General features: G+C 39.5%; 1 protein-coding gene across 4 annotated transcripts; it reads left to right on the top strand.

Moving 5' to 3' along the window:
* The first annotated feature begins 159,850 nt into the window (after positions 1–159,850).
* Positions 159,851–407,150, top strand: ZNF804B (zinc finger protein 804B). 4 transcript variants are annotated; one of them, XM_030009033.2, is made up of 5 exons: positions 159,851–159,991; positions 160,022–160,187; positions 371,549–371,692; positions 396,917–397,047; positions 399,728–407,150. In XM_030009033.2, the coding sequence occupies exons 2-5, from the start codon at positions 160,035–160,037 to the stop codon at positions 403,416–403,418; spliced, it is 4,119 nt and encodes a 1,372-aa protein (XP_029864893.1). In that variant the 5' UTR covers positions 159,851–159,991; positions 160,022–160,034; the 3' UTR covers positions 403,419–407,150. The 4 variants fall into 4 exon arrangements, with proteins under 4 accessions (XP_029864893.1, XP_029864894.1, XP_029864896.1 ...); XM_030009035.2 differs by lacking the exons at positions 159,851–159,991; positions 160,022–160,187 and adding exons at positions 330,839–330,877; positions 330,967–331,042; XM_030009034.2 differs by having other exon boundaries at positions 159,851–160,142.
* Positions 407,151–412,376: the final 5,226 nt, after the last annotated feature.

The following is a 412,376-nucleotide window of genomic DNA, read 5'->3' as shown; positions in this document are numbered from 1 at the left end:
GTTGTAGAAGTGCAACAGCAACTATTTGCCTGGAAGGAGAGTTGCTGTTTTTGGGTCACGGCTCTCCTGTGCCATTCCATCTGTGGGTAGAAACAGGAAGAATGTCACATCGGGATGAAAGGAATTTGACATGGGGATGGTTGAAAGTAACAGATCTCTGAGATTCTCTATATATTCTCGGCAGCTACAGCGATCCTGTGGAGCCAGAGCCTGCGATGGATACATGTTGAGAAATGGGTCTTTAAGGGATAAGCCTCTGGGAGGATGCAAAGCTCTTGATGTTACACATCTGTTTGGAATGGGACATAATTCAAAACAGATGCCTTGGGCATCAAGAAATCACTGGGCTGGATCATAGTCTGGATAGGAGAAAGGGGCTAAGAGAGTCCCACTAGCACTGAGATTTTATAAGAAGTTTGAAAAAGGAATTGAAGGGGATTTAAATAATATTGCACTCTACATTTGCAAGCAATGTGTGCCAATAAAGAGGAAGAAAGTAAAAGAAAAATTTTTTTTACATCAGCTTGCTTTTGGAAGACTTACTGGAAACTAACTAGGAAAACATACTGAGAAGGAAAAGATGTAGCGAACATAAAATATAGAGGTAATATCAGAATGTCTTACAGGAGCAAAAGGCACCAAGGAAGTGGACATATCTGGGATTAAACAGTGTAGTATTCTTTTTCAGCTGACCCATCAACTAACATGCTGCCAAAAATAGTGTTATTACATTTAAAATAAAATCTACAGGAAGGGGAAAGGAAGACAGTTGACTCACAGAGCTTAAAATCACAAGGCTAACCCCACAGAAGACACATGAGAAATAAATGTACAAATTCATAACAGATGGAAAAAAAGGACAAGCGCTATGCCCTTCAGAGCGCCAAGGTGATGTAAACATTTAGATCCTATGTAAGAATATGAGCAAAAAGGCTGAGAAAGAATTTGAAGCCATTTCCCAGTGGATCAATACCTCATGAATATTAAATAATGTAGGAAAGGGTTGAATTGCCCAACAGTTCTCACATCTCTGCGAGCCCTTCATATTGTAAGGCCATGCTTAAAGAAGGAGCTGGATACCCTCATTGCTCTGGGATGACTGGAGGAACTGGCAGAGTAGTTCTTGTAGTTATAGAAAAGATAGATGAAACCCCTTGATTGTCCATAGATAGACCTGAAGGAAAAAAACAGGTCTGTTAGACTACCAAGGGGAGATATGGTCAGTGACAAATACCTTTCTGTCCTTAGTACATCACAAGGCTCCTGGTGGGTGTTCATATTAGGAAAAAGAAAAAAGGAGATTTTTTTTGAACTTCCATGAAACCTTTGTGAGCTGCACTCTTTTCTCAGATGTCTATTTAGGCTGCATTTGGCACCTGAAGAAAAACGTGATAAATTTTTCATGCCTTTCAGGTTAGTAAGATTTATACAGATGACATTTAGATCTGATGAAAAACATTGGCTTGGAGCACCCGTGGAAAGAAACTGTGCTTCTGGGCTGAAGCTGGACAAACAACACTGTAAATGCCATGTAACACAAATAATAACATACTTGAAGAAAAGTTAGCACAAAACCCAAGTAAATCACAAGAAAATATTCAGCAATTTGTGTTCTCCAACAATATTTGGGTGCTGAACTGTAAAGAGAAATATGTACCTAATGTAGCTTCTTGAGAGTGTTGTCACGATGACCTCGCATGTAATTATTGAAAAAATTGAGAAATAGAAGGAATTAATTAGACATTTCAGACCTGAGAATAAATCATCTGTGGAGGATTCAGGGCATATGTTGATGTAGTTCTTTTAAACAGTGAGAAAAAACAAATGATCACAGTAGTTTATGAGTTAACAAAACTTAGGTATACTCAGAGGAAAAAAAAAGAAGATTTAATCTTAGTCATGGAAATAAACAAAACCATACATTTTTATTTACTGAAGGCCAGTGCTATTTGAAACTGATTATAAATCATGAAGAATTACAAACACAGCCTGGCCAATGGTTATTTTTCATTATTTTTCAGTTATGGAGTGTGACTTGCAGCTTCAATATAACCTTGAAATTGCAAGCAGGATTTCCAGAGCATTTGACAATGGAACCAAATCCAGAGAGATATTTGTACATCACTCTTATTGCAACAATAGTTACTGAAGATGAGATGCTTCAGAAAACAATTTGTATCATGAATGGAAGATTAAATTTAGCCTGAAAACATGATAGTGGTGAACTTGACAGTACTACTGGGAAAGATGTTCCAAAGCATACGTGCAGATAATTTCAGGATTCAAATGTATAAGGAAAAGGCCGTGGACATCTTGTACATGAGTCTCAGCTGAGCAATTGTATTTAGAAAGAGAATAAGGCGTATCCTATGTAGTGTGGCCATGGTGAAGGCTGTATCTAGTGAAAGAGTTTACAGAAAAACAGGAAAAAACCTGAATCGTGAGAGGATCTGCTTATTTGAGCTTCCTGCGTATTTGTGTTCCAAACCATTATTCTCCTTTTCCTGAGATAGCCTTACTATCTATTACTATTTGCCCCTGACAAGAAGACTCCAGAAGACCATAGTGTGTGCCAAATGTGTGTTTGTTGACCTAGCATACCTGACAGTAGGCCACCATTCAGCAAACACAAGCTTAAGCAGGGAATTACGCTTTTAGAGAGGTTTTGTCCAGTCCCTCTTGCTCAATCCAATACAGCAATGGAAAACGGAATTAAAAAACCATGGTAAAATACAGACACAGGTGAGTGGCACCCACGTAGGTGTCCTCTGGGGCCCTGGGAGCTGCTGGTTCTTCACGGGCTGTGCGATGCTGAGGCAGGAAAACTGGCCCCAGCGTGGAGCGAGCCCTGGCCGGGGTGTCAGAGCAGCCGCAGGGGCAGGCAAGGCTGCTCCATCTTGCCCTTCAGGCAAGGGCACTGGTAACCGGCCTGCTAGTCCCGTCCCTGCCGCGGTCCTGCTGCAGCAGCCTGCACCCTGCCGTGACTCTGGCCTGGCTGAGGAGAGGAGCACGGGGCCGCTTCTGGCTGGGTTGCGCAGGTCCCGGGTTGGCCCTGGAGGTCCCCCTGGCCCTGGAGGAGGAAGGGCAGGGCCGTCAGGCTGCACACACAGCTGGGTCCAAACCTCCCTCCTCCAGGCCCCACAGGCGCTCTCCCTGGAGCAGGCAGTCGGACACGTGGGGAGAGCCGACGTGCTCTTTCCTCCATCCCCACCAAGGACTTTGCTGCAACTGCAACCCTCTACTGTCCCCTGCAGTAATCTGCCCCCGGGAGACTTCTGTGGGCTGCTGGTCTTCTCCCAGGACCTCCTCCAGACCTGGGATGGGGAGCAACCAGGACCCCTGCAGCCACCAAGAGGCAGGAGCTCCTTGCCACCCCTCCTGGACAGCCCCTACCTCCATGTGCAGGTGGCAACTCCCTGCGGTCCCTCCTCTGGCTCCCCTGGTACTTCCTACAGCTTCTGGCTCCGCTCCTCTTCTCACCTCTCCGTTTCTACCTCGCCCATCCAAAGGTCCAGTAAATCAGAGGACCTGCTTGCTGACATTGTCCTCGCTCTGCCCACTCTGTCCGTCTCTGCCACCAGAAAGGTGGGGTGCAAAGAGAGGGGATGCTGTGACCACTGGGCTTGCCGACCACTCCTAGATGGCCAACAACCCCCAGCAGCCTGCTGGGAGTGGTGTGCTCTGCTCTGTCCCCCCCTCTGGGGTCCTCGTGATACATTTCTGAGCTCTCAACTCTCAAACTTCACCCTTCCTTTTTTTTTTTTTCCCTCCGTTTGTTGTCTCCTATCATCACTTGCCTGTGCTCCTTTTTTTAGGACAAAAAAAAAAAAAAAAAAAAAAAGAGCAACGGTGTTACAAAGCTGCATGTTGTTTGTAGGAGGTTGTTTCCCCAGGCTCAGAAATATTGTGGAAGAGATGACAACCTTCTAAAAAAAAACCCAAAAGGGAAAGAGAAGAAAAGAGGCACAGAGCCTGTCACTTTGTGCTGCAAAATCTGCATCAGACAGCAAACCCACACTGAGACCAGGGAGTCCCAGGACACACAACTAGGGTCGCTGCCCCTGGGAGAAGCAGTCCTTGTGCCCTAGGGGAGCCAGCATGCCCAGAGGGACACTGTGGGGGACCTGAAAAGCTGATGGAAATTTACTGATAAATGCAATCTCAAGGTTGGTGATAAACATTTGTAACTCTCTGTTATATCACTGTTTGAAATGTACTTGTTTTTATGTTTTCCTTGGCAGGAAAGGTATGGTCTTGGGATCGTGCCTTAAAGTTTTAGCATCTGAAACAAAAGTTCTGGCTATAGCATTGTAAAGCCTTTCTTTGTTATGTGCAGCCTTCACAGATTGGAGTACATAATAAACCAGATCTTGTGCTAGTTTCTTATTCTGAGGTCCAAAATTGCAAAGGTTTTCAGGGTGAAAGTCAGCACATCTTTCAGGATTTATACATTAGAGAACACAAGACACCATCAAGCACACTAGTTAACCCAAATCTTAGTGATGCCAGAATAGGATGGATAGCTACCTGAAAACAGGGCATGCAGTAGCATAATTTAAAACTAAGCTTTGTCCTGTATTCTTTGCCCCCTATCATGGCATTTCTGCACAAAGCATAGTTTGTTGTGAGTGAAGAACTGGGTCCTTAGTGTTTAGGGGTAGCTGGCTTGACATCAGCTTTCACAGAACCAGTAAACATACGATTCTTGTACCCTTCACAAAATCACAGATGCAGTTCTCACTGTTAAATGTGTGGGGTTTCTGTACAGTGGCATCATCACTGACTGGAAACAATTCAGAGCAACTGCATGCTCCTTTGTCCTGAAGCTATTCTGTGAAACTGGATTTAAAAAAAAAAATAGTGGTGTTTAGGAGGCAAATTAGATCCTGTTTCCCTTTCAGATAAAGTCAACAAACTTTCTTGAACTTTGCTTGACACTATTTTATGTGATGGTTTGCTTTCTTCATGTGCTCAGGCTGAAGCTGTTGACTGTAAATGTTTGCTATCAATTTCTACAGAGTGGGAATATACAGACCATTGCTGAGCATAAGCTCTAGAACTTTTGACAGCTTTAGTTTTCTTTCTTGCATAGTGATTTATCTGTAAGACTGTGAGGGAAGTGCTGGGCATGCAAGCAGGTGAGCAGCACAGGTTGCTTGAAGTCGCAGACCAAGATAAACAGCATTTCATGAGGTGCTCAGTGAGTGAAAACACAAGCCAAAATATACATACAGAGATGAGCTGTGGTGTGATCAGATGTTCAAAGCTAGGAAAGAGGTGAGTTTTTGGAGGAGACAGCCATTTCTAGCTTCTTTCTTTCTATATAAATCACTAACCTTGTCCAGCCTGTCCATGCTTCATTTCAACCATCTTCTGAGAAAGTGTTTGAGAAGTGAGGACCATGAGAAGGGGAATAATTTTTTTGTCAGAAGTGAGACTGACACATGGGAGGCTGAATGTTGGTAATGACTGAAGCGTTTTCCATTTGCTGTTCCCAGCTTGGCCAAAGTTCTCTTGGATTCCTGCCTATAAAGTTAATATCTGCAAAGGAACTACATTCACAAACATATGTGTGAGATGTCTCAGGTTTTCATTGTGTCTCATTAGTCTTCAATGCACATGAGGAGATCAGTAAAGATGATCCTAGAGGGACCTCTTCCTTATAATAGTGTCAGTAGACAATGGGAAAAATGCAACTGTAGGAGCTGTTGCATTTTTAGTGTTTTTTATTTTTCGGCTACCTGCCATTTTGGCTTTTAAGTGGGGATTAAAGCCTTTGAAGACACATGCAGCTAAAATACCACGTTTTGTATGCTACATAAAGGTAATTCTGTTCAGGTGGTGTTTATTGTCTATTCGCAGAGTGACACTTCCATTTCTGAGATGATAATGCCACTTGGTATCAACCTTCCTTGCTATTTCAGCAGATAAAGCTACCCTGTGACCAGAGATAGCTCTTGTGCATGCATTTGTGAAGGCTACTCTGGGTTCCTGCTGCATTCAAGCTTGTTGCTTTGTTTCTAATTAGTCTTTCCTTAAATTACAACAAACATGTGACACTATTGCTCACTTGATTTCTGGGAACATGCTCTACTGCTGACAGTGCCTACCAGGAGGCCAAAACATCCTCTGATATCTTAGGTATAGTTATTGTCTGATGTGAAGCGATATGCAGGATTTTAACTTCCTAGCATTTCACAGATAAACTATGCTGTGATTTTGTGTGAGATGGAAAGCAAAATAACTTGCAACTGAAGTATTCTGGGAAGAACATCCTGGTACAGTGAAAAAAAAGAGACATCAAAACACATTGAAATGTTTCAGTCAATGGCCCAAAGCAAAGCCTAGATTCTGAGCTTATGACTGATCCTTTCTGGAGTTGGAAGGGTGTATTTTTCCATGGGATGTGGAGAGGTATGAACATTGCACAAATGTGATGGTGTCATACTGGGAGTGCTTTAATTCTGTAGAGTGTCCTCAACAACTGGAGACACCATACTTTGGACTTCACAGGAATGGGTGCCATATTTTAGGTTGTGTGTTCATGTACAATACTATTTCAAAATGGGGCTAGGAAAAGAAAGGCTAATTTAAGAAATATTTATTTATAGACCGTGATGCCTTTGAGCTGAAATATGCTTAGGTTACTTTGAATAGATCTTCATGGTCTACGAGCCATGTGTGTCCAATAAATCATTTCAGTACATGTAGTGCTTTCTCTTATGAAGTTTATTTATGAACATCCATAAGTCAGGGATGATGATTTTTCCCCTGCTTCGTACTTCTAACTGGACTTGCTTCCATTCCATGAAGCTGAACTGTCATATTTAGGGAAGGTTAACAAGAATTATTTGATGTATTGTGGAGAGCTGAATATCTCTTCTGGATGTTTATTTACCTGCAAAATGTTATAGATCTTTCAACAGAAACTATTTTTTAAATTTCACTTTTGAAAAAAACATTTTGTCTTTTTCCCACATTTGGGATGCAACTATATTCTGAAATTTAGAATTGCTCGTGAGGTAGAAAATAAGCTTTTGAACTTTTTCTGCCCATAACCATACCAGACTATCGTATCCTATTTATGTAGTGTCTTTACAGCTATTGTCTACCTAATTAAAAAATGAGCCGCAAGGAGAACTATTAACCCTATTAATAACAGTGCAGAAAGTGTAGAGAGATCAACCAGCTAATTTGCTGGACTCGGAAAGAATACAAAAGCCCCAAATGCATATTAAGCACCTCGCTGCAGTAGCTACGCAATCACACCACTGGCATAGCCAGACCTTTTGCTCAGTTCAATTGCTGACCATTTCACCCCTACTGCCAAAATACTCAAACATACAACCAAGTCACAGCAGCTGAAGGTATTGTTATGTATCAGTTGAGCCATACTATCTCTTCACGTCCACGCTCTTCACTTATTCCAATGAATACTACCACATTAGTTTAAATCTCTTCCTCTGAGCTCTGCAGGGCCTAAGTCCCCCGTCAAGCTAGCTCTGACTGTGTGTGCATGGTGTTTGTGTCCTGCTTTAATCCTTTGTGACAACTTGTAAAAATAAATTTCCCAGACACAGACTTCTTAATAGATATTTCTCAGTATCATCCAGCACAGGAAGAACTTGAAAAGCATCATTTTTCTTCTAGGCTAGTTAGACATACAGAATGTATTTTTGTTTCCCTTCTTTTGTGTTTTCCTTTTGAAAACAGGAACTTCATTATCATGTGAGCAATAACCAGGAGACACAGACAGAAATAAAAGTTAACATTTAGCCTGGGAGAAATTATTTTGATATCTTTGTAGCTAAGCTACCTTAAGAAGGGTAGAACTTCTTATCCAGTGATACATTTATGATATTACAATTAATCAGAGAAAAATGATTTGTACCGCATTATGACAGAAAGCAATAAGAAGGGGACATGAAGATGAATAGGCTACTTAAGTGAGTAAATGACTTCTGGTGCCAGCCTGGCAATGACAGAGAGGACAAGAATGTCTGTAGTGTTATCAGGTCTCTGAGACTCCTCAGTAGTTTTATTCAAGGCTGTTGAGTGCTTATGATATCAGGGGCCATCATTGCTATGCTTGGCCACCAAGCAGAAGACAGAAGAGGAAGTAATTTGAACAATGCAAGGTGCTGGTTTCACTGGGTAAGATAGTTGTCCGGATGACTACTCTCATTTACTTAGCAGGACTTGGGCGGTGTGGCTCAGTTTAATGAATGGAAGGTCATACATCAGTTCTTTAAGGAAACCAGGTTGCACTTGCCAATGCTATGTGGAGAGTGGGTTGTGTACACAGCAGCTTTAGCCAGTGCTAATGCTGTCACCTGAAGAACAAGTGCAAAGCTGGGATTGGTCCAAGGGTGAGCAGACCCAGGTAAACATTCCACCAGATCTTTCCTCTCTCAAAGTCCAGAGCTAGGAACTTGGCTGGCTGACAGGTTGGTCATCAGCTGTCTTTGTCTGGGCTGAGAACATGAAGCCGTTTGACCTGTCTTCAGTTTTTTGTAGAGGGAGAGAGTAATGACACCTAACCCATTGGAAAGGATGAGTTTGGGTTCTTCAGAAATGATTGTGAACAGTTATTAAATTACATAATTCTTCCCAAATGTCTTGCTTTTGATCTTGGCAGAACAACAAATGTTCTATCCTCAAAGTCTCTTCCCTTCACACTTTCCTCTTACTGACCTCATAGCACTGACCGTGCTGTCTCTGCTCCTATTCTCTTTCTTCTAGCTTATCTGTTCTTTCAACTTTTTTTTTTTTTTAAGTACGCTTATTACTAGCAGTGAGCTTTTCTCTGGTTTCTTTCTTGGATGGTATCCCAACCACATTAAGATTATTTTTTGTGAAGGTAGTGTTCACAGCTAACTCAATGAAGAGGGAATGAGAGGTCTCCCAGAAAAAGTAAAGATGCAGACTTTCAGGTTTCACAAGTAGTACTTCACAGGCAGGTTTGCTCTGAAAATATGCTGACAGCAGCCCTAAGAGACTGCGTATGAAAAAGAGGACAATTTCTATCCTGTTCTATTGGGCCTTCTGTCCTCCAGCCCCCCATTCCACTTTGTTATTTAGAAAAATCAAAAAGCAAACAGGCAGAAGGTTCAGGTAGACTGTATGAGATGCTAGTAATGAAACTGGAAACACCGACATGTATTACAGTAAAGCTATTGTTGTCTTGACCATTCTCATCTACATCCTGTTATTTTTGTGAGAAGTTATTTAAATGTGTGCATATACCTCAGAGGAGTACTCTGTGTTTTGCGTTTTTTTTTTTTTTAAGAATGTCAGGAAGTTACAATAAATATCTCCATGAAATTTGCTTAATAAGAATTTTCAGAAGCATTTGTCATATTTCTGCTAGCAAAGTCAACTGAAAGACTAATTTTAGCAATGTGAAAATCTGCTTCTATTGTGACAAAAATTATGGCCTAAGGGACAGAGCCGCCCCCTCTAGAAATTAATACTTACAAAACCACATTTCTGTCAACAATCTGATGGCAATGCCATGGGAAGCTACTAATGGGAAAACAGAGCTGTCAGAATAAAGACAGTTCATCTTCTCTAAACCAAGGAGGCTTTATTTATTCTTCCAAGCAATAGGCACAACTGAACTGTCTCTCTGAAATCTCTGTCTCCTGTAGATAATATGCTTGGTTTAGTACTAACTCATACTTCAACTTCTGTCTCATGCATTTGGTATTTTTTGTCATCGTGTAGACCATATGCTCCTGGGAATAACAACTTTCTTAATGTGTTTTTGTGTTGCATCCACAATTAACAACTAAGCTTCGTGGGTACAAAATACACCAAATGAAACACACCATGCAATTTATGTGGGCTCAAAACCCAAACCTTACATATCAATCCAAGAATTAATTAATATATTAGCAGTCGAATCAAAGAGTTATTAGTCCCATTTTGATAAAACCAACACTCCAAATTTTCAAATTATTATAGCTCACTCCCAGTCATGATACAATTGAAACTTGTACACACCAATTTGCTCATCTCTACCCCTTTCTCCGGTGTTATGCTTACCCTTCTGTTGGGCCTCAAGAAGCAAGGGAGAGGGTTATGGTTAGTTGTTAGTGTCTCGAGTTCTTCACTGGAGGATGTATAGTGTTGCTGAGGATTTCTTCCACCTTACTCCAGTATTTGCTTGGGGCTACTTTTATATGTTTCTCAGCACGTACTGCACGTTCCTCTTTCTTCATTGGTCCACAATTCCACTTTATATCTAAATATACTATATATAGTATGTTTTAATTACGTATGTTGAATATTTGTTCTTTGTTCCTTTTGTTATCTCTAAAGCCAGTTTTACTGGCCTCCCAAGGGCTTAATGACCAGTAATTGATCATTAGTGATTTGTTTATAGCCCAGGAGCCTCTGGTTTCATCCTGTCTCCACACTTACAAAACCTCTACTATAATCCGTTATTTGTGTAATCCTCTACACTAGTTTTATTCTAGGTCATAGCTGCCTCTACACAAAATAACTACTGCTTCTCTACTATCTATTATATACAGAAATCTCAAAACTATTATAACAATAGGCATTATAAAACACAACCCTAACAAGCTAAGCTAAAACTTAAACAAATTAGGTAATATTCACCTGGCAGGTAAATAATTGCTGTAACAGCTCAGCTGGCTAAAACAAAGCTCCAGGCAGGCCAAACCAATCCAAACAAAGCCATCCTGACAAGTCCTAGGTCCAAGGCTTTGCAGACATAATATAAAGGTTGTGGGCTCTTACTAGCAATGGCAATGCAAGGCTTGTTAGGCTGTAGGGCTTTGTGCTGTGGAACTAAGCAAAGAAGTCTTGGCCATGGGTCTCATCAACCTTATGAGGTGAGACCCAAAGGAGAGAACTCCTGGTGTTCCCAGTTGGGCGATGAGATGTGTTCCTATGTTCTGGATTAGTTTGTATGGTCTAAGAACTGATAGCTCTGGTTCCTCAGTTGTACAGCACACTGCAGGCAACCAAGCCATGTTCAATATAAAATCTCCTAGGTGGAAAGGAAACATTAAAAAGAACTTGCATAAAAGTAGCTTCATTTTCATGCCTCGGTCCTACTGAGATCTGCAGCTTCTCTCTTCTGAGGAGCCTGATCTGACTGATGCATAAAAAGAGTGAATACAGATGTCACGGAAATGAGGGCACAAGGGGAATTTCTAACCACCTGCTTTATGGGAGAGCATTCCTCCCAGGCTGGAGCTTTGTGTCCCAGTTTGGCCTCGGGCTGGTTCAGTGCCTGCCCTGGGAGGGAGAAGGTAAAGTTTCAAATGGGGAAGAGGGAACACTCTGTGGTGGACCACAAACCATTCTCCCCTGTCAACACCGACTTTTCACTGGCTCCTGTCCAGAAGTGTTGTTTGAATGAAACACAAAAGAAAGTGGAGTTACGTATAGTGGTGGGTTTTTTATTGCTTCCAAAAGTTCATGTTCCTTCCCAGGGTCTGTGCTGTCTTAAATGCAGCTTCCTTTTCAGGGGTTTGGGTGAGAGCAGAGGCGGATGAGATGGAGGCAGGATACGTTTGTGCATCCCCTGGTTGTCTGGATGTATGCTGGATAGGGGAGCAGACTGCCAAACTTCCCTCATGGCAGTGAAAACCCTGCTCTTTGCTGTGGTGCTGTGAGCTACGAGCACTGTCAGAGAATCCTCAGGCGGATTTTTTCCCTCCAGATGTATATTGTGGCCTTTTCTGCAGTGTGCAATAGCACTACACAGTAAAAGTCTGGTGTAATAAATGACATGAATGATAAAACATCTGCCAGGAAGGAAAGTAACTGTCCCAGCTAAAAGTTGCAGGCACAGTGGAAACTCCTGCTGGTTTATTATAGCCAGTTTATAGGATTTATTTGTTTGACACTAGGAAAAATGAAAACACCTCTAAAACAGAACAAAAATCATTAAATGTGAAATTACTTCTACCGTGATGGTTAATGTAAGCTTCTCACATCAAGAAGAGAGGCTGGATTTAATCAGTTTCTAAAATTCCATCTCAAATCATCAGAACTGCATATACTGAATATTTTTTTGTACTAAATAGAAGAATATGCAGTTCCCATGTAGATTTTTGTGTTCTGTTTCTCATATAAAATGAGCTTTGTTTATAAGATAAAGGACTATAAAATTATCAGGGAAAAAGGAATTAAATGATTAGGACAATCCACATTCTTCTTTCAAAAAAGACAAAGGGCTTAGTACTCCAATCCTTTACATGCTGTGCGGTCACTTACCTCGTAACTTCCTGATAGCCACAAAAAAATTACTGTTTTGGTCTTGTAGAATGTAATTTCTATCCTGTATTGTCAAATCTGTAGTTGTTTGAAATTGAATCCATAACAGTTTTTTGGAAAAATCTGATTTATTATTACATCTTAGTCCTATACACAGGTGTACACTTAGCTGATGCCCAATTATGTCATGTTGATATGGAATTGTATTATGTGGACTTGTTTCACAAATGCCACTAGGAAATAATGTTGAAAGACCTTTTCCCCTAAAGGATTTTTCCTGCCTATTTTAGCAGTAATTGGGAAAAACAAGAGTGGAAAGTTAAATAACCTAAGCAGAAATTATCCAGTTACAATAGCAAAAGTACAATAGGCAGGTGGTTGTTGAATGTGTGATCTTCAGAAAAAGTTGTTAACGTTGATCATCACAAAAAGTATTCATTTGAAGTGTGCTCAGATATAGGACACAGAAGAGACATACGTTTGAAGTAACAGTGATTGAATTGGAGATAAAAAAGCATTGTATTATATATTATTAAATAATTTTGCAATGATCTATTATAAACTCAGAAGTGTGTGAATAATTGCAAATGGATGCACAAAAGTGAGCTGAATGGTATGTTGGTCATTTTATTATAACTGTGGCATCTGAAGCCTATTTTACAATATATATTTAGATATATATAGCCAGCCATCACAGAACAAAAATCTCAGTCATCTACCGAAAATCTTGCAAATTGGTCATAAAAACCTGCTTAACCGGAGTGGGACTTTACATTATACAAAATATATTGCAAATGGAGAAAGCATGCCAGATTGCGTGGGTATCTCACTCTCTTCAGAATTATTGTTCTATCGTAAACAGGTCTAAGGAGTGTAGCACACTGTTGTAGGAGCTTATTTTTTTCCCAGGAACCAAGACAGACCATCTCAGAGCAATGGAAATACCTGAACCAACACTTGACCCCAATCAAGCCAGACAGTTAAACCTGATATCAATAAATGTTTTTTATATCTCTTTCACAGTTGAAGCAAAGAGTTGGTAATAGCCACCTTTTCTTTGCATAGTCTATGCAATTTATTATAGAAAGTGTTTAAGCACTGGTATTTTGGTATGACTTAGCAAAATACTCTCCATCTGGCCTTATATTGCTCTTGGAGCCTAATGGTACTCAGTAGCATGGCAGGTGGGAAGACCTCATTTTCTTCTTATAAAGAGGCCTTGTGAGAGGTCAGATGTGCAATCCAGTACAGTACACATTTCAGGATCAAGAAACATTCTAAATGAAAAAATAATTTGCATTTTCCATGACAAATAGGAAGCTAGACTTTTTGACTCCCAGTGTTTTAATTGTACCTGTTAGCTCTGACGACTTAGTGATAATGTTACTAGTATTTAAAACTTTGATATATGTTGGTATAGTTAAAATTACATGAACCAGTAACCTGTCAGTGAAAATTGCTTCTCCCCTTCATCTGTGCCTTGTAATATTCTAAAAATTACTGTGTAAGAATTGTCTTTAATTTTAATTACATGTATATGACATATTAACATTAATATTGTGCTGGTGGATCACTCATCTTTTAATTTTGGCCAAGGATGCAGATTGCCTACAGGCCTAGTTATGCTCCTATGAAAGTTCTCTTTGACTTCAGCTGTGTAAATTTGGAAGCACTAACTCATGTATGCCTTCATCACACTGGTAAGATTTTTTTTTTCCCTGTGAGTTACTCAATGCTTCCTAAGTTTTTTTATGTGCTCACGGGTATAAGTAGGGCCACAAGATCTAGCTCTAGGTAATTGTATTATCCCAGCTTTAAACTGGCAGGTTAATATTACTCAGGAGGTGGTTTCACACAAACAGGTAAAATCCTACAGGATTTTACTGGGTCTCTGTTAGCAATCCAAATAAGGATAAAGGATATATTCTTAAGTCATACAGCTGTTTGAACAATTGAAATCGATTGGAGCTGTTGTTGAGCTCACTTGGATCCCTAGTCACACAGATATTTTTGGAAACGATTACACAGCTAAAGTAGCAAAGAAAGCATTAAGAAAGATTATGCTGATATTCTAGTTTCACTGTCTGGGGGTGAAACCACATCTCTTATCTACTCAAGAGCAATAAAACCTGCTCTTTTAGAAAAAAAATGTGATCAATATAGAAAAGATTTCATTGTATAATATGTTCAGGTGTAACCCAGAGATTTGGCATGAAAAAATTCAATAGAAAGCCTCATGACTAATTCATTAGGAAAAAAGACTAGATATTTATTTTAGGAGGATGGCCAATTGTTCACTCGGTTTTAAAATGTAGATGGTTTCCCTATTTGCTTATGCTATTCCATTATCCCTCCTGAAACTTTGCTTGAAGGCTGCTGTTCATTCTCCTGTTTGCCCAGTCCCGCAGCCTGCTGTACTTGATGCTGCTATTAAGCCTTCTGTTTACTACAGGCTTCGGTAGCGCGGCTCGTATTGATGGTAAGCAGGTTTGGCAGTGCTTTTGCAAGGAGTGCAAAGATTTGAAAATACCCCATGTCAGAAGATAAAGCCCACATCAAATAAAGACTATTTCCAGTTACAGTAATCTGTTTAAAAAGCCACTCTGATGGCTTAAGAGACTCTTATTACCTACAGCTTAATTGACCTAATATGAAAGAGTCTGATTTCCGTTTATGGCACTGTTATAGCTGGATATTACTTGAGCTGTCATTATTGATTATCAGCGCTGATGTTACTAATTAAGGCTGTTTGCAGAGAGCACCGAGCTGCTCCAAAGAGCGGTTTGCAGCCAGCAGGGCTGCCCAGGGAGCGAGGGGCAGGCAGGTGGCCCCGCTGCCAGCTCCGCCGCTGCCGTGACCGGGCACAGGGACGTGGGGTGCGCACAGGCCCGGCGGCACCAGGGCTGCTCTGAAGGCACGGGGTGCCTTCGGTTTCACCCGAGGTCTGCACGCAGGGTGGCACGTCCACACCGTCAGCCTTTCTCCACCGAGGAGCACTGTGCAGGGGAGGCACAACCTGGAGGATGAAGGTAGCACCAAGGTGCTATTGCAACAGGATATGTAGCAATACATATAATAAGTATACAATTGGAGAAGGTCTCCTGCATCTTTGCGTCCTGCTGTGTGCCGTTGCGGTCAGCAGTACTTTACCAAATCCCTTTGTAAACTTTTCAATCTCCATCTCCACCTGGCTTTGGATTTCTGTCTGCAGGTCTCCATTCAAGTGTCCTAGTTTCAGCTGGGATAGAGTTAACTGTCTTCCTAGTAGCTGGTACGGTGCTATGTTTTGAGTTCAGTATGAGAAGAATGTTGATAACACTGATGTTTTCAGTTGCTGCTAGTAGTGTTTAGACTAATGTCAAGGATTTTTCAGCTTCTCATGCCCAGCCAGTGAGAAAGCTGGAGGGGCACAAGAAGTTGGCACAGGACACAGCCAGGGCAGCTGACCCAAACTGGCCAACAGGGTATTCCATACCGTGGGACGTCCCATCTAGTATAGGAACTGGGAAGGGGGGGGCAGGGAATTGCCGCTCAGGGACTAGCTGGGTGCCGGTCGGCGGGTGGTGAGCAATTGCACTGCGCATCATTTGTACATTCCAATCCTTTCATTATTGCTGTTGTCATTTTATTAGTGTTATCATTATCATTATCCGTTTCTTCTTTTCTGTTCTATTAAACTGTTCTTATCTCAACCCGTGGGTTTTGCTTCTTTTTCCCGATTTTCTCCCCCATCCCACTGGGTGGGGGGGGAGTGAGTGAGCGGCTGCGTGGTGCTTAGTTGCTGGCTGGGGTTAAACCACGACATCAAGGAAGCTGCTACAGAACCTTATTTTCTGATGTCCAGGAAATTTGGCTCTAACTTCTGGCCTAGGCTGGCCAGAGTGGTTTCTGATATTTAATACTACCCGTTGTTAAGATATAAAAGTAGCACTTCCTGTATGTGGGAAGACACATCAAAAGAGAAGAGAATAATAAAGGACATGTGTGTACCTGTTTTCTTTTCAGAAGAAAAATCCTGATACCTCTGCTGTGATTGATAGCAATACATAATACATAAATATCTGTGGTTCCAACAGCTGTTGCTAGCCATGACAACCTTGCCTGGACTGATGAATGTTCAATTTCTGTAGAGATAATATAAAAACATATTAGAGACATCCTTTAAAATAATAATGACTGACTCCATTTGAATGATCTGAAAGCCTTAAAGAGGGAACAAATATGTACCGAAAACACTACAATGCTTCTGTGCTTGACAGTTATAAATATTTTTTAAAGATCTCAACTAGTTGCTTGGCTGACAATTCAATTATTCAACCTTGTGCTGGAGAACATCATAACAAAATTTGTCTGTGTAGTGACACTGTAGTAAATCTGAAATAAAAGATGTCTTTGGAATGAGCAAAGAATCTACTTGTTCATTTTATTTATGTGATATCAAAGGAAAAAACAGCCAATTCACCTGCTTGTGTGATATCTCTTGTTCAGCAGTCTAGCACACAAAACGGTAGGAATTTCATCCTTCCACATTAAGCACTGCCTCTTTTCTGACTGCACAGTAGTTCTTTGCGTAAGGTTCATACTGTATAAATGTTGGGAAATTAGCCCTTCAAAAATCAGGAGCCCCGGGGAGGACCTGCACAAAGCTGCTGAAGAGAGAAGGGTTGCTGTGGGGCGCCGAACTGATGCCTGCCCAGCCCAGCCAGGAGCCGCCTGGCTGTGGCACCATGGATATTGTCAGTAAAATGTCAGTCCTGCCTGGGCTTCCTTCTATAGACAAATCCCCATGCCTTCTCTACCCACAGGGCAGTGAGCCACTGACAGAGCACCTGCTTTTTATTTTTTTCCTTCAGTGACCAACTTCAAGAGGAGAGCTGGTCATTATCACCACGTAGGATGGCATACATCCCGGTGGAGAAGACACATTCCTACAATGAGTACCAAAGCCCAGGAGGCTTGACAGGAGGCGACCCAGGTGTCCTGGTCAGATTTTATTTTAAAGCAGGCTCCGAGAAGTTGGCCCTGAGGATGTGACTGCCACAGGAGCAGGTGTGGCCCAGCCTGGAGGAGAGGCTGGGATAAGCACAGACTCAGGTTGGTGTACACTAGTGTGCGCAAGGCAGGCAGTACAGGTCTGGTGGAAGGTGGGCATTCTTCTGACCACACTTACCTGGTAAATCCAAGCGTGCCCAGGGCACAGGTATCAGACCCCGTGTTTTTGGAGTCCTGTACATCATGATACAGCTCCCAGGACCTTTACAGTCCAGCCCTGCTACCTGTTCACTCTCTACTAATTGCATATGCACCAGAAAGAACACTGAGTGATGTATCTTGACCGGGTGGCTGAGACCCATTTCTGTCAGTATAATGTGCAGCTATCAATCTAGGACCTCCGGTAGTTTAAGTGGCTATGGTTTTGCTAGCAGGAAATAGTGCACAATCATTACTGATGGCCATCCCTTGGCCTGACTGTTGGTAGTCTACCTCTAGGTTCCTGGGGAGAAAACAAATTGACACGTTCATTTTGAAATGCTTACCCTTTTGTGCTTTTGACTGTAAGGCTGGGAGGAACATCTGCACAGACCAGGGTGTAAAATTGTAATTGAAATATGCTAAATTCTTAAAAGATTCAAACTCTGGCCTTAAGCTTACAGATAGGAAGGGCTTCGTCTTCTTCCTGCACTTCCATCTATGTGGAAAAAAAAAAAAAAAAAAAGGAAAAAAAAAAAGGTAAAAATCGCTACTGTATAGACACAGGACTTTTAAGGGAAAGACCATAAACCATTGTGGAGAAAATAAAAACCTCAGATGTTACTGTACTGCTGGTCAGAGCTCAGGCTGATGCTCGAAGACCAGAAGGGGAAGAAGTCACACCAGTATGGACTGGTATGAAAGGGAAAGCCAGAAGTTACAGTTAGATGGCTAGCTGGTGACTGCAGAGAATACGGGACACATCTGAAGCTTGGTGCCCTTTGTGTGCTGTTCATAGAAGAGCTTGTTTTACAAGAGGCAGCACTCTGCATTTCCCAGGGGGACAGGTATGGGCAGGTTTGCAAGGCAGGATAGGCAACTGGAAAGGGTCTTTGGAAAACTCAGCCAAATATAGAGATAAGGGAGATCTTTCTAGAAAGTTCTGTCTTTTGACTTTGTATGCAAATACTCAGACCTCACATTTAACACACATAACACACAAAGTTGTTCTTTCTTTCTGGGTCTCAGTCATGGGTCAGAGTTGCAGAAAGTGATAGACCTCACACATTACAGGGGTAACAATTCATGAGTTTAGCTGCTACTGGCATGAAAATATGGCAAGATTTTTTGAGCTCTTGCATTACTTTGCATTCTCTGGTATTACTGTTTGACTCATGTCACTCTCTGTGAAGAGGTTTTGTAATTTTTATGGATATAACTCTTACAGAAAACATTGTGCTGGCAAAGATTAAAGGATTACAATGTAGATAAGAAGGAAAAAGGAGTAAAAGGTGTGTTTCCAGAAAAATGCAATAGTTCAGTTGAGTGCAACATGTTTTCAGGGGCTACTCTACTTGTACTGATAATTTATATTTCTTGTATGCATAGCAACAGACAGTACAAAAGCAAGTTTAGAATAGAGCTTTCAATGAATAAAAGTTGGACTTTAATATTCTACCGTATCAGCAATAAACGGAGAAGCCAAACACTGTATTTATATTGATTCCGTTCTGAGAGCTGGTGAGAGAGCTCCTGGCGGCTAACTTTACATGTGCTATCGACCCTCCCTTTGCCAGCAGAGCTGGAGGATGGAGCTCGTGATAAAGGCTGAGGAGGAGAAGGGCAGTATGCGGAAAATCAAATGAGCCAAAGAAAAACTCTCACGTCTCAACAGATGACGTTTTGATGAGCACGTAGGTCTCAGTTCACCTTTGTAAGTGCAAGTGAACTTTATGAGTGTGGTAAGCTGAGGTGAGGCGAGGGCAGCCGGAGGGGGACTGAGCACCACTTGATGCTGCCGCTGTCCTGCCCTTGTTCTGGGGACGTTTTCACACCCAGCAGCAATATCATAGGGTGCCAGTGGTGCAGGGTAAAGATTCACCGAAGTCACTTCAGCAAAAGTACGTAGGTACTGAGGGCCTCGTTACTGCCTTTTTTTTTTGGCTTTGTGAGAAATAGAAGAGCCTGCCTTTAATCAGTACTGTACAACAGTGCCCTCCTGTGCAGGATGGCAGGTCAGGTCTGGACAAGCAGCAGGGAGTAGGGGTCGCAGACCTGGGAGTCTCTGGGCTGTGTTTCTCTTGGACCTCTGCACTTACAAGTCTGTTTGAGTGATGATTAATGTGAATGACATGCACAGGGAGATGAATCACAAAGAATAAAAGAAAGATTAGCACGTTGGCTGGAAAGAGAGTTTGGTGGTGCATGTGGAAACACTCTGGGTTTCTCATTAGCTTCCTTGCTCTGTGAAAGCAAATTATCCTTTATAAGTCTTTGCTGCACCATGTAAGGGCTACTGTAATTGGTTTTTCCTTCAACTGATTGCTCATCATTAAAGCAAAAAAGCGGGGGATTGCTTAGAAGGAAATCCAGTCCCGCTAATTCTTTCCTTGATTGTATTAGTACGTTCTTTATTTAGGCTTTTGTCAGAAACGCAGTTTTATTACTGCAAATATTATTACACCCTCTCACTACTCCTGTTTTATTGAGCTCTATGACATTATCTTTGGTTTGATGGTGGTTGTCATTATGTATCAATTCAAACGGGTCCTCAAGGAATATCGTCATCATGTTGTTTTCTCTCATCACAGTGGGCAGCTGCTTTTCTTTTCTATTTTCTGTTAAGGTGCCATTTCTTTCAGTCACAAGGGTGTATTTTTGCTAGTGTAGATAATGAGTGCAAGATTAACTCACAAGGCAGGCACTTGCTGGGAAGCTTAGCATTTGCTCATGAAATAGGAAACCGAACACTGTAACTGCCTATCCTGTAAAAACTGAAATTAAATGAGCTTCCATTGTTATGAACCAAAAGGACTACGAATTATCTTGAGAAGTATGCATTCACAATCTAATAAATGTATCATTTATCTAATAAATATATCATGGTTCATATGCATATGAATCATATCTCTCAGTTTTTTAAAAATATATATCTCTCAAAATAAATATCTCAGAACCTTCTCAAATTTTACTGACAATTTTGAGGTCTCAGCACTTGTGACTTCTCAGTATTCCTCAAAAGAAGCAGCTGATTTTCAGGAAACAAAACAAACTCAGCAGTCTTGTGCCTAGTTTTTGGAAAATTTCACCTCCATATTGGGAGCTGAGCATCTGATAAGCTTGAAAGGGAGTAAATTAATCGCTCTGAAATAGATATATACAGATTAAAGCCTGAACTTTTCTTTTTAAAGCAGATGGCCTCAACCTACAATATTTTACAGCAGATTTCCAAGGTGTTTAAAAACATTTATGAATAAGAATAGTATATTTAGTTTTATGAATAGAAATAAAATTATTATTGCTATTATTCCTCTAAAGTGTCTGGCTTTGCAGTTCTAAGAGGCTGGGAATTTGAGAGACTGGAAGAAAGCAGATCTGTTCTGGCATCAGATCTGGTGCTGTTTTTATATAATTCTTTTCCTAAAGAGAAAGAAAAAGGCAAAGGGAGTTTTTAAATTTCCTCACTAGCTGAAACTAACTGGGTGCTGGCTCAGGGACACAAGCACATATGCCTGTAGTGGAAAACCAAAATGGGATATGGATGCTAAGGCAAAAACTACCCCACCTCCTAAGACTGTGACGAATGCGGCATGAGGAAGGGCAGCTGAGGCCATGGTCGCTCTGCCCTGCTGACAGATGTCTTCCCACCACCACAGAAATGACTGACCTCCATGTTCCAGGTAAACCCAAATCAGAGTCCATCCATGCATATTATGCTAGGTTGCAAACTATGATGCTACAGTCATTGATTCCCATTAACACACTTATTTGCTGGGACAGACCAATGTATCCCAAAGAGGTTGAGCCACAGCTGCAGATAGTAGCTTCAGTGGTTCAGTTTTCAGCTGCCACAGCAAGTCTGTCTGATGTCTACCATGGCATGGGCAGAGATCCCCTGTCAGTGGGGCCCATAGTGGCCGTGCAATCAGCCCGGTTCCCACCTTAGTGGAGGTGAGTGCTTAGTGCTCTAAGAACACTGAATGCAGCACAAAGCACAGGGGAAACAGCTGTTTTTGTTAAGAGACATGGCTGGCAATGGAGTAACTCCTACTTCCAAAACAGCTTATGAATTTTACATTGGAGAAATTGTTGGATAACCTACACAGATGGTGTTGGGAGCTTGGTGAAAACATCGGTATCCCATGTAGTGCTGTCCAAGTGAAAGCAGATGTAGTTAGCATAGTATTTTTCTGAATTTTGGTTGGCTCTTCCAATCTCATGTATTTGTAAGTGTCAACTGAAGTCATGCTGACCTGTTTTCTTGAGGCTTAAATGCTTATCTAAGACAGATGCCAAGCCTGTAGGGTAATTACAGTACTAATTACTACTTCTGACATACATTTCTAGGGATGAGGGTTGTTTCCAGAATGCCTTTGATGCTATTTTGCAAGGGCGCTGAGCTGAGACTTTCTTTTCCATTTTATTTTTCAATGCTGACGTGTGCTTGTTCTGTACTCTTAGATGTAGGAATATAACAGTAGACAGTAAAGCAAATTCAGCCATAGGTTTTATATGTAATAGGAGGCATAAAGTAAACCAAGCATTAGATTTTTGCTATGGGGAAAAGATATTTCTGGTTTTCTCAGTAGTTTTGCTATGCAATACCCTTATTTAATTTACTGTTCTTGTATCCTTAAAAACAGGACAAGAATCACCTGAAGGTAAAAGAAGTTGAAAATCGTAACTAAACATAATCATGGCTCTCTTGCCAGTTTCCAACAGCAGCCTCCTTGTCAGTAGTCCTTTCCTTTCTTCCTTATTTTTGGTCGCTTTATTAAGAAGAGAGTTTGCACACCTGTGTGAAACACATGTATCTCTTGCTATTCAGTTAAACAGAAATCATGAGATAATAAAAGCAAATACTGTAAAAAACACTAACAAATGTAATAAATTTGTAGCAAATGCTGAGGTTTGCTAATAAGCTAAACTCGTTAGACCAAATCTGGATTACTACAGCCAGTTTTGGGGCCTCAATAGAAGAAAGTTGTCAATGAATAGGAACATGTTCAACAGAGGGCCCCCAGAGTGGTCAGGGCTGGAGCACTTGTCCTGTGGGGAGAGGCTGAAGGACAGGCGCTTGTTCAGACTGGAGATGACTTCAAGATGGATCAAAGCACCCCACTACTGACAAGGTTATAAAAACAGAGAGCCAGCCTCGTCACAGAGGTGCATGGTGGGAGGGTGAGAGACAAAGAGCGTAAGTTGAATGACGGTGATCCAGACTGGATACAAGGAGAAACTTGTTCCCCATGGGGACAGTCGAGCTGTGGAACAGTTCGATCATAGAGGTTGTGCTGTCTCTGTCCTTGCAGGTTTTCAAGACCTGACTAGACAATGTCCTGAGAAAGCTGTGCTGATCTCACCCTTATACTTGCTTGAGCAGGAGGTTGGACCAGAGACCTGCTGGGGTCTAAATTATCCTATGGTCCTTTAATTCTGTGAGAAATACTTGATTCCCATTCAGGGACCTGTTACTTCAGGGAAGTAGGAAAAGTATTGGGAAATCAAGGGGCCAAGGCAGATGGGGAGCATGTGGTGAATGCAAGGCTGGCTGTTTCTTTTAATTTTTTCCTTTTTTGAAATGGACCTGACTCATTTTACTGCTTCAAGCAGCATTGATGCTTACAGTGTTTGTTCTTCTGTAGGACTTCATAGGCAGGTGAAAAAGGAGTGCCAGATGCAGCACAGTTTCTAGTTGAGCTGGGCAGAGAAGCAACAGATTGTCCAGTGCTTATTTTTGTTTTGTGAATGAGCGGTGGGTTTTTTAATGCCTAACATTTCATAATGAATATCATGCAATAGCATTTCCTGTCCTTTATTAATAGTGCTGGAATCCATGGTCTAATTGCAACCAAATCTAATAAAGCAGCCTCAAATATTAAGTTTCCATGTGTTTAATAAAAGGAAGAAGGCAGGTAATGGAGAAGGACCCAGTTAGTGTCTCTGCCGTCAGTTTAGGCACTAACTGGGATGAAGGTCTGTGCAGGGGAGAGCAAAGGTAAGTACAGGGAGATATGAGCCCTGCAAGTGAGCTCATGCAGAGTTCATACATTTCTCAGTACCAGTCACAAAACTATAGGGAGTAGGCCTGCAGTACTTCTGCAGCTGGTGAGGTGGACTATTTGGATGTAGAAGGTCCACACTCCATGTCCCAGGTGGACAGTTCCTTGAAAACTGCATATTTCATGTTGCTGAGTTTTCCATCCCTCCTGGCTTCTCTCTGTAATGGGGGTTGTAGCTGATGAGGTGTGAGTTAGTTCACTGAAATTATGGAATTTCTCCATAACTACTAGCATATTTGTCATTCTTTTGTCATGTGTCTTGGCACTGAGGCTCCCAGAACAGACTTCCCTTTCCTCTCCTTGACCCTATATGTGCAGCTCAGGCTAGTGTCCCTTGTTCCCAACCAGATACAGCTGGGCAGCCTGATCTCTGATCACCTGAGTGGCTTTGTATGGGATATGAAGTGTGAGAAGGAAGTCAGTATTATTGGGTTGGGGTCAGAAGTCATGCAGAAGCAGAACCTCCAAAGGTCTACCTTCTAGGAGGGTTACTTCCCAACGCTACCCCCATATGGGATCTGAATCACCAGATACTCTCCCCAGCATGGGGCCCATGCCATAGGGCACTATCTCCATGCTAGTGAAAGTCTATCTTCAAAGGCCTTCATCCCACTATACCTCTAAATATGTTGCTTTTCTCTGGCGCGAAGGTAAGTGGGAGCCTCAGTGATATCCCACCTCTAGATGGCATGATGATACTATAAAATGTTCAAGACATTTTTTTTTATATATTAAGCAACCATTAAACCATTGTCATGGTAAGAACATGCTCCAAAGACCAACACCCAGCACCCATATTGGATGATACTGATTCCTAGCATGCCTGGAGTGCTCATCATGCTAATACTGGAGTATGGATTTAAAAAGCCAAAAGAAAATTACTGGACATGTACAGTAGCCACATTTTCAAATATTACTAACTTATTCATTTTTCAAATACTAAGAGGGGATAGCTCACAATTTATGAATGCATCAGTTCATGATTCAGTTGTTGTAGCAGCCATGTTCAGGTTGCAAAAATGCAAAATAAGGCTGCTGTGGCTGAACTTCTGTCACCGTTTTCATTCTCTAAATCTACTTACATTTGAAGGGAAATAAAATGCGATAATGTCTGCACATACTGGTCGTATAGATTCTAGCACATCTGCAAATAAAATATTCAGAGGCTCACAGAAAATTGTTTACCCTTCACTAAGCATATGAAACTCTTAGAAGCTTCAATGGGAGCTGTGCACATGTGTTTGACTGCATTCCTAAATTTTGCTTGTGGGCATGGAAGAAGTCTAAATGATAATTTTCAAGAGAAAAAAACCCCTGGGGTTTGTATTGAGTTATTTTCTGGTTGGTGCCTTCTCTGAGCTCTTCAGTTCGTAGATGTCAAAGAATGCCCCAAATGCCAAACCCCAAGTAGTCTTCTCTTTTCAACAATCAATGAAATGAGTTCCATAATGAAATAAGAATTTACACTACTCAGGAGATTCCCTGCGGTTCTTTGCTCTGAAAAACAACAAAAATGGGACTTAGATAGGTAGACATAGTATATTATTTGACAGATCAAACCCCTTGCTGGTGAGAAATTGCTTATGAAAGCAGTTGAAGGTATGAAAAGTACTTATTGGCTGCACAAGAAGGAGTAGTTCCAAAACCAGCTTTCTGCTTTGCTGTCTCCTGTGACACTAGACAGCCTCTTTGGGTCCTGTCATGTTTTGCAGCAGCTACTCTATGTCTGCTCCAGCATTTAGATTGGCACTTTTTAAACCAGACCTGCCAGGCTGGAGATGGGATGCCTGTTTTTGCAGACCACTCAGTTCCTGTGTCTCAGGAGCAACTGCTCCTCGCACCCTGTGATGACTTTGCAGAAGAAGGGAAGCATTTCCCAGTGGTGCTTAAAACTGTGGTGCACTGACTCTAAAAATGAGCTTATGACTTCACCCCACAGTAGTTAAATATCCCAGACTACTTTGGTAAGAGAGGTGATGAGACGACCCCAATGGCCTGTGCACTGCAGTTTGCATAATTCCCTTATTCCATTACACAGTAAGGAAATACTAAATCACAAGTCAAACTTGAGAAATTTGGGAAATGCTAGATTGAAGGTTTTCTTTGCAAAATAAATTCAGCTGCTTTGGATTTATGCAGCATGTTACTGCCTTGAACTACATGCTCCTTTCTCCCTCAGAAGCCCTTGTTCCTTCCAGGTACAGATAACTATTGAATATTTCTTTTTTTTTGCTTTCTTTCCCATCGTGTTAGGTTTTTAATGCCTAACCAACCTAACTAACTAAAACAAAAACCCCCACCAACCTGAAGACACAGAAATTCAGTCGTACAATACTGTATGGACTTATTCCTGCCAATGTAAATGCATCCTCATTTGTCCTCTAGCCATTGTAAAATCCATTAATATTCTGAGCGCCTCGGTGGTAGCAGACCCTCACAAGGCAGAACCATCCAACGCAGCTCCCAGTCACTCTCTCAACTCACACTTACGTGATGGATTTCAGATGACTGGCCCTCAGGATAGGCCCATATGGTGTGGTATGACAGACTTTCTGTTTTTCCAGCCTGGCTGGGAAAAAACAGTACAGAAGAGGAATGAAGAAATTCAGAACAAGTGTCTCTGGTTCAGGCTTTCGGAGGAGTGTCCTGTGCTGCATGTCCTGATCTGCTCCCTCCTCCCATCACTCTGCAGACTCCTGCCCTGGCCCCCATCACCACCCTGCCTCCAACCCATCCCCTGCCATCCCACCTGGCCAAACGACCCCTAGCTCCAGACCTTCTCTATTTTGTTTGCTCTACCTCAAAAACCAGCCATCTCTTCCACTATGCTAATAAATTGCCTTTCCCCCACCCACCCCCAGCTACTTTCCCTGTTCTTCCCTATTCCCATATAGATTTTTTTTGTGCCCTGTGGTCTTGGTTTCCTCTTCTCTGAAGTGCATGAAAGGTGTCTCAGGGACCACAGAGAGCAGCCAGTAACTCAACACCCTGAGTCCTTGATGCTTCCTTCCCTAGACGGATCTCTCCTGAGGGTGTCTCCACTCTTTACCCAGGGTCTTCATAATTTTATGGCAAATAAGATTTACCCTGAAGCCCTGTAGCTTTTGGTTAAGCTTTGAGTTCTCACGGGAACATTGTCATTTCTAACACCTCAGTGGACCACTCATGCTAATCTTCTAACACTTCATTCAGAGCTTAGGGACATTAACAATAAACCAGCTGAGAATAATGTATGGCCAAAGCATTATATTTTTTCCTTACGCTCACGGCACTGGTGGAAATACTCTTGTGGTCAGGTCTGTGAAGCTGAAGGTTGTATTGCCTCATCGTGCCTGTGTGAGCCTTCCCAGCAGTAGCTGACGGTGTGAGAACTCTTTGGCTGCTGCAGTGGTAACTGAAACCTGTTGGAGTGGTGACTTCTCAGACCACCTGAAGCCAATTGCACTCACCCCACTGTCAATGCCCTTGTTTTGGGAACAGTGAAAAAGAATTGATCTGAAACTTTAACTCAAGACAGGTGTCTGGGACAGAAAGCCTCCAACTCAATGGCTAAACTAAAATTATAAGCAACCAAATCCTGAGCCTGATAAAAGACTTTAACTGCAGGCATTGCTTTCAGTTTAGCTTATGAGATCTTACTTTATATTTTGTGTCCCTAAATCCCCCCGTGTCTTCGCTGAATATATTCTTCAGTGTTCGGTGCTTATAACTACTGTGTAGTGCTGCTGTGAGTCGTGAAAAGCTGCTCCTCTGAGCTGCAATGGCTGTAGAGATTTCTATAGAGCTCTGTATGAAGGTGTGTGTGGGTGTGAATAAAGAGTTTGTTGCAATTTGAAAGCACTTTAGGTCCCTGAGCCTGGACAGAGCAAAAGATATGATTGTAAGACTATTGTAAGATTATCAGAATCTGTTGCGTGTCTCTCATATTATTAACAGTTATTTTAAAAATTTGCATATACAGCAATGTGAATTTCAGAAAGTACTAATGTGTTTCCTTTATTTTTATTACAACAAAATCTCTGAAGCTCTAAAACCATGAAGAATAATAACAAAACTCTTCAGTAAAGGATGTCAAAATTCAGGTTTTGTAATAACACCTAAGAAATGTTGAATCATTCATACTGCCTAACTAATACATCCTGTTTTGCTTCTGCTGGGAATGTAAAAAATTACAAAAGCAGCCAAAGCAATAACAATACAGTGTTTCTCACTATGAATAACGTAGATTGAAGTAGTGATTTTCTTGTTCAGGAAGTCAAACCTTAACATGTTGTCAATAGTAATATATTGGTCTGTGTGGTACTCTAAGCAGATTCAGCACTAATATTAGGGAGGGCAGAAAAGTGTGTGCAGGAAGAATGTAACTCTGTTGTTTCCTTCCCCCTCATTTATGAGGGAATATAATGGGATTCCCTTTACATATCTGAGAATGTGAATGTTGGTTTGTCTTTCTAGAATAACTGCAAACTGATACCTAAACAGCATTTCTGTACATATTTTTCCCTGATTTATATTTAAAAAAATCTTGGTTTTTCAAGGTCTCAAATGTTTTGATATCTTTCATACTTAATAAGAAAGGTTTGCAACTACTACTGTCTTCTGAATGCATGGATTTGTACACCTTCCAATGGAGATGCTCCGTGCACCAGAGAGAGTGCAGGGCTAGTGATGGCCTTCCAGCTGCCAGTCACAGTCCAGACTAGAAGTTGGTAATTTCTTTTCTTACAGACATTTCTTCATTATCCTGTCTCTCAGAGAATTATAAGGTCCCAGTCTTGTGATACCTAATTCCATTACACTACATTTTTTCAGGCATGAGGAAAAATTATAGGCTCTGGAATGGATTCTAACCCCGATTCAGAATAATTAGTTAAGATACATTGTTGGCTTCAACATGGGTTTTCACTAGTGTAAATTAGGTCTGATTCTGTCTATATTTCTTTTGAGCAGAGGTTGCTAGAGTCTGAAAATAATGATATCTCTCTGTGCTGAGGCTGTATTTCTGTGATGATCTCCCTCTAATTTTCTTTAGTTGAGGGACATCTGTTATCTCTGCAGTGCATTAGTGATTCTTGCAGCAATGTTTAAATCAAGGGGAGATTGAGAACGTTGCTTTGGGTGCATCCAGCACCTTCTTAATTCCTTAAAAAAATTGTGTATCCTTATCCGTGTTTACTATGTAGATCTTTAATATGGCAAACATAAAACTCTTCTTCAAATTTTCATCTCACATTACTTATTTTCATTAAAAAAGAGAAACAAAAGGGACACATGATTTTTTTCTTCACTAGTTTTCTCACTAAATCCCTAAGGCAGCTACTTCATCCCATTTGGACAACACCACCCTGTCCTGATCTTTCAAACAAACCTGCTCCAAAATCATAATCTTAGTGCTGTCTCTTCCTCTCCTTCAACTAGAAATGGCTGAACAGACGGGGGGCTTGTTAATTTGGATGTGGATTTTAGGTGTTGTCTTAATTTTGCCCTACTGGAGGTCAAGGCGTTAACTGGACGCTCAACAGTGTCATCTCATAAAATGTCAGAAAATTTACTGCAGCTGGTGGGAGTTCTAAAGCGTGTTTGCATTCTGTCTGTGCAGATTTCTCTAGTCCTCACAATTTTTCTCCAAATTGACTCCTGTTCTGCAGAACAGTCTGCTAATGTCATCCATGTCCTTTTTTTGCCATTTATTCCATGTGGGGGGTTGAGGAAATTATTTAACCTACCTGGGGTTCAGTGTCCTCTGTCAACATGCTACTCATATGGATACCGTATTCACTAAGAAAAGCGCCACTCTCACTATTTATTATTCATGCTTAATTAAAAAATGATCTGATATACTCAGTAATAACTTGAGAACTCTGGGTTTTTTTGATGAATGATAAGCAAAAGTGGTAAAAACTGAAATTAAGAAAAAGTTGAAAAATGTACAGCTTCAGATCCAGCTTTTGATTTTATTTCTGTGGTAATAAAACTGCACTGCTTTTGCCCCTGTAGTGTTGATTGTTGTCTAGGACTTTAAATTTCTGTCATTAGGAAAATGCAGGAGGCAACATACTTGTGCATTTATGAGAAATATAAAAAGAAGGGATCCAACTGTGAGTGCATCTCCCACTGAGCCAAAATTTACTGTGTTCTTCTTTCTTTTCAAATTGGTCTTTTTGCAACATCAAGGAAAAGTAGCAAAGGAAATGAAAGTAGCTATATTTAATACAGTCTTCATCGAAATCCAAAGAACAAAAACTGTTCTTGCTTAAATTAATGCAGGACAGATAAATAATGCCAACAGAGCAATTAACACAAACAAAACAGCTTGCAATTTAGCTACTGTGTAGCACACTCAGTGTCAGTGTCAATTAGTTTGGACAAAACTGCATCTTTGTCACAGTATAGTAGACCTTAAAGTTTTCATGTTTTTTAAATTCTGTCCTTGCCTGTTAATTACAGGATTCTCTATGTCAGCAAGCCCATGGATGGCAGGATAGTAAAGGACTTCAAACAATGTACTGGAGATTGCAGAGCTGCAAAATATAGACCATCACTTGGAGTGAAAGCTAGTAAGAGCAAGTGCAAGTGAAGAGAAACCTGAGGCTCTCATGAATTTTGGATTGGAGAAAAAGTTTCATGCTAGGACATTGGACATTTTGCTGGATCTAGCTGGACCTTTGGTTCTCAGAGAGGGTGGAATTTCCTGCAGTGAGTACACGTACACTGTGACGTCATTGGTTTTATGTTTACTGAAAAGACTCGTTGACAAGAATTGACATATTTCACACTGTTTTCCAAGGAGAAGTAAGAGGTTACAAGGTTCTTTCCTAAAAGAGAACTAATATGTGGACTAACATCAGTTCAGGAGGGACAATTATTAAAAAATGTGGAGAGTTATCACAATGTGAATTCTTGTTGCTTGATTAAAATGATTGAAGAAATTACTTGTGATTGAAGTAATCCCTTGGGATTTTACATAACATATTTCTGCAATTCTTCTTGCGCTACTCCTTCCTCCCTCCCCCCTTAAAACTAGGTTTCCCTTATACTTAAGAAGCAAAGTCAAACATGAAGTATGTGGTGAGAGTAGGATGCAAAGGAACGTGAAACAGAGGGAGAAAAAGTAGAATTAGCAATAGGTTCAACTAACTGTTACATTTTCAGTAGGTGGCTTGAGAAAGACAATTTAGCTCAACTATCCTGCGGCCCAAAGTACTGCTTATCCTTAACTGGCCACAAAATAAGTAACTACATATTTAAGCAATTTGGCAATTGCATACAGTTGCATGTTAAAAAAAAAAAAAAAAAAAGATCATACAAAACAACTAGACATAAAAAGGCAGCATAAAAAGAGTTTGTCAGCTGGTGTATATCATGCAAGCAATGTACTCATCAACTCACCTTGACAAATATACTGACTTGCACAGTCCTGTCTAAAATATATCAAAGTTAAAACTTTTCTTTATGTGCACCACTGGGAATAGCAAAGAAAAGGAAGAAGCTGATGTGCCATTTTAAAAGTTTCAAAAAACATAGCTTCAGATCTTGCTTAACATACTGAAAATGTGCTCTGGTTTTGCAAAAGATTTACAGCATAGTTCTGTAAGGTCTGATGTAACATTTGATTCCTTGCAAAGATGGAATCACAAGCTTGTGATAAATCCTGAAGTAACTAATTATTGTGTGTCACTTCACCATTGTAGATCACAAGAAATAAAATGGTTTGGTCATATCTGGTAACTGTCACCTAGAAATATTGTACAGTCATCTTTGCTAGGATTGTAGGATGCATCAAGGTTGTGAAGTTGATCAGGTCACTGCAGATTTAGCCCTGTATTTGTTTACAGGTCCTTCTCAAACCAACCTTGATTTCTCCAGCTACCTGTTATTTCTAGCCGTTTATTTACCAGGTGGTCTGAACAGAGTGTTTCAGTCCATAAGCTTCTCATGAACTGCTTGTTTTGGCTACTTTCTTTTTGCTAATCATAGGATCTATATGCTCACCTAAGTCACCTACAAAAATAGATCTGATTTTCTTTCTCCAGTTAGTTTATTTACTGTGCAGTGAGCTCCAGTAGAAGAATAAGGATTGAATAAAGGTCTTCAAATAGAATAAAATTTATGAATATTATGATTTGTTGTGATCCAAAAACTTTAAAACCATAAAGATGTAGAGTGATGATGCCTCATGGATTAAATTTTGATCCATATTTAAGTAGTTCTACATCCCTTTGCCTATGCCAACTGGCTGTAGGAAATGGTCCATCCTGAGCAGTATCAGCACCTTGGGTTTTGCCTTTCTGGCTTCAACCACAGTTCAAAGTTAGCTCCTTATTTTAAATCAGTTTCAGTAGGAGATTTTTACTTACCAAGCCTTAGGACCACCACATTATGCAAAATTTTATCTACTTTTATGGCTTTGCTTTTTCAGGCTTTGTCTTATATTTCACATAGGTGATTTCCTGGTTGCATAAACACTTTCCTAAAATGATTTGGTCACACTTCTATTGTCTTTTCCCTGATAGGTATGTAAAGCGACATTGCCTTTTCTGCAGCTGTGTGGCTCCCCTTTCTGTGCTTCCTTCTGCTTTGATTTTCTCTGCTGCATTCATTCTTCCTTGCCTAACACCCTTTCCAAAGCTAGGCAGGTAAACAAATTACATTTCCAATGGCTGAAATCTGTTGATAGGATCAAACTCATCACCCCAGAAAATCATATTTACTAACCTTATGTATTCAGGTGATAGGGGAGAGTAGGAATGATGGCTGCAGTCTGTCTGTGTTTTATACTGCTCCAGTCAGTTCAGACTTAGTGTCTGCTCTACGCCCCCAGGCAGTAGCAAGCTCCTAGTGCCTGTCTATCCATCTACAGCAGAAACATTCAGAACCCTGAACTCCATGTGGAGGAGGATTAAATCATGACGAAGAAGGGCTAGAAGATGGTGGTGAAGTGTGTTAGGTGCTGTGGTGTACTGGTATCTGACAGTATCTGACAGCTGCTGTGGTTGCATTCGGTGATTGTTTTCTAAGTAGACTTTGCCGTAGTCTCTTCCTTCAATGAGTGAGCAATGTGTGGGACTATTGTCACCAGCTGCACCTTGGTCTGTGTCACTCAGAGAAGTCCTCATACTTCCCTCCCCTTTGGAAATGTCTTCTGCTAGGGAAGCCGTGAACATCCCAAAACACCGGCAAGCAGAGTCAGAAAGCCTCAGTGGGAAGGGGGTGGGAGGAAAGCACTGCTGAAGGAAAGGTGCAGACTGGTTTGGCTGAGCAGGACTCCATGGGCAGCAGGAGTGTGCAGACTGGGAGCTCCTGGACCCAGGGGTGGATACAGAGAAACGCACAGGTCTCACAAGAAAAAACTCAACAACACAGGTACCTCTCTTTACACACTTGGATTTTATTGAGTGATTCACCCCCTAAAGAGCAAGGATTGCAAGCAACATGTAGGGCTTAGGGTATTGTATGTTCAGAGCACTAATCCACCACACAATTAGTACAGCAGGCCTTCTGTAGACAGGAAAAAAGAATAAGGTATTTACAAACTGCAGTTGTAAAAACTGCTGGGAAGATTACACAATCTCTGCTTTTGCTATGAAGGTTAGGTAATCCCTATTTGTCTGGTGATTTCATAAGCAGCAGATTCACCGCTCATTCTGCAGCAAAACTTCCCAAGGGAGAGCAAATTACAATAATAAAATCAGTAGTGTAAGGATAAGATGCTACTGCTATGTATGCCTAGAAAAATTAAGTTGGAAGGGATCTCTGGAGTCCATCTAATCCAAGCTCCTGCTCAATGCAGGGCCACCCTTAAAGTTAGATCAGGCTGCTGGTGGACCTATACAACTGACTTCCAAATACCTCCAAGGATGGAGATTTACTACACTTCCATTAATAAGAGCTACAAGAGTATGTCTTTGTGTTGGATGCTGAGAAGGGTTCCTTTTCTGCAAACATTTGCTTATAAATCAACTAATAAATGTTAAGATTTGTATATTTTGATCCAAACTCCAGGTCTGAATAAATATAAAACTGAAGAAACTGAAACCAAGTTACCCAGAAAAGTGAATAACCCACTACAGTTTGAAACTTATGGAGGCTCAAGACTGTTTTGCTGCAACATGTATGACAGAGAATCAAAATGATAAAAAAGATCTAGGACAGGAAGGTAGACTCAGTTCAAATGTTGACACCACAAAAACTCAACACATCCACCAAACTACTCAACCCCAGGCAGTGACTAGTATTTGTAACAAACATGCAAGAACTAAATTGTGTTGATTTGCTCTGCTAGGGTTTTCATGCACAGGCTGCTCAGAGGATAGCAGCAACAATATTACCTCAGAAAATACATCATAAGAATCATTGTCAATGTTGCAGCAAAAGCTTAAAGAACTGCCAGCATGAAAGGAAAGGGGTAGCTATTAATTTCAAGCTGGATATGGATATATGCCAGCAGCTGAGATATTATTTCTGAAAGAAAATCCACAAACAGTAGAAGGTGAAGAGGTAAAATTCATGTTTGCTGAGGTGACCTAACCTCCATAAGGGAATATATGAATGAAATTTACTGGTAAATAAGCTGGAACAGATGCAATTTTTAATACTACCAGGAAATAAAATGCCCATTATTAGTTTAAGAACATATAAAATCCTTGCTTTTATTTGAAGGTGTGTTCCCTGGAAAGGGAGCTAAATAAGCGATGTGAAAAATTTTAAAACATCTTTCTTGAATACAAAAACTCTCAACAGAATACAGAAGAATACACAAGAAATGTGATACCTTTCTGATATTTTTAGAAAGTTCACCCTAAGGTTAAGACAGAAAGAGCTTAGTAAGTTTCTTTCTCTGGAAATCATAGAGCCAGAGGAAAAAGAAAAAGATACAATGGTGGTCTCATTGATCTCTGTAGTAGCAAAAGTTGATCCTTTCACTTGAGACTATACTTCAACCTAAAAATAAGAAAAATTTTTAAAAAAATCAAGCTGCATGTGCTCATAAATTTGTCAATAGAAGCCAAAGCTTTTTTTTTTTTTTCTTCTGCACTGAGGAATTAGAAGGCCTCTGACAGATTCTATTAGGGCAATCAAATATATTTTAAAGTTTGGGGGACACATTTTCTTCAGACAATGTTTTGTGGGTGTATCGTACCCGAGATATATAACAAGGAGATGCCAGAAGTGCAGACAGCAGACATTAAAATTCTGCTCCAAAAGATATTGGATATTTGTATACCAAGTGGAGAAATTCCAACAGGAGAAATGAAAATGTAATCTGACAATCAGGATATTCTTGCTGGAAGTCTGCATTTATACTAAGATTTCTTGTAAGGTGTTGGAGGAGGAAGGACGTGGACCTGGCACTTCTACATCAATGGTGAACAAGACAGTAAGCACCAGCCTGCCTGATGGGCACAAGGAGGAAGTTACCCCCTCATATTTGTTTGTTTGTTTTTTTTTAATGAAACCTGAGTTGGCTGGTGCTTTCTGAGAGTCTGATGGGTTCATCTCCATAGGACTAGCAGGTGGGAGGAGTGGGAAAGGCAGATATCTGTGTGATGGTAGCTGTGGGGCACATGCTGGCAGCAGGCATGTGAGCACCCTGGGACCGTGTTGTTCAAGCTCTAGCAAGGGAGCATAGATGCCTCCATAATTAGCTGAGCATTTGAGCTGGAGACAAAACTTTGGATGAAGTACCTAAACCCTTTTTCTGGGTCTGAATCAGAATGTCACAATTTTTTCTCCAAATGGAAAGAAGTTAGATGGACAGGGGGAGGTTAACTTGAGAGAGGTTAGACAAGAAGTAAATATGAGTACTTCCTATCAGTATTGCAGGTTCACAGGAGGTTTTTCAGAATGTTCAAACCTAATTTAAGCTCAGGATGAAAAACTGCCACTTCTCTTATTTATAGAGCAGGCTTGTCAGCTCCAGGATTTGAGCTATGGGGAAATTTCTCTCTCAGCCTACAAATTGTAGCCATGAGCTGTGTCCACAGTTGCTCGCAAGCTTGAGGAACTGAGAGGAACCGAGGCTGAGAAGAACAAAGCTGAGGAAGCCATGAAAAGTACTTGTCTTACTCAATACAAACTACAGCTTTTGCCAGACTGCTTGCTTTGGTTGGGCTGCCTCATGTATGGCAGTTAAGAGCAACTAGCTTCAGTGCAGCTCAGCAGCATGATGAGGTAGATCTGTCTGAAACTCCATGCCCACATCGTGTGAAGTCAGTCCGCAGATGGACAGTAAGTTTGATGGGCTCTGAGGTGTTGGACATCTCCTGTGTACACACGGAGCACCCCTGTGCAGCTGTGCAGTGTGTGCAGAGGAAGCCAGAGAGGTTCCAGTTTGGTGGAACTCTTCTCGCGATGGCAAGTACGAAATGTGTAGATCAAGAAATGAAATGACTCATATGTAATTCTCCTTAAATCATGAGTTAATCCTGCTGTTAACTTCCCTGGAGATAGTCTTGTGGGGAAGGCACAGCCTGAGATAGGACTCATTTATTTGGTATCCTTGAGCTCCACAGTGCAAAGGATTCAGAGCTGGTTGAGAAAGGTGGGATTTAGGCACCAAACACTCTTACAGTGTCTAAAATGTCCCTGTATTCTCCGACAGTGTCAGTGCCTGCCTGCCATAGTGATTTCTACTTCAGTTCTTTGTCAAAGCCTGTCTTAAGTGAGTTACAGTTTTAGAAGATATGCATGACAAAGTACTTTGGAGACATTAGACTGTGCGCTGCTTATGCAGAAGGCTTGGAAAGCTGCTGCCTTCAGCTTAAGGAGTTGTTCTCCTTGCCACGGTGGTGATTTGTCACCCTTCCTTGCTTCTTCAACTGCATCCAGTAATGATCATTTAGTTCGGCCACTGTGCAGGGTAGACTACAATTTCTGTGTACTTAAAGGATCAGACTTAAACAATGGCTTATTTAAATGCTTAAATTATTTAAATACATGGTGTAGGGGGAGTTGCTATCCAGTTCTGTGAAATTCACTCTTTCATCAGGAAAACTGCAGCTTTGGAACTGCCAGTCAGATCTTAAAAACAAGATAAACATTTATTTTTTTACAAAGCCTTAAAGAAGAAAAGCTATTAAGCATAGTACATGTCTCTTCATTTGTCATATGTTATCAGTAGTAGAATAGCTTTTGTTGATGTCTGCAATTTCAACCTGTCAATAAATAAGTAAATAAAATAGAATAAAAGTATCCTTAATACTTTCAGTGAGTCATAATGAAAAACTTATTCATTTATAAAAAAGAGAATATTTATGCTCAAGATTTCAGAAGCAGCCAAGAGTTAACATCTGGGGCTTTTCACAGGGGAAACGCTGAAGTTGGACACACATATTGAGTCAGTCTGGCACTGATCCACATATTGTGTGACAGTAATGGCTGAAGGTCCTCAATACCTTCTGTATTTCTTTTTGAATGATCTCATGACAATGCAGCTGCATATTTGATGTGCCTGCAACCTGGGGTGAAATAGTAAAGGAAAGCATGGTAGTACTGTTACTTTACCCTTTGATTCCTTTGCAATGGTAAGTCCTTAAAAGCCTATCTTCCTGGAAAAGAAAGGAAACTTGCCTCATTCCTCATCTTGTAATGAAGGATGCATACTGTTAGAAACAAAATTGCTTTACGTCCTTCCATGTACAGTCACTACTTAGAGAAAGGTAGAAATGACTGTCATTAACTCTTGCCTCCAGCTTTGTATTAATGTATTTTTAAAGCTGTAAAATTTCTGCTTCTGGTAGATGGTTTGTGAGGGAATGGGTAAGGCAAGTTTAAAATAAGTTCTTGCTTTGAGTAAGGCAGCCTGTGAGACTGTTGAATTGTTGATTGTTAATGGCACTTAGAGAGAAACACTGGGAAATGAATGAAAATCAGGGAAAAAAAGAGACAAAAATTGCTGGTATTGCACTTGTCTGTCTTATTCATGACTGCCATAAGAGCTGGGATGCATTTATGAAAAGGCTGAGTGGTCTGCTGTTGAGTACAGCTCCGTCTTAGTCACCAATGGACATCTTTTATGATATTGATAAACAACAACCTTATTCAAACACTGACCTATCTAGCTCAGAATTTTGCCTCCAGTAACAGGACGTACCAGATGTGTTACAGAAGTACAAAGTTGGCAGTTATTTAATATTTTGAGTGTACAGAAAGTTTCTTTTTTATCTCCTTGAGTGAGAAGCTGTTTTGTACCTTGAAGGAAGAGCGAGGAGACACATTCCCAACAAAGCTCTTGGCATTATGGTACCTCTGGGTATTTTCCTTATCAGTACAAATGCATAATCATTTGGGGCATCTAGGAAAGATGTTGACAGTGGAATATTGTGACAGAAGTTGGCCGCAGGCTAATCGTGCTTTGCCTGGGGAAAGTGTTCCTTATCTGCCTTTCAGTATTAGGGAATGCCCTTTTCTCTTATATTAGGAGAGAGGACAACAGAAACATGAGGAATCATTTTAGATGTTGTGTAGGAGAGAAACCCGAATGGTAATCAGTGGAAAACATCAGAATGGCTCATAATCAACACCGAAGCCCTGCTGCTTTGAACCCCAGGCTCAAGCCTATGCTCATGTGCTTTTTTGTGAAGCATTGTGATATTCAGGGGGAAAACAAAGATGTTTTGTGAGTGGGGGTGGAGAGCAGAAGGGACAGCTGGGCCACTGGCGACAACACATACGGCATTTTGGCTGCATTGATTTGTATGCTGGGCCTAGCACCATTCTGGCCTTTCTAATCTTCCCTTAGTTTTCTTTTGCATAAATGCTGACTTTTACAGAATAATACTGAGAAAGACCAAGAACTGTGTGAAAGAGACAGCATGCAGCAAGTATGTCATCACAGAAACCCTGGAGGAATATAATAATTCAGGCCATAAATCAGGCCAATGACTTTTAGGACTACAACAATGCTTTTTGCTTGGATATGAATACCAATGTGCCTGAATTTGTTTTTTTCTCTGTTCTAATCACGATCACTACTACAAAAAGGCCTGTAAGAAATTATTTCTGGGCATTGTTCATGTTCAGAACCTGGCTATGAATTACAACTAGACACTGGATGGGTGGAGTACTCCAGTATATTGCAGTATTCACATGAGAAGTGGGATTTGAATCCAGTGAGAAGTGAGTCAAAACATGGTCTGATTAGTCCAGTTAGTCTGCATGGTCTCAGGTGTAATTACTATTCTTTGTAATGCTGTTGTGAGACAGACCTTTATTTCTCATCCAGACATATACAACAGCAAGGATGATGGAGACTGTTTGTGCAGTTACTTCCCGATAACCTCCTTGTTAGCAGCTTGTCACTCCCAGGTCCTATGTGGCAGGGGTACATTGGTGCTGCACTCCTGAGGCTCAGCTGTGCAGCTTTCACAGCCTCTTGGGTCCCAGCGCCAACTTCCAAACCACTTCGTATACACAGAAACACCTGACCCAACTTCTGGCGTGTCCTGGTTTCAGCTGGGATAGAGTTAATTTTCTTTCTAGCAGCTGGTATAGTGTTGTTTTGAGTTCACTATGAGAAGAATGTTGATAACACACTGATGTTTTCAGTTGTTGCTAAGTAATGTTTAGTCTAAAGTCAAGGATTTTTCAGCTTCTCATGCCCAGCCAGCAAGAAGGCTGGAGGGGCACAAGAAGTTGGGAGGGGGCACAGCCAGGGCAGCTGACCCAAGCTGGCCAAAAGGGCATTCCATATAAACTGGGGGGAGTGGGGGTGGGAGGGATTGCCACTCGGGAACTAACTGGGTGTCGGTTGGTGGGTGGTGAGCAATTGCATTGTGCATCCCTTGTATATTGCAATCCTTTTATTATTACTAGTGTCATTTTATTAGTGTTATCATTATCATTATTAGTTTCTTCCTTTCTGTTCTATTAAACCATTCTTATCTCAATCCATGAATTTTACTTTTTTTTCCCCGATGGTCTCCCCCCTCCCACTGGGTGGGGGGGGGAAGTGAGTGAGCGGCTGCATGGTGCTTAGTTGCTGGCTGGGGTTAAACCACAACATGGCGTGACAGTGGGAGGACACTGAAAAGATGTGCAGCAATGAAAAAGGATGAGAAAGAGATTGCCATCACAGAATGGTGAGGGGAATACAGCAAAAAGAGCCAGGGTAACAATTTTAATTGCTATACAGCACTTCTCTAGAGATGCATCCCTTCTTAAGAAAATAAGTATGAGCTGCTTGGATTCATGCGAGAGGCTGCCAAGAGCTTGTGGTGGCCCTGAACCTTGCAGTTGAGGGTGGGTGGGATTTGAAAACCACCAAACTAATTTCAAATTTAATGGCCGTGAAGCTCATTAGCTGAATACAGGGGAAGAAAGAAGACCTTGAACAAAATTATCTGATTCCAAAAGCATGTACCATACTTTAATTATGGGGGAAAAGAAAAAGAAGATGAAACAGCGGTCAGCCAGAACTTGGGCAGTCTCTAGCATCTGAAAGGGAAACTGAAACAGAAATGGTGCCAAAACTCTAAGTCAGAGCCTCAGAGCAAATATTTTTGTCTCAGATTGCATGTTCCCAAAATTGCTAATCATCTTCCTCCTCTCAATCTGCTACTAGTCTGGCTGTGCAGATAAACTTGTACTGAACCCACTATTTACCTGTATCTCCACCAAGCTTTTCTGTGAGCTATCCTGGGCATGTGGTTTTCTCAAAGGCACCATGGGGAGGCAAGAAGCTAAGGTGGTGTGTCAGGGGCTACTTGAAGCTTTTTCAGACCTTACTGGTGCTTTTTGAGACTGAGGTAGGGCTAAAAAGATACTGCATCCAGGTCACCACGCTGCCCTGGAGAGGCAGTCCATGCCTTCAAATATCATGATGATGATATCCCACTGTTGTCAGTCCAGAAGGAGCAATTCATCAGTCAGTCTGGTGGAAATTTGGGAGTTTTTCCATGCACCCCTTGCTGCCTCAGCCTGGAAGAACATCAGGTCCATGTGGCAGGGATGGAGCAGATGTTTTCTCTTTCAGCATTGCCTTGACAGAGTGGTTCTGATCATCCACAGCACACCTGGAGAGAGGCGTGTGTGTGCATGTGAAGACACCAGGACCACAGAGGGAGCATTGTCAGAGGGAAGCTGAGCCCAGGAGGCTTCGGGGCTTGGTGTCATTTTCCAGGCTGCAGGGGCTACCTGACATAAACATGAGAAGTACAAATGGTCCGTACTTGCTGTTCAGTTGGGATCAAACCCTGCTAGCAGATCTCACACCCCCCCCCCCCCCCCCCCCCGCACATGCACACACAAACAGAAATGGGTTTGTCTGGTAGCAGGTCCAGCCCTATGGTGTCGCCCACCTCTCAGGCCCCTGGATTGCCTGGTAGCTGGCTCAGACCTATGATCCCTCCATTAGCCAACTCTTAGACTCCTGGTGTCTGCCCCCCAGACCTCTTCTACTCACCAACTGGTCTGTCTTGAGTTTCTCTGGAGTAGATTTGCATGGACTGGAGACGACTCTCAGCCCGGGTAATATTTATGAATGGAGTGTAACAACAACAGACTGCAGTGGTCAGGCACAGGACTTGGTCACTTTTATGTGCCCTCCTCTCCATTTTCCCGTTATTGGTCATCTCCAATCTACCCTGATGCCTGTCTTTCTCCTTCCCTTAAACATCCTATAGTAAGTTTATGACATTCCCACAATTTCCCATAATAAGTTTGCTTGTGCCCTTAAGACCCACGGTAATCTTGCTTCCTCCTCCTTATCAGTTACAAAGTTCTGATTGAAGCTCCTCAAAGCTTTGAGTGGTTCCTGCAATGTCCCATCAATAATCAATGTGAGAGCTCTGGTCTTTGGTACAGTCTCTGTTTTCTCCTGCTTCTTCGGGGTTCTGAGTCTGGGTTTCTAATTTATTGCTTCTCTTCCTGTCTCCTGTCCCAGACTTTCACGCTCAACAGCCCTTAACCCGATATTCTCACAAAGCAAATAGCCTCTCAGTCCTCACAAAGGTATTTTGCAGTCTTCTCTAACAGATATTCAGCGGATCTTGCTGGAGCTGAGGTGGGACAGGAAACGGCTGTGTTTAATTTTACTCCTGTGTGAATTTTGGGCTAAAAATATATAGCTTTTCTATGGCAGCCCAGCAACTTTAAATATCAAGAAATCAAGTTAATGGAGGGAAAGAAAACTAAATATAAGCTTTGTATTAAGGCTCATTAAATTACAAATCATTGAATGACTTGAAATAAGATTAAAATGTGAGTTCTCTAGTCTATTTTTAAGCTGTTCTACTATTATGGTTTTTTATTATATAAAAGTTAAGCTAGTCATTTATAAAATCATCTAAATGCACCTTTTTCACCTTCTGTTCTGAGATTTGGCAGTGAAAAATTGTTCTGATTGCGGTTTCTTGAAGTGTAATTACTTTGTCAAAGGAAAATATAATTAGAACTGATATTTAAAATGCACTATAATTGTATTTAAGCCATTTGATAATTTGGTCACGTACTGGATGTTTAGTTAATTTAGCAACAGCTAACAATACTGAAGTTGGAAGATCGTCTGACAGTTTCTCTTTCCTGTTTTAAAGAAAACATAATTTTTCTCTAGCCTTCCATCTATTCACAGAGAGAAGCTGTGGACACCCACTTCATGTGAGCAGCTTCACTGACTGCACAATGAATTGTCCACAGAAGTAATACTCCCATTGATATGCTGACTGGATCAGGTTCTGTTTGAACAACGACTTGAACTTAATATTTGACCATTCTAAGATCTTCTCTCTTAGGAGACAAGTGTGATACGAACAACCAGTTGGGGGCTCGGAGCTGAGTTTTAGTTCCAGCTTTAACACTCAAGCAAACTGATACTTTTCAGCTTTGCCTTCTTGTAACACAAGGTAGTTAGATGCTTACCAGCTTCTTTGGGTGGTGACAAGAATTCAGCAGATGGTAGCTTTGGAGCTGAAAATAGCTATTCTTATATTAGTTATTTTTTGTATTTGGAATGGACTCTTGATAATGCAAAATAAGGAATTCCCATGACTCATCTCTAACGTCAAAACAATCCAAGCAGCACTTTCCTTTCCTTGCTAATAATGGGCAACATCCATCATTCATCACAGGTTCATGCAGATCTGTTAAACCTTCCTAACTTGGTGAGGAGCTGCCTTCTCACATGAAGTCAGTGATGTGTCCTTTGCAGTGACAGCAGCCTTTGGGTAAGGAGATGGTAGGCACTGCCCTGCAACTGCAACCATGGCAGTGGACACATAGGGGTCCTGTATGTTTGGTCTGGGAAATCCAGACCTTTGCATCCCTTAATGCCTGCACTGTGACCAGAGACATGTCAAATGTATCAGCTATAAGAGAAGACAGTGTCACACACCAGATGAATCTCACTAAGCTCTTGGTGGTGGGGACTATGCATGGGCAGCACCAGGCCATTTGGCTGCTGCTCCAGCTAGCTTGCAAATAACACAGTGCTGCACTGGACAAGAGTGATGGTGGGGGAGGACCAGACATGGTACCCATTACTGATCCAAGCTGACTCTGTTCAGAAGCAGAAATCACATATTCGCCTCAGCAACAGAAGCAACAGAAGACATGCAATCCAGAGACAGCTGCTGCATTAGCGATCACGAGCAGAACCAGAACGGCCTTTGGGAGGGAACTGAGCAGAAGGTCTCAAAGCTGTGGTGATGGGTGATGAGGGCAGAAGGTGGACACATCTGTTTCTGGTCTTCATGTAAAGGGGGCTATTGCACCATGCAAGGCAGAGATGCACACATCTGCAGTGCTTTGTAAGGGTGGTGTCTAATGTAGCATGGAGCATCCCTCGGATGCTATTTTTTTGTAAAAGTCTTGAGAGAAGAGGCCCTCATGAAGGAGCCTGCAGCAAAGAGGGACATTTGTGGGTGTAGGTGTGTCACCAAAAGAAAGGGACTGGCAGACAGCATTGCTTCATGCACAGAACTAGTATCAGTTAGTCTTCTTACCTTGAAGTGTTTTCTCTAAGAGAGAGAAAATATCTATTCACTCAACTTTTCTGAAAGCTCTCTTGAAAACTCTTGTGGAGCGTATGTAATTCAGTGGCAGAAGCTGTCCGATGTGGATCTCATTACCCAAGAAGGAACTTTGCTTTCTGGGTGTGTCCTTCCATTCAGCCTGCAGGTGAGGAGCTCCCACAGCCACATTCAAGAGCCAATGCTATAGGTTATATAGTCTTCAGTAGTGCTCTTCCAGATGGTCTCTCACTTGCTGATGAGACTTAGAAAAATATTGTAAGGACTGGAGAGACTGAGTAGAGTTGTGGGCAGAGATATTTATTTGTCTGCTTTTTCTTTTTTTTATCGGAACATCCAGGTGTCTTTTTGTATTAACATTTTTTGGAGGGGAAAAGCCACTAAGCAACTCCCTTGAGATAGTCTTTTTGCTACTCTGTAGTATTTTGCTCTTGGAATTTTTTCAAAAGAGTTTTCATGGTCCCCATTAAAGTAGCCTTTGATTTGTTTGAGTTTCCAGGTATTTCAGCCTGTTATCACTCAGTCTAGTTTTCATTTCAGGCAGCCAAACAAAATTTAGTAACACTACAAATGTGTTTACTTTTTTGCTGATGAAGAGGTCTAGTCACACAGCCTCTTTGCCTTGAACAATATTAAATGTCAGCAGTGGAAGACCACTCACCTGAACACAAGATCCAGGAAAAAGCATCCCCGTGAGAGGAGGATCTGGCCTTAATGTGCTGAAGTACGAGGGCCACCAACTTAATGATTCTGATGTATCCATGGGAGAAACTGCCCCTCACCTGAGGATCCTTCCCGTAAATGTCAGGAGGTGCTCTGCATCTTATTGGCAGCTCAAACTGCCTGCTGATCCTTGGGGAATTTTAAAAGGGGACTGCAGCCCAGGAAGTTTATGATGTTTTCCCGCACAGATTGGGGTTGTGGTTATTTAATCCCTCCATCTGTATTTTATTGCTTTTTCCTCCTCTTTTTGTCTTTTATTCTTTCTTCACCACTTTTGCTCTCATCCAAATTCCTCCTTCCCATTTATGTGCCTCATTTCCATCTTTTCAGATCTCTTCCTGCTGTGTGATGAGGTGTTTGCTTTTAACTAGTGGTAGGTCCCTCAGAAAGACCTCTCGGGTCCCCAAAGCCCACTGAGATCAGACAGTTGCCTCTGATCTCTGGTAAAATCTGTCGCTCTCCTCTTATCAAACAAGAAGAAAGGAGGCAGAGAGGAGTCTCATGGGCTGATGGGCTGGTGTGCTCCTCTGGTCTCTAAACAGCCATTCCTATTTGGAAAAACAGTTCCTCAAAAATAATGTTGCCACCTCTCTGCTCCCATAGCTCCCTTAGCTATTGCTTTAACTAGGATGGCTGTGCTTTTTTACTGAACAGGAGAGATTACAAGATTAGGTGCCAATAAGTTTCAAGAAATGAGGTTTCAGTTAGAACAGAGAGGCCCTATTAATAACTAGAGAAAAGTAAAATCATAAGATCCGTGACTTCAATAGTTGCTTTGCTATTTTATAACACTCAGAGCATAGGGACAGAGGCACTGACGACAGGTGAAAACAAAAAAGATGAGACAGCAGACAAGGCAGGCTGGTGTCAACACAGCCTTGTTCACCGGTGTCATCAGGACCTCTTTGTGGTCTGGTTTCTAAAAATAATTGTTCATTATTAAAAAGCAATTAAAATTAAATATTTTTTTTTAATTTTCCTTTTGCAGTATAAATACACTTAGTGCTTTAGGTAAAGTTGGTGACTAAGAATTTGAAGAGACTTCCTGCATTATTTGAATCCCTTACTTGAATCTCTGTTCCCTGGTGGGGCCACAAGGGTATCTCACACAGGATGAATGACAGTCGTCGCTGAGCTGACCTTTGGTTTTTTTCTCTTCTCTCTGGTTGATAGTTACACAGCTGTACATGGATATAGATTGTGCAAAGCAGAGTCAGCTCCTGAGCAGTGCATTGCATTGCATAGCTGCCTTTCACACCTGGGGGGTTTGTCTGCCATGCACAAGGTAACTCTAGTGCAGAATATTGCATACAGATTTACCAGCCCCTCAGCTGGTACCTTGAATTTCTTGTGACTGTGGGAATAGCTCTCATCTGTCTCCAAGTTACATGTTCCACGCACAGGTTCTGGTTAGGATTACAGGACTGTTAATGAGGAATTATGGTATGTTTTTAGTTAAACATACAACATGCAACTAGTGTTATTTTAGTAATAATAATAATGATGATGATGATGATATCTTGAATCTTGCAGAAGAAGCACTGCAGTGGTAGAAGCTGTTTTTCCTACATGATCTGAAAATTTCAACCTTTTTTACTGCACTGGAAATTTAAAGGTTTGAAATCTGCTATAAAATGGCTTTATTTTATTGCCTTTTGGTTAAAGGATAGTTTGGGTTTCTTAGTCTTTAGGTAACTTATGGTGTGGTAATGATTTCTTGTGTTTATAATGCACAATTTTAAAATTACTACTGCATATGAGGATTGCAGTGTGGAAAAAATAAACTTATCTTTTTTCCAAAGTGATGTCATAAATTCTCACTCCATTGTAATGAGACACAGAAGAGTGTTACTTTGTCGGTTTCTTCTCTGTGATATTTAGAATGATTTAAAAATATGCAAAGGCCCAGAGAATTCACAACAGATTTTCTATGTACCCAGACTTCATTATGGACTTTGGCAACCACTTTTTACAGAATAAAGATGAGCCAAGTGCAGCCTTTTTACCAAGGGTGACTTAAGCCAAGTGACTTAATGTTATGCCCTCTGTTTTTCTATTCAACCATATTCCCTCTTTTCTTTCTTTATCTTCTGTACCTTTCTCTTCCTTCACACACTCTTCTCCTTTTCTAACATTAAGTTCCCCTTAGCTTACTTTTTCTGTAGTTTCATTCTGCTATCTTGTTTCTTTTCAAGATTTCTTCCCTTCATTCTGTTTTTAGCCCCTTTCTTCTTTAGATATTGTTATTTTGTCTCCATAAAGACACAATTTTAACAAGTGTTTTTTACTGCAAACTTTCTGCCATTTTCCCAGTTTTGAGTCTGACTCAAAACCCCAGACCAGGTGACTGGCCCACAGTTTCCTGATCTTCCTCCTTTCCTGCTCTGAAGACACATGTGATGTTTGCCTTTTTTCCAGCCATGGTGAATAGTGTCTCTGCTTAGGCCTCCAAAACTGTATGAATGAATTGATAGACCTCTAGTTGAAATGTTGCTGAATCACCCATCTATTCAGATGCAGAGCAGTCCGGCTGGGTACAGCGAGACTCATGTTAGAGCTATAAGAGATAAAAACCAAAGGGATGGGAGCATAGTTAAAAGCAACTTTCTCCTCATTATCCAAATGTCCCCCAAACTTGCACTGATTAATTGGTTTTACATGCAAGTCTAAATTGCGCATCTTCCACCTCTAAGTAAATTCAAAAAATTAAAACTCTCAGAAATAATTTGAGATTATTTGATAGGGACATATACGAATGATGATTTAGAGCTAACACAGCAAAACAGGAAGGACAGAAACTACTGAGTATTTTTGTAAAGGACAATGTGGTGGAATGGCTGTCAATGAAGAAGTGACTATTCCTCTGTGAGAGATGAAAGCCTCCTCCAGTTTTGGACTTCAGTAGCTGCGGTTCCATTTCTCAGCCATGGCAAAGAGAGCAAGCAGCTTGTGTTGAGGTATTGACCTGTGAGCCTGTAATTCTGGCTTTTGTTTCTGATTGTGCTGTAGACTTTCACCCTGGTCTTTGATGGCATTTATCTAACTATGAATTTCCTGTCTATTAAATCGGGAAAATAATAATTTTTCTCCAGATTAATTTAAATTCCTGGTGCTTAGACACAGGACTTGTGAAGGGTATTTGAAGACCTTGACAAAAAAAAAAGCTAAAAATACTCTTATTGTCAGCTGAGACAAGAATGCTGCACTTTCTCATAGGTAATGTTTCTTACATCACTTGAACTGGGTAGAAGAAACCAAATAGGTTGTCTTTCGGGAACGAAACAAGAGAATTATGCAGACAGGTTGTCATTTGGGAATAAAACAAGGTAAGTATAATACTGAGATTTATGCTAAACCCCCATGTTCATTATCTTTATTTAAAAATATGTCATTAAAAAGGTGCATTCTAACTATTTCAATTTTTTCATTCAGTTGGGCAATATTATCTATGTGAGGGTGGAATGAAATGAGAAAATGAACTAGGAGATCTTTCTAGAAGATTAGAAGAATTTAAGTCTGTTCTTGTTGAGAAAATAGGTGGAAAATAATTCTTATTTGTTTCTGGATTTCAGTGTGGGACACAAGGCAGATAGAAGATTTGATATAAACCCCCCTTCTCTGTGAGGTACTCGTACCTGCACGGACTGTGGGTAACTATGTATGTGGATGGAGAAATGATTACCAGAAAACAGCAGCCGAAGAGAGGAGAGTATGTGCTGAGAGGCAGCATGTGAAAGTCTCCCAAGAAGCGGTAAATGGTCCCATCAAATCCACGAGAATGAATACACCCCCCAAGGCGGCCAATGCCACAAGAGGCCATGGCCCACCTCCATCAACCAGGCATTGGGTAACTTGGGCCATGTCCGAGAGGGCAATAGCTGCTACGTCCTGACAGAGGCTACAGAGTTATACACACATCAGATGGAACCGGGGACCCCGTGAGGGACTTCTCCAACACTACCTAGAAGCCACTGGTGTGCCAGTGCGGTTGTCCACTTCTGAGTGAACAACTGGCGTTGTCCTTTCAGCTCCTCCTCCCACTGCATGACTGTGAGTGAGCACCTGCGTGAACTGTGTGAGGCAACCAGTGATTTTACGGTCCAAATAGTTACTGCTATTAACAACAGCTTCATAACAACTCAATTAACAAAAGGTGTTCTAAGAAATACTGGTTTTGATCTGTGTCTTCCTCAGCTCTGTCCCTGATCAGGGAAAAGGGAGTTTACAACATATTCACAGTGAAACAATAGAGTAAACCATTTGATGGTTTCTGATAGTCACACATTTGAAAACTTATTTGATTATTTTATCATTATAGAAATTATATGGAGCTGTTTCAGGAAGTGTTCCTCCAGGGGTTTATTATTAACATGTCAGGAAAACTCCCAGAACTTGGTTACGTTGTTAACAAGATGTTTAACAGCAATTAAGAATTTTAACAAGGATTAAGAAGCTTTTTACATTGCAGATTTGCCAAATTGTTAGTCAGGCTGCAAATATAGCAAGATGGTTAGCAAGAATGAAAGAGAACATGATTTATTTTTTTTTCTACACTATGCCCATGTTAGCAGGCAGTTCAGTGCAATACAAACAGTTTCGTAGGGGGAAACGGTTGGTGCTGAGGACCCAGCAGCTGTGGCATATGCATCTGGACTAACTCTCTTCTGGTCCTGTGAACTGATTACCCACCAGTGGTTGAGGCACATCAGCTGAGCTTGTGAAGTTCAGCTTTTCATTTAGGCTTATACAAATAAATTGAGTTTATGCTCTCAGGTCACTCTGAGATGTGAACCAAAATGGGGTAATTGGGAATGGCAGGAGATTTGATTCAGAAGTGCGCTCCTGCTTCAGGCTATCACATTAATGTAGACACACACAATACTGATTAAGAAGTAATGGATCAAATGGACTGAAGGGACAGGGAACACATAATCGATATAGTAATTCCTTGTATATTATGTCAGGTCTTTTATATTATTATTTTTTTAATCAACTTACAACACTATTCATTTCTAGTACACTATTAATTACATAAAACTGAATGCAACAGGGAAATTTCATCCACCTCTATTTTGTAAGAATCCCTTGATCTTTAGTAAGACTTTCTTTTACTTTCAGGAACTCCATAGCGGTACTTTTATAACTTCTGCTCAAAATATGTTCTACAGCTCTTAAAAGATCAGAGTACTTACAAGCAAAAGGTCCAGAAGATAAACAAAATGGTCTTAAATGTCTTCTGATCACCAGTCATCTTAATCGAAGTGGATCAGACTGACTTCAAAATGAACTGGATGCTTTGAGACTGCAATTTCTATAATTTTTCTAGGTCCTCATGACTTCTCCCCCTCTCTCTTTTTCTCTTTCTTCTTTCCACTGTAGTTTGTTTGAGCCATGCAGTTATTTGGATCTACTGGAAAATTCCCCATAGGCTGTATTTACTTTCCAGAGGGAGCATAATATGAGGCTGTTACCAGATGAGCTGTTTGTACTTCTATGCTTTTCCTTTTCAGAACTCCGAGGCTGCAGTTTTTGATGGTATTTTCTGTATTATCTTTGCCATGCAGTTGACTGAGCCATACCGCGTACCAAAGGCACATGACTCTCCGTGTGAGATTTGGGGCTGTACATCTGAGCTAGGAGTATTCACTTGGGTAAACTTCAATGAAGCCACAGAAAAGCACAAACCTGAAGCTTGCATTTGATAGGAATATGTTAGTCCTTTCAAAGCTTTTAATTTCATATTTGTATAATGAATTTAAAGGAAGCAACATGTGTAAGGAATGTAATGAATTTAAGGGAAGCAAAGTGAGCCGTGAAATGCTAGGGGTGTATTTACCAGGAAGACAGCAGCTTTTGTGGTTGTCCTCTCTCCCTGAACAAGAAGCAGGTAGCGTACTCATTTCTGGAGCAGTCCCCACGTGCCAGCTGTAGCAGAGCAGCCCCCAGGTCTGTCTGCATTCAGGGCAGCAGCAGAGAAGACGCAGTGCTGAGCAGCAGTCAGGGACTGCTTCATGGTTGGACCCTTTCAATTTTCTTTCAATATGCCCAGAAAATGGTTTTTAAATTTGTCAGACACCACTGAGCTGTAGAAAGTTGTCAGCATGACAGGAGCCCTGTCAAACATGTCCAGATGGGCTCTCATGCCTATACAGTTTGCCACACTCTCTTAAATTTCTGCTCTTTTAATTAAAAATAAAATAAGATCTGGTACTTTGATCTGGGTTCATCCTAATATATGTAGGTTCACCTCTGTGCTCAACCCCATGGCCAGGCAGTCCATTACCGAACAACTACAAGGAATGTCTGTAAATTAGATTGACTACACTATCTCCAGGGAAGACTACAATTGTCAGCTCTCTGTCAGCTAAATGAAAATAATGAAATGTAAGTTACAAACAGCAGCAAAACTGTGTGAGTCATTCTATTTACACATGTAATTACATCTAAAGGTCCAAGTGTCTTGAAATTAAAGGAAGATTGGTTCTGTCAGGTGCTTAACAAGGTTTTCTTGGAAAGGGTCTTCCTAGAGAAAGCACTGGAGAAAGCATCTGTGTCAGCAAAGCATAAACAGCTTGACACCGTATGCTAAGATTCAAGTGAGATAACGCTGCAATGCACATGTGCACGTTGCTTCAACAAGCAGAGCTATGTGACCAAGATGGAGAATGACTGCCATATGAAGCTGTGTTTCCCTCCAGTTCTGATAATGAGCATTAACCGAAAGTTGACAAAAGGAGGTGGAACATGCTGGGGGCAAGTAGGATCTCTTCTCTTCTTTCTTTGAATGTCTCAGAAGGCCTTGGGGCCCTGGAAACTTGGTATCAGGATGCATTGCATATTAATAATATATAAAGCACAATTAGCACACATGGTGCTTTGCAGGCATGTAACTCATGCTTGGCTCCAAACTTCAGCACAGCACTACAGAGGGATAGCGAAAAGCTACATCATAAATACAAAATAACGTATTGATGCATTATTGAACAATTTAGTTCAGCAAGTCTTGTCAGCACAGATTTGAAAACAAAAAAAAAAGGGTTCTGTGAGATATTCATCCAAATGAAGTAATGGGACTTTGAGGACAGAAAAATAGCTGCAGAGGGCTTGGGTTTTGCTTTCACTGAGTGATTATAATTTTTTAAAGTAAAAGCTTGTAGGATAGAGATTGTGGATTGATGGAGAGACAACATCCATGGTTGTAACATCAAATATGAAAACAACATAAATTGATCCTTCTACATGAAAGATATAATATTGCATAACCCATGTTATGAGACTGGAACCCATTGCCTCCCAGAAGTCCTGAGTTTTACAGATATATTATAATTGTGAGCATCGGTAGGCTGATGTATGACTTATTTTGTGTGTCCATTATAGTACGGTGATTTTACTAACATCCAAAGTGCTTTAAAGCCCTGCTAGTTGGCACTGTAATTCATGGTGCATCTTAAATATTCACTTATGGAAGTCGAGTATTGGATGTTCCTGTTCATATAACATGAATTTTTAATGCTTTTCAAATAGCTGAAAGTGAGCCCATGTGGTACTTTATTATGGCAGTTTATATAATAGATGTAATAGATATGTTGTGGAGCATGCTTTTAATGTCCATTATTGTACTTAGGAGTATATGTGTTACATTACAGATGTAATTTGTCAGCTGTAGCACACTGTTGCTATAAGAAGTTGCTGAAGGACTATCAAGACCATGGTTACCAATTATAGGTCTTAGAGTGTGTCTGTTAAAGAGATAACTAAGCAAATTCATTAGTAAAAAGTAACACAGTGACAGGTTGTCTCATGAATATTTGTGTTGTTCTGTTAACTAGATTTGATTTTTGCTAAGAAAACATCTAGCTGCTTAAATATCTGAAATGTGGATTGCTTTAGTGAGAGAAATATGATATGTGTTTCTTTTCAACAACAAAATAAAAGATAGACTTGCTGTCATTCCTTGCGCATGCTAGTAGGATATCTGTGCAAGATCATTTGTGTATTCATCATTATTTTACCTTGTAGAGATTTTGAGCCAAACTCTCATTTCTTTAACTGGAATAATATGCCAAATGAACCCCAGATTTTTATGACTTTGAATCTTTTTTTTGGTGATAAATAGCATCACATTTGAAAGGTCGCAGTGTCTTTGCAAGGCTGAGTGGAGTTCAGCAGGTCCATTCTCATGGCACGGTGCTGTGAACTTGGTTGGATGGAGATGGTTAGAATCAAGAACAAGGCTCCCAAATATACTGGCAAATCCTGTCACTTACAGAATTTTAGGACTTGCTGAAGTTTCAGAAGTTTGTGTTCTTTCTCTGTGGGATCCTCCAACTTAAACTTCAGTGGAAACAACTTTATTTACTACCTGAACTGAATATGGCTGCTCTACCTGTAAAAAAAATCCCAAAGCCTCAGGAAAGAGTCAACATGGATTTGATATGTATTTTAAGTAAGCGTGCAGCAAATGTGCTGTCGGATTTTTTGAATGTATCTTTTAGAACCAAATTCCTGCCATCTCAGTCAGGGGCTGCACTTTCCAGTTTGGATCCAACAAAAGCGGTAAGCACTTTGAACTGTGCCTGTGGAAAGAAGTTTACCTTTGGTGAACCCCAGTGTTTTTGATGGTGAAGCATTAACTTTTCCTACTTTTGTGGCTCACTCAAGTGCCCTGGAATGGTCCACAAAGACACCTTACCTATGTTTTGACAAATTGTTGATCCCTTCTTATTTCTGATCTGTTTTTTCAGGAGTATGAAATATCATGTTTGCTAATCTGTTGGGAGTCTCCATTACACACTGGGTGCTCTCATTTTCATGTGTTTTTATACAATTTACTTTTAACTTGCTGGGTTAATGCAAGATGTATTTACAATTTTATATTAAAAAGCTAAACATTGGGATAGAGCAGAATTGCTGTTGAAGAATTAGTAAATTCTCTCTTACCATTATTTTGACAATAATAAACAGTGCATTACAGCAAACATTTATGTAGATGTTTTTGCTTAATATCCAGAAAATGTTTATCTCCTCATCTAACAGCCTTCCCACTGCCTAACCTACTCATTCTTCTGAGGAATCATATGAAAATGAATCAGTTAGCGCTTATATCAGGGGACTGCAGCAGGAGGTTTACATTAGAAACAGTCTCAGGAATGACAGAAAGACACATTTGTCAATCCAAGAATGGTACCTGAAGGGATCTTAGGTTCTGAATTAAATCAGGACCTGCCTTTAGCATACTTTAAAGCTCACCATCAGATTGTATAAGGCAGGGTGAGTGGCAACACAGGGAAGATCAGGATCTTGAAGGCATATTTCTATTATTTCTGTCCCTTTACTTTTTAGGCAGGTAGATATTTGCAGCACTTGGCAGCCCCAGCAAAGCCAAGTTGTTACAGATTTGGACAGCAACATTTCACAATTACTGATGTTGAAAGCTTTCTGTCAAAGAAAAAATTGCTCCACATTTTTCTCTTCAATCAACAGCTACAGGAGTCCACTAATACTCTACAGGAAAAGTGTAGGTGTTTAACAGACTGTCTGTAGGTGAAAGGTTTTTGCTTCAGCAACTCATCATACTTTTACATAAGTTACATACTTTTCTATCGTACTGGAATATTACAAACTCATAGGAAACCTTCAAGAGGCAAATAATTTCTCCCACTGCACGTCTGTGTCAGGGGGCTCTGGCTAATGCTTACCACTAAAAGACATCACCTTCAAATCAGTACCTTGTATTTCAAGATCCTGGGCTGGCTGGTGCAGTTTAATGAAGGAGCATCCTGCTAATTCATAGGGATACTTGATCTTATATTAAATTGCTGGTTATGTGGGAGTGTACCAGATCTGTTTATAGATCTCTATTCCCCAGTGAATGGTATGCCAGTGTATTGCCATCTTAACACCCAAAATTTGTAAGGTAAAAGACCTAACACTTTTACAGCAGTCCAAATACTAACCATACAGCTCACTTCTGTATATACAATTGCATACAAATAAAAGAGGATCATACCTGGCAGAAAATCCTACATTGCAGGTCATCCATAAAAGGTTTTCTGCTGTTTTGCCCAGGTAAGTAGCTGAAAAGATCTTGAGCAGATATTTAATCTGAGGTCCAATTGTTAGACCTGATCCTCATTGCTGGTAGTGTTTTCACTGAGGAGAACTGGGATTTTGGACAAGTGGAGCAATGTATGCTCACTTTCTCCTTGGGTGTCTACTCAAATTCAGATCGATTCCCCTTTGGGATTTGATAGGTTTGGTATTTAGTTCTTGAAATCTAGCACTTAATTAATAACTCAAATTTTAATACTACTCCCAAAGCATTGCTGACTGGTTTTAGACTGCTTAGACCTTTGGACTCTGCAAGGTAGAAAAATCTGGTGGTGGCCATATAGTAAGGGAACTGAAGTGATGACTGGCCAAGTAGTTAACCCCACTTATAAACAAGTTGTTTGCCCATTGTGGAGGTAATGTTACCTCCTTTCTGTCAGGATGTGATCAGCCCTGTCTGCAGGTTAGAAAATTTGTTGTGTACAAACACATACACTGACAGTCACAGTTTACATTAAACATCATGGCAAATGCTACATTTATCTGGTGTCCCTGTAGGCAGTAGGTAATTTTGAGGTAACACGAGGTTTGGCACAAAGTACTCTGCACTTTATATTGAGGGACACCATGGCATAGAGATAACAATAAAGGTAGTTTCATACTTACTGGGAATATATCGTTTTGGGTGTCTGTATGTGTTTGTATAAATAAAATGGTCAAAAAGTATATCTAAATCATTGGGCTCTGGCCATATAGGTCTAAGAGGGGAATAAAATTCCCTGATGGGTAGCAAGTATGTGTGCATATGTAGGAGAATGTGTAAAGCTAAAAAATGTTCAGACAATATCAGTTGCTGGAAGACAAACACATATGAGAAAAGTCACACAGATGTCTTTCTGACAAAGCTTTATCTCATTAGCTGCTGCATTCTTCTATTCCATATTCACACACACAGTACCAGGCTTGTGGCAATTTTTATACTGTCTCAATCTATCATACACATTTTCAATTTTTTTAATTTATATACTTTGTTCATCACCTGGATAACAAAATTGTTGCTAGGTTACTATATAATGAACTCTTATTTACCGTTGTGTAGCCTTATTTCTAGTGAAGAAATTAGTTGATTCATTGACTAATGTTGCTAGTAACTTCTATAAATACTTGAAGATTGCAGTGTGTGATAGTAAGCAATGGCTAGTTTAAAGTCTAAAAAAATTATAAAATAACAGAGAAGCAGTAACTATCAATGCAAAGATCACCTCCACAGGTGCAGTATTTTATATTAGTTACATCTCATTGTATTGTATGTTGTTTTTTCACATTGGGTCAAGACAAAGGAAGAATTTTAGTCATTTCTGTGCATATAGACATTTTCCCTTCCAGCTTCTCAATAAATCCTTTAAATGCATTTCAGTAAGCAGCATAGACTTTATAACGGTATATGGGAGACAATGCAGGCGACCTGAAATCAAAATATTGTTCCCTGGGTTTTGTCCTTTCCAAGGCATATGAAGAAAAGACTTTTCAGATGCCTATCCCATCCATTAGCAAATCCCGTGCTTCAGCTGAGTCCTATTTAGGTGTGCTCCTAGCTCCACTGAAGGCAATTGCAAAATTGCCATTGGCTTCAAAGCAGACAGAATATTACTCAAAGTGTTCCTCGAGAGGATGAATCTCTTGAAGTCCAGGTGTATTAGACCAAGAATATAACCCAAAAGGACTGAAGAAAGGACCTTCACTTCAGCCAGGACGACAGAAGCCATACTACACTTTCTCAGCTGGTAGTTAATGAAGGCATATTTTAAGAATATGATTCTGATTCAGAGGCCCTTCTATTTCAAAGTTCTGTGCTAGAAACATATGAATAGTATTACTTTGCTTCTGTCGCTGAGATTTGTTTTCATACATACATTCATTTGTCTTTGTGTGGTTTTAATTTTCACAAAACAAAGTGAGGGTATCTCTCCATGCTTTGTTGATTTGAGAGTGCTTAGAAGCCCAAGGACTATTAGTAGCATTTGTGAGACATGCCCCCACACAGGCGTGCGCACCCACACACATATCTCAGGTAAGAGCTGAAGACCAGCAGTTGATTTTACAGTCAGCAGCCTCCTCTGTACTTTCTAAAGTCTCTGGTCTCCTGATGCTGAGATATCTAGATAGTTCTTGTGAAGCAATTGTCTTGTTTTGACAAACACATTACATTCAATCACACGTCTCGGTAGTCTTCTCTCTAAACTTGTTGACAAATATATACCTCTTAAAGTAGACACTAGATAGGAACAAATTCTGATACAATGAAAAAAAGAAAAACCACAAGAATTCTAAAATTGGTTGTACCCTATCTGGTTTTCTTACTTTTTTATCTGTTCCTGAAGCTTTATGTCATTTTCTCCTAGGACTTTTATCCTTTAGAGCAGTTTAGCTATTCCTCTGCTCTGGAAATGCTCAATGTACACATTTTCAAGGCTATCAGCTCTTTCAAATGACAAGTGCATGGCATCCATCAATGACAAATTTAGGCAAACTAATAAGAATAAATAAACCTGGGACTTAGTGGATGACTGACAGCTAGAGGATAACGGCATATGCTTTTGGATAACTATCTGTCCCTGGCTGATTTCATTTCCTGGACTTATACATTGTGACACACAGCTACTAGATTAATTTTTGTTTTAGTGCTGTTAAAGTTGCTATGTATTTTCTGATTCTCAATATTTTCACATAGGCTGAAACTGCTAAAAAATAATGAAAGATGGTATTAGTTTATATCCAGCCAATGGTTAACTTAATATATATACATTTTTTGGTAGATATGTGTAAATCTGGCCATTGAAAAGCATGTATGGTACATCTATGCTGGTCTTGATGGGCAGACTTTTTAGGGGTAGCCAAATTTGGTGGGTCTTGGGACCTAAGGGATTTCTTCTGTCCCAGCTGTTAGGTCATACAGTCAAGGCTGAGAGTGAACATATATAAACACACGCACACACATGCTACATACACAGCCTGCCACACAAATTGGCATAGTAAGAGGGAGACATGTCCTTAGGAGTACCCACACAATGCAGCGTGGATGGCTCCATCCTGCTCCTCCTCTCCAGCAGGACTGATGGCTGCTAACTGCATGTACACACACACAGACACACAACATGTGGGTGTTTCCAGTAGCTGTTTGTAGACACTTGGTCTGGGCAGGCACTGGCACCTTGACCCCCTGGTCCTTCCTGGGTGCTGGCCCTGAGCTCCTGAGTCCCCGAGGTTTGTGGTCCCTCTCCACTTGCTGGCACTCGGAACTCTCATCCTACCCATCGGCTGCTCTGACTCGAAAATTCCTGGCATTCACACACACATGCACACAAAGAACAGGGTGTGCACCCACATAGAAGATAGAAATAGGATTAAATGAGAAAACAGGATAGACTGCTGTGGTGAAGCACAGGGCTCAGTCAGACAAGTGAATTGACCAGCAGCCTGTTTACACGATTGACCCCTTTTATGCCCTTTTCTCTTTCCAGTTTTGTTCTTCCCTTATTAACCCACATCCTTCCCTTTCCCCACCTTCGGTCCTTCCTCTAAACATCCCATAGGAAGTCTTGCACATATCCACAATCCCCTTAAAAGATCCCATAGTAAGTTTTGTATTATCCCCAAATTCTCTTCCCCCACATCCCATAATAAATTCCGCATCCCTGTGCGCAACCACCCCTTAGCTTGCATGGCATGACTGGAGAGAGATCTTCTCCTTGTCCCATCTCAGAGGGCTTCACTCCATGGACAGTGAGTGGTCTCCTCAGCCTCCCTAGATGGCTTTGGAGTAGCTAATTTGGGGTGCTCTGTTTTCCCTGATTAGGCTGCTGAGGTTGCTTCACCTATTGCTGTTCCTCTGATTCTCCTTGGCATTTGAGTTTATTTTAATTAGTTTATAATCAGATCATCTAAGAAAACTCAACTTCTCTATGATTGAGAAGGTTTATATTGTAGCACGTGACATTCAGGTTAAACATTTTCAGAGAATTTTCCAAGACTAAGAAAGGTGGAGCAGCAGAAGAGCCTTTCCAAGGACACTGTGGTGTCTCAGGGAAAACCTTCAAGCACAGGCTCGATACATGTATGTTGGGAACAACCTACATGTAGCAGATCCCGCAGGAGTGTCCAGGAACAGACAAGATGTCTTCCTGAGGTACTTCATGGCCCTATGACCCTGCGAGTAATGGCTCACTCTACACGGATAAGAATTCCTCATGCAACTCATGGTCTGACAGTTTGGACACAGGTCTAGCTAAGAAATCTGTGAAATTTTTAAAAATAACCAGAAACATATGCTATGGAGTGGACCATGGGCTTGAAAACATACTTAAAAATGGAATGTGTCTTCATCAGCTATATTGCTTGTAGCCAAGTGATTGTCATTATCCAGGACTTGAGTACTTTGCACGTCTGTGATCTGTTATCCAAAAAGTATGACTACATTTATTGGAATATAGTCTTGCCCTTATTTGAATAATGTTATACTAAAAATACACGTAGATCTCTGAGAAACTTTTAAATTATTATTAATTGCTTTGGTTTTTTAAAGTAAAAAATTAACTTTTGGTTGATTATTTCACATTTCAGGCTCCATATATCAGAGCTGCAGACTGTCAGATAGTGTAAGGCTATACAAACTCACTTATTTAAAGCAGATCAGGAGGCTAAGAAATCTGGAGGCCTGGAGGTGCCATTTAGAAACAAACAAAACCCCAAGCTCCACAACATTTGCAAAGCTCTTCCAACAAACTCAGCTACAGTCTGACTTTAGCAATCCCACTGAAATATTTAGGCTGGTGTTTCCATAGGAACCAAAGTTGAATTGTTTGAAACAAAATAATGTGCCTGAAAATCTTCTATACCTTATATAGTTTGTTTTGTTTTGATGCATACATGTTTTCTCTATTAGGCAAAAATAGTAAATGACAACTCTTAGGGACCAATTAAAACAATTAGTGATCTCACTTTAAGTTTATTTAAATGGAAGGACAGTAACTACACACAGCAGGTAAAAACTGTTTCCACATTTGTAATAGAGCTTAACTGGCTGGGAGTCACGACTCACTGCCTGAACTTGGTCTAACTATCTGGGCACATTTAAGCATATATAAGCACATAACATATAAAGTCTTCTTAGACTTTTCCTTGTGCTTGTACATGATCCTATCTGGCAAGTTCATAAGATCATCTTCAGTCATACATCTTGCTTTAAGAATAACAAGGGTAAGAGAAAGAGTAAGAATAAAGCTTTGAATAAACCCAAGATAAACTATCAGAAGAATCGCAGTTTCAAGGTGACCTCTGATTTTGAGTGTTTGATGGCATCAGTTTGGGACTTGCATGCTGCAGCACTGAGTAGCCACGGACCTCCTCAGGCCAGAGGAAGCCAGCACGACACCACTGACTTTGAAGGAGTTAAGCTGATGCAGAGCAGGCTGTTATAAACACAAGTTTATTTGCATGTGTGTTTAGCATTTTAGAGGCTGTTGCTGACAAACGAGGCTCATTTCTTGTCATCTCTGCATCTGTATTACCTGCGGGTAGTTGTGCCAGTGAAATCAGTGAATTGAATTTAGCTCCAAATTCACCTCACCGATCAGAATATGACCCGCAGTGTACACAGGTACGCTGAAAAATTACACTGTCATATATTTCATTTTCTCAGCGTTTGGGGATTCTTTCAGTAACCCTTCCATAAATGATACAATAGTCCTAGAAAAGCTTGTAGCAAATCAGTTCTGACACACTGAAGACTAGCTTAGGTTTAATAGAGACTTTATAGTTCCTTCTCTGTTTTCAAATTGGGCAGTGGTTTAGGCTTTTTTGGAGCCACAAACTGGCTAAACAAACTACAGCTGTTATAAACCAGGATCCAGGAGTACCTGTAAATAAAGGGAAATGTTAGATGCAGGGCTGGCAGCCGGTGAGGCCATGTGGATGGGGACAAACATCCTTCCCCCCTCCCTGGGAGGCAAGGGCTGCTGGAGCCTACCCTGGGAACACAGCTCCCAGTTCTCGCTTCCTGACTTTCCTGTGTGGTCTCTGATAGATGGAGCATTACTTAATGGGGAACATGGGGCATTAACAAAAACTCAAAGGAACTTAAATTTAAACCAGTCCATCATTTTTTTTAAGCACTTACAGATATATTTTTTCTCTGTACTTAAAAAGGGAACTATACCCAAGGAGAATGCATTATTACTGTTATTATTTACAGTTGGTATAATCACTTTAAGTGGAACCGATGCATCCAGAGGAAGATTTCTCTAATGGCAACTCAGACTGTCCCGCAATCACCCTCGTCTCTGGTGGGTTATGAGGCCGTTTGACACAACGAGATGGATTCCAGTAGACGTACACTGGTGCCAGTAAGTGTTGCCAGTGAAGAGCCCCCAGCAGTTGTGCTCTATAACTAGACACCATTAAGAATCCTTACTCCCCAAAGCTTTCAGTGTGTAGTGCCAGTCTTCAATGTATGTCTTGTAAAGGCACTGACTGCACAGGGTCAAAGTAAAACCACTTTATGCATCAAAATTACCCCACAGATAATCTTTCTTTTAGTCATTTAAAGTCTAGGAGAACAATTAGATTCCTTTCCTAACAAGCTGAAAGGGAAAAGAAGTTAGAAAAGTTAAAGGACAAATGCCTAATTTGAGGGCTTAGAGGATGAGCAGGAAAATATTACTGGGAATTCTTGTTAAGGTTTCTGCAAGGTTGCATAAGAAAAAAATGAAATGTTTTGTAATTAGGCTGAAAGTGTCATCGTGTTCTTGGTTTTCTACTGAGACATGAAGGGAAAAAAATCTTTAAACTTATTTCTGAACCATATAATAGATTATTTTTCCCTTAGGTCAGGAAAACATTATGTGTCTTAACAGAAAAAAACTTCTGAGACTCCTGTTGAAGTAACTGCTTTGATAAAGCACTTGCCTGTTATATCAGTGGTCTCAACAGGTCTTGCTGTTCCTCTGCCAAACCCCTCTCTGTAATTCTGATACAGACCTCACTAAACCTAACTAAAGGGTTACATCGCTATTCTATAAGGTCATGAGCCAACTGCAGCCCTGAATGCATACTGGATGTGCAACTATGTGCCATGATAACCATTCCTCTCAGCAACTCAACTATTTACACTATACCAGTGTAGGCAACCCATGTAGAGGGCTTTTGTGATGCAAAATAAGAAGATTTGTGTGTATGAGAGAGGGAAAAATAGCACAGAATGTATAGATGTGCCAGATGTAAATTATTTCATTTAAAAGAAATAATGAAGGAGGTTTATAGCATTCCCTTTTTTTTTTTGTTCTGTTGAAGGAAATGGAGGATTTGGAAGAATGCTACAGCTGACTCTTAGAGAAGCTAGATGCAGGCCTCCCAGTTAAAACCTGACACCTCCTACATGCTGCCCTGCTCTTATTCCTCCCGTTTGCTGAAAACTCTAGAAATGCCTTCAGAAAGATGGCAGGTGTCTCTGCTGCTGCTCCCACTGCAAAATCCCCTGACCAGTGAATCTGTATTTTTCCAGCACTTAGGAAAGGAAGTAATATTGTCCCTCAAAGCCAAGAGAAGGAGAAGTGCAGGTATGCTGGTCAGTCCCCACCATGTACTGCTTATTCTTAGGATGCTGGCATCACGTGTTTCAAGAAAATTAACCAACATCTGGAAAATAAAAGATACAGCTTAGCTTTCATTGTAATATTTCTGAGGTTGCCAAATTCACTAGGGCTGCTAGGAAAATTTATGTAGCATTTTGGTATTTTCTTTTGTCTGTAGTGGTCCTTTTTTCTGCCCCATTAACCTTCCCAGAAAAATAATCTTTACTAGGATTTTCCTGATGCTGAGAGATTCTTATTCAGTTCATTGTTGAAGACAGTATTATCTCAGTGAGCACCTTATCAAGCTAACTGTTGCTATACTATTTTTCCTTTGTCTGCTTTAAACATCTGTTGTAAAAATTCCTGTATTCTGTGACCTCTTTGGTAGGTAAGATCCCTTTCTGCTATTTGTTTTATATCACGTATACCACTACAGATTACATTTTGAGATCTACCACATTATATGTAGTAATGAGCTGAAAAAGGACTTATTTTTGTGATATAATTTCAGTTACTCACTTTATTCACTTTTTCTCTGTTTAGGATCATGCTGATTTATCAAAAGATGCAACCTACAAGATAGGATGTAACCTTGTTCTTCCCATCAGCTCACCTCCTCTTCCTTCTTCCTTTACTGCCACTCTCACTCACTCTCTGTCTTACAGATGCAGTTTTTCATTCATGTCTCTAACTCATCCACTTTCTCCAGTGACATATTCTTTTCCTTGTGTTTTGATTTTCTCTTTACATTCTCTTTCTCTTATGACTTTTTTGCCCTTGCAACAGATTCTCCCATTCTAAAAAAGCTCATAAATGGGAAAAAACAGGAGCCAAAGACTCCTGATCCTGCCCTGTTTTCATCCAAAATATTGTTGAAAGATAATTTTTCCTCTTGCTTGATCACTGTACCCCTGTTTATATCTTTCCATGTGCTCATCCCTCTCTACTGCAACAAACACACGTTCATTTTTTTGTTGTTGTTCCAAGAGCTTTGATAGCAGCCCCTCTTACCTCACTCATTAGATTTATGCTTTCTTCCATTCTGCCTCTCACATTTTGGCAGAAGAATTCATTTGCAAAGCTACCTCATTGCTGTCTTCTGTTCTTCATTGAAAGAATAAATAATTTTTTATTCCCCTGCCCACAATTTGTTAATAGATGGGCTAGTCACCTATTGATTCTTGCTGACATGCTAACCGGCACTGATTGCCTTGTCATTTCTGGTGCTACTCCATCAGCTTTTATTCCTTTCCTGTCTATGGCTTTATGTTGATACTGTATCTGTACAGCGTGACGCAGCAGAAAGATACCCAAGGAAGCTGTAACTGAGCTACCTTGGGTACAAGAAGATGGACAGTGCTGCTAATGCAGTGCTCTCCTCACCTCATTTTCCTGTGAAGTTGACACCCCTGAGAAGGAGGTTGTATGAGGTAGGCACATGGAGCTAGGCCATTGCTTGAATTAGCCTGGATACACCCACCAGGGAAAGTATTGCACAGTGCTGTTAGGTCATATGCTTTTGGGGCATAACATTACATGCTATTATTTACTGATCACAACACACCAATGGTCCAGGCATAAACCAAATTTGCAGTCATAAAGCAACCAATAATTACAAATTCCTCTTGAGAAGGTAGAATGGTCTTGTTTCTAACTTGGAGTTAAAGTGTTTTAATTGAAGGCTTAATTATTTTAATTTTTCTCAGTATAATTTTTTTCTGTCAAGGGGCTTTTTTAAAATCAAATTGAGGGGTTTTGGAGACATCTTGTTTGTAATAATTTGTCATTATTTCTAGAGGTTTAAACTGTATTTTTTATCCAGGTAGGTGAATCACTGTCCTTTTGAAAGAAAATCAAAAATAAAATTGTCATTGGAAGTCTCTGCCCCAAAGAGCTTATTATTTTTTACACTAATTCTAGGGAACAACAGCCTGCCAGTTCTCTTCCTTGAGAGGTCTTCTTTGATTAAAGAAAGAAAAACCTCACTCTGTCAGTAGCTGAGCTCACAAGCAAAGTGAAGTGGCTGTTTTATCTCTGTTACCATGGTAGTTTTGCCTCAGACCTCTTCCAGTCCAGTATAACTAATGTGGATACTGCCATTGTAATATATTTTGGTCTTACCTGAGTGAATGCTAGCTATATAGTTGTTTCTCCATAACTCAGTGAGGTTTTTGTTGTTCTTTACTTGAAAAGATTTAAAACACCCATGGCTCAGACTGAAATAAAAGGGGATTTCATGTACCTAATTCGTTGAAAACTAAGCAAGTATGTTGGTCTCTAAGTAAGTACTGAAAATAATTTTGAATATACTTTTTTTGAAAGAAGATCTTTATGTTAGCCATATCCTTCCCTTATGCTGGCTGCAAAGAGGGCAAAAGGTAAAAAACATTCCTTTAGGTCTCATCACTCAATTCAGTTGCTTGTAACTGGTGAGTATTTTTTTCCCAACACTTGTGATGTTGAAATATGCAAAAGGCTGTACCAGCATAAGTACCTATGAGGTTACAGGTTGATTTGCCTTATTTCTATACATCATTTCCAGTTTGATAATTTTTAAGGGATGAAAAAGTAGGACATTGATTTAAACAATGTCACCAAGTTTTTTTGGTTGGTAATGAAGGAACTTTAGAAGACTTGAGAAGAAACATGACATCCCTCTTCATTTCAAGCTGAAAAGCACTTCAGCCTTGAGGCAGATTACCCAACAGTAATAACACCTTTGTGACCTCTTTGCTTTTTTCTAGGGTTCCTCATTGCTTGCTTATACTATCATCTCATATGAACTGTCTGTGAGACATGGCTACAATCCCATGTAGCCATCTTCATTCCTCACTGACAACCTGATCAATCTTGTTGACATCTCAGGGCCACTTCTGGATCCTGCAGCTTTGCCTCACCTGTGCGGTACTGAGACACCCAGACTGGAGAATCTGTCCTCTCCACATCTTGCACTCTCTCCTCGGGTCCAAAATCATCCCCTCTGACATCCAGCACTGCAGAAGGACCTCCCACTCTCAATCACAGAAATGCATGTCCAAAATTGAAAATCCGTATCCTAAACCACAGGGCTCTTTTTCCTCTGCCATTCTCCCTTACATGCTTTAGAACTCTGTGCATCCATATGCACTCATGTACCTGCAGACGCACCTCTGCACGTGTTAAGCAGGGTTAAGCAGGAACAGAGGCAGTGTTATTCCCCCCCCCCCCCCTCATTTGGCCTACCCAGTCCCAGTCTATTGCTGCTTTGGAAAAACAGCAGATTCAGCAGAGAGTTAGGATGCAGGTGCTCATAGTGGACAAGTCTATCAGCAAACCTTACTCAATGTATTGGCAATAAAGAGACAAAGATCAAATTACAGATCTGCTTCAAAATTTCCCCTGGATTAGGGTGACAGTACGTCTTAGATGGAAAAAAGGGACAGACAAATAACAACTGTAGTTTATATTAAGACATACTGGAGAAGAACACCCTTTTGTTATGTACACGATGCATTTTTTCCTTAGGTAGATGTTGCAACTGCCCTCCTATACGCAATTCAATTATTGTTAGCTTAAATGCACTATTTCAAATGATACTTATGAGCAGCTTTGCTAAATACCAATACATCTTTAAAAATAATTTATAAAACTTTTTGTATGCATAATTCAACATAACTATTTTGAAGCTCCTATTTTTTTTTCAGCCTGCCAGTCTGTTTACACAGAAAAAAAATTCTTTCTACTGCTGCATTTGGCATAGGAATAGGCATAAGATATTCTGCAAGTTTTAAGAACTCAAGAGATCCAGGATTTGAAAGCAGAACAGTAGATCCTCATCGTCTTTTTCTAATATGGGATTGCTAAAGCACTAACATACAAAGTAGTGACTGTTCAGTACACAGCATCCTTCACTAAAAAGAACCATGTCCACTCTTAAACTTTAACTCTTTAATATTGTTTATAATTTCCTGATGACATTTTCTAGACAAAATGGCAAAATCAAGCTAAGGCCATTTTATTTGCTGAAATCAAAATGTAAGATAAAATATGTGAGAACTAACATGTACTACTGTATGAAACACTTTTTTCATGTATTCTGCCATGTCATGATGTTTTTTAGATAATACTCTGGATAACTCTGAAGGATCCTTTTGCAAGTGCTTTAGTGGCCACCTTTTCACTTTCTGTATTTTTTTGTTTTCAAAAACCCAAAAAAGTTAGGAGTTTTGTACTGAAATTTTGTGCTAATATTTTTTCTACACCTGCTTCATTCAACTGCCGTATAATAACTGTTAGCACACCATAAGCAGTTTCCCAGATACATTGTAATAAGTCAGCTGAGGGTGGATGACTTTTCAGATGCAAGGAGCCACGTACAAGATTCACGTGTGAGAAGAACATGTGCCTCCATGGAGAGTGTTTGATAACATGGTTATGTGGCACTCGTTGCCATCTTCACTGATCCATGTAAAGTCACTTTTCTACTTGTTCTGTATAGTGTGAAGACTCCTCTTCTTTTTTCCTGACTGGATAATGGGAAAAGTAATGGAAAGTGTAACAGCTACTTCTATCAGCTGTGATCTGTGTAGGGCTATAACTCTACAGGCAAAAATACATATAAACAATGTTTTTTAATATTGGATCTTGGGTTATGATAATCTTGGTTGAGCTCTAGTGTGCAGGACTGAAGTAAAGGAAAGTTCACTGCACCCTCCGAGCTGCTCCATATGTGCTAGAAATATCCCATGAATAATAGAGAGACCTATATAATGCAGCACTTTTAAATTACACAAAATAACTGATAACACCCTGATCCTTTAGACCAGCTACCTCAGCAGGCCACAACATGCAACTTCAGCTGGACCTGCTTTTAGCATCCTACTCCTCTCCCAACTTTTTCCTTTCAGCAGAAAGGTTCTTTTTGACCAGCATCTTTACCTCTAGAAATGGATTTTCTTTCTTCAAATTTCCCAACAGAGGTCTGGGACTGTGTCTTGGTTTAACCCCAGCCAGCAACTAAGCACCACGCAGCTGCTCACTCACTTCCCCCCCACCCAGGGGGATGGGAGAGACAATCAGGAAAAAAAAAGGAAAACTCATGGGTTGAGATGAGAATGGTTTAATAGAACAGAAAGGAAGAAACTAATAATGATAATGATAACACTAATAAAATGACACTAGTAATAATAAAAGGATTGGAATATACAAGGGATGCACAATGCAATTGCTCACTACCCGCCGACCGATGCCCAGTTAGTTCCCGAGCAGCAATCCCTCCCACCCCCACTCCCCCCAGTTTATATACTGGACGTGACATCCCATGGTATGGAATATCCCTTTGGACACTTTAGGTCAGCTGTCTGGCTGTGTCCCCTCCCAACTTCTTGTGCCCCTCCAGCCTTCTTGCTGGCTGGGCATGAGAAGCTGAAAAATCCTTGACTTTAGACTAAACATTACTTAGCAACAACTGAAAACATCAGCGTTATCAACATTCTTCTCATACTGAACTCAAAAATATAGCACTATACCAGCTACTAGGAAGATGATTAACTCCAGCCCAGCTGAAACAAGGACAGACTGAAAGATCTGATCTCCTTTTTAGGACACCATGGCACCATATTGAGAAGGTTTCTCTGTGCCACTTTGATGTCAGTTCTACAAAATTTCTGTCCATAGAAATTAAACAAAGTTCATAATTTTTTTCTTTTCTTCTTTTTTTTTTTTTTTTTTTAATGCAGTACTAGTGTAATTTTTGTTAAATGGACAGGAAAAAACCAACCTAATTCTTCCAGTGATTTCTTAGATGTTCCCCATTAAGTCTGATATTTGATTGATATTTTCAGTGGATAAATTCTCTTTCTAATACCTCCCCTAACAATTACATGAATTCCATGTGCATGGTCCACATAGACACATTGCTGACTTATTGATGAACCATGACTGTTACAGAGGAGTAACAAGGAAAAGCACAAATGAGAATAATCTTAAATGGACTTTGTGTCACTAGGAATGATATACTACCTATGTATTCAGAAGTAGTGTGTGCTGTGCCAATTCCAATAAATACAAAATGTGTGCAAGTCCCATTTTAACACACTTTACATGCAAACAACTAATGGAAGATATGAAAGCAGTCTTACATGAAACCAGTGGGATTTTTTTACTGTTTCTTAAACACATGTATAATATATGAGATAGAGATGTATAATAAGTTGTTCTAATGCTAGACATGAGAGAAGTCTGAATTTGCTTTTGAAATTAATTGTTTCTTGGAGGAACTGCAGCATGAATAGATTTAGCTGAAAATGAATAGAAACGTTCCAGAATGTAGATAACTAAAACACCATTAATTTTCTACTAATTGGGAAAAACAGTTAGCTATCTTTCCACTTAATATTTGTTATGACATGATTTCTTCTTCGAAATGAGCTGAAACATTTAATTGAAGTGCAGCTCCTACTAAGCATCAGCATGCTTGCAGAAGAATAGGATCATTTGCGGTAGAAGAGATGCCTCTTGGGTCATCTCAGTCCATCAGCCTGAATCATTGGTAGATGGATTTCATTATTCTTAAAATAGCTTTGAATATCTTCAGTGATGGAAATGCTGTAACCTTCACTGGCAGGTTGTTCCATTATGTAACTCTTCCTCTAGTTATAAATTTTCACTGCTGCGTTTTAATCTAGTTATTAGTATTTCTTGATCAACCTCATTGACAAATGAGAATAATTGATCCTTATGCTCTTTATAGTGCTCTGTTAAGTACTCGTACATTCTTTGTCTCTGTTCAACCTACTTCTCCTTAGTTTTGCATACCCATGTACGTTTCTTGCACCTTTTACTCGACAGAAAAGCTGCTTTGTCATTTCTGAAACAGAAAAATTTTTAAAATTTCCATTCCTGGGTAGTTGATATCCATTTGTTCTCCTGTCAGCGTTACCCCATATTTTAAACATCTTCTTCCTTCCCTCCATCCTTCCTCCATCCATTCCAAATCCCCTCCTGTTTATCTCCCACATATATATCCAGAGAAAAAAAACTTGTCCTGTTTTTGAACTCCACTTTTGCTGAGGTCTTTCAGCCTTGTATTGCAAGCCGCTCTGCCCATTCACGCGGTCATCCTAGCAGCCCTCCTTTGTGTGTACTGCAACTGAATTCAGTTTCCCTTGCGTACAGGCAATGACAGTTGTGTTCCACGTTCCTGATGAGATTGAGCTGGTTCTTGTGCAATGGCAGTAATAAGTCTCTCTCCCAGTAGAAAGACCTCAATGCTTCTTGGGATCACTGCTTCTATTTCACAGTCCCTCTGCAGTGAGGGCTCACTGTGACCCTGGCTCAGCCTAGTGCAGGTCTTTCACCTCCTCCATTATTGCTGGAGGATAAGCTTCTCCTTTATTTCAGAAATTCTTGCTATTAGGTCTTGGTGCATGACCTTGTTCTGCATGCTGTTAAATTTCACTTCACTCCACATATTCAACCTCACTCCCCATATTTCAGTCCTGAAGGTCTCTTCATATTTCAGGCACAAGGTTGGGGTTGAGATGGCAGGTGACTGAAGCCTGGTATCTGCTTGCAAAAGAATTTAATAATTTTCAGTCCCCTTGTCTTTCTGTGGGGATGTGCTTTGCAGCAACAGCTGTGTAGGTATGGTGGGTTGACCTTGGCTGGCTGTTAGGTGCCCACCGAGCTGCTTTCTCACTCTCCCTCCTCAACAAGACAGAGGGAAAAAGTAAGATGAGAAAGCTTGTTGGTCGAGATAAGGACAGGGAGATTGCTCATCAGTTATCATCATGGGCAAAACAGACTCAGCTTGGGGAAGATTGATTTAATTTATTGCCAAATAAAAATAAAGATAGTAAGAAACAGAAACAAAACTAAAACCACCTTCCCCCCACCTCCTTTCTTCCCAGGCTCAACTTCACCCCCAACTCCTCCGCCTCCTCCCCACTGAGCGGTGCAAGAGGGTGGGGAACGGGGGTAGTGGTCAGTTCATAACACTTTATCTCTGCCATTTCTTCCTTCTCACACACTTCCCCTGTTCCAACATGAGGTCCCACCCTTGGTATACAGTCAGTCCTTCATGAACTTCTCCAATGTGGGTCCTTCCCACAGGCTGCAGTTCTTCAAGAACTGCTCTATAGGTCCCCCATGGGCTACATGTCTTGCCAGAAATCCTGATCCTGCATGGGCTCCTCTCCACAGGCCACAGCTCCTGCCAAGAGCCTGCTCTGGCAAGGGCTCTCCACAGGCTGCAGCTTCCTTCAGGGCACATCCACCTGCTTCACCAGGGTCCTCCCTGGGCTGCAGGGGGACAGCCTGCCTCACCATGGTCTTCCCCACCACGGGCTGCAGGGGAATCTCTGCTCTGGCACCTGGAGCACCTCCTCCCCCTCCTTCTTCACTGACCTGGGTGTCTGCAGAGTGGTTTCTTTCACTTTTTTCTTGCTCCTCTCTCTCACAGCTGCTGTGCAGCATTTTTTACTCTTTCAGAAATATGTTATCAACACGATGTCACCAGTGTCCTGATGGGCTCAGCTTTGGGCAGCGGTGCGCCTGTTTTGGAGCCAGCTGGGACTGGGTCTGTCCAATACAGAGGCAGTTTCTCGTGTCTTCTCACAAAGGCCACCCCTGCAGCCCCCAATGCTATGAAAACCTGGCCACATAAACCAAATGCAGTAGGGGATGCTCCTCTCCCTTGCAGTGGATCTGTGTGCAGCCTTGGGTTGAGATCCCCTAAGCAAACTGACCTAACAGTCTTTTTTCCTCCTCTAATTCCTGTGATTCAGGTACACACTGGTTTCAGCAATTTGCACAGTATGACCTTAGTCCCAGCCTGATACATGCAGACCACAGCAGCTCCACTGAGCAGCCCGAACAGCCTCTGTTGTGCTTGCTGGGCAAGGGTTTATTGCAATCAAGCACAAATATCTTTGTAAGAGGAATCATCGATTCTGCACTGATTGTGGTTTATGCTGAGAGGCATAAAGATGTGAAAACTTGTATGACATGTAGCCCTCGTTGCTTTCTGGGGGATAGAGAGATCGAGCAATTGAATGGTTTTAATACTATATTTGCAACCCTCCTGGAAGGGACAACTGATGCACAAGATGCTTTCTCACACCCTTCGCTGGGATGCTGAGTGGCCCTTCCCTTGTCCTGCTTTCTGTTTTGATCCTGCGTGCAGGTGTTTGGGGTGCCTTCTGTGGGAGGAGGCCATGAACTGCTCTGGGACAGTTGCAGATGATTTCAGATGTCTCCAAAATGGTGGAAAACCCCACTGCCCACCAAACCTGGAGCCAGGCAGGGGAACCTGCAGCAGCTCTGCACAGACATGCTTAGGAAAGGGTGTTAGTCACTGGGGCAGGAGACACCAGAGGACACCTGTGAAGAGGCGCAAAAGGAGATGCAAAAGGACACCTGTGAGGGCACATGGGAGAAGGCACAAGAAGGAGATGTGAGAGGAGGCACAGGAGGACACACAGAAAGGGGACAAATGAGAAGAAATGTGAGGAGACACTTTTGGAGAGACAAAATGGAGAAGACATGGAAAGGGATGTTGTTGGGCACACAGCGGCAGACGCACTCGTGGAAGGAGGAGGTACAGCTCTGAAAGGACTGGGGCTGTGGGCAACCCATGCCAGGACAGGGACACCCCTGAAGGACTGTGACCCATGGGTGGACGACACTGGAGTAACAAGTGAGGAGGAGGGGAGGAAAAGAGAGGGAAACAGGGAGTGGCAAAAGAAACCATTATGCACTGACACTGACCTCCTGCACTGCCTATCACCTCGTCAAAGAGATTGGGAAGGACTGAGATAAACATGGTGAAAATAAGGCCAGCGGAGACTAGGAATGGGGAGGAGGAGTGTTGGACTGAAGTTGAACCTGGGGAAGGGGTACAAATGGTGATTTCCTTTGTTGTTTGTTTAATTGTCTATGTCTTCTTTGTTTCTCAATACCTGAATTAGTAAGGAAAAGATTATGTTACCTGGCAATAAATTAGCTGAAATTCCTTGGATTGATTCTGTTTTGTCTGTAATAGCAGGTCAGAGTATCAAGGTTTGCCAAAGGGTGTAATGTGCTTCCTGTATCCCATCACATAAAAGGACAGCCCTGTTCTTTTGCATTTTCTTTGGGGACCACCCCTTTGCAGTTTTTCTCCTTTCCAGTTCATAAGAACATGAGGCTTATGAGTATTAGTATGTAATAGAGGAGTTACTTGTTTACTTTTGTTGTTTAATCTTTCCATTTTCACTGATAGTGCTGTGCCTAGCTTAATTAAATGTTTCCTAGAAGGATTTAATTGCTGAAAGAGCCTAGAGTTAGAAAAGGCCACATGTTGCTTCCACCATGGCTACACAAGGTCCTCATTGTGTCACCAGAGAAGAGGGCTTGTGGGCATCTGACACCCACAAAAAGAAAAGGATGCCCTGGAGCAGTGTACAGCTGCAGTGTTGTCAACAGTGTTAAGTCCAGAGCTCCTTCTGAACACAGACACACAGTAAGGAAGATTCCTTCTGCCCATTTCCAGCTACACGTTAACTCCTACTGAAGCAGCTGCTCATATCCCTACTTCCTCAAGTTTGCTTTTCAGCTTGTAGAATTTAGCAGAGCTAGACATGACTTTGATCTCATTTGTGCTATTCCCTAATTGTCATAAAAGTATTTTGAATGATGAAAGGCTGTTTGGATCTCTGGAAGAAGAAGATCACTGCTCTTTATTTCAGAATAAAGCCTTCCCAAATAACTGCTGAAATCACACTGAGGTGTTCAAAACACTTTTTGGCTCTAAATTTTTTTATAAAATAGTCACATTAGTAGGTGAACTACATAGGGTGTATTTTAAATTACTTGTTAACTTCCTGACAGTGGTTGTGAGTATGAGCTATTGTGTCAGCAGATAAAACTTAGATCAAATGGCAAGACTTCTCTATTCTTTCCTTTCAAAAGGGAATATCTCAGTGCTCATTCTTCTGTAAAGAAATAGTATTGTCCTGTGGCTGGGAGATGATTTGGTAGAGCACCACATTAGCAGAATTCATCCTGACCAGCTGTGCTGGGGCTTAACAAAAGGCAAGTCATTTACAGAATAGCTGTGCAGCATTTTTGGTACTCAGCTCAGGGTTTGGAAGGGCCTCTTTAAAATAATGCTCAGGCTGGCGTTTGCCTCCTGCATCATAAAGTTTGTGTCTTCCCTGTCGTCAAATACCCTGGGGATCAAACGTCCTGCTCTCACTCTAGACATGTCCCTACAGCACTGAACCTATTACAAGGTGGACAATTGACTGAAAAAGACTAAGATCATTACCAAAAAGATGTGCATAAAAACATAGTTTGTATTACAAATATTATTTCTTAGTTTCTTAGAAATGTTCTTGTGTTAATATACTATGTCAAGTAAAACATCCTGAATGTCATATTTTATATGAGCTTTCTAAATAAGTGGGGGAATCAGGTGAAACATGGTTAGCCTAATCTTTGAGTTTAGCATTGTCTCCTCTTACTCTGTCTTTCCAAGTGTTGCAGCCTTCTTCTGAATACATGAAGGCTTAACTAGTCTGTGTAACTAGAGATGTCACTGGGCCTCAGCCTCACCGCAGCATTCAGCCAGCAGCACTTGCCATGAAATTCTCATACAAGTGAGATGATAACCAAATTACTGTCTAAGCAATTAAGTTCATGAGAAGTTCACAATTTGTGTGTGCTGTGGGAAGGGGGATTTTGATTGTTGGTTTATGTTAGTTATAAACAATTTCTGGGGTCTTGTAAATGAAATGTGTTTGAGGAATCAGTTTTATTATTACTGAGAAAAACCCTATCCTCATTATCAGTCTGCAAATCATTGTAGAAAAGTAGCCTGGCAAAACTGGCTGAATGAACTTATCCAATTAACCCCAGAATAATTTATTCCTTCGTTGTACTCTGCTATTGCATCTGACAGTTTTGCTGCTCCTCTGATCTAATTAAGGATTTTTGGCAAGCATCACAGTATTATAAATTTTGAAAATGTGAACCAAACCTGGCTCACAGCACTTGCTTCAAATCAAGAGCAGAGCTGAACTTTCATTTACTTCTTGAACTGACAGATGAGTTTTCATGAGAAATGTTGACTTCTGTTTAGCTTGTATATAAATAGATATTTATTTGCGTATTTTATATATATATATATTTTTACTCTTCCATGATCATGTTATAAATGCTTGTTTCTTCCTCAGAGTTCATTTTTTCTGTTTTTATTAGTGGGGAGAACCCTTTATGATGAAAATAAGAACAACTGGCAGATCTGGCTTTCGAATTCCTATGTGTCAGAACACGACACTTCAGCCTTCCACTTGGCAAACTGGGGGTTTATGACTGGGCTGTGTGAAGCCAACCAATTTTTCTGGGTCAGAGGGGATGGCAGGCATGAGAAGTGCAGTGTTCATCCCTTGTCTGAGAAAATCAGGTAGAGATTATAGTTTTAACCTATTCCGGGCTGCTTTTCTACTCTTATCTGGTGTTTGCATGTTCAGTGGCATCACAGATCTAGAGGTTTTCCTATGATATGAGCTTCTAATCTCCTCTATGCTTTCTAGAAAGAAAACTTAAACCTGCATGCTAGATTGTGCCCCAAATGCTGGCAGATCCTCTGGCTGCTCCTTCTAGAGCCCCATTCCTTCTTTGACTCCTATAGTTCATCCAGAAACAGTTGGAAGAGAGTGAGGTATTGCTTAAAATGCCTTTTGAGGTGAGGTGGATCCCTGCCCAGCCCCAGCTGCAGACCCCACGTGGGCTCCAGGCTGACGGCAGAAGGAGCCTCACGCCTCTGCTCAGGAGCGCAGGTCCGACCCAGCGCTGTGGGCAGCTCTGCCCAGTGCCTCTTGGCCCCACACAACTCCTCCACCTGCCAGAGCCCACCCTGGGACTGCACTTCTCGGCCAGAATTGGGCAGATGAGTCCTAGAAACCCTGGCTTCATGTGTCTCACAGCTCTATGGGGACTTTGAGCAGGTGAGCCAGAAGCATCCGCACAGCTGTGATGGAGATATATAGCCAGGTCTTTAACATGCACGCTGGCCCCAGCTGCAGTCTGAGACTAGCTGGCATCCAGCAGGTCTTTGACGGCTGGCTTTGGCTTTGGCAGAAAACCAGGCTCCTTATCTTCCTTTTATCCTGAAATTCATTTGAGGCAGAAACCATTATTTTGTGTGATACAGCACCAACACGTTGTTAAGGTTTATCAAACACTGATGTTATTCCTCTGTAAGTATTTACCTGTCACTGTGTTCTAGAAATACATTAGTAAGCTACTCAGTGAAGCTGTTAGTAATGGCTATTGTGTAATAATGACTATGAGTATGTTTAGGTTACCTCTCCACTTGTCTGGTTTTAGTTAATAGGTAGAAACTTGAGTTACGCTACTTCTCATGTCTGGCTCTACAAATCAACAACTATAAAAGACTTAAATACAGATTACAGCTATGTGAAAAACACCCCCCCTGTTGTTTTTCTGGATCCCAGTCCCTAAGACACCAGAGAGGCAAGGCTGATCTACTGTGCGATGTTTAGGAAAGCAGCTGGCAGCTGAGCCGTGGAGTTGGACAGTCCTAGAGCCTCCACAAGTGGTTTCACTAAGTGAAAGCCTTTGATCTTTATAGTAAGTACATTTAATAAGCTACTGCTTCTCCATGAAAATGCAACCCTTATTTTGACATAAAGAGGAGACTTCCCTAAAAGACTCAGTGTCTGTTTCAGTGGAAAACATGCCTTTGTCAATCCCTCTAAAACAATAAAGAAGCTGGTGAAAAGCCACATCCGCCACAAGGGGAAAGTCACAAAGAAGAGGACGTATATTTTTGAGTAATTGCTACAGAGCTCTGTTACCGATGGTGTTAATGAGAATGAATTGTGTTAATGTGCAAAAATGTACAATAATTTTTATGTTGTTAGCAACGTGGAGGAGACCTTCCATGAATTTTCAGAGTGGTACCAGCTTCTAATTAGTAGTGACCTCAGAGAAAAGCTCCAGAAGTTTGCCACCAAGATAGATAAACACTGTTAATTGACATTCAAAAGCACTTAGTATTTTTTTAACACTAGTCTCTTACGAGGCTTATTGGAGTTTTACCAATGATTTCAGTGGAAGAAGGGTTGGGCGAACAGCAAATGTTAAAAGAATACAATTATAAGCTATCTTTCTGAAAGACATTATTTCTAAACAAGAAATGAGGATGACATCAAGCACATCTGCACAAGCTGGCTTTTCTAATCGGTGTATTCTTTTAGAAAGCTATTTCTTTTTAAAAAATAATCCACTCAATCATAAGGAGCCACTTACTTTTTAATACCTGTATTTTCTTGACTGTCTCCAATTATCTGTATTCTGAACAAGCAAAACAAATTAATTTTAGGGCTGAGATGTTCTCATTGTTAGTATACAAATACATCTCAAGTTTAGTGCTTCTTGGAATATCCACATCTGTAATCAGTATTTGAAGTGTTCCATCTTAGTGCTTAGAAAGCAACTTATTTTTATGTCTATGAAAAGATAATCAGATATTCAATTTAAAGTGAAAAAATAGAGAACAGACAGATTAGGTTATGGCAACCTTTTCTCCATCTGCTTTCATCTGAAGTTTGCTAGACCTACTAGTGAACTTTCCTGCATTTTACAAATAGTTGATAACTTAAAAACTGCAGATTGTCTGCTGTGACACTTTCAGTTATGGTTAGAAGTAAGAGTTACAATTTATCTTTATGAAGTGATTGTTTAAATTGGGGAGGAGGAGGAGGAGGTTTCTTCACAAGTTGGATATTGAAAGACTGCACTCTGCAGCAGCTGTTTCATTACAAATACAAATTACCCCCAAAGGCTAGGGGTAGATTATCAGAATTCACTAGACTTTGCTGGTCTACATGGAGCAAGACTGACCTCAAGGACAACGATATAGTTTGAGTAGCAACATTGTTTTCATCAGTCAGAAGAATGTCAGTGTCAGATAGAAGAGCTGTGTACTGGTGAAAAGCAAAATACAGTATTGAGACTGTATGGGAGGAATGGCTGATTTGCCAGAGGATTGTGCTGCCATCCAGAGGGACCTCGATAGGCAATGTCCTGCACCTGGGGAGGAAAAACCCCAGGCACCAATATATGCTGGGGGCCACACAGCTGGAAAGCAGCTTAGCATCAAAGAACCTGGGGGTCTTGATAGACACCAAGTTGAACCTGAGCCAGCAGTGTGCCCTTGCAGCAAAGAGGGTGAATGGTATCTTTATCTGCATTAGACAAAGTATTGCCAGCAGGTTGAGGGCCGTGATCCTTCCCCTCCCCTCAGCACTGGTAAGGCCACACCTGGAGTGCTGTGTCCAGTTCTGGGCTCTCCAGCACAAGAGAGACAGGGGCATACTGGAGAGAGTCCGATGAAGGGTCATGAAGTTGATGGAGGAACTGGAGCATCTCTCCCATGAGGAAAGGCTGAGAGAGCTGGGACTGTTCAGCCTGGAGAAAAGAGGGCTCAGGGCAATCTTATTAATTTATGTAAACACCTGAAGGGAGAGTGCAAAGAGAATGGAGCCAGGCTCTTTTCACTGGTGCCCAGTGACAGGACCAGAGGCAATAGACACAAACAGAAACACAGGAGGTTCCCTCTGAACATCAGGAAACACTTTTTTACAGTAAGGCTGAAGGAACACTGGCACAGGTTGCCCAGGGAGGTTGTGGAGTCTCCATCCTTGGAGATACTCAAAAACCATCTGGACATGGTCCTGGGCAACTGGCTCTAAGTGGCCCTGCTTGAGCAGGGAGGATTGGACCTGGTGACATCCAAAGGTCCCTTCCAAGTTCCACCATTCTGTGATTCTGTGACAATGATGTTGAAGGATTTCACAGAAGACATGTCAGCCATGCACTGGGCCCCAGAAATTGGAAGGTGGCTGTAGAAAGCCTCAGTCATCCTACACAAGTAGCAATCATGCTACATTAGTCCCAATGCTCAGGGCAGACTGACCGTGTAGGGTATTTCAAAGCAGCTGTGTCATGGCTTGAGACCTATACCCAAAACACAATGGGAGATGTTATAGTGAGGAGAACAAGCTAATCCTTTTTACTTGACTGGAAGATATCATACCTACCCAGTGCTTCTGCAAGCATGAGGTCTAGTCCTGCATCACATGCATAGGTAGGATTCATCTCTACTAATATTAATCACCTCTACACAAAGCACCACCTTTGAGCTATACATCAAGGCTCCTCCTGTAATCAATGAAGAGATAAACTCCCACAGAATGCCCTTGATCTGTCCTCAGAGGGATGTTTGAGGCAGGTAGGATATATGGGTCTCTGGTAGTGACTGTCGTATTAGACATTTAAGGCAAGTAAGCTAGATCGTACTCTCAAAGTCAGCAATGCCTGTCCCTTACTTCTCAAGTGGGCCAGTACAGCTGTGTCTTTGGCAGCCCTACATTACCTTCCACTGATTACTTTCAGTTCAGTACTGCTTACCATTTTAAGACACATGTTTAAAGAGTCTTTTCCAGATATGTCACTGTTTTTTGGAAACTTTCTTTCCAAACAGAACTCATGATCACGGAGTAAAACATTTATAGCTGGATAAATACACAAACTGTTCAGTTTAAAGCTGTGTAAATCATCTTGGCTTCAGTTAAGTTTATTCCATCTGCTTTTATCATCTGTTGTTACAATAATTTATAATTCCCTCATAATATTAAAATGTCAGTGAATCAAAAAAAGAAACACATCTATGGACCTCTAGTAGCTAATGGCATTGCATTCAGCAAGCGAACCAAGTCATATAATTAATCATATTTCATCACTATAGATGCTTGTAATTGTGTAATTAATATGTATTTGCATAATCACATAATGAGATCTTTATGATTCATGCTTTATGTTAATCTGGATGCACAAATTTCTATCTCAGAATTGTAACCACTTGCAAAGCTGTTATTGTAGTTTCTTTTTTTCTCATTGAAGAAATATGAAGACCCAATGAACGATCTGCTCCTGTTATTTCAGGCCTCTTCTGTGACTTATCCATAGAAACAGCTTTATGTGCTTACTATTTACTTACAAAGAAGTTTCTAACGATAAAAAATTTATCAAATACTGGAGTGGACAAATCTATTATTTAGATTAGGAAAACATATACTGTGATTTCACAGGGTTTCCCGGTTTTATTAACCAGCTTATCTGTTTTCAGTCTTTTTCAATAACTGAAGACAGGATTTTCTTTGTATATCAAGTTTATGGGAAAGGAATGTATGTATTTTGAATCTACAGACTTCTGTCCTGCTTGGTAAAAATGATTTTTCATTAACTTACTGAGAGCTTTTTATTGAATTTAACATTCAATCCACAGTGCTTAATCACATCTCATTCCAGACAAGATGAGCCAATCTGGGCAGCTGGGTGGTATTCAGATAAATGTAACTAGCTTAAAATATCTTTTTTTCAAGGTATTTTTTTTGTCAGGATTCAACCTGAAAAAATGTATTTTTAAAGCAGTGTTTGGAAGAGACAAAACATGCTCAGCTTTTAGAGATATTTTATACAGCTGTAAACATTTGTATTTATAAATAATCCAAGTTGCTAAGTAGAACAAAAAAACCTGGTATAAATCACTATTGTGATCACTACTTTGTTCCTCAACAACTTAGACCAAGCAAAGATCTATGGAGACCTGGGTGGTGACTGTGAATGACAACCATGCAGTCAGGAGCAGTAAAGATGACAGTATCTCTATGCATTTACAAAGGTTGACATTACATATTAATGACAAATCTCTTCTAAATTGCAAAGCAATGTAATGTAAATGTAAACAAAGTCAGAGCTTTGGATATTGGATATTAATATCCAATTGACTTGGATATTAACACCCGCCTCTCTGTGCTTGGTTCCAATGTCCATGCACTTCAGAGAGAGATTTATTATGGCAGCCAGGAACCACACAGATCGGCCCTGTTACCTTACGGCTCCGAATATCAATTTCATTCTCACCAACTCTACTTTTTAAGGTCTTTTGAGTTTTGTTTCAAACACTGTTCAGAGTTTTGGTTTCTTTGCACTCTGAGGCTTCATTTTCAGCCTGATATGTCATCCAGGCCAGTGGTTTTTATACCGCTTGCTTGCTCAGACCATGGCACAAAAGCAGAGGACAGGAGTTTTTGAGAGGGGGCTGCAGATTGCCAGTGTGACAGCAATGGGGTGTCCCTACCCTTAGCTGTGCATAACACCAAAAGGCACCAAACACAAGGAGCTTCAAAAGCTACAACAGTGATTTGAATGGTTTAAATTCCAATAGCAAGGTATTAAAACTCTTTTGCTCATTCACAATGCATGGTTTGCTTCTCTTCACAAGGGTATTGTCCAAATAGAATTCACATTTTAAACAATCTCCCTGAGTATAGCTAATATAATAAAGGATAATTAAAAGAACTGCAAAATCTGATTTTCCCAAATCTCCTATACACTACTCAATTATTACTTACATTTTGTTTCAGTCCTGCCAGCTACTGCAGTCAGATTATCTTTTGTTTACTCTGTCACTCCATCCCGACTCTCTGTCATTTGTGCAATATTTCAGAGGTAAATTACAAAATTTATTTCTGCTCATTAAGGTCCTGAAAAGACTCCTCTTGGAATCAGTGGAATGATACCAACTGACATTAGGAGCAGCTGGTACGGATCCTAACTTTGTTCAAGCCAAAACCTTAATTATGGGGTTAGGCAAAAATTCTAATACTGACATTTTGACCCACTTTTTATTTTTATTACAGTGTTATGCTACATAGCTAAAAAATTTACTTTGGGAAAAGCTGTGTGACCATTATTAAAAACAGAACAAGATGGGAGAACTTTGAGAAGGCAATGCTCACATTTATTTGGGAATAAATTGGAGATAAATTTACATGCCAAAGCTTTTTTTTTTTTCCTGCATCACAGATGTACTGTTTCTTTTTTTTTTTTTTTTTTTTTTTGGCTGTTCTATCTCCAGGCTGTTAGTGGGTCACTTCCTAGCAAAATAAAAAAGCAGCAGACGTCAAATCCCTCAGTGAAAAGTCAGATGACTGAACCACTGAAGATTCTGGGGACTTAATACACAAATCTGTCCAGACCTGTACTCACAGCCTAGCAAAGATTCATCTTTCTTTGGCACCTTTTTTGATAAGCTACCAGACCTACATTTATTTAACCCTGACACAGTCACAGTTGGAAGCCCATTTTACACACTGAGAAATTAGTCAAGCAATAACTCTGCTAAAACTCAAAAAGCCTTAGGCTCAGATGGGTACGACTCTGATTTTTTATTATGGCCAGCCGCCTTCTCATGATAGCATGCAATCCTCAAACTCCTGCTCCTTCAGTTCCATCTCTCATAATATCTTTTATCTAAGGCAAAGCAATACAGATTTTCTAGCAAATATTAATATCTAACATTTCTCATCTGTAGATGTGAAAACCATTTATAAAGTAGATAAGTATCATCCTCCTTCACTCTGTGATAAATCTGGGGGCAGTCAGCATCATGAGCTCTTAAAGAAATTAAACTGCCTGTGGGATAGAAGTAAGTCATATTATAGATTAACACCAGGTTAACAGGTAAGAAACAAAGAGAAGGAATAAATGGTTGGGCTTTACAATGGAGGAAAGCCATAGATCACAGGGATCTTTGCTGTGTCTGTTATACTCAGAGTATACAGAAATGAAAAAGGATGGAGAACAAGTAGACTAATGATGATGCCAAATTATTCAGGGTAATAAAAATGAAGCTGATTGCAAAGAGCTGGGGAGAAATGTTATGGTACCAAGCAGGCAATAGGATGACAGATTAAATTCTATGTAATAAATGTGAAGTGATGCACAAGGGGAAAAACAATCCAAGACAATAGGTTCTAAACTACCTATTTCCATTCAGGAAAGAGAACTTTTAGTTATAATAATAGATCTTTTCAAACATCAGGAAAATTCTCAATAGTGGACAAAAAACCAATATGTATTGTAGCAATTACTGGGAAAGAAATAGAAAACAAAGCAGAAAAAAATTCTTATGCTATTAATCCATGCTGTGAATAGATTTTGAAATGTGGTGTAGAACTGGTCTTCTTCATCTGAAACAGGACTTAGTGGTACTAGAAAAAGTTCAGAGAGGAGAAAGAGGGTCAAAGCTTTGGAGCATTTCTTTATGAGCAATGAAACTAATCAGGGAGCTGTGATAGGAATCCACAACATTACAGATTACATGGGTAAGTGGAGAAGGAGCAGTTGCTCATTGTTTCTTGTTATTTCAAAAGAATGGTAGAATCAAATGCAACTGAGAAATGATATGTTCAAAGTAATCAACAGGAGGCATTTTTTTCACACTGCTGCTATTTAACCTGTGTATCTCCCTGCCCCAAGACATGATAACACAGAGTGGACTTGACAAATTCATGGAAGAAACATCCATCAACAGCTATTAAGAACAAAGATACCGTGTCTGACTTAGAAGCCTCTTACTTACAGGTCACTGGTACCTAGGAATATGTCATGGCACTTTTTCTGCTCTTACACTGCCCGTTACTACTGGCCATTGTCAGAGACAGGACAGATGATAGATATTTAGTCTGTTCTAATGAACTGTCCTTCAAAGCCTTGTGTTTCCCAGAAGGGTGATGGTTTAGACCAACAAGCAAAACCACATGGTTTAGACCAATAAGCAAAAACTTCTCTGTGGAATTCAGGACTGGCAATGCAAACCTTCATACTGCCTCTTGCAGCTAGGTGGGAGATACACTTTTCCTGAAGATACCGATATTCATCCCAGCTGGCAGGTTCTGCAAAAGGTGGCTTGTACACCCTGCTGTCTCTTGAGCTTTCATTTTTAGAAAACCAACATTAGAGATTATATAGCTTTGCTCAGTTAAACAGCAGAAAAGCTTATGGTTTAGAAGTAAAACCAGTTCCCTCGATCAAAGACAGAAAGCTAAGGCTTTAGTTAAACAGTCCTAGGAGTCTGCCCCCTCTAAAAAAATACTCCCAACAAAAACAAAATAGGAGAAAAACCCACAAACCCAAACCAATGACCAAAACCAATCTAGACTATACTTAGTGATGCATTTCTTTTTTAGCTGCTCTGGAGCACTGGTGAACAGACAGCTGCAATGTATTCCCCCTTCCCCCCCTAACACAGTGGATTACCCTTCTCCTCAGTTTTCTGAAACTAAAACTCCTCAAAAAGGGGTTTTGTAAGCATTCCTGGCTTTTTCATCCAACTTCATTTTTCCTAATTCCTTTATTCACTAAGCATTTACCTTTGATAATTCTTTGTTTTCTTACAACCCTTCATCACATATGGCTGAATAGCTTACAAGTCCTTTCATTCTTTTACTCTTTGGAGTTGGATTTCTTTCTCCAGCCCTCTTTTTATGTAAACAAAGCCTCTACTGGCAGACTGTAGAAGTGATGAAGTACAAATCTGTATTTGTACTTCAGGTATTCAAGGCTGTTCAGTAGGGGAACATGACAGTGTCTTCAAGGCTGTTGTAACAGGGTATGTGCCACAGAAGAAGAATTCACTATACGGACATATTACCAAAACCAGAGCTGATAGGTGGCAATTAGTTCTTCAAGAACCACATATGAAATACTAATAATAAAACTGATGGGTCTGACAATCCCCCTTCTGCCTCTATATTTGGTTAATTTTAACCATTTTAACCATTCTTACGGAACTCCACTTAAAAATGGAGAAATGAAGACATAGAAAATAAAGTGAGCTGTCCTGGTTGTTCCGGAGACATGGACTCTAATTCTCCTGCCTTCTGGTACTTTTTGAGGATCCCATTGTGGGTGAAGCTTGCATCTTATTCTCAATTTTATAAGGCTTTATTTTCCATTAAAATACAAAACACAAAAATACTTTTTTTTTCTGTAATGGTAGATGTCCAATCAGCCTGGGTGTAACTTCAGCTGTGTCCATGAGAAGGTGCTGATGGTGGTAAAGTACCTGATTTATGTCAGGGTTTGCATACTTCACTATCCAAATGACCTAAACTTCAAAATTGTCGCCGGGCAAAATGACCTCAGCAATAAATGGTACCTAGAATGACTGCAGGCACAATGAAGGAAGAGGTATTGAAATTTTGGCTGTGAAAACACAGCTTATTCTATATTTGTCTTCAGGGGAATCTGTTTTCCCTCTTTTACATTCTTAACCCTTTTATGGTTTTCTAGGCACTTTCACCTTTACTGCAAGCACTTCAGTGATAACTTTTTTCAGCTGTTCCCACATCCAAGCACTCAATGTCAAGATCAAGATCAAGGTCTGTTCTTACATTCCAGCTCTTTTAAATATATTCAAGGCCCCCATAATCTCTACATCACTATTTTGTCCAGTCTATCTCTTAGCACTTCTTCCAGAAATGCCTCACTCTAGTGTCTCACACTAGGAAAAATGCTGTGTAAAAAGGATTTTTCAGGATTAGCTCCTTCAACCAGAAAGTTCTTAATCTATGGAATGGGTCCAGCTGCTTTAGGAAGCAGCAAATACCTTTCTGATGCAATATACTGCAGTCACTGTTAAAATAAAAAAGAGGCATTACAACATAATTGAAAACATATGAAAATACTAGAATTTCCTCTACCACTTTAAAATTATATTCACTCTTTTCATTGCACTGTGCTGCAAAGATACACATTCCTTTTGCTGACAGATAAAAACCTTTTATATTTTCCTTGGGTGTAATGCAGACTGCACATCGGATAAGTGAGATAGGAGAGAATCGTCAATTACTGCAAATAAAGAGATTTATGGAATGGTTTTTAATAAATCAAAGTGTCAGACTATTTCTAATTAAAAGAACAGATCCCCTAAGTACTGCCTGATAATGTTAGTCATCTTTACCAGTTGCAGCAACAACATCTAAAATGTTTCAGAGGTAGTTTGTTGTATAATCACTTAATATACAAGGTACCACAGCCAGTAACATCATCTTCTTTCCCTCTTTAGTTAGATCACTGTGGTCTAGGCTTCAGTGTTAAACCACTGGCGTTAAACAAGTGCCAGAGAAAGAGAGCAAAATAAGATTTGTTAAATTAGACTTTGGACACAGTCACGACCAAACAGGGAGATGAAGACAAAATTCAGATGGAACTTTCAAACTGCACGCAGGATTTTAGCCAAACAACATCCGTTAAAGCCGACACAAATCACAGAACTTAAATCATGCAAAGCTCTCTGAGGGCCAGATTCAAGCCTGTGCTGAGGTCCACCCACCTGAGGAACATAAAGGGACCTTGAAGCAGCCTTTAATGTGCAGCAGAGGATTACCCTAGAATGGAGAGCTGCAGCTGGCATAAAACTGATGTTGCTATCTCTTCATCAGTCCCTCTGGCCCACAACATATAAGAGGCATGTCAAGGACAAAAGGGAGAGCAGCCAGAATATATTGTGCACTGCAGAGCCTTGCCACCGTAATGGGAATTTTGGATACCAGGCATTAAAGAACCACAGACGGGTGTTATGATGGAAGTTCTCTCCTTCCCCATATTTCTCCCCTTTAAGAAATACCTCAGCTTCCAAAATGGTCCCTGCCGCTTGCTGGGGAGAACTAGTTTAAGGGTTTGCAGCAGGAGAAGGAGCATCACTGAAAATCTCAAAGGTTAAATAACAGAGGTTTATAGCTGTTAAAAAACAGCAACTTGTAACCTTGTGGAGATTTTTCACTATATAAAAGTCAGGCTCATTTTTGTTTCTGCTATGGCTGTTATCCAGCTGATCATTCAGACAAATTAATGAGTCTACTGCAAGCTAAAACAGAGTTTTCTACCAAAGTGAGTTTGGCTGCACCTGGCTCAGTGGTGGGGGTCAGGCTAGGCTGGCTAATTTTGCTCTGTGTAGAGTCAATTGGGAGTTCATTCTTCATTCCTCTGAGAGTGCACCGAGGTCAAACGGCAGTGCTGAAGGCCTTGGTTTATTAACGCTTTCAGGTCTCCTGGCAAGACAGACTGGATTCAGATCAAGTGTGAGTCTCTGATTGTATTTCTGTCAAATTAACCCTAACACATCACGGTGTTTATGTCAGCTGATTGCATAAAGATGGATGATGCTGGATATGGCATGAAATGAGATATATTTGTACAGAAGCTCCTTGCCCACCACAAATCTCTGGGTTAAAGCTAACTTGCAACATTTTTTAAACTCATTTTAAATGGGAGAAGGTGATCTCATCACTTTCACTCAGGTGATTGTGTGTAGTCTGTGTGTGTAGGCACCCTAAAACTAGACAAACTGTCTCTAGGAACCACAGGGTAAGTATAATCAGAGCTGACTGATGGCACCTTAACTAAAAGGCCCCTTCCCACCTAGAAAGGCCTATTGCACAGGGTAACAAGTCATAAGGATCATACGTGCATGTCAGTATATATGATAACAATAATCTTCCACCAGCAGCAAAGCCAATGAAAACATGTCCACCTTTTGCTCCCTGATGTCTGAACACTGTTCCCAAGCCACTCTGCTCCCTCAGTTATGCCAGTGCAACCACCTGAATGTAGCACTGTATCCATGTTCACTGAAATATGGAAAAAACTCTATTTTCTCACTGATGCTGCACAAACAACAGCATCATCATCTAAAGGAGGCAGCAAATTCTGCACGAGAATAGCAATAGTTAGCCAGGCCAGGTGAGAGTGGAAATGCCTTAGACTGGTTTTGCCACTAAATAAAACATATTTTTGAACTATTCCCTGAAGCAATCAAGTGCAGCCAAGCTTGCTTTGTCTCAGAGCCCTTTACAAATTGCCATGCTGTTTTCAAGACATTGCAAAAAATTGGTAGGTGAGTAGCCAAAATCACAGATTCTGATGACCCATTTACATTGTTTTAGTGTGCAAAGACAGTGAGGTACATGAAGGTAATACACCCAGGCACTGCTACTTGAGGGCTTTTTGGCTACGCAAAATAGAGAAGATAGACAGACAGATGTTTAGATTCACAAATCTGTAAGCCTAGGAAAAAGTTTGGTTTGCTTAGTCTGAGACTTCTGCTGTATTTTCCTCAAGGATCTAGCCCTACGTCTGTTAATAATTTAGATGTAAGCCAGAGTAGAATACAATATTTTAGTAACAATTATTGTGATAAACCTAACAAGGGGTTCATTTCACTTAACGTTAGCTGTAAGACATTACATCCCTAGTAGAAGCTGGTTATCAAGACTCCTCTTCATGCAGCAGAGAGAAAGGCACATCCAGCATATGAGTCATCCCATCCCAAGACACTTGATAGGAAAAGAGATAGGATGAATATCCCCTGGAGATGTCTCCATCTCTTCATTGACTGTAGAGGGAGGCTAGACAAATAGCTTAGACTAAGATGTAAATGTTGAACAAATAGCTTAGACTAACTTATAAATGGTGGAAGTTAGGAAAGATAAATCCTACTCTTCACACTTTCCCTTTGTCTTCTTTTTGTCATACAATAATTTCATTGTGTCACTTTTCAGCACAAATTCTTTAAATCAAAGCAGTGAAACTCATTAATGATGGATGCCTGTAATTACAGCTATATCTGCACTGCACAAATATGCATGCAGCACATCCAACTCCCCAGAGCCCTTTCCAGAGCATACTCCCGTTCTGAGCCAGGAGGACGGGTCCTGGAGGCTCTTGTGAGCAGGGAAGAGACCTTCGGGGTACAGACCATGGCCAACATTTGCAATATGCATTTTAATTAAAATGGTATGCTGTTGCCCAAAATGAAAGTCCTGAAAGGTGTTATTCAGAAGCTAAAGCCAACACTTAATGTGTTTGCCTGCTCAGTGTGCAGGTTGTTAGCATATATAACTTCTCTTTCTGCTATGCATAGTCACAGGCCTGTGGCTCCCTCAGTAGTGCTGCCCTGACCAGTGCTAATATAACATCGTCACTGAAACCATTCTCACTGAAAGCACCGCATTAGACCAGTTAATTTGTCATAAAAACTGCTTTCTGATGGGCATTTGTGTAGTGGTCCTCAATTTACTGCTTTTGAGTAGATTCTTTAAAATTTGGAGGAGAAAATATTTTCTTTTGACTTTTAAGATTATTTTTATTTGACACATAGCTTCCTGTATTTCTTGATTTCTTTTAACTGAAGATGGTTTTGTAAACACAATATCTTTTGAATTCAGAAAATGTTTCCAAGAAATAGGAACACAAAGAATAATGAAACCTCATTTTTTGGTGAACTGCTGTGAAAAATGGGGGAAGATTTCTATTTAAGCCAGTTTTAAGATCTACAATTAACAAAAAGAACAGAAAAATTGATTGTGAGATGATATTTTCACATTAAGGCTACTAAAATATCATAAAATATCCCCCCTTTCCACAAGTCCTTTCCAGTGATGTATAAAAAATAGTAAATTTTACCTATTATGATCATTATCACATAAAGTAATTCATGTATTGGCTACACAAAAAGGTAAATATTTCCATTTCCAGCTAAGGAAATGGAGGGAAATTCATTCTGCTGCTGCTAGCAGAGCACCTTCTAGATAATTGGAGCTCTGCTGCCCTCCTCAAGATAACAAGCACCAAGTGAGAAAGGGTGTTCCATACATTTAGAAAAAAAATGTGAAGTATGGTGATTTCTTCAGAAATCTGAATAAATAACACTTCTGGAATGTGTACACCAGAGCTCTCACCTCTGCTATAATATATCACTACCTCTTTCAGAATAAGGTTACGATTTTCTTTGTTTCCTTCTTCAGCACTGTGACAATTTTTGTTCCCCCTTGATGTCAATCAACTGAAACTCACTTCAGATTCCATTAGAAAATCAATACTGCTAGTGAATTGAATCAAAAGAGGTCATAATTCCAGTATTTTTCCTCTCCAATGAATACATCAATGACAAATTCTTTCTGTCCAGCACGTGTGGGAGATAAAAATTAAAAAGCAGAGCTGCATGCTGGTACATGGGTAGACTGAATGCATGTATTGAGCTGCTACTACTAGGTCTTAGCTATTCCACTGCTACCAGATTTCACTCAGTGCAGATGAGGTGCAGGACCAGGTTCATCATGTTACACAAGTGCAGATGTGGAGTGACTCCAAAGTTGTGGTTTTCTATCACATTTGTAGAGTGCCCATTACTGCTATAGTGAAGCACTCACCGCCAGCAGAATTTTAATGCATTTAATGAAACATGGAAATCAATAACAAGAACTTCAGTGAGAATATTTTTCTGTCAATAGATTTCGTACAGATTCCTGGGATGCATAATGTGGCTTGAACTTCTAAAGGCTTATTTTGGAAAGTTAGGAGTTACTGAACACATTAAGTTCCCAGTCTTATCTGCACTGAAATTATTTCCAAGATGTCATTGATTCTCATCTGTTATGCTTAATTGGAAGTTCTGAAGTAATTTGCTCCCTCTCTCCCCTAGTACATATTAAGAAAACACAGTTATTTGCATGATAAAGTACAATATGCAATTAAATTTGACTAGTTTAAAGAATTAGTGTAGTTTTAATGTAAATTCAAAGAGCTTTTGCTATATTTCCTAATTGTACAAGTCCAGCAAATTTATTTGCAGAGGCATTTGATTAATTCTGTTCCTGGAGGCTAATTCTGCTCTCAGCACTTAGTTACGATTGCCCATCTAGCAACATCTTTGGACAAAAGCATATACTTTCTAATTTGCACAAATCTGATCCTTTCCTAGGTTGGAAATTGGCTCTGATTTCACAGTAACACGGGGCAACCCAGAGCACAAACTCCAGAGACCACTATTTGCACAGGAGAATTTATGTTGGTTACAAGCTGCAGCCAGGGCAAACCCCAGCCTAGACGAGACCTTAGTCTTACTCTACTTAGTAGGTATCTGTTGACCAGACTAAAGCTTCTGCATATGCCTAGAAATTCTTCCTTGTGATTTAACCCCAACTTCCCTCAAAGGCCGCTTGCCCCTGTATAACATGCTCTTTGGTCTGTACTCCCTGAAATCTCCCTCACTGTTTAAAATCTCCTGCCATGTTTTAGCATGAGTTAGGATGTCATGATCTGAAACCATCACAAAGATTTTTCTGGTGCTATTCCCATCTGCCTAACTTTTTTTCCCTTCTTTAAACATAGACCTCAGCTCCTTTTCCCTCCCTCTGTGTGCTACCAACTGGATTCCTGAGTCCAAGCAAGCAAAATATTATTCTCATTTTCTCCTTTCTCCTTTACCAGCAAAAAGAAAGCATAAAAGCTGCAAGTCCAAGTGCAGGGCAGAAGAACTCATTACCTGAGGAAAAGGAAAGGCTGCAGGGAAAGCTTGGTCCATGCCAGGCAGTGAGAAAAGAGGTACTTTTGTATGAAAAAATTCTGGCTGATTGTCCTTCGCAGGAAAAAGAAAAAGACAGGCAATCAACACAGATTGGAGCATTTTCCTTGTAGAGAGACCTGAAAGCCTCCAGCCAAAGTGAGAGTCCAACAGTGGTGGCAGCCCTGTACCTCCCACCCATCTCCCAGTAAAATGCACTCAGGTAACTGAGGGGTGAACTGACATCCTTTGAAAGACATACATGTCTCAGGGTAGCAGATGCTTTTCCTTAGCGATGGTGCACCACAAAGGTATTATAAGTCCAGATTCGAAATCTGTATCCATAAAACATACCCAGGCAAAATCTCCAGTCTTGCTAACAGCAACTTTGAATGAGTAAAGCTGTTATTATTTGGACTAATATAGCCAGTCATGCAGAGAGCACATCAAAGATTCTGCTCTATTCTTTAGTAACTCTAGGACTTGTAAGGCAAACCATGAACATTTACCGGAAGAAACTCATTTGTGTTTCATGAATTTCCTACCCTTGAGATCCAATTTCTGTGGTTTCTTACATGTTAAGAATGGTCACTTCTGTCTCTGCTGGTACTGTGGGCTTGATTACCTTGGCAAGCCTCATTGCCTAAAAGGAGGAAGGTATGAGATAATGTAGTTGTATGTATGAGACTCACTTAATAATTTAGTGGAATTGCTAATTGATCTCATTATTCAATTAATGCTGGAAGGCTTGTGAAATCTGGTTTAATTTCCCTGCTCCCTAGAGTCAAATTGATAGGAATGTTTTTTATTGCCAAGAATCATCAATATTTACAGACTTGTATATTCACAAACATCTGAGAGGTTTTAGCCTCAGTATCCTTCTGCTCTATTGTTTGCTCTTTCATCTTCTCTCAAACATGGACAGAATGATTGATGTTTGGTCTGCAGAGACTAAAAATAAAATACGTACCACATTCAAGTCTCATTCTGGAAGTTAAATATCATTTTGGCTGTTAAAGTGCCCTTCAACGAAACAATAAAATTCAGTTCCCAGCCTTGTGTGAAACCAAAAATCCACCACAAATAACATATCAGCTTGGTAGTTTTTCCCATATGTTGCAAGATCTTTTTACTGTAAGCAGCACCTATATGCCGGCACACACAGAGGCAGTTTCAATAGTTCCTTTCTCTTGTCCTTGTGGTTTGTACACAATATACATTTTAGACTTTTTTTGAGTGCTCAGCTGTTAAACCTCAATGCAGGCTTGATGAGCAGATCATAAAATAATATCATCTGCACTAAAAGTCAAAATATATGAAGCGTGTTATAAGTAGGTTAGAGTAATGAAGATAAATTACAGGAATACTTGTGTAAATTCTAGGTGAGGGGGAAGTTGTTAAGGTGTGACATTGGTTGCTGTATTATTATTTTTTCCTTTCACTCTTACTTCCACCCAGGCAAAACTCTCAGAGACTGTCTGAACACAAGGAACTATTGTCTTAATAGCCATTGCCCCACATAAGGAGAATCAGTCTCCAACAGGGTGAGCAAACAATTACAATTTAATTGTTCTTCTTTTCACCTGTGAACTCATGGATCGACAACTGCATTTCTGGTGTACTTGAGTGGAGGGACTTTGGTGATGAACAAGAAGGGAAATTCCCTGCAAAAGCATGAGAAAAACAGATTTCTGTCAAAGCTATGCTTCTTTTTTTTTCTTTTTTTTTTTTTTTTAAGAAGAAAGAGGTAATATTTACCCACTTCATAAAGAGATGAGGAATAGAGAAGAGCCTTTGTAAATACACTGGAAAGATCAGTTTCCATGAGAATCCATTCTGTGAATGTGTCGAAGAAAAGAAACGCATATGCATGAAAAAATACATTGCATTTATTGGACTCCAACACAGCCTGAATCTGAGTTGTGGCAGTTAGCAAAATACTCTAAAACCTCTCTGCTTTATACATAAGTAGATATGAGTGTATGGGTCAGCTCAAATGACCTTGCAGTTACCCAAGGTAAGAACATATATATGGGCAATTACTATGAAGTAGCTGATGAAAACTACCGATTACCAACAAACTCTCACCACATGGTAAATGCAAGGTAATTTGAAGAAGATCATACCAGACAGCTGACCTTGCACACTGAACCAGTAAATACACAAATGACTTTCTACTGTGCTCCTTTGTCTCAAACGTTTGTAAGCTCCTCCGTAGTAAGAGCAGGCCAAGAGGAGCATCTTACGACAGAGAAAAATGTGCCCAAGCTTTACTGGCTTCTGCTGCTGAAAGTCCTTGATGAGTAGGATGCAACAGAAATGAATGGAAGGAGCTTCAGCGAGTGAATAAGGAGGGGATGGAGTTCAAAGAGAGGTTGCCTCGACAAAGCTTTGTTTGTGAGCATAATAGCTGCTTAGGCTGTGAATTTGTTACATCTGTATCTGTCTTATATGCGTGTTAAAGATCATTCACAATGAGCTCTTGCTTGGAGCTTCCTCTTGGAGGGGGAGAGATCACATTTTATCCTGATGTATACTGACATATCAAAGACATTTCATTTCTCTGTATATATATGATTTTATGCTTATTTATGTTAAAATTAATTCCATATTATTTCAATTCTCTTTTCACAATTTTTAGACTCTCTTTAAGTTCCTCACTGTCTTCCATTGTTTTGACTGCCACAAATAATTTAGTAAAGATTATATGTCACCTAGTAGTATAAGCCTAATTATGACACAGCTCCATGGCAAAGTTGTCTTACACAGTTGAGAAACAGAATTTGGCAGTTTTTTTTTCTTCCTGCTGTATAGAAAACACCTAATGATTCTATCTAGAAAGCACACATTTAGACAGATAAATGACGATTTAATCAGTTGAGAAATGTTTCAGTGTAAGCAAGATCTTTACAATCAATCATTTTTTAATTTTGAGACACTGCAGAATTACCTCATATCTCTTACAAATTTCGGTGTAACCGTTGTGTTTCAGAGTAACCATTTCAGTGTATCTCACCAGCAGTAGCCACGCACAAAATCTTGCTATATTATATTTTAAATATCCTGAACAACAACAGCTTCCTATTGAAAATTCTGTTTTCAAGATTAATATATAATGTTTCCACCCTTTTTGAATGAATGTAGTAAAGATACATTGTCCTAGAGCAAACCAGAGAGCAGCATCTGATGACAGCACAGCCTGAGTTAGCTTTCTGCTGGCTTGTTCATGAACTGATGATGGTGCAGCTGGGGCAGGAGAGAGCTCAAGGCAGACTCTAGGATCTTAGACGTTGTCTGCATCCTGCTGTGGCCTGTATGCTGCCCATGGTATGGTGCCCAAGTTAGTTTAGATTTATTGAGCATGGTGGTTCTCTTGGATCCCAGTGTGAGCACACATTTTCTGCAGCCAACTTCTCTGGTCAGTTAGTAGAAAATGCAGAGATGACTGTACACATTCTTCCTCTCTATTACCCCTCCATTTGCTTACAGAATGAGGCAATAGAAAGGGACTTGACAGGTCAGGATTTAAGCACTGCAGAATTGGGAAGGCACTGCTCCACCTCATCCCACCAGGGACTGGGCATCCTTAACTTCCACTGATATGAAGCTGAAGCTCATGAAAAACCCAAAGCTGGTGCTTCACGCCTTCCTGGTCCTAGATACTTTTCCTGTCTCCTTTTATCAGGTCACATATTTGGAGACAATGGCTTTCCTAATTAATGTTGACAGCTAAATTTAGAATAGTTAATTAGCGGAGGCACCAGACTCACAGCCTGGGCACAGGTTCAAGGTTTGGAGGACATTGGTGTAGTTTGATTGCAATGTTCCCATCAGGCAATAATGCCTGCTGCTGTGGGCAGAAATATGAGAGAGAAATTGATTGTGAGGTGGGCAGCGTACTCTGAGCTGAAAGAGAAGGTGAACCATGTCAATAAGGTCAATAATCTCCCCATAAAGTAACGAGGGAACTGATTCTTGGAGCTGCCCAAAGTTTCTTCAGTAGACAGTGGGATTTGGAGTGTACGGTGCTTCTGAAAATCAGGCCATTTCAGCTGTTTTTTTAAAATCTTATTTTTATTTACCTTCTCAACAGAAATGAAATCCACTCAAACAGTCATATTGCACAATTGACTGTATAATTTATCTGTATTATATATACAGCAATATTTTTTTTCTTCCTATTAACAAGCTCAACATTAAAGAAATGAATTCCCCAGGGAGAATAAATTAAAACAAAAACATCCAGAGAAGACAAAACCTATAAAAAGCAGATGGTACCACATATAAAATGCCATCAACTTTTATGCGTCTACGTAAAAAGGGTGAGATGTTCCCAGCCTTGACATAAATTCTACCCATCAACCCCATCAAGATATCACAATTGTATTAATCATTGCAACAAATTATTTTCTACTCACCAATCCAAAAACATAGCACTCACCTCAGCAAAGAGGGTAGGAGGAACTGTGCATGTTCATATATAAGAGTAAGCCTTCAGTGGACTCTATTGCTCCTTACATCAAAAGTAAACTTTTAAATGCATGACTTTGCTCATGTTTTCTACCTCTGTTGCCACTGAACTTTCTTCCTTATACCTAATTTGTGTTTGGGAAACAGTGGTTCAAGCAGGTTTAGCAAAGAGGAAGGACCCCTAATGATTACCCCTGGGTTCAGTTTAACAACGAATCTTTAAGAAGCTTTTGCCTTTCACCTTTCAATTCATTTTTTTTCAAAAGCTATCTGTCACAGCTGGACCTTAATCTGGATTCCCTGTTTCTCAGTTCAGTGTTTTAATCACAGAAGAAATGAACCTTGGGCAGAAGAATGTATTAACACACTAAATATGTGGCCAAAATCAGGTTCACGTACCCCCATACCAGAATTAGTACCCGAGACTGAATTCCAGTGTGCCCAGAACAGTTCCAGCACTCAAAATTACATTTTGATACATCAAAACCAGGTGCTGATATACCTTGCCAAATATACAGCCCAAAATTAGCACTGCTGGGCTATACCATAGCATGACTTTGAAAGCATTTAAAACTGAAATCTCCAGTAGACATTCAAGTGAAAGAAGCTCATGGCTTTGGAATTAACAGTTAATGACAACTTGCTCCCAGAGGTAGAGCTTGTTAAAGAAAATGGACTACAGCATTTAAGCATAAAATTAACAGTATGGAAAATAAAATATGCACATACATTCTGCAAAAGTAGATAGTTTCTAAGTGTGAACTCCAAAATCTTACTGGGGAAGATAATTTTCAAGTAACTGGACACCATGGGGGTTACACTCACCCTACTCAGTTACAATTTGAATCAGTAATAAATTTATAACTATTGGAAAGACAGTACAGGTCAGTTCATCTGGTGTGATTTGTGGACACCATTAGCTTAAAAACAAAGAAAAGAAAACTTTCTTCTATTGTTTCCATATTCTTAGCTGCAACAATTTTACAGTAGTTTGCATACAGTCAGCTTCACTTGTTCCTTGCATAATAAGATATTTCTGTTATTACTGTGATTCAAAGTCTTGTAGTAGAGCTAAAGGCCTTTTTAAGAGTATAGCCTGCTACAACTGAAGCTGCAGACCCATATATTGCATAAAATACCTTATATTTAGACTTTTAAAAGACAGGGAAAGCCCTCCTGTATCATCAATTTATTTATTTATTTATTTATTACGTTCTGTAGAGATGATGTCATCAAATTAATTTGTTTTGGTACCAAGTTCTGCTGCACATGGGTGTTATTCCAGGTATCTAGGGGTTTCTTTCTCTATATAAATAGAAAACAAACTTGGATCACATGAAAAACTAGTAAGAGAATAATCAGATACTCAGCTATTTTTAATAGAAGGAGGAACTGCAGAGTACCTAAGCAGGGATGCTCCATGAAAAAATAGAAACTTTTCAAATGGAAGTTGACAATAGGTATTTAATGTCACAGTCTGTCCACGTGATTGGATTTTTCTGTAATCTATGTAGGGTGTCCAATCCCTGAGGTTTTTACTCAGTTTTGGTTCAAGTGACCTCATACTGAACTTGGGTGAATAACTCACCATTTTCTTATGTCCATTTGCCCTCCATCATGTATTACACGTGCAAACAGGAGTACATGTTCACATGCCTAGTTGCATGTCTGACCTTTCGAAAACTAGTCCTTAAACAATTTGCCCAAGGACACAGAATGAATCAGTGAATCGTGTAAATCATAATTTACTGCCATTTCCATTTTGGTCACTTCAGCTTTTTTGTTTGCAATACTCTAGTCATAGTACAATAACAGCAAACTAACATTATGTTAGATTAGAGTACACCTAATTTTATTTTCTGTTGTCTGTCATCCATCTGTGAGGTTTTAATGTCTTATTCTCATCACATTTAAAACAGAAAACTTACATCTCTTTCTATAATGTAATTATAGCTCTCTTATCATTCCCTCCAGTATAATGTCACAAGGAATTTTCTTCTGCTTCATGTACAATTTAATTTCCTTTTTAATTGGCATTGTGTAGTATTGTGTTTGTCAGGAATCTCCACATTTACATTTTTATACCTGCGTGTATTTTCAGAGCAAGAAAAATTAAAAGGCAGCAAAGTGATTAATGCAAATATTGTTTGACTGGGAGATCTTTAGGTCTCAGACTCTGTCTTTCCACACATGACTATTGTATTTCTCTGACCTCAAAAACCTAAAAAACCCCATTACCCTGGCTCTTTCCTTGGTAAGCACATGGTGAATTAGACTTGCCTCACTTTGTTTTCTGCACTGGCTGAGTGAATAACAACCTAGTACCATATCTCAGATAGGCTTGATAAGCTGTCTTTGTATTAAGTTTTTTATCCAAATTAATCTGTATAGAGAATGTAAAGTTTAAAACATACTGAGTTAAAATCTGCTAAACTCCAGGTGTAGTAGTGTTTCATATTCAACACAAAATTATGCATATTGTATTATTGCAAAACTGATACAAAACTATGGAGATCAGTCTCGGATAGCATGTTTCTCCCAAAGAAGACATTTGGTTGTCTTTGACTGTCAGTGAAAATTTTGCAGAGCAAAAGATAGTTCTTCTAAAGAACGTTAAGGATCCTTTCTTTCCAGCTCAGTTCTAGGGTTTCACATGATTTTAGCTGCCATCACGATAGGGTGGAGCTTGAATTGCTAAGAGTGAGGGGTTCTCAGGGTTGGCTTAAGCCCTGTCTCTCTCAGGTGTTCAGTGGAGGCCTGGGTCTGGCTCCGTGGGCTGAACAGGTGATGGGGGGACACCTGGTATCATGACAAAGTGTTTAAAGCTCAGTTCATGAGTCACAAATTTGATACCTATTATTTCCTTAATTCTGCCATTTCAGCCGAAGCCATCATGTTCCGTGAGGATCATGGCTCAAGATGGTCAGGAAATGCTGGTGAAAATACAGCTAACTTCTGACAGTTACACAACAGGGACAGGAATCAGCAGAATCAGTTTTTTAAGAATCTGCTTTTTGACTAAAAGCACCATATTTGGCAGTGAGACAGCTAAGTCTTTGGCTGGGCCTCAGCATCCAAGGCAGAGGGCTGTCTTTTTCATCTGGTTCCATCTGGGAGTGAATAGCAGTCACAAGGGCTTCAGGGTAAAAAAAAGACTCTTCTTCTGGGATGCCTTAAAGATACTGTCTCCGTCATCATACACACTCCCATGATCCCATGGTTACTATTCTTATTTATGTTTTACATCACTAGTCTGGTTTCAGAGTAGTGATCTTTTGCACATTATTTTGAAAATGCAAACATAGAAGAAAAGCAGTAAAATGTAAAAGACAGAAACAAACTTCTCTCTATAGGTTCCCTAGCTGAAGCATGACCAATGCCCTTTGGGTCATATCTGGATGCTAATGTGTAATGCCAGTTTTTGAGTGAACAAAGAAATCTGGTGAGTACTACTCTTCAAAGGGTCAGGACCAAATCCTTTGCTCAGTATATCTCTTGCAAACACTAGAGAGAGATCAGTGGTCATTCTGGGGTTGGTAGAGAAGGGGGCTCTGGAAAGTGACCCTTCTTTTGGCCTCACAACTCCAATATATGGCTACATGGGAGATGTGTTGGTCTAGTTTAATTAAACATACTCTGGGAACTATGTGATTACTGGACCATTAACTAAGGTTATCTCCATGTAGCAGAGCTCAGTTTCAGGGCTAGACAGGTCTTCTTTTCCTTATGATTTCTTCACATTCCCACTTCACTACTGGGAGGGAACAGGGGGGAGATGTCTGAAAGTCCTGCCCTTGTGCTGAGATCCACTGGGAATTTCTCTTCCACTTCCCTCAACTTTTCCCAATGTCCTATTTGCCTCAAACTGAAAAGTTCCTATTCCTGACTAAGTGGCGACAAATCCCTGTAGTTCTCTGGCCCTTGTCACTCTCCTCCTGGGGTTGAGATGCCTATGATCCAAGGCCAACTCTGATTCAGCACAGCTGCATAACCTTGGTTTATATTCCTAAGTAGACTGCTAGGCTGTGAGAGAGTTGAGGGAAAGCATGTAGCCTGGAGCCATGCAAGATAAGAACGGTAAAACTGCAGAGAGAGGTAAGACTGTTGAGGCGGTGATAGGCAGCACTTCAAAGATTCAAGAGAAAAAATGTTGACATGAAAAGGTATAAAATCCTAAGAGAGAAAACAAAGAACAGGAAGCTGCCAGCTCAGCAATATCAAGGGTCAGCCCATTCCAATGAGCAATGGAGACCAACCCTTCCCCACCTAGCTGCTGACTGCTTGTCCAGCAAAGACTCACTGGGTGTGGTGAGCCTATTAATGCCTAGCCTAGTAGTCTTTATCAGTCCCAGCTATTTATTACGTCTATTAGGAAACAAATAACTGTGGAGTCTCTTTGCATGTGGCAAAAGTTGCTTGATCAAACCTGGGAGGGCAATGGAGGAAGTTTAACTCCAGCTTCATCTTCATTTTCCCCCAAACCTCTCTTGCCAGAGCAACTTATTTGTCAAAAGACTGCTTTCTTCCTCTGAACACAGACTGCTCATTTGAGTTTGAGCACAGACTTTGACTCTTTAGTTACACTTAAGAGGAAATAAGGCACCATTTTGCCTTCCTAGCCCCTTGACCAGCCCCTTTCCTTGTTTTCATGAACTTCAGGCATGATTATGATGTAAGTATTTCTATTTGATCCCTTAGTTAACATGGTATTGGGAAATACTCAAGCTGTAACTTGGGTAATAATGCCAAAACTGAGATGAAATTATGTTTTCTACTTCAATACATATCCAAAGATTTCCCACTTTCATTTCCCACCTACTTTTTAAAATGACACATTTACAGAGAAGTTGCAAAGCAGGGTTAGTCTATGTGCTAGATTTCCACAATAGAGAAAACTTAGCACTGGCACACTCAACACTTTCTACTTGTTTCTTTTTTTTTTTGTTTTTTTTTTGTTTGTTTGTTTGGTTGGTTGGTTGGTTTTTTTTCAGACAACAAAGTATCATTTTCTTCCTGTGAATTTAGCAGTGAATGTAATTCAAGCTGGTATTCCAGTGATCAAGAATGATCACAGATGTCAGGTTGTTGATGTGGATAAACATGAATATTACATACACTTTAGGTACCTAAAGCAATTGAACCTGATTTTTAGTTAATATAACAGTCCACTCAATATTTATTAGTGTAGGAAAAGCATGAAGAAGGCAAAAGGTCCGATGTCAGTCCTATCACTTGTCAGGGAGTAAAATAAGTACACACTTGTCACTTCACTTGCTGGGGGAAGGCATAATCCTTGCTTGTTAATGGATTATTAAAGAGTCCCCCTTCCGTTTCACAGCCTTTACACCTCATTCATCTGTAAAAATGAGAATGCTAAGAGTAGATAGAAGCACGGCCTATGGAATTGCTCTCATCCATCTTACTCTTTAATGAATGAGCAACAAAATATACATACAAGATGTACACAGTATTGTATTCAAAATACGGTATCATTTAGAAAAGTGCACCTGATAAGGCACAGAACATGCTACAAATGACTGCTGAAGGCATGTGAATAGATGGGCCTGCAGGGATTTGTGATAGCTTTCCTCCTCTACTTCTTTTCATGATAAGTAGTGTATATAATCTGAATCCCTAAGAATATTTTCTTTACAGGCCATTGTCAGCAGTCCTGAAGAATCTGTGGATTTGAATAGTGGCCTTGAAAGGTGCCTTTGGAAAGCACACCATTAAAAGCCAGTTGAGATGATATAGGATTCCCACTAATCAAATCAGGATTTCTTAGCCTTCATGGGAAGGCGTCATCTGCTTATATGGATATGGAATGAAGAATTTAAATGTTATTGTACACTTTCAGCTACAGGAAAGCTGCCAGTAGTATTTAAAGAAAAATATGTAGGATAATTACTTGGTGCTATTTATTCTGGAGACTTCATTCAAGACTGGTAACTACCGTTCACATTTCTAAGAGAAGAATTAAAGTACAGCCTCGTTTCTTTCCTTTCTTTTTGAAATCATTAGTTTTTGAAATCACTTTCCAGTTAAGTACCAAGCGGAAGCCTCCTTTAGTTAAAGAGGAAAACTTCTGGCATATTGGATACTCAGTCAAAAAGTTAGAAATCTAGGTTTTATATCAGGTTTTCTTAGACAATGACATCCTTCACAAAACAAAAACTACAAACACAACAACAAAACAAACAAACAAAAAAACCCCAAACCTCACCGAATACACAGTAAGCTATCTTATGAACTTGATGCAAAGCCTTCACTGAAGACAACAAAGACCTCCTGATTTACAGTATTTCTACATGACTTCTGCAGACAGACCTGCATCCTGAGCTCCTCTTCCAAAGGCAGTTTAGCTACTTGGGCTTAGAGCTAATAAACCCACTGATAACATATTGACCTGGCTTCTGGCTTAGAGGTGGCCTACACAAAACCAACTCAGAGCTTGGTCAGCTTTGTATTCATGGATATATATATAAAAGCATCTGACCTAACTTTGAAACCAGGATTCCTGATATAAAATCACAGGTATACTCTTGCTCCTGCTTTAAGCACGGCAGCAACACACCTACTCTGCAGGAGGTATTGGTTATAAACTATGTAATAGAACACAGCTGTTGATAGTCTTTAATACCTTCCTATAGCTCTCACTAGTACTGTTTTTCCACCTTTGCACCTCTTCATTCTTCTTTTCCATGATTATTTTCCAGTTTATCTCTCAGTGTGTAAATACTCAGATATTCTCAACAGCTGTAGCATTTGAAGCAACAGATTCCTGGAGATACCACCTAGAAAACCCAACACTTCCATGTATAGCTGTTATACATGGAAATTAGTTCTTTGGGAGATTGCTGAGATGAAGCCAATCAGTATACCTTGAGCAGGTGTGTCTAAAGATCTGCAGGCTACTGGATGGGGGAAGTATTTCCATGTAGTAATGTCAGGTAAGGAATAGTCTCAGTTTTGCTAATTGAGATAAGCTAGAAATTATTGGAACTACTTTCACTTTCCACCCTGGCTAGGGTATTCTGTGAGCTCAGCACATGCCAGAAAAACTGGTGAGCCTGTGATCAGTGTTTACAAGTTACTGTGATAATGTTACTCAAAGTCTGTAGCTGCTGTGCAGGAAACTATTCAGTAACACAATCTTTCCAGGGTTTTTGTCCTGGTCCTCACTGAGAGTTGAGACTTTCAACAGCATGCTAGTATTCAGTTGGGTTTATGTATGACTTTCTACTAGCACAACTAACCAGCAACATTCATGATTAATTGGTTTAGGCACCTTTTACCTTTACATCTAAAACCAGGCCTACCAATATACTAATATATACCTTACACTAATGTAACTAACTGGTGTGAAGAACTAGGTTCTATTTCTACAACTGTACCAGAAAAGTGAAACTACGAAAGACTTCTTAGTGGCTTTAAATTAAAATTTAAAATACATTTTTCTCAAGCAGTTCCAATGTTTGAAAAAAGTTGTCTAAGCTTCTTATACAAAGGAAGACAAGAAGAAAAAAACTTGGTGATTTGGGTACTAAATTTTTGAGTGTGAATGCTTAAAGATGGGTTGGAAGAATGTTTTTCTTTGAAACTTTCTCTAACTTTTTGCTGGGGAAAGAAGAAGAACCTACCACAGGTATTTCACAGCATGTAAAAATGTCTAGGAGACTCCAATACAACTACATCAATCCAAGTTGCTGAGACAAGAGCGTAGACATACTTACAGCTTTAAAAGAGAATAGGACCTCTGGGTCAAGCATGCTATGTTTGTCTATAGGAATTTATAGCTCTAATCTGAGTTGGAAAAAAAAGATTTGGCCACAGTCTAGAAACAGAATCTTCATTTAGCTTTGACATTGTGCTATTCATGGTGTTCAATGAATAATTCAAATCAAGATTTTGATCAAGTCAGAGTATTCAGAAAGTCAACAATAATTATAGAACTCAATTGCTTCTACTAAATCTTCAAAAATCACCGTGGCAATATCATATCAGGTCGTGATATAGGCAGCTACTTAATTGCTATCTGTAGTTAAATTCTGAGGCAAGATTTTTGTTTTTTAGTAGGCAAATCCTTCTTTCTACAGGTATATATGAGAGCATGGTTGCTGGACTTGGGAATATATAACACATTTTTTAAATGTTAGGAAATAGCTTCTTTTTTTTTTTTTTTTAATAAACTAACATTTCCATTTTCTTTAGCACTACGAATGTCAGTACTATGTTTTAAAACAAACTTATTGTAAAGTTTGTTCTGAAAGTCTTTTACATGAAATTGGGAATTAACAAACAACCCAGCTATAATCAAGTGTCCAGAGGGATTGTTTTGTTCCAGTGAGTATGTTGCAAACTTCCAAAATTTTAAAATGCTTCCTTTGGAGTGGTTGGTGGAAATTCAGAAGGGGAATGTAAGCTAGCAGAAATCAAGCATGGCAGCTACAGGGAAGAGAAATGATGATTCTTGGACAATTCTGTGCACGCTGAATCTGTAAAAATCAGACGCTTAGGAACATTGAGGGCCTGAAGGGACTGGTGATCAGGTTAGCAATAAAGTAGTTGGTTCTAGAGCAGTGATTTTGCTAAACTCTTAGTCTATGTGTAAAACCTAGATTTACAAACAAGAATTGTCTAGCTACAAACCAGTAGATAGCAATGACTGACATCCTGAAGAGCACAGGAGGAGGACCCAGTGTGGTCAGGATGCTCTTCTTCAGGTTATATCATTTGATTATCGCCTCTTCTACAACAAAGGGTGCTGAAAAGATCATGTTGCTGTGGCTAAGAGGTTCTTCTAGCCTGTGTCTGCATGCAGCTGTGACATACTGCCTCTTTGTCTCCCTCTCTTGGCGACAATTCATATTTATGTTAATGACATAATCTATCTGGAACCAGTATCGACCTATTAAATGAGGTGAGCCTGGACAGGAGTGCTGTGTATATGGCAATGCTTTCACTCCTTTTGGAGGTGTCACACCAGCTGGTGGTTTGGAGGTGAATATCTATGACTAGCTGTAGCTCAGCATTGTCTCCTTTGTCCAGGACTGGATGTCCAGAAGACACGTATAGCCTTCAGATTCATAAATGTAGTCTTACCTCTACATTAGTAAGTTTCATCCTTCAGCTCAGATCACCTTGGTTTTTGTCTTGGGAATTGTAAATGAAATCCCCATGCATGAGTTGACTGATTATTGTTATGTTTCAGTCTGGAAAATTTCCTTGTACCTATGTTCTGTTCTGTGCCTGCCATTCTTTCTTGCTTGGCCAGTTTTGCACCATTAAATTGGGAAAGTTAACGTGGGAAGATTTTAACTTCCATTCTTTGAGATAAATTTTGCAAAGTGCTGAGCATCCTAAACCATAATTAGCATGGCTTTTTAACCCTAAATGATGGCATTTTGAAAGCATAAAGTGTACAAGAAACACAACATTTCTGTAAGCGCCTTTCTGGTGATAGTGTTCAGTGTCAGCATTTTGACTTCACAAGGTCCCTGTTTCCAAAAGAGTTAAATAATTTTTGCAATGGCTTGTCAGCTCTATTTAGCCTTAAGAGTTTCAATTTCTCTATCAATATATTACCTCCCTGTTGATATATTATTACTTTATGAAGGGTCTCACTGTGATGCACTTAACACTTCAAATGATGACTGAAGACAGTGGAAGTTGGTGACAAATGACATCTTTCAGGATCAATATCGGAGAGAAAGCAACAAGAGAAGAATGACTTGAAACAGTTATTCTTGGGATGGCGCTATATATACCAGGGCATGTGTAGGTATAAACGGATAGATGCACACACATGTTATATACTTTTTAATATATTTATATTGCTATGCAAGGAATCATTGGTTAAATATAGATCAAAGTGTGTTAAACACGTAAAAAATTATAATTTCATGTTTTGGAATCAACAACGCATGTACCTTGTATTCTGTTCAACTCCAAGAATTTAGTATAATATTGAAGTCTGTGATAATTTGAATGTTTGATGGGCTGATGATGTAGTATGAATTTAATGAAGCAATGGTATAAAGAGGGTTGGGTAACTTGGCTCTCAACTCATGTAGGCTGTTACTAATATCATCTTCTGATTCCTTTCCTCTCTTTGCCAATTGCACCAACAATTTGGCATGCATAGTAAGAAGTTATTATGGATTCTGCAGCAGCCTTCCTGTTGCATGGTGCAGATAACACAAATCTTGTTAACAGTCTGACAAAATATAAATGGTTTCATAATAAACTGCCACCCTTTTAACATCTCAACAACTTCAGAAATGTTATCTGGCAACTGCAGGGGGCTAAAGTTATGCTTTCAGAAGGCTGAATTTTAGCACCATACTTGCATATATTGCCCCCCCTCCCCGAATGTTTTTCATAGCACAAAGCAGAAATTAAACTTAATCTTCTGTATCAAACACAGGCATGTCCATCCATTTAATTATGGTTATGTAGGGAATGTGGTAAAGCATAGCTTTTGAAACTCATAATATTTTACAATTTTTAAAGGAATCAGCAAAACTCAAACTGCTTCTACTTCTCCATACTTTTGTGACTAACAGTGTTGAAATTATCTCATAATTTTATGCACATCTTGCTTATTGTAAGGTACCCTCAGCAGAGGGGCCTGGGTGCCCCCAGGCACAGGCAGGGTGTAGGAGAGCTGCAGGCTGGGGAGCACAGGCATGCTCAGGTGGGAGGAAGAGCAGGGAGAGTCTCGTGAAATGACTCACTCCACTGAGTATTGAAAAAGACTCTACAGAGGAAAGAGAGGAAATTTGTACTGGGAGAGAAGACAAAACAGATTCTCAAAACTGTAATAATGCATAGATGTAGGCTTTTCGTGTGTGGTCGCTCTCTGCCCACTAGAGAGGTAAGCAGGGCCAGCTGGAGGTGAAGAGGACTGGAAAGTGAGGCTGCAGGAGGACTTAAAGGGTATGGGACAGGGAAGCAGATACTGAGAAAAGGGGTTTATAATCTGCTTCTCCAATTCCAGAAAGAGAAAAACAAGATTGGAGATATCAGCAAACACTCAGAATTTGATTTACTTGGCTCCAAATTATAAAGTGAAAAATATTCCCAAAGTGCAAAACTGACTTTTCATTAATAGTACCTTTTTATATGCAAACTATTTTGTCCCTAGGAAGAAGAAGACTGCAGTCTTTGCAATGAGGATGTTGGGTAGGGAACGAATGCTGAAGTAAGTAAAAGGTTGCAGAAGCCCTACTCCTTTTCAGCATCAGACCCTGGATTTCTTTCACCATAAAATGAGATTTTTCAACAGGTTACATCTCAAATTCTGTCACTTCCTCACTTGCATCCTTTGTTTTATGTTTTTAGTTTCATATAAACTTTAAGTATGGCAGAAAGTGACATTGGTGCTTTAAGGATTGTTGTCCCTTGGGGGAAAAAAAGGAAGAATAACAGATCTTGTGATGTTATTTATGGCAGACGAAAGTTCTGTGAATGTACAAAGCTTTGCTGCTGCATAGAGACTGCTTACAAAGTGAGACTGACGTTCTGCAAAAAAAAATGTCCTTAGGTATTTACCATAGAGCTTGAGTGGCTGCTTTTTGCATCCACTCCACAGGTTTTTCTGGTTCGGGCTAGATTCTGTGGCTTTAACTGGTGGAGTAATGCTTTATTTTGAAGTGTCCCACTGAGGTCAACAGAGCTGTTCATGAGATATTACTCATCCTAAGCAGGAGTGCCAGAATCTACTGACATTTTGGTTTTGGTATGTGACTGGCCATCTAATTTCCAGGCATTGTTTTGTAAAATGCATGATGGCAACTTTTAGAACATGAGAATAAGAATCAGCAAATAGCAAGAAGTAGCAATTATTCTTGCTCTGAGTGAATACCCTTGTTTCCTTCTGAGTGCAGGTATTCATATGAAAAATAGCCCTTCAGCAAGCATTTGTGTGAACAAAAAATCTGTTTGTATGAATGCTCATAAATAAAAAAATAGTAAGAGTTGTAAATGTGGCTGAACTGAATAGTCACTTGGCATTCAAATGAGTGTTAGCAAACACTGAGCAAAGGGGAAGCTGCCGTAAGAGATTTCTTGCTCAGAGAATTTCTCAGCAAACATGGAAGGTATTTCAGGCTATGTTGTGAGGACAGAGTAGTCTGTCTTTGAGAAGTGTATAAAGCACTGTAGACTTCTGACCTTGAACAACTTGGGCACTCCTATTCCCTTCTTCTGCCACATGCTGGTAGAAAAGTCACACTCCCATCTGAAGTCATCAGCAGTGGCTACCCAGCTCCAGGAACCGGAAAAAGTTAAAGAGAGTTCTGACTGCGAAATCTACAGGTTTTTTATCTAGTAGAAGGCTGACTTGTGTCTGCTTCTGTGCACTTGCACTGCAACTGTGGAGTTGGCACTGAGGCAATGGAATGGTAATTGTGTCACTTTAGGAGATGCCTTGATCAAAAGGGAATGTTGTGTGTTTTGGTTCTCCTCTAAGAAAGTAACATCTCTGATAATTGTGTTGCCTTTGGATCAAAAGTGAGGTAGAATATCTTTGACAATTTCCAAGGAGACAAATACATTTCAGACTAGGAGAATGACAAATACTATGCTGGAACTAAATGATGGTTTTGACTTTTAGCAAAGAAACTTCATTTACTTTGCAAGCCCTGCTAAGTGTGAAACCCGGTATGTTGAGCAAGTAACAGAAGCTTGCCAGACTTCTCAGAATTTGTTTGGTTTCAACAGGCCACGGTTCTACGCCGTTGTCCCGGGCTACATCAATACTGGTGAACCAGCAAGCCAAAGGACAAACTAGTGATGCAATTGCCTATACAATCAATTATTGGCACATTCTTCACCACAATTCTGATCTAGGCCAATCAGCAGTCATCCAGCCATTGAACCTTGAACCTCAGTTCAAGTGCATTAATACAGTCTGGGGATCATTTCCAATAGGAAAATGTGAATGAATTGGACTTAGAGTCAGCAAAGGCTATCCCATGTCACTTATTGTCAAGACCAGAGGATGGACAGGCCTTAGTGCAATTTCTTTATTAGTAATAAAATAGCTTTAGAAATAGTCCCTAAGCATCTATTTTCCTGCTAGTTCAATTTCCAAATTCCCCCTGCCGCAGTTCACACAAACTATTCTAACTGGTATTTGGCCAACAGCAGTCCCAGCGAGACAACAGGTGACTTCAAGACCAGCATGAAGGCCTCTGTCCCCAGCAATGTCCCCTGAGAGAATTTCCAGCCTATAATAATTGACCTAACCATAGTGAACACCATGTAGTTCTGTGCTTTTGCTATGCAATACCACTAAACACCATTTCTGCATAGAAATGGAATCAGTTTAGAACAGAAATAAACTTGCCTTTTTTAAGGAGTTGGATGGTGTTTATTCATCTTTGGGTTAACTGCAGCAGGCACAGAAGCACATTAAGCAGAAGAGGGAACAAATATCAGTAGTGGTTTTTATACTAGAATTTATACTAGATGAAGTTGGAGAAGTTTTATTTGCTGGGAAAAAAATGTGATTAAAAATGCTTGTCAATGATTTGCAAAAGGAAATGACCCTCAGTTATTTTTCTTCATCTCTTAGCAGGTGAACAAACAGCTTCCATGTCCAGCAAAAACCCCTGTGTATATGCAAAATAACTATCTGGTGATGGCTTTGAACCAACACATAGACTATGTGCATCCTGCAAGTATTGCAGAATGCTAGATTAAAATGTCGGTTGTGATGTGAGTAAGCAAGTAATGATGCTACTTTGCTTTACCAATAAATTCAAACAGTCTTGGAGACTGACCTGTTTACTCAAGGTGTTCAGAGAAAATATTGCCCAGGAGTTTTCCTCTATCTCTTCCAGCAACAGTTACATATTAACTACTCCTCAGTCAGCAATGAGAAATGAAAGAATGCTGCCTGTAAATTAATCTCTTCATGTGGCTTTTTACTGAGCTGGCTGATCCTGGGAGCAGTTTGAGGAGTCTCAAGATCAGCCTGTAAATGCATCAGCCTTGGCAATGCTGGTGCATTTACAGGCATCAGTAGGGTTTTCCTCAGCAAGGTGCCGGGGTGATCTTCATCTGCAGAGGTTGTCTACAAGGGCAGATGAAGCATGTGGAGGTGGGTGGGCAGGAGTAGCTTGGGCAACGGGAGAGCAAGCCTTTGGGCTCATCTTGGTGAGCAGGTCACACTTGGTGTCCCTGGGAAAAGCTGCCTCGCAGCTGGTTGCTTCCAGTGGCTTCTACTGGCTGAACAATGAGCAGTCAGGAAATTTGGCCTCCTGGCCATGTCTTCATCTCCATGTAAACGTAGTGACTGTCTCCTCTTGTGTTCAGCATCTGTTCCACACCTCCCTCCCCCTGTCCCAACCCCCTATGGCTTTGCCTATATTTTCAAAAAAGCCTCTGTATGACAACAAAAGTTACTTGAAGCAGAAATGGTTCTGCTTCACACTTCACACGCCTCAGAATACGAACCTGTCTGCAGCCAAAATAAAGTGTTTATAGACTTACTTGTCCTGTTTAAGGAAGAAAAGCAGTTTCTGTAATATTCTAGATGCTAATGAGAAAAGCATATCATCAATTTACCAGGGAAATTCTATTACAAAATTACCAATTATGTAAACAGGTATTTTTTGTAGATAGAGCTAAGTTTTAGGTAAATTGAAGTTATGACTAAATAATTCCAATCCTGTCTATCTACTTGTTAATGAGATGACTCCGATCCAGTTTTAGCTCCCTAAAGTCTAGGTTGCCACTAAAAATGCAAATAGAAAGAATCACCTTCTGAGGGTACTTGTCCGTCTCCATTTTAAGAAGCCTATGTGATTTCATTTAGACAGCTAATGTAGACAATACAAATCTCATTCTGTAATCTCTAGCCCCTTGGACTGGAAAGATTGGCAAGTTTAGGTGTTTTTTCCAACTATTGAGTAACATTTTACTATAACATTTTTAGAGATCACTGTCTCACATAATTAACCTCTTGACCTAGAGGTTATCAAAAAGGTATTGCTGCATGCACAAGATGAGGTCCTTGAAATAATGAAAGCTAGCCTAAAACTACTTGCTACAATTTATTGCTACTGCTGAATATATCTTGAGAATGTGAATGCTGCTGGAAAGCAGTTGTCTTATGCCTGTTGTGTTAAGTCACTTTTGCTATTTAAGTAACTACTGCAATTAAATAGGAAAATAGGCCCATGGAAAACAGTTTCTCCCAAACCAGTATATAGCATGTGGTTGACATCACTCTAAAGCCAAGGATCTAGGATGTGAGAGCTACCAAATAAAAAACCACCTTGTTTTCCTACAAAGATACCTCTTGCTCTGCACTATTAGGCCCTGGGGAAAACTGTGAAACCAGGGGTAATCTACAGATTTATTTTAATATGTAAAAATATGCAAAACAGTCTGTTTTCTGATCAAACTTGCAAAGGCAGCTTTAAATATCCATGATCTCAAAGAAGGAAAACACTGCACGGATGCCTTGTAATGCACAAAGGTAACTAGTTTAAAAACTATGCATTAATTCTCGGTATTTAAAATTAAATAATTCCTAGATTCAAATTACTGATATCAGATTTTCATTTAGGACACCAGGGCTAAAAAACAAACAACAAACCCACTCAAATTATCTTTTGGCTAAGGTATCTAGTCACAGTAATAAAAAAGGATCCTGCTTTGCTGACATCAAATTATACTGCATCATGAATCATGCAGCATTAAAACAAATCAGGCATTGGATAAAAGTTAAACTTCATGCTGGGCTGTAATGGAGGAGGAGTACTCAAAACCAATTCCCCTTAAATTGCCCTTCTGTTAGACACATTAAAGTAATTCCTGCACTTGTGCAGACATGATAGATCATGTTGCCTGCAAATGTTTGGGTTTTTTTAGTAGAAAGTCTGAGGTTTAAAGCTTTTCATCCTTAGGTCTCTACATGATACTACCTTGTTTTACAAACTTTTCTTTTTTTTTAAAGTCAATCAGATGCAGAACCCTTTAGAAAGCTGTCAGTATTATTCCAACATTTTTATGGTTTTTAGCCTTCAAGCTAAAGTGTATTTAAGCAAATATCTTATTGGTAGTGATTTATCTTTGTTGTGATAACAGACTCTGGAGGTCTTGTCTGAAGGTACTTCCTAAAGTCTCTGCCCCAGCGAGCTCATAGCCTCTAAATGATACAGGAAAGGGTGAATATATAGTTGGGTTGGAGAAAGGTTAGAGCACATTAAATGTGTCTATGGTAAGTAAACCTACCAAAATACTGCTCTCAATGGTCACAAGCTTATTCTGTAATGGAAACCAAATAGGATTTTGTCAGGAAAAATATACTAGTAGTACTGATACTAAATTATTGAAAAACTGCAGGGGAAAAATAAAATCCAAGGCAGGGTAATATATTTTTAAGCCACTTTTGGCTGCAGAGACGCAGAAGGCAAAAAGCGTAACCATGGGACCTGGCAAATTTCTTCCTGCTTCCACTGAATTTGGTAGCAAACTCCACTGGTCTAGTGGGAACATGATTTAATCCCTGGATACCGGCTCTTTGTGTCTGAATTTGGTTTGCTTCACAAAACATTGCTGGTCATCAGATAAGTACCTAGGTTGTGTATTGATCTAAAGCCAAGCTAATTGCTGCTGGTCATACTGACAACTCGATTTTCTTCAGCAGAGTTTAAGGACTAAGCCTTCTGATCGCATACTTCCCTTTTTGTGATAATTTAAGTACAGTTGTAGCCAAATGAGGTCTTTGTATAAAGTGATCCTCTGTCTGCAGCACTTCTAGGGAATTGGCGGTGCCTCTTATTCTTCATGAGCTATATCATTGGCACATCCTTCTGTGTAATAGTTGCAAAAAAGAACAAAGCTTTATTAGCTAAACATAATGGGAATTCACTGTATCTTAAACTCTGGCTCAGATTCTTGGCTGTATCTCAGAAACACAGAAGCAGCCCAAGAAGAGGCTCTGGCCCACTTTTATTTGTTTCTGTGCAGGCAAGAACTGGTCTTGCCCATTTTATCTGGCCATGACAGTAATATTCTTCTCATGTGCAGCTTCCTGGTTACTTTCTCTTCTTGGCTACAAGCATACAGAAGAGCAAATTTGAATCCAGGCTTCCAAGTCTTATTTCTTTGTGGAAAAATGTAACATAAGGGACAACATTCACCAGTATGTGCACATCCAGGGCCAGGGTAAAGAAGGAGTGCTCTAGCCAGGCCTCGGCACGCCAAAGGGATGTGTGCAGTAGTAAAGAGAGGTTGGAGTTTCTCCTTTGAACTAGTGCTTGTCAGCTGCCTGGGGTAATCCAGGTTTACAGCCAGTAATCTGGTCTGGAGTCACTCACTTGGCCTCCTGAAGAACTAAGGGTGAGATAAACCTAACTCACTGCTGGGTGGGGTCTTCCTTGTCTTGGCTGCTCACTGTGTGTTTACTTCAGCTTGTGTTCTGGGGCTTGCTGCTGCCTCGCCCTGTCCCAGACCTGACTTCTTCTGATGAGTCTGCTTGGCATCATTTCCAATGCCGTGATACAGTCTGGGGTGAGCATTAGGCACCAGAAACAATCAGGCATCTATTGCTGGGCTCATCTGCAACATGATGAGCATTGAAATAGCATTAGCGACTTCATACCTGAAAGGAACACAGAAAAGTATGCTTTGCAGAAACTCAAGATTACCCTGTTAGAAAGAAATGCTCTTCTTGAACGCACCAGAGGGAGATTTTAGCTTTTCGTAAGCCAGATAACTTCCCAAGTCTCTAAGTGGTATTGTCAATGGTTCTGAGGGTAAAAGAGGAAAACATGTACTTTTATTTATGAAGTCTCTTACGTATGCATTACTGCACTGAAATATTTTATCTTCCCAGTTAAACTGTATCAGTAAAATTCTTCTGCTGTGATAAACACTAACATTCACTCAAACGGGAATTAGAAACTCTAAAAAGACTGCTTTCAATAGATTTTCAATCTGCAGACCTGACTCTGCTACAGACAGAAAGTCATCTTAGAATGGGAAAGTGACTGCTTATAAAGATGTGTCATTTTTCTGCATTTATCTATTTGATTAGCATGGTCTACATCATTAAAATTCTCACAGAGTCCCATAGCAAAGGAATTTAATAAATGCAGAGATATTAGCATGGTTATATTAAATTGCAGCCATTTCCCCTTTTGCTTTTATTGAATGTTTTATTAATTACAATAATATCATTAATTTTTTGTGTTGAGACCAGTCTGTACAGCATACTTTTCTCCATCAAGCGGAACTTGGGAATGCTGTTCTGTATTTTTTGACATGAGCAAAGCTGTAAAAGCATAAATGTTTGATACAGCTCTGCTGGGAAATATATTTCTACTTAGCTGTTTTTTCAAAGTTATAAAGGAATGTTACCGAAAAGCTCGGAATGAAGAACTTATCAACACCAATTTAGTGTAGATAAGCAGACACTTCTTTATTGACGGCCGGGTGCGCGGGCGAGTCCTCTCACGAACGACGCACACCTGTCACCAAAACAATACACCTTATATTAGGACTTATTGATGCATATTCATTAGATTTCCAAGAAAAGTTATACATATTCATTAGACTTCCGGGAAATCATTAGCATATGTAAATGTCCTTTACGCAGGCGCAGTGAAGGTCTCTGGTGGTCCTCAGGAGTCCTCTGGTGGTCTTTCATAGTCTTTCTCACTCGTCCGTTTCTTGACCTCTCAGGTGTCTCCAAGCAGCAAACTGGTGTCCATAACGGTTTCCTTAGTTTTCAAAACAAACACTACAAGACTACCAATCTTTGTCAAAACTTCTGTGGTTAAATGATTTTGAACAATACTTACGGTTACACATTATACATTTTCTAAGCTCCTAAGTTCCTAAGGCTACATTTCAAACTTAACACTCTCATACTTATGCTTCACAATTTTCTACTTTTTAGTCAAACCAAACTCTTTTATAATCAGATTTTAATTTCTTTATCTTGTTATCCAAGTTCTAAATGTTTTTATTAGATAATTTTAGCCAATTTCTCCGGTCTTGGTACGGGGCTATACAGGTGATTTCACAGCAGACACTGGTTGGTGGTTAAATGTATAAAATACAACATACATATGATTTTGCTAAAATGTTAAAACTAAATATGATTAATTCTAACTAACAACAAATCAATGACAAATCAGTAACAGGAAGAGCAATTCCCTGTTAAGTTATTCTTTTTTGTCACAAACAGCAAACATAAGCTTGCACTACCATTCCATTAACAGCATGGTTAAAATGATTAGTCAGGTTGCTCTGGGTTTTTTTTCTAATCTAACCTATTTTTCCCTGCTTAGACCTGGTTGGTAGCACTTGTATTTTGTTTAGTTGTTTTGCAAAGAGAACACGTATTTACCTACCTGCAGTCCTTGCCTAGAAGCAGTGTGGAGGAGGTGAAGTGTTCATGCAAAGTACCTGAGTAAGAGCACTGGAAACAAAAGCTTTCTTCCTACCTCCCATCCTGATATGAAACGATTAGCAAAAAATTTCAAAGTATTACTCTGCCTTTCTTTGGGAAACTCTAATGGAAAGTGATAAAACTAGTCTTCTTGTAAGCATTTTTTTTGATTCATTTCATTTCATTGTTTGAAAAGTCGGCTCCATTTTCTTCAATAGTGCTGGCTGTCTTTAGCGCTACAGGATCCTTCCCTTTAGCCATGCTGGCTTGTGAGGCAATTGATTCAAGCTTGTCACCACCAGGAATCTTTCATGGTAAATCATGTCAGTTAGTGAATCTTGGAGGAAAGGGCTGCTAAGATAAGTTGGGATCTTTTTCAGGCTGTCAGACAACCAGCTAGTCGGTGCTAACCGCAGTAACTAACTCTCCCTACCAACAGCAGCTGCACTCTTACTACTCTTTTTGTTACCTTAGGGAGAGCAACCTCAGAATCAGTGTTGGATCTTCTGTTGTTCTCCATGTGTTGCTGAACATCACAAACCTAGACGAGCTCTTCTATACCAGGTTTTTACCCTTCTCTGCTCCTACTAAGGAGTGAAAGAATGTTTTCCCAGACCATTGCTGCCACATGGTCTTCCCACTGCAAAGCAGAAGGGCAGAAAAATTTCTGCTTTTCATAGATAGGGATTCTGAGTCAAATAAGCTATTAATATTTCCTTAGCATTCATGGTCAGATTTGCAACAATAGTTGCTAAATTACAACTGATGCAATAAGAAAGTGCAGACGCTGTTTTTTCTGTACAAATTTGTCTTGATTTACTGTGACCCATAAAAAGAAAGTAACTTATATTTGGAAAAAACTTTAAAAGTTCTTCATGATATTCCTGAATGCTGGTCTCTTTCTCTTAGAGTTGAGAGAAGCATGCAAGCTTCAGATGAGAAATCAGGGAGTAGACTCTGCAGTCCTTTTTCAAGGGAAAGCAATCGCGAACTTAATGATGTATTCTACCATGGACCACAGTCCCCAGGAATCAGTCAGTGGCTGCAGTTGGCTCTGTTGTTAGCCATATGAGGATGACAATTTCATTTCTGTGGAAAAACATGCATATCTTCTGCTGATTGAAATGCTGCCCTTGACTAACCTGATGGGTCTCCTCCTGCACTGAATAGGAGTCACAAAAGGATTGAAGAGAAGAATTTATACCTCTGAATTGAAGGAATTAACTTTGATCATGTAAAGTATTTTCCATACTATTCTGCAAGAAGTTGGGCTGACTCTGTTCTTACCACCCCCACTGAAGTAACTGCTGTGGGGAGGAAGCTGTGAGTTTGACTACCAGTTTGAGATGCTGTTTAGACATTTTGAGGTTCTGTAAAACAGGGTGTGCATTATTATCATGAAATGAGGCACTAGTCCTGCTCTTTATAAGTCAGTGGAAGACTAGGATTGGGCCCATCACGTCTTATTTCTATGTTAGCTTTTGATCTGGGGAAAAAAAAAAAAAAAAAGAGAGAGATGTCAAAATGGTTATCTGCTTTTGTATTCCTCTGTATTAATGTATTGCATGTTGGCTTCTAAATTCTTGTCTCTGGCCAACAATGGTCTCTACTGATCTGTGTTCTTTTGCAGCTCAAAAATAAAGGCCCTTAAAATAAAATTGATAACTTCTTTATTTTTTATATGATATTGCAAAGGCAAAATATTTACCTACAGTAGTGCCAAACATCTTAATAACTGATTAGTGTTAAAGAATAATCAGTGCCCCATGGAAAGTTCAGTGTATCCAGTGACCAACACTGAAGAACACTAATCAGCAGAGCGCGAAAACACTGGTCTCGTATTTTGGTCTGTTTTGAATAAGCTACACATTGCACTTAATCACTCCAAGTTACAATACCTAGAGAACATAGTCCTGCAGATGTCAGTCATCTAAATCCAATTTTGTTATCCTCGGGAAGGAGAAGAAAACCATGCCCCTCTGATTGTAAGAAGCCCCAAGAATACCCCTACCAGCTCGAGGAAAAGGACAGGAGATTGGAAAGCTGTCTTTTGATCCTAGCCCATTCCCTTAAGACAGAAGTGGCTAACCTCTTCCCCTTGAGCTGCCAGCACACTTGTGAAAATTCAGTTGTATCCCCTGTGCTGGGGCTGCTGAAGGAGCAGCTGTGGAGCCACATTGCTTTGGGAGCTCTTGGGTAGCAAGAGGCTCCAGAGAAGCCAGGACTGCTGGAGGAGTCTGGGATTCAGTGGAACTGCCAGCCTAGACTCATGTCACAGCAGAGTCGCGAGGCCATTGCTGTTATAACCTCCTCACTGAGAAACATGCCCCTGAGCTCGCGCCGGCAGGGCTCTCTGTGATTCAGAGTTTGTGTCCTCAGGCTCTTTGCTGTAGGAGAATTTTAGTGCCCTTGGCTCAGGAAAGGTGGCCACTACTGCTCTAAAAGGTCTTTGCAATTTTGTTTGTTCCTCAGTCTCTGGGGGTAAAGGACAGTTCTTTATGTTGTACTTTGCCCAGATCTTTAACTGCTGTAAAGGAAAAAGTTGTTGAAAGTTCTCTGTGTGACATTTTTGAATTGTACTCTGCCTGTGTGTGTGGGGGGGTGGGTGGGAAGGGGTAAAGAGCAAGAGCAAGAAAGAATAAAAAAGTCAAAAAGACTGTATGTTACAGCCTCAATGCAACGGGCTTGACCATTGTGCCAGCATGTACCTTTTAAGTCAGGCAAGACTTGGGCCAGCAGTGGTTTCCTCCAAGCCCTCAAGAAAACCAGCTGCATAAAATAACATTCACCATCATATGCAAAGTGGAAAAGGCAGTACGAACAACCACTGCAGCATATAAGGAGTCACAACTACAACGCAGGTGGCTTTCTCCCTTTGCAATGGCTTTCTAGCCAGTGAATTCTCTAGTGCAATGGTTTTCTAATGGCAAATGTGATTGAAGCACATTCAAAATCTTCTTTAGGGAAAATGTTGACACCAAAAGACAGCCTGACTATTTTTAATGGAGAACACTGAAATAAAACATTTGATTTGTGGTGGACTAGGCTGAAATGTGAATGCACGGATGAACTGGCCTGCGGTGTTAATTTAAATGTACCATTGCACTGCTTTCCAAAAGCTGCCTCATAGGATCCTGTTTTCTGTTATCGGCCAAGTTCCTCAGATGATTAAATTTCCCACAAGCTCTACAGGCTTCCCTCTGCTTAAGCTCCAGGATTGGCCATGGTGATGGCGCCCAACCCACAGAGCCTCAGGCTCCTGAGCACATTACAGTGCTGCTTTGGAAGCGACTTGAAATGGGACATTAAGCTGAATTCAGGGAACTCGACTTCAGGAATGCAGAAGCAATTCATCTGGGGTTTCCAGAGCAAGCCTTGCTTTTCTGTGAAGAATTGCCCAAAATCCGGACCCTCAGTCCAACATGGAGTGACAGCAGAATGTGCCTAATGTGCTGTGAGCAGGGTAAGTGTTGAAGGCCTGGAGCAGGTGGCAGCACAGGCTGAAGGTTCATCATGGTAGGGAAGAAAACTAATTGATCTCACTACCCTATTGAGAAGTGCAGTGGAGGAAACAAAGCACTCTCCTTCTGCGTGAGCAATTGGAGAGCCAAAAGCCAGCAGCTTGTGTGACAGCTGGTGCTGCTAGTTGTCCTGGAGGGCGATGCCGGTTTCCTCCTCTCCTTCCCCCTGCTCTGGACTAAGCTCTAATTAACCAGACAAAAAAAGAGCTCTGAGCACCAGTCTGGAAAACATCCCAAGACCCAAATGTTGAGATAATTTTATTATAAGTGGCTAAATTAAAACTAAAGCAGAGGGACAATATTCTTACAGTTTGGGATCTCTGATACCATGTGGTCTTTGCTAGAAGAAATGATGATGTGTTTTCTGTGAACAGTTGAAATAAGGAACCAAAATGTTGCTCTCCTTGTCAGTGTCTGTGGTTAAATTACTTATTTGCTTTCACTTTTTTTCCACTGGTGTGTTCAGTTGGTCTTGTTATAACGTGGTTTTAATAGTTAATCTAGCTGCCCATGTTAAAATTACAACCACAGGTGAAGACAAGAAAATTAAATACGTGCTGCAAGAAAGGAAAAAGAAAAAAGCTCCAATGCTGTTTGATACTCTCATTTGTAAATGCATGTACTATTTTCTCAAAAAGTAAATATTTGAGCAAAGTGGAAAGAACTTCCTAGTTATAACCTTCACTTTTGCTATTCTAAGAGGTTTAGGATATTCCTAAAAGTAATCTTTTCAAAATTTAAAATGTCTGGTTTGAGGCATGTACTCCATATGATTGGATATATGTTCATAGTACAAATATGGTACACATGGAGGGGAAAAAAAGGACTAGAGTGAATGCATCTTCCCACATAATTAAAGAAACAAAGTATTCTTGATATTGTTAAAATGTGAAAACAAAAATCTCTTTTACTGAGGCATAATAAGGTTGAAATTGGTTTGCTTTAGAATGGCTAAATCTTCCCAAAGGGAAATGTAGTATTGATGGTGTTAAAGCTCAAATAAGTAGAACACCCTTGACTTTATTAAACTCAAGTCAGTTGGGTTTTCATCATTATCACTGTCTTCCTACATATGCAAAGGGAGAGAAAGCATCATGCCTGCTGCTAAAACTGTTTATTTGGGCCCATAGTAATAATACTTTTTGTGCTGGCTTTTAAAGTTAGGATTGGGGTTTTACCCTAAAAAACAACCCACCCCACCCCACCAAAAAAGCAGCTGCTTATAGAAGCTTAATTTGTTATACAACTCTTTATATGGACCCAGGTCTTTTACTTTCATAAAAACTTCAAGGTGGCATTGTGTAAGTTCCATGAACTTTAACAAAGCAAATGGCAAACTGAGGATATTCTTCCTTGTTTAGTTTTCATAGTTAGCTTAGAATTTCACAGCCTTTTGCTATATGACTGCAGATACAGTTAACATTTCACTTGAGAGAGAAAAGTCTGCAGATCACTCACGGACTTACTTAATGAAAGTTTTGAGGAGGCATTCTTCAAAGCCGAAAGAATCTGCTTTACTAGGGCAGGAGGGCATACCTTAGGGATATACTGACTAGCTTGGGAGGGGTGTTGAAGAAATCCTGCTGGTAGTTAGATGACCATCCCTAGAAGAACAGACCTTGCCAGAAAAGACTGTGGCAGAGGGAATTTTTACTATGTCAGCGTTTTATGTCTCCTTCATCACTGTTCCCTCCATTCAGCAGTGGTCAAAATTTTCCTTGGTCTTCCTTTTGTTGCTGACATAGCTATCGAAGTCCTTCTTGATGCCCTTCACATTCCTTGTCATTTTCAATTCCAGCTGAGCTTTGGCTTTAACTCCATGCCTGCATGCTGAGGCAATGTCAGTACATTCATCTTGGGTACCTGTCCCTGCTTCTGCAGTCCATGTGCTTCTTTTGTGTTTGAGCTCTGTCAGGAGTTTCCAGCTGAGGCAACCCCATCTCCTGCCTTGTCTGCTTGACTTCCTGCATATTGAGATGGATTTTTTTTTCATGCTTTGACGAGATTGTCCTTCAACATCAACTATCTCTCCTAAGACTATTGGCACTTTGGGACTATCATTGAGAGGATCCTGCCTATTTGTCCCCTGAACAAGCAAAAATCTCCTTGCCTGAACTCCAAGGTGTTTATTCTAATACTTGTCTTCCTTGCTACTCTCAGGATCCTCCACCCAGGACTACTCTACCATCTCATAAATAGTCTTTGCAGCCAACATTGCCACTGATTATCACATCCTTGACTAGTTCTTTATGTGCAAAAGTTCTTTATCTGCCTCCTTTTATTAGTCTGTTCTGTACCTATATTGAACAACTGTCCCCAGCACACACCAGAAATATCCAGGATTGCTTGTATCCAACAAAATATCAGTGTGGTTAGATGCTCCCCTGAACACTAAAACTTGCATTTGGAACACTTCTATTTAAAAAAAAAAAAAAAAAAAAAAAAAAAAAAAAAAGGCCTTGTCCATTGTTTGTTCTTGATTTGATGATCTGTAGCAGATGCCCACCAAGATGTTTTGTTTGTTGACATCCTGGATCAGATGATCTTACTTATTGACTACTGACAGTCATGTCACCCATCCCATAGTAGAGTTCAGCATTTCAGTCACTCTTTTGCACAGTGTATATCTTCCCCACCCATCTTCCTTGACTGGCCTTCCTGAAGAGCTTCTATCCATCCATCACAACACTCTGGTTTGTGCTGTCTCACAATGTATCTCTGAATTTCCATTTATATGACTGCTCTGTATCTGCATACAGATGTTTGTTTTCTGCACTGTGTGCATTTGTACACAGGTATATGAGATGGGGCCCTGATCACCCTGCTTTCTCCTTGTGATTGTACATCCCACTATCTCAACCCATGTGCTCTTCCACACCATCACCACTTGCTCTGTTATCTGTAGGCTTTAATTAATCTCCATCTCCCAATGAAGCCAGAAGAAGTTGTTGATTAGGGCAGAATTGGTCCAGTTGATTTCTTGTTGGTCATATTTGAACTGTCAGGTAATTTTACATGGGGGACCAGGACATTATTTTGAAGCATTGAAATAAAAGCTGGGGGAACAAAGCTATAATATAATCTGAAGAAGTTAAAAAAATTGGGAAGACCTGATCAGAAGATGGCAAAATAATTGTATCACAGCACAAATTTTTCTGCAGAGACTGGAACAGAAGCAGAAATGTGTCTACTATTCCCTCATCTTCAGCAAAAAATTTTGCTATCTTTGCTATTAATAAAATATTTCTCATCCCCTGTAGTTCTAGTTCACATACAAACTGTAAAACAGATATTGCAGTGAATTACTATGTTTCCCTTGGCTTAAATGAGGGAATCTTGTACAGTGGTTCTCAGAGTTTAATCTGCTGATGATACGTACGTGTCAGTGTGAGGCCACATGGTGGAGTTAAAGCCATGTTCAGTTTGCAGGTTTGTGCACGCAATAGCCACAAGAAGCTGCAACTGTCTTTGCAGAGCTGTCCTTGCAAATGAAGTCTGATAACTTTTTAGTATAGATGGTCATTACAAAGACATTATGGGTTTATTATTATTATTTATTAAAAGCAAAACTCACAAACACTGCCCTCCCACTATTGGCTGGCTTGGATGGATCTGTATTCAAAATCTGTGAACGGATCAAATTTAACACTTCCCAAACAAATAGAAAGTCAGAACTATTTTGGGTTGAATCAAACAGCTGAATCCCAAATTAACTTTGGAATGAATTTTTCTCTAAAATGCCAAAGCTGTGGAAGTAAAGAACTAGCGTGATTCAACTCTCCTCCAGCAGGCTTGATAGTCTCCCCCGTGGGAAAGCCCTGAGCACTTTTGGTGATGGGAGAACCCCGAGTAGTTCTGTTCTCTCTGGCTGAGGGGATCCAAACTATCCCCTACTGTAATGTAGTTAAGTGCTTTAAGCACTAGCCTGTAGTCTCAGGTTGACTGAATGGTTAAGTGTTTCTTAAGTGGAATATAAATAATTGATTCTTGCTGACACACATGTATATCTCCAACTTTGTGATTTAAGCCTTTTCTGTTGTTCATTTCCAATCTCCTTTGTTTCAGGAACACTAGCATGAAAGAAAGATAGCTGCTTGTATTCCTTGCATATCATGAATGAATAATTAATTGTAAATAAAAATAGTATGGCTAAATATTACATTCAAATATTAATTTAACTCATCAAGACTCCCAGCAGCACTTAGAGAGAAACTTCAGGAAAAGTTACAGCTTCAGTCTAAGGGGAAAAAAGACTTCAATTTTTAAAAAGGGCTGGGAGAGAGCAGATGGGCATTTGAAGAATTATGGAGGGAAAAAGGGATAAAGAAGATTAAAAAGGAGTTCTGAACACATGTATACACAATACATTTCTTTCAAACAGGTATGTGAAATTCAGGTTTAAAGCTTTGCTCCATGAGCTTTCATAAAGGCTTACTGTTGCTTACAGTGTGTTTACAGGAGTGAGGCTTTATTCATCATCAGAAAATCCCCACAAATTCTTATTAAAATAATAGAAAGCAACAAAATCTCTATAAATCTATAGTGCAAGCTAATCATCCCTATTGTTAATTCCAAGTTGCTCAATCATTTTGATTGTACTCTTAGAACTATTCTTCTTGCATTGAACACAGTCTCTATGAGACTGTATGAACCTTGGGTGGGCCCTGGAATGATTTTTTTCCCCCAGTCTTTTCTGTCTTAGATAAAAAAATCAACAGTATACATCCAGAAATCTTATTATTTTTCCAAAAGAACACATGGAGTCGAACTCTTCTGAAGACATTTTGAAAGAAACTTTTGCATACAAAAATTATATTGCTTATATTATCTACTATCATTTATAATAAAGATTACTGTAGTTCCTGATGGATTTTTCCATCTTTACTAGGGCTTTGACAAAGAAGTAATGATTTGTTTCAAAAGCACTCAGTGTAAAAAGAAATAATTTTTTTAATTTTTATTTTGAATTAATTTATTTCATTCTGGATGATAACTACCTACCATTAATGTCTCCTGGTGACTGTATCACAAGCTGGAACTGAAGTGCCTGGTGAGTGTCTAATTTCTTTGTGAAACTACAAATACACCAAGCTTCTAAGAAGTTTAATTTGGCTCTGGATACAGATTTCAACATTATGTTGTGAAGCATTGCTAATAGTGAAAGATTCCAAGTTAAAACAGAACAGTTCTGGGTGTTTTTTGAAAGTCACCTTTATCAAATGTTTTCAGAATACACCCCCTCCCTTGTGTAGTATCCTGAAACTTGCCAACTGGGCTATTAAAGCAGCAGTCGTTAGGTTCTCAGAACCATTTTGATCCTCCCCCCTGCTATTTTTTTCCTTTTTATCACATCCCAGATACATTATAAGAAATTTGAAAGAGATTCTATAGTGTAATTGCTTTTTGGAGGGGCTGGACTGAGCAAGTAAACAAATCTCTTCCATTTCAAACTCTGCAGTTCTACCCATATATATACACATATATGTGTGCTTGTATTTAAATATATGTATATAATATACACAACCACATATGCATAAAGTCAAACTTTCTCACCCTTAGGTTAATCAGAATAAATTTTATCATACTATTTTCTTTTTAATAAAATATAAAACATTGTGTTTGCTTTTTTATTATTTACAGAAGCAGTTATGATTAGAAGCAGTTATTCCTGTCTTTATTAAAAAATGTCAAATAAATATTTGTCTTTGTAAAAATCTCATGATGAAAGTGACAATTTGTAACTTGTTATAGATAATAAGCAATAAATAGTGCCTTAAAATACAACCGGGTTGTGTCACTGATTTTTTCCCCTTTGATCCCTATCAAAAATAAAATGTCTTTTTCATGCTTCAGCTGACTTCCCCCAAAGAGCTGAAAGTGTGATTAAAGCAAACATGCTTAGTACAAATTTTTTTTTAAAATTAAAGCGACAAAGTTCTCACTGGAACTTCAAGAAATTACATCTTTTGTTATATGCAAAACACATAACAGATTAATTATTTAAGCAGTCTACTTTCTTAAAGGTTTTAGCTGTAATATCTGCTTTCAGAAGGAAGAGTATTAAGTAGGTTTAATCTTAGACGTGACAAAGTATAATCCTGCTGGTTGCTTTTATCTGATAGTGTATGAAGTTGGCTGAGTGATGGTCCATTGAAAACCATTGCCATTCACAGCCTTGGCGCGGCTTTCTGTTCTTTGACTTTGGTTGGTCACATATTCCCCAGGTCAGCAAAACACTCTCACCATACTTGCAAGTTGTAAATTTATATTTTCTATGTTTATAAAAGGAAAAAAAAGTACCCATCTTCTAACAACACTGTTAACTGAATGATTGTTCAACTGAAGTATGGTAGTATGTTGATGTCAATTGTTAACTGAAGTGTAGATACAATGAAGACGTCACTTTAACACCCTTTTTGTCTCATTCCCATTTTAATCTCTCAATGTTGCTTGACTCAGACCCCAGACTAGTACTGCAGAGCTCAGTCTCTAAAAATAAACTGATGTGAATTAAAAGGGAAAAAGAGACAATAATAGACAATCTAATGAAGCATGTCATTCTTTATATATATATGTGTATGTGTGTTCAGACAAGTATATACATGCATATAGAATCATAGAATCATAGAATCATTTAGGTTGGAAAAGACCTTCAAGATCATCGAGTCCAACCATCATCCATGCCCACTAAACCATGTTCTGGAGTACCCCGTCTACTTGCTTTTTGAATACCTCCAGGGATGGTGACTCAACCACTTCCCTGGGCAGCCTATTCCAATGTCTGACAAGCCTCTCAGTAAAAAAATTTTTCCTAATATCTAACCTAAATCTCCCTTGCCTCAACTTGAGGTCATTTCCTCTTGTCCTATCTCCAGCCACCCGACAGAAGAGACCAGCACCCACCTCACTACAACCCCCCTTCAGGTAGTTGTAGAGAGCGACAAGGTCTCCTCTCAGCCTCCTCTTCTCTAGACTAAACAGCCCCAGCTCCCTCAGCTGTTCCTCATAAGACTTGTGCTCCAGGCCCCTCACCAAATTGGTTGCCCTTACATCACATTTCTGCATGTACTGTATGTGAAAAGGAGTTTTTTCCTGTTTCAACACCCTTTGACAAAATAATATTATAAATTGTTAATATCATATTTTGAGGGACTGCTTTTGGGAAAGAGTAGAAGTACATGCTGTTGTTCAAGACATTGTACTTGCAGTTGGCCTTGTGTTTTGTGAACTATGTTCTGTGTCATGGTTTAACCCCAGCCAGCAACTAAGCACCCTGCAGCCACTCACTCACTCCCCCCCACCCAGTGGGATGGGGGAGAAAATTGGGAAAAGAAGTAAAACTCGTGGGTTGAGATAAGAACAGTTTAATAGAACAGAAAAGAAGAAACTAATAATGATAATGATAACACTAATAAAATGACAACAGTAATAATAAAAGGATTGGAATGTGCAAATGATGCGCAGTGCAGTTGCTCACCACCCGCCAATCGACACCCAGTTAGTCCCTGAGCGGTGATCCCTCCGCCCCCACTCCCCCCAGTTCCTATACTAGATGTGACGTCCCACGGTATGGAATACCCTGTTGGCCAGTTTGGGTCAGCTGCCCTGGCTGTGTCCTGTGCCAACTTCTTGTGCCCCTCCAGCTTTCTCACTGGCTGGGCACGAGAAGCTGAAAAATCCTTGACTTTAGTCTAAACACTACTTAGCAACAACTGAAACCATCAGTGTTATCAACATTCTTCGCATACTGAACTCAAAACATAGCACTGTACCAGCTACTAGGAAGACAGTTAACTCTATCCCAGCTGAAACCAGGACATTCTGTTAAACAGCAAATCCAATGCAGAAAAACGTTTTACAGGGCATGCAGATTTTTGTCATAACAGATGAGAGGTGTTAAACATATGCCTGCTAATGCTCCTTCATGTTAAAGATCAGCAGGAGAGCAAATAATTTTGAATCAAGAAATAAGCAGAAAATGTTCTTTTTAGTAGGACTGTCCTTGCCATTTAAAACCTTCACTTATGTAACATGATGATCATGTTAACCAAGAGGCTGATCTACCACAGGACCCTAAAAGCCACCTGGGAAGCATGAGAAGTGTATGGGAGCTTGCGGGATCACCTCTACAGATGCTGTTGGGTTGCTGCTAGTAACTTAGCTAGCCAGTACATCCAAATATTTCCCTACTGCTTTGTGGTCCCTGTAGTGGATGTATCTGAACTCTTTTGTATGGCAAATAGGACGCACGTTTTCAGGGATTCCCAGTGAGACAGAATTTTAAAACTGACTTGGATGTCGCCCTTGCAGCTTCCAAATATATTTATGCCAAAAGCTGGAAAAAGAAAGCATCAAGCTCCACAAGGAAGAGAAACCCTCCAGCATAGAAATTAGTCCCTGCTGACAATGAAGATAGGAAGAGACAAATTATAGCTTGACAGGGAATGGCACAAATGAGATCAGGATATGCTGATGTCTGTTTTTTGCTTGCATAATGAGTTTCCTTCCCAGCTGACTTTTTCTCCATCAGTTTGAGAAAGAAAAGGAAGGTTTTGATGTATGGTCTGGTTTTCCACAGTCTAAAGGACTGTGGAAAACTAAAAGGCAAAGCAACAGAACAGGAGGGAACTGGAAACAATTAACAATGCTACCAGTGCATTTAAATTAAGAATATGTTTGGGAGTTTCTGCATTTGGGGTATTTTCTTTCTGAAGCAATTAGTTGACCAGTATTTGCCTAGCACATGACATGTTCCTTTAGCTTAATAATTCCTTCTACTGCATATAATAAATGGCTCATCTGATCACTCACATTATTTCTTACTGAAGTACAGAAGTAGGATGCTGCCTTAGGTTAAGAGACAACAACTAGTCCCATTGATTTAGTCAGTAAGTGCTGCTTAACAAGTGCTTTAGGTTGGTCGCATTAGCATGTGGCCTGTGTTTCTCTGAGTGTTCACGTATGTAATTAAAATTCTTAATAATAGTAAAAAGGCTGCTACGGATCTTAAAGCTAACATTCTAGAAATATGAATCCCTTAAAAGATTTAGACAAGTTTTCTGGGTTATATTTCATTTTATGTTCACAAAGCCACATTTTTTACTTTCATTTGATGAATAAACCAATGTTAATTTCAACCCTCTTCTCTTGTTTTCACAATGGTTGTGGTGGGTTGACCTTGGCTGGCTGCCAGGTGCCCACCAAGCCACTTTCTCACTCCCCCTCCATCAACAGGATGGGGGAGAAAATACAAAAAAAGCTCAAGAGATCACTCAGCAGTTACTGCCACAGGCAAGACAGGCTCGACTTGGAGAAGATTAATTTAGTTTATTGCCAGTTAAACAGAGTGGGATAATGAGAAATAAGAACAAATCTAAAAACACCTTCCCCACACCACTCCCTTCTTCCCAGGCTCAACTTCACTCCCAACTCTTCTACCTCCTCCTCCTGAGCAGCGCAGGGGGATGGGAAATGGGAGCTGTGGTCTCTGCCGCTCTTTCCTCCTCACATTCTTCCTCTGCTGCAGCATGGGGTCCCGCCCATGGAATAGAGTCCTCCACGAACTTCTCCAGTGTGGGTCCTTCCCATGGGCTGCAGTTCTTCAAGAATTTCTCCAGTGTGGGTCCTTTCCATGAGGTGCAGTCCTTCAGGAACAGACTGCTCCAGCGTAGGTCCCCATGAGGCCACAGGTCCTGCCAGAAATCCTGCTTCAGCGTGGGCTCTCCATGGGGTCACGGCTTCTTTTGGGGCACATCAACCTGCTGTGGTGTGGGGTCCTGCACGGGCTGCAGGTGGATATCTGCTCCACTGTGGACCTCCCTGGGCTGCAGGGGGACAGCCTGCCTCACCATGGTCTTCACCACTGGCTGCAGGGGAATCTCTGCTCCGGCACCTGGAGCATCTCCTCCCCCTCCTTCTTCACTGACCTGGGTGTCTGCAGGGTTGTTTCTCTCACATATTCTCACTTCTCTCTCCCAGTTGCTGTTGTGAAGCATTTTTTACCTTTTCTTAAATATGTGATCACAGAGACACTACCAACATTGCTGATGGGCTCAGTTTTGGCCAGCAGTGGGTCCATCTTAAAGCCAGCTGGAACAGGCTCCATCTGACATGGGGGCAGCTCCTGGTGTCCTTTCACAGAAGCCTCTCCTGCAGCCCCCCTGCTACCGAAATCTTGCCGGGTAAACCCAAGACAATGGTACACGTAATATGTTAGTGTTTTGGTTTAACCCCAGCCAGCAGCTAAGCACCATGCAGCTGCTCACTGACTCCCCCCCACCCAGTGGGGTGGGGGAGAAAATTGGGAAAAGAAGTAAAACTCGTGGGTTGAGATAAGAACGGTTTAATAGAACAGAAAAGAAGAAACGAATAATGATAATGATAACACTAATAAAATGACAACAGTAATAATAAAAGGATTGGAATGTGCAAATGATGCGTAGTGCAGTTGCTCACCACCCGCCAATCGACACCCAGTTAGTCCCTGAGCGGTGATCCCTCCGCCCCCACTCCCCCCAGTTCCTATACTAGATGTGACGTCCCACGGTATGGAATACCCTGTTGGCCAGTTTGGGTCAGCTGCCCTGGCTGTGTCCTGTGCCAACTTCTTGTGCCCCTCCAGCTTTCTCACTGGCTGGGCACGAGAAGCTGAAAAATCCTTGACTTTAGTCTAAACACTACTTAGCAACAACTGAAACCATCAGTGTTATCAACATTCTTCGCATACTGAACTCAAAACATAGCACTGTACCAGCTACTAGGAAGACAGTTAACTCTATCCCAGCTGAAACTAGGACAGTTAGAAAAAAATAAATCTCTGAGAGGATACAGTCAGAAGAACTGATTAAAAGGTCTCACTTTCCTACAAATAACCAGCTTTTTGTCCCCTGGACTCCTCCCCCCCTCCTCCTCGTCCTAGAAATAGCTTTGCTGATGGCTAAAATAATATTTAGGTTGATATTTGGTTAGCAGCATTCGCAGTGGGAAACTGCAACGCTGCTCTCGAAATTCTTCACATGGCCACGGGCACTGCAGGCACACACAACTTTTGCAATCGGTAGGGATGGAAACATCTACAACTAGCTGCTTCACATCTCTTTTCACTTGTCCTTTTTCCCCAGAAAATAATTAACTTTTGGCTAAGATTATGTGAAAACATAGCGAGATGTTACCGGTTACATTGGTTGCTACTGAAGTCCTGTTGGAGAGACATGTACAGATCCTTCATTCTAATGCTGCTTTTGGAAAATGTATGTTTTTATTGCTCATCAAGAGAAATGTTGTAATTAAAGGTATAAGTGCCGTACTTCAGCCTTTATTTTCCACTGGCAAGAAGAGATAAGGGGATTGTGCAGAGCAATGAAGAAGGCCAACATGGTTAATCTTATCTTCAGTTTGAGCAATGTAGTAATTTATGATGTAATGGATCACAACCGGTCTTGCTTCCACTACTTATACATACTATTTAGTAGTTCAGGGGAACTTTTCATTATTTTACGCTGGCAGCATATCATACTTCTGCCTTGTATTTCTATTCTACATCATATCACCTTTTTCTCCATATGGGTCTTTCCCTTTGGCTTTTCACCCCTGTACTGGGTCTGGTTGGGTTGGAGTTAATTTTCTCAGTTGCAGCCTGTATGGTGCTGTGTTTTGGATTTGTGACTAAAAACCTGTTGACAACACACCAGTGTTTTGGTGAACACTGCTTGCCCAGCATCAAGGCCCTCTCTTTTTCCCACTCTTCCCCACCAGCAAGTAGGCTGAGGGTGCACAAGCAGTTGGGAGGGGACACAGCCAGGACAGCTGACCCCAGCTGACCAAAGGGACCTGAACTGACCACATGACATGATGTCATGCTCAGCAATAAAAGCTCGAGGAAAGGAAGAGGAAGGTGGGCACATTTGTGGTTTGGTGTTCGTCTTCCCATGTAACCCTTACAAGAACTCAGGCTCTTGCTTTCAGGAAGTGGCTGGACAGCTGCCTGTCTATGGGAAGTAATGAGTAAATTCCTTATTTGCACTGCTTGCACATGCTGCTTTTGGTTCACCATTAGTTTGCCTTCATGTCAATCCATGAGTCTTCTCACCTTCCTTCTATTTTCTCCCTGTCCTGCAGGAGGGGGAAGTGAGCAAGTGGCTGGGTGGTGCCTAGATGCTGGCCAACAACAACCCCCCCATCATTCTCCCTTCAGCCCTCCACAGCTCTCCAGACTCCTCTTTCTTTCTGCATGTCAATCTCCCTGCTACCAGCACAATTACAGTTTCCCTTTTCCATTGCCACGTGCAAAGGTCAAAGCTTAAAACAAACAGATAAGGACTGCTCAAGCTGTGTGAAAGCTGCTTCTACATACTAAAAGGTGGAAGTTTGCTCTTCTTTAATAGATTGTTTATCTCAATGTCAATGGGACTTGGGCAAGTGCTCAAGTGCTTTTCTGAGCCAAGGCTTGCATTCATAATTAAATTTGAAGACATTTGTAGTTGCAAGTTGTTATTTTAGCTTGGAGAACACCTTGATACTTAAACACAAATCTTGAGAAAAACATAACAAAACACACTTTTCATGTAATTAAGCTATCAGAGCCTTTATATTTATAAATAGACAAAAGACATTTTAGGTTGCCTAATCACACTTCTGCATGAGCAGAATGAAGTTGCCTGCTGTAATGCATGCAGGTAGATTGAATGATATTGATGAAAACAGTCATCAAAAAGGGAGGTCTCTTTTAAACTGTTAAAAATAATTTTACTGACTGTCTACAGCAGTTCAGCTGATGTTTGTCAGCACTTTTAATTTATGTTTAGAAACATGAGTTTCACTGAATAGAGCTACGTGACCCTGTGGTTTTCAGAAATCAGCAGGAACGAATAAGGAACCGTCTCTTTCTGCAGGCCAGACAGTAGCAGCTGCAGTCAGCGGGGCCACTGTAGCTGGATCCCTCTAGTTATTTTTTTAAAGGTGACTGTCAAGGCACCATCTGAGATGGCTTCAGACTCTGGAACAAGCTCTTCCACAGCTTGCTCCAAAGGACACTGAATTTGGTGACCTTCTGGACACATTACAAAGGACATCTGTTTGACAGGGCTTTCAGGGGATGTTAAGGGTGAAGGCATTGGACAGACCTTTCTGGATGTGGCTGGCTGGATTCCTGCTGAATCGATCACTTAATTCTGCTGAGATTCAATTTCATTGTTAATTGTGTTAGAGCACCTCAGATCTGAGATAGGCATCTTCTGCTTTTTTGGTGGGTTTGTTTTGGTTTTTTTGTTTTTAAAGTAAAGTGCATGGGATTATCTTGAGTGTTTAGCTGAACCTGAGTGAAGATAAATACTGTACCATCTGTGTATCATCTATTACTTTAATGTTATTTTCATCCTAAATAGATGAAATTACAGGATTAATTCAGTTTTCTTTTTGACATGCCTCAGAAAACCTAGTTGTTTTGCAAACTTTAAACTTTGAATAAAAGAACACAAAGAACTTTGTTGTTTACTAAACTGTTGAGGAAATAGGAAAACTTAAAATCTCAAGCTAAGACACTCAAGACACTGTTTTCAATTCAGATGAAAGAAAACACTTGGTACCACATTAAAATAAGAAAAATTAAGACTGAAATCAATATTTTAGGCTTATTAAAACAGCAGAGAACTTGCTCCTCACATGTACGGCTAATACCTATTAATATGGAAACGCTTGGGTAATATTTTTTCTGGTTTTAATTAATGTCCTGCAGTTTTTCTCTGTATTGTATTATCTGTTCTCATAGGTTGTCCTTGGCCCAGATCTCACATCACTTTGAATTTAATAGAACGCTACACATTCTTGGTCTAACAATGTTAATTATAATTTTATTTTTTTTTAAAGCTCATTATATTAACTTGCTAGAGTTAACCTGAAATGCCATAAATGCTCTAAGAGGCTGGTTCCCCTCCACTTGAGTGGCGATGGACTGAGGGACGTTTGGAGCAGTGCAGATCAGAGCTCTGCAGATGTGAGTACCAGCCTGGACCCGCATCCTGCCATACCTGGAGCCGTCGGTGTGGCAATCTATGTTAACACTAAGCTTGTGAATCCCAGTTTGTAATACATTTTTACAAGATCATGTTCCTACAGAAAACTCAAGGGAGAAACAGCTCCTTATCTGGTTGTTATTCACTCTTCCAAGTGTGTAGGCAAGCCAACAGGGGTGAAGAAATAATACTGTGAGACTGTGAAACCTCAGGAGCTGTGAAGTCCAAAGATACTACTACTGCCTTAAGAAATCCCTAAACCACAGATATGTGGCGCTGGAAGATTACAGGGGGAAATATTGTTATATCCTTCCTCTCTTTTTATTCTCTGGTCATTCATTATGAGCCATTGTCAGAGACAGGATGGGATGAGATGAAGCTTTGATCTGACCAAATATTGCCATTTTTGTTCAATTGCATTGTGTAAGCAGATGCTGTCTGTTGCTCTAATACCAGTGTACACTGATGAAACTGAGTAGATTTTAGTCTGGTAACCTTGTTCTGTCATTCTGTATATTGTTGTAAACTTAACCTTTTATCACAATTTGTATGCATTGCTTGAATACATAGTTGGGCTCATCATTTCACTGGGTATATCTTTTTCTTCTTCTCTATAAGGCTGTGACTCTTCCAGGTAAGAACGGTATTTTTAGTGCATGCATTCTTTCAATGCATACTGTAATGTGCCAAGGTCATCTTTATTACAAACACTGCATAATGCTCCTAAAATAGTCTGTGTACATTTGTGCACTCACAGATTTTTTTTTGCAAAAAGATTGCTTTGCATAAGTCTGTAAAGCATCAGCATGCAACAATCTTTTACTTGTGAAATTGCCTTTCCCTTTTCTAGTCATCCTTTTGACACATAAAAGATCATTTTAGATTTTTTAATAATTGCGCTGCACCATTTACTGCAGCCTGAACCATTTCACCGAATAATAGTCAACTTTTAGCAGTCTTTAAAGGTGATTTATGAAATAATAGTTTGAATGTTCTTTGCATTTTGCAATTTATCTATTAATTCAGAGTATTTTATTTTTATTCATTCAGAGTATTTTTATTTTATTTAGTTTTTGTGCTTTAATCCATTCATCTGCCCACTTAGTACATAACAGGCATTTGTTCATTGTCAAGGAAGTAACTATAAACTCCAGGATTTCTAAATAGATATTGGGCCTCAGAAACACACCTGTGACCACAAATGATTCCTGGGATCCAGTGCCTAGAAGCTACTAACTCTTAGCATCACATTGGCACAGTATATAGGATCTTGTAACTTTGCAAGGGATTAATGAAGACCTCTAGAGATAGCTGTCATGGTTTAACCCCAGCCAGCAACTAAGCACCATGCAGCTGCTCACTGACTCCCCCCCACCCAGTGGGATGGGGGAGAAAATCGGGAAAAGAAACAAAACCCATGGGTTGAGATAAGAACGGGTTAATAGAACAGAAAAGAAGAAACTAATAATGATAATGATAACACTAATAAAATGACAACAGTAATAATAAAAGGATTGGAAGGTGCAAATGATGCACAGTGCAGTTGCTCACCACCCGCCAATCGACACCCAGTTAGTCCCTGAGCGGTGATCCCTCCGCCCCCACTCCCCCCAGTTCCTATACTAGATGTGACGTCCCACGGTATGGAATACCCTGTTGGCCAGTTTGGGTCAGCTGCCCTGGCTGTGTCCTGTGCCAACTTCTTGTGCCCCTCCAGCTTTCTCACTGGCTGGGCACGAGAAGCTGAAAAATCCTTGACTTTTTAGTCTAAACACTACTTAGCAACAACTGAAACCATCAGTGTTATCAACATTCTTCGCATACTGAACTCAAAACATAGCACTGTACCAGCTACTAGGAAGACAGTTAACTCTATCCCAGCTGAAACCAGGACAATAGCAAATGTCAAAAAGGCATAAGATATGAACTGACTCGTACTTGTAAAGACGTGGACCAAATTTTTCCCTCACACTGTCCTACATTATAAACTATAAGGCAATCACCTTTCTTTTAGCTGTCATTGCTTTCAGATTCAAACACCATGAAGAAAGTGAAGACAGTGGCTTAGGGCACAGATCTGGTTTTAATACAGCTGACATCTGTTTTTTTCCCTAATACTTCAGTATTAAAAAAAACCCCAAACATTTGTTATTTTAGAAAAAAACAATGGAAAATGGGTTATAATTGGGTTAATCAGTGATTCACTAAAATCTGCCACTGGTTATAAGGCAATTTTCTGAACTCCTCTTGTGTTTAAATTTTTTTGCTTGGTCTTGTCATTTGTAATGGTGCAACCTGCTTTGAAAGGGAAAGAGAATATGTGACCAGGACTTACAGCTTGCTTCACAGTATGCTGAGTCACAATGCTGTCTTTTATAACAGCATTGCCTTTGAGACATTCGTTTTTTTCATCTGCAGCAGTTTCCATTAATAAATTACTTTAAAAAAAAAGTGAATTTGTGAAAAGGTCTTTTTGTGCCCTGTAATTATCTCATAGAATTTAATCTGGGAAGGTACTGACTAAAATGCTTAATGCAATGAAGTAGAAAATGTTTAACTTATGCTCATTTTTAAAACAATCTGTTTTCTGATACTTATAATAATGATGAGGTGTATTTTTAATATACCATGCATTGTCCATGCTTGAATATCCTTTCTCTGACAGGACCATTATTCTACCTAAAACTAGCAGAATGAGTTTTTTTCACTTGTAAAAGATTAAATTGCTACTTTCTAGCTCCTATACCAAAGGAAAAGGCCCTAGAATTTATCACTTTTTAAAAAATAGACCTCTGTCTGAATTGAAATTAAAAATAAACAAGCCACCTCTGTGAATTTCTGTCATGTAAATTTTGATTTGGCACTTTAAAGGCTGGCTACATAACTTTCACATTATGAAAACTCCCTACTTAAAGGTGCTTATTTGTATTACAATAAATGCTTAGCCAAGTGAAGGTTGTACTAGCAATTCTACTATAACAGGGTATTCTCAGAAAGTTGTAAATTAAGTTTCCTATATCTTTGAATGTGAGAATGCAAAATATAACACTCATAATTAATATATTTTGTTTTACATAGGTATAATTACTGAAATCATCTTCAGATGCTGTTGGGTTCTGCCTTCAGACTGAGTTTTGCCATGTAACTCTGTTATGTGACATCATCCTTCAGCACTTTTTGGAAGACAGTTACTTCATTGGTTGTTGTGGTGATAGTTGATTTCTTCTTCCCTCTGGACAAAGATCATTACAACTACCTTCTCTGAGCTCCTTCATTCCAGGAGGCTTTTGCATTGAACAAGGATCAAAAGAAAGCTGTAACTGAGTTATAGTTGCTATCATCTATATGTTCTTTCACATGCCATTTAACAGGCAGTATCACAAGTTAGTCCTTCATAGAGTCTGGCTCACCTGGGATTTTGTCCACCCAATCTACATTTTTATTTTTTTAGCTACTGTCTAATTATGAAGACTGCAAGCTGAAGGCAGGATAATCCAGACAGAATCAGCTTTCCCATGTCATAGACACTACTTGTGTGAGTTGAAGACAGAAGATGAGAATTCTTCGACATCATCAAAGTTTGGTATTGGAGAGAGGATTTCACTGTCTTATTAGCACCTGCAATGATTAATTCATTGACTACCTTGAAAGATGTGGACATTGGAAATTAATGTCCATAGAGCCTTAAACAAGAAAGCTTTATGGGACTAGTGGTAGGCCATATTTTTAGAAACCCAGCCTCCACTTCCACATGCACAATCCTGCCCATTAAATCACTACCACACAGTTATTATCACTAATCTGTGTTTATGCAAGTAATGCCGTCTACCCAACCAGAATGAAGAGGCAGACAAAATATTCTATAAGTAGCCAGCAGAAGTCTTGCAATCTCTAGCTCTTGTTCTTGCAGGGGACTTCAACTTACCGCATGTCTGTTGGAAATACAATACAGCAGAGAGGAAACAGTCTAGGAAGTTCCTGGAGTGTGTGGAAGATAACTTCCTGACACAGCTGGTGAGTGAGCCAGCTAGGGAGGGTGCCCAGCTGGACCTGTTGTTGCAAACAGAGAACAACTTGTAGGTGATGTGATGGAGGCCATCTTGGGCACAACGATCATGAAATGATAGAGTTTTTGATTCTTGGAGAAGTAAGGAGGGGGTCAGAAGAACTGCTACCTTGGACTTCCGGAGGGCAGACTTTGGCCTGTTTGGGGGCCTGGTTGACAGAGTCCCTTGGGAGGCAGTCCTGAAGGGCAGAGGGGTCCAGGAAGGCTGGACATTCCTGAAGAAGGAAATCTTAAAGGCGCAGGAGCAGGCCTTCCCCATGTGCCAAAAGACAAGCCGGTAGGGAAGAAGACTGGCCTGGCTGAACAGAGAGCTTTGGCTGGAACTCAGGAGAAAAAAGAAGAGTTTGTGACCTTTAGAAGAAAGGGCATGCAACTCAGGAGGACTACAAGGATGTCATGAGGTCATGCAGGGAGAAAATTAGAAGGGCCAAAGCCCAACTAGAACTTAATCTGGCTACTGTCATAAAAGACGATAAAAAATGTTTCTATAAATACATCAGCCATAGAAGGAAGGCTAAGGAGAATCTCCATCCTTTATGGGATGTGGGGGGAAACATAGTGACAAAGGATGAGGAAAAGGCTGAGGTACTTAATGCCTTTGCCTCAGTCTTTAATAGTAAGACCAGTTATTCTCAGGGTATCCAGCCCACTGAGCTGGAAGACAGGGACAGGAAGCAGAATAAACCCCCCATAATCTAAATGGAAATGGTTAGTGACCAGCTACACCACTTAGACACAAACAAATCTATGGGGCAGGATGGGGTCCACCCAACGGTACTGAGGGAGCTGGCGGAAGTGCTTAACAAGACACTTTTAATCATTTATCAGCAGTCCTGGCTAACCAGGGAGGTCCCGGTTGACTGGAAGTTAGCAAATGTGACACCCATCTACAAGAAGGGCAGGAAGGAGGATCTGGGGAACTACAGGCCTGCCAGTCTGACCTTGGTGCTGGGGAAGGTTATGGAGCAGATCATCCTGAGTGCCATCACACAGCACATACAGGACAACCAGGTGATCAGGCCCAGTCAGCCTGGGTTTATGAAAGGCAGGTCCTGCTTGACCAACCTGATCTCCTTCTATGACAAGGTTATCTGCTTAGTGGATGAGGGAAAGGCTGTGGATGTTATCTACCTGGACTTTAGTGAAGCCTTTGACATGGTTTCCCACAGCATTCTCCTGGAAAAACTGGCTGTTCATGGCTTGGACGGGCATACTCTTGGCTGGGTAAAAAACTGGCTGGATGGCCAAGCCCAAAGAGTTGTGGTGAATGGAGTTAAATCCAGTTGGCAGCCGGTCACAAGTGGTGTTCCCCAGGGCTCAGTTTCGGGGCCAGTTCTGTTTAATCTTTATCAATGATCTGGACGAGGGGATCAAGTGCACCCTCAGTAAGTTTGCAGATGACACCAAGTTGGGCAGGAGCGTTGATCTGCTTGAGAGTAGGAAGGCTCTACAGAGGGATCTGGACAGGCTGGATAGATGGGCCAAGGCCAATTGTATGAGGTTCAACAAGGCCAAGTGCCAGGTCCTGCACTTGGGTCACAACAATCCCATGCAACGCTGCAGGCTGGGGGAAGAGTGGCTGGAAAGCTGCCCGGTGGAAAAGTACCTGGGGGTGTTGGTCAACAGCTGGCTGAATATGCGCCAGCAGTGTGCCCAGGTGGCCAAGAAGGCCAATAGTATCCTGGCTTGTATCAGAAATAGTGTGGCCAGCAGGACTAGGGAAGCGATCGTTCCCCTGTACTCAGCACTGGTGAGGCCGCACCTCGAGTACTGTGTTCAGTTTTGGACCCCTCACTACAGGAAAGGCATTGAGGTGCTGGAGTGTGTCCAAAGAAGGGCAACCAAGTTGGTGAAGGGTCTAGAGAACAAGTCCTCTGAGGAGTGGCTGAGGGAACTGGGGTTGTTTAGCCTGGAGAAAAGGAGGCTGAGGGGAGACCTTGTCGCTCTCTACAACTACCTGAAAGGAGGTTGTAGCGAGGTGGGTGTCAGTCTCTTTTTCCCAAGTAACAAGTGATAGGACAAGAGGAAATGGCTTCAAGTTGTGCCAGGGAAGGTTTGGGTTGGGTATTAGGAAAAATTTCTTCACTGAAAGGGTTGTCAAGCATTGGAACAGGCTGCCCAGGGAAGTGGTTGAGTCACCATCCCTGGAGGTATTTAAAAGACATGTAGATGTGAGGGACATGGTTTAGTAATGGCCTTGGCAGTGCTAGGTTAACGGTTGGACTCGATGATCTTAAAGGTCTTTTCCAACTTAAACAACTCCATGATTCTATGTTTCTATGAATACACAACTAGCAGCATGCATGCACCAGTAACTGCATCTGTAAAGTTGTTCATGCACCAACTAAGTAGTGCAATCTATGGGAATGAGATGCACAAACTGCTTCAGCCTCACTTTAAGTGAAAACTATGCAAAAATTGGATTAGTCTTGTGAACAAATATTAGCAATTACGTTTGAACTTTAATAAAGCTATAATCTAGTCCACAGAACTGTTGCATGTATTCCATGACTTTTAGTAATTAAGTGCAGTGCATGATGACTTAATATCATCTGTCAAAGTCAGTATAATTTTTTATTCCATTATTGCCTATTCCTGAGCATGTCACGTTATGTGAGATGATGTGCAAGCACAGAATAAAGAAAACTCCTCACTGTGAAGTTCCGTCCATTTCTGTGTAACACAGCCACACAGGAGAAACTGCAAGGAAACAATGAGATCATGCTGAATGGCAATGATCTTGGCATACCAGCAACTTAATCTAAATAAAGTTATTTTCCTATGCACTCTGACCAAGTTTAGACAAAAGACTGAGATGTATTCAGTGAAGTAGTTCCCTGGAAATTATAGGGAATTGTTATGGTGGCATGAGTGGTAACATAAATAAAAACACAAGTCTTTTTTGGAAATGCAGGTGGGCACAGTGTTTTTTCTTTGGATGCAAAGTTTATTGATCTATAAAGGTAAGCATGAAACTTCAGTAGATATTGTGGAAAGAGAAGAAAAAGAGAGAAGGATTAAAGAAATATTGAAAAGGTTCATTTGGACTTTTTAGGTTAGATTCCGAAGAAAGTGTAAGAGACATTCAGGAAATAGAAATCTTTGTGCCCAGTAATTACAACACATACGATCCTTGTGCAGACCAAGTCTTTCTTCTATTCACCCAGTAGGTAAATGCTCAAGGAATTATTATCATTTTTTTTTTTATCCCTTTGTCTAAAACAGTATTTAACTCTTTTGTCAAAATGCAACTGAGAAGCTGAAAGACATCATACCCAGAATATCAAATAGACTAATGGCTAAGGCTTGTTCCAGCAATGTGATATGGAAGGGTGAAACTGATTTTCTGTATATGGTAGACACCTATACGCTGGAGAAGATTCACAGCCGCTGAACTGCAGAGCCTGCTTTCACTGCTGGGTTTGTAAATACTGTTTAAATCACCTTCTCAACTTAGACTTTTGCTTTATTAAAATGTCTAGTTGGGAGCATGCTTTCTTCAATTCAAAATTATTTCCTTCCATTTAAATGTGTTGGTTATGTTTTGTTTTCTTTAAATTGCTTTGCATCGACCCTAAACTGAAATTAGTTGCCTTCTATTTGTTTCCCTCACTGAACAGAACAACCAGCTCTTCTTAGAAGTCAACATCGGTATGATGTTTCTCATCCATATGAGACATAAACAAGGTAGTGATAATCCATGAGGACATGAGAAAGGAGGATTTAACTTATGTTAAATCCTGGGGGGAGCATGGAGGGCGAGCAGTGGAAGGAAACCAAGAGCTAAAGCTCAGCAAGAAAAAATGTCCTTAATACCAGTGTTTCCAAAGGACACAAGCGAGACAAAAGGAAAGAGAATCTGGGTGACATGAGATTTTAATGGGTGAACAAGAAAGGCTGGGCTTAGTGATTATACATAGCAGGAGTGGTCCAGATTTACCTTCAGTCAATGCATAAGGAACATGGGAAAGTTTCAAGGTCCCAGTTACGCATGGGAAAGAGAAGGGGTCTGTTTTCCCTTTCCTGTGTTCATAGGTTGCTCTTGCATGCTACTTAGTTCAGCTGTACAGGAAAATACCGGTGAGTGGAGATTTACAGAAGCTGCACTGACAGTTTCTGGCCCTAGTTGTTCTTTTTCTGTGAGGTTGTGAGTGGCTTTGGTTAAAGGCATGAAAGATGCTTGAATTTTCAAAGCTCTGCAAAATAAACATAGAGAGCTGGTAACAGCATTTGTAAATTAAAGATTACTTTAATCTTCAGTGACAGATTTATGAAATATTGCTTTAAATTCTGCTTCATGCTGCACAGCCATCTGAGTTTATTTTGGAGACAAAAGCAATTTAAAGGAACCCATAGATTACTTCGGCTACTGAAGAGTATAAATTATCCCTAACTAAATTTTGTCAGTAGAGTATGTTTAGCTATTTAGATAAAACATGCTTTTTGACATTTATTACAGACTGATCCCTTCCCATAGACTGCTAGTCACAAAAGGGGGACATAGGATGAATCATTAAGGGGCTGGTAATGTTTTTGTTGACATAAATGATATTGGTTAAGGATGAAAATTTAGGCTTTTTTGTTTTGGTTTGGTTTTTTTTTTTTTTAGTATGGTACAGTACTATGCAATCAGACAGCAACACATTCAAATTCCAACAGTAAAAATACTGTAAACATGTAAAAATGCATCTTGATGTGGCAGATGCTGTTGCTAAATATATATTTACTAGGATGCAGAAGAAATCCTTCTGAGGTAAAAGCAAGAAATCTCTTGCCTAATTTGAATGCCTAGAAATGAATCTTGCCCCAAATTCTTCACAAGTCAACAGTTTTTGAACCCATAGTCTCAACAAAATGCTATTTCCAGTCCCAGGCTTTTGTGGAGATATATTTTTCAGGGTAGAATTGCGATTTACACAACTGATTTTGCTTTTTCACATAGATATCCTTATTATCCCCAGGACTAACTGCACAAATTAATACATGAAATGAAATATTTTTCACCATCCAAAATATACCTGTTGCAAGTGTCAATAGTATGTACTGCTATGCATGCACCAAGAAATCTGTGAGTGAACCAATCCTGGGGACGTGCACTGTTTTGCTTACAAGCTGGCAGGACCAGACTCTCCATGAGCCACTTATGTTTCACGCCCTGGCTGCTGGGAGTGCACACCAGGCACGTCCCCCAGCCCTTGCTGCAGGTATGGCTCCACTTCCCAATTTATCCCACTCGCCCCAGAGCATCTGGAAGAGCCTTCTGGAACAGGTGCATACCATCAGTGTCCTATAGGGTCCATCTGTATCTGTCCATACGCTTTGGCTGGAGACAATAGCTAACCTAGATTTGCTTCTGTCTGGGCTGAAGAAAGAAGCCTAATGCAGTTAGCAAACTGTTAACAAGCTGTTAGCAAACAGTTGCCTTTATTTTATTAAATGTAATTACATACCATATTCTTTTTCCTGATCCTCATTCTTTTAGGCTCAAAAGAGAAAAAGAAAAAAACAATAACTCCTTAAAAATTATATAAATATATTCCCTCAAGATCATGCCTAATGGGTGTCTCTGCAAATTGCCAGATGTGAGGGTAGACAGTAGTTACTGTCTATGAGCTCTACCTTATTTCTGTTTATGCAAATGAGTAGGCATATAAAGACGGTTTTGGAGTGAGAAAGGAGAAAAATCATTCCTAAAGCACAGCTGATTCTGTAAGATATTTACAAATTCATACTATCTCTAACCATGGTTAGAGAAGGTTGAACTGCCCAGTCCACTAAGCTCAAATTTTCAGGGTTCTTCTGTTTTCAAAGTACAGGTTGGGTACACTGTTTGCTCTCCAGCTGAAAGAGCATTTCCCCAGTTTCAGTCAAGATTGCCCTCTTAAACAGTAAAGCAACTAAAAAGACTATGGTTCACTCCTGTGTCCCTTTACCTTCCAATTTGCTAGCTCTCATGCTTTTACTGTAAGATTTTCAGAGCCGGTGTTCTTCTTGGTCTCTGCCATGAAGCTTTCTTGATTTGAGCGAGTCTGTTCTTCATACTGACATATAGAGTAAATAAGTACGTACTCCACCAGCTCTGCCTTCATACACGTGCAGGTTCCATTATGTGTCCACTGCTCTTAGCAGTGGATAATAGCTCTCAAATAGCCTTGGAGATCCGTAACACCTGCATGTACGATGCAGATGAGGATGCCTGGATCTTGAACATATTATTTTTACTCAATCACTTTTTAATTTCATTTTGCTGCTTTACTTTCTCTCCTTGCTTTCTCACTGAGCTATATGTTTTCTGCTTGGAGCTGGAAGGGGCCACATATAAGCAAGAGATGCCTCGCAAGTTGTCCCTCTGGGAGGGCCTCCATTGCTTGTGTATGGCATGGCACCATCAGGCTCTGAGCCTTGACCAGGGTGTGTATATGACACTGTACTATGAATAGAAAATTATAGTTGACTATATTTACTATAAAGCATCATCTAGTAAGCTGCATGTTGCTAACAAAAAGTGCCAACAATTACCCAACACAGCATTTCAGGACAATTCAACAGGGGCTTTGGTTAAATTGAACCTAGTTTTCAGTAGGAAATTCGGTCCTTTTTCAGTGCAGGCTATTCCCTTGCTAAATTTATTTCTTTATTCTGAAGCTTCTTTCTTTAATGTCATTCCTTTTCTGTGCAGGAGGAATCACACATAATACTTCTGCCCTTGATTTTCCAGTTTTGCATAGCGCATACAAAAGCCACCTTAATCCCATTAATATTCATATTCATATTTTGTACCTGACAGAATTGAAGAAAACAGACTAAAGAGTTATTTGGTTACCTTTGAGATTTCTACTTCTTCAGTTTATAAAAATGTATCCTTTCTAATGACTGGTTGAGTATGTGTAGAAACTCAATGGTGTACAGTGGGAAAAAAACCAATATCTGAAGTCCTACCACAGTTACAGGGTAAAAAACCCTCCTGTGGTACTACTAATATTGCACACTACTTTTTCAGGCAGAAGGCTTCCTGACGTGGTTCCCTAATTTAAACCAGGATGGTGTCTCGTAATTCAATAAGGCAGAACTATTTCTGCAACAGAACTGCTTCAATTTCACAAAAAAAATCCCCACCACCCTCTACAGCTCTCATCTTTATTAGTACACTGCCTTTTAAATCCTCAAAACACTCCTGCATACTGTGAACAACCACTTAATTTTAAAAGCGCAATATAAAGTGTAAATAAATCCATATCCACTGCATAATGATACTTTACTGTCAATTTGAGTAAAGCAGAAATCTAATCTTCACAATCAAACAGTTGTTGAGCTGCCTAACACAGTGGTATCCTGTTCTTGGCAAGGGCTTTGGTCAACTTGGTAGTAATAATAGCATTAAGGCTTAGCATATGTGCCAAAGCAAAACTGTAGTAATACGCAGTTGCTTTTGTGCTAAAATATTTCTTTAACTAACACTAAAGTTATATAAGCCTTATAAACAATCATGCCTTGTGTTCTTAAAATGGTATTTAGTATATTTTTGTCAAAGAAGTTGCACTAACACTTATTATATTAAGGGTTGCAACAATCGGTCTTCAAAGAGTGTCTTGGGATTCGTTCATTTGCAGTAGGTGAGCTCGGGAGGCCCTTGGCACCTTCCCTTGGAGCGTATGTGCAGCTCATCAAAGCAGTCATTCAGATGTATTGTGTTTCCGTGGGGGCAGCGATGGGACGTCTGCACACTGCTTTTCTAGCTGTTATCAGCTGTAGCTCTGGGACACAAAGGTCTCTAAATATGTTCTGCATTTTCCCTTTGTAACCTCATGCTCTTTGGGTCTCATCTTGCTTCTCCAGTAAGTGATTTTAATATCGGTCTTTGGATTTCAGACCCAGAATTCTAAGTAACAAACTTTCAAAGAGTTTACTGAATCAAAATCCTTACTGAATTATCTCCCAGTTTGACTTATCACCGATACTTTTATTTATTTCATAGAAATTAACAGAATTATGTGGAAACCTGTGCCAAATGCTGGTCTCATGTTGAATCTATTCCCATGTTAATTCTAAGTGATATTTCTCCACTCTAACTGAAATAGAATTTAGACAAAAGTACCAAATCTTTATTAGTCCACTTAAGTAAAAAGTAAGAGTGATGCCATATCTTTTTTAGTGGTGCATCAGAATAAAGGGATGATACCTGAATCCTATTCTTTCAGAGCTGTGGTAAAGAAAAGACTTTTAAAAACTGTCTACAGATGAAGACATAAATCTCTTGACCTTTAAAAACTGATAAAAACTTCAGTGACATGATATTTTAAACTGTGTCTTAAGTTAGTACAAATGTGTACCAATAATAAAAAAGAAAGCAATAAAAGAAATCTACAGGATCTATAATTCCATTTTGAATTACAGCTGGTGAAATAACTTGAGTTGGCCAACACAGTACAAACATTTGTGTTGAACATCACAAATATTTTCAGCAAAAAGGGGGATATATATTAAAAAAAAAAAGTATAATATAATATATATTATTTAATTTTGACTGTTCCCAAACAAAATATTTTGTTTTGCTTTGGACAAAGTTCATTTTAAAAAGATATAACATCCCCAAAGAAATGAAACATTTTGTTCATTTCACAATTAAAATTTAAGTATCACATCAAAAATCAATTTATAGATAGGCTGCTGCTCCAATTTGCTACCTAATATTTTTCACTTTCTTGAAAGTGGACCGACGTTGATGCCTTCTGCTTCATCCTTCCTCCAGTCCTTTTAGGATGAAGTTTGTGGGAACTTCTACTGAATACTGCATAAAAATGGGAAAGAACGTTAGGATTTAGCTCACTTCTTCAATCATCAAAACGGTAATTATGTAACTTGTGTTGTTTGATGCTCACCTGTGGTTGCCAGGAGCTGCAATTTACATTAGTGTGGGGATTTTTTTGGTGGTGAAGGAGAGGCTGTGCATTTTTTTTTCTGAGATGAGCAACTTGTGTAACTCATGAGAAACTGCTGATGCAGACAGCTTAGCAAGTTTCAAGGAAGTGATTGCATATTTATGTGGAATAGAAGAACATTCACATTTGCATTAGGTAGGATATAAATAAATCTGAAGGGCTTGTCTTCCCCTAATTGTATAGCATTTTAACTTTATCAGTAGAATTTAAGTAATATAACCCTCAATTTAGAATGCATGAAAATCTCGATGTAAAAAATACACAGTATCTATTTCATGGGAATAATCAAACCCTTAGTAGTCTCCTTCTCAACTATATACCTGTGCTTATGCATATGATCAAACAATTTATAATTCTCAAGTGACTAGATTAACAAACTACTTGCCATGTCTGTAACTGACCACATGTATTTTTGTAGACCACCCAATTGCAGAACACAAAAGTATTAAGTTACTTCAGGTCATGATACTGACAGAGTCACAGTCACAAAAACCCAAGATTTACCTGCAAATCAGCTGGGTCTTTTTATGAAGACCCTAATATTAGTTGAAGGAGCTGTTGCTTTATCACAAAGCATGTTCCTTCTGAGCTATGCAGCTGGCACAGGAGTGGATTTCTTGAGCCTGTTCGACAGTTCAATGGTGAGGGCCATCCGTATAAACCAAGAAGAGTTTTGGGGAGACATAGCAGTTGTATTCAGCACCTGATCAACTGGCATCCTTGTCTTTGCTACAGATTTCTGACACAAAACATGTCCCACTTCACTACTATAAATCCATTTATATGCCATTAGTTTCAGATGAGGAACCATAGCAAACATCCGCACATCAAAAATCAGTGTTATGTTTTGCGCTTTCTTCTAAACAACATAAAAAGATCTCTGCCAAATATTTTCTGAAAAACAAGCAGCAATGTTGAAAATGTAGTGTGTAAAAATCACACTACGATGAAGAATGCCCTTTTGTAATTAGACAATTAAATGGCTTTTGATGTTAATTTATTTTTAATATATATTATTTTTGCTGTTAACTGTGGTTTGTAATTTTAAAGAGAGACTGGAAGCACTTGGATGTAAACTTTACTGGCTAACTTTGTCTGGTTATTCTTTGGAAACATTTTTTAAATGAATAAATGCAGCTTCAGCCTCACTAAGTTATTTTATAAATATTTGTAGATTGCAAAATTATTCAGCATGTCAGAACATATTTTGATGTGAAATGTTTTGTTGTGATAGCAATGAAGTCTGCAGACTTTCATTTAGAAACTCATTGAATATAAATCTTTTCTGAATCTGTGTCTTTTCTGGAATTTTTTGGAATTAGGAGAAATTAAACCACATTATTTATAGTATGAGGTAAGTCACAAGCTTGCTCAGCAACAATCTGTCATTATGAATACTAGATGTATTACAACTGAAATCTCTGATAGATTTTTACTTTTTTATTCCCTAAGCAAGTGAGTTTTGCCTGCTATACATCTCTTGCAATTTACCTCACGTTTTTAAGAATGAATTGAAAATGAAAGATAATGTGGATTCTATAGCAACTCTATAATGATATATCAAATATGATTTCAACCTATTACGTATACTTGTTTTCTAAAAACCTTCAACATTCACTATTTTCTCATGTAAAATGAGAACTATTTTAAGAACTTAAAATTTAATTCATCCTCACTTGTGAAGACATACAGTAATTGTTCTGCCTTCAGATGCTGTCTACAACTATTACACAGTTCCTCCTCATACTCTTATTGTTCCTTTGGCTTTTCTTGCTATGGAAATATAATTTATTTTACATTAAGGGGGGTTATCTACATGTTTTCAGATCTTGAATCTTAATCTGTTTAAATTAATCTGACTAAAACCAGGTAAACTGTGATCACATGAACTGTGCAGCCAGTAGATCATAGGGTGTGGTTGCTCCAAGCAGCAAAGGGATGATGCGCAGATGAAGGCAGTATTTGCATAGTGGGACCTAGAGGGACTGTTTGTCCATGGCTTAGGAGCACATCTCAGGAGATTAATTTCTCTGTATTGTCGTACTCATTCAATGCAAACATAGCTTCACTGAACATCAAAAGTATCCAGATGGTACAAAACTATCAAAATTTAGGTCTTCATAAAGCTCTCCTTTCTGATTGTTTCCATTTCTGTGTTATTGTAAAGTAACCTGGGCTAACCAATATCACTTATGTTTCAAATTCTCCTTAAAACAGCAAAATAACCAGTAGCAAAGAAGATGTGAGGGAAAAAAATGTTTAATATTTCCCTTTGAAGTTTCAAATGAAAGAAGAAGAAAGCACAGGACAAGAACCTATCCATGCAGACGCATAAGACAAAGCTTGTGGAGGAGAAGAACAGCTCATCTCCATGATCTGCTGGGCTTGTGCAGAAGGCCCAAATGAAGGCTCCCTTATTTGTCTCTGCTTCAGCAACATTTATTACAAGCAAGTGAACTATACTATAATTGTGACTTAATAAGCGGTTTCAAAGCCTTTTGATGGCAAACATCACCATGGATCTTCTGATGGAAGTCAGAGTGCATGCCTGTGAGAACAATCAGGCCTATATTTGTTACAGACAAAAACACTATCATCTCTTTTGGTTGGTACCAAGTTCCAGAAGGATCAATGATCAATTTAGGGAAAGATCATTTCAGGATAATATGTCCAAGAAGGTGGCACCCATCTGACTCTGACAACCATCACTCTGTATGCTTTTGGAGAACTTCCATTATCAGCCATCTCCACCTCCAGTGGATATGCAATTCAGAATAGTATCTGCAGCATTCAGTAATTCGAATGCAAATTTGAAGCTGCTGCATTTTGAAATAGTGCTGGTTCAGAGACGGTTGGCTATGTCATTACACAGTTTGCTTAAAATAATAAAATAATATGGCACAGATGCATACAATTATTTTTGATTACTTTCTTAAATAAGTCCATAAAATTTTACAGTGCCTGTTGTACAACACCCACCATTTTCCTGATTGCTTAATGAATGATCCTGAGTTACAGCACCTCCATCTTGTGGTAAACTTGAGAAATAGATCTTCCTTAATGCTATCTGCCAAAAAATACCTCTGAAAAAAATTAGGATAATATAGACCTATCCAGATTTGAACTTGGCTCCAGGACCTTCAGGGAGTTTGTTTTAGTGTGGTTTCTCGCTGCCTCTATTTTGCACTTGTCAACTGGGACAGTCCTCTTTGTCCATGCAGAAACGCTGTTTCTTACAGGCTGACAGCAGGAGGAACTTGTCTTCCCCTAAGGAGTCAGGGAGGTACTGTGCTTCTATTAAGTGAGAACTAATGCTATCAGTGAATAGCAGTATTTAGGCACTGAGAATTTTAAAGGTTTATAAATACCTGTCACAGACGAAGCTTTCAATTAGTATCATTCCATTGCAATTGTAAAGGCTTTTTCTTGAAGCTAAAACATCAAAGCAGAAGTTTTCCACTCCCACTGTTGACTAGGAGCATGAATGTTCATGTGTGTGTGTGTGTGTGTGTGTGTGTGTGTGTGTGTGTGTGTATGTGCCTGTATTTTGGGTTTAAAGTTAAATTTTATAATTTGGACAAATTTAATCTGAAAAGAGAAATGTTTTTCAAGCCCAAGAAAAGATCCTTCACAACTGGTATTGTCCAAAACTTAGCCAATGGCTGGTTCCTGTCTGCACTCTTGGTGGCCACCAAGCACAGCTCAGACACCTACACTGGGCTATCAGATGATAGTCTAATTTCAAAGTGCATTACTTTTTCTTCTTTCTTTCCATTGGTCTTTCTGGTTTTCTATCTCTGAGATACTGTGTGCTGTGAATGCAGAAAGTGAGATATTTAGCAGGCAAGTCAGCTAGATGCCAAACATGAAGCTCCTCCCACTTTCTACCCTGATATTGCAGCAGTGCTCTGTTTTACAGGACAGCTTTAGATAATTAACATCAACATACCCAGCTCCCTCACTCTCTCCTTGTGTCCAGTGTGCTACAGTCTCCTAACTGTCTTGGATTTACTCCAGTATATTAAATTCTTGCTTATTGTGGAGAGCACAAAACTGGGAACAGTACTCAGGTGTGGTCTCACAAGTGCAGTGTAGAAGACATTAATCACATCCATTGACCTGTTGCCTACAGTCTTGCTAGGAGAGAAGCATGCTGTTAGCCTTCATCACCAAGGGACACACTGCTGACTCAATTTCTTCTCTAGGACCACCAGGTCATTTTCTGGAGAGCTCCTTTTCAGCCTGTTGGTCTCCAGTCTGTGCTGTTGCATGGGGTTACTGTGTATTGGCCGTGGGAGGTTGTTTTTGTCACTGCTGAACTTCATGGGGTTTCTGTTAGCTCATTTTTCCAGCTGTCAAAGCCACTTTGAATGGCAGTTCTACCCAATATTTAAATAAAGAGTAGTACATCATCTGGACCAGAAATTATAACTGCATTGTAATTTAAGAACATGAAAATTTCTGTGCTGAGATGTCCAATATCGTCTCTCTGACAATCGTCAGCAGAGAAAGTACCATAAACCAAGAAAATTTAAACTTGTCCTTGGTTTCCCATGAACTACTGACTCTAGCAAATCAGTTTAGGGACTTCTTGATTTGGTATGTGCATTTTGACCTTTCTCTTCAATAGCAGGAAACGAACTGAGTCCATTTATATTTTTTGCTGACAAACTTCCTGTAGCAATTAATTCATAATCTGATGATGGATTATGCAAAGAAACTCTTTCTTTGTTTTAAGCTTGCTTCCTCATAATGTTTTTGTTATACTTCTTGCATATTGAGAAATTGGAAAGAATAATTTGCAGCTCAGCTCATGCACCATTCTTACTTCTCTAGTCCCAGTCTATTTCACCTTTGCTTTTAGAGCAGAGTGTGTTGAAATGTTTTCTGTTTTGTTCTTCAATGGTTTCCTAGCAGTTTCTAACATTTGACTGGCATTTTTGACTGTTGCTGTGCAATGAGCTGGCATTTTTGGATAACCCTGTCCAGGAACTTTAACATTTCTTCCTTGAGTGGCAATAGGTAATTAACCAACATCTTGGATGTGTAGTTTGAATTATTTTTCCCATACATGCTATTTTGTGTTTATTGATATTGAGTTTCATCTGCCATTTTACTGCCCTGTCACCTGCAAGGTGTTTCCACAGCTCTCTGCAGTCAGCTTTACTTTAGACTACGCTGAGCAATCCTGTATGAGGAACGGTGTGCCACAGCAATGCCTCTATAGGTAAAACTGGATTTGACTGAAACTCACTTCATTCAAAATCATAGGCTAAAAAAATTTTTATCCTTAAACACGGCTTCCTACCCATAGCTGCATACCATGGTCCCCATGTACACAGCTCCTGTTTGAGTTTTGGGGTCACGGGGTGATGGAACGCAAATCACAACATTTTAACTGGCACGTACCCTGTCTGTATTTTTGAAAGCTGAAAGCTTCTTCCTTGCCTGGATTCAGCATGTTTTCAGCAACTGCCGCTGGCTTCGGGCTGCTCCTGTGTCATCCACACACATATGTGCTTTCTTAACATAGCAGCAACTTCCAAAGCTACATAGACTTGTGAGTCGTCTAATGTACACCTGCATATCCACAGCTGCTCCCACAGCCACAGGTGGCTGGAGCAGAGAAGCCCCTGTCCACATCCCTTCCTGCAGTCGTTCTACATTGCTGGTGCTGCAGCACGTTTATGCTAAGTCCTGGTCAACTGAACTGACTTAAAATCCAGTTTGTGCTCCTGGAGTGTCCCTCAACAACCAGCTTTCATAATACTCATTTCTTCAGCTCTATGCCAAAAACAGAAGGGTGTCATCACAGGAATCTGCTACTTAATATTGGGTTGCACACTAGCTGCAGAGCTACTTCCCTCCAGGAACTCCAGTCCTGCAAAATGTTATATACAAGTATATATGTAAAATATTATGTATAAAAAATGTTATACATACATGTACATGTATGAACAATCATGCTCAAAGGAGCAGTTTGAAGCAAAGCAAAGGGGAAAATGTATCTGTGTGGAATTAGAAACTTAGGTAATTTCAAAGATAGCACCCTAGTACTTCAATTCCTTTCATTCCAACAGGACATACAGAATGACAGAAAGTAGAAACTATTGACCATAAAAGTTAATGGTGATACTGTTCTATATGGAGCCCTTTTGCATTTATTACTTCAGATTAGCACTTGAACGATGAAATGTAAACTGTTAATATCGCTAGCTGGTTTTATGCCTGTATTACCATTTGCAAATCATAATTTAAAAAATTGCACACCTTTGCCTGCAAACACTGAGTGGACTCTAATGACTGGATCTCAATCCCTGACCATCCATTTTTGTTATCTATATCCAAAAAGTTCAGTCAATGCTGGGAAAAAAAAAACCCCTCAAACCAAAAAACTTTGATGAGAAAATAAGAATTAACTTCTATGTTATCTCTACCCCTTTTTTTAAAGTCAATTTCCCTAAAATCAGTGTTATATGCATAAATCCTTAGTGCATTTTGCATATCCTTCATAAAATGCTAATATGTTTTCAGGAAAATTGTATGCCTCATTCAAAAAAAATTATTGCCCATCTGCATAGGTTTGACAAAATATTTTATTCCCTTCCATTTTCACCTCAGGTTCAATGCCTCTTGCACTTTTAATTAAAAAAAACCCCAAAACAACACAACATTACCATTTCAAATATTACTTAATCTAACACACTGCATATGAAATATGTTTTCTCTTACAGAAGTTAGATTCTACCATGGGGCATTAAAACATAGCACACAGTTTCTCGTCTTGAATTAATTCATGCTTAAGCTCTGGGTTTGCATAAATTATATATAGAAACCATACACCACCAAATCTTGGGAGTGTTAAGTATCTGGAATTTATATGGAGGTCAATGAATGTTCTAACATTTCTGTTTGCCTGAGAGAAGGATCAGGCCATCAGTCTGGAAAACCATTATCTCTTACTGCGCTTTATGTCATATTTCATATTTTAACTCTAGGTTTACATATGTGTTTACATTATACTTTGTTCTCAAAATCAGAAGGTGCAAAGGGAAGTGTGTTGCCAAGGATCACAGGAGGAAAAGCAAAAATATTGATTGTTTTCTCTCATTTACCTAAAAAGGCAATGCTTTTAGTATTATTCAGCAGTCTTTGGCTCACTTCCCCCTTATAATTGTATCTGTTTCTCATTGTTAAAGATTCCTCATCCAAGCTAGTCTATTATTTCTGGAATTTTTAGAAAGGTTAGTGAGTCTCTGGAGTTGTGATTACTTTTTCTAGCTGACATTTATTGATCTCATTACCTTCATGCTCATATTTCAAAAACTTTTTTTTACATTTTGTTACCATTTCAAAGATGACAGAAATGCTGCAGTGCTCACTGTATTAGAACTGTATGTAATTAAAATTTGTACTCTGTGTTTCATCAGAAATTCACTGTCAAAACCTCAGCATGTGTTGTTTACAAATTAGATTGTTATAATTAGAACAGAAAATGACTGCAAAAATAGAGACTGAATTTATATTTGAAACAAACATCTATTTTACTTCTGCACAGAAAACTGTGACATTTTTGGCCATAAGCAAGTCACTAGAATACCATACTTTGGATGAAATCAGATGAAATCCAGAGCTGTGCAGATGCCAGCAAGCCCATGAACCACTTAAACACTCTTTATGAGATACTACAGGGGAGGCAGGAGATGTGCAATTCTTGTGCCAGCTTTTTATTTGGGAGTGAATTTCACTTTTTGATTTTACCGCATATTTCCTTCCTCTATTATTAATTATCACTGAAATTTAAGTGGTTACAGCAGTATTATCAATTTTCAAGGTACAAGGAAATTTTTCAATGACTTGAATGGAATTTACAGAATACCTGAAATGTTTTAACCTATTAAGGAACAAAACTAGGCCATAATATACTCCAAAAACTCTTCGTATACTTGTCTGTTTTAGAGAAAGTATGTAGGTGTCAGTCTTAAAAAGAACTGTTGTTTCACAGACACCTAATAATGTGAAGGACTCCATGTTCAGTAAACATCTGAATTCCAGAGGACACCAGCTGACAAATGTTACTGCCAGTTTGAAATTTCTCCTGTGCCTTTCATATCTTTCTTTGTAAAGTCTTTTTAAAGGTTGTCTGTGGAAGTATTAACGTGGACAGATGATGAAATGCTGGCAACAGGATACATACAGAACTAACAGGGTAATCTTGTGGTAGTGCATAATAAATACTTCCATGGAAACATGAAGATCTGAGATAGCTGAGGTAGTACAGTGGTTTAGTGGGTGTGAACATCTCAGACTCAAGTTCTGTACTGCTTTGATGAAGACTGCTAAATCACCTCCCTGTCATTGAGTTTCCTAAAAACCAAAAAAATAAATTGTCACTTCGCTGAAGTGGGGAAAGAGAAAAACAGCACAGGAAATAAGTTGGTATAGGTGTTGATATTTTAAGCATTTAAATATGTATTTCTATAGTATTCCATTAACATATGGACACCAGACACATTTATACATATATATAATAATATATATGTAATATGTATATATTTTTATATAAAGTCTATATACATATATTAAAAATGCATTTTACTGCTGGCACTTCAGCAGGCTTTACATTTGTTTATTTCTTCTCAAGTTATACAAAAGAGTTGCTTTCTCCTTGTCATTTTTTATGTGGAGGGGCTTAGGGAACTACCATACTAAGTGGCTCTCTCCATATAGAAACTATCTGTAGTTATTTGTCACTTCCTTCTTATGACCACAATGTATAGAGTTCCCAGGTCAGTGATCTTTATCCAACTTGTGTGACATCTCAAGCATTCCCCCTCAACCCTCTCTTTTCCCAAGCTGAATTCTATTTACTTTGTAAAAAGTAACGTGACTCCTTCTCTGACAAACATGACTTGAGAGTCCTTTGTAAACTGTACATGATCTGATGCCAATTAATAAGCTTCAAAGGCTGAAGATGTAGCCAGATTGAAGAATAACATATAAGTCCTGACAGTCTACGGGTGCCTTATGGCAATGCTAGTGCAAGACAAAAAGGGTGATACTAACTTGCCAAGATGAAATTGTCTATGGAAGTCATTGTTGATGTCTATGATTGTCTATGGAAGGTGTTGTCTGTATTAGCACACAGCTGGTGCAAGCATGTAAGTATGTTCCTTGAGACAGCATAAGATAAACTATCACTGCAGATAATACAAGAGAGAGGAAGACACCTTACTCTGCCAATGGAAAAATCTACATGACAGAAGTTGCCTTCATCATTCCTTTGCAATGGGAGTCCTCTCCTGTTCCTAGGCTGCTTCATTGTGGTTGTCCTTGGATCACTCCTTGAAACAAATGAGTATGAGTGGGAAAAGGGATTGACATCTGTGGTTATGTTGGTCATTCAAACTGATGCATCTCTGGCTGAAACATACACTGACAGCCTCTCTGGCTATCTGTGGATATCATGGCTATCTATGGAGAGCTTAAGAAATATTTTCCATCTCTTTACATTCTTTTAAAGTAATTTAAAAATAGCTGTTCTCCAGTTAATATTCAATTCTGGTCCCTAATAATAAAATGCAATAACTTTACTCACCTTTTAGATATTAAGGCCACCAGCACATGCAGTGCCAACCCCAGGAGATCAGCCTGATGACCACCGATGAGCAATGAAAAATGTGAATCACCTCTCCTGTGGATGTCCAGCAAGTAATTAAAGTTTTGGTGGGACTTAGCAGTAAGAAAACTACAAGACTTGAAATGCAAACCATATTCTTCCTTTAGAAAGAGATTGATGTATTAAATATTTATGCAAACATAATAAATTGGCAAGTGTATGAAAACACTGCTATGTCTTCATCTCTTTCATATATCATCTTCCTGAAAAAAAAGATTTGCTACTAAACCAGAATTGGAGTTCTGCTATATAATGTTCATATCAGTGGCTACTTGCCATTATTCTTTCTATGCCCATCCTAATTTAGGTAAAGAATACAGCTAACAATAAGAAGAAACCAATGAATATTATTTCTGAATAGAAAATGGAAGATATCTTTACAACATTAGACACATACTCTGGAAATATTGAGCTCTTGTTAATACAGGATTAAGGTCCTATTTGTATTACTGACCTATTAATTTAAATGAATGGCATGCCCAGCAGTCTTCTCAAAAAAATAGATTTCTTGCATATTTTGAACTGATTGTGAAATCAGCAGTCTTCCCTGATATCACCTAGTAATACTTAGCATTCTCCTTTATGACTGTGGTTACACTATTGAGAAATTCTCACAATAGCTCTGAAGGAAATATTATATTGTCTTTTTTTTTTAGTGATAAAGTAATGCAGAGAGGTTGCTGAATGTCACACAAGAGATATATCAAAGAAAAGTTAGTGTAAGGATGAATTATTTGAATGAGATTCTTGTTCAACTGTATGACTTTCTTAAAACCAGTGGAGCATGAGCCTATAAGTAGGGCATGATTTACCACTCTTCACTGATGTATACACACACAGATTTCGGTTTGATCATCATAAAGACTGCTGTATTTGCTGGCTATACAATTAATAGCAAGCTGTAGACTGTAAAGTGATTGTTCAGCACTTAGACATTCCAAAAAGCTCCATCCAAAGTAAAATGGTGTCATTGATTCTGCATGGACTAGAGATTAGAATAACTTAGCCATCAATGCTTCAAGTGTATAAACCTTGACAGATTCAAGTTTTGGGTAATAGAAAGCTGCTTACATAAGTGATTCACAAGAGGAATGTAACTACTATTTAGATAAAGAGTCAGCCTGGGATTAAAAATGTTTGGATAAGCAGTATTATGTTTACTTCAAATGGAATAAAATAGGGAAGGACTGAAATATTCTAAATTAATTAATGAAATAAAGACAGATATAATGAAGCTTTTACTAATACTTACTTCAGGAAAAAAATGTAATTGGTGTCTTTTAAGATTCAGGAAACAAAGAGCAGAGATTTGAAGTTGCTATTTTACTGAAAGCAAAACAAAGAAGCTTTATGCAGACCAGCTCACCTTGTATTTTTACATTCACCAGGAACTCTAAATAAGAATCAAACTTTACAAAATGTTCCCCCAAATATATACTGCACTGAGAAAAACAAATCAAACATTCAGGCTAAAATTTATTCACGTGGTCTACTGAAATGTTGACTGTTTCTAATATATTGTTCTAATTCACAAAGAATTAGGTATCTTTTGGGGATATTAGATAATGTCTGTAGGTAGACCAATAAGACAACTAATGTAATAGTATGTAGTAGCATGTTCCAGGCTTCTGTAAGAGTTTGTTACCATACATGAACATGAAAGTTTCTAGAGAAACTCTGATTCCGTTGACCTCAAAAACTGTCATTGGTTTCAGTGGGGCAGGAGTTCACTTTTCGTGTGAACCCTGAGGAATCAGCTGTAGTTATGGATCACTAGAAAGGAGAGGACTTAGAGGTTAGCTGGATGGGTTAGAGGAACTGAGGATGGATGAATATGTAGTTTAAGCAGTTGTAATCCAAAGATCTACATATATTGCCAAGACTTGATTTACAGCTTTAAAATCTCCCTTATGTCCAAAGATAACATATACTGTAAAGCTACACTAAGACATTTCTGCTATAAGTCAGGAACCTCATTATGTGTTTTTATACCTGAATTGTCTTGCCAGGATGTTGATGACACTCACTCACTCAGTACCGTGACGAAGACCGCTTGTAAAAATCACGTCAGTATTAGAGTATGTTTTTACTGTAGTGTTTGTTCACTTGGGTTCTTCTGCGTTGGAAAACACCTCATGTTAAACTAGCTCAAGTGAGAATAACCAGGCTGTGAAACAGTATCAAGCTGTGTGTCTACACACCCTCTGTTCTTGTTTGATTGCTAAAGTAAAATTTCTAGAGGTGTAGTACCGGCAGATTCTTTGCACTCTTTGAATTTCTCATGTCTGGAGACATGGGGAAGGATGCCTTTGTTCTTTCTGAGCCCACTGAGGGGATTGTGGAAAACATTTTAGGACTGGGGCCCTTGAACCTATCTAACCTGTACCCACACAGGAACAGTTATGTTAGCAGCCGGTGAATGATGCTAACTGTAGTTTTTACCTCTACGGCGGAGAATATCAGTATAATGCACTTTGTGTGCAGGTGGCACTCATATTAGGAGCAATACTTGAATTACAATTCAAATAAAATTCACCGTGTAGACAAGGTTTTAAGGGTATGTCTATACTGTATTGTCTAATGCCACAAAGCAGCATAGGAATTAGCTCAACCATTAAAAGTAATATGACTGCATTAATATGGTTCTCTGCTGCCTGATTTTCAGAGTATATTTAGGTCAGCTTTAGAGCTAGGCTGGGTATTTCAATTTGACACTACATTGCGCAATGAGGACAATCCCTACAATGAATAATTACAAAATGCTTACAGACTTTTTTTGGGGGGGGGGGGGGCAATAAATGTTAAGTAATCTTTGTTAATGATAAAAAACTGTGTAAACTGAGAGGATAGATGAACTGGAGAACATTTCATTATTCTAATCATCATCTCTTAGTGACAGCTGACCTGCTTCTCCACTGCCTTGCATCTTGAAAAGTCACTAACACTTCTGCAAAGAAAGCAGAATGTTCTGAAAGGTAGTATTTTACATCCACTGTGCTCAGCTGAAAATTACTTTATGAGTTCTAAGGTAGTGAAGGATTGGACCCAGATGAAACTGCTAATAGTTAAGGCTCATATTTCTACATGACCTGTGATGAAAGAGAAGAAGGTGCCGTATCTCCAGAGACTTGGGGGAATGTTCAGGGAGTGCTATAATTAATATCTAATCGTTCCATTTGACAACTCTTAATCTCATTTTCTCAGGCTTGCGTCCTACAGATTGTTTATAAATTAGATTGGTGGTCATAGTAACTATTCCCCTGAGTTTGCAAAGTGAAGTGAGCCTAAAATGACTTCTACTTTTCACAGCAGGGTCAATTGAGCACATCATCCTTCTCAGCAGGATAAAATGAGTACTGTGCAGTCTACTCTGGGGCAAATAATTTCCCTTTCATACAATCCTAGTAAATGATCTGTGGAAGACTCTATAAGTTTAAGGAGGAAAGTACTGTCCCTTAGTCTACAGTGAAGCTCTTGCACAGTTTCAGCTTGTGCTGAAGCTCCTCTGCAGGTGACACAGACTGGCCAGTCTGTCCATGTAGCTGCAGCACACGACCGCTCATCTCCATTGTATGCATGTGGTGTAGGTCTTCTGTACCCCCTCCCTTGGGCTGTAATAGAACATCATCAGCTCTGTGGAGCAAAGGACTTTCCATGTCTCTTCACAACAGAAAAGGAACTGAGACCTCTATGCAAGGCATTGAGATGAGATGTAAATTCTCTTTCTGAGAAACAACAGCTGCAATCACAGAGAAGCAAAGTCTTGAAAAGTTCATTGCATTGCCAGAGAGAATTTGACCCCCACCCCACAGTTTTTTACGTTGCAAAATGCTGCATTATGGTTAACATAAGGATGTTCTTAATATGTTACTTCCAGCTTAGGTTATTCCCAGTTGAGATGCATTTTGTTTTCTTTATAACATTATGTATTTATTAATAAAACACATAATAATAGGTTTGACCATTCGTATATATATACATGAACACACATATAATCAAATTTTGTATTGCATGTGAAACATTATATGCTAAGACTGTACAACACTATTTTACATATACAGCCGAAAAAATGACATTTGATTTGTCGTGACCTATTTAGCTATACAGTTCAGTGGCTTGTGTGAGATTTTCTTTTTATTTACATTACGTTCATAGAAAGATAGTTCTGGAGAGGCTAAAATCAGAATGAGTGTGGTTTATCAGTTTCACTCACTAAATATCTGAAAACACAGGCTTTTACAGGATTAAATGAAAAATCTGAAATAATTCTCATCTACAGTTTGAAGTGATCTGCTTTGAAGAAATGAATGATCTGCAGATGACTACTAAGGCTGTGTGATTTATTCGTTTATTTGTATCGACTTTGTAAGTGGCGGAGCAGAGACAATACTTGTGACCTGATGAAAAGAAGCTGAGTGTGCACAGCCGGGTCCGAGGTACATCCCGCCTGTCTCTTGCAGAAGGGGGCAAGAACAACCTGTTTCTGCTATTTAGTGGTGGAAGAATTTCACACCCGCCACTCTATGTCAATCATTTAGGTCGTGAGTGACACCACACACCTAAATTCACGAGCTTTCGGGGGGGGACGATCGAGACAAGCACAGTCACAAGCTGGGGGGTGTGCAGGCAGCCTGGGCAGCTGCGCGCAGCCCTCGCCTCCCTCGCCGCCGTCCTGGGCGAATTTGCGCTTCCAGCCCGCAGCGGGAAACGGAGCGGCGATGTTTCCCGTTAACCCGGCACGGCGGCTGCCTGCGGGGGGGGACGGTGCCCGCTCACACCCCCGGCACGGCCGCGGGAGGCTGTTCCCCGCCCCGCTCCGCACCCCTGAGGGCGGGGAACGGCCGCAGCCCCCGCCGGGGGACAGCCTGCGGGACGGCGGAGTGGGGGGGCATGCGGGGGAGAGGTGGGAGACAAGAGCCAGAGGCAGGCGGAGAAGGGACGTTCCCTCCCCGCCATCGAGGGCGGGAAAGTTGGGCGAAGAGGAGGAGGAGGGCGGCCAGCGCGCCACACCGCCTTCCCCGCTTCTCCGGCCCGCTCCGCCCGGGGCTGCCGGTCGCGGCCCGCTCCCCTCCCCAGAGCGGCGAGGGGGCAACGTCCTCCCACTCGCCCCCCCTCCCGCCCCCGGCCGGCTGCCGCCCCCGCTCCGGCCCTACCCCTCCTCCGCCCCCCCTCGCACCACGCACCGCCTCTCCCCCCCCCCCCCCGCTGGCGGAGGTGAGGCGAGGCGGGGCGCCGACTGCAGCGGCGGCACGGGAGGACTGGGTCGGCGAGGGCTCTCCGCGGAGGCCGGCTGCATCCACCAACCAGCCCGGCGGAGGGAAGAGCCATGAGGAGCAGCCGCCGTTCGAGCTGCCGCCGAGAAACTCCCCTCCGGATGTCTGCTGCCGGTGGCCTGGTCTGAGGAGGAGGAGGAGAAGGAGGAGGAGGAGGAGGAGGGAGGGAGGGACGGGGCCGTAGCAGCGGCGGACTGTGCAAGTTGCGCTCTGCCCTTCTTCTTCCCGGGCCCGTCTCCTACCCGCGGAGCAGCATGCGGACTGGCCTCCGCGCTCCCTCAGATGTGCTCTGGCTGCCGCCGCTGCTGCCGCCTTCAGTGCATCCTGCTGCTGGCAGCGCTAACCCGGGCGCTGGATGAGACGGGAGGGGGGACATCCCTGCTGCGGTTCCGCCCGCTCCTTCATGCGGGCTTCTGCTCCGGCGGGGGTAGCACCGCCGCCGCCGCCGCCGCCGCCGCCGCCGCCGCCGCCGAGGAGGAGCCGGCCTGCCTTCCCCCCCGCCGCCCGCGGGGCTGGGGCGCTCCCCCCGCTCGCCCGCCCGGGGGGCCCGCATGGCGTGCTACCTGGTCATCAGCTCCCGGCACCTCAGCAACGGGCACTACCGCGGCATCAAAGGCGTCTTCAGGGGACCGCTCTGCAAGAAGGGCGCTCGCTCGCCGGTAACTGCCACCTCCTCGCTCCCTCCCTCACTTGCCCCCCGCACGGTAGGAGCGGTGCGGGCGGACGGGTGCGCGCGGGGCCGTGGGTGCCCACGCAGCGGGGCGGCCGGCGCGGCGCGGCTCGGCGCGGCGCGGCCCGGCCGGCGGGGGGGCGGCGTTGGCCCGCCGGGCGCGCGGCGCGTGGGCGCCGGCTCGGTCCCGCTCGGCGTGGGTGCTGCCTCGCCGGGAGGCTCGGAAAAGTTTGTCTGCCGGCGGCCGCCTGCGTGGGTCCGAGGGGACGGGGCTGGGGAGGCGGTGCCTGCTCTCCGCCGCGGGGCAGGAGGGCTGCCGTTGGGCTGCGGTTCTCCGCGGACCGCGTCGCGGGCTCACGCCGGCGGCAAGGCTAATTTCTGGCGCTCCGCGGGCAAGTTGGTGGCTGCTAGAGGGGAAGGCGCGGCGTCGGCTCCAGGTGTCGCGGTTTAGTACCTTGTCCAAGGTCCTGACGCTGCGGAGGAGCGGGAGCGACCGACCGCCGGTTTTCGGCTGCAAAAAAAAGGAACTCGCGCGTTTGGGCTGCGGCGTGGTGCGAGCTACCTGTCCAGACCGACATGGGGGCAGAACACGCGTGAAGTTTGGGGAGGTCCTGCGGCGACCAGAGACCCGTCGAGCTCCCGCAGACGGTCTCCGTGAGACGCTAAAGGCGTTTGGCAGGGGCGAGCGGGTGTCAGGCTGCGGGCGGGCCGCCGCCGGGCCCCTGCGGCCGCCGGAGCGGAGGGAAGCGGGGTGCCCGGGGGGGGGCCGCCCCGCGAAGGGCGCCCAGGCGGCGGCGGAGCGTCGCAGCCTCTCCCCCGGCTATCGATGGTGGTAGCAGTATCGCAAACGCCTCCGTGGTCGCGGCTGAAGTTTCCCTGTCAGTGTGCCGGGCCTCCGTACGTGAAATGCTGAGGGGTAGGGACCCGCCACCCTCCGTGCTGGACTTGCGCAGGTACCAGAGGCACCTTGATCCCAGCGGTGGGACTCCCTCCGGCTTCGGCAGTGCCGGGGTGTGCCCTGTAACGCACCTGCACCCCAAACGCCTCTGGGAAACTGCTTGCGACGCCAGAGTCTCCGCTTTCTGTTGCTTGACTTTCCATGACGGAAGGGGACAAGTATTTCATTCTACTTCCCAAATCCCTCCTGTGTCGTACGCCGGCACTCTGATACAGCACCTACAGGTTCTTCCCTTGTACTGCTGTATCTCTCGTGCGCAGTGTAACACAACTGCGCTGTAGGAATCATCAGTCAGACGTTGGCTGAGCTGTGTTTGTGTTCTCTGACCCGTGGAGCTGATCCAGCCTTGTGTGTGGAACCTCCCGAAATGCAGGCGACTTTAACTGAGATTCCCGTACAAAATTATAGAGATAAAAAGGAGAAGACCTCAGAGATCTAAAGTGGGAAGAAGCTTCACTGTAAATACTTTGTATTTAGTAGAAGTTTAACAACTGATCTTCAAGTTGAGGAGTATCAGAGGTATCGGAAGATATTACCCTCCAAATAATGTTATGCTCCAAATCCTTCGCTTTCCAACTTCTTTCCCTTTCTTTCTAGCTACCTAGTGAGTATGCACACCACTCCACTCAGTCTAAATACCTCATGAAATAAATGTAATTGTCTGTCTCCATTAACAAATCATAATTTTTAACATAGCTCTGCTACCAGCTGGGAGTAATTTCTGTTTAAATGCAAATATCAGAGAAAAAGACCGACAAGTAATTGTATTGATGTTTCTTATTGCTTAAAGTTGTATTCTTTTTTAAAAAAAGAAAAAAGGATTTTGCTTTAAATTGAAGCATCTTAGTCTGAAGCCAACTATCTAGGGTTTAGTGGACAAGGTAAAAAAAAAATTACAAAGTTGAAAATAACCTCAGGTTGCTTTTACTACATAGAAATATTCTTTCACGTGAGCTTTCCAGAGTTTGAAACAAGTAGCAAGAGCACTTTGTACTGCTTTTCTCTAAGATAGAACCTCCTGCTTCTGAGGTTGACAAGACCAGGAGTTGGGATGCTTTACATGGTTTGGGACTATTTCTATAGAAAGGACTGAATTTTAGCAATCCTTAGCTTTCATTCTGAATTCTTGAGGGAAAGCTTTCACTTCTCCACACACATTTCTTTATTTTTCTTTATTTTCTTTTGCTTTTTTTAGTGGCCACTCTTTGAAGCTAGTCAGTCTTTTGAGGTGATAAGCTAAGTCCTGTGGCGAGGGAGTGGTGGGCAGCTCATGGGAAAAAAAGGTACATGATAAATTAATGTTTTATTAATGCTGGGTAATTGTAGCTCTAGAACTCTTCTATGTGTTTGATATTTAGCATTTACTGCTGCTTATATATGCTGTTTTTATATTTTCTTATGAGAGTCCAGATTTTAGGAGAAAAATAAGGGATGCTTAGTAAGCAAAGTAGATAATAGTTTGCTATTAAATAATGAAAGCAGTGATTCTCTAGAGTAATCTGCATGTGCCTACAAACCTACAACTTTCCAGACCATATCTTTCTTGCTCATCAGTGTGTATGAATTTGGGAACAGTGAACAGCAAACAACAGCTAGATATGATTTTGCATTATGGAAGCAGGAGTCCTGCATGCTGAGATTTAGTATTGACTGAGGTAGTAAAACTGTTTTAAGCATGAACACCCCCCCTCCTGCCCCCAGTACAAACAAACCCTCCAACTATTTGTTTTTCAGTAAGCTATGAGTATGAGTTAAACTTGGGATTACTTCTTATACTTAAGAAGGAAGTCTTAAGCAAGTGTGATTTATTTGTATTCCCTGTGCTGTGCTTGTATTTAATACTTCCTGATTCTAACTTTGAAAGATACAGGTTATGTCTTGCAGTCATTTTTAAAATGCTGAACCTGGGAGCAGCCTTGAAGATTTGATTTTATAGTTTGCACCTTTAAACAATCTTATATTTGTATACCATGAGCTATCGTACGCACGAGTCTACATAGTCTTTAATAGATAACATGTACCTTTCTATATTTAAAGTGTTCTGTATTAACAGACCATGAAATGTCAGTAGACTTAAGGCTATGCTTTAAGAAATGAGAACAGTGGTGAATATTTTAAATACCTTTATCAAGTTTCATGGCTATATGAACAAGGATTTTTCAGTCTGGATGTTTCTGTAGTATTTATTTAGCATACTTTGCTATTATTGTGTCAGAAACAATTCTGGTCCTTCCTCCTGGTGTGCAGAAAGACCTTTAGCTGTAGCAGTACTAAGAGGAACAAGAGATGGAGGACTACAAAGATAATGCACTTCATTTGTGCATGTGGATGTGTGGTGACATTGTCATAATACCTTTTTAAAATTCTGCCTTTCCTTTGCCCACTTTCACATGTTGAAAAAGGGACTGGCTATGAATGCTCTGAAGCTGGGATCTGAAGTTAGTGGTAATGAATTCAGAAAGAGTGGAATTAGAAGCAGTCACCAGTGAATCAGGTATCAATGGTGGTATGATAGATGTGGACGAGGAAGGGAACGCTGAGTTTAAGCGCAGTGACATTACTGAGGATAAAGGACAGTTAGCCGAAAAAGGAAGCTGCTTATTTTAGAGACCTGACTCTGTGCTTTAAGCTTTTTTATTTTATCTGGAAAGTTATGTTCATAAATGTATTACGAGCAAGTTTTCTGCCTCTGAAAATTTCTATTTAATGAAATGCATTATGATACAGAGATATTACATATACTTCAGAATGATGATACTGTCTACAGGATTTCTGAGTCCTGAATAGATTACATTGATCAGTGTACTGGTTGTAGGTTTTGCAGTCATGATAGATACGCTGTAATATTCACCTGCAGCCAAACCTGCTCAAAGGTTTACTGCCACACCTCACAGGCCTAGCAAAGCTGGCACTGAAAAGGACTCAGCTGTGAAACTTTCGAAGAGAATCTTCCAGGATACAGCAGAAAATGGTACTGGGAATTCAGCAGATGGCCCCCTTGCTTCTGAATCATTTCTGAGCCAAGGATGTTATTAGGGTACACTGTTCTGCTTGTGGCTTTTTAAGGTGAGACATAAACAAAGTCTCGTTTACCACTTGTTATTTAAAGATCCCTTTGTATTTTGAAGGAAATAGAAGATTCAGAAGACCCAGTGCCTTAGCCAATTTCTGACTTGGCTAATTATTTTTCTTTGGTTGTTCTCTGCAGCTTCAGCTGAATACACTATTTTTCACGTACTTCTCTAAGCTGTTTTCTAATAAGGCTGTCAAGCAGCTGCTCCCTTGCACTTGGTGCTTGCCTAATTTCTTTGGGGGGTGGGGAGTGGGAAATCCTTCTCTCTTATACAGAGCTACCTTTTCAAAAGCACAGCTCTCACCCCATGTCCAGAGGCTCCAGTAGTTCTAAATAAGTACATTGCAGGTACTTGGAAATAATGACTGTTCAGTTGATACTGAGCCACAAGCATGCTGTTCAGCACTAAAATAACTGTAACCAGGATGGAGTAGCACCTTGTTACTATCTGTAGCAGATAACAACACTGGGCACTTGAAAACTTCTTAGAAAATTTAAGCATGTTTGAGGACAGAGGGACCATGCATAGAGAACAGGAGGGCCATGGCACCAGCAGCTCTCTCCATCTGCCTGAGGCTAATGGGGAAATGCTAGCACAGCCGTCTGCCACATTTCTGTGTTTGCCACCAGTAAGGACAGATGTGTGCCAAGCACAGTTGTGAGAAAGCAATTTAAAGCTAGACATGGTGAATGGACATGGTGAATGTGTGTCATGTGAAATGCGGTCTAGGTGGCAGCAGGTTAAAAGGAGTATCCACTGTGTATCTGGGTGATTAGCTGGAAGACCGGATAACTCATGAGTTTCTGATCATAACCAAGTCATCCCTCAGCACTCTGGCTTCACCCTCAGCAGCACTGAAAGTGGAGAGGAAGGGTATGCTCTAGGCAGTACCAGAGAAAATGCATGGGAAATAATATTTCAGTTAAGAAATGTAGTATAAAGGGACCAATAATGAACCAGCAGCTCAAATAAATAATCTAGTTTGGGTAGTTTCTATGAAAGAAAAGGGGGAAAAAACCTCAACTGTACTAACAAAACAATGTGGAAAGAAAAAGAGGGAGAAATAGGAAAGAAAATGGAAAGTGGTACTTTCACTCTTCTGTGCCAAAAGTCTCTGGCAGCTGCCTCCAGCAGAAGTGGCCACCTGCCAGGGGGGATCCTGCGCACTCTGCTGAAAGCGTGGAGCTGGCTTACCGAGGTACCTGCCTTTCTCAAATTAAGGGAAGGCACTCCTGCTTAACTATTTCTAATCTCATTGATTCCTGGCACTTCGTGTCTCAGAGTGGGCTCAGTGTGTTTCCTACCAGCCCTAATGCATCCACCATGCTGGAGGATCTGAGCATTCCTGCAGCCCACACTCAACCTTACGGCGACTTATTTCCTGATTTTGTGGTTCCTATTATTGTGCTGTCTGTGCATTTCTGCAACACGCGAGAGACGGAAAGAACTTTCAGAAAATATGAATGTGGTTTTAGCCACATGTAGCCTTGCTGCTCATGCCTTGTATTAAACCTGGTTTTGTGGTATGTACCACTTTTGAGCATACTTTGTTTCAGTCAGTGGGTAGCACTTTGTATATAGCATTACAATTAAATTTAATCATCTTCAACCAATTTCTGCTGGGGCCATTTCCTTCACCCACAATTAGCAGTGATGTTAAACAGGTGCTTTATGTTTGACAGTGCCTTTCCAGCATCCTAATATTTTTATTGCTCCCTCAATTGAGTTCTTAAAACCAGATCCATTTCTCTCTTATTTTACATGTGGCGATGCTTGTTTGTCCATTACTTCCAGAGTTATTGCTGTTACATCCGTTTGCATTCTCTCTTTCATTTCATACGCATTTTACTCACCCAGAGCATAGCAGTTTAGGTTTTTTTTTTATTCTGCACTGTGTACAAGTTTGAAAATGGATGTAGAGACCTAGTGTTTTTGAAACAGGTGCTCCCTCGGATAGTGGGTTGAGCTGTTAACCAGGCTCTAAGCATTAAAGGCTGTTCCTCTGCCTGTTCCTGCCCTGCTTACTGGACTCCTGCCCACACGTGCTGTCCATGGTAAGTGCTCACCTGCCTGTGCTGGGGAGGATGCTCCAGCTCGTTCCTCCTGCTAAATGAACGTTTTGTTTTGACCACTTAACGACTAAATAAAGTGAGTGGCTTTGTTTATGCAAATACTTTCATTCGAGATTAGATTCCTTACATAAAAACTGTGGTCAAAAAAATCTCATAATCTGAAGCTACTTATTCCCTGCCAAAAAGGATTTGCAAGAGCTCCCTGCAAAAGGTTGCTAAATGGAGAAGGAAAAGAAAGCTTTTAAAGACTGGCTAGAGTGTAGGCATTTTTTTCCTACTTGGGTTTCCCTGATGGACTGTATAGCCTTTGGCTACAAGGCTTGAGGCTTTTTTGGTTTGGGGCTGGGTTTTTTTTTGGCATTTAACACCAAGAACCTTTGTTAAGTCTTTTTATTACCTCTCAACTGATTATTTTTGAAGACTTAAGTCATCATCACCTGAAAATGTCATTTTTCTCACTTGTATTAGGAAATCTGTGAGGTGTATTAAAAAGAGTGTGGAAAAATACTCCCCTGAGGAAAATGTTGACTTTTCTGTATGAAAAACAGAAATTCAAAATATTTTTATCTGCCTGCTGAGATACTGTTATTTTAAAATGCCACTGTGGTACACTGCAAGAGATTTAGTTTTACTGCTTTATGTGTCTATTCACCTGTATATGCATGGCTTCTTATATGGACATATCTTCCATGATGCCCTCAAGGTCTTCACTCTGGAAGACAGTGCATCACATTTGTTACAACACACAGCAGGAGCTGTAATCCTTCTTTTAGAGCTCAAGAGAAAGGATCTTACTGTGAAAGTTTTTTACACTTACGACACTAAAAAAAATAATAATCATGGATCAGGGATAATTTATTTAAAAGGTCAAATTAAGTTTATTACAGGGTCAAGTCAATGTCAAAGAGAAGTACAGATGCATACATGGGCCTGCAGGAACCAGAATTCCCAACCTAATGTGCAGTACCACTAAAATCCAGTTTGTCCCTCCAAGGAATTAAGCGGTCTTCACTGGGGAAAAACAGTCATTTTGCAAACATACGTGCATGCAGAAGTCCATGCATGCAAACATTTCCTAATAGCAATAAGAAGATACTTTAAAAGAGCTTTTTAGCATTCACTTCAGCAGTTGCAAACACTGTTTTTTCAAGATTCAACCAGCTCTGCTATTAGCCTTTGAACCTTCAAAACTCTGAATGAACAGTATTAAAATTACTTGATTTATGATGATAATCTGCATAGGTGATACCAGAGGCAGCTACTGTAATATTAGAGCTAGATATACAGAGTTCACTCCTGCATTTCTGTATTTTATGTGGGCACATATCACTGCTTGTCTTGTACAATCAACTACTGCGCATGAGTAACAAGATTTGTCATGGAGTATGTACACATGCCTGAAAATGCACTTCACTGCTCAGAACGTATTGTTCTGTACCCAGTCGTAAGACACTTTAATGACAGCTTTTTGTTTTTTTTTATATTAGACTAAATTTATGTGCATACTGGATAAGATGTAAACATCATCATCAAAATTTTGTCCCAGTTTCATAGTTATGCATAATGATAATTGGCAAGCTGGTTCAGGCAAAGAAATAGAACTATTGCTGGGAGATTGCATGCAGCTCTGAAACAATTCATACATTAATCAACTGTAGTTGATATCAATTTTTCAATTGATGTTTTCCCTGGAACACATTCTAAAACAGATTTAGTGCATTTGTGTCAACAGAAATATTCTATCTATATTCTGCTCAGACTGAACTGGAGAGATGTATTTGATGTTGTTGAGAAAATTCGCAGTTGTAATCGGCTGTAAATCTGCAGCCTCCATTTCCAACTTAGATTGTAACATGTTAGGAAGGCTTGTGAAACCAGATCGGAAAGTGTAAGGACAGAACTTCCTAAAATACATCCTCTGATAGCAAAATATTCGGTAAATGGGATTTTTGGGTTAAAATTACAAATGAAATCTGTACAAGTACTATGATCAGATTTCTGCTAGAAATGTAATATCTTATAGTTATTAAGCTGTTTTATGTATTTTTCATTTTCAAAGAAAAGTTTTCATATTCAGATTTTTAAAATTCTAATTTTAGTAGTTTTTTGTGGGTTTCAGAAGTGATCAGTACAAATTATTTGTCTATACTAATCTTCATTTTTTCAAACTAATCATTACATCTTCAGTGTAAGTATGACTTTCTGTGAGGTGTGAAAAGCTCTGACCACTGATTTTTTTTGGAGGGGAGAGGGGGGGAATCTAAGAAGAAACAAAAGCTGTATATTCATGCCACCCTATGTCAGACACTGGAAAACCAAGTTCAAATCTTGGTATTTTGAACCTGTTCTTGTGCCATTGTCTGTGATTACAAGAAGCTTCTGGTGTTACATTACAGGTTGACAGGGAAAGAATCTGCAGTGATCCTTGCATCGGGTTTCTTGGTGAATATTGCGGTCCAAATGCTGGCTAAGGCAAGCGATCAGTGGACTGGATAATAATAAGGATTTCTCTGTGGGAAAGGCACTGCTTACTTCCAGATGCTGCTCTGCCTCCTCCACTGTGCTGGAAGGCATTATGGTGTAGGAACAGAATATCCAGGACGGCCACAACCTGCATGGCCACAGGTCTGTGCCAAACAGCAGCCGAGAGGCATACCCATCACCTCAACACAGGGAGTGGCTGCCTGGTCTGATGAGCACCAGATTAGAAATTGCCACATAACTACTGAGAACTTGTTTAGAAAACTAAATTAAGAAGCACAGTTGTGTAGGTGCCCGTAGAGCAAAAGACAAAAGCTCACAATGTGATGTGTATGCAAGTAGTTTGTGAGTACCAAATAATAAATACACATCCCATAAATGTCACTGTATACATATGCAGCTTCTCCTAGCTGTCTGAATGCTTGACTGCAGTCCTTATAAAGCTGTACTACCGCTCTTCCTTGATAGAAGTCCAGGGTTATTATGTTGTATGCATCTACATGAATGGACACTAGCATTTCCCTTCTTCAGTGTTTCAGTATATGCTTACTTCACTTTAAAGAAAGCACTATGAGAGAAAATAGTTTAGTGAGCCAAATGAAGAAAGATTAGGTTGGTACTATATACAAAGATTTCAAATTTTCATTAGAATGATAAATATATCCTTGGCTATTCAGTGTGGCAAAGAGGCAATGTAAGGAAGGCTGAGCAATGTTGGAGACAGTGATTTACTCACAAAATAAACAGCACTTTTAAAAAGTTCTGTTTCTGGGAGCGAGTGATAAATTTTTGTGGTTACTAATAATCAATAGAAAAATCACAGATGTGTGCTCTTTGATGCAGACGTGTTCGTATCCTATAAAAAAAATGACATTGAAATAAGTGTTGAATATGTAAACTTGCTGGTTTTATATTTTGTTCATTTCTTGCTGCTGAAGACCTGTTTATCACCATAGTGTATTGTATGCCATGTGGAACAGGAGTTTTTATTAGGTATATACTGTACAATATATGTGTTTTATTGCTTAGAATTATAATAAGCGTATTTTAGAAGTTAAACTTCAAAAAATACAGATGCAACATTGTGGTTATTTATCTTAGAAGTTAACCCTCCCCTCAACATAAGCAAAAAATGGTCTTCAAATTTATTCCCTAGAGGACATGTCTTATTTGAAAATGATAACACTTGGTGGAGAAAGATACGCCTTTCATTTTGGCTAGGTTAATAAATCTGTGCAGCACAGTTTTAGAGCTTTCTTCCTATTATTGGGGAGCGAGTTTTCATTCTGTGAAGTTTAAAAAAAAAATAGTATTGACAGTATTGGGCTTTTTATTATATAAAGCAGATGTGATGGCTGAAATAGAGGGTTATATCCATATGCCATGGAGAAATGGAGAAAGGAAAAGAGAGCAAATAAATCTGGGTTGTTTAGGGGTTTTTTTTAGTTTCTTTTTTGACAGCTGTTTACTAGTCTGGGTATCTATTCATAATATTATTTTTTCACCTTAATGAATCACTGACTTTGTAGGTGATTGAATTGATATCTGTGGGTTATGGGATCAGCCTTTAAATGTTTATGTTGATTTGCCTACATGACAACTTTCATCAGTAGGGATCAGTATAAACAGCAAATTGGAAGACGTTAAAAAATTTGTTTCCTTGAAAGGGGTTTAAACAAGTTTACAGAATGACTTAACAGAGCCTGTGTAATCTTCACAGGCAATAAAACCAAAGACAGAGAAACGTGCTTAAAATCCACAGCAAAAATGTTTTGTTTCCACTGTCTGTTCTTGAAGACTCACCCTTTAAGCTATAGCAAATGAGGCTTATTAGGCATGTACACTTAGAAATATTACAGTAGAAAAACAGTTTTCAATGCTTTTCTTTTTAAATTTGGAGTTCATCTGTAAACTTAAGTAATAAAGACCTTGAATGCCTTTTCCCTCTACCCAAATATGGTTGCTTATCCCAAGCTTTTGCCAAACGCTGTCTGAAGAATAAAATTATGATTCAAAAAAAGTATTTGAAAAGTGTATTTTTAGAAACTATTTTAACTACTGTGATTAATCATTGTACCAAGCAATACTGTAACCTTGTGTAATTCCAAAAGAATCCCAAACCCACCAACACCCCAAACCACCCAAAACCATGCCCCCAAAACATAACAAAATAGAGTTAGCAGGTGAGATCACCATGAATGTGATGAATCACTGGCAGCCTTTCTTCCTATGTCAGCTCAGGTAAAGTTCAGATCTTGACCTTCCACTTGCCTGGGAGCCATTATAGAAATCCTAATTGGCTTCCTGATTGCCTGTTAAGAATAATAACTGATTAGAGGAATTGTAGCACTTTACACAGAAGAGTTTTAAATACATAAAGCATTCTGAGCTGTCTCCTTACGAAAAAAGGTATGGCTGCTCGTGTTATATGTTATAAAAGAAACTCTGTTCTTTTCTATCATTGTTATGTACTTACTTAGCTATGTTTATACTTCTAATCTCTGACTAATAAGGATGGCGAATGTAGGCATTAGACAGCCTTAAAAAGATTGATGCTTTTGATTACAGCATACTATAGGATAAATTGTAGGGTTCAAATCTCTTACAGAGTTAAGGATATGTGGTATCTGAAGAAACATAGAGGTGTCAATTTTCTGTTTGATGGTACTAATATATTTTGATAAGATCTGCATATTAAGAATGAGCCCTCAAGTTCAGTGATTTAGTACTGCAATTGTACACTGTACTTCACAGTGAGTAGAACAAACGATAAAAATGTGAATCCTTGCCTCTGCTCTGAAGGACAGTGAACAAAGACATGTAGGCATTACAGCTGCCAGGCATGGAGACGACTTGCTTTTCAGAAATGACTGGAAAGAGGAAAGAAAGTGGGATAGTAAATGTGAACGGGGAGGTTAATTGCAAAGTAAATGAGTTTGCCACAGAAAACGCTGAGGCTCAGATCCTCAAAGGCTATGTGTGTATTAGTAAACAACACCAGGGAATGTGCCAGGCACTGAAGCTTAATCAGCTAAAGTATGAAATTGTGAGCATTGTTTCTAGTATGCTTGTGGTATCAACCAAGTACCACTGTCCAAAACATTTCTTTGAGAGGGTTTGGGAACTAGGATAGGGCAGGGACCATTACCAGCATGCGGTTTCCATTCCAAGAGAGTTTAATGGCACTGACATGGGCTGCTCAGTAAAGGCAGATAAAAGCCTCCCTTCTTTTTTTGTCAGGCTTTGAAATCCCTTCCCTATATGGAACTTCACCTACTGGGAACATTGCCCGTCCACTGTTGTTCCCCAAACTATAACTGGGCAGGCATTGAGAGAATGGTGGGTGCATAAGTCAAAACTGTGCTGGGGAGCACTGTAAAAAAACTGATGTTGACAGTCGTGTACTAGTGCTTGAGCCCATGTCCTGGCTCTGTTTAGTTACTAGGCTGAGGGTAGCCTGGGCTCCAGTTCCATTAAGGGTATGCAGAAGATAGGACTGTACCTTGGAGTGTGTTGGGAGATCTGAAGATTGAAGGGTAGTGGCTGGATGTCCTGACAGCAATCTGGTGGGTGGATCAGATGGTGCAGCTAGATTTCCTCACAAATACCACTACAAATCTGTCTCGTGCTCCTGACAGGAGGAGTCCCAGTAAATGTGATATGCATATGCTGACTGAAGGAGAGAAAGCTCAGCTTCACCACTTGGCAATGAACTTCAAAGATAAAGAGCAGGTGAGAGGATATTGGTGAATCATAATGAGCCTCTTGGAGTGCTCTCTGTAGTTTCTTCAAGTATCCTTAAAATTCACAGAGACCAGAAATGCCCAGTGACTGTCTGTTCAGGGCAGGATTTTAGCTTGTGTAAATCAATGTATTTAATTGATTGCATTTTCCGAGGTTGATTTATGCCAACATGGATCTGGTCATCAGATTTTATTTAGTAAGTAATCTGGCTAAAGTTAGTGACTACCAGTTGCTAGGACCCGCGGGGTTGAGGCATATGGTCCAAAACCCTGGTTGGACCCTGAGGTCCAAAAATGAATCCTTGTATATTTTTGCTGGACTCTATACAGTGACTGCCTTTTCTGTACTACTGAAATGCAAACAATGCTGGTTGATTACAAACCATGCTGCTATAGCGTATATATTGATACGCTTCCTTGCTAATGGAGCACCTCTTTGATTTGCACACTTCCCTGAGAGCACACTGTTTGACTCAGAACTTGCTCCCACATTCCCTATCCTCATAGCAGATAGATGTTCATTGAGAAGGACAATTCTGGGGTTATTCACTGCGGGATGGTGTTATACTATACATTTTAGGTGCTCAACATAGTAACATCAGTGCCTCTTGCTTTCAGGATCCGGAGTTCTGGTTGGAATAAACCAGTTCTAAGTAAAAGACACATATAAAGCGCTTCTTATCTTTCCAGCAGAGAAAAAGCTCCACAGAAGTCAGTCACAACTTTTGCTGGATTAGAAATGCAGAGCAGTGGGTTTTTGAAATGTGAATTAGTAATCAGACTTAATTTCCCAATATCAATTAATATGAATCACTAACCTAGTATTATCTTAATACCTGAATATTAAGCTAGTATCCTGTTCTCTGCTGTTACAATTTTGGGGCATAAGTGAGTGACTAGGCCAGTTAACACCAGCTGTCGACGTAGTGAAATGATTTGTTTCCTATGGAGGACAAGTGTCATTTTCAGGTTTCTTTCATATCTAGTGCACAGTATTTTATTAACAATATAAGATCAATTTCCTGGGTTTGTATGTTTAGCTGTCCTGTTAGGGATTTCTGTTTGTTTCTTTTCCTCTTAATTACAGTGTTGCCATGCTGGTAATTTCCCCTAACATGAATTTGCCAACAGTCATTATCTGTAAGGCTGCTTGAGGAGGAATCCTGCTCTTTAATGACTTCAGTGGGACCCTGCCCTTGGATGAAATAGGGCTGGCATTTATTTCCACATAAGATATTCCCTCTTCACAAGAGCAGAGAGTCACTCTGCTGTTTCAGTTCTGCAGATGACTGCGCACCAGGGATACTGTGGGGATCTGGGTGACTGCAGGTCACCAAGTGTTGGGAAACTCTTGAGTGTGGTGCTTTGCTGGTCAAAATGGATTCATTTTTGGGTAGTCTTATTCCTTCATGTTGTTGATGTCACCATCAGGCAAGTGAGAGATGGAGGTATCTTGCTTTATTATATAGAGCTAGTAAATATTTCCATTGTGATACTAAGTGATGATCTGATGAGTCTGGAAAATTACTACTAGAAAATTAAGTCTGGAAAAATGACATCTATGGGGATGCCAGAGCTTTTGTGAGGCTGCTTCAGTTTCTCTAAATGGGGAGGATATATATGATAACTTTCTGCTGGCCCTCCTTTTGGTATGTCCTCTAGCAGTGCTATGCTACATGCACCATGGTACCTACTAATCACTGCTCACTCTGTATCTGTCCAAAAGTTGAGGAGAAAACAAGGAAGATGGAGCTGTGAAGGGCTGGGCTGTTCATCCCGCCTGTCTGAGATGCACTTGGAGTTCATCATGGTTCAGCAGGCTGGGGGTGATGTGGAGAACTGCCTCGGGAAGGTGAAAGGGACAGAACAAAAGGGGAAGCTAAATATGGGAAAATACATGTTTTTTTCCCTTGGTTTTGTTTTCATACTGATAGCATGCTGGAGAAAAGGTATTCATCCATGGCCAAAGGTCTGCAACATGACAGTAGATCTAAAATAATTGACACAAAGAAATAAAAGCTTTGGAAAACAGAATTTTGGCAATTGTGTGTGAGGATATTTTTGCTCTCTCTGTAGCTGGTTAATGAACTAGTCTGCAACTGCAGCTGCAAATAGACTCAGCTCCCTCACTGTGATATTTAGCCTACTGGCACTGGTTTAATCCCACCCCCAAAAGAATTAAAACACAGATACAGGTTACATAGGATTTTAGTTAATTTATGTGTAGTTAGTCTGGATGCATGTATGTGTTACAGGCAATGTAAAAGAAGAAGGGTTGCTTTTAGTATGCAGGTAAGTGAACTGCCTCCCTTGCATGGCTTTAATTTCAGTGTTTTTATTAGTCTGTGTAAACTATAAACTGTTGCTCTGTTAGTGCACTGAGTGCATTTATCACAAACTAAGAGTCTGAGAAAATGCAGCTTTTGTCAGGAAAAAATGAAGAGTTCCCTTCTTCAGGTATGGTGCTGAGAATGATTTTGCGTAAAGGAGGGAATGAATCAATAGCTTTTTCAGTTGCAGGAGCACAACTTTTCATGGTAGGTATGTCCCTAGGAAGCATAGTTTTTAGGTAGGCATGTGCAATAATTTATGTCTGAGCCATTTGTTAATATTGGCAAAGCGTCACAGGTACTCTGAGTGGTTATGGCAGACTGGGGAGAAGAATGCAGCAGCAGGCTACTGCTTCATCCCCGCACCAAGGGCTGGCATTTGTACGCAGCAAGAAGTCAGAAAGGTACACTATTTTCCCCTGTAACTAGTACAGGAATTAATCTGTGCTTCTCATAGTAGTTTCAAGGAGTTTTACGGAGCTCGGCTTTCATGATTTTCAGCAAAATCTCTTGTAAAAATGTTTATAGAAAATCCTGTCTCCTATGCAATTACTCTGCCATATGCAGTGGCACATCTTACTCATTCTTTGAACATTTTATGCTCGCAGGGGAATTTAAGAATAAAAACTACCACAGAGTACAAAATTAACATATCAAATTAATTTTGTGTTGTACATACAGAGTGATGGATAATGTCAATTCAGGGCTTGAGCCTGCATATGCTGAAGTTGACAAGATTTCTTGGTGTTCTTTTGGTTTATGATTGGCACATAAAGGTCTTGATTTCTTTCTAGTTGTATAAAACCCCATGTTATTAAATAAATACACGCAAAGCATATTAACAAAAAACAATGGCAAAAAAGAATACATTAGGTTCTTCTATAAGGAATATAATACCAAATTTCTACCAACCTTTTTTTTTTTCATGAAGAACAAATACATTTGCAGTCCTATAATTATTTTCTAAAGCAGAAAGTCAGTCAGATTACTTTCTAGATCATTATATCATCTGTGTTAGAAAGTGGTAATTGGGAATTACAGAGAGTTTCTATCAGGTTTGGCTTGGCAGCAAATAAGGTTAACATAAGTGGTCATATAGCTGAGTTAATTTTAAATGATCTTTGAGGCTGAGATGTTAAGGTTGAAATGCCGTTAAAGTAAGCTAAATGCTGCTTGTGTTTGGAATGTGATCTGATGTATAATTCTGTTTCTCCTATTGAAAGGTTAGAAGTTGTAATCCAATGTTCAGAATCAACAGCAGAAATGTGTCTTTTTAAAGTTTAGAAATTTATAAAACTTAATATAAGCTGATTTTAAAGATTTATATCCATGTAATGGTGTGGGTGTGGAAGATACCGGATTTTAATCAGTGTAAATTTTGGACTATGCAGGATATTGTAAGTGATGTGAGTTCATACTCTGGGTGGTGGGGCTGTTAAAGAATGTGGATTTGAGCAGTTGGTGTTGTTATATATTAAAAATAAATATGTAGAGAAATTTATTAGGGTGAAGGACTGTATGTAAGACTTAGGATACCCAACACTATCCATTATAGTGCTTTTAAAGACTGTCATACCTTTGTTAATATTTTGTCATTTTTCAAAACTAAGCAAGCTTAACACACTGCAGAGGCTGGTTAATTAATTTATTTAGAGTTTTTGTGACACATAATTGACTGTTTCTCTTTCTCCTTAACAAAGAGATTTTTGCAACTAGGCTTTTTTCTGTTCTCTCAAAAGAGGAAAGGATCAAAGTCATGGCAGTGTTAGCTCAAAATTTAGGCCAACATCTTTTGGCTGTTTTGGAAATACAGTGTTGCCGTGTTGTCTCTTGAAGGGAAAACAATGTCTTTTTCACATGCACAGTGACCTCCCATGCTAAGTCAGCTTGAATTAAAGTCGCTGAATGTTCTATGGCAGAAAGAGCTTTGACCCTAAATTTGATTTTAGCCTTCCTTGCTGCAGCCTGAGGACAGGAGGAGAAATGTGTAGTGTTTTCACAGAATACCGGAAATCTTGTGGACATCCGACCGCCTCCCTTTCCCTTTGTTTTATGCATTAATTTGGTAAAAATAAATTCAGCAAGCCTACGGTAGGGAAGGACAGAAGAAAAGGAAGGTAATAATGAAAGTTGTATGAAGGAATGCTTTCCTTGCTTCCATTATGTCTCCCTGGTTGTTCCTAGAAAGCTGTGATGTGCTTTGCTCTTACTACTGTACGATGGCTCAGTGCAGAGTGTACACACATGGTGAGCCAGCTAAAGGGAGAAGGGCAAAGAGCAGAAGGTGAGGAAAGGGAGGTACAAGGAGGCAAAGGCGACTGTGGCCCCTTCCTCCAAGAAGCACCCTACGCAGCAGGAGTTGTGAAGGTCCTCCATTAATCTTGAGGGGAAGTGGTGCAAGTAAGAGGCAAACTGAGGGGGTAGTTTACTTCCTCGTCATGAACTGGTTGCAGAAATGAAAAGGACGCTCCTTGAAGTCAGGGGAGATTGATGCATGTAGATGTGCATGTAGACTCTTTACATGACCCAGTTTCTAAGCTACAGTATGTAAATATTGCTGCCATCAAGAAATATGATTGTGATGGGTTGACCCTGGCTGGTTGCCAGGTGCCCACCAAAGCCGTTCTATCACTCCCCCTCCTCAGCTGGACAGGGGAGAGAAAATATAACAAAGAGTTTGTGGGTCGAGATAAGGACAGGAGAGATATCACTCACCACTTACCGTCACGGGCAAAACAGACTCAACTTGGGGAAAATTAACTCACTTTATTACAAATCAACCAGAGCAGAGTAATGAGAAATAAAACCAAATCTCAGAACACCTTCCCTCCACCCCTCCCTTCTTCCTGGGCACAACTTCACTCCCGGCTTCTCTACCAACCCCCCCCCCAGCGGCACAGGGGGACGGGGAATGGGGTTTACGGTCAGTTCATCACACGTTGTTTTCTGCCGCTTCATCCTCCTCAGGGGGAGGACTCATCACACTCTTCCCTGCTCCAACGTGGGGTCCCACCCATGGGAGACAGTCCTCCACGAACTTCTCCAGCGTGGGTCCCTTCCCACGGGCTGCAGTTCTTCACAAACTGCTCCAGCATGGGTCCTTTCCACGGTGTGCAGTCCTTCAGGAGCACACTGCTCCAGCGTGGGTCCCCCACGGGGTCACAAGTCCTGCCAGAAAACCTGCTCCAGCGTGGGCTCCTCTCTCCACAGATCCGCAGGTCCTGCCAAGGAGCCTGCTCCAGCGCAGGGTTCCCACGGGGTCACAGCCTCCTTCAGGAACCCACCTGCTCCGGCGTGGGGTCCTCCACGGGCTACAGGTGGATATCTGCTCCACCGTGGACCTCCATGGGCTGCAGGGGGACAGCCTGCCTCACCATGGTCTTCACCACGGGCCGCAGGGGAATCTCTGCTCCGGCGCCTGGAGCATCTCCTCCCCCTCCTTCTTCACTGACCTTGGTGTCCGCAGGGTTGTTTCTCTTACATGTTCTCACTCCTCTCTCCGGCTGCCGAATCCCACCTGTCCCAACTTTTTCCTTCTTAAAAATGTTATCACAGAGGCGTTACCACTATCACTGATTGGCTCAGCCTTGGCCAGCGGCAGGTCCATCTTAGAGCCGGCTGGTATTGGCTCTCTCTCGAACACAGGGGAAGCTTCCAGCAGCTTCTTACAGAAGCCACCCCTGTAACACCCCCCCCGCTACCAAAACGTTGCCAACAAAACCAATACAATGATATATATACAAATATATATGTTTGTAATATATATAATTCATAATATATAAATATGAGATTTATATACAAGATATATAAATAGGGAAAGTACATTTTCACTAAAGCTGGAGAAGATGGGATGTAGTATTCTCCTGATAAAATGTGATACTGTTATTGGAGAGGGAAGGAATCTGTGTGGGGAAATGAATGTGTAAGTTAAAAATGTATATTACATTTCTATAAATTCATTTTATGCTAATATTAACAAGACTAACACTTTTTCACATTAATATATGAGAACAGTGTCAGTAATTTTTGCCTGGGTCCAGTGGCAGCATACCTATATACTTCATTTGACACATCCTGGCTCTGAATGTTTTAATGTGATTTCTTCCTTTTCCGGTCTGTGAAGCTCTCTGTGCACTTAAATGTCTATCATCTGGTACCTGACTTTTGAGAAAAAAATAATAATATGTTGACCTTGTTAATGAAGGAGAAAATTCTAGTAGAAGTTAGGTGGTAGTCATCTGTATCAAGCTCAGGATAGTCTAAAAATGGCAGGCCACTGATATCTTTATGTATTATTCAAAATAATTAGTGAGAGCAGTCAGTCTCACATCAGCTGCTATGAGTTTACAAGACGAGGCACAGTCCCAGGCTGGGGCTATAAAACCTCCCTGAGCATGGGTCTGTGCTTGAACTCAGAGTCGCAGGTGCAGGTGCAGGTGCATTTAACAGCGAGCATCTTTGAGCAGCTTGCTGGCTGAGATCGTACAGAAGGGTGGCATGTGATTTTCCTGACCATATAGGCATAATTTTATGTTATTTAAAAAAAAAAAAATCCACTGTCTCTTAATCAATGGGCAAAAGAGAAAGTAATCAGATTGTGCAGTGTTTGCATGAGAACAGATGAGTAAATTGCATTAAGTAAACTCCCTCTAATCAGAAGTACTTCTTTCAAGAAACGATGTTAATAAGCATAAGTAAGAATAACAAAGTCTGGGTGTTGGTTTCTAGGACCACAAAGAATACAGATAGTTTTATTTACAGTTTCCAGTTTTGTAAAATCTACCAGAATAATTTTTTTTGTTGTGGTAGGCTATACTATATTTCTTCACCAAAACAGTAAAAAAGAATAAAGTGAGTAAATATTAATGGGTATTACTACATGTATATGGATTATTCATGTAATGCTACATGACACCTATCCTGGAAATGAGGGGACAGGGGTATATTTGCTAGCGTGGTGTCCTTAATTCTGTCATTTATAATGATAGGAAAGGTAATGAAAACTACTTGTTGAAGACAGCTCACAAAAATGATAAGTGAGAGCAAATAGGTGACACATTGGGAAGAAGAATTCCTGGTGGTTAGAGATGACAGAGGAGGTCTTATGTGCGCTATCTATTGTGGCTCTATGCCTGCCTCCTGGATAACTTTAGCAATTCAATTAACCGATATGAGCCCGTGTTTCAGCATCTATAAAAGGTACATAATACTTACCCACCTCACAGCATCTTAATAATTGATTTTTGTGAAGTGCTTTGTAATTCTCAGATGGAAGGCACTACACAAGTGTCAAGTATTATTATTGCTACTACCAGTAGTAACAGTACTTGGCATTTATACTGCTCTTGCCTGTTTACAATGCTTTAACATTAAAGTAATGCATTCCTGCAGTGCCTCTGTGAAGTAGGTACCTATGTACTTTTACAGGTGAAGAAATTCAACAATCATCTAGCTTTTCCATTTTCATGGTGATGGTAAATTTGGAAAAAAAAAAGGTGAAAAAAATCCTAAAGTACAAACATCTGTGGATGATTACAGTGCTTGTGGAAGGTTGTAGATTAGGTTTGGAGTCTGGTCACGGTTAGAAGAACACAGAACACAGTGCTCACAATTTCTGGACAAGTTTTTTTACCACTGAACTCTGTAAAAGCCTTCCTTCTCTAGCTGTGTTTCTGAATGCAAAAGCCTAACGATGTTGCTGTGTGTTTATCATGCTCTGACCAAGCCTGGTGTTCCAGGCACTTCCAAGCAATTGTGCCTGGCTTTGGCAAAAGTGGGGAGCTCGGCCAAGAGGTCGGTGCTGGCTAACAGGGAGTCCTGGGCATGTTCAGAACTCTTGGCGCTGCTCTTAGACCATCTTTCATTTCAAACACAGTTTTGGTATCTCCAGGCTTAGATTGATCAGGTGGTTTCGGATCATGTTTTGGTTGAAAAGGCTTAAAAATCTCCTAAATTCTATTTAGGTGCTTAAGAGTTTGTGTAGGGGTTGGATTTTTTGTTTTGTTTTAACTTCACTAAATCTCTCTTTTAATAATAATCTGAGATTTTAGATTTGTCTTTTTTTCCTGTCTAACTGCACACATTTCTTTAATCCATGCTATCTTGGAAAACTGGAACTCTAAATTGCTCACCCATCTTTTTCAGATCAAACTCCACACTAAGAAATAAATATTTACCCATAGTTCCATTGCTGCCTTTGGTGTGGGCTCAACAGCTACAGATGTCATCGCATCTGGAGGTGCTCTCTTCAAAAGCAGCTAATTTTCAAGATGGCAAAATGTCTCTGATTCGCAGCAGCAATGGGCTCCAAAGCTCAGGCATTCTTCCCAAGTTCAGCAGGTGTCTAAACATCACTTTCTGGAACTGAGATGTATCTGTTGTTGCTCACATAGGCAGAGATGATATGAATGCATGGTGTGGACTCAAGCAGCAAGCCACAATTCTAATGCACTTAAGATATAACCATAATCAGACATAAACTCGGCTCAGCTTATGTGGATATAGCATGATTATACTAACACACTGTACAGGGTGCTAAGGTATTCTGGTCTGTGCAGAGACCCCCTTTAAGCAAAGAATTAGGACATGTGATCTGCTGTTCGGAAGCCTTTTCCTGAGGCTTCACAGGATGAGACCTGCAGTGTGATCACTGGCTACAGCTTAAGCCTTATCCCATGGTTTGCCTCTGAGGACTGCACTGAACTTTCCCTGCTACAGACACCTTCCAGTGGACTTGTACTTGCAACAGAATGAGCTGTAAATAGTTTTCATTGTAAACAGCTTTTGGGGGGGGTGGGGTTGTGCAATCAAAAGCTGAAATCAGATTTGTCAAGAAAACTTCTTATTGGCCACTGCGACCCAGGAGACCAGTTACAGCTCAGAATCGCGTATTTGGGATATGTGTGGTTTGGGGAGTGGGGAAGACTTTGCTTTGAAAACAGAAGTTTAGTAATTTTTTATATGCAGACAATCTCAATGAATCATTTATGTAGCACATATGTAAATGAGAGCAAAATGTGACTCAGCATTTTGTGACAAAAAGCAGATACCCAGAGACATCTCATTTTGTTAAGTGTTGCATTCCCAGGCCATCACTAATGAGAGCCTTGGAAATCTGTAAGTAAATGTTTCTTCTTTGTGTCCTAGACATTAATGGTTATCAATAGCAGCAGGCTGCTGAAGTCAGCTTAAATGGCAAGAATGTTTTTCATGAAAACAGTAATGGGTAAAAACAGATTGAATTTGAAATTCAGTGCAGGCACATGCTTCAGGCTTGCCTGAGAGGTGAGCCGTCTAGAGACCTCTGCGTTGCTCATGATGGTGAAAAACTGGAAAATGACTAATCACAGAGCTGGTTAAATGTGCAACAGGCAGGCTTGGGTTCTGTATTGAGACAGTCTTTTTGCTTTCTGCAGACTGGCAGTTACAGGGTCCCGCTGCTTCCCTCAGCAGAAGGAAGGCTCCAAGAATTAATGAAGTATTATCCATAGAAATCATAATATAGGCATAAACAGCAAGCCTGTCTTGTGGCCCATACGTGCTCTGCATCTTCCTGCTTCCTTACTTTAGCTCACCAGTGGAACAGCTCCATCCACTTGTACTGCCGCAGGAATTGACTTTCAGCTTCAGAAAAGGGTATTTCTGTAACAGGTGATTTTCATATACTGTCTATCCCTAGTTTTAGGGATAGTATCTCAGTATCTTATTGCACCTTTTGAAAATAAGATTCAGTCTCACAAGCATTAACTGAATCAATAGGATTACCTGCACGAATAAAAGTTAAAGCATTACTTAGAAGCACAAGGTCAAAGCAAGAAATCATTAGTTTTGATATAATCCCCATTGCTACTTTTAACATTCACCATAATTTCTTTTTTGGACAGATTATCCCCTGTCTTTAAATCAGCTATATGCAAAAATGTTTTTTAAACAAACTTTAAAACATCTTTTTTGCATATAGATAAAATTATCTGAGTTATAAAATAGCATGCAAATATTCTAGCAAATGAAATTTCACTTTCAAGCTTGTACAATAAGAGATTTTAAAATTTCCTATATATATGGACATACAGTGTCAAGGTGTGTCATTAAACTACAGAAAATTGTGTTTAATATTTTCCTGAGGAAACAAGAGGTTTTAAAACTTAATTATCTTAACCTTTTTTTTCAGATTTAAATTTTTGAGGACAGTTTGGTGCATTGGAAGATCCCATTTTATGGAGTTAGGTGAAACGTAGATGCACCAGGGCATATTTCTATGGCTAAATTATATGGTGGGTTTTATTTATTTATTTTTTAACATGACCTCTCCTCCATGTTATCTAAGGAAGTTAAATTAAGGCACAAATTTCAAGGTAATTATTTTTAAAATGTACGCCTTGAAGGGAACCTCATGCACGCAAGAATTTAACATATGTGTTGGTAGTCATCTGAATGTTGAATTTTTTATTTTTGGTTTTAATTTATGTAAGATTTTGGGGAAGCTTTTAATTTACTATATAATAAAGATAATTTGGATTGTGCTTGTAATACAGTCCTAACTTAGCTCATCATCTTTCTCTAGCTTAATCAACAGTGCATTTGCCTTATATTGATGGAGTCTGAGTGCTTCCTAGGAGAAAAAAATGTGACTGTGATGTTTTGTACCCTTTTCCTTTCCAGCAAGACTCAAAACAGGGACTCACTCATCACTTAAAAAAATAACTGCTGAATATGTAAAATACTGAATATTATGAAGAAGGAAAGTTCTTTGTGCCAAATAGCCTAGACACTTACAGAAGGCTATTTGGGGGTTATTGGGTTCTTAGAAATGAACAGATGTCTAGATAAAAAATACATGTCCAGAATTGCACCTCAGCTCTTCCAGGTTTATACCCATGTAGCCCTGTTGATGTCACTGCTGTTTTTCAATAATATTATGACTACCTCTTCAGTTTGGAGAGTATGCCTTGCACCGTATTGATATAACTTACATCAGGGTATTGTTACTTGTCTTTTAATCTGGTGTACTTATGCCTGTGTAGCATGTGAAAGAATATGGGGCGATGTTGCTGTACCATTATAGTGGACTTTTTTCCATTTTCATGTAGCTTTAATTTCAGCACCTGAAATTTGAAATATTGTAATCCATGAATGAGGTTTTTTGGAGATGTTACATCTTTGTGTAAGGCAATTGATATTTAAAATATAATCTTTAAAGAATTCTAGTGTGCATAACTACGTAAACTAGGTGATTTCTGGGGTCTACATTTGGCTTGCCTGAAGGGTAGCCCATGTGCTGTTTCTGTTTTAATGTAGCTTTGTCCATCCTACAGCTGTGGCTGTGCTTGTAATGACAACCAGGAATTCCATCGAGATGCTTAATTTTTTTCACCCATGGCAAAGAATACCTAGAACCCTGAAAATGTGGCAATGGTCACAGAGCTCCCCAGGACTTATGTATCACATAATGGGTTTATATCAACTAGTTACATCCATATACACAAAGCACTCATGACTGTAGATACATTTCCTCTGGATGTGTGTAAATCTCCTGTACGCTATCTGTAACTGTTAGCAAGTACCAGGCAGGAGAAGAGCAATAAGGAGGTACTCTAAAGGATTTAAATTGCTCTGGAGCTCCAAAAGGAGCCTGCTTCTGCCTGTGGACATAATTTGAGAACTGTACAATGTCCTTTTATTGATTCTTTGTAAGGCAAGAGATAAAGGAAGAATATCCAACCTTTTAAGACAGGGTAACATACCAGGAATCTTTTCAAGTGATTCAGCCAGAGAATTTTGCCTGGTAGAGGTAAGAGCTGCTTCTCACACTATTTATTGTCAAGGATTTACAACAGATACAACATAACCTATTGGTGTTTTCAAGATGCAGCTTCCACTATTTTAAAAAAAGCACTAGAAGCAATAAAGTCATGCACGTAATTAAAAATTGCTGTGTGTATTAAATATCTTGTTCCATTAGAAAAAGCAGTTTCAGCTAAGTTTGTCATCATCTGCCAGATGCTGGGTAGTTTACATAAAATGGTATAGTAATTGTAGGTTGATTCTTGTGGACAAATGCTTAAAACTCTAGATCACTGTGCAGCACTAATTGGTCCCCTGGCTGGAATACTGTTGGGAAGAAAATAAATGGGAACGAGGAGTAGAATCATCTCTCATCTCTATAGGTGGTTCCTAATATTCACATCTTTATTGCTGTCTTTTCTGTGATGGGGTAGGCAAATTTCCAGGCTGTTCACTGGAATCATTTACATCATCTGCTTTAAATGCTTACATAGAGGAAATAAAAATGTGGAAGTTAGTTATAAGAATCCATATGCCTAACACAAAGCAATCTAATATTAAAATGCACATAGATCTTTTTTCCTTTTTCTTTTTTTCTTTTCATCCAACTCAAGGGATGCTTATCTGACTTACTGCATATTGACTGATATGAAAAGCTGTAGAAGTTGCTCCAAGTTAAGGTCAGTCTGATTTTTTTTCCTCCTGTGACTCATCTCTAATTGTTCAAAATCTATCTCTAGTTACATGCTTCAGAACAAGGTTACTAACCATGCTTTAGAAGAACCTACTCCAAGACATGCTTAGGGTCATTAGCAATCAAACGCTTAAGCGAACACTTGTCCTTCCTCTCCCCTGTGCTCACCGTAAGCCAAACATGCAACCTGCCCCTTCCTAGTCTCCCCTTCTGTTCACGGTGGGTTACTACACTCTGTCCATCCCAACTCCTCCAGACAGGCAATGGATGGTGCACGAGAATGGTTGTGGTCATGTGTGTAAAGGCCTCTGCCAGCTGATTTTCCCTTCTTACTGGTGGTCCTCTGCCCCGCTGTGAGTCACCTGCAGGCCACAGGCCTTTGAGGGTGTCCCTGCCTCTGTGTGAGTTGCCCACGGGCTGCATCAGGGTCCCTCAGGGGTGCCTCTGCTCCTTTGTCATGGAGCGTCTCCTTCCAAGAGTGCCTCTTGTGAGGGGAATTATGTGTCTGCAGTTGGTTTTTATTGACGCATGGCAGTTCATGGCCTTCTCTCACACGTCACCACTGCAGCACCCTGCTAATTAAACCCTGCCGTTTATGCCCACTACAGTGACATACATAAAATTCCTTCTTAAATAAGTAACTTTAAGAAATAAACTGTATTGTTAAGTCTGTATTGGACTTCCCATCCCTTCTCTTGCAGAAGGCACGGCTATGGCAGTGTCTGGTGGCACAGTTCAAAGTAAAACAGAAACCTGCACCTGGACTGTTGTAAGGTGCTTGGTTGGCAAATACGTCTTGTTGAGGCTGGGGTACTTAGAGTCTGTTTGGGGGCTATAAATTGCTTTTTTCCATGGAATAAAATAAAGCAGATTTGAGAATTTTTCATTAATTTCCTTGGTTGGTAAATTCATTTTAACCATGTTTTCCAAAAGCACACTGTTTTTTGTGGTTGGTTTTTGTTTTTTTGTTTGTTTGTTTGTTTGTTTTTTTAAGAACCTTCCCGCCTTTTTTTGCTAGATCTCAGATGTATTTGTGTGGTGAATGAAGTTCTAGCTTTGCCTGATCCTATCATCCTTTCCTCTCTTCTCTTCCACATCCACCCTGACTTGCTGAGTGAATTAATTGTTTATGGTGAGTGGGATAGTTCCTACAGACAGAGGAATACAGGTACAGACTTCACCTGGAATACCTAGTTTGGAGTGGGAGATGCTGTTTGCTCTAAACATGGCAGGGTAGGGTTTTAAAAGATGTGCAGCCTCATAAGACTGAGCCATTAGCTTTTCTAGAAGGTGTCTTTTTAAAAAATATATTTTACCATGGAACAAATTCATAGTCTTGTTTTGTAGCACTGAAAAAAAATATGCAAGATTCTTCTTTCTGTGTCTTTATGTATTTTTCATGTTGGTAAGTCCCATGATCGTTATGAAATCACATATGTTTTCAGTTAGGTATGTTGTAATTTCTTTATGTTTTTTTAAAATTCTTCCAAGTGATCCCATTATGTACTTGTAGACAGAGTTAAGCTCTTTGTTATGTGCTATCAAACCAAGAAATTGAAGTGGGATGAAATCAGAATAACATGAGTTTAAAGTTTATGTATTAAAATAAACAGGAAACATTTTTTGTCTATTAGGCTGATGGCAGAAGTAAAATTAAATTCACCCACAGAGTACTGAAGAGCAAGATTAAATCTGTGATGCACTGTGGTTTGTGAGTGGAAAAGAATGATTCCTGCATATGTTTTACAACATCTGAGTGGAAACACTGATTCTGCAGCTCGGGATAGGAAATACAATCAGTGCAGCTGAAGCCAGCATCTATTTATCTTAAATGAATCATTCTCCAAGTAGGCAGTTGATATCCTAGTGCTGTGTGCCATCTTTTTTACATTCATGCAGCACACATTAAACCAAGGAACTGTTATTGTAGGAGCTGAAATATATTGCAGCACACAGATTGTAAATGTTTAAAAATACACTAACTCTTTCCTGTATGTTCAGTTGACAATTAAACTGTATTAATAATTTTTCTTTTAATACTTACAATTATTAGACACTCGGAAATAGAGATACTTATGAAATTCTTACAGTTTTCACAAGCATAAAAATTGGTTTTAAGATCTTTAAATACAGGAGAAGAAAAAGAAGCTACAGGTAGATTTCAAGCTAGAATATTTTTTAGTTTATCTGAGGTTTTTAATTAAATGAGTTTTATTTCTGATTTTCTCCAATATGGAGACAACAAAAATCTGAGAGTTGTTTCTAGTTCCTTTTGAATTTACAGGGCATTGGATAGGTCAGGTCTGAATCTCACATTCTGGATTGAACAACAGGAGGAAATTTATTATTTTTTGCATTTCAGTTTGGATACATACAGTTTAATTCAAGAACAGAAGAATTCAGGCAATAACAACGCTAAAGAGAGACTTGCCTTTGAGACACAGATTCTCCAAGGCATTCAAGTATTTCATTTCATTCTAGGACAGAGCCTGAGGTTTTGTTGGACTTGACCCCAAATGTCATAAGAGCAAATGAAATAAAAAGATAATTTACTGTTTCCTACTGCATATGTAGTAATTAGAAGAAAATAAGGGAAGAGGAGAGTCAGTCATTATGCAAAAAGCAGCAAATGAAGCAGGACAAATTTTCTCTTAAAGCCATCCTTTTTTTCTCCCAAGTATTGATGATATCTGACAGTAATTGCCTGCCAACCAAAGTACTGCAACTGGAATCTTATCTTATTGAGATGGGTTGACCCTGGCTGGTTGCCAGGTGCCCACCAAAGCCGTTCTATCACTCCCCCTCCTCAGCTGGACAGGGGAGAGAAAATATAACAAAGAGCTTGTGGGTCGAGATAAGGACAGGAGAGATATCACTCATCACTTACCCTCACGGGCAAAACAGACTCAACTTGGGGAAATTAACTCAATTTATTACAAATCAACCAGAGTAGGGTAATAAGAAATAAAACCAAATCTCAGAACACCTTCCCTCCACCCCTCCCTTCTTCCCGGGCACAACTTCACTCCCGGCTTCTCTACCAACCCCCCCCAGCGGCACAGGGGGACGGGGAATGGGGCTTACGGTCAGTTCATCACACGTTGTTTTCTGCCGCTTCATCCTCCTCAGGGGGAGGACTCATCACACTCTTCCCTGCTCCAACGTGGGGTCCCACCCACGGGAGACAGTCCTCCACGAACTTCTCCAACGTGGGCCCTTCCCACGGGCTGCAGTTCTTCACAAACTGCTCCAGCATGGGTCCTTTCCACGGTGTGCAGTCCTTCAGGAGCACACTGCTCCAGCGTGGGTCCCCCACGGGGTCACAAGTCCTGCCAGAAAACCTGCTCCAGCGTGGGCTCCTCTCTGCCAGAAAACCTGCTCCAGCGTGGGCTCCTCTCTCCACAGATCCGCAGGTCCTGCCAGGAGCCTGCTCCAGTGCAGGGTTCCCACGGGGTCACAGCCTCCTTCGGGAAACCCACCTGCTCCGGCGTGGGGTCCTCCACGGGCTACAGGTGGATATCTGCTCCACCGTGGACCTCCATGGACTGCAGGGGGACAGCCTGCCTCACCATGGTCTTCACCACGGGCCGCAGGGGAATCTCTGCTCCGGCGCCTGGAGCATCTCCTCCCCCTCCTTCTTCACTGACCTTGGTGTCCGCAGAGTTGTTTCTCTTACATGTTCTCACTCCTCTCTCCGGCTGCCGAATCTGCCTATCCCAACTTTTTTTCCTTCTTAAAAATGTTATCACAGAGGCGTTACCACTATCGCTGATGGGCTTGGCCTTGGCCGGCGGTGGGTCCGTCTTAGAGCCGGCTGGTATTGGCTCTCTCTCGAACACAGGGGAAGCTTCCAGCAGCTTCTTACAGAAGCCACCCCTGTAACCCCCCCCGCTACCAAAACCTTGCCAGCAAAACCAATACACTTATTTATTTTTCTTGATTCTCATATTATCAAAGGGTTTTTTTTTATTCTTCCTCCTCCAAGTATTCATTGTTTCTGGTTTTAAATCAAAGCCACTTTAAAAATAATAAAAAGGTAGTAGGATTTAGAAATCCTAAATGGCAACTTTTAAATGTTGTTTTAGCTTTTAATGTTTTCAGCAGCCTTTTTTTTTTATCTGTAGTGACATGCAGTATGTATACAGACAAATGCTAGCTTTACAGCAAAGTTTGCATTTGGACTCTGTAAACTCTTACAGATTATTCACTCTCTTCACATGCTGACCGCTTTTCAGACACACCACACTGAAGCAGTTCTGAAGGACTTGCTACCCCCACCCCTAAGCTGGGCTATGAAGTGACTTCTTGTTTGCTGAGATGTGGTGGTTTAAACTAAATCGACAACATGTGTATTAAGTGTGGGTAAGAGTGCATTCCGTATCTGTAACCGTAGCTTAAATTTGAGGGGTGACAACATGCAAGTGGTGGGCAGTCACATCTTAAATCAGTATTTCTGAAGCAGATAGTTTGACCCTAATGTTTCCCCAGGACAAATGCTAGATGCCAGTACAGAACCAGGGGGAATTACTCTCTGCTTAATGGAAATAGCAAAAAAATCACTTGGACTCACTTTCAGATGTTTGGGGTGCCAGTCTGGCCTCTGGTATACACGAGAAGAGGCTTGCTGTCACTCACCCCAGGCACAAACCCTGTGCTAGCAATGCCAAGGACTGCTGTGGGGTCAGTGGCTGCTCTGAGCTACCTGAGGTTTCCTGCCTGCAGAGAAGCCCTCCTCCTGCAACGCTGAGGTAGTTCTGTCTCTTTTCAGAACTCAAGTTATAAAGTACAAATGCTTAGTTGTTTCCTTTGTATACGGTGAACTGGCAGCTAGACAAACAGCAGCAAGAACAATCCTAAACAGAGAAAAAAACCCATTATTTCAAATTAATCATTGTAGTGGTCAACATTTAAAAAAATCTGCCTGGTTACCTTCTTAAATCAAGAGTCACTTTTAATTTAATGACCTGATTTTTAACCTTCCAGGGGAGGTTTAGACTGGACATTAGGAAGCATTTCTTTACCAAGAGGGTGGTCAAACACTGGAACAGGCTTCCTAGAGAGGTGGTTGATGCCCCAAGCTTGTCAGTGTTTAAGAGGCATTTGAACAATGCCCTTAACAACATGCTTTAACTTTTGGTCAGCCCTGAAGTGGTCAAGCAGTTGGACGAGATGACCATTGTAGGTCCCTCCCAACTGAAGAATATTTTATTCTATTCTATTCTATTCTATTCTATTCTATTCTATTCTATTCCATTCCATTCCATTCCATTCCATTCCGTTCCATTCTATTGTGTTAAGTAGAGCTGTAAGTGGAACTAGTCTATCGTCAAAGTATTTGAAAAAATAGGTTGTTTAGAGTTTGATGAAAAACCTAATTAAGCCAATGGATGGGTGCCTTTATTTTGACTGCTGGTTTTACATCAAGAGGATGTTGTTGAAGGAACTGAATATGGACAAAAGGAGTAAAAATTCCCATTTGTTGGGAGCAGGTGCCAAGGAAGCCACCCTTTGGAAGAGGACAAGTCCACACTGGAATTGTACCATCCAGATAACAGGCAGGACAAGTAGGACTGAAAGCACAAGGCCACTTTAAGCCTGTCATTCTGTAACTGCTCATTGTGGTACTGTGCTTATGTTGGAGGCCACTGCCAGAAAAGGTAGTAAACTGCACCCATCATTGGGCTGGTCTGCTCTGGTTCTGCTGTCTATATGAAGACTCCATATAGTTGATTGAGGCAGAGCAGAAAATGTAGATGTGCTTAAATTATTATTGCAATGGCCAAGTACACTAATAGAGAGATTAAGATACAAGAGGTCTGATTTATAAAGATCTACTTGCTCAAAAGAGACCAATAATGAAAACCCTTTTACCAAACTTGAGACTTTTGAAAAGGGAGACTTAAATGGAAATGCTGACAAAATTATAGCAGTCTTCGATGGACCTACTAAGACATAATGTGTTTCAGAAGTCTGCAAAGGGTTATTACTAACAGTGATCCAAAGAACAAACTTTTATTTCCCATCTCAAGGAAATTCCTTATCCATTGGTAGAATGAAAATCACTTAGTTTTTCATGTCCCTAGAAGCAAATTTTGTTTTTGTGATGATAACACAGATTGAATGTGTCTTGCCTACTGCTGGCACTTAAAAAGCAAAGGTAAATGTTTAGAAGTACTTTCTACTAGTAAGAATACCCTTGCCTGTGTGTGTATTTGTACTGTATATAATGAAAGATTTACACCTACATGCTCTTTGGTGCATACAGGACCTAATGTACATAGAAGACTGCAATATGTCAAAGCAAGACAAGGTTCTGCAAGACTAGGGAGCTTGGATAGCTCAAGTTAGAGTAACTGCATGGCCACAGGCAAGTCTTATATTTCCAGGGCAACTGCTTATGAACTTAGAGCAGAAGTCATATATTAATTGAAGGCTTTTTACTTGTAAGTCACTGAAGTATAAGTGAAGGCCTGTTCTATCAACAGATGGAAATGAAAAGAAAGCTTGCAGAAATTTACTTCCTCAAGTGTTCATTTCAGCTTGTAACACTCATTTGTAATTTTACACCCAAAGGGGACGCAAGACAAGGTTTATTTTGAAAGCCCCATATTTACTTTTTGTCCTCTACTATGTACCTTTTAGACAAGCACAAGGTAAGGCTTTATACATCCACAGCCCAATTTTCAGAACCAGTGAGCACTGTACATTCCTGTGATAACATCTGGAGCTGTATGTCTTAACACCTCTGAAAAACCAGGCCTTCAGACATTACTGCTTCATTTCCCCAGGCAAATTGTCTCACAGTACCTGACAAAATAAATGAGAAATTCAGAGTGCTGCAGTTCAATTTGTACTAACATTTATGTCTTTTGAATGTCAGGATGGCTTTTTAAATGTTTCCTCATAAAACTAAGTCCACTGTCAACAGTATTCCTCGCTCTGATTAGAGGAAGTACTCTACAGCTTAATAAAATCCTAAACCAAGCAGAGAGCTGCCAAAGTTTCAGAAGAAAATACATGAAGCCAGCTCAGCCTTTCTCTGAGCTACAGAAAAGGCATGGAGAGGTTAGGCGTGTAGGTGAGAGCTGTTCTCCCTTTCACCTTGATGTGCAAAACAGCATTTCATAATATGTATGCATGTTTTCCTCTCTCACCACCTGTGGACAGGAAAGAGTAGATGGAGCTTCCTTCGCTAAATCTTTGTGATGCTTGAGTGGAACATTTTCCTAATTTTCACAATTTCTGTTTCTCCTTCTCACCATTTGATCCCTCTGATACGCCATGGTGGTTTTTGTTGTTGTTGTTTGCTTGTCTGTTTATTTGTTTTGAGAAAGGAGTAAAGGGATTCTTTATGAATAATTGTTCCTGTAATTTCTTCCTAGTCTGGGTTTTTTCAGGAGATCAAACTGTTTTGTCAAACAGTGTAAAACGCTTCAGGAGTTGTCAGGATCTCCAGCTGTACTAAGGCTGTGATTCCCTGAAGAAAGGATGAGAAGTTCTGACTTCTGCATCCTGCTCAAGTCAGTGCCACCCATGCAGTGATGGAAGTATTTACTTATATAAACCCTCTGCCTTCTGTTAAAGGGGAAAGAAAAGTAGCAGAAGTCCCAAAATCCATGTAAAGTATCTTTTTCGGAAATATTAGGATTTACCAGTTTACTTATTTGAGCTTGCTTTGGCAGTGACTTTACTGCACAGAAAAGCTCTTCTAGGGTGGCATTTACATTTCCTTGTCTGGTGGCTCAGCTTTACTTGAAACCATATGGGAAATAATGGCTTAGTGGTGGTTACTCTAAGTATGGTTTTCATCCCAAGTATGTCAGAGCCTTCAGTACAAAAACTTGAATCTCATGATGCAAACGTGCCCCTATCCTGGGATGGTCTCACACTGGAAGGTTGTATTGTGTAGATTACAGTCAGTCTGCTATTGTCTGACTGTTATCCAGAAAACAACTTCTTCCATTAAATGATCAGTGTAATAGCTGTTTCCATTCTCTCTCTTTCAAATGAGCACTTTCTGTCATGGTACCCTTTTCTGTTGAAAGTCTTCCACTTCCCATTCACCAGGTTCCCTCTTCTTCTGCACACTCCTCTTCATAGCCCCTTTTGAGAATACTTCTAGTGCTGGTGTCAGCACCAGTAGTACTGCCATTGCGTCTGATACTGCTTCTGCACTGCACTAAATTTTTCAAAGAGTTTCGGGGTATTCAGGGTATCACACTTAAGTGGTCTGCAAAGAATTAGGGACACTTTGATGTTGTACAAATTATCATTGCAGTGGTAACAGTCACTTTCTTCTCTTAAGTTTCTCTGTTCATTTATTCCTTTCCATGTGCGATATAGTCACCATACGTCAAGCACTGTAGCAAAACTCTTGTGATTTGCAACATTCAGTTTATAATATACTTATTGTCAGGCTTGAATCCAGAAATATATGCCTATGTTTTTGTATGTGTATACGTGTATTGTCATATATATAGACATGGACTGCGTATTTGGTAAGGGTAGAGAGGGAAAAGCAGTAGAGCAGTAGAGTGGAGATGAAAATGCAGCTGTCGTTTATATGACTGAGCATAATGCACTCCAAGTTATGAGGCTATGTTACTCTGCTTGTGGCGGAGAATATGTAACGAATATAATGCAAATACTGTACGAAGGAAAAACTGTACAACAGTACAATGGTACAAGTCCTGTACAACAGTAAGAAGCCACTATACTTACAACTGAATATAACAGCCAGAAAAAAATATTCTCTGGTAAATCAGTGCCTGTGCAAGGGCAAAATAAGCAGGGTTAGGGAGAGAGGAAGAAAGCTCACACTCTTTGTGAGCTTCTCTGGCACGGTAAATACCAGACTATGATTTCTTTTGTCAAACAGGAATAAGGTTCACCCTAAGCAATATCAAAAACATGATCACAGTTCACATCAAGTTAAGAGAATTAAAGAAATGTGGTAAAGATAGTACTAATCAGTTTATGAGGTGGGAAAAAGTAGATAATGTTGCCGGTTAGGGTCTTGGGGGGACGTCTGTCTGGAATGTATTCTTCTGACAAAACTAAGGTATACAGTAGATTTAGCCAATGGGGCAACTAGAAAAACCAAAACTTTCATCATCTGCCCAGTCAAGTGAACTCACCAGAGATTTACTTCTGAGGTAAGCTCTCCAACAAATAGTAAGTGCCTTTTTCTTGTAACATGTGCTTGTCTAGGTGAATATGTGTATGTCATTGAGTCCTTTAGGAGTGTCTGTGACTCTAGATATACATAAAAGAACATTTATTTGTTCATGCAAAGTCTAAGATGGCAGATTAAACAAGGTGGATGCAGCTATTTTTCTAGGTGCAGCCTGTGTTCTGCACTGCTAGCAGTAATGGATTGCGGACTCTGGTTAGGTTGCCTCCGTTTAAATTATCTGTTGTAATACTGAATTATAGAGAAGAAAAAAGTGTCTAGATTTATCCCACCTTTTGAAAATATGATTTTAAGTTATAATTGCTTGAATTATCTAAGAGACCCATATGAGGCAAAAAGATTAATTTAGGGGATAGAGAAATATAATTGAGATACCCGTCTGTCAAGTCTCATGAGGCATAATGATTATTAATCAATAATGATTATTGATAGTATACAATGTGATGTCTTCAGGATGAATGGCTACACAGAAAGATTTGGTCCCATAAAATGGGCCTGTACTTGGATGTACCAATGATATTCCTCTGCCCAGATGGTCAAAAACATTCCCTGGATTTTTATTTTTTTTTCCAGGTACTGTGTATGGAATTGAAATATACGCTACAAAATGGTAACGTATGGGAGGTGGAAAAAGGGACAGGATTCAAAAGAGGACTATAGAAAGATTGTCCAGGCATATAGGAGGATTTTAGGAAAGGCAACACTCAACTGGAATTGAGATTTGTCAAGGGCAGTGAGCAGAGCTTCTACCACTATATTAGTAATAAAGGACTAAGTGAGGACAATGTGGGCCTGTTGCTAAATGGGGTGAGTGAGTTAATAACAGCAGAGATGTTGCTGAGGTGCTCAGTGCCTTCTTTGCCTCAATCTTCACCAACTCAGTGCTAGTGAAATCTTGAAAGCTAAGTAATCTTACTTTGATAACTGAAAGTACAGAGTGCAGCTGATGTGAAACTTTTCTACTGTGAAGAAGCTCCCACTTTTAGAAGAGGTCATTGTTAGGTGGTAGCTCACATGTACCTCCTTAATAGTGGTGTTTTGGTGGATTTTTGTCATAAAGTTGTTGGCAGATCATGGGAATATCCAAATACTTCAGAAACGGGCACACCTGCCAAGGATGTACTTAATGAATAAAACTTTGATTGTTGAAATCTACCATGATGCACTAAATAGAGTATTAGCATTCAAAATACCTTTAATTTGAATGTTTATTATAACATTGGCACAATGAAAAAGTCACAGCAACGGAGACAGCTTGGAGTTAACTCACTGCTGTGCTGTGTATGTTTGAATTGTCCAACCAGCCAGCAAAATACACTCCTTTCTGAGAGCATTATCTTTTTCCCAATTTGAGTCCTTAGCATAGATTCTCTGTATGATTATTAATGCTGTTTTCCTACTTCATGCTTGGCCTAATGAACTACTCAGTAGATATGTATTTCTGTTATACCTCATGGAGCATGATAAGCAATACACTTGATGTTTTAATAAGTGTTGAAGAGGTATGTCTTCCAGACATGAGTGGCATGCAGCATGTCTTCCAGATGCCTGACTGAATCCAGCCTGAGGACCAGCAATGTGAATTTGTCACAGGCATAGCTGTGCAGTTAACTCAGCTTAGAGACTTGTGACTTTTGTTCTTTATTGGATGTCACTGATTCAGTCCCAGGTTTTCTGATCACAATGACTGCTGTTGCAAATACACAGAAGAATAAATAGGCTCGTAGAGCCTACTGTGTAAATCAAATACAAATGATTCAGCTTTGACACATTTGATAGATGTACAAGGGGTTAAAAACCACTTCACAGACCTGGTGAGCTCTCAGAAAAGATTGGATTGAAAAGACAGATCATTTGCAGGAAAAAAAGCATTTTCAAGTAAAAGAAAAAATACAGGGAAAGACGCATTAAAATCACAACATAAGGAAGAAACAGGAAAAAAGATCTTAGGAATACATAGAAATGTAAAAATAGCAGAAGAAAAGAGCAGAGACTCTGGAAGGAGCAAAGCTGCTGTAGCAAGTGCTGCGATGAAGACATTCACCTCATATATGTATGCACAGCTTTTTCTAATTTGAATGGCTTGCTGAGCATGGTGTTAAAAGCAAGAATTTTTGTACTGAGTTTTCGAGAGCAAAGGAAAGTTTTTTCTGTTCATATGGGTAAGCTTTGAGGATCAATAGCTCAGGAAGTCTTCTGAAAGGTGAATGCAGATCTTTTACAAGATGTGGGTGAACATCTGTTTTAGAACTTGAAATCCTGAAATCCGCTGTTAGACTCAACATGGCACAACACAGGAAAAAATACTTTCTTTTTTTTGTAATGTCCCACAAAGTTTTCAATGGATTTGTTCCATTTGCTTCACGTTTTTAAAAATTAAAGGAGCTAACTCTTGTGATAGCTTTGTAGTTTGCATAGGAGTCATTAATAACTTATGCACCTTCCAGCCTAACTTCTTTGTCTGACACCTATTCAGCCGTAACTATGACAAATTACTCACACACAAAGGCTTTTCAATCACTGGAAGTACAGACTGAAGTTGAAACCATTAATTTTTTTCAGAAAATTTAAACTGACTACTTGGTCATTGCCAGATGTATTTTGTCAGGAAGGCTTTTTGCATGACAAGTGTAGTCTTGCTTGTTCCTTTTCTGCTTCTAGAGTGCTTTTTAGCACCTACCTTTCTGGGCTGACGTTAAAAAAAAAATGGATTTTTTTTTTTTCTGTAAAGTATTTAAACAAAATATCTTTCTGAATGTGTCTCATTTGCTGATGGTATTATTTGGCAGAGGAGGGTAGCTCAAAGGTCTAAAGGTCTATTCTGAATCCATCTTGTCTTCAGGTTTGATCTGAACTATTACAAAAGATGAAATGTTCAAAAATAGAATAGCATCAGCACTGATATAATAATCTGTCCCATTCCTTTTCCCTCTGGCAAAGAATTGTATTACATGACCACGGAGTTGTTCCGGTCTTGAAAAGACCTGGAGCCCCATTTTCCACTTCAGAATAATTTTTCCCTTGAAAACCCCTGATACTTAATTTTGACTACTTCTTTCTATTGTTGGTCAAGAAATCTTTAAATTTAGGATTAGAGGCTGTAAAGCTGAAATATCTCTGAAAGAGAAAGCACAGGATCATTTCAAAACCTATTGACTGTTAATGATACCTTAAAAAATAAACAAGGATATCTCCTTTCTCCTTTCTTTGATATGATTTACAAAGGTCTCCAGAAAACCTTTATGTTGCTCTGCAGCTCAGAAAGGATATTAAAAAATTTTTTTTTCTAATAACAAAAGTTTTATTTCATTTAAGTTCACTTTTTATCCACTTTTTAAAGTTACTTTCCACTTCATAGGTTTTCCCATGTTGTAATTAGTCTTAGAATAAAAAAGTAAGATTATGCCAAATATTAATTTTTCAGAATTACTACTTTAACATTTTTCCTATGATGTTAACTGTTGTGTCAACCCCTTTGAAAAGGGATTATTTTTGTGAACTTTACACTAACTGTCCATCAGCTTTACTTAGCAAATTACTGTATGTGACATAATTTCCCTTATTTATATCTTGTTTTCAAAGACTATGAAGTTGAATCCACTTTAGAACAGTGCTGATGTTCTGTGGTACTCTGTTGACTAGCAAGCACCGCACAATATGTTTAGGTGGTTTGGTTCAATAGAGGCTAGAAAAAAAATATTGCAGTAATCTCAAAACTTAAGTAACTGCTGGGTGACAGAGATTAAATTGAGTTTGGGTTGAGGAAGTATTGAAATGCAATGCCCAAATGTGTCTTAATATAGTTGATCCTCACCATGTTCTGATGAAACACATATCACTTTTTGGTTTTGTTTTTTAGGGGTTCTCCCCTCCTCCCCAAGTTTTGGCTGACTGGATGAGAGGTCCCAACCCTACGTTTTGATAGTCAGAAGTAAAATAGTCCATTTAAAGTTTTAAATGCTAGATTATATGTTCAAGAACAAGCTGGTCATGGAGGGGTCTTCGTTTTTCTTTTTTTTCTAAAATGTTCTGAATTTTTAGTAAGAACGCATACAGGCTTTTCATTTAAATATAGGGTATGATTTGTACTTTCTCTAGGCTGTTGACCTTCCCCCACAGCCATCCTAACCAAGTCCTGTACTTTTTATAATGTCAACCTCAGCACATATTGGATGGTGCCAGAGTTAGAGAGATGTGCCAGCTGAAGACAGCAAAGCTGTTCTTGTCTTACTGTCCCTTGGAAAGGCTTCTCACATGTGTTAAACCAGAAGCCCAGGCTATGGGAGTAATTGTCTAAAACTACCTCAACTGCCATCTAGACTTGTTCAGAAAAAAAAGCTACTGAAGTGCTACTCTGTCTGTCCTGCTGAGATCTGAAAATATGTGAGGAAAAAGCTGTGGTCAAGGCATCAGAAGCCAGAGAGAGTTCTGATAAATCTTCTGCATTAGTTCACTGCAAAAGGGAGCCATGGAGCAAAGGGATCAGCATGGTCTTTGAACTGAAGAGAGTTATAAATCAGATCAACTTGGGATGGGTGGAATATTAAAATTGTAACTTTCTCAGTGTTCCTACCTCTGAATGAGGGAGAAAAAAAATCAGAATTCCAGCCTCAGAATATTTCTGAAGTGTTAGCAAAGTAGGTGCTTAAGTCTAAATACACCAGTGCTTAATAGTAGCTGTAGAAGTGATTGGCATAGGGTTTTTTTTTTTGTTTAAAAAGCCCATAACAATATAAAAGAAGTAAGTGTACCATGTCAGCATATAAATCCTATTTAAAATGGGGAGGAAGGTACACCAAATATTAACATTTAAAAAAAAAATCTCTTCCAGTGCACACAGTGAGTTTTGTTTTTTTTTCTTTTTTTTCACATTACCATAGTTATCAAGTAGTGCCAGAGATTAATATCTCATTCAAAGGCAAGCAAGACAGGACTTAAGTAATTCTGGGGAAAATTATGAAGACAATGCTTCTCAAAGTTGTCTGATTTTTCAAATGCATTTATTTTATCAGTCCTGTAATTCATTATTTAAAGGTTATTCAAGCAAATGAGCACTTTTAATGCTCAATTTGGCTCCTCCTTCTGAAACTTTTGAAATATTTCTCCAGTGGCAGTATACAGTGGAATTAACTACATGAAAACAGTTCTACAGTAGCACTGTAAAACAACATATAAAATATAATTTTGCTATTAGAAAGCAATACAATATAGCTGTGACTAAGAAATGCAAAACCTCAAACCTGTATTTAAAAAGGAACTGTATTCTTGAGAAGCAGTATACCTCTGTGTGCCAAATTATATGCAAAGATATCTCTAAAAAGCACTTAGCTCCTTAAAGAGCATTCCAACCAGTGTTCACCTGGTATCTCGCAGGACTCAGTCCTGGATGGTGAAGAAATGAAATGAAAAATAATGAGCAGAGCAGAGTTCAGAGGAACTTGGCCAGACATTAATGATGCCACTCAACAAGTAAAAGCAGAGAGGTGTGCATGCAAAAGAAATGCCTGATTTGCCTGCACAGACCTCAGAATCCCTCTAAGACATCTGTCTGCTTACGTACGTCCTGCTCATTTTGTAACCATTGCTCGACCGGTGATGAGTGGGAAGGCAGGAAAGCCAAGGCACTCTCGATACAGAGAAATATGGCTGGGGCTCAGCCCCGTCAGGCTCACTGTGAGCTTGAAACCACATCTTCACTGGCGCCTACCAACTTTGTTGCCTTTTTGGTTGGTAGGCCCACAGTCTAAGAGTAATAAGAGAATGGCTTGCTCCTCAGTGCTTTCCATCACTCTTCACACAGATATCTTTAAATATTACATAGCTACTTTAGATAGGGATCTTTAATATAAAAGTAATGAAATCCGTTTCTAGTGAGAACAATAAGGGTGAAAAGGAAATGAACTCAAGTGTTTAGAATTAAGTATTTTGTCTGAGAGTTGTATTTTTTTCTTAATACGAGAAGAAATAAAGGACCCATTTAAACTTTTAGGATGTAAAGCTTAAACAGAAACCTCAATAAGCTTAAAAACCCCTTGATTTTAAAAATCATGAATAAATGTAAATAAAGCCAAAGCTATAGTTCACGTAAAAAGTACTTGCAATCTGTCTGGATACATACAACTGATTTCTTGTTGAAATATTCAAACTGTGAAAAGTGTCATGTTTACGATTTTACTTGTCTGATGCAACTGTAATGTGATGAAAGTATAATGACATGAATATTTAGCAAAGAAGCAAGTGAGAATTTGTTTATATAGAAAAAGCCCTATGTTCATACGTGTAACGTATTTATTGCTATACTATACATGTATCGCACCACAAAGTTAGTATGACTTTGTGGTCATACAGAGGTCTGAGGAACAATTCTGGTAGTGTGATAGAGGGACTAGTGTAATTTGATTTACTGCTTTTACTTTTTATGGCCGTAGGGACACCTGCCTTGTCTGTGTAGTTCTCAATGTGGCTTTTATTGCCAAAATAAGTAATAAAATTAATGTCCCCCTCAGGACAGTGCTTCTTAGTGCGTTATGCAGAAGAGCACTTCAAGGGAGATCCACCTTTTAATTTTGACTCTTTCTTATGCTTTTGAACATCACATCACTGGTGGCATTTAAATTCCATTTGTAGCTTCTAGGCTGCTTTTCCACAGTATCTACATGTGTGGGGCAGCGTGCACAGTGATCCTGTACTAATTCTGTAAGTATTACGAGTTCTGTTATGGCAGTACCTATGTGTTCTCATAATGGGTTCTGTCTGTACTGGAAATCATACAGACACTGCCATGATTTAACCACTAGTTTGATACCATTGCTAATGTTCATGGAAGTGTACCTATAGAAAGTAGGAATTGGATGAAAGATAAGAATATCATACATTTCTTATCAGATTGAGGAAATTAAACATGAATGGATTTTTGCGTACATACTTTATTTTTTTTTCCTTTAAGAGGCAAGAGTAAAAATACACGTGCTTTGTCCTTTTGTGCCTGTTATGCATAGGTACCAATTACAACTTTTTCTAGTAATATAAGTGAGTAAATGGAAGGTTACTCTTTTGACTTAGCTCTGTCAGCATGGCTGTACTTGATATTATGTAAATTCAACATCAGATCACTAAGTGATTTTCCTGGTTTAATAACATGAGCTTATGTTATGCTTTTACCAGAGCTCTTAGGGAAGAATTGATATAAGAGGCCCAATGTTAAAGGGTCAAATGAATGACATACATACATAAAAAATAAGCTGGAATTATTTAGTGTACTATGTTGCATAGGAAATATACCAAAGGCTGTAATTTTTGGTGTTGCCAAAATAGGCAAAATCTTAAATCCTTACTAGTGAGTCAGAATCATCCTACTAGCCAAAATCTTTGAACCCGAACAAAAAACGTGCAAGTTCAAGCTATATCAAAAACTGATTTTTTTTTCCTAAGCATCCTAAAATAGTGAAATAGCTTTTAAATAAACTGTTGTGCTAGGACAATTTTGTCAATATTAAGTGCTTTCAGTATAATCTCAAATAGTTATTGTTCCAGGTTACTTTAGGGATGCATTTGATATATGGCCTCAAGTTGCAGCAAGGGAGATTTAGGTTGGATATTAGGAAAAATTTCTTTACTGAGAGGGTTGTCAGACATCAGAATAGGCTGCCCAGGGAAGTGGTTGAGTCACGATCCCTGGAGGTATTCAAAAAGCGAGTAGACGGGGTACTCCAGAACATGGTTTAGTGGGGCATGGATGATGGTTGGACTCGATGATCTTGAAGGTCTTTTCCAACCTAAATGATTCTATGATTCTATGATTCTATCAAATGTTATATGTTCACTGTCAAATGTCTGTTCAATTTGTTTATTAAACTCAGTGGCTGTAGCAGATCCTGTTACTCATATCTATGTTGAACTATATTTAAAATTTATGTATTTATTTTTTATTTGTTGTATTTATTACATTCAAAAATATCTATTTAAAATTTATTTATTTAATTTGCCCAGCATTTTCTGTCAATTTTTTTTTTTTTTTTACAATTTTTAAACATGCAGAAAGAAAAGCATCTTTCACAAGTTTGGAAATCACTGCTACAAAATGACAAAAATTTCCCCTGAACTCTACAACGATATTTGATAACGTTTAGCTATTTTAATAGTTCTGATAAACATTCAAGCTTCATGTCTAACACTATGTATTGGTTGGGTACATTTTCTACCTCTTGCATTGTCCTTCCATCAAGGGGCGTGTTCATATTGTGGTACATATTTTGCCAAAATGAGGGGAACTGAATTTCCCCTATAATGAAATTAACAGATAATTTTGTACTGTCATACTGACTCCGTTACAGCTGTCTTTTGTTTATGACAGGGATCATATACTGTCTGTTTGTGCTGAAAGAAGTGTCTGTCAGGATCTTTTCCTTCAAATGATTAGGTATTAATGGTGGGGGTTTTTTTTTATATCTACTCTTATCCACTAGGCTCATGACGTGTAGATACTAACAATTATTCTTTTTAGAAAAAATACCAGCATAAAATTTGATCTGCTGCTAACTTCACTCAGCAGAACTTCGTAGTCATATGTTGTTTGCTATTCCCAAGAAGCACATAGCAGGGAGTCATCTTGTGTAGTTTGTTACCTTGCTGATAGCATTGCATCATACACTTGAAACTTGCATTAATGCAAGGTCTTTAAAATATGGAGAAAACATAATAATAAAGGTTTTTCCTCTTCAAGCTTATTATTAAGCCGCTGAGGCCATTTGTGCTTTCAGTTCAAATTTCAGCACAGACAGAAAAGTAGGGTTCTCTTCAAAGCTGTTGAAATAGCACCTTCTTGGCTTTTTCAGTCTTCTTCACACAATTAAAAATTGTTGTTCAAATTCTGGATGACACATTTCCTGCTCCTTACTCCCTGTTTGTTAGACATTGTTCCTGGCTTACTTTTGTCCCATTGCATTCTGAAGTTCACACTGACACGGTAAGCAAGGCTGGCAATCACTTGAAGTATTTGAAAGCATTAAACTGCTTTAGATTTATTTTCAGTTCAGGTGGGATAAAACCTTCCTGTTCCTTCTCCACAATTAGCCCTCATCCTTGGGCACTGAGCTCATTAGCATTGCTGATACTGAAACTCAATGGATGTATTCATTCAGATCTGGGATTATCCTTTATTCGTGTTATGCCTTCTCATGTACTGTCATGTCAATAAATTACAATGCTATCTTACAGTATGATATTTCTCTCTTTCGTGGAAGAAATTTGTCTTTCATTAACAGCACGTTTTCACAATGCTTTTTGTTCTGGCCAGGATTGCCCTAATATTTCTATTATGCTTATTCTAGTTGCCTTCCGGTCTGTATCAGTAAATTTAACACCTCCATTTTGTTGCCTTTGCCTTTCAGCAGTTCAGTTACTTCCTTTAGGAACCAGTGGATCTAGCCTTCTTTCAGACTATGCAGGCTAGACTGGCATGTTCCTTTCATTATTTGCATTGATTGCATATTTACCGTTCTCATCAACATTAATATTTTAATTCCCCTTATTGTACTTTCAAATTTTCTCTGATGATCATTCTTCTACTGTTGTATTCTTACCTACTCATTTTCCTCTTCCTGTAAACTACAGCCATGCACAGAGCTTCATCTGTTTTTCTCCCCCTCCCCCCCCCAAATAACTGAGCTAATGCAAATGAAAATGAGACAAATCTCCTTCTAATTTTGCCCTGTATTTCTTAATTTAAAACTCGTCTCATCAACCATGTTAGCATTCGTCTCAGCTTGATTCACGCTTCTTTGGGGCCCATCCATAGAGCAGATACCCATTTGATCACTAGCAGTCATTCTAATGTTTTTCTATCCAATGCTACAGTTTTCCCACAGCACTAATTCTTGGTCTTAATTATTTTGCTGTGCTTTTTCCTTCCTTTGAGAAAAATGACAAGAATTGCAATGAAAATTGCCCAAGATTCCTTTTCTCTGAGGTCTTCAGAGGCATCATCCATAGTCTCTTTCATGTAAGTGTTATGTTGTCAGCTTTGCTGATATGACGGATGGTCAGTGGGTTCTTCCTGACTCTCATGAGGGTGTTTTTCAGTCTCCCATCCTTCTCTCATGGCCTTGTTTTTGTCAGACAACACATCCTTCTTTCTTCTAGATGTGTTATAATGACAGACCCACTTATTCCTCCTTGTAAGGACAAGGCAAACTAAATTAGGCAGACCAGAAAACTGATTCTTTTACCTCATTTTTTTTAACCAACCTCCTCATCTTTTCATAGTATCATTCTTCCTAACTTCCTAAAACTCAGGGGCTCATTCTTGTTTCCCCACACGCGCCTTGTCCTTTCCAGTTCTATTTCCAAGGCAGGGCTTCGGGCAGGAACATGTTAAAAAATTGTCTGTCTGGTAAATCTTAGCAATTAAATATTTTTAGTTGTTCTTAAGAGAAGAAAAGGAAAGGGATGATTTCATTCATGACAGAGGCAATTTTATGAATCACATTCATTCTATAGACCCAATATGCTCCTGAACACCATGCCATATTTCTGCCATAGTCTTCATTAGGAGCCACAGAAACCTTTTGTAGCGAATGAGTTGTTTTGCAAAAGAATAACTGAAGAGTTAAAAAAAGATGTAAAATCCACATCTTTATCAGCTTTATGAAAAGCTTTGTACGCCCACTGCAACTGCAGTAGCAGTTGCTTGATTAAGATGACCTTATTTGAAGTTAAATAAATATTTTTCCATTTACAGACCTTCTTATTTTATTTTTTATTTTGATTTTATAATTTATTTTATTTTATTTATTTTTATTTTTGTTTCTTCCAATAGTTGAAAAAACAGTAAACATGCCTTCTTCTGTAGCTAATTCTCCAGTATGACAGACTGCAGAGGGCCAAGACCTATCTTTTGGCATTTACAAAACATACAAATCATACTAAGTTTAGTGGGAGTTGTGCTTATAGATCTTAACATTTTGGTATAAACACACCCATAGGAAAACTGAGATCATTGTGTGAAGTAATTTTAAACTTGATACAAAGCCAAAGAAGCCAAAAATTTTTAAACAGAATATTTCTTGTGGTGAGGCAGACAGTGGAAAAATGCAAAGTGAGATTAGTATTTATACTCCAGCATTGATGTCAGTGAAATTTTGGAAGGTGAAATTTCCAATCTGATGCTTTTTATTACAGATGGTGTTTAAGTGTACGATTACATAAAAATTGTTCAGTTGCTTGTGTTTTTTCAGTTTTGACAGAAAAGGGTCACTGCTCTTGCATTTTTTCCCATTCTTTTAACTTAATTGTTACATGTGTTTGCATAGAACTGGTAGCTACAGCACCTAACAATTTCAAGACCCAGAAGATGCCATGTAGCATGTGCAGTATATGACATTATTCATTATGTTGGTGGCTGAAGATTTTCCAAACTTCACATCTCAAGAAAATCTAGCATTTGATGACCCATTTGAGGTGTTGATTTAGAGGGGGAACGACACACTAATGAGTGTGATGAAGAGATTGTAGAGGAAAATTTCAAAGTGGCTGGCCAAGTTAAGTGAACTAAACTGCAGGAATAGTGCCCCCTGATTCCCAATTGTCAGGAAAAGTTTATTCCTTTAAGGTACAGAGAATTTCTGCCATTTCATGCTTGGAATATTGCTTTGGGCTTGTTCTTCTGAAGTGTAATTTTTTCTTCATTTTTATCTGGATGGCTAGGCAGAAAGTGCAAAATTCCAATTTTCAATGGATGAGAGTAAAGCTGTACAAGTGGAAAGTTATACCTGCTTCATTAGCAGAGTAAGGACTAAGTTTTTTATTTGTATCCTTTGGGAGAGAGAGTCACATAGGGACTGTTTCTTGTCCTTGTTTATGGTCCTGTTCTTATCCAGACTCCATCTGTAGTCTGTGGAGAGGGATGTCATTCAGGATGGAGGGAATGACTGCCTCTGTCGATGTGACTGTCTCCCTTCAATAATGCTTAAGCTCCTAAACAGCTACACTTCGGGGAGATGAATCTCAGACTTGGTGCTTAACTTAGTGACTGCCCCTAAACACCCATATCTGCTCTGGAGTGTGACAGCGCTGTGTTTTCCACTTTGAAATGACTTTTGGTGTGAAGATATTACTGCAAATGTGTTAGGACCCTGAGCTGAGGGTAAATTCAGCTTAACATAAGCATTTCAAGAAGAAGGAGCCAAAGAAATGTCATTATGTATACATATAGATGAGGTTTTTTTACCTGAATGTCAAGCAAACACACAGTAGAGACTCAATTATTTTGTCATTTACTTATATTATTTACCTTCTCCACATGATCAGCAAATCAACAAATCTAAGGATTGGCAAGACATTTGTTCTCACCCCATAAGAGGTGATTACCATCTGCTTAGAGAAGGTACCAGTTCACGAAGTTGGGATCTTCTGTAACATGCTGCTTAGAAAACTGCTGGAATATGTGTCTGCAGTTCCTTATCCACCAATAGATATCATTAAGAGCGCGGACAGACAGAACTGAAAGTGAAAAAGCAAAAAATGCAAATGTATAGTTTGGCTAATTAATGAGTACCTGCAATATGACAGCCACCTAGAGAAACAGGAATGATGTGAGTACCTCGGAGGCAGCAAAAATGTGGTTAAATTCTTTGCACTGATTAGGGTAAGACTGTCTTGGTACTGCATGTAAAATGTGCCAAAGAGAATGCGACTCAATGTAATGGTATATAATTTAGTAAAGAGACAGTTTAGATCAATAACAAGACAACTACCTGACATTGAGATCTATACAATTGTGGAAGAGCTTTCTTAAAGAAATTTTAAAAGCTCCATCCTTTAAGACATTTAAAATTAGAGTAGGAAACATCAGGGAAAAAATCTGTTTTGACAGGAGATGTCTCTTTCTCTCACTTTCTTTTCTAAAGCACCCACAAGTATTGCTGTAATACTTGGGTCCTTCAAGATGGACTAAGGGGACTTTTATCTGTAATTCGTATGATTTTCTGATATGTTCAGTCTTCTGAGTAGCCTAAGTACTTTTGTGATAAGGCCTTTTGATGGGTTCTCTCCATCTGGATAAACACTTCCTAAGTGAACCTTATCTTGGGAACTAGAACAGTATGTTTTCATAATTTTGTATCAGTGTATTTTCTTGATAAAATTTATAGTTTATGTGTTGTTCTAATTTGTTGTCAGTTTTATTTTTGTAAGCATGTCAGTTTTGCACTTACAAGCACTGTGAAAAACAGTCATCCCTTCTTCTTTTTTCTTTTTTTCTTGTTATATGCAGGTGTCTAGTACATGTAAGTTAGTAATGTTTAAATGTCGGCGTGAGCTACCACTTACTGAAAGGTAATCATTTACAAAAGCCCTACCTTAGGAAGAACTGAAATGTTCAGAGTTATGGTAGTGTTAGGTTAATGGTTGGACCTAATGATCTTTTCCAACCAAAATGATTCTACAATTCTATGAAGAAGTATGAGGAGGGACAACTTCTGTTTATTTCCACTAGGTTTGAGAAAATGAATAAATAAGCTTATATCCTGAGTCTGTTTGGTATTACTGTGTTTTCATGCACCTCTGACAACTTGCCTTGCTTTGAAGATACTGACAATTGAAAATAAATCCCCAGATAATTCTCATCTCCAGATAACATGGAAGAAAACCAGGAGCAGACATAAAGAGAATTTGAATGTAAGAGGACTGATGATACAGAGGGAAGGCAATGGCAGCATGAAGCGAGGGGCTTGGGAGGGGGATAACAATGTTCTGGGGAAATTCCCCCTTGTATTAATGATACATGCACACAATCCAAACTGCTGCTTAATCAAAGGATGATTTTAATGCAAATGAAAATATGATAGCGATATGACTTCTGTAAACACTGGAAACTTCCAAAGTACCAGGTTTAAACTCAGGTTGGGCCACTCCACCTTAGAAAACAAGGGCTGCATCCACCCTGGGAAGAGCTCCACCACCGTGAGCTTCATTCAGCAGGCGGTGGAGCAGCCTGCCTCCCTCCTGGCCCTTGGGCCTCAGCAATCGGCTTGCTCTCAAGCCATGTTCACAGCCATCCTCTTGTTGTTTGTGTGTTCAGCAACTTTTCCTTCCAGCCACTCTTGCTCCTTGGCCAGGTGGTTATCACAGTAAATTGTGCCTCTGTGTCTCCACTTCTGTTCAGTCCCTGTCCAGCCTCTCCACCCGACTCCTTCAGCCTGTTGAAAGGGTGACAGCAGTTCTGTTCTCCTTTTCAAAAACACATAATGCCACTTCTTCCTTGTGTCTTAAATCCTACCCAGATGATCAGAATATTGGAAGAATTCTTTATACAGTAGTGAACCAGTATACTATTTCAAATAGTCTTAGGACGATTAAATTTAGTATGATAACTTATTAAAGCTCTGAAAAAAGGTGGAGAGTGCTCACAAGGTCGTGCACTGATTATAAAACATATCGTTTAGAAAAACATGGTTAACAAAATTCAGTTTATTCATTTCAATTTCTGCTTTTGTTAAACAATCTTGATTTTGCTGCTGCTTTTTTTTTGTAGTTTTTCTTCTGGCATAGACTTCATCTAGCTTACTGCTACCTAAAGAGTAAAAGGAGAACTTATCTGTAATTTCTGAGTCTTAAACTTGAGTCCTAATACTGTTCTGCCTGGTCTGTGCAACATTATTTCTAATGTTGCAATAATCTCACTATGATTAGGTAATCAAAGGAATGGAGTATATTTGACATACTATGTTGTTATTTTATGCAGTAACACTACCATATCTTCTGATTCACTCCTTCTACTTGTAGAATCCAATTCTCCATTACTTATTTTTTGATTTTGTGTGCTCATCTAAAGGTCCTAACATTTTCTTCTAGCTATGTTTATGGGTATCTTCTAGGACTTAAGACATATAATTTCCTACGGTATGTTTTCGGTGTTTCATTTCTTTGGCTTAGGCTTTGCGTTCTACCTTCCTTCATTAAGCTCTGTGTTGTAAGTGCCTTGTAGCTTGCTTTGGATCTGAATGTATTTCTGTTTCAGTAATATAATATTTTTAATTTTGATGCGACTAAAGTTTACTGAAGATATTTTCTATAGAATAGTTAATATGCTGGCCTCCTTGGTCTAAAGATTTAATTCCATCCTAGAATAGGATGTTTAGAGAAAATCAGGATTTCCTGATTGCCAGACATTTTGCTTAACTTTGACACTATTAAGGCAGAATGTTGTTTATCTAGTATTAATAAGGTGTGTTTTGTTTTCAGTTGTTAATAAATTATTGATCAGATTAGAACCACAAATTGAAGAAAGAAGTTGAAACTTTATGACTGTCAGAGCTCAGCAAATATTGATACTATAATTAGATATGAACAGATTTCTAACTCATGGTAATGCAAGTCAGGCCCTGGGTTTGCCTGTTTGCTTTATGAGCTTTTGTAAAGCTGTGTCTAGGAGTACTTTGTTAATGCACTATTTTATATTTTTTAAAAACCCATAGATTTACTAACCCACAGAGATGACCTTTTGTTCTCCTATTCTTCTGTCTGTGAAATCTGAAGCATGTCTTAAGACAAAGTCCTGTTGGAAGGATTTACGGATAACTAGCAATGAACAAGGCTCTGATCAGTTATTCTGGCTAAGATCTGGTCTATACTCAGCTGCCCAGTAGGCAGATTTTGTATTACAGCTCTAAAAAAGAAGTATGACTTGGAAAGTACAGCTGAACATTTTTCTGCTTTCCTGTTTCCGTGGTTTTTCCAAGGGACAGCAAGGTCTGAAGAGTGGAAATTCTGTCATAAAACTTGCTTTTTTTTCTCCCTTATGTAGAAAAACATTTGCAGCTTCATGGTGACAACTGTTGGATGTATTTTACACTATGTATTTTTATTATTTTTCAATAATACAATGCAAAAGATTTTTTTAAAGGTAAAACTACCAGTATGCTGTAATGTTTCACTGTTTTAATCTATTTATGAAATGTAAGCCTATCCAAATTTAATCATAAGGGGCTCTTTTTTATTGCTGGAGGGATTTTTTTTCTCTTTATTTCTTGTTTTTCTATAAAGTAACTTTAGTATATCACCACTATAACTGTGCATCACTAATGTTGGTTGTAAAACTTTTCACAGCATTGTCAGGGTTGGAAAGGCCTATTGATTTTAAAAGTTTCAGAGTCTGTTGTGCTAGCAAAAATGTTTAATAAGCTGCTTTTTTTTTTATCCTTTTGAATCCATTTGCCTTAAATCTAAGCGTTTTCAAAGCTAAAGCTTTCAGAGGTATGCAAAATAATTTGTATCAACTCTTCAGTTGAATTCGTTGTCAGTTTTTAAGTGCAAACTACATGATTACAACACACAGTTTTCTGTGTTATTTTCAGTGAATGATTAATTCAGTCCCTAATAAACTAGCAAAACAGCTATTAATATCTTTAAGGGCACTGTCATTTACATTTACTTAGAGGATAGCTGAGCCAGTACTGGCATAGATTTTTAAGAAAGAAAGAAACCAGAACAAACAAACCATGCTCAAATCATAAAATTAATGGAGGAAAGGAGTATAATAGAGGCAATATATTTACATTTTAATAGAACATTTGATGGTGTCTTTCTTAAAATGTTATTTTAAAAGAGCTCATTTCAGGCTGCCTCCTGCATTTAAACTTAGGAGTGTGGGAATACATTGTTGGTTGTTAACGAATTGAAGGAAGTGTCCAGCTGAGTGTCATAGGGCATTGTGTTGGGTTTATTTTTACCTGCTGTGGTGGATTGGCCCTGGCTGGATGCCAGGTGTCCACCAAGGCTGCTCTACCACTCCCCCTCCTCAACTGGACAGGGGAGAGAAAATATAATGAAAGACGTGTGGGTTGAGATAAGGACAGGGAGAGATCATTCACCAATTACTTCATGGGCAAAACAGTCTCAACTTGGGGAAAAAATTAATTTAATTTATTACCAATCAACTCAGAGTAGGGTAATGAGAAATAAAACCAAATCTCAAAACACCTTCCCTCCGCCCCTCCCTTCTTCCTGGGCACAGCTTCACTCCCGGATTCTCTACCTACACACCCCCAGCTGCTCAGGGGGACAGGGAATGGGGTTTACGGTCAGTTCATCACACGTTGTCTCTGCTGCTCGTTCCTCCTCAGGGGCAGGACTCATCACACTCTTCCCCTGCTGCAGCGTGGGGTCCCTCCCACAGGAGACAGTCCTCCACGAACTGCTCCAGCGTGGGTCCCTTCCACAGGCTGCAGTGCTTCAGGAACAGACTGCTCCAGTGTGGGTCCCTGCAGGGTCACAAGTCCTGCCAGAAAACCTGCTCCAGCGTGGGTTCCTCTCTCCACAGGGCCGCAGGTCCTGCCAGGAGCCTGCTCCAGTGCGGGCTTCCCACGGGGTCACAGCCTCCTTTGGGCATCCACCTGCTCCGGCGTGGGGTCCTCCGTGGGTTGCAGGTGGAGATCTGCTCCACCGTGGACCTCCATGGGCTGCAGGGGGACAGCCTGCCTCACCGTGGTCTTCCCCATGGGCTGCAGGGGAATCTCTGCTCCTGCACCTGGAGCACCTCCTCCCCCTCCTTTTTCACTGACCTTGGTGTCTGCAGGGCTGTTTCTTTTACATGTTCTCACTCCTCTCTCTGGCTACAGCTCCTGTTGTGCAGCAACTTTTTTCCCTTCTGAAATACATTATCCCAGAGGAGGCACTACCACCATCACTGATGGACAGGGCCTTGGCCAGTGGTGGGTCTGTCTTGGAGCCAGCTGGCAGTGACTCTGTCAAACACAGGGGAAGCTTCCAGCAGCTTCTCACAGAAGCCACCCCTGTAACTCCCCCGCTACCAAAACCTTGCCACGCAAATCCAATACACCTATTCTTTGTATTGACTCTTTGAAAAGAGGGAGACTATGCACTGGGGACTGCGGAGAGAACAAAAGTCATATGGCAGTGCAGTGCTTACTGTGTTAGCAAGCGGCTCCCCTGCTCCGCTCTGTAACTGGAGAAGGGAGCTCATTTTGTGCCACATCCCGGCGATCCAGCAGATGCTGAGGGCTCCTGGCTGGCACAGATCTGCCATGTCCCCGGTGAGCCATGAGAGGAAAAGAAAGGACACCAGAGCGCTTCAGGCTATGGCAGAGCAGTGCTGTGCATGAAGGTGAGTAACAGGCTGAAGGCGTGAACCTTAGGGCAGGCTTTGGAGGACAGGCAGGTCAGAGACAGCCTGAGTGTTGGGTACGATGACCAGGGAGGACTGTTGCTGACAGCGATGGAAGGTGGGTGCTGGCAGTCCTTTGCAGAGCCTAGGATTAGGCTCTTGTGGCAGTACACTCCCCCCAGCAGGAAACAGAGGAGGAAGGAGCTCTCTTGAGTGCACAGAGTCTGTAAACGGGCCTGAGCTTAATGGAACAATAAATAAGCTATGGCAGATGCTTTATACATGGCAGATTACCCTGAGAAAATAGCAGTGTACTACCTGACTCTCAGTGCTTATAAAAAGTTATTAAAGGGCATATGTAATCAACCTAGCCCTCAGGGTACGGTTTGCAGTCCGATTGTTGCCAGCTGGTGGGTGTCCAGCATGCCGGAGTTCTTCTGTCCAGATAATCGGAGCAAGCAACCCCAAAAGTCTTGTTTTAAATTTTTCTTGGAGGTCTGTTTTTTCATATATGACAATTCCCATGCAACATAAAAGCACTTCATATAGTGATTTTTTAATGTTTTCCCTGGAAAATTGTCTTGCTTTTGAATTAACAATTATAATTTGCAGGTGTTTTTCTATTTATCAGAGAAACAGTCTGCTTTGGCATGCTGATAAACTTTAAAAAATTTACATTTCCATGAAATTCCAGACAGTAATTTTCTTTTGCTTGTAGAATCAGAATACATTTTAAAATACTGATGTTTAATATAAATTGCACACTATGATAGAGGTAAAACAGATTTCAGTCAACCTGATTTACCTCACATCTGTAACTAAAAAGTTGCTGTTCAAGTCTAAAGAGACACAGGCATGTAAAAGTGAAATACAGAGGCAGAGGCTCCATGCATCATTCAATGAAATATTCTGATTTTGAGTCCTAGTGTTTGTGAATAGGGGTGTAGGTTCCTGATCCTACATTTCCTGGAAAAGCCAGCAAAACCAAACTTGCATACATTAAGAAGTACCTCATGTGGTCCCCAGTTCACACGGTCAGTGATAAAGCCTGAAAGTTTTCACTAGGGCTATTTGCTTGTCATTAATACTGTCACACCGAAACTTCCCATTTCTCCCCCAACACGTGTCCTCTGGAGTTTAGTAAAGCCCAGCCCCTGGCTTGTTGCACAGGTACATTGAGACTTCTACAGGGACAGTACCCAGTGCTGTGAATAAGGGCAGTATAAATGGCATCCTCTGTGGTTTTTTCTCTGTGTTTTATAGTACAGTGCTGAGATTAGTATTAAAAGGTAGACATTAGTTTGTATCTGTGATTGCACAGTGGCATTATAGATATCCTAACCATTTCCTGTACTAAATTTGGGGAAACAATATGGTTTCATTTAGTGTGTCACAATTTTATGTAAAAGGCTTTAGTGTTGTCATTTTAGTGTGCTTATGTTTGGGGGTCTGCACACATATGTGTAAAATTCATTAAATATACTTTTAAAAAATCTTTAAAAAGCTTGCTAGTTTCCCTGTTTAAAAAGTGTAGTATATACATCTTTTGAGTCCTTGAACACCAGGTTTCTGCCAAAGGCAAGATTTTATAGTCAAGTTATAATATGCTGAAATGTGAGATTGTAATGGAAAGGCATATGCATGCTTATTAGTTGTGGCTAGAAGATGCACACACAATTAATTACTAACAAATCAAGAAAAGAAAAAAAAAAAGGTCACCGACTAAATGACACCTAATCTATCTAACTGAGTCCTGTTGCATATTGCTAGCTGAGCTGGTCACTTGTTAAACTGGGCTTATTGTTCCTTGGGTGGTAAATTGTACAGATCCCCTTGGCTTAGTGGTTCAAAAAATGTGTCTGGAAGAGTTAGTTTGTGATAAGCACATTCTAGATCAATCTAGATAGGGGAAATTAATCCTGAATTTTAAAAGTATGTTTGGAAGATAATTATGAAAATTGAATATCTAACATTTGTAACTTTGTATTCAAAGACCAGTAAAATATATGATTTGAAAATTATTCTTTAAGTAGTAATTGTTACAAATTTGGTTTAATATCTTACAATATTTGTGTCTAAAATAGTTTATCTAACATCCCAGACCATCTTTTACATGTAAATGACATATTGCAAGTGTCCACTTGAAAACCTAAGCCTACAAAATGACAGACAACAGATCCGTGTAAGAATTGCAACTCCACTCCCAATTTGAGACAGTATAAGAGAAGTGATGACTGGGTGCCTTTTCTTGACATCTCTTTCCCAACAGGCAGAATTCCCTTCCTCCATTCCCCTCCTTCTCCTTCCCTCCATTCCTGTCCTTCTTCCTGTCTCCCCCCATTCTTCCATCCCCAGCATCACAGTTGACGATACAGATGTACAACTCTAAACTATATTTGTCCTGGCTATGAAGTGTGGAAACGCACAGACTCTGCAAAAGGCATGACTCCAGGAGTAATATTTCTGCTTGCTCTCTCTCCTCCCAGGTAAGGTCCACATTGAACTCCCAGGACTAATGCCCCGAGGAAAGGGGCTAGTTCTACAGATGTGGCATTGACCTTCTTGCCCTACAGAGGATAGACCACTCTAAACTAATAGCCGTTACACCTGCTAGTACTGCATACTAAGTGCATACAGAGGCATTTCCTAATGGCCATGCTGCCACAAGGGTCTTTCCAGTAAGGATGTGTATAATTGAGTCATATATCATGCTGAAGTAACGCAGGGGAGATATTTGTTCTTGGGGAAGATGCAGTGTTTTTCCTTGAAAGAACCCCTCTGGTTACATCTCTGAGGATGTGTGGTAGGTGGCTGATGGGTAAAAAATCTAGATGTATACCACATTCTGTGTTACTTGCTCTCACAATATTATATATCAATATTCAGTGTTTCTCCCACAGCTCCAGCCATGAAATCAGGTTATTTTCTGAGAAGCCAAACTTCCCTAGAAAATAAATAACCATTGCAACTGTGGAAAAAGCTTGGAAGAATTGTAAGCTCTTTCTTGAGAAGATAAAGGATAGAGTTGATTATTACCTTTAAATCTCATGATTTTTTAGGCCTATCTTTTAGGGGCTGAGAGGGGGACTTGATAATATTTTTGAACACAGGGGGCTGGCAACGTTGCAGTCCCTTGATTCTTGAGGATCTCTTGAGGTCTGTAGAGAGATAATGTTGTATTACTTCTGCAGAATTTGTATGGGTTTTTAAGCTCTGTGTCATAATCCATGTTGATGTTTGAGGTTTAGTGATATATAGTGTTGTGCTGTTGTACAAGATTTATTGGTAGCTATTCTGTGAAGCCCACTTTACCCCCATCTAAAATATAGTACAAAATATAGTTACTTCAAATGGCATAAATGAATTTGTATGCAGTAGGTGTAAGAGTATTTGGCATTATATGTTATTTGGATGTTTTTATTAATCACCTACTAATAATACAGCATAAATTAGTAACAGTACTTTCTAAAATAACAAGATTTTTCAAGAAAGCTAGTCTTTTGTCACTTGTGGGTTTAATAATGAGATTTTTCACTGAGATTATTGTTCCATCGGTTAAATAGAATAAGAAAGTTTAGTGTTCTTCCTTTTTACTACTTGCAATTGTATTGTTTTCTGGCTGTATTGGTAAAAGAAAAACTACTTTCTACTAAAGGGGTAATGCACTGGAATAAATGGTCTGACTAGTTTTAACAGTTCAGATGTCACAGAAGAGCCTACTTTGCTGTGTGCAATAGTTGGACACTGATTGTGAAATGTACCCTTCAAGTCTTTACAGTCTAAGATAAAAATAGCTGTTCAAGTCCACTTACTTGTACTTTAGAAAGACATGAAACTCTGAGCAGCATTATGTTTTGTGATGAAATTGCCAGTACTGGTGATAATGTTAGGGGCAAATTAGGTGTAAATTAGCTAGCAACTGTGTATGATTGCTAATGTGTTAGCCACACTAACAAATCTTAAATATACTTTGATTACCCAAAGAAGGAGGGGTTGGGAACAGGGTGGGAGGAAAGAGGCTGTGGAGTGGAAGCTCCTACTAGAACAAAATGTTTCAACTTAAAATAATAGAGTCTTTAACCAGCATAATGCTAACATTATACATTAGTCTCACCAAAAAGTCTGCTGTGTGCCCTAGCAGCTTTTTAAGGCTGAATTTGACATGTTTGTGTTATAACGAAATATGTATCTCTTTACAACCTGTACACAGATAGTCAGTGGTGGTGTACTGCTTAGCTCTTGGTATAATGTTGTACTTCAATATCCCGCTTTCTGTAGACTCACTAAATAAGAATTCCTGGATGTATTCTGATGACTTTATTTGGACTTCCTATGTTATTTTCCCCAAATAAAATTTTCCTGGAAGAGCTGTGGAGTTTCATCTGGGGTCTTTAAGAGCATTTTCCACAATCACCCCTTTTCCCCCCCATCCTCTGTAGGTTTAAACTGCCTGTCCATCCTAAACTCAGTCCACACTGCCAGCTTTATATTTGTGGGCTAAAATTTTTTCTGCACTTCATTTTTCTTTCCTCAGCCCCTTAACCCTCCACAGCTCTTGTGAGGCATTTATACCAGCATCATGGTTAGGTCTTGGGAGAGGCAGAGAAACTCGTTCTCCCTTCACAGCGCTGTTTGTATCCTAAACAGTAGCCATTGTGGTGACACAGGCGTTCTTATGATTAGGTTGTTCTGCTCACTCTGTGCTATGGACCTATTGTAAAGACTAATATACCTCCCTAATCCCTTTTCACTCTGCTGCTGCTGCCGCTGAAGTCATATTTGTATTCCTACAAAACCAGTGACTAGCTTCCATGAACTCTGCCCAATTTCTGTGCTGCTGCTTCCTGGGCAAGGTTGTACAATCCCTAAAATATTGATTTTTCAAGGTTGCACACCTTTCTAGAGAACAGGAGCTGAATGAAGTTTGTATTGGACCTGGCTCTGAGTAGCACTGCCAGATGTCAGCGTATTAATTTTCCTGCCCAGGTAGATTTTAACTCATGCAAGTTACCAAGCTTATTTTTATCATCTGCTCTACTGGTTATTTGAATGTATATAGTATGTGTGCACTTCTGTACCTTCTTGAATCCCTTTGTCCCTGATCCTTTTGTGAACCAGCAAAAACATGCACCTGTGTAGGCCAAATCTCGCCCAGGTGAGCACTGAATGTGTATAAACTAGCCTTGAACAAGCTTCAGTCATTAAGATTCTACCCCAGTACCTAATGATCATCTACATGATATGTAGATCACAGTAAAAATAGGGCCTGATATTTAAAAGGTCAGACATGCAAGTGCGCATGCAAAGTTGTATGTGAATTTGCTTTTGTAACTTAATGATATTTCGCTAAGGATCTGCTGCACAAATGATCGATTTGATAAATTAATGGTTGGTTGACTGCAATCATGGTCATTGTGTATGCAAAATAAATGTGTAAATATGTGTACATTTTCTGTCCATGCATTTTCTGCCAAACCTTATGGAAACCAGACAATTTTATTTCTCTCATATTCAGATTTCTATTTCTGGTCTTGAAGCAGTTTCTCCCTTGCAATCCAAGACACTTATAAAGGAGGTTATAAAATTTTTAAAAGCATAAAAAAACTATTAGAATAGCATGAAATAGAATTAGAACAATTGATTGAAAAAGTTATTTTCTTATGTGTTCTACTTCACCATTAACAGCATTACTCGTATTATCTGTTAGAAATGGACAAAGATTGTTATGCGTCTTTAAACAGTGGAAAAGAGGTTTTGAATCTTACTTATTTTTACTTTTGAGAAGTTAAGATCTGACTGCAGATTGGTGTATAGGTTTCACCGAAATAGCTTTCTTCCTTTGTAGGAATGCAGGTAAGTGAATAAAAGCAAGCTCTAAGAGATGAGCAAAGTTTAATATTCTGTAGGTTGTAATAGGATTATTTTTATTTAAAAATCAGGGTCAGGTAAAGTTGATCTCAGCAATGGCATTTCTGTTAGACTACAAGTATTTCTTATTTTTCCCATTCCATATCTCTTTACCTGTTGGTTATCATGTACATCAGATATAGATCATAGAAGAATTTTTGGAATGATATAGAATGAGCTCTAGACATTGTGTATGTTCTACTGTATCTTTTGGAGAATGAATCGGATTTTCATATTTGTTCAAATATTGTTTCCAGTAGTTAGTCTTCCTGTAGGAATATGTCTAGACTTCTTGATCTATAGGAATTATTTATATAGTACTTATATTTAAATATATTTGCATACTGTCAAGGCACATTGGATCATTCTATCTGGCATGATTTTTCATACAGCACAGCTGTGTAAACTGAAGTTGGTAAGAAGCAAAGGGGATAAAGTCCTTAATTTTTTTTCCTATTTCTGCATTTTTTTAAAAAGTCTGATTAGAACTGGAGAATTTTTTTCAGTGACTAGGAAATTTAAAGAAGCAAAAATTACATAATGACCTAGATTGGTCTAAACACGAAGCAATGAAATGTCAATTGAAATTCATGTCAAATGCAGTTTTACAGGTTTACCCCTAAATAATTTTTGCAGGGTATAGAGTATTTTATTTAAAAACCTTGAGAAATATATGTTTTGATTCATCACAAACTAATTTTTTTTCCCTGATTTTTTTTCTTTCACAAGTGAATGAGAAGAACATTGTTTGCCAAGCTCTAACATGATCCTCTTCTGGTTATTGCAGATAAACCAGACTAGAAAGCCCTCAAAAACTGCTTAACCAGATTTTATAATCTGGAGTGTATTTTTTCACTTTTTTGCCTTGCCAGGATGTGCCACTCTACATACTTGAATGCACCCTTGCTAGCTTTCTTAATTTTTACACAGCAAAAGTGATCAGACCTAATCTGAGCCAACAAACATGTAAGAGTCAAATGTATGAAAACCAGCAATGGCCCACAGCATAAAAATTTGGATTTTTTATTACAGAAATATCACATGAATCATAACTTTTTTTTGCTTGCCCATCCAAAAAATGTTATATAATGGTGTGTATTCAGATGTAGAATTTAAATTGAATATGATTTATATCACAGAATCATAGAATATCTTGAGTTGCAAGGGATCCATTAAGGATCATCGAGTCCAACTCCCTGCTCCTCACAGGACTACCTAACACTAAGCTGTTTTTGCAAACTATGAATTAATTCTAAGGCAAAAAAGGAAGTAGAGACAGTTAACTTTACACCTCTTGATTTACTGAATTTCATCAGTCTACCTACTATCCATTTTATTTTATTGGCAAATATGACTTTGTATATTAATTTGTTTACTAAATTTGATATAACACCTTATGGGAAATCTGCATTATCTTTTCTCTGGTTGACATATCTGATATTTGATAGATATACTTGCCTACTTGTGCTCAACAGCATAGGTTTCATTTGATCCTCATCAAACTAATAAAAAGCTTTTGCATATTTAGATATGATTTGGCAGTTTCACTTTCCTCTTAATTTTCATCATTTTCGTTTGCGGAGCTATGAACAATTGAAGCTTCTTTGAAAAATCAAGAGATAGGAACAGATGGTGAGCAGCACTGAGGAGGTTGACCAGACCACATGAAGCACAGAGTCTTGCCATATGAAGTGAAGAAATAATAAGCGTCTGAATACAATCTAGTCTCTTCAAGCTTGTGAAGTATGCTTAGGAGTTTAACCTGAGCAAGCTGGTGAAGACAATGAAGTCCTCAGATTTGTATAACAGATGATGGAAAGGTTTGTATCATTTAAGTCAAGTTTCTCTGAGCTATCTGTATCTGCAGTTTTGGTCAATAAAATTATGATTGTTCCTCTATAGTAAAGGTACTTGTGTATGCATCTGTCTTGATCCACTCTGAACAATAAATCCCACTGATCTGGTCCTCACAGATGGTCTTGTTGAGAGAAAACTGGATCTTCAGGAAGTACTGTGTGATCAGTCCTCAGATGCCATTTCCTATGCATTAGCATTCACAAAATGGTTGAACACTTCTGTTAAATGAAACAGGTGGTGGAGAAATCAGCATTTGGATGCATTGATGATCAAACTCATATGCTGTACCTGACTCACTGAGTATATTTCATATATATAATTAGACACCATGAATAAAGTTGGCCTAAAACTTCAGCTTCCTTTTCTTTATAGCTTCTTAGATTTTGTCTTGTGCTATTTTCAAATTTTCGGTATTCTTTCTGAAAAGAATATTAGCTATTTGGCTGTTAAATTTATGTTTAAAATTTTAAATTTAAGGCGTTATAATTGTTCATTGGATCTGAAAAATAATAACACAATAATAAATATTGTCTTCATTGTCTGATGTATTTGGGAATGCCCTTATATGATATCCATTGAAAGTAACTAAATACGTATGTCAAATACCTTTTTAGTTTTGCATTGTACATCAGGTAGATGAAACTGTAATTTACAACTTTTGAGTAGAATAAGGTTGCCAAAAAGAGTAGCTGGCTCTTTTTCAGATCTTGGTGTTCACTCATGACTGAAAATTAATCCACTGCTATAATCAATTGCTTTATCAAGCTGCAAATCCTGTAATTACATACTCTAATCTAGATGTGTTTTCCCAGGATGCTTCCTCCTCTTTAATTTTTTGCTTACTCCTCTGTTCAGATATACTTCTGCTTTGTTTGCTTTCGAAGCTTTTAACATTGTCCCCTGTCAGCACCTTGATTCTTTTTTCAAATCAGTTTTCATGAGCATCTTTATCTCTAAGGCATAGTTCCTCTTGCTTTTCATTCATCCAGTCCTTGTTTACTTATATTATGTTTATTAAATGCATAAATAAATGCAATATAGTCACCCATTCTTCGTTACTGTTTCTGGATCTTTTAAGCTATGTTTCTCACCTGCTTGGTACTCTGTAGGTTGACTGGTTGCAGACATAAATATTCAAGTGTATTTTCTCTCTATCTGCACATCACTGAATATATATATTTTTCCTATGTCAATTTTTAAGTTACCTACCAAATCTTGCAGTTAATTGAAAAGACATATAAAAAGCAGTAGTCACAATTAAACCATTCTGAACAAGTCCAGTAAAGAAGAGCTAATATTATGATATTATAATGAAAATTTTGTCAAAATATGTTATTATTGTAGAATGTATGAAAGAGCTGGTTAATTTTCGTGAGGTAATAGTACAAACGTTAGAGAATTATCCTTTCAGAGTTAAGGAAAAGGATTTATCAGTTCATAAGCTGTGAAATGCTAAGTGTTCTTTCTTCAGTGTGAATGAAAAAGAAAAGCTATCAAATGTCAGGGCTCAGTCTACCCTCTTTGCTTTCAAGTTTTACTGCCATGTGAAAAAATTATGCTCTCAGTCCTTGGGTCTGAAAGCCAGCTATAAAGGGACAGAGCAACCCTTTCACCTTGTGTTTCCATTCCTCCGAATCAAACTAGCTCAAAATGTCAGTGCCTCCAAAATAAGCTAGTCTGTTCCTGGTTCTTAAAAAGACATCCCATTCAAGGGATGATCAGTTCACCTGAATCCTGAAGATAAGAAAATGTTTCAGTAATTTGAGGTTTAGCATTTAAGATTTATACGAAAGCCAGCCTTAACAAGCCCCAGAAAATCAGCGACAGTATTGGAAAATTATGCACTAATCACATAGTTTCAATTAAGATATTTTAATTCCAGATTAAATTAAGAAAACTGTTAAAGACAGCTTTTTCATATACTTTCTACTCATTACATCAATGTTAGATTGAATTATAATTGTTTGTGTATCTGAACTATGGGGTTTTTTTTTTCATTTTAAATATTTGATTTATTTTTTTCTTAGTGTTGGTTTTGTGTATATATTAGATTTTTCCCAAGTGTATATTACCTGAGCCTGAGATGATTTGATTGTCCTACTGCCACTCTTGAAGGGCAGAAAATTTCCTGACAGAAAACTGCATTAACATGGAGTTAGGAATGTTTGCCTTACATATATAATATGCTAAAACTGCAAGCAGAATGATATTGTGTGATACATGTAATGATTTGAAAATGTGAGGGATCTAACCTCAATGAGGGTTTTATGAAATGTTAATTTTGAAGCCCATCTGCACCTCAGCAAGAGAAAACACTACACTACAGCAGCCCATTGCACTGTGTTAGGAGATGCTTTGCACCGCCAGAGGACCGCAAAATAATACAAGTGTATGGTGACCAACTTTTTTTTTAATTTATGGTTGTTTTACTGTCTCTGAGCATCATCACTTTGTCAAAAGGGAGCTGACAGAGGAAACGCAGTCACCAAGTCCCGGTACCTCAGTCCTCCAAGGGCTGTTCTTGCACTTTGTGCGGTGGTGCCATGCCAGCCAGGCTGGAGCTGGGGGAGCAGTGCCCTGCAGAGCCCTGTCCCTGCTCTCCTCCTCACCCCCGCAGCATGACACAACCCTTCTTCAAACCCTTCATGTACCGCAACAGAGAGAGTGGGTGGAAGAACGTTTCTGTGGGAGAGGCATGAATGAGGTGGTCTTTGACGCCGCGTGGCTCTACTTAAACTGCCTGAACTATTGACTTGAACTGGTGTAGTGTATCTGGTCTTGATACAGTCATTTTTAATAACTTCATTTACTTGGGGTCTAATTTCTTCAAATACAGTCTCTAAGGTTTCAGTTAATACAAATATACAGTTACAACTGCATTGTTACAATAATTAGGACTCTGATGACGTGCTGGTTTTAATCGTATACATTTCAATATGTTATTGCTACATTGTTTTGATCTTTTTTACTTCCACGTCTCTTTCTATGACGCTTGCAGGAAGTTAATAGCTTTGGCACCTTTACCACTGTGTCAGATTTTGCTGAACTTGATCTCTGAGTTCAAATTTGTTGCTAACAGACAAAAAGTGATATTACATATGACAGTGTAAGTTTGCCTCCTGTAGGAAGCCAAACTAAAAACCTACATTGAAAATACATTCAGGTTGTAGAAGGAGGTGCTCAGAGCAAGGACACCATTGGAAGGTTGTTGGGGAATCCACAGAAAGATCTGGATGTTTTCTTCAGTCATTCAAATCTGATCTTCTCTTAATGTAATAATAGAATGAAGGAAAGTGGATGTCTCACCAAAAGCTAGTCTTTCAAAGGGATAATGTTATAAGAAAAGCCTTTTCAAATACAGTTCTGTATAATTTCTGTTGATACCTTTCCATAACTAACATTCTTAAATGTGTAGAAAGATTCTGAAATATGATTATATTTTCCTGCAATCATTGTCTCTCTAATATCAGTATTTTAGTAAAAAATCCCATATTTGGGGAAGCAAATATATATATTTGACAATATATGTGTTTGTGGTAATTTATTTTATTCGTTGGTGGTTAATTTCCATGTGCATTTTAGCAAAGCCCAAAACATCAACTGCATAGTGAGAGACCATGTATTTAATCACCTGTATTCAATAGATTGTTCTATTTTTGCTAAATCTTAAGTGAAAATGGGGAAGAATAAAATGAAAAATACTGCTTGCTTTTCACTTTTTGCCTTGTATGGATTTCACCCCCTTTGAAGAGACCAAATCTTCCTCAGGGAGACTCAGAGAATAGCATGATAAATGCTATTTATTAGCTGCAGCCTTCTGTCTTTTACATATGGTGTAAAAAAAAATAAATTGTATTTATAACGGTTTTAGGAAAGACTTTAACTGCAAATTAACCTGTTAGCTGCAGAATGGATTTTTCTGTTCCACTGTAAAAGTCTAAGTCACATTGAAATTTGTTTTATTTTGACAGAGCATTTCTCCCAGCATTAGACTGGATCCCCAACACCACAAACACTTTGCCCATATTTGATTTCACATACGTTAATTAGTACCATGTCTCTGAGACCACCTGTATGCATAAACTTAAGCACATGTATAATTGTTTGCACTTTTGGGTCTAAATGATCTTTTGAAAATAGTCTAATTCTAAAATACTCCTGCATTTTGTTTTGCTTTTGATTAATGTTACAGTGAGTTCAAAGACTGCAAAATACGAAGCAGAGAAAAAAGGTGTTGGGATTAAACTTTGCAGCTGCAGTATGAAGTTATGCACATTGTATTTAGCTTTTGTTACAAGTTTCTTTACTGCCCTTGGACGTTAAAGTTTCCTGGAGGAAATTTTAAAGGAAATTAAGCCTGTGGCCAAGAAAAGGGATGGTATGTTCTTTCAGAACTTCTAGGATTGTTGGAGGACCTCTGGGGACACTGTGGAGCACTTTCTAGTGGCTTCTATATCAAAAGGGACCTACAGGAGGCTTTGACTTCTAGCAAAATCTCTGTCAGCTCTCCCTGACCAGGGCAGGTTTGCAGCTTTTGTTCCAGCTGCCTCCTGATTAGGGATGGTGGAGCGCGCTTGCAGCTGGTGGTGAAGAGCAGCCAGTACAAGAGCCAGGACTTCAGCACAGCTCCCAGCACCCAGCTAATAGATGCAGGAGTGTGTATGGGAAGATGCTGGAAACTGTTCCTGTGCTCAGTGCTGGTGATACACCACAGGGTAGGGTCCCCAGTACCCGCAGGAGTGACTGCCCTGTCACAGCAGAGGCCTTGACCCAGATGAGCTCTGGAGGGGGGGTGCAGCCCTGCAGGTCTGGGGCTGTGGGGGTGCCTGATGGGCTGGGCTGGGGAGATGGGCTGTTTGCGTGCAGGAGGTGTGTGGGGGGAGGCTGTGTTGCCAAGTATGGAGCTGCCAGAGGTCAGCAGCCTGTGTGACAGCGGGGATGCTGAAAAGGAGGTTGACTGGATCTTCTATGAGATCCTGCAGGTTCAAATGCTTGACCCCCTCCAGATGTACTGAAGGAGGGATAGGCAAAGCCTGTGCTTATATTGAGAAATGGAGGCTCCCCTGATGGTGAAGGCTGGGACCTTGTGACTTCTGGCAATGGAGAACAGTTCCTGTCTGCCTGTGGAGCTGTGACCTGGTTGCTGATGAGGGGCTGGAAGCTGTATGGCATCAGGAGAAAGTGGCAAGGGATAGTTGTGGGTGATTCCTTGCTGTGCAGGATGGAGGCCTGCATTGGCTGACTTGGTCTGCTGTCTAGGGAATTTTGCTGCTTGCCTGGGACTCAGATCCAGGATCTTGTGGAGAGACTGCAGAGGCTTGTCTGGCCTTTGCATTTTTACCCCCTGCTGATCTTCCACGTGGGCACCAGTGATGCTGCCAGAAGAGACCTGGAGTGTATAAGCATGATTACATGGCTCTGGGGTGATTTTCAAGGGCATGGGGTCTCAGGTTGTCTCTCCTTGATCCTGTTGCTGAGGGGCAAGGGCTTCAGGAGCTCTTGAAAGCTAACAACTGGCTGCACAGCTGCTGTTGACAACAGATATTTGGAGTTTATGACCATGGGACCATCTTTGAGGATCAAGGACTGCTAGGAAGAGGCAAGACTGATAATCTTAGGTCATGGTGATTGGGGGAGGTTTCTGGGGACTCAAAGAAAGTAAATGTCACACATTCAAGACAGGCAACAAGGAGCATCTGGGACCTACAAACCAGTCAGCCTTACTTGACCTCTGGGAAACTGCTGGAGCAAATAATCCTGAGAACCATTTCCAAGCATATGAAAGACAGGAAGGTGATTGGGAGTAGTAAGCATGGATTTATGAAGGACAAATCATGCTTAACCAACCTGATAGCCTTCTATGATGAGGTGACTGGCTTGATGGATGAGGGAAGAATAGTGGATGTTTTTTATCTTGACTTCAGCTAGACTTTTATCATCCTCATATGCAAGCTGATGAAGTACAGGCTAGATAAATGGACGGTGTTTCTATGTACTTATAGTTAGTTTGGGTGAATATGAGCAAGTAGAAACACTGATACCTTGACAATATTGAAATTGTATGTGTGGAACCTGGATTTTCAGTGATCCTTCTGCACCATCTTATATTAATGGCTTTGCTTTATTGTTAGAAATTTCAGGAATACAAATAAATCTTGTAGTATTTTGTTACTTCCTTTGGAGTGACCTATTCTCCAAAATGTTCGCTGCTCCAAGATGAGCCTGTGGAATATTGCTGAGTTTGGGCCACATACAGGTTCATGTATGGAGCAGATTTCTGCCCTTGCCCAAAGACACACACATGGTGATAACGTGACAGCTTTGCCTACCTTATTTGTGCTCTGCATCCTAAATTTTTCTGATATACTGACACTAGCCTTGATACTTCTGACTGTATCCTATTAATACATGACTAGAAGAGACATGTTTCATCTTAATGGTCAGCTGTGGAAATGAGTATGCTTAACTATCCCACCCTGGTAAGAAAAGACCAAGATTTATGGTTTGGTAGAAATAGAGATCCTCAGATTATCTGGAGACAACTCATAGCCATCTTCCAGGAAAGGTGTTTTGTTCAGTCCTAAAGGATTGCATTACATTCTCATTGCTGGAGATATGGTGTCATTTTGGAAAGTCTTTGAGTATATCTCCAAGGAATTCAGCAATTTTAACTTCTCTCCAAAGGTAAGGTGTATTGGCTTTATGTGGCAAGGTTTTGGTAGCGGGGGAGTTACAGGGGTGGCTTCTGTAAGAAGCTGCTGGAAGCTTCCCCTGCGTCTGACAGAGCCAATGCCAGCCAGCTCCAAGACGGACCCACCGCCGGCCAAGGCCAAGCCCATCAGCGATAGTGGTAACGCCTCTGTGATAACATTTTTAAGAAGGAAAAAAGTTGCTGGGAAAGACAGAAACGGCAGCTGGAGAGAGGAGTGAGAACATGTGAAAGAAACAACCCTGCAGACACCAAGGTCAGTGAAAAAGGAGGGGGAGGAGGTGCTCCAGGTGCCAGAGCAGAGATTCCCCTGCAGACCGTGGGGAAGACCACGGTGAGGCAGGCTGTCCCCCTGCAGCCCAGGGAGGTCCACGGTGGAGCAGATATCCACCTGCAGCCCGTGGAGGACCCCACGCCCGAACAGGTGGATGCCCGAAGGAGGCTGTGACACCGTGGGAAGCCCGCGCTGGAGCAGGCTCCTGGCAGGACCTGTGGATCTGTGGAGAGAGAGGCCCATGGAGCAGGTTTTCTGGCAGGACTTGTGACCCCGTGGGGGACCCACGCTGGAGCAGTGTGCTCCTGAAGGACTGCACACCGTGGAAAGGACCCATGCTGGAGCAGTTCATGAAGAACTGCAGCCCGTGGGAAGGGCCCACGTTGGAGAAGTTCGTGGAGGACTGTCTCCCGTGGGTGGGACCCCACGTTGGAGCAGGGAAGAGTGTGATGAGTCCTCCCCCTGAGGAGGATGAAGCGGCAGAAAACAACGTGTGATGAACTGACCGTAAGCCCCATTCCCCGTCCCCCTGTGCCGCTGGGGGGGGGTTGGTAGAGAAGCCGGGAGTGAAGTTGTGCCCGGGAAGAAGGGAGGGGTGGAGGGAAGGTGTTCTGAGATTTGGTTTTATTTCTAATTACCCTCCTCTGGTTGATTTGTAATAAATTGAGTTAATTTTCCCCAAGTTGAGTCTGTTTTGCCCATGACGGTAATTGGCGAGTGATCTCTCCTGTCCTTATCTCGACCCACAAGCTCTTTGTTATATTTTCTCTCCCCTGTCCAGCTGAGGAGGGGGAGTGGTAGAACAGCTTTGGTGGGCACCTGGCATCCAGCCAGGGTCAAGACACCACAGGGAGTTTTCCATTATTATTAGCCTTTTATTGAAACTAGGGTGACATTCACATTAGTGATGTTTAAAACACTTACGTTGTTGATATGATGAATTCAGCCAGTCTAAGCATTTCAGCACAGAAGCCACTAATTCACACTCTAAACTCTACCGTTAGCTTGTCTTTCTATTTGTTACCTTTGAAAGTTGAAAACTACTGAATTCTGTGGTTCTGAATTACAAAATACATTTCCTTTTTGGCCTGGTATTGCTCATTTAAATGAAGCCATCACCAGCTGCAATAGGGACCTCTGCCTCTTGCAACATATTGAGAGGCCAACAAAGATAATTTTTTTGGTTGTCACAAAACATGGATCTTTCTTGTCACTTAATTTGCCATGACCCTCCTTGCTTTTTTTTTTACCTGCGTTTGTTCCTTCAGATAACTGTTGTGGGCTGTCTGCTGAATTCTTCAGAGAGAACATGGAGAGTCTCAGGTGGCCTCATGGAATTTCTTAAATGTGAGAATTGCAATGTCTCCAGTAATTCCCCTCTCAGTTGGGCTGGAAGGAGTTGTGATACCAGTTTTTGTGGTGGTGCCTGCAGGGTTTGGATTTCCCTGAGGTTTCTTTTTCCTCCCTTTTTTTTTTTTTAATCAGCTTGTTACTTGAAATCATAAAAGGCTTCATTGTCAGAGAATACAGTTTAAAATTTACCATTATTTTGCTTAACAATAAGAGTAAGTCAAAGCTGTTTTCTCAAAAGCGTTCTGATGAGTTAAATGCTTTTTGGCTGACTTGAGTCACTTATCCTCTTACCTGCCTTTAAGTCTAGGTGCCTCAGGGTGTTCTAGATTTTCAAAACTAGGCCTTCCTTTGGATTCTGCTCCTTTCAGGGTCACAAATGATTTTATATTGCTTTTGATTGGGTTTAATGAATCATTTTGGTAGTTTGGTTCCTTGTGTTTTTAATATGACTAACCACAGAAAGTTGTTTTGACAACCTAGAGAGGTTGCTTGCCTGTGTTCCAGGGTCCGTTTACTACTCAGTTGAATTGATGGATAATTTCATCAGCAGCTGTGAAGTGTCCTACCCACTTGTGGATTTTATGGTTTACAATAGGTGGTATCAGCAATAACATTTACATGAGTTCCAGTTCTGAATTTAGTGTTGTGGAAGAAACTGAAAACATCCCTATATTGAGCTGCATTTAATACAAGCTTCAAAGCGTAGCCCAATTTCTTTCAGTTACCATTGTGCATCTGCTGCCTTTAATACAAGCTTCAAAGTGTAGTCCAATTTCTTTCAGTTACCATTGTGCATCTGCAACATTCAGAAGAAATAACAGACTGACTGTTCACTTTGCTTTACATTGCTAATGCCAGGCTGGACCACAGAACACTTTGCTTGCATTTGAATTGCTATCAGCCTTGTGTGTATGTGTGTGTGGAAATCCAGCTCCAGCTTGCACATTTGGTGAAAGCAGCATGGCTTCTTTCATCCAAATCTGTGCTCTGCCTTTCTTCTGCCTCTGCATAGGATTCCTCACTTAAGCCTGTTTTTAGTCTCACTTGCGAGTCCAAAAGGACCTGGATTTGTGCTTGAACTGCTTGTCTGGTACTAATCTTTTGAGTCTAGTGCCCTTGTGAACAAACCTCAAAATTGTGGAAGTCTCAGATGGATAAGCAGCCAGAAAGTTTGATGCACTAGCCAGGCTTTGAAGATTTCTTTGATCTCTCCAACATGCCCTTCACGCTTTTGTAGCATTCCCAAATCCCTCTAGTGACTTTGGACTTGATTTTTTTTTTTTTCTCTTGTCCCTTTTTACAGACAGTTTCTCCCTTTCCTCCAAGAGCAACCAGTTTTGATCATCTGGTCACAGAATTGCTCCCTGCCTCTGTTGGAGGCAAGACGTTCAGGGATCTCCTGCTTTTTCCCTCTGGAGAAGAGAAAATATCAGAGGGTAGAGGTTCTGTAGCAACCAAAGATGGCAGTTAACCTGAAGGTCTCCAGCAACCCCGACAGCCAGCATGCCAGCTGCTGCAATGATGTGTAGCCTTTGATCATACTTTATTTATATTCTTCTTTAATTGGTTTTTGAGTCCATATACTTTTGGAAAGACTGAAATTTATCACTAAGTCATGGTGGGGAATGTCTTACTGGGTGGATGATGGGACTAATTTTGGACTCTGTCCCTTGGGTATATTTAGAAACAATTTCAGGGCTGGATTCTGTGACTTATGGTATGGAAGATAGCAGCCAGAGGATCATTCAGTCGCCTTTATTAATCAGAATGTCAAGCTAGATTATCTAAGAATTCGTTCTGCATTTAAAATGAAAGAATCGAGTAACCTCTAGTCCTATAGAAATGTAAAAACTTTTTTTTCTGGACACATCTTAAACCATTCTGTTTCGGTCCATACTTCTGCAATGCCACTGGAGTGGAAGACACTGGTGCAGTCTGAATGAGAGCAAAATTTGACCTTCCATTCATTGCTTTATAACTCGATTGTAATTCAGTCTCCACCCTCTGTGTATGGTCTCTGTCACATCTAATGTATTAATGCTGCATGTGTTACATTGGTATGCCAGAAGTCAAACAATTCCTGTTAGATTTTTAAGCTAACCTCTTGCAGTAGTGCTTGTTTTATGTCAACAGGGCGGAGGATTTAATAAGAAATTCTGGCACTTTGACTAATGCAGTTTTTCTTTCCACTAATTTAATGAAGACAACAATTGTAGCCTTTTAGAAAACATGCTCAGCCTTAGGCGACCTTAAAGGTATGAATAGACTGTCAAGTATGAAACCAGAAGAGGGAAAAAGAGTTTTCATATTTGGCTTGCAAATCAGGAAGACTGGACAATGCTTTGAATAAGTACCCAGAATATCGGTGCAACCAAGAAATGGATAGGCAAGAGAAAAGATCAGTGTCTGCTCAAAGTTGTGTCCAGCTTTCATGGTTGGAAGCTGTAGAGAACTGGGATTGCAGAGAAGTCTAACATAGCTAGAGAAGATAGCCATTTGAAGCAGACAGAAGACTGTAAGCCCAGTTTCCTACCCAACAGCTACAGTCAAGGTTGTTGATGACAGTTCATTTAGACATGTTCCTTTGAATTTCAGCAGTCCTTTGCCTAATAAAAGTCAAATCTTAAGGCTATAGGCTTACGGTAGGACTACAATCCATTTAGAGGGAAAGCGTTCTGTAGAGCAGAGCACCACTGTTGAATGAAGGAGTGGAGAGTAATGCTAATAGTCCCACAGTGATGAATAACAATCTGCCAAGTGTACATACATGTATATGGAACATTTGTTAAATGACAAAGTTTCTTTAAATGTCCAAAATCCTCTTAAGTTGTGGCTTGGCTGGCAAGTTGAAATGTTTGAATCTTGCTATGAGGGATTCTTTTTATAGAAACAATGACTCTCCAGTTCAGTAGCTTAAAGACCTCAAATAGCAAGGGAGCTTGTTATCTGATTTCATTGGTAACACTTCTACTGGCTACCTATATTGTCCTAGTGTGTTTTGGATGGAGGCATAACTCAAGATTACCTGTTTTTCTAATGAGTAGACCCTTATGCAGAGGTCATACTACATTCATGGGATACTGTTGAATGTCTTATGGCTGCACTATAAGTAGTTCTAGGAACTTGTCAGGGCATCGTAGCATGGACATTGCCACCTGGAGAATCCACCTGCCCTGTCCTTCCTCCAGCTCATGTCTCTATCCCTTTCTTTGTGAGGATGTTGATGTTTGTGTCCAAGAAATCAGGAAGATGGTTCAGGTTAAAATTAACTTTTTTTTCTTTCTTGGCCAGGTTCAATTCAACTAAGATGCACTCCTTGATCACAGCACAGCTTCACAAATGCTTGTGCCAGCACAAAAAAGAAGGGCTTATAAGGTGGGAAAACCCAAGGAGACGAGTTGGTGCCATACCCCTTGTAGGGATGTTGCAGACCTTGTGCCCTCCCTCTCATGTAAACCTCAAGCACATCTCACATTCCATGTAGGAAGGGAAATGCTTTTCTGCCCTTTCACAGGATTTCTCACAGAACTTTGTCATATAAACTCAAGTGAGGGAATTCACACTGCCCACCTCTGAAGGCTCTGAATATCACCTAAGTGTCTACAGCAGCCTAAAAGGTATGATGTGTTATGTCTCAAAACACCATTTAAGTTAAAAATAATATGGAGGGCCATCAACATTACCAACATGATAAAACAGGTGGTCACAAAATGATTGATATTGTAATGCTTCCATATGTCAGAACAGAATTAAGATTATATTCAGCTTTAGTTTAGGAATTTTCTGACTGTGGGATTTAACTGTGCATCCAGCAGTGGAGTGCTCTACAGCACTTGGTATGCGCCAGTATGACTCATTGGTGTAGAAAAATACCCAGGAGAAAGGATCAAATTAGTTTTTATTTTAATGTCTATTTGCATTTTCCTGGAATGGAAATGAATACTTGAGGATTCACTGCTTTCATTGTAATAAATAATTTTTCATTACAACTTACACTGTCAAGAAATTGGTGTTATTGATTCCTGATTATTGTCTCCAACAGCAGGTAATATGGAATGTATTTTAAATAATAGGTTTTCAATTATTTATCCCTGAAAAACTAAAACAAATATTAAACATTTTTCTAATTTGTTATGAAAATCCTTTCACTTCTAATTGTCTGTGCAACTGTAGAATAGAAATGGAAACAAACCACAGTCAATATAAAAACTTTTTTTGGAGCTTTTGCTATTCAGTCACAGTGCAGTAGTTCTTAAGCTGAATTATTGCATATAGCTTTCAGTTAACTCTGTGTTTTTATCAACAGTATCTGTTTATAACTTGGATTTTTATTATGCCTTGAAATTCTGAGCATGTACAGGTCCTCTTGCAACATAAGACTTTATAACAGTGCATTTGACAGTGGACTACTTCCATTCATATTATGGTTCCCATGGTCTAGGATCTGTCTGAAACGTTAGTGGAAATCTCCTTTTAGAGCGTAAGAAATTGTTGATCGTACTAGTGACAGCTGAAGTAAGTCAGCCACAACAAAAAGCAAGTTATGTCAGTTTGCAATGGGATTTCTTATTTGACAAGATTGCTTGGGTGCATAGGAGATCCCCTGTGAAGCTATAAATGTTTGCATTTTAAAATGAAACCATGGTTAGAAATGCTCTTTAAAAAGTCAGCAGTAACATATTTGTTTCTAGGTGGGCTTTGTCTATTTGTTTCTAGGTGGGCTTTGTCTGATATATCAGGATTTTGGTGTGAAATCTTAGCTATTTTAACACAGTGATTTGACAGGCATGCAGCTGTGGTCCACAGCAAATGACTAAATGGTCCAAACTTTGAAAAATAAGGCATATGTACCTTAATGATTAAAAGATTTTGAGGTAGAGCTAATGAAATTAAAATGATTGCTAAATAAACTTTTTCCTTCCTGAATTAAATATTTCTGTTTGAAAAGAATGACCTTTAAGCCATAGATCATCTTAGAATAGGTTGACTTGATTAACCAAGATATTTAAAATGCCATTTATTCCTGTTATAGCCAGAAATTCTTCAAGTTTAAGGTTAAATTTTCCAACACTGAAAGGCATAAGCTATTCATGAAGTATCAAAAAGAAAATAAGTGGTGGTGTACATGGTAATTTATAATATAATCAACCCTTCAAACTTGCATATGCAAGAAGAGTGAAAAAGCTCCCAATTACAAGGGTATGTATAAGCAAATACATGCGATTAACCAAACTCAGGATCTAGTTAAGAAAACCATGTAGGCCCACATTTATCTTTAATAGGTGTTTAATTTCATTGTTATTTAGCAGAGCACATAAATGTACTTAAAGGTAAGTTTGTAGATTTTCCTGTGCAGAATCAAAAACTGTCCTGGAGTGCAGCTTCTAGGGAATGATTGGCATGATTAGACCTTTAAAGATCATCTGGTCCAACCCCCCTGCCATGGGCAGGGACATCTTTCACTAGATCAGGTTGCTCAAAGCCCCATCCAGCCTGACCTTGAACACTTCCAGGGATGGGGCATCTACAGCTTCTCTGGGCAACCTGTTCCAGTGTCTCACCATCCTCATCGTAAAGGATTTCTTACTTATGTCCAATCAAAATCTACCCTTTTTCAGGGTAGATTTCAAAACTGTTTCCCCTTGTCACAGCTTTTTTACTGTTTTGTTTTCTTCTTCTGGCTGGTCTTAAAAAGGACTGTAGGAATGAAGGAGTGCACCATCTGTTCTTGCTTGCATGTGCTTTCCTTCTGCACAAGTTCCCCAGATATAAGGGGCTCTGCTTTTCCAAGTCCAGGCTCAAACACCTAGCTGCTTTTGAGGGGGATTTTAAACCTTGCAGGCTTCAATCACTTGGATCAAAGTCGGACAAATCTAGTCTCAGTTACATGATCATGTTATTGTCTTAAGTTATTCCCATTTGAATGGATGATCATTAATATTTAACAGACTTCCCTTATCCCAGCCCTTTAAGATATATGACACTGGATGGCCTGTGACTGAAATGTGCAATGAGGCACTAAGTGACACAATTTCTTTGTGAGAACAACTAAAATTCATAAGGTGTACAAAGAAATTGTTATAAATTGTGATACAAAGCAGAGACCCAGTATTTCAGGCAAACAATTTCTAATAATAGGAAGAAAAAAACATGAAAATTAGGTCAAATGAAACAAGTATCACAGCTTTTTTCAGCATAACTACTAATGAGAAATTAAAAAGAAGGCATTAGATGTCATACATTTTACATTTCAATTAAGAAGCCAATACAGTAGCACATAGGAATAAAATAATTGGTTAAATGACAACTAGGAAAAAAAAGTATGCCAGGACCAAATGGATTCATAAAAAGAAGCCACCACATAGAAGAGTTATTTATTATTTGTCATGGTATTGCTAAATGCTCAAGTCCTGAGTTAGTGCTGAACACTGTACAAAGTAATGACAAAAATTGTTCCAAGTCCCCAGATATTTACATCTGGTGATTTCCAGGTGTCCCAGCCATCATTATTCCATGTGACTGATGCCTCAGTGCATATCTGCTTTTCACCACAGTTCTCTGGCTGTTAAGCTACTTGTGGGAATATAGCAATGTCACATATAAATGTATTTATATGTATTTATATATGTACATGTGTAACTGTTTCTGATGGCTGAAAGGGAAAAAATCTTTGAAAAGAAAGAAAACAATGGAGAGTAAACAGAGAGCAACTGATGAGATGGAGGAATTTGAAACAGAGAATGAAGGTAAAGAGGCAGTATTGGTTAGTACTTAAAACCATATAAATTTTACTCAGAAGACCAGAGTTTTACTTGCTACCAGCAGCTTTGTGCAAACCAAGTCTCCTTGTGCTTCTGTTTGCCAATTTGTAAATAGGAAATACTTAGTGACCACCTTGGTAAATGACCATCTTTGAAATGTACTGATGAAAAAAAAAGTTCATAGTATCTTGTTCATAAAAAATTGCTATGAGGAGAAATTAAATGACAGAGCCTAGGGCCTATAGGAAGATGGCTAATGAGTTAGGTGGGTAGGAATAGAGAAGTGGTATGGGAGAGACAAGGAGGACAAGATCATAAAACAGGCAAAAGAAGAGAGAAAATGAGGAAAATAAAAGAAAGTGAGATACGAAAAACTGGGAAATAGAAACAGATGAAAGATGCAGAAGAGGAGACTGAACAAGGAAAACAAAGGTATGAGTAGGGAAGTGTCAAAATACATCTTCCTAGCTGGTTTATTTTATTTAGACTATTCACATTAGTTCTGATCTGTCTTCCTGAGCTGCTTTCAGAAAGTGATTTATTGTACAGTCTTTTATTTCCAACAGTTTTTCTTTTCACTCTCCCAGTAGCAAAGCTTCTAAAAATGCTTCACCTCTAAAGATCCAGTGCACTGAAGGCTAGCCTTGTCCTCTGAAACGTGCCATGAGATCAGAACCGAGTAATGCTGTAGAGAGAAATGCTCACCCCTGTGGCCTGCTTGAGGCATGCTGGCTTGTAAAATTTGCATATAACACAGAATCTGTGGGAAATTCCTGTTCTTCTATAGTAGTAGTAGAATTTTCAAGAAAAATAAAATATTAGATGAAGTGAAAAAACATTTTGTTTTCTCCCATGAAAATGTTGGGTCAGTCAAAAAATATTTCCCGCTAATAAAAATGTCTCTTTACACTTTCATCAGTTCAAGCTTCATGTTGGGTTGCACAGGATTTACCCTGTGGCATTTACACTCTCTTAAATATGTAGAGATGTCTCGCCCTCAACCTCCCACTGTTGCTGTCACTTAGCCTTTGTGAGGCTAGCAAGTCCTGTCTTTCTTCATAGATTAATCCTGCTAGCTCTGTAACGTCTTCTGAGTGCATTTTATCAACAACTTTCTTGGAAGGGCGTATTCATTCCTAGCCTTCTGGTTTCATCTTCCCTGCCTTAATAGCTCTTTGTGGGTTAACATCATATTTCAGATTTAAATTTGAATTGATTGGATATCGTTTGATCTGTGTATTGCATGGTTGCCTATCCATTGTCACTGTCCCCTGTACCTGCCCTTTTTCATTTTCTTCATGAAGTCTTTAGCTTTTTCAAATCTCTACTCTTGAAAATAGAATTTGTTTCTTTCAGTACTACCACTGTTTCTGCTGTCCTATTTGGCTTCTCATCTCTAGAAGTCTTTCTCCTGAATCCCAATTTCTGTTAGTCAACCACAAGGCACTCAAGGCTTCCCTCTTTGTATCCCATATATATTTTCTCATTTATCACACACCTTGCACTTAGATACTGAAATTCCAGTAAATTGCAGTCCTATATTTAATCTGCTGCTTTTAATTTGCATGTGGAAAGCTAGACTAGCGTATAGTGTGTCAGGCAATGTGTCATCCACTCTCAGTTTGTAGTTCGTTAAGGTGCTCTCTTGTCCTTTAGATATGCTACTGCCAGATCTTTTCATTGGACACAAATGTCAAATTCACCTGTTTTTCCCTGTTGAATCCTTAGTGTGTTTTCACTGCAAATTTTTGAATCCCAAAGAGTTCCTTGTATGTTAAGCAGCCAAACCAACTCATTAAGACAGTAAGTCTCTTACAAGGGGCCTAATTCTGCAAAAGAGCTGAGCATTTCTAGGCTATACTGGAGGTACCAGGAACTATGGTTCTTGGGACATCTGGGCGTATGTTCAGTATCCTGCAAGATCATCTAAATATTTTAAGATTTCTCATTAAAAATGCAATCTGTCAAGTGTTGTAGGATGTTGGTATGAGCTTCTAAACCACTTTTGCTCAATTGGATCAAATTTTCTACAACATATTTCACTCAGTTGGAACATTGTGAATAGATCAGAATTCCATAGCATGAGGCACAGCACAAACCCAGAGCAAGCCCTGCCAGGATGGCTGGCACGTGAAGACAACAGTAATGAGGACAGATGAGAAGTACCAGGAGGCAAGAGATGACGCTGAGCAGCATGAGAAACAGCAGCCTTGGTATGACAATGGGCCGGTCACTGTTGACATTTGGTGGCATCCTATCAAAGGAGAGTGGTTGCTGTGCTGCTTTGAGGAAGCACGCACGTCCATCAGCCTCATACAGGACAAGGCAGGTTGTCCGGCTGCTGCACTGTGGCAATTGGCCTCTCCATACCAAGTGACAGATGACCAAGTAGCACGTGTTTCTTGTGGTAGAGAGAGGTTATGGAGCCATACAGAGGTCTTAAATTTGTCCATGATAATGGAGAAAAGAGCTACAGGAGGATGGGAGGGAACACTAAGAAACCAACTCCAGTCTTGTGAGTTTTAGTTGTCAGTGAGGCAGTCAAGAAGGAGATATCAGGGAGGGTCTGCCTTGGACAGATACAGACCTGTCTCACAGAAAGCTGGCTCTGTGAATTGTCTGCTAAGAAATCAACTTAATGCACTTAATTTCACAGTGAATACATGAAGTAGAGCCAGAAAAACAAGCACCTCCTTTCTTCCTTCCATGTAGCATTATTCAGATTCTTAAGAACTTTGATACGACACCATACTAAATAAATGATTGCCAGTTTTTTTCTCAAATGATTTGGCTGGTATTAAGGGCCTGTGATATGTGTCCATAGTACAATATCATGCCCTGTGAGGTATGGGGAAGCAGCTGTCAGCGAAGGAGGCTGAGTGCTGGAAGGAGCTCGCTGCTCCGTGCAGCCGGTGAGGCTGTGCCGAGCACAGCAGTCAGGTGGCCCTTTTGCCTCCGCTAGCACAGCTAGAGTCTGCAGAGCCAGCTGTGTATGTTAACAGCATTGCATTGCTGTCACCTCCAACACAATGCTGTGTGGAAGCAGAGGTGGGCCAAGAGGTAGCTCAAAAAGAGGAAAAGTAGACCAAGTCTGCTCAATACCATTGCTGCACCTATGTGAAAGTGAACTATCACAGATGAACCTCTCAGGCACGTGAAAACGCAGGCTGGACAGTTTTTGGTTATGTGATGTTTCTTTGTACAGACTGACACTTGGGGAAAAAAAGTTGTATTTTCTTACACATAGTTGACATCCTTCTCCAACATTGCTGTTGCTCACAATCATGCACATGGGGAGAAAATCTCAAATGAAGTGCAAAATGCATACAAAGGGAAAACTGAACTACTGAGTTTTCATCGAGCAAAATGTTTCTGAAGGATACTTGATGCAAATAAGATACAGCTCTGTTACAGGCAACTATTTTTTTTTTTCACCATAATATTTTGCTGCTAGAAGACCATGAAAACAGATAAGCTGTAAAACTTATGTAAAAAAAAAAAAAAAAAAAAAAGACATACCCAAAATTTCATTAGGACCTTGCAGATTTAGATGGCTAGATGAAAGAGCTTTTATATATCTTTCAAAGATAAATGTTTCCTTTACAGTCCAGATATGAGAAAGTGTGCATGTTGCCACACATATAAAAATATGACTGATATTCTTGCATAACAATATCTTGGCAGCCAGTGGGATATTATCCAGTCACTTACCCATTGTCCTTTACAAATGCTGCAGGAAATTCCAGCTTTTTTTTTCCCTGTGACACCTAGAAATTTAATTTTGTATCTGAAACCTATAATCATGTTATGGTTCTCTATTTACAAATGTTTCAAATTGGGGCGAAAAAAAGCATGATTGGAGATTTGCATTTTCTAAGGGTACATTTTCTGTTTCAGACCTGTAATTGTTCATCATTCCTAATTACAGATTGTAAATTATATGAAAATCTGCCTATTTTGTTCACGAAACCACATGTTCTGTTCAACTGAAATGTACAGTTTTGGGACTGTAAACCCAAATCTATAAATGAATGTTGATTTTGCATACCTAATAATTTGGTTTTCTTGTTTGAGCTTTTGAATCTCCTCACAAAATATTCATGTAGTCCATACTGAAGCTTTTAGTTGAGTGTGAGAGATCCTCTACCAACTGTGTAGAAGATTTGGAAGATATATTCCTTGAAAGAAGAGCTGTACCTTAAATTCCTATGTTTTGAGCTCTATATAGGAACCAGACAAGTTCTTTTCTAAAGCTTCATCTAACATTGCAGTAGTTTGAGATTTCTGATGGCTCTTCAGATCAACAAGATATAGGTTTAAAAAAAATCCATTTCAGAGCAACAAGATTACCCTGAAAATTTGCTTTAGGTTTAGAGCTGTAGCTTTCCCTTTGATCTGTGCTAAGTATCTGAGACTCAGTAGTATGAGGGAACACAGATGCTGCTTGAATATTTTTGAAGTGAAATACTTAGTGGATTAAGAAACAAACAAAATTGTGGCACCAAAATTAACAGTGTAACGTACACTTAAATAAGCTGTGAGCTAAATTCAACAGAGAGAGACAACATTTATCAGGTTGCTTTTTTGTTAAATTGTGCTAGTTTAGAAAAATGAAACATCACACAATTTTCATCAAGGAGTAGTGAGGGAAAAAGCACTTTTCTTTCCCAGGAAAGTAGCTGTTAATTATTGTGCCTTTTTATAGTATGTTTATAAAGGGCAAATGTACTCTGTACTCTGGGCAAATGCAAGCTCTCTTTGAGATGACCTGAAGTTGTGCAATTGCCAAGATTAATCTAATAATTACTGCTAGGAGAGTTTATCTCAGTTTATTAGCTTGAGTTTGGAGTTGCGCTACAGTGGTTGCATGGGCTTTTTTTGGCTCACGACAAATTCAGGTAAGGTAGTGACCCCCTTAGTGGACAATGACATCAGATGTTCTACCTTGGTGGTATGCATATGCATCAAGAAACGTTTAAAATCTCTGAAATAATAACACGTGCTGCAGGAAAACAGAATCACATTTCATTGCTGGCACGCTTGAATGCTGAGTTTACATGATTGTAATGCTAAAATGAACTTAATATGGTGAACATACAAAATCATAACAGCACATGATCCTAAATGTAACCTCCCCTTTTCTAGGGTGTTAGATGTCCCTACAGGTAGCAGTGAGAGAGGAGCTGGGGGTGTGGGGGGGTGAAATTAAGCAAGCCTCTGCTTAAGCCCTGGGACTGTGCTGTTCCAGCACTGAGCACTGGCTTCGCGGGCACAGGAGAGGTACCTACGGCATGCAGGGGGTGTTGGACACCATCCTGCGGGAGGGAGCCAACCACCGGGCTGAGGTGTGACACAAAAGCCCTCGCTGCCTTCACGCCGCTCTGCTGACTGAGTAGTGCTGCCTGAATACTTGGTTGTAAGAAGAGAAGGTGAAACCTGATGTGGCCCTTTTTATGTATTTGCAGATATGGCTCACACAAACGTAGAGAACTAGACTTTTGAAAATCCTCACTTCTTGACAACTTACTGTATTGGGTACATTGTAATGATGATTATTATGTCTCTCTAACATGTGAATATAATTTATTAGACACACGCTTGCATTAGACACTGCGTATTATAAAGCTCACCTTTTAGGAAATCAGGATCAGACGTGGTTTAGGTCAAAGTTTTGACCAGGTCATAAGGAAAAGCATCGCAATTCTCCGAATGACAGATAATTCCTCTCTGGAAGTTGCCACCCAATTTTGCCATATTTAACATTGGCATACGAGATTAATAGAATGAATGGGTTTGGGTAATAAATGTTATAAAGCTGTTGCTCTAATTGTACTAGTAATTGGTGCTAATTTATTTATTAAATAAATGCAGTAGCATAATGGTAAAAAAAAAATGAAGAAAATTAATTATGATTGCTTTCATTCATTTGATCTCATTTACTTTCTTTAATGCTGGGGACTAGAGAATGATACAGTGAGTCCCACAATTAAACCAGCCTCAAAACAATGGCAGAATTTTATCTGACTTTAGCTTAGACTATTTCATTTTTGAAGTCCTGAGTCCACCACCACTGAGAATAGAATATAATATGCAGCATCCTGCCATTATTTGTTATGACTTGCCTCTCAGACAGTCAAAATTCCATGTTTGTGTGTCTGTAATGCTGAACTGTCAGTTAGATGTGTTTTTCTTCTGTCTTATGTCCCTTGAATAATAAAAATATTGGTATTAATATACTAGCCTCACTAAACGTGTCATCCCTTTCAGCTGAATAAAAAGAGTCACTGACTTTTCTTTTATACACTGGACATCATATAGCTCTAGAGATCAGTTTATATGACAAATTAGCTGTCATTCAAGTAAAAATAAATCTTGCCAGAAATACCTTCCATGCTCTTGTCCATGTTGACAGAGATGTCAGATATGACAGAGATGACGGATAATGTGGGTTCCCGTCAGATTTTGATGTTGTAGTTGCATCTTATCTTTGGACTTTCTTGAGTAATTTTATGCTGTATTCAAATCAGGTTTTACTATCTCCTCAATATCCACAGCTGCCTGGCTTCAGTCCCTGAAGTCCAAGAGGAGAGTCAAGAATTACTGGCAACTTAAGCTAAATCCTAAAGTTCATAGAAAAATTGCATCTGGCTTTACCCAAGACATAGAAAGTGAAAACCTGAGCTCCTCTGGGTGGGATAGCCACTTAGTGCATGAAAATTGGAGTAGGGCAGTACTGCTTTCATTGAAAGAAATGCTGAGGTGTGGCTACAGCTGCCCTGCAGCTTCCAGGCTTTGTTCAGGGTGAACAGAGCTTCGCTGTCCATCCTTGTCTGGATTATATTTCTCTTTTTATAGTGAATTTCACTCAACAATGTTAAATGGTGTCAGGATGAGAGCACTGAGAAAAATATGTCCTCTAACAGTCAGAAATCACTGGTCAGATGGCAAGATACCCTCCCTATCAGCATAGTACAAGAATCAGCAGAGAACAGACCTATCTGTAGCAGTGGTGAACAAACTAATGCCAGAGGTTTCTGTTATGATGACATAGTTGAGGCATGGACAGGGACCCCTCAAGCCTGGCCTTGAACCATTTGTTTTACCTGTGTAGTAGGAGAAATGGCCAGCACTCAATTTGAAGTTTAACTGGTTATCTAGAGATAAAGTGAAACAAAACATCAATTAAAATTATTTATCTTTAGAACAGAGGAATAAAAAATTAAATCTTGTAAGGCACAGGCCAAAAGAAGTAGTTAAAGTACCAGAACAAACAGTGAGGTGGAGAGTCTGCAAGTTTTTAAAAGAGATTAATGCAGAAAGGTGGTATGGATTCATAAAAATAAATCATGTCAAGCTAACTTGGTTTCTGCCTTTGATGAGATAATAAGCTTCATAGAAAAGAGGAATAAAGGGGACATATGTCTTGACTTCAGCAAAGCATTTGACGTTACTCCACATCAGAAAAAAAAGTGGTGTGGTTAATGCTTTTGAAATTGTTAGACAGATGGCTGACTAACCACAATTGAAGAGTAATTATTAATGCAGCTCAGGCAAACTGCAAAGTGCACTCACATCATAGAAGGACTGGTGCTTTATCTAGCATTAAACAGATACGGATATTCACCATATCCCCACAAAAACAGCTGTAGAATGTGCTAGTACTGGTCAGAGATTTCATGCTGTATGTCCAGTCCAGTCTGTACAGCAGCACACTGCTCAGCATGGCTGAATATAGCAGAGGCAGTGGAGGGCAGGTTAGTGAGAAAGAACTAATTAATTACTAACATAATTACTAAATAATCTTTCCTAAGTTGCAGGAGACTATGGTACAAATCACTATAGGTTCCCTTGGCAGCAGTCCTAAACCAGGCTTCTGGTTTGCCTGTAAACTCACTTTAGTCACTAAGCTCTTCTGCCTTAACTGTCATCTCAGACCCACCATGAGTTCCTTCCTTTCTTTGCTGTGTCAGCATATATTGTATGTTCTTTCCTAATCTTTCACCAACCTACCATAGTCTTCTGTCCTGTCTTTGCACTTGGTGCCCCCCAAATTCTTCTGTCCCATGAATTCATGCCGTTGGTGGGATGTGGGCCTCCTTGCTGCTCCAGCATGGCCTTATGCTCATCCCTTTCCAGCTCCCTTTCACTTCATCATCTCTGGCACTCCTGACCCTCCCTCAGGGGGCCCAGTCCCCACGAAGATGCAGGAAGCCTCAGAAGTCAACGTTACCACCAAACACTGCAATGCTTTGGGTTAGAGGAGCAGACTCTCAGATGTGCTATTCTGCTTGTTCACCTGTAGTATCTCTCATCTCAGGCTGGTCCATGGCTTGGAAAATGCTTTGGCCAACTGAAGCAAATATAGAAAAAAAAAAAGGTGGTGTATTTCTGAGGATGTCAAGGGATACAGACCTGCTTCCTGCGTGACTGAGGCATGGGTCAGTGCATCACACCTTCCAGTCGTGTTTCTCTTACCTGTCCGTGTAACCACTTTAGATTATGATCCCCACTCTTACTCCTCATAAGGCTTCAGCACCAGAACAACTGTTCCTCTGGTATCCCATCTATTTTTTGCCTTAAGTCAATCTGTCATTTTTTTCTCACTGTTATAACTTGTCCACTGTCCCTCATAAAACATCTCAGTCAATTAAAGGGTGGGAAGTTTTAATCCTCATCAACAGATACTTTTCCCTGGACAAACACATAAGACGGTCAAATATCAAAGATTCTTGTCATAAGCCTCTCTATTGTTCATTTTTATGCAATGTATTATAGTTAAGTATTTTTCCTCAATAACACAGCACTACAATATTGGTTTACTTTTTGTATTCTCCTTCATCTCTTGTTATTTACTGCATCTCAGCTGTAAATTCATTAAAATTACTGGATATACAGTGATATAATTTTGTATTTTCTCCCACTAAGGAGTCTCTTTCATGCCATTGCCCTCTTGAAGATCCAATTTACACGCTTATGTTACAGCATTTGATTTTGATTGAAATGATTGATTCACATGTATTCCAAGATAGCTAAAAGCCTAAGAGTTGGAGAGAGACATTGAAGAAGACAACTTTAATTAAAGCCTCTGTACCTTTACACATATCCAGATAGCAGAGATATGTGCAGGAATGATGTGACACTCAGCAGATACACTAAATAGCTGTTCTGCAGCCATGAAGGGGGCAAATAGTTTCTGCATGTCTGTGAACTGAACCCATCAGAGATTAAGAGAAAATCTTAATCCGTGCCTTTAAAACAATCCTGTAGGCCCAACAGCTCTGTGGTACAGGAGCAAAAGTTACTTTTATTCTGCTAATACTTCAAATATGGACTCTGTATTCATGGTATCACTGAAAGTTGAAGAGATACTTGGCTCTTGGATCAGATTTGAGAAGAATATGTTTTCAAATTTATTAAAAAAATAAAAGCCTGCCAATGTTCTGTTAAAATGTTGCCCTTTCATCAACAGCAGGAAGAAATTTATATAAGGAATTATTTAATGGTTTTTATTTAAAGATTATTTGTAAGTATTCCCAGTACTCTGTGCAAGTTTTCAATGTATTTTCATTGATTAACATTATTTAATTACATTTTATGAAGAAACTGCTCATTGTTGAATGTTGATCCTTCTGCCTGCAATACCCTTGAGATTTAGCCCTCTGAAAAGGCTTTATGAAATTACATGAAATTATAGAATTTGGTCTGTGTGTTAACTAGTTTAAGCTATTTTAAACTGAATTTCAAGATTGAAAAGAGACTAGAATTTCACATAGTATTATCTTGATTCTCTTTTTACCCATTTTTCCAGAATTTACAGGCCTGTATTCTCTTGCCTGAAGCATGCGCTTTCTTTCTGGTCTGTCTTAAGTAAGAGACATTTACTGTATCATTTTGTATGGTGGTATCTTTAAACAAACATTTGATAGAACAGCTCATACAGCTCTTATCATTTTTTGTCCTTTGCTGATGAAGTTTTTCCCAAATAAGGAAACCTTTTTAAGGGTAAATTCTTAATATTCCACCAACTGTGCTGGCATTGTTCAAGAAAGGCTTTTGTTGCCTGAACTAAATTCAGCTCGCTAGATGAAGTGCTAAAGTAAACAATTGCTTCCTGGGATATTGGTTGATTACCACTTTGAGAATTTGTCACTTTTCAAAGTAACTTGATTGACAGACCAAATATTTGAACAGCACTTAAACACCCTATGTCCGAAGTTGCATAATGCTCACATATCCAACTGTCATATACCAAAGTAGCAATTTATGTTTTCACTTTGTGCTTGGGATCATATTATTGATTTATGTTCAATTTCTCACTGACTGTCTAGTAGCAAATGAAATATAGGAATTTTAATGTAGTAAAAACTGCATTTTAAATGTTTCTTGAGAGTTCAATTCACCTTAACTCAAATGCATTTATTGGAAACTCTGGGAATGCTCAGACCTTGTAAATAGATTGAACTGTCATTCATGTGGTAGTTTCAGTGCAGCTTCACATTTTCTGCCCACAAAGAAGTAGCCACTGCCATGAACAACATTATTTTGTGAGAAAACCATAATTTCAGTATTATCAAGGCAAAAAAATATTAACAATTAATTAAATATTGAAATATTTATTAAGTTATAATATGTAATTTCAAGCATACAAGATAAAAGTAACAAAATCCATTGCAACAAGATAAATACAGACATGGAAACTTAGATAAATGAGGTTATTACTTAGATTAATACAATCAATTTGATAACATCTGCTTGGTAAACTCTGGTGAGTAAGGCTTAACAGTTAAGGTTCCTTGCAAAATAGGCCATAGAAGACCGTTTCCATCAGGAAAGTTCAGAAAATTTTAATTTGAATTGTTATAATTGATTTTAAACAGTTAGTCTTATATATTGTTTTTACATGTAACAACTAAAACATCCTGAAAGAGATACAGCAAGAAAGTAATACGTGCTTGATCTCAGAGAAGGGACAGATGGTCAAATAGCTGATCTTTTTCTGAAATCCATTTGCCCAGGTTACAATATTGTCAACCCACATCCCTGTGAGCTAGTTCTCTTTCTCTGTTCAAAATGGGAAGTGGATTAGGAGCAGAACTTCTAATCTAGGTACCATATCTAGGGGAGCTTAGAGAAGAGCCAGAGTTGAAGCTGACTGAAGTTCCCTCTGACCCATCCTGCCCTCCTGCAAGTGGCACTGACTGAAGCAGGAAGAAGTCGGCCACCTGCAACTTCAAAAATGGATTGCAGCCTTACCCTCCTGGGCCACACACAAAAACAGATGACAAGGAGAAGGAAATTTGAGGATGCTGAAGGGGAACCCTGGCCAGGGACTAGGCCAGGCTGCCCACAATGTCATGCCAGGTCCCAGCCAGAGAGAAGATGGAGGTGGTGGAGCAGGCAGCAGAGGGACTCGCTCAAGAGAGCCCTGTGTTTGCTGGCCACAGATCTCAGCTTGTGGGACAAGAACCAGCAGCTGAAACACCTTCAGTGCCTCCTCCCTACCAGAACATCTCCTCTACCCCTTCTCCCGAGCCTTCCCTCCTGCCTGGCACCTTCCCTCCCGCCTGGCACCTTCCCTCCCTTGCTCCCTCCTCCACTGTAGGCAAGGCAGGGTAAGGATTGTGCGACCACTTGGGAAGCACAATTTTATTTCTATTGTATTACATTTCCCTACTCTAGCCTAAAGAGTACAGTGAGATTTCAGGAATTATGGGTGCTTGGCAAATAAGACTAAGAAGGCTTATAAAAGCTAGAAGGTGGCTGGGATTATAGGCTGAAAAAGACAAGATGGGATTGGATCCTGATCTCCAAAGGCCTTAAAATTACTCCTTGTAGCCATCACTGGCAATGGTTCAGCCTGTTCTTCTGTCTCGGTAGGAGAGCAATAGGAGAAACGTTCTGAGGAGCATTTAGATTTTTTCCTTTTCACATACGAAGACATTAATTTTATATTTTAGTCTTATTCAGTTCAATCTTATTAATGCTTAACTACACTGCCTGACCTGTACTGAGGAGGCAAGTTGTCCTCTTCCTGTGGTTATAAACTACACTCTGTAGCATCCTTTTCGCAGCATTCAATTCTGGCTGGTGACTGGTGTTTCTCTGTCTTAGTCCCAGTATCTGTACTGTCATTTATTTTAACCACCTATTGGTTTTGTCTCAGAATGATGTATGTGGATGATTTTGTTTCGATATGAAGTCAGAACACTGCGGTGTCTGTTCAATCAGCAAGTAGCTTGCTCCCCTTTATTTGAAGAACTAAGTTGCTGAATGCAGACCTATTTGTTTGATAACATATTTGCTGTCTGTACGTACAGTTAGAAAAAATCTGGTGCCTTTGCAATTGTAATTTTTTATTTCAGCTCAGTAATTCCTTTCCAGATGCATGTATTATGATCACACCCAGAAATGGACCCATTTTCATTTAATCTCTCTTCTAACTGTACATTATTTTAGCCTGGAATAAATCAATTTCATATAGTTTTCCCTAAAGCTGTGCAGAAATGAGACCCTAGCTTGCTGCTTCTGGGTTCTGCACTACACCTTGCAGCACAGAGAAGGGAAGAAGGTTAAAATTACGACTACAGTCAAAACTATGAAAATGAGGATTTGGGGGTAAAAGTCATTTTTTTATCTATTTATGAGAACCACAATGTGTGGTCTAGTTTACATAAATTGGGAACGAAGTTGGAAATACGTAATCTTTTTACATCCCACTCTGAGACCCTAATTCTCCAAGTGCATCTAGTCCTTGGCCAAAAACACCTTGGCCATTTATTCTCTTGGTAGAATGCAGCCACCGTGGGAGAAAAAGCACAGAAAATGGGAACATTATGTCATGGAGGTTTGAGAGCCAAGTCAAACCGCACAAGGCCAGATCTTGCTTTTAAGGCTACCTTCAGGTCTGTCTGTGAAGATGAATCCTGTTTTCCAACAGATCATTAGTTTCCTTTAGGGTTTAAGGGTCTAACCTAATCTTTGCACAGCTATACACTGTGTCTGTGTTAGCAAGTAGTGAAACCAATGGGAGTGGATTAGTACAGTAAAACCATTGGTACAAAGGACACAAAGTCCACACTACACATATTTCAGGAATTTTACAACAAAACCCCGTCTGGTCCAGTAGACTGGTGTTCACCCACTATGGGTTGGAGTACAATGCAGGCACTCCTGGAGAGTGTCTCCAGGTCCATGTGCTTTAAGACTATAACAGGAACAAAACTCATTAAGTGACGAGGAGATTTGTTTCAAAAGTGCACTCCTGATCTGAATGAGAATGCTAATGCAGATGCACAGTATGAAATCTTGTACCAGGTCATGAGCCTCATAAAGTTTGAGGGCTAATGACATCCCAGGATTTGGGGTTAAAGGTGTAGTCTATAATATAGAAGAAATTGAGAATATATCTTAAATCATGCCACCTCTTGGGTTTCAAGAGCACTTTAAAAGCTATACAGTCCATAAGATGTATTTCGCATTGTGCTATATTTTAAGGCCTCATCCATTTCTCCATGGGCGATTTTTAAGCAGGCAGGATAATTATGCTAAAGTGCTAGTAGTATTTGTATCACACAGTAGACATTTTTCATGTTTTTATGCAAATACAGATCACTGCTTATCTCTATAATTTGGAAAACTCTTTTCTTTGCCAAAGTGGTTTGGAAATCTGTGACTCCTAATGGTACATTTTGTTTGTAATTTGCACTGGGTGCATATAGCATTTTTAAGCTGAAGAAAGAAGGAAGCACAATGCTGAGGGCCATCTGAAAAGCTGCTTATTTGTGTGTATTTTCACATCAGAAGTGTGCCCACTCCCTCCTCCCTGGTAGGTGAAGGCATACAGCTCATTCCTCTAACGCAGGAACTAACAGCGTCACGGCTCTAGTATTTTCTTGTTTAGAGCGCAAATGTGTTATATTTACAGGTGATCTTTCACCAGCAGTTTACACCAAGTAGCCTTTATTTCCAAAGCCCTCTGTAAGCCAACTGGCAGGCAACTATCTCTCATCCCTTGCACTTCAGCCACTCTCACAGCCAGTGTTTGGATTTTCTTTTATTCCTGTTCATGGGGTGGGGACTGTGGGAGGTCAGTCATCAAGCTCGGTTATGCTAAGGTCTGTGAATTTCACAATTTAAAGTCAGGAGCAAGGCCTGGAGGGCATAGGACTTTTCAGAGCTGTAAGGCACATGGAGGGGACGTGTTGGATCATGCACTTAGGAGCCACAGCAATTGCTTCCTCCTGTGGCCCCCTGCTCAGCACTAGCAGACACAGATGCCAGCTTGAATCCCAGTGCCAGATACAAGGTGTGTAGGTCCTGGAAGAAATGCTGGGGGGCATGTTTGTCAGGTATTGAGAACAGTTTTCACCCAAGACTGTTTCACCTTAGATGTTTGTGATGAGTCACGTGATGTTTTTTTTTATTCTGGGAAGCTGGTAAGACTGAGTCTGGGTGGGTGCCCTTTTGGTTCTGCACTGCATGTATTGATGGTGAAGAGGGCTAAGATAAGGGACATGAAACATCCTTTCAGTGGACGTGTTAGTTTCATGGTAGATGCATGAGACTTGTCTGCTAATGCAAAGTCTTTCAGCCCATGTCGGTTTTCTCTTCTGGCTGGTTCCAGTGTTGGATGAGTTTAGGAAATGTTTCCCTCTACTCTTCAGTGAGTTGGTAGCATTATCACATATTTTCTCTTCTTTCAGTCCAGAACACTTTAATGCCTCCTATGAGAAGGATAAGAGGGGGGCGGTTTCTTGTACCTTATTCCATGTTTCATATTCAATTATGGGCATTGGCACTTGGGGTGCAGTGTGACCTATGGTCCTTAATATTTAAGCCTTGTTGTCTTTGATGAAAATGCATTCTGCCTTATACTTAGGATTCCTGTCTTTCCTCACACTTCTACCCAGTGCTGCTGTATGGATTCTGCTTTTTTTGGCATTTATAGCTAAAAATAATAATGTGAGTTTTTCTGTCAAATACATTACTGCTGCACAGTTCCACACAGTAACCTCAAACTTAGACATAATGGCATTTGAGCACTGGAATGAGAACTTGATTGCTTTAGATATTTATGTCCTTGAACCTCCGAAGTTGTGTTTTTCTTTCCAATCATGACCCTGAGGCTCAAAACGATGTTGAGAATACTTTGTTGCTGTTAGGAGAAGGTTTTCTGGAAAGGGTTAATTTTCAAGTTTTTCATGCCGTGCTACTATTCTTAAGTTTTGTTGACATTGACCAGTGTGACTGTTTATTTCCAGTGCTGCTCTGTTACAGTAGATACAGTACAGTAGTTTGATAAGTTTTTCCAGCTTTGTATGTGAACTGTCATAGTGTCTTATGTAGCTTTAATGTCTTATTTTCCAATTTGTGTCTTAGTTGCCTGTATTTAATTGGCTGATTTCACATATCTTGACCAATATTAAGCTTTTCCAGCCACTTCAGAAACAGAACAATTGAAACTGGACTCAACAGTTCGGATTCCTACATGCCTTCACTAAAATGACTTTTGTTTTGTAGCTTGGTACTCTATGGATAGTGTTTACTAATTTTTATGTTGCATACCTGTGTCAAGCAAATTAAGGCTTGGTAAGATGTATGTAAAGATATCACAGGCTTCTACATTCTTAGGGTAAAGCCTTTTGCCTGTAAGACAGAGTAACCCGTTTTGGTTATAAAAGTGACTGCTGAGATAGTGCCAGGTTCTTTTGCAGCATGTTATTGCCAAAGATGATTTTCAGCTTCTAAGGTAACAAAAAATGTTGAAAAGCTCTTAAGAAAATTATCTCAGAATTTGCTCTTTTATGGCCACATTATCCAATGAAAAGGCAAGACCCTTTGCAATCTGTTTTGGAGAAATAATAGTGGTAATTGATGGTCTCTAATTGTGGTTCCTTCATTCCGCAATGGAGCTTGTAAAAACAGAAAAACACCCTATTCTAGTTCATTTGATTTGCAGTCTTTTAAGATTCCATCCTGAAGAAAATCAGAAAGACAACATAGTGAATGGGACTGTGTAGAGTGAACATAGCTAGACCTTTTTTTTCCAGGTATTATGATTTAGGTCAGGTGAAATGTTTTGGAAATGTATGCTTTGGCAAATTGTTTTGATTTAAACAGCCCAAATATTTTGCTAAAGTATTTTCTAAAAGAAATGCTTGAATTTTACTGTTAAGAAATAACTTATACATTAAAAGTAACTGTTAAATAATATTGACATGGACTAGAAAGTGTGGACATTGAAAATGCAGTGTTTTGGGTAAAGCGAAATGTTTCCTTTGACTTGATTGTGTTTTAAAATTGTCAGCTAATTAAAATAATATTCATTGGTCAACTAGAAACAAATTGTTTTTGTTATTTCCCCTCCTTGCTCAAAAGGGTATTGTTCAATTCCTGGTTAAAGAACAGACCTGAGTGCTGTTGAACAAGATATATAATTTCTTTTCATCACTTCTTTCTTCCATTTTCAAGAGGGAAAATGCCAAGAATCCCTAACTGCCAAGAATATTGAACACAGTAATCTGTTAATTCTGTTAATATTTTGAGATTCTTAGCTATTAAATTGAGCAGTAGTACATAATACCCAAAGAAATGCTTTACTCTGCAAACCACAGTCTGTGCTATTCAAGTGGGGTAAAGAAAACAATGAAAACATATTTGCTTATTTGGTTTTCAGTAGGATTACATTGACTCTAAGAGAAAAAGATTTTGCAGACTGATATACTGGACTTGATATTGTTCTTATGTTAATTATTTTTATTAGAGAAGGCTGATAAGATACAGATAAGCCAGAAGACTGTGTGGTGATGTTTACTGTTTGTCTTTTTGCATAACTACACTGCCATCTCTTCTGCCCTTCCTTTCCCATTACCAGGTAGAGGCACTGAAACTGTCTGAGAAAGAAAGTAGATGGAAGTTGTGATCGTGGTGAGAAGTGTCCAGAGAGGCTGCCACTCATCCTTGGTTATGTCTCAGATACTTCAGCATCATGCTCAAAAAATGTCAGATTTTCTCTGGCTATTGTAGAATATTGATATACTTCCAAAGGGCCTTTTTTGTTTATGTATCCAGGGAATGCACATGACACATCTTCCTTGAAGTGTATTTTTCTTTTGCTTTTAGTTGTGTCAAACAGTAAAATCAATGAGCCTTATTGCTCCCCAAATCAATGAATGCGGGCCCCTACTGCTTTGTGGGACCCTAATGCTAGTGCTGTTATTGCTGCCCTTGTGACTTCAGGAGCTCTCTATCAGCACGATATTGACTGCCCTTCTCTGCAGGAAGGGCAGGAGAGCCTTCCTAATTAGACCTGGAAGCCTATTCTGAAAAATATTCTGTTGATGTAAAATAGATTTTTATTTTTTTTTACTGAAAACTTCTGCAAAAACTTTCATCCTCCCTCCATTTAGATTTTTCCATTGGAAGTAACATTATTAGCTTTAAAGTTCTCCTGTTCCCCCTGCCTTGTTTTTCCCCACTTTCATGGAATAAAACAGAATTCATATATTTGAGGTGGAGGTTTCATTTTCATAATCACCCCTTTTTTAACTTGATCATTCTCAGGCTTTCTTTCCTACTGGAAAGAACACAAGTATTTCAACATATTTTACTTTGTATTATTCCTCAAGTTCTCAAAATTGAGGAATTCTTAGAAGTTACTAACACAGCAAGTGACGGAATTAGCTGGGTCCATTCCCTGTCAATCATAGGTAACTGTGCAAGAGGAGTCTAGTCCAGAAGGGGCTACAGGGCATCATGTGCCATCAGCTACACTATAGTGAAAGGAAAATGAAGGAATGATGGTGAAATCATCCTATAAGCACATTGTCCATCCTTTTAGGTCACTCATTAGCAAAGAGATGTGAAAAAGGATCCGGCTTTCCATGAATGAGTGGAAAAAATTAATTTGAGATTTATTTCCTGAATAATTTTAAAAGGATAGGATTTTTTTTTTCTTGTTTTCAAGCTTTTGTTGAATTTGCTTTTGGTTTTGCTTCAAAGTTACCATGATCTGGCTTGAGCTACAGTAACACTGTGCAAGCACTTTGAGTCTCATGTGAGGGGCTTTCCCATGTGTACTATAAGGACATGAGGTCTGGGTAACAGCTGGATTAATTGGGCATTGAGGATTGCAGAGCACTTCCAATCCTTCCAAGCTTGAGTGGTGACAGCAGGAAAGGTAATAAGAATCCTGTCCCCATTAGTCAGAAGGCAGAATTGACTTTTTGAGTCTAATTGCAGTCTTGAGATGAATTATGACTGCAAGGATAAAATGTGTACTTGCAATGTAAACTGTGAAGCTAATGTCCCACTGGGAAATGTGAATGCCATTACAATGCTACCTTCTGTACAAAATACATAAATTAATGAATTAATTTAATTATTTATCTTTCAACATTTTCTCACCTGGCAGAATGGAAATGCTGGTAGAAGCTTTGATAAGCACAAAAAAATCTATGTTACTCTTCCTTTATTAATGATTTTTAGTCACTGGAAAGCGTCAGACTATTACGATATAAGGAGTTCTCTTAATAAGAGACAAGAAAAAAAGACATGGGATTGTTATCAATTCATTGATTCAGTCCAAGGCTGAAACAGGTTCTCACATGAAATTACTGCTAACACTGATTTTTCTTTGAACTTTCTAGGAATGTTGCTACAATTTTCTCCTTCCCACTATTTTGGGAAAATTGCAAGGTACCAGAAATAACCAGTAACAGAAGAAAAAAAAAAAAAAACCAAACCACAAACCCCTTATGGTTCTGTTCATTTGTTGGAGGTTTTGATTGCTGTTTTTCATTTACCAGTTCTCCCTCTACATGGCCCAAATCTTGGAGTCATTACTCAGTCATTCACTCCTCTATTGACTCCTAATGGGATAATTAGCCAGTGTAAAGACTTTGGACACAAACTAACTTGGGTGGTGATCTGGAGCATGTGTGGTCTCATTATGTCAAATTAACAACGGTCTATTGTCATTTCTCAGGCATACTCTGAAGGTTTCAACTACAGTTAAAATCTAGAGGGTATTTTTTGCTCATTTCTTCTGCACGACCATGACTTAGCTAATATTCTATGCAGTATGCAATATCCTATAACTGTCTTGGACTGTATAAATAATGGAAGACATTTGCATGCTGACCTGCAGTTATGTCTGTTTAGAGCAGACAGTGAACTTGCTTGCTTGGCTTGTTAATATTCTAGTTCCCTAGCAATCAATCTACTTTGATACTTATGTGACCCGGTAAAGTATATTTTTCTTGGGTTTTAAATTATGTTGTTTCATCTCCCTTTATATCTCCAAAATTCAGTCTGGTTGATTGCCATTTGGAGCATAATATGTGGACAGCATGCCTTCACCTTGCCCCTGTAGTCACTTGGCTGTGTAGTCATGGAAGTCTTGCTTTGCTTTCCCAGGCACTGCGGAGATGGTTAATCATTATACAAATGCAATCTGCTGTCCTCCATGTATCCCTTGGGTTTGCCTTTCTCAGGAAACTTTTCCCTTCTTTGTATTTATATAATTTAAAGCTCAGTTCCTATATACAGAAATTAACATTTTGATATAAAAATGCTGCTGTTATAAACAAATACCTTGGCTACTATAAAACAAACAGATAAAAAGAATAAACATACTGAGTCAGTGAAAGCTGATAAAGTGCAGACACTGCCTTAGGCTATCTCTGAGCAGTGCAGACTTAACCCACACATCAGCTTTATCTCCTTTTTTTCCCTTCTTTTTTTTTTTTTTTAACGAGGTCACTAAAGACATTCTCTGTTTCTAAAAGTAATTTTTGGTCACCAGTGATAAGCAGAGTAATCTTTCCCAATATTTCTGGTAGTCTGGGACTTTAACTTGAGGTGGTGTGATGAAACGAGCAGACCAGACCTGTTCCTGCTCACCCAGCGGCGAATCACTGCCTCTCCATGGCTTGCAAGCTTACGAGCAGGTGAGGAGGATCCCTTTCCAGACCTTGTACTTTTAATAGTTCTGGGAGACACTTGAGTAACTGTCTTCCTGTCTGTTAGATGAGATAAATGCTGTGTTTATCTCACTGAAATGTCATATTAGTTTATAATAAATATTTAAACGTGCCAACAGCTCCAAAGAATAGGTCAGAGAAATGTACTACCACGATGCAAAAAACATCCGTATCATGCACCAAAGCATCGTATTAAGTGTTTTAGAATAGGAAAATGGGTTGCAAATCGTCCCCTCTGCCTGTCTGAGGCCTGTGTAATGCTCCTCCTGCACCTCCTCTGCCATTACAGACCCAGCCTTCCCAGGGATGCTCACTTCTGTCACCCTGGGGCTTTGAAAGGGAAGGTCCTGGGTTCAGTCTCAGACTTTTCACCTTTCTTCTCTTCAGTGTGCAACTGTGTGCAGTGGATTAAGTGACAGCAGACACACCTCTACAGATGGGCTGTGGCGGGGGCCGTGGTGGGAACGCATGTCTGGGCTGAGCACTCCTTGGAGCTCCTGTTTCAGTGCAGCAAGCAGCTTCTGTCCTGCATGCCTGATAGAGCCAGTCCCAGGCCTGCTGCATCTCGTGTCTCAGACTGAGAGGTAGCTACCCTGAAAACATATGAGACAGAGGAGCTACTGAGCCTGAGATGGGAGGAAAATGGGCACCCCATCAACATGAAGAAAATGCATTTGTGTAAGAGATGCGGCAGGTCGGCAGTTCATCACAATGCTGACTATATTGTCCAGGGTCCTCCCAGCCTCCCCTGTACCACCGCCTATCAGTCCACCTGTGAATATTCAGCAGGAAAACAACTCATTGCAGCCTTTCTGGGTCTTGGTCTCCCCTTTTCCAGGCGTGTGTTGCAAATTGACAATATAAAAGGCATTGGTGGACTGTTTCTGTCTTGGCTTCAAAAGAAACGGAATTTTCTAAAAGTTGTTTTGACCTCCTTGGGACAGCTTCAGGACAATTTATTCATCCGAAGTTATGTATCACACCTTGTTTCGGAGAATTTCTGCTTCCCATATATTTTTTTAACAATTTTTTTAAGCTGCAGACCAGCTGAACTGTCATTAAAATCAATGGAAAGTTCCCCCAGCAGTTTACTAGAGCAGGGTACAGTCCTTAGCATCTATTCAAAGACCACAGAAATCACTGATGTCACCAGAAAACCTCCTAATTCCTTTGCTTAGCCCCTAAACCCCTACTGGAGAGGAGGGACAGGACACTCAGCTAATGTGTGTGTAGCCTGTCAGGGAAGAAAAGCTTGTCATGGCATTACAGTTTTCCCTCTTTTTCATGCAGACTCATTAATTTGCTAAACCAGATGTTTCTGAGCTTGGCAGATCTATTAATCTGTATATTTTCCAGTTTGACAAACATTAAATTACCAGAAAAGTAAATGGAATCTCTCATTTACTTCTAGTGCTTAAGATCTCCTAACATAATCTAAAAGTGCTTCAAGCAAGAAACAAAAGGGAATAACCAAAGCCTACATCATCCTTGAGCTTCCATTCATCTGCCCATAAGGGAGCAGCCTTCCTTTTCTGGAGGAGCTCTGTGCTCACATATTAGAGTAATTCCCTCCGACAGTTCTCCTGAAAGAGAGGAATATTCCTCCAGTTATCGTATCTCCAGAGGCATCCCTGCATAAAAAGCATGTCTGCACTATTAGAGGAATCATGTTAATGGGCCTAAAATGTTTCAGTCAGGGAACTGAAAAATTTAGTGAGGATATTACAGTGCAGAAGCATTTTGTTGTTGGGACGTGTCCACATGTGGGCTGTTGACTCATCTGTATTTAACTTCTCACAGCCTTTGACTTGACCTTTCACTTGACTCCCTCTCCTGTCATTTTCTTGGTATGAAAAATTTTAGCCTTTAGTTTGACCTGTGTGAACTCATAAATTCTAGTTGCTCACACATGTAATCACAGAGCAAACAAAGCAGCTGGAAAAAACTTCCTGCTGAAGGAAGCGAGGTTGTTACAGTGCAGCCGGAGGAGACCATGCAGCATCCTGCTCCTCTCCAGCCAACTCTCGTTTCTCTTGCAAATACCCCTCCACATCCTACCCTATGTGGTATGCCAGGTATAGCTTGAAACACGTCATGATCTCCCAGTAACCTGGTCAATATGTGACTATGTCCAAATTTAGCCATTTTAGACTGAAGTATCTCTGGGAGAGCTACAGGGAGTTCATTCATCTTTGTGGGTCCTGTTCTACACCCGTACCCTAGATGAAAACCCAGGAACATCACTCTTTAAGAAGACATTAGTGGGTCTGATGCCTTCTTAATGCTAAAAATAGAAAGCTATGCTCTTATTCTGAATTCATTTTTCCTACCTAGTGAAATTTTATACAATCAGGAGTAAAAAAATTTTGCATAAAGGATTCACAAAGGTTCAGAAACAACTGTTAGAAAAGCTGGTTGGGTTTTCTTCTGGTCAGAAAATTCACCTTGGCCATACTGGATAGGGCTATTTGAGTCGTGCTGGCAGGAAAGTATTTCTAGGTTTCAAAAAGGGATTTCTGGAGAAATGCAGTGTGGTCCATACTTGTCGCTCTCATAATATCTTAACATTTTAAAGTACCATCTTACATTATGAGTAGCCTTACTACTGCTCATTCCTTTAAAAAAAAAATTGGTAGCTTCTCACTCTTCCAAATACTTCAGCTGTCTGTGTCTCAAAAACCATCCTACAATTAACGTTTTGAACTGTCAGCAGACTATAGCTGTCTCATCCTAAGGGTGGCATATTCTCCTCATGGTGATAATTTCCCCTATTTCTGTATAGCATTTCTGCATTGCATGTCATGTATGCATTGCATGGCTTCAGACACAGAAGGGTCTAAAAGTCAATACTGTCATTGTGGTACCTCTATGACCACTGAACTTATTGGAAACTTGTAGGTGAAAAGAAGTTCCAAGAAGTACTTGTAGCTATCTGCTTAACTACTTCTAGATTTTTATGACCCTTTTAATTGACAGTTTGGAACTTTTGTTTTTTCTGCACCTACCAAAGTGATTTTCCTTTGAAAATAACACTTCAGACAGGTGTGAATGAAAGTGTTGGTATATTCAGACCATAAAAATGTTCTTATCATAAATTAAAAATCAACAGTCCCTTCCCTTTGTAAAGAAAAAAAAAAAGTTGGAGAAAAATATGCTGACTAATGTACTCTTCATTCTTGTATCTCTGCTGCCGAAAGTAATAACTAAAATTAGACTAAGCTTTGTGTATTGATAGTCCTGAACTTGCTTGGCAAGGATGGAAACTTGGGATTCATATAACAAGAAAACTGATTCTGCGTCCATCATTCATATTATGTGGTTGATCTTCATTCTATAAAAGTGGAAGGCTCATGAACTGTGCAGCACTGGTCTGGAAAGTTAGGGCAGGACTGCCTTGACCACCTAGTGATAATGAAGTGAATTAAGATATAAAGAAATTCAGTTTAGCAGTTTGCTCCTTTTCTAAATGAGGCTGCTGGTAAGGACAAGAACACTAGTTTTTTGGCTGTTGCTCTGTAAAATATGCAGATGGAGAAACCTTAACTTACAATGGGCATTACTGGTTAATTAAGGAGATTCATTGATTTTTCTCTTAGCAAAGGACTGTTAACCAATGTTTGCTGCTAGGGAATTATTGAATTCAGATAGAGCATAGGAAAACAGAAGAAATATTTTTCTTCCATGGAATAATATTTCTGTCTGATTCTCAAAATAGGAATTATATATGTGTTCCATTGTTAAATTATTATAATTGCTAAGTTATTGTAAACTTTAAATAACTGGCCACAATTTTATAGCAATAATATTTATTACCATATTTAATAAAGAATTTATTGTTGTTTAACAAAGTATTACTGAAATTTGGGGTTGGAAGTGAGAAGTTCAAAGATGAGAGTTCGATAGATTTGCATCTTGCCGGAAGAATTATTTTTAAAGCAATGCTTGGCACGTATTTGACAGTTTACCATTAAATGTATGCTTTCGAATGATCTGCTGCTGACATGGATTCTCAGATTGCATTGTAACAACGTGAGTGCCTGGAACCCTAACCCTCGTAATGCAAAGATTCAAAAATAGAACCAGTGCTATTTATACCACCTATTTGGCTATGCATGAAATGATATTGAATAAAAGGCTTGTGTAGAAATCTCTTTCACATTTTCATAGCAAATAATGAGCATACATTAAGAACAAATTACATGTATCTGAACTTAATGGGTGAGGTGTCACAAGCTTCTGCAGATGAATACTAATGGAAGGAAGCTGTAATATATATTGAACATTTAATTAACTTTTGGGGCTAGACTGTCAGTGCATGACACAGTAGCAGCACGTGTAAGAAAAGCAAACAAACAAAAAACCCCCCAACCTGTATTTACAAGTACAGTTCCAGAATGGGAAACAAGAGACATTTTAGCAGCAATTTTTCTGCAGAAGAATCCTGATGCCTCCGTGCTGCAGTGGCTGGTACATACACATGGAAGAAATCCAAGCAGAATTTTCCTCCTTTGGCCCCTGCTTGTGTGGCTTTCTGTTTTCTGTTTTCATTTTCACTAGCATTTAAGTGGACTATGATTGAGATGGGCATGGGTTTACTGTGCCGTGTCAGGAAAAAACCTGAAGTGTCTGTGATGTGTCAAAGGATGGAGCTGTATGATGCCTGATCGGGATCTCTGTGTGCGTGCATGTATGTGTGTACAACCAGAGTTAACCTACATGCAGTGGCTCAAAGTCTGGTAAATCTGCACTGACTGCTGATATGTAGCTATTATTTTCATCCTGGACAAGTTGGTATCACCTGTAAGCGGAGGAGAACTGGAGTTCTGTGTTTGCAGTCTCTCTAAATCACTGTGAATACATTACATTATCACATTAGGAAATGTATATAAAATAAAACTCTGCCTGAAACATTTGACTTTCTGAAAAAACAGCCAAAATATTTGTATATCAGTGAAAGCAGAGTAACACCAAGAAATAGTCAGCTAGGATATTTTCCCATCAGCTAGGCTGTTTCCTCATCATGCAAGCAGTTCCTGGCAATGTCAACTACTGCAGCCTATTACAATTCAGTATAAGAAAATTCTTTGTGTTGTGAGCAGCACATTAAGATATAGTATATAAGTAGTGATGCTAGTGACCCTTGTAGTCTCTACTAGGATGCTATTAAACAGCTTTCAGTCAGTTAATTACAAAGTAGAGAAGGTGCTGCTTATGCCTTTGTTATTCAAGAGGTTTCTTTCACAGTCCATGCACTATTTGGCTTAACTACCATTTTTAGAGTTCATTGGTGCAGTAGTGAAATAATATCACATGTTTCTAAGGAAATGTGACGATGTGAGAGACAGCTCAAAGACAAAATAGACTGATTACTCTGTATCAAAACTGAGTTAATCCCCTGATGTTTAGTTGGTGTACAGCTGGGAGTTGATCAGCTGGGGAATGGCAAACAAATGATAAATTGCATCTATTCCTAGGAGCTAAATTTCCTCTCCATGTTGAATTTTGTGAGCAGGATTGCATTCGGCATGAGTAGCTGTTAATTCCATCTTGGCTCATTTTGTTACATTTGGGAGCTCTGATGCATGATTTGGGAGAACAGCTATGTTTTGTCAAGCATTTCTGAGCGTATGGATTTCTGGTATACAGTTCGATCTTTGAATGTAGGGTAAACTTCCCATTAAGTGTAAGTGCAGTGTTTGTTGTCGCTGAGTATGCATTTTTTCCTCAAAGAGATTTTGGTCTTTTGGGCTCAAAACACCACATTTTTTGGTTGTGATGACTCTGTCTTACTGCTAATTCATCAGTAAGTGCCATGTCTCACCTGGCCACAGCCTGGCCCCACTCCATCTCCTGTAGAAGAGCTGTGGTGTTGTGGGGACAGGGAGACAGAGCAAGGCTCTCCAGCCTCAGAGGTCCTGTGTCCTCTGAGGTCCCTTGGCACTTTGAGGACTTGCAGATTTTGGGTATCCGACCCTTTGCCCTGTTGGGTCTGAGGAGAGGCAAGTCTAGCTTTCTGCACTTGTCCCACTTTGCAAACACAAACACCAATGCATGTACACACAACCAGACACCACCACTGTTTCCAGTTGCTGCATAAGGAATAATTGTACCAGAGACAAATTGCTCTTAAAAATCTGCTGTATGTAATCCTCCTAGCCTTCTTTCTTGCACAAAGTGCAGTTACTTGGATTCACTTTGTGATGTCTGGAGCTTGAACTACATCTCAGGAAATGTTCACATTTAGTGTTCGCATACTCCAGACGTAGCAGATGCTGTAGTCTCTGTGGGAAGCAACCTCCTCCCCCAGAGCAGCTCTTTCTGCCTAGAAATGTGTGTTTGGGTTTGACACAGTTGTAAGCTTGGGCAGTTGCTGGTTCTCTGTTCTCCTAACTCAGAAAACAAACAAAGGTTTCATTTTCTGGCATAAACTAGAACAAGTCAGAGATGGGAAAATATTCTTCGGATTTTGCCTGGGGTAGGGGAAGGAGCTAGTAATTTGCTGAAACGGTGTTATTCTCGCCATCAGTAAGAAGCCTCTACATACCAGTACGGGAACTGGCCCTCAACAGTTTCCCATTAGCACGTTTTGAATGAGGCAGAGAGGGACAGATTCAGTGAGAGCAAAGGGAACATTACAGTCAAAGGAGATCACAGCCTCACTGTCCAAAATGTGAATTACATCTTATCAAACTGCAGAAAAGCCAGCAAGTAATAAGTTGCATCCATTTAATTTATCTGGCAATAAACAGTGGTCAGCCTGCTGCCTCGTATCACTCACTTTCTGCATGATCTGTGGCTTGACTGCCTTTTATTACCTGCTGGCTTTTCTGCTGTTTTCAGAAAACGTGATTTTAAGAGCTTGCACGACCTCCTTAATTCATCTTGCAATGCCTGTGTGTTTCAGGGACTTCACTATGTATATGTGATCTAACTTGATCAAATACAATGAACTGTAGATGCTGTGGTGCTTGTGAAGTGTGTAGAAAAACAAATATTGAACGCAAAAGAGAAGGTAAATCAAGAAGTCCCTGCTAAACTGACAAGGGAGTACAGAAAGGAAAGAGAAGAAAAAAAGTAAAAGGTCACTTAAAGTGCAAAACTTACATTTATAATATGCCACAGAGGTCAAGAGAGCAATGATATTTTGATGTGTAAAAATACACATAAAATTGTAGTAGATAAGCTTATGTAGTTTAGATAACCTCTTACGTGTTACACTGGCCCACACACTGGTTAGAAGAAGATTTCTCTGTCAGCAAATCCTCCACAATTACTGGCTGTGCGCAGAAGTCGGTGCCGGTCCCTGGGAGAGGCCGGAGCTGCCGGGCTGCGTGTGCTGCTAGAAATGGTGAGGAGTGGAGCCCAAAGGACCCAAATGAGCCCAGGGTTGTATTGGGGCTGCTCCCTTTGTCTTCACTGTGAATTAAATCAACTTTTGCTGCTAGGTTCAATTGGGTCAAGGCTGGATTTTTGTCTTTTCAGAATAAATATTTTCCACCTACAGGTATGCCAGATACTGTCTTACAAACATTTCCAGTCCGAAAAAACACAGGATAGGTTAGGAGAGAAAGTGTAATAGTGCTGAGGGAGAAGTACAAAATAATTGAGTTCTTTCTGTGCTTCAAAAGCTGTTTTTTCTTCCAATTTAACTCAGTTATACTATGATTAGGTGCTTTTGGTTTTCTCCCTCACTGTGAATGAAGAATTCAGTAATTGTTCTCTTTCATACAAAAAGCATCCATTAAGATAAATTTCAGTGTGGCTCTGTAACATGACTTGTGACTGTCATGGGAGATCCCTAATTCCATTCATGTCATCAAGAATTGTTTTTACAAAGTATTTGCCTAAACCAGTTATGTTAGAAACATTAAGAAAATTTCTTATCGCTACAGCTGAAATATAAAACCAAACCCAATAATACCAAATCCAGAAAATATTTACCTTATTGTATTGAATCATTTGATGTAATATAATTACATTGTGTGTTGGTTTCCCATAATCATTATGTTCTGATAGAAAAATGAGGTATGAACTAAAAGGAACATACACAGACTAATCTGTATCATTTCAATTAGTATCTTATTTCACACTGATTTTTTGTTGTTGTTGTTGAGTCTTATTCTACCCTGTGAAAGTTTGGCATCAAATGACTGGAAATGATAAAATTGGTCAGGTTTCATTTTTCATATTTGAAGCCTATTTTCAGCTGCACTAATAAAATACTCTAGCCACTAGGAGCTATGGTGTGGTGTAATGAACAGTCTTGGGAAACGTGTCTAATTTTGGATGTAGATGGTGGTGGAAATCTAGCTAAATGAAAGCTTTTCCAAGCAGAACCGTCAGGAGGAAACCATTGCTCTCGCTGACGAGGTCCCGTCCATGGAACAGAGCTTTTCATAGCGCACTACTCGTGCCACTGACAGCCACTTATAAATCATGGAAATAATGATCGATGGGGCACAATTCGAAACAGGCTCCACAAGCTGGAATTTATAAGCTTCACCCCAGAAAGGCGGGTGCAGCTCGGCAGTCAGCAGAGCAGCAGCAGAAGAGGGGGTGGCTTCGTGCTCTGAACCAAAGGGGTTCCCATGGTCCCCAAGCTCCTGCCCTTCCTATGGCTCATACCCCCCTCCCCGGCTCCACGGGGGAGTCTTCTGCAGTCTCCTTGCCCTCACCCTGCATCTGCATGCACCACACATGCTGCCACATGTGCTGCTCTGTATGTTTCCCATTCAGTCATTTAACCTGTTGGTTTGAAATGGAGTTGTGCATGTCCAACCTTAAGATTTCTGGAAGAAGCTTTATTCTCCATTTCAATATTGTAAATCCAGGGTAATGTCAGAGTTACAATCGATAACCAATGAAGATGGGATTCTCACAAGTGCTTGGTATTGGTTTCTCCATAACTATTGAAATCAATAAACATTTAATGTTTTCAGTAAATAGTGGGTGTAGACTTAGGCTAAATCCGAACCTGTTTGAGAAACTCAGACATGTTCTGGGAGGCAGCATGTCCACAGCTTATACCTAAGGTTAGACTCAGAAGTAACTATTAAGAAAGTTAAACTAAACTGGGTTGACTTTTCTGAGGCATTGCAAAGCTATTCATTGTAGGGTTTGTGAACACCCGGAAAGCAGAGGTACATAAAAAGAGAACCCTAATTTTAGGCAACTAGGTTTGAAGAATATTGTCTCGGATCTGTGCAATAAAACAGAAGAACTTTTGTTCCAGTAATCTCGGATGAATGGCAGCTTTGGTGCATACCAGATGATCTTTGAAAAATATGGTAATAAAATAATAAAAAATAACTTTGGTTTATAGGTTAAATTCTGCATGCTAAATAAAACTGGACAGACTATCATTTAAGAAAATGGTGCAGAAAAGAGGGAATTTCTTCTTGTTGAATTAATAGAGGGTGTATCTTGAAGATTTTCTTTCACAGATTGAGCCTAATTTGCAGATTATTAAACTGTAATATCAGAGTCCTTCTGCAGAACGTGGCCCTTCTGAGCCACATTTTTAACATATCAGGTTGCCACAGAACACCTAATGAAATAGCAAAGAGCTTGCAAGATACTGTATGGTGTAGCTAAGTTTTTTCAATTGTGTAGAAAGTGATTCCTAGATTCAAAATGCTAATCTGTAGTGTTTGACATCTGTCACAGGGTATCAGGTTTGGAACCCTCTGCATAAAAGGCACTCAAGTCCTTAACAAGCTACCCTCATTTTGACAAATGTGCTTCTTCCACCTGCTGCTATTTCTGTGTGAGGAGGAAGGTGACAAAGTGCTTCATGTTGATGACAAAAATATCTTTCCTACTGTTCAGTAACCTCCATGCACCTGGTCTCCATGGTGCTGTAGGATGGGAAGGCCAAGAGGCAGGCAGCTTTAGTTATCAGTCTCTTCCGCATGCCTCCCTGTGTGGAGGTGGGGCAGGCAAAGGTTAAGCAGCAAAATTTCTGCTTTTAGACCAACAGCATCTCCTCTAATGTTACTGTGTGCTCAGGTACAACTGAAGAAAATTAAGGAAAAAACCCACCAGCAAAACTCTAGAGGCCTTGCTGTTCACTTGCAAAGACAGCAAAAGAATCTCTGCATTTCATTTTGCAAAACTTCCATAGGAAGAACCAAATCTTAGAAAAACTCCTTTGTTTTTCACCCGTCTGTGGATTAACTGGAGGAAGGAGAACAGAGGAGGTTCCTCTGCCTTTTTCTCCTTTTGCATGTACATATTGTGTGCACACTCCTGCATCACACACCATGGCCATAGATGCTTTCCCCCTTCGTCCTCTCCTCTGTCCCAGGGTCCAGAGCAGCATTTCAGGACAAGCTGGAGCAGAGAGTGAAGTCAGGAGACACCTTGGAGGAACTTATCTGTATCACGGTGGGGTTATATGGCAGCAGTTGCTCAAAATGGAGCTTTCACCTTGCCAGAAGCAACACTCCTCCACCCTCCTTCCCCAGCTTCTTCCCAGTGCTACAGGAGCCCACATGAAGGTGAGCCTTGCGGGCAGTCTTTTCCAACAGGCAGAAAACCCAGCGGGGCCTGGGAGCTGGGGCTCGTCCTGGTCCCAGCTCTGCGGTGCTCAGTGGCTGCCTTTCTCGGTGGCCACTCTCATGAGCAAGGTGATGCCGGCCAACCTGGCCATGACAGCATTTGTCTGCTCCCAGTCTGCTTTTGCATTACAAATTTGTACTTTATTTTTCCACTAGGATTTTTTTTTAATGCGCCTAAGAGCCTGTTGTCAATCTAAAAATGAAAAGCCTAATATTACCATTCTGGGGGAAACAGCTAGGGTGTATGTGGAAGTCATTATTCTCCAGAGGTGCTGGTGGCAGTGGCTGGTGCTGAGTCCCCGGCTCTGCTGTGCTGTGGGGCAAACTTGGGCATGGCAGATGCAGCTGCAGAAACGCCTTCCCGGTCCAACAGCCATCTGCATGATACTTCATTAGAGTCTTCCAAACTGCTCGGAAGAAAGACATTATTGTGGGTTCAGCAAAATATGTTACATATTTTCTTCCCGAGACAATTCATTTAAGTTTGGGGCATTTTATTAAAAGTCCAGGAAACGTGGGTGCATTCTTCATTGTCATTAGAAAAAGTCTAATGAGCTTTAAAGCAGCAATATTTTGGCTTAAGTCATTGTTAGTTATTTTTCAAATAAGAAGGAGCCTTGTTTCTGTCATTAACTAAAACGTGAGAAGCCACCAGCGGATGTAAAGCAGATCTGCTGTCAGCCCATCTTTGTATCCCTACACCCTGGTAAATACCTAAAGCTATCCCATTGGCTTCGCTCCAAAAGGGGTTAAGGAGCTGGTGAGAAATATGCAGAGAAATACTGACTGGTGTCTCAGCACTCTCCCCAGAGTAGAATCGTAGGTGCTAAGTGAAGTGAACATGAAGAAGCATATGACCACAGCAAAGAGCATCCCCACTGCAACTGTGCTGCATGCCATAGCCTTCACCCTCTGAACAAGAATTCAGCCTGTGCAGCAACCCTAAAGTTCAGACTGGTTGTGATGATACACAACATCCCAACTGCCAGCAGATTTCCCACTATTATAATTGTAATGTGTTGTCATTATTACAAGTTAAAACATATTTTGTTTTGCACTCTTATTCTTCCTTTAGTCATATTTTCACAACTCTCAAACCACAGGGGTACCTGAAGGAAGAATGCAGGGTGGGTTAATGAACAGATATTTTTACTGTAGGGCAGGATGCATCAATAGATAATGCAGCTCTGCCAGTGCTAGCCACTGCTTTCCTTCCCAAATCTAGTCGGTGGCTTGGGAAGTCAACCGTGACATTTATAATTCAGTAAAGTCTATGCTCCTTACTGCTGAGCCACTACATCAGCCAGATTTAACCTGCCATTTTTTTTTTTTTTTTTTTTTTTTTTTCAGTAAGTCGGCTTCTTTTATTCTGTAAGCTACATCTACAATATGAAGAACTCCCAACCGGAGCTGTTTCCTTTATTACATGGGTTATGCTACAAAGTTATTCCTGTCTTCTCAAATTAAACAGAAGGATTGTATGGCCATTTAAAGAAGAGTAGAACAAACATAATTCTATTTTGTGTGGGTGAATTTCCATGGAAGTCAGCTTACTTTGCATTGGGCTGCATTTGGCAGTGTGTCAATGTCTGTGTGGGGAAATTGGCATATACTACCTTTTTATTCACTGGATCTCATTTATAAAAGGAAAAGACAAGTCCAAAAGCTTCTTTAAAATGTCAGACCAGCAGACAGACCGAAGTCGCAGAGGTGGTTTAGTTTGTTTTAGAGAAGATTCTGTTACAAACTCATATTCCAGTTTGGGTTGACATAATATTGTTATATGTTTGCACCATATGTTTATAATTTTAAACAGCTTGGGGGAAAACAAACAAAAAACTATGCCTCCTGCTAGAGGGACCTATTGGCAATATAATCCTGGGCAGAAAATTCAAATGGTGAATTGCATCTCTCAGAACATCAATCAAACCTCATCAGCAAAGAATGAGTAAACAATGCTTTTATTAACCTGAATTTAGTCGCTGATAGCGTGTTAGTTTCTTAAAAAAGAAGAATTCATTTGAGAAACAGGTCACCAGATAAATCACATTCTTTTTTTTCTCTAATAGCGCACTTTCTTATCACACTTTACACTTCTAGTAAGGGGTTTTTTAATGTATCATTTTACACATAGTCCATAACGGGGAACTTATTTTAATTTAAAAAACAATGTGGTATCTCTCACCTGCCCAAGGAGACTAAAGGAAATAATTTGTATCAGTATTTAGTAATGGAAATATAATGACAAAAAGGAAATTCTTTAATTCCCAGTGTTGTAATATGATTGATGGGAAAAGTAATGCTTTTGCCCTGATGTCTCCCTCTCCTTCCACAGTACAACACCGTCATTGTTTCCATAGTGTAAGATTATCCAAGAACAGAGAATTAGCAAAATGTGAGGGCATTTTTTACTTCCATTTTCATACAGCTTTTAAAGGCATACAGAAGGGATAGGAAATGTGATTATTTGATTATCAGGATATTTCTTGCAGAAAGCACCACCTCCAGGCTAATGTCTGTCCCCCCCAGTCACTGGAATTAATTTTCTTCAGGGGATGATTACTTTCGGGTGGAAAAAAGGAAAAAAAATCCCAACCTTTTCATCCCCGAACTGTAAACTATCATGTGAAATTCCTCAGTTTAGAAATGACTGTCCTGAGAAACACCAAGCTGCTTTTCAGCTGCACCACCTCTGTAGTCTTATCTGCATTGCATTGATCTACAGAACCCATTCTTGTGAAGCTGCTGCTCCCAAGGACACTGTTTGCATCCCTGCCTGCTCATAAAAGCACAAGAACTTTTGGACGTTTTGTTATTTTTAATGTCATTTAGATCTTGTCTTGCTACTAGAGTTAGTGATGGAAATAGCTTCTTTGTTCGCTAGTCAAGTTACTGATGGATTTTTCCTGAGAGTGGGAAAAGAGAGCTTCAGTGCAGTGTTGGTGCAGTGGGGTCTTAGGCTGTGAGAACAGAGGAAACCTTCTTGCAGGAGGGTTTCCACTGAACTCAGATTACATTTTCAGTCAGAGAGAGCAGTTTTGCCACCAATTTCTCCACATCCCACTTTGGCACTATTCACATTGCATTAGCATCTAGAAACCATGCCTGGAAAAATACACAGAATTAGGCTTTAGCTAGGAAAGCACCAAGCTCCAAGGCAGGTGCTTAAATGCTTTGCAGAAGCGAGTCCTTGCAAGGAAACCCATATATATATATATGGATTTTATATATGTATGTTTAGAGCTGAAAGCTTAGTCTGGCTTGTATGTGGCATTAAACACTAATTAACTACAATTACATACACCTATATTTGGGAAACATATACAAATATGAGCCATACAAAATTAGATTGTCTGCCCTCTTGACAGACTGTTTCAAATAATATTAGCTGTTCATATTAATGGAAATCAAATGTAATAATTAGTGATTCAGAGAAAATTGTGGGAAAAATCAGAGTTACTCAGAGCATTAGTAGGGAAAGAATAAAGCTCTAAGATGGGCAAATTGCATTTGATGAATGCCACAGGTGCAACACTTTTCAATACACCTTTGCTGGCCTAATAGCAATAAATGAGGCTCTGAGCTCAGTGAGGGGTGCCAGGCACTCTTCTAATAACAGTAATTCCAAAATAGTAGGTGAGTATGAGCTTAGAAATGAAAAAGGGAAATCAAAATACTGTCTCAGTCTTGTTGAAAGAAGCTTTTAACGTCTTTTAATTTCTAACACCCCCCCCCCCGCCCCAAACTAACTCTGAATTATACAACTTTTTGCTGTATAACTTTTACCATTCCAGAAATGTCATAAATATATTACAAAAGAAGCTTTGGAGGACTGTGGACTTTGAATCAAACCTGGCAGAGGATTTCAGGGTAATAAATCACTGGGGAAGGCCAGAAGTATGGGGGACAATAAAGATCCTGCAGATCCTCAGTGAGGAGCAGACAGGTTTTGATGGCTGTTGTGTCTTATCTATCTCCTCAAACCGGCCTGTTTTCCCAACTTCTCCTTCATATGAGCCAGCAGCAGAAGTGAGCTTTGGGGGAGGCTGGAAGGAATTGGAGGATCACAGAGGTAGCCCCCCTGTGAGTGGCGGAGGGGATTAAAAGCATCAGGAGCGCTTGGCAGTCATCAGCAATGATCCAGCTCTTGGGAATACTTGCACCCAGCTTGTTATATGACCTGTGTTATCTACATGGCTTTAACAGCAAATTTTGAGGGAGTGGCTACCACATATGGGGGAATTTACAGCCAGGTTTTTTGCAGTTTAAGCATTCCTACCTGAAATATTTATGTTCTGCCATTGTACCGCAACTACTTTATTGGGAGCTGTTGCAAAGGTGATAAAGAGATGTGGAGGATAGCAACGTTTCACCTAGCAATATGGTAAATAACTCGGCTGCTTTTGGATACCATGGATGACCACATTTCTTCTTTAGATACCTAGTTCTTCAAATTCATGAGCATAAAATATCTATTCTGCTAGTGAAGGTAAGCTTTCATCTAGCTGAAAATAGTATTGTCACATATTTGAAACAGAAAAAGGGGTGAAAAGCTGGGGATTGATGCAGTGGGAACTTGTGGCTGTTGCTGCAGTTCAGCTGCAGGTGCAGCACAGGGCTGCCCAGACACTCTGCCACAAGACAAGGAAGAGCTGTGATTTTGATCATCTCCTCTGACTTTCTGCCTACTCCAGGCTTCTTAGTTTCACATGGTCATTCTTTCAGCAAGCTCACAACTTCCCACAGGGCTGGAGCATCGCTCCAGATCCAGACTCCAGGCTCACCCAGAATTACCTGGTTCCCCTTGCGCTGCTCACTTGGGGAATGCTGCTGCCCCCAGTTTGTGCCAGCTGGGGTAATGGGGTTTCTACTGTGTGGGTAGCTGCCTGCGGAAGCTGCGCAGGTACACCTTATTCACTTTACAGACTTTGCTTTCACTGAATGTGGCCTCCTCTCTCTGACTGCTCTTGGGTAAAATTGTGCAGGATTTTTAAAAAATGTATTGCTATTGCCCTTGTCAAAATCAACTTGTTCGGGAAAGTAGCTACACCATATTCAGAAGGCACTTTTTCAATGTTTTGTTTCTCCAACTGTTTGAAAGCAATGATTTACACAGCCATAGTGGAATGGCAAGTGCAGATAAGGAAACCAGTCTGCAGACACTCGCCATCTGCATTTAACTGTAATATAAATGCCAATTAATGCAAAAGTTTGCAATTTGTTAGCTCTTTAATACCTGCCTGAACAATAACCCCCCAAAAGTCAGATGGAACTTCATTAAAACTACTTTTCAATCTAAAATAAAGTAGCTTGTTGCTTGCACAGAGGCACTTTCCTTCAACAACCTGGCTGTCCTCCAGGTTATGGTTCAGAAGCCTTTGCAACTATGTTGGGAAGAAGAGGTGGTTGTGAAGGAGTAACAGCAGCTGCCAAGTGTGGAAATCTCACAGGTGGAAGGTATTGGCAGATGTTCCCCAACTTGTCCCTCTTTGCTGTCTCCTGGGATGCAACATGCCTTCTGCAAATACACGACTGGTGTTGGGAGGAGAATGAATGTGCTGCTCCAGAGCTGATCTTTCTGGTAGGAGGCGATAGTCTTTCTGGCTACCTCTTTGCAATAACTTCACTCACAGCCTTCTCCCAGTGCTTTTGCCTACAGAGAGCACTGCTGGTCCAGCAGCTGGAGAATGATGCAGGATATCTGGGTTTGGGCTGCTGCAAACTCCCTTGGAAAAATATCCATACTGGGTGTAATAGAAGTGTCTACATAGTTCAGTGCTTCCTGTTCCTATCAGCAGGTGCTGTCCCAAATCAGAGCTACTGTCCACCAAAGGCACACGCTTACAAAGCAAGCTGAGAGCAGTCTGTCTCTGCAGCAGCATGGCTGCTGCTATGTACGTTGCCACTTTGGTCAAGCAGGTAATTTGGGAAAAAAACCAAATAAGAAATCTGGATATTGTCTTCTGTGCTCTCAAAGACATTTTCTGTGTAACCTGGAAGCTCTGAGTATATGGCTTTGTCTCAGATACAGAGAAGGGACAGGTAATTGAGATTACTAGAAAAGTGAGTGTATTGAATTAATTTGCTTAGCCCATTGTATTGGTTTTGTGTGGCAAGGTTTTGGTAGCGGGGGGGGTGTTACAGGGGTGGCTTCTGTAAGAAGTTGCTGGAAGCTTCCCCTATGTTCGAGAGAGAGCCAATACCAGCCGGCTCTAAGACAGACCCGCCGCTGGCCAAGGCCGAGCCAATCAGTGATAGTGGTAACGCCTCTGTGATAACATTTTTAAGAAGGAAAAGGTTGGGACAGGCGGTATTCGGCAGCCGGAGAGAGGAGTGAGAACATGTGAAAGAAACAACCCTGCGGACACCAAGGTCAGTGAAGAAGGAGGGGGAGAAGATGCTCCAGGCGCCGGAGCAGAGATTCCCCTGCAGCCCGTGGTGAAGACCATGGTGAGGCAGGCTGTCCCCCTGCAGTCCATGGAGGTCCACAGTGGAGCAGATATCCACCTGCAGCCTGTGGAGGACCCCACGCCGGAGCAGGTGGGTTCCCGAAGGAGGCTGTGACCCCGTGGGAACCCTGCGCTGGAGCAGGCTCCTGGCAGGACCTGCGGATCTGTGGAGAGAGGAGCCCACGCTGGAGCAGGTTTTCTGGCAGGACTTGTGACCCCGTGGGGGACCCACACTGGAGCAGTGTGCTCCTGAAGGACTGCACACCGTGGAAAGGACCCATGCTGGAGCAGTTCGTGAAGAACTGCAGCCCGTGGGAAGGGCCCACGTTGGAGAAGTTCGTGGAGGACTGTCTCCCGTGGGTGGGACCCCACGCTGGAGCAGGGAAGAGTGTGATGAGTCCTCCCCCTGAGGAGGATGAAGTGGCAGAAAACAACGTGTGATGAACTGACCGTAAACCCCATTCCCTGTCCCCTTGTGCCGCTGGGGGGGTTGGTAGAGAATCTGGGAGTGAAGTTGTGTCCGGGAAGAAGGGAGGGGTGGAGGGAAGGTGTTCTGAGATTTGGTTTTATTTCTCATTACTCTGCTCTGGTTGATTTGTAATAAAGTGAGTTAATTTTCCCCAAGTTGAGTCTGTTTTGCCCGTGACGGTAATTGGTGAGTGATCTCTCTCCTGTCCTTATCTCGACCCACAAGCTCTTTGTTATATTTTCTCTCCCCTGTCCAGCTGAGGAGGGGGAGTGATAGAACGGCTTTGGTGGGCACCTGGCAACCAGCCAGGGTCAACCCATCACACCCATATAGGTGCATTTTCACAGCCAAGTTTCATTTCTAAGTTTTTAAGGCCTGCTTACATGTTTGAGCATGAAACTATTCTTCTCAGCTGGAAAATCCTCTGCTTAAAAACTTGTTCTCTCCAAATCTGAAGGCTGAAGTAAAGCATCAGTCACGAGTATCTCCCGTCTCCGCTGTAATCATGTCTATTTAAAATCTACATGCTAAAATTAAGAGATCAAACTCAGCCTGTACAACAGCCAGCATCTAATGAGCTCATAGTACAGAGCAAGCAGGTAGGCACCTTATTTTCTGTTAACTGCTGACAGTTGCCGTGGCTCATTCATATTACCGCACGCACTAAAGCAGACAAGTTGGCAGTATTTTGCGGCACACCCTGCAGCAATCACTCCATCCATGCTATCAAATGTGGCATGAAACTGAGCCTCTAGTTTCAGCTGGAAGAAGGAAAAGCAGCAGATATTCCTAAAAGGGGGGGTTTATTTGTTCTTGTCTTTTGAGGACTGTGGTCACTCAGACAACTGAGTCTGTACACAGTATATGCTGTAGAAATGGTTTTCAGCTTATTAACTTCAAAAACATCAGAACATATAGTTGAATTTATCAATTTAGAGATCTGGTTTTAATTACAACCTAAGTGCGTTACAGAAGTGAATGCAGATTGATATTGCAGAAGGAGGCTGCAGCAGCAGACAGAGATGGTTCGACTCCCTTGCTTGGTAGCTGTTTGATGGCAGGTAGCCCCAGGGACGGCTTTGGGTTGTCACCAGCATGTGCTGTGTTGCTGTTAACACTCAGCCGGGGGGGCTCCGGTGGCATGGTGCAGAGCCGGGTGCCGCTCGCGGGTGCCAGCGAGCAGCCCCTTCCGTGCATGCGCCTGGGAGAACTCCCCAACTCCCAAGCACTCACCCGCTCGCTGCGGGATAAAAAGCAAATTCAATTGTTTTATCCAGAGTCTGGGGACAGGATGTGCCAGATCAAGGTAAAAAACATCGCCTTGAAGTCGTGTTTTCCTTGAAGATTTCCCTCATTTGCAGCTGAAGTTACTCCCTTCCTAGACCTGTGAGGAGTCTCAGAAATGGGGAGCGACATCTGCCTTCGTGATATTGAGAAAATTGAACCTGCTAAAATATGCAGGTGCTCTTGGGGCCAGGGCGTAGGGAAAACTGCCCCTTCCTCACGGTCACTGGCGAAAGAAACCTGATGGGCCTTTTCTGAATGGAGTGCTGGCCCTGGGGATCCCGGCCACCAAAGCTCCCCTGTGGCACCTGCCCTCAGCCACTCTCTGGCCACGTGGGGATGGGGAGCAGTCAGGTCATGCACACTTTTCATCTGCTGTCCCCTGTGGTGTGAGCTGCCACCACTGCTGCAAGGCTGGTTTTGAAAACAGTGACATGTTTCATGAAAAAGGCAGCATTTGCTTTACTTACTTAGACATGGCAAAGATAATTAGAAATCACAAGCTTGCATTTAATCTCTGAGGAGGTTAAAAATCCAGTACACTAAGTTAGATTTTGTGAGAGATCAATGTACAAAAAATACAACAGGTGTACAAAAAATGACCAGTGAGTTTCTATAGAGTATTTTTAGCAGGCACTAGGTATCATGCACATGTGTCTATTTTCTTACTTTGTTCAGCAACTAATCTGTTTTGGAGACAGCGTGTATAACGTGGCTTCCTATTGCCTCAACATATTAATGAGATTTATTTTTTGCAAAACTTGGCTGCAAAAGATTAAAACACTAATGACTGTGATTTGCATGCTGCTTTTTTGAAGTTTGTATTTGATACCGCACCTTGACACCAAAGTAAAATTTGTCAGTGTTATGCATTAATAAACGTTTCACGTATTTGTATGAAAGAAATCTGTGTGTTAACATTACTGCAATAGGTTTACTTATGAGAATATGCTTTTTAGTTACAATAAACCAGTGTTTCATGATAGGATGAGAGAGGAGAGCATTTTCATGAGGCCTACCACAGCTAGGAGTGTATTTCTTTCTTCTGCATTGTCATGAGAGAAATGACGTTATTTTTTTCTCTCTTTGATAACACATACACAAAAAAGGGTTTCATAATAATACCTTACTAAGACCATGAAAAACAGTTGTGATCTGTTACCAATTATTTATGAAGGGAATCTTGGAGAAATGCTCTGAATATAATACTTTTCAGCTTTTCTATACTACCTATATTTTGTTAAATAACACAATTATCTTGGTTTGAAGAGAAAACTCTCTTTTTCTGCCACACAAACATATGCACACAGGTAGATTCACCTTTTCAATGGCTAATTGAAGGCTTTTTAATCTAGCAAACAGCACAAAATAAGCCAATGCCTGGAAGCTGTGGCTTGTGAAATTCAAACTTTAAATAAGTATTTTTAGCACTTTTAAAGAACATAAGTAAGTACTGGTGCAGTTTCCTCAGAGAAGTGCTAGATTTTCCACTGAAGATATGCTCCCAATACAAAGAAATGTAATTACAAGTGTTGGGCTTCATGTAGGAATTATGGAGGAACTGGAGAGATTCTCTATTATTACAGCGTTATGCCTACAGTTATGCAAAGAGAGCAGGTGACAAATTACCGTGGCTACTTCTTTTGCATTCAAATCTATTAATTTATTCTGAGTACTCGAAACACCATAAAATCCTGGTGTTCTTTGGTTCTGCTCTGCATTCTTCCTTTGTTTGAGCTCTCTAAAGTTGTTACGTGGGCTTTTTGAAATTTCCAGGATGCAGTGGACTACATAGCATCCCCAGCAGAGCAGTAGTCAGCCTGAGGAATATTATAAGGCAGCTGTTCTTTAGTAGTCACTGGGTCTTCTCTTTGGTTTACTGCTTAATGCTCCTGTGTTATATTCCAAAGGAATAGGTCTACTCAAAGTTGAAGAACAGCTAGCTGTTTTTCTTCACAGCAGTGTAAATGCCATTCTCCAGTGTGATCAGCGGCAGTCTGAATGTCCCTGACTTGTTGCATTAGGAATGCCCAAGAATGAGCAGCAAGGCAAGAGAGCTGGTGGTGGCTACTTTGAGATTGGAAAATAAATACAGAGCAGAAGAAACAAATGCTAGTTGAGCAACTGGGAAATTTAATGCCTGGTTTGACATCCTTCAGTTCATTAAATATCTTAGTGACTAATGGTGTATGTGAGATGTAAATGGTATGTATGCTCTTTTGATTTTTTTTCCCCAGAAATGGACAATTTTATCAGGTGCCTTATAACAAGAAAGAATATGAGTCACTAATAAATAACCCCTAAATATAAGCAAAAGACCAAAGGATGCAGTAATAGCTTCACATAGGTAAACTGGCATAACACGACTGTAGTGTTTGTTGTTTTCATTAGATATTGAATTTGGTTAGTTATGTGTGATTGCAGAGAATAACTGGTTGCTCTTGAAAAGTTGAAGGATTCTTAAATATTGCCTCGTTGAGAGATAAAGTACACAGGTACAGGTACAAAAGTTAAGGTTGAATGCTCTACAGTTGGATCTTTTCTCTACCATAAATAATTGCCTTTCCCTAGGACAGTTGCTGTCTCCAGGCCTGAATTACGCCTGGGATCTGCTGCCTCTGCTGAGGATGGGGAAAGGTTGCACTGCTCAGTTTGTCCTGGTCCCAGGCTGGGTGCGCCCGCACTACCCACAGGATTTCTCCTGCTCCTCCTCCTCCTCGTCCTCCTCCTCGTCCTGTGCTCCTGTGCCGGCTGCCCTCTCGTCCCTCCCCTGAGCTCCCACTGTTATGGAGGCATGGACACACTGGTCACAGCCGGAGTTGGTGGTAGATGAGCTGTCTGGCAAAAGCATGTGTGGGACTTTTAGGCACACACCTAGGAGTCTCACAGCAATTTTTCTGAGGAAAAATATCTCAGTTTTTTTGGGGGGGGAAAAGAACTTTTATCTTCTAGCAGAAAACTTTAAAGGGACATGTAACAACCAGGTGGGAAAAAACCTTAAAAACCCAAAATTTGTGACCAGTTCTAATGAATGGTCTGTTAGAAAGGTCTATTCATTCTCTATTTTTTCACAAGGGCTACTTACATGTTTTAAGAAATTTCAATAGATACTTCAATAGATCAGGTCTTGGCTATGTGTGATTCCTTTTTATGCCATTACAGTCCTTCCTCACATTCTTTTATAGAATATAGATCACCAATAGATCACTGTATCGTCGGTGCCTGGGATTTCATGTGTGTGGAAATGTCAGATTCATAAAATGCCATGCTAAATCTGAATTCATAAATCAGTCACAAAGGAGTTTCATTACGCTCACAGTGTTAAAGGAAGGCAAAAGCTTTAGAGGATCCATAAATAATGTAAAACTAATTGGAAAATATTTGTATGAAAAGAGATTAAAAGTCACCAGTATTCCTTCACAACAGTCCAAACACATTTGTAGAAAGCTGAGAAGTCCATAATTTCTTTTTAATTTTTTAAACCTTGTCTAGAAAGCATCTAGTTCTGTTTGCAAGCAGCTCTCTTCCCTTGCCAGATAGAGTAGCCTGACATACTTGTTGGCAGAACTGAAAGAGGAGTCCAGGAAGAAAGTAGTGTGGTGTTATCTAGATGGCCATGGCTGCTGAAGTAAAAATATTTCATTCTCCGTTCATACCACCTGCAGAGCAAAGGATGCTACAGAGCTATATGTAGCTCCCCAGCACTGAGACATGGAGAATCATGATCAGAGACACGTATGTGCTTGAGGATCTGCCAACCTGCGTGAGCTGTAGCCTGTCTTCTGGGAACATCCCAGGTTACTGTTTTCTTTTTGCCAGTTCCTGTTGCACCTGTGGGTGCGGCGGGACCTCACTGATGTTGGTCTCTGTGTGAGCTTGTGGGGCTGCAGATGAGGTGTAGCTGCTTTGTGGTACCAGATGTTTAAGCTGCTTTTTTCAGCTTTGCTGGGGGCTTTCACCCACCTAGTATCCTCAAGGCATTTCGATGAGTACCAACACCTCCTTGTAAGCTGTATCCTAGGCAAAGCTGTCTCACGGGCCACATTAGATCTTGAAAACTGTTCCCATGCTGATCCAATGAAGAGCGCTCAGGAGCAGCTGCTGCTCTCAGGCTGGAGAGGGCATTACTGGAAAGAGCAACCACAAATATGGCCCTGTGCCTGTGGTGCCTGGTCATCTGCTCTCCTTGCCACTTCCATCCTGCTATGGGTGAGCATCTGAATTTGGCCCTGTAAAGGTCTCTTTCTATAACACATATTTAATTTAGATTAATGCATTATGATAATTTTTGCAGCTATTGATGCATGGGTAAAGTCTGATAATGTAAATTTGTAGGTAAAATGATGCAAGTTGTTCCCTCTGCAGGATGTACCAGATGCCACAGTCCTGCCCTAGGAAGAGACAGACTCGCTGAGCCGATGCTCTGGGTCTCTTATATCTGAGTTATATGGTTCTGTTTTATTGCATCTAGGGGGTTAGGTTAGGGTCAGATTGTTATCTTGGCCATGTCATCTACCTTCAGTTACACAAAAGTAAGCAGGCCCAAGAAATTTTCTCCTGATATTATTATTCTATATTTTAAGGCATTCCACTGTAAGCAGCTCTGAATGTAGCAGTGACTCCTTTACTGCTTTCAAAATGAAAGATCTCTCAAGCCATAAGGTTTTTTTAAAAAAAAAAAGTACAGAGCTGAAATGAAACTCCCGAAGCACAGCCAGTGTCTCCTGTGCTCCTTTGCACTATTTTCCATTTTGGGCACAAAATAAAAAGTGTATCTTGGCTGTGTATAATTAATGTCATGGAACTGTGATCCTAGCATGACACGAGCTGTATCACTGAGAGCAGAAGGTAAGAAGAAATCATGATTGCTCAGCAATTTACACAGGAGGATGAAGGGGAAAGGCATTTTAAATTAATGGTTCTAAGGCCTTGATGTTGCCCTGCCACATTTCATAAATCTTTTCTGAGCAATATCTCCTGTGAAAGGGACTTCACAGTCGCTTAGGGAATACCAAACAGGTACCTTTTTCAGGAGGAAACTGTTTTTATATTTTACTTCAAAATGTACCCCATGGAAGGAAGTAGCATTTCAGCTTATAGAGTAGCACTAAATGTTTACTGACTGCAAAGAAGAGTCCTTCTTCTCAAAGCCATTTATCTTCGAAACAACACCTGTCCCCTTTGATAAAAGGTTGAACTCTCCCCACCGTGCTCGAGTGCCGCAGCGGAGGGCTGTCTCAAGTCTGGTCCCACGCCAGCAAGGTAGAAATGCCCCTCACCATCTCACAGCCCAGCTGCGAGTGCAGACCGCAGCACTCCATGACCCTCAGTACACGGGTGGCTCTGGCTTTGTAAAGAGCTCTGCAGCTCTGTGTGCTCTGTAAAATCAGTTACTTAATGCAAGCACCGCAGCACATTTAAACCTTTCTTTAAAACAACTGGGGAGCAGGTTTGGGTACTTCTAAAGCTTTGGGAGCATAGCAGGGGTGGGAAATCCCAGTGCACGTGGTATTTGCAGTACCGATCTTGCATTTGGAGCATTTCAGCAGCAGCATTGTTTGGCAGCAGGCAGCGCTTCTGCCTAACAATCACCGCCTCACAAGGCTTTCTGCATCTTTTGGCAGAGCTGGCAACACGTGTCTTATAGCATCTGTCGTAGGTAGCAGTAAACTCACAGGTTATATATGTTCCTCTCAAAGACTTCAGTGATGGAGCAGATCAGTCTTCATGAGAACTGATTACGTTAATTGGCATTTATAACAGAGTAGTTAGTACATAGTGAGAGAAGGATAGATGACCTGCCTTAATATATTCAGTAGCTGTTTATGTTCCTTATAGCACCGCTTCCAATGCACAAAAAGCTTTTACCTCACATTGCCTGCTCTTGGGTACTAAAAACACTTGAGCGATAGCACAAGTGACTCCCTTATGACAGTTTTTTTTCCCCAAAATAATTCCTTATGCCTCCCTCATGACTGTCATTTGCTACAAAATCATTTCCACTATGATCCGTACAGAGCCACTAATGCATTTTGTGACTAAAAACAACCACTGCTTAGCACTGGAATCCTAAAAAGATTGCAGAGGAAAAACAAACAGGAAAAACATCGCACCATGTGTCCACAGGCAGACACAGGGAAGGGATTGGGAGTGGAGGGTGAACTTTCCCCTGAGCTGGCAGGGCTGGCAGCAGCTGTGTGGAAGGCTGCAGTGCAAGGGCCAGGTACCTCTGTGCCCTGATGGTCACATTCAGCCACAGCAGCCACAGCTCCTCAGGGCCGTGCGCGGGAGGAGCAAGATGATGCCCAGGGAGGAGAGGGAAGGGGGTGCTGAGAGGTTTGGTTAGCGTCGTCCTGGTCAGCCTGGGTGGAAATGGCACATATTTAGCCCCGTACAGCACACTTGCGGGAGAGCACAGCCCCACGTGTCAGGCAGTGCTGCCTCCAGCCATGCCCAGCAGCTCCGTTTCATCTTTCCACCCTGCAAGCTGGGCAGCTGGTGCAGCCACCACACCGGCCCTGCCCCAGCCACCGCTTCTGTTTTGTAAAAGTGTCATGGTAAGCTGAGCTTCTCATTTTTTAATGAATGGACAATATTTTCTAGAGCATACAGAGAAAGTGCTGAGTCCAACACCTTCATGGGCACAGACACAGGGATCATTCAGGAAACTGCCAATTAAGCAAAATACTGGAAAAAAAAACCCTTCTGTTTGTTTCATACAATCCTAGAGTTTATCATGTTATAGGAAGTTATCATTCCGTGAGACAGAAATGTAGTCTGCTAGACATATGACAGACTCTTTCCATCCCAGAGAACTTGAAAACATGACTGGGGAAGAAAAATGGAAAGAACGGGGCTTTAGCCTAAAAAAGGAAAAGGGACATGTTAAAAGTCCATAAAAACAGCTACAGAAAAAGCTGTCATAATCAGGGCAAGGAATAATCTGGTGCCTATGTTAATGGTGGATAGACAAGGACTAATGCTCTAAAATTGCACTTTGACAGGGATTAAATACTAGGAAAATCCTTATAATGGTAAAGATATAGTGGTTTTGGAAGATGGGGAAGTTGTGGGGATCTCCCTCACTGGCAGACTTTAGCAACGTTATCAGGCTGGACTGGACTGATCTAAGTGTGGCTGATCCTGCTTTCAGATGGAGGACAGGCCATACGGCCTCTTTAGGTCCCTTCCAATTATAGTACTCCAAATGTGTTTGCAGACACAATGGAAAAATTATTAATTCTCACTTTATTTAATTGCAAATAAATAAAGTATTTGTTGAATAGTGGCCAGTTTGCTCAATGAATATTTAATGCTTTATATTTGATTGAATCTACATATTATTTAATAGTCCCAACTTCTGTCCTTGTCAGACAGCTTTCAGCAATAGCTAGCAATCTTTCTTCATTTCAGCAGACTGCATAATAACAGTTTTAAGTAGAGTGATCTGTTACTTGGATAATATACTCATTACAGGTAGAAATTAAGAAGCTTATTTGAGAAATGTGAAGTGCATTAAAATAAAATGAACTCCCGAATGAGATTTGGGCTACATTTAAAAATCCCTTTCTTAAAAAGTCAGAATTAACAAAGATGTAGGGACTGTAAAAGTTTGGAATGAGAAGCGTGACTTTTACAAACATGTGATATCAGCAGGGCTAATTTCAGATGACTGATTGGGAAGGCACTTATGCCTGGAGAAAAAAAAATATGCAAAAAACATAATGCAGGGAATCCCAGGGAACCTTTATTTTTTGCTTAAGTCCAAGGGACATTTTGAACCGATGTTGTCTCTAGTAATAACTTCAATGACAGCAGCTAAAAATAAGCACTATGCAAACACAATGGAGTTCACTGGTGTGAGAAGGCTTTTGACTGCAGCATGGTTTTTGTAAATTGGGAATCTGGTCTGCTACCAAAATAACTCTCCTCTGCGGTTAGAAGTGCTGTCCCATAATGTAAAAGTCAAATAGATCCGGGGGGCCAGTCACTGCCTCTTCCTGAATCTTAACAAAACTGGTCTTAGCAATAAAAGGTCTACAAGGCTGTATTGTAAGTTTTTAAGATCTTGCATTGAATATGTATGTCCATCAGTGCAGAGTTAACATTTAAAAATATCCCTTTTTTTTGAAGAATCGAAATTGAACATGATTTGGGGACAGTAAAAATGTGGAGCAAGAAACGTCTTGTGGGAAATACTGTCCAAAATCATAAACATCTAGCTGAGAAAAGGTGAATGTGCCAAGACTATCATGCAATGATGGTTTTTGACTTGTAATGGAATTTTTGCAAAGGGAAATTTTTAACAGAATCGCAATGAAGCTGCTGAAAAGGTGACATGGAAATTACTGCAGAAGTTGCTTTTGAAGGCCAAGTTTGAATGAGGGTACAGACCTGACCACTCAAATTCCAGCTCCTCCTTCCCCATTCAGCACTGGTTTTGCTGTTCTGCATCACCCCTCTGAAGCCTCTCTGAGTCAGCCGGCACACCACGTGAGCGCGGTGCTTCAGCTGTGCTGGCTGTATCTGGTTACAGGGGTGTTTCTGACTGTGGAAGTCTAATAAGCAGGGCTCGCAAAGCTGTGTGGCCGCAGTCTGGAAAGGGACCTGCCCCCACATCTAGCTGACTTTGGAAATGAGCTCCAGGGTGTACAGCAACTGGCTTGGTACGAAGGTGAGGGCAAATATTCCTCTTAGGTACTGGAATGAAACGGAGGCAGTTTTAAGAAGTGTGACCTCCAGGGGATGCAGTAGCATTTTGAGGAATTTTATTCACCACCTGTGATTTCAAGAAGCTATTTTATTTGTTGATGAACTCCAGCTTCTGTGGAAAAGATAAAATGGATCTTAAAAAATTACTGTAAAACATATTTATATGGGAAAATGGAATCTGACACGTGCACCTTATTAGTGATTAGAAGATCTAGGTTAAGGCTTTAGATCTATCACCATGTTATCCAAGAACCTGGTAATGGTTGATTTTTAAAAGGTTTTCTTTTACCTTCAGTAAAATGGAGACTATAATGTTCCTGTCCTCTCATTCTTAGTTGGCTTGCTTTACTGCCTCTGCAGGAGAAGTATGTTTCTTAACTAATTACCAGTACCAGAAGAATAGAAGCCCTCAGCACTATCACCATAATTTATAAAAATAATAGATCAGATGCTTCCTAACTTGCATAAAGTGAGTTAGTATAGTCTAAAATGAGAAATAATAATGCTAAAAGGCAAGTCTGCAAAAAGAGCTGGCTGAATAATTCATACTTAAATTGAATCTGATAAATTTTGCTCCTTTTCTCCATTGACAGAAAGCCTATATACAGTTGACTCTTTCTGCAGATTTGTTCTGTTATTCTATGATTCATGCGCTCTACAGATCTCTTTTGGAGTATTGTCTGTATCGTTTAACTGTGACTGGTTGTGTAAGGCACACGGTGGTGTTTCTGTTTCCCGACAGTGTGGTGCTAATGCTAACAACCAGGACTCTGATACTAATGTTTATGGAAAACAAACATAAAATTCACTTTCTATAAATATTTGAGCACAAAAACTCAGTACTTGCTTTACATGAATATTGATAATAGTAAAATACAGTGTTACGAGTTTTCCAAATGTTCATGGAAAGTTAAACAAGGTTGAAGGCAGGCTGTTTGAAAATGTGACTGAACATTCATGCTGTTTTTTTTCCTGGTTTCAGAACTCTGACACAATTCTAAGCCATGCAGTTGTCAACAGGATCCTTTTCTTCTTTCCTCACCCTAATTTATGTGTCTTATATGTGAATCCTGACATGGGTTTACAAATGGGAGACTCCACCTATTAGCACCGATAGTGTAAGGTGTGTGCTAAGGACACCCAGAACACTACAGCATTAGTTTAGATCCTTAGGAGCTTATTTTATGGAGCTGCATGAAGTGCCTGATGGCAGCCTTGCTGGCATGCATGCTCCCAACACGAGCCTGCTGGCAGGTCAGCTGGGAGGACACAACCCTACAACTTTATTCATTTTTTAAGATAACCACTCGAATACCTGCACTGAGTCACTGGAAAGCACATTATGTCTGAGTTCACTCTGTCTGTCACAGCGCCAGGAAGCCCAGCTAAGCTGTTTTTAAAATGCCACCATAGAACCAGGTTTTTCTAAGTCCCCAAATAGCAAAGCAATTTCAGGAATACAGCAAGATAAACAAGGAGAAAAATACGAAAGCAAAACAGTTAAGTGCAGGCTGGCTATTCTCTTGAAACGTCAAGTGTTAATCACAGACTGCAGCAAGGAAAGGGGAACATGGGAAAAATACTGAGTAGTGACATTTTGTAATTGCAAATGGTACGGTGAGTACCAATAACCTTCATCATACTCAGAAACCTTAGAAACACTGCCTGTGAGTGATGCTTGAGAAAACAAGAAAAAACTCTTCTTGTCAAAGAGAGTTCTTTTCCCTCTTGGTACTCAGCTTCTGCATGAATAGGCTGATGACGGAGTAGAAGATGCCTTTTGTGATTGTATTTTAGCTCCTGCATTGTTGATATCATGAAGCAGCATGGTCCAGCTGGCAGCTCATGGGCTGAATCTCATGTGCAGGACTCTTTCTGCAAGGGTCCCTTTTCATCAGTGCACCCAGGGACCGGCACTTCAGCTGCTTGAACAACTGCCCTGGCCGCTTGTGTCCTTATCTGCAAACAGACTGTGCTTAGAGCCTGAACTGGTGTCTCTGTGGCTGTGTATGTGTGTGTGGTACACAGGACGGAGGAGCTTGAGGCACACATATTCACCATGTCCACCTGCCACCACAAGGGGAACTGCTTTCCCCGCATGTGTCTGGCCTGCTTGGCTCCCCAAATTGGAGTCCAGTCCCTCTAGATACCAACATTAGAGCACATAAGAAATACTTTCCCATAGAGACTTTTTGTAAGGAGAAAAAAAAAAAAACCAGTAAGCTGGTGTTTTATTTTTTGACCTATGTTATTGGATGAGTGAGTTTTCTGAGAGGTTGTTTGTGGAAACAGAAGTAGAAGGTGGAGAAGCTGACATTTCAAGGATGTCTTTTGTACACAGAAGAAATCGAGTATAAATACATTTTGGATTCATGAATTTGTATGTTTGTACTGAGATATCTTTCTGATTGAAATACAAGGACTGCAGCTATATGGATACTATGCTGAAATTCAAGATACACTTTCTGCTGGTGAAGAGCAGGTGCTTTTTCCTGGCAAAACACCTACAGCTTTAGTATGTATAGAATTATTGCTCATATTCTGCTCTTGGGTTCTTGTGCAAAAACAGTATGTATTTAAATTAGCACTCTCTTTTAATGAAATAATTCTCTGTTAATAATGGCAGGGTTGCCAGCTCTCTTCTCTAGTTACATTCAAGCTAGGAGCTTTCCTCATTGGTATTAATACATCAATCTAATTATAACAGCCTTAGATAAATGGGCAAAACAAATGGATTTCATTCTGCCCTTCCTCACAGTCACAAGAACATTTCTTTTCCATTCACATATCTTTGCATTGCAGGTCATATATCTCATAAACTTTCAAAATAAAGCCTGCTTATTACTAATTACATTTGCTCTTTGCAGTGCCATCAAATTCATTTTCCACTATGACACTATTACAAATACTCTATTTTTTTGCTAGCACTGAACATTCTTATGAAGTCTTTATCAACTTGTTATTACAGTAACATGTGGCTTATAACAAGATGTCTTTTATATTCATTTTTAACATGTTTAAATATCAAGTTACCTTTACTTTGCCCTATGTAATAAACCAGTGAATGTGCAGGAGAAGGTTAATGTAATAGGCAAAATAAATCAATTTCAAGTTTCAACTAATAGCTTTAATAGTTGGGCAAATCTCATCAAAGTTTTCTGAGGCTAATTTGACAGTGGACCTAACATCAAAAAAACAATTACTGGCTTTAAAGTGGTTCTTGTCTTTATCTCCCATTTTAAGACACATCAAATGAAAATTAGAAGAAGCAAAGAAGATGAAATGTTATAGTTAACATTAAACTCCTGAGTATGTGAGTTAAGTTCATTTTACTTGCATAGCTTGAGAGGTCAATGAAATGCAAGGGCTAGGACCTGACCTCTTTGCATTGTATTTTGTAATTACAGCTTATGGGAATTCATGTGATTGTTTAAAGCAAGGATGTTGTTGGATGTCTGTGTGAGTGAGTTTCTTTGTACTTGTTCTAATGTTTTTTACTAAAGCCATAGCTGCCAGCTCGTGTGTTCCTAGCTGGAGACTCAAAGCAAGGAGATTGTCAAAAGCCAGATACAATGATATCACACTTCTGGCTCCATCAAGAAACTTGCTAGTAGTTGATGCTTCCTCCTGATGAGCGTGGTCACCTGGCAGGCTGCAGTCCATGGATGCAGAGAAGCTGAATTAATTCAGAAATGAACAGGATGAGTGTGTAAGAGGTATTGATTTTACTCTGAGACCTGTGTCTCTTGAGATCAAGTCAGGTGAAAGTCCCAGGTCCTAGTGCTAGGTGTCCTCACTTTAATGGCTTTCCAACTTAGCGTTAGTTTTCTTCTAAAATGCGTTTTGGAAGCTGAATAATGCATAAACAGAAACATACACAGAGCTATTTCAGGATCCCCAAACTGGCATGCCTTCACTCAAATGATAAGCATCTAGCTGTGTCTGTGAAGCTAGGCACATCAAAATGTCCTCGTGCTGTTGTAAATTCTTCAATTCGAACTAAAAGAATTCAAATATTTTATTCAAAAATTCAAAAGCCTAGCCTCAGTTTATTGACTACTTGTGTGCTGTATCATATCACTTGCCATACTCTGGGTAGGCAGCAAATACGTCCACTTGGTGCGGATTTCAAAAGAGCGTGTAACAGCAGATTAGAACTTTCCTTGAATCCCAATATTTGGATGAATAGTCCATACAGGACTGTTCCTAGAACATATGCATTTTCTGGCACCAAAGAAGAATGTGATGTTCTAGCAATAAATTTAACTTGACATATACCAAGTATTGAAATCTATTACTTCTGGACAACGTCATGGCACATTTTTTGACTTGAAGAGTTCCATAACTGATATGATCAACTGCTGACATTCTTTGGGAGATTTTGCAAAGCATTTCATTCTTAGTATCATAACCTGATTTGCCATCAGAATAGCCTTACCGCCTAAGTCCAGACAACAGAGTTACTAATTAAGACCCTAGAAAAAGCTGGAGGGATATAAATGAAAAAAAAAAGGAGAGTAATTATTGATCTTGAAAAGCACAGAGAGAAATAGCATACCAAGTAGAAGAATCAAAATGAAAATGAGAATAATACAAGACAGATCAAAGCTGACCCGGAACTGACAATATTCTGGTGGCAAGCATAATAGTGTCTCTCTTGTTGTTGATAAGTATTTCCTGCAGCAGGAAAGCGTTATTTACAGTTCCCATAGGAAAAGGATAGCATCAGGTACCACTTTAAGAAATTTCTTTGGCCAGTTTCTCTGGCAAAGGTTAAGCAGCAGATCACAGTGGATGATGAACATAACACCTTTCTGGCCTTAAAATCTGCAAAAGGTCAAGAAAATGTAGTTAAAAAAATAAAATGGAAGAAATACGTGTGCAACGGTATTACTACACAGTTTTAGTGATTGCTATCCAGTTCCACACATATTTCTTCAATTTAATTTTTAACGGTCTCTATTTCACCTACATAACTGTCCCTCTAGGAGCATGAATCCAACATTTACATAATTAAAATTCTCACCACTTAACCTTACAAGTGCCTAAAACATGTAGTGGTCTATAACCTGGTACATCTACAGGACACAGTGCAGCACTGCCCTAAAAGCAGTTAGATTCATATGGAAGTTGCATTGCACCTGAACTTAACGTGCTGCAAGAGTTTTAGAGTTGGCTTTGTCAGTTCTGTCTCAAAGATTTCTGCACCATCTCTACCACAGGTACTCATGATATAAGATTTACCTGTCACTGATTTGACCCTGCAGGTATGTGTGACTGAATCAGAAAAAGTTTAGAAGTGAGTAAGAATATAGGTACTTCCTATTTTTTTCTTTCAGCTGTTGCTGTTCTTGTGTTTGTTTATTATCAGTATTCATGATGTACATCATCAAGGCCCATTTGTAAACTCTCAGCTTTAATTGTTACATCAGGTTTTCAAAAGATGGATTTAAGCAACGGAAACATAAAAAATATTACAGCAATTAAAACTGCTTTTTCCATTCCACACAACTCAACAGTTGAGAACTATTTAAAATATGTTTATATATTCACATATTTTCTGGGTTTGGATAAACAGAGAAATCTGGTGCATATTTACAATAAGTTTGAAAGTTCAGTAATTATCACCAGAAGTCATCATTAAGCCTCCAGATAAACAATGAAATGTCACTTGGTTTGACAATGCAATAGGAATAATTTCTACTAATTATTCCTGTGATTAATTTGGCTCATTATCTTTTACTAGAGGAAAAGGAAACTGAAAAATCAATATTTCAGTTCACTCTTTTTTTTCTTTTGCATCATCCGGGAATGCTAGTTATATATTTTGCACAGTAATAAAGGGAACCAGAGGGCAGTTAATCACCAATAGTGATTAACAATAGATGCAGGTGTTATCAGAATGCAAAGAACTGTTGATTCAGAAGAAAGTTCTGTCCTTTACAGTCTTTCTTTAGAGACTCAGTTTTTTCCTTTTCCTTAAAACAAACATATTGATGGCTCTTTTGGACAAATTATCTAGATTAATTTCTGTGTTGATTCAGCATCACTTCTTTCTTCCTTTGCTCATAATATCTAACTGTAACACTTGTTTCTTCCCCTTTTTGCTTATTAAGGTGTTGTTTGCTACCCCTTTAACTTTGCATTTAGTTTTGCCTTTTTTAGTATCTTCACTCAATGCCACCAATGCTGCTGTGAGATGTTTCCTTCGCTGTCTGAACACAGCTAGAAAAGCCAATGAACAGTCAAAGCTTTTTAAACACAGGCATTTTAAACTGGGTAATTGCTTTGGTTGGGAGCACTGGTCAGCCGGGCTTTCAACTTATACTGCAATTCGATTAACTGTGATGCCAGAGAAGATGTCAGGATTGTGGTGTGCCAGGAGCAAGTCATCAGCTGGTTTGCAATCTTTAGGGGATCTATAAGGCTCAATCAAAACATCTACTCAATCTAGGATGCATTGCATGCTAGTCACATTAATGAAAAAAAGGAATCAGTTTTACTGAAGACTAGAACTGATCAGAAGATTTCTGACTGAATGCTTTGCTGTCTGAAGATCCTGATCTGTCAGGGAGAAATGTACCCATGGTATGTGGCACCTGGGGGAAGCCCAGCTTGTTCTCCAACTGGGTACCTATCCTGGCCTCTACCATGCTGGTGCTGCCCAGAATCCTACCTTTGAGCACCCAATGCTCTGAAACATTGACAAAGAGAACCTCAGGGGTTATTAGAGAAAGTCAAAGAATAGGTTTGATCTTAAACTATCTTTGCTGTCTAAAGAAAGATGACTACATCTGGGTTATGTGTAGCACTCTTTGTAGTCATTGCAGAAAATGGGTAAACCTGAGAATGGTTTCATCTGTGCTTTTTTAAGGTACTTTACTTCATTGGAAAGGGATTATTCTTTGGGAATGCTTGCTACCTTCCATTGTTCAGAAAACCTAAATTAGATTTCATTGTAAAACTTTTAGACAGGAAAGCTGGGACAGAAGAATCCTTCCCAAAATTACATGTAAACTCATATAGATGTTTACAGTTACAGTTATAGTTGTGTATATGTATACATATATATGTATATATAAACATATATAGGGATACATACAGATTAATTACAATTCTGCAAGAAATTTTAGTTATTGATTTTCCTTTTTTCTTTTTTTCTTTGAAATCTGGGAATTTCTTGAGAATAGCAGTTCCATTTTTCATAGAATTCTATGTATAACAAATATCTTGCTTTGTCTTTTCTGTAGAAGATGAAATCTGAAGTCTGCTAACCACAGATGTGAATGATGTAGCATTCTAACAGAGTTTCAGAGAAAATAGAGCATGAAAACCAGAGTATTCCTGCAGTTCTTATAGGAAAACAAAACCATTTTTTTCAATGTTGAAAAAGAATATTTTCAGGAGTCACACCTAGCTGGGTATATTCAAATGCTTTTCATCAAAAAAGTGCACACACATAGAATAAAATTATCTAAATGCAAGACATATTTTTCAGTCTTTCAATATGGCTATGATATTATGAAAAGAGAGGTACACTAATTTACCATTGCTGGTTGAGCTGTTTCAGCATGGCAATGAGTAATTGGCCAATAGGTTTTGAAACGGATGTAAAGTGGCAGTGCAATGTTTCCAGTGGGGCTATTATAAAACACTTGCTTTCTTAGTTTCCAGTATAAAGGGCTTTGGGCCATATAATCCATCAAAGAAATTGGTAACTAAATGAAATCCTTATTCTATCTAGAAATAAAAATCTATTTGTGATATTTAGAAAGGCCTTTTACTGTACTATCTGAGCACCTCACAAGCCTTACAGTAGCTTCACTTATACATAAGTAGGAAATGCGGACCCCTGAGTGGCTTGTCCAGACTCATCAGAAAGGTCTGTGACAGAGTGGTGTCAGGCACTCAAGTCTACCCACCTTCAGGCTAATGGTCTGCAAGCTCCTTTGTCTTTTCTACCAGCGGAAAAGGTATAGCTGCATGCAACCAAAAATTGTAAAGGAATTTGATATAGAAAACTGTAGGAGAGATAAAAGAATCATTAAATTCAAAAATTGAGGTTGTATCTGGGCTGAACATCTTTATGACAGCAGTGAAAATAACTACCTGCAAGTGGCTAAAGGACATTCCGCAGTTTCAGATATGTATGCTGCTCCCGTTCCCATTTCCAAGGTTGTTTACTATTATGGCACCATGGCTTGTGATATCAAGTCATCTCATATAATGTTACTGACATTTCAGTGCATGTCAGATATGTTTTAGTGCTGCATGAAAACATGAGATTTTTAAAGAATGTTTGTCTCAATGTATTCCATTGCAATTCAAACATCCAGCAAGACCAGCATTGGAAATGTGTCTTTGATACCTTTTAAGAAACAGAAGGCTGAATTCCATGGTTACACTCCGGCATCTGCAGAGTTTTCTCTGCAATTCTGAGCAAAACTGGGAGCAGAACATTTTAAAGCATTTCTCCATAATTGGACTATTGTAAGGGTTTGGTCTTGTTACTGGAACATACAGAATCTTTAACGTCTGTGACTGACTTTGAATGCAACCTCTGTCTATTTCTGTGATTATGAGCATGGTGAAAAATACGGCTGGATAGAAAAAAAAAACATGTATATGGCTGGTGTTATTAGTTTTGCACTTTTTTGAGTGCTTATTTCCCCTGTTACATTTCATGCAATACATAACAATAGAATGTGTACAAATGGCCCATAAGTACAAATGGCCCATAAGTCCATCTGAACTTCTTTAGGTTATAATGATCAGGTAAAATAAATTGTGTTTTCAGTTAGTCTCCCAGAATACCTGAAGTAAAAATCTGGGTAAAGATGATTTTGGTTTACCTCAAAACTGATATCTAAAAAGTGTTGAGAACAAAAATATCATCTTTTTTTGTAATGGTGATGGAAAATCTCTCTTTGTTTTCAATTGTCTGAATCACATCCACTAGCAGCACTCAGGAAAATGTGCAGAATGCAAAACAGTATTAGATCCCAAAGAGCATGTGGTACATATTTTATTTCAGAACATCAGTTATGCTACTGAAGTAGGATAGTGAAGTTGCCAGCTTATCAGACAATTATGCATAATTCAAATTTTCTGGAGACTTGAGTCTCAGGCTTTCTAGTTAGTTGTTCAGTGACTAAATTTTTAGATCGCTTGCCCAGAGTTTGGTGCCTAGTTTCAGCACAGTGCTTCAGGAGATACAACTGCCTAATAATGAGATTTGCAAACTGTGCTGAGCTACTTAAGCTAGCCAGTAGGAACTGTTATGAACAGAGGTGGTCTTACAGTACTTACAACTTTAGCCCCAGTGGGACTCGCAACACTGAAGCTCTACTGTATAAGGTGCTATTATTCATTTCTCACAAAATGCATCTGGAGAAGCCAATGGTGATCCTTCCCTAACCTTTTATCCAGTAACTCATGATTAAAGTACTCGCCCAGGTTGCAGGAAAGGCAGATTCAATTGTCTCCTCTACTTAATGGGATTCAACCCGCCCCCCCATGTCCCAGAAGAGCTTCATAATGGCCAGACTATAGGCTATTCTGAGTAAAGGCTTTCTCAGTCCCATGAAAGCTGTTTCATGCTGTCTGAAATAATTGAAACTAGTGGTAGTGCTCTTGTAGCTGTAATGGTCTAAGAATAATAAGAGAAGAAAAGCTTGGTGGGAAAAGGTAATGTCTCCTATAAGAACATCTGATGTAGCTGAAAGAAAAGGACAAGCTCAGGGTCATCTAAGACATTCCCCAGATCTACAGTAGAAATTTAATTTCACAATAATACATTTAATGTAAAAGTTGTAGGACCAAAGAGAGAATTATTATGACACTTGGGAATGAGGACTTCATCCCTACTCCGATGAGTACTTAATATACATTACTTATTCATGCGATGAGGACATGACATTTAGGTAGGTAAGTTAGATGGCTCTAGCTCCATTGTTGTTTTATCCATTCACCATGTAAAAATGGATAAAACAGGACATGCAGCTGGAAGTTGTGAACTATTCTATTTTTTCCTAGCACAATCTTTAAATACTGTTCATACTTGTCAGTGCACACAGCTTTATGTCCTGGTGGCTTGAGAAAGATGTCCTCATCAAAGGCAATATCTCAGGTTTTGCACATGTGTTCAGTGAGTTATTTCAGACCATCCCACCTTCATTTTATGTGGAACACTGTCTTTTTCATGAAATTTCTCACACCAAGTGTCTGCTTCCTGCAGAGAACGCTTGTTTTTCATCAGAGCTGCTTGAAAACAGTTTTTCATTCTGGGCTGGGTGCTTTGGGATCTGCCTTTCCAGATACTCCCCTCCATGGTGGACACCTGCAGGGCTGTGCACAGGGAAATGTGCGGGCTGGGTGAGCATGGGGACCATCAATGTGCCTGCAAGGACAATGAGTGGTGCTCATGGCACTGTCTCCCATCTTGGCTGGTCTGACTTCAGCTCAAAGTGACAGCTCTTACCTTCATCTTATGTTTTTCCTCCATTATTAATTTTCACAGGAACATTATACAAGCTCTTCTGTAAAGTCAGAGGCTATATGTGTTTTCTATGAGAGAATAAGTCAGGAGGTGTTAGCTGTAGCTTGGAGAATGCATTTTTATTGTTTTTCACAATTACATACAGAATGCCAGTTAAACAATGTCCACCAGCCAAGATAACATCCCAGAGGTCCAAGAGTACAGCTGTACTATTTTCCAGACCACCAATCCCTCATTTACTGTTAACAATCTTGTCAACATTGCTAAAAAAATTAACATTTTCTTCTCATTTATCTTGCAGAATTGAGTACTGGTAGCTGTAGCTCTCAAATATTAGGGTAGTGCATAAAAACAGAGAGCTAATTAATTTTATATTTTTTTTATTTTTCTCTAGGATTGTTTTATATTTCAGCCTCGCTTTTAACTTGAGGATTTGAGTTATATTTGAATCATACCCTTCCTTCCTGACCTGTCCTCTTTTGCCTGTCATAAATAGAAACATCTATACTATAGGGAAGACGTGGGGTGGGGGGAATAAAATAGGACAAAGGATTAGGATAAAAAGTAAAAATGCTAATTCAGATTCTTTGCTTAATCAGGTACAAAAGTTCAGTTGAACAATGAGGTCATATAGGGAGTCTTTGGCTGGAAATTCCATATTGTAGACCTTTAATAGAAAGCATAGAAATCATAAAATTCAATCACATCAAGGCTTATATCTAATTTGAAGAAGAGTCAGCCTTGGAGGTCTCAATTTTCTTCTTATTTGTGCAATAATGTTTATTACACAAGCATTTGTCATTAATGGTAAGTATTAAAATCGGCAGAAAAACCCCATGGATTGGTCAAAAGGTCAGGTAAGATATGTTTATACAAAGTCCAAAGAAGCAAAGAACGCATTTCTTCTTTGCATTGCAGTGTCATTAACAAGGTCAAAATTTTGCTCAGAGCCCTCTTACTGCTGCTACAGGACAGCTGTAAAGGAGGAACTTTTAAATCTGCACTTAGCATTTTCTAAAGTTGGAAACACTTTTAGACCATTGGAAATCTTGTACTACTCACTTCTCAAAATAATGATGTTTCATATGCAGACTGTGATTTCCTGCTTACAGGGATGGCAGATGCAAAAGTATTGCAACAGCTTGTGGAAGCAGTTAGAGCTGAAACATGCACCAAATAGAGTTTTACTGAGACAGTGTCATTCACTGAAGACTGGGTGGGAAAATGGCACAGCGGCTGCAATCCGCATAACAAAGAGGCTTACTATGAGCTATAACCAAAACCTTTAGAAGAGAAATGGGAAAATTTTGCACTTAAAAATACAGGGGGGGGTTGAGTCTTTTTGATTTTGATAAAATTTTCAAACAAGTGTCGAACTAATGCTCTGTTCTTAGGAATGTGTAGTCATGTTGCTACATCAGGAATGCTACTTACTTATGTGGAGCGTTTTTCATGTTGTCAGACTGTATTGTTAATCTCTATTATAATTTATATTATTGTAATATTTTGTATTTTTCCAGTGCTATTGAAATGATTTTAACTTGCTAAGACAACATATTTTGACATTAGCAAAGTGTGACAATTTGACATTATCAAACCAAACAATTCAATATTTCTGATTCTACATTTCTTGGAGCTTCCATTCTGTGAAAATTGATGACATTTTGACATTTCTCTCTGATTTAGAATAAAAACACATTTTTATTTGTAAGAAATTTTCATCGAAAGGAAACTCCATTTACGGATTGGACCCTGTTGTGACTCATACTATGGGGAGGTAGCTAGCCATTATTTAGGAGAAGCAGGCACCTCCAGAAGGTGATTCATCCAGTTCTAAAACAGGTGTTTCAGAGAGTTGCAATAAATCATCCACTAAAGGTGTCCATTCCCCTGCACTGATTGGGAAATATGTTTAGGCAACTAGTTTAGACTTTGGCAAAAAACTTAGATGTCTGAAGTGGGACAGGAGTCCCATGCAAAACAGACCCATATTCAGAGGTAAGTTACCTGTTACCACTGCAAGTAAGGGACTCTATGTAGTTATAATTAATGAACTACCCATGAGATAAGTCTATGTTTGAGTAAATGGTGGGAAGGGAGGGAGGGTTATTCTAATTTACACTATCTTACAATTTCCTGGTAAAGTTTCTTTTGTTTATTCCCTTGCTATATTCCTTCTATTGCCTTCCTCTTTTAAGCTTAAAATCTAAAAACACTGGCTCCCCTGAATCCATGTTTGCATCGCTTCTGAATTTGGCCTGATGTCTTTAGCCACACAAGTCAACTAATTACTTGAATTCAATCAATTGCCTGACCTGCAGAAAACACAGAGTAAAGAATCCTGATTAGCTGGTGAGGATGTTAGCTTTCCTTCTTCAGGACGCTCTCTAAGAGTGGGTTATGTTTTAAAAAGTAAACAAAGTCATGGGAAGACTAAGCTTTAGAAAAACACTCTTTCTGATCAGTTATTCTCTTGCTAGAAGCCACATGTGATAGATATCATTTTTCTTGAGCTGTAAAAACTAAATACCCTCAGCCATGTTCTGTGGTTTCCTCTCTGATTCCATTCAGAAAACTGCTCTCTCAGAGTATAATTGGGACCCCTAATGCCATGTTATACTCCAAAGAATTACAGCAAGAAGCAAACTTGTGATTTGTACTGTTCTGCACACAGACTACATTATGCAGGGCTATGGTCAGAATAAGACAGCAAAACTTGGTTTTTTTACCAATTATTTTCTTTCCCTATTAAGACTCTTGAGTGATCTGAGCTCTGCTGAATTAAATAAAAGATTCCTGCTGGTGCCGGTGACTCAGTCCATGGAGAACAGTCCCTCCTGCCTTTTTCACATGAGCAAAACCGCACAGCCCCATACCTCACAGAAGTTTGAACGCTTACTTCAGGACACCACTAAAATATTCTCCTTGAGTGAGCCGTGCCATCAGCAGTCTATGCTTCATAAGCAGAGTACATCCAAGATTTCACGTATTTTGCCTCAGAACACCCAGAGAAAGCAGGAAACTTTTTAAATCTGTATTTTCACCAATGTGAACTGAAACATGGAAAAGCTAAAACTTCTATATACAGTGAAAGCAAATATAAAACCACCTTGCTCCAAACCCAGCCCTGAGCCAGATGGGGTCCCAAAGCCATACAGCTGCATTCAAGTAGCTGTGTGTCATCAGCAGGGCCCAGCTGAGAGGAGGATGTGCCTCGTAACTGGCTGATTGCCTGGCTACCAGACTGCAGCTGTGTCATGGCCCTCAGGGACAAAATACAGACAGAGAAAGGCCTTGACTGCTTGCTCTTGGGTCAGCAGTATGCCTACCTGGGATTTCCCAACCACCCAGCAGGCTGTGGAGGATTTGGGACTTGGGCAAGCCTTGTGCTTTGGAAGGTAACAATATGCCCATGTGTGTTCACTGAAAGTCTAGGGACTGCATTTTTTTTTTTTAAATTATTGTTAAAAAGTGCTCAGCACACTTGCTTGTACAGTTACAAGCTCTGTGAGTTGCTGCAGTGTGCATTTCTGAAAGATGTCCTATAAAACAGATACTCTGTAAATGCCCTGATTCATTATGTAAAGCTGTAAGGAGCCAGTAATATCAGCTGTGAGTCAAAGCTTGTAGGTATTATATAGTCCATTAAAGAAAGACTGAGGACACTGGCTCACCATGGTTATCGTATAAACTATGCAGTACTTGAGAAGTTCCATGTGAATTAGTGGAACAAAAGAGAATTATTTAGCACTCCTTATTAGTGGAATCATCTGGTATGAAAAAGGCAATTGTGGGGTTCCTTCCTCAGTTTGCTTGCTTTTTTACCGTTCCTGTGATAGTTTGCAAACTTTTTGCTTAAGCAACCAATTTACTCATTTTGTTTCTCAGGATGTGTTTGTAAAATTGAGGGTGTCCCTGCAGAACACTTGATCTCCTTCTGTGGAGAGGACAAGTTTCCAAGAGGCACTGGGTGCCTTGTTGATCTGAAGAGTTGCAGTGATTTGCCTTTTCTTGGTTTTGCTTCAGACTTGCATTATGTGGGGCTATAACTGAGCTTTTCATTGCAGGATTACAGGATCGCTGTATTGTGATGGGGTGTGTGTAACCATGTAACCATTTTTCAGACCATCTTTCCTTGTACATAGCTGCAGTCATACTTTAGGGGTTACGTTATTTGGGTTTCATTTTTGAACAGGAGCTTTTGAATTAAAAGTCTTCTCTGATATAGAGTTGTCTACCGTGTCCAGTCTTCCCAACTTTGTGAAAAAGGTTAGAGTGAAATCATTGAACTTAGACTTTACAGTTTAACTGAACCTGTTAAAAGCTGATCACTTCTAGGCAAGTCTGCAAGCTCACATTTACTATTGACAGTGAGAGCTGATGTTCGTGACACCCTTCAGGGAAAGCATCTTTCCTTGAGGTAAAGCCCAGCAAAGCAAACTGCACACCTTTCATCACAGTGTGCAGTGGGAGCAGGTCCTGAGCCAAAGTCTGCTGACATCAGTTGAATCCTTTCATTTACTTCAGTGTTATTGTTTGGGCCCTACAGTAAAGTGAATCTTTTCCACTGCTAAGCAGCAAGCAGGAGGATCTGAGCTGTGGTAATGCAGAAGTATGGGGGAACAGTGCAGTGCTGTGAGGTCTGTCGGTGTATTCAGAGGCGATGTCACTTGGGAAACCCTACCCGAGCAGCAGAATTGGTCTCTTAAAACCTGTTTTTCTGCCTTAGATGTAAAAGACACTGTCACCTATCTTCACAAAAAAAAAAATGAGGAATTTAATCAAAAACAGTTTTTGCAAGTCAGCCAAGCAGCAAAGCTATCTAACCTCTTACAGAAAAATACTGAAAGCACTAAAGAAAATTCTGCTGGTATGATGACTGCCACTGTTTCCTTCAGATCATTTAAATCAGAATGAGACTGCATGTAAACAGCAGAGCAAAGCAGTATAAGCCTACAAAAATCAGTAGAGCTCTTCTGACTGCGAATCTGGCCCCAAAGGCACACTTTGAAACAAAGCGATAACTAATTTTTTTCAAGCTGGCTATTAAGAACAATCCATGACAACAATGGCTAATGGAAACAGCCAGTTCCAAAATGTAGAGCTAATGCATTACCTTCAAAAGAAATGGAGTTAATCAGTTATTACTGCTAGCTGCCCTGTTTGGGCACAGCTTCTGCTGGAATGTGCTGTCTATTTGGATTCATATAGTGTATCCTGTAGACTAGAGTGCTAAGTAGACTGTAGCACCAGTTTTTGTCCTGCTTTTGGAGGGGATTACTTTTTAATTTATATATACATATGTATATTTTATTGGTCCTTCCTTTTCACAGGAGAGAGATTAGTTGCTGATAGCTTAAAAAAAAACATTAAAATACTAGACTGGTATGCGAGGTGATAATGTAGCTTATATTGCCTAGCTGTTATACCAGTTTCCTGGCCAGGGAGTTGCAAGGATTTGTTGAAGAATAATAATTCTAAATTTGCTATACTCATGAGTGCAATTAACTGAGAACAGACTTCAGGGAATAAGGAGTCTGCTGCTGCTGGCTAAGAAGTGATTAGTAACTGGCGTAAAACTTCACTGTTCGGGTAAATACAAAAATGAGACATTAAATATGCTAGAACCATCTAAGCTCTCCCTATCACTACTTATGACTACTGACAACAGGCGTGTTTGTGATATGACATGAAGCCAGAATTAACTTTACATATAGAATTTTCTATTCTGCTCACACTCTGTGGAGACAGTATTGCTGTCTGAGTGATTGGCTATGAGTACAGCTTTTTGCTTTGATGCACTCTTCTCAAGTCACATTTGCTTTTCACACAGTCTGTTTTCTCACAGTTCATGCTACCCTCATTAGTATTTTAATCAATGCTCCAAAGAAGTGTGGAGGAAACTGCTGGTTAACTAAAGCTAACACTCAAACATCCAGACCCTGGAGCTATGGTGAATTTGCTTCTGCTGTCTCTTGAGGCCTGCTCTGAGACCTGATTCCCCAACTGTACAGACACCTCAGGCAGCCGCCCAGCTGCCTGGCCCCAATGGGCAATGCCCCCGTGTGCTCACAGACACTTGGTCTCCCTGTACCTCACCACACCACATCCCCCGAGGCTGTCGAAGGCAGTCTGTGAAGCAGCTGTGGGGACGGAGGTGAAAGAGCACACTGTGCCCTTCCGTCATCTCCACACTGCTCTTTAGCAGTGGTGTGGATATAGCCAAGTAATCTGATCTATAGGTCTGTGCCTCTCACCTCTCACAGCCAAAACAATCCTTCACTTTATGCCTAATTTCAGTCCCAGAATGGTGCACTACTCAAGCTGCTATTTCATCTGATTTTTTAATGCATGCTTTCGGGCCATCTTGTTCTGGTCCCACTTTCAGTTCAAATTAATTCCCAATTGTTGTGCCTTTCAACCATAATTCCCTTTCCTGTCTGTCATTTAGAGTATCCCATCCTTGACTCTTCTCAGGTTCCACATTTTTTTTCTCAAACATATTTCTCTCCTTCCTTCTCAGAACAGATTCTTGACTTTCAGGTACTCAAGCCTTCCCCCTTCCCAGGGTATTTCTCAGTATTTTTACCACCACCAAAGTTTTCTTTCAACTTTATCTTTCACTAAAGAGACAATGTCTGATGTTTTTCTCCCAAAGCATTCTCCCCATTTGAGGCTGGCTAGACTTCATGATCCAAAGAAAGCATATTAAACGTTATGATTTCAGAAGGTGGATTGTAATATAAATTTTGAGAAAGATGTGTCTTCCAAGCCCAGTCTGAGTGGACAGGAAAGAAAACACATTTGTGAATAGGCACCAAACTGTGCGGTTTCCTTCAGTGCAAGTGCAAAATGTTTCTGCCCACGAATATGGAAAAATTGTTGAGAGAAACCATGCTTGAAGCTCTAACCACCAAAGTTAGTTCATGGCATGACAAATTACCATTTATGATGATGCAGGGAGAGTAAGGTAGAAAAGTTGGGGAGTTTAGTTAGGTGTAAGATCAGCCCACCATTTGAAAGTACAACCATCCTTTTGAATGTGACTCTGTGCTTGCTGATACAGTGTAGAAACAGTTATGGATGATCCTAGCTAACCAATGTAGCCCTGCTGATCTTGAGCTTGTGCCAAGTGCTTCCTTGCCATGGACCTAATAACTCAGTGTCTGACTTTCCCTCCATCCCTGCTACCACACACACAGTTTCTAACTAGAAAGTAGTCAGGTAGGTCTTGTAGTGTTGAATGGGCGATTCATTTAGAGCATGACTAATCTACAGGTCTGTGCAAAAGCTTTGGTGAAAAGCGTAACTCATTTAGAGTCCTGGTGGATTTAGATATGTGCCAGCTGCATAAATAAATCTGTGTCCATGTGATTTAAGAGCATATCCGCTTCCCAGTCTCTTCCCCTGCCACCCTTCTTCCCAGGCACAGCAAATAAGTGATTTCCTAAGCTGCCAGGCTAAGTACTGGTTCTGTCCAGGTTACCAGCTGTTTCAAAGAGAGGGGATATTTATTCAGGTCAAGCTGCCCCTCTACCTCAGACATGTTCCTGTTGATGTACAGAAAATTTTCAGGAGGTAGTAATTTCCTTTGGTAAACTAAGAGGAAGGGTCAGGCCCTAAGCTTTAATGGCAGTGGCAGGTCACAAGTCTTAGTCTGCTATTCCCACCATATTTGTACAAACTGTGGAATTGTTTTCGTAACTCTTAAATTCAGTTTAATTCCTACTGACTTTATGGAAGATTTGATAGGAAAGGATCTCTGTATGAAACCCTAACGAATATATCTTTAACTTTATGTATAAAGTGGCAATTTATGCTCTGCTGCACAGGTAAAAATCTGTAGTATCTTCACTAAATCCTACTGAATTCTTCTGAATTTTGGCAAGTAAGTTTTAGTAATTGCTCTCCTTGAAGAAAACCCTAATTATGCAGGGAAAAAGTAATATTTAGAAATACATACATTTTTCAAGTTAGTGTTTCTATAATTTGTTTTATTTCTTAGGGGTTTTGGTTAATAGTGTTTCAAAAAGGGACTAACAACATCTTCTAAAGAAATTCAGGGTCTGACTCATATTGTTGGAAGTGGGGTATTGTGTACTATTGCTGCTTTTCAACATCACAGAAATTACAGGAAAACAAACCCTTTCCACATCTGAAGGCTACTGCTGGAATATGTATGTAGCATTGACCACCCACTCCTCTCATGTGGAGAGGAAATTACTTTACATGTGTTTATTCACTCAGCTGGTTTGGAATAGAGTGATTTACCTTTCTTAAGGCATAGACATACGTTCATTTAACAAACAGCCAGATATTTTGAGGTTGAATTGTTTATCAGTACACTGTTTTTTGCTAGGATACAGTTATAGTTCTTCATAGTAGCTAGCATGGGGCTATGTCTTGGATTTGTGATGAAAACAGTATTGATAACACAGGGATGTTTTCATTATGGCTGAGCAGTGCTTACACAGAGTCACGGCTTCTTCTGCTTCTCACCCCACCCAACCAGCGAGTGGGCTGGGGGGGCACAAGAAGGTGGTTGGTAGGACATCTGCACTACTGGTCCCTGCCATGTGGGGGCTTTCTGCCTGTTGTGGAAGAATGAACCAAATCTTGGGGTATCACAACCAAATGCTGTGTTTTAATAGATTTAGAATGAACAAATGTGTAAACAAGCGCTATGAGTGCTATGTCTGTGTACACACAAAAAAGTATAATGTATTTGGTGTATGTGGCAGTGATAAGGAGATATTTCCTTCAAGATACTTCTGTCCCTGGCAGTACCACACACTAGCATGTCTCCTTTCTGATAGGAGCAGCTGTAGCAGGTAGAAAAGCTTATATACAGCATTTTTGTCTAAGCAATGCCCAGAGAGATACCAGCCCTTTCACTCTGTCATCCCTACAGATCTGCCTGGAAAAAAATGCACAAGTCCTTCAAAGCCAAGCATTTTGGCATATAAAACAGCCTGCTGCTGGTCAAGAGCTCAGTCTTGCTTGTCCTAAGGAACAGCATAATTTGCATGAAGATGAGTGCTAATACATTGCTGAAATTTCAGAAATGGCTATAGAATAGGAATAAGCAAATATTTTTTGAGCCACATCATCTCAAAGGGCTAAACACACCAAATAATTTTGATACTCACCTGTCAAGTACAATTTGCCATCTCCCATTAGAGCCTAAGCTCTCCTTGCAATACCTGGAAAGAGCTGGATGACTGGAGAGGGGATTCTTAGAAGTGAGGTTAGCTCACCAACAGAAAATACTGTTGACAGGGATGTGTGTTGTGTCCTATCCTCTTTAGGGAGGCAGGGCTGTACCTGCGTGATATTATGGGGGTATAATGTCGCCTTCCTCTATCTAGGATCCACTATTCTGTCTATTTCCTTGAGTTAGGTGCCTAAGTCATTTCTTTTTAAGAGAAACCTAAGGAAGCAGAGGATTTTTTTCCCATATAACATGGCGATTAGTACCTTTCCTTAAGCAGTATATGTAGGATCAGGTCCTCAGTCTGATTTAGAGAACGGTTTTGACCCCAGGTGTCTCATTTCCTATTGATTACACTCCCCCTCTGTTGCCTTCTCCTCCATTATTTGAGGACAGGTCTTACCTGTTCTACAGTGTAAATGAGAAGTTAAAACATGTTGGAAATATTTGCACACTGTCCAGGCCTAACTGGCCTATGTATCTCTTACTGGCTTGGGTAAATGTTTCCCAGCTCCATGGATGTCCTGCTTAGGGTGTAAAGAGGGAGCAACGTCTTTTAGGGCTGTTAATTACACTACATCAGAGTACTGAATTTTGAAATTAAGTTCCCTTGTAAATCTTTGACTCTAACAGGCTCAGGGTGCAAAGGTGTTAAGTTCAGGCCTCATATTAGCAAGAAACATACAATTAAACAACACTGATTTTGGTCTAACTACACAAAAGTCAATAAAGGAACCCTGCCTGTGGCTGGATCTGGATCTTCTGCTTCTGCCTTCACAATAATTTGGATTAAGCTCTCCTTGCTTTTTTTGTGACTTTCATACAAATAGTTCTGAAACAGTCCATTTTGTGAGCAGATGTTGAAAAACGCTGAACTTAGCTCCTGCTAAAGATCTGAAACCTGATTGAGAAATAAATAAATAAAATCTAACTACCACTGCATGCAAATTTATTCCATTTAGGAGATAATAGCTATAGTTACAACAAGGAAATTATGTCCTCCTATGTTTTTAAATAAGAAACTTTTGCTGTCTAGCACTTATGTTCATTTTGCATGTGAAAGCAAAGACAGTTTCTCCTTGCCATTTTTTTTGACCACTAGCCATTTTCTGAAGTATGGCAAAGCATGCAAAGCAGCAACAAGTTATGACCTCGATATCAATTCCTAGTTCAGGCAACCAAAGCTCAAAGACTGAACATGTACAGTAGTTTTGCAGTTAATCCTCTATCATAAAAGGAATACATAATTTCCTTCTCATCAGTCTGTATACTAATGTCAGATTATTCTGAAGCAGCGCTTTTCAGCTTCTGACATGCAGACTACTAGGTCTAAGGACTATTTCTAAAGATTCCGTGGAAGACATAAAAAAGAAACAGACCTATTATTATTAGGTTTACACTCTCTACTCAACAGTCTATTTCTTTATTGTAATATTCTTGGAATTGTATATCAAAAAATTTTTGAAGGCCAGTGTCCGGTCACTTAAGCTATGTGTATCATCAAATCTAAAAGACCTTATATCCATTTGCACAGAAGCCCCGAGAAATGTAAAACAGACATTTTGTCTGTGTTTGTATCAGTACAGAAAATAGTGTCAGGAAACACCCACAGGCACTGGATCACAATCATCTCTGCTATTAAATTTTAGAATGATTCCTGGCACACATTTGGGCCCAGGCCAGCTTGCATTTTCCTATACAGTTCTTGAGCATGTTTGGAGAGTTATTGGAAGGAGGAGGACACTAGGTTGTCTCTGTTTTGGAGAATAAGATAGTCAACAGTGTGGGTATGGGCTGTTTCAAACCAGTTAGTTTCAGTGTCAGAGAATGTTCCTACCACATCGAATGTGATATACATCGGTAGTCCTTGTGCTGATATCTTACTTTACTCCAGTTTGAGTAAAGTATCCAGTGCCCATCCTAACTTGTTTATGACTGTTTGTATGTATGATTGAACACTTACCTTGTTTTTGCCCAGAGGTAGCTCCGTCCAAACAGCAGCTGAGATTACAGTTGGGAAAGAGATGTAAATATCATTGATATTTTTCAGTTTCTATCCCCCTCAGCAAAAAGGTCTTGCTTACTTTGGTTTTCCTTATGTGTGGGTCAAATCTGATATTTATATGGTACAGGCTACTTTAGTTCAGTTTTTTGTTCCAAGGACACTCTTTTTTTACCGTTCTTTCAGGAGTAAGTCATAAACAAATCTCAATTGATAAGCAGACATTTTTACAGTGCTTACATGTTTATGTATCTTCAGTATACCTGCAATTTGTGCTCTGGTCTTAAAGCCACCAGCATATTACCTCTCACTTCTGAACTGTTATTTCCTTTGTGAAACATCAATAAAACACCAACTTGTGTCCCCAATACATAATACAATCCCTATTTGAACAAGTTGCTATATTTAATAAGAAAGGCTAAATCATTTTTAAAAATATGTTTAATAAAGCTTTCAATTTGAAAATGGCATATCAAATTGTGACAATCAAGACTGTAAAGATGGAAGTGTCAGACCTGGGCTCTTAGAAAAATGTAAATTTGAAAGATTCCTGCAATACAAGAAATTGTGGTTCCTGAAAGGTCACACAGATAGAGGAGAGGGAGCAGGAGTGGGAGTGTGAGCAGAGTGGAGCAGAGAGGAGAGGGAAAGAGAGGGAAGAGGAAGAGAGTTATTTGCTCTGCATAACAGGATAGCTGTTTCTCTTAAGGTTCTCCTTGAAGACTGCAACTTGCACACAGGTCTCTTGCTGTTTCTCTTCCACACTTCAAGCTGGAGACATGTATAGTGATCAACTTGACAAGAAAAAAATTAAGTAACAGAAGCTGCACAAAAAACGTAAAACTGTGCTGGTGAAGATGAGACTGTTTCACTTCAGTTTTTTGATAAGGTTTTTCTCAATCAAAGATCAACATGCAATATATTACGTATGTTGTTGTTCAGAGGTTTGCAAGCAGTTGCTGGTATTTGAAATGCGAATATGTTGATGCCCAAACCAAAACACAGTAGAGTACAGCTTGTGTGACTGAAGTTTTTACAGTCTATGCCACAGAAAGGAGAGACATTAAATTTCATTTGAACAAGAAATAAAATTAATGTTATGAGTTAATAAAATCAATTTGGTGTGAAATTCAGCCCATGTGAAGGAGCAAAAATAAATCTCCCTTTAGCGGTGTACAAGCACTACATGGGACTCCCGTAGAGAGCAACCTTCATGCCTTTGCAGAAGTCAAAAAGTACTTCATAAAGGTCAATATTATTAATTTTTATTGGTGTTACAAAGAGGTTACAAAGAGCATTGAAATATATGAAGGCATTGTTGTGCCAGATCTAAGAGATCCAACCAAGGAAACAATACCAGGTGCCATCAGTAGCAAGCTCTGACAGTAAACAGTGAACCTGCAGCTCAGAAAATGTTTGTACAAACTGACCTATAGAACTTCACATAACGGAAATATTTATAAAAGCAAACCTGTTGACTGTTAACAAATAATGCACAAAAATTTTTCTAAAAATGTTTAAAATTGATACTTTGCCTGGATTTGTCAGAGAGTTTCCTTTGCAGTATTATAAATATGTGATCCATTTTTACATCTTTAACTCTTCAGGGATGCATGGTAGTTTTAAGTTGTATAGGTAGATGATACCAAATTTTGTGCAGTGATTCTGAAAACACCTTTTTTTTTTTTTTTTATCCAAAAGCACAAGAAATATGTAGGTCTACAGAAAATAAACTCCACATGTACTTGCAGGCCATTCTTTGTATTTTGAATTTTTGATCGGGTTCTCTGGGAAAATGCAGTCTCCATATAGACAGTTTATTGCACACCTAGAAAATTTTGGAGCTCTTTTAGTTCAGAGGTCTTCCTGTCTATATATTTGCATAGTGTTTCTGAAAGGAAGTTTTTGTCACATCTCAGCTTTTGTTGTGCTGGGGAAATACTCATTCCACAACTCCCCCCCCCGAGAAGTGGCAAACTAGGCCTTCCTTGGCCTAGAAATTTCTTTAAGATATTTGTAGTTATTCAAAGTGAAATTCTCAAATGCTGTTCTTTTTTCTAGACTACTGGGTAAATGTAATTATTGACTGCAAAAAGAGATACAGAGACATTTAAGAATACAGCCATTTTCAGAGTAGTGACTTCAGATTCCCCAAAATTTTAAAGCATGGATGTAAAATTTCCTAGCTACAAGCGTAACTCGGTATCTTCTGTTTATATAGAAAAAAGACAGTAACTTCTTTAAACTCCTCAGAGGATGAGGTAACTTTGTTCTTTTGCTGAAGTACATGAAAAACTTTGTTAATTTTTGTGGGGAATTAATTTAATATACAGCAGAAGAGACACTTAGGACTCCTGTTTTTTTGTTTCTGTCTGCATACATCAAATGATTACCACATTCCTCCTGTCCTGTTACGTAAAGGGTTTTGTGTGGAAAATCCATGTGATGTGCCACAATGATAACAGTAGTAACTTTGTAGTAGCAGAATTTGTTTAGCTGTGATAGTGTCAGGACATAAAGAAAAAGGCAAGTATTGTGGGAAATGTTAATCTTTTTAAAATATAAAGTTGGAAAAAACAGATAAGCTTTTGGAAGCATGAAACCTTCTTCAGATATCCTTCATGTTTATACAGAGAATATATTAAGAAGTCAACTTTCAAGAAACAGGGCATATTATTCCACTTGTATTAGAAAAGCTTTTCTTGTCTCACACAAGTGCACACAATATGTAATGATTGGTAACAATGATGTACTCTGTCATAAATTGTTATTATTAATTATTTCTATAGTGCCATAGGTGTGTATGGCATTGTACAGACAAATAAAAACTGACAGCTCCTTACCTCAAGGAGCATGCAATCCAAATTGCACATAACACAGCGAGGGATGACAATAAACCAACACAGCAGGTGGGGGAATGCAGAAGGCATAACTTCCATGATTGAGAGAGATGCATTTCATTAGATACATATCCTGTTTGTTCCTTTTTTTCTTTGCCGTCATTTAAAATGAGTGTATGAGACACAGGAAAACGCATGGACAGTGTCTGGAATGGCAACATATTGAAGCCATTTGTGTTTGAGTTGGAGGAATTGGAGGAAGAGATACGAGATGGTCTTCCCAGTAAAAAAGGGCAGATAATTTCTGTCCTGGATGACCTAAGCTGTTCAGTGGAGAGTTGTGTTTTGCATTAGATTGTGTGCTTGTAACACCATCTACACAAGGTTTCTTATCATATGCTTAAGTTAAGAGCGGAGTTGCTCTGATTCCGAGGGACAGGGATAGACCATCCAAGCTCAAGAACAATCAAGCAGGAAGTCCAGCAAAGTTGCAGGGAGCCTGCAGGTTTGAATAAGGAGCTCCTGACTAAACTGAAACATGAAAAGGGATCATACAAAGGTGGCAGTGGGATCAGATCAGTCAGAAGGAAGATAGAGACACTGTCCAAGCATGCAGGAATGGGGTTAGGAAAGGCAAAGCCCACCTGGAGCTCAATCTTGGCAAGGGATGTCTCAGGCAACAAGAAGAGCTTCTTCAGTTATATTGTAAGCAAAAGGAAGGCTAGGAAAAATACGGGCCTTTTGCTGAATGGTAATGGGGTCCTTGTGACAAAGGCCATGGAAAAGGCTGAGGTCCTCAATGCTTCCTTCACATCAGTCTTTACTGGTAAGACCAGCCTTCAGGAATCCCAGGCCCCTGAGAGCAAAGGAAAAGTCTGGAGCAAGGAAGACTTGGAGGAGGAGGGGGAGGACCAGACTAGAGAACGTTAAAACAAACTGGACATGCAGAAGTCATCAACCTCATTAAGTTCAACAAAGGAAAGTGCAAAGTCCTGCACCTTGGGAGGAACAACCCCAAGCACCAATGTATGCTGGGGGCCACCCAGCTGGAAAGCAGCTTGGCATAAAAGGACCCAGGGGTCCTTGTGGACACCAAGCTGAACACAAGCCAGCAATGTGCCCTTGCAGCAAAAGCAGCTAATGGTATCCTGGGCTGCATTAGACAAAGTATTGCCAGCAAGTCAAGAGAGGGGTTCCTTCCCTCTACTCAGCACTGGTGAAGCCACACTTGGAGTACTGTGTCCAGTTCTGGGTTCCTCACTACAAAAGAGACATGGATATGCTGGACAGAGTACAGCAAAGGGACATGAAGATGATTAAGGGACCGAAGCATCTCTCCCATGAGGAAAGGCTGAGACAGCTGGGACAGTTCAGCCTGGAGAAGAGATGGCTCAGGGGGGATCTTGTCAATGTATATAACTACCTGAAGGCAGGGTGCAAAGAGGATGGAGCCAGGCTTTTGTCAGTGGTGCCCAGTGACAGGACAAACTGAAACACAGGAGGTTCTGTCTGAACTTTAAGAAACACTTTTTTTACTGTGAGGGTAACTAAGTACTGGCACAGGTTGCTCAGCGATGTTGTGGTCTCTCCACCCCTGGACATATTGGGAACCTGACTGAACACGGCCCTGAGCATCCTGCTCCAGCTGACCCTGCCCAGAGCAGAGGATTAAACTGGATGGTCTCCAGCAGAGCCTCCTGGCATCAGCCATTCTGTGATAGACCAAGCCATTACAAGAAGAAGCCTGGCAGCTGCCTTGGGTTACTCTTGCATCAAGAAGTTCACAACCTGGATTTCAGTAGCTTTTTCATTTTCATGTAGGTAAAATCAGAGTTTTATTTGACACCACTTTTGGAAAATACTCACCTGTGTGAAGAAAAAAACCCAGGATAAGTATGATTACTGTTGTAATTATCCATAGAGATAAGATATTATATTATTTGCATAATTAATTTTATGTACAGATGCATCAAAGGTAATTTAGTATGAAACATTTTATTAGGTTCTGCCAATAGCTATGAAGAGAGTTTTATTTCATTTCACTGTAGTTCAAAAATACTCCTAAGGGTGCTGTTTCTAATTTCCTGTTTGGGAAACCAATTGTGCTATTAGCAAAACAAAATCTTCTATTGTTTTTAGCAGCAATATTCAGTTTTTATAATGATTATTTCTTGGAAGATACGTGCAGACATTGAAATGGAAGAGATAAGTCAAGTGACATATAAATCTTCAGAATTAAATCCTGAAAGCATGTCCAATATGATGTCTGCTGTGACACATAGTTTATTGGTATTCCTAACCTTGTGACACCCTTTTAGTTACATGTATAATTAACTTAAGATTTCAGCCATATTTCTAGCAGCATTTTATTTAGAAAGTATCCAATGAGATGAGAATAGTACTTTCCTGGAAAATATAACAACCCTTCTATCAACATATAATAATACTCATATAATATTAATGTATTTATTTTTGTCAATTAAATGCTAAGGTTGAGAGAGAGAATGACTAAGACATTCTCAAGATTGGTGTAATTGCCTGGACCACAAAATAATGGAATTGAACCCAACATTTCATCAAAGTGGAAAATTGTTTCTTCTGTATATTTTCTACTGTGTAGATTAAATGAGTGTACTAAAATAGCACATTAACATTTGCATACAAGGTAAACAGGATATATGTATGATGTAGTGAATTTAACAGTGCAGTACACATATACTAGATATCTATCTGATTAGATATTTGCATAGTGTTTGTTTTTATTTCTAGTACAGTTCTTCTTGAGAGCTAAGTGCACTCAATTGAAGTTTATTTGCTGCTTGAGTCTCTCTAAACAGAATAATTTCTTAGAGAGTGCCTATGAGTTGCCCATGCAAAAAGAAAACATTAGTCAGTGTCAGAAAATATTACATGGTAGAGTGTTATTTGTCTAACAACTATGTTGCTGTTTATTATGGGTGTGTTGCTTGTATTTAGCTTATGTTTTGTGTTTATTACCATTTTCTGTCCTCATGACTGTTTTGCTTTATAATCTGTTCAGGTAAGAATCTTTCGAAGACCATTACAAAAGCTACCAATTTAGTTCAATACCATTTCATTCATAAGAATTTCTTATTCTACAGTGTCACTTGAATGTCTTCTAAAAGCTGCTGAATTTTTTATTGACCTTATGACTATCTGAGTTGTGTATACGTTTGACTTTTTCATAGTTGCTTTAGAAAGTGCCCTTTTCAGTGGAGAGGAAATTAACAGTAAATTCTCTCCCTCTGCCTCTTGCCTCCTTTATTTGTTCTTCCATTTGGACCCTTCAGGACAGCAATGAAGCACATATTTAAGCATGAATATATGCCAGGGTCCTGTGGAATCCATGAGTTGTGTATGTGTCTGAGTGCTTGTCTAAAGCACAATTAATGTAAGCCAGGTTAAAAAAAAAAACCACCCAAAGCTGACCTTACCAATAAATACCCCTAAAAATGACAACGTTTGCAGCCTTTTAAATAAACATCCTACCAACAGAATGATGGGCTTGATGCTCATAGCTGGCTAGCAGAACTGAACTTGTGGCACTGAGTCATCTCAGAAACATATCTCACATTTGGAGGCTCTGTTTTGCCCAAGTGCTAATAAAGCTAAATAAAATTACGTAATTTTACATTTAAAAAAATGCTGACAATATTTTTCTCCTTTTTCCATTGCTACTGTTTGTTATTTGGGGATAATTTTTCCAAAGGAAAAGTTGCTTGAAAAAATGATTCTGCTGTGTGTTTCTGAAGGCTTATGAGACTGAGTCATGAAAGACATGATTGGGACAAGCAAAAGTGTTTTGAGCTTCTTTCCTTTTTTTCCTGAGTATGTTGAACACCTTTTATAAAAAAAAAAAAACAACCCAAACTTTTTGTGGCTGTGGTCCTATCAAATTGACTAGTACTTTCACAGGAACCATCTGGTTTAGCACAATCCTCAGCCTCCAAGAAGAAAAAAAAAAAAAAGAATAAAGAGATTAAGTAAGATGTCAAGAATATTCCCTGCCTGTTCTGCTGAACAGAATAACGAATACTCTCTCACAAGACTTGCAGTGTTCAAGGCTCTAGTTTGACAGATGTGGAAGATTCCTAATGACAGCAGATAAAAACAGTTTCAAGGGGGTGATGACAAGCCTAAAGACCAGAGGAAAGAGACAGGGCAAGAAACAATAGTCTTGGGGTAAGAACCTTATGGCAGGACCCTGAGGATGCTTGGTAATAGAGAAGGTCTAGAAAGACATTCAGCTGATGGATGTTGAAGGGGTTTGCCTGTTGGGAGAACTCAGAAAAACAACCAAAATGAACTTTTCTGTTTCATATTCCAAAGTTGGAACTCACAGATCCGAACTCCCGGTCTTACATTCTCCAAAGTCTCACATTACTTTTTGCTCCAGAGTCACATAGGCACAAGAACATAGGAGAAAAAGCAGTAGAAATGGGAGTAATTGAGCAAAAGAGATGTGATCTCTCTCGGCTCATTTAGAAAAACGAATTATTTTAATTGCGACTCTGACACATCTTTATAGAGTGCATGAAAATATAGGCCTGGAGATTTTTTTTTAAGGTTGGCCTATAGGGGTTCATTCAAATCTTTGCTGAACAGCTCACTGAAGCTCTAATTGAAACATTTAATTTGGTACTCCATAAAAATACCTCGAAATAAATTTTATCACAGTACCAGCAAATATTAAATGTTACTTATTACAAGGAGGGAAAAATGATCCAGTGAAAAATCGTTTTTTGCTTCAGAGGCGCCAGAAGGAAACTAATTAACAAAATGCACACTGTATACATGAAGTAAGTCAGGTTTGATTATACAGTGAGATATTCAATGTGAAAGGACAGTGTATTTTTTCATTGTTTTTTAATTCTCTTTTAAGTAGCATGTGGGACAAACTGTACATGTCTACATGGACATAATATAGTGCACTCTTCACATAGCAGGTATTCATTTAAAACTCAAACAAAGGTATCAAGGACAACTGTACCATAAATCAAGGACAGATTGAAGAAAACTGAAGCTATTTAAAAATTCTTTTTTTTTTCTTTTTCTTTTCATGTGTGGGTAATAATGGCTTTTGAAGAAATTCTCAGTTATGTATGACATTTCTACTGATGAATGCTGGTGTTCACTGTGGCATACTAATAGGGAAAACAAGGAACAATTGAATTTCTTGAAGTAAAACGAGGGTCATTTTAAAGATATGCATAGAGGAGTCTTCGCCACTAATAAATGCAGCCTGTGTAACCCAAGGTTGATACGAAGATGAAGCGCCATATGTCTGTGAAAGAATCTGCAGAAGTTAAATCCTTCTTCTGCATGAAAATCTCTGGCTACTTTTCCTCTTTTCTAAAATTGCCACAAAAAGTCATGTACTGTTCTTTCTCAAACTGCTCTGCAGTTTGCTATGAACCCAACAGAGAAATTTAAACAAGGCATGAGTCCTGCAAGGCAGTGGGAGTGTGGGGCACTGTAAGCACCCAGGTCACCATTTGAAGGTGGTACACAGGACAGCCACCATCACAGTTGTCAAGAAGATATCCTGGAGAATGGGTCAGGAGGAATGAATGCAGCTCACTCAGCAGCTTACTCCATCAAACCACTTTATTGGCCATGTTGTCCTGTGAAGTGGTGGTGGCTCAGTTATTCCTGGGGAAAATATGTTTTCCTTTTTTTTTTTTTTTTATTATAGCAAATTATTAGTATTCTTTTTTTAGAATTAACAGGTAATTAATGAGGTAGAGATATTTTCATTCTGCTGTTACATTTACAAATATTTACTTAATCAAGTGTGAATTTCCTGTGGGTTTTAACCAATTAAAAGAATGAATAATGTTTGACCAATTGATGAGCCATTGTTCAATAAAAACAAGAAAGGAACCTCATCCTGATTTGCTAAAACTCATCAACTTAAGCAGAAGGAAGCTGCAACAGTATATTTTATCAGTATTACAAAACTGCTTGGCTCAAAATAAACCTAGTGAATGTGTTTAAAAGATGAGCATAAAAAAAAAAAATTCCATTCCAAATTGAAAATAACAAGCAAAATGTCAAATTTCTAGAAAATATTGACTTGGGACTATAGAATTGGTTTTGTATAAATTGTTACATAATTTTGATTTGGTCAGGAATACTCCTGAGTCTTCAAATCTCAAAATCTTGCTATTACCATGCTTGAATTTTTCTCAAGTTTTCTGGTGAAAGCAATATTTATTCTCTGCTCTAATATAAGAAAAAAAAAGAAGCAGAAAGAGGTGATTGTGATCACAAGACATATAATTAATTCATGCATTAAAACTTAAACACTAAGAATGCCAGAATTTTTTGTTATTTTTCGATAGTTTCTTTTAGTCGGCACCAAAGAAGTGAGCCTTAATAGGGCAAATTACTGGGGAAAGTATAGAAGGCAGGGCATTAGTTCAGTTAAGCTCTTCTGTGGGCAGGGGAATCATGGAAGAAGAGATAGGTAGACAGATACATAGATAGATAAAGAGGGCTGAGACAAATGAAAATCTGGGGGTTACATTCTTTGTTAAATGTGGAACTGAAATATACGTTACACTGTTGTAAGCAATCCAGTCTTGAAAAAGTTGAATGTACTGAAATAGTTCCTAAAATCCAAACAGTAAAAAGAACCAGTAACACCACAATAGCATGAGGCAGGAGAAGTAGAAATTGTCGGACATCTAAAATCTGAAGGATGGGGCTATTTTTAACAAAATAAAAGGTCATTTAGTCTTGGAGAAGTTGCAGAGAGAAAGAAAAGTACAACTGCCTGACCCTGGTCAGATCAAACCCTGACCCTGGTCAGATCATACCATCCATTCTTTTGTGCCCAGCTCATGTCAAGATAATAGATCAAGATAAAGGCACTTGAGTTTTTAAGACTGCGTTTTTAGGAGTACTTTCACCTTTGAAGGTCTCCAGTATTAAAAGCCATTTCTCTTTATACTGATGAAAATCTTTTACTCTACTCCAGAATTATAAAGTTCCTAAGATGAGTGTATATCAAAATGATGGAGAGAATTATCTATTGTAAATGGAAATATTCATAAATATTTTTCCAGTTGATCTGAAGATCTTAAAGTAAATCTATTTTTATCGGGAAACGTTAACTTCCAAAAAAAAAAATATCCATTATCATTTACATTTCGTAGGACAATAAATGAACAACTTTTAAATTACCTCAGCTTTTCATTTTAAGTTCAGTAATAAAATGATGTGCAGAGGACACTACACAGAACCAGAGACCACACAAAGTAAAAATGTGTGCCTCAGTAAGTCAATATAGCAACTCTGAAACAAATAATAAGTAAGATTGCTTAAAGGTTTCCTGAAAGAGGAAATCTCATGTTGGTAATGTTCAAATATAGAATCATACAGTCACAGAATCATTTAGGTTGGAAAAGACCTTTAAGATCATCGAGTCCAACCATTAACTTAACACTGCAAAGTGCACCACTAAACAATGTCCCTAAGCACCATGTCTACATGTCTTTTAAGTACCTCCAGGGATGGTGACTCAACCACTTCCCTGGGCAGCCTGTTCCAATGTTTGACAACCCTTTCAGTTGAAGAAATTTTTCCTGATATCCAATCTAAACCCCCCACCGTGGTGCAACCTGAGGCCATTTCCTCTTGTCCTATCACTTGTTACTTGGGAGAAAAGACCAACACCCACCTCAGTACAACCTCCTTTCAGGTAGTTGTAGAGCGAGATAAGGTCTCCCCTCAGCCTCCTTTTCTCCAGACTAAACAACCCCAGTTCCCTCAGTTGCTCCTCATAAGACTTGTGCTCCAGGCCCTTCACCAGCTTCGTTGCCCTTCTTTGGACGCGCTCCAGCACCTCAATGTCTTTCTTGTAGTGAGGGGCCCAAAAGTGAACACAGTATTCGAGGTGCGGCCTCACCAGTGCTGAGTACAGGGTGATGATCATTTCCCTAGTCCTGCTGGCCACACTATTTCTGATGATATGGTAGAGCTCAGTAGTGTAGAGTTTTGTACTAGGATCTGTCAAAATGATATTGGATCCCACAGGCAAGGAAATATTTTTTCAGGTTATTCTGATCAATGCTGTTGATCAGGCTCTTCAGTTGAAAATTCTTGTGCTCTTTAAATGAAAACCAAGTAAGTTGCCTTCAGTCTATAGTAAGTTGATGGACCATTTGGAATTAAATGGTAGTACACACGTAAGAATAAGTGTTGTGGGAGGTCTACACAGTGGAAAAACTGAAAACTTTTTTTTGTTTCTTTTTGTCTGTAGAAGAGAAGACTGATATAATTCCTTAAATATTTCAAATACTTCAAAAAACCTTTAAAAGGTTGCTTTAGAGAGGAAAGTAACAAACTGTTGCTTGTTCATGAGCTTAAGTTGTCACAAATGAAATACAAAGGAAAAGCATTCTAAAATGAGTAAGCATTGGAATAATCTCATTGAAAGAGGTGCAATCAGCAATACTGAAGCTTTTTTAACTGCATTAAGAAACATATTTCAGGCATAGCTGGCCTTGTCTTTGAAAACCAGAAGTGGACAAGACAAATTCTTTATTCTGTTCTGGTCCATGTCCTATGGCTTCTTGATGGGACATCTAATGTATTACAAAGTTCCAGTGTAATTTAAGTATACTAGTGACCCCTTTCATGAAAGGCATCATTTCTTCAACAATGTTACTCAGTTTTTATTTTTCAAGTCATGTCTGAAAGTGTATTTCTGCTAACACTGATGCCAAAGTGATTTGAGATTTGAGAACGCCTAAAACTTCTAAGAAGGCCTGCATGTAAAAAGATTGTGTTCTGGTATTGCTTTCTATTATGTCAATTTTTAGGTTAGACCACTTAAAATCTGTGGGCAAGGAGGAGGACTTTTATAACATTCCAAACAGCTTCAAATGTTTGTTTTAAAAATATAGACAAAAACTTAAAGATATGAAAATGTTATTGTGCTGGCATTCAGTTGCATAGATACCATATATCATCATATTACTTAGAGGTTCATAGATTATGAGAGCTGAATGAACTATCTACCAGTCTGCTATTCTTTTTTTTAAGGCAATATATTTCTTCCTGGCAAATGCACATAGGTGTTTCGTCTCATCTAAAAATTGGCACGTGAATGTTCTCCTGCCCAACTTAACAGACCAACTTAATACTTTTAAGTGTTTCTTAAAGAAAGATACAGTTTGAATTTCCACACTTTAAATTCCAGTTGTTGGACCTCATTGTGTTTGGGGTGGGGTTAATCTCTCCTAACTTCAGCCCCCCTAAAAGATACGTGTTCGGTGTTTATGGTTTGTCTGGTTTCCCTCTACAGTCAATGGTAGAGAAAGAGAAACTTAGGGACCAATTCATCCCACCCGAAGATATGTACCTAAGATGGGCAGGATGAATCAATGTTTGGAAAGCCTGTTTCCCCCCATGGAATAAAGAAGGAGTCTAAATGAGTGGCTTAAACTAGACACCTAGTTTTAGATGTTCGAAGGTGAGATGCATCCTTCCTTTAATCAGCAATATTGAAGTGCTTCACAGTACTTGGCTTGTTTTCTGGCCCCTGGACTTCTCTTGGTAAATCATTGAACCATATTCAGTATCTTCACACTCTCTGAACTTTGGACACAGAACTGTGCTTGGGGACCTTAACAGTGGTGTGGAAGAAGAGCTCATAACTTTCTTATTCCTTCTTCTTATCGCCCTGTTGAATATATCTGAGAGCTGTACAAAATCTTTTCATGTTAACATTGCTCTGGCAACTCCCAAAGAGGTGATCATGCACAGCAGCCCTGTGTCATAGGATGGCATGGAACTAGAGGGACCTTCTGAAACACTGTCTTCTCACTGAAACACTGTGTTCTCCCAGAGCCTGTGTCAATATTGTGTAGCCAAGCTTATGAACCATTCCAACTTAAAAAAGAGTTGAGTTTTGTTCTCTCACTGCTGTTAGTTGATTGCTCCATAATTTTCTATTCTAAAATAAGGCTTCTTAGCATCAATATCTAACTTTTTTTTTTTTTTTTCCACAACCAGTTTATACCCATTTAGTAGTCTTCTAGCATTGGCCTTTAGTTCAAATAGTTCTTACCTTCCCTGGCGATATAAAATAGAAGTCATAATGACTTTCAGCTATCACTTTGCAATGCAGTGCTACCTACCTCATTTTCTTCCTGGTGGCAACTGAAATGGCAAACTTTAATTCTATCATTCCACCGAGATGCCTTGAGGCAGGCAGAGCCTGGCTTCGAGTCCAGGTGGGCTCACCAATGTACAGTGATATAAATACTGACTAGGTCAGCTGAAAATTTTTGCCTGTTCCATTTTTTTTATGTTATCATACCCAAAGTGGTGACTCAGACATAATTTGTGACTATTATTAAACTCAGGCCTTTGTCTTTCTCCATTGATCCCAACCAAGCTGCTTTGTAGCACAGCAGCTTTTGGTTTTCATCCGTTTGCCAGTCCTCCCATCCTCAGGATGGTCCAACCATACCATTCAGTTATATATTGCATATGATATGCATGCATGTTTGTACCTGTTACACATGAACGATAAGCTTCCAAACTTCCTTAGCACACGTTTACCTTTTGTGCCAAAGTCTTTAGTGAGTGATAAGATTGGGTATTCAACTGGTCCTTCCTGTCCAGGCCCCGAGGACACTAACAGGCCTGACGTCCCTGCCCGGGCTGCCCTGGGGTCTCCCCACACCCTGCCCATGTCCCTGGACCCCATTTCAGCCCCCCGGGGCCACCAGTCCCTGCCCTAGCAACACTGCAGCAGGGCTGGTCTCCAGCTCCCCACAGCCCTGCCCTGCCCAGCCCTGGGCCTTCAAGCTGGGCCCACCTGTGGGCCCACATCCCGGCCTAGGCCCAGCTTGGGCCCAACCACAGCTCAGTGCCCAATGCCTGGGGCTGGGGCTGCTCCAGCTGCCCCCCCAGCTGCCTTGCTCCTGTCTGGGGTGGTGGGAATGGGCCCAGGCTGTGAGGCCCTGCTCTGCCCCCTTGGGGAACCCCCCATGGCCGCCAGCCGCTGGCAGCCCCCAGACCGTGTGGTACCTTGCCACTTCCCTAATACCCTCTCTCTAGCCACGTAATTGCTTTCAGTACAACCATAATGGCCAGTTTCCTACGCACTCATCTCTGGTTTAATCATTTCTATAAGCATCTACAAAGGTATGAGTTTTATAATGCACTTTGCTTTGAAGTTTACTTTGGTACAAAATGGCGTTCCACTTTTATCTCCTCAGAGAATAAATCCTAGCCACCAGTTTTATCGTGGCTAGCTATTAACCACAGAGAAGAAGCTGGTGCAAATGAACTTTCAGGAAGACATCACGATTAAAGCTTTTTATGCCAAAGAGCTGCCAGAACCCAGAACCTCTTCCTGTCAACAAAATAATAAGGCAACATTATGTTAGTCAAAAATATGCTTTTGATGCATTTAACTCCTGAGTCTCTTTGGAAGTGTGGTTCAAAATTGCAGATGTGATTGGCGTTTGACAGGCCATTTCTGAACCTTTTGTTATTTCTTGTCAGCCTTCTCTTCTGGATTGTACTACTGAGCCTGCTGGGAGCTAAGAGAACTAAGCTCCTTACTATGAAACATTTGATATGAGATATCCAGCAAGAATATTCAGGGTTTGTGCTTTCCAGGGACTTGGCAGCAATTCTATGTGCACAACTGAAAAAATGCAAGAAGAGACGTAAAACTCAGTGTTGGAGTATTCACACGTAATAGTGGCTATTCCAGCCAAAAAATATTCACTGTTTTAAAAGTTGATAAAATCGTTATCAGAAAGTTCAGAGACACACAGTTCAATAAGCACTGTCAAGCTAAGTAGAAAAATGACCTGTGAAAGGCCAGCAAATTGGAGTTGGAATAATATGAACATGCTTTCTACCAGTTTAAAAATTACTCTTTCCAATGTGTCCTCTTATCAGTATGCCTAAAGTAATTCATGGGCCATCAGAAAGTGTTAGGCAGCATAATTTTATTGATAACATTCAAATGTGAGGTGAAGGTGCTTCCAGTACAAGGTCCATTTCTTGAGATGTTCATGCACTTATTTATGGGAGGATTTATTTAATCTGGCTTTAGCCATCTAAAAGTTTTCTTTAAGTGTGTCATCTACCGCACCTACATTTAATGGTGAGACAGTACTCAAGGGAGTCTTCTTCCCAATCTTATTAAAAATCAGTCTTACCACTCAAGTGGATTTCTCTTGATAACTGTAAAGGGAGTCCAAATAAATAATAGCCTGAGTATCTACACCTTTGTGGGGTAACATTATGTTAGAATAATCATGCATCTTGCTGAATATGAAGATGTTCCTTGTTGCCTGTTCTGTGCTGACCCTTTCATCACTATCACAGTTTATCTGAGACTATGATGGTGACAGTAGCATAAGTCTGTTTTATGGAAAGGAACATAAAGAATGGCTGAATTACACAAAATGTATAAATGAAGATATGCAGACCTTTAGTAATGCATGACAAAACTGAAATGGGGTGCAAAGCATTTCATTTTCTTGAGAATGACTCATCTTTCCAAAAAATTACATCGTAAGAGAGAAAAATCACAACCCCAAACAATATGTTGCAAAGCTTTAGCTATCATAGAATGTTATGGACCGTATATATGATGAACAAGTTACTGTGTTTGGGACTTCAGTTACCTCAACCTCAACAGGCTGTTGCAGTACTAGGGCCATGGTTCAGCAAGGAACTTGAATGAACTGAAGCTTTTTTCTCTGTACAGTTATGTGGTAAAATCAAACATATGTTTTGATATGTGTTGAATTGAGGCTTTTAGGCCGACAATATTTTTGACTCTCAGGACAAGCTAAAATAGCTCTTTTTGTCTGTGACTGTGTGTTAGTTCCTGTCTTGTGTTTGGGATATGGGGGCTGCATTTCAACATTACCTTGCAGTGTGTTCTTAGTACATTATGGGAAGTCATAAGCACTGTAGGAAGATTAAAATTAAAGAATAAAAAAGCAAGGAAGTGCAGATCACACGTCAGTTTCTCCAAGAAGAATTGGGACCATCCTCACTCACAGGTTTTTCCTGTTTGATGTGAAGGTTAAAACATTTATAAACATTATGGGCATACTTCAGCCACCTAGCTAGATATGGGATGGTTCTGAAGCCTTTAAAGACATTTGCTTCTCTGTCAGCTATGTGTGGACCTTAGACACTTGCTTTAGGAGATCTAATTCATTAACAATAAAGGAAAGTGCATGCTGCATGGCTAACTCGGGCAGAATACATCAGCCTGAGTTCTGTTTGAGTTTGTCTTTTTTCCTATGCCCAACACTCCCACAATTTTCTCCTGAAAAATTCATTGAAAAGTTTCATTTTGAAGAAAAAAAAATACATCGTTCCTACTGCTTGACTGCATTACATTAAATGTTTGGTTGACTTTCTATTGTCCAGGTTGACAGGGAGCTGAGTTAGATACACTGGTCAGTGGGAAAGCCAGGTAATACTGGTTGTATGAGCTGAACTCTTTAGCTGAGTTATGCAGGCAGCCTGACCACTGGAGGACAGAGAGCACAATGCAGAGAAATTGAAATGGCTCCACAGGAATCAAATCAGGCATAGAAGGGCAGCACTAAACCAGAGTTGGTAAGCTTTGCTTGACTTCAGTGCAATACATACCTGATTACTTTGATGTCTCTGTAAATGGGCTTCCTATTATTTCCTTTCACTAAATCTACATAGAACCACCTCAGTGCAGACTCTATGCTGCAGAAAAGCAGACTTACTCTTTCTGGGCTGAAGCTGGATCTGGAAGCAGATAGCCAAGTTTTTGCAATGCTGCACCTGAATAGTGCATGATCTCACAGATCAAACATATATGGAGCTAGCTCCAATGTCTCTCTGTAATATAAACAATAAAACTCCACTGGTATTCCTCTCAGGTTTACATAGCTGCCTACTGCTAAGAAAATTGCCTTGCTCATTATTCTGACAATGCAGCCAGTTAAATTCCATTTTACAGATATTTCCCATCCTAGATAGCTAACAGACAGGTACAGAAGTTATTTCAAAGACACCAAACACATCTTGTCCTCTCCAAAAAGACTTTAGATTCACAAGTGACTGTTATTTTACTGATGAATGTTTTTAAAATGTTTAGTCTAATCTGTTTCACTTGGAATTGCAGCAAAACACTGGGAAAAAAATCTCTTCTCAAGCAAAATTGGACACTTCTAGAATTTGTGGAAGACAGGTATAGGTTTGCTTTCTCTTATTCTGTGCAAAAATATCACACTTCAGTAGAAAAGAGTCTGAGCTGTGGATGACAATTAGCATTGTGTCAGATTATTTGGCAGAAGACAGGAATGCTCCAGGTAAAGGATCTCATTCTGACATCCATGCAGTCCAGTCGTCCACCAACAGCTTCATCTGTGTGAGGGACTGCTGCCTGCAGGGTCTTCGTTGCTTGGAAGGGAACAGATTCTGCAGCATCCAGTAAACTTGTCTAGTATGCTGAAATCACATAATAGCCTGACTTCTACCTGTGAGCTTCAATGATGTCCCCAGCTCCTTTCTGAATGACAGGTAACTGAAAGTGGGTAAGAGAGAAGTCCCTGTTCACAGAAGTCCTTCTTTATAATGCAAAATGTTTCTTGCATGTGTATACATGTAGACCAGGTACAATCTGATTCTTTGTTGTTTGAGCTTAACCCAATTAAATGCTTTTACATGCAGATTGTTCTGTAGATTGCCTTGCTGAGTAGAATAAGAAGGTTCATCTTTATATCTGAAATATGTTGGAATTGCCAAAGCAGGACAATTTGAGTCTCTTCATTTTAGTTTTAAAATCTATAAGGAATGGAGAATCATGAATGGAGAACTAAGTATTGATCCAGATTTTCAGTCTAAATTTAAACCTTTGTTTAGGTTTACAAACAATCAGGCAAATGTTGAGCTTTCTTCTCTGTTATTGTATGCCCTCAGTTTTTCCTGTTATAGAAAGGGAAAATGTGTTGAAATACACCAAGAAAGGCCACCTAATAAATATAATGTGATAGTGCGTGCAGACATTTTGTGTTGCATTTGCCCAAATATGTCCTTAAGAGCCCAGGTTTCTCAAAGAGTTCAGTCAGGACTGAGTAGGCATCTGACCTATTAGATAGCACACAGACTTAATCAGTAAGAAAAAACACAATCTAAAAAAGCCCCTGTATAAATAGAACATTTAATCCTTCTGAGGTAAAACAAAGACAGGGAGCAAATTGTCTGTCAAAAAACAGCTGGCACAATAAATCTAAAAAGATCGCTTGCTGACACTAGTCAAATCTCCGTAGGGGAAAAAGTGCTGTGCAACTCTGTGTCAAAACAACAGAGTACATTTTGGTACATGAAAACTGATGTGATGGAAGCTCAACAAATCCATCCATATTGGGTGATGGTTATTAACAGCCTTCAAAAAAAAAAAAAAAAAAAAAAATGACAATGCAAAAAACTAAAAACACCCAGGGCCTTTCCAAATCAATTTGTGGTCCTTGTGACACTGAACCCTTACCAGTGCCATTTGAAGTTATTCCCAATTCTTCAGGCTTTGGAAGCAAGATTGTTCATCAATCAGTTCAGCAAAGTCCAGTGTATCAACAATAACTACGATGCTTACTATGTCTCTATCACTAATACAATGGTTGGCTTGTCTTTGAGGAGCAGAATATGCTAATATGTGTAATAACTTTAATTCTGGTACTGTTTTCTTATGTTTACCCTGCACTCCAGTCTAAAACAGGTGAGGAATATCACCTTCTGGAATGCCCCTCTCTCTACAGACTGTAGTGAAAACTCAAAAGATTTTGTGCAGCTAAAATTTGATTATGTGAATGTTACCCTACATGGCAAAGTAAAGCAGCATGACAATTTATTTTCTTACAGGTAAGCGTGTCCTGAACTGTTTTATTTATAGCCAGCTGCTTCAGCTAGCAATGCAAGTCATTAGGACTTGTTCAGCTGGTGCTCATCAGGAGAGGTTCAGTGATACTGATAATGCCATTAAAACACATGAAACAATAACAGTATAATGAGGCCCATGGTTTGGCATAGAAATCAAAATCACCATGACCACAGAAAATAATGTGAAAATATAGCCTTATCTTACTGTCAACATAATCATAAAAAATAATTCACAACTGTGGCCTGATCTTACTGTCATTGACATTGTGGCAAAAGACCCAATAACTTCCATCACTGGTAGATTGGAACTATAAATCCTCTTTGGTCTCAGCTCTTAGATATTCCTCTTGTCCAGATGTTATTCAATGAGTTTCTTATAATTTCTATTGGAAATATCACTATTAAAGTCATACATATGATCAAATGTAATTTGCAAACAGCTTAAAGACTTGAGATACATTTTAATATTAACTTCTGAGGCATAGTATTAGTTAATAACTTCACTTCCTGTTCATAATTATTTTATCAGTTTTATCCCCTTGCAGCTTTTTCTTTATTTAAAGACCACAAAAAAATAACATTATTAGAAAAAAAGAAGCAGCAGCTCTTTTATAACATAACATAACATAACATAACATAACATAACATAACATAACATAACATAACATGTAACATAATTTTACTGTTGGTGTTGCTAACATAGAATGGTATATTTAAACATTTTTTAAAACTGTTACAATATTTGATGATACTAATCGACTTTTATATTTCTTTAGTTTTCTATTCTCTGCATCTCTTATTAAATCATCTATCTTTTTAAATTAAACTACTTCTGCCATTGACAAGAGGAAAAATTCTGTCCATTTCTTATTGGAATTAAGTCTTCATATACTCTCATTTATGAAGGAACCCTGTCATGTGCCTAAATTTTAACGTGTGAGTAGGAAGTTAGATTACTTTCACATATATAATACTTGTTCATAATTTCAGGCTAAAAACAGCCTTAGAAGTGTTACTTGCAGTTCAAGTAAATTACCTTAATTCATTAGTTTGAGAAAAAGATGTTATAGCATGTGGAGCAATGAGGGATTCTATTGGGTTTGTGTGGCAAGGTTTTGGTAGCGGGGAGGGCCTACAGGGGTGGCTTCTGTGAGAACCTGCTGGAAGCTTCCCCTGTGTCCAACACAGCCAATGCCAGCCAGCTCCAAGACGGACCCACCACTGGCCAAGGCCAAGCCTATCAGTGACAGTGGTAGTGCCTCCTCTGGGATAACAGATTTAAGAAGGGAAAAAAAGTTGCAGGGCACACAGAAACTGCAGTCGGAGAGAGGAGTAAGAACATGTGAGAGAAACAACCCTGCAGACACCCAGGTCAGTGAAGGAGGGGGAGGAGATGCTCCAGGCACCAGAGCAGAGATTCCCCTGCAGCCCGTGGTGGGGAAGACCATGGTGAGGCAGGCTGTCCCCCTGCAGCCCAGGGAGGTCCACGGTGGAGCAGATATCCACCTGCAGCCCGGGGAGGACGCCACACCAGAGCAGGTGGATGCCCCTGAAGGAGGCTGTGACACAGTGGGAAGCCCACGCTAGAGCAGGTTTTCTGGCAGGACTTGTGACCCTGTGGGGGACCCACGCTGGAGCAGTCTGTGCCTGAAGGACTGCACACCGTGGAAAGGACCCATGCTGGAGCGGTTTGTGAAGAACTGCAGCCTGTGGGAAGGACCCATGTTGGAGGAGTTTGTGGAGGACTGTCTCCCGTGGGAGGGACCCCATGCTGGAGCAGGGGAAGAGTGTGAGGAGTCCTGCCCCTGAGGAGGAAGGAGCGGCAGAGACAACATGTGATGAACTGATTGTAACCCCCATTCCCTGTCCCCCTGTGCTGCTCGGAGTGGGTGGGTAGAGAATTCAGGAGTGAAGTGGTGCCCAGGAAGAAGGGAGGGGTGGGGGAAGGTGTTTTGAGATTTGGTTATATTTCTTATTACCCTACTCTGGTTGATTGGCAATAAATTAATTTTCCCTAAGTCGAGTATGTTTTGCCTGTGACAGTAATTGGTTGAGTGATCTCTCCCTGTCCTTATCTCGACCCATGAGTCTTTTGTTATATTTTATCTCCCCTGTCCATCTTAGGAAGGGGAGTGATGGAGTAGCTTTGGTGGGCACCTGGCATCCAGCCAGGGTCAACCCACCACAGGGATTTGAGTAAGTAGAGGGAGGGTCAGTATCTCTTTTTGGGGGCAGAGAGAAGTAGTTATCGGTTATGGTACTAAGTGGTGGAATACAAGGTAATTGCAGTATGCCAGAAGACCAATGTCACTTACTGATTCCATGACATTTAATATTCAGAGGAATTGTGTACTTTAATTCCCAAGAATGTCTTACAAGGATATTTTATAGGCTGTCTTTTAGGATTAGGAATGAGAAATTGCAGATGGAGTAGTGTAAAATGTTCTGATATGAATAACTTTGTAACTGGCAGCAAGGCCATGGCTAAAAAATGGAAAATAATAATAAATTTTATATATAAACATTTTGCAGCAAGTATGCATAGCTAAATTTTACTCACATCCACATTATTCCCATTCCCACATTATATCCCACAGTTTAGTACAATTACACATTATTTTATCACTGATAGAGAACAGCTTATCCTTGCCATTGTTTTGAAAGAAACTGGGAGATGCTAGGGAAAGTTGACATATGTAAATATGAGAGGGAGAAGCTACAAAGATTTTTCATTATTCAAAAGTATCTCCAGAAGCTATTGGAACACACATCTTTGGTACTGTCCTATCTACTCGCTCTATGTAGTGTATGGAAAACTCTCTGTAATATTTGTCTGTGAAACTTTATGTCCTTCAGCTAAGGGACTTATTTCTTACTAGAACGGTGCTGACTGGGTTTGTCTCCAGAGATCTGAATGCTGATGAACAACCTCCTCTAGGCAGTCTGAAAAGACTGTGAACAGACCTCTGTAAAGCGGCTGTGAGAATAGACTCAAAGGGAAAAAAAAAAACTTTCCAAAGGTCATGGCATTATATGGTGGAATCAGTGAGCCACAGAAAATAACTCCTATCCAAGAACAGAGCAAGCAGAACACTTTGAACAACTCTGGGAATGGAGAATTTCGGAGATACCGTATAGGAAAACAGGAAAAAATATGACATTGCCTACTGATAGTATTAGACGCAGATGATGTGATTAAAGTGAGAATAAAAGACAGAACTCCCTCAGGAATCTTTCTCGAAGATATAGCATTCCTTCATTCCCTTTGCTTCTTAGGTGAAGTGGGAGAAACTAATAATTCATAGAAATGGTAGATTTTTTTTTGCTTGCTTGCTGGGAGATGGTAAGGATTAAAAAAGCTTTTTTATCCTTATGATGTTAAAGAAAGCATTTTAAGTGTTTTAGCAAAACTAAATTTATTATTTCTAGTATCATGCAGATTCTTTTTCTAAAATTCTCAACTGACAAATCCCCATCCTGCATTTAAATACTATGTAAAAAGAAGCAGGATTCCATCACCTGTTTCAATGCAATGAACAGCTCCTTTTAACAGTTCTTTAAATTACAAATATACAGGGCAGGTGGAGCATTTGAAGTATTGATTTACCTAAAATTTAATGTTGTGACTCACTGACAGACTGCAACATATTCATAGGATTTAGTAAGAAAACATAAGGATTCTTGCCTATACTGGGTCTCAGAAACATAGTTTTGCACAAGGAAAATACAGTATTACTTAGATAGTGGTGTTTGACAAAAAAACCATGGATGGTGTAAATGGCATTGCTATCTTCCCTTTAGTAAGCCAGTTTGCACCAAATGAAAATATTTGCTGTTTCAGATGTCTCTCACAGTAGCAACTATCAATCTTGCAACTGATGTGATTATGCATAATTCTGGATGTAGTCTATCAGCCCTTGAGAAACTTGTGCTCTTTGTCTTTTCCAGAGGTAATTCCAAATTAGTAAATCCTTTCCAAATGAAAATATTTCTAACTATTATTTTACTGACAAATGCAAATTTTTGCATTATTTAATTTGCAAGCATGGTGTAATGACCACCCTACATTCTAAGGTGTTTTTCAATAATATTTGTTCAAGAAGAATGAATATTTCTCATTTATTTAAAAAATATCATGCTTGAAAAATCCTTAGTAATTTTTTAACAGATGGTTTTATGGGATAGTATTCCTTGGATAGCTATTTATGTACCTTATAGTTTACTTTTACATAGGTGGTTAACAAAAAACACATCCACAGCAACTGTAGAAAGAGATAAACAATACTTTAAGTATCCAGACAACTTTGCGGGAGATCATTATAAGTCACCCAAGTAACCATTCAGCTAACTTCTTACAAATCCTGATGAAGGACTGGCTTAATTTTTGTTACCTTTGTCTCAAGTTTAAAAAATCTATAATACTTTTAGTGTTATATACATTAGGTATGTTCTTGATTTCTACTAATATTTGATAGTTAGAATCTTTCTCGACATTCTTAGAAATTTTGGAAAGATATCTTCAAATCCAGAAATCTCTTGTTATTTGATCTGCTCAAGACCTTTGTTCACCTCCTGCACTAAATATAGAAATTTGACAGTTTGACAAGTTTTAATAGACTTGTTCTTGGGTTTTGTTTTCATGACGTCTGGTAGCTAAAGAGCTGTTGGGCTGTAACATTTGAGTTTTGTTTGTAAAGGTTTCTAGACATCTTGCTTCATAGCCTTAAGGACTAGACTTTGATTTTACAAAGCTCTGTATCTCTTGGGCTTGTGGTGGCATGACTTCATCGTTGTCCAGCCCAAAACAAAGATTAAGGAACAGTAAGAAAATTTGTTTTCTGGTTGTAGCTATGGCTCTTCACTGATTAAATACTGTCTGAGACTTGTTACCCAAAATTTTAGGTCGCTAAACTTAACAAATGTGAATCCTCTTGACTATGACAGTCATCACACAATAATACTGAAGTTTTTATATTGGCACAGAGATGCATAAGTTGTATCACCTGACATCACGATTTAGTTGGTTAGTTTATGTTTTTGTTACGGATTTTGATAAAAGCATATATTTATTGATTTTAGAGGGATGAGCTTGTTTCCATAGATGAGTTTCTTGAAGATAAGAGGTATTAGTGCCTTCAAAATGTTATTCACATATCTCACATTAGAATACAGAAATCTTTCACATTCCAGTATTTTCCTGCTAGACTTGTTGGCTCTCTGAAAAGATCCTGAAAAAGACTTTGTATAACACTTTATGACAGAATTATTTTTTCTAACCTAGAGTCTGGCTAAGGACATCCACATGTAGGACTGCCTGATGTGTTTTCACACTCAACAGAAAGGACTTGAGGAGGTTTCTAGGTACTTCTGGAGACTTCTCATTTGGTTATGACCCTGTTGGGTGGAAGGTTCCATTCCTGAGTGTTAAGCAGAAAGACGACAATACTTGTTAATGAAGCGGCTTTGTTGTGATCTGTGAAATATTTAACAACTGAAAGTTGAATATCTTTGTCAAAGAAACTGGAAGCACACACTCTCACTAATGGAATACTCCAGTCTTTCATTAATTTCATTCTGTATTTATGCCTTTGATGGCCCATCCATCTCTTCCACACTTTCAAATATCTCACAAATGCATATATTCTCTACCAACATCTGAAATTTCAAGAACTGGAGAGTGGAACCAAACATCAGAAGCATGTCATTGGTGTTCTAGCCAGGATTTCTGAGACATCTTTTAGATTTGTCTCAATATAACCTGGAATGGCAAAGGTATGAAAATGATAAGTACTGGGAGAACAAAGTATCCTGACATTTATTTAGATAGTGCAGATGTGGGTTTGCGTGATGTTTTGTTCATGATTACTCTTGTTTTATCTGGGTAGATTGAAATGGATGCACTTGACATGCTATTGTGCCTTAATTTTCTCTCTTAGTCTCTACAGAATAGTGCAAACAATATTCCTTGTTTCAGAAATGCAGCATTAATAGAAATTTAAGCAGCTCAGCCATTCATCTAGTTATAGTTGTTGCTGAACAAATCTGGATGTACGACTGAAAACTGAAACTTGACCTGTAGGAGTAATTTGTCTGAGAAAAGGACATGGGTGTGTAAGCATGGACTTATAACATAATTTTTCCCATGCTGAAAGCACTTAGAGCTGCTTGGAAACAGCACAAAGTAGAAACAATTTGCTAAAGATAATGGAAACAATACAGATGATTGTCGCATATTATAAACACCTAAAAAAGAAGGAAAGCACTTTTTCTGTGACCTCTTCCACTCTCATCTAGTAGCATTATTGGTATTATTAATTGTATTAATTGTCTAATATTAATTGTAAAAGACTTTGTAACGAAATTTTCTATGTTCGTGCAAAGTAGGCTGTGCTGACTTGTTAACTATGGGGGATGCTTTTTCCTTTTCCAAACAATGGCACAAGTTTGCCTGTTGTGTTTAAGAAGTTTCATTTTCCTTCTCTTTTTTAAGTTTTATTTTCTACTGTCAATTATTTTCAAGGTTAATGAACTGGAAATTAGTTTGCTTTTGCAATTCCCAGAAACTAACGTTGGTGGAATCTCCTGTTATGTGAAATATTGTGGCAAAGTATAGGTAAAATAGTGGCAATGAGTGAAAAACACATAGAGCATTTCTGCATGTGTGAGCTTCTAACGTTAGACACAAGTTAAAGGCATTGATTAATACACTTCGCAATTGATTCCATTTGTAACTACTTTCCTTCTCCAGTAAGATTCAGTTTTAAGGGCAATAATAGCACAGAACACTGTGGTTAATTGTGTGTGTTACGGCTTCTAAAATTGTGTACACGATTCATTTGGAGGTCTTGCAATGTGCATGCGCAAGCTAAATAAATTAAAAATAAAGGCCTCTTATTAATAATGATTTTTTGACACTTGGTACAGTCTTTTGTGTTGCGTGAAAAAAGAGACACACAGCTGTTAATTGACAAGGTAAGTAATAATCCTTTGATTACAGTAGCTAAAGGCTGTCCTTTAATGGATTTTACTTGTCACTTTTAATTCTTTTTAATCTTTGTCTGCATTTCATTAGAACGGCTTTATCATTCTGATGGCCCTCCTGTCGTTATTCTGATTTAGTTAATGGGTTGGCGTCATACCACAAAACTCCAGTGTAAAATATAATAGTGTTATATTTATAGTCTTCAGGGACATTTTTAAGATGATTGCTTTGCCAATCAGCTTTTCTGGTTTTACATAGTACATTATTGTAAATGGAGTGCTGTATTTTGCTTTCTCTTGCCTGGTAGGTACCCTGAGCAAAGCTTCTGTCTTAATCTTCCATGACTTAATCTACCTAGAAAATTCAACAGCCAGTTGGTGAGAGAGCTAGAAAAGGTCTGTTATAATTTTCTGTCTGGCTCTTCAGCTGCGATTTTGACTTTCTGTTTAAAAGCTACATGCCTGCACTGCAGTTTTCCTAGCAGATGATACAGGTACTTGAATATTATTAAAAAACTTAACTGAAGTCTCATAATGCAGCTCTTAAAGTGGATTTGTTACTATCTTGTGTTCTCAACTACAGCTGTACAGCTGAAGGATACATGATATTTAGGCCTTTATGCTTCATTTACTTATCTTTGGAAAAACTAGTGTTCAAGGTACTGTATTTTTTCCACATGTCATTGAGGAGTCTGATAAATTGCTAATAATTTTAAAGATAATACCATTTAATGGAAGAGAACCTTGTTAAATAATTGTGGAACATGTGTCAGGCAGCTCATGATTACTTTTTCAATTATATTCTTTAAAAATTATGCTGGTTGCATATAGAATAATGCTTGGGTGGACAATAATATTTGTCTTTTTAGGTTGAGAGAAGCAATATGCTATACAATAAATTACTATAGAGAATCCATTCATACAGTATTGATGATTATATCTATGATACAAGTCTAGCTGTGACACTGAGCCATGCTGTTGTTATTGAACTGTATAATAGTCCGCTGCAGAACAGATGTCATAATTATAATAGGCAACATTTTATGATGGGGTTTGGAAAGTTTCCTAGAGCATGACTTATATGTTTATAACAATGAGTTAACCTCACCTACAAGCTAGGAAATGAAGATATGTGGAAAATAGCTACCTAAATTAATATATTTTTATTTTTAAAATAATTTCAGTGTAACAATTTTATTTCTCCCTTTTCTGTGGAGATTTGCTAAAGTGGGGTGCAGTTTTCAAAGAACATTAACACATATTTATTGTCTAAAAATTGTTGATGAAGCAGCAGAGATATGCTGATAAAGTATTATATCAATAGGTAAGGTTTTCAGGACTAAATAGAAATACAGATGATTTTTTTAAACTGCCTTCTACAAAGAAAATATATCTGTTATATTTGGGGTAATCTGAGTTGGTAGTGTTAAAAAGCATTTTCTTGAAGAGGGCTACTTATATACTTGTGTTACTTAAATCTATTACTATGTTAAGTAGTTGAGAGGAAAAATGCTGTGTTTGTTGATACATATATATTCATACATATACATATGTTTGCTTGTGCTCACTGTTCTTGTAATTAACTGTTTAATTGGACAGGGGGACTTAAATACTTGTTTTATTTTACTGAATGAAACTTTTCTTTGAGACACACTTTCATATGCTACATTATTAGCAGCCCTTAAGCATGTTACAGATACCTGACTGTGACCTTTGTTCTTTCTAGTTCCACTGTATTAAACTGCAGATGTTAGAGCTTGGTGAATGATGTGCTGCTGCTGCTGCAAGAGAATGGTATTTCACTGAAGTTCCAGATACAAATATATTTAAATGTTCTAATGAGAGATAGAGGCTCCAGAACAATAAGCTCTATGATTTTCTCCTGGAACAACCAGAGAACATAATTTGGGCTGTCTAGCTTTTATATAATTACTATTATTATTATTTGCATTCCTATAGTGCCCAGGAACCCCAGGTGGGAAGGAACTCCATGCAAGTCCTCTTATACTATTTCTGCATAAGGACAATCCAGTATGAAATCTTTACAGTACAGACAAAGTTCACTTTACAAATTCTGTCCCATGCAAATCATTGAGTGTGAGTACAAAATATGCACAGATTTTGATAGTACCAACAAGTGCACTTTTTGAAAACCTTTCAAATATGAATATTTTCAAAACACTATTCTTAGTACCCAGGCTCTTGTCATCTGCTTTCACTTTTTGGGTAGCTACAGCAAAATAACTAACATCAGCATTAGTATATTGCACAGAAGTCCAAATAATGACACTGAGGAATGCAGAGATTATACTGGTTCACAGGCATTCCTATTCTCTTGTAATTTTTAATGATTTCTAATATTGTACCTACTGTCTAAGCTGTTTTCCAATTCCAAAATGTCAGGAGTTATATAGATTACTGCTTGACTTGGATAGAAGCAGCCTCTCCTGTTTTCTATACTTACTTAGTTCAGCATAATTGTCTTTATAGCTTGCTTAAAGGTTGGTGCATAGATCCGTATTGATTCATATTTCTTTCTCTCCTCTATGAATTTGCATTTGTGGATGTTGCTAAACAAACTCAGCAAATTTATTATGGTATTTTTCTAACCTGAGTTAAAGGATAGGCAAGAGCAGATGATGGTTTCATGTGGGACCTGTTAAAATACAGTGGTCATAGAACCGTAAACATTTACCAGAAAACTACAAGGAAATAAAATGGCTTCCAGAAATGTTTTAGTGTGGGTTTATTCCACTGAGGTGAATCATTAGAGTAAAATTCATAAATTTAGAAGTGTTTTATGAAGGATCCATTTGCTCTCAAGTGGTCTGCTGGACTACCCTTATTCTATATCAATAAATGAGGGCTCGTTGACAGAGGTAGATGAGTGGCGAAATACAAAAGACACAGAAAAGACAGAATGGGCATTTAGAAGATACTGCATAGAGAAGTGGAGGCAAAAATTGACAGAAAGCAGGGAGGGTGGGGAAAAAAGACTAAAAAAAAGAACTTAGAAGAAGTAATAAGAGAGAATATGTGCAAGTTGAAAACAGCAGGATTTTAACTTCAGCTTAGACTGATGGTATTTAATGCCCTAAGTCTCTAGATATCCTAGCAATAGTTGGGCTTATCTTTTTCATCTCACTTTGCTTCAGCACTGCACTATGGGTTATAATTAAAGCTGTTCTAAGATAGCAACAAAATTGAATAAATTATTCATTGAAAACTGGCAACATTTTCTAAATAATGTATTCAATGAATAATATTCAACTAAAAATAGGTACAATATACACAGTATTCTGTGCACACTCAGAGCTGGTCCTTGGCCCACATTTTATCATAACTAGTAGATAGATTTATTTTCTTTTTAGGGGAGGCAAGCAAGAAATACTGCTGTTCTTTCTAGCCTCACAAGATAGGATACATGAGTGCATTTCAGTGTTACAATTTTAAAGTTCATTTCAGTGTAGTATTCTACTAAGTAACAATGAACTAATCCCTTCACTGGAACTTAGTGGTGGCTTAGACATCAGTGATAATGGTATGATTATGATCAGAAGAGGAAAATAAAGATAGTTCCAACCAGCTAGATGTATATTTAGTGCTTCAGAAAAGCTAATTTCCAAAACCCAAATAAAATTAAGAGAATTTTACAAAGGACAGCAATTGCCAATGAAAAGCAATGGGGAGAAAGTGGAAGAAAAGGTACATAAAAATTAACCAATAAACATGGGACTATAAAATACAGAGTATTTAAAGGAAGATAAAAAACCCAGGGTAAAAAGCAGTCTGTTGATCTAAGGCTTATGAGCTTCAAAAAATACATTATGAATGAAATAAATTTTGCCAAAGTTATATATCCTATAAGTTTCAAAAATCATGTTTTGAATACATTTGAAATTTATATATATATAAAATGATGCAGAGAAGCCAAATATAATCAACACATATTTGCATAAAACAAATATGATGAGCATGAAGCTAATGGAAGTGAGATAATAAAGTGCTATTTGTTCCTTTACCGATCATTAATCTAAACACTAAACTGTAATCTAAAAAAAAAATGTGTCTTTTTTAAACCACCAGGCCTAGTCCACTTACTGTTAAAAGTTTTTGGTCTTAGCTGGACCTATGAAATATTTAAATAAACGTTGAGTAATAAGAGATAATTGCAGAAAGCTGAAGGAGCACTGATACTATGTCAGTATTCAACAAGGCTGGTAGGTTGTTCCACGAAACCATAATCCAACTCCACTTCTAGGCAAAATAATATAAAAGCCTCTGTGTGAAGAGCAGTATCAAGGCATGACAATACCTAAAACATCTGCTTCCACAGATGTTCTTCTCTTCTTCCTTGGCCTCTTTCCAGGAGCAAATGTTACCTTGTCCTGCTTATCACTACAGATCAGCAACCTTTCTTTGTGGTTGCAAGTGCAAAGGAAGGAGGACTGGTGGGACATATTTTTCTCTTGGTGCTCCTATCAATAGCATGTTTGTGGTAGGAACCCATCTTGCTTCCCTCGCTACAGCTCTGGTTAGAAAAAACCAATAAATTTAATATAGTGGCTTGCTTAATTTTTTTTATCAAGATTTTTAGGCAAGCATATACTGTCAATCAAATATTTCTTAGCTAAAGGCAATTTTTTATATGTGTGGACATGGAAAACATACAAAGGAAAAAAATTATCTGTTCTTTCTTGATAGTTTCCTCATTTTAATCCTAAAAAAAATGCATTTTTTTCTTTACTACGTAGGCATGGAAAGTCATGTAGAGCTATTTGTCAGTTCTGAAACCTCAGTGTAATGCAGCTGAGATACATTAAGTCATGTTTCATATTATATTTTAACAAACAAGTTAGAAGGATTTGAAATACAGAAACAAATGTTAAATGTATTTAGAACTGTCCCTTTTCCTCTGTTTCCTAAGAAGTTGGACCTGTTATGATTAGTTTTACATTAACATTTACACTTACATTACATTACATTACATTACATAAACATGTTTAGTTTTACATTAAATACATATTTTTAAAGCCACTGTCAAAATACTTTTGTTGAAAAGTGGGATGATGAAGGAGGAGTTAGTGACAGAATACTGAATTTTATTGTCAATTGAGATAAATTGAATTAATTGTTTGTGGCTTTATCACACAAAAGCATAGTTGCCATTCTGTACAGAAGTCATCACCACCCCACTTGTCAGGACTTTCTAAAATAAAATCTATTGAAAACAGGAACATGGAAAGCAATTTAGGGGAAAATATCTGTGTTTTGTCTCATTCAAACTGCTCTTGTTAAAGCATTTGAAATAAATAAAATCTCTCAAAAGCTTCTTGTTCAACCACAATCACTGTAATCTGCATTCATTATAATACGATGCATTGTACTCCTTTGACAGCAGAGCTAAGCAGTCAATATGCTCCTTTTCAGCAGCCTCTGCTATACCAATCTCATATGGTTAACAGTTGAGACACATGCACTGTATAAGCATTTCACAATTGTACCAAATGCATGTTGACCTCTTACAGCCTTTTGTTAGCAAGCAAATGCTTAAAACAATACCTACTACAATAATTTCTTGCTTAGCTTTTAGAATAATTTAAACGGAAGAGCTCAAATCCATATTTTAAATCTAGAAGAAAAAATGGTATAGCAATGTAGTTTAAAATACATACAAACAAATTATTATATAAAACCATCAGTTAAAAAAATCTAAAATGTCAGTATATGCAAATACATAGCTAAGACACCCAAACAAACTTAACTTTTTGTAGGCCATAAAGAAGACAAAGATCCATATTATATACAGCCCATGCTTCTAAGTGATACAAACTTTCTTTTACTTATCCATATATCTATCTAACTACATTTGTCCTCTCTTGTAAATAATTTTCTTTGAAGTTTAATTGTCTTTTGTATTTAGAATAATGTCTCACTGAATGTATAAAAATGTCAGATAATAATTAAGTCTACATAATACATCTGCTTAAAGCCACAGCTCTGTTAGGCAAAGAAACAAAGCCCAAGATGCCCTGAAGTGGCAGTTAAGGAAGTCTGTACATGATATGTAGGATCCAAATATTCATATCTGTTTTCAGGAGTTTTATATTTGATAAATTTCGTATTGTTTCTAATTTGTGTGTATGAAGGCTGACATCACAGAATCATAGGACCACAGTATAATTCAGGATGGAAAAGACCTCGGGAGGTCTCTAGTCCAGCCCCCAGCTCAGGCAGGGTCAGCTGTGAGCTCAGACCAGGTTGTTCAGGGCTTTGTCCAATCTGGTATTGAAAACCTCAAAGATATAGAACATGCAACCTCCCCGGGCAGCCTGTGCCGCTGCTTGATTGTCCTCATTGAGAAAAAGTTTTTCCCTATATTCAGTCTGAACTTCACTTCTTTCAGCTTACACCCACTGCCTCTCATCCTCCCATCTAGCACCTCTGTGAAGAGCCTGTCTCTATGTTCTTGTTAACCTCTTGTAAGTACTGCTGTGAGGTCCCTCCAAAGCTATCCCTTTCCCAGGGTGACCAAGCCGTGGTCTTTCAGCCTCTCCTTACAGGGCAAGAGCTCCATCTTGACCATCCCGGAGGCCCTCATCAGACAAGGAAATCTCTTGTAAATAGGTAGTGCAAATCTCTTGAATTGCCCAGGTAGTGCAACAGGTTCCTGGTGCCACCATGTTAAGGTGCTTCAGCTTAATTACAAAAGGACATTCCCAGAAAATTAGCAGTTCTCCCTTTCCTTGACTTCTAGTCCCTATCCACTGGGTGATGGTTCTACCTGTAATCTTATTTTTCACTTTCAAAAACTGAGATTCCACACAAAAATAAAAGTTGGACTGGTTTCAGCAATGACTGGAAAAGAAATGAAGACATTTTTAGTTCACATTTTGGAGTAAAGAAATCATTAGAGGTCTTATGAATTATGTAGAGACATGAAAAAATGTGATGGTTACATGTGTATCAAATAGTAGATTTTTATGACAAGTGCAATGTATAAATAATACTGGGTTGCTTAGTGTACTCTGTCTACTAATCCATCTTCATATGCTAGTGACATATTTAATACAGGAATTTTTATACCAAAAAAAGCCCTAGATAAGAAGTGTTTACTGTTTTGCTACAGTTTACTTTTTTTTTTGGTAAATTCTTTGTATTTGTACATATAAACAGCTATTTAATATTTTGGTATATATTCAATCAATAAGTAATTACATTTTTAAATAATTACAGTCATACTATATTTTTGGTCATTATTAATTCCCCAGTATGCAAATTAATAAGTTTAACTTTTACAGGTAATGTAACCTAAACATATTTTTTCTAATAGTGTCATCAATTAAGGCTTCACAGGAAGTGAGCAATATGACAGGAAATTATTGAATCCATTTATATATTTCTTTTCTTGCCCTGCATACTTTGATCTTTCACTAATATATTTTTGTCACTCCTCATATAATTCTGAGGGAGGGAGACCTTTTACTTCTTTTTTGATATGCACTATGCATGTGGGTTTATTTGTCACAGTAGTTGCAAAACCAGTTATAAACTTAGTATTGGATCCACTCAAAAAATTTATTCTCAGTGAAAAATAAACCTTTGCTATATGTGTTAAGCTTGAACCTTATACTAAAATGATAATCAGTTAAGATCATGGTTGTGGTCTAACAGTACAATCAGTTTCTTAGTTAGATGAGATAAGATCATCCTTTTCACTTCAACTCAGAAAAAAATGCACTTGAATTCAATCACAGAGTGTCCTGGTTTCAGCTGGAATAGAGTTAATTGTCTTCCTAGTAGCTGGTACAGTGCTATGTTTTGAGTTCAGTATGCGAAGAATGTTGATAACACTGATGGTTTCAGTTGTTGCTAAGTAGTGTTTAGACTAAAGTCAAGGATTTTTCAGCTTCTCATGCCCAGCCAGCAAGAAAGCTGGAGGGGCACAAGAAGTTGGCACAGGACACAGCCAGGGCAGCTGACCCAAATTGGCCAACAGGGTATTCCATACCATGGGACGTCACATCTAGTATATAAACTGGGGGAGTGGGGGCGGAGGGATCGCTGCTCAGGGACTAACTGGGTGTCAATTGGCAGGTGGTGAGCAATTGCACTGTGCATCATTTGTACATTCCAATCCTTTTATTATTACTGTTGTCATTTTATTAGTGTTATCATTAACATTATTAGTTTCTTCTTTTCTGTTTTATTAAACCGTTCTTATCTCAACCCACGAGTTTTACTTCTTTTCCTGATTTTCTCCCCCATCCCACTGGGTGGGGGGGGAGTGAGTGAGCGGCTGCATGGTGCTTAGTTGCTGGCTGGGGTTAAACCATGACACAGAGTGATGGGCAATATCATATGAGAGATATAAACAGAGTCACTCAACACCACGGTGTGTATATTTAACAGAAGTAATACTCCCCTCTGATGTTAAAGAAGCACAATAATGAACATGTCCCAAATGTGACATGTGCTATAAAGTGTGAAACAGAGCCAAAGAGTCTTCTAAATGGAGAATGTCTTTTTTTTTTTTTTTTTTTCTATTTCAGAAATACTTCATACTGTGTTCTTAACTGCTGTTTTGATTCTTTCTTCTTTATGCAGGTATACACCTACAATTGCAGTTTTGCACGTGTTTTGTGAGCAATAGGGAGCTGTGGTTTGTGAAATGCTTATATGGTCTCTGCCAAAAAATGGAGTTCAGACTGACTGTCAGATGTTATCTTAGTCTGTTGCTATGAAGTTGCAACAATATGTTTGCCTCCACTGGAAGGACTGCATAAAATTAATAGGAAGCTCTCTTTTCTAAGGGATCTTCTTAACTTCTTGGCTAACATTTTAACTATTTTTTTCATAATGCCTTTAAAAAATGGCATTATATAATTAGCATTGGAAAAGTCAAAGAAATCTATTATTTTTCTTTTAGAATAATTCAGTAAAGATAGTAATAATTATCATATCACATGTCTGTTATGGCAAATTTCACAGAAATTTACTCTTTGCATGGACTGAATTTATCTTCACTTAGTTATCCTTGAAAATGTTCTTTGCCTGCATGAGCATGAGATAGAGTTTTTTCATCTGCCACGGAATCCAAATTTTTAAAGGCTTTTCAGTTTAACTTTGACATTTGCTGTTATAATTTTAATCCTAGACATGCCAAAGGTAGTCTTTGCAAAACAAATATGGAAGAATGACAGGCTGGACTGAACTTTAAGCAACTGCATTTGGGCACAAATTTATGACTAGAGAAAGACCTACAAAGTCTTTGTATTTCTCAAATTCTCCTGATTAGGAACAAGTTTCTGTAGCCATTGTTCTTTCTTCACAAAATTTACCTAAGCTTTCCTGTGGAAGAACACGCCGTTCATCTGTGTTTATGCCAGATTTTGATTAGGACTCTTGGGTATGACTGCAATATAAATAATTAATAATTAGAATTATGCTAATAGTAAGAGGTTTGAATGCACAGGGAAGGAAACATCAGTATTCAATTTACTGTTGATCTGATTAACAATCATGCTTTCTGGAAACAACGGTACAATGATAACTAAAATCAATGTCATTCTTTTGGCAAAACATTTTATAATTTTTCATTATTCCTGCTCTCAATTGGAAAAAACCTCTCAGAATACTTATCCCTTATAAGGCACATTTTTTCTGATATAGCAGCTTCATGCAACATGAGCAATGGCTTTATGATGTCATTAAAGCCTGGCACCACAAACTGGTAAAAACTGTCTATTTTTATTTACTATTTGACTTGCTCTTCAATGTGTCATTTATTACTTACAACCAAAATATTTATTCATCTAATTTCATTTGGCAGTTGCATACAGTACAGATCATATAAAGAAATAGAAAGTTAGAGTGTTCCCAGTTTAGTAAACACTTTTCATGAGAAGTTTCAAAACCTTAATAAAATAATAATGTCAGAAACACAAAACCACTAAAACCAAAACTACAAAATTGAAACTTTGGGCTATGGCAATAGACAAACTACACATGGTAATAAATAAGAGAATCAATGTAGAATTTTTCCCTGTTGAGAATTCCTACAGAGAAAAAATACCTGCAGTTATTGACATGGATTAAGTATTTATTTAAAACAGAGTCTTGGAATCAGTCTCTTTTTAAATTTTCCTAAAACCATTGGGTACAGTGAGCTATTAAAAAATTGTTACAGTGGGTTCTAGCTGGTTTCAGAGAAGCTATTCATTCTGCTAAAGAATTTATTGCTTTGCTAACATATTGGAGCTATGGTTTTGGCCAACCTGCTCATTAGTTTCTAAGCATCCACGCACCTTGTTCTTAAATATGCAAATATTGATTAGAATTTTCAGTGGAATATGGGCATTTACATGTAATTGGTGCAGCATACCCTGATGACAAGCTCATTCCAGGTCATTATTAGTAGAAATAAACAATCCTGGAATTTTAGAGGTTGCAAATTAGTTTGCCACTGCAATTTTCTTCCATTTGCTCCTGCACGATAAGGGATGATCAAACAGCCAGTTATGAACAACTTCAAGAAAAACAAACAATAAGCTATATAACTCTCCAGTTATTAATAATCTTCTTCCTAACATGCAGACTGTTTTAAGGAATATCTTTGCTATACAACTGCAACTTCATAGTATTTATCAATGTTTTATTTACCATTTAATCAAAGAAACAGTGCTCATAGACCTGCCTTCCAAAAAATGACTCATTCTTTCTGATTAATTTTACAATAAATTAATTCACAGATAAGTTAAATAATGTAGGATGGTACATATACACCTTGCTTGATATCCATCTCCAAAGCTATACTCTCCTGAATGGTTTCTTCCTCCTTGCTTAGTACTGCAACCTGTAAACTCATCTATGAAGACACTGGCAATATACCAGAATAAACGGGGACGTTTGGTGTGCTTTGTCTCAGACCCTACCTACAAAGACCATTAAGTTTCCAAATGATGTGTTTAAATTTGTTATCAGTGAGCAAAGAAGTATTAAATTCCTATCCATTATGAGCATTTTTACAGTCCTGATATTCAGCATTTATGGACATCAAAGTGTGGGCAGAAATGTTGAGGTGACCTATGTTCTATAATATAACCATTCAGAAATATCAGGAGAAAACTTTTGGAAAAAAATCTTTACAGTTGTTTTCACATAGAAAAAAGGTGATATAATCCCTTACAGAGGATGAAAATTAAATACTTTTAGATTGTGGAACTAGTTGTAAGAGTATTAGGGTTATGAAGGTTTACTGAGCTCTAGGGATAAGATAATTGAAAGACTCTGCCAGGATTAAAAAATAAAATAAACTGACTGAGAAGGCAGGTTTGATAACCATCAATAAAGCCTAACCATGGAGTGGTAAACAAAAAGTCATAATTTCCCTACAGAGTGTAGTAAACAAAAAGTCATAATCTCCCCACAGGCCACCCTCACAACATGACATTCAGGAACAGCACTGAAATAGTGGCCCAGAATCTTATACATCTTTAGTGGAGAGACAAAACAAGGCAAACAATAATCCCAGAAGTGGTCAATCTCATTTAACTTTAGTCATCTAAAATCAGGTGTCTAATTTTTTCATCCCAGGCTCTCAGCTTTCAGAACATTTTATCTCATCTATTTTAGGATCCCTATTTTAAAATGGCCATTGTTCAGGTGACAATTATTTCTCCTTTGGCTGTAAAGCAAGTCTAAAGTGAGTAGTCCTGTCTAAGACCAAATCTAATTTTTGGATGGTTGAATCAGGGTGAGTAAATCTATCCATGTAAGATTAATCACAATTCACTGGTAATAAAGCAGTATGTTGAATTAATTTTCACCATGGATGTAGAGATGTACCATTGAGGGCTAGTTTCAGGACTCAGCAGTTTCCATTCAGATATGCATGTAACAGGTATACCTTTGCAGGGATTCATATTATACTATAATAGAGAAATGTCTCCAGTGGTGCAGAAGCTGAATATCTGGGCTGGAGTAATAAATTACCATAACACCTGAGCCTCAGAAAATATGTGCATGTGTATCTCTGTGTGTGTATGTATATGTAAACTTGCAGATAACCACCCTTGTCTGTCATTCATTAGGCAAAGTGTAGATTCAGGAAAGGGCATAAAAATGTTGTAGAGTCCTTGTTGCCTCAGAGCATTTCTCTTGGCAGAAAAGCCTGATCAGTTTTGAGGAAAAGGAGTGCACCCTGCATGTGGGGTTCAGGGCTGATGTCATGGGGAATTATGAGATTATCTTTATTGTTTGTATTACAGTACCATCTGGGACTGCCAGGCTTGGAGCTGGAGCCTTCTGTGGCAAGTAACTTGCAAACAGCCAGAAGGTATCTGCCCTGGATTTGTTATAATTTAAATTAAAATACAAAGGACAGCAGATAGATATAGACAGAAAGAAGAAAAAAAAGGCGGTGGGGGAGGGAGGGAACAGTGAGATAATATAGCATCAGTAGCAAAAACACCTTCTAGTTTTGTGTTACAGCAAAGGAGAGACTTACCAAGCAAAGTGAAGCAGAGTGACCTCATGACTTGCTGGATGTTCATAGGTAGCTGTCCCCCAACATATGGGAGATCCTGAAAGTAAGTGTGAAGGTATTTTAAAATCCAAGCCACTAAGAGATACACATTGATGAGGTCAGATTGTGGGTTTAAAGCAAGGAAGAATGAGATCTCCTGGGAGACAATAGGTAACATCAGCGTAAGCCGTGTTGAGCTTTGACAGTAACAACAAATATTCCACGAGGTTCATTCAACTCAACAGAGACTATGTTAGCCAACCTTCAACCAAATGTGTTTCTTACCACATAATTTTAATTACAATTATTTCCTATAATTACAATTATTTCTTGCCTTTCAATTACAAAAAGAGGAAATTTCAATATCTTTTTGTTGTAATTGCTAATATGCAACAGGAATGGATTTATAAAAACCCAAAACCTTTAAAGCAATTCAGGTTGTTCATGACTTGTACAATAACCAGTTATCACACTCTGAAACTTGTTTTGGAGAAATAGTTACATAATTGAAGGATAATTAACTGGGCCCATTCCAATAGCTTTATTATAAAACAAGAATGAAAACATCAAAGCTGCTTCAAAACTTACTGAATATCTGTTCTGGCCTTTGGGGTTTTTTTTAGAAAGTCTGACAGTCTGAGAATCCATTTAATGACCTTGAATTTGAAGTTGCTCCATCACTGCTAGATTTTGTGCCATTTAATCAGTCATATCCTCAAGAACATCCTGCAACACAAGTGACACAAGGTAATTCAAAGCTGTTAAATAAGGGGATCCGAGGCATTAAAAGCTTGGGGCTGAATCTTTAAAACATGCCTCTCCTATGTGCTTGACACAATTTTGACACACACAGCTATGCACATCCAAAAAAAAGGAATACACTAGAGACCCTTCAGAAAACATGAAGCATTGCTCTGGAAGGGTGAGCTTCTAATCTTAGCTCTGTAAGTAAAGCAGTAGATTAACATAGAATATGTAATATCAAATATAAGGAATTACCTGCTTCATTATCAATGGCTTTAGTACAACTGAGATAGACCTTTAATCTCTAATAAAACTGTAAACAAAAAATATTTCCATTGTTTTTCTCCCTTGTATTTTCTTTAGCCTTTATTAATGGGGGCAGAAGAGAAATAGTCAGAGGTATAAGATTAGATGTCTTTAAAATGTTAAAACAGAGTGAAATTTGTTTATTTGTTTGTTAAAATTCTTCACTGATTGTTAAAACTGTGAACAAACATGTAAATAAAGCAACAGTGGCTGAAATAGCAATGTCCATTTTGTGGATTGCCATTCTCTCAATCTGAACTTCCACAGCTATTTTAAGATACTGTATGCTGCTGAAATCTGTAAAGTATGATGAAATGTGATTTAATTGACAAGAGTTTGATTAATAAACTGAAATGTCAAGTTATTTAAGGTTAATACATGACTTACCTTTCACTGGCATTATCAACAGTAGTTCAAACAGTGAAAGCACTGGAATTTGTTTTAGGTAGTACTTGTCCTCATTTTAAGCTGAAAATTAAATTAAATTAATATTGTGTTGGGTAATGCAGTTATCTTTCACAGCTGAGCAAGGAAGGAAGGTGAAATAAGGAATTTAACAAAGGCAATGAAGACTAACAAAGGCAGTGAAGACATACTTGGCTCTGGTGTGAACAGACTATGTAACTTTACCTAGTTTTGCTGTATCTGAGTTTCTGGGAAGAAGCAGATGAGGTCTATGGGCTTGCTGTTGATCAGAGAGAAGAATAAAATGTACCTTTTGAAGACCTGGTGTAATTTGGTGTACACTCACACAATTGCAAAATTGCAAGCAATTGAATTACTCATCTTAAGGCGTTTCCATCTGCCGACACAGATGCAGCAATGGACATATTCCAGTCCATCCAAGTAGTAAAGAAATAATTAGGTTTCAGGACAAGGATGGGCAGAAGTTTATGCCCGTGATCTCCACCCTGAAGATTGCTGTCACTGTGGTTTACAGCTGTCAGTAGAGCCAATATTACTGAACAGCGGATGCTGAGGGAACGGCTGCGTACAAAGGTCATATTCAAGACTGGATGCGTTTCAAGATGAGGACACTGTTCTTAGCAGTGTATTCAGATTCTCCCTCCTTAGCCCTTGGTAGAGACTCTGGAGTCCAGAAGAGCTGCACAGGGAGCCCTCCTTGGTGCCTTGCCATCACTTGGCTGTCATGGTGCTGTAGGGCTTGGGGATACACTGTGAGGTGACTTTCTTCTGTAGCTATTGAGGAGACAAGAAGAGGACATGCACAATGGCATGGAAAATCAACTAATTATTCAAAATTTACTTGTTTTTTTACCTTGTATTTATAGGTTTGGTGTTAAATCTCCAAGAAAAAACTCCAAGAAAGTTATGAAATACAGGCTAAATAACAGAAGAATACACTAGACTAAAAATCTCACATTTTACTTCATTAAAAATATTGAACTACACAAACAACAAATGCTGGTATAATCAATTTGATAATATAGTCATATAGATCAATGCCTACTTGCCATTTAGTATCACTTATTGATTTGACACCTTTGCCTTCACAGGCAGTTCTTAACGTTCATCTAGTTATAAATAAACACACACTGTGGAAAAACTATACAATTCTGCATATTCTTTGTAATCTGTATTATAGAAAATTGCTGGGTGGGAGATTGCTAAAGCAGCAGAAAAAAAATGGTTTCTATGGCAGCGTTTTTCCCCTGCTGGTAAATACTTGGACAAGATTTGGCTTTGAAGTAATAGCAGGTATAAGACTTACTAGACCTATTTCAATTTCCATATTGGACACAGCAGAGGCACCTGAATGGGGAAGTATTGAAAGGGTGAAAACAAAAAGAATCAAAGAGGCAGTGTGACCATATTATCACTAGGTCTGCAGCTTCAGCCATTTCCGACCGCAGCTATGTGCCTCATATCTTTTACTTCACTGGAAAGCAGGCTTTTAACTTCTACTGGTTTGACTTTGCACTTACACAGCAGTAGCATCACACAGTGTTGTCCAGTGTTTTAGCATGTAGGAACTTCCACTGTGCCATTTTGATTGTATCGATGTGTTCAAGGTGCACGTAGAAGCAGACTAGGAATGCCTCTGAATCAGACTGTGAAGTGATGTTTATCAATGAGCATTTTCCCTAGTGTTGGCTCAGACCTGAGGTTCCTTAAATCTCAAAAAACTTCTGACAAACTATAATTGTATTTCATACATGTATAATAGCAGTGGAGCATTACAGTAAGGCTTGACATTTTCTTGGATGCTAGAGAAGAACACTAAAATGGGGCCCATTTTCTGCAGCCCACAAAATGTAGGGGGGACAGATGTGTTAGAAGCATGATAGGAGCACTCTGAGTGTGTGTGTGCTCCCAACCTTAGTTTTTCTCAGGGACATATTCAGAGCTGGTTCCTCTGGTACGCCAGAAACAGCTACATGGAGCACTGGTGTTTGGGTCACATTTTGGATTTGGAAATTATTTTCTTCTTCTTAACACTCTCATGCTTGGTCATTCATCTAGGTTTAGACATGTGCCTTGTGAATTTGGTAAGCATTGTGAAACAGACAGGATAAAACACGATTTGGCATTGTATTTTTTTGAAGGCAAATATTGTGGCTCAGAAAAAATGATACAGTTAGGAAATGCTGGAAGTTTTGCAAAATTTATTGGTTCAAAACCAAACAATCTAATCTGCATGTCAGCAGACAAGTACTTCAATGCCTCTGTATGTGCTCCGATTCAAGCATTTTCAGTATTTTCTACGGTTGAACAGGAACAAACAAGAGCAATCACTATGTATCATAATGTATTTTATGCTAAAACCAGCAGAGATGGTCTGGTGTACAGCACAGGCACTCCTATTTTGAAAAATATAACAACACAGAAGCATTCAGTTTATTGATCCTGTCTCTTCGTTAGTTCCTGTCTCATCTGTCTTCTTTCTCAGCATCATAAGCAGTGAAGCAGATAAAGACATGGTGCTGGAAATATTGATAGTAACTCTAAGACCAAATCCCACCCAACAGAACAGCTATTGCCAGTCATATTTTTTGTTTTTCTTCTGAAATAAAAGCACCTTTAATTGCAATCTTTGGATCAAGCTGATCTTCATGTAATTATGCAATAGCAAATACAGTCCTACAACTGTAAGAATCTCCTACCAGCAAGACCAGTAAGTCTTTCCTTCCCTTTAACCTGTCAATGTAATGCTCAATCCAGTGATGTAGGGGAGATAGGGAACACACTCTCAGCAGTCTGGATGAATTCTCCTTTTGTCTTTCACATATGTTTTTACAATTAAGTCTACTTTACTGGATTTGTGAACCAGAAAGTGGAAAAGGTTCTTCACAGAGCTCTCCCAAGCTGCGTGCCGATTTTGCAGTCTGCTGTTGAAAATATGCTTGCATTTACACAAAGTTAGCCCAGTTCAACTAGAGCGAGCTGTGAAGTATTAAGAAAGTATAAAAATTAGGGCATAACAGTAAGGAAGTGCTCTAGAGAAGCCTCTGAAGAAGAACTGCCCCAGTCACAATGTAGTGGCAGAATATTCCTGTCTTGGCATCATCCTGAGGGAAAAATGAAACCTCATGAGAAAGGTAGAAAAACTCCTGCTTGAAAGTGCCAGGATTACAAAGGATTAAATTAAAAAGCATGAAAACATTCAGAAGTTTAATAAAAAGACTGAGTCAGTAACAGTGCATTTCTTTGATCCTGCCAGCACATTTCATTCACTCCCTTTTTAAAATTAGATTATTTGTATTCTCTCCGGATTCAGTAATTCTCTAGCTATTTTATCATTGAATTACATTATGTTTCCTAACTGTACCTTTTTTCCCCAGGATGTGGCATTTACCCTTTTTTGTCCCCAATAGAGCTTTTTACATTGAAATTTTGTTCTCGCCTCTTGGTATTCATTTGTGGTGTTTTACATAATCTTTCTAATGTTCTACAAATGCGTATATGTAGTATTTCTATAGCTACTAGAAAGGAGTCTTAGGCCCAGCAAATTAGCACAGCTAATGAATAATTGTAAAAACTAGCTAGAACTGTATTTGCCATAGACCACAGAAAGGTTCAGACAAAAGGTTTGTCAGTGTTTAGTGCCTTTTGGGGAACTAAATTTGCAAATGCTGAAGCCAGTCTTACCTCACAGCTTGTCAGCCTGAATTCTTAATGTGTGGCCCTATTGAAGCCACAGGACGAAGACATCTTCAGTTTCTCTCACTATTTTTGACTCCATGGAACAGAATTCTTACTTTCGGTCAGAGGTTCTAGGAAGGAGAGGTTACTTTTATTCAGATTGCAGCCATATAAAGATAGAGAGCACTAGAGATAGCATGTGTAGTATTGATCTCTACAGTATTGGAGCGAACTCTATTTTCTTAGCATTTTCCATTTTCAAAAGTAGACTCTTTTTGTGTTGTCCATCAGTCTGTATGAAAAAAGAGAAATGCTTTTGGAATTTATTTGAACAAAATATTTAACACTACCTGAGTGACAATAGAACTAAAAAAAAAAAACAACCACTTTTATTCTTATTATTATAAAAGAAAATTTGATAATGTCATTTTGAGCAGTCTCACAGTCAAGGTGGCTAAGACTTCAGTGGTCTGTGTTGACTTCTTAAGAAGTCATGCATATGAAAATGATTTTATCTAGGCTATTGTATGTAGTAACTTAAAATTGCCTACCTAAAGTGCAATCACTATTTTCATTTCTGCAATGCTTGCCAGTATTCATAGGAAAAAATTACAGGTATGCCGTGTGATTATATAACACACATTGAACTCTGGCATCCCCCAAACAGTCCAACAGACCTTTACGAAATATCACCAAAACTATAATTTGGTAAAAGTCCATCCTCTTCTTTTAACCAAAATACCCTGTGGCTAGAGTGTAGCTATGCAAACAAATTTATCCTCACAGACAAAATATTCTGAAAAGTCTCTTTCTCATACCATTTACTTTACTGTGATAGCACATTACAAACCCTTACTCCCCCTGTATTAACAGGAGGAGTTCTCGATTTTTTTACTTTATGGTGAAAAATAACTTGCAGAAGCAGGTTTTCACATTATTTGAACACTGATAGGGGTCACACTGGTCAGTCTCCTTTTAATCTAATATAAAAGAGAATTACATGTGGTGGACCAGCTGCAGAACAAGTGTTGTCCCTCACTCATTGTTCAGTTGACAGTTCCATTGTCCCCAAGGAGAAGGGCTGTCAAGGGACATCCCACCTGTGAAGAGACACTTGGTCTCTACTGATGCTGGAAAATTCAAAGTAATAAATGACCTGAAAATTAGGATTTTAAAAAAACAGTTTTCCTCTGTTCAGTGGATAGTCAGTGAAGTTAACAGGACAGTGCAAGAACAAGTTTTTACTAACATGCTTTACTAGGAATACAAGCTCCCCCAACCTAACGCAGAACAGGTTTTGAAGTTATTAAAGCTTGGGAGTCAAAAAATAAAGTCTCCAAATTCATGTCCTAATCTGACAAGGCTGACTTCTTTCCCTTGTCAGCTGTAGGTGTCAGCAGAAAAGATTTGAAAAGGTTTCAGTTTTTCCCTTAGCTGTAAGCACTTAATCCGCATTCCAAGATGAGACTCGTCTCCAGACTGAAACACCTAAGTTTAGGGGTCTAGACATGGGCTATTGACAGGATTCTGTTGCCTGAGCTTCCTCACCTAGTGACATTTCCAATGCCCAAGGATATTTCACCTGCTTCCCACATGCCTCTTCTGGAAAGGTGTGAGTCTCAAGTAGGGTCCAGTGCCTCAGACAACCCTACGTGGATGTCTTGATAACCACAGGCATCTCAAAAGGCACTCAAAATCCCACACTGAGCCTCTGACCAGCACAGGCCATTTTGTCTAGAGAACAGCTCATGTTGCTCTGAAGTAGATCCCGAGTGCAGATTTGGCTGAACCTTCTCTCCCAGCCCACTTGCTCAGCTGACAAGGCGTTAGATGCAGTTGCCCTTGTCAGCATCTAGGGTAAAAGCTACAGCACGGGTGGGAGATAGATAGGATCTAAAGCCGATTGATGCTCTTACAGAGCAGTACTAAGGACATATCAGGTAGCACTGGATGTGTATAGGCAACAGAACCAAACCCCAGCACTCAACGGACTGTAATAGGAGAGCTTAGACAGTGCACATTTAGACACCCATCCTTAGGTGTTTTAGTCATTGTCCTAGTTTCAGCTGGGATAGAGTTAACTGTCTTCCTAGTAGCTGGTACGGTGCTATGTTTTGAGTTCAGTATGTGAAGAATGTTGATAACACCGATGTTTTCAGTTGCTGCTAGTAGTGTTTAGACTAATGTCAAGGATTTTTCAGCTTCTCATGCCCAGCCAGCGAGAAAGCTGGAGGGGCACAAGAAGTTGGCACAGGACACAGCCAGGGCACCTGACCCAAACTGGCCAACAGGGTATTCCATACCATGTGACGTCCCATCTAGTATAGGAACTGGGAAGTGGGGGCGGGGAATCGCCGCTCGGGGACTAGCTGGGTGCCGGTCGGCGGGTGGTGAGCAATTGCACTGCGCATCATTTGTACATTCCAATCCTTTCATTATTGCTGTTTTCATTTTATTAGTGTTATCATTATCATTATTAGTTTCTTCTTTTCTGTTCTATTAAACTGTTCTTATCTCAACCTGTGGGTTTTGCTTCTTTTTCCCGATTTTCTCCCCCATTCCACTGGGTGGGGGGGGAGTGAGTGAGCGGCTGCGTGGTGCTTAGTTGCTGGCTTGGGTTAAACCACGACAGTCATGAAATGAATACCTTTCTGAATGCCTGCACTAATGACTACACGGGTTTGTGCTCAGTATGACTACCTTGTCATGTAGCTGCATGTAATGCTTTGGCAGCCCCTGGGAGCTAGCATCCTTATGGTGAGTTCTGCCTCACTGCTCTTAGGAAAACTTTTCTTGGAGCTGATAATGAGAATGCTCTCCAGGACAATGGAAAGTGGAGTGTGGAAATGTTCTGTGGCTGCCAAAGGTCAGCACCTGTTTTCCAGCTTTTCTTACCCTTGTATTGAATCTGTAGTTGGATCTTTTTGTGCCGAAACTGAGCAAGCTAATGGAACTGTGCAAGCTTACTACCGTGCACACGTAGCAGGTGACTCTACAGCCTGATAATGTACTGTAGGATGTTTCTCAGTAGCCTTAGATAAATTTGAGGATACAATTCAAAGCTGATGATGGCATTTTATTGGTATATTTTTTTTATAAATAGATACATGTTGTTATAGCTATATCAATTCTAAGCCATATCATCTACCCATGGTATGTATGGTACATCATTATTTACATTAGAATTCACCCTGTGCAAAACTATAGCTGGTGAAAGTCCGTTCCTATAACTAGGGTAAAATTAGTGCTATACTAGCAATCAAATGACTACTACAGCACTGCCCCAAGTAAGAAAACATTGCAGGGATGGATAGGAAACTTAAAAAAACCCAACAAATTCTCTGTTACTATAGGTTAATACTATATATAGTGTACAGAGCATGTTTAACATATACTAACTGGGCATACTGCAAAGCAAACTAAGAGGACAGAAAGCATAACCTGGTTAATGAGGATTCTGTCTCTAAACCATTCTTTGTCTTGAATCACTTCAAAATCCACCTGGCAGTATAAATTTCCTGACTGCCTCCAAGTCAGATTGCCAGCGTTGGACTGCAGGCAAGTACCTGCCCATATGAAGCCAAAATTTACTCCTCCATACAGACATCCCATGCTGGGGAGATTAAACCCCAGAGGAAAATGGTTTGAACAGTTCTAAAAATACCATCTCTCTTCTTATTCTTCTCTGCCAAAACAAATTACTAATATTTGCCCTATGTAAAGACTCCAATAGCATTGCTATCGGGAACTCAGCTGCTCTGAGACCAAAAATCCACGCAATAAATCCAATAAAAAAGCACAGAAGAGCAAAAAAGAGGGTATTATTCTAATACACTTCAGGTACATGAGCATGCGACTTACAGTCATGCAGTTACAGGAAGATGGACAAGATGACCTAGAGTATATGTCTTTTCTTCTCTATCAAAAATTTTTATGGTGCTATAATTAGATCAAACAAAGTCATGCTTTCTTCAGCCTGCAAGTGGTGCCAAGTGTTATCAGTATGGAAAGGCAGGACATTTAAACCACTCATGCAGGTGAAGTCACTGTCACCGATATTATTTTCCTGAGTGCTGATAACGGCTGTTCAGCTAATCCAGTTCATAGACTACTTTGCTATATTGTAATGATATTTGCACCCCTGGAAGACAGCCACACACTATTGAAATGATGCTTGATAATGTTTCTGTACCCGTTCTGCTTCAATTGACCTGACTGCAGTGTTATCAAAATGTTCAGTTTATAGAACCTAAGCCATACTTGGTGTCTCTGATGGAAAAGAAAAATCAGTCCCTAAACATAATGACCTTAACACATAAGTTATAGATGACACTTTTCTTGAATGCAAGAGGGAGCAAATTCACTTTGGGGGGTCACTTTCTTTTCACTATTTTAAAGCTACAGGTTGCTAATGGACTGTCCTTCACTTCTGCACAGAGCAACCCTTGTGTTTGACCCCATCTCCTTGGTGACAGGCTGGATGCAGGCTAATGGGTGGGCTACGGAGTGAGTTTGTATTAACATGACTCAGAAAGCTACTGTTCCCATTTTTAACATAAAACCCTCAAACCCCCAAATATATAAAGAAGCCTAACAACCCAGCTGTCGACCAAGGAAGTGCTGTATAATACAGTATGCTGACAAATGGCCTACTGATGTGTAGCAAAACCTTTGTGCTTTACTGAGTTCAGGTGAATCAAGGCCAAATTTGGTAGAGCACCTGATAGGGGAAGTTGCAAGAAGGGGATCCTATTCTGCTCTGGCTAGCATGTAGCCAGGCCTTGTCTATGTTAAATAATAATTCTGTAGAGTAGGAGTGGATCTGTGAATTGAAACGGTTGGTTTTGCAACACCTACATCGACCTTGTAGTTCAGAGACTTTGCTTTGGACAAGATTTAGGCAGCACACTTGGAGAAGTTGTCCTCACCACACATGTGGCTCACAGGTGTTTGCAGAATAAGTCATTAGTTTAGACCTTTATGTTTCCATTAGTGGCTGGAGCACATTTGGCATTGTATTGGGTTTGCATGGCAAGGTTTTGGTAGCTGGGAGGCTACAGGGGTGGCTTCTGTGAGAAGCTCCTAGAAGGTTCCCCTTTGTCTGATGGATTCCATGCCAGCTGGCTCCAAGAAGGACCCACCGCTGGCCAAGGCCGAGCCCATCAGTGACAGTGGTAGAGTCTCTGGGATAACGTATTTAAGAAGGGGAAAAAAACCTGCACAACTGCAGCCGGAGAGAGGAGTGAGAATATGTGAAAGCAACAACTCTGCAGACACCAAGGTCAGTGAAGAAGGAGGGGGAGGAGGTGCTCCAGGCGCCGGAGCAGAGATTCCCCTGCAGCCTGTGGGGAAGACCATGGTGAGGCAGGCTGTCCCCCTGCAGCCCAGGGAGGTCCACGGTGGAGTACATATTCACCTGCAGCCCATGGAGGACCCCATGCTGGAGCAGGTGGGTGTCCGAAGGAGGCTGTGACCCTATGGGAAGCCCGCGCTGGAGCAGGTTGGCTGGCAGTACCTGTGACCCTGCGAGGGACCTGTGCTGGAGCAGTCTGTTCCTGAAGGACTGCACCCCATGGAAAGAACCCACGCTGGAGCAGTTCATGAAGAACTGTAGCCCATGGGAAGGACTCACATTGGAGGAGTTCCTGGAGAGCTGTCTCCTGTGGGAGGGACCCCATGCTGGAGCAGGGTCAGAGTGTGAGGAGTCCTGCCCCTGAGGAGGAAGGAGTGGCAGAGACAACGTGTGATGAACTGACCGCAACCCCCATTCCCTGTCCCCCTGCGCTGCTGGGGGAGAGGAGGTAGAGAAAAGCAGAAGTAAAGTTGTGCCTGAGAAGAAGGGAGAGGTGGTGGCAAGGTGTTCTAGGATTTGGTTTTATTTCTCATTATCCTGCTCTGATTTGATTGGTAATAAATTAAACTAATTTTCCCAAGTCGAGTCTGTTTTGCCTGTGATGGTAATTGCTGAGTGATGTCCCTGTCCTTATCTCGACCCATGAGCCTTTTGTTATATTTTACCTCCCCTGTCCAGCTTAGGAGAGGGAACAATAGAGAGGCCTTGGTGGGTACCTGGGCTCCAGCCAGGGTCAACCCACCACAGTCATGCACCCATGGCAGGTCTTCTCCTGTATTTTCCCTTGAAAGAAAGTCAGCTGCATGAACCAAACTGACGTGTAGGAAGTGGAGAATGCTTTTAGGTTTGCTTCAAAAGCTCGCTACTGCTTTGATCCAAAATGCTAATGCAGAGACAGCCACACTCTCTGAAGAACCCCTGCTTAAGGCCTGATTTTTATTTCTAGTATAAATAGACAAAAAAATAAATAAAACACATCACCTCAAACTTAGCTATTTTAAGTTTCTCATCTCTGTGCTGCCATTAATTTCCTTTTGCCTTAAGATTCTCGAGTCTCTTGTATGAGATGCCCTGGCTGAAATGCTTTGACTACACACACTGCTATACCAGAGCAATGATTACAGTGTACTTAAATACAAGGTTCCAGAATCCGATAAGAGCATGTCAGCAGCTTGTGGGGTCCTAGAGTCCAACCAAGCCCAGGAGCCCTTGACAACTCAAGAGACTAGAAGACACAAGTCTTATTTCAATGAAAACAAGATGAACGCAAACATGCGGGTCCGCTGCTGTGCATGACAATACTAACTCAGAATTCCCATCTGCTTATTTTGCTAGAGGTTGCAAACAAAGGGAAAAATAAGCTTAAATACCACTTAAAACTGTGGCACAAACAGACAATACGTAGCCCTTGCTGTTCTTCTAGTAACTTTGAAAAGCTTCTTCATAATCTACACACTGACACTCATTGCAAATGGAATTCATCCCAGTGCAGCGCGCTAGTCAAGATCCTAATTTTTGCCCAAGGGAGTGCAGAGAATTATAAGCAGGTTTTCTATGCAGGGTTGAATTTCATCCAAAATTAGATGCCAGTGTCACATCATTACATTTCAGGGCAATACAACTAATTAACAAATGCAGGATCAGAGGAGAAATGAGGTAGCTTCAGAAAACATCTTGGTGAGCAATTAGTATATAAAAAAAGATTTTTTTCTTTGATATATGATAAATTTGTGGGCAGGAGTATAATTTCTGAATAAAGTAATATATGAAATGGGCAGGGTTTGTGCCTGTTGTATGAATATCTTGTTTGCTTTGCCACTTTAGTTTTCTGTTATTTTATTGTATCCTGACTCCTTTTTTGTTTATGGGAAATATAAGCATGACATTAATTTCATTATCCTATTCTGCATGCAAGCGTGTATTACATTTGCAAATGAAGAAGTGGTAAGAGAAGCAAATTCAGTAAGAGGGTTTATTATGCATGCATAACCAAGCAAGTGCTTGTTTTAGAACAGTACATCTTGAACAGTTGTGATAAGGATTGCCAGGATTTAAGTATGAGTTTTATGAATAGAAATTTTTAAAAAGTAACTCCTATAGAAATTACTTCAGTTCATTGACCTCTGCATGTTTTATCTTGAGTAGCACCACAAATTGTGATACTCATTATCAGACCGAGTTAAAATCTGAAACAGAGAAACAAGGGACAAATGTGGGTATTATTAAAACATGTAACTTGTCATAAACTCTCATTATTGTAAGTAGCCTCCTCTTCTACGACACCTTAAGTAAAAATGAAGAAAACTGCAAAAAGATGTTTTTCAGCACTAACTGTAAAAGCAAAAATCTTGCAAACAAGAATTTTGTACGTTCAAACTAATCTAAAATATTTGTTCCCATAAAATCTGCACTTTGCTGTAAATTCCAAGATACTAATACTATGCATGAAGTGATGGTACCATAGGCTTACTTGAAGTGATTTGTGAAAATGCAGCTCATTAGCAGAGCCAAGTTCACAGCAGAGATAGTGGTAACACTATTTCTCCTTGTGGCATAGTGTAATGTTGTAACATTATTTAGATTTAGTGATGCCAACTTCTGTTTCTTGTAAAGTCACACTTATGTATCTAAGCTCTGGTTTTAGTTCATAATGCAGGTGGCCTATCCTCAGTGACACAATGCTATATGAATGATACTAACGTAGAAATTAATCATAAAACTTTTAATACAGAAACTTGGATATGTAATGGAATATTGTGACTTGAAATATCAGTAGCCATTTCACACAATATATTTCTATATTATATAGCAGTTATGTTATATATAATAAGGTAATATATTAATTTAAAATATTAACAATACAGTAAAACCAATACTGGTAATAGTATATTTATTGATATTATATTAATATTAGCATTAAATTGAGATATATATAGCATTATAAATTTATTAGATTATTGTACTAATGATGTAATAGTATAATAATATAATGCATGTAATATGTATATTAGATGGAACTATAGTATAGTTTCATAGTTATACTATATATACTATACTAGATAAACTATTCATACTATATAAACTAAACAGACAGAAAGGTTGATGCATGTATATCAACACACTGAGGATTTTTTTCACCTAGATAATTAGTATGATGATTTTCTTTCTTTCATCTTCCATGGTTATATTTTCTCCTTCCTTTTCTCCAGTGCCTTGTCATTTGTTCCTTAATTTTCCAACCAACTGTATCTTCTTTGTCATATTTTTCCATGCTTTCTAGATAACTTCTCTCACTAAAATTATTGAAGATGTAGTCATGCAGTTCAGTGGGCTAAGGCTGAAACATGGGGTGCTATTTCTGGCACAACCACAAACCTGCAGGCAAATTTTACTCATGTCATCTCACTGCTTGGTTTCACTTTTTCCATAGTGCTAGAAGCATATAGTGTTGTACTGAGCTCCTCTGTCCTCCTAGTGATTAGAAAAGGGATGTGAATAAATGCAGTGCCATGTTCCCAACTCGATCAGAAAATTCACCTTACGTGGGCAAGACATGAAAGAGGGGCCAAAACCTTTGTGAGGAATTGCTTAGCTATTTAATTTCAGAAAAGCATCCAAATACCTGAAGGAAGGATACATAAAGCTCCATTTTTCTCTTGGTATTTCCTAATACTGTCTCATTAAACATGCTGGATTTATGCTGGGCTCATAACAGGAAGCTGTGATGCCTAATTCAGCTCTACAGGTTCCAGTATGCAGCAAGGCACATACAAGTTCAGTGCTGCAAAGTTGAGTATGGTGAGGCCAAAGTCCTAGCACTGCAGTCAGTGAGGGAGTCAGTCAGGCTTCAGAATGTTTTGAATATTCAATATAAGCTTATGCAACCATATGACAAATGGAGTTAGAGATGAAGACAGAGATGACCATATAAATCACATATGGACATAGCTGCTTTTTATTTCCCTATATAAAACTTATACAGTAATGCCAGCAAAGCTTGTCACAGTTATTCTACTAGAACAAAATAGATTATTTTGAATATACAAAAATATCTTGTACTGAATTCATAACTGGATTTTACTCTATAGAGGTCACTGAATATGGTTGAGTGTCCAGCATTTAAAAGCTGTGTTCCTCTCAAATGGGGAAAAATAAAATTTGCAGGACAGCAATAGCTGCTAATATGAAGTTTGACTCTCACCTCGTCACCCTGGTCATGATGCAAATGAAGGCCTGATTGTTTTTAAATCACTGTAGACTTGCTTCCCAAATGGTCTAGTCATAGCTCTAATGAATCAAGTCAGAACTTCTGCTTTAGTAATTTCATACAGCATAGTACTTGTTTTAGAAAGGAAGGAGAATATCTCTAAATACAGGCAATGAGAACTGACAAAAATATTATTCCCTGGACATTTCTACAGCGCACTTGTGTTATTCCCCACATATGTGGGGGAAGGTTGTGAACGCTTGCACTACTGAGCGTGCACATCCTGTCAGACAGCTATGGATATTAGTGTGAGCCAGCTCAGAAGAATCCAGCTTCGTATTAACACATCAAATCTCGTACTGGCCAATCTTCTGTTTGGTTTTCCTGACAGTATATTGACAGCATAACAGAAAGCTGCTCAGGGATGAAAGTTAGACCAAAATCACCAGTGATGGAAATGTATCAGAATAAGTTGCTTTAAAACAAAATGTAAGCAATGAAGTGTCAATGGGATGTATACAATTAATGAGGTTTAGAGACTGAGGCATGGAAGTTTGTGCAGAAGGGAAGTAATTAACAGAAGCAGACCATATAAAATACCTCCCCTAAACTTATTAATATATTTGCTATGCACAGCTTCTTTTTTCTGTCCATCCACATTAACTCTTTGTTAAACTTTTCATTCATATTGTAAATACCAACTCAGTCCGAGTTACCCAATAGTTTAGAAATTACTTTCATGTTGATCACAGGCATATACATGACATCACGCAAAACACTGAGTGTGGCCCCTGGACTCTCTCATGCTGTAGCCATTCAGTGAAGTCTCAATGTACTAGAGGACTATGTTGCTGCTAGAATCATAGAATATCTTGAGTTGGAAGGGACCCATAAGGATCATCAAGTCCAACTCCCTGCCTCTTGCAGGACTACCTAAAACTAAACCATGTGACTAAAAGCGTCATCCAGACAAAAATTACTGTTTGTTTGCTTCTGCTTTCATACATACAGCTACATAACCAAATATTATTCTAGTGAAGCCAGCAGCAAGCCAAAGAGATTATAAGCAGGTTTTTTGTTTGTTGTATTTTGTACAAGAACAGGCAGTTTACTATGTAGGTTTTAAATACTGGGAAGAAATGTGTCATCATTAATTCATTGAGTTGTCTATTTTAATTAGATCAAGAGTTAGAGAGCTCACACACTTGTATTCATATTCATTAAGGAAATACACCATCAAATCTGTTATCTAATAAGATTGTGCACTGTTTTATAACACAGGTGGTTGTGCTAGCAGGTGATCTAAAATCAAAGTTACAAAGTACTTCTGTTCACTTATGTAGCATTAAAATCATTAAACATTCAATGCAGAATCATGGTTCAAAAATAAGGAAGAATCCAGAGAGTCCGTAATGGATATAAATTCAGCCTTTTTTAAAGAAGACTCACTCTTAAGAAATGTGACACAGTACGGCAGGAAATTTAATGATGGTACTCCTGGAGTTGAGAACTCCCCACCTGTATTTATAATAGGTGATGGTGAAGCCAGAAATATTCTTTCAAGTTGAGACACACCACCCTAGCTCATTTTTCTGAAATCAAGAACCTCTAATGTTGCACTTTGTTCAGTAAATTCATGGCATTAATTGACACCCCAGGAGGCCTCGTGAAACAGCATCAAGCTGTAATCAGCTGCTTGAGTTGTTGTCTCAGGAAGCCTCAGGTCTCCGTGGCAGCACTAGAAGCGCTCGTTAAGTCTGGGTAATGTATTCTCAACCAAGTACTTGTGACAGAATTAGCTCTATGTTATACAGTTTATTCATCTGAGGGGAGATGAAGATGGATCATCTTTTATTTGTTCAACGAAGTATCTGTTTAAGATCTTTTGTGCCCCAGACACTGACATATTTATTTTAAATTGCATGTTGTATTCTACAATGCTATTCCTAATACCAACAGTTGTGTATAGTGAATTCAAGAGCACAATAGAAGTTTGCTATCAATTTGGTACCATATTAGTCTGTTAGTCAAAAATATCCCAGAAGAAAAAATGTAGTCTTTGATTGTAAAGAGTTATTCTTTTCCTTTTCCACATCTTCATTTCTTTTCAAATGTGCCTCTGCAAGAATATACTCACCCTCCCTTTTAATAATTTTAATAATCTCAGGAAATGCCCCTGGATCTAAATTTTACCTTCTCTTTTGTTTGTTTTGTTTTTCCACTTATTATGCTTGTTATAGCTGGATCTTATGCTCCCATTAGAATCAGTAACAAAACTTCCATTGACTCCAGCCGCACTGGACTGTGCTAGACCCTGGGTTGGAGGTGGAGGTGGCTGCACCTCTGGTTTCTTGTTACCCACTTTCTGGGGAGGGACCTCACCAAGAGGTGAGGATTGGGTGGAGCATTTGAGGCAAACATTTTTAGATAGCCGTTCATGCTATTTTGCAATATGTCCTTACCCTGGGTCAGAGAAGAGGAAGAGGATTTGGTAAGTGGCACCAAGGTGTCCTAACCGATCATGAGCATGAGAGTTTCTCCACACTCTCACGAGGGCCAGGAATTTGCACCAATCATATATTCTGACTAAAATTTCTTTCTTTTCTATGAATAAGTAATCAAACACACTGCAGACTCACAGCTGATTAATTAACATCACTACTGACTATACTGCCTAGTAAACACAAAAACTGCCAGGTAGGACCACGGTTCTGTCTCTGCCATGGGCTATAAGTTGAAGGAAAGGGGGGACCAAAAAAAAATAAAATAGGAGGAAAGTGAACAAAGCCACAAAGTCATGCAGGATCAGCTCTAAGTCGAGCAAGATACCATGGGCTGAAAGGATTCTGCTGCATGCCCCTGGAGTTGATGTACACTGAGCATGGAAACTGTGAAGAAAACCACTTGGCACTTGAGTCACACCCGTCTACAGCAGTGCTCAGCATTGCTGCTGAGCCATCACTTCTTGTGTGTCTCCACTCATTTCACTAATGCATCCCCTCCTCCCTGCTGAGAAGACCTCCTCATGCTGAGAATAAAAACCAGCACTTTATCTTGAAAAGTCTCTCCTAGAGGATGGTTGGAACTGAAGATGTGATGCAAGAATATAGACATTGCACAGAGGTTTTGGATTAGTTAACATTAATTCATTTTTAAGTCTGGAGATGCTGGACAGAGCCTGAATTAATGTCTTCCGTCAAGAATTGTTTTCTACAGTCAACAATCAAGTATTCATGTCAATTCTTTAGATATGTCAGTAAATACTTTCTTTTGCTTGTGGACATATTCCTAAGTCATCACGCAGAAGTAATTTTGGAAAGTAGTTGTTTCCCTTCGGGTGCAGGGGATAGTACCCGGCAATTATTACTGAGTGATGGCTTTTAAGCATGGGATGGCATAGAGTTTTACTTTGGAAATTAGCATAATGGTGCCATTAATCTGCAAGTTGAGTGCCCAGTTGTATTTAGAAATTAAATGACTTTTAATTGCTAGGTATGCTGTAGCGTGGGTTTCAAGCCATAAGCATTTGGCTAAAAAAGAGCTAGAAAAAGTATTCCTTCCTTCCAATCTCTGTTCCACCCTTCCTTTTACCCTCCATTCCTTCCTATCTTCCTTCTCTCTCCCTTCCCATGCAATTTTTTCAATCAGAATGCAAATATTATACTTTCGTTTGGCAGATGAATGAAAGGAATTTTTTTGCTTTGGCTCAGATCAGCGGAATTGTAGCATATATAAAACTGCAGAGTTAATAAAAAAAGTATATAGAATTTTCCAACTTGCATGAATGCATTTGGGGAGGGGCAGAGGAAGAGATGTATATGTGTGTGTAAGTAACCTTCCTTTTTCCATTTGGACATTATAGAGCAGTTTGGAATTCTTTCTTTTTCACTTGGATAACCTCAAGTGCTGTGGAAAGCCAAAGCTTTGATAAATCAATGTTTTTGTCTTCTTTGGGAAAAAAATACAAAAAGGGATGCATGAAAAGCTAATGTGCAGAAATACCTTGCTTTCTGGTTAAAAACATGTCATCAAATGCTACACAATGCAACGATGAGGCAGTATTTCATGGGGAAGTTTTAGGAGAAGGTGGACAGTATAGATATAATTCAAATGTATGATTAACGCTTACCCTGTAAGACATTTTTCTGAAGTAGATTGCAAATATACATAAGAAAATAAATTGATCAATCTGGATTTACTAAAAGTCTATTAATATTTTATCATAAAATTAACAATTATTCTCTGTTGCTATGAACAATAGAAACTCACTGATATATAGACATATTGCATCATTTATGATATTGAATTAGTCTACATGAACTGGCTTTAATATTATGGTATCTGCAAAGAAGGAGTCAAACAATATTAAAAGAGAGACGATGTAAATGTTTAATGTTATTGGTATTAAAGACTATAAAAAGCTATCTGATATCATTAGCCTGTATTTTATGAAAAAGGCACTTAATAAAAAAGGGTTCTAACAGCCTCGGATGAGTTGTGTGATAACTATTCCTGTGCTCATAACAAATACTGTATTTTCCTACACAGTTACTGCATGATCAATATCATTATTTTAAAGTGCTTTTAGCTAACTCAAATATGAAAGACACTGCATGTAAGTTAAATTCTGTTGTGTTCTATAGAAGAAGGTTTTAGGTCAAAACATACAAAGATCTTAAATTATGTCAAGTAAGTTTCATCTGAAAAGAGATGTCAGACAAAGAAATACAACATCACAATCTATTAAATGCAGTGCTGGAACGGGCATTGTACTCTAAAAATTGCAATTGGAAAAACGAGAATGGTAAGAGATAAATGGAGGACTAACTCTTCAGATTAATTGATAATACCTCACTCATCAGAAAAGAGGTAAAAGAAATAATGACTTGAGAGAAGGAGAAAGGAGTATGAAATAGTGAACAAATTGAAGGAATTGACTTCAAATGGAAGGCAGACAATAATGTCACAATCAGATTCACTGAAGGACTCACTTGTGCAGAGAAGCAGGACTATAAGGAAAAAGTGAGTGATGTATTTTTTTTCTTCTTCTGTGTAACAGGAACAGTTCTTCTGTCCAACTTAGAAAAAACATTTCTATTCTATCTACATTTTAAGATAGTCATATTGAAATATAATTTTGCTGAAGCCTTAGTAGGGAGTCTAGATTTGCAGCAGTCACACCAGTCACCATATCTGCAGAGTAGCTGGAAACATTCTGAGATCCTCTATAATTTTCTGTCTTTTGAGTCTTACCCATGAGTCTCTTAGAATTTGCTTTTAAATGCCTAGAATATAATCCTAACAGTAGTAAAATCACATTTATTTCCACCATTATCCCAGAAATCGTTTCAGCCTCTACAACCGTGTCGCAACCCGGAGAGTTCTGACACCCTTTGAGTTGTCAGGTTGTCCTTGAGTCATATGCCTTCATCTTTTTGGGGCTGTTGCTCTAGTTAGAGAATGACAACAATTTTATTTATTTTAATGGCAGAATTAGTATTTGGAAATTGTTATTTATTTACTTCATACCTAGAAAATACTTTCAAAATAATAAGTCAAATGTTAATCATAGCACTAATATAGGACATAGATTAACAATGAAGCTCAGAGATAAAAATCAGGCAGCATTACATATCATTAAACAGATTTAGTATAACTGTAGATTTTCCTAAATATTCAAATCAAATTTAGTTTTTTTTAGCATAGTCAACCGAACCACATTGTATATTCGTCTTCAATGTATCATGCTCCATCTTAAAATGACACCCCCTACCTCAATGTGAAGGCTGTTCTTAAGTCTGTTCTGCTGATGAGAAACCTTCTGGATTCCAGCCTAAATATAGTGAAGTCTTTATGTACCATTCATTTAGTCTTTACACTTGAGTGTATTTCCCTATCTTTTTCGGAAATACCACATTTGCTGTATCAAATATTATATATTTTTTTTTTACACCTGCATCTCACTAGTTGGCTAATACATGGGAGCAGATCCTTCATCATCTTCTATTTCAACTGAGGGTGGCCCCGACCCAGGTGCAGGACTTTGCACTTGGCCTTGTTGAACCTCATGAGATTCACATGGGCCCACTTCTAGAGCTTGTCCAGGTCACTCTGAATGGCATCCTGTCCCTCGGACGTGTCAGCCACACCACTCAACTTGTGTTATCTGCAAATTTACTGAGGGTACACTCAATACCACTGCCTATGTCATTGATGAAGATATTACGGACCCCTGAGGGACACCACTTGTCCCTGATCTCCACTTTATCCCTTCATTTTCTGAAATGGGTGATATAGTTTTCTTTCCTATTTATGCTATTTCCATTCTAGTTCTAATATCCCCTAATATCCTTTGAGCTGGTTATTTATCCTAGAACTCTTGTTTCTGTACTGTATGGCATTCCAGGCAGTTTTGTTCACTTAAAGAAATTACATTTTGCTAATTATTTCCTTTAAGCTCTTTAAATATATCCCTTTGCAATGAAAAATGATCTAAGCTCTCAAATTCACTTTATTATATATTTCTTTTAAAATTAAACTGAACACATGCAATTTTGTACATAACTTTCAGTTAGGTACCTAATTCCCTTTTCAAGTCAACTCCTGATCACATTTTCAGAAAATCTCATAGGTGCAGCTGCTTAAGTTCCATCAATTTCTGAAAATGAGGGGAAAAATATTGAATCATATTGAGATGTTTGAAAAATGCCCTCTATATTCACAGCAAAGATTTTTAGTGGTTATATGCTCCATTTATAAAGTGTTTAGAAAATCTCAAAGTACAAGTCCCTTATAAAGTTACCAGAAGCAGCAATTTGTCTTAGAATACAAAAGATTTGCTGAAGATCAGAATCGCTCTGCTGCTGTTTTTCTTTGAATTCATATGTTCTATAAGGCTGATTCCAATCAGCACTGATGATTTTTGATAGTAAATAAGTTAGAAATAAGTTTATGACTCCTTAAAGTTACAGCTCTTTACCGTCTGTCCTATTAGTTCCAGCAGGTTTGCACTCTGAAAGGCATGTAGGACTGCTAAAAGCATTGCACTTCTCAGGTCTCAGCATTCTAGTAGCAAATGGAAGTGCATATAATTGAAAATGCTGCAGTAATTAATTGCCTGAGTGTGAAAAATATGAAGATGTATTTATTTGCAGAAGTTAGGAGCTGCCCTCTCTAAGTCAGTTGAGAATGACAGTATTTACTGCTTTTGAAGAAGAAGAAAAAATTCCTTTGTGATAGATAACTCTGTAACTCCTCACTGTAGATCCCACATTGGCAGAAACTATGCAAAGAGTTTTCAAGGTGGAGAATGGCAGAACATGTGTGAGGTAAATGAAAATGTTCTGTATTGCTGGCTATTGCAGCTGAACAAAATGACTTGCTTTTTATTCTATCTCCACAGCTAAACTTCCCTAGGAAATTCTTTAGGTAAGACAGCATAGTCTTCTCCAGGGGAAAAAAGAGAGTATTCAGGGAAAAGTTCATTAATTCAACCATCCTGACATTCAGTTGCCTATCCTAATATCAGGACATTTGCGTGGTTCTCAAGTTTCACACTGCACACAAGTACTTTGATTACTTCCTGCATTCTATCAGCTACCTACTGAGTTTTAGAGATCTTTGAAAATCTATTTTGCTGTAGCTGCAGAGTAAAAGATATAAGGTCATAAAAATTACATGCAGTTATCCCAAGAATTGGTGAATGAGGAGGAAGTGGTGAATGAGCATTCAAAATGAAATTACTACAATTGCTGTCTCTACCCACCCATGTGCAGATCCTGACCACCCAGAGATGTTCTGCACCAATCCAGGCAGTTCTACAGATTTCCTTCAAAAAAAGTTATTTACAAGTGCTCACATGAATGATCCAATGAAAATATGAATTATAGATTGAAATCTAGTTTGCCTAATTTAAGCATGTAACACTCTTTTAAACCTCTTATCCCTACTGTTCTGCTCAAGGATCTCGCATGTACAGCTATATCTTTCTCAAATTGTGGGGACCAAAACTGCCTCAAAGGCTTCATCTATACTTTGGTCTGCCCCAACAAGCAGGCTTAGTCTCTCAGGCCCAGCAATGTAGAAAAAACTGTCAGCCACCCTGCATCCCAGGGCATACTTGGCCTAAGTCTCCTCAGGTCTGTGTGGCACCCTTAGGTATAGTTGTTATATTTATTTTTATTTCAGTCTGCCTGAAAAAGTCTGTGGGCTATGTTAAAACACTGCCTGGGTAGTTCTTTCGTGGCATGATGCTGCATGGGTTTTTATGGCATGCAAGTGTTGCTTGCCTTGGGGAAGGCCATGAGATTGGGATGCCTGGAGGAATGCAGTTTGATGGTTGTTGGAAAACTACACAGGGCATGGAGAGCTTGATGAAGTCTCACCCTTGGTGCCTGTAGAGTGTGATCCCTGAACTGAATGTTATTCAAAGGGAACTAGCAAGTTTACTCCAAAATGAAAGCCTGAGAATGAACTATCACATGTGGAGAGGGGATGATGGAGGGCCAGGTTCCAGGAGCCAAGTTATTTGCTGGTGTAGATGTACCCAGTAGTATTTTACAGCTGACATTTCACCAATACTGAATCAAGTGGAATCATTACCCTCAGCATCTTACATATAACACTACTATTAACATGTCAGAATGTGATTTGCCTTGACTTTCATTGTTGACTTTCATTTAATTTCTTTTCCACTCTAACGTCCTGGACATTTTCCCTTGCATTTGTGTTTACTCAGCTATTTACAATCTAGTATTGGTGAATGTGATTTCCCTCTCCGAAGTGCAGCACTTGACAAACATCTTACTGAATTTTATCTTGCTGATTTCAGACCATATCTCAAGATTATTACAGTAATTTTGAATCCTGATCCTGGTCCCTAAAGCATTTGTATGCCCTGTACTGTTAATTAGTATCATTCATAGATTTCATACATAATCAGAGTTCATTTTGTCATCTAAGTCACTAATGAAAATGTGCTTAAAATTCTTACATGTTGAATATAATTCTGTAGCTTATTCATGTCCTTATATTTGTCCTACTTCTCCTTTAACCTCTAGTCTGAGAATCCCCAAGAGGCACCTCAGTAGTTGCATCAATATTTAATACTTGTACTCGTATCTAAACTGGTTCACAGAATTGTATTTAAGTTATCAAACTCTGACAACTCTGATTGCTTATGTTCCCGAGGAGGGAGCAGTCTGTCACTTCCTGAGCTCTGCATTAGTGTGAGTTAGCTGTTCTGTCACTAATTTTGCATTCCAATTTAGAAATAGGTGACCAAAAGTGGGCTAATGATGTTATATTTCTCTTATGTTCTATTTACAAGCACTATGCATTTATTCCACTATATTTGTAGAAATCCATGGGTTTATAGAAAACTGCCTCTGAATGTTTTACTGTATCAAGTGACCTACTTTTCACCTTAGTCCATTTGAACATAGGAGGTATATTTACTATCAGTTACTGAGGCAGGCAATGTGGTATTGTTTTGTCTAGATCAGCATACTTTAATGCACATGCAGTCTATTAAATATCTCTTACAGACTCTGGATTTAATAAATGATTTCTAATTGACTAGGTGTCAGTGGCAACATTCTAGAAAACTCAGTTACATGGGATTTTTCATTGATTTTCCCTATATTAGAAAATGAAATGTCAGATACCATTAATTGCATTTTCACAATAAAAAACACACTGCAAAAGTAGCTGCTAAGTGAAAGCACTTCCCGCCTAATGCACAATAGAAGTATTCTTTTTAAATTAATCCAATATATAAACATTTATTACAGTTATGTGCCTCTGTGGGCTAAATTGATGTGAAAGTAATTACAATCTATAATATGGAACCATTTTGCAGGCTTCTAGGAAAAAAATGCATTCAGGTGTATTCTGCACTCATTTATCCTTACACAGTATACTATTTGCATCCAGCAACATAGAAGATGGTTGTGGTGGGTTGACCCTGGCTGGATGCCAGGTGCCCACCAAAGCCGCTCTATCACTCCCCCTTCTCAGCTGGACAGGGGGGAGAAAATATAACAAAAGGCTCGTGGGTCAAGATAAAGACAGTTTAATAAAGTGAAAGCAAAGGTCGCGCGCGAAAGCAAAGAAAAACAAATGATGTTATTCTCTACTTCCCATCAGCAGGCGATGTCTAGCCACTTCCTGGGAAGCAGGGCTTCAGTACGCGTGGTGGTTGCTCCGGAAGACAAAAATGCCCCCCTTCCGTCTCCCTTTACTTAGCTTTTATATCTGAGCTGACGTCATATGGTATGGAATATCTGTTTGGTTAGTTTAGGTCAGCTGTCCTGGTTATGTCCCCTCCCAAGATCTTGCCCTGCCCCAGCCTGCCATTGAGGGGGGGCAAAAATGTTGGAGAGACAGCCTTGATGCTGTGCCAGCGCTGCTCAGCAGTAGCCAAAACACTGGTGTGTTATCAACACCTTTCTAGCTACTGATGCAGAGCACAGCGCTATGAGGGCTGCTATGGGGAGTATTAACTCCATCTCAGCCAGACCCAATACAGTGGTTAACCCATGGTTTCTAGGAGTTCTTACCTACAATGACTGCATCATCTCTGACATCAGCTTGCATTCACTGTTGTCCACGGTTCAAAGACACAACTGCTAACTAATGTTATAAGTATACATGTTAACCCAGGTTATATGTCAGTAGTAAGTAGCGTACGATCCGAAATAAAGTTTATGAGACTGTGACACACATATTCATTACCATCGGTGGTCCCCAGTTCAAATACATTGGTGCATCTTTCCTGCTTTCTTGTGTCTGCATTGGTGTAGTCAGGTGTTCATGATCACATATGTTTTCTACAGATGTAATTCTACAGATTTTCTTTCACGTGATCACATTTATTATGCCAGAATTGACCATGGGTCTCTGTAGTCCTAGGGAAATTATATTAGCAGTCTGGATGTGAAAATTCATTTGACTACGCACAATTTAGTGTAGTGCTAGAAGTTCTTATGCCTTTGTAGAGAAAGAAAAATCCATGACCTTTCTAAAGTATGTGATGCAGCATTCAATTTCCCTGCATCTGATCGATAAGCAAGCAGGAAATTATATCTTTTGCCATGGTAGACAAGCATAATTAAGCAATAAGGCAATGGAGGTAGTTGTGATTATCTCAGGATGCACCTGGGAGCTGCCTTGTTGCTATTTTAAAACATCTTTATGCTAAGGGAACTGTATTAATTTCTGCTGAGAAAGATAAAGTTGGCAGTTTGGAATGCTCACAAGCAGCAGTTTTGGTTGTGCTTCACAGAGAGTAATGTAGTGTGTTCACCCCAAACAATTAGGCTTCTCCTTCAGCAGAAGCAAAGATGGAGCAGGCTGTGAACATTTAATTGACAGTTCAGACCTGGAAAAAAAAAATATGAGAACCCCAAAAAACAATTACGCTTTGGCTGGCTTCCAGTGAGTGCAAAACTTACATTTTTACCAGTTTAAAATAAAAATATGTTGCCCCCAACACTTGACTTCCGGGGAACACATTTCTGCATAATTAATGCTATTGCATCCACATTCTAATTTATGCTTTTTAATTATACCAACGGCCCAGTGAATAATTAATGCTAGCAAAACAATGGGTCTGAAATGTAAGCTGAAAAGTATCACTTTTTAATGGGCTTTGTAGATTTAAATAACTAATGAAAGCTATTTAACTGTTTGATTGCAAGTATATTTCCCCCTGATACAATCAAGTATTAACCACCATTATTGAACAGCCTCTGAAGTGGAGAAATGTTAGCTCAGGCTACCTGTTTTCACAATTGGCCAATCCAAGTATACCACTGTACAGTAACCCACCTGAGCCATATGCATGCAGGAAAGAGATTTATTTGGATTTTGCCCTGTGGGAGGGACTGACATGTCATTGGTATCCTCTGTAAGATGTAAAATCAAAATTCCAGGCACAAAATTCCTCTTTGACCTCCTGTCTTCAAGCAGGTCAGTTCATGCAAGTTTCATGGGGAGATTTAGAATTGAATGTAAAGAAATACAATATAGAATTCATTATCCCTGAGTTCAGCAATTTAAGAATTAAGGATGTAGGCCAGGTTAGTAATTTAGAGCCTTGCAGTGGTCAACAGAGAGAGATAGCACCTCTGGAGAGTTTCATCTCATACTAAAATAGGTTTTTGAAATAGATGGGATTAATCACCATTTGGCTGTGGCTATCATTCTTCTATTTCTTCCAGGGGAAGCTTAGGTTACTGCCTTAGACTGTACAGCTAACTTCTAGACAGTCTAGTTTAGGGAAAGTTAATTTCACTAGCAACGGCAGCCTCTAAACTACCGTGTGAGAAAGACCTACTGTCACCAACCTGATGGCATAAAGACCAGGGCAGAGCATAAGGACTCACAGCGCAGAGCTGTCCGAAGCTCAGCGTGTCACATTGACAACCAGCACCCCTGCTGCTTGGCCAAGCCTCAGGTTCAAAATACATGACACTCATTAAGAAAGTCCTTCCACCTCTGAAAGGCTCAGAATGTGCGTTTGTGTTGATCTGGTGTGCCCAAAGGCTTGCCTCCACCCTGGCATGGTTCCTGGAGCAACGCTGGGCAGCGTGATGTGCTGGGAGCAGGGTGTCACAGATGTGCAGTGTGTCCTGGGTTTGGTGTATTCTGAGTCTGTCACGCAAAGGGTGGTGAAAGCATGTAGGCAGCAGACAGCCCTGACTGCGTAGCATAGAAAGCCTGGTGTCAGAAAGTACCCATTTCTTTAGGTGAGTAAAATGTTAGAGCAAATGATGAATTACTGCAATCCCTGGCAATATATTACGTACACTCAAGTAATATCAGCTTGTCAATACCAATATAGAATGAATTGCCTTTACCAACTTTTTTGTTCATGTTTTCCATATCACAAGTTTGCTCTTTAAACTCTAAGGTAAAATTAAGAAAGTGTCGTAATAACAACAATATAATGAAGATCTTGTAAAAGAAATAAGGTTCACAAAGGCTTCTGCCAATTTTGAATATCAGGCCCCTTGTTTAAGTAAATTATTTGGAGCTCAGTAACTTTTGGCTCCTATGTTTTAAGTTTTCTCTTTTACCTAATATTATACATTGAAATCAAAGTACTTGACTCTCCAGAGCACCCATCTGAGTCATTAGGGAGACATGGAGGGGGACTACATAGGAGCTAATTGTGTTTCCCCTGTTTTCAGCTGTGTTTGCCGGAGCCTGGACATGAGCTAGTTGAGCTAGTGCTCTTGTCGGTGGTTGTGGTCTGTGTTGGGTGGGTGACAGTTACATTCAGTTTAGGTGGTCTGGATGGTGTGTCCCTTCACACAGACATGGGGAAGGGACAGGGTGGCACGGAAAAGGCTCCTGCTGAGGTGGCTGTGCTCCAGGGAAATCTCAGCCATCCATAGCCAGCTGCTGCCTGGCCCTGCTGAATATTTCATAGAAGGTAGAAAGCAGAAGACAAAAGATAATCTGCCTTAGTATCAGACTAAAACTAGTTTCTTTCTTCTGAGCAATAATACCTGAAAGAGCAGACACATATTGGTGCAAACTGGGACAGCGCTGTAACAGTTAACAGACTAACCTGCGTACATCCACCTGGTGACTTACGTCTTCTTCATTGCTCAGCTTTCCTCCCCCAGAGCTAGGCAGTGTCCTGCCGGTATCATTTTACGCCCCCATTCCTCTCTACTGTTCTCACTACAGTACCTACAAAAAGTAGTAGAGAATAATTATGCAAGAAATACAACTATTTTATTAAACCCAGCTTAAGACCAAAACCTCCTTACTGTGTACTTTGATACTAGGATGGAGCCCGGTGATCTAGCAGTCCTAGTCAGTCCAGTGTTTTTAATGTGGATGACAAAAATAGCTGCTGAAGCATGAGGTCACAATCTGTAGCAAAGTGTCTTCCTTTGCTTCTGCCTTTGCAGGACTATGCTGAGAAGGAGAAAGCTGCAGCCAAGGCTCTGGAGGATGTGAAGGCTAACTTCTACTGTGAACTATGTGACAAGCAGTACCACAAACACCAGGAATTTGACAACCACATCAATTCTTACGACCATGCTCACAAGCAGGTAAACCTGACAAATGTCCGTGCGTATTACTGCAGTCCATCTTCCTTCTTCATTGATTGTGGGAGGTTTCTAAATTCACTCAAGTAAAAGACAATTTCACATTTGATGCTTTTTACTTCAACGTGCTATTTTTTCATTAAAATAAAATGTAAAATACTCATTGTTTTAATCTTCACTGCAATTTATTTTAAGCCCCTTCGACTGAAAGATCACTCTCTATAGTTTTACGTAGGTGCTCAGTACCAATATTCACACTGAGTTTGTTGTATTTAAATGTGGAATTGCTTATAAACTAGAGGGAGGGGGAGGGATCACTTCCTCAAATATCCAGGTTCCTCTTTTGGATGCAGAAGGCATATGACCACACTGTTTCAAGCTGGTCATGCTGATTCAAGGACAGAAAAGCAGTTTATTTTTTTATTAAATGCATATGTTTCTGAAGTTGAAATCTATGTCTCATAATGTTTCTCAGGGTGGAATATATTCTGCCTTGCATGCAGAACATAATGTAAAATAACAGCTACTTTTGAACAACAAGATACTGGATTCTTCGGAAAAGTTAATAGATGCTAATTGTTTGTCATTGCTTTTGTATCAACTTTATCAGATCTGTATGTGGTAGGTGTATCCTACCCATACACACCTATTATCCTTCTGTGTCTGCTTCCTGCATCCTAGTTTTCCTCCAATTTTAGCAAAATCCATATTTCAGTTGGCATTACAGACAGAAAGTGCAATTAATTCACATAAACACTCCAGAATTAGAAGAAATTGTTTGCAATGTTCAGGAATGAGCATTTCTGAACCTCTGATGAACAGATCATATCTGATAATCTAAGATGTAAGAAGTTAGAACACGTAACAGGATTCCATAGATGTACATTTTTCTCCTGTTTTCTACTAGCGCTTACATGCATTACACAGTTCAAGTTCTTGTGTATTGTGTGTATTCAAGTTGCCAGGATATCAGTGTCTTCTGGGTGATCACACTTCTGGGTGCACAGGGGTCAGCATCTACCTTGCAAATATACGAATCATTTAGAAGCTGCTGGTATTTCTGACAGAAGACTAGAAATAATAAATGCTGAGTAAAACAAACAGCACTAAAGGCAAAACTCCTCACTCTCACTGCAAGCAATCTTATTGTCTTTTGCAGTATTATAGAGGATGTAAATCAGCCTGGAATTTTCTATGTGCATCTATCACAGCACTGCATTAGGAAACTGCCTAGCATCTGCAACCCATCATGCTGAACCAGCCCGCTGAATTCGACCAACCCAGAGTTAGCTATCCATGCATATTAATGGGACTGTTTTGGCCCATCACTCCCAAACCAGAGCTAGATTCATCTAATGTACTTATGTATTAAATCAAAAGCAATTCCTCATATCACCATTCCATTAATTAATCCATAAAAAATGGTTATAATAATGCAAAACAAATGCTTTTCCAGACCCTAAACATGTGACTCTAATCCCTATAAATCCCCATTTGCTGCACAAAGAATTTTTTATACCCTTCAGCTGCTTTTTTAACTCACCAGAAATGCATCTGAACTCAAATGGATCCATTTGTGCCCTTCTCTCTTCACACACACACCCTGCAAAAAGCATCTTATGCGAAACAAAACAACCTGCTTGACGCACCATCTATGATCGGGTTGTTGAGCAGGGGAGGTTTTGGCAGCTTTCTGTTATAAAAGGGAATGTTTAAACAATAAAACTCTTCTTAATTTTTAGGTAAATTTAGTGCTTTAAAAGCTGCCAGACATAGTACTGGGAGCTGAGTCTGCATGGAAATGCACGACACATACAGAATATCAACTGGCAGTGCAAGCTCACTCCATCCTGCCCTTTCAGATGTAGTTCAGAAGCTCAGTTAGCACAGGATTAGCTAGCTACCCTCCTGATGTGACAGGGTAATTCAGTTTCTTCTCCCCTCTCAATTTCTGACTGCTCTGCCAAGTCTGGGAACAGCATCAGTTTGCCTCTAGGAATAGTGTGGATGCGCCCTTTTCTCTGACTTTTATAGTCGGTCACAGAAGAGCCTTTATTCTTCTTACTTTTATCAGAGTAATCTTCAAAGAAAACAAGTTAATTTATGGTTTCCTGTGGTTTTAGTTAACTTGGTTTCAAAATGTTTGTTCTGGGAGGGATTGTAGCCACCAGAAAAGCTTCTTTCTCCTAAGGTATGTTTTCTGTTTCCCAGCAGAAATTTGAGGGTACTTTTAGTCATCCTCAAGGATATGTTCTAAGCATCATTCTTCTAATGGAGAGTAAATTAAAATGAGGGACTCTTTACATCTCAGTAACAATACAGTGTAGTCCTCCCATGTGATTTCCCATTTAAATTCTACTACTTCGAAATTTGTATTAAAGTGGCAATGCTGTTTAGAGAAGATATAAAGGCAGAAAAAAGGATATTGCACTGAGTACTTCTGTTTCTCTTCCAGAGGAAACAGATTTCTTTCAAATAACTATGACTCTACTCTCCCAATATTATGGTTTTATAAAATAAATTTTATGATCCATTTTCTTATCTATGATTTCAACCAGTTGTTAAAGCAGAAGGTACTGAGTCTTGGACCTAGCAGTTGGCATACCAGCCATTGCCTTCCCTGTCCTCAGAGGCCTGCAAAATGTTTTGATGACAGTCTGACCTTGTTTGCATAACTGGTCTTTCTGCTGTGTTAGGTTATTCTAAAGCAGTATACTCAGAGAGACTTTCTCTCTCTCTCTGCATGCCACATACATTCATACTTCTTATATAAAAATACTACATATGTATGTGTACATATACACACACATATGCATAGAAAGAAAACTTTGACAGAACATCAAAGATCTTCCCTGCCCATATTTTCATTATCTTCTAACAGTGTAATAGCCCTGGAGGGGTCTAATAAGATTTATATATTTTTGAGTAATATTGCCTGAGTATTAAGCAGCTCTTATGTCTTTGGTTGTCTTGACAGCATTAGTCTTAATTAATGTTGCCAACATCTTTCCTGATGCACTACTCTATAATATTTTTTCACTGATATTACCTGTTATTGGAAATTAATTTCTTCCAAAGCGAGGCTGGATAAAGTGAACTCAGAAAATCTGTTTGAGTGGAAGGCTGTGCTCCCTCCCACCCAGCTTTACCTGAGCCCTCTGTTGTTAAGCCTGATATTTAACAAGGCTGGTGTGGGAGTGCGGCTGACTTTCCTGGGAGCACCTAAACTTTCATCACCATACAGCCCTGTGCATACATGTCTCATTGGCTTAGCACATACCAGCTAACCCACTTGAAATCAACAGCTTTTTTCCTTTGTGTTTTTCCTTTGCTATGGGATCTATGACTTTATAAATTCCTGGGCAGCAGTCATGGGCAGTAGCACATTTGATAAATCTCTGGTATCTGTCATGAAGCATCAAGGTGAACGATGCTTGCTATCACTTGCTTGCTGTGTTCTCTGCAACAACATTTAACTGCATCAGAACTGATTACCTTGGCTCTGTCGAAACTATCTGAACATGGAAAAGGATAAGGGTCCTGGTGTGAATTCGTTCAAAAGCGATTAGTATATAGGTAATCAATATAGGCTGCTGCCTGAAAATGTTATATATGTGGATGTATGTTACATGCTAAGATGAGAATAATATGGAAGTATAGAATTTTTAACAGGGTTGTTAAGTAAGTCATGCATATCTATAAAAGGAAGCCAAACTTGAGCAGAGGTGTCTATTTGGCTATCGTTATTAAATGGAATCTTTTAATACCTCCAGGTCATGCATAGCATTCATCTATTCAGTTAATGTTGAAGTAGTTGGAGCTTTCAATTTTTGTATAAATAATCCTTAGCAATCAGCAAGGCTTTTCAATGTCAGAAAGGAGAAAATCACAAACCTGTTCCATGTACTGCAATGTAATAATTGTGATGATAATAATAATAATAGAAATAAGCAGCAAAGAAAAAAACAAGACTGTATTGCCATCTTGGGGTTTCTAATGACAAAACAGGTCTTTTAGTTTTGTTGTCAAAATTTAGCCATACAGTTAAGTACATCACATTCTCTCATATGAAAAAAAATCTAAATTTTAGTGTTCTTGAAGCAGGCAGCACTGTATAAGTAGTGCTGAGCAGAACCTTCAGTCTACACTAGTTCACACGCACATACCTGTATCTTAGTATTTAAATCCATGCATACTAGCACTTGGGTATATTTTTTGCATGAAAGTCTGATTTAGTGTGTACAGCTGTGGGCACTTGCCTTTAAGCCTTTATGGTGCTTGTGGATTTAAACTCTAATTCAGGCAGAGATTTAGCTCCTGTTAAACATCAAAGCTAGCAAATATACTTACATTTTAGCTAGTGTTGCCTCTACCACCTAGAAAATGCACAGATAAGTGAACACAGAGAAAGCTCCAGGAATGAGTGTAATGCTGAGATCCTGTTCATTCACCTTCAGGGTGTTTTTTCCAGCATCTGTATGTTTATCAGAGGAAAAGTAAGTCCCGTATTTTGGCTCTAAGGTACACCTCTCATTACCCAAACAATTTTCATTTGGAGGAAAGGAAGCTGGTTTGGCAATATATGAGAGACTTCACCTTGGGATCCGGGAAATCAGGCAAAGACAGCAACACCAAGAAACCTTCTTCTGGACAAAGCATCATATATTTACCTGCAAGAACACACTAACCAAATAGAAAGGGCTGCCCCAGCATGAAAGTCCAGTACTATGTGTGCTTGTGTAGCCTCTGCTTTTTTTACCTTGATATATAGGTGGACCCACTGTCCCTCTCGTACGCCCAGGCGGACAAGGCTAATGTCCTTCCCTGCAGCCCCACTTCTGTTTCTCTGCATCAGGACACTGGCCGTTAAGAAGGGCCTGCTTTTTTAGGGCCAGGTTTTGCACATGAGGTCTGCACTCTCTGTGGCCTCCTCAGAAAATAACCGGAATGGCAAAAGGCCTCAGCATTTCTTGCTCTCAGTTAGTGAGAGGTGCTGTCCACAGCCATCAGCATTCTGCTCCTGTAACCTCACAAAAAACACCTTGGTTTGATGTTTGTTAAGAAATACATGCATACTTTTAATAAAATTTTCACATTTGTCACATCCCTAGTAGGAAAGCCACATCCAGAATTGTATTAAAGATAAAAGAAAAGGAGTCAAGCAAGAGAAACAGTAGTATGATGTTAGATTCGCTCAAACAGCTGGTTTATAAGTGGACTTGAAGTGATAAAGGAATTTTGTATGTGGAGTAGTTATTGTCCTCCTGTTTTTAGGTACCAATAGATTGCCATGCTCAAAAGCAACAGTCACATACAGAAACTGTTATGTGTGTGCAATTTGGAGGGTGTAAATTTAGGCCCAGTCCTGAAAACAGCTGTGAACTTTCCAAGATGTATGCCTATAAGCATGCCCACAAAAAGAAATTAAAATATTCTGCATAAAATGAAGGGTGTTCAGATGTTTTACGAGAGGGGTTTTAGAGATGAAGGTTATTACTCATTATTTATTTTTTCCATCTTCAGAACGTTTACCAGAAGTATCTCTGGTCAGATTGGATGCTTCTGACAGATGAATCAAAACACTGAAAGTATCATTCAATACGGTCAACAGTTTCTCAGATTTTTCCACAAATTATTCTTTAATCTCAGTGAAATGCCATTTATTTTTAGCTTTAGGCAAATGTATTACCGGTTTATGTTTTAACTATCACCATTACACAATTATTTAGAGTGATCATCTGTGCCTGTATACCCCTTATCAGGCTCTTCTGCTTCATCACAATATTTAATTTCTCTTGAATTTGAGGGCTTTGATGCTGAGGAATTCTTAACTGTTATTTTATTCATTATTCTACAATACACATACCGATTCAATTTTCCCTGCTCCTTCCTTTTAAACTCATCTTTCTCTTCCCTTGAAAATAGTATACTCTTTACATTTCTGGCATAAGTCTTGTTTACTTTCATGTGAAAACCAAAGCTAAAAGCAAAGAATTCATTTCTATAGTCTATCGTATCATTTCAGTATCTTTTTGCCTAAAAGACCCACTGTTCTCTTGCTCATCCTGAAACCAGTTATTTTCTTATTGTTGCTTATGCCTATGGCATTTATTACATTTTCTAATTTCTGTTATAGCTTCACACTTTCTTAGCTTTTCATCATACATTGATTTTGCAGTGTGTGTTCTTGTTCATACTCCCAAAAATTACTTCCACTCTGACTGTAACTGTTCCCAAAGAGCAGGTTTTTGATAATTTCTTGCTGAATAGTTTTCATTTTCTCACACTGCCTTTCCCATAATTAACTTAAAAAGTTCTTCTCATTCTTTCAGAATTTATTCTTCTGAAGTAACTCCTTATAGTCATCCCTTTTGTTCCTAAATTAGTTTTGATTATACGCTAGATTACCCCCTGGTTTCTACTGGATTGTTAGATACAGAACTGGATGTGATGCTTATAATTAAGGGTTCCAAACACTTTGCATTTTAAGACCCAGGTTTCTATTGCTCTCAGAGATTGGGCTGAAATTTTCTTTCTGGATCACAAGCTTTAGTAAACTACAATAAAATAGATAGTATTTGCAAAGTCAAGAATAAGGAAGTTGTAAGGTACGAGAATCAATACTGTTTGGACAACTTAATCTGATATTTTTATGTATGTGCTCTGTAATAAAATCTTTAATCTCAGGTTGCATGTCATTTTCCTTAAGGAAAACTCCCTGACTCAGTACTGAAGATGGACCATACTTGAGGAATGAATCCGTCTTGTGCAGGGGATAAAGCTGTTGGCTAGAAAGGAACTGATGATGTGAAATGAGGGGAAAACAGAAGGAGAAGTGGGGTTAGGAAGTAATTATGGGAATAGGTGTAATAGAGACAGAAATTGCAAGAACAGAAAGGCATGGAAGTATCACTCTGAAATTAGAAGACAGTGAAAGGTGTGTACAAGAAAGGGAGAAAAAGGAGTTACAAGAGGGGAAGGACCTGGAGAAATGATCCATAAACAAGGGAAAATACCAGGATAAAGCACAGGAGGAGGCTGTCAGTATTCAGCCACTTAAAGCCACCAATGTCTAAGCCATTCCACTTAGCACTGAGGAACTGAGTGAATCAACCAGATAGATAGGCTGTATGAAAACCACATTTCACAACTCTAATTTTGTTAACATGAATACCACAGATATTATATTGGTACAAAATATTGTACTGAAAATAATACAAAGGACTTACACAACATAAAAAACGGCTGGGGTCTGAAAAAAAGCAAAGAATGAAATGTATAATGCTGTTGCTCATGTAAAATTCCATCTTTTACCACTGATAGATAAGACCAAAATTTTCTTGGCCTGAATGCTTCTTTGTGTTATTTAGAAATAGAGAAATCCCGCCTTTCTAAAAGCATGTTTGCATCACAGCTGCTGTGCTTCAAAGTATCTGCAATCCAGCATCTTTGAAATGCTGAAGTAGCAGTGCAGTTAAACAGACAATCTGTGTCACATCACAGAAACTAATGTAAATAAAGGTAACATAAAGCAATATGGGATGACATCAGCATTTAAGGAAAGGAGTAGTGGACAGCATATGAGCAAAAGCAGAATATAAACAATATGATAATTCTGTGGCATCACTGTACTAAGAATATTTATTTTGCCAGTTTGAAATTATCTTAAAGCGAATGCTTAGTTTATAATATCATGCAATATTTTCTTAAATGTTGTGAGGGGAGGCTTGTATTTATAGCTATGCTACACAGAGATGCTTCAATTGCACACTACAGCAAATGCATGTACCAGAGTAGCTCCAGAGCTGCAGAAACAACATTATCAAATACCACTGAGCACACTCTAGTGATTGGGCGTGACTCAAGGCAACAGATTCCAAAGAAATGTCACCAGAAACAATCCTTTATTTTAAACTTACCAGTTTGTGCAGATCAGTGGGCCTTATTAAGAACTGCTGAACCTGCTGCCCTGCCAATGCTTTGCTGCTTTCTTATTACTCAATGATAAAGTAAATAAATTGGCAGTATTCATCCTTTTTAAATTGCATGTTGCTTAGAATAATTAGATTCCTTTCATCGTTAGCCCTCAAAAAAACTTCTTGCAAATAATGCAGAGCTGCTTTTAAATTTAATGTCTTGATAAGCTAAATTGTTAAATGCTAGATGCTATGGAATTACATTTGGTGTTCTTTAGAATGAATACTAATTAACATGTAAATTAGCAATTTAACCCTCTTTAAATTGGAAAAAAACCCATGGGACACCTAATTTCATAGTTGTTAATGATGGTCCAATGACTGTAAGATATTTCTTAAGCATTTCATTATATAAGGTATTACAGAAGTGTATTATCAGATTTTGGCATTTAAGACATAGCAATAACCAGAATGTCAGTTCGAGGAAGTGCTCTTCATTAATGCCTGTGTTATTGTCCTTTCTATTCTTCTCAGAGGTACACTTTTTAATTACTAAAGTTTTACAACTAATTTTTCAAGTTGAAGGAATAGTTGATGCAGTGTAATGGGTGGCTTATTCAAATAAGCAAGGAATCTGAAAGATTAGATTTGTAAGAAAGCCATGATGCCACACCACAGACAAATAAGAAAATCTGCCCCAAAATATCAGTTTAGGGTTTAATTTGTCCAATAATTCCCCAGACATAACATGAAGAAACATTTTCTTATTTAATTATGTATAGACAAAAGCTGCGGTAAATCTGGTTGAAACTCAGCATTTCTGGTTCAAATAATTTTCCATTGTTTCAAACTTTGCTTCCATTTCAAATATGGATAAGGAAAAAATTCTCAAAAGAAAATAATTAAAACATTCTGTTATGACTGATTTAACATGGTAATTACAATGTAAATTCAATAAATTCTGAAACAAAAGACTTCTGAAACATTCCGTTCAAATAAAAAGTGGTTTTGAGCCAGTCATACCACTTTTTCATGCTGTGTAAAAAGGATTGATTAAAATCAACATATTCCATTTTGGTTCTCAGTTCTGAAATGCTAATATATGCAGTACATAGGATATTACTCAAGAAAATGGGATAGATATGGAGAACCTAAATATTTATGTTTAAATTATTATTCCCATTTTCAGTTAACCTTTAGGGCAGTCAGGCTGGAGTTGTGCCTGTATTGTTTAATGAACCAGATAAATTATATTGGGTGTTGCTGTCCTTTTTTTTCAAAAGTCTGTATTCAGATGTCTTTTCCACTTTTTAAATGACAGTAGTAAGGACAGAAGCAGCAGAATATACAGCAAGTTTTGTACCTACTTCTATGTAAATTGTTACCATTCATGCAAAAATGTCTATTCACCATGAACTAATAAGGATTGGGCAAGACTGAACACAGACATACATTATATTTCATGTGCCAGCTTTGAAAGACTGGCAAACATTAGGTAATGTTGCTTATAGGCCACGTACATACTTTGTAAATTATTTGTTGTTGTTGTTGTTGTCAAATCAGTAGATCTGGAATAACCGGTGTTATCTTAAGGTCAGGCTCTAAAAGTCTTGCTTCAAATAGTGAGGTGATAAGGACAAAGCACTGCCAGATGCTGTCGTTGTCTTTGATTGCTGTCTGTACACAACTACTTTAATTCATATTCGTGGAATGACTTGTAGAATAAGGTACTGTTCAGCCAGTTTAAGGGACCTGTTGTGCAGGTTACAGCACTTCTGTACATATCTTACCTGGGGCAATTCTGTGCTATAGTCAGCTTTTTGGAAATACTGGGCAATTAGCTTTGCTAGCAAAATGTTTTACCCTCAAATGTTCACAGAAAAATTATGTTTCTGTCAGCTTCTGCATAACTTTTAAACAGTGCTCTCTTGCTGATATCATTCCCTCATCTGGAAAAATAATAACTCTTCTAATCCCATTGGCATCCACAAAGTATATCTGGTGCTATGAACATCTGTCTAGAATCTGCATCTATTATAATTCTGTTCATTTTTGACTGTCTGCACCTTCCATGCAGTAATTAATGTGCAAGAATGTAGCTGAGCAATTGATTCCTGTGGAGCTTTAAAGTCAAGCTAATCAACTATGTTTGTGTTCGAGGAACTGTACAATGTGCCTTGTACATCTTTAAGGGGCATTCATAGCAGAAACAAATATTTAAAAGCAAACAGAAACATATATGTGCATCACCAAGACAGCAATAAAAATGGTGAGATTAGTCATTTATTACCCTTACTTAGTAAAAAACATTAATTAACATCTTTTAACATGTCTCTAAGGGAAAAATAAAGGAGGTAACCCAGACTAATTATCACTTCACAGCTTTTGCAATTTCATAATAATTAGGCTCCACCAGGAGCCATTAAAAAGATGAGGGGTCTTTAAGCACCTTTTCAGATTAAATTGCAAGGGAATATCTAGAGAAATGTAGATAACGTTCATGTGAGTACCAAACAAATATATTATCACAGGTGATGGGACAGTAAAAACTAAATATTTCCTGAACCAAAAAAGTTGACAACTAAATACTTGTTTATCAGGAAATGCTATTTTTAGAGTAGAATGGCTTTGCAGGAACATGAGAAGATTGAAACCATTCTTCATTCGAAAGGTTTACATCGTTTAGTTTTAATCAGGTTGAAATGGTTCATGAAGTTTAAAATACTTTGCTTCAACAGTGTTACTATGGTTCATAAAGTTTAAAATACTTTGCTTCAAAAGTGTTACTTTAAAAAGTATTTTAAAAAATTTCTTGTAAAGTATTTGCAAATACTTTAAAAATATTAATTGCAACATGCACACATATTTACTATTCTTGAGATAACGAAATGATGAAATTATAACTTTAAGGCATTATGTTTCATTGCTATTTACATGCATTGACATCAAGTCACCTGGAAGCGCTTGAAATTTTCATTTTTTTAATAAGTTTTCAAAATCTTACCTCTCCCAGTGAGAATAAAAAGTAAAGAAATCCCAAATATCAAAATTTCCTGCAGAGCAGAAATTCTTTAAACAAATGTGTAAGTATAGAGGAATTGACAGACCCCCCCTGGAACCCTTTAGGATACTTTATGCTTGTAGTTAGCATTTCTCTGCTTGTTTTCAGCCCTTAGCATGTTGATGGATTCTTAGCACTGCTTCCTTCAAACCAGACACTTAAATACTGATGTCTAAAAGTGCAAGTGCAGTCACATTCCATTGCTCTGTATTTACACTTTCCATTTAGGATCTGTGGGATTTGGCAAGGTAGTATATCATAACCAGCAGAAGTGATAAAACCTATTGCTTGTATTCTGAACCTGCCCTGGATCTCCAGTCTCAGATAAGGATCTGATTGTGTGAATATCAAATCATAATTATTTCAGAAATTATTGGGTAAAGTAATATGTTTAGGGGTAAAACAATACAATTTATTAAATCACATAATTACTAATACCTGTATACAAAAATATTGCCTAAAAGGTACAATGTAATTTTTAACTTTTAAAAGGAACCCAGAATATTCAGATTAACATCATCCTGTTCTTTATTTCAAAGCAAAATTCAGTCTTCTCATCAGCTTCTAATTACCATCTGTTCTGAGTTCTGCATTACTTTTATATCATTTGAGCCTGGGTTACACCAAACATTCAATTCATTGATAGAATTATGGCTCTCAATAGCCCATGTGATGTTCTGATTTCCTTCCCATTTTGAAATTTAGCACAGCATAATGTCCCTTTGCTTGGTTAGAAAAGAAAATGAAGATTCTGACCTGCAATTTGAAAATAATAATAAATTGGACCTGTACACATGCAAAACAACAAGTCATAGCCTAATAAATCTGAACATGCAGCACGTGAGAAGTCTACAATAACTGTTATAATGATTTTCTGTTATTTCTGGGAAATGAACACAATTTTTTATGTAAATCCTCATTTATTTTTGCACAAGGTTTTTTATAAAAGCTAAAGCAATAATACCTGTAAAAACAATGCAATATTTTTTCAGAAGTTAAAGTGATAATATATGATCCAGTTGCCCTACTTCTCCTTGTCTCCAGAATAATTTACAGTATTGTTTTAACTCACCTAGTTCAAAGAATATAGCTATCACCATATTGTATCTGTGTTGGTGCATACTTTAAGGGGATTGTTGTTCCATTTGAGTACATAAACTCACAATCTTTCTTTTTTGCAAGAAATAATTAGAATTCAGGGGTGTAGAAAAGTATAGATTACTAGAACAAGAAGCCACAGTATAAATAAAAGATCAGCTTCAAATTTTAGAGGAATAAAAGTTTCCTGGGAGGGAGTAGCAGAGTAAAGCTTGCTTAGTTGTTTGTGTCAACTGACAGGAAAGAATTTGAGAAGTGACATAAAGTGTTTCAGAAGCAGTGAGTGGTAGATTAGCTTTATATATTAAAAATGTCTATTTCTACATGAAAAACTAGATGTGTTTATAGTATCATTCGATGTAAGAGTGAATACAAACAGACACAGTCTGGAACATGGGTAAGAGGGGAGCGGGGGACATTAAATGTTACCTCCCATAGCTCCACAACATACAAGGGGATAAAAGAAGCAGTTTGGGATTGCTCTTGTAGAAGTGCATCATGCTCATTTCCACCCCCTTTCCAGGGAGCAGTTTCTAGAACAGTATTAAAAATTGTAAATTTTGGAATCACAACTGAAGGGTGTCAAATTGCAGCTCAGCGATCTGTTACGCACCAATGGGCTGAACTGCATATGTTGACCATGTGCTTGCTTTTAGCTCCCTCTCTTAGTAAAAGCCTCAGGCGCTGCAGGTTGCTACAGCAGTACATTCAAGGGGACCAAAGACAAATAACAAATTGCAAATAAATAATATTTTAAGCACGTGGCAATAAAAAGGGTTCTAGATAGGCCAAAATACCTTTGCCTTTATAAACTGGAAAATTAGGACATCATTCACTCTGCACAGTTTGGTCATCTTTTTCCATGACACACTGAATTTGCCTAGGAAGCACCTTATTGCTTTTGTTATTTCAGAGGGAAATGCTGCTGAACTGGGAAGAGGGATGGATAAGCCAAGTAGAGGAAAGAAAGAACACTAAAGTCAAACGAGACAACACATATTAATAATGAAAGAGAAATTTGGAAAAGAATTAAATACAAGCAAATACATATAATCAAAATAACTTATTTTAATCAGTATAATTTACTGCGATGTGTTCTCAGAAGATTGTCTCAGATAATCAAAGGCTAAACCAGGCTATTGCAGGAGTGAATTACCCTGGAAAAAAAATGGGACATCTGTTCATCTCCTCCTGTAAATAAACCAAAGACTGGAACATAAACTGCTACTCCAATCCCATGCATGAAGAAATTAAAATTAACAGATTATCCATCTGAATTTGCTGCCTCCGTGGGCCTCCCTTCTGTCAAGAACAGCACAAAAATACTTCATCTACATTATGGGTCTCTAAAAGCTGATCTTTAATCTATATGTTATTAGCATTATGATGATCGACACAGGCATACAGGAAATTAAAAAAGCCAAGCAATTGTATTTAGTAAATGCAAATAAAATATTTGCCTATATTTATATAAATAACAAACTGTAACATACACTTCTTGAAAGAATCTAGTTTCATAAAGGTGAATGAGCCTGCCAAATGGACTTGGAGGTGGAATTCAAATGGAAACATGTGAGAGAGTCCTAGGAAATTTTAAAGAGCACTTGGCAGATGGTTTAAGAACCCAAATCCCACAACTGAAAAAAACCAAATAGGCTATAAACAGCTAATCTCATTTAGAAGGAAAGTCAATTCTCTGTGGCTTAAATGTATAATAAAGGAGAGAAAGGAAAAAATGGATGGTAAAGATCATAAATCAGAAGTGAAGAAATTGGAAAAAAGTGATGGAGGAAGTAAAAAGGGCAAAAGGAAAACCTGTAGTCATCAAAGGTGAGGGCAAGAAGGTTTCTGAAAGTATATTGAGGACATAAAGAATATTCTGCTCCAATAGAAATGAATTACTTGTTAACAGTCATGTAAAAAGGACTATTCAACACAGATTTCTGTTCTATACTTGGGGCAAAGCCATATGATTTAGTCACATCTATGATACTTATGATGTGACGTACCACTCTACCAGTAACTAAGAAGGATATTAAACAACGTAATCTAGAGCTAAATATTTTTGTATCAGCAGGTTCAGGTGACCAACATTTAAGTATTAGGAAAAAGATGGCCATAAACTCTCCTAATCATTAATGTTGATTTTTAATATGTCTCAGAGCACTAAAGAAAGATGCATCGAGCTAGAAGCTAGATAATGCCATGCTAGGATTTAGAAAGAATAAACAAGAAAATCTGTCACCCTGACTTTAGTGCCAGGGAAACTACTGGCATGACTGATGCAGGACTCCATAAAGTATTAAAGAATGATAATGTAATTAATTTCATTTAATGTGGTTTATGTAAAATAGATCTTGTCAAAGTAACTTGATTTTCTCATTTTATCTGTTAAAACATAGCAAATCAGGATGTCTTCTGTCTTATGTTATTGAAAAGTTTTGATCAGCTGATTACAAAAATCCTTTGTGGCCTTTTCTTATTGACAAAAACTGCAAGGTAATGTCATTTATCAGACCTCCTTTACTTTGAACAGGCATAATATTGCTGCTAGATTCCTGGTTACCTTTAACTCTCATACTCCAGAAGACATCAGTCTACTTTAGGCAAATACAAGAGAAAGAATACTTTAGTTTTGACTGAATTAAAAAAAAAAAAAAAAACAACAACAATGTAAAATACTTTTTATGGATAGCTATTACATCCTATTAGAAAAAGCAATATTTTACTTCCTTGACATATCAGATGAGGCTTCTCATTACAGCTGCCATTAATATCCTTCATGCACATATCGTTCACTATTTGCCCTGACCATACCTTTTCATCTAAAGCGCAGTGAGTGGTACCTATAAACAACACTACATTTATCTCAAGTACATATTAAAATGACTCTTTTTAGTGATCAACTTGTTCTCTGGTACAGCACTTCAAAGTCACTGTGTAGTGGTCTGCTGATTAAACTTTCCTTTATGTAAACCTATAGACGCAGCACAATAGTTTGTAAGAGGTTTATCCTTTATGCTTTATTGTTGTTCCCTCAGCACTACCATAGTTATCAAGAATCAACTGATTATACACGTAAATAAAATTTAGGCTTAATTCAGATGTCTGGAATCTTTCCTCTTGTTTCAATGGGCTTACAAAATGTTAGATGTGGTAATTAAACATATATCTGTAAGTGCTGATTCAGCCCCCTCCTTGCTCTTTTCAGAAGTCACTCCATCTCTCTTTGCCTTCATTTCTTTGTTTGTAAAATGATATCATGGTAAACATACCTGTTTCAAAAGAAGTCTGTCGATGGAAAGTGCTATGTAATATCTATGTACAGTCATTTCTACTATCACTTTTGTTACTCTGAAAGTCTGATGACCACACTGAAGAAAGTTTGAGGCCAGGCTTTGGACTTCCCTGTTGAATTCTTGGATAATTCGGACTCTCGCTCTTTTCCTTAAAATGTAGGTGATTTTGTATTCCACCTGCTACAGTTAGAACAAACAAAAACAGTGTTGAGGCAGGCTTCAAAAAGATGAGGAAAACGCTTAAATATTTTTGAAATAAGATTACAAGAAGTACTGAAACTTTTGAAAGGAGCTAGTCTTGCACAGGGTCTGTAATACCAGTTTCTTCCCTTTAAGCTGCTTAAATGTGAAGGGAAAAGAAATAAAATATATGGCTAAGAAAGAGACCCTGACACCCTGACAAGCGAGGTAATATACGGACATGCAGTGAAGACACAGTCCCTGCCCCAAGTTTCTTATCATTCAAATGTGTTGCTTTTACTAGGTAAATTACTCTGTATTCTGAAGTGGCACCAAATATGTCTAATCAAATTATACAGTGTGCAGCCAGCTTGTTGGAGCATATGACAATAAGTTCATTGGAACTTTTATAAACATGGGTGGCCAAGTGGAGCATATGCTGGATCCACAAATAGCTCAGGACTTCAAACAAGTGTGTTGCTGCCACAAAGAGCCTGTTCTGTCCTCTCCCCTATGGAAATAGCCCCCATGAAACCCATCTGTTTTAACTTTACTTGGGGGATTCTCATGAGCAGTACAAATGGAGGTACTTTCATCCAGCGATGGATGAAATCAGTTTAATTAGCAGGAATATTTGCTGATCAGGTTGAACAGTAAGAAGCTCCCACAGAAAAGACACGGGTAAAGACTGGTAGGTCTTGATGCTTTCTATCATGAAGACCCATTGCACTACATCAGACCATCTTTCCATACAGACTTAACAGGAGTTTCTATGAAGACATGCGAAAACAAGCCCTCTGAACAGCCACCTGTAATTTATTCTTCTGGTTGGATCTGTGAACATCTCATTCACTTGTAGATGGATTCTCTAGGGCATGTCTGAGGACTGACTTTTCCCCTCTCCTGCTATCATCTCATTCCCTAACCCAATCATACCAGGGTATTTTCTTTCTGTCTTCCCATTCACTCCCACTAATGATATTGAATCTGTTAAGATTGACTATAATATAAGCTACTCCAAAAAATTATCACACATTTCAAAGTGATCTATAGTTATTTATGGGTAAAACAAATGAAAATTTATCAGCTATTTTTGAGCTTCATATTTAATGGCTAATTTCTGTATGTAATAGACTTTCCAATTTATTTTTAGGATTCTATTTACCAGAGTAAAAGCAATTTCCTTCATTGCTGTTTCCTCCCTTTCACTTAGAGAGCTAATACCGTAAGCTTCAGACATGAAGTCTAGTTATGTTCTGTAGTAACTATCATTCTCATTTGATGGTTTGCAGTGTGAATTCATTTTGCAAACAATGTAATTGGTTCCAATGTTGGGGTTACAGCCAAGTGAATAATTATTGAAATTCACGGTCCTTTTTTTCCTCATTTAACCCTTCTATGGTGAATCTGTTTAGAACTTAATTAAGGAGCTCTTCAGCAAAGCAGAAATCAATCTTTAAAGCCAGACAGGCACTCAAACACTCATGTTAGTTCATGAACTTAGATTCAGAGAAGGCTCTCTAAATATGACAGGAGACATATACGTAATGCTGACTGAAGAAAGCAGTGGTGTATACCACATTTTTACTTGGGGCTGCAATGCATTACGGAATGATGAACATTTTGGAGAATGCATTGTGAATGATATTCTGGAAAAAAACTCTAAATGTAGGTGGAAAAAATCATTTAATTCATAGTAACCTGTTATTTTCTAACTTAATACATGGAAATTTTTTCTTTTTTTTTCCCAGAGCTGCCTTCTATTTACATCAATGCAGTTACACTACTGTGAATAAGAAGACGATTTGCTTCTCAGTATACTTGCAGCAACAGTTATTTGTCCCAGCATCTGAAGTAGTTACACTGAGAACCCCTGTTAGTTCAATGTAATGGGATGAGCATGGCATCTGGCAGAATGCTCAAAAGGAGAAGTAATGCTGTCCCCCAGTACTGTGTTCCTATGGTCCTCAAATTGAGAGAGAGTGAATGAGAAAGCAATATAGAAAAAATGGTTCCTGAAGCCAGAGACCCCCTGGAGAACAAGGGGTAGCAAATCTGGCAGGGAAACACAGATTATGAAAACCATCACTGTATTCTTGTCAATGATATATACAAAAACCCCATATGTCTTCCTCAACTGTCTTTCTATTACATGTGCCAAAAGTACACTAATTCAAAGTACTCTTTTATGCAACCTGTAGACATGAATATTATCTGTAGCAATGAAAATGTACCAATAGCATTAATTTCTTCTGTCTATCAAAAGTCTATGTCTGAGATGATAGAATCATAGAATAGTTTGGGTTCTTTAAAGGTCATCCAGTCCAACTCCCTCTGCAACAAGCAGGGACATCTTCAACTAGATCAGGTTGCTCAGAGCCCCGTCCAACCTGACCTTGAATGTTTCCAGGGATGGGGCATCTACCACCTCTCTGGGCAACCTTTCCCAGTGTTTCACTACCCTGACCGTAAAAAATTTCTTCCTTATATCTAGTCTAAATCTACCCTCTTTTAGTTTAAAACCATTACCCCTTGTCCTATCACAACAGGCCCAGCTAAAATGTTTGTCCCCATCTTTCTTGTAAGGCCCTTTAAGTACTGAAAGGCCTCAATAAGGTGTCCCAAGAGCCTTCTCTTCTCCAGACTGAACAACCCCAACTCTCTCAACCTTTCTTCATAGGAGATGTGTTCCATCCCTCCGATCATTTTTGTGGCCCTCCTCTGGAACCACTCCAACAGATCCATGTCTTTTTTGTACTGACGGCTCCAGAGCTGGAGGCAGTACTCCAGGTGGGGTCTCACCAGAGCAGAGTAGAAGGGCAGAATCACCCCTCTCGACTTGCTGGTCATACTTCTTTTGATGCAGCCCAGGGTACTGTTGGCTTTCTGGGCTGTGTGTGCACATTGCTGGCTCATGTCCAGCTTTTCATCCACCAGTACCCCCAAGTCCTTCTTGGCAGGGCTGCTCTCAATCCCTTCATCCCCCAGCCTGTATTGATACTGGAGGTTGCCCCAGTTGCAGGTGCAGCACCTTGCAATTGACTTCGTTGAACTTCATGATGTTCACATGGGCCCACTTCTGAAGCCTGTCCAGGTCCCTCTGGATGACATCCCACCCCTCAAGCGTGTCAAATATACCACTCAGCTTGGTATCATCTGCAAACTTGCTGAGGGTGCACTCAATCCCACTATGTCATTAATGAAGATACTAAACAGTACTAGTCCCAGTATGGACCCCTGAGGGACACCGCTTGCCATCAATCTTCATCTGGACATCAAAACCATTGACCGCTACCCTTTGGAAACGACCATCCAACCAATTCCTCATCCAGCTAACAGTCCACCCATCAAATCCATATCTCTCCAATTTAGAGAGAAGGATGTTGTGGGGGACTGTGTCAAAGGCCTTACAGAAGTCCAGTGTGGTATGTTGACCCTGGCTGGAGCCCAGGTGCCCACCAGAGCTGCTCTATCACCCCCCCTCCTCAAATGGACAAAGAGAGAAAATATAAGGAAAGACTCATGGGTAGAGATAAGTACAAGGAGATCACCCAGCAATTACCATCACAGGCAAAACAGACTCAGCTTGGGGAAATTAGCTTAATTTATTACCAATCAAATCAGAGTAGGATAATGAGAAATAAAACCAAATCTTAGAACATCTTCCCCCTACCCCTCCCTCCTGCTTGGGCACAACTTTACTCCTGATTTTCTCTACCTCCTCCCCTCCAGTGGTGCAGGGGGACAGGGAATGGGGGTTGCAGTCAGTTCATCACATGTTGTTTTCTGCCGCTTCATCCTCCTCAGGGGCAGGACTCCTCACACTCTTCCCCTGCTCCAGCATGGGGTCCCTCCCACAGGAGACAGCTCTCCAGGAACTCCTCCAATGTGAGTCCTTCCCGTGGGCTACAGTTCTTCATGAACTGCTCCAGCGTGGGTTCTTTCCATGGGGTGTAGTCCTTCAGGAGCAGACTGCTCCAGCACAGGTCCCTCGCAGGGTCACAGGTACTGCCGGCCAACCTGCTCCAGCGCGGGCTTCCCATGGGGTCACAGCCTCCTTCGGGCACCCACCTGCTCTGGCATGGGGTCCTCCCCGGGCTGCAGGTGGACATCTGCTGTACCGTGGACCTCCCTGGGCTGCAGGGGGACAGCCTGCCTCACCATGATCTTCACCACCATGGGCTGCAGGGGAATCTCTGCTCCGGCACCTGGAGCACCTCCTCCCCCTCCTTCTTCACTGACCTTGGGGTCTGCAGGGTTGGTTCTCTTACATGTTCTCACTGCCCTCTCTGGCTGCAGTTTCTGTGCCACAGCAACTTTTTTTCCCTTCTTAAATATGTTATCCCAGAGACTCTACTACTGTCACTGATGAGCTCAGCCTCGGCCAGCAGTGGGTCCATCTTGGAGCTGGCTGGCTTTGACTCTATTGGACATAGGGGAAGCTTCTAACAGCTTCTCACAGAAGCTGCCCCTGTAGGCACCCCTGCTACCAAAACCTTGCCACTCAAACCCAATATGTCCAGATAGATGACATCCATAACTCTTCCCTTGTGCACCGATGTAGTCACTCTATCATAGAAGGCCACTACGTTGGTCAGGCAGGACTTGCCCTTGGTGCAGCCATGCTGGCTATCTTGAATCACGTCCCTGTCCTCCATGTGCCTTCACATAGCTTCTGGGAGGATCTGTTCCATGATATTCCCAGGCACAGAGGGGAGTCTGACAGGTCGGTAGTTCCCAGGGTCTTCCTTTCTACCCTTTTTAAAAATGGGTACAATGTTTCCTTTTTTCCAGTCACCAGGGACTTCACCTGACTGCCATGACTTTTCAAATTTCATGGAGAGTGGCTTGGCAACTACATCAGCCAACTCCCTCAGGACTCTGGGATGCATCTTGTCATGTCCCATAGACTTACGTACGTTCAGGTTCCTCAAGCGGTCACAAACCTGATCTTCTCTTACAGTGGGAGGGATTTTGCTCCCCCAGTCTCTGTCTTGTGGCCCATCCACTCAAGAGATGTGGGAAGAGAAGTTGCCAGTGAAGACTGAGGCAAAAAAATTGTTGAGTACCTCAACCTTCTCCTTGTCCTCTGCTACCAGTTTGCCAGTCTTGTTCATTGCAGAGGGGTATGCTTTCTTTGACCTTTCTTTTGTGGCTGACATACCTGTAGAAGCCCTTGTTATTATTCTTTCCATCTCTTGCTAATTTCAGCTCCAGTCGTGCTCTGGCCTTCCTGACCCCATCCCTACACAACCGGGCAGCGTCCCTATACTCCTCCCAGGATACCTGTCCCTGCTTCCACTGCTTGTGCATTTCCTTCTTACCCTTTAGTTTGACCAGCAGGTCTCAACTCAGCCATGCCAGTCTCTTGCCTTCCTTTCCTGATTTCTTACACCTGGGGATCAAGAGCTCTTGCGCTCTATGGAAAGCATCCTTAAAGATCTGCCAGCTCGGTTCTGCTCCCTTGTCCCTGAGGGCAGTTTCCCAGGGGGTCCAAATGACTAACTCCTTGAACAGCTGGAATTTTGCTTTCCTAAAATTCAGGGTCCTGACTTTACTCTTCACCTGACCCATACCCCTCAGGACTGTGAACTCCACCAGCGCATGATTACTGCAGCCCAGGCTGCCTCCAATCTTGACCTCACTGATTAGCTCACTTGTGTTGATGACCAGCAGGTCCAGTATTGCATCTCCTCTGGTAGGGCTGTCTATTACATGGCTTAAGAAGTTATTCTCAATGCATTCCAAGAGCTTCCTGGATTGCTTACAGCTCGTTGTGCTACTTTTCCAGCAGATGTCAGGGTGGTTGAAGTCCCCCAGCAGGACGAGAGCTTGCAAATACAGTACCTCCTATAGCTGAAGTAAGAAGACTTCATCAATAGGCACCCCTTGATTGGGCAGCTTGTAGTAGACACCAACCACAAGGTTCCCTTTGTTGCCTTGGTCTCTAATTCTTACCCATAAGCTTTCAACCCGCTCGTAGCTATTCTTCAGAGAGAGCTCTTCACACTCCATCCATTTCTTGATGTAAAGGGCAACCCCTCCACCTCTCTTCCCTCATTTGTCCCTTCTGAACAGCCTCTAGCCATAAATAGCCACACTCCAGTCATGGGATTCATCCCACTAAATTTCAGTAATGGCAACTTGGTTGTAGCTTTCTAACAGTATGGTGGCTTCCAACTCCTCCCGTTTGTTGCCCATGCTACATGCATTGGTGTAGAGGCACTTCAGCTGGGCTGTCGTCCATGTCACCTTCTTAGAGAAAAACCCCTTAATAAGTAAGATAGCCAGCCTTAATACCCTCTGTATGCAATTAAAAGAAATAGGTACTTTTTCATCTCACTTTATCCCTCTTGTTTTAGACAGCTGCTTTAAGAAGAGGTGATTAGATCCCTAAAAGTACTTGTTTCTTTCCAGTCGTTGTAAAGAAAATCTAAGCAACTAGTATAGGCACCTAAATTTGGTCAGATAAATAACAATCCAGAGAAACATTCACCTGCACAAATCAGTATCATAACTCTGGAAAGAAAGTAATCTCAGTAGTGCAAATGCAGCCAGCGGTGAGTATGCTACAGGTGCTCGTGGGTCAGTGAAAAGCAAGTACTGGCCACGATAAAATGACAATTTTAAAAAAAACAACCCAACATTAAGAATGGGCAGAAATTGCTAAAGTACAGGTATTTGGCCACTGATATTTCATGTCTAGCAAAAGTACGTAGTGAAGATGCAGCTCCACTAACTCATTTGGATCTCCTGGTGATTCATACCAGAGTTCAGGAGGAAAAGAATAGATTCAGCAGGTTTTGAGTGGGTCTTAGACAGAGGAGCCAACATGACTCAGACCTGGTTGTATAAGTAAATCTTTCCATAACAATGAATATTATTTTGTAGTCTTTTAATATTCCGTGTGGGTGTTTTTAAAAAAGGGATGGGTTACTTTTAGATACGGTAAGGTCCGCATGCACATCTGCACAAAAAAACAGAGAAAGAATAGAACATGAGTCTAAAAATGAAATATAACTCCATGGCAATGATATTTGTAGCAGGTGAAGGACAGAACACAAGATTTCTATTAAATGAATCATAATTTATTATACGTGCCTGTATTTGGATGCCCAGTTAAGTACCTAATTACATGAAAAATGCAATTGCCATGTAAAGTGATGTTAATTTTCAAGCACACCTGCTGAGCTTAGGGTTGTCATTCAGGTACCTGCTCAGTTGCATGCTCTTGTGTGCACCACCTGTGGAAAATATTTGTGTGCCTGTCAGAAGTCTGGCACAGGTTATTAGTGAAGAAAACCACAGTGTTGCAGGTTCAGCAGGCAGTCCCATGGTCTATCCAACATAGCTGACAAATTTCATTACGATTCCTAACTGGAGCTCTGGCAATGCAGCTTTTTTTGTTTTGATGAGGGGATGTATAGGCAGTCTCTGCTTAGACTGTAGATGCTTTTGATTTCTTGGATTTCATCTCCAGTTGATAAGTCCTCCACTATGCTTACCTACATTTTTTTTTATTCTTTTCTCTACTTCCTTGACACATGCTGTATGCCATTAGAGAGCAAAAAATACTGCTAGAACTTCTATTCTTAGTATTGGTCCATTTGCTTTGTTGATTATCATCCTAACTGTCAAAGAAATGAAATGGCATTGCTTTGCAGTACCTGCGCTCCATAGTACTAGCTTTCACATTGTTCTTTGTTTCCTTGACAGGTAGAAACTGTTTCTATTTTTCCTCATGAATGCTTTATGTGTGATACCGAACAGCTCACAGTGACAGCTAAAACACAGCAAGTGGCACTAAAGGACGTTTCTCAAATGTGTTTCTTTGCCCTTTCTTCACATTGAAGATGTTAATAAGACTCAAGACTACCTATGTTTTTTCTATGGAGGATAGGATCTTTACTGCTTAAATATATCTACATTCTTGTAAACATTACTTAGGTGACAGAAACTGTGGATTCATTCTGGGAAGATTCTCTGATTTCTTTTACAACTTTGGCTTTACCATATTATTTAAAAAGCTTCTTTCTTGGACCGAAAGTAATGTTGTCTTACATATTCATCCATTTTACTCTAAATTGCAGGGAATGAGGTTGAGGGAATGGAGCGCTATATGACTGGCCTGGCAAGGGGCAAGTGAACAGCAAGGGAGAGCATGTAAGGGGACAGGAAAAAGCTAAAAATGTGGTGGAGCAACCATTTATTTCCAAGGAACTGAAGCCTAAGAGCTTTAAAGAGGACTTTGCAGCTGTCCTGTTTCAGAGTCTAGTTCACTGAAGTACTAGATGTTGGAGCTGATAGAAACTTTGCGGAGAAACATAGAGATTTGACAGACTATAAATATTTCTGATAAATACGGTTAAACTTTCAACAGGCACCAGGCAGCAGGACTGTTCTTGCTGGTTGCAGCAGTTCCCTAAGCAACTGCCTTTCTGGCCTTCTCATCCTCATCCAAGGGAGTTTACATATGCAGAGACATCAGGGTGGTTGAGAGCCAGCTCTTAAGCTTCCTGAGCAACTGATTCGTGGGCAGCCCAGCTGTCCCTACCTCCAGATCAGTGCTCAGAGGTGCACATCTTGGGGTCCCGAAGGCTGAGAGCAAGTAAGAAACTTCTGTTCTTAGTCTCCCAACATTTATTTATTTTTCTCTCACATATGTTATCTGGCTTTTTAAAAAATCCCATACTTGAAGGACAGCTGATGCGATACCCATTACAGCTTTCCAGCACTCTTCACAGAACACAATTACGGACCCTGTATGGCCTGTTTCTAGCAAGTGGACGTAGTGGTTTAGTTCTCAGTCCTGGTTCTCAAGGTTTCCAGTTTGGGCATCTGGCTGAATGCACCGGAGCTCCCTTCTGGCTTGTATACCTGCCTTGCCCAAACACCATACCAGTGGAGAGGTGGTGAAGGGAGGAAGGCATTTCTGCCATGGAGCAGGGAAGCATGGACCTGAACTGGGAAGTTGTAAGGTTGGACATGACCTGCACTTTTTGGTTTGGTCTTCTTCTCCTTCACTTTTCCTTATACTATCAGCAGTGCAAAACCAGGTAATAAAAAAATGTAATAAAGGCAAAGAATTTTGCTCTCTCCAGCAGGAATTACCTGATTTATAGATGTTCGAAGAGATCAAAAAAATTGTGAAAATAACCATAAAAGAGTTTCCTGATCAGATATTTCACACAGTAGTTCTCTCCTTTGAAAAACAAATGCAGTCTTAAAATCTACAAAACCAACACACAAGCACACATACATACATGCATACATGTGCAAGTACAGGGATCTATAAAATATATTACACACATGAGCTCGGCTTTATTCCAGTGTATGCCTATGGATTAAATTCCAGCTGAAAATTTCAACTACATTAAATGGAGTCCAGTTTTGTGTATGTATTTGTACACAACAGAAGATTTGTGTATTCATAATAAACTAAAAACTATCATTCATCTGTAGGTATAGATCAGCTGAATAGCAATGGCCCAATCACGTTGTTTTGTTAGGCAAAAATAGCATTTTCAATCTCTTCTTAGGATGATAGCATTTTGAGTATATTTGTACTCTCCATTTATACATTAACTTCACCAAAACCAAATAAATGGAGTAAGAGGAAATGTATCTGCTGTGTACATCTTTAATCCCTTCTTTTTTCCTTCTTTTCACACAGAGATTGAAAGATTTAAAACAAAGGGAATTTGCTCGAAATGTGGCTTCAAAGTCATGGAAAGATGAGAAGAAACAGGAAAAAGCACTCAAGCGGCTCCACCAGCTCGCAGAGTTACGGAAGCAGTCAGAATGGCAAGTATTTAAAATTTCTATTATGTTTTAATGCCCTCTTTCCTCAGTCCCAGAAGAAATCTCCATATTTTTACTCCTACGCTCTGTAATGTAGAGATTGTGTATACTGTAACCTGTTTTCAGCTGTCCCCAACTCCAAATGTTCCTGTTCTGCAAACCATAAAATTGAAAGCCCCTGAATTAATTACAGGCTATTTGAAGGTTTCTGTTTTTCTCTCCTGTAGCTAGTTAATCTTATCTCTTCTGAACTGAGTGGTTTGAAGATATTTTTATAATATCACCATTTTACCTTATTCAAACTGACCTGAATAGATTAGTATAACTGTCTTATCAATTGATACTAAGTGAATGGGAGAGGAAACCCACCTTTTAGACCATCTGTATTTAGTCTGTGAATCATTTTCACTACCTTTAGTATACTGAGATTATTCTCACAGTTTCTCTATAGAGTAATGGGAGTATCATCATGTGAATGAAAATCAAGTAATTAACTGAGTTAAGTTTGCCCAATACTGTTAGCTCTATTGATGAATATCGAGATACAGTACAAAGTTTGCAGTAATAAACCTTTACATTTGAGAAATCTCCTTTGTTTAATGACACTGAATGCATCAGTAGAATAGATTGCCACCAGACCAATTGTTTATATTAATCTATGACCGTAATGAGTTAAGTAGATAATTAAAGTGGCATCCTTTAAAATTCATATCAAGCTTACTGTACCCTGGAAATAATAACATTCAGAGTTTATTATACACTAATTTTGGCCTATGTAATTGCTTTTGAGTAATCTGCTGAAATATAACAGTTTAGTGGTAATGTATCACTTTTATGGTTACAACTCCATTTTCATACAAATCTAGTGAAAGAAATGTATCTGCCTGTGGGGAGATGCGTTTATGCACATGCACTTGAAGATGTAGTCTCAGATAGTCCGATAAGGTCGGTGATAATAGGAAAGCCAGAATGAGTCTGGGAGGGAAAAAGCAGGTTTGCTTTCAGAAGGAGCCAGGAGTCCATAATCCTTTACAAAGAGCCTCGAAAGACAGTGCTTGCTGTTCCTGTTTGTAATGACTAACAGGTTCAGGGGTGGCTGAGATCTTGGCAGAGGGGTAGCATTCCCAGTTGCTCAGGCAAGACAGAAAGTCAGCCTGTCTAAGCGAAAGTCTATACACATGCACAATTATTATTGTCCCTGAGTACTGTGCCTTAGGTCCCAACAGAGTTCTTTACAAGAAGCTAATACACTTTGACAACAAAATTACTGTTAATGTCTTGCACTGAAAACCTGAAAATGCAGCTTTATTTTGCTGTTGCAAGGAGACTTTGAAAATGATCTCTTTACATGCCTTCTCCAAGAGAGAATTCCTTCCTGATGTACAAATAGGGGTGAATTTGTATCTCCTGATGCCAAATTTGTGGCAAATGCAAATATATTCTCAGAAATGCCTACATATTCTCATACTTGGAGACCCTACTCCAGGGAGCCTTTATGTCATTTCCACTGCTGAAGATCAATGCATTTTTATAGCATTTATAAAACATGCTAGGCTATTCATAGATAGCTGCTATGCAGATCTGGCAGTCATAATATACTTACATTTAATTAAAATATTTTCTAATTTTTAATCAAACTCTTAACTGATGCTGGTTTCAAATTTTTTTCATGTAAGTGTACTGTAATACTGCATTGATAGCAAATGTAGATAATTGGTCTAATGAAATGTATGTTTAAAATGTTACTTGGAATAACGTTTGTATGGTGGCTATATATATGTCTCATCTCTAATGGAAAATGGCAACAGTCATTCCAATCTCAGTTAATTATCTATTGCAAAAAAATCAGTGATTTACCATGTTTGTTAAGACCTTCTTAAAATAGGTTGATTTTTTTAATTTTTTTTAAAGTACAAGAAAACTAAACTACAGATTTAAAATCTGAGAGGTTTCGGAAAGAGGAAAAATTTAATTAATGAAAGTACAATACAGAAAGGAAAAATATGGAGAAGTAAGTCAAATGGTGACTGATAATGAGAGCAGTGAAGTTGCCATTAATATTGATGGAAATCCACCTTGTGTCCTTTTCCCCACCAATGTTTGGTGATAGTTTTAGCATTAATATATCTTTGAATATTTCACAAAGTCATCTATTGTGGAGTAATATAAAGATAAAATAAAAATCTACTTTTAAAAAAATCATGCATACCCCCCTCTTCCCCCCACCAGGCAAGCAGAATGCTGCCTTTTCTCTTATAGAGTTTGATTCTGCAGATGTTCCAGGTGGAAGTGTCTCATTTTGAGCAAGGCACAATTTCCTTTGCAGTGGCCTCTCAGAAAACCAAGACTTACCACAGACCAGATTCTCCTTGGTGTAAATGCAGAGTAAAGACAATATTTTTTATTCTGGACATACACAGGCATAACTGAAAAAGAGCATTCATGTGTTGACTTCAAATCATATAATTTCCTGTATGTAAGGACTGTCTTGCCCATGTAGAAGCCCAAGCTCAGGGCTAGACTGCACATTTACCCTTTAGAAACTTTAGAAACTTAGTTTTCCCTTGTAACAGCATGAGTGACACCCTTCTTCACCAGATAGACATTGTCAAATGTGAGTTCTGCCTTAACTTGGTTACTTAATACAGCTTGTTGGTTTTTTTTTTAATTTATTACCTTACAGCATCACTGGGAGTGGACCATTGCTTAAAGCCCCCAGATTAGTCATGGAAAAGCAGCAATCACCAGATGGCATTTTCCTGTACAAGGGCGGCAAGTTCACAGCCAGTTCTCCAAGAACCACCACAAGTGAAGGACAAGGTTTCTCCAGCAGCGTACTAGAGAAACAACAGCTTATCATAAGCAGGCACCAGTCCCCTACCGAAAGACCCCATGCGCTTGGAAATCAACTCTCACAAGCGCTCCCAGATAGTACCAATACTTCTCAAAGGGCAGGAGTGTCTTTCTCATTCTCTAAAAAAGTCCCTTTGAAGCTTGAGTCCTCAGCATCAGTCTTCAGTGAGAACTCTGAAGAAGGAAATGATTGTAGTGAATCCCCCAACTATAAAACAAAGCAAGCTCTTGAGGGCTGTTGTTCTGGCACACTTTTGGAGGAGGACATGAAAGCAAGCTTGGATAAAGGGCTACCTATTACACAAGCCCAAAAGGATTTGGATAACAGTGCATCAAGTCATGTAGCTGCAAAACCTAAAATGCTAAAGGAAAATGATAAAAGTAGTGATAGAGAATTAGAAGAAAAGGTCAGTGCTCATCCTTCATTTTCCAAAGCCAAAATACAGCTTTCAAATTTGGATTTTTCTGGTTCACTTAGAGAAACAGAGCAAGAGAGCAAATTGAATGAGTCTGAGCAATTGTTAGAAACTCTCATTTCACCTTCATGCCACGCTAGCAACTTTTGTACACAGCTGAACACCTGCAAGAACAGCAATGCCTACCTGCCTGACCAGTTACCTGAGCTCCCACAACAGCCAGAACCTCAGCTGACAGGCGCAAGCAACATTAATGACAGTCCTGGGGTGGTAAAAAGAGAAAGATCATTGGAGAGTTCAGAAAACACAAATGGGAATATGGAAACACTTCCAAGGGAGACCACGGTTAAAGATGTTAAGCCCCAGGCATTGCCTTTCCTCCATGTAGTGAGCAAAGATGGCACCACTGCTCTACAGTGGCCCACAGAATTACTTTTGTTTACAAAAACTGAGCCCTGTATTTCATATGGCTGTAATCCACTGTATTTTGACTTCAGACTCTCTTTAAATCACAGAGATGGTAAACAGCATGAAACAAACAAAGCAAGCTGTAAAGACTACTCTATAAATAAGACTGCAGATGAAAATGAAGCCTCAGGTTTAATAAAACACAAGCAAATGTCAAATGAACAAGATAATCAGTTGTTGAAACCAAAGAAGATGAAAGGTTCCCTAAATCCAAGAAAGGCCAAGCAAAAAGCTGAGTCAGACATAGGGAAAGAAATGAATGAAAATGGTCAAAAATGCATTGCAGATTATTTAAATGAAAATATACCCAAAGTGCCTGCTTACCTTGATGTCTCACAAAAGGATTACGTGACAGAAAAAAGTCTTCATACAACAACACTGAGAAGACCTTTAAAGCATCATTTTCATAGCTGTGAAAGAAAAAACCAGAACATTAGAAATGAAAGCATTTCCTTTTCTGCTTTTATGTCTAGGATTAAAAAGTCTAAAGCTGCAAAATGTCATTTTATTTATTCTGAGGAAAAACGTGAAAACCAAAATGACTGCAGATCCATTCAAGATGTGGCCAGCTGCAGCAGTGACATAAGTGACAGTGGAAAAGACTCTAGTGGAAGTTTCCTTAGTTATAAATCCAGTTCAAACAGCAGGTATTCAGAAAATGAAAGATGTGGAAGTTACATGGGATGCTGGAGATTCCCATGTCCTCAAAAGTCCTCCTCTGACAGACATTCCAGCTATTCTGACACTTCAGTTAGTGGTACGAGTAGCTACATGAGCTACATGAGTCCCACATCGAACAATCACAGCAGAAACCATTTGCTTTTTTGTTGTAAAAGAAAAAGCAAGACAGCTGAAAGGCACAAATGTAAACACAGAAAGCACAAGTGTATTTTCACTTCTAATGATACAGATGAGGATTACCTTTGTTGTAGCAGAACTCACAGAACTAGAAACTGTACACAGAGGGGCACACTTAAATATCGAAGATGTTCAAGACATAGAGTTTTACAACACAGAGACAGATCTAAACACAGCAGATGTAGACACCGGCATTTTGGCAAAGTGCACAGTGGAAGTAGAAGCTACCATAGCTCCAAAAGTTGTTCCACCAGAGACTCAGGAAGCAGTGAAAGATCGTCTAGTAGCAGAATATCAAGAGGTAGCAGTTCAGGATCCTTCTCAAAAGAGACTGACAACTGTGATGACAAAACAAAAGACGACGCAGAAAGAGGTTCTAAAACTGAAATGGGAAAAGCTGAAACTGCACATTACGACTCTCTGAATGTGAATGGTCAGCCAAAAAACTTTGCCACCTGCTCTTCTGAAACCCTGGCAAAAGACATATGTGGAAAAAGAAAGTCGCTGACCGCCAAGTTACTTTTAGAAAGAGTGCAGTCCAAGAAAACCCAGGAACAAATGCACGATTCAGAGAGATTTTCAAACACTTGTGGGATAGAATTAAGGGATCACTCGCGAAGTCACTTTGCTCTTCAGTTTTCATCATCGGTAGATGACATTGCAATGTTACCTTTACCAGAGAAACTGCTAAGTGTAGGTAAAAATGACACAGGGCATAATGAAATTAGTTCACTGGAAACCAGTGTGAAGAAAAACAACTTTGAAGCGTCAGAGATAACTAATGTTGCTCTTTCAACTGGCACTGATTATGATCATTGCCTTTTTAAAGACATCATTCAAATAGGAACAGGCTATCAGAGCCCGAGCATAAAAAGGAACACGGCAATAAAGGAACAATCCAATCTCTTCATTAGTGAAGTGCAACCCTTTATACAAAGCTGTGACCCAGTACCAAATGATTTCCCTGGTGCTTTTCCCTCTAATAGATATTCTGTTGTTGCTAATTCAACAGAGACCAAAGAAGAACTACATGATGTAAACATGGACTCAAACCGGGCAGAAGGCAGTTCAGACTCTCTTTGTGACAATGCTATGCAGAAGTATGAGGACACAGTAAATGACCTAGAAGTGTACAGCAAATCCACCTCCCCTCCTTTAACGCAGCAGCCTATCACATTTTCACCAGAGGAAGTAGAAAAATACAGGTTGCTGCAGCTGCAAGCCCAGCAGCATATGCAGAAACAACTTCTGGCAAAACACCTGAAAGTTTTGCCTGCCCCAGGACCAGCTGCCTTCTCTGCAACACCAGCAGTTCCTGCCCTCCCTGTTCAGCAGCACGCTACTGTCACCACCATCCACCACACACTGCTGCAACGCTTTGCTGTCTCGGCATCTGTACATCCCCACGGCAGCCATCTCTCCCTGGCCCACCTCCACCCCCTCTCTCAGGCACATTTTGCCCCCATACCATTTTCCCCATTAGCACCAGCCCTCATTCCCACCCACCCTGCTTTGCTGACAGGACACCCATTGCACTTGGTCTCCACCACCCCTCTCCACCCTTCCCCACTGACCTTTCCCACACTGCCACACACTGCATATATCCCAGCCTTATTTACACCACACCTGAATGCAGCCACACCTTCTGCTATACATCCAAATCCCTTTGTTCATCCATTATTCCAAGGGCAAGAGCCCCATCACCATTCTTGCTCTAGCCAGACCCAACAGTTACCTACAATAAAAGAAGTTTTCAGTGTTTCTAGCTATTTAAACTAGCCCAAACAATTACACCATGGCTCCAAACCCAAATTTGAATAATATAAATTATTCAGTGTTCAGTCACGTCTGAGGGGAAATTTACTGTTTTGCTGAGAGCACAACGGCAAATATTTTAAAGTCCACATTCTGACTGACAGCATACGAACGTTGATTTAGTTCTCATATCACTGGGTAAAAGCTGGTTTAAAGTCTTTTATGATACTATCACAAGGAGGACAGGGTCCAGCTTCTATTCTACAGAAGGGTTGGAAAGAACAGGCTGAAGTGAAGTCTGTGACTGTCAGTAGGAATGGCACCACAGCACCCAGACACCACAGGACCAAGAACATCAACACTGATGAGTAGTTTAAAGTAGTGCAATATAAGGTAGAGCAATCTTGACACACCTCAAAGGTGTGCTTTTCTGAGTGTCTATATGCAACAGCATAGTACTTGGTCTGGTTAAGGTATTTCAGACTGAGCAAAAAAGAAGGTATCTGGGACCACAAGTCCCTGGTTTTGACTCCTGGCCAAAATAAATTGGGGAACCCCAGAGTGAGGGGTGATGAGTTAACACTGGAAGAAGAGGGTCACAACAACATCTCAAGGATACTTTAGTGATTTTGTCCCTGGGATACGTTGCTTGGACAGTGTAAAGAGACTCCAGTCTGGCCACAGGTACATAACAAAAAATTCCCTTAGTGTAGGCGGCTCTGTGCTGGCACAAGCAGACTGCTACTTTTCTCCCTGAGCCAAGCATCCAAGAAGGCAAGGGAAAGAAGGGGGTGAAGCCAAGTTCTTTGGCATAGCCTGCCTGTGGCTGTAGCATAGGGTATGTCAGGGGTGGGCAGCAGCAGCCCAGAATTGCCCAGAATTGCCCAGCAGCTAGTGCTGCCTTTGAACCTCAGAGGTCCTTGGCCAAGACTGCAACAATTCTTTCCTACCAGAGCTCTAATGAGCAGGAGAGTCTTGCACAAAGAATGTGTAAATATGTTTCATCCCTTTCACAAACAACATAAACAATTGGCTGGTCCTATAAAATTGTGCTGATATTCATAAAAATGCAGAAGTAAAATTCTGAGCAGAAACTGGCTCTCCAGGTCAAGTCTCATAGAAAACCATGCCACAGTTCTCAGCATTTCAAGGTATATTGAATCTAAAGAAATATGTCAAGATTCTCGCATGGCTTCCCAAACTCTCAACATACAAACTGAAGTTCTGAATCTGCAATGTTTGAATGCATGTATCCAACCTTCAGGGTAATGTGTGGTTGAAATTGCTAGTAAAAACTGTGTATCTGGAAATAGGTGAGGGCTTCAGCATCTCTTTGAATGGCACAATCTGACTATTTTTATAATGTTTCTAACTCAACATGGGATATTTAGCATGAAATTAAATTCATAATTGTGGTTAGACTGCAGGCATGCTTCCCAATATAATTGGACAGTGAAGTGTCTGACAGTACCTCTTTGTTTGGATTAGAAACATTTGAAATAATTTTAATTCATTCACAATAATGTCGTGCACAATTAATAATGTATCTTTCAGAATCCATATAAAACATATTAAAAAACTTTTGGAGGATTTTATTCCATTATATTTGGCTATCTGAAGAAACTGAGAAATCTAATTGCAATTAAGTTGAGTATTTAAAATAAAACTTAGGACCAATTTTCTAACTTAGTTTTCATCAAAGTAGATTGATACACTGCAATAAAATGGAATTGTTTTAATTTCTAAAAGCAGCTGCTTCAACATAAACTGGTATTATGCCAAACTTTTCAAATGGCTTTAGAAGTTATAACTGCTTGTTTTGTATTTTCAAAGTTAAAGTTTCTTTGGATACTTAACATTTTAGCCATCAAATAAAAGCTGTCAGGAAAAGATCTGGAGACTGAGCAGAAGTAAAACATTTTTTATTCAAAAAGGTTGGTGAAATCAGCACCCTCAAATATCTTTTGGTTGGATTCCCAGCTGATTTATTAATTTCATTAACAAAATGCCTTTTTGGAGTTACTTATCTTTATGGTTTAATTTTCTCATTTTAATTGTAGGGAACGTCTTTAATTGAAATTATTGCTTCAGAATTAAGGAAGTGAGAAATTTTCTTTGGGAAATATGTTGAAAATAAATAATTCCCCAGTTTTAAAATTCTTCCTTTCATTTTTGGCTGAAAATCTTTCCAAAATTACATCTGAATTTCCCTATAATTTCTATACTTCTGAAACTATATTTTCTAAGAATCAAACATATTTCACTGAATGTGACTCAACACTTTTGAAAATTAGTACTTGCTTGCTTGGATGAAGATCCCTCACTCAGTGGACCACTTGGAAACATTAGTCATAATTCTGTAGAAACACTCTGAATTGGACGTTTTAAAGGAGCGGGTCAACCTGTGCCCTGGAAGAGGCTCACTGAGCGGCACAGACATCACCACCAGTTCAGGGCTAATACCAGCCTAAAAGATGTATTTCCAGCCCTACAAACTTTTAAATTTATGGGCATAGTTCCATTCCTATTCAAGAAAAAACAGCTGTTCTCATTGTATATAAGAGTTAATTTGAATCCTAAGTAGGTAACACCAAGAGAAAAAAGTGGAACAGAAGAAATGACAGGTTAATCTCATCTTTAATGTGTACACACACATTTTCTATCCCTGCTTCTTACAGTCCATGTTAATATCGTAGAAATTCCAATGGCAAGAAACTTGACCAATTGAAACTTAACAATTTCCTACTACTTAGATCCTTTATGGAAAATAGTTATATAAGTTTCCCTTAATGTGTGCACAATACAATGGGATTCTAGGAAGGAACCAAATCATAGGATGTCCATGCATCATTGTATATACCAACAAGGATGATTTGGTAAGGCAAATGAATAGACAATAAAGATTAAATTTAATTCTTGGAACAATGGCAATTAGGATTTTGAGAGGTATTTATGGAAAAAAGAGGGATTAAGAAGGAAAAGAAACAGCACAATAGCAAAACAGCAATCATTGGCTACCAACAAAGAGAATGTCCAATATTGTTCTTAGTACACAGAAGGGATTTTCTTGGAGAAATGTAATAAAATTATCAGCACAGCTGAGGTGATATATTTGCTCTACTTGCTGCCATATTTGTTTTTCATCAGGAAGGTACTTTAAATATGTCTCATTATTATGATTAAAAGCATAATTGAGCCTGATGTATGGAGCCATGCTACAATTTTGATTTTATTTAGACTGATTTTTAAAAGACTTACAGTATCCTGGTGGCAGCAATATATACACTCCAAGTTGGTAATCTATTTTAGTTTGATTGTATATTCTTGATACATAATCCAAGGAAACAGGTCACCCATACCGTAAAATTCCAATAATAAAAGTTTCCTGAGTTACACAATGATAAAAATTGGGGGGTTTTGGGGGGGGGGGGGATTTTTTTGGTAACTGAGGCATTTCTGGAATACATTTAATACGTATATTTGTTGTGCAGATTTGCATAAAAATGCCATTTGACCAGATTAATTTTAAAAGTGTTAAGTTTATATTTAAAACTGGATGATACTCTGGCTAGTATAATATGTAAACTAGTAATTTTGTTTTGTATTCTCTGTATAAAGTGTTTTATATTATACAGTAGCTAAGTGAATTGCACTATTGTACATGCAACGCGGCTTTTTTTTTAGGTTATTCAAGGAATTCCTGGGAATGTAGTTTAATGCAATAACATTTTTTTTCAATAAAAAGGCTTACTGGTATAAAGAGTGTCAGTCATGTATTTTTAATGTAAAGCATACCAAAAGGCAGCAACATAATAAAATGCAGAATGATGCAAACATATTCTGTATTTTAGTCTGCAGAACTGAAATGCATTTAATTCATCCCTGTGGCTATAATCCTGAAATTTCTTAGAATGTTTCCTAAAGATTTTAGTATGTGTTACAAAAGTGGGTTGTTTAAATGGAACTGAAAATAAATATTCCTTAAAAAAATTATTCTATCTATGTGGTTTTTGCAAGTACTTTTAATGGATCAACATCCTCCTGGATATTTTTATGCACTAATCAGTTTATTTAGAATTACACCTATTACTCACTTGTCAGGTTCCCCAAATAATGTCTCCAAGCTATGATTCGTAATGCTTGTGTAGAAGGTGCTTTGGTAAAGAAGCTAACAGTAGGAACCACAAATGTATTATTTATTCACTTTTTAACCATTCTTTAAAACTTACCTTAGTCATGATAAGTATCTCTGTATCCTGTGTTTTCCCTTTTAACTTGTATTTTTCCAGTTTGTTTATTGTACCCTTTTCCATCTATCTTCCATTTATATTGTAAGCTTTCTGACACAAGGTTTTGGGCTTTGTCATATAGGTACTCAGCTTTAGAGGTCCCAGGCACTACTGCTATACTAATAGTACTTGTAAGGCTAGTTATAGCCATCAGCAGACGTGTCTACATGTCTACAGGTGAGTACAAAGACCGAAGTAATGTATAAACAAGTGTCTGCATAGGTACATGTAACAGATAAAACTGTCTTTTGAGGTGTGGTGTGACAGAGGTCATATTCTGTTAAGTCTATCTGCACAGCTGGAAATACCTTGGCCAGTCTCTGGGACCAAATTAATCTACCATGCAGTGACATCTCATGACTCAGGCATTCTATAAAATCTTGAAATCACAGCATAACAAAGACATAATCAACACAGTGTATCTAATTCCATTCAATTGTGTTTCTTCATCAAGTTGTTTCATAATAATAACAAAATTCAGAATTGGACAAACAAATAAGAAGTGTGGCGTGTCTGAAGGAAATATCCTGTGAATTAATACTTATACTATTAACTGTTAACTATAGTAGGCTTCCATTTGAGATCAGATCTCACCTGTTTGTTGCTGAACAGTCATACTGTTTTGACTAGGATGTAATATGTGAAGAAATGAAGTTGTCCACACCCTCATATTCCGGGTAAAACTAGGTACTAATTTCCCTTTCTTAAAGCTTGAATCCCAGATCTGTTTAACAGTTGACCTAAGCTTTTTTTTTTTTTCTTTTTTCTTTTTGTTTTTTCTATACCACAATTTATCTGTTCAGGCCAAACCTACATTTAGGACTGTTACTTCCTTGAGAATGAAAAACAAATGTTTTGCCAGACTTGAAATGTCTCTTATCACCAGATGGAGAGACTTTTTAGAAGAAACAAATATATGTTTTATTTAAGTTAAAAATGGAAAGCCCAATAAAGCAGATATTTAGAGACAGTATAAAAGAAAAGAAAAACATATCTGTAATAAACTTATGTCTAAGTTTAGCTTCAAGACACTCTTTTTGCTTCCCTCAGTTAAAATACTGTCTCAATGCAATGTCCAGCCTTAGGAAGACCCAGACATTGCCTCCAGTCCACAGGATCTCAGCTGGGGGACGGTGTTCTTAGAGATCCTGTTTCCCCTGGTGTCTGCATGGATGGGAAACGTCCCTGCCCTCTGAAGGCTTCCTGTAAGTCTGAGATGAGCTCTCAAGGCTTCTTCCATCGCAACGCTGAGCTGCAGCTAAAATGCATGCGGTCCTTGGGTACAGGCTAGCCAGTGTTGTCACCAGCCAGGCAGAATAGAAAAAGAATACAATTGCAAAACAGACTAGTTATAGATAGAATATTTCAGTTGGAAGGGACCTACAGTGATCATCTAGTCCAACTGCCTGACCAATTCAGAGCTGACCAAGTTAAAGCATGTTGTTAAGGGCATTGTCCAGATGCCTCTTAAACACTGACAGGCTTGGGGCATCGACCACCTCTCTAGGAAGCCTGTTCCAGTGTTTGACCTCCCTCTCAGTAAAGAAATGCTTCCTAATGTCCAGTCTAAACCTCCCCTGGCGCAGCTTTGAACCATTCCCACACTTCCTACCACTGGCTCCCAGGGACAAGAGCTCAGCACCTCCCTCTCCACTTCCCCTCCTCAGGAAGCTGTACAGAGCAATGAGGTCGCTCCTCAGCCTCCTTTTCTCCAAACTAGACAAGCCCCAAATCCTTATCCACTCCTCATAGGACATTCTTTCCCACCCTTTTACCAGCTTTGTTGCCCTCCTCTGGACTCATTCAAGGACCTTTACATCCTTCTTAAATTGTAGGGCCAGAACTGCACACAGTACTCAAGGCGAGGCTGCACCAACGCTGAATACAGCAGGATAATCCCCTCTTTTGACCAGCTGGTTGTGCTGTGTTTGATGCACCCCAGGATGCAGTCTGCCCTCTTGGCTGCCAGGGCACACTGCTGACTCACACTGAGCCTGATGTCAACCAGCACCCCCAGATCCCTTTCTGCAGGGCTGATCTCCAGCCACTCCTCTCCCAATTTAGACTTGTGCCCAGCGTTACTCAGTCCTAGGTGCAGAATCCAGCATTTCAACTTGTTAAATTTCATCCCATTAATCATAGCCCAATGCTCCAATCTATCTAGATCCCTCTCAAGGCCCCTTGTCCCTCAAGAGAGTCAACAGTACCTCCCAGTTTGGTATCATCAGCAAACTTGTTAATGGTGCATTCAACTCCTGCATCCAGAAATAATCTAATAGCTTATCAACCCACTCAGGATCCAGGCACACAGAGCTGATTTAAAGGTGTTCCATCCCCTCCTCAGCCACGAGGCACAGGTTTCAACGCCCATGTTGCAGTGTTTTTTGCCTTGCTTTCTCTTCTCTTCTCTTCTCTTCTCTTCTCTTCTCTTCTCTTCTCTTCTCTTCTCTTCTCTTCCCTTCTCTTCTCTTCCCTTTTCTCTTTTCTCTTTTCTCTTTTCTTTTCTCTTTTCTTTTGTTTGCTTTCCTCTTTTCTTTTTCTTTTCTTTAGTTTTCTTTTGCTTTCTTTTCTTTTCTTTTTTCTTTTGTTTTCTTTTCTTTTTCTTTTCTTTTCTTCTCTTTTCTTTTCTTTTCTTTTCTTTTCTTTTCTTTTCTTTTCTTTTCTTTTTGTTTCATTTCTTTTCATTTTGTTTTGTTTCGTTTCTGTTTAGTCCCACAGTCAATCACAGCAGCAGAGCCAAAGAGGGGAATGACACTGAGCCAGAACAGGAAAACAGAGAGACAGAACAGCACAGGAAGGCAGACCGGAAACATATTAGGCCAATTTTCTTCAGATGACGTTTGAGTACTTGTGTCCCCATGCAACTCCAGCAACACCTTTCCTACACTCTGGTAGGAAGTCTTTCACTTGAGTGCATAACCTTATTATGCAAAGTAAGCATCTTAATATAAACTTTATACAGAAAGACAAAGAATCACTGGGAATGCAGCTCATTACCCAGCTCTTCCTAGACACAAGGCACAATGATCACAATGTGTTGGGGGATAACAGGAATCTGCAAGTCAGTGAATTGTACTGCTGCCTTGCTGAGATTGGGACACACTGTTGCGATGTGCTTGAACGTTTCTCTGCCCCACGGCTAAGGGAAATTTACTCATTAACATTTCAAGTCATGGAAATACTCTCACTGTCTTCAGAAGCATCAGGCTGAGCCTTAAGTCAACACCTTACTTGTCTATAAAGCACGCAGCACTTTTAAAATACTTTTTATTATTCTTCAATAAACACATTATTTTCTTTAACAGAAAATACAGAATAAGCCAAATAGCCAATTGCAGAAATTATAGACAGAAATAAATCTATAGTTACAGTTAATGGGTATTTATTCTAAACATCTACTGCTTAACAGTGACCAATCTGTTTCGTGAATGTGCTTAAAAGTGCTCTTGACTGAGATGTCGAGCAGTAGATACACGACTGTCTTAAAAGAAGACTCAGCCCAAACTCATTTTTTATGACCTAGCTATAAACCCCTCAAAATAAAGATAAGGTTGAAAAGCTTGATAGACTTCCACCAAGCAGTGTAAGCAGTTCTGCTGCCTCTACTTAAGTGCACATCTAAAACTTATATTACACACAAAAATCAATATTTCTTTCTTATGAACCAATAAAGTTTTCAGACCTAATAAATTTGTCATTTGCAAATCAATAAATTAAATGTATTTATCAATTTTATATATAAAACTGTTCTGTGTACTCCAAGCTGTGTATGTGTGCAAATCAGCAACATTAATAAATAAATCATTGTGAATGGAATGAACCAATTACTCTCAGACAGCTATAAACCGACTATTCCTATATAAAGCAATATGTTCTATACAAAAATGGTTGAATTATAATTTGCTTTCTTCTTTTTTGCAAGTAATTTATGGGCTAACTGTTTTGTGCCAGCCCCAGTGAGAAATCCTACAGAATTTAATAGAAATAGTTATGTGTGTGCATGTTGGGGGGGGGGGGGGGGGGGTGTATGTTGTCTTAAGGATGTACAATTGCATCTAATAGAAACTTATACCCCTGACATAGAATTCTTCATGTAAATCAAAGGAAAGATGTACAGGTAGGAAATATCTTTAATCAATTGTTGCATGACTTCACAGGTGAAATAATGCAGAGTTCCCAAAACAGAAAGTCTTTTTTCCCCTGCCTCTCATGCTTAGAAGGTTTAAATTGCTGAGGAAATGCTTATCTGTCAGCCATCCACATTGTTATGAAGTGGAAAGTCCTACCTTCATCAGAGAAGGTGAAAACACTAGAAATGTTTGCTCCTTGCTTATGCCAGGATTTCTCCGAAAAGATTCCAGTCTTCTTGAGAGTGCACTCCATTTTCAAGTGAGTTTGCCTTCTCCAGAGGGATGAAGTACCTACAGGTTTGAAAGTGGAGATACAGCTAGTCTCTCCTGCTTAAATTTAGGTTCCAAATAAAGACATCCAGATCCAGGGATAGTTATCCAAATTTGAAGAACTTAAACATATTAAGAGAAAAGTTAACACTACATGTTATTTAAGTTGCTAGTTGTCAACTGGGACAAGTTTCCTGCTCACACAGGACTGGATTTTTTTCTGTCTTATCCATAGCATGCAACCAATACCTGAGGTACACTGCAGAGTTTTCAGGACTTTATTATATTTCTTT

The sequence above is a fragment of the Aquila chrysaetos genome, chromosome 3 (assembly GCF_900496995.4).
Source record: "Aquila chrysaetos chrysaetos chromosome 3, bAquChr1.4, whole genome shotgun sequence".
NCBI classification, from domain to species: Eukaryota; Metazoa; Chordata; class Aves; order Accipitriformes; family Accipitridae; genus Aquila; species Aquila chrysaetos.
This window is presented reverse-complemented; position numbering and strand designations above follow the sequence as displayed.

Bases quoted from the DNA above. Each gene is read 5' to 3' on its own strand.
- ZNF804B (XM_030009033.2), top strand. From the start codon at position 160,035: ATGGCGTGCTACCTGGTCATCAGCTCCCGGCACCTCAGCAACGGGCAC. The intron at 371,693-396,916 runs GTAAACCTGACA...CTTTTCACACAG, and splicing joins ACGACCATGCTCACAAGCAG to AGATTGAAAGATTTAAAACA. The intron at 397,048-399,727 runs GCAAGTATTTAA...ATTACCTTACAG, and splicing joins TTACGGAAGCAGTCAGAATG to CATCACTGGGAGTGGACCAT.